A 566,092-nucleotide genomic window follows, 5' to 3' on the forward strand; every position below is an offset into this window, starting at 1 on the left:
ATACGCTGTGTGGGTCCCCGACTTCGTGTTGGGGATTTGGTTTGGTTGTCATCTCGTTATATTCCTATGAAGGTTTCCTCTCCTAAGTTTAAGCCTCGTTTCATTGGTCCGTATAGGATTTCTGAGGTTCTTAATCCTGTGTCTTTTCGTTTGACCCTTTCAGATTCTTTTTCCATCCATAACGTATTCCATAGGTCATTGTTGCGGAGATACGTGGCGCCTGTGGTTCCATCTGTTGATCCTCCTGCCCCGGTTTTGGTGGAGGGGGAGTTGGAGTATATAGTGGAGAAGATTTTGGATTCTCACGTTTCGAGACGGAAACTCCAGTATCTGGTTAAGTGGAAGGGTTATGGTCAGGAAGATAATTCCTGGGTCTTTGCCTCTGATGTCCATGCTGCCGATCTTGTTCGTGCCTTTCATATGGCTCATCCTGGTCGGCCTGGGGGCTCTGGTGAGGGTTCGGTGACCCCTCCTCAAGGGGGGGGGGGTACTGTTGTGAATTCTGTGATCAAGCTCCCTCCTGTGGTCACGAGTGGTACTGCGGCTTCTGAGGTTCCTTCCTCAGGTGGTGAGGTTAAGTCGTTAGGTGCTGCTCTATTTAACTCCACCTAGTGCTTTGATCCTGGCCTCCAGTCAATGTTCTAGTATTGGTCTTGCTTCCTCCTGGATCGTTCCTGTGGCCTGTCTGCTCAGCATAAGCTAAGTTCTGCTTGTGTCCTTTTGTTTCTATATTTTCTGTCCAGCTTGCTTTTTTGGTTCTGCTTGCTTGCTGGAAGCTCTGAGACGCAGAGGGAGCACCTCCGTACCGTTAGTCGGTGCGGAGGGTCTTTTTGCCCCTCTGTGTGGTTGTTTGTAGGTTTTTGTGTTGACCGCAAAGCTATCTTTCCTATCCTCGGTCTATTCAGTAAGTCGGGCCTCACTTTGCTAAATCTATTTCATCTCTGTGTTTGTATTTTCATCTTAACTCACAGTCATTATATGTGGGGGGCTGCTTTTTCCTTTGGGGAATTTCTCTGAGGCAAGGTAGGCTTATTTTTCTATCTTCAGGACTAGCTAGTTTCTCAGGCTGTGCCGAGTTGCATAGGGAGCGTTAGGCGCAATCCACGGCTACCTCTAGTGTGGTTTGATATGTTTAGGGATTGCGGTCAGCAGAGTTTCCACGTCTCAGAGCTCGTCCTATGTTTTGTGGTTTTTGTCAGGTTACTTGTGTGCTCTGAACTTCAAGGTCCATTGTGGTTCTGAATTACCTATTCATAACACCCTTGGCTCAGTGCTCTGCCTCCTTAGCGTTGTTTGATTCTGTCATGGACCCTGCGCTGTTATGTTATCCCTTGGCCATGCACAGTTTGCGCTGCCCGTCCTTTGACATAATTTGTTGCCGTCCTGGCTGCGCCTGTGCGTCCACGCTGCCCGAAATCCCACCTCGCAGTGTCGTCTAATGTGATCCCACAGTGGGCCTGGTATCCATGGCCATGCGCAGTGCATATACTAGCCTCTCACTTCCCTTCTTCACACTTCTTCAGACTAGGTGGCGTCAGCTGATCCCTAATAGCATGCCACGGCCGTGACGTCGCACAGTCTGAAGAAGCAGGAAGGAGGTGAGTGAGAGGCGATGATATGCACTGCGCATGCCCATGGATCCCAGGCCCGCAGTGGGATTACATTAGATGACACTGCGAGGTTGGATCTCGGGCAGCTTTGACGCACAGGCACTGCCAGCCTGACACCTAAATGATGTCAGAAGACGGGCACCGCTAACTGTGCATGGCCAAGGGATAACATTACAGCGCGGGCTCCGTGACAGAACCAAACAACGTTGAGGAGGTGGCGCACGGCACCAAGGGGGTTGAAATGACGGCTGTGCTGTGTCACATTACAAAGGAAAGTCCCACTTCCGGGACGGTTTAACGGTGTGAGGGGACACATTATATGGGTGTGTACTTCAGCGTTTGCAAGGAGCATAATTTTAGGAGCCACCATTTTCCATGTGTAGTATTACTGCTGTACAAGATGGCTCTTTCAGCAACAAATGCCTGGGGGGGGGTTAAAGGTTCCCTTTCAACTTGCTCCACTGCAGGTTTTGGCCTACACTCTGCTCCTCTTTGATTCCTTGGGTTTCAACACTGTCAGTTGCCACCTGGAAGTGTTGTCTACACAGAAAAAAACACTAGCTGATGTGTCAGTGGGGTTCAGCACCGCCAGCTGTTCCCCTGCTGTGTAGTCGGCAACGTGTCCAGCACAAGCCACGCTGGCACAACAGAACAAAAGCTGCCACCAGTGCAGGCTTCGGCCTACACTCTGATCCTCTCCTCCTCCTGCTGACCCTGGGCTCTAACACCGCCAGTTTTTGCCCGGACGTGCTAGCTGCACAGAGAAAAACACCAGCCAATGTGTTAGTGGGTTCAGCACCGCCAGCTGTTCCCCTGCTGTGTAGCCGGCAACGTGACCTGCAAACACCACGCAGGCACCTGAACTAAAATTAAAGGGACCCTGACCCCCACCCCCAGGTGTTTCTATGTATAACAGCCACCTTGTACAGCAGTAATACTGCATTTGTACAAGGTGGCTGACTTTTTCTCCTTGCCCACGTGGAACTCAACACCTACAAAATGTGTCTCATTGGAGACCATTACACTGTCCCAGAGGTGTGACTTTCCTTGTTAAGGATACGCAGCACCACCCTTGTTAGCGCTGCCCGTCTTCTGACATCATTGGTTGGCTGCTTGTGCTTGTGCGTCCGCCCTGCCCGACACAACGCCCCTCGTTGTCTCATATATTTTGACTGCGAGGGTGTGATTGATGGGCATATGCAGTGCATATGTTCGCCTGTCTTCACTCATCTCCTTCCGCCTTCTTCAGACTAAGCGGCCTCATGGCCGTGGCAGGCGATAAGGGATCAGCTGAGGCCGCCCAGTCTGAAGCAGGTGTAAGGACATGTGTGAGCGGTGAACATATTTACTGCGCAAGGCCACGAATCCCAGCCCCGCAGTGTGACTTTATGAAAAGACACTGTGGGTCTGGGATTCATGGCCATCGCTAACCGCACCGGCCAACGTGAAATGAGGTCAGAAGACAGGAAGCGCTCACAGCGCATGGCCAAGGGTTAACAAGAGCGCAGACTCCTGTACAGCAAATAACAACGCTCAGGAGGCTGCGCCCAGCACCAAGGCGTTATTTTTGGACACCTGTGCTGCGTCTCCTTACAAAGACAAGTCACGCCTCCAATACAGTTCTACTGTACAATGGGCAAAATTGTGTACGTCTTTCATTCTGCGTGTGCAATGAGCAAAATTCATAGAGCAACCTTTCACTTGTGGAGCATTACTGCTGCACAAGGTGTGGCTCTTCTACATTGTAACACCTGAGGGTGGGTTAAAGGTTACCTTTGAAATTGGTTCAATTAGGCTTCGGCCTACACTCTGCTCCTCTCCTCCTCCTGCTGACCCTGGACTCTAACACCGCCAGTTTTTGCCCGGAAGTGCTAGCTGCACAGAGAAAAACACCAGCCAATGTGTCAGTGGGGTTCAGCACCGCCAGCTGTTCCCCCGCTGTGTAGCTGGCATCGTGTCCTGCAAACACAACGCAGACACAAAGCTGCCTCCAGTGCAGGCTTCGTCCTACACTATGCTCCCCCTGCTTACCCTTTGCTCCAACACCGCTAGTTGGGGCTCTAGGAAGACAATCTTGAATAGGCAACGCATCCGTGTTACAGCACCGCCAGCTGGTTCTCGGCAGTGTTTTTGTCACGGGTACTCCCTCGTGCCCAGCCTGGTTACAGCACCGTCAGCTGTTTCCGGGTAGTGTCAAGCTCACTGAGACGCCTATGCTTGCCCCGTCGTGTTGCGGTCGGGTTAGCCAACTCCAGGGTGCCTCCAGTTTAGGAGCTTCCTATGTGGGCTGCGTGAATTGGCAGTCAAGGCTGGATCTGTAGTGCCAGTAGGCCAGGCTCACCCTGTAGGACTGTTGGTGTTCGGTAACTGCGGCTGCCTCGCGGCCTAGCTGTTCTCTCCTCTCCTGTGGACCTTCTGGTCCACCACCTGGTTCCAGCACCGTCAGCTGGTTCCGGGCAGAGCCTTTGGCTTAGGTGCCTCCTTCTGGGTATCTGAGTTCCGCCAACGCCAGGCGGTCCTTGGTAGTGCTTTTAAGCGCGGGCACCTACAGCTTAGTAACCGGGTTCCAGCACCGTCAGCTGGTCCTCGGTGCCATTGGCTCTTGCACACTGGGGCAACGCATCCGGGTTCCAGCACCGCCAGCTGGTTCTCGGCAGTGTTTTTGTCACGGGTACTCCCTCGTGACCAGCCTGGTTACAGCACCGTCAGCTGTTTCCGGGTAGTGTCAAGCTCACTGAGACACCTATGCTTGCCCCGTCGTGTTGCGGTCGGGTTAGCCAACTCCAGAGTGCCTCCAGTTTAGGAGCTTCCTATGTGGGCTGCGTGAATTGGCAGTCAAGGCTGGTTCTGTAGTGCCAGTAGGCCAAGCTCCCCCTGTAGGACTGTTGGTGTTCGGTAACTGCGGCTGCCTCGCGGCCTAGCTGTTCTCTCCTCTCCTGTGGACCTTCTGGTCCACATCCTGGTTCCAGCACCGTCAGCTGGTTCTCGGCAGTGTCTTTTGCTCTTGTACCTTCTGCTCCCCATCCTGGTTCCAGTACCATCAGCTGGTTCCAGGCAGAGCCTTTGGCTTAGGTGCCTCCTTCTGGGTGTCCGAGTTCCACCAACGTCAGGTGTTCCTTGGTAGTGCTTTTTAGCACGGGTACCTCCTGCTTAGTAACCGGGTTCCAGTAACGTCAGCTGGTCCTCGGTAGTTCCATTGGCTCTTGGACCTTCGGCTACCTATCCGGGTTCCAGTACCGTCAGCTGGTTCTCGGCAGTGTCTTTTGCTCTTGTACCTTCTGCTCCCCATCCTGGTTCCAGTAACGTCAGCTGGTTCCGGGCAGAGCCTTTGGCTTAGGTGCCTCCTTCTGGGTATCTGAGTTCCGCCAACGTCAGGCGGTCCTTGGTAGTGCTTTTTAGCACGGGTACCTCCTGCTTAGTAACCGGGTTCCAGTAACGTCAGCTGGTCCTCGGTAGTTCCATTGGCTCTTGAACCTTCGGGTAGCCATCCGAGTTCCAGTTCCATCAGCTGGTTCTTGGCATTTTCTCAGCCTTCTTGTACCTTCTGCTACATTTCCAAGTTGAAGACCCTAAAGACGACGACCAGGAAGACCACCCCTAAGATGACGACGACACCAGAGACGACAACCACTGAGATGAGGACGACCCTGGAGATGACGACCCTGAAGACCATCCCGATGACGACGACGACGGCGGAGACGACGACGGCGGCGGAGACGACGACCCTGGAGACGACGACATGGAAGACCGAGAAGCAGAAGAACAAGAGGCTGCAGAACAAAGAGCAGAAGAACATTAAGCATAACACTTAATATCAGAGCAAAAGATATTATCTAAATTATATGCAGAAGAAGACTAAGCAGTGTATGGGGGTGAGTCCGTTCCTCCTCGTGGTGCCCCTGGATAAAGCCTGATGCTGCAGGCCAAACTGAACGCGGACAAATGTAACTTTTGTGACAGGCAGAACGGAAGGTGTAATCTTCAAACTTTTATAGATAACAACTACGGGAATGCCTGTCACAAATGAGAATATGATGAAGAAGTAGAATAGGAAGAATAATAATAGTTGAATAAAATGAATATGTAGAATAGGAAGAATAATAATAGTTGAATAAAATGAATATGAAGAATGTAATAAAAAAAAAAATAGGTAGAAGATGAAGAAGAAGATGAATAAGGTGAAGAAGAAGATGATGTCAAAGATGCTGATGATGATGAAGATGAAAGTGTGGGAAAAGGAAAAAAAAAGAAGGGGAAGGGCGTGGAATAGTGAAACATCAATATCTGACAAAAAAATAAAAAAAAAAAAATTTACATAGTCAATATCTTTGTCACTCCAAACGTCTTTAAGAAAAAAAAAAAATCATGCTATTCTATTTGATTGGGCTAAACCTCTATGCCTTTAATGTCTCCGCCACCTCCCCAAATACATCCTGCATTATTCTTAGTTGTTTTCCTTCATGTAGAATGAACCTACAAGGAAAGAAAGGGTTTATTTTAATTCCGATATTTTGGTCCCATTGACTTGCATTGGGATCGGGTATCGGTATCGGCGATATCCGATATTTTTTGAATATCGGCCGATCCAATCCGATATCGATACTTTCCGATATTGGAAGGTATCACTCAACACTAACAGCGACCCTTGTGATTACAATTCAGATTAGATTTTCCCCTTAAGCGTTTTTGGCCTGCTTAGTGAGTATCGCTCGGTATTTTACTGTATATTGTATTGAATTTTGTAATAAAATATATTTTCTCCAAATATACTCTTTGATCCTTGTGCTTCAATTAGCTCATAAAGGAGTTTTTGATGTTTATACTCTATGATTGAGTTATTGGAAGTGTTATTTAACCCCATAAATTGAAGCAATTTTTTTGTGTGAGAAATACACAGCAGCATAAACAAAAAAAAAAATGCATTGTGGGAACTTATGCTTACATTCTGCAGAAACAAGAATAATTCATCATGGCATTCTAGGCCAGATTCAGAAGAATAGGACAATTGAATGAGAACAATCACAGAGTACATCACTGGTAAGTCACTGGAATTATCTGTACAGTGCACACAGAGGGTATAGAGAGCATTGTTGTAAAACTGGCATCTACCAACCTAGGTTCACTGTATAGTTTTAATATTGGTCTTGGTACAGTGTTTTTTTTAAATGAATGATCAATGTGGTGGTATTATTCGGTAATTATGAGGTTATAATATGTGGTCATGGTGTTATGATATAATATTTTTAAATAGTTTTAGTATTAATTATAGTACACTGGGTTTTGTATGGTGGTATTAGTTACTTGCATAGTAATGTTATTGGATAACTATAAGACTGTGTTTTCTATATATATATATTTTTTTTTAAAGAGAGGAGCAAATATAGCTTTATAGATGCAAACAGAGCCACAAGGGCGCACAATTCAGCACTATAAACTGATAGTTGTAGGGGGACTGAGGTCCAAAAGTTTCCTTGGAGCTCACAGAATCTTAGTTACGCCCAGGGGTGGGATTCAAATTTTTAATAGCAGGTTAAGAAACGACACCCATTTTAAAGCCACACCCATTTTGTTAACCACACCCATTTTCACACACAATTTTCTCAACTACAAAATAAAGAAGCTAAAAGTAAAAGCACTTTCCCTTTTTAACCCAATGCTACCTTCAAAGTTAATCTCTTTTTATGCAGCATCAATAGTAAAAACGTGGTCACACAGGGTTAATAGCAGTGGATACGGAGTGCGTTACCCGCGACATAACGCGGTCCATTACCGCTGGCATTAACCCTGTGTGAGCGGTTACTGGAGGGGATTATGGAGCGGGCATTGACTGCGGGGAGTATGGAGCGGAGCGCCGGGGACACTGACCGCGGGGAGCGGGGAGTATGGAGCGGAGCGCCAGGGACACTGACTGCGGGGAGTATGGAGCGGGCGGCGGTCACTGTGACAGTAGGGAAGGGACTAATCGGACTGTGCCCGTCACTGATTGGTCGCGGCAGCCATGACAGGCAGCTGCCGAGACCAATCAGCGACGCGGGATTTCCGTTACGGAAGTTGAGGACAGAAAGACGGAAGTACCCCTTAGACAATTATATATATAGATGTACCCCATCCTCGTCTTCTTATGTGCCTCATCCTGGTCCCCATTGTCTCTAATCAGGGGCCCCATATGTCATCCATCCATCCTGGTCCCTATATGCCTCTCATCCTGGTCACCATGTGTCTCCAAGGATGCACATTCAGTTGAAACCTGCAGGCCCCCAGAACCCAATCAGGGCATTGCTTCCCCCACACAATCCCTCTCCTCCCCCCTGTGAAAGAAACATGCATTTAAAATGGTAATGACCATGAGCTTTGTTTGTTAACCACCTTAGGGTGAAGATTAGACATTCAATTACTGTAATTACAATAGCTCTACAGGAGGGATCAGGGGAATGCAAGTTCTAAATAATAAAGTCCTTTTTACCACCAGCCAATCTGGAAAGACAGTATTATGTACCTTCCTTGTTTACAACAACTGTCCAATTTCCAGCCAACAGTAACAGGGAAATGTTTCTAATGCTCTTTTCCTAGTCCTGAAGCTACTCTGCTATTGTGTGTAGAATAATAACTCTACATAAGAGGCAATCAGAAGAGGCAATTTGCATATAACTCTACATCATGGTATCTTACTAATTGTGTCTCAATTTACAATGCCTTTTGAAATAAAAAAGATAATAAGATGAATTCAGAAATGATTATATAGGTTGTACTAACTTTAAATGGAATGTGTCAGTAGCATCAAACCTCGTAAGCCATCTATATAGACACTCAGGTCACAGAAAGCTGAATATAATGACACCCTGATATCTGTGATTCCGGAGATATCCATGTTTTTCTTATATGTAGATGTGCTTTTCCAGGCTATGGGCCAGACACTGACCTGCGTGAGAATCTGCCTCCAGAGATTATTATAAATGAATGGGGTCGATACTATTGTGATATGTATTGGCCACTCTCCTGATCTCCCTGCAGAGCTGTGTGTGATTATACCTGACACATCTGCAGGATCCTCTTAACTGTATCGGCATGCATGGTGGGGTGGCTCAATGGTTAGCACTGCAGCGCTCAAATCCCACCAAAGACATCTGCAAGGAGTTTATATGTTCCCCCCGTGTATCGTGGGTTTCCTCTAGGTTCTCCGGTTTCCTTTCACAGTTCAAAGACATACTGAAAGGGAATTTAGATTGTGAGCCCTGTTGGGGACAGCGATGATAATGTGAGCAAAAGCACTGTGTAATGTTAGCGCTATAGAAAAATAAAGATTAGGCCGGGGTCATACTATGCTAATGAGTCTTGGCTCCTGCTCTGCTGCGAGCAGGAGCAGAGTGTCATGCTTCTGTGCTCCGAGCCTCTCAGAGAGAATCGGAGCACAGCTGCGGAGGAGGAGAAACTAATTTCTCCATTTTCTTCATTGCCGGCGTCGGCGTATATCGCACAGTACTCGGATGATATTGTGTCACTCGCACCCATAGAATGTATATGGGTGCGATTGAGCCGACACTTGGCCGAGTCTCGGTGCCAATCGCAGCATGCTGGGACTGTTCTCGCATGCCGATTCGGCATGAGAATATAATCGCAGATGTGATCTGCCACATAGATTAACACTGGTCCGAGTGCTATGCGATGTTTTTTCGCATAGCACTCTTCCATGTTATACGCTAGTGTGACCCCGGTCTTATTATTATTATAGTGTAACAATACAGTTAATGGCAATTAATACAGTCTGTGGCAGAGCAGGGAGATATGATGTCCCCGAACTATCGCTTAAATATTTTTCTTCTGCGCCGATCCTTATAGTCTGACGTTTTTCAGCCTTTTATCGTTGAGGTCAATGCGTCTGAGGTGGGAGTGGGGTCTGTATTGTCGCAGGGTGCATCTCCTGGTAAATGGCAACCATGTGCTTATTTTTCTAAGAAACTGTCACCCGCTGAGAAAAATTATGACATTCTTAACAGGGAACTCTTAGCAATCAAATGAGCTTTTGAAGAGTGGCGTTGTTTTTTGGAGGGAGCGGTTCACCCAGTTATGGTAATCACAGCTCATAAGAATCTGGTATATTTGGAATCAGCGAAACATCTAACCCCTCAACAGGGAAGATGAGTATTTTTCTTTACCAGGTATAACTTTTTTTGTCACATATAGGCCAGGGAACTAAAATATTAAAGCAGATGCCTCATCCCGTTGCTTTCCTTGGGGAGGAGATAAGTGTGAACCTGTACCTATTCTTTAAAAATGGGTGGTTATGGCGTTTATATGCTCCGATGTGGCAAGAGTGGTTGTTGACGCTCAAGGTGACGCCCCTGCTGCCTGTCCACTTGGTAAACTGTTTGTTCCCTGTTAATCTCAGTCTTAAGGTACCTTCACACATAACGATATTGTTAACGATATCGTTGCTTTTTGTGACGTAGCAACGATATCGTTAATAAAATCGTTATGCGTGACAGCGACCAACGATCAGGCCCCTGCTGGGAGATCGTTGGTCGCTGAAGAAAGTCCAGAACTTTATTTCGTCGCTGGATCTCCCGTGGACATCGCTGGATCGGCGTGTGTGACACCGATCCAGCGATGTCTTCACTGGTAACCAGGGTAAACATCGGGTAACTAAGCGCAGGGCCGCGCTTAGTAACCCGATGTTTACCCTGGTTACCATCCTAAAAGTAAAAAAAACAAACACTACATACTTACCTAACGCTGTCTGTCCTCCAGCGCTGTGCTCTGCTCTCCTCCTGTACTGGCTGTGAGCGTCGGTCAGCCGGAAAACAGAGCGGTGACGTCACCGCTCTGCTTTCCGGCCGCTGTGCTCACACAGACAGTACAGGAGGAGTGCAGAGCACAGCGCTGGAGGACAGACAGCGTTAGGTAAGTATGTAGTGTTTGTTTTTTTTACTTTTAGGATGGTAACCAGGGTAAACATCGGGTTACTAAGCGCGGCCCTGCGCTTAGTTACCCGATGTTTTCCCTGGTTACCGGCATCGTTGGTCGCTGGAGAGCTGTTTGTGTGACAGCTCTCCAGCGACCAAACAGCGACGCTGCAGCGATCCGGATCGTTGTCGGTATCGCTGCAGCGTCGCTTAATGTGAAGGGGCCTTTAGAGTCTTTCGCGAACATCACAATTCAGTGCAGGCTGGACACCCTGGCAATAAAGCCACCGTTGATCTGCTTACTCAGCCTTTTTGGTGGCCAGGTGCTCATCAGGATGCCTGTGAGTATGTAGCCATCTGCAGTGTCTATGCGCATTGTAAGACACCTCATGTTCACCCATCGGGTGCTCTCCAACCGTTGGAGATTCCCAGTAGACCTTGGATTCAGTTGTTGGTCGATTTTATCATGGATCTTCCTGTGTCGTAAGGGAATACTGTAATATTGGTGGTGGTAGATAGATTTAGTAGAATGTCTTTTTATCGCTTTACCGAATTTTTGGCGCAAGTTTTTGTCAGGGAAATAATTAGATTGCATGAGATCCTGACCGATATTATTTCTGATGAGGGGGTGCAGTTTGTCTCCAAGCTTTGGAGGGCATTTTGCACCCGTCTGGGGTTTATTTGTCTTTTTCTTTCGTTTTTCACCCGCTGTCTAATGGCAGACTGAACGGGTTAACCAGAATCTAGAGACAAACCTCAGGTGTATCTGAAGATCAGGAGGCCTGGATTACTTACGGTAATTACCATTAGCCAAATTCACTGTAAATAATCATTGTCAGGAATTGACCAGTAAGTCCTTGTTTGTCGGGGCATATGGGTTCCATCCTCAGTTTAGTTCTTTTAATTGTAATTGCCCTTCTGACTTACCGGAAGAACGGTTTTCATCTTCTATTACTACCATATGGCAGGGGATTATGAATAATTTGAGGAAGATGGGATCCAAATATAAGAGTGTAGCTGATCAGAGACGTTTGGTGGGTCCCGACCTGTATGTGGTTGGCTTGGTGTGGCTGTCCCCTAGGAGCATTAATCTGAAGGTTTCGTCTTGAAAACTGGGTCCCAGGTTTATCGGTCCTTATAAGATCATAGCCATTGTTAATCCCGTAGCATTTCGCCTTGCTTTACCACCTACCATTAGGATCCATAATGTATTCCATCAACAGCTCAAAAATACATTGCATCTTCAGTATCATCACCTCTACCACCATCTCTTGTCATTGTCGATGGTAATTTATTTAGAGTTCAGATTGCGAAGATATTGAATTCTCGTCTTGTTCATCGGCCGCTTCAGTATCTGGTACATTGGAGGGGGTATGGTCCTGATGAGAGGATGTGGGTACCAGCATCTGATGTTCATGCGGCCAGACTGGTCCGGGCTTCTCACGTGGCACACTCCTGATCCTGGGGTTCAAGGTCCCTCATAGAAGGGGTACTGTTACAGGGTTACCGCCACAGTATGAAGCCAGAAGACCACAGCGGCTGATTGCTCCTACTTCGGCACTGAGAAAAAGCAATTCTCCTTAATTTTAAATGTGTTTATTTTTTCTGACATAACAGGGGTTAATTGGCCATGTTGAAAATCCCTGTGTTCACAGCTGAGCTTGGTTAGCCACTCCCTTTCCCTTTATAATCTGAGCTCTGTTACAAATCCTTGTCAGAGCAAGTATTTACTGCAAGGCTAACGGTGGGAGAGCAGTTCATAGGAGGAAAGTTGTAGGATTTATTAGTGACTGCTGTTTGGTTTGAATGGGTGGTAGTTCCTTATCCTTCTCTGTTTTTGTTTATTCTCCTACCTTCACACCCCTGTGCATTCCTTTGAGACCTCGACTCTGGTTCAGCAGGAAATTTCTTGTAGCAAGCCATGGTGGATCGGTATCAGATTCCCATCTGATGCCTCCAGAGACCCTTTATGATGTCTTTAGTGAATGGGAAAGGCTCTGTCTGAAGTCGTTCCAGTTATTACAAAGCAGGTGAAGCTTTGGGTAGGAATGCTGCATATGGAAAAGATCGTTTTTTTATGTCTTGCCTGGTCCAGGGCCGGACTGGCCATCGGGCAGTTCTGGCAAATGCCAGAAGGACCGGTGCCAGTAGCGGGCCGCTGCGCACTGACTCACCCCCCTCCCAACCAGCGCCGCCGCATTCAACTATACCAGCGTCTATGATGCCGGTACAGTTGAATGCAATGATGGAGAGAGCGTCCGCTGTCGCTCCCTCTCCCATCATTCCCCGCTCTGCCTCTGACACTGCGGGTGCGTGCGCACTCACTTTGTCCCAGGCAGTGCAGCGACAGCCGCCGAGACAGGAGCAGGGAGCAACGCGGGCACGAGGAGAGGTGAGGAATGTGTTTTTTTTTTTTTTTTTTACTGGACTGTGGGGCCATTCTCAGGGGGGAGTGTTATGATCTGGTGGCCAAGGAGCAGCATGAGACGTACTCTGGAGAAGGTGGTCCCTGTACTGACCGCAAACCCTGAACTTAGCAGCGCAACTAGAAGTAGCCGTGGGGGGTACCTAACACTCCCTAGACCCCTCGACACTGCCTAAGAACTAACTACCCCTAAAGACAGAAACAGGAAACCTATCTTGCCTCAGAGAAAATCCCCAAAGGATAGACAGCCCCCCACAAATATTGACTGTGAGAGGAGAGGGAAATAACATACGCAGACATGAAATCAGGATTTAGCATAGGAGGCTATACTAGCTAAAAAGAAAGAATAGGACAGAGTACTATGCGGTCAGTATTAAAACACTAGAAAATATCCACCACAGAAAATACAAAACACCACATCTGACTAAAGACATGGAGGGTATATCTGCATCTCCAGAGACACAGCTAGGCTGCAAAAAATCCTTCACTGACAAAGCTGGACTAGACCAAACATGAAAATGCACAGAACTATAAGGTCCACAGCAGGTGGACAGCAAAAACAAAGCCAGAACTTATCTTTGTAGAAATGAACAGCAGAACAGAAGAGACCATGTATGGATGTGAATCCTCCAAAAACAATGGACAACTGGCACGGACTAATGGATAAAGCAGGACTAAATAGCCCAGCCCAAATTGCAAAAAATAGAAACACCTGATAAATGCTGCAATCCAACTACCGCAGCACTACCACTCATAACCACCGGAGGGAGCCCAAGAGCAGAATTCACAACAGGGGAGTAGAGATGTGGACTGTGCTGTATACTACTATGTGGCTGTGCTATATACTACTCTGTGGGCTGTGCTATATACTGCTATGTGGGCTGTGCTGTATACTACTATGTGGGTTGAGCTATATACTACTATGTGGGCTGTGCTGTATACTACTGTGTGGGCTGTGCTGTATACTACTATGTGGTCTGTGCTATATACTACTGTGTGAGCTGTGCTGTATACTACTGTGTGGGCTGTGCAATATACTATGTGGGCTGTGCTGTATACTACTGTGTGGGCTGTGCTGTATACTACTGTGTGGGCTGTGCTGTATACTACTGTGTGGGCTGTGTTATCTGCTATGCGAGTTGTGCTATATGCTATGCGGGCTTTGCTATATACTATGGGGGGTATATTATATTCTATGGAGGAGGCCGTGTGATATACTATGTGGCTGTGTTATATACTATTGTGGGGGTATATTCTATTCTATGGGGGAGGCTGTGTTATATACTATGGGGGCTGCATTATATTCTATGAGGTTTACGTTATATATTATGGGGAGGTGGGCTGTATTATATTCTATGGGCGCTGTATTAGATTTTTTGAGGGATGATTGCATCATACTCTTTGATGGGGCTGCATTATATTCTGTGGGGAGGTGGGCTGTATTCTATTCTATTCGGGACTACATTATATTCTATGGGGAGCTGTATATTTATATTCTTTGAGGGGTGATTGCATCATACTCTATGAGGGTGCTGCATTAAACTATGAGAGGGGCTGCATTATATTCTATGGGGTGGCTGCATTATACTCTGGAGTGGCTGCATTATATTCTGTAGGGTGGTGGCTGCATTATACTATATGTGGGCTGCATTATACTGTATTGAGAACTATGGGGAATACGTTATACTATATGAAGAACTATGGGGTGCATTATACAATGGGAAGTGAATTGTACTACATGGATGCCTTTGTGTGATGTGCAATATGTTCGCATTTGGGGCCCCATTTTAAACTGTGCCTAGGGCCCTACTTTTCCTAAAACCGTTCCTGCCTACAAGTGTACAAAGATATTATACAGTCACAATGTGACAAGTGGGCCTGTGTAACTTCAAATGCCAGGGCTGAATTTTAGTCCCAGTCCGGCCCTGGCCTGGTCTGTTGCACCCACTACTTCTAGGTCTTCAGTGGTTGCGTACTCATAATCCTGTCATAGACCAGAGGTCCGGTAATGTTCTTTGTTAGAGACAGTCTTGTCACGAGAGATGTCTGGTTCCTGTACGTCCAGTACAGCTGCTGGCGATACCATCTTCACCGCCAGTTCTGCCATCTGCTTGTGGGTCGTGAGCTGACGTCTTCAACGGGAAGGAAGTGAAGATGTTGTCCTTTGTACAAATGATGTTTCCATTCACCTGTCTCCAGGATCCTCACCCCCTTGAGGACGTATTATCCCAGACTCCGAATTGAAGATGTCCAGACCAGTTGAATGTATCTTCAATCCTTTTCTTTAAATAGGTCTACAATGAGAAGGAGATGCTGTCTCCACACAAATGGTAAGTTGTTCCCATTGATCTGCTCCCGAACCCCGAAATGAAGATGGATCTGGAGACGGACTAGAGAGAATTTGGCCATGAAGAGACAGGTCTATTGGCCTGTTTTCAGGATTCTTACCCCCTCAAGGATGTATTGAGCTGAACCCCAAATTTAAGATGGACCAGAAGAAGGTATATTCAATTATTTTCATGGAACAGGTTTTCACCTCTACTTCTGTGATCTTGAGGCCCAAAGGTCTAGTGGTCAGGAGGGGATTTGACTTTGAAGAGAGATCATGGGAATCAAAGAAGAATATTTATGCCACACTTTTTCTGCAGAGAATTCTTGCAGGGTGAAAGAAAAGGGGCGTAAGGGGGGTACTGTAACGCTAATGCCAGCGCACCCTGCATGTTACCACTCCTGGACGTCAACATACTCACTGTCCTGGCTGCTCAGCGATGTCTCCGTGCCCTGCACATTTGCGTGGTTCCCTGGTTCCGCTGCCCAGTTTTCGCACCTAATGCACATGTGCTCCATGATTCTTAAAAGGGACAGCGCACACACTTTGGAAATACCCCCAGCCAATAGCTGGGAGGAATCTAGAACTTAAGGCACATCCCCTGTAGGGAGGTGTCTGTACAACGTCCTTTTTAGTGTTCATTTGTTTGTCCATGCTAAGTTAGTTCTCAGGTCCCTGAACCGTTCACTGAACTTATTCTGTTAGTACCTAAACCAGTTGTAGAACCCTCTTAGTCTGAACCTGTGCCGTGTTGTCTAACCCAGAACCTGTTCTTGCTGCCTGTGTTACCTGAACCTGAAACCGCTCTGGCGGTATGTGAGGCTGAAACAGCTTCGGCGGTATGTGAGCCTGAAGATGCAACAGCAGTACCTGAACCCTGAAGCCGCACTGGCGGTACCTGTACCCCGAAGAAGCTTTGGTGGTAACTGAGGCCAACACCGCTCCAGCAGTACCTGAATCTGAAGCAGTATGAACACCATTGTCTGTACTGGTTAGGGTTGGAGCGTGTTCCAGTATCTGAATTCAGTCCTGCCTGTGACTCCAAATGTGTATCTGTTCTGCCCGGTGACCCAGAACCCGTATTGTTTGAACGGTGTCCGAGACCTGTCCTGTCAAAGATTCTGAGTTTGTGCCCATTCTGTTGTCTGAACAGTGTCCAAAAGAAATTTATTATAGCCAACAAGGTGCTAATAATGACAACTAGTAAGGTACACAAAAGTGCACAAAATTTGTTTTCTTTTGCTGCTCTTACATGTTAGCACTTTAATACTTTTTGATTGGTACACTGTTAGTTGTTTACATTTCGTTCATTACTTATTTTCCTGCTTTGGGATTAATTTTACCATTAAAGTGCTTTGCTAAGATATGCATTTACTTTGAGCCATATTCCTTATATATACAGTATATGTATCATTGATATATTGGACTTTTTTGGGGCATTGTTGCAATATTCTCTCTTTATTAAGTATTTAATATTATACACTTTATAAAAATGTGCACCATTATTTGATTTAGCTGACATTTTTTAATTATTTTTTTTTTATTCTAAGAAAAACCTTTATTAATTATTACATCCTTATATGTCTTAATTGCACAATTTTTTTTATATGATCCGAATTTGGCGCTTACTTTTTATGCAATTTGTTCCACTTTTAATAATCATCAGGAACTCTAGCGAAAACCAGGTAGCCGCTTAGCTATGCCCCTCCTAGCTAAGCCTGGCCCCATGGCAAATGTGGGTCCATGATCCACATGTGATAATGGTTCTAGGGTATAATAGCTCCTGTTAATCAAATTTCATTTCTCTAGGACTGGGCCCTGTTCCCATGGCTTCTGCCACTTCCTTTCATTCATGCTGGGTTTTACAAGTTGCCAGGTGAACTCCAGTGAAATCACTACACAAGGCCTTTTAAGGCCGACTCGGAGATCCATGTGTGTCTGAGTATTAGGTAAGCTTTATGTTCGGTTACCTTGTACCTTGAAGTTTGTCTCACCAGTTCTCTCAGCTGCCAATCATCTCACCAAGCTGCTGTTTGTTTCTGCAATCTACATTTGCTTTCTGGATCAGATCCAAAACTAAATCCTTAACTGCTGTAAGCATAACAAATTCTTTTCTGGACCTATACACTCTAGTAATGCTTTAAAATGGAAAATTAGAACAAAAATCGGTATTATACCAAAAAATTTAAAGGCAACATGGCCCTTAAGGAAATCAAAGGCAACAGGTATACTCCAAAACATGAATGCAGCGAGAAAAAGCAGTACAGATAACCCGTTTAAAATTATCACAAAAATCTTTAATTAAATTATATCATAACATCATAATAAATAGTTAAGGGAAAATTACATGGACAAAGGAATTCCAAGAATGAAGGACAGGAACAATACAAGGTCATAGGCAAACACAAATTATATGGACCGGAAAGTTAACCTCCTATGGACACTATGTCATAACACTGTATATTATGGTGATCCCACTGCAATATGGCCAATAATAAGAACACTTCAATTGTAAACACTCCACATGAATCAGGTAAGTGAAAATAGGTCAATTACCATGCCTGATAAACAATGATACACTATGAGATAAGTGTATGTGAGATAAGTGTACCCCTCTGATCTGTACCTACGCTGAACCCTGCCTGTACAGCGGAAGTTGGCACCCTACTTGTCAGCGGATATGGCGCTACATGTAACGTTTTTTGCTGCCGACGGACTGCTTTTTCTGACCGCGCATGCACGGCCGGAACTCCTCCCCCACCTCACAATGGGGCAGCGGATGCGATGAAAATCTGCATCCGCTGCACCCGTTGTGCGGCGCAAACAACGCTAGCGTCGGTAACCTCGGCCCGACGCTAGTGTGAAAGTAGCCTTATTAACCTTACAGTATATCATATGTATTTTTCTAATTCAAGATAAAATTTGAATATCTAAAGATTGGATTAACTATGTTTTGTCATTGGTTTTCCAAGCACCCTTTATCTCCGCTTACTGATTATTGGGGTTAATGGATTATAGGGTCTCCCAGGGTCAGCCGTTGTTGAGCGAGCGCGCCATATCCGCTGACAAGTAGGGTGCCAACTTCCGCTGTACAGGCAGGGTTCAGCGTAGGTACAGATCAGAGGGGTACACTTATCTCACATACACTTATCTCATAGTGTATCATTGTTTATCAGGCATGGTAATTGACCTTTTTTCACTTACCTGATTCATGTGGAGTGTTTACAATTGAAGTGTTCTTATTATTGGCCATATTGACTACCTCTTGAAACTCATCAAGAGAATGCCAAGAGTGTGCAAAGCAGTCATCAAAGCAAAAGGTGGCTACTTTGAAGAACCTAGAATATAAGACATTTTCAGCTGTTTCAAACTTTTTTGTTAAGTATATAATTCCACATGTGTTAATTCATAGTTTTGATGCCTTCAGTGTGAATTTACAATTTTCATACTCATGAAAATACAGAAAAATCTTTAACCCCTTACCGGCATCGGACGTACTATACCGTCCGATGCCGGCTCCCCTGCTTTGATGCAGGGCTCCGCGGTGAGCCCGCACCAAAGCCGGGACATGTCAGCTGTTTTGAACAGCTGACATGTGCCCGTAATAGGCGCGGGCAGAATCGCGATCTGCCCGCACCTATTAACTAGTTAAATGCCGCTGTCAAACGCAGACAGCGGCATTTAACTACCGCTTCCGGCCGGGCGGCCGGAAATGACGTCATCGCCGACCCCCGTCACATGATCAGGGGTCGGCGATGCTTGTATATTGTAACCATAGAGGTCCTTGAGACCTCTATGGTTACTGATTGCCCGTCGCTGTGAGCGCCACCCTGTGGTCGGCGCTCACAGCACACGTGCAATTCTGCTACATAGCAGCGATCAGCAGATCGCTGCTATGTAGCAGAGCCGATCGGGTTGTGCCTGCTTCTAGCCTCTCATGGAGGCTATTGAAGCATGGCAAAAGTTAAAAAAAAAAGTTTAAAAAAATGTGAAAAAAATAAAAAAAACATAAAAGTTTAAATCACCCCCCTTTCGCCCCAATCAAAATAAATCAATAAAAAAAATATCAAATCTACGCATATTTGGTATCGCCGCGCTCAGAATCGCCCGATCTATCAAATAAAAAAAGGTATTAACCTGATCGCTAAACAGCGTAGCGGGAAAAAAAACTCGAAACGCCAGAATTACGTTTTTTTGGTCGCCGCGACATTGCATTAAAATGCAATAACGGGCGATCAAAAGAACGTATCTGCACCGAAATGCTATCATTAAAAACGTCATCTCGGCACGCAAAAAATAAGCCCTCAACCGACCCCAGATGATGAAAAATGGAGACGCTACGAGTATCGGAAAATGGCGCAATTTTTTTTTTTTTAGCAAAGTTTGGAATTTTTTTTCACCACTTAGATAAAAAATAACGTAGTCATGTTTGGTGTCTATGAACTCGTAATGACCTGGAGAATCATAATGCCAGGTCATTTTTAGCATTTAGTGAACCTAGCAAAAAAGCCAAACAAAAAACCAATGTGGGATTGCACTTTTTTTGCAATTTCACCGCACTTGGAATTTTTTTCCCGTTTTCTAGTACACGACATGCTAAAACCAATGATGTCGTTCAAAAGTACAACTCGTCCCGCAAAAAATAAGCCCTCACATGGCCAAATTGACGGAAAAATAAAAAAGTTATGGCTCTGGGAAGGAGGGGAGCGAAAAACGAACACGGAAAAACGAAAAATCCCCCGGTCATGAAGGGGTTAAATGAGGTGTGTCCAAACTTTTGGTCTGTACTGTATAAGTAAAAATGCCCATAGACTATTACTAGCCAAGCAAATGCCAAGACTGAGTCTTTGCATACATTTGGCTAGAATACGGTTATACACCTTTTTATCAATTGTACGGAAAAGCATAAGCTGCTGTCCTTTTCATTTAAACCGTCTGACACTTTCTCAATGTGTTGCATACAACTGAAGCACAGGTTCAAACATGCTTCCCAAATGTAGTACATAATGTGAAACAGTCAAATACATACCTGCCAACTGACTTTCAGATTCCGGGAATGTAACAGGTTTGAAAGTTTTATCTAAGGGATCAATGTTATTTTAGCTTATTCTACCTGGCTTTGTGTTCCTACATGTTCTATGAAGTAGGACTATGAAAGGAAATGTACTTTTACTGATACTACATTGTTAAGTCTCAGAAACATTGGAGCACAAGCGTCATAAAAAAGTGAAAGCCTTTTTTTATGTTTTGATTTATGTCAAGAAAAATGGTAAATGAATAGTAAATTTACCCCAGTATGTTGTGATCTCAGCCTTCTGCTTCAACTCATGTAGAAGTTGAGTAGACATGCTACATTGACTCTGAACAACAAAAGTTAAAGAAAATGTTAAGCTTTGCCTAGGGGTGCATCTAGATCCTAAAGAACTAATTAAGGAGCTTTCTAATACCTTTGAGTGTCTTTAAACATAGGACCATGCAGGTGGAATTTCAGTCCAGTGTACTCCAAATTTGCCTGCCACACATTATTTACCAATCATATTAGTCAGAAGACAGACATGTAAGGCTACATTCACATCTCTATTGGGGCTTTGCTTTAAACGGAACCTGTCACTCCCAAAATCAAAGGTGAGCTAAGCCCACCAGCATCAGGGGCTTATCTACATCATTCTGTAATGCTGTAGATAAGCCCCGGATGTATCCTGAAATATGAGAAAAAAAGGTTAGATTATACTCACCCAGGGGCGGTCCCGGTCCGGTTCTGGTCCGATGGGCATCGCGGTCCGGTCCGGGGCCTCCAAACTTCTAAAAATGACGTCCTTTTCTTGTATTCACGCTGCAGCTCCGGCGCAGGTGTACTTTGTCTGCCCTGTTGAGGGCAGAGCAAAGTACTGCAGTGCGCAGGTGCCGAGAAAGGTTAGATGCCGGAGGGCTTAGCTCAACTTCGATTTTGGGGGTGCCAGGTTCCCTTTAAAAGGCTTGTTCACTACTAGATAACCCTTTCTCAACTGATAAAGTGCTACGGATAAAATAATAAAGCACTAATTCACTGTTCGTACCAGTGTTGTTCCAGCGATGTAGGCCACTGATTGGCTACAGTGGTCATATTTTATGTCACATGACCACCAGGAGACACAAGGCCAACATGTTATGAAAGGCAATTCAGTACTACAATGGACATAGCGGTCAGAGCACATACAGTGATCTGACAATAACCCAAAATCATAGAACGAGCTCTGAGACGTGGGAACTCTGCAGACCGCAATCCCTAATCCTCTCCAAACAACACTAGAGGCAGCCGTGGATTGCGCCTAACTCGCCTATGCAACTCGGCACAGCCTGAGAAACTAACTAGCCTGAAGATAGAAAATAAGCCTACCTTGCCTCAGAGAAATACCCCAAAGGAAAAGGCAGCCCCCCACATATAATGACTGTGAGTTAAGATGAAAAGACAAACGTAGAGATGAAATAGATTCAGCAAAGTGAGGCCCGACTTTCTTAACAGATCGAGGATAGAAAAGGTAACTTTGCGGTCTACACAAAACCCTAAAGAAAACCACGCAAAGGGGGCAAAAAGACCCTCCGTACCGAACTAACGGCACGGAGGTACACCCTTTGCGTCCCAGAGCTTCCAGCAACAAATTAGACAAGCTGGACAGAAAAAATAGCAAACAAATAGCAAAGAAGAACTTAGCTATGCAGAGCAGCAGGCCACAGGAATGATCCAGGGAAAAGCAAGTCCAACACTGGAACATTGACAGGAAGCCAGGATCAAAGCATTAGGTGGAGTTAAGTAGAGAAGCACCTAACGACCTCACCAGATCACCTGAGGGAGGAAAGTCAGAAGCCGCAGTACCACTTCCCTCCACCAACAGAAGCTCACAGAGAGAATCAGCCGAAGTACCACTTGTGACCACAGGAGGGAGCTCTGCCACAGAATTCACAACACAACATCATTGGAACATCTCCAGTCCAGAAGGTGTTTTTTGTATTTTATCTGGGGTACTCTAGCAGTTAAAACCGATTCTGACACTTTTGTCAGTAATTATAGCTCACTTTGCAGCGTTATTCTTGCCATCAAAATGATATAAACCACAATATAATGCATACTGACCTCATAAATTCAAGATGTCCATTTGGTGGCATTTGGGTGTTTCTTTGAAAATGTGCTCTGCTGGTCACCTGACCACTGCAGCTAATCACAGGGTACAGCATTCCTCTCCCAAACACACCAGGCAACTCTTGAGGAGCAATCACTGACCTCTGAATTAGTCTGCGCTGATTCTGTTGGGAGTGCTGGAATGTGATTATACCACCGTTTTATAATTTAAGGCCATCCATGCCCTAATTTTATTTTCTATATCAGACAACGGATGCCCCCGGAAGAACCTGCTGGTGAAACGCGCGTCGAGGCGATGGGCCTGGAGCCAACTCCTCGTGACTGATTTATTTCTTACAGGTAACACACATTTTATTGTAGTATTCTTACCTTTGGTACCAGGCTTACACACTTGATATGTGGTGGCTACTATCGGCACTCTTTTTCTAACTTGGCCAGCCCTCATTTATTCCATTAAGAGGCATTATATACATAAATACTTTGTGTTTGGCGTCCACTAAAGGCATTTCTGCTTTTTTATATATATGTTTTTAATATTACTTAATAAAAAATATTTTTTATCTTTAATATCTTTAGATCTCTTCTTGTCGTACAGTATTTATCTACATTTGGGATCTTTTTGTCCTATTGTATATGAAGTGCCTTTTCCTATTTAAGCATTATTTCTTTGCTGTGTTGTGTGTAAATATGTTTCTTCAGATTTTGTATTAGTCTATGCCTGATGAAGAGACCTGAGTAGTTTCGAAAACTTGCAATTTGTTACCATCTTTTCAGTTAGCCATTAAAAGGTATCAACCACTGAGGACTCTCAATTCTAAATATTTTTTCCTATTTAAGACATTTTTGCTGATCTAACCACTATAAATATAAACCATAATGTGGATGTGAAAAGAGCTCTAACTGACTAACAGACATCTCTTTTTTTCCCAACATTTTTAACCATCTGGGGTCTTTTTAGGCGAGTCGACCACAGCCATTTAAAACAACCACTGATCAGCTATACAAGCAAATCAGCGGTCATTTAATGACTTACTTCAAGACAGGCTAATATAATTATTATTATCACATCTCCTGTTTGCTAAAAAGGATAATTTTAATGGCATGAAGGATCCATTCAACTGAAGAAGGAGCTTTTTTCTGGTACATAATGTTAGGTCTCGAGTTCCCGCTTCTGCACAGGGGGAATCTCGAGCCATCTCCGCTGCGGTCTCCCATTCTTACCCAGCCGCAGTGGAGTCTGCTCAGCAGGGACGTCGGTCCCAGCGTCTTGCTCAGTCTCACTCTGTACAGAGAGTTACTGCTGCTTTTCAGCTTCTGCCTTTAAAGCCAGTGCTGGTCAGCAGCGAGCGGACTTCTCTGGGACTAAGTCCTTGTCTGCACACACTGAGCATGCCCAGGGCAAGATCTCCCGTTGGAGATCGAGGGTCATGTGCTCAGGCTCTGCAGCACATTCCATTGGTCCTCTTGGCAGGTCTTGGAAGGGCAAAGTTTCTGTGGCCACTTCCTGTGCTGCAACTATATAAACTGCGCATGACCGCACGGCCATGCGCTAGTGTACATTTGCTTACGTGTGTTTGTTGTGAGTGCAAGTCGTCCTTGGATACCCCTTCCCTATTGAATGTCTGTTCGCGGAAGGTGTATGGTTGCTATCTAGCGCCCGACTTATCCTACAGCACTAATCACACGTTACAGCGTCCAGTTGCTGTGACCGCCAGTACGGCGCCGTGCACTTCCTCTGTGCTTTCCTTACCCAAGCCTGGGTGGTTAGTGGCGTTCGTCGGGGGGCACCGCATGCACTCTTGTGCCCTTATATTGTTATTCAGCTTCCTTACACACCCAGTTGCGGTGTTGTGCCAGCAAGGGTCTAATCGGACTTCAATCCTAGTTGGGGTTGAGTTCGCTGACTACTTGCTCGCCTTCTATGTGCGGTACCGCGATCCTGTGACGCAACAGGATCACTTCCTTCACGCTGGGTGAAGTTTAACCCACGTGTGTATACTTATGAGTACCGCCATATAGTCCGTCATTACTTAGCAGCAGGTTCCATCTCTGCACGGTGGACCCCGGGCTGCGAACGCACCATACACTATCTGTCTTATTATTTGGTGCGTTCCGCTATCCCTAACACGTAATTTGATTACCAGCATCTTTACTCAAGGTCATCTCTAGGGCTTTCCCCGTTTTCTCCAGCATTGAACAAAGAAACAATGACGTGGGAAGTGACCTCCAAATTTTCTGTGGGGTCATACTCATTCTTTTGCCACATCAGTTGTTGTGCTGGATTATATTTGGGTCCAGTTCAGAAACTGCTACATTCAGGACTTTGTGATATGAAGAAGGACTCCAGACCAATGCACAACTTTGTACTAGTTGAGCTTGGCTTAAAAACTAAGGAACGCAACTGCTAAATGGAAACTCAGCCAAAGGTTGCTGTCATTAGAACGGTACTTCTGAGAGATAAATAATAACTCTTTGTCCCTTATGTGTAACATCAATAAGGTATATACCTTATTTGTAAAGATGCATGGATAATAGAGTAATGTGCAAATGAACTTGTGCAATTTCTTCTGTCTCTTCAGAAAATCCCATTTAGACTCGATGATGTTGAGATCAAGGCTCTGTGAGGGCAAAATCATCACTTCCAGGACTTCTTGTTCTTCTTTACGCTGAACATAGTTCTTGATGACAGTGGCTGTATATCTGGAGTCATTGTCTTGCTGCAGTATAAATTTGGAGTCAGTCACCTCCCTAGTAGTATTGTATGATTGATAAGCATCTGCCTATATTGCTAGGCTTTAAGAACACCATTAATCTTGACAAAATTCTTAACCTCATTTGATGAAATGCAGCCGCAAACATGAAAGTAACCTCTACCATGCTTCTCTGTTATCTGCAGACACATATTATTGTACCATTCTTAAGTCCTTTGGTGAACAAACCGACTTCTGTTAAAGTCAAATGTTTCAAATTTTGACTCGTCAGTGCAGAGTGCCTGCTGCCATTTTTTGTTTTGCAACCCAATTTCTATGTTTTGTGCAAAGTTGAATCATTTGACCTTCTGTCCATGTTGAAAGTATACCATTTGACTGCAATTATTTCATAAAGACCACTTCTGGCTAGACTTCTCCAAACAGTACAAGTCTAGCTAAGTCCCACTATTTTCACCCAGATCTGAGCTGATGGCATGGCACTGCTAGACATCTTCTGATTTTGAAGGAAAGTATGACGTGTCTTTCACCTGCTTCACCAACTTTCCTCAGTGGACCACTGCATTTACAATCCTCGGCACTGCATTTACAATCCTCGGCGTTTCCCATTTCTCGGTCTCTAATAAATGCTGAGAATTACAGTCAGATACTTATCAATCATGCAATACCATCAGGGAGGCATCTAATTGGCTCCAAATTAATTATTCAGTAGGAAAACGACCTCAAACATATAGCCTACATCATTTGGAACTATATGCAGTGTAAAGGAGAATAAGGAGTCCTGGAACTAATAATATTGCCCCCACCGAGCCCTAATGTCACCATTGTCAAATCTGCGTAGGTTTACATGACGAGACAGAAGGATTTCCACAAGTCTACATCCACAGAAGATCTGTGGTTCTCCCAGATGTTTGGAACAATCTTCCTGCCGAGTTGATTCAAAATGTGCAAGTGTACCTAGAATAATTGATGTTTTATGGCGCTTTGAAGGCAAAGGGTGGTCATACTAAATATTGATTTGATTTATTTTTTGTTCATTCACTTTGCATTTTCCTAATTGCTGAACATAATCTAACATTTGTATTTTTTTTTAAAGAATTCCTACTTTGAAGCATTTTTTCCACACCCGCTTAAAACTTTTGCTCTGTACTGTGTGTTATATAATCTTTAGTTTTTTTTTAATGTACTATTTCTGTGGAATGACCTCCTAAATACCCCACAAGATCTTGTTTTTGTTATATGCTTTCTACTTGACATATTCTTCGGTTGTTTTCTTTTTTACTTTACAGTATAGACATGTACACTGGTTATCTGCGGTTTCTGTTTGGTAACAAGTCAACAAATGTATAAAATTAGGGAAAACGTGGTCCAGCAGCGCAGAACAGGACCTTTTTGGACCCGTGGATCTGCTGCAGCGAATCTTTCCAATGCTTGATCTCAGCTATGTTTGGTGAGTGCAGTCCTTTTTATTAACCATTTATCTCTCAGATAAGACCCCATTTTTTGCGCTATTTCCTTCACCAGCTCTCATAAAGTCAACACATGTGGCGTTTTCCCCGGAATTCCACAGGGAGAACAGGTACAGTGAACACTTAACTTGCGTTACTGCAGCTAATCACTTAGAAGACTACCCACCAAAGGCTATCAGATTTACTGTATTTTGGAGGCTTGTAAATAATATCTAAATGATTTTCTGATTGTGATGAAACTTTAGTCATAATAAAAGGCCTGTAATTTATATTCTGTTATTGAAATAACCGATATACAGTAAATGGATTTTTTAAGCCACTTCTCTGTGGTCTGTTGCTCCTTTTAGCAGTAAATTTTCACAAGATTATTTAGAGGAGGACGGTGTTTTTGTAAACATTAAATTGTGAGTTAACACCGCAAATGTAGATCACAGCCAGCGGGGACATTCATCTGCAGCCTGACACTTCTAAGATCCTCTAGGAACACGTTCTGTAGCAGGTTGGGACCAGGTCACCAACTTTTCTCATGATTACATATCCTCTGGTTAATGAATTACAAAGGTTGTGGGGCAGGTTGAACAAGGTGACATGGACAGTAGACCAAATGTCAATTAGCCACAGTATTTTATAGGGCCTAAGGTACTTGTACACTGGCAGATATATTTCTCACAAGAGCTGATCAATGTAGCAGGTCAACCGGCGCTCATTTAATAACATTTACATGTTAGTGTCACACCCGCAGGTGGCGCACTTGGTTCGTGGACTCACTATGTCACAGGGCTGGGCCTGCCTAGGAAGTGGCCTAGATAAGAGGCTACCTGGTGTTCACTGGACCTCCTGATGGTAGATGGTACAGGTAGCAGCCCACTCCTAGGCAGTCATCGATGTGCAGCTGCTGTCCCCAGGTTCGCTGACACGGACTCGGGCTACATTCAGACTCGGTTGATTCGGAGACTGGTTTTAGCAGTCCGGGTACACGGAATATTCGGAGGCACACGGGTCTTGGACACTGGCACTGCAAGTACATGGACCGGGGGTACGAGGTTCAGGCACTGGCCACGCTAAGACCAGGGACTTCGGATTCAGGACTGGTCAACATGGACCGTGGTTCGAGGTTCAGGCTCTGGCCACACTATACACTATTTCAAGTGTATTGTACAGCACCCAGCGTAATAAGTGACACATCACTGGAATCAGTGCCCTACCTCAAGCTGCCCTCAGTGACATTGAAAAAACCACTGACAGATTCTCTTTGAGAAGCCAAAACAGCAGAAATCCCCAACAAGTGACCCCATTTTGGAAACTACACATTTAAAGGAATATATCTGCATGTGTATTGGGCATTTTAATCCAACAGGAAAATTCACTGAATTTTATAGCATTGAGCTGTGAAAATGAAAAATTACCGTAAATTTTTTTTCCACTAAAATGTTGCTTTTATTTTTAAATTTAAAAAGGGCTTATAGATGAAAATAGACCACATAATTTGTTACACAATTTCTCCTGAGTACGTCAATACCCCATATGAGGATGGAAACATAATTTGCATGGCTCAGAAGGGAAGGAACGCCATATTGGATTGCAGATTTGGTTGGAATGGTTTGTGGGTGCCATGTCACATTTGGCAGAGCCCCTGAGGCAGGTGGACATATGTAAAAAAACAAAACACAATCATTTGTCACACAACTTCTCCTGAATGTGGCAATACCCAATATGTGGCTGCTCAGTACTGACTGGCCACAAATCAGGGCTCGGGAAGGAAGGAGCGCAATTTCACTTTGGTGCACAAATTTTTCTAGAATACTTTGCAGACTCCATTTACAGAGCTCCTAAGTGTCAGAAAAACAGAAACCTCCTTCAATTGACCCCATTTTGAAAATTACACTTCTCTGAAAATTAATTTATGGGTTTAGTGACAATACTGACTACATGGATGTTTCCAAGAAACAAGCATATAATTGTTGTTGCAGAGTGAAAATTGCAAATATGCCATTGTAGTGCCTCATACATTGTGACCAGCTTGTGCTTCAGGAGACATGCACCCCACAAATAAGTGGGTTCTTCCTGCTACAGTATAGTCAAACTGCAGTTTAGGCACAGCGCGGAGCTCAGGAGGGGCATTTGGATTTGGGAGAGCTGATATTGCTGCAATTCTTTAAGGGTGGGTGTAGCTATGTTGCTTATTCCAGAGCTGTTATGCTAGGAGCATTATGGAAACTCTCTATATTTCCAGAGAATTTTACTGAATTTTTGCTGAAGACGATGGAAAACCTAAGTGCTCCTCTGATGTGGATTGCACATACGTCATGACATTGGTGGACTTGTTGATATCTGACTTAAAGCACCACTCCATCCAGTGGTTAGGTTTTTTTCAGCGCTGGAGTGGTGCTTCTAACCTAAGGTTCCTGACTCTAGTCTTACACTTACCTGCTGGTGTCCTCACCTTTTATAGTCCTTGCTTTTATGACGATTTCTGACTAGCCGGAATTCAGAAGTAACGGTCGCAAGCTCTCAATGCAAGTCTATGAGAGCCAGAAAGAGCGGCAGTGATAGATGAATACTGGGGCGGGTAAGGGAACTTAGATTAGAAGCACCACTCCAGTGGTAAAACAAAAAAAAATAGAGTAGTACTCTAAGGTGCATTTACATGATTCATCTGTGGAGCACTAAACAATCTATTGACAAATATTTACCAATGAGAGGTCATTTACTAGACTGTTTAGCCAGGCAGATCGTGGTACATGATGTACATTGATCGATCTGCTATAAATCAGTGCGCATAGACTGCCATTTTTCTTGGCAGCGCAGGTCTTGTTTACAAAGGACAATGCACTGCTAGGAACGATGATCTTTTGTGCAGCCTAAAACATTACTTCACCCAAGAAATTGGCATTTTGCTTGTTCAACAAGTGCTCAGTATCCTGTTCGGACGTCTGACGTCACCGCTCTGCTTTCCGGCTTGCGCTCACAGTCAGTGCAGAGAAGCACAGCGCCAGGGGACAGACACCGGAATGTAAGTATGTAGTGTTTGGGTTTTTTTACGTTTATGCTGGTAACTAGGGTAAACATCGGGTTACTAAGCGCGGCCCTGCGCTTAGTAACCCGATGTTTACCCTGGTTACCAGGGGACTTCGCATAGTTGGTCGCTGGAGAGCTGTCTGTGTGACAACTCTCCAGCGACCACACAGTGACGCTGCAGCGATCGGGATCGTTGTCTATATCGCTGCAGCGTCGCTAAATGTGACGGTACCTTAAGTGGCCCGAGATGTGGTGTGAACCAAGCATAGGGAGATCATCTTTTTCCTGAGTGCCTAGAGTGAAGATCATAGAAGAATGGACATCATGGAAGACTTGAGGACTTCTGAGGTCCACTCAGCTCGGAGCACAGATCACAGTAGAAACCCGGACCCCCCAGGCGGCAGGACTGTGATCTTAAGGCCCCTTCACACTAAGCGACGCTGCAGCGATACCGACAACGATTCGGATCGCTGCAGCGTCGCTGTTTGGTCGCTGGAGAGCTGTCACACAGACCGCTCTCCAGCGACCAACGATGTTGGTAACCAGGGTAAACATCGGGTAACTAAGCGCAGGGCCGCGCTTAGTAACCCGATGTTTACCCTGGATACCATGCTAAAAGTAAAAAAAAACAAACACTAGATACTTACCTACCGCTGTCTGTCCTCCAGTGCTGCGCTCTGCTTCTCTGCTCTCCTCCTGTACTGTCTGTGAGCCGGAAAGCAGAGCGGTGACGTCACCGCTCTGCTTTCCGGCTCACAGACAGTGCAGGAGGAGAGCAGAGCACAGCGCTGGAGGACAGACAGCGGTAGGTAAGTATCTAGTGTTTGTTTTTTTTTACTTTTAGCATGGTAACCAGGGTAAACATCGGGTTACTAAGCGCGGCCCTGCGCTTAGTTACCCGATGTTTACCCTGGTTACCAGTGAAGACATCGCTGGATCGGTGTCACACACGCCGATCCAGCGATGTCAGCGGGAGGTCCAGCGACGAAATAAAGTTCTGGACTTTGTTCAGCGACCAACGATCTCCCAGCAGGGGCCTGATCGTTGGTCGCTGTCACACAGAACGATTTCATTAACGATATCGTTGCTACGTCACAAATAGCAACGATATCGTTAACAATATCGTTATGTGTGAAGGTACCTTTATTCTTTCACCATCTTGCTGCAGCTGGCTGCCATTTTACTAAATTTATGCAAAACAAATTGCAAAAAGCATTCAGATTACAGGTTATATTGGATGTGACTCGTCCAGTAGTTTATGTGTGCAGAAAAACATTGCGTCCACAGGGGACATCTATGCGGCATCCAAGGCTAATGGACGCACTGCCATTATTAACCCCTTAGTGACCGCCAATACATCTTTTTACTGACCTGCGATATAAGAGAATAGCATCCCCATAATACAGGTGACAATCCTACAGCTGTCGGCTGTACACTGTAGCTGACAACTTGCAGTATCAGCCATGATCAGCGTTTGCACCGTCCATATCTGTTTAACCCCTTAAATGCTGCTAATAGTGACTACATCATATAAATGGTTAACAGTGTGGGGGCTTCCTCTTTATCCCCATCGACACCCTGAGATCATAATTGTGTGGCCCTGATGTTTGCCGTGGCAATTTACAGCCAAATAGCGGCCTTAAGGTACCGTCACACTAGCAGTATTTGGTCAGTATGTTACATCAGTATTTGTAAGCCAAAACCAGGAGTGGGTGATAAATGCAGAAGTGGTGCATATGTTTCTATTATACTTTTCCTCTAATTGTTCCACTCCTGGTTTTGGCTTACAAATATTGAGGTAAAATACTGACCAAATACTGATAGTGTGACGGCAGCCTTAGGCCGGCCTCACACTCAGCGTTGAAAAATACGGTCCGTATTTTACGGCCGTAATACGCTCCAAAATTAGAAATACGGTGGTCCGTAAGAACTCCGTAGGCAAGGTGTGGTCGCGTATTTTGCGCATGTAATGTTGCGTATGTAATCCGTATGCCCACCGTAATGCGTATTTTTCACGCAACCTGACAAAATGGACATATAACGGTTTTTGCGGATGAAATTGATTTAAATTACCCTCAGCAACCCTATTTAAGGCCTCTACAACATGTGTCTCACTCCCATATGGTCATTTTGTGGTTTTGCAACTGTTGGAGTGTTGTTGTAACATTTGGACCATGTCTGACCACCTGCAGTTCACCCCAACGCAGCGTGTTTTGTTTAACTGGCTATTGTCTCGTCGGTTTGGGCACCCATACCCTGTGATTGTGGATCCGCGAAGGAGGAGCAGAAGAATGTGGGTGCATCCTCTTCTGACTAAACGCCTCACTAAAGGCCATTTTCATCGGCTATATACAGCTCTGCGGGAACATCCAGACAAGTTTTATCTGTACTGTCGCATGTCTATACAAACCTTTGACAGATTGTTGGAGATATTACGCCCAGGAATAACATTTCAGGACACAAGGCTGCGCAAAGCCATCTCTGCTGAGGAGCGTCTTCTCCTCACGTTACGGTATGTATTCTCCATCCTCACATACTGTATGTTGATGATCTTTTTTATAAATGTTTCTTATTTTTTAAATTTTTACCCATAATATGTGTACATTAAGGCCAAAGCAGATGTGACAACGTGACGTAACTGTTATATTTCAGCCCCTTAAGGCCATTTTTCCCATTTCAGTGTTAATTTACTAGGCCACAAATGCAAATATGATTGTGCTTATTCATGTTTTGTGTGCACTCTTGAAACAAACCTAATTTATTGTGTTTGTTTCACTTACAGATTTCTGTCCACTGGATTGTCCTTTGCAGGTCTCCACCTTGAATTTTTGATTGGCCGCTCCACCATTTCTGGCATTGTGCGGTTAACCTGTCGCCAAATATGGGATAGACTTAAGGACCTTGTGATGCCTGAGCCCAAACAGGCTGATTGGCTCCAAATAGCCCGTGGGTTCAAGGTCAATTGTGACTTCCCAAACTGCATTGGAGCGGTGGATGGGAAACATATTAGGGTACGTAAGCCGCCGAACTCTGGCTCCCAATTCTACAACTATAAGCAGTTTTTCTCTGTAGTTCTGTTAGCTGTAGTTGACAGTAACTACAGGTTTATAATTGTAGATATTGGGGCCTATGGACGAACTGGAGACTCTAGGGTCTTCAATTCGTCTATAATGGGTCGGCGGCTAGGTGAAAACCAGTTAGACCTCCCACCACCACAACAACTCCCAGGCTCCACTGCAGAAGCACTGCCTTTTTTTTTTGTTGGAGATGAGGCCTTCCAACTCACCAGACACGTCATGAGGCCTTATCCCCGGCGCAACCTGGACCACCGTCGGAGGATATTTAATTTGCGCCTTTCTAGGGCGCGCAGACTGGTGGAGTGCACCTTTGGTATTCTGGTGGCCAAATGGCGTGTCCTACAGACTGCCATGCAGCTCAGTGAGGCTACAGTCAATGAAGTAATCAAAGCATCTGTAATTTTGCACAACTATACCCGCATACATGATTGCTTCTCAGATGGTAATGATGAACACATGTTGCGTAGTGTCAGTAGTCCAACACCACATGGCCCACCTCCGCGCCGTCCCCTTTCTGGTATCAAAGTTAGGGATGTTTTGACCAATTATTTTGTTTCTCCTCAGGGTTCTACTCCCTGGCAAGATTATGCTGTTTCTCAGTTGTGATTTTTGTTATTTTAAAGATATGTTTTTGTAATATATTATTATCAACCACTGAAAACGTACTGTGTGTGTTTTTTTCCTTAATTACCATATGTTTCTGTTTTCTGAATATGTGTGTGATGCAAAAATGATTAGTCTACAAACATCAATTGTCTTTTTTGTAAACTTTTTACTAACTTTGCAACCCTTTTTTTTTGGTTGTTAACCCCATATTTTTGCCATATGGTTTTGAGAAGCCTTTTTTATGGGTTGCTTTATACCAAGGATCCACAACAAAGTGGAAATGTTTTGAAAACACAACATTAACATGGTAGCCAGCTACCAAAACAAAACACAAAAAACAAAACTAAATTACAGATCCCTGTAAGTTGGTGGGGGAGATGTTGGCAGCTCTGGGTCCTGGTCTGGTGGCCTTTGTTGGGCCGATGGCAGTTCATCCTGTGAGGATGCAGTGGCTTGCGGCAGAATACTGGCCTTGTCCATATTGGCCAGATGTGTGTTGACCAAAAGCCATTTGGCTCTGGGCATCATGCTGAGGTACAGATTGCCTTGCATCATACCCCAACCCAAAATGGCCATGTTGTCCAAACCCAGGTTGGGACCAGCCAACATCACTGTGTCTGGAGAAGTGGCCATATTGGGATTGGGGGTTGAAGCCTGCCATTTGGTACTCTAATGGCCTTTGTAGATTTTGGGATGGGAGGGGTTGAAGGGGAGGCATACGTGGAGTAGGTGCAGCAAATCCTGATTGATTTGGCTCCTGTTGAGGGAATTGAAGGCGCAAGAGGTTTGTTTGGCCAAGCTGCCTTCGCGCCAGGTATTCAAAAACCTCATAGGGGTTATTTGGAGGGGTGCTTAAATCAATCAGGATTTGCATACACCCTCTGACACGTAGCCTCACCTCACGGGGAAGGGGTCTAAGGTATCGGGCAAGGCTGCGGGCAAAGGCCTCCTCGCCATCATCTGTGGCTGCCCTGGCCAAATAGTTGAGGACCCCAGCATCAACTTCACTTCTTCTGCCTTCAAGCTCTCTCCTTCGCCGGGATCTCCGTAAAGGCCCAGCTGCCTGTGGGGATGACACCAGTGGGCCTGTAGGGCTGCTGCTGTGCCCATGTTCCACAGGCCTTGGTACATGTGCTGCTGAGGGTGATGGTGCAGCATCTTCATCACTTGCTGCTGCCTGCAGTGATGATGCTGCTGATGGGTCCTCAATGATGGATCCTGATGCAGCCACAGATGGTCCTGCAACCTCTTCCTCCACACTTACAGGATCAATGATAGGGTCTGATTCTGATCCGGTTTCCCTCTCTGTGAGGTTTGACTGTGTTCTGTAAAGAAAACAATAAAATAAAATTTTTATTTTGACATTGTTTAATTAGACATCGGTGTGCAATATTAAAATAAAACAAAAAAAAAACAAAAAACACAACATCTCCTTCTCTACTCCCCTATTATCTCATATTCACACAAGAATATCCAAGATTTGTCTTGTAGAGCCCCACAAATGTAACAAACACTATCACGACACATCATAATGTGGCATACCATTTCAAGCTACACAAAAACCAGGCACAACCACCTCTTCAAACAATAAGATACCATGCAGTAACAACCCATACCACAAAACACTGCCTGAACATCTCTAAACTCGCATACTACATTCTCACCCATCCCTTGTTGAATCTTGGGATGCTTGGCGGCCAGGGTCCTCTCTCCTCCAGGACACTTTTGGAATTTATGCTTGTTTACATTATTGTTGGCACTATATTGACACATCCTTACATGGAACTTGCAATGTCATAACCCTAATCCACAAAAAAATAAAAATTTAGTTACATTACAAATGTCTAGAGTGGTTTGTACTTACTGCCTAAGATCCATACTGGCATCCAAAAAGGAAAGACGGTCGTAATATATATACTTCCTCTTCTTCAGTGGGGCTGCTGACCCACTCCTAGCCCGCTGCTGTCTTTCCCGCCGGTATTGGTCCCGGATGCTGCGCCATCTTGTCATAACATCATCCACTGCAATTACAAGGGCACAAATAATGTTCTATATCATTCTGAACATAGCTTAGTCCAGTTGTCAGACATATTTGTATTGTTAAAGCAAAAAGTGGCTATAGCACAATAATTTCCATGGTGAGTCAGATGATAAAGGGGTTACATGCAGAGGTCTATATATCGCCCACAGTTAAGAACTTGACAGTATCAGACTGGTAGAGAGGGGAGAGAACCCTGTTCTTGCAAACATACATTAGGTAAGATATGCTAGGATAGGAAAGGAAAATGACTTGTGCTATAATGAGAATAATGCTCAAAAATATCTAAAAATAAGACAAGGGACAACAACCCTCTGGACGGGGTATGAGGCCAAGAAAATATTTAGCAGGGCAAGATCAACATGAACTATGTCCAGAAACACTTTGGCATGTTCCTCAGCTTTAGAAAATGACAAATAAGGCCATAAATGACATATAAAGATAAAAATGATTGCTCAAGTAATCATGTAGGGAAAGCATCTTTTAAAGTTAAATCTTGTGAATACATGAGTGTACTTACATAGACTTGTCTGCTCCGCACGTGGCCGTTGGGCATAATCAGGGAATAGTAGCCCACAGATGGCCCTCCAAGCTGCCTCTTTCCTGGCCCGGTTGGAGTAGTTGGGATCCCTCTGGTCCCATATTTCAGGCCTTTCTTGGACCAGGATGAGGAGCATATCAACATTGATGATGTTTGCCATGCTGCTTGGAACTCTGTGGAGGCGAGCACCAGACTTCCGGGATGTCTGTGTGGCTTTTTGAGCTAATTAGCATGTCTGAGTTTCATGATTGAGGGCTTGGCTCAATTCCTTGCACCTGGCGATGTCTGGCGTATTTTACGCAAGTCACACTGTTGGTCCGTGTGTAATCCGTATATTTCTCGCCCCCATAGACTTTCATTGGCGATTTTTTTTGCGCAATACGGTGACAAACGCAGCATGCTGCGATTTTCTACGGCCGTAGAAGACCGTATAATACGGAACCGTAAAATACGGCAGATAGAAGCTTGGCCATAGAGATGCATTGTACCGTGTGCAATCCGTATTTTCTGCACCTCTCTTACGTCCGTAAAACTCGCGAGTGTGAAGCCGGCCTTAGAGTCTGCCGGCAACAGTGGCCTCTTCAGAAATCAGAGACATTTAGGTGGTAAAAATACACTTTTTCATTCCTGTCATGACGCTTTGCATTAATTCCTGGAAATTACCTGAAGGGTAAATAAACTACCTGACAGCAGTTTTCAATATGTTGAGGGGTGCTGTTTTTAAAATGTTAGCACTTTTGGGAGGTTTCCCATATCTAGGATCCCTAAAGTCACTTCAAACCTGGATAGGTCTCTAAAAAAATAAATTTTGCAAATTTCCTGGAAAAAATGAAAAATTGCTGCTACATTTTTAACCCCTTCATGACCTTCGGGATTTTCCGTTTTTCCGTGTTAGTTTTTCGCTCCCCTCCTTCCCAGAGCCATAACTTTTTTATTTTTCCAACAATATGGCCATGTGAGGGCTAATTTTTTGCGAAACAAGTTGCACTTTTGAGCGACATCATTGGTTTTATCAAGTGCGGTGAAATTGCAAAAAAAGTCCAATCCCGCACCTGTTTTTTGTTTGGCTTTTTTGCTAGGTTCACTAAATGCTAAAACTGACCTGCCATTATGATTCTCCAGGTCATTACGAGTTCATAGATACCAAACATGTCTAGGTTATTTTTTATCTAAGTGGTGAAAAAAATCCCAAACTTCGCTAAAAAAAAAAAAAAAATTGCGCCATTTTCCGATACCCGTAGCGTCTCCATTTTTCTCGATGTGGGGTCAGTTGAGGGCTTATTTTTTGCGTGCTGAGCTGGCGTTTTTAATGATACCATTTTGGTGCAGATACGTTCTTTTGATCGCCCGTTATTGCATTTTAATGCAATGTCGCGGCAACCAAAAAAACGTAATTCTGGCGTTTCTAATTTTTTTCTCACTACGGTGTTTAGCGATCAGGTTAATGCTTTTTGTATTGATAGATCGGGCGATTCTGAACGCAGCGATACCAAATATGTGTAGGTTTGATTTTTTTTTATTGATTTATTTTAAATGGGGCGAAAGGGGGGTGATATAAACTTTTATATTTTTTTTATTTTTTTCACATTTTTTTTACTTTTTTTTTTTCTACTTTTGCCATGCTTCAATATCCTCCATAGGAGGCTAGAAGCTGGCACAAATCGATCGCCTCTGCTACATAGTAGCGATCATCAGAAATGCAGCAGAAATGCAGGTGTGCTATGAGCGCCGACCACAGGGTGGCGCTCACAGCTAGCCGGGATCAGTAACCATAGAGGTCAGTAACCATAGAGGTCTCAAGGACCTCTATGGTTACTATGCAGAAGCATCGCTGACCCCGATCATGTGACGGGGGTCGGCGATGCGCTCATTTCAGGCCGGATGTGGTAGTTAAATGCCGCTGTCTGCGTTTCACAGCGGCATTTAACTAGTTAATAGCGGCGGGTGGATCGCGATTTCACCCACCGCTATTGCGGGAACATGTCAGCTGTTCAAAACAGCTGACATGTCCCGGCTTTGATGCGGGCTCACCGCTGGAGCCCGCATCAAAGCGGGGGTTCTGACCTCGGATCTACTATCCCGTCCGAGGTCAGAAAGGGGTTAACCCCTTCAAAACCTCGCTCTTTTTCATTTTTGCATTTCTGTTTTTCGCTCCCCTCCTTCCCAGAGCCATAACTTTTTTATTTTTCCGTCAATATGGCCACGTGAGGGCTTGTTTTTTGTGGGACGAGTTGCACTTTTGAACAACACCATTGGTTTTACCATATTGTGTACTCAAAAACAGGAAAAACATTCCAAGTGCGGTGAAATTGCAAAAAAAGTGCAATTACAGTGTTTTTGGGGATTTTTTTTTACCAAGTTCAACTGCTAAATGATTTTTTTAGTGTTTTATTTTCAATGGGGCGGAAGGGGGTGAACTTTTATATTTTTTTTTTTACTTTTGGCATGCTTCAATAGTCTCCATGGGAAACTAGAAGCTGCCATAACTCGATCGGCTCTGCTACATAGAGGCGATGATCAGATCGCCTCTATGTAGCTCAATTACTCACTTGCTATGAGCGCCAACCACTTGGGTGGCGCTCACAGCAAGCCGGCAGTGACAACCATAGAGGTCTCCAGGAGACCTCCGGTTGTCATGCCAATCCACCGGTGACCAGCTTTCACGTGACGGGGGTCACTGACAGGCGGATTTCCAGAAGTGCATGTTAAATGCCACTGTCAGCATTTCATAGCGGCATTTAACGGGTTAATAGCTGCGTGTAGATCACGATTCCACCCGTGGCTGTTCCGGGCACATGTCAGCTGTTCAAAACAGCTGACATGTTTCGGGAAAGATGTGGGCTCACCGCCGAAGCCAACATCAAAAGGAGGGAAGCGACCTCCGCCGTCCTAGTATGGTGGAGGTCGTGAAGGGGTTAATCCTCCTAAAAGGCTAACAAAATAAAATAAAATTTTACAAGTGGTGCTGATGTAAAGCAGACATGTGGGAAATGTTATTATTGTTTTACTGTGGTATGACTATCTGGATTAGGCCGGAGTCACACATGTGAGAAACACGTCCGTGTCTCGCATGTGAAAACCAAGCTGTGGTGCCGGCACTTGGGAGCGGAGCGTGCAGCTCCATGTGTTGCTATGCGGCCGCACGCTCTGCTCTGGAGTGCCGTCGCCAGAGCTTGCTTTTCACATGCGAGACACGGACGTGTTTCTCGCATGTGTGACTCCGGCCTTAAAGGAATAATCAAAGTTTGAATATTGAACATTTTTGTCAAATTTGATTTTTTTAAATTTTTTATAAATAAACACAAGATATATGAACCTAAATTTACCATTATCATAAAGTATAATGTGCCATGAAAAAACAATCTCAAAATTACTGGGATATGTTGAAGTGTTCCAGAGTTATTACCACATAAAGTAACACTGGTCAGATTTTTTTAAAAATGTGCCCGGTCACTTAGGGGTTAACCTAGGAGACTGGGCGCCAAAACAAGGGACACATGGGACAAGAGGGGCGAGACTAGGCCCAGCTTTTTTCTGCTCCTCTGATCCCGACCTGGGAGAACTCAACCTGTTTGTAAGATCTGGGTAATTGTGATGACGTCAGACAGCGCCGCTCATCTCTAAGGCTACTTTCACACTAGCGTCGGGCCGACGTACCGACGCATCCTGTGACAATGCAGCACAACGGGGGCAGCGGATGCAGTTTTACAATGCATCTGCTGCCCCATTGTGAGTTGCGGGGAGGAGGGGCCGGAGTTACAGCTGCACATGCGCGGTCGGAAATGGCAGACACGATGCACAAAAAAAACGTTGCAAGCAACGTTTTTTTTTGTTCTGACCAGGGCCGGCGTCAGCAACCGGCGTACCCGGGCAAGTGCCGGAGCCCTGGCGAGATAGGGGGGCCCATTCAGGGCCGGCGTTAGGGGCAGGCTGCCCGCATGCGGCCCCTGAGGCAGGCATCTGCGGTCCGTGGTGCACGATAGAAGAGAGGAGGCAGCACGGAGCTCTGGGACTTTTGCAGCTGCTGGAGAGCCACCCACAATCCGTCGCCATGGATACGCAGAGCAGAGTGACTTCCGACCGTCCAGTGCCCGGAGAATGAGCCGAGCAGGAAGTGTGCAGCACCTGCCACCTGGAACAAAGGATTGCGGGGGATGCAGAGCCTGGCTGGGACGACACGGTATGGGCTCTTATATACTGGATGGGCTGTGTTATATACTACATGGGCTGCTATATACTACTACGTTGGCTGCTATATACTACATGGCTGTGTTTATATGCGATCATGAATCGTGGTATTTGTTAAAGGGGGGGCCCACTGAGACTCTTTCGCTCGGGGCCCTCAAAAACCTGGAGCCAGCCCTGGTTCTGACGGTCCGCCACAACACGACGCAACCGTCGCACGATGGTTGCGACGTGTGGCAATGTGTCGCTAATGTTAGTCTATGGGGAAAAAACGCATCCTGCAGCCAACTTTGCAGGATGCGTTTTTTCACCAAAACGACGCATTGCGACGTGCGTCGTACGACGCAAGTGTGAAAGTAGCCTAACAGATCGATGTTGTCAGGTTTTACGTTACTACCAGGCGTTGCCCACCAATTCCTCGCGGACTGACCCTTCAGCATGGCGTGCTGCCCGCGCCCCACTCAGTGTGTGGTGAATGATCCTCATTTTTACCACAGGCTCCAGTGAGTCCACACAGACTGCAGCTTCTCCAATCTCCACGAGCGGGAGCTCACACGTGACACCTGAGCGCTCAGCACTGAAAGGGCGGGGAAGTCACGTGACGTCTGGGCGCTAAGTATAAAGGAGGCGGAGCGCGGGAGAGTCGCACACTACAGAGAAGGCGCTGGAAGCGGTCGGTGGCCTGTGCTGCAGCGGTAAGTCCCAGGACTATTGGCGCGCTCTGTAAATGGTGTAATGTCCCGCCATTTTTCATGCTCACCCGAATTCTCCAGGTTACCGTGGGCTTGGATATGGCCTCCTCACAGAGGTGCTCGTGTTTATCATAGAGCTCCTGCAGTTAGGTGGTCCGGGCTGACCCCGGCCGCCCTGTCCGGTGGTGTGTGGCGGCTGTTCTCTCCGGGGGAGGTGCGGTGCGGCCGGTGTCCGCTGTCGGGCAGGACTCGTTCTGGCTGGTTCTCCTGATGCTTGGAAGGACTTGTGGCAGCGCCATGCCCTCTGTACAGGACTGTGGGGGGTTTTCGGCTTTGCTGCGGCCCATCTGCGTTCGGATGGACGAGGCTGACGTTGGTTTGTCAGTTTCTTATTTGGCAATTTTTTTTTTCTCCCCTTTTGGTTTATAGGTTTTAAAAATAAGCATCACAACAAGATACAATGCAGTGAGGCGCCCTGGTGTTCATACACTTAAACAGCTACAAATATGTGTAAAACTGGCACAAAAATGGGCATCAAAGTTGTCACCGAACACAGAAGGGTGTTAATGAAAGGGTGAAATGCCTTTGGGCCACTGATATCTCACTGCAGACCTGTAAAACAGGGAGCCTCACATCAAAACTAGGTCTGTCAGAACTGGCATCAAAGTGGGCAAATGGCTGATTTTCACAGATTTGAATGATGATTTTAAGTGGTTAATGAATTTGGGCCACTGATCTCACACTAAAAATACATAGTGATGCCCTGTATCAAACTGAGGTCCTTATAGCCTGGCCCAAATGGGTTCTGGGCATCAGAATTGGAATCAAAGCTGGCAAACAGCCCATTTTCACAGATTTAAATAAGTGATGTTTTTAAGAGGTTAAATGACTTTGGGCCACAGATCTCACTAAGGGCTCATACTCATTGGTGAGAAACGGATGAGTGCAATCCGATTAAAAAATCGGATTGCACTCTGACCGATGTTGTTCAATGGGTGACATCTCATCTGTGAATTTTTTTTTTTGCACCCAAACTTTTAATGTGAATTAAACAAGAACCATGATGTGGGTTTCTTCCCTACAGGTAACTAGTAAATCAGTATAAAGGCCCCATTATGGCCATACCTTTTAACATACTAAATTGTGATAACTGGTTCCATTTAAGGGCTCTCACATCTGAACCATTAATGCTGCTGTCCCGGTTAGGCTGCTTACTGCAGATCTATAGTAGTCACTACATGGGCTCGAGAGCCCTGCCTGTAAGAGTTTAAAGTTGTTCACTACTTGGACAACTTCTTGTCATGCCTCCAGAAAACAGGCTGTTTCCACAGTCCGGAATGGCAGTGCTTTGGATGCAGCAGATACCTGCTCTGTCCAAAGCGTTGCCAGAATTTGTAAATGGTGATTCTGCATTTGTCCATTGAACTGTGCATAATCTCTGCATCCTTTACATAGACTGTAATTTATTTTGCAGAGACTGAGTGTCTCCACAAGAGACATGCTGCAGTCTATAAAGACGTGCCACATGTGCGTATATGCAGGTCTGCCACCTGCATCTTTGAACGCATAGTGGAGATGGGATTTCATAAAATCCCCTCCACTATGCTGTAACATCTGGATGCTGTACATAGCGTTTCCTGACCATGGAAACATAGCCTGTCCTTGCCTCCTACTGAATTGAGCATGAAGAGGAAGTCTGAGACCAGCTGTAGCCAGGACTCCCCTTTGTGTTCGACTTGTCTGAAGGTGGGGACAGTGACACTAGTGCTGATTAGGTGCCTGTCACAACTGCACAGGAGCTCAGGGAGATTTGAGTGCTGACATTGTGGCATGGGTGTGAAGTATAAGCTTTATTGGCTTATTGAAGCCACACTTGAATCAAGGGGTTGTCCTAGTAATAGCCAATCCCTTTAATTTGTCAACATTTCTTGTGCAGATGTGGACGTAACCCAAATCAGAGGGGTCTGGTTGTGTGAATATATAATGTGGCCGAAGAGCTTTGACTTTCTGTCTGCTAATTTTTTTTCCAAGCTGCCAACTGAGTAACTTTACATTTTCACGCACGCGCGGCTTTGGCTCCCCAAGCATTTGTCTTTAGCACCTCCCACTGCATGTGTTAAATTTGCTTTCAATGGAGAAGACAAAACTTGCTATCATGCGGAGAGGCTTATTTCCATTTCATGTCTGATCGTTTTCCCCAGCATTTGTCAATGTCTGTGTGTAATGAACATTGGTGTTGGCGTGTATATGCACACAGCATAATTTGCCTATAGTAAAAAAAAAAAAACTTTTTTCTCTGCGTGCAGTACAGATTATCATGCATTCCAACAAGAAAACCAGAATTGATGTGGACAGACCTGCTACTTCCATCAAGGTAAATATTTAAACCCTTATCTTGCCAGTGCTGTCTTTTATTTAACAAATGTGTGAATCTTTGTTGATAAATATGAATGCTAAACTTTTTATTGAGGTGAAGGAAATTGATCTTATAGTAAGTGTGCAAGTAAATTTCAGTGAGCCCAAGAAAGTCAGTCTTCTACACTGTATTGGTCATCTGAAAGCTTCACTTAAAACACAGTAGCAGATTTATTAGTCGCACTATGTAGGCAGAGCAGAATTTCTTTAGCTGTCAAAAAAACTAAACTCATTCCCCCCCCCAAATTCTGAGATTTTTGTATAGAATTTAACTTGCACTGCACTTTCATGGACCAACTGGTGGAACTAAATCAGTAAAATGTCACTGTAATGTTATGCCCACGTCAGAATCTCTCACTTTGATGTTGGCTCTGGTGCTGATCCCACATCTTTCCTGACACCTGTCAGATGTTTTGAACAGCTACAGGTCCTTCTCATATAGTGTTAAATTTCCATTACGTCCCTCAGGCCAGCACCCTGGAGGACATCCTTCCTTGACCTATAGCGGGACAGGATCATAGAGGGGTTAAAAGGACCCTCCCACCTCCACCCTCCAGTGTTTTTCCTGTCCCTACAGGGACGGTTGTATGAGAGGTTGCTCCTAGAGCGAAGATAGCCTGTGGATTCTCTTCCCCCTGTCAAGTGGTCCGTGGCTGACACCTCACTGGGTAGAGGTCCCTCAGCTATCAGTGCTGTACCAGATGGACTCAGAGTTCGGGGGTCTCAGCCTTCCCTTTTCCTGGTCAGACGGACCATGGCTGACTCCTCTTTGAGAGGTTCCTCAGCCAACAGCCTGTGTAATGGGCTTAGGGGGATCGTGCGGCAGGTCCAATCCTTCCCCCTGTCGAGTAGCCCAGGGTGGAAACTCCCCGGTGGGGAGTCCCTCAGCCCCAGAGACCAGTCGAGCGGACGGGCTCCTGGGTAGAGCCGCCTCCTCCCAGTGGTGAGGCCATACGTCCAGGCTACATCTCATGACTGGACTTCAGTTTGTTGCAGGTTTTGTCTGCACAGAGCCTTATGATTGGGCTTCAGAGTGAGTTTTTGGAAGCATGCTTTCCATTTTCTGGTTCAATAAGCTGGCGTTTCACTTTTCTTTGCAACTTAACTACTCCATCCATAGGAGGACACAGGGTTTTAAATTGGCACATTGTCTCCATGAAGACTGCCCTCCAGCTGCTGCTCATTAATTAGCTCCTTCAGGTGGAGTCGGTCTGACAAATGAGATGTACTGTTCAGAGTGGAGATTTATCTGGAACTCTGATAGATTGCTCTTTTGCTTAAAAGTGTAAGTCTGGTCTCTTGTTTGGCACCTTCAGGCATGACCTAGTCATACTGCTTCTATGCATCGTATTGAGTGCCTCCGTGCATAATACTGCATCATAGTGCCCTCTATGCATCATATTGAGTGCCTCCGTGCATAATACTGCATAATAGTGCCTCTGTGCATAATACTGCATCATAGTGCCTCTATGCATCATATTGAGTGCCTCCGTGCATAATACTGCATCATAGTGCCTCTATGCATTATATTGAGTGCCTCCGTGCATAGTACTGCATCATAGTGCCTCTATGCATCATATTGACTGCCTCTGTGCATGATTCTGCATCATAGCACATCTATGCATCATATTGAGTGCCTCTGTGACATCATACGGCATCATACTGTTTCATAGTCACTTCATGTATCATATTACATCGTATTTCTTCATTGTTCCTATATGCATCATAGCGCTTCATAGTTACTTCATGCATCATATTGCATTATATTGCTTCATGGTTCCTATATCCATCATGGTGCTTCATTGTTCCTATATGCATCATAGCGCTTCATAGTTACTTACATAGTAACATAGTAACATAGTTAGTAAGGCCGAAAAAAGACATTTGTCCATCCAGTTCAGCCTATATTCCATCATAATAAATACCCAGATCTACGTCCTTCTACAGAACCTAATAATTGTATGATACAATATTGTTCTGCTCCAGGAAGACATCCAGGCCTCTCTTGAACCCCTCGACTGAGTTCGCCATCACCACCTCCTCAGGCAAGCAATTCCAGATTCTCACTGCCCTAACAGTAAAGAATCCTCTTCTATGTTGGTGGAAAAACCTTCTCTCCTCCAGACGCAAAGAATGCCCCCTTGTGCCCGTCACCTTCCTTGGTGTAAACAGATCCTCAGCGAGATATTTGTATTGTCCCCTTATATACTTATACATGGTTATTAGATCGCCCCTCAGTCGTCTTTTTTCTAGACTAAATAATCCTAATTTCGCTAATCTATCTGGGTATTGTAGTTCTCCCATCCCCTTTATTAATTTTGTTGCCCTCCTTTGTACTCTCTCTAGTTCCATTATATCCTTCCTGAGCACCGGTGCCCAAAACTGGACACAGTACTCCATGTGCGGTCTAACTAGGGATTTGTACAGAGGCAGTATAATGCTCTCATCATGTGTATCCAGACCTTTTAATGCACCCCATGATCCTGTTTGCCTTGGCAGCTGCTGCCTGGCACTGGCTGCTCCAGGTAAGTTTATCATTAACTAGGATCCCCAAGTCCTTCTCCCTGTCAGATTTACCCAGTGGTTTCCCGTTCAGTGTGTAATGGTGATATTGATTCCCTCTTCCCATGTGTATAACCTTACATTTATCATTGTTAAACCTCATCTGCCACCTTTCAGCCCAAGTTTCCAACTTATCCAGATCCATCTGTAGCAGAATACTATCTTCTCTTGTATTAACTGCTTTACATAGTTTTGTATCATCTGCAAATATCGATATTTTACTGTGTAAACCTTCTACCAGATCATTAATGAATATGTTGAAGAGAACAGGTCCCAATACTGACCCCTGCGGTACCCCACTGGTCACTTCGACCCAGTTAGAGACTATACCATTTATAACCACCCTCTGCTTTCTATCACTAAGCCAGTTACTAACCCATTTACACACATTTTCCCCCAGACCAAGCATTCTCATTTTGTGTACCAACCTCTTGTGCAGCACGGTATCAAACGCTTTGGAAAAATCGAGATATACCACGTCCAATGACTCACCGTGGTCCAGTCTATAGCTTACCTCTTCATAAAAACTGATTAGATTGGTTTGACAGGAGCGATTTCTCATAAACCCATGCTGATATGGAGTTAAACAGTTATTCTCATTGAGATAATCCAGAATAACATCCCTCAGAAACCCTTCAAATATTTTACCAACAATAGAGGTTAGACTTACTGGCCTATAATTTCCAGGTTCACTTTTAGAGCCCTTTTTGAATATTGGCACCACATTTGCTATGCGCCAGTCCTGCGGAACAGACCCTGTTGCTATAGAGTCACTAAAAATAAGAAATAATGGTTTATCTATTACATTACTTAGTTCTCTTAGTACTCGTGGGTGTATGCCATCCGGACCCGGAGATTTATCTATTTTAATCTTATTTAGCCGGTTTCGCACCTCTTCTTGGGTTAGATTGGTGACCCTTAATATAGGGTTTTCATTGTTTCTTGGGATTTCACCTAGCATTTCATTTTCCACCGTGAATACCGTGGAGAAGAAGGTGTTTAATATGTTAGCTTTTTCCTCGTCATCTACAGCCATTCTTTCCTCACTATTTTTTAAGGGGCCTACATTTTCAGTTTTTATTCTTTTACTATTGATATAGTTGAAGAACAGTTTGGGATTAGTTTTACTCTCCTTAGCAATGTGCTTCTCTGTTTCCTTTTTGGCAGCTTTAATTAGTTTTTTAGATAAAGTATTTTTCTCCCTATAGTTTTTTAGAGCTTCAATGGTGCCATACTGCTTTAGTAGTGCAAATGCTTTCTTTTTACTGTTAATTGCCTGTCTTACTTCTTTGTTTAGCCACATTGGGTTTTTCCTATTTCTAGTCCTTTTATTCCCACAAGGTATAAACCGCTTACACTGCCTATTTAGGATGTTCTTAAACATTTCCCATTTATTATCTGTATTCTCATTTCTGAGGATATTGTCCCAGTCTACCAGATTAAGGGCATCTCTAAGCTGTTCAAACTTTGCCTTCCTAAAGTTCAATGTTTTTGTGACTCCCTGACAAGTCCCCTTAGTGAAAGACAGGTGAAACTGCACAATATTGTGGTCGCTATTTCCTAAATGCCCAACCACCTGCAGATTTGTTATTCTGTCAGGTCTATTAGATAGTATTAGGTCTAAAAGTGCTGCTCCTCTGGTTGGATTCTGCACCAATTGTGAAAGATAATTTTTCTTGGTTATTAGCAGAAACCTGTTGCCTTTATGGGTTTCACAGGTTTCTGTTTCCCAGTTAATATCCGGGTAGTTAAAGTCCCCCATAACCAGGACCTCATTATGGGTTGCAGCTTCATCTATCTGCTTTAGAAGTAGACTTTCCATGGTTTCTGTTATATTTGGGGGTTTGTAACAGACCCCAATGAGAATTTTGTTACCATTTTTCCCTCCATGAATTTCGACCCATATGGACTCGACATTCTCATTTCCTTCACTAATATCCTCCCTTAAAGTGGACTTTAGACAAGACTTTACATAGAGACAAACCCCTCCTCCTCTCCGATTTTTACGATCCTTTCTAAACAGACTGTAACCCTGTAAGTTAACTGCCCAGTCATAGCTTTCATCTAACCATGTCTCGGTTATTCCCACTATGTCAAAGTTACCTGTAGATATTTCTGCTTCTAGTTCTTCCATCTTGTTTGTCAGGCTTCTGGCGTTTGCGAGCATGCAGTTTAGAGGATTTTGTTTTGTTCCAATCTCCTCACTGTGGATTGTTTTAGAAATGTTCTTACCTCCCTTCTGAGTATGTTTTCCTGGGTCGTCTTTGTTCGAGTCTAATGTTTTTCTTCCCGTCCCCTCTTCTTCTAGTTTAACGCCCTCCTGATGAGTGTAGCGAGTCTTCTGGCGAATGTGTGTTTCCCAGGTTTGTTGAGGTGTAGTCCGTCTCTGGCGAGGAGTCCATCATACCAGTAATTCACACCGTGGTCCAGGAATCCAAATCCTTGTTGTCTGCACCATCGTCTTAGCCAGTTGTTTGCATCAAGGATCCTGTTCCATCTCCTGGTGCCATGCCCGTCTACTGGAAGGATAGAAGAAAAAACTACCTGTGCATCCAGTTCCTTTACTTTCTTCCCCAACTCTTCAAAGTCCTTGCAGATTGTCGGTAGGTCCTTCCTTGCCGTGTCATTGGTGCCAACATGTATCAGAAGAAATGGGTGGACGTCCTTGGAGCTGAAGAGCTTTGGTATCCTATCGGTCACATCCTTGATCATCGCACCTGGAAGGCAGCATACTTCTCTTGCAGTTATGTCCGGTCTGCAGATGGCTGCTTCGGTGCCTCTCAGTAGTGAGTCTCCCACCACCACCACTCTTCGTTGCTTCTTGGCTGTACTTTTTGCTGTCACTTGTTGCTGTGTGCCCTTTTCTTTTTTGCTTGCTGGTATTGCTTCATTCTTAGGTGTGCCATCTTCATCCTCTACAAAGATTTGATATCGGTTCTTCAGTTGTGTGGTTGGTGATTTCTCCATGGTCTTCTTGCTTCTTTTGGTCACATGCTTCCACTCATCTGCTTTTGGAGGTTCTCTGACACTTTTTGCACCTTCTGTGACCAGTAGAGATGCTTCTGTTCTGTCTAGAAAGTCTTCATTCTCTTTGATGAGTTTCAAAGTTGCTATTCTTTCTTCCAGACCCCGCACCTTTTCTTCTAAAAGGGCCACTAGTCTACACTTCTGACAGGTGAAATTGGATTCTTCTTCTGGTCGATCTGTGAACATGTAGCACATGCTGCAGCTCACCATGTAGGTTGTCACATCTGCCATGTTGCTCCTAGATCCTGCTGACTTGCTGTGTGTTTTCCTTCTTGTGTAATCTACTCAGCCAAGCTCTCTTGCAATAATGTCCTACAGGCAATTACGGCGCGCGGTTTGGTGATGCTTTCGAAGCAGCTGGTCCCGGCTGTACCCAACGATCTTCTAGCTTAGGGAGACTTCATGCATCATATTGCATCATGGTTCCTATATGCATCATGGTGCTTCATTGCTCCTATATGCATCATAGCGCTTCATAGTTACTTCATGTATCATATTGCATCATTTTGCTTCATGGTTCCTATATGCATCATGGTGCTTCATTGCTCCTATATGCATCATAGCGCTTCATAGTTACTTCATGTATCATATTGCATCATATTGCTTCAGGGTTCCTATATGCATCATGGTGCTTCATTGTTCCTATATGCATCATAGTGCTTTATATTGCCTTTCTGCATCATATTGCTTCATGGTTCCTATGTGCATCATAGCGCTTCATAGTGACTCTGTGCATCATTTTGCATCACTGTTCCTATATGCATCATAGTGCTTCCGACTGCCTTTGTGCACTAAATTACAGCATATTGCTTCATGGTTCCTATATGCATCATAGCGCTTCATATTGCCTTTGTGCATTATATTACAGCATATTGCTTCATGGTTCCTATATGCATCATAGCGCTTCATATTACCTTTGTGCATTATTTTTCAGCAGATTGCTTCATGGTTCCTATATGCATCATATTGCTTCTTTGTTCCTATATGCATCATAGTGCTTCAAGTTGCCTTTGTGCATCATATTTCTCCATAGTTGCTATATGCATCATAGCACTTCTTAGTAACTTTGTGCATCATATTGCTTCATTGCCTCATAGTTCCTATGCATCATTTTGCATCATAGGGTTTCGGTGCCCTTTGCAGAGCAGGGGGTATCATTAGTGTGCCGGACTTGGTGCCTTTTTCGCCTCTGGCTGTGAGCCAATGGGTCAGACCTTCTGTCTGGTGCCTTGTTGTGTGGCCGCACATTGTATCTTCGGCCTACAACTTCACATTAGTGTCTTGGGCCTCAACTCTGGATATGGAGTCCTTGTGTTTTCGGACCCAGATCCAGCTTCTGTTACTTCTTTCTTTACAACATGGCTTAGTCAAGCAAACAGATATGCTTGAATTGGCTTAGTAAAATTTGCATTTCTTCGGTTTGGAACAGATCTCTCAGGTAGGTTCTACCTTGAGTGCTAAAGGCAAGTCTATTACATAATTGGCTTTATAAGATGTCATATGTCATTTTGGTACATCCTATAATCCTATAAAAGGACATACTTCTGTCCTGGGAGTGGAAGATCCCACGAGTTGGAAGTAAGGATTCCTTCCGCCTCGGAATGCTTTGCCCTAAGATATTAGGACCATCTACAATTTGCATAGTTTTAGGCGCTCCCTTAAGACACATTTGTTCAGAGCGGCCTATCACGTTCCCTAATAAGTCATTTTATGTTTGTGTGTGTGTAGCCCATTCACTATCTCCATCTATCCCCCACCCCCTGAAGATGGCTGGCCATCATTGTAAATAAAATATTGTAAATACACATCTGTACTTTGTATCTTCCCCACCTCATTGTAGATTGTCAGCTTTTTTTTTATTTTGCTTTAATATGTGGTTGTTACTTATGACTGTTTGAAACTGTCAAACTGTAAAGCACTGCGATATATATTGACACTATATAAATAAAGTTTATTATTGTTGTTGTTAATCCTTCCCAAACTCCACATTTGGCAATCGGACAGATTCTTGTCCCATAAGTCTGTTGCGTTATGTTTACCAGGGACATCAGCACTGCCTTCTGTACCTTGTGGTGAAGCGGCAGCACTGTGTTGTGCGGCAGAGGATCCCATACTCGCGGCTCCTAAGATAAATGAATCTGTATCCAGGGCTCTTACAGTTAAGACCCCATAGTCTCACTGCCTCACAGTAGAGAATCTCCCTCTGTGATGAGGAAGAAACCTACTTTTCTCTAGCCATGGATTATGGTTACTCCCACAATGGCAGTCTGAGTGTATAAAGATCCCTGAGAAGATTGCCTCTTGGGATATGTATGTGCGTATATGCAGATATGGACAAATAAGTTGACATGCTTATAATGTCTGGACCAATGACTCGTATAAATGCAGTTTCGAATAATTTCAAGTGTCGGAAGATTTTACTAGCACCACCTTCACCACCACCTTCATCGATTCAGAGTCCAGACTCCCTGTGTCTAACATCAGTAAAACAGGCGTGGTGATCCACGTTTCTTTCAGCGCTTCTAAAGAGAAGCCCGACGTTGGTAATGGCAGGAGAGATTACCTGCCGGATGGTGTATTCCTTAGTTTCAACAATATATAACCCTTACTTGGGGTTAGACATCTACGGATTTGGAATAGACATGATCTCCTGGATGAGTAATGTGCGTACATCCCAATGCTCTGCCATTATCCATGTACTAACGGTTATTGGTTTGATCTTCCCGCAGTCCAGGGCCTCTGTCCTGCAGGTCTCCTTGTAGTACGGTAAGCTGGTCTGTAACCAAGGTTTAACCTGAGCCCAGAAGGACCGATGAAGGAACAGTCCTGTTATAAGCACATGGAGCTTATTATTGGTCGGTACAGTCCTCATGGTGTGGTGGCTGGGACTTTCACCATATCTTGCTGGGCAATAAGGTTTTCTAACCCTATTCTGGGGCTGTGATGTCTACAAGTATCTATCACAATAAATAACTTGCCGTGGTTCATTATTGGTATTGGAGTACAATGGGTGTATTTCACTCTACTTCTGATGCTTATTTTGTTTACCACATTTCATACTGAAATTGGCCATTATAGATGTATATCAGCCACTACAGTGATTCTCTTTGCGGATCTCTATAGATATCTATGGTTTTTCTGATCTTTCAGATCATTTATTTATCATCTAGTCCGGTTTTTGCCTTGGACTTTGATTCCTGGCTTCTGTACCCACCCTGGGAGAGTTGCTTTGGTATTCTCCAGGGTGCTGGCCTGAGGGACGTAATGGAAAAAGGGAATTACACTTACCGGTAATTCGGTTTCCAGGTAGTCCCTCAGGACAGCACCCATAGTTCCCTCCCTTATGTTCCCTTTTTAGGCTTGCACGGGATTAAGCTACCGGCAGATCGTTCATCCTTTGGGTCACCATGGCTCGAAATTAAGATGGAGGCGTTAAAGGGTTTGCTACACACGTGTCTGTAAGGGCATGTATAGACCATTTATTTCCATTCCTCGGTGGTACTTTGAAACAACACTGGAGGTGGGAGGGTCCTTTTAACCTCTCTATGATCTTGTCCCGCTATAGGTCAAGGAAGGACGTCCTCCAGGGTGCTGTCCTGAGGGACTACCTGGAAACCGAATTACCAGTAAGTGTAATTCCCTTTCATTATTTACCATAATGTAATGATTACAATTAAACTTTCATATTATAGATTCATTATCCACCAACTGAAATTTGTCAGGTCTTTTATTGTTTTAATACTGATGATTTTGGCATACAACTCCTGATAACCCAAAAAACCTGTCTCAATAAATTAGCATTTTCCCGTCTCCCATGACAGCACACATGAGAGGGGATCCGCCCAGTCAGGACAGGAAACCTACTGAAATAAAAAAAAGGGCGGTACCTCTCCCTCGCTTCAGTTGGGTTTCCTGTCCTGAGGGGAACCCTTGTACTGAATGTACGGCGGTACGTTGATTGAAGATTCCACTCACCCACTCCTGTCCCGGCTCTGGAAGAACAGGCAGAATGCCTGTAGGCCGGCCTTCAGGGTGTGGAAGCGCCGTTCGCGGGTCCTGGGGCCTTAGCGCGCGTGCGGGCGTTTGGCAGCGCAGTCCGGGGTCCTGTGGCTCTTCTGCGGCTGCCACGCCGCTCTCTTCCCCCTCTGCTGCTGCCGGCTCTGGTTTCCGGGTGCGCGGCGGTGATGCGCGCGGGGCATGCTGGGAGTAGGCGTGGCCTCGTGACGCCGCTGCGCGCCAGATCCAAGATGGCGGCGCCCATGAACAAGTGCTGTGGCGTCTCAGGAGTCCCCTGGCGGTCTCCAGTTGGCGCAGAGGCGGGGGGAGGGGCAGTAATGGTACCGGAGGAGGCGGTGAGCAGAATGGATCACCCTTTAAAAGGGTGTGAATCCACAAGAAGAGTGCTCGCATATACAGAGCTCCACTATGGAAGACTGTACAGAGCAACACTCGAACTCATCACCGCAGCAGCAGGAGAATTTATCAGGAGTTATGTCTGCTCACCAGCATGTTAGAAGGAGAAGCGGCAGTCGCCCGGATCGGAAATCACAGGACTCCTCAGCTTCTAGGAGGGACGTTATCCGTACTCCCGATCAGCCTCAAAAGCCGGTACCCTTGAGTGTCAGCGGGTGGTGAGTGATCTTCGTGAATGTCACATGGTGTTAATGGGCTACATATCTCTGCTTGCTTATCAGGCGCCGAGGAAGGCTAGTGCTAAGTCCAAGAATAAAGAATGTGCCCTCTGCAAAGCCCCGCTAGCAGTCCAATGGCAGAAAAGCCTCTGTGCGGACTGCATTCAAAAAACTATTCAAGATGAAACTCCTGACTTTGCCGCTAGCCTCAGGGCCATGATTAGAGCAGAGGTTAAAGGGTCTTTAAAATCAGCCCTTAAAAAGAGAAGTAGCAAGACCTTAGAGACTGTTCCAGATTCTGATACCCCTCAATCTGATGAGGAATATCAAGAAAGACCTCTGTCTCCTTGTTCATCCTCTTCTGTACTCTCGGGCTCCTCTTCGGACAGTGACGTTGGGGGCCGACCATGCTTCCTAACTGAAAATACAGATAAACTAGTTAAATCTGTTAGGGCTACAATGGGCCTTAAGGACGAGAAGGAGTCCAGATCTGTAGAGGACGTTATGTTTGGTGGCTTGGAGGAGAAGAGGAAGCGTACCTTCCCTGTAAATAATAGAATTAAAACCCTTATAGAAAAGGAGTGGAAGAAGCCTGAAAAGTCGGGTAGTCTTCCCTCAGCTTCCAAGAGACGTTATCCTTTTGACGATAAGGATTCAGAAATATGGGACAAACCCCCCAAAATTGATGGTGCAGTGGCCAGATCTTCTAAAAGGTCTTCCCTACCCTTGGATGATTCAGGCGTCCTTAGAGACCCTCTGGATAAAAAGGCCGACGCTTTTTTAAAACATACCTGGGAGGCAGCCGCAGGAGGTTTAAAGCCGGCAATAGCTGGTACATGTGTTGCCCACTCCCTTATAGTCTGGCTGCAACAATTAGAGGATCAATTAAAATCTAGAGTGCCGAGAGATGAAATCCTAGCCAATATGGCAATGGCACAAGGAGCTGCGGCCTTTGTAGCGGATTCCTCAGCCGACTCTGTTAGACTTGCAGCCAGGGCAGCGGGATTGTCTAACGCGGCAAGACATGCCTTGTGGTTGAAAGGGTGCCCAGGGGACTTGCCCTCAAAAAATAAACTCTGTTCCATTCCATGTGACGGCAAATTCCTCTTCGGTCAGAAACTGGAGGACATTTTAGAAAAAGCTGGCGACAAGAAAAAAGGTTTTCCCCGTTCCAGTGGATATCAGACGGCCTTATTTTCGGAGAGGAAAATTTTAATAGAGGTCGCCCTCCAGGGGATAGAAGAAACTGGGATTATAGAGATAGAAAAGGATCAGGGTATATGTTTAAGGGTCTCTCCACATCCACAAAAAAGCCCCCCACCCCCCCAATGACGCCATGCTAGAAGTAGGGGGAAGGCTTTCTTTCTATCATCACGCCTGGTTGAATATTTCCCCCAGTCGTTGGCCGTTGAATGTTGTCAACGACTGACTAAAAATAAAGTTTATTCATCTTCCTCAACAGACTTTTGTGTTAACACCTTGCAGGAAGCTTCCAGAAGAACAACTAGCTCTGGAAACAGAGGTATTGGGGCTACTTCTAAAAAAGGTCCTAGTAGAAGTTCCAAAAGTAGAGGAAGGAGAAGGGTTTTATTCCCCTCTCTTCTTGATACGAAAACCAGATGGCTCACTAAGGACTATTATCAACCTAAAAAAACTAAATCGGTCAATACAAAATTACTCCTTCAAGATGGAGTCGGTAAGCTCAGCGATAAAGATGCTGTTTCCAGACTGCTTCATGGCAGCTATAGACTTAAAGGACGCGTACTACCATGTCCCAATACATCAAGACTATCAAAAATTTCTGAGGGTAGCTCTGTTCGTCCAAGGTCAGCTCAAACACTACCAGTATGCTGCCCTTCCATCTGGTCTATCAGTAGCGCCAAGGATATTTACAAAATTAATGTCAGAGGTCATGTCCTTCCTCCGTTCCCAGGACATAGTCATCGTCCCGTACCTAGACTACTTCCTAATAGGCAGATCAGTGGATCACTGTCTTGCGCAGATAGAAGTGACTACGACCCTAGCAGTATTAGGTTGGGAGGTAAATGTCGCCAAGTCAAGATTAACACCGGTAAAGATTCAATCCTTCCTGGGGTTGATTCTGGATTCCACGCGCCAACTGTCTCCTGCCGGAGAACAAAATTTCCAAAATACAAAGTCTCGTGGAACTGGCGATTCATCAACCTGTAATGACATTAAGAAAGGCGATGTCCCTGCTAGGGTCACTAACATCCTGTATTCCCGCTGTAAAATGGGCACAACTTCATCTGAGGCAATTACAGTGGGAGGTCCTGTCAACACAGAGGTTGTTAGAAGGGCATTTAGAGGGAAAAATTCACCTCTCAATAAGCGTCAGAGATTCCCTAGTCTGGTGGTCAGTAAGGGATCACTTGAGCTCAGGGGTTCAGTGGCTGACTCCAATAGAGGATGTGATCACAACAGACGCGAGTGGTACAGGATGGGGGGCACATCTAAGGTCTCTTTCCGTTCAGGGGTCCTGGTCCCATACAGAAAAGCTTCAAACATCCAATTTGAGAGTTATGGGCTGTAGAAAGGGCAGTAAAACATTTCCTCCCAATTCTTCAGGGTCGTCATACCAGAATAATGTCCGACAATTACGCGGTAGTAGCATATATCAACCATCAGGGGGGAACGAGGTCCTTTTCACTCATGAAAGCAACATCGGCGCTCCTTCAGTTAGCAGAATCTCACCTACTGTCCATTACAGCTCTACACATAAAGGGGGTCGAAAACACGAAGGCGGACTACTTAAGTCGAAAAAAACTAAAACAGGGAGAATGGTCACTGAATCCCAGGGTATTCCGACAAATAGTACAGGCCTGGGGAGAGCCAGTAATAACTTGTTTGCCACGCTTCAAAACAGGAAGGTGAAGAGGTTCTGTTCACTAGACCCGAGGGGGAACCCGGTTGCAGTAGATGCCCTTCAAATACCGTGGAAGTTCAGTCTCGCTTACGTGTTTCCTCCAATAGCGTTAATACCGGTTGTAGTGAGGAAGATCAGGTCGGAGCAAGCAAGAGTGATTCTGATTGCTCCATTCTGGCCGAAAAGGCCATGGGTTTTCTCTTAAGACAAATGTCGGTAACCGATCCATGGATCCTACCAGAGGTCCCGGACCTGCTTACCCAGGGTCCAGTATGCCACTCTCAAGTGAAGGGCTTCCATCTGGCAGCCTGGAATTTGAGAGGGCATTACTGAGCCGACAGGGATTCTCGCCAGGGTTAGTCTCTACCCTGTTGAAAAGCAGGAAGCCAGTTACATCAAGAATTTATGGTAGGACATGGAAGAGATTTCTAGAGTTTTTAGGACAACCTTTGACAGACGAGGCTCCTGTGGGTGCTATCTTAGAGTTTCTGCAAGCAGGCTTACAGCTAGGACTGGCTACCAGTACACTTAAGGTTCAAGTGTCAGCATTAGGAGCTTTATATCATTGCAATTTAGCCTCCAATAAATGGGTTGCTCGGTTCATTAGATCATGTAGTAGGTCTAGACCTGTAGTAATTCAAAAAATTCCTCCCTGGGATTTAAATCTCGTTTTAGATGCTCTAACTAAGAAACCTTTTGAGCCCCTGCAAGAATTATCAATAAAATTTCTTACTTTAAAAACAGTGCTATTGGTAGCCTTGACGTCCGCACGTAGAGTGAGTGACTTACAAGCCCTGTCCATTTGTCCTCCATACACTCAGATATATGACAGGGTGGTTCTTAGACCAGACCCGGCTTATCTACCTAAAGTAGTCCTTAAATTTCATAGGAGTCAGGAAATTGTATTACCCTCTTTTTGTGCTAATCCAAAAAATCCAGGTGAGGAGGTTTCACACTCTTGATGTAAGAAGGTCTGTTACAGTACATATCCTTGACTAGTCAGTGGAGGAAGGATCAGTCTCTATTTGTAGCTTTCCAGGGTAGCAGGAAAGGTCATGGGGTGTCCAAAGGTACTATTGCCAGGTGGATTAGGGAGGCCATTAGCTTATCCTATACTGCATGTGGCGTTCCGATCCCTGAAGGCATCAAGGCTCACTCCACCAGGGCCGTGGCTACTTCCTGGGCTGAAAAAGCAGAGGTATCGCTTGATCAGATATGTAAGGCTGCTACCTGGTCCTCACCATCTACCTTCTTTAAACACTACCGACTAGATCTATCCTCCTCTACTGACCTTACCTTTGGTAGAAGGGTGCTGCAAGCGGTGGTCCCTCCCTAAGGTGTTCCTTTCTCCAAAAATCTCTCATGTGTGCTGTCATGGGAGACGGGAAAACACCAAGGTTACTTACTGGTAGCCGTTTTTTCCGGAGACCATGACAGCACCTGTATATTCCCTCCCTTTTTTTTCACCCTTTGGTGTGCACTTTTAGTTGGGTGTTTTTGTTATTATAATGTGGTGGTGGATTACCATGTGTACTAACCAAGGAGGCCTCTCATGCTCTGAAAACCAACTGAAGCGAGGGAGAGGTACCGCCCTTTTATTTCAGTAGGTTTCCTGTCCTGACTGGGCGGATCCCCTCTCTCATGTGTGCTGTCATGGTCTCCGGAAAAACCGGCTACCAGTAAGTAACCTTGGTGTATTTCACCCATCCAATCAAATAAAAGTGTTTTTTAATAACAAACAAAAAAACCAACAAATAATAATGTTCAGTTATGCACTCAATACTTGGTCGGGAATCCTTTGGCAGAAATGACTGCTTCAATGCGGCGTGGCATGGAGGCAATCAGCCTGTGACACTGCTGAGATGTTATGGAGGCCCAGGATGCTTCAATAGCGGCCTTAAGCTCATCCAGAGTGTTGGGTCTTGCGTCTCAACTTTCTCTTCACAATATCCCACAGATTCTCTATGGGGTTCAGGTCAGGAGAGTTGGCAGGCCAATTGAGCACAGTAATACCATGGTCAGTAAACCATTTACCAGTGGTTTTGGCACTGTGAGCAGGTGCCAGGTCGTGCTGAAAAATGAAATCTTCATCTCCATAAAGCATTTCAGCCGATGGAAGCATGAAGTGCTCCAAAATCTCCTGATGGCTAGCTGCATTGACCCTGCCCTTGATGAAACACAGTGGACCAACACCAGCAGCTGATATGGCACCCCACACCATCACTGACTGTGGGTACTTGACACTGGACTTCAGGCATTTCCTTCTCCCCAGTCTTCCTCCAGACTCTGGCACCTTGATTTCCAAATGACATGCAAAATTTGCTTTCATCAGAAAAAAGTACTTGGGACCACTTAGCAACAGTCCAGTGCTGCTTCTCTGTAGCCCAGGTCAGGCCTCTGCCGCTGTTTATGGTTCAAAAGTGGCTTTACCTGGGGAATGCGGCACCTGTAGCCCATTTCCTGCACACGCCTGTGCACGGTGGCTCTGGATGTTTCCACACCAGACTCAGTCCACTGCTTCCTCGGGTTCCCCAAGGTCTGGAATCGGTCCTTCTCCACAATCTTCTTCAGGGTCCGGTCTCCTCTTCTCGTTGTACAGCGTTTTCTGCCACATTGTTTCCTTCCAACAAGCGATGTTCTCAATCTGCGCAAGCAATGCCCAAGTGATGGATGCTAATGTACATGTGCTGCTGTGTGGGGTGAAGCGGTCAGCAGCTTTTAAAGCATCTTTCTGAAATTTCTCAGATGTTTGTCAAACATGCCATACAAATCACGCAGGCAGTGTCTGATACATGCTGCTCAAGCCACAAGCAGCATGTATCAGCTGTTTAGTTCCTGAAGTCTAGCATGTGAGATCTGTTGCTGCAGCCTTTACACTGCATGGCAGATCTGCATGTAATACTTATTTTGCTAGAGATTCCTCAGCAGACTCAGTTGGATGGATGTGTCCATAAAGGAGTACTAATTATGTACAACTGTGGTATAACTTTAGGATATACCATAAATGTTTTAGTAGTTTCCACCAATGGGACCTGCGTTTTATCTTGCACAAGCCCTGTTAATGCGGCTTGTAGAGGTGGCTACTGGGTATGCCAACCTCCACTCCTCTGGTGGCTGTACTTATTTGGGCCGTGTTCTATTGAATACATCTACTATGACATGATCAAAGTTTTGCAAAGTGTTCACCTGGCTTTAATTCTTCACTTGGGCTACGTTCACACTAGCGTTCTGCTAGTGTGCGTCGCCTTAGCGTCGGGCGACGCATGCGTCCCTATGTTTAACATGGGGGACGCATGCGTTTTTGTGTTGCATTTTGCAACACTTGCGTCTTTTTTGCCGCTAGCGTCGGACCAAGAAAACGCAGCAAGTTGCATTTTTCTTGCGTCCGATTTTCGGCAAAAAACGACGCACGCGTCGCAAAATGCAGCGTTTTTGTGTGCGTCGTGCATTGCGTCGCCGACGCAGCAGCGCGCAACGCTAGTCTGAACGTAGCCTTATTCCTTGCGGTTATAGCTGTTTTTTAAAAGTCCCAAATTATAGTGCTAGCCATAACTTACATCTTACCACAACTACATGCTGATGGCAAACTGGGCAGAGATTGTATGACTTGTAAAATTTACACTAGTAAAGCTGGTGTAAATGCGCATTTTCCCATGCCTGGCAAAAACCTTTCAGCTGTTCAGCAGGTTATTCTGTTTTCATGTGGTAGAAAATAATCCCCTTCTGACTTGGGTTGATATTGCAGAGATGTTGCCTTAGTCAGTTTGTCAGTCAAGAGGATGATTATTATGCCCCAACTTTGTACATTTATATATTCAGTATTTACCTTGTTGGCTTGAGTAATGCGTCTGGATAGTTTGAATGGACAGTTTACTGCAGGCTAAAATCAGATTTTCCCATGAGATAACATGTGCTGTACAGTTACCTGTCACAGGAGCCACTGGTGTCAAATGTTGTAACTTGAGAATGTGATAATCCATAACTTTAAAGGGCTTGACATAATGGTTGAAATGTTTAACAATGCAGGTTCCCACAGTCTTCAACACTTGTTCTTTTGATTGACAGTAAGATAATAATCAGCAGTAGAACCTGACCGTGGGAAAGCTGAGGCTCCTGTCAGAGTTTAGTGGGAATCAGTGACTTTCTCACAGTATGGCAGTGATACAGTTCTAACCTGTTATCTAGCTGCTTGTTTGCTGTAGTGTGGTGGCGGTACAGATTATAAATCATTCTCAATGTAATCCTTGTTTACACTACTTTAAGTATATTGATTAAAGCTTTTATCCAAATTGCTTGTCTGGCCTAAGAATAGGCCTCTGTTCTGTGTAAGGGTACCGTCACACTATACGATTTACCTACGATCACGACCAGCGATATGACCTGGCCGTGATCGTAGGTAAATCGTAGTGTGGTCGCTGGGGAGCTGTCACACAGACAGCTCTCCAGCGACCAACGATGCCGAGGTCCCTGGGTAACCAGGGTAAACATCGGGTAACTAAGCGCAGGACCGCGCTTAGTTACCCGATGTTTACCCTGGTTACAAGCGTTAAACTAAAAAAAACAAACAGCACATACTTACATTCTGGTGTCCGTCAGGTCCCTTGCAGTCTGCTTCCCGCACTCAGTGACTGCCGGCCGTAAAGTGAAAGCACAGCCGCTGTGCTCTGCTTTCACTTTACGGCCGGCAGTCACAGTGCGGGAAGCGGAGACGGCAAGGGACCTGATGGACACCAGAATGTAAGTATGTGCTTTTTTTTTTTTTTTTAGTTTAACGCTTGTAACCAGGGTAAACATCGGGTAACTAAGCGCGGTCCTGCGCTTAGTTACCCGATGTTTACCCTGGTTACAAGCGAACGCATCGCTAGATCGGTGTCACACACACCGATCTAGCGATGACAGCGGGAGATCCAGCGATGAAAGAAAGTTCCATACGATCTGCTACGACGTACGATTCTCAGCAGGATCCCTGATCGCTGCTGCGTGTCAGACACAGCGATATCGTAACGATATCGCTGGAACGTCACGAATCGTACCGTCGTAGCGATCGAAATGTTATAGTGTGATGGTACCCTAAGAATTGGGGGCACTGTTGTAATTGTGTAAATCTATTTAGTGTTGACACAAAATTTTTTTTTTTCCCCTTCTTAGGACTATTTTAATGACAAAGCACATGACAATGTACAGCGGAGGACTCTTAAGGTGATTCAGCAGTCTGCCACTGGTCAGCTTGTTGGCCGTATTACTGAGGTATGTGTAGTTCCCTTCACATCTACGGTCTAAGGAATAGCAGCATTTTGGATTCAGCTCACCTGTGCTGCATCCAAACCTCTGTGTACTATGATATAAGATCAAGTTGATGGGATCTCTATAAATCCCTTGTCCCCTGTGCTTCTATTTGCTGCAGGCAAGCTATTGCAATGTCATTCATTTACGAGCTGCAGCATGTCTATCTGCAGTGGAGATGTTGGTCTTGCCCATAGGCATTCGTTAGATGCAGTAAATCCACATTGTTCCATGAACACACTACAACACAGTAATATAGTACAAACTTGCATTTGCTGTGCAGTGGATCTTCACACAACTTGGAGTCTTTTAATGCTTCGTCTTTTCTGTAGACCAAAAACTCAACAAAAAGGAAACTGTGGAATGATCAGATCATCTCAAAGAAGGCAAAGGTGGAAGTTGCTATTGACCCAGAGCAAAGGGAGAATAAAGACTGTTCAAATGAAGCTTATGAACTTATGGTAAAAGGTAAATCCTCATTGCCTGCTGTATTTAATCTACAAACTACCCATCTTTGTTTTTTGTGTTTTAATCCTGAACTTTGTCTACAGAAAATCCCACATACCAGTATTGGAAGGAGCTTGCAGAGGAAAGGAGAAAGGCACTCTATGAAGTACTGCAGGAGAATGAAAAGGTAACCACACATTACTTCAAAAGGTATCTGGGAATCTTAAAACAAAGGTTAGCCTCACGATAGGCTTTCGGTATTTGATCATTTGGGGGTTCAATGCTTGGCTCATGATCAGCTATTTAACCCCTTCAAGTCGCAGCCCTTTTTCATTTTTGCGTTTTCATTTTTCACTCCCCTCCTTCCCAGAGCCATAACTTTTTTATTTTTCCGTCAATATGGTCATGTGAGGGCTTATTTTTTGCGGGACAAGTTGTACTTTTGAACGACACCATTGGTTTTACCATGTCTTTTACTAGAAAACGGGAAAAAAATTCCAAGTGCGGTGAAATTGCAAAAAAAGTGCAATCCCACACTTGTTTTGTTTGGCTTTTTTGCTAGGTTCACTAAATGCTAAAACTGACCTGCCATTATGATTCTCTAGGTCATTACGAGTTCATAGACGCCTAACATGACTAGGTTATTTTTTATCTAAGTGGTGAAATTTTTTTCCAAACTTTGCTAAAAAAAAGTGCCATTTTCCGATACCCGTAGCGTCTCCATTTTTCGTGATCTGGGGTCGGGTGAGGGCTTATTTTTTGCGTGCCGAGATGACGTTTTTAATACCATTTTTTTGCGCAGATACGTTCTTTTGATCGCCCGTTATTGCATTTTAATGCAATGTCGCGGCGACCAAAAAAAGTAATTCTGGCGTTTCGATTTTTTTTTTTTTTCTCGCTACACCGTTTAGCGATCAGGTTAATGCTTTTTTTTAATTGATCGGGCGATTCTGAACACGGCGATACCAAATACGTGTAGGTTTGGTTTTTTTTTTATTTAGGATGGGGCGAAAGGGGGGTGATTTAAACTTTCATATTTTTTTTCATATTTTTAAACATTTTTTTTTTTTTTTTAACTTGTGCCATGCTTCAATAGCCATGGGAGGCTAGAAGCTGGCATAGCCTGATCAGCTCTGCTACATAGCAGCGATCATCAGATCGCTGCTATGTAGCAGAAATGCAGGTGTGCTGTGAGCACCAACCACAGGGGGGCGCTCACAGCAGACCTGCATCAGTAACCATAGAGGTCTCAAGGACCTCTATGGTTACCTTCCTGATGCATCGCCGACCCCCGATCATGTGACGGGGGTCGGCGATGACATCATATCCAGCCGGATGCGGTAGTTAAATGCCGCTGTCTGTTTGACAGTGGCATTTAACAGGTTAATAGCGGCGGGTGAATAGCGATTTCACCCGCCACTATTGCGTGCACATGTCAGCTGTACAAAACAGCTGACATGTTGCGACTTTGATGTGGGCTCACCGCCGGAGCCCACATCAAAGGGGATTCACGGCATGCGCAGTACTAGTACAGCGCATGTCGTGAAGGGGTTAAAGTTGCTTCTGCAAGAGCTGCCCTCCATTTGTAAGGGTATGTGCACACTGCAGATTTCCTGCAGATCTGCAGCTTTTGTTGTTTTCATGCAGAAACGCTGCATATCTGCAAGTGATTTACAGTACAATGTAAATGGCAAAAAAATTATGCTGTGCTAATGGTTCGGAAAAATCTGCACGTAAAACGCAGCAGATTAAAAAAGGACCATGTCAATTCTTTGCAGATCTGCTGCATTTCTGCACCCATTCCATAATCGAAATCTGCCGGGGTAAAAAAAGAAAGATCTGCAACTTGTGCACATACCAAAAAAAGGCAGATTTTGACCTGCGTCTTCTGCCAAGAAATGCAGAATCTGCACTGAAAATTCCAGTAAAATCTGCAACGTGTACATAGCCTTACAGTTCTTTTGGGGGGGGGGGGGGATTTGCATACATTTGCTTTGCAGCTGTAAAAATGCATGCATAAGGCACATTTTTTTTAATAATTTTTTTTCTTGTATGGGCAAAAAAAAAATTTACATGCTGCAAACCACTACTAAGTATGTTGCTGTGAGATAAATGGGAGACTTCTCATTCCAATGAAAGGTGGAGTATTCTGGAGTTGCATTTCTGGCCTTACAGAAATCACTTTTTACTTGCTGAAACATGAACATAAAATGATTTCACACTGTCAATGCAAATCTCTAAAGCTGTAGTCCCCTTGTGAAGTCACTTGTTTTCTGTCTGATTAGTTCAGCTAGGGGTTGAGACATGTCTCACCGCTGTGAACATACTATGCAACTTGTCATAGACTTCAGGTTAAAGGTCTCTACTCAAATGCTAATCTTGCCATCTGTTTGACAGCTGCACAAAGAAATTGAGCTCAAAGATGAAGAGATTGTACGACTGAAGCAGGAAAATGATGAACTCATGGAACTAGCAGGACATGTGCAGTACATGGCAAATTTAGTTGAGGCGAGTACAACCCTGGATTTAAAGTTCTGCTGCTTAATTTATATATGCATCATTAACACTAGGTTCCTAATGTTGTACCATATTTAGCTCGATCGTGTGGAGGATTTTTTTTTCTTCTCTATCTTTCTGGCATAACTGTTCAGGTTTCTTATTTTAGAGGCTTACTGGAAGTGCACCTTCAAGTCTTGAAGACTTGAAAAACTTAGACTTGCAAGAAGCCAGATGTGAAGATGAAGCAGACTTGGAGGATCAACAGTCATGTTTATCTTCCAGCATGGAACATGATGAACCATGAACTATAAAACTGCATAAGTGGACTGTTATAGAAGTGTAAACTGACTGGAACTGCCACTACAAATTCAGCCTGTTTACTGGAACTTGTGGAGGATTTCAAGAGTTAGATGGAAATCTATCTTGGTGATGCAAAGTAACTGCCAGTACAGACACAAATGTCCTTATAGTTGCTCTCCCAGGGGCCACTTGTCATAACTGCAAATACTATGTATTTTCACACCTGTAAATAGTTTTTAATCCACTAGCCTTGATAAAAGGTGGTTGTAAACTAGTGTTTTTTTTAAATAAACATTTGCATACAAATGTCTCTTCACTTAAGGTACCCTTACACTTAAAGATTTACCAACGACCAGCGATACGACCTGGCCGTGATTGTTGGTAAGTCGTTGTGTGGTCGCTGGAGAGCTGTCAGACGGCTCTCCAGCAACCAACGATACCGAAGTCCCCAGGTAACCATCGGGTTACTAAGCGCAGGGCCACGCTTAGTAACCGATGTTTACCCTGGTTAAAATTGTAAAATTAAAAAAAACTGCATACTTTTTCCTGTCGCATCCCCCAGCGTCAGCTTCCCTGCACTGTGTAAGGGCTGGCCAGAAAGCAGAGCAGTGACTGCACCGCTGTGCTCTGCTTTATGGCCAGCCTGCGCTGACACTGGGGGACGCAGGTAAGCTGACGCTGAGGGACGCGACAGGAATGTAAGTATGTAGTTTTTTTTTTTATTTTTACAATGGTAACCAGGGTAAACATCAGGTTACTAAGCGCAGCCCTGCACTTAGTAACCCAATGTTTACCCTGGTTACCAGTGAAGACATCACTGAATCTGCATCACACATGCCGATTCAGCAATGTCAGCGGGTTATCCAGCAACAAAATAAAGTCCTGATCATGATATCGTTGCTACGTCACAAAAAGCAAAAATATAATGTGACTGTACCTTTAAATGGGCATTTTGCAAAAAAATGCAAAGACTTGTAGCTTCATGGGATAGCTCTATTTATGGCGGTCAGGAAGAACCACAAACCCATTCATCTTTCTAATTGGAATCTCCAGTTCTTGCTGGATAATTAAAATGCAAAGAACTTGGCTTGACTAGACTGACTTGAATCCAGTTAAGACATGTAGCTGCAGTTATGGTTTACAACATGTAGAATGGGGTCCCTAAGCGGTATAGTGAATCTTTGTCCACTTAAAGGGAACTTGTCACCCCCAAAATCAAAGATGAGCTAAGTCCCTGATGCTGGTGGGCTTATCTACAGAATTCTGGAATGCTGTAGATAAGCCCCCAATGTAACCTGAAAGATGAGAGGTTAGATTATACTCACCCAGGGGTGGTTCCAGTCCGATGGGCATCGCGGCCCGGGGCCTCCATCTTCATACGATGACATCCTTCTTGTAGTAACGCTTCGGTGCAGGTGTACTTTGTCTGCCCTGTTGAGGGCAGAACAAAGTACTGTAGTGTGCAGGTGCTGGGAAAGGTCAGGCCTTGTGCACTGTAGTACTTTACTCTGACAAAGTGTGCCACAGCATGAATACAAGAGGACATCATTGTAAAGATGGGAGGCCCGGGACCGCTAAGCCCATCGTACCGGGACTGCCCCCAGGGTGTGTAGTCTTATCTTTTTTTTTTTTTTCTTCTTTTAGGATACATCAGGGGCTTATCTACAGCATTCCAGAATGCTGTAGCTTAGCTCGCCTTCGATTTTTGGGGGTGACAGGTTCCCTTTAAATCTTTTTGAGAATGGGAGTTTAAAAAAATCTAGCATGACTCTGGATGCAAATGTTTTGACAGCAGTTAAGAACTGGAATTGTCCCAGCAAGTGAATCACCTGCTATTGTAACTTTTCTTTTAGTCCAAATTCTATACATTATACGCAGACTTCTGTTCTGCTGAACTTGTAGTAACAGATTCTCATGTGCTGATTACAGTAATTAGCAGTCAGATTGTTCTCTTGTATAAAATTGGGAGATAGGTGAAATGGGAATGGTGTAATGCAATAAATATAACTAGTACAAATGTGACTAAGCCTGTAAGCAGTGCTTGGCTCCACTTTCACACCAAGCCTGTTTTTCTCTAGTCACACTCCATGACAGCACCATAAGAGGATACTCCCCACCCTAAAAGAAACAGGTGAAATAGCCCCGCCCCACTTCTTCTCCAGTGTGTAGTATTCCCCCCTGTCCCTATGGGGCACAAGGAGGTGCTCTGCAGCCAGTGACAGATGCATAGATTACCTGTGCAAGCCGGGCAGGTGAAGTGGTCACTCAAGTCTCCCCAGACCTGGGACCTTTTCTGCCCTTTCTGCACCTCCAGGTGGCAGGAGCAGTGGCCCTCTGAGTTCCCCCAGCTCTCATCCTTCTCTTCTGTCAGGTGGTGACCAAAAGTGATGTCAGACATGGAGTCACGGTCTGATGGCATCACTTCTGGTTTCGTTCTACAGTGGAACACACCCCTAGAAGATGTGCTTGCAAGTACATGTGTGCTTGCCAGAGGCATAATGCTGATACACCAGGGGATTGGCCGTAATTGTCCACCTGGGAGCACTTAAAAGGGAGAGTCATCCTATCGGATGATGTGCTAAGAACTTGGTCCCTATGTAAGGAGTTCAGATGGAAGACACAACAAGGTAGGAACTTTTGCTATTATGGAGGGTGGTCATTCTTGCTCTGCTTCTACAGAACCCAGTTTTGTCCCCAACCCAGTAAGTACCTGGCTTGGTGTCTATTTTTGGAGCAGGAATGTCATTAGGAGTTATAATTATGGTCCCTTCCCTCTTATCAGAGAGACAAGGGTCCTGCTTCAAAAAAAGCTCCAAAAATGTGCCATCTGCCATTAAAGTTACCATCTTCATGCAAAAAATTCCTGACAGGATTGCACAGATAAAATTTGTTAAAGAACAGCCCTCATTCATAGAATTAAGGGGTATGGTTCACCAGGCGTTCCAATCATCCCTAACCACCTCTTCCCAGTAGTACAATAAACCTCATTTCAAGGCAGAAACATTATTGTGTCCAACAGTTATTAGATATATGAAACTGAAATGGCTGTTTCAAAAACAATTTTTATAAAACATTAAAGCTTAAGATTAATAGGGGTGCCCAAACTTTTTCATTCTGGGGGGGTTGGTGGAGTATAGGAGGTCCCCAAAAAATATAAGGCGAAAGCTACAAGGAATGTTTTTGTGTAAAAAGCCTTTAAAGACATCTTGGAGTAAAAGACTGTCAGGAGTGTATCAACAAGACAGTGGCAGAGGAAACACCCTCCTTTACAGAGAGCCTAAGATCTCTGATCCAGTCAGAGGTCTCTAGGTCTGTAAAAGCGTTCCTGACAGCCAACACAGATACCAAATCCAGCCCCTCAATAGCATCCCAAATGGATTCCTCAGTCAGAGGAGGACTCAGATACATCTCCCTGCTCAGAGGAGGAAGATACATTTCCAGCGGAGGCTACGGATAAGCTTATAAAATCTGTACTCTCTACCATGGGGCTGGTAACGAGAAGGAAAAAAAGACAGCCCAAGAACTAATGTTCAGTGGTCTGCAAAAGAAAAAACGGAGGTCATTCCCTATTAATGAACAGCTACAAGAACTGATCAAAAGGGAATGGCAAAAACCAGAGAAAAAGTCCCAAATAGTCAACTCCCCAAAGAGAAGATATCCTTTTGAGGAGGAGGCATCCTCATCTTGGGATAGAGCACCAAAAATTGATGTGGCAATTTCAAAAGTTGCCAGAAAATCATCCCTGCTATTCGAGGATCTAGGTTCTCTAAAAGAACCTCTGGATGGAAAGGTGGACAGTTCCCTGAAAACAGCATGGGAAGCCTCGGCAGGAGCACTAAGGCCAGCTATCGCGGCCACTTGTGTAGCCAGATCCCTTAAAATATCAGATAGTAGCTCAGAGGAGGCAGATACATTTCCAGCAGAGGCTACGGATAAGCTTATAAAAGCTGTACACTCTACCATGGGGCTGGTAGACGAGAAGGCAAATAAGACAGCCCAAGAACTAATGTTCAGTGGTCTGCAAAAGAAAAAACGGAGGTCATACCCTATTAACCCCTTAATCTCATACGATGTACTATCCCGTCAAGGTGACCTGGGACTTAATTCCCAGTGACGGGATAGTATGTCATATGCGATCGGCTGCACTCACGAGGGGAGCGCGGCCGGGTGTCAGCTGACAATCGCAGCTGACATCCGGCACTATGTGCCAGGAGCGGTCACGGACCGCCCCCGGCACATTAAGCCCCAACACACCGCGATCAAACATGATCGCGGTATAGGGAAGCATCGCGCAGGGAGGGGGCTCCCTGCGTGCTTCCCTGAGACGATCGGTACAAGGCGAAGTGCTCACCTTGTACCAAGCGTCTCCTCCCTGCAGGCCTCGGATCCAAAATGCCCGTGGGGCTACTTTCGGGTCCTGCAGGGAGTACTTCCGGGTCCAGAGCAGGCTCTGTTACCAAGCAGCAGGGCACGCCAGATTGCTGATCCGACACAGTGCTCTGCAGTCAGATCAGCGATCTGTCACTATACAGTGATGTCCCCCCTGGGACAAAGTAAAAACGTAAAAACATTTTTTTAGATGTGTAAAAAAAAAAAAAAATCCTAAATAAAGAAAAAAATATATATATTGTTCCCATAAATACATTTCTTTATCTAAATAAAAAAAAAACAATAAAAGTACACATATTTAGTAACGCAGTGTCTGTAACGACCCGACCTATAAAACTGTCCCACTAGTTAACCCCTTCAGTGAACACCGCAAAAAACAACGCTTTATTATCATACCGCCGAACAAAAAGTGGAATAACACGCGATCAAAAAGACAGATATAAATAACCATGGTACCGCTGAAAACGTCATCTTGTCCCGCAAAAAACGAGCCGCCATACAGCATCATCAGCGAAAAAATAAAAAAGTTACAGTCCTCAGAATAAAGCGATGCAAAAATAATTTTTTCTATAAAATAGTTTTTATCGTATAAAAAGCGCCAAAACATAAAAAATGATATAAATGAGGTATAGTAAACGCACCGAACCGAAGAATAAAACTGCTTTATCCATTTTACCAAACACGGAACGATATAAATTCCCCCCCCCCAAAAAAAATTCTGCCTCACAAAAGTCGGAATAAAAAGCGATCAAAAATTGTCACGTGCCCGAAAATGTTACCAATAAAAACGTCAACTCGTCCCGCAAAAAACAAGACCTCACATGACTCTGTGGACCAAAATATGGAAAAATTATAGGTCTCAAAATGTGGTAACGAAAAAAATATTTTTTGCAATAAAAAGCGTCTTTTAGTGTGTGACGGCTGCCAATCATAAAAATCCACTAGAAAACCCACTATAAAAGTAAATCAAGCCCCCCTTCATCACCCCCTTAGTTAGGGAAACAAAAAAATAAAAAAAAATGTATTTATTTCCATTTTCCCATTAGGGTTGGGGTTAGGGCTGGGGTTGGCGCTAGGGTTGGGGTTAGGGTTGGGGCTAAAGTTAGGGTTAGGCCGGCTTCACACTTGCGAGTTTTACGGACGTAAGAGCGCAGAAACTATGTCCGTAAAACTCGCAAAAAAAAACGGCACAATTATTCTCTATGCCCCTGCTCCTATCTGCCGTATTTTACTGATCAGTATTATACGGCTTTCTACGGCCGTACAAAATCGCAGCATGCTGCGTTTGTCACCGTACTGCGCAAGAAATACGCCAATGAAAGTCTATGGAAGCGTGAAAAATACGGATTACACACGGACAAGCAGTGTGACTTGCGAGAAATACGCAGCGCTGTTAGAAAAGCCGGCAATTCAGTGCGGTGTACAGTAAAATCACACTGACAGCTTACAGTAGAATAGGTGGAATAAATGTGTACACATAGAATAGGTATATATATATGTCAGTAGACACATAAATATATATATATATATATATATATATATATATATATATTAATATTTTATCCAGCGCTATACAGCTTGAAAGCCGGTAATTCAATTACCGGCTTTTTCTTTCTCCTTCCTAAACCCGACATGATTTGAGACATGGTTTACATACAGTAAACCATGTCTTCTCTCCATTTTTTTTCCAGATTCCACACTACTAATGTCAGTAGTGTGTATCTGCAAAATTTGGCCGTTCTAGCTAGTAAATTAAAGGGTTAAATGGCGGAAAAAATTGGCGTGGGCTCCCGCACAATTTTCTCCGCCAGAGTAGTAAAGCCAGTGACTGAGGGCAGATATTAATAGCCTGGAGAGGGTCCACGGTTATTGGACCCCCCCCCCCCCCCCCCCCAGCTAAAAACACCTGCCCACCGCCACCCCAGAAAAGGCACATCTGGAAGATGCGCCTATTCTGGCACTTGGCCACTCTCTTCCCATTCCCGTGTAGCGGTGGGATATGGGGTAATGAAGGGTTAATGCCACCTTGCTATTGTAAGGTGACATTAAGCCAAATTAATAATGGAGAGGCGTCAATTATGACACCTATCCATTATTAATCCAATTGTAGTAAAGGGTTAAATAAAACACAAACACATTATTTAAAATTATTTTAATGAAATAAAAACAATGGTTGTTGGAGTATTTTATTCTACGCCCAATCCAGTCACTGAAGACCCTCGTTCTGTAAGTAAAAAAACATAATAAACCAACAATATCCTTACCCTCCGCAGATCTGTAACGTCCAACGATGTAAATCCATCTGAAGGGGTTAAAATATTTTGCAGCCACGAGCTTTGCTAATGCAATGATGCTCATGGCTGCAAAAACCCCGGAAAATGAAGGTAAAGTAGGTCAATGACCTATATTTACCTGCATTTGCGGTGAGGCGCCCTCTGCTGGCTGTTTCTAGATCGTGGGAACTTTCCTAGAAAGCTACCAGGCTCGAGTTCATATGAGGACAACCAGCAGAGGGCGCCTCTTATGAACTCGAGCCTGGGAGCTCGCTTTTTTTTCAGCAGCCCCCTTTGCCCAATTCCGTACACCCATCCCGCAGCCGCCAAACTTTGATAAGTGACGCAGTTCACTTATCAGAGCTTGTGCCTGCTGTTTTCCTTTTTTTTTTTTCTCCCACATCTCCGTGCGTTCACCCCGCGCGCATCTAACCCGTGCTTTCCTTTTTTTTTTTTTTCCCACATCTCCGTGCGCTCACCCCGCGCGCATCTAACCCGTGCTTTCCTTTTTTTTTCCCCCACATCTCCGTGCGCTCACCCCACCGCGTCTAACCCGTGCTTTCCTTTTTTTTTTTTTTTTTCCCACATCTCCGTGCGCTCACCCCGTGCGCATCTAACCCGTGCTTTCCTTTTTCTTCCCCCCACATCTCTGTGCGCTCAGCCCACCGCATCTAACCCGTGCTTTCCTTTTTTTTTTTTTTTTTTCTCACATCCCTGTGCACGCACCCAGCAGCCGCTGAACTTTGGTAAGTGACGCGGTTCATTTATCAGAGCTCTCGTGCCTGCGGGGTTTTTTTCACATCCCCGTTCACACACCCAGCAGCCGCCAAACTTTGGTAAGTGACGCGGTTCACTTATCAGAGCTAGGGCCTGCTGTTTTATACTTTTCTTTCACAGGTATTTTTTTTTTTCCTTTAGCTTTTTCTTTTCAGAGTAGTTTGCACCAAGAACTATCCCCCAACACTTACACATAGTTACCAATAAAGTAAACTCAAGCACCACACTTACAAAAAAAATGTCCCGCTCGTCCCGTTCGTCCCAACAGCGCTATTCAGTGGAGGAGGCATATGCTTTCCTTGCCTCCGACACTGATAGCGAGGGAGAGGATCCCACTTTTCTTTATTTTTCTGATTCTTCCTCATCCTCTTCCCACTCCTCATCTTCCTCCTCCGGCCCTGCGGAACCACCACGCAGACGCCGCAGGACAGAAGATGAGGCTAGGCCCACCATTGCTGAAGACGAACCAGCACACCCCACTGCGGATCCCATATGGACCAGGCCCCCCGAAAATTACGAGCCACTGATTCCTGATTTTGTGGCAGAATCAGGAATCAAGCTTGACACCACCGGCCTCACAGAACTAGACTTTTTCAAAGTCTTTTTCTCTGAGGCTTTCGTCAACCTCATGGTGGAGCAAACTAATCTGTATGCTCGGCAATTTTTGGACCAAAACTCGGGTTCATCATATTCTAACTGGTCTCCTGTAGATGCAGTTGAAATGATGCAGTTTTGGGGCCTGGTCCTCCATATGGGGAATTCTGAAAAAGCCTGAACTTCGGCAATATTGGAGTGTGGATATTTTATATAACACTCCAGTATTCAGAATGGTCATGACCCGGACGCGTTTTGAGGCCATCCATAAATTCCAGCATTATTCCGATAATGCACGGTGTCCCGCACGAGATGACCCCAACTTTGACCGTCTGTTCAAAGTTCGGCCGGTCATCGAACACTTCAACAAAAAGTTTGCAGAAGTGTACGTGCCTCAAAGGGACATCTGCGTGGATGAGTCCTTAATTCATTTTAAGGGGCGGCTCGGATTCCGTCAATACCTGCCCAGCAAGAGGGCCAGGTACGGAATCAAACTCTACAAGCTGTGTGAGAGTACCTCAGGGTACACCCACAGCTTTAGAGTCTACGTGGGGAAGGACAGCAGGATTGAACCGCCTGAGTGTCCCCCTGTCCTGGGAGTGAGTGGGAAAATAGTGTGGGATTTGGTGCACCCACTGCTGGATAAAGGTTATCACCTCTATACCGATAACTTTTATTCCAGCATCCCACTCTACAAATCTCTCTTTGCGCGAGGTACCGCAGCCTGCGGTACTGTCCGCAAAAATCAGAGAGGCCTCCCAAAGACGCTACTTGGGCAGATTCTCAGAAAAGGTGAGAGCAAAGCCCAATGTAGCGACCACCTGCTGGTTGTCAAGTACAAGGACAAAAGGGATGTCCTTCTGTTGACCACCATACACGGTGATGGCAGCGCCCTCAGCACTGTTCATGGTACCTCTGCACAGGTCTTCAAACCGGACTGTGTACTTGGGTACAACAAAAACATGGGGGGCGTTGATCTCTCCGATCAACTCCTCCAACCGTACAGTGCTTTGAGAAAGGCCAGGGTGTGGTACAAAAAGCTGTCCATGCACATCGTACAAATGGCAATGCTCAACGCTTTCCTGCTGTCACGATGTGCACGCAACACCGATACGTCGTACCTTCATTTCCAAGAGGTAGTGATTAAGGCCCTGATGTTTGGCACGAGGGAAGGAGCGGGCCCCAGTACTTCTGGAACTGAAGGTGCACGTATCGTACCAGGCCAGCATTTTCCTGGGGTTGTCCCGCCAACTGAAAAAAAAGGTAAGCCGCAAAAAAGGTGCCGAGTGTGCTACAAAAGAGGAATTCGAAGGGACACCACCTATCAATGCGACACCTGCCCCGACAAACCTGGCCTGTGTATGAAGGATTGCTTTAAATTGTACCACACCTCCATGCACTACTAATTTACTTTCCAGGAAATAGAATAATTCCAAAGTTGGCACATCTACGTAGGTTCTCTGGGGGTCTACTTTCCAAAATGTTGTCACTTGTGGGTTTTTTTCCTGTTTAGGCACATCAGGGGCTCTGCAAACGGAACATGACGCCCGCAGACGATTCCATCAAAGTCTGCATTCAAAAACGTCAGTACTTCCCTTTCGAGCCCCAACGTGTGCCCAAACAGTTTTTTCCCACATGTGGGGTACCAGCGTACTCAGGGCAAATTGGACAACAACTTTTGTGGTCCAATTTCTCCTGTTACCCTTGGGAAATTAAAAAATTGGGGACTAAAAGATCATTTTTGTGGGCAAAAAATAGGATTTTTTATTTTCACGCCCGGGCGGTATAAACTTTAGTGAAACACTTGGGGGTTCAAAGTTGTCACCACACATCTAGACAAGTTCCTTAGGGGGTCTAGTTTCCAAATTGGGGTCACTTGTGGGGGGTTTCCACTGTTTAGGCACATCAGGGGCTCCTCAAACGGAACGTGACGTCCGCAGACGATTCCATCAAAGCCTGCATTCCAAAACGTCACTACTTCCAATTTCTCCTGTTACCCTTGGGAAATTAAAAAATTGGGGACTAAAAGATCATTTTTGTGGGCAAAAAATAGGATTTTTTATTTTCACGCCCGGGCGGTATAAACTTCTGTGAAGCACTTGGGGGATAAAAGTGCTCACCACACATCTAGATAAGTTCCTTAGGGGGTCTAGTTTCCAAAATAGGGTCACTTGTGGGGGGTTTCCACTGTTTAGGCACATCAGGGGCTCACCAAACACGACATGGCGTCCGATCTCAATTCCAGCTAATTTTAGCTTGAAAAAGTCTTATGGCGCTCCTTCCCTTCTGAGCCCTGCTATGCGCCCAAACAGTGGTTCCCCCCCCCCCCACATATAGGGTATTGTCTTACTCAGGACAAATTGGACTACAACTTTTATGGTCTAATTTCTTCAGTTACCCTTGCGAAAATAAAAAATTGGGGACTAAACGATCATGTTTGTGGAAAAAATACGTTTTTTTATTTTTACGCACGGGCGGTATAAACTTCTGTGAAGCACTTGGGGGATAAAAGTGCTCACCACACATCTAGATAAGTTCCTTAGGGGGTCTAGTTTCCAAAATGGGGTCACTTGTGGGGGGTTTCCACTGTTTAGGCACATCAGGGGCTCACCAAACGCGACGTGGCGTCCGATCTCAATTCCAGCTAATTTTAGCTTGAAAAAGTCTTATGGCGCTCCTTCCCTTCTGAACCCTGCCATGCGCCCAAACAGTGGTTCCCCCCCACATATGGGGTATCGTCTTACTCAGGACAAATTGGACTACAACTTTTATGGTCCAATTTCTTCAGTTACCCTTGTGAAAATAAAAAATTGGGGACTAAACGATCATGTTTGTGGAAAAAATAAGTTTTTTTTATTTTTACGCACGGGCGGTATAAACTTCTGTGAAGCACTTGGGGGATAAAAGTGCTCACCACACATCTAGATAAGTTCCTTAGGGGGTCTAGTTTCCAAAATAGGGTCACTTGTGGGGGGTTTCCACTGTTTAGGCACATCAGGGGCTCACCAAACACGACATGGCGTCCGATCTCAATTCCAGCTAATTTTAGCTTGAAAAAGTCTTATGGCGCTCCTTCCCTTCTGAGCCCTGCTATGCGCCCAAACAGTGGTTCCCCCCCCCCCCCCACATATAGGGTATTGTCTTACTCAGGACAAATTGGACTACAACTTTTATGGTCTAATTTCTTCAGTTACCCTTGCGAAAATAAAAAATTGGGGACTAAACGATCATGTTTGTGGAAAAAATACGTTTTTTTATTTTTACGCACGGGCGGTATAAACTTCTGTGAAGCACTTGGGGGATAAAAGTGCTCACCACACATCTAGATAAGTTCCTTAGGGGGTCTAGTTTCCAAAATGGGGTCACTTGTGGGGGGTTTCCACTGTTTAGGCACATCAGGGGCTCACCAAACGCGACGTGGCGTCCGATCTCAATTCCAGCTAATTTTAGCTTGAAAAAGTCTTATGGCGCTCCTTCCCTTCTGAACCCTGCCATGCGCCCAAACAGTGGTTCCCCCCCACATATGGGGTATCGTCTTACTCAGGACAAATTGGACTACAACTTTTATGGTCCAATTTCTTCAGTTACCCTTGTGAAAATAAAAAATTGGGGACTAAACGATCATGTTTGTGGAAAAAATAAGTTTTTTTTATTTTTACGCACGGGCGGTATAAACTTCTGTGAAGCACTTGGGGGATAAAAGTGCTCACCACACATCTAGATAAGTTCCTTAGGGGGTCTAGTTTCCAAAATGGGGTCACTTGTGGGGGGTTTCCACTGTTTAGGCACATCAGGGGCTCACCAAACACGACGTGGCGTCCGATCTCAATTCCAGCTAATTTTAGCTTGAAAAAGTCTTAAGGCGCTCCTTCCCTTCTGAGCCCTGCCATGCGCCCAAACAGTGGTTCCCCCCCACATATGGGGTATTGTCTTACTCAGGACAAATTGGACTACAACTTTTATGGTCCAATTTCTCCAGTTACCCTTGTGAAAATAAAAAATTGGGGACTAAACGATCATGTTTGTGGAAAAAATACCTATTTTTATTTTTACGCACGGGCGGTATAAACTTCTGTGAAGCACTTGGGGGATAAAAGTGCTCACCACACATCTAGATAAGTTCCTTAGGGGGTCTAGTTTCCAAAATGAATGTGGTTTTGATCAGCTTGAGGGGTGCAGTTTTTAGAATGGTGTCACTTTTGGGTATTTTTTGCTATATAGACCCCTAAATGTGACTTCAAATGTGAGGTGGTCCCTAAAAAAAATGGTTTTGTAAATTTTGTTGTAAAAATGAGAAATTGCTGGTCAACTTTTAACCCTTATAACTCCCTAACAAAAAAAAAATTTGTTTCCAAAATTGTGCTGATGTAAAGTAGACATGTGGGAAATGTTAATTATTAAGTTTTTTGCGTGACATATCTCTGTGATTTAAGGGCATAAAAATTCAAAGTTGGAAAATTGTGACATTTTCTAAATTTTCGCCAAATTTCCATTTTTTTCACAAATAAACGCAGGTAATATCAAAGAAATTTTAGCACTATCATGAAGTACAATATGTCACGAGAAAACAATGTCAGAATCGCCAAGATCCGTTGAAGCGTTCCAGAGTTATAACCTCATAAAGGGACAGTGGTCAGAATTGTAAAAATTGGCCCGATCATTAACGTGCAAACCACCCCCGGGGCTTAAGGGGTTAATTTACTAGCTAGAACGGCCAAATTTTGCAGATACACACTACTGACATTAGTAGTGTGGAATCTGCAAAAAAAAAGGAGAGAAGACATGGTTTACTGTATGTAAACCATGTCTCAAATCATGTCGGGTTTTAGGAAGGAGAAAGAAAAAGCCGGTAATTGAATTACCGGCTTTCAAGCTGTATAGCGCTGGAAAAAATATTAATATATATACATATATGTGTCTACTGACATATATATATATATATATATATATATATATATATATATATATATATATATAGACAGTATATATATATTTTTTTTTCTTTTTGGGACACATGGATCACTTCTATAGCGGTATGTTGGTTTTGCAAGCCTGCGATAAAAACACGCAGTACGGATGACATACGGATTACATACGGAGGATGCCATGCGCAAAAAACGCTGAAACACCCTGCCTACGGAGGAGCTACGGACCTCTATTTTGGGGACTTTTCAGCGTATTACGGCCGTAATATACGGACCGTATTTTCATACGCTGAGTGTGAAGCCGGCCTTAGGGTTACATTTACGGTTGGGATTAGGGTTAGGGGTGTGTTGGGGTTAGGGTTTCAGTTAGAATTGGGGGTTTCCACTGTTTAGGCACATCAGGGCTCTGCAAACGCGACATGGCGTGCGATCTCAATTCCAGCCAATTCTGCATTGAAAAAGTAAAACAGTGGTCCTTCCCTTCCGAGCTCTCCCGTGCCCAAAACAGGGGTTTACCCCAGCATATGGGGTATCAGCATACTCAGGACAAATTGGACAACTATTGGGGTCCAATTTCTCTTGTTACCCTTGGGAAAATAAGAATTTGGGGGGCTAAAAAAACATTTTTGTGGGAAAAAAATTAATTTTTATTTTCACAACTCTGCGTTATAAACTAGTGAAACACTTGGGGGTTCAAAGCTGTTAAAACACATCTAGATAAGTTCCTTAGAGGGTCTGCTTTCCAAAATGGTGTCACTTCTGGGGGGTTTCTACTGTTTAGGTGCATCAGGGGCTCTGCAAATGCAACGTGACGCCTGCAGACCAATCCATCTAAGTCTGCATTCCAAATGGCGCTCCTTCCCTTCCGAGCTCTGCCATGCGCCCAAACCGTGGTTCTTCCCCACATATGGGGTATCAGCGTACTCAGGACAAATTGGACAACAACTATTGGGGTCCAATTTCTCTTGTTACCCTTGGGAAAATAAAAATTTGGGGGGCTAAAACATTTTTGTGGGAAAAAAATTTATTTTTATTTTCACGACTGCGTTATAAACTGCAGTAAAAAACTTGGGGGTTCAAAGCTGTCAAAACGCATGCAGAAAAGTTCCGCAGGGGGTCTAGTTTCCAAAATGGGGTCACTTGTGGGGGGTTTCTACTGTTTAGGTGCATCAGGGGCTCTGCAAATGCATCGTGATGCCTGCAGACCAATCCATCTAAGTGTGCATTCCAAATGGCGCTCCTTCCCTACCGAGCTCTGCCATGCGCCCAAACGGTGGTTCCCCCCCACATATGGGGTATCAGCGTACTCAGGACAAATTGGATAACAACTTTTGGGGTCGAATTTCTCCTGTTACCCTTGAGAAAATACAAAACTGGGGGCTAAAAAATAATTTTTGTGAAAAAAAGTTTTATTTCCACGGCTCTGCATTATAAACTGTAGTGAAACACTTGGTGGGTTAAAGTGCTCACCACACATCTAGATAAGTTCCTTAGGGGGTCTACTTTCCAAAATGGTGTCACTTGTGGGGGGTGTTAATGTTTAGGCACATCAGGGGCTCTCCAAACGCAACATGGCGTCCCATCTCAATTTCAGTCAATTTTGCATTGAAAAGTCAAACGGCGCTTCTTGTTATGGCTGGCAATCAGGCAACACAGCGTGCAGTAATCAGCGCACATACAGAGATCTGGCAATAACCAAAAACAATAGGACGAGCTCTGAGATGTGGAATCTCTGTAGACTGCAGTACCTGATCTATCCTCACACAACTATAAGCAGCAGTGGATTGCGCCTAACACTACCTATGCAACTCGACACTGCCTGAGGAGCTGACTAACCTGAAGATAGAAATACAAGCCTGACTTACCTCAGAGAAATACCCCAAAGGAATAGGCAGCCCCCACATATAATAACTGTTAACAAGATGAAAAGACAAACGTAGGAATGAAATAGATTCAGCAAAGTGAGGCCCGATATTCTAGACAGAGCGAGGATAGCAAAGAGAACTATGCAGTCTACAAAAAACCCTAAAACGAAAACCACGCAAAGGGGCAAAAAGACCCACCGTGCCGAACTAACAGCACGGCGGTGCACCCCTTTGCTTCTCAGAGCTTCCAGCAAAAGTTAATAGCAAGCTGGACAGAAAAAACAGAAAACAAACTAGAAGCACTTATCTAGCAGAGCAGCAGGCCCAAGGAAAGATGCAGTAGCTCAGATCCAACACTGGAACATTGACAAGGAGCAAGGAAGACAGACTCAGGTGGAGCTAAATAGCAAGGCAGCCAACGAGCTCACCAAAACACCTGAGGGAGGAAGCCCAGAGACTGCAATACCACTTGTGACCACAGAAGTGAACTCAGCCACAGAATTCACAACAGTACCCCCCCCTTGAGGAGGGGTCACCGAACCCTCACCAGAACCCCCAGGCCGACCAGGATGAGCCACATGAAAGGCACGAACAAGATCTGGGGCATGGACATCAGAGGCAAAAACCCAGGAATTATCTTCCTGAGCATAACCCTTCCATTTGACCAGATACTGGAGTTTCCGTCTAGAGACACGAGAATCCAAAATCTTCTCCACAATATACTCCAATTCCCCCTCCACCAAAACAGGGGCAGGAGGCTCCACAGATGGAACCATAGGTGCCACGTATCTCCTCAACAACGACCTATGGAATACATTATGTATGGAAAAGGAGTCTGGGAGGGTCAGACGAAAAGACACCGGATTGAGAATCTCAGAAATCCTATACGGACCAATAAAACGAGGTTTAAATTTAGGAGAGGAAACCTTCATAGGAATATGACGAGAAGATAACCAAACCAGATCCCCAACACGAAGTCGGGGTCCCACACGGCGTCTGCGATTAGCGAAAAGCTGAGCCTTCTCCTGGGACAAGGTCAAATTGTCCACTACCTGAGTCCAGATCTGCTGCAACCTGTCCACCACAGAATCCACACCAGGACAGTCCGAAGACTCAACCTGTCCTGAAGAGAAACGAGGATGGAACCCAGAATTGCAGAAAAATGGAGAGACCAAGGTAGCCGAGCTGGCCCGATTATTAAGGGCGAACTCAGCCAACGGCAAAAATGACACCCAATCATCCTGGTCAGCGGAAACAAAACATCTCAGATATGTTTCCAAGGTCTGATTGGTTCGTTCGGTCTGGCCATTAGTCTGAGGATGGAAGGCCGAGGAGATAGATAGGTCAATGCCCATCCTACCACAAAAGGCTCGCCAGAACCTCGAGACAAACTGGGAACCTCTGTCAGAAACAATATTCTCAGGAATGCCATGTAAACGAACCACATGCTGGAAGAACAAAGGCACCAAATCAGAGGAGGAAGGCAATTTAACCAAGGGCACCAGATGGACCATTTTAGAAAAGCGATCACAGACCACCCAAATGACCGACATTTTTTGAGAAACGGGAAGGTCAGAAATGAAATCCATCGAAATATGTGTCCAAGGCCTCTTCGGGACCGGCAAGGGCAAAAGCAACCCACTGGCACGTGAACAGCAGGGCTTAGCCCTAGCACAAATTCCACAGGACTGCACAAAAGCACGCACATCCCGTGACAGAGATGGCCACCAGAAGGATCTAGCAACCAACTCCCTGGTACCAAAGATTCCTGGATGACCGGCCAGCACCGAACAATGAAGTTCAGAGATAACTTTACTAGTCCACCTATCAGGGACGAACAGTTTCTCGGCCGGACAACGATCAGGTTTATTAGCCTGAAATTTCTGCAACACTCTCCGCAAATCAGGGGAGATGGCAGACACAATGACTCCTTCCTTGAGGATACTCGCCGGCTCAGATAACCCCGGAGAGTCGGGCACAAAACTCCTAGACAGAGCATCCGCCTTCACATTTTTAGAGCCCGGAAGGTATGAAATCACAAAATCAAAACGAGCAAAAAATAACGACCAACGGGCCTGTCTAGGATTCAAGCGCTTGGCAGACTCAAGATAAGTAAGGTTCTTATGATCAGTCAAAACCACCACGCGATGCTTAGCACCCTCAAGCCAATGACGCCACTCCTCGAATGCCCACTTCATGGCCAGCAACTCTCGGTTGCCCACATCATAATTACGCTCAGCAGCAGAAAATTTCCTGGAAAAGAAAGCACATGGTTTGAACACTGAGCAACCAGAACCTCTCTGTGACAAAACCGCCCCTGCACCAATCTCAGAAGCATCAACCTCGACCTGGAACGGAAGAGAAACATCAGGTTGACACAACACAGGGGCACAGCAAAAACGACGCTTCAACTCCTGAAAAGCTTCCACGGCAGCAGAAGACCAATTAACCAAATCAGCACCCTTCTTGGTCAAATCGGTCAATGGTCTGGCAATGCTAGAAAAATTACAGATGAAGCGACGATAAAAATTAGCAAAGCCCAGGAATTTCTGCAGACTTTTTAGAGATGTCGGCTGAGTCCAATCCTGGATGGCCTGAACCTTAACCGGATCCATCTCGATAGTAGAAGGGGAAAAGATGAACCCCAAAAATGAAACTTTCTGCACACCGAAGAGACACTTTGATCCCTTCACGAACAAGGAATTAGCACGCAGTACCTGGAAAACCATTCTGACTTGCTTCACATGAGACTCCCAATCATCTGAGAAGATCAAAATGTCATCCAAGTAAACAATCAAGAATTTATCCAGATACTCACGGAAAATGTCATGCATAAAAGACTGAAAAACAGATGGAGCATTGGCAAGTCCGAACGGCATCACCAGATACTCAAAATGACCCTCGGGCGTATTAAATGCCGTTTTCCATTCATCTCCCTGCCTGATTCTCACCAGATTATACGCACCACGAAGATCAATCTTAGTAAACCAACTAGCCCCCTTAATCCGAGCAAACAAGTCAGAAATCAATGGCAAGGGATACTGAAACTTAACAGTGATCTTATTAAGAAGGCGGTAATCAATACACGGTCTTAGCGAACCATCCTTCTTGGCTACAAAAAAGAACCCTGCTCCCAATGGTGACGACGATGGGCGAATATGTCCCTTCTCCAGGGACTCCTTCACATAACTGCGCATAGCGGTGTGTTCAGGTACGGACAAATTAAATAAACGACCCTTAGGGAATTTACTACCAGGAATCAAATCGATAGCACAATCACAATTCCTATGCGGAGGTAGGGCATCAGACTTGGACTCTTCAAATACATCCTGAAAGTCCGACAAGAACTCTGGGATGTCAGAAGGAATGGATGACGAAATTGACAAAAATGGAACATCACCATGTACTCCCTGACAACCCCAGCTGGTTACCGACATAGAGTTCCAATCCAATACTGGATTATGGGTTTGTAGCCATGGCAACCCCAACACGACCACATCATGCAAATTATGCAGTACCAGAAAGCGAATAACTTCCTGATGTGCAGGAGCCATGCACATGGTCAGCTGGGCCCAGTACTGAGGCTTATTCTTGGCCAAAGGTGTAGCATCAATTCCTCTCAACGGAATAGGACACCGCAAAGGCTCCAAGAAAAATCCACAACGTTTAGCATAATCCAAATCCATCAGATTCAGGGCAGCGCCTGAATCCACAAACGCCATGACAGAATACGATGACAAAGAGCACATTAAGGTAATGGACAAAAGGAATTTGGACTGTACAGTACCAATAACGGCAGAGCTATCGAACCGCCTAGTGCGTTTAGGACAATTAGAAATAGCATGAGTAGAATCACCACAATAGAAACACAGTCTGTTCAGACGTCTGTGTTCTTGCCGTTCTACTTTAGTCATAGTCCTGTCGCACTGCATAGGCTCAGGTTTACTCTCAGACAATACCGCCAGATGGTGCACAGATTTACGCTCGCGCAAGCGACGACCGATCTGAATGGCCAAGGACATAGACTCATTCAAACCAGCAGGCATAGGAAATCCCACCATTACATCCTTAAGAGCTTCAGAGAGACCCTTTCTGAACAAGGCCGCTAGTGCAGATTCATTCCACAGAGTGAGTACTGACCACCTCCTAAATTTCTGACAATATACTTCTACATCATCCTGACCCTGGCATAAAGCCAGCAGATTTTTTTCAGCCTGATCCACTGAATTAGGCTCATCGTAAAGCAATCCCAGCGCCTGGAAAAATGCATCAACATTACTCAATGCAGAATCTCCTGGTGCAAGAGAAAACGCCCAGTCCTGTGGGTCGCCGCGCAAAAAAGAAATAATAATCAAAACCTGTTGAATAGGATTACCAGAAGAATGAGGTTTCAAGGCCAAAAATAGCTTACAATTATTTCTGAAGCTCAGGAACTTAGTTCTGTCACCAAAAAACAAATCAGGAATCGGAATTCTTGGTTCTAGCATCGATTTCTGATCAATAGTATCTTGAATCTTTTGTACATTTACAACGAGATTATCCATTGAGGAGCACAGAGCCTGAATATCCATGTCCACAGCTGTGTCCTGAAGCACTCTAATGTCTAGGGGGAAAAAAAGACTGAAGACAGAGCTAAGAAAAAAAAATGATGTCAGGATTTCTTTTTTCCCTCTATTGGGAATCATTGGTGTGGCTCCTTGTACTGTTATGGCTGGCAATCAGGCAACACAGCGTGCAGTAATCAGCGCACATACAGAGATCTGGCAATAACCAAAAACAATAGGACGAGCTCTGAGATGTGGAATCTCTGTAGACTGCAGTACCTGATCTATCCTCACACAACTATAAGCAGCAGTGGATTGCGCCTAACACTACCTATGCAACTCGACACTGCCTGAGGAGCTGACTAACCTGAAGATAGAAATACAAGCCTGACTTACCTCAGAGAAATACCCCAAAGGAATAGGCAGCCCCCACATATAATAACTGTTAGCAAGATGAAAAGACAAACGTAGGAATGAAATAGATTCAGCAAAGTGAGGCCCGATATTCTAGACAGAGCGAGGATAGCAAAGAGAACTATGCAGTCTACAAAAAACCCTAAAACGAAAACCACGCAAAGGGGCAAAAAGACCCACCGTGCCGAACTAACAGCACGGCGGTGCACCCCTTTGCTTCTCAGAGCTTCCAGCAAAAGTTAATAGCAAGCTGGACAGAAAAAACAGAAAACAAACTAGAAGCACTTATCTAGCAGAGCAGCAGGCCCAAGGAAAGATGCAGTAGCTCAGATCCAACACTGGAACATTGACAAGGAGCAAGGAAGACAGACTCAGGTGGAGCTAAATAGCAAGGCAGCCAACGAGCTCACCAAAACACCTGAGGGAGGAAGCCCAGAGACTGCAATACCACTTGTGACCACAGAAGTGAACTCAGCCACAGAATTCACAACAGTACCCCCCCCTTGAGGAGGGGTCACCGAACCCTCACCAGAACCCCCAGGCCGACCAGGATGAGCCACATGAAAGGCACGAACAAGATCTGGGGCATGGACATCAGAGGCAAAAACCCAGGAATTATCTTCCTGAGCATAACCCTTCCATTTGACCAGATACTGGAGTTTCCGTCTAGAGACACGAGAATCCAAAATCTTCTCCACAATATACTCCAATTCCCCCTCCACCAAAACAGGGGCAGGAGGCTCCACAGATGGAACCATAGGTGCCACGTATCTCCTCAACAACGACCTATGGAATACATTATGTATGGAAAAGGAGTCTGGGAGGGTCAGACGAAAAGACACCGGATTGAGAATCTCAGAAATCCTATACGGACCAATAAAACGAGGTTTAAATTTAGGAGAGGAAACCTTCATAGGAATATGACGAGAAGATAACCAAACCAGATCCCCAACACGAAGTCGGGGTCCCACACGGCGTCTGCGATTAGCGAAAAGCTGAGCCTTCTCCTGGGACAAGGTCAAATTGTCCACTACCTGAGTCCAGATCTGCTGCAACCTGTCCACCACAGAATCCACACCAGGACAGTCCGAAGACTCAACCTGTCCTGAAGAGAAACGAGGATGGAACCCAGAATTGCAGAAAAATGGAGAGACCAAGGTAGCCGAGCTGGCCCGATTATTAAGGGCGAACTCAGCCAACGGCAAAAATGACACCCAATCATCCTGGTCAGCGGAAACAAAACATCTCAGATATGTTTCCAAGGTCTGATTGGTTCGTTCGGTCTGGCCATTAGTCTGAGGATGGAAGGCCGAGGAGATAGATAGGTCAATACCCATCCTACCACAAAAGGCTCGCCAGAACCTCGAGACAAACTGGGAACCTCTGTCAGAAACAATATTCTCAGGAATGCCATGTAAACGAACCACATGCTGGAAGAACAAAGGCACCAAATCAGAGGAGGAAGGCAATTTAACCAAGGGCACCAGATGAACCATTTTAGAAAAGCGATCACAGACCACCCAAATGACCGACATTTTTTGAGAAACGGGAAGGTCAGAAATGAAATCCATCGAAATATGTGTCCAAGGCCTCTTCGGGACCGGCAAGGGCAAAAGCAACCCACTGGCACGTGAACAGCAGGGCTTAGCCCTAGCACAAATTCCACAGGACTGCACAAAAGCACGCACATCCCGTGACAGAGATGGCCACCAGAAGGATCTAGCAACCAACTCCCTGGTACCAAAGATTCCTGGATGACCGGCCAGCACCGAACAATGAAGTTCAGAGATAACTTTACTAGTCCACCTATCAGGGACGAACAGTTTCTCGGCCGGACAACGATCAGGTTTATTAGCCTGAAATTTCTGCAACACTCTCCGCAAATCAGGGGAGATGGCAGACACAATGACTCCTTCCTTGAGGATACTCGCCGGCTCAGATAACCCCGGAGAGTCGGGCACAAAACTCCTAGACAGAGCATCCGCCTTCACATTTTTAGAGCCCGGAAGGTATGAAATCACAAAATCAAAACGAGCAAAAAATAACGACCAACGGGCCTGTCTAGGATTCAAGCGCTTGGCAGACTCAAGATAAGTAAGGTTCTTATGATCAGTCAAAACCACCACGCGATGCTTAGCACCCTCAAGCCAATGACGCCACTCCTCGAATGCCCACTTCATGGCCAGCAACTCTCGGTTGCCCACATCATAATTACGCTCAGCAGCAGAAAATTTCCTGGAAAAGAAAGCACATGGTTTGAACACTGAGCAACCAGAACCTCTCTGTGACAAAACCGCCCCTGCACCAATCTCAGAAGCATCAACCTCGACCTGGAACGGAAGAGAAACATCAGGTTGACACAACACAGGGGCACAGCAAAAACGACGCTTCAACTCCTGAAAAGCTTCCACGGCAGCAGAAGACCAATTAACCAAATCAGCACCCTTCTTGGTCAAATCGGTCAATGGTCTGGCAATGCTAGAAAAATTACAGATGAAGCGACGATAAAAATTAGCAAAGCCCAGGAATTTCTGCAGACTTTTTAGAGATGTCGGCTGAGTCCAATCCTGGATGGCCTGAACCTTAACCGGATCCATCTCGATAGTAGAAGGGGAAAAGATGAACCCCAAAAATGAAACTTTCTGCACACCGAAGAGACACTTTGATCCCTTCACGAACAAGGAATTAGCACGCAGTACCTGGAAAACCATTCTGACTTGCTTCACATGAGACTCCCAATCATCTGAGAAGATCAAAATGTCATCCAAGTAAACAATCAAGAATTTATCCAGATACTCACGGAAAATGTCATGCATAAAAGACTGAAAAACAGATGGAGCATTGGCAAGTCCGAACGGCATCACCAGATACTCAAAATGACCCTCGGGCGTATTAAATGCCGTTTTCCATTCATCTCCCTGCCTGATTCTCACCAGATTATACGCACCACGAAGATCAATCTTAGTAAACCAACTAGCCCCCTTAATCCGAGCAAACAAGTCAGAAATCAATGGCAAGGGATACTGAAACTTAACAGTGATCTTATTAAGAAGGCGGTAATCAATACACGGTCTTAGCGAACCATCCTTCTTGGCTACAAAAAAGAACCCTGCTCCCAATGGTGACGACGATGGGCGAATATGTCCCTTCTCCAGGGACTCCTTCACATAACTGCGCATAGCGGTGTGTTCAGGTACGGACAAATTAAATAAACGACCCTTAGGGAATTTACTACCAGGAATCAAATCGATAGCACAATCACAATTCCTATGCGGAGGTAGGGCATCAGACTTGGACTCTTCAAATACATCCTGAAAGTCCGACAAGAACTCTGGGATGTCAGAAGGAATGGATGACGAAATTGACAAAAATGGAACATCACCATGTACTCCCTGACAACCCCAGCTGGTTACCGACATAGAGTTCCAATCCAATACTGGATTATGGGTTTGTAGCCATGGCAACCCCAACACGACCACATCATGCAAATTATGCAGTACCAGAAAGCGAATAACTTCCTGATGTGCAGGAGCCATGCACATGGTCAGCTGGGCCCAGTACTGAGGCTTATTCTTGGCCAAAGGTGTAGCATCAATTCCTCTCAACGGAATAGGACACCGCAAAGGCTCCAAGAAAAATCCACAACGTTTAGCATAATCCAAATCCATCAGATTCAGGGCAGCGCCTGAATCCACAAACGCCATGACAGAATACGATGACAAAGAGCACATTAAGGTAATGGACAAAAGGAATTTGGACTGTACAGTACCAATAACGGCAGAGCTATCGAACCGCCTAGTGCGTTTAGGACAATTAGAAATAGCATGAGTAGAATCACCACAATAGAAACACAGTCTGTTCAGACGTCTGTGTTCTTGCCGTTCTACTTTAGTCATAGTCCTGTCGCACTGCATAGGCTCAGGTTTACTCTCAGACAATACCGCCAGATGGTGCACAGATTTACGCTCGCGCAAGCGACGACCGATCTGAATGGCCAAGGACATAGACTCATTCAAACCAGCAGGCATAGGAAATCCCACCATTACATCCTTAAGAGCTTCAGAGAGACCCTTTCTGAACAAGGCCGCTAGTGCAGATTCATTCCATAGAGTGAGTACTGACCACCTCCTAAATTTCTGACAATATACTTCTACATCATCCTGACCCTGGCATAAAGCCAGCAGATTTTTTTCAGCCTGATCCACTGAATTAGGCTCATCGTAAAGCAATCCCAGCGCCTGGAAAAATGCATCAACATTACTCAATGCAGAATCTCCTGGTGCAAGAGAAAACGCCCAGTCCTGTGGGTCGCCGCGCAAAAAAGAAATAATAATCAAAACCTGTTGAATAGGATTACCAGAAGAATGAGGTTTCAAGGCCAAAAATAGCTTACAATTATTTCTGAAGCTCAGGAACTTAGTTCTGTCACCAAAAAACAAATCAGGAATCGGAATTCTTGGTTCTAGCATCGATTTCTGATCAATAGTATCTTGAATCTTTTGTACATTTACAACGAGATTATCCATTGAGGAGCACAGAGCCTGAATATCCATGTCCACAGCTGTGTCCTGAAGCACTCTAATGTCTAGGGGAAAAAAAAGACTGAAGACAGAGCTAAGAAAAAAAAATGATGTCAGGATTTCTTTTTTCCCTCTATTGGGAATCATTGGTGTGGCTCCTTGTACTGTTATGGCTGGCAATCAGGCAACACAGCGTGCAGTAATCAGCGCACATACAGAGATCTGGCAATAACCAAAAACAATAGGACGAGCTCTGAGATGTGGAATCTCTGTAGACTGCAGTACCTGATCTATCCTCACACAACTATAAGCAGCAGTGGATTGCGCCTAACACTACCTATGCAACTCGACACTGCCTGAGGAGCTGACTAACCTGAAGATAGAAATACAAGCCTGACTTACCTCAGAGAAATACCCCAAAGGAATAGGCAGCCCCCACATATAATAACTGTTAGCAAGATGAAAAGACAAACGTAGGAATGAAATAGATTCAGCAAAGTGAGGCCCGATATTCTAGACAGAGCGAGGATAGCAAAGAGAACTATGCAGTCTACAAAAAACCCTAAAACGAAAACCACGCAAAGGGGCAAAAAGACCCACCGTGCCGAACTAACAGCACGGCGGTGCACCCCTTTGCTTCTCAGAGCTTCCAGCAAAAGTTAATAGCAAGCTGGACAGAAAAAACAGAAAACAAACTAGAAGCACTTATCTAGCAGAGCAGCAGGCCCAAGGAAAGATGCAGTAGCTCAGATCCAACACTGGAACATTGACAAGGAGCAAGGAAGACAGACTCAGGTGGAGCTAAATAGCAAGGCAGCCAACGAGCTCACCAAAACACCTGAGGGAGGAAGCCCAGAGACTGCAATACCACTTGTGACCACAGAAGTGAACTCAGCCACAGAATTCACAACAGCTTCTTCCCTTCCGAGCTCTGCCATGCGCCCAAACAGTGGTTTACCCCCACATGTGGGGTATCGGCATACTCAGAACAAATGGCACAACAACTTTTGGGGTCCAATTTCTTCTCTTACCCTTATGAAAATAAAACAAATTGGAGCTGAAGTAAATGTTTTGTGAAAAAAGTTAAATGTTAATTTTTTTTTAAACATTCCAAAAATTCCTGTAAAACACCTGAAGGGTTAATAAACTTCTTGAATGTGGTTTTGAGCACCTTGAGGGGTGCAGTTTTTACAATCTTGTCACACTATAGACCCCTCAAAATGACTTCAAATGTGATGTGGTCCCTAAAAAATATTGGTGTTTAACCCTTATAACTCCCTAACAAAAAAAAATTTTGATTCCAAAATTGTGCTGATGTAAAGTAGACATGTGGGAAATGTTACTTATTAATTATTTTACATGACATATCTCTGTGATTTAAGGGCCTAAAAATTAAAAGTTGGAAAATTGTAAAATTTTCGCAAAATTTCCGTTTTTTTCACAAATAAACGCAAGTTATATCGAAGAAATTTTACCACTGTCATGAAGTACAATATGTCATGAGAAAACAATGTCAGAATTGCCAAGATCCGTTGAAGCATTCCAGAGTTATAACCTCATAAAGGGACAGTGGTCAGAATTGTAAAAATTTCCCGGTCATTAACGTGCAAACCACCCTTGGGGCTTAAGAGGTTAATGAACAGCTACAAGAACTGATTAAGAGGGAATGGCAAAAACCGGAGAAAAAGTCCCAAATAGTCAACTCCCCAAAGAGAAGATATCCTTTTGAGGAGGAGGTGTCCTCATCTTGGGATAGAGCCCCAAAAATTGATGTGGCATTTTCAAAAGTTGCCAGAAAATCCTCCCTGCCATTCGAGGATCTAGGTTCTCTAAAAGAACCTCTGGATAGAAAGGTGGACAGTTCCCTGAAAACAGCACGGGAAGCCTCGGCAGGAGCACTAAGGCCAGCTATCGCGGCCACTTGTGTAGCCAGATCCCTTAAAATATGGATAGACAACCTGGAGGAACAGGTAGAACAAAAAGTTGACAGAGAGACTATCCTAGAGGCAATACCAACCATGAGAGCAGCGGCAGTATTTCTAGCTGAAGCATCAGCAGACTCAGCTAGACTGGCAGCAAAGTCAGCAGCTTTAGCCAACGCAGGACGCCGTGCTGTATGGCTTAAATGCTGGCCAGGAGATACACAGGCAAAGATGAAACTTTGCTCTTTGCCATGTGAACGGAACTTCCTGTTTGGACCGGCATTAGACAAGGTGTTGGAAGAAGCCGGTGACGAAAAGAAAAATTTTCCGAAACAGCCATTTCAGCCCTTTCGACGCTCCTTTCAAAGAGGCTGAAAATTCCGAAGGCAGCAGTATAGAGACCGAGACAGGAGCAACTTTGACAAGCGATCCAGGGGAGGAAAAGGCTTCTATTTTGGCAAGTCCCCCAGGGACACTAAGAAACCCAGTGACTGTCCTTCTCAGGTGGGAGGGAGGCTCTCTCACTTCCTTCCAGCCTAGGAGAGGATCTCATCCAGCGTATGGATCCGACAGATTATAGGATCAGGCCTAAAACTAAAATTCCACCACTGGCCTCCAAGAAGAAACATGCAGACCCCGGTACAGTCCTCCCAAGAGAAACAAGACAGTCTGGAAGGAGAAATAATATCACTCCTAGACAAACACGTCTTGGAAGAAGTTCCAATAGAGGAAAGGATGAAAGGGTTTTACTCCCCCCCTTTTCTCATTAAAAAACAGACAATTCTTGGAGAACATTAATAAATGTAAAAGGCCTCAACAAATATCTAATAATTCCATCGTTCACAATGGAAACAATAAAATCAGCAGTGAAACTTCTATATCCTCAGTGTTACATGTCAGTCCTAGACCTAAAGGACGCTTATTACCACGTCCCAATCAGACAGCAAGATCGTCAGTTTCTCAGAGTGGCAGTTCATATGGCGTCCCAGTTGCGTCACTTTCAGTACAGGGCTCTGCCCTTTGGGATAACAACAGCCCCACGGGTATTTACAAAACTGATTGCAGAGGTCACAGCACATCTCAGAGAAAAAGACACTAGGATAGCAACTGAACCTCAAGAAATCCAAACTAGAGCCAGCAATGGTCCAGAGTTTCCTAGGGATAACAGTAGACTCCGTGGCGCAAGAGCGTCGCCTCCCAGAGGAAAAAGAAGAAATCAAACAAATGAGGAGTTCCCTGGACATACACAGCCTCCAAAGTAATCACAACGGATGCCAGTCCATGGGGGTGGGGAGCTCACTCAGACACACTATGGGTCCAAAACCCCTGGGCTCAAGAGGAGAAAAATCTATCCTCAAACGAGTGGGAACTCCTAGCAATCGAAAAAGCGCTAAAGAGGTTACTTCCACACTTGACAGGGCATCATGTGAGAGTCCTATCGGACAACCGAACAGCAGTCGCATACGTGAACCACCAGGGGGGTACCCGTTCTCGGTCACTGATGCACATAACCAAAAGACTCATGACTCTAGCCGAAAGGCATTTCCTTTCATTATCGGCCCTGCATATTCGAGGTGTGGACAATATAAAGGCAGACTTTTTAAGCAGGAACCACTTAAGGCAAGGGGAATGGTCCCTAAAAAAGTCAATTTTTCAACGGATAGTGCATATGTGGGGAAGACCCAGTGTAGACCTCTTTGCCTCAAAAGCCAACAAAAAAGTTCAAAAGTTCTGCTCCCTGAACCCAGCAGACAGGCCTTTGGCAGTAGACGCCCTCAGCATAGAATGCATGTAGAATAGCCGCGGAGACACCATCACGTGTTTCTCAACGCAAGCAATGAATAGCCAGGTCTTTCACCGGGAAGGAACAACCACGGGAAGGGCAGCATCCAATAAAGGAAAACCACCTACGCCAAAACATGGTATCCATCCACAGACAGCTGTTTCGGGGTATTTGCCCCTCATCAGTGTGGCGTAGGAAACTGGCTATTAGGAGCAGTGCCTAGTGAAAAGACTATAAACATAAGGATGAATGACCTCGGGGAGATCAAAACATCCAACACCATCACGTGTTTCTCAACGCAGTGATCCCCCATCCCTTATGGGAAATATGCAAATGCATGTAGAAAAGACGCAGAGACACCATCATGTGTTTCTCAACGCAAGCAATGAATAGCTAGGTATTTCACCGGGAAGGAACAACCACGAGAAGGGCAGCATCCAATAAAGGAAAACCACCTATGCCAATACATGGTATCCATCCACAGACAGCTGTTTCGGGGTATTTGCCCCTCATCAGTGTGGAGTAGGAAACTGGCTAACCACCTATGCCAAAACATTGTATCCATCCACAGACAGCTGTTTCGGGGTTTTCCTTTATTGGATGCTGCCCTTCCCGTGGTTGTTCCTTCCCGGTGAAAGACCTGGCTATTCATTGCTTGCGTTGAGAAACACGTGATGGTGTCTCCGTGGCTTTTCTACATGGATTTGCATATTTCCCATAAGGGATGGGGGCAGTGTTCTGGATCACTGCGTTGAGAAACACGTGATGGTGTCTCCGCGGTGTTGGATGTTTTGATCTCCCCGAGGTCATTCATCCTTATGTTTATAGTCTCAGCATAGAATGGACGTCAGGACTCTTGCATGCCTTCCCACAGATATGTCTAATTCCAGCAGTTCTGAAAAAGATCGGGAAGGACAAGGCCAGAGTGATTGTAATAGCTCCCTTCTGGCCGAAAAGACCATGGTTTTACTGGCTAAGAGTGATGTCAGTGACGGACCCGTGGGTACTCCCGGAAGACCAGGACCTTCTAACACAGGGTCCCTTCAACCACCCGCAGAATTACATAGCAACATAGTTAGTAAGGCCGAAAAAAGACATTTGTCCATCCAGTTCAGCCTATATTCCATCATAATAAATCCCCAGATCTACGTCCTTCTACAGAACCTAATAATTGTATGTTACAATATTGTTCTGCTCCAGGAAGACATCCAGGCCTCTCTTGAACCCCTTGACTGAGTTCGCCATCACCACCTCCTCAGGCAAGCAATTCCAGATTCTCACTGCCCTAACAGTAAAGAATCCTCTTCTATGTTGGTGGAAAAACCTTCTCTCCTCCAGACGCAAAGAATGCCCCCTTGTACCCGTCACCTTCCTTGGTATAAACAGATCCTCAGCGAGATATTTGTACTGTCCCCTTATATACTTCCGGGCTATAATTCCGGGCTACATTTGAACGGTCGTTGTTAGAGAAAGAAGGTTCTCAGCTGGTTTAATATCCACCTTGCTCAGTAGCAGAAAACCAGTAACGACCAAGATCTATGGGAGAATATGGAAGAAATTCCTGTCTAGCTCAGGGCCAATACGGGAAGGGGAGGTCCCGATAGTGGCAATACTGGAATTCCTGCAAAAGGGCTTAAGGTACCATCACACTCAGCAACGCTGCAGCGATATAGACAACGATCCGACCTAAACTAGATCGCTGGAGCGTCGCTGTTTAGGTCGCTGTAGAGACGTCAAACACAGCAACTCCAGAACGATGCAGGAGCGATCCAGTGACGTAACGGCGACTCACTTATCGTTCTCGCTCCATGTAAAAACGTTGCTGGCGTCGTTGCTTTTGATGTCAAACATGACGATACACGCCGATCTAGCGACCAAATAAAGTTCTGGACTTCTAGCTCCGACCAGCGATATAACAGCGGGATCCAGGTCGCTGCTGCGTGTCAAACACAACGAGATCGCTATCCAGGACGCTGCAACGTCACAGATTGTTGTTGTTGTTGCAAAGTTGCTGAGTGTGACGGTACCTTTAGATCTGGGATTAGCTGTTAGTACCCTCAAAGTACACATTTCAGCTTTATCAGCCTTATTCAACTGTGACCTGGCAAACAATAGATGGGTGGTGAGGTTTATCCGAGCCTGTAGTAGAGCTGACTCTGTTCCATCCCCTACTCCTCCACCATGGGATCTAAATTTAGTATTGACAACTTTGACAGAAATTCCCCTTGAGCCGTTAAATACAACATCAGATAAAGTACTAACATTAAAAACAGCTTTGTTAGTGGCACTTACATCGGCCCGTAGGGTTGGGAATTTACACCCCTTGTCAGCTGACCCTCCTTACACGCAAATTATGGACGATAGAGTTGTATTAAAATTAGATCCAGCATATCTCCCCAAAGTGGTATCGAGATTTCATAGGGCTCAGGATATAACCCTACCCTCTTTCTGTCCCAATCCTAGCAACAAGAAAGAGGAGAGACTCCATTGCCTAGATGTCAGGAGATGTATCTTACAATATTTAGAGATGAAAAATCCTGGAGGAAACAGAGGGCTTTATTTGTTTCATTCCAGGGGTCAAGGAAGGGCCTTAAAGCTTCAAAACAAACTATCGCTAGATGGGTGAGAGAGGCCATTATTCTAGCGTATAGTAGTGCAGGCAGGGTTGTTCCACAGGGTCTAAAAGCCCACTCCACGAGGGCAATGGCGACGTCGTGAGCGGAGAGAGCAGATGCTACCATCGACCAAATCTGTAAGGCGGCCACTTGGTCTTCTCCGTCTACATTTTTTAAACAGACCTATCTGCTACCTCTAATCTCATATTTGGGAGAAGAGTGTTACAAGCAGTGATCCCTCCCTAAAAGAGAATACAAATCTCTGTAACTCTCTCGTGGTGCCGTCATGTACGATGGAAAAACACAGGTATTACATACCTGGTAATGTGTTTTTTCATGAGACATGACGGCACCCTTATATTCCCACCCTTTTGATCACGTCATTAGTTGGGTGCATTGTTAGAATTATTTGTATTATACACTCCCTCGGGTGTCGGTGAATAGAACTGTATAGGATGTATTATTTATGTGTACACTAACCGGCGGAGTTCCTCTCGTACTCTGTAAAACAACTGATGTGGAGAGAGGAGCCGCCCCTTTTATCTTGAAAGTTTCCTGTCCTTGAAGCTTGAAGGACGGATCCCCTGTCTCGTGGTGCCGTCATGTCTCATGAAAAAACACATTACCAGGTATGTAATACCCGTGTTTTCTGTTTATTCACACAAGAATGCAGTATTTTATACCATTTACATCAATGTAACTCATGTAGCCCCCGTTACCAGGTCATGATGACTTTACTATGTACCCAAAACATGTTTTTGCAGACTCTTGAAAACATTGGATATAAGTATAAAATCCTTGAATCGGAGACTATAAGGCTACAACAATATAAAAACAAATTCAAGCAAAAGCAGGAAAAACATTAACCCTTCTATATCAGATGCAAACGTACGAGCTACCTGTGTAGCCAGGTCAATGTTCTGGTGGCTAAATCAGCTGGAGGAACAACATGGGTACTTTAAGAGAAGAGCTATTGGGAACTATACCTCTCTTAAAGAAAGCCACGGGGTTATTGGCCGACGCTTCCACAGAGTTGGTAAAGATGGCAGCCAGAGCTTCGGTCTTGTCTAATTCAGCCGAAAGAGCAGTGTGGCTGAAATTATGGAGTGGAGACATCGCCTCAAAGTTTGCTTTATCCTCTTCAAAGGGGAATATACAGTATGTTCAGGCAAGCCCTGGACGAATTGTTGGAAAAGGCAAAAGACAGAAAGTACTGCCAGAAACCAAAGTGGGCCAAGAAGCGGTCCTTTCGTAACCCTCAAAATAAACCATCCTCATAGGTGAAAGGGGAAGACTGGATGGTGGGGCTATCCCAAGAGAAGTAGAGGCAGAAACTTCTTACCCTCCCAGGGACATGGTCAAGAAAAATAATGACGTTGAATCAGTAGGGCGTCAGATCTCCAGGTTTCTCCCCCAGTGGGAACTTCTTACCGCCAATCAATGGGTGAGACAATCAGTCCAAACCGGGGTAAAGATCGAGTTCTCCAGACCTCCACAGATATTGAGAGTAACTTCACTGCCATCTCGGGCATTACGAAGCACCTTAATGTCTGGTCTACAAAAATTACTCTCTGGTGAGGTAGTAACCCCAGTTCCAAAAACAGAATGCGGAACAGGACATTATTCGCTCGTGTTTCTAATAAAAAAAAAAGCAAAACAAATGGAACATAAAGGATGATAAATTTAACACCTCTAAATATGCACATAAAGTACAAGAGGATCATGACGGAATCATTAAAAAAACATTCCTTTGGTAGGCCAAGATTTTGTAATGGCAACTATAAACCTTCGGGATGCTGCTTATCACATCCCCATTCACCCAATGCATCCTTGAAGGTATCTGAGGTTTGTAGTAGCTCAGGGACAGCAGGTACATCACTATCAATTCAATATCCTCCCTTTCGGAATTTCTTCGACACCACGGGTCTTCACCAAAATAATGGCAGAGGTGATAGCAGCTATCCGAAACAATTATCGGTATTGTGCCTTAGCTGGATGACCTGTTACTCAGGTCAGTCAGAAGCTGTCCTTCAAGGATCAAATTTGGGAAATTCTGGATCTCCTAGAATCTTTAGGATGGTTAATAAATTTTAACCTGGTACCATGCACCAGGAGAATCTTCTTGGGAATAATTTTGGACTCGCAAGACCAGATGTCTCATCTTCCAAAGGAGAAACAAATACTGATATGGTCCAAGATAACAGCCTTCTGGGATCAAAGAAAAATATCCCTCAGGTCAGCAATTTCAGCGCTAGGGTCCATGACCTCCTGCATTCCAGTGGTAGCTTGGGCCCAAGCCCACACAAGATGTTTGCAGTTCCTTGCTGGGACGGGGTCTCTGAGCAAAACTTCGCCTGCCAGGACGAGTAAAAGCCTTCTTCAGCTGGTGGCTCAAACTGAAGAATTTGGGCAAGGGAGTAGCAACCGTCACAACAGACACCTGATTCTAGGGGATATGGTTCCAAGACGTCGGTCTTCGTTCTTCCAACTTCAGAGAGTTGAAGGTAGTAGAAGAAGCACTAAAAGCGGCAGTAGACTTGGTAAAAAGGACTCATATAAAAATACAGACAATATGACCACAGTAGCGCATCTGCTACACCAAGGGAGTACGAGACACGAAAGCCTGAAGGCTATTTCAATCAGGATCTTTGCTTGGGCGGAACGACTGTATTCCATCTAAAGGTGTCTGCCAACTTGCAAGCACATTTCCTCAGCAGGAAAATGATACACCCAGGAGAATGGAGCCTAGATGGCAGGGTCTTTCAGGGGCTAACAGAAAAATGGGGTCTCCCGGAGGTAGACCCGTTTGCTAACCGTCTGAATAGAAAAGTAAGCAAATACTTCTGTCTAGACCCACCGTTGGAACTTCAAGTTGGCTTATGCCTTTCCTCCGATTCCTCTCCTACCAAGGACATTGCAGAAAATCAGTAGGGACAAGATAAACACCATTCTAGTAGCAAGTTATTGCTCGAAAAGAAGCTGGTTGGGCGCTCTGGACAATTTAAAGGTAGATGGCCCGCTGGTTCTCCCACTAACCAGCAACCTTCTCCATTAGGGACCGATTTGTCACCCAGATCCTTAAGCCTTAGAACTTGCAGCCTGGATTCTGCATCCTGGAGGAAGGACCAGAAAGTCTTCATACAGCACTTTGGGAAAAATAAAGGAAAGAGAGCTTCCAAAAGCACAATTGCAAATTGGATTAAAAAGGCAATTTGTGGAGCTTACGGAAACCAAGGAATGGTATCTTCAGAGAAGTTTACAGCACACTCCACCAGAGCTATGTCAGTCTCATGGGCTGAGAGGGCAAGCGCCTCCATCTATCAGATCTGCAGAGCTGCCACCTGGTCCTCGGTCCATACCTTTTCAAGACATTATAGACTTGATTTAATGTCTAATACCGATTTGGCCTTTGGAAGAACGGTTCTCCAGGCCATTGTCCCTTCCCTAAAAAGTGATTCTTTGGCATTCCTCCTATGGTGCTGTCGTGGAGGGTGACTGGAGAAAATAGAATTAGACTCACCGGTAATTCCATTTCTAGGAACCCTCCGCGACAGTAGGGATAATTCCACCCTAATATTTGTTGTATCATTTGGGGATGTAAATAAATATTGAAGCATTCATACCTGTGTAGTCCTTTATAAAAGCACCGGAGAGAGAAAGTTGGGCGGGGCTATTTTACCTCTGTGTTTCCTGTCCCTATTAGGTCTGAAAGTATCCTCCTATGGTGCTGTCATGGAGGGTTACTAGAATTGGAAATACGGGTAATTCTATTTCCAGCATGTCCCTCCTGACAGCACCAACAAGAGGTTGTCCTTCTTATCCTTGATAGGGACAGGAACACAGAAGAGGTTAAATAGCCCCTCCCCACCATTACCCTTCAGTGCTTTTCCTTTCCCTATCAGGGACACATGCAGGAGAGGAGCTTTGTAAGAAGATCAAGGTTAACTGATGCTGGAAGGTATCAGGGTCCGATTGAGCATGAGGCTCCCGAGAGTGGCCATATCCCACCTTAGGGGGCACTGGGCTGATGGAGTCCCGGTGGATGGGAACTCCACAATATCGCTGAAACCGACGGAGGACCCTCAAGTGATTCAGGTTGAGCTATGGGCTCCCGTTAGCTGCCTCATCCCTAAGCGGTCTATTGCAACCACCAAAAAGAATACTAGCAAATGTCCGTTATGTACTGCCAGACTCCCAGAGGGTCATGATAAGAAGCTATGTGAAGCATGTATTGCTAAACTGCTTAAGGATGAACAGACTTCCTTACTAATATAAGGTCCATGATTAGGGATGAGGTTCAGGCTACTGTCTCAGCTTTAGTGCCACCCCAGTCCCCTTATCCTAAAAGGCCCAGATGGGATGTGGACCCAACTTCAGAGGAAGGAGAGATATCGGGGTATTCTGATCCAGACTGTGGTGAAGGCGAGAATTCTTCAGTATTGTTGCCGGAGGAACGGAAAAAATACCTATTCTCGTCTGAGAACACTGACATGCTCCTGCAGGCTGTTAGGAGTACCATGAAAGTAGAGGACTCTACGGAACATTTGTCAATTCAAGACGAGATGTTCGGTGGTCTGAGAGCTCGCAGGAACAGGGTGTTTCCAGGTAACAACCATATAACATCAATGATACTGGAATGGGAAGACATGGGAAAGAAGCTAGTAATCCCAAGGGATTTCATGTACCGTCTTCCCTTCGATCCAGAAGAATCTAAGGTATGGGAGTCCGTACCGAAGATCGACATTCCCGTGGCTAGAGTTTCAAGGAAAACAGCCATCCCTTTCGAGGACTCATCTGGTCTAAAAGATCCGATGGACAAGAGATTGGAGAATCTCATTAAGAAAGCCTGGGAGTCATCGGCAGCCATCATGAAGACAAACATAGCGGCTACCTCAGTAGCTAGATCTATGAGTCTTTGGGTAGATGAGTTAGAAGGTCACATTAAAGACAGGGTTCCCAGGGAAGAAATCTTGAATTCGCTACCATTACTGAGAATGGCAACTTACTTTATGGCAGATGCATCAGCAGAGTCAGTGTGTTTTGCAGCCAGAAATAATGCGCTATCAAATGCGGCAAGGTAGCTAAGATCTTGGACGGGAGATACACAGTCAAAGAACAAACTTTGTTCAATTCCATTCTCAGGCTCTCATGTATTTGGACCAGTTTTAGATGAGCTGCTTGAGAATGCATCGGATAAAATGAAGGGCTTTCCCGAAGAAAAGCCAAAGAGGATGCCATACTGTCGGAAGACTCGCTCCCACCCTTGACAGGACTATAAAGGTAAAGAGAAGTCCGACAGATGGAGCTACCCTAAGAGTGGCAGGCGGGTAGAAGCTCCTTTCGAGACCAGATGTCAAGACCCAACAGACAATGACGCCAAAGGTATAGGAGGGAGGCTGCAGTACTTCCTGGAAGGCTGGCAGAACATTACCCGAAATCAGTAGATCCTGCAGACGATTGCTCAAGGGTACAGGCTGATGGAGTCCCGGTGGATGGGAACTCCACAATATCGCTGAAACCGACGGAGGACCCTCAAGTGATTCAGGTTGAGCTATGGGCTCCCGTTAGCTGCCTCATCCCTAAGCGGTCTATTGCAACAACCAAAAAGAATACTAGCAAATGTCCGTTATGTACTGCCAGACTCCCAGAGGGTCATGATAAGAAGCTATGTGAAGCATGTATTGCTAAACTGCTTAAGGATGAACAGACTTCCTTACTAATATAAGGTCCATGATTAGGGATGAGGCTCAGGCTACTGTCTCAGCGTTAGTGCCACCCCAGTCCCCTTATCCTAAAAGGCCCAGATGGGATGTGGACCCAACTTCAGAGGAAGGAGAGATATCGGGGTATTCTGATCCAGACTGTGGTGAAGGCGAGAATTCTTCAGTATTGTTGCCGGAGGAACGGAAAAAATACCTATTCTCGTCTGAGAACACTGACATGCTCCTGCAGGCTGTTAGGAGTACCATGAAAGTAGAGGACTCTACGGAACATTTGTCAATTCAAGACGAGATGTTCGGTGGTCTGAGAGCTCGCAGGAACAGGGTGTTTCCAGGTAACAACCATATAACGTCAATGATACTGGAATGGGAAGACATGGGAAAGAAGCTAGTAATCCCAAGGGATTTCATGTACCGTCTTCCCTTCGATCCAGAAGAATCTAAGGTATGGGAGTCCGTACCGAAGATCGACATTCCCGTGGCTAGAGTTTCAAGGAAAACAGCCATCCCTTTCGAGGACTCATCTGGTCTAAAAGATCCGATGGACAAGAGATTGGAGAATCTCATTAAGAAAGCCTGGGAGTCATCGGCAGCCATCATGAAGACAAACATAGCGGCTACCTCAGTAGCTAGATCTATGAGTCTTTGGGTAGATGAGTTAGAAGGTCACATTAAAGACAGGGTTCCCAGGGAAGAAATCTTGAATTCGCTACCATTACTGAGAATGGCAACTTACTTTATGGCAGATGCATCAGCAGAGTCAGTGTGTTTTGCAGCCAGAAATAATGCGCTATCAAATGCGGCAAGGTAGCTAAGATCTTGGACGGGAGATACACAGTCAAAGAACAAACTTTGTTCAATTCCATTCTCAGGCTCTCATGTATTTGGACCAGTTTTAGATGAGCTGCTTGAGAATGCATCGGATAAAAAGAAGGGCTTTCCCGAAGAAAAGCCAAAGAAGATGCCATACTCTCGGAAGACTCGCTCCCACCCTTGACAGGACTATAAAGGTAAAGGGAAGTCCGACAGATGGAGCTACCCTAAGAGTGTCAGGCGGGTAGAAGCTCCTTTCGAGACCAGATGTCAAGACCCAACAGACAATGACGCCAAAGGTATAGGAGGGAGGCTGCAGTACTTCCTGGAAGGCTGGCAGAACATTACCCGAAATCAGTAGATCCTGCAGACGATTGCTCAAGGGTACAGGATAGAATTCACCTCTACAAAAAGATAATAAAATTATAATCATTTTTTATTTATATAGCGCCAGCATATTCCGCAGCATTTTACAATTAAGCGGGGACATGTACAAACAATAAATTCAGTACGAGTTAAGACAATTTAAACAGTGACATTAGGAGTGAGGTCCCTGCTTGCAAGCTTACAATCTACAAGGAAATGGGGACACAATAGGTGAAAAGTGCTTGTTATTTCAGGTCTGGCAATTATAATAAATAGGAATTTTCATACAAAGCTGCATGATCCGCTCATCAGCCCATGTGTTTAAGTGCAATAGTCAAGTATCAAGTGCAGTTATCATGTGTATGGAGGGTGTGAAGACAGATGAATACTAAGGTGCAGATTCAGAGTAATATTTGGAAGGAGGGAACAGGGCAAAGTTAATTTACTGAGTAGTTGATGTGGTAGGCTTGTTTGAAGAGATGGGTTTTCAAAGCGCGCTTGAATAGGTTGGGGCTAGGTATCAGTCTGATCGTCTGGGGAAGTGCATTCCAGAGAGCTGGCGCAGCATGAGAGAAGTCTTGGAGATGGAGGTGTGAGGTTCGGATTACATGGGATGTTAAGGTACCGTCACACTAGACGATATCGCTAGCGATCCGTGACGTTGCAGCGTCCTCGCTAGCGATATCGTCCAGTGTGACAGGCAGCAGCGATCAGGCCCCTGCTGTGCTGTCGCTGGTCGGGGAAGAAAGTCCAGAACTTTATTTGGTCGCTGGACTCCCCGCAGACATCGCTGAATCGGCGTGTGTGACACCGATTCAGCGATGTCTTCACTGGTAACTAGGGTAAACATCGGGTAACTAAGCGCAGGGCCGCGCTTAGTAACCCGATGTTTACCCTGGTTACCATCCTAAAAGTAAAAAAAACAAACAGTACATACTTACCTACAGCCGTCTGTCCTCCAGCGCTGTGCTCTGCACTCCTCCTGTACTGGCTGTGAGCGTCGGTCAGCCGGAAAGCAGAGCGGTGACGTCACCGCTCTGCTTTCCGGCCGCTGTGCTCACACAGACAGTACAGGAGGAGTGCAGAGCACAGCGCTTGAGGACAGACGGCTGTAGGTAAGTATGTAGTGTTTGTTTTTTTTACTTTTAGGATGGTAACCAGGGTAAACATCGGGTTACTAAGCGCGGCCCTGCGCTTAGTTACCCGATGTTTACCCTGGTTACCGGCATCGTTGGTCGCTGGAGAGCGGTCTGTGTGACAGCTCTCCAGCGACCAAACAGCGACGCTGCAGCGATCCGGATCGTTGTCGGTATCGCTGTAGCGTCGCTAAATGTGACAGTACCTTTAGTCTTAGGTCATTTGTAGAACGGAACGGAGGGCACATGTAGGACGATAGACAGAGAAGAGAGAGGAGATATAAGGCAGTGGAGAACTGTGGAGAGCTTTGTGGCTGAGAGAGATGAGTTTATACTGGACCCTGTAGCGAATGGGTAGCCAGTGTAATGACTGGCACAAGATGGAGGCATCGGTGAAGCGGTTGGACAGAAATATGACTCTGGCTGCAGCATTCAAGATAGATTGGATCGGAGAAAGTTTGGTAAGAGGGAGACCGATCAGAAGAGAGTTGCAGTAGTCCAGATGGGAATGAATAAGAGCAACAGTAAGAGTCTTAGCAGTTTCAACAGTGAGAAAAGGTCGGATTCTGGAGATGTTTTTAAGATGCAGGTGACAAGAGCAAGTGAGTGATCAGATATAGGGAGTAAAGGAAAGTTCGGTGTCGAATATGACCCCAAGACAGCGGGCATGCTGCTTGGGAGTTATGGTTGAACCCTCCAGGGTAATTTCGATGTTTGGTAGAGTGAGGTTATTAGAAGGGAGAAACACAAGAAGTTCCATTTTGGAGAGATTTAGTTACTGCCTAACACCTACTGAGTCTCCAGCAGTCCATCAAAGGCTTCTAAAAGATATACAACAGCTTACGGAACTACAGGTCATAGTTCCGGTGCCCCATCCCCAAAGTTTCCATGGACATTATTCCAGTCTGTTCTCTATAAAAAAAAAACACCAAGTGGGAATACCGTACGATAATAAACCTAAAATCATTAAATCAGTGTGTAGCTTACAAACGCTTCAAAATGGAGTCTCTCAGATCGATCATACCATTAATAGGAAAGGACTCAGTAATTAGCACGCTAGATCTCAAACATGCTTATTACCATGTTCCCATCCATGCCTCACATCAGAAATTACTCAGATTTGCAATAAAAGACCACGGGGAAATACATCATTTCCAATTCCTGTGCCTGCCATTTGGTCTCGCCTCTGCTCCACGTATATTCACAAAACTCATGACAGAGGCTATGGCCTCCTTGAGAGAAAAGAGCATTCTCATCGTCCCATACCTAGACAGCCTTTTGTTGGTAGCAGACTCTCCACAACAGATGGAGGAATCTCTAACAGTAACCACGTCACTCCTGCAGAGACTGGAGTGGGTAATACATTTTAAAAAGTCAAATCTCAGGCCAGAAAGGAAAAAAATGTTCCTGGGGGTGCTGCTAGACTCCGAACAGGAATACTCATTCCTTCCAGTGCAAAAACAACAAACAGGCGAGAGATTCAGGCACTAATGAAACGGAAATACATTTCCATCAGGAAAGCCATGAGGCTTCTAGATCTAATGATTTCATGTATTCCCAGCGTACAGTGGAGCCAGTTCCATGCAAAGGCCCTTCAATGGGAGGTCCTTTCAGTATGGGATGCCAAGAAAGATTAGTTGGACAACAAAATGTTATTCCCGGAGAGGTAAAACAGTCCCTGTCATGGTGGACCAGTATAGCAAACCTCAAGGAAGGGAGACTCTGCAGCGTGTTTCCATGCATAAACATCACCACGGATGCAAGCCTTAGAGGCTGGGGAGCTCACATAGAAGGACGTAACCTTCAAGAAACATGGCCCACATCTGTACGCAACAGTTCCTCAAACCACAGGGAACTTGGAGCAGTTTGGCAAGCAATGAAAAGATGATGAAAAGAGTTGCACGAACGCCATGTCAGGGTCTGCTTGGATAAGTAAATAAACGTCTCCACATACCTCTCCACAGAGAGAGAGAATTTTAGTCTAGGAAGAGGTTTCACATGTACCCATTCAGATGGAGACGTTTATTCTCAGCGAGGTAAGGCAAGTTTAGGACCTGGTATAAGAGAGATGCCGTAAAGGGGCTACCAGGTACACATAAAATTGGCTATTTTTATGCGCTAAACGCTCTCATTTTTCATATTTCTAGTGCAATAATGCAGTTCAATTTTCGTGTTTCATGGTTGCATGTTCTAGCGCTGCAGTGTGCTGCCCTATTTACTTAACTATATACGAGTTGGCGACTTTAGGTTCAGCACCTGTTCACACTTAGTCTATGTTTGGATGTGCCGGTCAGGTTTTTGAAAGGGTCTGCTTGGATAACTCGACCACGGTATCCTTCCTTCTACATTAGGGAGGTCTGAAGCACTGTCACTTGCAGGACCTAGCAGAGTCAATATTTTCCTGGGCAGAACTCACAGTAAAAAACAATCTCAGCAGTACATCTGAAACGTTCAAAAAATCAGATAGCGGACTTTCTCAGCAGGGAAAGGGTGCAACCCTCGGAATGGCCTCTAAACGAAGACGTCTTTGTTCAGCTAACCCAGCAATGGGGCACACCACAAATAGATTTATTTTCCTCAAGGTGAAATACAAAGACAAAAGACTTCTCGTTAAATCCAAGAGACAATCCAACAGGGGTAGACGCCTTGGCACAGAGCTGAGATATGGAGCTTGCTTACACTTTCCCACCACTCACTCTAATTCCGAGAGTTCTGAGGAAAATACAGGAAAGCTACACATCGGTACTCTTGATAGTCCCATACTGACCCAAGTGGAGCTGGTTCTCCCTACTGAAGTGGATGGCGTTGGAAGATGCAATTCTCCTACCATCAAGGCAGGACTTTCTGATGCAGGGGCCGCTGGTCCATCAGAATCTAGAGATGCTACTTTTAGCGTGGATCCTGAAAAAGAGATCCTGAGGTCAAAAGGTCTGTCAGAATCAGTCATTTCAACCATGCAAAAAAGCAGGAAGCCGGTGACCTCGGCCATATATCTGAAGGTCTGGAAGAAATTCTGCTCACAAAGCAAAAGTCCAGTATCCATCACTCAGGGTCCAAATATCCCTCAGATCCTAGATTTCCTTCAGGCAGGCTTCGATAGAGGTCTGAGACCTAGTACATTAAAAGTACAAATTTCAGCCCTAGGCTCGCTTTTTGACTATCCACTAGCCGATCATCCCTGGATTATAAGGTTCGTTAAAGCTACTCAACGTATTAGGCCCACAATCCCACAATACAAAGTTCAGTACCCCCCTAGAACCTCAGTTTAGTACTAAACGAATTACAAAAAGACCCATACGAACCTTTAGATCAACCAGACCTAAGATCTGTAACATTCAAAGCCGTCTTCCTAGTTGCAATAACGTCAGCAAGGCGAATAGGCGAGATCCAGTCCCTGTCCATAAGAGACCCATATTTAAAAATCCATGAAGACTGGATTATCTTAAAGTTGGATCTTGCATTTCTTTCCAAAGTAGTGACTGACTTTCACAGAAACCAAGAAATCGTGTTACCCACTTTCTGCCAGAACTACAAAAACGACAAAGAACGTTCTCTTCATTCTTTTGATGTAAAAAGGACAGAACTGAAATATCTAAAACTCACAGAGGGTTGAAGAATGGACTCAAACCTTTGTCAAGAAGGCCGGGAAGAAAGCTTCAAAAGCTACTCTAGCTAGATGGATAAAAGCTACCATTTGTGCCGCATATATCTCGGCTGGAGAGACTCCACCAGAAAACCTTAGGGCTCACTCACTGAGAGCAATCTTGGCTTTGTGGGCAGAGAGTGCGGGGGCATCCATGGACCAAATATGCCAGGCAGCAATTTGGTCTAACTTAAATACTTTTTGCAGACATTACAAACTAGACGTTCTGTCAAATCAACAGATGGTCTTTGGGAGGACCAAGCTGTAATCCCACCCTAATAGGAGTTATTTGGTATTTCTCCTGGTGGTGCTGTCAGGAGAGATGGAAAGTAGGAATTAGTCCTACCTGTAATGGTGTTTCCAGGAGTCCATCATGACAGCACCCCTTATTTACCCTCCCCTGAATTTCCTGTCTGATGTGTGATATGAACATGTGTAGAGGGGAAGTTAAAAGGACTCTGTCACCTGAATTTGGAGGGAACAATCTTCAGCCATAGAGCCATAGGGGCGGGGTTTTCGGGTGTTTGATTCACCCTTTCCTTACCCGCCGGCTGCATGCTGGCTGCAATATTGGACTGAAGTTCATTCTCTGTCCTCCGTAGTACATGCTTGTGGCATGCTTGTGGCAAAGCGTCGCAATGCGTCGCCAATGTTAATCTATGGGGTAAAAACGCATCCTGCAACAACTTTGCAGGATGCGTTTTTTGCCATAAGCGACGCATTGCGATGTCTGGCAAAAAACGCCAGTGTGAAAGTAGCCTAAGTCCGTCTGTAGCTCCTCCTCTGGCAAAAGATTCTATCAGCGGGATTTTTCCAACACAGCACAGCACAGGCCTTATATATGTGGGAACATATACATGTCCTATGAATTACATAGGCAAGACTGGTAGGGAGCTCAGGAGGAAGGTGGGCGAGCACATCGGGGATATCAGACGCAAGCGGGAAATCCCCCTAGCAAGACACATGAATGGGACGCATCAGGGTAACCTCAAAGAAGTATCTTTCTGCATCTTGGAGGCAGTAAAACCTAATCCAAGAGGGGGAAATCATGGCAGACACTTCAAAAGGAATGTGAGTGGATCTTCCTAATGGTGTCATTGCCCCCCTCAGGACTCTAAACAGCCTATGCTAATTCTGGAATTTTCAGCCATGTTTCTTTATATCCCTCGTTCAGGGGATTCACTTATTGTGGTGATTATCCTTTTGATCTAGATGTACTTTCATGTTTATACAATTGCTGTGGGATTATCAATTTAAAATCTATAATATAGATGCCTGCTCCTTACTTGCATACATTGTCCCTTTCCCTTTTGTATAGTCATCATGGCATTCATGTGTTTTCACACACTTATCCAGGGTCCTAGATGCCTCCATTCCTCTGGCAGTGCGTTTCTTATCTAGTGTGATTGCTGGTTAATGTATGGGGCAGAGCATAGCTGTGCGCTCCTGACTGTGGAACACAGGCAAATCTAGCGCATGCGCGTTCCTGCACCTATCACGGTGTGCCTGTGCATTCCAATATGTGGAACGCATATTAATTTGGAGCATGCGCAGTTGCGTGCTGCCATGACCGCGATATTACTTCTGGTTGAACATCAGGTAACCGCAGTACCCAGAAGTGCTCTGTCGTATACGGACTTAGCATTCAGCAGCTGGAGCTGTATCATATGTTTTTGTTGCGCTCAAGGGTGGAACACACATGGCTCCCACTAGCACCTTCCGGTCTACTATTAGGAGATCTGCCAAATACCTGGAAGTCATGTGGGACAGTCAGTGTCCAATAGAGGTCTGATCAGCGCCATTTTGAAGGAGTCCTGGGAAAACTATTAATCTATATTGGGTCCACGTTTTGAGAGACATTGGCCACTGTGCATTTACCCTAATCTGTATCCCTGTAATCTGCTGACATTCCCACCATCATCATGGGTGACTTTAACATCACCACTGACACCCACCAATCAGCAAACCCCAAACTCCTGTCGCTTACTTCATCTTTTGGACTTACTCATTGGTCCTCTTCAGCCACCCACATAGACGGACATACATTAGACCTTATCTTCACCCATCTCTGCTTCCTATCCTCACAACCTCCCCTCTCCCCCTATTTGACCACCATCTACTCATGTTCTCATCACTGACCTCCTCACCTCTCACCCAGTAACTAGCGTACCCCTGCAGAAACCTTGCACATCTAGACACACACAGTATCTGACTATTCTACCACTAGTTTCCATATCTTCACTGTCACTGCTTTCTACAATGCCACTCTCGCATCAGCTATTGACACGCTCGCCCCTCTTGTGCATGGCAGAGTGCGATAAATCAATAGACAATCAGCAGCACACCACAAACCAGACACAAAACATTGCTATTATTTTTATAAGTGGCAGCCAAGCTCCTAATTCCCCCAAAGTGGTGTACACAAAATTGTCCGAACACTTCGGAGTGGGTCCATAAGGTTGATCAGCTTTATTACATTGAAGAGGTGGCTGCCTATACTCACCACTCACATGATAAATTTAGTAGAATCCCGACCCCATGGATAATATACTGGAAATCAAAGGAATATTTAGATTTAGTAGGGAGACAGCCCTCCACTCTCACATAATTACATCTAAAGACCATTCTATAACCACAATTTTTTTTTTACTAGGCCTCTTCAGAGATTAGTAAAGATCTTGCTGCGACCCAACAATCTCCCACCCCCCTTCCACCTTCTCCTGGATGATTACCTAAATCACCTTCCTTTTCTTCTCTTTTTTTCTTATTTCATTTCCTTCTATGTATATGTTAAATATGTTTGAAGAATGACAATACATGCTTATTACTACGCCAATGTTTGCAGTGTATGTGGAATAGGTATGGGACACTTGAACTCAAAGATACCTACTTCATCGAAGCAGAATGGAACTGTTAGGCTATGTTGAAGCGGATGGAGGTACCGGATGTCTACTGTCTGAGGAACTGACTACCCATGCCTCTTAAGACTGAGATAATCAAATGACTACTGGCGTTTACTATGAAGCACATCAGTGCACTATACCCTCATATTTATGTGGGGACACTTATCAGACGAATGTTTCAACTAATGGCATGTTATGCCAACTCATATGTTGTCTTGACTGTTTTGTCTTACTTACCGTACTTTAAAACTAATAAAAAGATGATCAAAATAAATAAATCAATAGACAATCTTGGCATAATAACCTCACTAAAAAGCTTCGGAAAGTGTCTAGGGTTGCGGAGCAGCGTTGGAAGAAAACACATTCGCAAGATGACTTCACCACATTCAACCAAGCAATACTCGCATTCAAAATTAGATCTCACCACTGATAAACAGACCTAATTCACAACCCTCGTATCTTCCTTAGGCTGGGTTCACATTGCGCTAGGGCAGTCCGTCTAACGGACACGTTTTTAAGTACTAAAAACGCAATGTAACGGACATTGTAACGCACCCATAGACTTTCATTTGTATGACGCATCGTAACGCATGTCAAAATTGGCATGCGTTTGCAACATTCCGTTTTTTTATGACGTACCTTCGAACGCGGCCTGCAGCATTTTCGGGTCCGGTCAAGCTAACGCAAGATTAACGGAAGCGCTAATTCTGCCATTCAAGTCTATTGCTAACGCAGCCAGACGCAAATCAAGCAAAATTTCCAAATGAAACCATACATTGGATTGCGTTAATGTATTCCGTAAAAAATTCACTTCATGGATCCAATATCTCCTTTGGGAAACACGCCTTCTCCGCTGAAGTCGCAACTGCATCAAGCGAAATCTAACAAGCTCAGACACAAACATCTAGCTAGCAGAAGTTCACTCAATGCTTGCAAAATGGAGAATGTTTTCCATACACACCCAACGCTGACAAGGGAGCACAAAAAAAAAGAGAACAACTTTATTGACAGTGCCTGAACGCAGACAAACGGATGCTTTATGAATGGACATCAAAATGACAAACGCAGTCACGTGCATTAACGCAAGCGTTAACGTGAAACAAAATTTTCACCAAATTTGGCCCATTTCTGGATATGCGTTTAACGGATCCGTTAAACGGATTGTACTAAACGCAATGTGAACCTAGCCTTATCCTACAACCCCAAACACTTATTCAAAACTTTTAACTTCCTCCACTGCCCCCTCCAACCTCCCTAATCTCTGTTGAGGACTTTGCCACACACTTCAAAAATAAGATCAAACATACAAGGCAAGTCTATTTTGTTTAACCACCACAACCCCTTTGCATACCAGACAAATGCCCTAACCCCATAACTTCCCTCTCTAACATCACTGAAGGAGAGCTTACTTGTCTCCTCTCCAAATCACACCTCACCACTTGTGCACTTGACACCATCCCATTTCCTCTGTGGACAAATCTGAACTCATTATCTTTCCCCTCTCTCACATATCTTCCATACCTGATCTATCTAACACAATAAATGATATCACGCTTTCCTCTGTACCGGACATCCGCTGCCTCGGAGTAACCCTTGGCTCTGCGGTGTCATTCAAACAGCACATCCAAGCTCTCAACACCTCCTGTCGCCTCCAGCTCAAAAATATTTCCAGAATCCATCCTTTTCTCAACCCTAACTCTGCTAAAATGCTTGTGCATGCCCTCATAACCCCTCCTCATGTACAGAATCATGGAATCAATGGTGCTATATAAATAATAATAATTACGGTATTTCAACACCGAGGATACTGCGACAAGGAAGTCACAAAAAATATGGGGCAATTGGTATAGCGATTTTTTTTTCCCGCAGTCACAATGAGATCCCATTCACTTGTAATGAGCTGCGATGTAGCAGTGACATGGTGAACTTTGGTCGCGTGACAGTCCACGTGTAGCACCAGCCTTAATTCTTATGCACATATAAACTTTTAAATCACATAATACGTTCTCATTATCCTTTTTCCATATCCTTTGGATTAGTTAATTTCTTGAATTTGAGAAGGTTGCAGTGGAGCATTTACCTCCATCAGGACGGTGGCTGCACACTTGATTCATAAGTATGAGAAGATAAACTGTTAATGGATGCATCTATCTGCTATTTTCTTGGTGATGGACACTGACCTTTTAGTTTAGGTTTGTAGCTAAACATTTGCCATGTAGGTAAATATTGATTAGGATAAACCAAAGTCCTTTGTTTAGTGCAGGCGTCCTTAGGTTGATAAGTGATGTGTGAGATTTGTCATTGGTTTTATATTGTGAAGAGTTATATTCCTGGAAACAATGCTATCGGTGTAGTGTATATCACAAAGTATAGACTGATAGTTACTGAGGCATTAAACTGCTGTAAAGTCTACCTGGCCTTCATGTCATGAAATGGAGAAAAATCTTACACGAGTCATAAAGACATTGCTTCAGAGGAGCAGGGTACATCACAATATCTAAGAGCTTTGATATATATTTAACCTAAGCTAATAGGCCTGGGAAAATGTAAATAACTAGAGTTAAACAGGCATTTCATTTATCTAATAGAGGCATTTGAAGTTGGACTTTGAACATACATATAATGAGAAGTGGTGAGGGGATTCCTCAAGATTCATCACGTATGCATCCTAGGGTCCAGGAAGTGTCTCTTAACCAGGAGAAGATGGGATATTGCTAGCAAAGTATAGCTAAGGACTTTGGTAACTCCTGTTTCAAGGCCTGGATTTTATATGATGACAGGCAGGTTTTGATTACAAGCTTGGTCTGGTTTTCTCTGTAACCTTTAGTCAGACCAGATGTTAGCCTGATGAATTACTGGATTTAGAAAGATGTGAAATGGTTAGGGGGGAGGAAAAATGAAGTTATGGGAGGTGTTTTGACTGCTGATCTTCAGTTAGTGCTATATTGGTATGAAGTAACACTAGAGTCGGTGAAAATAGGATTGCAGGACCCAGTCCATTGGTGACGTCATTCATCTGTGGCCATTGGCAATCACTGAAATTTGTGTCTAAATTGATGGCATCCACAGCTCTGCTTTTGGTTAGCCGGTCTAGCTTTATGTCATTGTTGCAACGTGACGAAGCATACTTTTTTAAATTTCTTTTTGGGAATTTGGTAGGCCATTTGTTTACTCAGGGTAGTCAAACACCTCTGTTGCAGGATCTGGATGGAGGCGCTAATAGTTTTTACCGCCTGACTTCTTCTGAACAAATGAATACCTAATATAAAATTAGATGGTTAGTCTTAGGGTATGTGTTGGGCGTTTGGGGTGTCCAGATAGAGGTTGCACCTCAGGTGGCAGGCTTGCCGTGTCTTTTCAGGACAGCTCACCCATCTTTGGTCCACATCTGCTAAACAACTATCATCTGTACCACTAAGTAACAACTAGCATGCGGCAGTTAGTACACCCTAGAACAATGCCTCAGCAGACGGGCCATACTAGGTGAGCATTCTGAGTCCCAAGGTGACTTAAAGGTTTGCCTTCTTGTGCAAGTGAAAACTGGATTTGGTGAACAGTGCAGAAGAAACCATCTGATTGGACAGAAAAGTCATTCCCCGCAAAGGGTTATGCAGAGCTGAGAGGGAGCAGTGAGGCATATATCGGATGCGTCTGGCCATCCATTCCATCCTGACCAATCTCAAGTCTTCTCGACTAGCTTTTGCCAGTGAGACTTGATAGATACAGAAGAGAGAGTGAGGCTGATGACCTGCGCAACTCTTCTTCACTTTAATCCAAGTTAAGCACAAGTTATGACTTTAATCACCGCTCTCTAAAGTCCGATGGAAATGGGGGAGCAGTGAAGCTGCAGGTGTAGAATAATTGGAAACTAGATGTGAATCTGCACACATGCGGTGCAGGGAACATGGTTCCTCCCCATTGGACCAATGCAGCAGTGGAGTTGAGCAGCCCACTGTGTGTCTCAGCAGCCCTTTTTATGATCCCTGTGCTCACTTTCATTGGGAAAGGAGCAAGAAAAAGATGACAAACATTGCTTCATCTTGTCTTGGTCATCCTACTGCAGCTGGTGGGTATCGCTCATAGGGTTTGAAACACAAAGAAGAAAATGATGGTACCAGGTACGGACTGGGGCTGAAATTCAGTCCTGGCATTTGAAATCACACAGGCCCATGTTTTCCCGTCCCCATGAACCAGATGGGATATGGTATGTTACTAAGATTATCCTGGATGGAGGAAAGGAAGATATTCTACAAGACCAATATTTTGAATGATCCCCGTGGCCTGCTGGGGTAAGTGATGGAGTGAGCAACTTTGTTCTTCATCACAACTCTTAACGGTATGGATATCTTAAGGACACAGATTCTGTTAACAACGTAGCAGACAAGGCAGCCCATTACCAGACAAGCCCTTCTGGCATTTGCCAGAATTGCCAGTCTGGCCCTGGATGGTACTCATCTTTGGCACATGGAACTTGAGAACTCTACTAGATACTATCAAGGCAGACAGAGCAGAGGGAACATCACTGGTTGCTAGGTAGATAGCCCACTACATCGTGGACATAGCAGCTCTCAGCAAAATGCGCTTAGCAGTTGAGAGAGCCAACTGACAGAGCATAGTGGTGGATACACACGTTTCTGAAGTGTTCAAAGCAGTATTGAACGATGAGTAGCAGGTGTGGAATTTGCTGTCAAATATTACCTCGTCCGTATACTTACCAAACTTCCAAATGGCGTTAACAAACAACTTGAATACACTTCAGCTCCCACTTGCAAAAAACAATGCTGTTTAATGTCTGTGCTCCCACCATGACCAATCCAGATGACATTAAGAATAAGTTCTATGATGAACTTGACACACTTACCTCAGCAATCCTATAATCAAACAAGCTCATTATACTCGGAGATTTTAATGCCAGAGTAGGAAGGAAAAGACTACCAAAACTGGGAAGGAGTCATAGGGAGACACATCATTAGCAAGTGTAACAGTAATGGCCTTCTGCTCATCAAGACGTATGCCACACATGACCCAGTCACTAACACCCTCTTCTATCTACCCACTAGCAAGAAAAAATCTTGGATGCACACACGCTTGAGGCACTGGCATTTCATTAACTATTCCTGCCGAGGTATACAAAGCAGGCCGTCCTGTCCTGATGCAAATGATGAATGAACTATTCCAATTCATAAGATAAAAAAGAACAGGTTCTGCAAAAGCTGAAAGATGCCAGCAAAATCCACATCTATAAGAGAAAAAGCAACCACCATTCTCACGACAGTCATCAAGGCAGGGTTTTTTTTGGGCTCCGGAGGATCCTCTGGTGGGCCCGCCTCCAGGCCCAACTCATGTTTCCTTAATTCGTGCAGCTGTCCCTACCCTGTAAGCTAATAGCGTTGCACACTTTATTCTATAGCCGGCATCGATGGGCAGGCTGCATAAGTGATGTGAAGTGCAGCGGCAGTACCTTCACATCACCTGTTGTTACTGTTGGCTTCTATTGAAGAGCGGTGCGTGCCAACCCTCATCTCAGGCTGCACAGTCACAGGCACAGCTGACAGTGGGAGGCTAAATCTGAGAGTTGACATGTACACCACAGTCACCTACAAACCACAGTCACAGTCCCCAGCTCCTCTTCTACAACACCCTGGACAGCTGTAATCTAAAGCTGATTGGTTGCAATACAGCCAATAAGCATTAGTCTTCTGTGTGTGACCTCCCAGCCTAAAGCTGATTGGTTGCAATACAGCCAATAAGCATTAGTCTTCTGTGTGTGACCTCCCAGCACAGCTAAGGCAAGAAGCTGTGCTGTGATAGATTGGCTGTCCTGCCCAAGCAGCACAGCAGTATTGTATAGAGGAGCAGAGGGACCACGTTGATGGCTGCAATGTGAGTGTAAGTACATAAAATATATGATGCCTGCAGCCTGACTAGTTCTCCTGCCACTGAGGCAGTTAGGGAAGGGGGCCCCCATGCAATCTAAAGATGACACAGGGGAGGGGACCCACATTAAATTTCTAATTTCCTGTGGGCCCCCTCCTCCACTGTTTCACCTCTTATTTCCTGTGCACCCCTTTCTCCATTGAGTCAATCACCTCTATTTTACTGTGGCCTATTTACCCCCTCTGAGCAGGCACACAGGGAATTAAGTGACATGATGGGGGAGGGAGAACACAGGAAATTAGGTGACACCATGGGGGTCCACAGGAAATTAGAGATGAAACAGAAGGGGGAGGGGCCCACAGGAAATTAGGTGACACCATGGGAGAGGGGTCGAACAGGAAATTTGGTGACACCATGGGGAAGGGGCCCACAGAAAATTAGAGATGAAACAGTGGGGGGAGTGGGCCCACAGGAAATTAGGTGACACAGTGGGGGGTGGGGGCCCACATGACATTAGAAGTGAAACAGTGAGGAGGGGGCCCACAGCAAATTAGAGGTGAAAGTGGAGGGAGTGGGCCCACAGGAAATTAGGTGATACAGTGGGGGAGGTGCCCCTCAGGTATTTAACCCCTTTACGACATCCGCCTTACATGTATGGCAGCAGGTTAAATACCACTGTCCATCTCTGATGGCAGCATTTAACCCAACCCGACATGCATGCGAATCATTCTCTCACCTACCAGCGCCTCACAATCACATTACGGCCACGCCAATGGTCATGTTATCAAGACAGCCAGGGGGGTCTACTGATGATTCCTGTACCTGTCGTTACAGAGCTCTTTTGAAACCCTTCCTGCGGCCAGGCTTCAAAGGAGACCATGATTTTTGCTATATGCAGCGATGTGTCTCGTGTGATGTAGTATATAGAGGATGTTCCCTGTGTAGTGTAGGTATATAGAGGATGTCTCGTGTGGTGTAGTATACACTGTGTGCAGAATTATTAGGCAAGTTGTATTTTTATTACATTATACTTTTTATACATGTTGTCCTACTCCAAGCTGTTCAGGCTTGAGAGCCAACTACCAATTAAGTAAATCAAGTGATGTGCATCTCTGTAATGAGGAGGGGTCTTGTGTAATTACATCAAAACCCTATATAAGGTATGCTTAATTATTAGGCAACTTCCTTTCCTTTGGCAAAATGGGTCAGAAGAGAGATTTGACGGGCTCTGAAAAGTCCAAATTTATGAGATGTCTTGCAGAGGGATGCAGCAGTCTTGAAATTGCCAAACTTTTGAAGCGTGATCACCGAACAATCAAGCGTTTTATGGCAAATAGCCAACAGGGTCGCAAGAAGCGTGTTGGGCAAAAAAGGCGCAAAATAAATAACTGCCCATGAATTGAGGAAAATCAAGCGTGAAGCTGCCAAGAAACCATTTGCCACCAGTTTTGCCATATTTCAGAGCTGCAATGTTACTGGAGTAACAAAAAGCACAAGGTGTGCGATACTCAGGGACATGGCCAAGCTAAGGAAGGCTGAAAAACGACCACCTTTGAACAAGAAACATGAGATAAAACGTCAAGACTGGGCCAAGAAATATCTTAAGACTGACTTTTCAAAGGTTTTATGGACTGATGAAATGAGAGTGACTCTTGATGGGCCAAATGGATGGGCCAGAGGCTGGATCAGTAAAGGGCAGAGAGCTCCACTCTGACTCAGACGCCAGAAAGGTGGAGGTGGGGTACTGGTATGGGCTGGTATCATCAAAGATGAACTTGTGGGACCTTTTCAGGTTGAGGATGGAGTGAAGTTCAACTCCCAGACCTACTGCCAGTTTTTGGGAGACAACTTCTTCAAGCAGTGGTACGGGAAGAAGTCAGTATCGTTCAAGAAAAACATGATTTTCATGCAGGCCAATGCTCCATCACATGCCTCCAACTACTCCACAGAGGGGCCAGTAAAGGTCTCAAAGAAGAAAAAATAATGACATGGCCCCCTTGTTTACCTGATCCATAGAGAACCTGTGGTCCCTCATAAAACGTGATATCTACAGGGAGGGAAAACAGTACACCTCTCGGAACAGTGTCTGGGAGGCTGTGGTGGCTGCTGCACGCAATGTTGGTCGTAAACAGATCAAGCAACTGACAGAATCTATGGATGGAAGGCTGTGGAGTGTCATCATAAAGAAAGGTGGCTATATTGGTCACTAATTTTTTGGGGTTTTCTTTTTGCATGTCAGAAATATTTATTTCTTAATTTTGTGCAGTTATATTGGTTTACCTGGTGAAAATAAACAAGTGAGATGGGAATATATTTGTTTTTTATTAAGTTGCCTAATAATTCTGCAGAGTAATAGTTACCTGCACAAACAGATATCCTCCTAAGATAGCCAAATCTAAAAAAAAACACACTCCAACTTCCAAAAATATTAAGCTTTGATATTTATGAGTCTTTTGGGTTGATTGAGAACATAGTTGTTGATCAATAATAAAAATAATCCTCTAAAATACAACTTGCCTAATAATTCTGCACACAGTGTATAGAGGATCTGTCCTGCGCGGTGTAGTATGTAGTGGATCCGTAAGCTCTCCTGTGTGGTCTGGTATATAAAGGATCTGTCAGCTCTCCTGTGTGGTGTGGTATATAGAGAATCTGTCAATTCTCCTGTGTGGTGTAGTATATACACGATCTGTCAGCTCTCCTGTGTGGAGTAGTATATAGAGGATCTGTCAGCTCTCCTGTGTGGTGAAGTACATAGAAGATCTGTCAGCTCTCCTGTGTGGTGTAGTATTTAGAGGATCTGTCAGCTCTCCTGTGTGGTGCAGTATATAGAGGATCTGTCAGTTCTCCTGTATGGTGTAGTATATAGAGGATCTGTCAGCTCTCCTGTGTGGTGCAGTATATAGAGGATCTGTCAGTTCTCCTGTATGGTGTAGTATATAGAGGATCTGTCAGTTCTCCTGTGTGGTGTAGTATATAGAAGAGCTGTCAGCTCTCCTGTGTGGTGTAGTATATAGTGGATCCGTAAGCTCTCCTGTGTGGTGTAGTATATAGAGGATCTGTCAGCTCTCCTGTGTGATGTAGTATATAGATCTGTCCTGCGCGGTGTAGTATGTAGTGGATCCGTAAGCTCTCCTGTGTGGTCTGGTATATAAAGGATCTGTCAGCTCTCCTGTGTGGTGTGGTATATAGAGAATCTGTCAATTCTCCTGTGTGGTGTAGTATATACACGATCTGTCAGCTCTCCTGTCTGGTGTAGTATATAGAGGATCTGTCAGCTCTCCTGTGTGGTGTAGTATATAGAGGATCTGTCAGCTCTCCCGTGTGGTGTAGTATATAGAGAATCTGTCAGCTCTCCTGTGTGGTGAAGTATATAGAAGATCTGTCAGCTCTCCTGTGTGGTGTAGCATAGAGATGTGTCAGCTCTCCTGTGTGGTGAAGTATATAGAAGATCTGTCAGCTCTCCTGTGTGGTGTAGTATAGAGATGATTTGTCAGCTCTCCGGTGTGGTGTAGTATATAGTGGATCCATAAGCTCTCCTGTATGATGTAGTATATAGAGGATCTGTCAGCTGTCCTGTGTATTCAACACCAGCGCAGAGCAGAAGATGCAGCGGGAAATAGACTGTTTTTCACAAGCTTGCGACAACTTCGGTTTCATAATCAATTCTAAAACACCAAAGTTATGTACCAATCTGCTCCAGAAAAATGTTACCAGAAGCCATGCATTAAGATGGTGAGGGAGCACAACCTCAAAGCAGTCGACAACTTCACTTTCCCGGGCAGTACACTCTCCCACTTAGTGACCATAGACGTTGAGACCAACATCAGAATTGCCAAAGCCACCTTCGGGAGACTGTAAGAACGTCCGATAGTGGAGGAGACCCAGCCTTACCACCAAGCTGAAGGCCAACTGCTCTGTGGTCCTTACTATACTTCTCTATTCCAGTGAGACCTGGACTGTATACAGCCGGCATGCGTAAAAGCTCAATCAATTTCATTTGAGCTATCATCCCAAACTTCTTCACATTAGGTGACAAGACCATGGCCTGGACATGGCAATCCTGGAACAAGCAGGGTTCTGCAGCATCTACACTCTTCTGATGAAAGTCAATCAGGTTGGCTTGACATGAGGTCAGAATGCCAGACAGTTCATTGCCTAAACAGCTGCTGTTCGAAGAACTATGGCAGGAAAAGCAAACAGTTGTGTGTGTGTGTGTGTGTGTGTGTGTGGGGGGGGGTGGTAGGTGGAGGCAAAAGAATGTTACATAGACTTCCTTAAAGCGTCACTCAAAATCCGGGGAGTCAACGAATGGGAGAACGTAGCTCTGGACTGTCTAGTGTGGCAAGGCAGAATCACCTCAGGAGCTCGAAGACAGGAGAATCTTTGAGGCAAAATGAAAGCGAGCTGTGTGCAAGGCACAGGCGGTATCTGCTTTCCTGACTACATCTACTTTTGTCCCAGACGTGGTCCTTCAGGGCCTCAACTGGCCTCATCAGTCAGCTCTGTACTCAAAGTCCGTGATTCTCCTCTAAACCCTGAAGTCATGGTCATATTTGACTACTAAGGAGAACAACATGTGCACACAACATTTTAAGATTCTGATGTGGCACCCCAGGAGTTCGGGTACCACAGTGGTATTGCTTTCCTCGGGGAGGGTGATGCCATGCCTAGAAGTGAGGAGGATCCTTTTAACAGGTAGCACATACATGCAACATGTTCTGACTCCAGGCCACAAGGGGGGGGGCTCTAGACCCGGTTTCAGGGGAACTTCCTTATATATGTTCTGGCTTGGAGGAGGAATGAGTTTAGTTGAGTTTGCAGAAAGTGTGAAGGAGGAAGGAGAACAAAAGAAGTGAGGAGCTGGAGGGGAGCTGCGACTGGGCTCCCTCCACGCTGAAGTACAGGAACTGGACACCGGGAGTCCGAGGCTGTGTGGGACTGTATGCCCCACAGCAGAAACCGGAGGGCAGGAAATTAAGTCACCTGTCCAAAACCACACCTGAAGGCACCGCAGTAGACACACCTATAAAAAGGCTCGCGTTGCCTGCCATGCAGGTACTGTCATAGGACAGAGAGAGAGGACCTTGTGAGAAGCCTCAGGCAGCAAGGGACGCACATTACAGCCCAGTAAGGAAGGCTTCCAAGTCCAACCCCCACCTGGCCAAGGGGGCTCCAAATCGCTTCCAGGCTGCCTGGACCTCTCCATCACCTGTGAATCGTACCCTGGACTGTGGTTGTACACCACCAGTAAAAGGTAAAGAGACTGCAACCTTGTGTCCTCCAATTCTTTCTCGGCACTACACCGGGAGTTCTGGGAAACAAGCTTCACCTGTGGGAAGCCATACCATCCCTGCTGCAGTACCATCCCCCCCAGTGGACCCCTCTAAGCAGCGTTGGTCACCCCTGACCAAATACCACAGATGGCGTCACGAACATTCTTTATTCAAAACAACGCCTTTAAAGACTTTCCCTTTAACTTGGATGTCCAGGACCACAAACCGGTTCGCTGCCAACGTGACTACCCCTTTAATGACCACCTGACCCGGCCCGAGTACCCCAGGGTCCTAGCGGGCGCTCCACTGATACACCTGTCGAGGTTTTCCTAGATGAAAAACATCAGCAAAAAGGTAGCAGTCTTTTTCCTGAAGTAGCTTTGCTGGCAGTTTTGCCGTCCTTCTACCACCGCTATGTTTTCCTTGTACTTTCATTAATAAAAACTTTGAAAGTCGCCTGAAGGATGAACATGTTAACTCTCAACTGCTTCACATTTTTTGACCCATGAAGCGGTTAAAATAAGTATCCTAAGATATAATGTACACAGCAATGTCATTTTTACTATGCATTATGTTTATCATGCATTGAGCGGTTTTGCTGCATTTTTTTAGGTGGGTTCCAGGCACAATCCACCTGACATTATGTGCATATAGCTCAATCTGTATTGCCATATGGAATCTCTCAGTAGGTTTTTGCTATATAATCTGTGAGCAGCATGCTGTAGAGCAAGGGTCCCCAACCTGTAGCTCGGGAGCCACATGTGGCTCGCGGTCCCATTAATTGTGGTTCGTGGCTGTCTGCCAGCTTTGTTCATTAGCTCCAGATTTAGTAAACGTGTATGAAGAGTACATCTCAGAATGGGGAAATTTGTGAGTAGCCCTGCAGAAAAGAGCAGATTTGGGTACACTTCTGCTGGTTTTGGGGGTTTAGAGATCATTTAAGTATGGTATGCTGGAGACAGGATGATACTACTGGTCAGAGGAGGTGCTTAAAGCCGAATGTGATTGTGTTGGGAGTGATGAAAGAATGCGGAATGGGGGGTTGGTGGGAACCCCTGGATCTTGGTATACTGATTCAGGGTGATTTGTGTGGAAAAGCTTTGGTTATCATTATACCCGTAATGGGGGATTTGGTTGCCACTACTGTGAGGGGAGCAGGAGCTGGATGTGGCTCTCGACCCTCTTGCAGAGCTGAATGTAGTTCTCAAGGTCAGAAAGGTTGGGGACCACTGCTGTAGAGGCTGAAGCCATGATTCTAGCTATGTGTCACTTACTATGTTATGGGTTGTTTCAATAAAATCAGTGTTTTATCAGCAGGAGATTATCATTAGAGAATTAGGTTTCTGGTGCCTCCTTGTTAACTGCTCTGGGTAACCATGTGACACAACAGAATGGCACCTTTCTGTTCATTTACAGTGTATACAGAGATTTGCTAATAAGATTCTTCCTGGTGCTTTTTTGTTACATATGTGATGTGTTCCCGTGACAGCACCTCCTGGTTTTAGAGATGGTAGTTATGTTTTTAAGATAAATGTAGATTGTTCTTTGCAATATCCTTGTAATAACCCAAACACTCGAACAAAAGGTGTTGCCTGTAGCAATATGTTATATGTTCATGTGGCCTCTAGGGGTCTCACTACTTTTATGTATGTTCTATATTCTTTATTTGGAACTTGTTAGATGTTGTTGTACTCGGAATTCATGTAATGGAGGTTGAGACATGATGTGAATAAAGAGCCTGGAGATACTCACAGAGTGTGATTTATGACAGGATTCATCAAACAGAACATGGTGGCAGCCGGGCACAGAACCTGCAAATTCTTAGAGCTTATATGAGGCTGGAACTGCACAGATCACTGCAACTGTAAGTACAGATTCGCTGTCAGTACAGAAAAATGGAGACTGGTCTGAAGCCCCCTCAGAGACTGTATGTCACTTCATGTAATCTGTCCCAGACTTGGAGACATTGGAAGGAAGAGTTTACACTGTATGTGGATCTGACTGTGGGCCCCACTGATGACAAACGGAAAGTAAAGCTGTTTTATTACCTGATTGGGGAAATGGCAGAGAATTAGCCCACACCTTGCTCCCAGACACAGACAACCTCCTCCTAGCAGACATTGTGCAGGCATTTGATAAACACTGTGACCCAAAGAAGAATGAGACAGTGGAAAGATATAAGTTTTTCACAAGACATCAGGAGGATGGTGAAAATGTGGACAGATATCTGACAGAGCTGAGGAGACTTGCAGAAACATGTGGCTTTGGAGAGATCAGGGACAGTCTAATCAAGGACAGAATGGTGTGTGGCATAAAGGACAGTCATCTCAAAGAAAGATTACTGAGAGAGGAAGGCATGACTTTAGAGAAATGTATGCAAAACTGCAGGGCTGTTGAGCTCACAAAGCACAGCCTGAAGATGATGGCAGGCACCAGTGAGAATGATGATGACAAGGTACATGCAGTATCTATGAAAGGAAAGACAGGACCAGACTACCCTATAAACACTGTCCACTGCAAGTATTGTGGGAAAAGACATGAGAGAGACAAAACCAAGTGTCCAGCATAAGGGGAAACCTGCAGGTCATGTGGCAAGAAGAATCATTCCTCTGCTGTCTGCAGGCAAGGAAGAGGCAAACAGTACAGACAGCTCCACACTGTGACACCAGACACTGACAGTGCAGAGGACATTACATGGCTACAAATGCAGTCTACAACAGAGAAAGTCAATGTAGTCGGGCAGTCAGTAGTGAAGGATGCCAAGCAGCTTTATGCAACATTCTTGTTGGATGAGAAGCCCATTAGATTTCAGCTGGATTGTGGAGCAAGCTGCAATGTAATTTCATTTGATCTACTAAACAAACAGGTTTCTATTGAGCCAACTGACAAGGTACTGGTGATGTACAACAAACGTGTTCTGAAACCAATGGGGACATGTAAGCTAAAAATACGAAACCCATGTAACAGAAAGAGTTATAGAGTTGAATTTACCGTGTTACGGGGTGGTAACCATGTACCATTACTGGGAGTAAAAGCAGTTCAGGCAATGGACTTAATAAAAGTACAGTCTCAGAACATTATGTCTGTTGAAGTTGCCCAGGATATACAAAATCCAAAACTAAATGCAGAGCACAACTTGGACATGCAGAAAATAAAAGCAGAGTATGCTGATGTATTTGAAGGTGATGGATGCTTTGATGGCAAATATAGGCTAGAAATTGACAACACAGTGCAGCCCACCAGATTACCTACAAGAACAGTGCCTGTAGCGTTAATGCAACCGCTGAAAGTAGAACTGCAAGATCTACAGAGAAGAGGCATGATAGCACCAGTCCATAAGAGCACAGATTGGATCAGCAGTTTGGTCATAGTGCAGAAACCATCGGGCAAGTTAAGAATATGTATTGATCCTAAGCCACTCAACAAGGCGCTGAAACGAAATCATTACCCAATGCCAACATTAGATGATGTTCTACCAGATTTATCAAAGGCTAAAATATTTTCTGTATGTGATGTAAAAAATGGATTCTGGCATGTGGCCCTGACTGAAGATTCAAGTTTATTGACAACATTTTCTTCACCATTTGGACGCTTTAAATGGCTGAAAATGCCCATGGGACTAAAACCTGCTCCAGAGATATTCCAGCAGAAATTGATGCAGGCTTTGGAAGGACTTACTGGAGTGAAGACAATAGCGGATGATATCCTAGTAGTGGGAGAAGGTGAAAATATGGAATCTGCAATCAAGGATCACGATCAGAAGATGATACAATTTTTGGACAGATGCAGAGAAAAAAACATAAAGCTGAATTTGGACAAATTCAAATTGAAAATGACAGAAGTGGCCTATATTGGTCATCGACTGACTTCAACTGGGGTCAAAGTGGATCCTGAAAAGGTGAGAGCAATACAAGATTTGCCTACCCCTACTGATGTTTCTGGAGTACAACGATTCTTGGGCATGGTGAATTATCTCTCAAAATTTTGCAGACATCTGTCAGACATGTGTGAGCCACTGAGACAGCTAACCCACAAAGATGTGCGCTGGGAATGGACAGAAAGCCAGGAGACTGCTTTCCGAGCAGTAAAGAATGCCATTGCAGATACAGCAACCCTAAAGTATTTCGATCCAGATCGAGAACTGGTGGTACAATGTGATGCCTCGGAAAAAGGCCTTGGAGCCACATTAATGCAGAACAAACAGCCAATTACATTTGCAAGCAGAGCCCTTACAACAACAGAGCAGGGATATGCGCAGATTGAGAAGGAACTACTGGCTGTGGTATTTGGGATGGAGAAGTTTCACCAGTACACCTATGGTCGACGGGTAACAGTGCAGTCGGATCACAAACCATTGGAGAGCATTACAAAGAAACCATTACTAAATGCCCCAAAGAGACTACAGCGCATGCTGTTGCGACTTCAGAAATATTATGTTGACATCGGGTACTGTCCAGGAAGAGACTTACTGATTGCAGATACGCTAAGCAGAGCTTACCTTCCTATCACAAATGATGAGGAGGAAGACATTGAAACCATCAATATGTGTAACTACCTTGCAGTGTCAAAAGAAAAGGTCAAGCAAATCCAGACTTTTACAGAGAAGGATAAAAGTCTCCAGAGTTTAAAGACTGTCATCTTGCAGGGCTGCCAAAATACAAGCAGCATGCTCCGAAGGAAGTCTCACCATTCTTCCACATAAGAGATGAATTGTCAGTGCAGCAAGGAATCATCTTTAAAGGAGACAGGGCTGTTATACCTGAAGTTCTCAGAAGAGGCATATTGAAGACATTGCACTCTTCTCACTTAGGCATGGAAGGATGCCTACGTCGTGCACGAGAATCAGTTTATTGGCCAGGAATGAATGACCACATAAAAAATTACATAGCACAATGTGAAATATGTGCATCCTGCAATGATAAGCAACCAAAGGAGACATTGCAACCTCATGAAATTCCACATAGGCCTTGGTCAAAAATAGGAACAGACTTGTTCATATGGAATGACAAAGAATACCTGATTACAGTTGACTATTTCTCTAACTTCTGGGAGGTTGATTTGGTGCAGGACACAAGGGCGAGAACAGTGATTAAAAAACTCAAGGCCCATTTTGCCAGGTATGGCATTCCAGATATCGTTTTCTCTGACAATGCGGCACAGTTTACGTCGGAAGAATTCAAAACTTTCAGTAAGAAATGGGAATTTGAACACCAGACGTCTTCTCCAAGATATCCTCAGAGTAATGGGAAAGCAGAGTCAGCAGTAAAAATGGCCAAAAGACTCATGCAGAAAGCAAACCAGGCGGGTGCTGATGTATATCTGTCTATACTGGATCATAGAAACACACCCACCCAAGGCCTAGACAGCAGTCCGGCACAGAGGCTCATGAGTAGGCGTACAAAGACACTAGTACCAACTGCGTGTCATCTGTTAGAGCCAAAGCTGCTGGGAAACATCAAAGCTAAATTACAGAAGAATCAAGCTAGGCAAGCTTTCTATTACAATAAATCTGCAAAGGATCTGCCTGAGCTCCAGAGAAATGACAACATTCGGCTGCAGCCAAGCACCACATTTGACAAACACTGGCAAAAGGCAAAGGTTGTCCAGAAACTGGGACCTCGGTCTTACGAAATTCTAACAGACGACGGAAGAAGACTAAGGAGGAATCGAAGATATTTGAGGAAAACGCAAGAAAGAGATGATTCATGGCCTTTTGAACAGTATCCAGACACCCAAGACAACGAGGCAGCAAGTACAAGTCAGGCACCAACAGTGACAGCTGACCATCAGGGTGAGGACTCTGGCCAGAGACAGACAATATCAGAAGAACTACCAGATGTACCAGATGTAGAAAGTGACACATCTTATATTACCAGAGCTGGCAGAATTAGCAAAAAGCCGGCGCACCTCAAAGATTATATCTAACTGGACGTACTAGGTTAATTTCTAACTTTGTCATAGTATACATTAGTTTAGTATTTTTTATTGTTCCTCTAGTTAAAAGAGAAAGGATGTAGCAATATGTTATATGTTCATGTGGCCTCTAGGGGTCTCACTACTTTTATGTATGTTCTATATTCTTTGTTTGGAACTTGTTGGATGTTGTTGTACTCGGAATTCATGTAATGGAGGTTGAGACATGATGTGAATAAAGAGCCTGGAGATACTCACAGAGTGTGATTTATGACAGGATTCATCAAACAGAACATTGCCAGACACCTACTGTATTCTTTTGTTATGTCACCATTATATAAACCCTGTAGCACTGTTAACCTATCACAAGTGTAATTTCCTCTGTCTCTCAGGCAGATTCCCAGGGATCGCTCTACTTGGGCAGGAGGCCCTGTTTTGCCAGCCACTGGTCCTTTAGTTGCTACTCACACAGCGAGAATATGCACGCAGCATTCACTACTGAATGCTGCGGTGCATACAATGAGGGATTACTCTCTGACACTGGCAGTGTTCCTTGTGGGGTATAATTAGCATACCTTGTCTCCCGTTCCTATTGAGTAGGTGGCAGTCGCAGTGTCTCTTATGTGATATACTGTATTTTCGGGCTATAAGACGCACCGGACTATAATATGCACCTAGGTTTTAGAGGAGGAAGTTAGAAAAAAAATTGACGCAAAAAATGTGGTCAATTCTTTACTAACATACCCTATCCTGGTATATACACTGCTCAAAAAAATAAAGGGAACACTAAAATCCCACATCCTAGATATCACTGACTGATATATTCCAGTTGTAAATCTTTATTCATTACATATTGGAATGTGTTGAGAACATTAAAACCTAAAAATTATCAACATAAATCACAACTAATATCCCACGGAGGTCTGGAGTTGGAATGATGCTCAAAATCAAAGTGGAAAATGAAGATACAGGCTGATCCAACTTCAGTGGAAATGCCTCAAGATAAGGAAATGATGCTCAGTAGTGTGTGTGGCTTCCACGTGCCTGTATGACCTCCCTACAACACCTGGGCATGCTCCTGATGAGGCGGCATTGTCCGACAACTCCTGGACAGTCTGTGGTGCAACGTGACATTGGTGGATGGTGAGAGACATGATGTCCCAGATGTGTTAAATCAGATTCAGGTCTGTGGAACAGGCGGCCAGTCCATAGCTTCAATGCCTTCATCTTGCATGAACTGCTGACACGCTCCAGCCACATGAGGTCTGGCATTTTCCTGCATTAGGAGGAACCCAGGGCCAACTGCACCAGCATATGGTCTCACAAGGGGTCTGAGGATCTCATCTCCGTACCTAATGGCAGTCAGGCTACCTCTGGTGATCACATGGAGGGCTGTGTGGCCCTTCAAAGAAATGCCACCCCACACCATTACTGACCCACTGCCAACTAGTCATGCTGAAGGATGTTGCAGACAGCAGATGACTCTCCATGGCATCTCCAGACTCTGTCACGTCTGTTACATGTGCTCACTGTGAACCTGCTTTCATCTGTGAAGAGAAAAGGGCACCAGTGGCGAATTTGACAATCCTGTTATTCTGTGGCTGCATGGTGTTGGGCTGTGAGTACAAACCCCATCTGTAGATGTCGGGCACTCAGACCATCCTCATGGAGTCGGTTTCTAACCGTTTGTGCAGACACATGCACATTTGTGACCTGCATGAGGTCATTTTGCAGGGCTCTGGCAGTGCTCCTACTGTTCCTCCTTGCGCAAAGGCTGAGGTAGCAGTCCTGCTGCTGGGTTGTTGCCCTCCTACGGCCCCCTCCACGTCTCCTGGTGTACTGGCCTGTCTCCTGGTAGCGCCTCCAGCCTCTGGACACTACGCTGACAGACACAGCAAACCTTCTTGCCACAGATCGCATTGATGTGCTATCCTGGATGAGCTGCACTACCTGAGCCACTTGTGTGGGTTGTAGAGTCCATCTCATGCTACCACGAGTGTGAAAGCACAACCAACATTCAAAAGTGACCAAAACATCAGCCAGAAAGCATTGGTACATACATTGGTACTGAGATGTGGTATGTGGTCCCCACCTGCAAAACCACTCCTTTATTGAGTGTGTCTTGATACTTGGCAATAATTTCCATCTGTTGTCTATTCCATTTGCACAACAGCATGTGAAATTGATTGTAAATCAGTGTTGCTTCCTAAGTGGACAGTTTGATTTCACAGAAGTTTGATTTACCTGGAGTTATATTCTGTTGTTTAAGTGCTCCCTTTATTTTTTTGAGCAGTGTACATACATACAGTACATACATACTGTACACACACCAGATTCCCCACATCTGTGACATTTATCGGTCGCTCCTCTACCAAATTTATGTAGTCTACTTGGGGTCAGATAGGATTGGTGAAGGATATACAACTGTATTAATTTATAATTTGCAGCAGGTGATACCATTGTATGTGCCTCCAGGATATCGCTCCATTGATCATCAGCAATAGATGGAATCAGGTGTTTCCACCTACTCTCCACAGCGAGCTGAGTAGATGCGATTTTAGAGTTTAACAAAAAGGTGCAGAGGGAAGATATTACTCCTGTGGGTCCTTGGGTCGATAGTATTCCTATCAGTGGATATTTAGATATTCTCATTCTAGGATATGGGAACTGATACATTATGGCGTGTCTTAATTGCAAATATCTATAAAAATCTCTGTGGGGAATTCCGAACCTCACATGAATTTGTTCAAACGATAATAAAGTTTCATTTTCCAAAAATTGAGCATGTGATTTAATTCCATTTTGTTTCCAGAACACCGGATCCTGTAAATCCAGAAGGTGCGGAAATTCGGGATAATCCCATATCTGAAAATCCCCAATTTGATCAGTGAATTTCAAAATGCATTTACTTTCTCGCCAAACCTGTATTGCTAGGTTATGCGCAAACAACAAGCCCTGGGGTGGTCTATATGAACCCTCCAACATTGCCCACGGGGTACTCCCTCCCAAGAAATGTACGAGATGGGCTTCTGCATTGTTAAGTTCACCCTGAGTTACCCAATATTTTAAGTAGCGCAGCTAGCCAGCCAGTTAATACAAGAATAAGTCAGGGACCGCATATCCACCTTGGTTTTTAGGCCTCTGTAGGGATCCCATACTTAATTTAGGTCTTGACGATCCCCATATAAACGCTGCCATAATGCTATGTAGTTTCCTGAAGAAACTTTTAGGGATCTTTAATGATGTGTGTTCCAGCATATATAAGCTCTGATGATAGTTCTTAATGACATTGGCTGTAGGCTTAGAGTCATAGTTGTGCTGCTCAATAAACTTAGAGCCAATAAGACGCATCCCTGATAGTACTGCATGATGAATAAATATCTGTCGGTATTTCTAAGCATTGAAAACACCATTGATCTTGACCAAATTGATCAGCTGTAATGCCCCTTTCTCCATCTCTTTTTGGCAAGTAGCCTTCTTTTACAGTGAAACATTTCAAATGTTGCTGCCATTTTTCATAAGTTTTCATGCATAGTTGAGTTGCTTGGCTTTGTTTCCATGTCAAAGATATGTGTTTTTTGCTGCAAATTTTCCATAAAAACCACTTCTGGCCAAACTTCTCGAACAGTAGATGTGGTCGCTATATGTTCTCAGCTGATGGCACTGCTGGACATCGTCCAATTTCAAAATGAAGTAAGCATGATGTGTGTTTCACATTCTGCGCTAAGTCTCCTTGGCCAATTACTGTGTCTACGGCCAATAACATTGTCCATTTCTCGGTGCTTCAGTAAATGTTTGTTTTTTTTTTTGCCTGGCAAAGACCTTGTTGATGTAATATAACACCCTTGTTTCTTGTTGCGGTGATCAGTCTTGCCATGGTGTATGACATGAGACATGAAACGGTCTTCATCAAATAGTAGGAATTGGTCGGCAGTGACTCGGCACATCTGTGTGTATAAAAATTGCTTCTTTATTTCTACATTACAGTAAAAGACAAATCCATAGACTGACATGTTTCCAATGCTCTCAGTGTTCTTAATCGTAGCCATCAATGGGAGTGTCACGTAAAACTATTAAAAATCACATCAACCAATCATATATGAGTCAATAAGAACATGCAAATGTTAGAAAATTTTAGATTGCATAATTATGAAAAAAGAATAGACAACCTTCAACTTTTCAGTCTATACACAGGCCCCATAATAGGCATTTAACTAAGCCACAAAATGAAAACTGTGTTTTTCTTTTTTAGTGGTTTAATTTTCACTAGCTATGTGTGGCAAATGTTCAGCACACAGTGAATATTGTGGTTGTCTAGGATTTTTTCATGATTGAGATATAAAATCTTTAAACATCTACATGTCCTTATTGATGTTTTCATACATGATTGGTTGATATTATTCTAAATAGTTTTACGTGACACTCCCATTGACTAATTAAGAATGCCGAGAGTATTGAAAAAGTATCAGTCTATGGATATGTCTATTAATGTAACATTTTTGTTCACACGGATTATTTAATGAACTACATCTGGCAGTCACCAGAAGATTGCCGCCCATTAGATTTAGATCGTGGACATGGAAAATAGGAAACATGGTGAGCTAATAGTTTAAATAAACTGAAACATACGATTCACGGTCTTCCACAACCTCACCTTTGTAGCAGAGTTTGGCTGTTCCTCACTGTTTTATATCTCCAACAAGCTGTTTCTGTTATTGACTTTGTTTCACCCAATATATGAATATTGTGATCATTATCATCTATTTGGTACAATTGGTGACTCATAAATCTAATATATAAAGCTGAGTGTGTGTGCGTGTGTGTGCGTGTATCAGGGCCGGTGTCAGCACCCGGCGCACCGGGAAAATGCCGGGCCCTGGGGAGAGAGGGGGGCCCACTCACACTGTCATAGATACAGCTGGGAGAGCAGAGCAGGAGATAACATGCTCTCTCCGCCCACAAAGTCACTGCTGGCTGAGTTCTCTTAACCCCTATGTGCCAGCTCTGACACAAGCATCTTCTCACTCAGTCAGTGCAGCCAGGCAGGCACACATAGGGGTTAAGAGAAGGCAGCCAGTGTGACATTGTTTGTGGGCGGAGAGAGCACGTTTTCTGCTCTGATCTCCGCCCCTGGCTGGCTGCCATGCTGCTGAAGTTATGAGGCAGATTCAGGAGGAGCTCCTAGTCCTACCAGTGCCTGAGTGAGTGGCGCTGCTATATACTACGTGGGCTGCGCTGCTATATACTACGTGGGCTGCGCTGCTATATACTACGTGGGCTGCGCTGCTATATACTACATGGGCTGCGCTGCTATATACTACGTGGGCTGCGCTGCTATATACTACGTGGGCTGCGCTGCTATATACTATGTGGCTGCGCTGCTATATACTACGTGGGCTGCGCTGCTATATACTACGTGGGCTGCGCTGCTATATACTACGTGGGCTGCTATATATTACGTGGGCTGCGCTGCTATATACTACGTGGGCTGTGCTATATACTACATGGGCTGCTATATGCTACGTGGGCTGCTATATACTACATGGGCTGCTATATACTACGTGGGCAGTGTTATATACTACATGGCTGTGTTTATATGCGATCATGAATCGGGGTATGTGTTAAAGGGGGGGCCCACTGAGACTCTTTCGCCCGGGGCCCTCAAAAACCTGGAGCCGGCCCTGGTGTGTATGTGTGTATGTCTGGGATTGGCATCTGCACCGTCGCAGCTACAGATACAAAATTTTGCACAGTCACACGTCTGGACCCCGAGAGCGTCATAGGCTATGTTGTGAGGTGAAATTTTAACCCTGCGCGTTCCAATTCACCAAACTATTTTGCCCCTATCTACATAATGGGGAAAAGTGAAAGGGAAAGTTTTGAAGGCAAATTGACAGCTGCCAGATGTGAACAAGGGAGACTTAAAGAATGAGAGCAATGGGACCAAAGAGTATATACCGTACAGTTGCTAAGGTGGGGCCCCGACATGGGATACTCACCACACATGGGGATATGAACACACACACAAAATGCGCCACACACTACCACGTGCTTGAACACATATACCACCCTCAGCACACATTTCACCACACATACACCGACCTCGCCACATAAAAGTTGAAACACAAAAGTCACCACTCAAAACTCACCACGTGCAAAATACGCTGTTAGGGCTAGCGGAACGCACTGAGTAAATATAGATGTTTATTATTATTGATGCGTTCGCAGCCCGGGGTCCACCCTGCAGGAGAACCTGCTGCTAGTAAATGGTGGCACTATTTGGCGGTATAGACTAGCTCTGTTACTTCACAGAGTAGCCGTGAAAGGAAAGCACTGCGCCCTGTTAGACTTCACAGGAGCACAGGCTAACTGCCCAACAGAGAACAGTCAGTGGTCATGCATGCACACAATCTCCTCACCGGAGGTTCCGGTATTCTAGGGGCTTATTTCAGCTGGGTCCCCGAATACAATCTTACATGACCACACTGGCGCAAAGCACATAGCTCAGAAAGATGCTAGCGCATGGCCGTGCGGACATGCACACCTTATATAGCTGCAGCAACTACAGGACCTACCAAAAAAGGACCAATGGGAAACTGCCACAGAACTTGAGCTACTTCAGGACCTTCCTAGAGTACCAATGGGAATAGCTGCAGTACCTGAGCATGTAACTCTTGATCTCCAATGAGAGATCTTACCCTCGGCATGCTCAGAAGAGGAAAAGTAAGACTTAGTCCCAAAGACGTCTGCTCGCTGCTGACCAGTACTGGCTACAATGGCAGAAGCTGGAAGGACAGTAACCCTTCGCACAGTGTCAGACTGAGCATGACGCTGGGACCGACGCCTCCGCTGAGCAGGCTCCACTGCGGCAAGAGAAGAATGGGAGACCGCAGCGGAGATGGCTCGAGATTCCCCCTGTGCAGAGGCAGGAACTCAACCCCTAACATATGCCACATGCAAAACTAGCCACACGTGCAAAACTCACCTCATGGAAAACTCGCTACACACAAAACTTGCACACGCGGAAAAATTGCCACATGCACAAAAGTTGCAACACATGCAAAAGTTGCCTCACACAAAACTTGCACATACTGAAAACGCACCACACATAAAACTCGCCATGCGCAAAACTTGCTGCACACAACTTGCTACACTAACCTGTCACATGCAAATCGACACACAAAAAGTTTCTACACGCATGTCGCCACACAAAACTCATCTCACAAAAGTCGCTACATGCATGTCGCCACACGCAACTCAACACACACAACTTGACACATGAAACTCGCCCTAAAACACACAAATGTGGTGTTATCCTTCAAAAATAAAAATCTGATTAATAAGCAGACAAACTACAAGAGCAACAAATGTACCATATAGGAAATACGGCAGCTGTCAGTCACATGACCTGTCTTTTATATGTATGTGTGAGCTAATATATACTGCCAGGGGGGAGGGCTTCCTGTTGGCTGTGGATTTTGTCAGGCTGCCAATAGCAACCAATCACAGCTCAGCTTCTATTTTGCTACAGTTAATTAATCTGAGCTCTGATTGGTTAATATAGGCAACAAAGGACATTCTCAGTATAACAAAGCTTGTGTGAGGTAATAGCATGTCAGTTAGGGTGTATTGGTGGAAAGGCTGATGTCAGTCACATTACCTCTATGTGAGAGGATATAGAAACTACCAGTTACAGACTATTTTTACCACAATAATGCCTCATAAGAAAAGGAATTCAATGGCACGAATGTCAGCTGATGTGAAAAGAAAAGCTGCATGACGGGCCAATAAAAATGTGATGACCAAGAAACAAGGCTGACACACATAAGAACAGCAGCTACTTCCTCAAGAGCCAATGAACTTTCCGAACAGAGGAAAATGAGGCTTGCAGACAAGAGAACAAGAGCTGCTTCCTCAAGGGCCAATGAACTTTCTGAGGAGAGGGAAGTGAGGCTTGCAGTCATGAAAACAAGAGCTGATTCCTCAAGAGCCAATGAACTTTCTGAGGAGAGGGAAGTGAGACTTGCAGATAAGAGAAGAAGAGCTGCTTCCTCAAGGGCCAATGAGTCATCTCCGCAGAGAGGCCGACTTGCCACTAAGAGAATTGCTATTTCTTCCACCAGAGCACAGGAAATGGTTGGAGATTTAAAACATGCTGCCTTTTGTTACCAGTCAGTTAAACTATCAGGATAATCTTAAAGTTCAGATAGGAAAAATGGATGTGGTCTGCATGTACTGCAGTGCCCTGAAATGGAAAGATGAACCGCCAGGTTTATGCTGTGCAAATGGCAAGATAAAACTTCCACCTCTCCTGTCACCACCAGATCCCCTAAAGTCTCTGATGACAGGTACCAGTACAATTTCAAAGCATTTCTTGGACAACATCAGGAAGTACAACTCCTGCTTCCAAATGACATCATTTGCTGCAATAAAAGAAATGTTTACAACAGGATTTATGCTGACACTTAAAGTTCAAGGACAGGTTTACCACTCAATTGTCTCACGGCTTCCATTACAAGGAGAAGAACCTCAATTTCTTCATCTCTTCTTCATGGGAAATGCAGAAGCAGAGGCTCAGCGGAGATGCTCTTTAATTCCTAACACTCGTCTTGATATTGTCACTATTTTGCAGCAGTTCCTTCACTCCAACAATCCATATGGTCAACTTTTCAAGACTGCACTTGAATGCACGCCAAATGATGATTACAAGCTTGTCATTCGAGCTGACAAAACACCACAAGGTGAACATCAGCAACATTTCAATGCTCCCACATTTAATGAGGTAACCATCTTGATTGTAGGTAATGATTTTCAAAGCCGTGACATTGTGCTTCAGAAAAGGAACAATAGTTTGCAACGAGTAGTAGAAACTCACAGGTCCTATGATGCACTGCAACATCCAATCATCTTTTGTCAGGGACAGGATGGCTATCACTTTGGAATATGTCAGACAGATCCTACAACAGGCAACCCTTCAGGAAAAAAAGTGTCTGCCATGGACTTTTATGTATATAGGATCATGACAAGATTTGCAGAGGAAAATCACATCTTGAAATGCAAACACCTCTTCCACCAATTTATTGTTGACATGTATGCAAAGATTGAGAGTGAACGTCTTTTTATATATCCGACTAAATCAAAACAAGCTCAGGGCAGAGGAATATATTCACCTTAGAGATGCTGTTGCAAATGATGCTGATCCAAAAGAGTTGGGGAAAATGGTTATTCTTCCATCAACTGTCACTGGAAGCCCACAACACATACAGGGTTTTCAAACAGAAACTTTCAAAAATGACTAATCTCATCACAAAATCACATATTTATGGTGAGACGCAGTGCTGGATGTATTCAGTTGAATGGCAAAAAAGAGGCCTTCCTCACGCCCACATCTTGATCTGGCTGAAGCAAAAAATACAGCCTACCGAAATTGACAATATCATCAGTGCTAAATTGCCAGACCTTTAGATTGACCCATTGCTGTGTGACACCAACACAAAAACATGATCCATGGTCCATGTGGGAGTCTCAACAAAAATTCTCCCTGTATGATTGATGGCAGGTGTTCAAAGCATTACCCATGATCCCTGGTCCAAGAAACCCAAACAGGACAAGATGGATATCCAGTCTACCGAATAGAACAAAGCCAGAGGATGGTGGTTTCACAACAAAAGCTCAAAATGCGTGTTGGATCATCACTCCAAGAGATAGAAATTGACAACAGGTGGGTAGTGCTTTACAACCCTTTGCTCTCAAAAATCTTCCAGGCCCACATAAATGTCGAATCTTGCCACTCTGTGAAATCAATCAAGTACATATGCAAATATGTCCACAAAGAAAGTGATCGAGCAGTTTTTGAACTCCAGAAATATTGACCTATTATTGATGAAGTGGAGGCATTCAAGATGGGCAGGTACATAAGCAGCAATGAAGCTGTTTGGAGAATACTAGGATTCTCCATTCATGAGCGCTACCCACCAGTTGTGCATCTGAGTGAGCACTTGGAAAATGGACAGAGAATTTACTTTAACCCAGCAAACTTGCAGCAGCAGCTCCTAACACCACCTAAGACCACCCTCTTGGCATTTTTTGAGCTGTGTCAACAAGACCCTTTTGCAAAAACAATTCTCTACTGTGATTTACCAAAGTACTACACTTCTAATGCCTCCAGAAAAACTCTGGAATGGAGGAAACGGGGGCTTGATATTGAAGGCTATCCAGGGGTGAAAGCAACTAATACTCTTGATTGCTTCTACACTGTTCATCCATCAAATGCAGAGTGCTTCTACCTGCGCATGTTACTTCATGTTGTCAAAGGCCCTACATCATTTTCTGACCTGAAGACCGTCGGAGGCCATGTGTGTGAAACATTCAGGGAAGCTTGCCAAAGAAAAGGACTTCTGGAAACTGATGGACACTGGGACATGACCCTCAGTGAAGCAGCAGCCACACAAACCCCAAAGCGACTAAGACGCCTCTTTGCTATTATTCTAACAACCTGTAGCATCTCAAATCCTCTTGAGATTTGGACAAAGTACAAAACTGATCTCAGTGAGGACATCCTCATGCAGATTAGAAGGGAAAATTCTCAGCAACTCATCAACTTCACTGAGGAAATGTTCAATGAAACTTTAATGCTCCTTGAAGATCAGTGCATAGCAATGTCAGGAAAAGCCTTACAGTTGCTTGGTTTACCTGCTCCAATAAGAAATCCTGAAGGCATCCAAATGTGTAGGGAGATTTTCATAGAAACAAACTACAATATTGATGAACTGACAGCATTTGTGTCTCAGAACGAGCCAATATTGGTACCAGATCAAAGGGACGCCTATAACTACATTTTAAGTTTCAGTGAAACAAACAAAGGTGGGATTGTCTTCCTTGATGCTCCAGGTGGAAAAGAAAAGACATTTGTAATCAACTTGCTCCTGGCAAAATTTCGACAACAAAAAAAGATTGCACTTGCAGTGGCATCTTCTGGAATTGCAGCTACGCTTTTAAAAGGTGGCAGGACAGCACATTCGACATTCAAACTACCACTTAACCTGTCTCATAGTGACAGCCCCGTGTGTAATATTGCCAAGGGATCAGAACTGGCCAAATTGCTTCAAAAATGCAGTGCCATCATTTGGGATGAATGCACCATGTCACACAAAAGCGCTCTGGAAGCAGTGGACAGACTGCTGCAAGACCTGCGTAGCAACAAATATATCATGGGAGGAGTAGTTGTTGTTTTGGCAGGTGACTTCTGCCAAACACTACCTGTTATTCCAAGATCAACCCCTGCAGACGAGCTCAATGCCTGTCTCAAAGCATCATAACTTTGGAGAAAAGTAAAGAAAATGTCACTGAACATGAATATGAGGGTCTACATGACAGGCGATGTTTCTGCTGGACTGTTTTCGAACCAGCTGTTGACTATTGGAGATGGCAAGGCACCAGTAATCTCAACCACTGGACAGATCACCTTCCCAAGCAACTTTTGTTGCATTGTGACTTCCATTGAGGAGTTGAAAGCAAAAGTTTTTCCAAACATTCAACTCCACTTAAAAAATTCTGGCTGGCTGTGTGAAAGGGCTATTCTTGCTCCCAAAAATGACAGCGTCAACAAGATCAATCTTCAAATTTTAAATCTCCTTCCAGGTGTGTGCACAACCTACAAGTCAGTGGATACAGTAATAGACCCTGCTCAAGCATTATTGTATCCAACTGAGTTCCTCAATTCCTTGGAGCCACAAGGACTTCCTCCTCACAACCTCTTTCTAAAACCTGGAGCACCTATTCTGCTATTGAGAAATTTGGATCCACCAAAGCTGTGTAATGGAACAAGACTCTTAATTAAGAACCTGTTTCCACATGTAATTGAGGCAACCTGGGTATTTATTATGATGGAATATAGGCTGAACTGGATGGACAAATGTCTTTTTTCGGCCATACTAACTATGTTACTATGTTACTATGTAACCATTTTGACAGGATGTGCCACAGGAGATGTTTTCATTCCAACAATTCCTCCCATTCCATGTAATTTGCCTTTTAATTTTAAATGCCTCCAGTTTCCTTTTCGACTGGCATTTGCTATGTCCATCAACAAGGCTCAGGGACAGTCCTTGAAAGTAGTTGGAATCGATTTACAATCTCCATGCTTTTCTCATGGTCAACTTTATGTGGCCTGTTCAAGAGTTGGAACAGCCAAAAATCTGTTTGTCTTTGCACTTGAAGGAAAAACTAAGAATGTCGTTTATCAAAAGGCTCTCGAATAAGTAGTAGAAGATTACTTCACATTACTTGGCCAATTTAGTTAAATCTGTGTGGAATATATGTTGTGAAATGCTTCTATTAGCTTAGTTTTTGCCTTTTAATAATTACATTTCGATCGATTTGTTTTGTGGTTTTGTGTGCAGAATAAATTTTTGTTAACACATTCTATTTTGCTAACTGCAGGTATTAACTCGGGGTGAAGCCGGGTAGTACAACTAGTCTATCGATAAAACTAGAAAATCTCTGACTTTGTTTAAGTGTACCTAGGAGAATTGATGCTGTCTTTAAGGCAAAGGGTGATTACACCAAATATTGCTTTGATTCAGATTTCTGTTTTGTACATTCACATTGTAGTTTGCTAATTGGTAAAAATCTAAATATTAACAATTCTATTTTTGAAAGCATTATTACTTTGCAAACCCGCCTAAAACTTTTGTACATTACTATGCATATGTATAGTACAGACCAAAAGTTTGGATACACCTTCTCATTTAAAGATTTTTCTGTATTTTCATGACTATGAAAATTGTACATTCACACTGAAGGCATCAAAACTATGAATTAACACATGTGGAATTATATACTTAAGAAAAAAGTGTGAAACAACTGAAATTATGTCTTATATTCTAGGTTCTTCAAAGTAGCCACCTTTTGCTTTGATGACTGCTTTGCACACTCTTGGCATTTTCTTGATGAGCTTCAAGAGGTAGTCACCGGAAATGGTTTTCAGTTCACAGGTGTTCCCTGTCAGGTTTAATAAATGGGATTTCTTGCCTTATAAATGGGGTTGGGAGCATCAGTTGTGTTGTGCAGAAGTCTGGTGGATACACAGCTGATAGTCCTACTGAATAGACTGTTAGAATTTGTATTATGGCAAGAAAAAAGCAGCTAAGGAAAAAAAACAAGTGGCCATCATTACTGAAATGAAGGTCAGTCAGTCCGAAAAATTGGGAAAACTTTGAAAGTGTCCCCAAGTGCGTGGCAAAAACCATAAAGCGCTACAAAGAAACTGGCTCACATGAGGACTGCCCCAGGAAAGGAAGACCAACAGTCACCTCTGCTTCTGAGGATCAGTTTATCCGAGTCACCAGTCTCAGAAATCACAGGTTAACAGCAGCTCAGATTAGAAACCAGGTCAATGCCACGCAGAGTTCTAGCAGCAGACACATCTCTGCAACAACTGTTAAGAGGAGACTTTGTGCAGCAGGCCTTCATGGTAAAATAGCTGCTAGGAAACCACTGCTAAGGACAAGCAACAAGCAGAAGAGACTTGTTTGGGCTAAAGAACACAAGGAATGGACATTAGACCAGTGAAAATCTGTGCTTTGGTCTGATGAGTCCAAATTTGAGATCTTTGGTTCCAACCATCATGTCTTTGTGCGATGCATAAAAGGTGAACGGATGGACTCTACATGCCTGGTTCCCACCGTGAAGCATGGGGGAGGAGGTGTGATGGTGTGGGGGTGCTTTGCTGGTGACACTGTTGAGGATTTATTCAAAATTGAAGGCATACTGAACCAGCATGGCTACCACAGCATCTTGCAGCGGCATGCTATTCCATCCGTTTTGCGTTTAGTTGGACCATCATTTATTTTTCAACAGGACAATGACCCCAAACACACCTCCAGGGTGTGTAAGGGCTATTTGACCAAGAAGGAGAATGATGGGGTGCTACGACAGATGACTTTGCCTCCACAGACACCTGAACCCAATCGAGATGGTTTGGGATGAGCTGGACCGCAGAGTGAAGGCAAAAGGGCCAACAAGTGCTAAGCATCTCTGGGAACTCCTTCAAGATTGTTGGAAGACCATTCCCAGTGACTACCTCTTGAAGCTTATCAAGAGAATGCCAAGAGTGTGCAAAGCAGTCATCAAAACAAATGGTGGCTACCTTGAAGAACCTAGAATATAAGACATAATTTCAGTTGTTTCACACTTTTTTGTTAAGTATATAATTCCACATGTGTTAATTCATAGTTTTGATGCCTTCAGTGTGAATGTGCAATTTTCAGAGCCATGAAAATACAGAAACATCTTTAAATGAGAAGGTGTGTCCAAACTTTTGGTCTGTACTGTATATATATATATATATATATATTGTAGCATGGCTAAAGGGTGTGTAGTCGATGGGAGGTATGTGCCACATAAGTGCCTTGTTGCTGTAATGTAGCCCGGAATATTGCGTTGTTTTATATAACCATATGTTTGTGTTTCAGGACCTGTGGTGATGTCAGACCACATGGCTAATCATGTGATAGATTACTGGGTGTGGTTAGTCCTATATAAGACTGGCTAATCCTTTACACAGCAGATATGTGTGGAGGTGAAACCCTCCTGAGTGTGTTCGGCTTCAGGACTGAGCCGGATGAACTGGACACTTGTTTTCCTTTGCCTGAACCAAAGGCTATTTTGCTTTCTGTTGTTTTGCCACATGGTTTATGAAGCAATAAACCCAGTGAACTTTAAAGGAACACGTCTCCTGAGTGTCAGCCGTCGCAGCTGAGTGAGTGAAATCGCTACAATTGGTGGAGAATGCGGGCAGCGTTCCCAGCGGAGACGTGAGTTTATTTTTGAATGTCCTGGGTCAAGGCTGTTGCAAGCCAGCAAGCATTGCCGGAGAAAATGGAGGACCTGCTGAAACACTTGGTCCAGCAGGAGCAAAGGCAGCAAGAGACCAACAGGCTGTTGATGCAGCAGATACAACAGAGCCAGCAGCAGATACAACAGAGCCAGCAGGAGCAACGGCAGCAGATGCAGCAAAGCCAGCAGGAGCAACGGCAGCAGTTACAACAGAGCCAGCAGGAGCATCAGCAGCAGATGCAGCTTCTGGCAACCGCCATCCAGGGCAAGGCGAGCGCCCCAACCCCAGGTTTGGCTGATGACACCCACGTCCGGAAGACGGTAAGACGTGCATTGCAGAAAATGACTCCCGGGGATGATGTTGAGGCCTTCCTGACGGTGTTTGAGAGGGTCGCTGAGAGGGAAAAACTTCCGCCAGAGCAGTGGGCAGAGGTACTTGCGCCATACCTGACGGGAGAACCCCAGAAGGCGTACTATGATTTGACCTTGCAGGATGCCAAAGAGTATCACAAATTGAAAGCCGAGATTCTCGCACGTCTGGGGGTGACATTGACTGTCAGGGCACAGCGAGTTCACTCCTGGGGCTATCACCGGGACAAACCACCTCGTTCCCAAATGTTTGATCTGTTGCACCTGGTCCAGAAATGGCTGCAGCCAGAGACCTCTGCGCCTGCACAGATGGTAGAACGGGTGATGATGGATCGGTTTGTCCATTCCCTCCCGAGGCCTATACAGTCTTGGGTTGCCCAGGGTGATCCCCAGAATGCCGACGAGCTGATCGGACTGGTTGAGAGATACCAAGGGTTGGAAGGCTCCTTCGGGAGGCAGCCCATGCCGTACTGGGGGTCCCAGAGGGCAGCTGAGTCCCAAAAAGGGGTGGTGCGTCCAAGGTCACAAAGGGCGGGGGAGGTGGTGCCCAAGGTCCCCACGGGTGATGTTATTTGTTGGAGGTGCCACAAGCCAGGACATATAGCTGCCCGTTGTTCCCAAGCCACTGAGCAGATGGACTGCAGCATGGGACGCCGTTGTTCATACTATGCGTATCCAGTCTGTAGTGTGAACTCTCCATCCAACGAGGGACCTCAAGCGTGTCCCGTAAAGGTGAACAGTCGAGCAGTAACGGCACTGTTAGACTCGGGGAGCCTAGTGACCCTGGTGAGGGCCACTTTTCCTCTTCATCTGCTCCCAGGAAAAAAGGTCGGAGTGCGGTGCATACATGGTGATGCAAAGGACTACCCTATGGCCAGGGTGGACATTGAAACGGCATGTGGCACTGAATCCCACATAGTCGGCGTAGTTCAGGACTTGTTGCACCCTATAATTATTGGCCGGGATTTCTGTTTGTTTTGGGATTTGTGGGGAAAGGGTTCTGAGCTCCCTGGCAGGGAACCAGTGAACCCTGGAACGGTATCGCCACACCCAGAGGCAGACAGCTTTCCTTTTTGTGTTCTGGTTGGGGATGAGGAGGAAGTATCCCCTACATCTGACATTCTGGAGTTAGAGGTTACCGGTGAAAATTTTGGGACTGCCCAACATAGGGACCCCACTCTGAGGGAAGCCTTTAATAATGTCACAGTTATTGACGGGGTGGTACAGGAGCCGGGGGCAGACAAAAGATTTCCCCATTTTCTGTTGAGGGGGGAATTGTTGTACCAGGTCACGAAAATAAGGGAGGAGTTGGTAGAGCAGTTGATAGTGCCGGGTCCGTATAGACGGAAAGTGTTGGACATGGCCCATTCACACATCTTGGGTGGACACCTAGGGGTGGAAAAAACGCAGGAACGGGTTGTGCAGAGGTTCTATTGGCCTGGGTGTCACCGGGAAATAGTGAACTATTGCAGGTCCTGCCCTACATGTCAGCTAACTGCTCCTACTCCTCATTTCCGGAACCCCCTTGTGCCACTGCCCATTATTGAGGTACCGTTCGAGAGAATTGCCATGGACTTGGTCGGTCCCTTAGTTAAATCAGCTCGGGGCCATCAGTATATATTAGTCATCCTGGACTATGCCACACGCTATCCTGAGGCAATTCCCTTGAGGAATTCTTCCTCAAAGAGCATAGCCCGCGAGTTGGTCCATGTCTTTTCCCGGACAGGTCTGCCAAAGGAGATCCTGACTGACCAGGGTACACCTTTCATGAGCAAGGTGATGAGGGAGTTATGCAAAGCCCTGAAGATCTCCCAGTTGAGGACCTCGGTGTACCATCCCCAGTCAGATGGTCTTGTTGAGAGGTTTAACAAGACTCTAAAGAGCATGCTGAGAAAAGCTATAGAGAAAGACGGTAGAGACTGGGATTGTCTCTTACCCTATCTGATGTTTTCCATTCGTGAAGTTCCACAGGCCTCCACAGGGTTCTCACCGTTTGAGCTTCTATATGGCCGACATCCACGAGGACTCCTGGATATAGCCAAGGAAACCTGGGAAGCCGAAGTCACGCCCCACAGAAGCGTCATTGAGCATGTGGCCCTGATGCAGCAGAGGATTGCAAAGGTGATGCCTATCGTGAAAGAACACCTTCTCCAAGCACAAGAAGCTCAAGCCAGGGTCTACAACCGGTCTGCAAGAGTGAGGCAGTTCAATTCGGGAGACCGAGTTCTGGTGTTAGTTCCAACGGTGGAAAGCAAGTTCTTGGCCAAATGGCAAGGGCCATATGAGGTTGTCGAGAAACTTGGTGAGGTAAATTATAAAATTCACCAACCAGGAAGACGGAAACCATTCCAAGTTTACCATGTCAACCTCATCAAGCCATGGCAAGATAGAGAGCCGACAGTTACTCCGTCATTGTTAAGCAACCCAGAAGGTGAGGTTGGAGCGGTTACTATAGCAGAGACGCTATCGAAAACCCAGAAACAGCAGTGCCGGGAGTTACTCCAGAAAAACAGGGACCTGTTTTCAGAATTGCCAGGATACACGAAGGTCATAGAGCACGAGGTCCTAACAGAGCCCCATGTGCGGGTGAATGTGAAACTTTATCGTATTCCTGAGGCTCGTCGAGAAGTTATCTCCAAGGAAGTGGAGCGTATGTTGAGGCTTGGAGTCATTGAGGAATCCAAGAGCGGTTGGTCAAGCCCAATTGTCCTGGTCCCAAAACCTGATGGAGAGTGGAGGTTTTGCAACGACTATCGGAAGTTGAATGAGGTCTCCAAGTTCGACGCTTATCCCATGCCCCGTATTGATGAGCTCATCGAAAGGCTTGGGCACGCCAGATATATATCCACCTTGGATCTGACAAAGGGGTATTGGCAGATCCCCATGGCGCAGGATGCCAAGGAGAAGACAGCCTTTTCGACACCTGATGGATGCTTCCAGTATGCCCGGATGCCGTTTGGCCTACAGGGAGCTCCGGCGACCTTCCAGAGGGATATGGATAGAGTTCTTGCACCCCATAAGGCCTACGCTGCTGCGTACCTAGATGATATCGTCATCTTTAGCCCGGACTGGGAGAGTCATCTGGAGAAAGTCCAAGCGGTGTTGGATGCTATAAGAGAGGCCGGATTTACTATAAACCCAAAGAAGTGTGCCTTGGGTAAAGAAGAAGCTAAGTACCTTGGATACATAGTGGGTCACGGAGAAATAAAACCCCAAATCAGTAAAGTGGAGGCAATTCAAACGTGGCCAAAACCAGTTTCCAAGAAGCAAGTTAAAGCCTTCCTGGGAATCGTGGGATATTACAGGAGGTTCATCCCAAACTTCGCCACGATGGCTGCGCCTCTGACTGACCTGCTAAAAGGGACAAAACCAGTAATGGTTAAGTGGTCCGAAGAAACAGAGTCAGCCTTCCAAGAAATGAAAAACGCTTTGTGTAAGCAACCCGTTCTGATGGCCCCAAACTTCAAGAAAGAGTTTATTCTTCAGACAGATGCCTCAGATGTTGGGGTGGGAGCAGTCCTTTCCCAAGAACTACATGGGGAGGAGCATCCTGTTCTCTATCTGAGTAGGAAGCTGTCCTCATCTGAAAAGAACTACTCAGTCGTTGAGAAGGAGTGCTTGGCCATAAAATGGGCAGTGGACACATTACGGTACTATCTGCTGGGACGTAAATTTAGACTGATATCCGACCATGCCCCACTTAGGTGGATGAGGGAAACGAAGGGTAGAAATGCTAGGGTCACCCGTTGGTTCTTATCCCTGCAGGACTTCAGTTTCCATGTGGAACATCGGGCCGGAAAGCTGCACAGTAATGCGGATGCCCTATCAAGAATCCCTTGTTTAGTGGGAGAAAGTGCCAAGCCCCACGGCTTTAGGCAGAGGGGGGAGGTATGTAGCATGGCTAAAGGGTGTGTAGTCGATGGGAGGTATGTGCCACATAAGTGCCTTGTTGCTGTAATGTAGCCCGGAATATTGCGTTGTTTTATATAACCATATGTTTGTGTTTCAGGACCTGTGGTGATGTCAGACCACATGGCTAATCATGTGATAGATTACTGGGTGTGGTTAGTCCTATATAAGACTGGCTAATCCTTTACACAGCAGATATGTGTGGAGGTGAAACCCTCCTGAGTGTGTTCGGCTTCAGGACTGAGCCGGATGAACTGGACACTTGTTTTCCTTTGCCTGAACCAAAGGCTATTTTGCTTTCTGTTGTTTTGCCACATGGTTTATGAAGCAACAAACCCAGTGAACTTTAAAGGAACACGTCTCCTGAGTGTCAGCCGTCGCAGCTGAGTGAGTGAAATCGCTACAATATATATATATATATATACACATATATATATATATATATACACACATATATATATATATATATACACATATATATATATATATATATATATATATATATATATATATATACACACATATATATATATATATATATATATATATATATATATGTGCATATACAGTCATGGCCAAAAGTATTGACACCCCTGCAATTCTGTCAGATAATACTCATTTTCTTCCTGAAAATGATTGCAAACACAAATTATTTGGTATTATCTTCATTTAATTTGTCTTAAATGAAGAAACACAAAAAGAATTGTCCTAAAGCCAAATTGGATATAATTCCGCACCAAACATAAAAAAGGGGGTGGACAAAAGTATTGGCACTGTTCGAAAAATCATGTGATGCTTCTCTAATTTGTGTAATTAACAGCACCTGTAACTTACCTGTGGCACCTAACAGGTGTTGGCAATAACTATATCACACTTGCAGCCAGTTGACATGGATTAAAGTTGACTCAAGCTCTGTCCTGTGTCCTTGTGTGTACCACATTGAGCATGGAGAAAAGAAAGAAGACCAAAGAACTGTCTGAGGACTTGAGAAACCAAATTGTGAGGAAGCATGAGCAATCTCAAGGCTACAAGTCCATCTCCAAAGACCTGAATGTTCCTGTGTCTACCGTGCCCAGTGTCATCAAGAAGTTTAAAGCCCATGGCACTGTGGCTAACCTCCCTAGATGTGGACGGAAAAGAAAAATTGACAAGAGATTTCAACGCAAGATTGTGCGGATGTTGGATAAAGAACCTCGACTAACATCCAAACAAGTTCAAGCTGCCCTGCTGTCCGAGGGTACAACAATGTCAACCCGTACTATCCGTCGGCATCTGAATGAAAAGGGACTGTATGGTAGGAGACCCAGGAAGACCCCACTTCTTACCCCGAGACATAAAAAAGCCAGGCTGGAGTTTGCCAAAACTTACCTGAAAAAGCTTAAAACATTTTGGAAGAATGTTCTCTGGTCAGATGAGACAAAAGTAGAGCTTTTTGTGCAAAGGCATCAACATAGAGTTTACAGGAGAAAAAAAGAGGCATTCAAAGAAAAGAACACGGTCCCTGCCGCCAAACATGGCGGAGGTTCCCTGATGTTTTGGGTTTGCTTTGCTGCTTCTGGCACTGGACTGCTTGATCATGTGCATGGCATTATGAAGTCTGAAGACTACCAACAAATTTTGCAGCATAATGTAGGGCCCAGTGTGAGAAAGCTGGGTCTCCCACAGAGGTCATGGGTCTTCTAGCAGGACAATGACCCAAAACACACTTCAAAAAGCACTAGAAAATGGTTTGAGAGAAAGCACTGGAGACTTCTAAGGTGGCCAACAATGAGTCCAGACCTGAATCCCATAGAACACCGGTGGAGAGATCTAAAAATGGCAGTTTGGAGAAAGCACCCTTCAAATATCAGGGACCTGGAGCAGTTTGCCAAAGAAGAATGGTCTAAAATTCCAGCAGAGCATTGTAAGAAACTCATTGGTTACCGGAAGCGGTTGGTCGCAGTTATTTTGGCTAAAGGTTGTGCAACCAAGTATTAGGCTGAGGGTGCCAATACTTTTGTCTGGCCCATTTTTGGAGTTTTGTGTGAAATGATCAATGTTTTTCTTTTTGCTTCATTCTCTTTTGCGTTTTTTCATTTAAGACAAATTAAATGAAGATAATAATACCAAAGAATTTGTGTTTGCAATCATTTTCAGGAAGAATCTGAGTATTATCTGACAGAATTGCAGGGGTGTCAATACTTTTGGCCATGACTGTATACAGTAATATATATATATATATATATATATATATATATATAAACACACACAAAGTACACCCTTTTTGAATTCTACGGTTCTATGCATCAGGACTTTTTTTAAAAGGCTGCTTAGAAGGTCTTAGAATAAGGTACATGCGATCTCAGATGAACAATAGCACATGACAAATTACTCCATCTCAATATTTATTTAACAAAGACTAGCTCATACACAAAAGCGGTGTTTGATAAAATTAAGTACACCTCATAAATCAGAAGCTTGAAAAACCACCGTTAGCAGTAATAACATGAAGTAATCATTTTCTGTATGACTATCAGTCTGTCACATCGTTCCGAAAGAATTTCATCCTGCTCCTCTTTACAATCGTTTTAGTCCATTGAGATTTGCTGCTGATAATTTCTGTACAGCTTTCTTTAAGGGGTGGTCCGAAGTCAAAGAAAATTTCATTTTAAATCCCTATTTATATTATGCCATAATCTAGATAAATATATTTGCATTAAAAATTCCCTACTATTCCTTGACTATACAATCTAACAGCTTTTCTACATTTGTCCCGACTTTCTTTGAGGATCTCAGTTCATGCTGGGATACTCAAAGCGTCACCGATGGCAGCATCTGCCCCTTCCCTGAAACGAAGCGCCATTAGTAACGCTCATTTCAGGGGCGGGGCTAGTCCTTGGACACTGTGCATTGCGCACAATCACAGCGCATTTTTTTGCGGCTCAGATTAGCAATAACGAGATGGCAACAGAGCACTGTCAGAGACCCATGATGTCACCCGATGGGACACAATGTAAAAGATTGTATGAGTTAGAGAAGGTTCACATGACCTTGAGGACATTGGGTGGGCTTACCCATAATACATTGCAGCTTTCACCTCACATAGCGGAGTGTCCCATCCCCTCATGACGCCGATTAGTCAGACTTGTCCTTCATCTCATCCATCCCGATCTCAGTCAAGTACAAATGCTGATTCTTCAGCTCAACGAAAAATCTCCTTTATCCCTGAATAGGTACAGAAGAGGATTAAAAGGTAGGAAAGACAGAACTGTCATTGATGGAAATGAAAATCTGCAATCAGTAGTATAACAGTCCTATGGGCCCAAGGACAAGATTTAGGCTTGGGTTCCCTACCAGCATGTTGCTCTGATGCATGGGTCCCAATGGCATCACCACAACCTGTAAAGGCATATGTGTTCACCCCCCACTCATAAAAAAAATGCAGATAAAATATATGAAATTCACACAAAATGCAGTAATAAAGTATGTTTTTAAATAAAGCAATCATTCAGTTACCAAATCACAAATATAATTGATATACTGTAACTGGGCTGCACAAGGGGCAAATAATGCTGCCACTTCATGACCACATATTACCACCACATAGTATCTGAAAATAACCATCTTCCAGTTACTAAACAAACTTCATTACAGCAAGACTAATATACAAAAAATATCACTATATAAGGGACAAATAATAATGCCACATCTGTTATGATAGGCAATTCAGTAACACAATGTACATAGCGATCAGAGCACATACAGTGATCTGACAATAACCCAAAATAATAGAACGAGCTCTGAGACGTGGAAACTCTGTAGACCGCAATTCCTCATCCTCTCCAAACACAACTAGAGGCAGCTGTGGATTGCGCCTAACGCTCCCTATGCAACTCGGCACAGCCTGAGAAACTAACTAGCCTGAAGATAGAAAAATAAGCCTACCTTGCCTCAGAGAAATACCCCAAAGGAAAAGGCAGCCCCCCACATATAATGACTGTGAGTAAGATGAAAAGACAAACGTAGGGATGAAATAGATTCAGCAAAGTGAGGCCCGATATTCTAGACAGAATGAGGATAGGAAAGATAACTTTGCGGTCTACACAAAACCCTGAAGAAATCCACGCAAAGGGGGCAAAAAGACCCTCCGTACCGAACTAACGGCACGGAGGTACACCCTTTGCGTCCCAGAGCTTCCAGCAAAACAAATAGACAAGCTGGATAGAAAAAATAGCAACAAATAGCAAAGAAGCACTTAGCTATGCAGAGCAGCAGGCCACAGGAATGATCCAGAGAAACACAAGTCCAACACTGGAACATTGACAGGAAGCATGGATCAAAGCATCAGGTGGAGTTAAGTAGAGAAGCAGCTAACGACCTCACCAGATCACCTGAGGGAGGAAACTCAGAAGCTGCAGTACCACTTTCCTCCACAAACGGAAGCTCCCAGAGAGAATCAGCCGAAGTACCACTTGTGACCACAGGAGTGAACTCTGCCACAGAATTCACAACAGTACCCCCCCCTTGAGGAGGGGTCACCGAACCCTCACCAGAGCCCCCAGGCCGACCAGGATGAGCCACATGAAAGGCACGAACAAGATCGGGAGCATGGACATGAGAGGCAAAAACCCAGGAATTATCTTCCTGAGCATAACCCTTCCATTTAACCAGATACTGGAGTTTCCGTCTTGAAACACGAGAATCCAAAATCTTCTCCACAATATACTCCAATTCCCCCTCCACCAAAACTAGGGCAGGAGGCTCAACAGATGGGACCATAGGTGCCACGTATCTCCGCAACAATGACCTATGGAATACGTTATGTATGGAAAAAGAATCTGGAAGGGTCAGACGAAAAGACACAGGATTAAGAACCTCAGAAATCCTATACGGACCAATAAAACGAGGTTTAAACTTAGGAGAGGAAACCTTCATAGGAATATGACGAGAAGATAACCAAACCAGATCCCCAACACGAAGTCGGGGACCCACACGGCGTCTGCGATTAGCGAAAAGTTGAGCCTTCTCCTGGGACAAGGTCAAATTGTCCACTACCTGAGTCCAAATCTGTTGCAACCTGTCCACCACAGTATCCACACCAGGACAGTCCGAAGACTCAACCTGTCCTGAAGAGAAACGAGGATGGAACCCAGAATTGCAGAAAAACGGCGAAACCAAGGTAGCCGAGCTGGCCCGATTATTAAGGGCGAACTCAGCCAAAGGCAAAAAGGACACCCAGTCATCCTGATCAGCAGAAACAAAGCATCTCAGATATGTTTCCAAGGTCTGATTGGTTCGTTCGGTCTGGCCATTAGTCTGAGGATGGAAAGCCGAGGAAAAAGACAAGTCAATGCCCATCCTACCACAAAAGGCTCGCCAAAACCTTGAAACAAACTGGGAACCTCTGTCAGAAACAATATTCTCTGGAATGCCATGCAAACGAACCACATGCTGGAAGAACAAAGGCACCAAATCAGAGGAGGAAGGCAATTTAGACAAGGGTACCAGATGGACCATCTTAGAAAAGCGATCACAGACCACCCAAATGACTGACATCTTTTGAGAAACGGGAAGGTCAGAAATAAAATCCATAGAGATATGTGTCCAAGGCCTCTTCGGGACCGGCAAGGGCAAAAGCAACCCACTGGCACGAGAACAGCAGGGCTTAGCCCGAGCACAAATCCCACAGGACTGCACAAAAGTACGCACATCCCGCGACAGAGAGGGCCACCAAAAGGATCTAGCCACTAACTCTCTGGTACCAAAGATTCCAGGATGACCAGCCAACACCGAACAATGAAGTTCAGAGATAACTCTATTCGTCCACCTATCAGGGACAAACAGTTTCTCCGCTGGGCAACGATCAGGTTTATTAGCCTGAAATTTTTGCAGCACCCGCCGCAAATCAGGGGAGATGGCAGACACAATTACTCCTTCCTTGAGGATACCCGCTGGCTCAGATAAACCCGGAGAGTCGGGCACAAAACTCCTAGACAGAGCATCCGCCTTCACATTTTTAGAGCCCGGAAGGTACGAAATCACAAAGTCAAAACGGGCAAAAAACAACGACCAACGAGCTTGTCTAGGATTCAAGCGCTTGGCAGACTCGAGATAAGTCAAGTTCTTATGATCAGTCAATACCACCACGGGATGCTTAGCTCCTTCAAGCCAATGACGCCACTCCTCGAATGCCCACTTCATGGCCAGCAACTCTCGGTTGCCCACATCATAATTTCGCTCAGCAGGCGAAAACTTCCTGGAAAAGAAAGCGCATGGTTTCATCACTGAGCAATCAGAACCTCTCTGTGACAAAACAGCCCCTGCTCCAATCTCAGAAGCATCAACCTCGACCTGGAACGGAAGAGAAACATCTGGTTGACACAACACAGGGGCAGAAGAAAAACGACGCTTCAACTCTGGTCATAGTCCTATCGCACTGCATAGGCTCAGGTTTAATCTCAGGTAATACCGCCAAATGGTACACAGATTTACGCTCACGCAAGCGTCGACCGATCTGAATGGCCAAAGACATAGACTCATTCAAACCAGCGGGCATAGGAAATCCCAACATGACATCCTTAATGGCTTCAGAGAGACCCTTTCTGAAAATGGCTGCAAGCGCAGATTCATTCCATTGAGTGAGCACGGACCATTTTCTAAATTTCTGGCAATATAGCTCTATCTCATCCTGAGCCTGACAAAGAGCCAGCAAATTTTTTTCTGCCTGATCTACTGAATTAGGCTCATCGTACAGCAATCCAAGCGCCAGGAAAAACGCATCGATATCACTCAATGCAGGATCTCCTGATGCAAGAGAAAATGCCCAGTCCTGAGGGTCGCCACGCAAAAAAGAAATGACGATCCTAACCTGTTGCGCTGGGTCACCAGAGGAGCGAGGTTTCAAAGCCAGAAACAGTTTACAATTATTCTTGAAACTCAGAAATTTAGTTCTATCTCCAAAAAACAAATCTGGAATAGGAATTCTCGGTTCTAACAAAGAATTCTGAACCACAAAATTTTGAATATCTTGAACTCTTGCCGTGAGCTGATCTACACATGAAGACAGACCTTTAATGTCCATTGTAACACCTGTGTCCTGAACCACCCAAATGTCTAGGGGAAAAAAAAGACAAATCACAGTGCAAAGGAAAAAAAATGGTCTCAGAACTTCTTTTTTCCCTCTATTGAGAATCATTAGTACTTAGGGCTTCCTGTACTGTTATGATAGGCAATTCAGTAACACAATGTACATAGCGATCAGAGCACATACAGTGATCTGACAATAACCCAAAATAATAGAATGAGCTCTGAGACGTGGAAACTCTGTAGACCGCAATTCCTCATCCTCTCCAAACACAACTAGAGGCAGCTGTGGATTGCGCCTAACGCTCCCTATGCAACTCGGCACAGCCTGAGAAACTAACTAGCCTGAAGATAGAAAAATAAGCCTACCTTGCCTCAGAGAAATACCCCAAAGGAAAAGGCAGCCCCCCACATATAATGACTGTGAGTAAGATGAAAAGAAACTTTGCTGAAATAGATTCAGCAAAGTGAGGCCCGATATTCTAGACAGAACGAGGATAGGAAAGATAACTTTGCGGTCTACACAAAACCCTAAAGAAAACCACGCAAAGGGGGCAAAAAGACCCTCCATACCGAACTAACGGCACGGAGGTACACCCTTTGCGTCCCAGAGCTTCCAGCAAAACAAATAGACAAGCTGGACAGAAAAAATAGCAACAAATAGCAAAGAAGCACTTAGCTATGCAGAGCAGCAGGCCACAGGAATGATCCAGAGAAACACATGTCCAACACTGGAACATTGACAGGAAGCATGGATCAAAGCATCAGGTGGAGTTAAGTAGAGAAGCAGCTAACGACCTCACCAGATCACCTGAGGGAGGAAACTCAGAAGCTGCAGTACCACTTTCCTCCACAAACGGAAGCTCCCAGAGAGAATCAGCCGAAGTACCACTTGTGACCACAGGAGTGAACTCTGCCACAGAATTCACAACACACATCATGACCATTTATTACCATCAGATACAGTGGCGACCGAATAATGCCACCATACTGATATCGTCAAAAAGTTATTTTATTTCAGTTCTTCAATACAAAAAAACTCATATTATATAGAGTTATTACAAACAGAGTGATCTATTTCAAGTGTTTATTTCTGTTTATGTTGATGATTATGGCTTACAGCCAATTAAAACCCAAAAGTCAGTATATCAGTAAATTAGAATAATTGACAAAATACACCTGCAAAGGCTTTCTAAGCGTTTAAAAAGGTCCCTTAGTCTGTTTTTTGTAGGCTTCACAATCATGGGGAAGACTGCTGACTTGACAGATGTCCAGAAGGCAGTCATTGACACACTCTACAAGGAGGGTGAGCCATTGCTAAAGAAGTTGCCTGTTCACAGAGTGCTGTATCCAAGCATATTAATGGAAAGTTGAGTGGAAGGAAAAAGTGTGCTAGAAAAAGGTGCACAAGCAACCGGGATAACCACAGGAGATTCACAAGGAGTGGACTGCTGCTGGAGTCATTGCTTCACCACACACAGATGTATCCAAGACATGAGCTACAAGTGTCACATTCCTTGTGTCAAGCCACTCATGATCAATAGACAACAGAAGTGTCTTACCTGGGCCAAGGAGAAAAAGAACTGGAATGTTGCTCAGTGGTCCAAGGTGTTGTTTTCAGATGAAAATAAATTTTGCATTTCATTTGGAAATCAAAGTCCCAGAGTCTGGAGGAAGATTGGAGAGGCTACAATCCAAGATGCTTGAGTGTGAAGTTTCCACAATCAGTGATGGTTTGGGGAGCCATGTCATCTGCTGGTGTAGGTCGTCTGTGTTTTATCAAGACCAAAGTCAGCGCAGCCGTCTACCAGGAAATTTTACAGCACTTCACACTTCCCTCTGCCAAGCTTTTTGGAGACGAAATTTCATTCTCCAGCAGGACTTGGCACCTGTCCATACTGCCAAAAGTACCAATACCTGGTTTAAAAACAACAGTATCACTGTGCTTGATTGGCCAGCACACTCGCCTGACCTTTACCCCCTTAGAGAATCTATGGTGCATTGTCAAGAGGAAGATGAGACACCAGACCCAACAATGCAGACGAGCTGAAGGCTACTATCAAAGCAACCTAGGCTTCCATAACACCTCAGCAGTGCCACAGGCTGATCTCCATGCCATGCCGCATTGATGCAGTATTTGATGCAAAAGGAGCCCGGTCCAAGTATTGAGTGCATTTACTGAACATACATTTCAGTAAGCTAACATTTCGGATTTTAAAATCATTTTTCAAGCTGGTGTTATAAAGTATTCTAATTTAATGAGATAGTGACTTTGGGGTTTTAATTGGCTGTAAGTCATAATCATTAACAGAAATAAACACTTGAAATAGATCACTCTGTAATGACTCTATATATTATGAGTTTCATGTTTTGTATTGAAGGACTGAAATAAATTAACTTTTTGATGATATTCTAATTTAATGAGAATCACTTATATGTATAAAATACAGTGAATCTAGTGACTCACCGGTGATGTCTCCAGTTGAAGTAATCCATTTTATTCTTTATCCAGCGCAGGCCGCTATGGCTTTTTCCAGCCACAATTCATCTCTGCAGAATGTAACATCTATGGCTGATCGCTGAGCACAAGCTCCACTTTTCCCCCCACTTCTACACTGTGCTAGATAAAATAACCAATGATAATTCCTGCTATGGGACACACAAAATTATTTTGGTACAAAAGTAAAGGAACTAACCATGAAAAACCAAACTGTGTCCAAATCAAAGGATAAGATATAGTTCTACGCAAAATATCAGATGAAACTTATAAGAAAACACATATTTATGAACTAAAAAGCAAACTTTATTAAATTGTATAAAACAGACAATTTAAAAATAGCCAACAGTGCTACAAGTGAGCCAAAAGAGAACAAACAGGCATCACCAATGGATGGGCAAATAAATCACAAAAGTGACAAGCTGAAAATAAATTCCTCAGTACATAAATCATGGGCGCCGAGGTAAAAAAGAGACACTAACCATAGATAATGATATGTAGTGCAATAACCCAACTCTACGAATCTCTCGGTCCCCAATATAGGGATATATCTATGGGACCGTTAATACCTTATAGGGTTAAAGTAAGTAATGGACTAAATACATACAACCGCGCCAAAAATAGGGCCATGGAGAGTCCAAGATGCTGTAACCCCTAAGTCATTGGTGTATGCTAAAAATAATATGGGCGAGGAATATTGAAGTTAAATGAATGTACACTTACCAACATCCAAACGGTGATGCCACAGCCCCAATGCGCATTTCGGCACTGTGCCTTCATCAGGGGGAGTGCATAGATAAAGAAGAAAAGTGCAAGTGTCATCCTGGTGCCCTACATAGAAATAGTATCTCCTCCTTTTGTTACCTCCACAGTGAGAGCATCCCAAAATATAAAATTACTGTAATGTCCAACTTGGTGTCCCCTTCACAGTTAAAATGTTCCCCTTTGTGGCCCATATAGAGTATTAAAGACAGACAGCCGGCCATATTCCAACCAGACATGTTCGACGCCGCTTAATTCACTTGCATTGATCGAGGCCGTGCATGTCTAGTTGGCATGTGACCATATGTATACTTGCTGTCACGTGACCATTCGCTCTCACTGACACTACCAGGGAATCCTGACAGAGTAAGTTACACAAGATGAAAAGATTCAGAAGTCTGCAGTCACTGAAGACGGACACAAATGACTGGACAACCCCATTTAATGTTTATATCCCCTGTTGTGACCCCAATACAGATTCCTCTTTGTGTCCCCACTGAGTACTAATATTTGTCTTTATGTCCAAACACACTATTTCAGTATTGCCCCCAACCATCCCCAAGGCTGCGGCCACTACACAGTTGACTGTATTTGGTATCGCAGAGTTCATAAATGTTTAGTACCTGTGTACTTGTACTGATTGGAGTAATCATGTTGCCAGGTCAGTTTTACCATATATTGAACATGGTAAATAAAACCCCCAAAATACGATTGTGGAATTGCACTTTTTTTTTTACAACACTTGGAATTTTTTTCGCCATTTTCCAGTACACTATAAGGCAAAATGAATGGTGCCATTTAAAAGTACAAATCATTTCACAAAAACGTGCCTGAATGTGGCTATAAAATCACCCCGGACATGAATAGTGCAATTTCCAAAATTCGACACGAGATAATGCCCAGCTGCAGTACTCAGCAGCAGCCAGTGAACAGTGTCCAGAGATGCTGGGTTCCATTCTGTTCATTACATCTGGTCTTCGTCGGAGCAGATATCAATTGATCGGTGGGAGTGCATGGCACTAGACCCCCAACAATCTCATATTGCTGACTTAATCCAGGGACTACTCCACTTTCCTCTTCCTGGCAATATTTGCTGATAGATTTCCCTACAGATTGCATCTTGTGGTCTCAGCAGTGGCTTATTTTTTAGGGTCACTTCTAACATAAAGGTTGTGGACAATCCCATTTTATTAGATTAAAAATGGCAGGAAAAAAAGAAACAAACCTGGACCTGTTGAAGCGTCGGTAAGACACGAAACGGCCGTCGTCCATAAGGATACCTACTTCCCCAGTTCCATGTCTTAAATGTTCGAATAAAGTGCAACAAAGATCACCACGTGTGTACGAGGGCCACCTTCATCTTCCCTACACTTAAAAATGACAATGAACACTATATGCTAGTATTTCAAAAATAGTCTTTATTGAACCTTATACACAAAGGAAAATAGGCTTAGTACAAATACAGCAGATCTATAAAGGCACAATAGCACAGGTCAGTCCGAACGAGGAATCGCCTCATGCAATAGAACAAGACACTGCTAGGAGTTTAACATTAATCCTTTTCTAGGACCAACAAGCGTCATAGACCTCAAAATCAACTATCTAAAGTAACTAATATATCTTAAATTTGTTCCTGTTAAATAAAACCATGAAGAATAGGGACCTACAATATAATAAGGATATACTCTATCAATAAATATATGTGGTTCCTAAGGAACTTTTCTCAAAAAATAGGTTCTGCCAAGTGTTTTGGGAAATGTTAATGCTGGAGCGGTAGAGTTTTCTCATAGCGTTACAGCATAGCACAACACTGCAGACTGTGCAGAAGACAAGTAACAATGCCTCATCAATTACTCCCGGCCATATCAAAGCTCAACAAGCTTTTGTTCATAAGCCGAGGTGCGTGGAAACCTCTTACCTGGTGGTTACATTAGGACAAAGAATTGACTTCAAGGGCAATGTTCTAGTAGACGTACCAGACTCACCGTCACTGCATCTGCTCATAAAAGGTGAGCGCGACAACATTTATTTACATTACAAAGATACCGTACAGTTACCTGAATGTCCCTGAATAAATAGAAATGTTCTTATAGTACAAAACAATATCAACATTTTATTTCCATCCTCATCGAGCCTCACTTAGGTGCGGGAACACAGTGACATTTGTATCTCAGTGAACATGTTGCATCCTTAGGGAATTGATCACAACCATGTATAAGATGGGTGAACTTCGCTGACCATGTGGCATTCTACTGGATGAAAACGCAGTACGCAGCAAAATATTTATAATAATAATATACCAATTTATACATTTTGGAGCATATTATTTGCAATGGTTAAAGGGAATCTGTCACTAGATTTTTGTTATGTAATCCAAGAGCAGCATGATGTTGGGGCAGAGACCCAAATTTCCAAGATGTGTCACTTGGCTGCTTGCTGCAAACTTGATCAAATCATTTGATCGCACTTGTACAAGAAAAACTGATGTGTGAATGAGCCCTGAGGGCACCTACCTTATAGCTGTCAGCCGAATGCTCGGTCAGCCAACAGCTGTCTCTCCTGATGGTGTGGTTGAGTGTACATGTATTCCTAACTGGGAGAGCGGAGGAAGCCTTTCTGCTGGCACCAGTTCATCTCCAGGGAGAATAAAAGGTTCAGCATATCAGACTCTACATACCACTTCTTTTTTGGAGTCAGAAAACCCTCACCCCTTACAGTTATGACAAAAGGCTGATTTGTTGAAATTGTCAGGTTCAGACAGCTTAAATGTATAGGAGGCCTTAAAATAATATTAACTGTTTCAGAGCAAGCTTAAAGGGGTTTTCCATTTTCAGAAAACTAGAGCCCTAATGTTTCCTAATGTAAAATGGCTTTCTGATGATGCTCAGTGTTTTGGCTGCAGCAGTGATGTCACGTCGACAGTGATATAGAGAGGTTAATAGTTTGCCTTTAAGTGCCTTTTGCCTTTAATTACTAGAATCTGTTGATGCAGTAATCTGATGGTCTCCGCTTCAAGGAGACTACATTTCTTATCATGTATGTTCTCAATAGTCAGCCACAACATGCTCCGGGTACGTGAGAGAATAAAGGTCAGTATGACCCTGGGTGATGGTGGGGGCTACATGAATTACATTGAGAATTACATTTGTTGTAAATGGTATAAAATATTGCTTCTTGCTCTATTACTTCAGATAAAAGTGACTTGCTCACAGAATGTGTGAGGTGTCTTTTTGTCTCCAAGCGCGTTTGTAAAATGACGGGCGTAACCTCCTGATTTGGCCTCACTGGTGATCTGTCATCTGACATTGGGTCAGAACGTAAACAGCTACGACAATAGCCCACATAACCACTGCAGCCGATCACTGACCTGAGCCGATTGGCTGCTGTGACCAATAATGGATGATATTTAATTGAACTGCAGTGTTCCTAATGTCTTCAAGATCAAATAAAAATATATAATTTAAAAGGAAATGTTCACTGTAAAATAAACATACCTGCTCAGTAGAGTCTGATACAAGGGTCTGATCTATCTAATAGGAAAATGTATTTACAAAAGTGCCCATTGAGTGCACTGACCAAATACTGACCGTGCGAATGTGGCCTTATAGCATTTCATAGTTTAGATATATTGATAAGATTTCACAGTAATCAGGGCAATACTAGCTCATTGGTAGGTCACCATGAAAAGCAAACAGTATGCCACAGGATACTGGCGTCATATGTACGAAGAAAAAAATGATTCTTGGATAGGGAACATACATACAACAGGATAAAAAATGTAATTTACAAATCAGAAAATTTTTGGAGCTACTTATCAATGATACAATATAAAATCCTGGTTGCATAACTACCACTGCACTGCACTTACAGATACTGCCCATGGACAATGGGGGGCACTTTCTTGGAAAAAATGATTAATTTAACAAATCCCAGATATCCCTTTAAACCATTAGCAGGCGGATTAGTTCTGTAAATGATACCTATGTATTAGATTACACTGGTCTAGAAAAAAAAAAAAATTCTGGCATGGACTTTAAAAACAGTTTTAGACTAATTTGAGGGTGCTGAATTCAAATCTGATCTTATAATTTCTCTATCACATCACATTTTTGCGCTATAGGTATATAGCCCATTTTCATGAATTCCATGATAAATATACGTAGTGTATGAAAAGTGCCGGTTTGTACGGTTCACTAAGGTAAATTTAGTTTTCATTTAGTCTCCCAATAAATGTGAGAATATCTTTGTTTTCTTGGAACATGCATAATTCCCATTTGTTATGATAACACCCTTGTTTTCTGTGCTACTGGGACAGTAGAGCTACAGCAGAGCATTGGGTGAAAACTGAATGGCCTCAGCGAGAGTTTGGCATCTGGCGATAAGAATGTCATCCATGATCCTCTAGTGGATAGGAAGGAAATTGTCTTTCCTCCCTTACACATAAAACTTGGATTGATGAAGCAGTTCGTCAAAGCTCTCAATCACAGTGGAGAATGCTTTAACTACAGTGGGGCAAAAAAGTATTTAGTCAGTCAGCAATAGTGCAAGTTCCACCACTTAAAAAGATGAGGGGTCTGTAATTTACATCATAGGTAGACCTCAACTATGGGAGACAAACTGAGAAAAAACAATCCAGAAAATCAAATTGTCTGTTTTCTTAACATTTTATTTGCATATTATGGTGGAAAATAAGTATTTGGTCAGAAACAAACAATCAAGATTTCTGGCTCTCTCAGACCTGTAACTTCTTCTTTAAGAGTCTCCTCTTTCCTCCACTCATTACCTGTAGTAATGGCACCTGTTTAAACTTGTTATCAGTATAAAAAGACACCTGTGCACACCCTCAAACAGTCTGACTCCAAACTCCACTATGGTGAAGACCAAAGAGCTGTCAAAGGACACCAGAAACAAAATTGTAGCCCTGCACCAGGCTGGGAAGACTGAATCTGCAATAGCCAACCAGCTTGGAGTGAAGAAATCAACAGTGGGAGCAATAATTAGAAAATGGAAGACATACAAGACCACTGATAATCTCCCTCGACCTGGGGCTCCACGCAAAATCCCACCCCGTGGGGTCAGAATGATCACAAGAACGGTGAGCAAAAATCCCAAAACCACGCGGGGGGACCTAGTGAAAGAACTGCAGAGAGCTGGGACCAATGTATCAAGGCCTACCATAAGTAACACACTACGCCACCATGGACTCAGATCCTGCAGTGCCAGACGTGTCCCACTGCTTAAGCCAGTACATGTCCGGGCCCGTCTGAAGTTTGCTAGAGAGCATTTGGATGATCCAGAGGAGTTTTGGGAGAATGTCCTATGGTCTGATGAAACCAAACTGGAACTGTTTGGTAGAAACACAACTTGTCGTGTTTGGAGGAAAAAGAATACTGAGTTGCATCCATCAAACACCATACCTACTGTAAAGCATGGTGGTGGAAACATCATGCTTTGGGGCTGTTTCTCTGCAAAGGGGCCAGGACGACTGATCCGGGTACATGAAAGAATGAATGGGGCCATGTATCGTGAGATTTTGAGTGCAAACCTCCTTCCATCAGCAAGGGCATTGAAGATGAAACGTGGCTGGGTCTTTCAACATGACAATGATCCAAAGCACACCGCCAGGGCAACGAAGGAGTGGCTTCGTAAGAAGCATTTCAAGGTCCTGGAGTGGCCTAGCCAGTCTCCAGATCTCAACCCTATAGAAAACCTTTGGAGGGAGTTGAAAGTCCGTGTTGCCAAGCGAAAAGCCAAAAACATCACTGCTCTAGAGGAGATCTGCCCCAACATACCAACAACAGTGTGTGGCAACCTTGTGAAGACTTACAGAAAACGTTTGACCTCTGTCATTGCCAACAAAGGATATATTACAAAGTATTGAGATGAAATTTTGTTTCTGACCAAATACTTAATTTCCACCATAATATGCAAATAAAATGTTAAAAAAACAGAAAATGTGATTTTCTGGATTTTTTTTTCTCAGTTTGTCTCCCATAGTTGAGGTCTACCTATGATGTAAATTACAGACGCCTCTCATCTTTTTAAGTGGTGGAACTTGCACTATTGCTGACTGACTAAATACTTTTTTGCCCCACTGTATATATGGTCAACTTTTCCTGGTCTTAGTGAAGAGAAGAAAAAGGCTGGAATATTTGATGGACCTCAAATAAGAACACTTATGAGAGACCAAAATTTTATCACATCAATGAATGAGACAGAAGAAAGCTTGGAATGCATTTTGTAATGTGGTGCAGAATTTTCTAGGGAATAGAAAACAGACAACTATGAAGAGATTGTGGAAGAGCTACTAATGAGTCTGCAAAATCTTGGATGTAGAATGAGTATCAAGATTCACTATTTACACAGCCATTAGAACTTTTTTCCAGAGAACCTTGGGGATGTGAGCGAGGAACAAGGGGAGCGTTTTCATCAGGACATTAAAACAATGTAAGAACGGTATCAAGGCCGGTGGGACTCACATATGATGGCTGACTATTGCTGGAGCTTGATGAGAGACAACCCAGAAGCTGTACATCACAGATCAGCCAAGAAAAGAAAGTTCAAATAACTGCCATTTGCCATTCATCTGTGTGCCATATATATGTGTTTTTATATTTTGTAGTTTAATTCTGTAAGTATATTTGATTTGATGTACATAGACTTTGTAATCTTTGTTATTCCTTGACTAAAAATATACAAAATGTACTACCGAAAATCATATGTTTTTATCATAAAACATTAGGAGTAATTTTCATCAAAAATTGAAAATATCTCGAAATCCTGCTGTGGTAGCCAAAAACGGAGTTCATATTCGTAATTAGCAGCCAAAATTGACTTAAAATATGTTTTAAAACCTTTTGCCAGAAAAATTGTGTTGACCAGTGTTATCAAAAACAAATGAAAACAGAATGGATTGAATAAAAGAATACAAAACTTTGGAAGTTAAGAAGACATGCATACACTGGTGGTGGTTTCTAGTGTCTTCTGTCAGTTCAGCACTAAAGAATTGTGGGTAATGAAGAAAATCTGAACCAAACATTAAAATGCTAAGATTTATAACAAATTCACATTGGCCAATATACATTAACGCAGACATTATCAATATTTTTCCACTGAATACAGCACCAACTTCTAAGGGCAGATCTAATCCAATTCCAATACTCAATAGTAATCAACGAACACTAAAGAGCAGTGGCTGTAGCTGGGACTGTGTGCTCTGCTATGGTCGCAACTTCTGGAGTAGTTTCTCCCAGGCATTCATTGTGTTGCTTTCCATCTTCTGTTTCTAGAGTTACTTTATCAAGGCATTCATGTGCCTGCTCTCCATCTTCTCCTTTTGGACCAGCATTCTGTAGACCTTCATGTACCCACATTACATCTTCTCCAATTGAAGACGCTTCCTCTGGACATTCATGTGCTTGCCTTCCATCTCCTTCTAGATCAGCTTTCTCAGCACATTCATGTCCCAGGCAGTCATCTTCCCCTTCTGTAGCAGCTCTCCTAGGACATTCATGCGCCTGCTTTCCATCCTCTGTGTCCAGAGGAACTGTCTCAAGGCATTCAGATGCCGGTCTTCCATTTCCAGCAGCAGGTGCTCTTTGAAGAATTTCATATGCCTGCCTTCCATCTTCCCCTGGAAATAAAAAGAAGACAGGGTCAGTCAACTGCATAATATCAGGGTTACATATAGCTGTGCCTCTATATGTATGTATGTATATATATATATATATATATATATACACACACATACATACATACTAGCTGAAGAGCCCGGCGTTGCCTGGGCATAGAAAATATCTGTGGTTAGTTATAGCACCTCACATCTCTCATTCCCCCCTCACTCCTCTCATTCCCCCTAACACTTGTCATTTCGACCTCACATCTGTCATTTTCCGATCACTCCACTATTTTCCCTCATTCCTCTCATTTTGCACTCACACCTTTTCATTTTCACCTCACACCTCTCATTTTTACCTCACACCTCTCATTTTCACCTCACACCTCTCATTTTCCGCTCACACCTCTCATTTTCCCCTCAGTATATACATGTTTGTCATCTCCCTTATATATAATATACACCTGTATGTCATCTCCTGTATATATATATATACCTGTATGTCATCTCCCCTGTATATAGTATATACCTGTATGTCATCTCCCCTGTAAATTGTATATACCTGCTGTATGTCATCTCCTCCTGTATATTGTATATACCTATGTGTCAACTGCTCCTGTATATAGTATATACCTGTATGTCATCTCCTCCTGTATATAGTATATACCTGTGTGTCATCTCCTCCTGTATATAGTATATACCTGTATGTCATCTCCTGTATATAGTATATACCTGTATGTCATCTCCCCTGTATATAGTATGTACCTGCTGTATGTCATCCCCTCCTGTATATACCGGTGTGTCATCTCCTATTATATATATAGTATATACCTGTATGTCATCTCCTTCTGTATATAGTATATACTGTATATGGAGTTGTTTTTTTCTTGTCCTCTTTGTTGAGGCTTAGTTTTGCACAATTTTGTGCATGGTATGAAGACAATGTGGTTATCTGCTATTTGTGTTATACATTGAGTAAGGCAAATCCGTACATCAAAAAACACATGACAATCCGCAAAAAATCTGCAAGTAATCCGCAACAAATCCGCATCAATTCCGCATTAAATCCGCAAGCATTTTGGCCTGCATTTTCTGCCAAGAGATGCACATTCTGTGTGTAAAATTCCACAGGCCTATCCGCAACGTGTGCACATACCCTAAGGGGTTGCAAAAACAGTCTTGTTCCCCCCCACACGTCCTGGTAAACTAACAGTTAATGTTTTACACTCGTTTGCTGCTATATGTAATGTATATCTTATACAAGTAGGACATTAACCGTTTGCATTCAGGGCATTACTATACATGTGTTATGTCTTCCATGCTGTTAAATGTATATATTTCTCCGGTGTCATGTTGTGTATACAGGGAGAGTGCAGTACCAAGTTAGCTCGCTAGAGGGGGCAGATTAGGATTAAACAGTAGGATAGGAACAGAGCTTAGTAGTAAATAGTTAATGTTCGAGGGGCCAGCTGGGACAAGATAGGAGTATTTTCTTGTTAGAGTCAGTGTAGCCAGGGAGCTGAGACAGGCCAGAGTGCCCAGGCACTCCCGTAAGGCTCTAGAGCCCGGGGCAACACAGTGGGCCCCGCAACGTTCGAAGTAAGAAATCAGCACGCCAGAAGTGCAGCAGGTAGCAGCTTGCTGCTTGGGCTGATGCCCTTATACCGGCTGTGAAATGGACAAGGGAACTCCTAAAGGTAGTCAGGCCGGAGAGGGAGGACGCTGCGATACCGAGCGGGACGGGACGTCCCGGGAACACAATAAAAAGCACAGGGAAAGCAAAGGACATGTGCTGTGTGGAACCTAATGTTGATGCTGTAACTAAAAAGGCAAAGAAAATATGCTGTGTGGAACCTAATGTTGATGCTGCAAAAGACATGGATGTGCTGAGAGAAGAAACCAGTAAAGTTATCTGTTTTAAGTTGAACGTGAACTCTGTCTCTATTTGTGCAAGAACACCAGCAGCAGAACTTCAGCTGCTCAGATGGAACCCTGACGGTCCGGATGATGTAGCTGAAGATACGCTAAAAAGGGGACATTGTTTTCATGTGATGGAAGACAAGGGCGTGTGTAATCAGATACTCTCTGCCACGACTACGGCCCTGGCGTTCCCTCACAGAGGACTAGGTGGGGCTCATTATTTTGTATGGGGGACTATATGGGGCCAATTATACTGTATACTGGTTGGCTCGTGACTTTGTCCAAGTTCTTAATTTTGGACCTTTGTGTGTTTGAATTTGACATCCCTGCTCCAGATAAACATGTTAGGTTAAACTCGATCAACTGGTGTCTTCTTTCAACCTCTAAATTATTTGCTGCTGTTATATTTGTTTTTAACCCCTTAGTGACCGAGCCAAATTTTTGAAATCTGACCAGTGTCACTTTATGTGGTAATACCTCTGCAACGCTTCAACAAATCCCAGTGATTTTGAGATTGTTTTTTCGTGACACATTATACTTTATGATAATGGTAAATTTTGTTCAACATTTTTTGTGTTTATTTATAAAAAATATGCAAAATTTGAGAAAAATGTTAAAAAATTAGCAATTTTCTAAATTTGAATGATTATCCCTTTAATCCAGATAGTCATACAACAGCAAACCATTAATAAATAACATTTCCCACATGTCTGCTTTACATCAGCACCATTTGTAAAATGTTATTTTATTTTGTTAGCATTTTAGGAGGTTTAAAAATGTAGCAGCAATTTTTCATTTTTTCAAAGAAATTTACAAAATTTATTTTTTTAGGGACTTATCCATGTTTGAAGTGACTTTAGGGGTCCCATATATTGGGAAACCCACAAACGTGATACCATTTTAAAAACAGCACCCCTAAACATATTGAAAACTGCTGTCAGGTAGTTTATTAACCCTTCAGGTGCTTTACAGGAATTAATGCAAAGTGGTATGACAGAAATGAAAATGTGTATTTTTACCACCTAAATGTTGCTAACTTCTAAACAGATTACTACAGCCGTCAGACTCTAAGGCCACTATTTGGTCATGAATTGCCATGGCAAACATCAGGACAACAAAATCATGATCTGAGGGCACCAATTGTGACAAAGAAGAAGCCCCCACACTCTGTTAACCATTTATAATGATGTAGTCACTATTGACAGCAGCATCTAAGGGGTTAAACAGATTTAGATGGTGCAAATACTGATCGTGGCTGATACAGCAAGTTGTCAGCTATAGTGTACAACCAACAGATGCTGGATTGTCATCTGTATGGGGAGGCTATTCTCTTATATCTCAGGTCAGTTAAAAGACGTATTGGCGGTCATTAAGGGGTTAATGGTCAGATAAATGCTTTAATTTATTTGCAAGACTGGAAAGAACATGTTACAGCACACTACAGAAACATTTTCATTCATTTTGTGGTCACCACAAAGCAGTTATTCTGGCTATACATATAAGCATGGTTCAAAGGTCAAATGACCTCTTTAAGCTGCAATTGAATCCAATTTATAAACCAACGTAAGAATCCTTCAAAATCAGCCATTAGTTTGGACATTTCCTAAAAAAATATAAAATCTGAGTACCTCAAACCATGTCAAGCTCCTATACAATGACACTTTATGCCTCCATTTACAGCGATGGTGCACTTAGAAGGTGTGTATAATTGACTTACCTAGATACATCAATGTCTCAGAAGCAACCTTATTAAGCTCTTCATTATCAGACTGACAGATGGTGACAAGAATATTAATGCTTTCTTTAGCCTAAAATACACAAAGTGCACAAGGTTACATAGTTGACATATGTTGGTTGAGTTCAACATTTATAAATGTACAAAACTTTCATGAGAACCAGAGGAAGGTGATGAGCACCCGTAATGTACAGTCTAATTGTCCTACAAATATGACATTTGTCTTCAATCATTCTTTAATATCTGTATAACTGAAGACATTCTTGGATATTAAGGTTCAGGATATTGAAAGATAAATATAAAAAAAAATGTTTTCCACCACTGACCAATACCAATTTCTGAAGTCTTGTTTTTTTTTTTTGCGTATTTTTTCAGAAACTTTCTTCCTTCAGGTGTATAGTTTGACCCCTTGTACTTTAGAATGTTGAATACTCCAAATTTCAGTCCATTTGTAGAATCACAATTCAAGTCAATACCCTGATAAAATGATCAGGAAGAAAAAGGGGCAGGCATGATGTTCTGCTAAAAGTGCCTGGAAGCAGTTTATTCACCTTTTCCTAACGGCAACAGAAGCAGGCTCGGTCAAACTGAGTGTGCATGTGTTTGAGGTGGAAAAGAATAATTACCGGACCAACATGCAATTGGTCGATAGTTATGGATAGTCTTTTTTCGAAAAAATTTGCAGTTCTGAGATTGGCAAGTTATCCCCTTCACAAAGTGATGCGACAAATTTATGGTCCCAATTCATCAAAGCAATTTTGGCAGAATTGCTGTGAAAAGTCACCTTGTACAACTCGGAGTTGCGCAAACATTTGGTAACTTTTACTGTTTTCACACCAGTTTCTCTGATCTTCATCAAAATGGTAGGGCTGGGGCGGAATGGGGATACAACGCCATAGCTTGTCAAATTCATGATGAGCTGTGGCACTCTTTACACCAGAAATCTTATTCCATTACCTGACTAAAGTAACATATGTGACAAGGCGCACAGAGGTGCACACCACTTGCCAGTCATTCTTGATTCATTTCGACATGTGTGCCTCTTAATGATTCATGAGTATCTGCCTCCAAACAACCCCTCATCAAACCGGTGTGAAAATTGTAGTTTTTGTTGAATTCGGGAATGTGTGTAGCTTGTGCCTCAATTCTAAAAGTCTGTTGTGCAAAAGGACCAAATGCAAGGTACAAAAACAGTAAGAGTATATATATATATATATATATATATATATATATATACATACATATATATATATATACACACAGATTTTTCCTAAGGAAAGGTTATCAATATTAATGTCCTTTAAACCCCCTTTACGTTTTTTCCTTAGCTGAATCCATAATGCCTTGTCAGCATTATGTATTCAGCTAAGGAAATTTGTAGTTATTTGGAGGTTATTTGGAGTTCTCAGAAGGGTGAGATATAAGAATGACTTCACTGGAGCTCTATAAAAGTACTCTGTTATAAATATTCTACTTTACATAACTGAGGACAGCTATTCAAAATCTTCACTTTTGGTAGTTATTTTTTAAATTTAGAAATGCTTTTCTTGAACTCCGTTCTTTACAAGAATTTACATAGGTATGAGTGTGTTTCAGAACTTGGTTTGGATCAGTTCCATTTTTTATCCTGCCAAGATCAGCATGTAAAATGTAAACGCTTGGTCTTAGGAATACAAGAACAGGGCGCTAGAAGATAACCGTCAAAGAAATAACCTTCAAGAAGACCTGTAGACACATGCCCATGCCACCTGGTGAGCGCCAGACAAAGCACGCATTGGTGCAGCCAATAAACATCTAACAGACTCTACACTTGATCTGGCACCAGGATTTAACTATTTTTTAAGAAATTAAAACTCATACACAATGGGACATTATGCGGTTGTAGGCAGTGCCAGCCACGTAGACAGCAAACTACCAACAAGCCAAGAGACTTGCACAACTAACTTTCATAATCTCATGGTGATGTTACTTAACCCCTTAGTGACCGAGCTAAATTTTTGAAATCTGACCAGTGTCACTTTATGTGGTAATAACTCTGTAACGCTTCAACAAATCCCAGTGATTTTGAGATTGTTTTTTCGTGACACATTATACTTTATGATAATGGTAAATTTTGTTCAACATTTTTTGTGTTTATTTATAAAAAATATCAAAAATTTGAGAAAAATGTTAAAAATTTAGCAATTTTCTAAATTTGAATGATTATCCCTTTAATCCAGATAGTCATACAACAGCAAACCATTAATAAATAACATTTCCCACATGTCTGCTTTACATCAGCACCATTTGTAAAATGTTATTTTATTTTGTTAGCATTTTAGGAGGTTTAAAAATGTAGCAGCAATTTTTCATTTTTTCAAAGAAATTTACAAAATTTATTTTTTTAGGGACTTATCCATGTTTGAAGTGACTTTAGAGGTCCCATATATTGGGAAACCCACAAACGTGATACCATTTTAAAAACAGCACCCCTAAACATATTGAAAACTGCTGTCAGGTAGTTTATTAACCCTTCAGGTGCTTTACAGGAATTAATGCAAAGTGGTATGACAGAAATGAAAATGTGTATTTTTACCACCTAAATGTTGCTAACTTCTAAACAGATTACTACAGCCGTCAGACTCTAAGGCCGCTATTTGGTCATGAATTGCCATGGCAAACATCAGGACAACAAAATCATGATCTGAGGGCACCAATTGTGACAAAGAAGAAGCCCCCACACTCTGTTAACCATTTATAATGATGTAGTCACTATTGACAGCAGCATCTAAGGGGTTAAACAGATATAGATGGTGCAAATACTGATCGTGGCTGGTACAGCAAGTTGTCAGCTATAGTGTACAACCAACAGATGGTGGATTGTCATCTGTATGGGGAGGCTATTCTCTTATATCTCAGGTCAGTTAAAAGACGTATTGGCGGTCATTAAGGGGTTAAACATATACAAATTAATTTCTTGTTTGGAATGGTAAATCTAACAGAATTACATTTACTGTTGAGAGTTTCCTATTTCCAGACTAGTTTCATATTTAAGACTTCCGTTGTTCTTGTGTCTGATTCTATCTGTCCTCCTCACCTGCCAGTGGTCATACGTTAATAGACTCACTGCAACCTGCTTTACATGGCTATGGGTCCAGCTATGAGGTATTAAAATAGTGCGGCATCGGTAATAGATGTCTGCATAACGACTGCTGATCTAAACCTGAACTCCACAAATGTCTACGGTTTGATGGGCACGAGGACAGGGTCAGTGAATCTAGGATGCATAAGTTATTAACCTAGACATTCCTAAAATGTAGCATGTTTATCCAGTGGCTCATGCAGTTTGATTAATCTGTATAATGTTAAAACTTTCTAATCTAAGTTTATACCGCCTACTAATTGGCTTAGTTTGTGCCAAAAATGTGCACCACAATTCTGGCATATTGTCTCATGTTAGGTCACACTCTTTTCCAATAAACTACACCCCATCTCACTTACACCAAACACCTGTCATTGGAACAGTCTTAAAGAGAACCAATCAGAAAATTATCTACAGTTTAAATCAGGTTTTTCTGGTAAAAGAATTCTTTTGTATTTTTTGGCAATGTTTTTTTTTTCTTATTTTTTTTTACATATCAGTCACAACTCTGTATTAAAATGAAAATAGAAATCTTGCAATTTTCACACTTGCCAGTAAGCCTTTTTTTTATACTGTAACTTCTTGTTGGCTTCAGGAAACAACACATGTACATAGCCACACTGCGGAGACGCTGACTCTATCTTTGGAATTGAAGTGTCTAATGAGCCTGTGCAAAGGTCATTATGAAGAGAGGGAGAGCAGGGGCAGGTGAAACATCTCCCATTGTGATTGGTGGATCCTGTGTTATTAGATGTGTATACAGGTGTTACCTGTCATTGTAAACCTGCATTGGATATTATGGTGAAAACTCTTCCTGAAACTACAGGAAGAATGAGTAAAAAAAAAACCAAGTGGCCAGTGTGAAAATTGTAAGATTGCAATTTTTTTTTCTTTAGTAAAGATAGTGATATGAAAAACAAATTGTCAACATTAAAGAAAAAACATGTGACTTGAGAACCTGATTTTAACAATACATTATTTTCTGATAATAACATCCCTTTTAAAAAAAGTCAAAAACATATTAGAAATATGTTGCCAATCATAAAACAATTTTTGGTGCAATTTATGCCACAATTCTGGCAAATTTATCTTGCTTGGCATGCCACAGTACGTATAAAGAGATAATGACTAGTGATGAGCGAGTATGCTCATTACTCGAGATTACCGAGTATGCTTGGGTGATCTCCGAGTGTTTTGGGCGTGCTCGGAGATTTAGTTTGTATCGCCACAGCTGCATGATTTGCGGCTGCTAGACAGCCTGAACACTTGAGGATTCCCTAACAAACAGGCAATCCCCACATGTATTCAGCCTGTCTAGCAGCCACAAATCATGCAGCTGTGTTCTTTTGTTATCGGCACCGCTCCGGTTGGTCTCCAGCAGTTTGTGACCTGCAGATCGCTACAGTGTTTGCTAGGCGGACTGAACGTCACTTCTCAATGTAAGTTTATGAGAGCCAGAACGAGGCTCTCATAGATTTCCATTGTCAGCTTGCGACCATTAGCTCTAACTTCCAGTCAGTCAGGAGAAATTGGCATAAGATGGCAGGGCGGGGCCGAAGCGGTACTGGGAAAAGCAGAGGCCAGCAACTGGTAAGTATATTACTGGGGGCAGGGAATATGGATTAGTGATACAACGTCGATGGTGAAATAAAAAAACCCCGCAGGAGTGGTGCTTCAGCCACAACCACATTACATATGTGAATACAGCCTTAGAAATGTACCTAGGTATAAATCTCCACTATTCCTACAGAATTTTTCTACTGCAGTGTGGACATCACCTAAAACACGACCGCTTTAACTTTCTTTTATTAATTATAACTAGAATTACCTTCCTGATGTCTTTTGCTCCTTTTTCCATGGAATCATAACTCTGATAAGCTTAAAGGAGTTGTCCACTACTTGGATAACTCCTTCTCATTCCCCATTAAAATAAAAAGGTGAATATGTGTTTTTACTTTAACAGGGTCAAACATGGGAAATCAGAAGGGGTTGTCCAAACGGTGGACAAGCACTTTAAAAGCTGGGATCGGGTATGGTCTAAACTGCCGTTCAAATCTCAAGACAATGCTACAATGCTAACTAATGCATCATAGAACCATAGAATGTAAAAATTGGAAGGGACCTCTAGGGTCATCATGTCCAGGCCCGGACTGGCCATAGGGCAGTTCTGGCATTTGCCAGAGGGTCCGCCCCCTCTGCAGGAGCCCCTTTGATGTAGTGACAGGAGCCGCTCAGGAGCAAGAGAAGGAGGCGCGGCCTCAAATGGTCTTTTCATGTGAGCAGTAGCAGTGCTCATAGCGGGGATAATTTACATACATACCTCTCCTGGAGGCTGCGCAAGATCCACATCTTCACCACATCTGCTGTCTGTAGCACCCAGCCAATGAAATCAAGCAAGGGAGCTACAGAAACCAATGAGAGGAGGTGGGTGGGGCCAGTGCTGAGAGGAGAAAAAGACTATGGAAGATTCCAGCACTGAGCTCCTCCAATAGAAGCTCCAGCGTTCCCTCCTCTGCTGTATCAGTGCTGGAGAATGCAGGCCTTAGAGAGGAGGGCTCAGGCCTGTCTGTGCAACCACTGCTCTAGCAACGGACCTGAAATCCCCTGCTCCTAGGAAGTATCATCAAATGAGGAAATCCAGCTGCCTGCAGAAAGAAGAGTATATAGGTGTTTACTCAATGTGTAAAGTGGGTATATGTGCAAGTCATGTGTCTGTAGTTTGAGTATATGTATATATATGTACTATCATTAAATGTATATATATGCACCTTATGTGTCTGTATATGAACTGTATGTGAGTGTGTGTCTGTATATATATATACATATATATATATATATACATATATATATATATATATATCTACATATACACATACATACACTGTGTATGTACTGCAATGCTACAGAATCACGACCCCCCCAGGTTGCCCACCCTTAATTTCTGTAACTTGCATTTGTACTGCCCTGTGTTGCAGTTTTGTGGAGTCAAGTCTATTTTTAAAAGGAACTTGTCACCAGTGTTTGAGTCTTTCAACAAATGCCACTGCCTTTATCTGCTCTGTGCTGCATTACACCGTAAATTGACTCCTGACCCCCTGTTTACCCCAAACAAAACATTTGAGTTGCTCCCACACTTTATTTAAGTGAGGCTGGTCGGGCGACATCTCTGTGGTCTGTGCGCCTCCTTTCTGCTCCTAAGTGTCGTCCTTCTCTGATAAATATGGATGACTTGTCATCCACATAGCACAACAAAACCTTACGCCTGCACAGTAGCATCGCCGTCCCACGCAGGCGCACTTTCACTGATGCTGGAATAACATCTTTTGCCACATCTACTATATAATTGTCTAAGGGTCACGACCCACGACCATTGCCACGACCGATCAGCGACGGGCGCAGTCCGGCGGCAACATGGCTCCTTCCTCCCTGCAGTCAGTGCCTGCTCCGTACTCCCCTTCAGTCAGCACTCACACAGGGTTAATGGCAGCGCTAATGGACCGCGTTATGCTGTGGTGTAACGCACTCCATTAACGCTGCTATTAACCCTGTGTGACCAACTGTTTTACTTCTGATGCTGTCTATGCAGCATCAATAGTAAAAAGATCTAATGTTAAAAATAATAAAAAAAAAATAAAAAATCATCATATACTCACCTTCCAGCGCCTTTCCCGCTCCTCGCGACGCTCCGGTAACCAGTCCATGCATTGCAATCTCGAGAGATGACGACGTAGCGGTCTCGCGAGACCACTACGTCACCATCTCGCGAGACCGCAATGCACTCTTGAGACCGGAGCGCGCGAGGAGTGTCGGTAAACGCTTCCTGGATCCAGAGGCCAACGGAGGGTGAGTATATACTGTAACTATTTTTTATTTTAATTCTTTTTTTTTTTAACAGGGATATGATGCCCACATTGCTACTGTATATAATACGTGGGCTGGGCAATATACTACGCGGGCTGGGCAATATACTACTTGACTGGGCAATATACTACGTGGCTGGGCAATATAGTACGTGGCTGGGCAATATACTATGTGACTGGGCAATATACTACGTGGCTGGGCAATATACTAAGTGGCTGGGCAATATACTATGTGGCTGGGCAATATACTACGTGGCTGGGCAATATACTACGTGGCTGGGCAATATACTACGTGGCTGGGCAATATAGTACGTGACTGGGCAATATAGTACGTGACTGGGCAATATACTACGTGGTTGGGCAATATACTACATGGCTGGGCAATATACTACGTGGTTGGGCAATATACTATGTGGCTGGGCAATATACTACGTGGGCTGTGCAATATACTACGTGGATATGCATATTCTAGAATACCCGATGCGTTAGAATCGGGCCACCATCTAGAATACAATAATGTGCCTTTCTCCACCCGCAGAGCAAAGTGGATGGGCAGCCGATGCTACTGCACAGGCGCAATGTTTTGCTGCACTATGTAGATGACGCAGAACGAGTGGTCCACACCAATCAGAGCCGGAGGACGGCGATTAGTAGCAGAGAGGAGGCGCACACACCGCAGATGGTTTGGGGCTATACAGCGGAAGGCAGGAGTCAATATACACATTTGTGTAATGCAGCACAGAGCAGATAGCAGTGGTGACATTTGTTGAGAGATTCAAAAACTGGAGACAGGTTCCCTTTAAATTTCTAAATAGCTTTAAACACTTTTTTTCTTTTCAATCTGCTTTTTTGTGGGGTAGGTGGGGGGGGGGGGGTCCTATGCCTCAGTCTACCTTTTTCTTAAAATGACACATCCTTTTAAAATGCAGCAATTTTCACATCATTTATGTGTGATTTAGTTTTGTTCTCATAGCGATATACCTGTCCTGTTGAGGGCAGAGTAAAGTACTGCAGTGCGCAGGCGCTGGGCCTCTCTGACCTTTCCCGGCGCCTGCACACTGCAGTACTTTGCTCTGCTCTCAACAGGGCAGACAATGTACGCCTGTGCCGAAGCGTGAAGACAAGAAGAGGACGTCATCGTAAGAAGATAGGAGGCCCCAGACCGGACCGCCCCTGCGTGAGTATAATATAACCTGTTTTTCTTATCTTTCAGGTAACATCGGGGGCTTATCTACAGCATTACAGAATGATGTAGATAAGCTCCTGATGCCAGTGGCCGCAGCTTATAGGCCAAAAATGGGGTGACAGATTCTATCTAGAGAGCAATATTATAGAAGTTACAAGATGTGGGCCTGTGTTCTTAAAAATGCCAGGGCTGAATTTCAGTGTCCCAGTCCGGCCCTGATCATGTCCAATCCCTTGCTCAATGCAGGATTCACTAGACCATCCCAGACAGATGTCTGTCAGCCTCTGTTTGAAGAATTTCTGTTGAAGGAGCACTCATCACCTCTCGTGGCAGCCTGTTCCACTCATTGATCACCCTCACAGTCAAAAAGTTTTTTTATAATATCTAATCTGAATCTTCTCCCATTCAGTTTCATCCCATTGCTTCAAGTTTTTTTTTGTGAGCAAATACAAATAAGGGTGATCCCTTTACGGTGTGACAGCTCTTGAAATATTTGTAGACAGCTATTAAAGGGAACCTTTCAGCAGGATTGTGCACAGTAACCTACACGCAGTGTCAAGTCAGTGCCATTATACTGATCAAAATGATACCTTGGTTGATGAAATCCGTCTTGTGGTTGTTGTTTTTTAATCTTTATTTTCAATTTTGAGTTAATGATATGCTCGTGCCCCAGGGCGGCCTGTGGGGGGTCTTTATGTGGTGCTCTGATTAGGTATTCATAATGCAGACTGCTGACGGGTCAATGATCCCTCACTGACCTGCCCCCTAGTTTACATAATGAATACCTGTACTTACTGAATAAAAACGAAAAAAAAAAAAACGCTTCTGCAAGGCACCAGCCATGGCACCTGCACTGCAGCATAATCACATGTTTACTGTGTAGTTACAACATGTGGTTGAGCTTTTCTGGAGGAGTATAACAAGAAAAACAATTTTAAAATGGCGCCCGCAGCACTTGCGCAGTAGCAGCTATCAGTGTACATAGTTGAGATCAGATAGCTGCTATTGCGCATGCGCCGGCAGCGCCATCTTGCTAGAGAAGAAAAAAAATTCCTCCTCCAAGATGGCGCTGTCTGTGCCTGCGCAGTAGCAGTTTTCGGCGATCACAATCCTGCTGACAGGTTCACTTTAAGTCTCCTCTCAGTCTTCTCTTCAGCAAGCTAAACATTCCTAAATCCTCTAACCGTTCCTCACAGGACATGGTTTGCAGACTGGTCAACATTCTGGTTGCTTTTCTCTGAACATGCTCCAGTTTGTTCATATCTTTTTAAAATGTGGTGTCCAGAACGGGACACAGTATTCCAGAGGAGTACAGGTTGATATTTACTTCACGTGATCTAGACTGTATGCTTCTGATAATGCAACCCAGAATTGTGTTTGCCTTTTTTGCTGCTGCGTCACACTGTTGACTCATGTTCAGTCTGTGATCCCTTAGAATACCCAATACTCAAGTCTTTTTCACTGTTGCTTTGCCCTATTCCTCCCATTCTATATATGTTTTTTTCATTTTTCTTGGCCAGATGTAGGACTTTGCATTTCTACCTGTTTAAAACCATTCTGTTAGTTTCTGCCCACAGTTCCAGTTTGTTTAGATCTTTTTTACTCCTCTCTCACTCTTCTCTAGTGTTCTTCTATCTCTCTTAGCTTTGTGTCATCAGCAAATTTAATCAGTGTACCCTAAATTCCTTCATCCAAATCATTTATAAAGATGTTGAACAATACAGGGCAAAGGACAGAGCACTGTGGTACCCCACTTGAGACATTCTTCCAATGGATGTGCAGCCATTTATGACCATTCATTGGGTCTGATCACTAAGCCAGTTATTATGAATCCACTTATCAGTTGCCTTGTCCATTCCATACTTGGTCATTTTTTCAATAAGAATGGTATGAGATACTTTGTCAAATGCTTTGCTGAAGTCGAGATATACTATAGCTACTGCATTTCCCTGATCCACACAGTCATTGATTACATCATAGCAGGAAAATAAGTCACTAAAGTCTTTTCACTCCTATGGTCATGCTCTCATATGTATTTCTGTTTATTATACATTAAATATACTGTTCACACTGTACAATGAAAGATGAAACAAGGGTATTATAGATATAAGCCTAATATATTTTCTGCACTAGTATTAACATTTTGATGCTGATTCATCATTGATTTTGCACTTTTGTTAAGCTTTGTGCTCATTTTTGATTGCACCATATTCTTCTTTTCATTTGCTCCTTTTCTAAAGTAATTTTTTATGTGTTTGTCTATTATTTTTATTACTTTGCTAGTGTGGGCGGTATTCAGACTTTCCGGATGTTTTCGTCTGATTCATAATTTTTGACTTTTCAAAAAGTCACAACATTTTTGCATGCATGTACTGCTCCTTACCCGGGGAGTGATTTTATGTACACCTGAAATGAAATGTTTTTGCAAACATTTTGTGACATTTTAGAGGTGATAATTTGCACTAATAAGACACACACAGAATGTTAGAAACCAAAATATGGAACATTTGTGATATTGCTCAAAATTCATGACCCATGTGCGCCAGTTTGAGTGCCGTAAGTTAATGCAAAGGACAAAAATGAGAAATTGAAAAAAAATTGCAAATGATGAACTGGCACTTTGTTTCTGGCTAATGATGAGTGAGTATGCGCGATACTTGGGTTTTTCCGAGCATGCTCGGGTGGTTTCCGAGTATTTTGGGCATGCTCGGAGATTTCGTTTTTGTCGTCACAGCTGCATTATTTGCGGCTGCTAGACAGCCTGAATACATGAGGGGATTTTATTACCTTCAGCATACTGACACTTCATATTAACCTGCGTTTTAAAAACCATTAATATTAAACAAAAATTCACAAAAGCATTAAATCAATGAGTAGAGTATTTCTGTCTTGATTTATTTGCACAATTCTGACCAGTTGCTATAGAACCAGAAATATGCTATGAGTTTTTCAGTTTTTGCTAATGTAAAGAATTCTTATCCAGCCCATTTAGATATCCCAGAGGCTTAAAGACTTCACTTTCCCACGACCATAAGGCCAACTTTCTGCACAAAATGAGCTCAGTGGCGGTATTACCAGCAAACCAGGTTTTTCCCTCTGTATCGGTGTCATTGCTATGTTTAACAGTACACGTGGGAACTGCCCGAGGGGAAACAAATTACCTGAGCGGTGGCCAAAAATATGACAAAAGAAACAAAGCTATGTACATAACAACTGACAAGGGCATACACAGGGCTCAGAATCCACACATATATTACATCTACACTGCAAAGCATTCTGTTAAAAGATTAATTATTATTTACTGTTGCTGGTAATCTACTAGGGATCGATTTCAATAGACCCATTACTGCCAGGGGCACAATTATAAATTCAGGGCACTATACAAGGCACCGATTACTTAAGGGAACACTAGGACTCATTTACTAAAGCAGCCTTTATACGGTGCATGTAGACGAAACAGTCCTACACCTTATCTGAGCACGTTCACTCATCACTACTCTCTAGTCTTAGTTTACATGACCTATGAGTTGACTTATTTTGCGCCAGAAAATTGCCCTTAAATGTTGGCACGGGATGTTTCATCTTAAAGGGAAAGGATCGCTAGGTTTTCCCAATATAAACTAAGTCTACCACCTTTAATTCCACTTTAACAGAAGCCTAGTAAGCTATAAGCCACTCACCCCTCTGCATAGCCCCAAAAATACCTTTTATAGTCCCCCCATATGGCACAATCCGGTCTGATGAGTGTAACTAGTCTTGACCGTGTTGTATAGGGAGGATTATAAAACGTAATTTTGGGGCTATGCGGAGGAGTGGGCGGCTTATATACTGCTTAGTAGAATGCAGTAAAAGTTTGATTAAAGGTGGTGACTGTAGCTTATATTGAGATAACCTGGTGACAGGTTCCCTTTAAGCCTTGTGCCCTTCCAATGAAGCTGAAATAGTAAGATATCCTTGTCACACGATAGGCAGGTATCGTGCACACGTCGTGTTGATTAGAATGGGACATAAGCACAAGACCTGCTGATCGTGCACGCATCCAAACGCCACTGCAAGTGAGCAGGTCCAGATGTCGCCAGACAACACTTCAAGACAGATTTCTCGCATATTAAGCTTAGCAAATCTTCCCCATTGGGTGCCGCTTATTTCTGTAGGGGGCACTATTTTGTGGTATTAGTACTTTCAGGAGGATCGTTATAGCCCAAGTTTCTGAGGCACAGTATGTGGGGGCAATGGGTGGCACAGTATGCATGGTAGAAGAAGAATTAGGGCACCAGAAAGGAGGCGCTGCATTGAGGAGGTGGAGAGGATGAAAATGTGAGGAACTTAAAATGTCTAGACAGCAGAGACAAGTCATGGCTGAAAGCAGCATTAACGATGGACTGTGCTGAGTAGAGACAAGGAAAAAATCATCTACAGTCACGGAAGATGTCTCTAGTCAAATCACAAGAAGTAATAGTGAATTTTGCCAGTTACAGCGCCTGGTAATGGGTTCTGTAGGGGTGAATTTAATACTCTCCATCCAGTGACCGTACTACTGAGCCGTAAGTATCTAGGCCCAACATGTATTATATTTCTTCAGCGTGAGGTTTGACTGCAGTACATTTACATTAGAGCTTGTGTCTCTGATATTAAAGGGTGTGTCACATGGAGGTATTAAACATGGTTTTTGGCACAGATTCCATACCAAAATTGCAACTTGCTTCCCTTCATCTGAATGAGAAAATGCCCTAAATACACATTGCATTTTTTTTTGCCCTTGTTTTTTAATGCTCGTTAGAAAAAGCATCATGACAATTCTCCGGGCCATTTTCTGTGCACAAATTGGAATAAAATGGGCATTTTTGCAGCAGAAACATGCCAAAAACACACTCTATTGCTACACCTCATATTACAGTGACATGTAAAAGTTTGTGCACTCTGGTCAAAATTATTGTTATTGTGAACAGTTAAGCAAGTTGAAGATGAAATGATCTCTAAATGATGTCAAGATATACTACATTTCTAATTGGAGGTATTTACTATTATTATTATCATTTCTACACCTACTACATATTGGGATAGGATCTTGGAGAAGGGAATGCCCCTTCAAAAATGAAACACCTAACACCTAATATGGGAATACCCACAGCAATCAGATTGAAAAATATGAAAACTTCTTTAAACCACCAGACTAGTTAAAGCAAACCTATTGTCAGGATTTTAAACTACAGGCATTGTTAGGTTGGTGCATTTAAACTGATTAAAATGATACATGGGGTGAAAAAAACCGTCTTGTGGTTCTTGTGTAATCAGTGTTTGCAGCTAATAATATGCCCGTGCTCCAGGGTGGGACTGTAGGCAGAGTCTTCCTGCTCTAAGACAGAGAAACCAAAGAAAGGCCTGCTACAGGCCGCCCCGAAGACAAACAGTCTGTCTCTATGATGAGGAAAATGTTTGTGCTTCGAGCGGCCTTTGGGCATCTTTCTGGCTTAGAGCAGGAAGATAAGACTCTGCCCATAGTCTCGCCCCAGAACATGGGCATCTCATTAACTGAAAACTTCTAACGCTGATTACACAAGAACCACAAGACGGATTTCTTCACCCTAGGTATCATTTTAATCAGTATCATTTTAATCAGTGTATCAACATCAACATGACAATGCCTGTAGTTTACTTAGCAAAATCCTGCTGACAGATTTGCTTTAAATCCTTGGCTATATACACATAAAATGGAAAAAAAACAACAACTAGAAAGCAATGTTTTAATATGTACATGTTCATAAAAGGGTTATATTTTAAAACAGAGGATAAAACATCAAATCCGAGTACACCAAAAGAAAGGGGTATAATTACTAAAACCAATACCACTAATAAAAAAACAGTCTATTCTGCCTCAAGGTCATCATGTGCTTCCATTAACACCAGTAATTTACAGCATTAGCAGTACACAGCATACACAGATAATACATAGCTTAGACACAGAACTATTTGCAAAACCGGTCAGTCTGTCTTGCTGCTCTGGGGGAAAGTAAGACGTTTGACATGAGTGGTTATAATAGCCTGTTATCATCACTAACACTCACCTGAAGGCATCTAAGAGCCAGGCACGCAGCTTTCTGGAGGTGAACGTTAGGCTGAGTCAGTGCCTCACAGTAGTACGTCAGGGCCTGAAATAGTGCACAACCAAAACCAATTATAATCAGTAATTAGAAAATTACACCTTCGTTGACATTATTCAAGTTTCATTACTCAAGTGTAATCAGCAATTGCTTCCATCTGTTACAGGAACTGGTTACTGTTAGATTTGTACAGCCTGAACCTGGACCAGCAAGTCAATGCACTGCCGGGTTTTATGACATTAAACAGGTCGCTATATTAACGGTTTGTTCTACCTTTATGGCGGCATCCAGTGCATGCGCAGTGTACAGATAGGGTCACTGCCATGGCACCTTACATCACTGCACCTGGTGTTGTGCCACCTGACTTCTCCCCTAGTTTCCTTATAACACGCGCTGTAAGTGAATTTCTTTTTAGAAATATGGCCATAATGGAGTTTTGACATAGAACAACGAACCATTGCAGTAGAACACAATACTGCTTGTTTGGGATATGGGCACTGCTTCTTATTCTGGATGATGATGGAAGGAGATGTTCATTAAAGGGAATCTGTCACCTAATTTTGCCCCTATAAACTGCGTCCACCGCCATCAGGGGCTTATCTACAGCATTCTGGAATGCTGTAGATAAGCCCCCCGATGTAACCTGAAAGATGAGAAAAAGAGGTTAGATTATACTCACCCAGGGGCGGTCCGGGTCCGGCGCCTCCCATCTTCATGCGATGTCGTCCTCTTCCTTGCTGCTGTTGTGGTTCCTGCGCAGGCGTAATTCTCTGCCCTGTTGAGAGCAGAACAAAGTACTGCAGTGCGCAGGTGCCGGGAAAGGTCAGAGAGGCCCAGCGCCTGCACACTGCAGTACTTTACACTGCCCTCAACAGGGCAGAGAATTACGCCTGTGCAGGAACCGCAACAGAAGCAAGGAGGATGATGACATCGTATGAAGATGGGAGGCGCCCTGGTCCCAGACCTGCGATTCCCATCGGACCGGACGCACCGGGACCGCCCCTGGGTGAGTATAATTTAACTTGTTTTTCTTATCTTTCAGGATACATCGGGGGGCTTATCTACACCATTACAGAATGCTGTAGATAAGTAGATAAGCCCCTGATGGCGGTGGCCCCAGTTTATAGCGGCAAAATTAGGTGACAGATTCCCTTTAAAGGGATTGTCTGCAAACAGAAGTATGTGATTTATCTGAAGTGCCACCACAGGGTAAATTAGGCATTACACAGAATTAAGTATAATAGTTTGTGTAGTACATAACAGGACCGGTCCTCCAGAATGACAGTATCTCTTTGTAGCCATTCTCTAGCAGGCCAAGACAAATATCCTGGAAATAAGACCCATTGAAAATGCAGAATAGGGTATATGAAATTGGGTTTTCTAAACTAACCACTTTAAATAATTAGAAAACCAAACTATAGTAACGGTATCGCACATCAGTCTGTGTATCTAAAAGAATCCACAACTCGCCGTACTTTGGGGTGAAGGGGTTAAAGGCGAGTCCTCAATGCTTCGAAATTGTTGTTACGTTCCAAAATAAAAGTGTTACCAAGCAGCTCCTACATTAGATGAGAAATACCTGTATATACCAAAATGTTAAGTGGTATTGGGGAAAATATTTAATTTTAACTAAATTTCTATTCACACCAGTGGGTTTGGAGTGGATAATTTTCACCTCAGCTACACACCTCCAGTAGTTACAACTACTAAAGTAACGACATAGTTTCGATTTTCCTGCTATTTGATGTAGAAGTACACATATCACAGAAAAAAAATACAAACGCACTCATCAACAAGAAGCAGAAATGTGGCACTCTGATCATCCAGCCCGGACCTAGGTTTCACCTACTCAGGTTTCTTCTGGGGCAGACATACTATAAAAGGTGTATGGCGGAGGTAAAAACTAGCCACTCCAGACCTTAGAATGAAGAACCTACATACCAGTGGAAAACGAACAACACCAGCAACCCTAGTAAAAATTCTCCTGGTCAATAGAGGTGATAAGCCATCTGTGTTTTTATTAACACCACTCAACATTTTGGGAATATATGTATTTCTCATCTAGTATAGTCTTATACGGACATCTTTTGTTTTGGCACTTTAAAGAGGTTGTCTGTGACTTTTATATTGATGGCTGCAATCGAGCACTACCGGTCGCTGCCGGTTCTAGGTGTCTCACGCCCGCTGATCAGATATTGATGACCTATCCTAGGGATATGAAAAAGATACTTGGAACTAATTAAATACGTTCAACAGGAATATTTGAGTAAATATGGAATATCCAGAAAAAATCAGGCATTTTGGTCAGCCAGACCTTCATCGGTAAGAAACTGCAAACTACAGCACTGAAGGAGAGTCTGCGGTATGCACCGCTTAGAAAATTAAGTGCTGCGCCACTAACGGATCAGGATCCCAGAAGTGTGTGTGTTTCCTCACTGCCCTAAAGCTAGGCCATCAATGTAAAAGTCAGCCCCCTTAAATAACCGTATTTTTATATTAAAATACCTGTTCAGCTTCATAAACTTGACAGCTAGGCACATAACTAAAAAACTTACTGGGAGAATGGTGTACTGCACCCCCTACCAGGTCACTAAATAACAATTAATATTGCAACTTAGGCCTGCTCTGCTGGTATACACTACAGTAGGGGTTATTGATGATTGGGTCCTTGCTCCTTCCTCCCTACAATCAATTGTTAGATATTAGAAACGGGAAAAAATGATCTGCAAAAACGTTCTGAACATTTTGGTGTTTTTCTTAATGTATTTTTATGTTTTTTTTCTTCATTCATAATAATAGGCATATACAAAAACACATTATAAAACATCTATTTGAGCTTTTGAATTGGTAAAATAGTGGTTATGGATCAGAAAAAAATGCAGAATTTCATTTTCTTTTTGTCTTTTAGTAGATGCGGTATGGCAGTATAACACACTTACACAACGCAAATTATTAAGCAGGTTATATGTTGCTTAATGTGTTTTTTTCCATTAGGATTTCGCATTCCTTCATTTTTGTGCTTTTTCAGTTTAAAATTAGGACTTAAACCAGAGTCAAACTTAAATTAGGACTTAAACTAAAGTCAAACCTTTGCTTTTTTCCTAATTTTTCAGATTTGTCTACAAATAAAAGCAAAAGAAATCTGCACTTTGTGAACAAGACATAAATGAAAATGATAAATGTTAAAATTCATCTCAACCATCTAATTAGTTTGTCGCAAACTAATGTTGAAATCTTTTCCTGCAGCTTCCAGTATCTCTTCAGAAATCACAGCCTACCTTATCTCTGAACTCCTTGGATTTGGATGCGGCTGAGGAAAGCAGGTCCAGTGCTTGACTGACATCACTGCCATTTTCAGACAGCAGCAGATTTAAGGAAGTATGGATTTCCGGGGAATGAGGCACAATGCACGTCTCCAGAGCTGCCATTTTACCAGTATCCATCGAGGTCTCCAGCAATGGTTCTAATGAGGCTGGCACGATAAAAATAATGGAGAAGATGATTGTAAATAATGATCTCAGAACAGCAATATTTTTTTTTTTTTTTTTATAAATCTGTTTATTGAAGTTTTCAACATAGTATAAAACATACAAAACAATAATCTTAATTACAACCATATTTCCTTTCCCATAGCCCCCCCCTTTAAATTTCTATGTGCACATCTTTTACATCAAAATTATGGAATTGGTGATCGACCACCAATCCGTTGCAACAGATACCATTGTGTGTTTTCAAATTGAGTACGGAGTTTCTCTCTAGTTTCGGAAGGAAGTGAAGGAATAAAAAGAGACCATGTATTCAGGAACTTACTCGATAACCTCTCTTTGTTCGACTGAGCCTCCAACCATTCCATTTTAAACAAAAAGTTGATTTTTGTATATATAAGAGAAAGCGGTGGGGCCACTGAATTCAGCCAATGCTGTAATATGCTTTTTCTAGTGGCCGAGGCCCAGATCACTAAGGTTGCCTTAATGTGTTTAGGCCAATTTTGATTTGCATCGTCTATAATGTTAAAGATGGCCCATTGTGGCGTGAGTGTAAAGCTGATCCCGCACAGCCTCTGCAGCTCAGAATGCACCTCGGCCCATAGATCTCGAATCTTTGAGCAACCCCACAGATGATGAAAAATGTCGGTGTTACGCGATTTGCATTTTGAGCACAAGTACACATTTGAGGGAGTCATTCTGGCTTGTAAGTATGGAGTGATATAGGCTCTATGTAAAATCAGAAGAGCCATGTCGGTATAGCTGCTGTATGTAACAAATTTTCTTTGTATCATAGTTGCTTCAAGAAGATCTCCTGTTTGGCAACTTGTGAGATCTCCAGACCATTTTGCGGCCCCTGTAGTCTGACCATCCCACGACCATTTCCTTCTTATTACTGAGTAAATAGAGCTTATTGACGACGGTTGTGACCTCGTATTTCTAATAAATCCATCCAGGCTAGTCTTTCCTTCCTCCACCCCCCCTATAGGAAGACATTTTTGAACCAGACTGCGCGCTTGAAGAAACAGAAAAGGTTTGTTACCAAACAGTGGATAACGGAGCGAGGCTGATTCAAAAGAAGATATAGAAAAATTAAGATCTAGCATATCTATTGCCTGTCTGCATCCCTGATTCGCCAACTGAGTATAAAATGGCGGAGCCTTACCCCCTAAAAAGCCTGGGTTCCCAAGGAAGGGCTGAAAAGGGGAAATCCCAGCACTCAACCCGCACAGTCTCCTACATCGTCTCCAAGTTAACACTGTCTGCCAGAGTGTTGGGTATTCTTGTATTACCGCCGTGACCTCCTCCCCTCTCAAATGTAGCAGTGCCGCCAGTGAGATATGTGGGCACATCTGTTGTTCTAAACTCACATTAGCAAAATGAGAGATACCCCTTATCCAATCAATGGCAAATCTAAAATTAGCAGCTAGGTTGTACCTGCCTATATCCGGGAAATTTACTCCTCCGTCTTTCTTGGTCGCTTGCAGTTTAGCAAGGCCAATACGCGTCCTGCCTCCCATACCCCAAATAAATTTTCGAAACCTAGAGTTAAGTAATCTAAGATCCGTCCTAGACAGCAAAAGGGGCAGGGTCTGAAAGGCATAAAGAAGTTTAGGGAAGATTATCATTTTTATCAAGTGGCACCTGCCTGTGAATGATAATGTGAAGTGTTTCCAAGAGTGTAGGAGACTAGTTATTGAAGCTATCAGTGGTTTATAATTAGCTGTGTATAAATTAGATATATCTGCTGTCAGCCATATCCCCAAGTATTTTATTGACCCTTGACTCCAGTGAAATGGGAACATTGGATCATGTAACCTTCCCGTTCTGAAAATTGCCAGGGCCTCTGATTTGCTATAATTAACTTTAAAGCCCGAGCACGAGCCAAAATCACTTAAGATTCTCATAATGGCCGGAATTGCTTGGGCTGGGTTGGCGATAAATAAAAGGATGTCGTCTGCAAATGCTGAGAGTTTAACAAAGTTTGTTCCCACCCTAACCCCCTCGAACTCCACTTCGTTCTGTAATGTTTTCAATAACGGGTCTAATGCCAAATTAAATAGCAGGGGGGACAGGGGACATCCCTGGCGAGTTCCCCGCTGAATTTCGAATGGATTAGATAGAATATTATTCACTGACAGCCTGGATGTCGGATTCTTGTAGATTATTTTTATAGCCTCACAGAACCAGGGACCAAAATTACGGAATGCTGGCAGGTCATGCAGATAGTACCATGCCACTCTATCAAAAGCCTTGCCAGCATCTAGGCTGACCACGATTGATTTCGTGTGCTTTTGTGCTCTACAATAGGATATGGCTCCCAAGGCTGTTCTAATATTGTAAGTGATAGATTTCCCGTGAACAAATCCGGTTTGTTGTGGTGAAATTAGGTTAGGGATAATTCTTTGGAGTCTGTCGGCCAAAATTTTTGTGAAAATTTTAAAGTCGGAGTTAAGTAAGGATATTGGCCTGTGTCCATCCACCCGCATATGATCTTTACCCGGCTTTGGGAGGACTATGACTACCGCCTCATTAAAGCGATCTGGGAGATGCCCCCCTTTAACCATTTCATTATACATATTACAGAGGTGGGGTGCCAGACTAGGTCCTAAAATCTTATAATGTTCATTGCTAAACCCGTCTGGGCCCGGGGCCTTGGAGATTTTGAGCCCGTTAATGACCTGTAAAATTTCAGAAGCGGATATAGGGGCATTAATTGTCTCTCTCTCTTCTTCGGTTATTGTTGGTGCTAAATGACTTTTGAGAAATTTCTCGTTCTCTGTTCCCCTCTTAGGTTCCAATTTGTATAGTTCACTGAAAAAGAGTCTGAATTCTTCTACTATTTCTGCGTCATTAGATATTTGGTGTCCATTACGGTGTTGTATTTTGTGAATCTTTGCTCTTTTCCTATAGGGTTTTGTAAGTGAGGCCAGAACCCTACCCGGCTTATTGCCCCATTTGTAAAATTTGTGTTTCTGGTAATCCAGATTTAATAAGGCCCTTTCGTGTGCCAATAGCTCCGCGTTCTCTCTAGCCTCTAAAAACTTTTTCTTAGTCAGAGGGTTATTATTTGTTTTAAATGTCTTGTAGGCCTGTGTCAACGAATTTTGTGTGTCTATGGTTCTTTTCATCAAATCTTTCTTTTTATGACTGACGTAAGAGATAATTTGACCTCTTATTACTGCTTTTGACGCCAGCCAGAACAAGTGTGAGTCGTTCACATGAACTTGATTGTCCTGTTTATACGTTTCCCACGCCATTTGTAGGTGTTTCTTAAAGTCATCTGATTGATAGAGGTAGGATGGAAAACGCCATCCCCTCTCCTGATGTATTGGAGATACCAGTCTGGTTTTAAATGTCACTGGAGCATGATCTGAGATATGAATGTTGAGTATGTCTGTCTGCGTTAGTGTGGGGAGCAACGAGGAGTGCAGGAGCCAGCAGTCTATCCTGGCATGAGAATCATGTACGTGAGAGTAGTGGGAGTAATCCCTTTCAAGAGGGTGTTGTAGTCTCCAAATATCCACTAGGTCTAGATGTTTTGAAAGTGAATGAATGCTGTTTCCTTGTGTTAATCTATGAGTGGTTGTTGAACCGGATCTGTCCATGGAGGCATCAGCCACCTCGTTGAAGTCGCCACCCATAATCACCCTAGAAGTGTCCCATCCCGCCATACCTTCTAATATTTTGACTGGAAACTGTGCGTCCGGTGTATTGGGAGCGTAAACATTGACCAGGCTATATTTTATCCCCTCAATTACAATCGTGGCCAATAGAAATCTGCCCTGCGGGTCCTCTAAGGTGTCTATGACTTCATACTTGAGGCCATTGTAGATTAATATGGCCACCCCTCGTTGTTTCTTGGAGTAAGATGCCTCTGCGCAAAGTGTATATTTCCTGCTAAGTAAAGAAGGGTGGTTATTTTTTATCCAGTGTGTTTCCTGCAGGAAGATAATATGGAAATTTTGTTTATGTAGGAAGTTTAAAACTTTTTTCCTCTTAATTGGGGAATTCAGCCCATTAACATTCCATGAGCACCATTGTAAAGAATGAATTGTGGTATCTTTAACATTAACTTGGTTTGTCATCAACCCACACCAGTTCGATTATACATTTGACCAGTATGTAAATGCTCTAATTGAGGTCTCCACTCATCCCAGCGAGAGACCTCGCCACATAGGAACAGATTGGATGCGCACACAGTTATCCCTCCCCCCTCCCCAATCCCAACCCCCAAAACTTTTATAACTAACAGAAATTTTAACTGTAAAATGAACATCCTACAGAATGAAAACGTGCCACTCAATGGGCAGAGGGTCAACATTATATACTCAACATCGCCGACAATGAAAGAATCCTGGTAGAACTCCTCGTTCAAGTAGGGCTAGAGTTGGCAGATGGGTGAGTCTCCCCACGAAGAAACTCCAGAGCCCTATTTGGGTCACCGAACGCCCAGTTCTTCCCCGCAGAGGTGAATCGTAGAATTGAAGGATATTGCAAGCTGAACCGAATGTTGTTTTCCACCAGAATTCTGCAGGCTGGGTTAAAGGCTTTGCGTTTTGCTGCCACGGTAGCCGAGTAATCCTGGAACAAGAGTAGCTTATGATTGTCATATAACAGGGATCTTTGTTTCCTGTAAGCCAATAGGATACGTGTCTTGTCTTGAAAGTCAAGGACTTTGAATATGATTGGTCTTGGTTTGCCTCCGTCTCCGTCTCTAAAAGGTCCCAACCTGTGGGCTCTCTCCACGGTCAATGCACCTGATGGAAGTGATATGCCAAGAGATTTCGGGAGCCATTCTGAAGTTAGTTTAATCAATTCTGATGAGGGGACGGATTCGGGTATGCCTATGAGCCTCAAATTATTGCGGCGGGATCTGTTCTCAAGATCATCCACCTTGTCTAGGAGGTCTGAAATGTCTTTTTCTTTATTAGTCAGATTGTCCTTGAGAGCCTTGGTGGAGTCCTCCAGATCTGAGATTCTCTGTTCTGCTTCTGCCAAACGCCTTCCCTGGGCGTTGACTTGTGACAGAATTGAGTCTAAGGAGGATTGAAAGGCCGCCAAAGTTGTCAATTACGGGCGTTAACCGATTCAAAATGGCCTCTGTTATGGATTGTGTGTTCTCATTATTGGTCTCCGACGCCTGTGGGGTCGGAGATGCGCCAGCCTGACTGCGCGTGGAATTTCTGCCAGTTTTGACATTTTTGCCCATAAATTTATCCATATTGAGATGAGATGAGGGTCTGTTATATTATGTAAAGGAGTCAGCGATGTCGCGATAAATGTCACTCACATGTAGCAGCTAAATTGGAAGATATGTCAGTCAGTGCTGCTTTCTATCCCCTCCCCCCATCCAGCTTCTTATAAGTCCTATGTGCGACCTCTTTTGTCTCAGGCAGTTGCAGTCTTATAGCCTGTATATAGACACAGTCAGCGGTAGTGCTTTGAGAGGGGCTGCGCTTTCAGGGTGGCTTAGGAATGATGTGCTGGCGTCTGGCCCTCTAAGCTGCGGCGCTATAGCGCTACTGTCCCAGGGCCCGACACGTGTGCCTGCAAGATGGCGCCAGATGACTCCGCTTCCTGCCTTCCCTTCTCCTGCTCCCCTCTTACCGCTGAGCCAGCCGGGGTATTCGCTCAGACTCGTCGGCGCTGCTCGCCGATGTGCTGCTCGCCGGTGTGCACCTGACCGGTGATCTGAGAGGGAGTTCGGCGAGTGTGGCGCCGGCTGGATTTCCCGCTGCAGGGGTGCCTCCGTGTGCCGCTGTAACTTCGGCGCTGCTTGCGCCCTGTGACTCCGGGGCCGCCGGAAAGCTGGGTCGATGTCTCCGACCCTTGTCCGGTCCTTATCCTGGCGCTGGGCTTAGCCAAAACCTGTGTTTTCACCTCCTGGGAAGCCCGCGATCCAGGAGCTTAGCTAAAATGCGGCCATCTCGAAGCTCCGCCTCCCGGAAGCCCCAGCAATATGTTTTATACTTGGCGGTATCACATGCGATCTCTCTTTCTCAGTGTAACTACTATAAACTTTGGAATTTTTATTTACACATGTAGATATTATAATCTGCAGGAAAAACATTGTTAATTATTTTTTTCTTGAAGTTATAAGCCTTAAACTGATTAAAATATGACATAATTAGCAGTTATCAAAAAAAGGAAACCCACCAGGTTGAACTTGAAGTCTGATCTGTGGGCAGCATATAGTCTAGCTGGATGGGCTGGGAAAATTGATAAATAGATTGAATGATTGCCAGGTAGGACTGGGTTAAATTCTAGCACTGCAGATGCATCTGGCTAGTTTTGACTAAGAACCAGGAAATGGGTTCATCTGTGTCAGCCTGCAGGGCAATGCTTAGCAGAGTGGAGTGGGGTGAAGCTGGTGAGTGTCCAGTCAAAATGTGAGCTGTAGCCGGGAAGAGACATGCCAGAGTCTCTCTCTGAATGGAGACTGCACGGGTCAGCTAGGAAAGCTGAGCAGTCTGTGTGTTGGAGCTGCAGAGTAACATGCGGATGCGCAGAATGTTCAGTGTGAACTGTGCATGAAGTTGAATACTTCTGTTTGACACTGTGAGCTGCTGTAGCTCAGGCTGAAGGTGATATCGAGACTGGTAGAACAGTACCACTTCGGTGTACAACGTGTGATACTGAAGAAAAGACTGCAATTTTGTTCAGGTGAGCCTGCACTGACATACTGTGTATGTGCCTGCTGAATGTACGGTTTATTTGCCGTTATACCAGGAGAATCTATATATATATATATATATATATATATATATATATATATATATAACAGCTTGGACCAAACCTTATTCTCTGTGTGAACACTACCTAATGCCTACCTGAGAGCGCAAATTCCTACAAGGTTCATAGAGAAAGGGTCAATGTAAATTGTCCCTGCATGACACAAACAATACACTGGTATCAATGAGAACCATGTCATGTTTTGGGGTCACTGCTGGGTAACTGGACACTTCCCAAGTTGACCTGCCAGACTACAACTACTTGTTGGTAGTCCCAGATTATTTTTCAGGGGACCCTTCTAATAAAAAGGGATTTAGGAATGCGGACAACACCTTTGGTATGTTAAAACATGTAATATGAAATAAGAATAAATACAGTACCTTCCTTAGCAAGGTGTGTCAGATAGCTTCTGAGGTCTGTAATATTATGGCTACTGAAAAAATCATAATACTGAAAAACTGTGATTGTTTCTCCAGATAAATTAGATGACAACATATTTTCTGTTTTATCAAGAATATGAGCAACCAGCGTTCTGTAAACTAAACAGAGAGAAAAAAAAAAAAATAGTATTAGTAATAAACATACATAATATATACATAAAACCTGAACAAAACTCGCCTGGGCACCTCAAGTTATGGGTAATAGAGCAAGTGTCTGAACACTCGCGGCCAATGTCCTGCTCAGTCCTTATCTATATTGAGGTCAGATGATACAAGGTGAGGTTTTAATATTAAAGGACCGTCCTGATTGTTGCGGTGGAATGGCTTTTACCCTTTTTTAATCAAAATAGTGTTAACTAAGCACCTTATGTTATTTACAATTGTTAGGTACAATTATTATTTCCTTACTACAGGGTATATGCTCATTTTTTGTTTTTTGGTAGGGGGCTCTTTTCTGTGAATTGGCCACAGTATGAATGTGTTCTTTCCCATTGCACGTATACCAACATATGCTTCGGCTCATTTATTTGGTTTTCCCAACCTGCTTTTGTTTCAAACTGGTCCCGCTCTTTTTGATCATGATCATTAACTACATGGACAGACATTATGGAAGTACTGAAGCAAACTCTCATTGTCGCCATTGTTGCTTTAATTATTGTATTATCTTTAACTTTGTTACTTATGACTACTGTGTACGAACTGTTGAATTGTAAAGCGCAGTGGAATATGTTGGCGCTCTATAAATAAAGATTATTATTAGGCCCGTGTCACACTTGCCACTGCAATGCAAGAAACTTGCGTAAGTCTCTCGCCTCAATACCCAGCACTGCCGCCGGCACTCGGGACCAGAGCGTGTGGCTGCATGTATTTTTATGTAGCTGAACGCTCTGGTCCCAAGTGCCGGCGGCAGTGCCGGGTATTGAGGCGAGAGACTCACGCGAGTTTCTCGCATTGCAGTTGCAAGTGTGACAGCGGCCTTATTGAGAATATCACATACCTGTATCAGCAAGTCCTGGGTTTTCAGTATTTTGGCTAAATGTTACATGCAGCTGTTTAACAATTTTGTCTGCACTTATGTGGTACATGTGAACAGGCGTGGAACATTTTGTCCAGAAGGCCAGAAGTGATGGCATGTCATGAAATCCAGAGATAACTAAGACAAAGTAAATACAATGTTACTTTCATATTAACTGAAACATTGAATTATTATTAAAATGGTTTTATTCCAATATAATATGCATTAAAAGGGTTGTCTGGCATAAAGAAGTTATTACTTATCCAAATCATAGGTGAAAACTTAGGTCCAACCAATAGGATTCCCAACTGATTCCCAAAATCGGGCACTTTTATTCCTGCTAGAATGGAGTACTAGTGCATATGATTATTATTTATTTATTTTATCTATATAGCATTATTAATTCCACAGCGCTTTACAGACATTATTGGCCCTGCCCCTTGATGGGGCTCACAATCTATTATCCACCACTGTTGAGTATATGCACTACTGCTCCATTCTGGTGGGGTGGTGTGGTCTGTGGACCCAAGTCCAGTCATGGGACTGATGATACGAGCTGATATCGTAAAGATTTGTGGCTCTACTGGTTCAGGTCATTGGGTCGTAGACATGTTAGGACTTGCGTTCATGGGGTAGGTGTGGAGTTGGACCCATTTGCACCTGTTTGGAGCTCGTCTTGGAGTATAGATCCATTTTAAAGAGGTTCCCATGTAGGACTTACATACACTACTTTGATACAGTTAAGAAAACATGTAATATAACCCTTGAATTCATTTTTGAAAGATTATGCTTAGCAGCAATAGCTCACGGTGGCTTATTGGATATGTCATCATTGTATTTTCTTTACTTTTGCAAATTCAGCAACACTTAATTTAATTAGGCATAATGTGACTTTCTGAGCTAATGCTTCTAGCAGGCACAATCATTCTACAATCTCATTCAAGATGAGGGAAGTATAAACTATCTGCTGCTTCCATTGGAAGAATAGCATAGATCATGGGCCTATACCTTATCAACGAGCCATCACGTCATGGGCCTGTGCGTACAAATCCTTGACTCAGAACATCTGAATCATCTGGTATGGTAAAATATTTGCTAAGAAACTATGCAGTGTTAAGCACGGTTATATGAACAAAGCACTTTTGTCAATTAAATGTGCAGTGTGCATGTTCTATGACCGAGCTAAAACCAGCTTTAGGCTATGACAAGAAGAATTATCGCTGTAAACATCAGCCTGCCAACCAATTAAATATTTAACATAGTAGCACAACATTTTTTATACAGGTCACCACAAAAAAATGTTTCTGTTGCATAAAACCACATAAAAAAGATGGAAAGTGCTGAATTCTGACAGTGCCCAATGTACTCACTGTAAGGATTCTGCTCTGTTTCACACTTCTGGCTCTCAACATGTGACCGCGCACATGTGAAACACATACTCAAAACCATTAAGAGTACAGTAAAGAGTATGACAAGCTTGGCTTTACTCACCTTCCATAACGGAATTGGTGCTGCCCATGTTGTCTTTGCTGATGTCTGACAATTGCTTGATGACTTGACTCTGTCTACTCAGTTTCTTCTTCAGATCTCTCAGGACAAACAGCGCTTCTCCTGAAGTAACAATTTGCTATAAGAAACATAATAAGATTGCAAAATGTTATTGAATCTGCATACTTGGTACAAAACAAATTATTTTCCCAGCTAATGGCATGATTGCTCAACATAATGCTCTAAAGGGATACAATACGCTGAATAATATTTACATATGCAGTAAACTATAATAAAGAGTTTGTCTATTGGCATCAGAGAGAATCCCCCTACAATTACATCATTTCAGGGGTCCCACTGCTATAGACTCCCGGATCAGATGCTCCCTGGTTAAGCTATGCAAAGGAAATTATGTATACATGGTGACAATTAAAACAAGCCAAACAAAACAGAAAACCATGTAAAAATATTAATACTCCCTAGGACACGAAGTGAAAGGGGTTGTTCAGTCTAAGAAGAAAAGTCTGCAGTCACCTCTGTGTGACTGCCAACATGTGCAAGTACAATATTTATTATCTATATACAGTGAGGTCCACAAATATTTAGACTGTGACACAAATGTTTCTAGCTCTTTACCAAACCATATTGATGATGCAATTACACAATCAATATGGGCTTAATGTGCAGACTCTCAGCTTTAATTTGAGGATATTCACATCCTATTTGGAGTAAGGTTTTAGGAATTACAGTTATTTAATGTGTAGCTGACTCTTTTTAAATGGACCAAAATTAATTGGACAGTCATCTGAAAAGCTCTTTAATGGGCTGCATGGGTTATTCTTTCGTCAATACATCAATTAAGCAGGCAAAAGTCCTGGCGTTGATTACAGGTGTGGCATTTGCATTCCGAAGCTGTTGCTGTGAACCCACAACATGCAGTCATAGGAGTAATGGAAGAGAAACAGATCATCATTATTCTTAGAAAAAAGATTTAATCCTTCAGAGAGATTGCAGAAATGTTATAAGTGACCAAATCAACAATTTGTTACATTCTGAAAAAAAAAAAAAGTTCACTGGTGAGCTTGGGAACTCAAAACGGTCTGGATACATATATTGATTTATATAGATATTAGCTATAATCTAAAATAAACAGGCTATAAGGCCCCCAAAACACACTTTCACCAAGTTTTTCACATTGAACCATCCACATGATGTAGTAATGACTGCAATGAAACCTAACAGGTGTTAGCTGGAATGCTGCTCATTGGTTCTAGCTAACCCATGTAACTGCATCAGATTATGCAAGGGAGAAAGAGCAGACCATCTAACATTCTGTTAAAAGACAATCATTTTTAATCCATATACTTGCAAACAAACAACAAATTAGCACTCCTACTAATAAAACAGCATGTGTCACTCTGATCTTCTAGCCTGGCTCAGGGTTTCGCTTTCAGTGGCTTCTTCTGGGCTATCAATCCAATGACAAATATGACTTGCCATTTCTATAACATGAATGAAAGTAAACATTCCTTGCCTTTTTACATCCTTCACATCTGACCTTAATAAGTTCGGAGCAGTACTGTAGATGTCTGATCAGCGTGATGTCCAGGCTCTCATTTCCTGTAGTGAGGGGCAGGGGACTGCTTGCAACACTAGTGCCAACACCAGTGTCTTCAGTGAATGCTTCGCTCAGGTGTCCCCTTGCTTCTGGGTGGTCTGATCTGTAACTGTAAGACATACACTTTAGTAGAAACATTCTTTGCCTGGCTATACAAGGTAATACTATAATACTGGTAATACCATGCTGCACATTTACAGACATATTTGAAATTGATGTAAAGAAGTCACGTTTACATAACGTCCAGGCTCACATTAGCCTATTCCCATTAGATTTGGTTAAATGCATTTAATACCGTGTCAACCTATTTTGGAAGATCAAAGACTCAGACTAGAATAGCAAGTCTTGTAGTGCACACAAATACAGAGGAGGGGACCCTGGGGTGACAGAAGGCAAGTTTACATTGTAAATATTTATATGGAACACTGTCATCATGAACTCTTATAAGTGTCCTTCAGTGCTGCACTGAAGATACAGCGTCTGATCGTCCCCTTATGAAGTGTGCACTTCATAGATTTGAATCGAAACGTATTAAACAGTGACGTTGTTCTTGAAAATAAGAATACACATATTAATATTGCACTCCTGCTGTGTTAATAAATCCTGTTGTTCTTAGCCTTTAACAGCTGTGTAAAGTGTGTTTTGACTACTGTGGACATCAAGTTATGACTTTTCAAAATGGTACAGGTTTACGAAAACACTCTGATCCAGTTTCATCAGTGTTTTTGTCATTAATTTGGTGTAAAACACTCAGAAGTAAAACCTTGCAAAAAAGTAAAACACCCTGCCACTATCTGTGATCTGGAACATGTAATTATAGAATGATCTAACAGAACCTTTGATTTCTCTAAAACAAGTTCCTGGTTCCCTGTAAAAAAAAAATTAGATTTTTTTTTTTTTTACAAAATCGGTATATAAAACATGATTTAGTGACAAAATGAACCCACACTTCATTTGTAATTCTAATCTTTTTTTTTTAGAAAATAGTGAAACGTGTTCTCTTGAATCACGCAGTATTGACTCAAATCCGGCGCCTACCAATAATACAATCAATCAGTTTGTTTGTGTTGTCATCCAGTGTACGTTAAGGGTTGAGCTATATGGAGGGGTAAACAATGGCCTGTGAAATCTCTGAGTTATATATACAGTTAGTAATGTTTGAATAGTACAATGTGGATGTAAGGCCGTGAGAAAATTACACAGCGCGTCTTCCCTCCACTCTTTGCACACTGTATAGTAGTAGTGTAAAGGGGCATGGTTTAAAAGGTGATCCGCACAATCTGAAAACAGGCAAGCCTTACTAGGGTAGACCATTTTCCATCAAGTAATTATTGTTGAATGAAACTATACAAAAGTCATAAGTCACGACACCTAAGGGTGCACCTACACTACCCCATTTTGTGGTGTTAAACGACCACCAATCGGTCGTTTAATAGTCTTTTTACACAGGCAGAACACTCTTCAAGTACAAACTAAAAGACCTGTATTCAGAGGCGTAGCTGGGGTTTTGGTCCAGGAGGGGCGAAGCTTCTAATAGTGGAGGAGAACCTCAGCAGATGACAGCGCTATTAATGAAGATAATCTCTATATAAAGACCAATATGGATATTACCGCCATATGGTCAGTGGTAGATACCAGTCCTACAGAGCATATAAGAGATCACAGCACAGTTACAGATAATCTCATACTGCTGACGTTCTTTCTGATGGAATCGTTCATTTTTCCCGTCTTTTCCACCTGGCCCAGACCGACAGGACGACTTCTTCCAGCCAGGACTCGTCTGCAGAGATTACAACAAAGACACATTTCACTTCTCATAATCCAGCCCCATCACCATCTATCTCCAACCTACACAAACTCCTTATCCTGCTGATATCCTAATACAGAGCCGCTGCTGCCGTATGTGCCACTATTACTGTACCTGATACCCCAATACTGAGCCACTGCTGCCGTATGTGCCCCTATTACTGCCCCTGATACCCCAATACTGAGCCTCTGCTGCCATATGTGTCCCTATTACTGCACCTGATACCCCAATACTGAGCCTCTGCTGCCGTATGTGTCCCTATTACTGCCCCTGATACCCCAATACTGAGCCGATGCTGCCGTATGTGACCCTATTACTGTACCTGATACCCCAATACTGAGCCACTGCTGCCGTATGTGCCCCTATTACTGCACCTGATACCCCAATACTGAGCCTCTGCTGCCGTATGTGTCCCTATTACTGCACCTGATACCCCAATACTGAGCCGATGCTGCCGTATGTGACCCTATTACTGTACCTGATACCCCAATACTGAGCCACTGCTGCCGTATGTGCCCCTATTACTGCACCTGATACCCCAATACTGAGCCGCTGCTGCCGTATGTGTCCCTATTACTGCACCTGAAACCCCAATACTGAGCCTCTGCTGCCGTATGTGTCCCTATTACTGCCCCTGATACCCCAATACTGAGCCGCTGCTGCCGTATGGGCCCCTATTACTGTACCTGATACCCCAATACTGAGCCACTGCTGCCGTATGTGCCCCTATTACTGCACCTGATACCCCAATACTGAGCCGATGCTGCCGTATGTGTCCCTATTACTGCCCCTGATACCCCAACACTGAGCCACTGCTGCCGTATGTGTCCCTATTACTGCACCTGATACCCCAATACTGAGCCGCTGCTGCCGTATGTGCCCCAATTACTGCACCTGATACCCCAATACTGAGCCGCTGCTGCCGTATGTGTCCCTATTACTGCCCCTGATACCCCAATACTGAGCCGCTGCTGACGTATGTGCCCCTATTACTGCACCTGATACCCCAATACTGAGCCGCTGCTGCCGTATGTGCCCCTATTACTGCACCTGATACCCCAACACTGAGCCACTGCTGCCGTATGTGTCCCTATTACTGCACCTGATACCCCAATACTGAGCCGCTGCTGGTGTATGTGTCCCTATTACTGTACCTGATACCCCAATACTGAGCTGCTGCTGCCGTATGTGTCCCTATTACTGCCCTTGATACCCCAATACTGAGCCACTGCTGCCGTATGTGTCCCTATTACTGCACCTGATACCCCAATACTGAGCCTCTGCTGCTGTATGTGTCCCTATTACTGTACCTGATACCCCAATACTGAGCCGCTGCTGCCGTATGTGCCCCTATTACTGCACCTGATACCCCAACACTGAGCCACTGCTGCCGTATGTGTCCCTATTACTGCACCTGATACCCCAATACTGAGCCTCTGCTGCTGTATGTGTCCCTATTACTGTACCTGATACCCCAATACTGAGCCGCTGCTGCCGTATGTGTCCCTATTACTGCACCTGATACCCCAATACTGAGCCGCTGCTGCCATATGTGCCCCTATTACTGCACCTGATACCCTAATACTGAGCCGCTGCTGCCGTATGTGCCCCTATTACTGCACCTGATACCCCAATACAGAGCCGATGCTGGCGTATGTGTCCCTATTACTGCACCTGATACCCCAATACTGAGCCGCTGCTGCCATATGTGTCCCTATTACTGCCCCTGATACCCCAATACTGAGCCACTGCTGGCGTATGTGTCCCTATTACTGCCCCTGATACCCCAATACTGAGCCGCTGCTGGCGTATGTGTCCCTATTACTGCCCCTGATACCCCAATACTGAGCCGCTGCTGCCGTATGTGCCCCTATTACTGCACCTGATACCCCAATACTGAGCCTCTGCTGCCATATGTGCCCCTATTACTGCACCTGATACCCCAGTACTGAGCCGCTGGTGGCGTATGTGTCCCTATTACTGCCCCTGATACCCCAATACTCAGCCGCTGATGGCTTATGTGTCCCTATTACTGCCCCTGATACCCCAACACTGAGCCGCTGCTGCCGTATGTGTCCCTATTACTGCACCTGATACCCCAATACTGAGCCGCTGCTGGTGTATGTGACCCTATTACTGCACCTTATACCCCAATACTGAGCTGCTGCTGCCGTATGTGTCCCTATTACTGCACCTGATACCCCAATACTGAGCCGCTGCTGCCGTATGTGTCCCTATTACTACCCCTGATACCCCAATACGGAGCCTCTGCTGCTGTATGTGTCCATATTACTGTACCTGATACCCCAATACTGAGCCGCTGCTGCCGTATGTGCCCCTATTACTGCACCTGATACCCTAATACTGAGCCGCTGCTGCCGTATGTGCCCCTATTACTGCACCTGATACCCCAATACAGAGCCGATGCTGGCGTATGTGTCCCTATTACTGCCCCTGATACCCCAATACTGAGCTGCTGCTGGCGTATGTGTCCCTATTACTGCCCCTGATACCCCAACACTGAGCCGCTGCTGCCGTATGTGCCCCTATTACTGCACCTGATACCCCAATACTGAGCCTCTGCTGCCATATGTGCCCCTATTACTGCACCTGATACCCCAATACTGAGCCGCTGCTGCCGTATGTGTCCCTATTACTGCACCTGATACCCCAATACTGAGCCTCTGCTGCCGTATGTGCCCCTATTACTGCACCTGATACCCCAATACTGAGCCGCTGCTGCCGCATGTGTCCCTATTACTGCACCTGATACCCCAATACGGAGCCGCTGCTGCCGTATGTGTCCCTATTACTGCACCTGATACCCCAATACGGAGCCGCTGCTGCCGTATGTGCTCCTATTACTGCCCCTGATACCCCAATACTGAGCCGCTGCTGCCGTATGTGCCGCTATTACTGCACCTGATACCCCAATACTGAGCCGCTGCTGCCGTATGTGTCCCTATTACTGCACCCGATACCCCAATACTGAGCCGCTGCTGCCGTATGTGCCCCTATTACTGCACCTGATACCCCAATACTGAGCCTCTGCTGCCATATGTGCCCCTATTACTGCACCTGATACCCCAATACTGAGCCGCTGGTGGCGTATGTGTCCCTATTACTGCCCCTGATACCCCAATACTGAGCCGCTGCTGCCGTATGTGTCCCTATTACTGCACCTGATACCCCAATACTGAGCCGCTGCTGGCGTATGTGTCCCTATTACTGCACCTGATACCCCAATACTGAGCCGCTGATGGCATATGTGTCCCTATTACTGCACCTGATACCCCAATACTGAGCCTCTGCTGGCGTATGTGTCCCTATTACTGCCCCTGATACCCCAATACTGAGCCGCTGCTGCCGTATGTGCCCCTATTACTGCACCTGATACCCCAATACTGAGCCTCTGCTGCCATATGTGCCCCTATTACTGCACCTGATACCCCAATACTGAGCCGCTGGTGGCATATGTGTCCCTATTTCTGCCCCTGATACCCCAATACTGAGCCGCTGCTGCCGTATGTGCCGCTATTACTGCACCTGATACCCCAATACTGAGACGCTGCTGGCGTATGTGTCCCTATTACTGCACCTGATACCCCAATACTGAGCCTCTGCTGCCGTATGTGTCCCTATTACTGCACCTGATACCCCAATACTGAGGCTCTGCTGCTGTATGTGCACCTATTACTGCACCTGATACCCCAATACTGAGCCGCTGCTGCCGTATGTGTCCCTATTACTGTACCTGATACCTCAATACTGAGCCGCTGCTGCCATGTGTCCCTATTACTGCACTTGATACCCCAATACTGAGCCTCTGCTGCTGTATGTGCCCCTATTACTGCAACTGATACCCCAATACTGAGCCTCTGCTGCCGTATGTGCCCCTATTACTGCACCTGATACCCCAATACTGAGCCTCTGCTGCCGTATGTGTCCCTTTAACTACACCTGATATCCCAATACTGAGCCACTGCAGCCGTATGTGACCCTATTACTGCCCCTGATACCCCAATACTGAGCCTCTGCTGCCGTATGTGCCCCTATTACTGCACCTGATACCCCAATACTGAGCTGCTGCTGCCGTATGTGTCCCTATTACCGCACCTGATACCCCAATACTGAGCTGCTGCTGCCATATGTGCCCCTATTACTGCCCGATACCCCAATACAGAGCCGCTGCTGCCCTATGTGTCCCTATTACTGCACCTGTTGTGTGGTTCTCTGTGCCCTCTAAATTCTAAAGAACCCCTCTATAATATAGTAATGCCGGGTGCAAGTGCCTTAGAAAACAGTACCCATATTTTGCCCCTAGAAAGTAATAATGTCCTGTGTGCCCCTTTGATAGCCACAGTAACCTGAGTTCCCCTATAACAATAAGTGCCACTTTACATTTAATAATGTCCCGAGTCTCCCCTATACAGCTCCCCTATACACAGTATGATGCTCTCTTATACACAGTATAATGCCCCCTCACTGTATAGTACCACACGTACAGTATACTGACTCCTTAGTAGCCCCCAAACTGTTTGATGGCTCCAACAATGTATAATGACCCCAACACTGTAATCTCCATAATGTATGATGGTCCCCTAGATAGCCTCCATATACAGTAGCATAATGCACAAAATAGTCCACAATATAGTGTAATGCACTCCCCATAGGCAGACTCTATAGCATATGGCAGACCCTGTAATGAGGCATCCCCCTTAGTCAGACCATGAAATAAGGCAGCCCCCCCATAGTCAGACCCTGTAATAAGGCAGCACCCCCATAGTCAGACCCTGTAATAAGGCAGCACCGCTATAGGCAGACCCTGTAATTAGGCAGCACCCCCAGAGTCAGACCCTGTAATGAGGCAGCACCCCCATAGTCAGACCCTGTAATAAGGAAGCCCCCCATAGGCAGACCCTGTAATAAGGTAGCACCCCCATAGTCAGACCCTGTAATGAGGCAGCCCCCTTAGTCAGACCCTGTAATGAGGCAGCCCCCCATAGTCAGACCCTGTAATAAGGCAGCACCCCTATAGTCAGACCCTGTAATAAGGCAGCACCCCTATAGGCAGACGCTGTAATAAGGCAGCACCCCCATAGTCAGACCCAGTAATAAGGCAGCACCCCCATAGTCAGACCCTGTAAAAAGGCAGCACCCCCATAGTCAGACCCTGTAATGAGGCAGCCCCCATAGTCAGACCCTGTAATGAGGTAGCCTCCTTAGTCAGTCCCTGAAATAAGGCAGCACCCCTATAGGCAGACCCTGTAATAAGGCAGCACCCCTACAGGCAGACCCTGTAATAAGGCAGCACCCCCATAGTCAGACCCTATAATGAGGCAGCACCCTCATAGTCAGACCCTGTAATGAGGCAGCACCCCCATAGGCAGACCCTGTAATAAGGCAGCACCCCCATAGTCAGACCCTGTAATGAGGCAGCCCCCATAGTCAGACCCTGTAATGAGGTAGCCTCCTTAGTCAGTCCCTGAAATAAGGCAGCACCCCTATAGGCAGACCCTGTAATAAGGCAGCACCCCTACAGGCAGACCCTGTAATAAGGCAGCACCCCCATAGTCAGACCCTATAATGAGGCAGCACCCTCATAGTCAGACCCTGTAATGAGGCAGCACCCCCATAGGCAGACCCTGTAATAAGGCAGCACCCCTATAGGCAGACCCTGTAATAAGGAAGCACCCCCACAGTCAGACCATGTAATAAGGCAGCACCCCCATAGTCAGACCTTGTAATGAGGCAGCCCCCCATAGTCAGACCCTGTAAGAAGGCAGCACCCCTATAGGCAGACCCTGTAATAAGGCAGCACCCCCATAGTCAGACCCTGTAATGAGGCAGCACCCCCATAGTCAGACCCTGTAATAAGCCAGCATCCCTATAGGCAGACCCTGTAATAAGGCAGCATCTCTATAGGCAGACCCTGTAATAAGGCAGCACCCCCATAGTCAGACCCTGTAATAAGGCAGCACCCCCATAGTCAGACCCTGTAATGAGGCAGCACCCCCATAGTCAGACCCTGTAATGAGGCAGCACCTCCATAGTCAGACCCTGTAATAAGGCAGCACCGCTATAGGCAGACCCTGTAATTAGGCAGCACCCCCAGAGTCAGACCCTGTAATGAGGCAGCACCCCCATAGTCAGACCCTGTAATAAGGAAGCCCCCCATAGGCAGACCCTGTAATAAGGTAGCACCCCCATAGTCAGACCCTGTAATGAGGCAGCCCCCTTAGTCAGACCCTGTAATGAGGCAGCCCCCCATAGTCAGACCCTGTAATAAGGCAGCACCCCTATAGTCAGACCCTGTAATAAGGCAGCACCCCTATAGGCAGACGCTGTAATAAGGCAGCACCCCCATAGTCAGACCCAGTAATAAGGCAGCACCCCCATAGTCAGACCCTGTAAAAAGGCAGCACCCCCATAGTCAGACCCTGTAATGAGGCAGCCCCCATAGTCAGACCCTGTAATGAGGTAGCCTCCTTAGTCAGTCCCTGAAATAAGGCAGCACCCCTATAGGCAGACCCTGTAATAAGGCAGCACCCCTACAGGCAGACCCTGTAATAAGGCAGCACCCCCATAGTCAGACCCTATAATGAGGCAGCACCCTCATAGTCAGACCCTGTAATGAGGCAGCACCCCCATAGGCAGACCCTGTAATAAGGCAGCACCCCCATAGTCAGACCCTGTAATGAGGCAGCCCCCATAGTCAGACCCTGTAATGAGGTAGCCTCCTTAGTCAGTCCCTGAAATAAGGCAGCACCCCTATAGGCAGACCCTGTAATAAGGCAGCACCCCTACAGGCAGACCCTGTAATAAGGCAGCACCCCCATAGTCAGACCCTATAATGAGGCAGCACCCTCATAGTCAGACCCTGTAATGAGGCAGCACCCCCATAGGCAGACCCTGTAATAAGGCAGCACCCCTATAGGCAGACCCTGTAATAAGGAAGCACCCCCACAGTCAGACCATGTAATAAGGCAGCACCCCCATAGTCAGACCTTGTAATGAGGCAGCCCCCCATAGTCAGACCCTGTAAGAAGGCAGCACCCCTATAGGCAGACCCTGTAATAAGGCAGCACCCCCATAGTCAGACCCTGTAATGAGGCAGCACCCCCATAGTCAGACCCTGTAATAAGCCAGCATCCCTATAGGCAGACCCTGTAATAAGGCAGCATCTCTATAGGCAGACCCTGTAATAAGGCAGCACCCCCATAGTCAGACCCTGTAATAAGGCAGCACCCCCATAGTCAGACCCTGTAATGAGGCAGCACCCCCATAGTCAGACCCTGTAATGAGGCAGCACCTCCATAGTCAGACCCTGTAATAAGGCAGCACCCCCATAGTCAGACCCTGTAATGAGGCAGCACCCCCATAGTCAGACCCTGTAATGAGGCAGCACCCCCATAGTCAGATCCTGTAATAAGGCAGCACCCCCATAGTCAGACCCTGTAATAAGGCAGCACCCCCACAGTCAGACCCTGTAATGAGGCAGCACCCCCATAGTCAGACCCTGTAATGAGGCAGCACCCCCATAGTCAGATCCTGTAATAAGGCAGCACCCCCATAGTCAGATCCTGTAATAAGGCAGCACCCCCACAGTCAGACCCTGTAATAAGGCAGCAGCACCCATAAAAAATAAATCCTCGCCTCTCTTCTTCCTGGTTCCTGTGCTGCTCCCGCTGATCTCCTGACAGCGGGCGCCAGGCAGTGACGTCATCACACCCACTGTCAGTGTCGACGACGTCTGCTCTGCCGCAGAAGGTAACTGTATTGGCGCGCAGCATGCGCCGATACATTTACAGTAGCGTAGCTCCAGGTGGGCCCCCTCAGAGCACCAGGCCAAGGGCGCCCGCACCCTCTGCCCCCCGGTAGCTACGCTAATGCCTGTAATAGATCATTCACATAACAGAGTCTGCCATTGTTCCCAGAAGCACAGGTTTACACAAGACAATGTGCTGCCGAGAAAGATGATCTTTCTTGAAGCCCAAAAGATCATTTCATCCAACGAACGAGTGTTATGCATATTTTAGATGACATGATTATCAGAAAACGAGCATCACTATGAAAGTTTGTTCACAATAATCTAGCAGAGTAAATGGACCTTAGGTGCAATTTATTTAAAGCAGATTTACAAGAGTTTTGAAAGCCCTGCAACCATGATTTGTTATTTTAAGATATAAAGATATCTTTGCCCCCTATTTTTGCCACCTATCCTTCGGATGGATACTACATGCTGAATCATGGCTGACATGTTTGGGATGTGTCTGGATCTTGACTTCAACGCTGAACTATATGCCCATATTCCTTGGCATTTGCGCTCTCAGGACGTTTTTGTCACTCCCAGTCCAGCTACTAGCTGTCAGGATTGTTCACCTCATTGATGTCAGCATAGTGTAAACCAGAGCTACACAAACTGGCGGGCCCTCTGGCTGTTAATCTGGTCCATGGACCAAGACAGCCTAATGACTGAAATAGTGGCCTTTGGGCTGCACCATGTTCTTGCCCACGTTATCCGCTGCACGCTCTCCATGCTATTAGCACCTTCAGGATGCAGAGATGAATACACTGGTGGAGGACGGCGCAGCGAGCTCCTTCTTCCACTAATAATCGTGTTCGTCAGCAAGCGTGATTACGTCGTATCTGCTGTGCGGACAGTCAGTGCACAGGACACTGGAGCAGAGCGCCAAGAGAACGGGAGTGAGGTGAGTGGTTTTCTTCATATATGTGTATGGGATGTTTGCATGTATATAGTAGGCTATGTGGGGGCTCATACTGTATATACAGGTTTTGTGGGGCCATACTGTATATAGGAGGCTATATGGGGGCTCATACTGTATATAGGGCCATGTGGGGGCTCATACTATATGTAAGAAGTTATGTGGGGTGTGATACTGTATATACAGGTTTTGTGGGGCCATACTGTATATAGGAGGCTATGTGGGGGCTCATTGTATATAGAGATGTTATGTGGAAACTCACTGTAAATAGAGGGTCATGTGGGGGTCTCATACTGTATATAGAAGCTATGTGGGTGCTCACACTGTATACAGGGGACTATGTGGGTGTTCACTGTATTTAGAGGGGCTATGTGAGGCTCACTGTATACAGGTGGCATATAAAGGGGCTATCTGGGGGCTCATGCTGTATATAGGAGGCCATATGGGGGACTCAATGTATACAAGGGGGCTATTGCATATAGAGAGGCTATCTGGGGGCACACTCTGTATATAGGGGGTTATGAGGGGTCTAATACTGTATATAGAAAGGGTATGTGGATGCTCACACTATGCAGGGGGCTCACAGTGTATATAGAGAGGCTATGTGGGGACTCGCTGTATATAGAGGGACAATGTGGGGGGCTCATACTGTATATAGAGGGACAATGTGGGGGCTCATACTGTATATAGAGGGACAATGTGGGGGCTCATACTGTATGTAAGAGATGTGTGTGGGCTCATACGATGTATATAGGGGGGTGTTAACATATCAGTGGATTGCAAGTTACAGATAGAGCATGGAGAGGGGAAAACTGCTGAGAATGCAGGACATAAGTCACATGACCTGAATTGGTGTTATTCCTCATGTACACACGCAGGACAACTTATTCTCAATATATACTTGAAAGCACAGTTACCCTTAATCTGTTATGAAGATTAGGCCAATGTCTTATTAGGGTGATTTCCCCATCAGAACACTACCATATGCAGTAATAGGAATGAAATTAAAAAATTGGAGGCATCACACCGTTCAAAGTGAAATAAGAAGAGCTTCTGATCAATGGCCCATCAAGGCGACATTATGGTTTATTAGTGAGAACCTTTTTCAGGTGTTAGGAATGCATATAAATGTCATTAATGGGTCCCATTTTAGAATTAAACATTAATATGGATTTAATTTAATACGATATTTTCCCTGCAAAATATCTAAACCATAGCATCCTTCCTTGGTAACATTGGCTAATCGCTGCACGCCTGCATGTGCAAAGGAAGTTGTACAGATGTGACATCCTTAAAGGACCACTCCAACAAACTTTTGCCCTCTATTGCCAATTAACAATGGGTTTACAGTGTATGCATTAAAATACTTGCCGTTCCCAGTCTTCTGCAGTTTCCAGTGCTGCTCTGTTCTCTACTGCATCACGTTACTGCTGCTGTGACCTGCCGGATCACACAGTGTCTTCTGTGTGGCTCGGAAGTAACTTTCTCAATGTAAATTAAGGAGATTCAGAACCAGACTCTTATAGACATACATTAAGGAGCTAATGTTCCGCTGTGTGAGCCGGCAAGAAAAAGCTCGGGTCACATGATGTAGGAGAAGTCCGGAGCAGCATTGGAAATGACAGAAGATAGAAACCAGTAAGTATTTTAATGTAAAAAATTATCATACAACGGATACAACTGGGATTAGTTATGGCTACCGTTCATATGAAAAAAATGAATACCTCTAAAAATATCTTTTATTAATAAATTCTTAAAAACTCCACAGTGTGAAAAACCAAATGAAAAAAATATATATAAATGTTGCTGATCTGTTTAAGGTGTACCAGCATAGGTGAAAGTTATACTTATATACCCCTAATTAACCCTAGCGGGACCCTTCCTGACAGCGGAGGTTGGCACCCTCTTGAACGCAAATGGCGCCCCCACTCAACGGCGGCTAACCCTATAGTATCCAAAAAACCTTAGAATAGTTCAACCACAAATGAATGTACGCTCACAACACAATCCAATATCTCTAACTTATTGTAGAATACTGGGGTAGACAAAGCAGACCCTTAGATGAAACAACGGGGGGTTCAAAGAAGAAATCCTAAAGCAATACCACCATTATACAATCAAGCAGAGATATCAGACCATAACTTAAAAAAACTAAATGTAAGTGGATAGGTTAATAGCTAATATTTTTAGGGTAAATCTGGGGGACAGAGAGAAGAATACATGTGCTTAACAGTAGAACTGTCATGGGTTTACTGCGACAGTGTGGAGCCAGAAGACTGCAGCGTCTGATTGCTCCTACTCCGGCACTGGGAGGAAGCACTTATTAATTTTAAATGTGTTTATTCCTTTTCGCTGAACAGGGGTTAATGTTGGAAATCCCTGTGCTCACAGCTGTGCTCGGTTAGCCACTCCTTTTCCCTTTATAATCTGGGCTCTGATACTAATCCTTGTCAGAGCTAGCTTCATTGCTGCATGGCTAACGGAGTGAGAGCAGTTCGTATGAGGAGAGTTGAAGGAGTTATTAGTGACTGTTACTTGGTTTGAACGTGTGGTAATTCCGTATCTTCTGTTTTGGTTTATTCCCCTACCTTCACAACCTGGTGCATTCCTCTGTTATATATAAGTGAATATTTTGTATGCCTGGAGTTTTCTGTTAACCCGTGTTTGTGTTTGCCTTGCTTTTCAGGTTGGTGTACTATGGTGCACAGTAGCGCCCCCTCTTCTCTGGGTGGTGGCAGAGAACAGACAGAGGGCTAACTCAGGAGATAAGGCAAAGGCGGAAGCCCAGGAATCTTCACCATCTGAAGTATCCCGGGGAGCAGGGCGCCCCCTAGTATTAGGGACAGGGAAGTAGCCCCTGGTCCCAGGTCACCTGACAGCTGTGTCGTGACATTAGCTTTGATCGCTACTGTTTTCTCTGATCCATGATGGATCCTATCTCTGCTCTGCCAAGACAATTGCAGCAGCTCAGTCTGGAGGTGGCGGATTTATGCATGGTGGTTTTGCAGCATGCTAATACATGTGTGAGAATCACGTCTCTTAAGGTACCGTCACACATAGCGACGCTGCAGCGATACCGACAACGATCCGGATCGCTGCAGCGTCGCTGTTTGGTCGCTGGAGAGCTGTCACACAGACAGCTCTCCAGCGACCAACGATCCCGAGGTCCCCGGTAACCAGGGTAAACATCGGGTAACTAAGCGCAGGGCCGCGCTTAGTAACCCGATGTTTACCCTGGTTACCATCCTAAAAAGTAAAAAAACAAACGCTACATACTTACCTTCTGCTGTCTGTCCTCGGCGCTCTGCTTCTCTGGTCTGGCTGTGAGCGCCGGGCAGCCAGAAAGCAGAGCGGTGACGTCACCGCTCTGCTTTCCGGCTGACCGACGCTCACAGCCAGAGCAGGAGGAGAGCAGAGCACAGCGCTGGAGGACAGACGGCTGTAGGTAAGTATGTAGTGTTTGTTTTTTTACTTTTAGGATGGTAACCAGGGTAAACATCGGGTTACTAAGCGCGGCCCTGCGCTTAGTTACCCGATGTTTACCCTGGTTACCAGCAAAGACATCGCTGAATCGGTGTCACACACGCCGATTCAGCGATGTCTACGAGGAGTCCAGCGACGAAATAAAGTTCTGGATTTTCTTCCCCGACCAGCGATCTCCCAGCAGGGGCCTGATCTCTGCTGCCTGTCACACTGGACGATATCGCTAGCGAGGACGCTGCAACGTCACGGATCGCTAGCGATATCGTCTAGTGTGACAGTACCTTAAGGCAAACCATAGAGGAGCCAAGGTTGCATTGCCTGACAGGTTTCCTGGGAGGCATGACAAGTTTGTTTTCAGAGACACCTGTAAACTGTACTTCAAGTTACGTCCGGTTTCCTCAGGTACAGAGGAGCAACATGTGGTGATAGTAACCTCGCTCCTTCATGAGGACCCCCAAGCATGGGAGTTTTCTCTCACGTCTGTCTCTCAGTTTTAACCCTGTGGACGCCGGGGGACGTGACAGACATCGGAATGTAAGTATGTACTTTTTTTTTTTTTAAATGGTAACCAGGGTAAATATCGGGTTACCAAGCGCGGCCCTGCGCTTAGTAACCCGATATTTACCCTGGTTACAAATGAACACATCGCTGGATCGGCGTCACACACGCCGATCCAGCGATGACAGCGGGTGATCAGCGACCAAAAAAAAGTCCTGATCATTCCCCACGACCAACGATCTCCCAGCAGGGGCCTGATCGTTGGTCGCTGTCACACCTAACGAGATCGTTAGCGGGATCGTTGCTACGTCACAAAAAGCGTGACGTTGCAACGATATCGTTAACGATATCGTTATGTGTGAAGGTACCTTTAGCCATGTTTGACTCCTGACTCCCTTGAGGCAGCCATGTCTCTAGAGATCCGGGTTGATCGCAGTCTTTGCCAGAGACATAGGGAGTCACCTCTGGGTGCAGGAGGACCAGGGTCAATGGAGGTCAGCAGTAAGCCTACTGAGGAACCCATGCAGGTGGGTGCGGAATCACATTCTGGTAAATTGTCTGTTCTCTGCCATAAGGGGGAGTGTGTTTATTTTGTGGTAAAAAGGGCCATTTCATGGGCACGTGTCCTTCCCAACTTATCACGGATCTACCCTTGTTGGCGGGGAATACTGTAATTCTTGTGGTGGTGGAAAGATTCTGTAAAATGTCTAATTTTATCGCTTTACCAAACGCCAAATCCTTGGTGCAAATTTTCATCAGGGGAATAATTAGATTAAATGGGATCACGACCGATATGGTTTCAGAAGGAGAAGTGCAGTTTGTCTCCAAGTTTTGGAGGGCATTTTGCACCTGTCTGGGAATCCCTTTGTAATTTTCTTCCGCTTTTCACCCGCAGTCTAATGGGCAGATTGAACTGGCTAACTATAATCTAGAGACGTATTTCTGGTGTTTTGTTTCTGAAAATCAGGAGGACTAGGAAACTTACTTACCGTTAGCCGAATTTGCTGTAAATATTCGTTGTCGGGAATCAACCTGTAAATTCCCATTTTTTTCGGGGCATATGGGTTTCATCCTCAGTTTAGTTCTTTTAGTGGTAATCGCCCTTCTGGATTACCAGAGGAAGAACGGTTTTCATCTTCCATTTCTACCATATGGCCGGGGGTTAAGAATAATTTGAGGAAGATAGGATCCAAATACAAGAGTGTGGCTGATCGGAGACGTTTGGTGGGTCTGGACCTGTGTGTTGGTGACTTGGTGTGGCCGTCCTCTAGGAACATTAAGCTGAAGCTTCCATCTTGGAAACTGGTTCCCAGGTTAATCGGTCCTTATAAGATCATAGCCATCGTCAATACCATAGCATTTCACCTTGCTTTACCACCTACCTTTAGGATTCATAATGTATTTCATCACTCTCTCCTCAAAAAAAAAGTTGCATCTTATGTACCATCACCTCTAATCCCATCTCCTGTCATTGTCGATGGTAACTTAAAGTCTCAGATTGCGAAGATTTGGGATTCTCATCTTGTTCATCGGTTGCTTCAGTATCTGGTATATTGGAGGGGGTACGGTCCTGAGGAGAGCATGTGGGTACTAGCATCTGATGTTCATGTGGCCAGACTTTTCACGTGGCATACCCTAATAAACCTGGTCCTGAGGTTCTGGAGGTCCCTCATAGAAGAGGGGGTACTGTCACGGGGTTGCCACAACAGCGTGGAGCCAGAAGACCACAGCATCTGATTGCTCCTACTCCGGAGCTGAAAAGAAGCACTTCTTCTTTTAAAATTTTTAAACGTGTTTATTCTTTCTGGCAGAACAGGGGTTAATCGGCCATGTTGGAAATCCCAGAACTCACAGCTGTGCTCGGTTAGCCACTCCTTTTCTCTTTATAATCTGGGCTCTGATACTAATCCTTGTCAGAACTAGCTTCATTGCTGCATGGCTAATGGAGTGAGAGGAGTTCGTATGAAAAAGAAAGTTGAAGGAGTTTTTAGTGACTGTTGCTTGGTTTGTATGCGTGGTAATTCCTTATCCTTCTCTGTTTTGGTTTATTCCCCTACCTTCACACCCCGGTGCATTCCCCTGTTATATGTGAGAAGAGAACAGACGGAGGCCCTGGTATCTTCGCCATCTGACGTATCCTGGGGAGAAGGGCGAGCTAGGGCGCCCAAGAGTGTTAGGGACAGGCAAGGAGCACCTGGGGTCCTGGGTCACCCGACAGTTGTGTCGTGACAAGAACACCAGAAAATATACACTAATGAAGACAAAGACGCCTAAATAAATAGTAGACCGGAGCCAGAGCACAAAACATGCAGTGAACAAAACAGCTTGCCAATGCAAAATACACACCATGCAACTTGGGACTGGCCCATTGCATTTGCAATTGACAACCTTATTACACTGCAACTTTGAAGACGTTAGTAACAATTACTTTAAAAGAAGATTTTTTTTTTAAGCTAGTCATCACTTCTTTAGGAATCTATCATCCAATATTATCATTTCTTCTTGGTATGACTTATCACAATTGTGCACAAAGGCAGGGCAGGGAGAAGAGGTAGGCACGCGCCTAGGGCTCTGCCTCCCCAAGGGGACATACTTTGGGAAAATGACATGGCTAATGCCTGCGGCCGCCTGCCCCCTTCAGTCGGCTGCAAGAATTCAGCACAGTCATGGGTGGGGCGCAGGTACACAGGAAACAATGTCAGTAACTGACATGGACTCACCCCTCTCTCTGCCTGCATTCAATTGTAGTAAGGTAATAACACGGCACTCCGTCTTTGTGATGAGGTGCATGAATAGGGTACCAATCCCAATGTTAAAGTAAAGAAAATCCGGCACTCTCAATTCATATGCAAAAAGATTAACAAAATTTTATTGATCCACTGTGACAAATAATTCGTTGACGTTTCGGCCAATACCTAGGCCTTCATCAGAACTATTTATCTTCAGAGTATATTAAGATTATTTGCTGCACTTCAAGGACGGTTATAATCTTTTTACTTTTATTTTCAATTAATTTTTTATATTTTGTACAACAGTTATTTTCATAAATCGTAATTTTTTTCTATTCTTATAATATTTTTTTATTCTTCCGTTTTTATTATTTTTCCTTTTTTTGTTGTTTTGTTTTTTTATAAAAAACTTTATTTCTTAATTTTTTTTTTTTTTAATAACTCTTTAATAATTATTTGATTTTTTTCCCCCTCCTTTAACATGTGTCCACTAATGGTATTAATCCATTATATTAGGTATTATCTCATTATAAATCTCTAATCATTTTTTATTCTCTTCCCTAGGTAAGTCTGCGGCTCTTCATATTTGAGATATCCTTTGGTCACTATATATTTATTTTTATTAATATTACACAATTTCTATTCTTATCTTCGTTATGGTTCGTTAATAATTATACATTAATTCCGTTTCTTTGGGGAATAATTCCCCTTGTCAGTACAAATCGCAACTACTTATTCAGTCACTTCCGGTGACTTATTCCAACATAGACAACCGGCACCTTGATGCCGAACAGCGTGTACACGGAGGAGCTCTTTTGCTCCAGCACGACAGCAATACATCACTTCCGGTGACGTCACAAGACCGGGCATTTCCGGTTTTGCGGCTGCACGGCGCCAGAAACAGCAGGTATTGGGCTGTATTTTCTATAAAAACTGACACCACATGCACGCCGCTACTTCCCCTGCACGTTGTGTGCCATTGCTCTATATGCGCCTAGATGCGGCATTGCTTGGTGAGTTTGATCTTGCATCGGTACTTTAGAACTCCACAGTGCGACGTGCTGGCTTAGTCTTGGTTGGTGCTATGGTCCTGTGCTAATTTGCTGTATATATGTATTTCTGCTTCCTTCTAGTGATATTACCTGTCCAGCGATCCATATACTCTGAAGATAAATGTATGTGTCTGCACATTATACGTCATGTTTTGAATTCTCCCTATTATTCACTAGATATTGCTTTCATGGTTATATTGATTAGTGACCCTATATTATTCTATGGCCTATGGCAACATTTAGATTTGTAATTGATGTACACTATAATCATTGTCCTATGATCTGCCCGAATACGATCCATATACTCTGAAGATAAATAGTTCTGATGAAGGCCTAGGTATTGGCCGAAACGTCAACAAATTATTTGTCACAGTGGATCAATAAAATTTTGTTAATCTTTTTGCATATGAATTGAGAGTGCCGGATTTTCTTTGCATTCAATTGTATTCACGTCTTAAGGTACTGTCACACTAGACGATATCGCTAGCGATCCGTGACGTTGCAGCGTCCTCGCTAGCGATATCGTCCAGTGTGACAGGCAGCAGCGATCAGGCCCCTGCTGGGAGATCGCTGGTCGGGGAAGAAAGTCCAGAACTTTATTTCGTCGCTGGACTCCCCGTAGACATCGCTGAATCGGCGTGTGTGACACCGATTCAGCGATGTCTTTGCTGGTAACCAGGGTAAACATCGGGTAACTAAGCGCAGGGCCGCGCTTAGTAACCCGATGTTTACCCTGGTTACCATCCTAAAAGTAAAAAAACAAACTACATACTTACCTACAGCCGTCTGTCCTCCAGCGTTGTGCTCTGCTCTCCTCCTGCTCTGGCTGTGAGCGTCGGTCAGCCGGAAAGCAGAGCGGTGACGTCACCGCTCTGCTTTCTGGCTGCCCGGCGCTCACAGCCAGACCAGAGAAGCAGAGCGCCGAGGACAGACGGCTGTAGGTAAGTATGTAGCGTTTGTTTTTTTACTTTTTAGGATGATAACCAGGGTAAACATCGGGTTACTAAGCGCGGCCCTGCGCTTAGTTACCCGATGTTTACCCTGGTTACCGGGGACCTCGGAATCGTTGGTCGCTGGAGAGCTGTCTGTGTGACAGCTCTCCAGCGACCAAACAGCGACGCTGCAGCGATCCGGATCGTTGTCGGTATCGCTGCAGCGTCGCTATGTGTGACGGTACCTTTACAGACAGGGGGCAGCGTGAAATGTGGGCCAGCAGGGAGAGAAGTTAGCATGGTGGGAACAGTGTGGAGATAAAAGTGTAAAGGAAAACAGTGGGGAAGGAACAGGCTTGGCATAGGCTGTGGTTCATAATGGTGGACAGTGTGACAGTTATAGCTGATAATGGCAGACAGTGGGGTGGTTGTGCATCAGTAAGGTAGACAGTGCGGAGGCCACATACAATAGGAGGCTTATTTAGGGCATAGTATGAACAGATATTTTTCAAGCAGAGGGTATTTTAATAACACTTATTTTTAAGAGCATCATGTGGGGATGTGCTGCAGAAGACCAGAGAAGAGAGAAGTCTGCAGAGAAGAGCTGTGGATATGAAAAGTCATCATGGTGTCTGGTCAAGATGAGACGAAAAGAAAGATGACAAATGTACGGATGATGGTGCTCGTGTTGTACTTATTTACTGACTGTGGCTCTGGTGAGGTTATTCATGAACTGATGATAGTTCTGGTGATGCTTTTATCTACTGATTGTGGTTCTGGTGTCGTATTCATGTACTGATGGTGGTTCTAGTGACCAAGTAAGTTTTTTAGATGTTAAAAATTACAAAAAGTAAAATGAGTCGATGCAAAAGTTTGGGCACTCTTAGGCCGGCGTCACACACAGCGTAAAACAATACGGTCCGTATATTACGGCCGTAATACGCTGAAAAGTCCCGAAAAAAGTGGTCCGTAGCTCCTCCGTAGGCAGGGTGTGTCAGCGTTTTTTGCGCATGGCATCCTCCGTATGTAATCCGTATGGCATCCGTACTGCGTGGTTTTCTCGCAGGCTAGCAAAACCAACATACCGCTATAGAAGTGATCCATGTGTCCCAAAAAGAAAAGAAAATATATATATACTGTCTATATATATATATATATATATATATATATATATATATATATATATATATATATATATATAGTCAGTAGACACATATATTAGAGAGAAGTGCGGTGTACAGTAAAATCACACTGACAGCTTACAGTAGAATAGGTAGAATAAATGTGTACACATAGAATAGGTATATATATATATATATATATATGTCAGTGAGACACATATATGTATATATATTAATATTTATTCCAGCGCTAGACAGCTTGAAAGCCGGTAATTCAATTACCGGCTTTTTCCCTCTCCTTCCTAAAACCCGACATGATTTGAGACATGGTTTACATACAGTAAACCATGTCTTCTCTCCATTTTTTTTGCAGATTCCACACTACTAATGTCAGTAGTGTGTATCTGCAAAATTTGGCCGTTCTAGCTCTTAAAATAAAGGGTTAAATGGCGGAAAAAATTGGCGTGGGCTCCCGCGCAATTTTCTCCGCCAGAGTAGTAAAGCCAGTGACTGAGGGCAGATATTAATAGCCTGGAGAGGGTCCACGGTTATTGGCCCCCCCCTGGCTAAAAATATCTGCCCCCAGCCACCCCAGAAAAGGCACATCTGGAAGATGCGCCTATTCTGGCACTTGGCCACTCTCTTCCCATTCCCGTGTAGCGGTGGGATATGGGGTAATGAAGGGTTAATGCCACCTTGCTATTGTAAGGTGACATTAAGCCTAATTAATAATGGAGAGGCGTCAATTATGACACCTATCCATTATTAATCCAATACTAGTAAAGGGTTAAATAAAACACAAACACATTTGTTAAAATTATTTTAATGAAATAAAAACAATGGTTGTTGCAGTATTTTATTCAACGCCCAATCCAGTCACTGAAGACCCTCGTTCTGTGAGTAAAAAAACATAATAAACCAACAATATACTTACCCTCCGCAGATCTGTAACGTCCAACGATGTAAATCCTTCTGAAGGGGTTAAAACATTTTGCAGCAAGGAGCTGTGCTAATGCAGGCTGCTCCTCGCTGCAAAACCCCAGGGAATGAGGCTAAAAATAGATCAATGATCTATATTTAGCTTCATTTGCGGTGAGGCGCCCTCTGCTGGCTGTTCATAGATCGTGGGAAATTACCTAGAAAGCTCCCTGGCTCCCTGGCTTTCTAGGTAATTTCCCACGATCTATGAACAGCCAGCAGAGGGCGCCTCACCGCAAATGAAGCTAATTATAGATCATTGATCTATTTTTAGCCTCATTCCCTGGGGTTTTGCAGCGAGGAGCAGCCTGCATTAGCACAGCTCCTTGCTGCAAAATGTTTTAACCCCTTCAAAAGGATTTACATCGTTGGACGTTACAGATCTGCGGAGGGTAAGTATATTGTTGGTTTATTATGTTTTTTTACTCACAGAACGAGGGTCTTCAGTGACTGGATTGGGCGTTGAATAAAATACTGCAACAACCATTGTTTTTATTTCATTAAAATAATTTTAACAAATGTGTTTGTGTTTTATTTAACCCTTTACTAGTATTGGATTAATAATGGATAGGTGTCATAATTGACGCCTCTCCATTATTAATTAGGCTTAATGTCACCTTACAATAGCAAGGTGGCATTAACCCTTCATTACCCCATATCCCACCGCTACACGGGAATGGGAAGAGAGTGGCCAAGTGCCAGAATAGGCGCATCTTCCAGATGTGCCTTTTCTGGGGTGGCTGGGGGCAGATATTTTTAGCCAGGGGGGGGCCAATAACCGTGGACCCTCTCCAGGCTATTAATATCTGCCCTCAGTCACTGGCTTTACTACTCTGGCGGAGAAAATTGCGCGGGAGCCCACGCCAATTTTTTCCGCCATTTAACCCTTTATTTTAAGAGCTAGAACGGCCAAATTTTGCAGATACACACTACTGACATTAGTAGTGTGGAATCTGCAAAAAAAATGGAGAGAAGACATGGTTTACTGTATGTAAACCATGTCTCAAATCATGTCGGGTTTTAGGAAGGAGAAGGAAAAAGCCGGTAATTGAATTACCGGCTTTCAAGCTGTCTAGCGCTGGAATAAATATTAATATATATACACATATATGTGTCTCACTGACATATATATATATATATATACCTATTCTATGTGTACACATTTATTCTACCTATTCTACTGTAAGCTGTCAGTGTGATTTTACTGTACACCGCACTGAATTACCGGCTTTTCTCTCTAACAGCGCTGCGTATTTCTCGCAAGTCACACTGCTTGTCCGTGTGTAATCCGTATTTTTCACGCTTCCATAGACTTTCATTGGCGTATTTCTTGCGCAGTACGGTGACAAACGCAGCATGCTGCGATTTTGTACGGCCGTAGAAAGCCGTATAATACTGATCAGTAAAATACGGCAAATAGGAGCAGGGGCATAGAGAATAATTGTGCCGTATTTTTTGCGAGTTTTACGGACGTAGATTCTGCGCTCTTACGTCCGTAAAACTCGCATGTGTGACGGCGGCCTTAGAGATGTGTACTCATAACTTTGACCAAGGTTTCAGGCCTTAATTAGTCTGTTAGGGTTATGGCTTGTTCACCATCATCGTTAGGAAAGGCCAAGTGATGCACATTTCCCAGCTTTATAAAAACTCAGCCTCCTATAACCTTGTGCTAAAAAAGAGCAGCCATGCGTTCTTCTAAACAGCTGCCTAGAACTCTGAAAATGTTAGAGGCTCATGAAACAGGAGAAGGCTATAAGATGATAGAAAAGAGTTTTCAAGTTGCGCTTTCCTCAGTTCAAAATGTAATTAAGAAATGGCAGTTAACAGGAACAACGGAGGTCAAAATAAAGTCTGAAAGATCAAGCAAATGTCAGTGAGAGCTGGTCATATGATTGCTAGAGAGGCAAATCAGAACCATTGACTGCAAAAGACCTTCAGAAAGATATAGCATACTCTGGAATTGTGGTACATTACTCTAATGTTCAGAGCCAACTGTACAAATATGACCTTCATGGAAGATTCATCAGAACAAAACCTCTTCTGCGTCATTAACATAAAATTCAGCATAAGTATGCAAAAGAACATCTAACAAGCCTGATGCATTTTGTAAATTCTGTGGACTGAGGAGGTTAAAATAGAACTCTTTGGCAACAATGGTCAAAAGGTGTGGGTGGAGAAAAAAGGGCACAGAATTTCAGGGAAACAACATCTCGCCAACCACTAAGCATGGAGGTGGATCAACTAGGTTTTGGGGTTGTGTTGCAGCCAATGGCACTGGGAAAATTTCAGGAGTAGAGGGGAGAATGGATTCAATGAAATGTCAACAAATTCTTGACGCAAACATACCAACACCTGTAAAAAAGTTGAAGTTGAAAAGAGGATGGCTTCCACAAATGGATAATGAATCTGATTCTAAACACACATAGACTCAATAGACTCAAAAGGCGCAAGCTGAAGGTTTTTACAATGGCCCTCACAGTCCCCTCATCTGTACAGCATTGAAAATCTGTGACTAGACCACAAAGTAGCAGTGCAATCAAGACAAACCCAGGAATCTTACAGAACTGGAAGAGTTTTCCAAGGAAGAATGGATGAAAATTCCTCTAAACAAAGTTAAAAGACTCTTGGTTGGCTACTAAAAGCTCTTACAAGAGGATACTTGAAAAAGGGGGTGCTACAAGGTACTAACCATGCAGGGTGCCCATAGTTTTTATTTTAAAATGTAAAAGATGAAAAATAAATTTTCATATTTTTTTTGCCTATAATACAAAGGAAATTTGTAATTTCAAATTTAGCCCTTTTAGGGATCATTTCATCTTCATTTGCTTAATTGTTCACAATAACAGTAGTTTTTACAGGGGTGTCTAAACTTTTACATGCCACTTTTTGCACTAGTGATGGCTCTGGTGTTCTGCTTAAGTACTGATAATTATTTTGGTCTCATACTGATGATGGTTCTAGTTATAATTGTTCTGGTGACTTATTTATAACATTAGTACATTTTAAAGAACCAATGCACATACATGAGTATGTCACCAGAACCACCATCACTACAGGAATACAGCACCAGAACAATCATCAATACATGAATGCGTCAAAAGAACCACCATCATCCGTTTATAAATATGTCACTAGAACCACCATCAGTACAGGAATATAGCACTAGAACCATCATCAGTTTATAAATATGTCACTAGAACCACCATCAGTACAGGAATATAGCACTAGAACCATCATCAGTTTATAAATATGTCACTAGAACCACCATCAGTACAGGAATATGGCACTAGAACCATCGTCAGTTTTGCTGCAAACTACGGTATTTGTTGCATGAAAGACGTAAAAATATAATACTCATACGTATCCAGTTTTCAAAATGCAGTCTGTTTGGTTTCAATTAAGGTGTCCCGCATTTGGCAGATATCCAATTAGAAACTAAAAAGCCCCCATTATAGCCAAATTAAGCTATATTAACTTCCATGACCAACCTTGGGTCTGATATTTAAAATATAGGATGTCACGGATTAATATAGCCATTTGTCCCTCATTGTGCAAATCGTCGACAAACAGATGGGCATCAGCGAACCTGTTACTTCTGTCTCTGACCCATTTCTTTACTTAGAGGCTGACGGTTCATTGGGAGATTGTGGGGGGGGCGCTAGGTTTCAACTGACTTGGGCACCAAAATACCTTCCCAGCCCTGCTCAGAGGTATAAACTTTCTGACTATCAGCTGGATCTTGCTCTGAGGTGGTGAAAAAAAAGTCTTCCTTGAATCATGCAAACACCAGGTAAGACGCATGCTGCCACTTACCTTGTCTTTTCGATAACCGTGTCTGTGAACACAGAGTCTGCACCGCCACCATTACAAACCGTACCACCACCATCCTCATCAACGTCATCATCATCAAAGTCAGAGGTGTTCAGGAAATCAAAGCTCTCTAAAGCACTCTCAATAGTTAGACTTATACTGGTAGACCTGCTTCGGTTTACAGATGGCTTGCACTGCAAAGGTAGAAGGGATCATTAAGACCAGACACATAGCAAAGCTCAGAAAAGACTAATTGTTACCTTGTAAAATGAGTTTGCGCATGATGTTATGTCTGCAATTTAATTAGAATACATAGAATAAACATTTACCGTTTGCAGATATTTTTCAAAAAGACTAATTTTTGAGCAAGAATTGTTGCATTCTATAAAACAAATCCCACAGGGGTGAGCATGGGCTGAGGTATAGCAGTTTTTTTTTTCAGTTTTGAAAGACAAAGTGTTAAAGGCACACAGTAGTCATCAGTATGTTCGTTATGGTGAGTGACCCAATATTTGCGTATTTGAGGCTGGACTACTAAAGGAGAAAAAAAAAACGATAAAACCAGTGGAATTATTTTTGACACCTACTTGATAAATGGCTTCCTGTACTGTAAAACCCCCGAAGCTGTGAAACATTGGTAAGGAGTACGATTTGCTAGATTTACAGTAGACGCCAGACTCTTGCCGAGTCACTATAAACCAGCAAAGATGTTCTAAGTGGAGCACAGGTGTAGGGTGCACCCGTAATCCATTTGTAGTGTACGTTTGCTGTAGGCACTAGGAGTGCACCAAACGCGCCTATAGGACCAGAGTCACCAAAAGTTCTAAGAAGGTGTCATTTTGACCTCAGTCAGCTTTGCCCCATTTTAGACACTTATGCTCTCAGTAGGACTTCGTTATCTAAAAAATTTGGGCATCATCTTGCCACCATTTATTTGTATAGAAGTCCTGAAAATTGCATATCAAGTATGCCCAGAACTCCATCATAGATGAATGGCGAGCGTGCATGTACGGCCACTTCATTCCCAGTGGCGCAAGACAGGACCTTGTTCTCAAGACCGAAGAAAGTGACAGTGGCGAGACCTGCATCCGTCAGACACGGACATAAATGTCCAAGACAGGATGACCTCTCCGCTGTCAGCCCTCATTTTAGATCCATTTCTTCGCCCTTTCACCCATGTTATTTATGCGCTTTAACACAGCTTTCTTATTTTTAACAGCAGCAAACTTGTTTTTCATGAAAATGAATAAGGATTTACTATGCCCAAAGCATAAGATAATTTTAACCAAACTTTTTCTTTGCTTCCAGTTTAGTTCCCAAACTCTCTTAAAGGGAGTGTGCTACCAGGTTTTTGCTACTTCAACTGAGAGCAACATTATGTAGGGGTAGAGACCCTCATTCTGGTGATTTATCACTTATTGGACTGCTTGCTGTAGTTTTGCTAAAGCTATTGTGTTAAACAGCAGGAGATTATCACTAGAGGACTAGAACACCTGCGGCTATGTAGTCCTCCATCTTCATGAGCTCTGTATAACCCTGCCACAGATTGGTAGTTTTCTGTGTACAATCAGTAGTGTGGGCAGGGTTATACACAGCTCCGCATTCACAGACCGGGCAGATTTGTGGCATATAAAAACAATAATTTTACCAAGACTACAGCAATTAGCAATCAGGATCCCTGCCCCTCAGACTGGGTAGCAAAAGCCTGCTGACAAACGCCCTTTAAAGTGTTTTTTCCAACATAAAGACCTCATTCACATGTCTATTTTAACGTATATGTTCGATCTGCGTTTTCACAAGTAGAACATGTGCCCCATTATAGTCTAGGGCGCCGTTCACATGGCAGTGGTTTTTTTTTTGTGGAAAATAATCATGTAAACATGTTCAATTTCACCAGTCACAGATCAAAATCACTGATACAATCTATGGGTCTGTGATACTGGCAGACCGGTCGCATCACCGATGGTAAAAACGGGCACACAGACCTACACTGCTGGAAATATTATCCAGCACACTAATGAAAATCAAGAAAAAAAAACAAGTCTGAACGAGGCTTAGAAGCGATCACTTCTCCAAAGGACGGATGACAACTTGCAGATGATCTGTAGGAGTCTAACTACCGAGAACAGGGCTCATAAGTGCGCCATTAGAATGGAGCCATGGTTGAGCATATACAACACCACTGCATGGTCTGAGTTCTGGGCGCCAAACTAAGAGGCGGCGGAGGAGTTCGGGTCATGAGATTGGGCTCTGTAAAGCACGGAGATGTGAATGCAGCCTTATTCTCATTTCATGGTGCTAGTCTCAGTTTCCCATGTGGAATTCCCTTCAGATGAGAAATCTATCAAACCTCATTTTACAGCAGCGGTGATGAAAACCTGCATTAAAGTGAATGGGGTTTCCGCAATCCAATTACTGGTAAAGGGATAATAATTTGCTGTAAGGAATATGGAATTCACAGCAAAATCCATATCAGTTCCTGCCTGCGTGAACATAGCCCGAAAGTCTAATACAGTATCATTTAGATCCCACTGCACAGAAGCAACAAGTACAAAACTTACAAAAGCACAAAATATGCAAAACAGAAAAATCGTTATACAAGTATGAAGGAATTAGGGCAGACACGAAGGGACGCAATGAAAAATGAAACTCTGGAAACACGTGTTGGATACTGTTAATATTAAACCCCATATTAAACACAGGGTACAGACATTTTGGGCATATGAGACTTTATTATTCTTCAGTTCCTACAGCGAAGGCCGTTTAATTTTTCTGCCGACATATCGGTGTATTCTTCAATATCACCAATCACTTTTCAGGCGGTATAAGCGACTTGTTGCTTTCTTCTGCCTGTTATGACTTTTTGTGTCTTGCTACTTTCACACACAACCTTTACTTCTTGAAGTAAAAATTATTTGCATTTATTTCGCCATAATCTGAGAGCTGTAACTTTTTACATTACTGGTGATGAAGCTGTGTGAGGGCTTGGTACAAATGAAAACCTCATCCTGAAAAACATTTTAGGGTATATATGAGTATTTATTTTATTATTACCCTTTAATTCGTCTCCTCCCCCCAAAAAAATATAACAAATACAGCAAATTTGACTTTTTTATTCTTTACGGTGTTCACCATAAAAAATATAAATGATGATATTGATATTTAAGCCAGGGTTGTTATGGATATGGCAACACCAACTACGCATGAATTTTTACACAATAAATCGTGATGAGCGAACGTGCGCAGTTAAGGTATTATCTGAGCATGCTTGGGTGCTAATCGAGTGTCTTCAGCATGCAATAATATATTCGAGTCCCTGCACCTGCTCGACAGCCGCAACACATGCAAGGATTGCCTAACAGCTTGCAAAAAAGAAGGCCAAGAGGAGACAAAGGGATCCCGTCAGCAGGATTATGCACAGTAACCTACAAAGTCAGGTCAGTGCCCTTATACGGATTAAAATGATACCTTGGTTGATGAAATCCGTCTTGTGGTTGCTGTTTAACCCCTTTCTGACCTCAGACGGGATAGTACGCCCGAGGTCAGAACCCCCGCTTTGATGCGGGCTCCGGCGGTGAGCCCGCATCAAAGCCGGGACATGTCAGCTGTTTTGAACAGCTGACATGTGCCCGGAATAGCGGCGGGTGAAATCGCGATTCACCCACCGCTATTAACTAGTTAAATGCCGCTGTCAAACGCTGACAGCGGCATTTAACCGGCGCTTCTGGCCGGAAAGGAGTGCACCGCGATCCTTGTCACATGATCGGGGTCAGCGATGCTTCTGCATAGTAACCATAGAGGTCCTTGAGACCTCTATGGTTACTGATCCCGGCTAGCTGTGAGCGCCAACCTGTGGTCGGCACTCATAGCACTCCTGCATTTCTGCTGCATAACAGCGATCTGATGATCACTGCTATGTAGCAGTGGCGATCAAGTTGTGCCAGCTTCTAGCCTCCTATGGAGGCTATTGAAGCATGGCAACAGTAAAAAAAAAAAAAAGTGAAAAAAAAGTGAAAAAAAATATATAAATGTTTAAATCACCCCCCCTTTTGCCCCATTCAAAATAAATCAATAAAAAAAAAATAAAAAAAATCAAACCTACACATATTTGACATCACCGCGTTCAGAATCGCCCGATCAATAAAAAAATAAGCATTAACCTGATCGCTAAACAGCGTAGTGAGAAAAAAATTAGAAACGCCAGAATTACGTTTTTTTGGTCGCCGCGATATTGAATTAAAATGCAATAACGACGATTAAAAGAACGTATCTGCACCAAATTGGTATCATTAAAAACCTCATCTCGGCACGCAAAAAATAAGCCCTCAACCGACCCCAGATCATGAAAAATAGAGACGCTACGGGTATCGGAAAATGGCGCCCTTTTTTTCTTTTTTTTTTTTTTAGCAAAGTTTGGAATTTTTTTTCACCACTTAGATAAAAAATAACCTAGACATGTTAGGCTAGGTTCACATTGCGTCAAGTACATGGCGTCAAACGGATGCGTTAAACGCATGTACAGAAACGGAGCAAAAATATGTGAAATTCGTCGTCACGGTAACGCTAGCGTTAACGCATGTGATCGCGTTTTTTCATTTTGATGTCCGTTTACGAAGTATCCGTTTGTCTGCGTTTGTCACTGTCAATAAAGTTGTTCTTTTTTTTTTGTTGGTAAATATTGGATAGAATATTTCTATTTTATATTTACCACTGGCAGTTGTGGCGACGACAGACGGCTAGGGACCTTTTTTCTTTTTTTGTCCTCCTTGTGCCACAACCTATTGTGTATGTAAAATGTAAAAAAAAATATTTTAACATTAAATAATGTTAACATTCATTGGATCAATAAATTTATGCCTGAAAAATTCAACATGTGTGCTATGTACCTTTGTTGTTTTTGCGTGTTTTTTTGGGGGAGGTCTAACAGCCTTGGGCTCAGAAGACTCCTATTCACAATAAAACAATAAACAGGATTGTTATGCCTAGCTCAATACAATGGAGTTTCACACAACATGGTTTTTTAAAGTGCAAGCCTACCGACTCAGAAGAAAAAATCGCAGACACGCTGCTGCTGCTGACATCTGTATCCGACATCTGTGTGCAACAAAACAATACATTTTTAGTACACACACATCCGACGGACATTACAGACTCCCATGATGTATACAGAGATATATAATATATAGAAATGTACTTACAATTTAGCTACGGCAAAACACTCTGTCACGTGCAGGAGACTTTGTGTGAGTGGGATATTTTAATGGCCGAAGTCACATTTCCTGTCACATGACCACATGTGACCACCTTCAAAAGCTATTAAAACGTGTGGTTCTATTTGGAAATTTTTCATGATTTGCGTCTGACTGCGTTTGCCATAGCCTTCTATGGCAGAATGAACGCTTCCGTTAGTAGTGCGTTAGCTTGGCCGGACCCGAAAACGCTGCAAGCCGCGTTGAAGGTCCGTCAGAAAAAAAACGTTATGTGACAAACGCATACCAATTTAGGGATGCGTCACGATGCGTCAGACAATGCAAGTCTATGGGCGCGTTAGTATGTGCGTTACATTGCGTTTTTACTACTTAAAAACGAGTCCGTTAGACGGACACACCTAGCGCAATGTGAACCCAGCCTTAGGTGTCTATGGACTCGTAATAAAGACACAGATGATTGGCCTCGGGGAGACCAAAACATCCAACACCGCGGAGACACCATCACGTGTTTCTCAACGCAGTGATTCCAGAACACTGCCCCCATCCCTTATGGGAAATATGCAGATGCATGTAAAAAAGCTGCGGAGACACCATCACGTGTTTCTCGACGCAAGCAGTGAATAGCCAGGCCTTTCCCCGGGAAGGAACAACCACGGGAAGGGCAGCATCCTATGAAGGAAAGCCACCTATGCCAAGCATGGTATCCATCCACAGACAGCTGTTTCGGGGTGTTTGCCCCTCATCAGTGTGGAGTAGGAATCTGGCTATTAGGAGCAGTGCCTAGTAAAAAGGCTATAAAGGCACAGATGATTGGCCTCGGGGAGACCAAAACATCCAAACACCTCGGAGACACCATCACGTGTTTCTCAACGCAGTGATTCCAGAACACTGCCCCCATCCCTTATGGGAAAAATGCAGCTGCATGTAAAAAAGCTGCGGAGACACCATCACGTGTTTCTCGATGCAAGCAGTGAATAGCCAGGCCTTTCCCCGGGAAGGAACAACCACGGGAAGGGCAGCATCCTATGAAGGAAAGCCACCTATGCCAAGCATGGTATCCATCCACAGACAGCTGTTTCGGGGTGTTTGCCCCTCATCATTGTGGAGTAGGAATCTGGCTATTAGGAGCAGTGCCTAGTAAAAAGGCTATAAAAGGCAGAGATGATTGGCCTCGGGGAGACCAAAACATCCAACACCGCGGAGACACCATCACGTGTTTCTCAACGCAGTGATGGATACCATGCTTGGCATAGGTGGCTTTCCTTCATAGGATGCTGCCCTTCCCGTGGTTGTTCCTTCCCGGGGAAAGGCCTGGCTATTCACTGCTTGCGTCGAGAAACACGTGATGGTGTCTCCGCAGCTTTTTTACATGCATCTGCATATTTCCCATAAGGGATGGGGGCAGTGTTCTGGAATCACTGCGTTGAGAAATACGTGATGGTGTCTCCGCGGTGTTGGATGTTTTGGTCTCCCCGAGGCCAATCATCTGTGCCTTTATAGCCTTTTTACTAGGCACTGCTCCTAATATCCAGATTCCTACTCCACACTGATGAGGGGCAAACACCCCGAAACAGCTGTCTGTGGATGGATACCATGCTTGGCATAGGCGGCTTTCCTTCATAGGATGCTGCCCTTCCCGTGGTTGTTCCTTCCCGGGGAAAGGCCTGGCTATTCACTGCTTGCATTGAGAAACACGTGATGGTGTCTCCACGGTGTTGGATGTTTTGGTCTCCCCGAGGCCAATCATCTGTGCCTTTATAGCCTTTTTACTAGGCACTGCTCCTAATAGCCAGATTCCTACTCCACACTGATGAGGGGCAAACACCCCGAAACAGCTGTCTGTGGATGGATACCATGCTTGGCATAGGTGGCTTTTCATTCATAGGATGCTGCCCTTCCCGGGGAAAGGCCTGGCTATTCACTGCTTGCATTGAGAAACACGTGATGGTGTCTCCACGGTGTTGGATGTTTTGGTCTCCCCGAGGCCAATCATCTGTGCCTTTATAGCCTTTTTACTAGGCACTGCTCCTAATAGCCAGATTCCTACTCCACACTGATGAGGGGCAAACACCCCGAAACAGCTGTCTGTGGATGGATACCATGCTTGGCATAGGTGGCTTTCCTTCATAGGATGCTGCCCTTCCCGTGGTTGTTCCTTCCCGGGGAAAGGCCTGGCTATTCACTGCTTGCGTCGAGAAACACGTGATGGTGTCTCCGCAGCTTTTTTACATGCATATGGACTCGTAATGACCTGGAGAATCTTAATATCATTTTTAGCATTTAGTGAACCTAGCAAAAAAGCCAAACAAAAAACAAGTGCGGGATTGCACTTTTTTTGCAATTTCACCGCACTTGGAATTTTTTTCCCATTTTCTAGTACATGACATGCTAAAACCAATGATGTCCAACATGTTTCGCAAAAAATAAGCCCTCACATGGCCATATTGACGGAAAAATAAAAAAGTTATGGCTCTGGGAAGGAGGGGAGCGAAAAACGAACACGGAAAAACGGAAAATCCAAGGTCATGAAGGGGTTAATCTTTATTTTCAGTTTTGAGTTAATGATATGCTCGTACCCCAGGTCGGCCTGTGGGGGGTCTCCATGTGGTGCTCTGCTTACTTATGCATCCACATGGCTTATGACAGGGTCAATGATCACTCCAAGAACTGTCCCCTATTTTACATACTGCATACACCATCGTTTGAAAAAAAAAAAAAAAACAACATTAATCACGCAGGCCCCGTAACTGTAGCATGATATGATGTTTAATATGCATATATTCATTATATTTAGGCATTTTGTTTTGTTGGAAAAAATAAAAAATGGTGCTGGTGGTCGCGCAGTAGCATCTATAGCGTTTTGATAGATGCTCCTCTGCAGGAGCCGCCATCTTGATGGAGCCCAATTTTTTTTCTCTAGCAAAATGGCGCAGACGCAGTAGCAGCTATCAAAACATGGTAGATGCTATTGCGCAGGCGCAGCTGGTGGCACCATTTCGATTAAGATATTTTTATTTTTTCCAACAAAACAAAATGCATATAAAATGAATACTAGATGGTGGCCCGATTCTACCGCATCGGGTAGTCTAGAATATGCATGTCCACGTAGTATATTGCCCAGCGACGTAGTATATTGCCCAGCGATGTAGTATATTGCCCAGCCACGTAGTATATTGCCCAGTGACGTATTGCCCAGCCACATAGTATATAGCACAGCCCACGTAGTACAGTATATTGCCCAGCCACATAGTATATAGCAGAGCCACATAGTATATTGCCCAGCCATGTAGTATATAGCAGAGTCACGTAGTATATAGCAGAGCCACGTAGTATATTGCCCAGTCACATAGTATATTGCCCAGTCACATAGTATATTGCCCAGCCACATAGTATATTGCCCAGCCACATAGTATATTGCCCAGCCACATAGTATATTGCCCAGCCACATAGTATATTGCCCAGCCACATAGTATATTGCCCAGCCACATAGTATATTGCCCAGTCACATAGTATATTGCCCAGCCACATAGTATATTGCCCAGTCACGTAGTATATAGCAGAGCTACGTAGTATATTGTCCAGCCACATAGTATATTGCCCAGTCACGTAGTATATTGCCCAGTCACGTAGTATATTGCCCAGTCACGTAGTATATTGCCCAGTCACGTAGTATATTGCCCAGTCACGTAGTATATTGCCCAGTCACGTAGTATATTGCCCAGTCACGTAGTATATTGCCCAGTCACGTAGTATATTGGCCAGCACAGAGCCACGTAGTATAGAGACTTAAAAAACAAAACAAAAAAACATATACTCACCTTCCGAAGGCCCGTTGGAAGTCCTGCTATACTTACAATCCGCCGCCTTTCTCGCTCCTCGCCACGCTCCCGGGATCGCTCCATTGCAAGCGGCAGCTTGTGGTCCCAGCGCTGGTGTGAGCAGGACCTATGATGACATCGCGGTCACATGACCGTGACGTCATGGCAGGTCCTTGTCGCACACCAGCGCTGGGATGGGAGCGGAAGCTGCCGCTTGCAATGGAGTGGTCCGGGGAGCGTGGCAAGGAGCGAGAAAGGAGACGGAGGAGGAGTATAGCAGGTTTTTTTTTTTTTTCTTTTTAATTATTTTTAACATGACATATTTTTACTATTGATGCTGCATAGGCAGCATCAATAGTAAATAGTTGGGGACACACAGGGTTAATAGCAGCGGTAACGGAGTGCGTTACACCGCGGGCCGTTACCGCTGCCATTAACCCTGTGTGAGCGGTGAGTGGAGGGGATTATGGAGTGGGCGCCGGGAAGTGAGTGCAGGGGAGTAGGGGAAGGACTAATCGGACTGTGCCCGTCGCTGATTAGTCACGGCAGCCATGACAGGCAGCTGCCGAGACCAATCAGCGAACGAATAACCGTGACAGAAGGACAGACAGACGGAAGTGACCCTTAGACAATTATATATATATATAGATATGCCTGTTATACATCGTATCATGCTACAGCACAGGCATGATTAGTGTTGTTTTTTTTCTTCCAAACAATAGTCTATGCAGTGTGTAAAATATGGGGCAGGTCAGTGAGGGATCAGTGAGCTGTTATAAGCCATACAGATGAATATACAGGTAGGAGCACTTGGAGCAGTGACCCCTAAGTTGGAAGAATGGCTACAACAGATCCCAGGAGCAACTGTCCAGAAAAGCGCAATGCTGGGAACAAGTAAGATCTTGCGCAGAACCCTCAAACTCCCAAGCCTCTGGTAGAGGACCCAAGAATTAGAAAGAAACATGATTCCTAGTGTTGTGATCACCATTATTATTGGAATAGCTGTGACAGCAAAAAAAAAAAAAAAAAGTCAGATTTCCCATTTAATTTCTCTCTCCTCTGATGTGATCGCAAGAAATGGGGTCCCCCGTTCACGCCTCCCTGTACCATCGGTGTCCCTACATCCCTTTGTGTAGTTCCCCAGCATCTTCTGGGAAGAAAATGGCGTGAGCATGCGCAGTGCGCCCACTGACATCTGAGGGTAGGCACCTATTGGTTCATTTTGAACACTGTGATAGGGCCTATCACAGTAATCAAAATAAAAAAAAAATAGTAACTCAAACCCCCCTTTATTACCCCCTTAGTTAGGTAAAAATAATAAAATAAAAAAGTATTAATTTCCATTTTTCCATTAGGGTTAGAGTTGGTCTAAAGTTAGGGCTGGGCTAAAGTTATGGTAGGGTTATGTTGGGGCTAAAGTTAGGGTTGGGCTAGGTTGGGGTTACACTTAGGTTTGTGGTTAGGGATGGGATTAGGGTAAGGGGTGTGTTGGGGTTAGGGCTGTGATTAGGGTTACGGGGTGCGTTGGGGTTAGGGTTGGAGTTAGAATTGGGGGGTTCCACTGTTTAGGTACATCGGCGGTCCTCCAAACGCGACATGGCGCCACCACTGATTCCAGCCAATTTTGCGTTCAAAAAGTCAAGCGGTGCTCCCTCCCTTCTGAGCCCTGCAATGCACCCAAACAGTGGTTTACCCCCACAAATGGGGTATTTGTGTACTCAGGGGAAATTGCACAACAAATATTGTGGTCCATTTTCTCCTGATACCCTTGTGAAAATAAAAAAAAATTGGTTCCAAACTACATTTTTAGTGTAAAAAGTAAAATTCATTTTTATAAATAAAGTTATTTTTTTCCTTCCATATTGCTTTAGTTCTCATGAAGCACCTGAGGGGTTAATTAACTTCTTGAATGTGGTTTTGCGCACCTTGTGGGGTACAGTTTTTAGAATGGTGTCACTTTTGGGTATTTTACATTGACCACCTAAACTAACTTCAAAATGTGATATGGTCCTTAAAAAAATGGTTTTGCAAATTTTGTTGGAAAATGAGAAATTGCTGGTCATTTTTTAACCCTTATAACTTATAAATTATGTTTCCAAAATTGTGCTGATGTAAAGCTGACATGTGGGAAATTAACTATTACCGTAACTATTTTGTGTGACACCCCCCTCTGATTTAAGGGTACAAGAATTAAATGTTGAAAATTGCAAAATTTTCTAAATTTTTGCCAAATTTCCATTGTTTTTTTTCATAAATAAACACAAGCCATATCAAAGAAATTTTACCACTAACATGAAGTACAATATGTCACAAAAAAAAAAACACAGTCTCAGAAGCAGTGAGAGCCGTTGAAGCGTTCTAGAACTATAACTTCATAAAGTGACAGTGGTCAGAATTGTAAAAATTGGCCTGGTCATTAAGTGCCAAATTGGCTCTGTCACTAAGGGGTTAATCAACAAAGGTATCATTTTAATCAGTATAACAGCGCCTTTAGTGATCTACAACGGTCTAGTTTACTGAGCAAGATCCTGCTGACAGATTCTCTTTAAATAGCAGTCTAAAAATATCTGAAGGGTTGTCACGATGTAGAGGGATCATCCTTTTTCTCATTTGCACATGAATACGCAACAAGCAATGGAATGAAGAAAAAAAGGGAGAAACACATTTTTTGACAGTGAGGGTGATCAAAGAGTGGAACAGGCTGCCACGAGAGATGGCAAGTTCTCTTTCAATGGAAGTCTACAAACAGAGGCTGGACAGACATCTGTGAGATGATTTAGTGAATCTTGCATTGAGCAGAGGTTGGACACGATGACCCTGTAGGTCCCTTCCAACTCTCAACATTCTATGCAGCCTCGGGGACTCAAACATTTTCCAAGCACGCTCAGATAACACCTTGTCCAAGCACGTTCATGCATCACTAATAAATAGTTTTACCATTCAATTAAATTGAGAGGTGTAGTTTGTAAAATGGGGTCCCTTATGAGGGGTTCTGTTACCTCATGGGCTCTCCCAGTGGGTCATGGCACCTGCAAACAATAACCGTACAATCTGGCGCTCCTTGCCTTCTGAGCTTTGCACTGCCTGAAAAATATTTCCTGATTACATGTAGTGTGTTGGCGCACTCAGGAACAAATAGACCTCAGTTTGTTGTAAAAAAAAAAAAAAACCCAAAACCCTATTAACCCTTAGAAAAATTAAAAACTTGGGGCTAAAACAACATTTTCGTTGTAAAAATGTAATTTATTCTTTCTTCACTCAATGATATAAAATTCTGTGAGGCACATGTGGTGTCAAAATGTGCACTGTCCCCTATATGAATTCAATAGGAGTGTACTTTTAAAATGGGTTCACATACAGGGGGTTTCTCTTGTTCTGGCACCTCAGGGGCTCTGCCAATGTGACATGGCACCCTCAAACCATTCCAGCAAAATCTGAATTCCAAGATGGCGCCTCTTCCCTTCTGAGCTTTGCACTGTGCCTCAAATGTAGCATTCCCCCACATATAGGGTATCACTATACTCAGGAGAAATTGCACAACAAATTGTATTGTGCAGTTTCCCCTGTTACCCTTATAAAAATGCTAAATTTGGGGCCAAAATAACATTTTTATGAGAAAAATTAGATTTTTATTTTCAAGCCTCAACGTTATAAACTTTCTGTGAGGCACCTGGGGGATCAAGGTGTTCATCACACATCTAACTACATTCGTTTAAGGGTCTAGTTTCCAAAATGGGGTCATTTGTGGCGGGTTTCCACAGTTTAGGCACATCAGGGGCTCTCCAAATAGGACATGACATCCACTATTGATTCCAGGAAATATTACATTCAAAAAGCCAAATGACGTTCCTTCTCTTCCGAGCCCAAACAGTAGTTTTCACCCTCATTATGGGGTATCGGGGTACTCAGGAGAAATTACACTACAAACTGTATGGTGCAATTCCTCCTGTCACCCTTATGAAAATGCGATTTTTGGGGCTAAAAACATTTGTAGGGAAAATTTGTTTTTATTTTTACGGCTCAATGTTATAAACTTCTGTGAAGGAACTGATGGTTCAATGTGCTCACTACACATCTGGATCAGTTCCCTGAAGATTCTAGTTTCCAAAATGATGTCACTTGTGGGGGATTTGCGCTGTCTAGGCACATCAGAGGCCAATTGTTCAAGCAAGTATTGCATTCAAAAATTCAAATGACGCTCCTTCCCTTCCGAGCCCTGCTGCGCACGCCCAATGGTTTTCACCCTCATATGGGGTATCGGCATGCCCAGGAGATATTACACACCAAGTTTTGGGGTCCATTATTTCCTGTTACCCTTGTCAAGATAAAGTTTGTATCTGAAGTAAATTTTTTGTGAAAAAAAAAAAAGTTAAAAATGTTGTTGGTTTTGAGCACCTTCAGGGAGTTTTTAGAATGGTGCCACTTTTGGGGATTTTCTATCATATAGATCCCTTAGGCTATATTCACACTTAGCGGTTTTTACCGCGGAACCGCCGCGATTTTGATGCTGCGGGTCCGCAGCAGTTTCCATAGCGTTTACAGTAACATGTAAACCCTATGGAAACCGCAAACCGCTGTGCACATGCTGCGGGAAAAACCGCGCGGGAACGCAGCGGTTTACAACCCGCAGCATGTCACTTCTTTGTGCAGAATCGCTGCGATTCTGCACCCATAGGAATACATTGAACCGCTTACTTCCCGCATGGGGCTGTGCCCACGTTGCGGGAAGTAAGCGGATAATGTGCGGGTGGTACCCGGGGTGGAGGAGAGGAGACTCTCCTCCAGGCCCTGGGAACCATATTTGGGGTTAAAAAATAAAAAATCTGGTTATACTCACCCTCTGATGTCCGGAGCTCCTGGGCGCTGCACGCGGCCGTCCGGTCAGAGTTGCTGTGCGACCAGGACCTGCGGTGACGTCGCGGTCACATGACCGTGACGTCACGAAGGGTCCTTCTCCCACAGCATCTTTGGAACCGGACTGCCGGGTGCAGCGCCCAGGAGATCCGGACATCAGAGGGTGAGTATAACCAATTTTTATTATTTTTAACATTACTATTGATGCTGCATATTGCTGCATATGCAGCATCAATAGTATAGGCGGAAACCCGCAGCGGAAAACGCGGAACAAACCGCGATAAATCTGCAGGGAGAACCGCAGTTGTTTTGCCCTGCAGATTTATCAAATCCGCTGCGGGAGAACCCGCAGGGACCCGACGCAAGGTGTGAACATAGCCTTAAAGTGACTGGGACTTCAAATGTGATGTGGTCCCTAAAAAAAAAAAAATAAAAATAAAAATGGTTTTGGAAATTTTGTTGCAAAAATGAAAAAAAAATAAATAAAAAAAAAATCGGAAGGTTTTTAACCCTTATAACTTCCTAACAAAAAAAAAAAAAATTGGCTCCAAAATTGTGCTGATGTAAAGTAGACATGTGGGAACTGTTACTTATTAACTATTTTGTGTGACATATCTGTGTGATTTAAGGGCATGAAAATTCAAAGTTGGAAAATTGCAAAATTTTCTAAATTTGTCATTTTCTCTTTACAAATAAAGGCAACGCATGTGGAAGAAATTTCACCACCATCCTGAAGTACAATATGTCATGAAAAAACAGTCTCAGAATCAGTGGGATTTGTTGAAGCGTTCCAGAGAGTTATTACCTGACACAGTGACAGTGGTCAGAATTGTGAAAATTGGCCTGGTCATTAATGTGCAAACCACCTTCGGGGGTAAAGGGGTAAAAGTCCCCTAAGGCTAAGTTCACTCCCTTTTCCCCAATAAAAAAATAAAAATAAATAATAATAATCAAAAAAAAAAAAAAAAAAAAAAAGATGGTTTATTGGCTGCTGCAACATTGCAAAAAATGCAATAAAAGGTGATCAAAACGTTATACCTACCCCAAACATGGTAACAATAAAAATGTTGGTTAAGGGAACTAAAGACAAACCATCGCACAGCTCCAGCAACAAAAATGGATAACGTTACAGTCTTGGAAAATGTCCCTCAAGCCAATTTTTTTGTATTTCCAATTTTTTTCCGCCACTTAAAGAAAAACAAAAACTATGCAGGTTTTATATCTCAGTTATTGTAATGACCTGGAGAATCATACTGCCAGGTCAATTTTTCCATATAGTGAACATGGTACATAATAAACCCAAACAAACAATTCTGGAATTGTGCTTTTTCATTATTTTGCCACATTTAGAATTTATTCCCGCTTTCCAGTACATTACATGAGAAAAGTATGGAGTCAAGCAAAAGTACAAAGCGTCCCGCAAAAAAAAAAAAAAACAAGCCCTCATATGGCTATGTTAGCAGAAAAAGAAAAGCGTTATGGCTCTTAGGGCTCATCTCCACTTGAGTGAGAAAAAAACGGTCCGATCTACGGACCGAAAAAACTGATATAACGTCTGCGAGTGCCATGCGAGTGTCATGCGATTTTTTTATCGCAACATCCGTATTGCTGTCCGATTTTTACGCACGGGTCTCCTTTGAAAAGCCGGTAATTCAGCGCAGAGTACAGTAAAATCACACTGACAGGTTAGATTAGAATAGATATATACACATAGAATAGGTATATATACATACATATATATATACACACACACATATATATATATATATATATATATATATATATATATATATATACAGTGGGGCAAAAAAGTATTTAGTCAGTCAGCAATAGTGCAAGTTCCACCACTTAAAAAGATGAGAGGCGTCTGTAATTTACATCATAGGTAGACCTCAACTATGGGAGACAAACCGAGAAAAAAAAATCCAGAAAATCACATTGTCTGTTTTTTTATCATTTTTTTTGCATATTATGGTGGAAAATAAGTATTTGGTCAGAAACAAACAATCAAGATTTCTGGCTCTCACAGACCTGTAACTTCTTCTTTAAGAGTCTCCTCTTTCCTCCACTCATTACCTGTAGTAATGGCACCTGTTTAAACTTGTTATCAGTGTAAAAAGACACCTGTGCACACCCTCAAACAGTCTGACTCCAAACTCCACTATGGTGAAGACCAAAGAGCTGTCAAAGGACACCAGAAACAAAATTGTAGCCCTGCACCAGGCTGGGAAGACTGAATCTGCAATAGCCAACCAGCTTGGAGTGAAGAAATCAACAGTGGGAGCAATAATTAGAAAATGGAAGACATACAAGACCACTGATAATCTCCCTCGATCTGGGGCTCCACGCAAAATCCCACCCCGTGGGGTCAGAATGATCACAAGAACGGTGAGCAAAAATCCCAGAACCACGCGGGGGGACCTAGTGAATGAACTGCGGAGAGCTGGGACCAATGTAACAAGGCCTACCATAAGTAACACACTACGCCACCATGGACTCAGATCCTGCAGTGCCAGACGTGTCCCACTGCTTAAGCCAGTACATGTCCCGGCCCGTCTGAAGTTTGCTAGAGAGCATTTGGATGATCCAGAGGAGTTTTGGGAGAATGTCCTATGGTCTGATGAAACCAAACTGGAACTGTTTGGTAGAAACACAACTTGTCGTGTTTGGAGGAAAAAGAATACTGAGTTGCATCCATCAAACACCATACCTACTGTAAAGTATGGTGGTGGAAACATCATGCTTTGGGGCTGTTTCTCTGCAAAGGGGCCAGGACGGCTGATCCGGGTACATGAAAGAATGAATGGGGCCATGTATTGTGAGATTTTGAGTGCAAACCTCCTTCCATCAGCAAGGGCATTGAAGATGAAACGTGGATGGGTCTTTCAACATGACAATGATCCAAAGCACACCGCCAGGGCAACGAAGGAGTGGCTTCGTAAGAAGCATTTCAAGGTCCTGGAGTGGCCTAGCCAGTCTCCAGATCTCAACCCTATAGAAAACCTTTGGAGAGAGTTGAAAGTCCGTGTTGCCAAGCGAAAAGCCAAAAACATCACTGCTCTAGAGGAGATCTGCATGGAGGAAAGGGCCAACATACCAACAACAGTGTGTGGCAACCTTGTGAAGACTTACAGAAAACGTTTGACCTCTGTCATTGCCAACAAAGGATATATTACAAAGTATTGAGATGAAATTTTGTTTCTGACCAAATACTTATTTTCCACCATAATATGCAAATAAAATGTTAAAAAAACAGACAATGTGATTTTCTGGATTTTTTTTTTCTCAGTTTGTCTCCCATAGTTGAGGTCTACCTATGATGTAAATTACAGACGCCTCTCATCTTTTTAACTGGTGGAACTTGCACTATTGCTGACTGACTAAATACTTTTTTGCCCCACTGTATATATATATATATATATATATATATATATATATATATATATATGTCAGGGAGACACCTATATATATATATATATTTATATTTAATGCAGCGCTAGATAGCTTTAAAGCTGGTAATTCAATTACCGGCTTTTGCTTTCTCCTTCCTAAACCCGACATGATTTGAGACATGGTTTACATACAGTAAACCATCTCATATCACCATTTTTTTGCATATTCCATACTACTAATGTCAGTAGTGTGTATATGCAAAATTTGGGCGTTATAGCTATTATATTTAAGGGTTAAATGGCGGAAAAAATTGGCGTGGGCTCCCGCGCAATTTTCTCCGCCAGAGTAGTAAAGCCAGTGACTGAGGACAGATATTAATAGCCTGGAGAGGGTCCATGGTTATTGGCCCCCCCTGACTAAAAACCTCTGCCCCCAGCCACCCCAGAAAAGGCACATCTGGAAGATGCGCCTATTCTGGCACTTGGCCACTCTCTTCCCATTCCCGTGTAGCGGTGGGATATGGGGTAATGAAGGGTTAATGCCACCTTGCTATTGTAAGGTGACATTAAGCCTAATTAATAATGGAGAGGCGTCAATTATGACACCTATCCATTATTAATCCAATTGAATGAAAGGGTTAAAAAAAACACACATTATTAAAAATTATTTTAATGAAATAAAAACAAAGGTTGTTGTAATATTTTATTTAACGCCCAATCCAATCACTGAAGACCCTCGTTCTGTAAAAGAAAAAACATAATAAACCAACAATATACTTACCTTCCGCAGATCTGTAAAGTCCAACGATGTAAATCCTTCTGAAGGGGTTAAAATATTTTGCAGCCAGGAGCTTTGCTAATGCAATGCTACTCCTGGCTGCAAAACCCCGGAGAATGAAGCTAAATATAGATCAATGAGCTATATTTAGCTTAATTTGCGGTGAGGCGCCCTCTGCTGGCTGTTCATAGATTGTGGGAACTTTCCTAGAAAACCTGGGAGCTTTCAAGGAACGTTCCCACGATCTAGGAACAGCCAGCAGAGGGCGCCTCACCGCAAATGAAGCTAAATATAGCTCATTGATCTATATTTAGCTTCATTCTCTGGGGTTTTGCAGAAATGAGCAGCCTGCATTAGCGGAGCTCGTGTCTGCAAAATATTTTAACCCCTTCAGATGGATTTACATCGTTGGACCTTACGGATCTGCGGAAGGTAAGAATATTGTTGGTTTATTATGTTTTTTCTTTTACAGAACGAGGGTCTTCTGTGATTGGATTGGGCGTTAAATAAAATATTACAACAACCTTTGTTTTTATTTCATTAAAATAATTTTTAATAATGTGTGTTTTTTTTTTAACCCTTTCATTCAATTGGATTAATAATGGATAGGTGTCATAATTGATGCCTCTCCATTATTAATTAGGCTTAATGTCACCTTACAATAGCAAGGTGGCATTAACCCTTCATTACCCCATATCCCACCGCTACACGGGAATGGGAAGAGAGTGGCCAAGTGCCAGAATAGGCGCATCTTCCAGATGTGCCTTTTCTGGGGTGGCTGGGGGCAGGTATTTTTAGCCAGGGGGGGGCCAATAACCATGGACCCTCTCCAGGCTATTAATATTTGCCCCCAGTCACTGGCTTTACTACTCTGGCGGAGAAAATTGCGCGGGAGCCCACGCCAATTTTTTCCGCCATTTAACCCTTAAATATAATAGCTAGAACGCCCAAATTTTGCATATACACACTACTAACATTAATAGTGTGGAATATGCAAAAAAATGGTGATATGAGATGGTTTACTGTATGTAAACCAGGTCTCATATCATGTCGGGTTTAGGAAGGAGAAAGCAAAAGCCGGTAATTGAATTACCAGCTTTAAAGCTATCTAGCGCTGCATTAAATATAAATATATATATATATAGGTGTCTCCCTGACATATATATATGTATATATACCTATTCTATGTGTATATATCTACTCTCATCTAACCTGTCAGTGTGATTTTACTGTACTCTGCGCTGAATTGTCGGCTTTTCTAAGGACACGGGTGCGTAAAAATCGGACAGCACTCGCATGGTGCGAGTGCTGTGCGTTTTTTTCTCTTGCACCCATTGACTTGCATTGGCGAGTCTCGTCCGAGAATCTCAGCAATACACAGCATGCTGCGATTTTTTTCTCAGCCGACACAGATTTTTCTCAGTCCGATTTCGGCTGGGAAAAAAAAAAATCGCTAATGGAATGTCACCTATTGAAAAACATTGGTCCGAGTGCAATCCGATTTTTTATCGGATTGCACTCGTCCGTTTTTCTCACGAGTGGAGATGAGCCCTTAGAAGAAGAAAAAAAATGCAGAAATGGTTAACAGCCATATTGGGAAAGGGTTAATGAATCAGTTGCTTCGCGCTCCAGCACCTAATCAAGACTGTGAACAATGCTAGTATTGATGAATATGGCCCAAGTTTGTTTGTTTTTTCCCATTTCTCACCTCTGTTGCAGAGATATTCGCTTGTAAACATTATATGCTAATTTTCACTAAGTTTTGACTCTGGCGGCAATTATTCATTTTTTTCCTGCAAGATGTTGACTATTCATAATCAGGAGGCATCAAGCAGGGGTAAGAAAAACAAACAAAAAGAAAACCAAACGCCCCAAAAAGAGAAAGTCAGAACCTGTTTTTTCTGTGAGCGACATGTAATGACAGCCCTGTTCTCCTCACTTATGCCCATGTCACCATCAGCTGCAGGTCTGCACAACATACGGCCTGCAGAACAATGATGTGCAGCCCATGCAGCTGGTCCTTCCTATATTCTAATGTATTAGTGCGGGGGGTGGAAGCACAGGAGATTATTTATTCAGGGGTGCAGCATGGGAAATATCTTTATTTATGGTGTAGTTAAATGATACTTAAATTTTTAAGGGCAAGTTGTCGGGAATTGCTGCTGAAGAGCTCTTGGTATGAAGTATGATGTCAAATATAAGGTACCTGGATGTAATTATTTGTGATATTAATTACATTTCATGATTACTGCGGTTACTGTATGGTCTGCAGTCTGAGGATGACTTAACAACAACTCCCAATATCTCCTAACTATTGTTTAAGACGTACTGGGAGTTGTAAGTTCAGGCAATTCAACTGCCCACGGGGCCGACCGGAAATTGCAATTTATCACTGTACTAAGCTTAGTGATTTATTCATGTACTAATGGTGGTTCTGATCCTGTACATATGTAGCAATCCAAAATTTGCAACACGGCCATGTTAAAATGTAAAATTCCTCAGAACTCTGTGTACGTAAGCGTATGGTCACACTTATTTTTGGAGAAAATCTCTCCAAATCCTCCTCAAATACATAAATACATCACCAGAACAAAGTTTTGAATAAGTACTGCTTTCAATTTTTTTCCAGCCCTTGGGATAGCTTCATAATGCCATCACGACTCTTGGACCAAAAAGCGTTGTGCTCCCCTGATCTATGTGATTGCAAATGGGAGAGGGAAGTAGATTGAAGCTGTCACATCAAATATTTTTGAAGTTCTCCCAGCAGTCAGTGTGGGGTAAGACTAGGGCAAAACTGACAGAGCTCCTTCACAAACTCCAATATAATATATCCATAATGGAGATGATACATTAATATAAAAAGTCAGTTTTATTCAGCTCTACAGTCACATTCAGCTCTATTCCAAGTTGTGGCTGGTTAAGCACATAATCTGGAGAAAGATCCTCTTCGAACTTGTAAGAGCTACTGTATTGTGACATCTAAAGGGTTAAACAGCAAGGACTGGTAATGGAAATGGATAAATTATATGTGGGAAGGAGTTGATGAAGATAAAAAAAATAAGCTACTATGCAGCCACAACACTACATACTCACTTCATAAACAGTACAACCAAGCATGCGTTTAAATGGAAAAAGGACTGAAAACGCAAAGAACATGCAATAAACATTTAAATTTTATTTTTGTGAAATATGAAACATGAAGTTAAGTAAATGGATATAAATAGTCACATTAGATAGCATGAGTAAACTACAACCTTCAGATATACTGTCACTTATGACATGCTTCACCACAGCTCATGTAACGTGAGTTTTAATACATTTCAAACAAAGTAGAAAAACAAAAAAAAACAACACAAATGAATACTTTCAAAATGGGAAACACTCTTCCGTGAACCAAACCCCTAAATTGCATATTAAAAAAATAAAAAAAAAAATAAAAAAAATTATATATATATATATATATATATATATATATATATATATATATATATATATATATATATATATATATATATATATATATATATATATATATTAGGAGTCTCCATCTCTTTTTGCATTAAATTAAGACTAGGCAACAATATACATCTGGAAACTATGCATACACAGCATCTACTAAAACTTCTACTGCGAATGGTCAGGCTTTCATTGCCTAACGATCTATGTCACTATTTAACACTTCAGTTTTGAGCATTAAAAGGTATTCTTCACTGTTATTATAATAAATCTTAATGGACCACAAGGATTCCAAGGTTGAAAAACCAAAACTATGCTCACCCACTGGAGTGGCGCGGCGCCACTGTAACCTGTACTGTGTTCACGCCACTAACCGGCTGCAGACTTTACATCCTGCCTGAAAAAATCCTCCGATCAGCGACCAGGGGTTTGCGTGGCAGTCATATCTCCATATGCCCAGCCGTAAGATTTGTGTTACCTTTTATTGGAGTACAATACTTTTTACAGAGAAGCAGCGCCACTTCGGAGATGGAGTGTAGTTTTTCTTTAAGGCTCAATCAGGTTTATTGTAATAGCAGTGGATAAACCCTTTAATTTACTCCTTCACATTTATCAAGGCTATAAACAGAAACCAAGTAAAAGAAAAAAAGGGAAATCTAGTAACCTAGAAACTAGAAACCCAATAAAATTAGAAGAATGTGGTTATTTTTGTACTAGAAATGCTATCAGGTACAAGCCTCAGATTCCACAGATCATCTAAAGACAGAGTGATGCTTTGCATTCACTTACTTTTAGGACATCTTCAAGGTGAGTGATTTCATGGTACAATTCTTGGTACTCTGGATACTGGTCTTTACAAGGCTCGAGTGTCATTAGAAGTCCTTGCAAAGACTCCTCTAAAGTTCCATCCAAGTAGGACCTGGAGGTCTCTGCTTCACTGTATGTAGAGCTATCAGACTGGAGTCTCTCTGGGGCAGAAGGTATTTCTGTAGATGTAAGCCGTTTTACCAGCTGTTTGGTGATATTCCCTTCACAGGTGTCTAGCTCCACTGGCTTCAGCTCAGAGGCTTCCTCAGAGTCCTGCAAGATTGACACTGAGACATTTGAAGTAATATATATGTTGTTACTGTCCATGGTGGGCAGACAGCTTTGGCAAGCGGAGAGGTCAGACTTATCTCCTGCAATGGTTTCCTCAGTGTCACTAGCACGCTCTACAATGGATTGGGAGTCCTGCGACTGACTAGCTGAATCTCCAGAAGAACTGGCACTCATAATGTCTTTCACTGGTTCCTCTGATGACAGATGACTGAGCTGATGTTCTGGTGGGGTGACCGTGATTTCAGGATTTGAGCAACCCAGAGAAGATGAGGGAGTTGATCTTGGTGATCTTGGTGATCTTGGTGGCGTACATTCACCATTAGGCAAGTTGTCAAAACTTAAGGAGAGGGCTCTCTTCTCAATGGTTTCTACACTGCTATCGAAAACATCATCTTGAAGATTGGACTAGAACAGAAAATACAACATATAAATCATATGATAGTAGTACTGTACTACAATTCAGCAAATATCTAAAACATATGGCCACACTCAGTATAGACTAGTCATTACACGCACCACAGCAAATACAACAATGTCCAGAAATTATGTCCAACAGAAAATATTCCTATCAGTACACTGTTCTACTCAGTCATGGTATTCATCATCATGAATTTTATAATTTAATCATAATTTCTGGAATACCATAACAGATTTTTAGGCACAAGACTAATGATATAATATAGTCAGATCTTCAAAGTGTACCTCCAATGGTGGACCTAAAAGAACAGATATTACATGCACCACGTTGTGGAAATCATTTCTAATGCAAGATAAGAAACTTATTTTTCTGTGCGGCTTATGAACTGCATTCACTTTACTCAGCCCTGTCTCTATAGATGGAACCTGCCAGATAACAAATTCCAGATATTACTGCCAGTATGGAAGGGACTGATAAGCAGGCAGCTACACGGAGAAGCTTGTAGACCAGTGACCAGGTCTGGGCAGCAGCTCCGCTGTGTCTCTCACAAGGCAAGCAATGAGAACTTCCAGATTGGGAAGGAGCCGCCTGCAGGTCAAATAGTTGAGATTTAAGGGTACAAGATTCAAAAAGGGATTGTACATAAGGATCCAAGAACATAATTTCTTTCATTTTTCACTGGAGGTACACTTTAGGAACAAGACCATATACCGTACATTGCAGCTGACAGTTTGAGAAGGCAGAAAAAAATGAAAGCACACTCAGATAATGAACTGCAATCAGGCAATGAAAGGTTTCCTTGATAACAAATGGTGAAATCTCTGGGCCACACATCAGTTTTTCTTTATCATTTTCTATAGATGTTGCACTAGCAGCCATACAGGATTGTCCAGTATTCTACATCTTATGGGCCCATGGGGGGCACTAAATGTAGGGAAAACCCTCATCATATACTTACGGTACCTCATAAAATGGATTGTGATCCTAAACAACTGCTCCCTAACCCACCGGTAGACCAGGACTGCCCGGAAAATCTTGCCTTCAAAAGTCACATATAAAAATCACATCCACAATTTTAACGTGGTTGTTTCATGTGTTTCTTCAAAGAATCAGTAAGCTGATATTTCTCTGTGACATAGTAATGGCTCAGTGCCTTGAAAAAGTTTTCATACCCCTTGAACTTTTACACTTTTTTTTTTCACATTACAATTGCAAACTTAAGTATATTTTGTTAGCCTTCTATGTGATCTACCAACACCAAGTAGCAAGTATTTGTGCAGTGTAAAGGAAATGATACATGGTTTGCTAATTTTAAAAATATAAATCTGAAAATTGTGACATGCATTTGTATTCAATTAGCCTAAGTCAATACCCTGTAGGACCATAATTTGCTGCAATTATTGCTGCAAGTCTTTTGGGGTATGTCGCTAGTAGCCTTGGAAGAACAAATGGGAAAAATTTCAGCCTCTAGATGTGCAAAGTAGCTCTTCCTCAGTGAGATTGGATGGGGAGCATCTGAACAGCAATTTTTAAGTCTTCTTTTAAATCTTCTTAATGAGATTTAGGTCTAGACTGAGACTGGGCCATTCACACACATGAAGATGCTTTGATCTAAACTATTTCATTATATCTCTGGCAGTATGTTTAAGGTTGTTGTCCTGCTGGAAGGTAAACCCAAGTCCCAGTGTCAAGTTTTTTTTTTAAATCTTCTAATAGGTTTTCCTTCAGGATTGCACTGTATGTAAACTTCATCCATCTTTCCATCATCTCTGGCAAGTTTCCCTGGCACTGCTGAAGAAAAGCCTCCCCACAGGATGATGCTGCCACCACCATGTTTGATGGTGGGAATGGTGTTTTCAGGGTGATATGCAGTGTTAGCTTTCCACCACACATAGCGTTTTGCATTTAGCCCTAAACATTCTACTTTTTCCCCATCTGAGCAGAGCACTTTCTTCCACATGCTAGCTGTGTCCCCTTTATGACATTTTGCAAACTGTAAAGATGACTTATGGCTTTCTTCCACTTTTCCATAATGGACAAATTTGTGGAGTACAATTTTAATAGTTGTTATGGGGACAGATTCTCCCACCTGACCTGTGGATCTCTACAGTACCTCCAGAGTGACCACGGGTCTCCAGGTTGCTTCTTTTATTTGTGTCCTTGCTTGAGATATTGGTTTAGGTGGACAGCAATGTCTTGGTAAGTTTCAGTTGTCCCATACTCCTTCCATTTTAGTATCTCGTGAAAGAAAACAGCAACCCGCACTACCGGTCAGATACACTGTGGCATTTGCTGGTTAATTAACCATCGCTGGTCCGCAGATCTCGGGTGCCATTAGCCAGAAAAGCATGCTGTCTTGGATATAAGTGAAAAGAAATGCGGCAGCACTCACAGCTCGGGGGTGTTTAGACAAGGACATGTGAAAGCTGAACGACGGCTGTTTCGCACCTGACGGGCGCTTCAACGGGTTCCTAAATGGAACCCGTTGAAGCGCCCGTCAGGTGCGAAACGGCCGTCGTTCAGCTTTCACATGTCCTTGTCTAAACACCCCCGAGCCGTGAAAATGTTGTTGCAATAAAATAGCCTGTAAAGAAGATTGGTGAGTGCTGCCGCATTTCTTTTCACTTATATCCTTCCATTTTAGGATGACTGACTGATTGAACAGTGCTCTGTGAGATGTTCATAGCTTGGGATATATATATATATATATATATATATATATATATATATATATATATATATATATATATATATATATATATATATATATATATATATATATATATATATATATTTTTTTAAGAACCTAATCCCACTTTATTTACTCTTCGTCACAACTTTATCCCTGACCTGTCTGGTGTTTTCCTTGGTTTTCATGATGCTGTTTGATCCCTAATGTTCTCAAACCTCTGAAGCCTTCACTGAACAGCTATAGTTATACTGAAAATTACATTACATACAGGTGGACTCAATTTACTATGTATGTGACTTCTGGAGGAAATTAGTCACTCAGGATTTTATTTAGCGTTATCAGACTACAGGGGACTGAATAAAAATGCACGTCACTATTTTCAGATTTATATTTTTTAAATATTTTAAAAAACATGTATCGCTTCCACTTCACAAATACTTGCTACTTGGTGTTGGTTTACCACATAAAATACATTTACGTTTGTGGATGAAACATAAAAAAATGTGGAAAACTTTACAGGGTGTGAATACTTTTTAAAGGCACTGTATATGTGTACAGTGCACAACTTATCTATTGATTTGTCTTGTGTGGTATTGGCAACAAGTACCGTATTTTCCGGCGTATAAGATGACTTTTTAACCCCTAAAAATCGTCCCAAAAGTCGGGGGTCGTCTTATACGCCGGGTACGGCTGCAGGGCGCGATCCTGGATGGTTCCCAGGGTCTGAAGGAGAGGAGACTCTCCTTCAGGCCCTGTGATCCATATTCATGTAAAAAATAAAGAATAAAAATAAAAAATATGGATATACTCACCCCTTCGACGGACCTTGGCTCTCAGCAGTGCAAGAGTCTGCCTCCGTTCCTAAGAATGCAGTGAGTGAAGGACCTTCGATGATGTCGAGGTCACGTGAGCGGTCAGGTGACCAGTCACCTGACCGCGACGTCATCGCAGGTCCTACATTCAATGTATTCATAGGAACGGAGGCAGACGCTTGCACCGCTGAGAGCCAGGGTCCGTCGGAGGGGTGAGTATATCCATATTTTTTATTTTTATTCTTTATTTTTTACATAAATATGGATCACAGGGCCTGAAGGAGAGTCTCCTCTCCTCCTGACCCTGGGAACCATACGCACCGCACACGCCGTATAAGATGATTGGGCGTATAAGATGACCCCCGTCTTATACGGAGGGTATATCCCAAATTCCATATTTTATATGGAAAAGTTGGGGGTCGTCTTATACACCAGAAAATACGGTAGGTAAGTTTTTCTACATTTTTCTTATGTGTAGCATTTAACCAATATAGTCTACTTTTCATTCAACAATGTGTTGTTTAACACCCAAAAAGATGAAGACATCATGAGGAAATGAGGAGAATACAGCATGCATGAAAATGTAATCAAGATGTCAGAGAAAAGAACACAGATTAACTGGTGTTTAACTCACATATCTCTCTCTGCCTGATCTAGGCCTCAGCCTGAGAGATGGCAGGTCACTAAAAGAGCGACTGCGCCGGAGTTTGTCAAAGAAAGTCTCCTGGAGCGCATCCATAATGGACAGCCGTAGCCGCCTGTCTTGCGGAGGGTTGAACCATTTCTTGAGCAGGTTAAAAGTAAACGGGATGTTAGTAATCACAGTGCAAACAGGTTACCAATGTGCTGAAAGGTTTGCGATATTTTAGTAAAGCATGAAATTTTAGGGATGCAAGTAGGATGAACTATGCACCATACTAGGTCTGATTATTCACAAAAGGCAAAATACAAGCCGATTATAGGCAGAGTATTATCCGAGATGCTGAGAAATGGATTCTGAAAAGCTTCTAAAAAAGGACAAATTTCACAAACAATAATTAGAAGCATTAGACAGTGACACAATATAACCTGTAGTAAGAGGAATGTACTTACAAAGAAGGAATGGTCTTTAAATGTGGGCGTCTCTGGGGTGCCCTGGCTGTATATGGAGACTCTTCTCTGGAGAGCAGCAGCTTTGTTTAGATTGCCTGTTGATGGGGTCAGATCCTCTGTATCGAATGGACTGCAACATAAAAATGGAATTATTACATTACAGCAGTCTCATGGCAATAATACTAGTGAAGTTAGGTTTTAACAATTTAACTACATTCAGCAAGTTTACATTCATTGACATTCTCCAGGCTTAGGCTATGTTCACATGCAGCATTTTTTTCTACAGCCAAAACCTGCTCTCTAGGCAGTAAAAACGCAAGTTTTGCAGCATTTTTGCTCCATTTGGACTGGACTATGTGTTTTGTTTATGGTACATGTTTAATTAAGGTTTATTCACTATAAATACAGCAAAAATGTTTGCTGCAACATTTTTTCAATTTCTCATTACTTTTAGGAGTGAAAAAACACCGCAAAAACTCTGAATAATAATAATTTTATTTCTATTGCGCCAACATATTCCGCAGCATTTTACATTTTAGAGGGGACTTTTACAGACAATAAAAGACATTACAGAAAAATAACCACATAAAATCAACAGATACCAGGAGGAGTGAGGGCCCTGCTCGCAACTTACAATCTATGAGGAAATAAGGGAGGCACGAGACGTGGATGGTAACAATTGCTTGTATTGTACGCTCCAGCCATCAATATAATACACTAGCTGAAGAGCCCGGCTTTGCCTGGGCATAGTAAATATCTGTGGTTAGTTAGAGCACCTCACTTCTCTCATTTTCCCATCACACCTCTCATTATCCCCCTCATTGCTCTCATTCCCCCCTCACTGCTCTCATCTCCCCCAACACTTGTCATTTCGACCTCACATCTGTCATTTTCTGATCACTCCACTATTTTCCCTCACTCCTTTCATTTTCCCCTCAGTATATACATGTTTGTCATCTCCCTTATATATAGTACTAGCTATTGAACCCGTTCTACGCCCGGGTGGCGAGCATTTATATTGGTATATGGTCTCCATCCTGTCATGTGCTGCTCCATACTGCGTCCCCATTCTGTCATGTGCTGCTCCATCCTGTGTCCCCATCCTGTCATGTGCTGCTCCATCCTGTGTCCCCATCCTGTCATGTGCTGCTCCATCCTGTGTCCCCATCCTGTCATGTGCTGCTCCATCCTGCATCCCCATCCTGTCATGTGCTGCTCCCATCCTGCGCCCCCGTTCTGTCATGTGCTGCTCCCATCCTGCGCCTCCATTCTGTCATTTGCTGTTCCCATCCTGCGCCTCCATTCTGTCATTTGCTGCTCCCATCCTGCGCCTCCATTCTGTCATTTGCTGCTCCCATCCTGCGCCCCCGTTCTGTCATGTGCTGCTCCCATCCTGCGCCCCCGTTGTCATGTGCTGCTCCCATCCTGCGCCCCCGTTGTCATGTGCTGCTCCCATCCTGCGCCCCCGTTCTGTCATGTGCTGCTCCCATCCTGCGCCCCCGTTCTGTCATGTGCTGCTCCCATCCTGCGCCCCCGTTCTGTCATGTGCTGCTCCCATCCTGCGCCTCCATTCTGTCATTTGCTGCTCCCATCCTGTCATGTGCTGCTCCCATCCTGCGCCTCCATTCTGTCATTTGCTGCTCCCATCCTGTCATGTGCTGCTCCCATCCTGCGCCCCCGTTCTGTCATGTGCTGCTCCCATCCTGCGCCCCCGTTCTGTCATTTGCTGCTCCCATCCTGTCATGTGCTGCTCCCATCCTGCGCCCCGTTCTGTCATGTGCTGCTGCCATCCTGCACCCCCGTTCTGTCATGTGCTGCTCCCATCCTGCGCCCCCATTCTGTCATGTGCTGCTCCCATCCTGCGGCATCGTTCTTTAATTTGCTGCTCCCATCCATATGCCCCATACGCTGCTCCATAAGATGCTCCATAGTATATGCCCCGTGTCAGGTGGCGTAAGTAACAAATAGCTGTGGCATGAAGTGCCACAGCCTCATGCCACAGCAATTTGTTACTGCAGTGTGTCTTAAAGAAAATGGCGCCGGAAAGCGCGGACTGCGCAGGCGGCGATTCCGCCAGAAGGAGGACCAAGAAAATGGCGCCGGCAGTGTGTCTTCAAGAAAATGGCGCCGGAAAGTGCTGACTGCGCAGGCGCCGATTCCGGCAGCAGGACCAAGAAAATGGCGGAATCAGGTGGCGTAAATAACAAATTGCTGTGGCATGAAGTGTCACAGCTTCATGCCACAGCAATTTGTTACTTACGCCATTCCTTTCCACCCATTTTCTTCGTCCTCCTGCTGCCGGAATCGGCGCCTGCGCAGTCCGCGCTTTCCGGCGCCATTTTCTTGAAGACACACTCCGGCTCCTCTGCCTGTGACTGGTAAGTCAGAGGGCGGCGCCGGCACACATTAAGCGCGTCATCGCGCCCTCTGAACTGTCACAGCAGAGGACCCGGGAGATGGAGCCGCACGCAGCGCTGGAACGGGGAAAGGTGAATATACTTACCCTCCTGGCAGTCCCTGACTCTCCGGTGGAGATCGCGGTATGCATTCAGTGCTTACGCATACCGCGATCTCCTGGGAGCGTCACTCTGTGGGGGCTAGACTGCGCCGGCGCTTGCGCAGTCTATAAAGGCTTCGGACAGAGTGACGCTCCCAGCGTTATATTATAGATACACCTGTATGTTATCTCCCCTGTATATAGTATATACCTGCTGTATGTCATCTCGTCTGTATATAGTATATACCTGTATGTCATCTCCTCCTATATATAGTATATACCTGTATGTCATCTCCCCTGTATATAGTATACACCTGTATGTCATCTCCTTCTGAATATTGTACATACCTATGTGTCATCGCCTCCTGTATATAGTATATACCTGTATGTCATCTCCTCCTATATATAGTATATACCTGCATGTCATCTCCCCCGTATAGTATATACCTGCTGTATGACATCTCCTCCTGTATATACCCATGTGTCATCTCCTCTTTTATATAGTATATACCTGTATGTCATCTCCTCCTGTATATAGTATATACCTGTATGTCATCTCCCCTGTATATAGTATATACCTGTATGTCATCTCCTCCTGTATATAGTATATACAGTATCTGTGTGTCATGTGCTCCTCTATATAGTATATACCTGTAAGTCATCTCCTGTATATATTATATACCTGTGTGTCATATGCTCCTCTATAAAGTATGTACCTGTATGTCATCTCTTCCTGTATTAGACCGCATTCACATGCTATTTGGTCAGTATTTTTACCTCAGTATTTGTAAGCTAAATTGGCAGCCTGATAAATCCCCAGCCAACAGGAAGCCCTCACCCCTGGCAGTATATATTAGCTCACATATACACATAATAGACAGGTCATGTGACTGACAGCTGCCGTATTTCCTATATGGTACATTTGTTGCTCTTGTAGTTTGTCTGCTTATTAATCAGATTTTTACTTCTCATCTCTCATATCCTCCCTGTCTCAACCCTAAACAGTTATTCAACACCTTCAACTCTCTCCTCCGTCCCCCAGCACCTCCTCCCTCCCCACTCATCTCAGCTGAAGACTTTGCCTCATTTTTCAAGCAGAAGATTGAGAACATCAGAGCAGAGACTGTTTTAGTCGACAACCCCCAGAGCCCTTCCTCCCAACTACCCAGCCCTTCATCTCCAAAACCAACTTCTCCACTATTACAGAGGATCGACTCTCCACTATACTCTCAAGATCGCATCTCACCACCTGTGCACTTGACCCGATCCCTTCCCACTTCATCCCAACTCTAACCCATCTCTTCAACCCATCACTAAAAACTGGTGTTTTCCCCTCAAGCTTTAAACATGCCTCAAATCACACCTATCCCCAAAAAGCCCTCTCTTGACCCATACTCTGTATCTAGCTATCGCCCTATATCACTTCTCCCCTGTAACGGGGTCTACCAAGCTGGAGTACCTCTTTCAGTAACACCCCGTGTTTCAGGAGGTCCACTCTGCTTTGGCTGGAGTCTCAATGAAGGACGCTGGAATTGCTTGGTTACATGGGCGCATATAAAAGATCACTGCTTCTCCACGTATCTCCAGTCTGACAACACTTTACTCACAGGACACAGAATATATCGCACAGATACAGAGGGCAGGCCAATAGAAAAGCGGCAGGCCAGACATACATTACAATAGCCGCAGGTGGCCGGAGCCTGGCGATATTTAGTGTGGGAATTACAAAGGTGGGGGGCGCACAAAAGGGGAATATCGTGTCTCCTCTGCCCAGGGGCGCAGCCTGTGGGCTGATGCATTAGGGACATGCATCTCACATGGAACCTATTATACATACATATAACTGCGCAACATATTCTGGGTGCTGAGTGGTTCCGTAACACGTAACATCCCCTATGCCTCAAAACTACTGGAACAACACGTCCATCTTGAACTGTCCTCCCATCTATCTTCCTGCTCCCTTTTCGACCCCTTACAATCAGGTTTCCGGTCACACCACTCCACTGAAACTGCCCTAACTAAGGTCACCAATTAACCGCCAAGAGCAAGCGACACCACTCTATCCTCCTCCTCCTGGACCTGTCCTCTGCCTTTGACACAGTGGACCACTCCCTATTACTACATACCCTCTCATCCCTTGGCATCACAGACTTGGCCCTATCCTGGATCTCGTCATACCTAACTGACCAAACATTCAGCGTCTCCCATTCACACACCACCTTTTCACCTCGCCCCCTATCTGTCGGAGTCCCGCAAGGTTCAGCTCTAGGGCCCCTGCTCTTCTACATAAACTTTTGGCCTGGGACAGCTCATAGAATCTCATGGTTTTCAGTACCATCTCTATGCGGATGACACACAAATCTACATCTCTGGACCAGATATCACCACCCTACTAACCAGAATCCCTCAATGTCTATCTGCTATTTCATCCTTCTTCTCCGCTAGATTTCTAAAACTTAACATGGAAAAAACAGAATTCATTGTCTTTCCCCCATCTCACGCGACCCCCCCAACAAACCTATCCATTGCAGTAAACGGCTGCCCAATCTCCCCAGTCCCACAAGCTCGCTGTCTCGGGGTAATCCTTGACACTGATCTCTCCTTCAAACTGCATATCCAAGCCGTTTCCACTTCCTGCTGCCTTCAACTGAAACTCAACTCATTACTTTTGGTCCCTTTAAAAACAGGGTGGCACATGTTAAGGAGCTGAAACTCCTAAACCCTTCATCTAATTTTAATGTGGATACCCTCAAATGAAAGCTGAAAGTCTGAACTTCAACTGCATCTGAATGGTTTTGTTTAAAATTCATTGTGATAATGTCTATAACCAAAATTAGGAAAATGTTGTCTCTGTCCAAATATATATATGGATCCAACTGTAGTTAGATAAATATGCTCAGGTAGTAGGCCAGCCTGAAGAAATGTGTTTTTAAAGCACGCTTAAAACTGATGGTATTGGGGATTAATCAATTTATCCTGGGTAGTGCATTCCAAAGAATTGGCGCAGCACCGAGAAGTCTTGGAGATGGAAATGGGAGGTACGGATTATTGAGGATGCTAATCCTAGGTCTTTAGCAGAACAAAGAGAACGTGAAGGGTGGTACATTGAGACAAGGGAGGAGATGTATGGTGGTGCTGAACCGTGGAGCACTTTGTGGGTGACAGTGATATGTTTGTACTGAACTGTGGAGTAGATGGGTAACCAGTGCAATAACTGGCACAGGGTAGAGGCATCGGTGTAACAGTTGGTGAGAAATATGATCCTGGCTGCAGCATTCAGGACAGATTAGAGAAGGGAGAGTTTAGCAAGAGGGAGACAGATTATTAAAGAGTTACAATAACCCTGATGAGAATGAATGAGAGCTACAATAAGCGTTTTTGCAGAGTGGAAAGCAAGAAAAGATTAAATTCTAGAAATGTTTGAGGTGTAGATGCTGCCTGCGCCATGACATGTCTGGTATGGGCGGGCGGAAGGGATGTCTGTCCATGCCTTCATGTTCACAGATGTAGGGGGATGTGTGCACCCATACAACCGCTATGGGCGAGTTTTACTATAAATAACTCCCAGTACACTCCAACATCACCCCCTTGGAGAAAGCTGTACACAAAACGTGCATCAAGGGTACACCTTAGGCTGCCACACCGGTCTATGCTCATTTTCACATATTGCTTATTATGGGAATTTAATCATAGTCTTCTTGGTACATATGTAGTTTAGTCCAGGAACGTTATCCATTTCCATTTTTTGGATCTTATTGTTATAGGGCGTTCTATGTGATTTGTCTGCCATTTTTTCTTATTATGCTGTTTTATAGCCTACATGTCATTTACTTTTAGCAGACGTTGGCTTCTGAGATACTTATCCTTTTAAAGTTTGGATCCTCTTTGCCTCATTGTGGTATATTTGGTGCATTTAGGCATTTTTGCTTGGTAGAACTGCTATTGTTCCACTCTGCATCTTTTTGGCGTATATGCAAGTCCATTCTGCATATGAATGCAAAGATTACTATTATTGCACAAGTGACTATTGATATTTGTGTTCACAGGCCCTGTGTGTGCTTTGCCTATATCCGATACTATCCTTTTTAAAGTTTTTATATGTTTTACGATGATTTAATAAACATTGGTATTTTATACATGGCTTGTACTCCCGTGTGTTTGTAGGATTTTATGCACATATAAGCAATTTGGATGATGAAATCCTGCAGACAGATTCCTTTTAAAGCTGGACTACATAATCTGAAGCATGAATAAAGCTTAATTCACATTGCATCTAGGAGCAAGGACCGATTTTGAACAGGGATAATATGAAGTTAGGGACATTTTGGAGAGCAGTAGAAAATATATTAAATAAGTGGTACTTACCACCAAGTTACTTCAAGGTTAAGTTTGATAGTACCAAGGTCATTTATGTCAACAGCAACAGCTTGAGGATGAGCTGCAAAAAGGTCCTTTGTTTCACAAGTAACACTTCCAACTAGGATATGAGTTGCAATCCCTTTAAGTTCGGTCACCTTAGAAAATAAAGAATATACTGTAAGCCATCAGCTTGAAATGTACAGAGGTGGGAAAGATGGTCTTTAATTTTCCACTACAGATACGGTTTGTCACAGAGTTCCATGTATATAGCTTGCTTCTATCACTGTACTGTCTCTATGTAACACTTTGAGAATAAAGATGTACCTTAATTGATATTAAGCTGTTAATTAGAGGAACGAAAAACATTTCATCACCGTCCCAAGTCTGCTTGCCATTAACTTCAATTTTGCCTTTTAGTTTCCATCTCTGTCTTCCATATCGCATAAATATCTGAAAATTAAAAATCAAAACTTGTTTTTCAGTTATATATTTGGCTGGTGTTAAACCATAATCTATTAGTAGAATGTCATGTATACATTGTAGATACGTTTACCACAAATGGAGCAAGAAACAACATTTAGATAAAGCTGTTTTGAAAATATGGAAGTCTGTTTCAAGGGTCAGAAAAGTCTGATGCAATCTACCCACATCAAGGGTTTTTTCAGATCTAGATTAAATAATTAATCAATGGCATACAATGATGTCTTTAATAGCTAAATATTTCTACGAAGCAGTACAGAAGTACATTGTCTGACCATGGATCATATACAGATGTGTTAACCCAGACTCCCAACACACATAGCACTTCCTTTCCCAGGTGTATTTTTAAGCAGGTGTCACCCTCTACTGGAAGCTGCTAGAAACTGCAATGAACACAGCGTTTATGATCACGAACAGCTACTTATTGCTAAAAATACTAGTTTCTTTAATATAGGCATTCAAATTTGTGAGATATATTTAACTGGAGGTTAGTGAATGAAATGAATCTACAAGTAGCGACATTCTTCTGCTGCTTCCGGTGAGTGCAGATATCTGATGAGCATCTACCATTCCTAGGATAATCATCAGACATGAGCGCTCCTATAGGGCTAATCCAGACTAGCGCATAAATCGACAGTCCTGCTCATCGTTATTGGCACCCATGAAGTGTAAGTACATAATGTGGAATATCTCCTCAATAAATGAAAGTGAAACAGTTTTTTTGTATAGAGTATTCGTGTTAAATACAAAAGAGCAAATGATCAACAATAATTTAAAACAAAAAATAATGGGAGGGAAAAACAAAAACCTAAAGCTTGCCGTGACGCTGGTACATTAAATTAGTGTGGAAACGGATTTTGACTCGCCTGTGGTAAATCACTGATGAGACTCGCCTGTGATTGCGGGACGAGTTGTACTTTTGAACGACATCATTGTTTTTAGCATGTCATGTACTAGAAAACGGGAAAAAAATTCCAAGTGCGGTCAAATTGCAAAAAAAGTGCAATCCCACACTTGTTTTTTGTTTGGCTTTTTTGCTAGGTTCAGTAAATGCTAAAACTGACCTGCCATTATGATTCTCCAGGTCAGTACGAGTTCATAGACACCTAACATGACGAGGTTATTTTTTACCTAAGTGGTGAAATTTTTCTTTAAACTTTGCTAAAAAAAAAAAAAAAAAAAAATTGCGCCATTTTCCGATACTTGTAGCGTCTCCATTTTCCATGATCTGGGGTCGGTTCTGAAGCATCGCCGACCTCAGATCATGTGACGGGGGTTGGCGATGCGATCATTTCCGGCCGCCCGGCCGGATGCGGTAGTTAAATGCCGCTGTCTGCATTTGACAGCGGCATTTAACTAGTTAATAGGCGCGGGCAGATCGCGATTCTGCCCGCGCCTATTACGGGCACATGTCAGCTGTTCAAAACAGCTGACATGTCCCGGCTTTGATGCGGGCTCACCGCGGAGCCCTGCATCAAAGCAGGGGATCTGACCTCGGACGTACTATCCCGTCCGAGGTCAGAAAGGGGTTAAGGTTGAAGGAAGACTCCATCTAGTTCAACCCATAGCCTAACCTAACATGCCTTAACATGTTGATCCCGGTACCATTGAAGAAATGAAATAATCCACTCTATCCATAAACAGAGAGATAGTGAGGGATCACTTGGCTAATTTAAATTAATTTAAATCTCCTGGTCCAGATGAATTAAGTCCTAGGGTACTGAAATAGTTAGCAGTGGAAATTGCAGAACCACTAGCCAGAATCTTTGAAAAATCCTGAAAAACAGGAGAAGTCCCAGAAGATTGTTGTCTCTATCTTCCAAAAAGGAAAGAAGAAGTAGCAAGGAAATTACAGGCCATTGAGCCTTACTTCTATACCAGGAAAGATATTAGAACAAATTATTAAACAAGCATGTGTGCAAGTACTTGGATACGAATACAGTAATAAACCAGAGCCAGCATGGGATTATAGCAAACAAGTCATGCCAGACTAATCTAATTTACTTTACTTCTATGATGGAATCACTGACTTTGTGGATCCGGGAAAAGCAGTAGATATAGTATATCTCGACTTCAGCAAAGCATTTGATAAAATAGCTCATACTATCCTTATTAAAAAATGACTAAGTATGGGATTGAAAAGGCTACGGTTAGGTGGATTCAAAGCTGGCTCACTGACCGTACTCAAAGAGTGGTAATAATTGGTTGCACATCCAACTGGAAGAATGTTTCAAGTGGGGTATCACAAGGCCCAAGTGCTGTTCAACATTTTTATAAATGATCTAGATAAGGAACTGAAGGTAAGCTAATCACATTTACAAACAATGTAAAGTTAGAAGGGATAGCTAACAAACTAGAGAAGACTGAAAAAGGATTCTGAAGGATCTAGATAAGCTTGAACAATGGGCAGCGACTAAAGGTACCGTCACACTCAGCGACGCTGCAGCGATATAGACAACGAGCCAACCTAAACTAGATCGCTGGAGCGTCGCTGTTTAGGTCGCTGTAGAGACGTCAAACACAGCAACTCCAGAACAATGCAGGAGCGATCCAGTGACGTAACGGCGACTCACTTCTCGTTCCCGCTGGTTGTTCGCTCCATGTAAAACGTTGCTGGCGCCAATGCTTTTGATGTCAAACATGACGATACACGCCGACCTGGCGACAAAATAAAGTTCTGGACTTCTAGCTCCGACCAGCGATGGCACAGCGGGATCCAGATCGCTGTTGCATGTCAAACACAACGAGATCGCTATCCAGGACGCTGCAACGTCACGGATTGTTGTCGTTCCCGTTGCAAAGTTGCTGAGTGTGATGGTACCTTTACAGAATGGTATTTAATAGGTAGAAATGCAAAATTCGACATCTAAGTAAGAAAAACTAAAATTACATCTATAGAATGTGAGGATTAGAACAAAGCAACAGCAAGTGAGAAAAACAATTGGGTACACTAATAGATCACAGGCTACACGAGTGATTCAGCAGCAAAAAAGGCAAACATCATTCTAGGATGTATGAAAAGAAGCATAGAGAGTCTAGATCATGTGAAGTAATTATCCCCCTCTACTCAACCTTTGTCAGGCCTCAACTGGAATATTGTGCCAGTTATGGGCACCACATTTAAAGAAAAAAAAAAAAAAAACACATTGAAAAACGGGAGCAAGTTCATAGAAGAGATAACAGGATGGTGAGCAGACTGCAAAGTATGTCCTATGAGGAACAGTTAAAGAATCTTGGAATGTTTAGCTTGCAAAAAAGAAGGCTACGAGGAGACTTAATAGCTGTCCACAAATATCTGAAGGGATGTCACTTTGTAGAGGGGTCATCATTCTCATGTGCACATGAAAACAAGCGAAGCAATGGAATCAAACTGAAAGGGAGAAGATACAGATTAGATATTAGAAAAAAAAACTTTGACAGTGAGGGTGATCAATGAGTGGAACAGGCTGCCAAAAGAGGTGTTGAGTTCTCTTTCAATAGAAGTCTTTATTCGGATGCTGGAGAGACATCTGTCTGAGATGGTTTACTGAATCCTGCATTGAGCAGGGGGCTGGAAACGATGACCCTGGAGGTCCCTTCCAACTCTAACATTCTAAGATCTGATATTAGCAAACACAAGACTTCCAAAGAATATAAGGCTATCTCCAAAGACCTTGGTATTCCAGTTTCAATGGTGTGCATTGTGAAGTATACCAAGCATGGAGCATTCAAGAACCTCCCTGGACGTGGGGGAATAGACGAAAAATGACGAGAGATGTCATTGAAGGTTGGTGCGAACGGTGGAAAAAAACCATGGCAAACATTAAAAGACCTGAAGGCCAACCTGGAACAGCCTGGGGTCATGATTTTAACAAGTACCATACGTCGTTCACTAAACCAAGCAGAGTTTTATGGGCGAAGGCCAAGGAAGGACTCATTGCTGAAGAAAAGACATAAAAGGAACAACTGATATGTGAAAAAAAAAAGAGTACCTTGACAAACCACAATCCTTCTGGGAAAATGTTCGGTGGACAGATGAAACAAAAATAGAGCTTTTTGGCAATGCAAAGCAACAGTTTGTTTGCAGATGGCAAAATGGAACTTAGAAAGGAAAAGAACACCCTACCAACAGTTGAGCATGGTGGAGGATCCATAATGCTGTGCGGAGTCTGGTACTGGAGGCCTTGACCATATCACAGGTATCATGAAATCAGAGAATTATCAAAGAGGTTTTAGAGCGAAATGTCCTACCCAATGTAAGACAATTTGGTTTGAGTCGAAGATCATGGATCCTCCAGCAAGACAATGACTCAAAGCACACATCGAGAAATACACAGGAATGGTTGAAATAGAAAAAATGGACGGTTTTAAAATGGCCATCAATGAATCCTGAGCTCAATCCCATTGAAAATCTTTGGGGTGAGCTGAAATCTGCCATTGGGAAAGAGAAACCTGCAGTTTGTTCAAACTCTTGAATGTTTGCAAAGGATGAGAGGGAGCAAATACCAGCTGAGAAGTCCAAGAAGCTACTAGATTGCTACAAGAAACGTTTGGAGAATGACTGTCATCAATGCCAATGGGTGTGCAACCAAGTATTAATTAGGGGAGCCTTTATAGCTGCACATGCCCTTTATTCTGTTTCTTCATTGAAATTGGAACATGTAAGGTGAAAAAGTCGTAGTTACTCACCGATAACGGTGTTTCTCGGAGCCCATGACAGCACTACGGAGAGAGGGGATCCGCCCTTCAGGGACAGGAAACCTACAGATAAAAGGGCGGTACCTCTCCCTCGCATCAGTTGGTTTACAGAGCATCGGAGGACCTCCAGGTTAGTTTACAACAGAGAAAAAATCATATTACAACATTTCTTAAAAGAGGAACCCCGTGCCTATACTCAAACTATATACAGTATATAAATTATATGTAATTAAAGGTGCTCACCGCACACGTGATGGGAGGGAATAAGCGAGTGCTGTCATGGGCTCCGAGAAACACCGTTATCGGTGAGTAACTACGACTTTCTCGGTCTCACATGACAGCACTACGGAGAGAATTGCAGAGACTAAGCTTAGGGAGGGACCACCGCCTCGAGAACCCTTCGTCCGAAGGTTAAGTCAGACACAGAGGCTAGATTTAATCTATAGTGTCTAAAAAAGGTCGATGGTGATGACCAGGTGGCCGCTTTACAGATTTGCTCTATTGATACCTCTGACCTCTCAGCCCATGAGGTAGCTACTGCTCTTGTGGAATGTGCTCTTATACCATCTGGGATCTCATTCCCCGAGGATGAATATGCCAAGACTATCGCCTCCTTTATCCACCTCGCCAAAGTACCCTTGGATGCCCGAAATCCTTTTCTGGGACCCTGGAAACAGACAAACAGAGAGCCTTCCTTCCTATACTCTCTGGTGGAATCTAAGTATTGGATTAGGCACCTTCTGACGTCTAGATTATGGAAGTTTTGCTCTTTCTCATTTTTTGGGTTTGGACAAAAGGATGGCAGGGAGACTTCTTGTGACCTATGGAATTTTGATGCCACTTTTGGCAAATAGGCCGGGTCAGGTCTAAGAGTGACTCTATCATCTAATATTTTAGTGAAGGGTGGATTAGAGGATAAGGCTTGAATGTCACTTATTCTGCGTGCGGATGTTAACGCTACCAAGAGAATGGTTTTAAGTGATAGAGTTTTAATGGAAATCGTCTCTATGGGTTCGAATGGAGGACTCGTTAATGCTGAGAGGACTAAATTTAAGTCCCATGAGGGCACTTTCTGAGCGACTAATGGCTTTGATCTGGTCACCGCCTTAACGAATCTAATTATCCATGGGTTGGCTGCAATATTATGGTTATAGAGTGCTCCTAGAGCTGCTATTTGTACTTTAAGAGTACTAACCGACAACCCCTGTTCCAGACCTTTTTGTAGGAACTCCAGTATTTTAGGAATTGAGGGCCCATCTTGGACCTTTACTTTGGAGACGGACAGAAATTTTTTCCAAGTTTTCCCATATATTTTAGTAGTGATGGGTTTTCTACTTTTTAACAACGTGGTAACTAAATTATCCGAGAAACCTCTTTCTTTTAATAGTCCCCGTTCAAAAACCAGGCTGTCAAATGTAAGTTCGATTCCTGTGGGTGGAAGATTGGCCCTTGATGTAGAAGGTCTGGTATATTCGGCAGGACCCATGGGTCCGAGACCGAAAGCATCCTCAGCCAGGAGAACCACGTCCTTTTTGGCCAGAACGGGGCTATGAGGATCATTTTCGTTTTGTCCTCTCTGACTTTCCGAATGACTGCCGGGATCAGAATAGTTGGAGGAAAGGCATAAGTTAATTTTTGAGTCCACGGAATCATAAAGGCATCTAGAGCCTGTGGATTCCCTATCGGGTTCAACGAGCAGAATTTTTTCACCTTTTTGTTTTTGTAATTGGCGAATAGATCTATTGTCGGTGCTCCCCACATTTTTGTGATCTGATCGTAGATGGAATGGTTTAGGGACCACTCTCCTTGTTTTAACAGCGATCGACTCAGGTAATCTGCTCTCTCGTTGTTTGAACCCTGAATGTGTAGCGCAGAGAGGGATAGTAGATTTTCTTCTGCAAGGTTGAAAATTTTGGCTGAAGAACTCATGAGTGCCTGAGACCTTGTTTCTCCCTGGTGGTTTATATACGCTACAGTCACTTTGTTGTCTGAAAAAATTCGGACATGATGTCCCTGAATATAGGCCAGAAAAGAAAGAAGAGCCTGAAGCACTGCCCAAAGTTCTTTTTGGTTTGAGGATGCTGATATTTCCTGAACTGACCAGGTTCCCTGGGCCACTCTGTCCCCCATATGAGCCCCCCACCCTGTGGGACTCGCATCGGTTGTTATCACCCGGGATATTTGTGTCACCCAAGGAACTCCCTTTGATAAGTTTTGGCTCTCTGCCCACCAACGAAGGGAATGAATAAGTGAGGAACTCAGGGTGATTTGACTTTCCAATTTGTCTTTTAGTATTGACTGCCATTCGAGTACGTGCCACTGAAGTTCTCTTGTGTGGAACTGTGCGAAGGGTATCGCTGGTAGGCATGAGGACAGAGAGCCTAGTAGTGACATTGCTCTCCTTAGAGTCATGGAAGGATGGTGAAAAGTTCGCGATATCATGGCTAATATGTTGTCTTTTTTGGGGTTTGGAAGTCGGCATTCTTGTACTCGGGAGTCTAATGTCAGACCTAGGAACTCCTGTACTTGACAGGGTTCCAACTTTGATTTTTTTAAGTTTATGAGCCACCCCAAGTCCGTCAAGATAGTCATTACCCGGTCCCTCTGTTCTTTGCATCTTTGGGCCGAGTTGCTTACGATGAGAAAGTCGTCTAGGTAAGGGACTATTAATATATTTTGTTCCCTTATGTGGGCCATCATTTCCGCTATTACCTTCGTGAATATTCGAGGGGCTATAGAGATTCCGAACGGAAGAGCTCTGTACTGAAAAAATCTTAATTGTCCTTTTATGGGAACTGCCAATCTCAGGAATTTTTGAGACTGATTGTGGATGGGCACATGATAATATGCATCGGTTAGGTCTATCACGACCATGTAGCAATTTGGAAACAGGATTTTTATGGTGGACTTTATAGTTTCCATTTTGAATTTGTAATTTTTTACGTATTTGTTCAGGTTTTTTAGATTTATAATGGTCCGAAAGGACCCGTCGGGTTTTGGTACTAAAAAAAGAGGGGAGAAAAACCCTTCTCCTACTTCCTGAGGAGGGATTTCTTGAATTACAGATTTTTGCAGTAGGGAAATGATTTCTTTCTCTAAAGCTGCTTGTTCTGCCACTGAAGATTTTTGTTTCTATGTACTTCCGGGGAGGAAAAGAAATAAAATCTATTTTTAGACCGTACTGTATGATGTTTAGAATCCAGGTGTTGTTGGATATTTTCTCCCAGGCGGGAAGGAAAGATGTGAGTCTTCCCCCTACCGTAGGCACAATGTCATTTGGCGGGTTTTTTGTCACGAGAGGTGTTGCCAAAGAGGTAACCTCTATCACTTCTCCTGCCTTCTTCCCATTTATTCTGCTCCCTGGGGGGTCTGCGGCGGAAAAATCTCCGATTCCGAAAGGACTGCCTGAATGGGGCTGGGCCCAAATTTGGAAACCCTTTCTTTTTGTCTCCTGCTTTTTGGAGAATGTCATCCAGGGTCTCTCCAAACAGAAAATTTCCTTCACACGGAATAGAACATAGCTTCAGCTTTGTCTGGAGATCCCCAGGCCAGCTTTTGAGCCATAAGGTTCTTCTGGCTGCATTGGAGAGAGCAGCGGCCTTAGATGTTAACCGTACGGAGTCTGCCGAGGAGTCCGCCAGGAATGCTGCTGCTGCTCTGATTGCAGGGATAGAATCTAGTAATTTATTCCTGGGTAGCCCGTCTCTAATTTGACTCTCTAATTGATCGATCCATACCATCAGAGATCTGGAGGTGCAGGTAGCCGCAACAGTAGGCCTCAAGCTACCCCCAGCCGATTCCCATGCCCCTTTAAGAAATGTGTCTGCTTTTTTATCTAAAGGGTCTTTGAGGGTACCCATGTCCTCGAACGGGAGCGCAAATTTTTTCGAGGCTTTTGCCACCGCTACATCCAACTTTGGTGCCTTATCCCAGGAAGTGGATGCGTCATCATCGAAGGGATACTTTCTTTTAAGCGAGGGCACTGAAGAGTTTCTCCTATCAGGTTTTTCCCATTCTTTTTTAATTAGGGATTGGACATTGGGATTTAAATGGAAGGTTTTCCGTTTTTTTTGTCCCAAGCCACCAAACATAACGTCTTGGGCTGTTTTGTCAGGTTTAGGCTCCTCCACCCCCATAGTAGCCCTAACAGCTCTCACTAAGGCATCCACTTCCTCGAGAGGAAAACAATGTCGGCCTGAATCTTCCTCGGAGGAGGATAGGGAGGAGTCAGAATCGTCCGAATCTGCGTCATCAGATGAGGATCGGACAGAGTGGGATTGTACTGTTTCTTTTACTTTATCTTTTCCTTTTTTGGAGGAAGATACAGCATTCTGAACCTCAGATCTAATAATATTTTTTAGCTCTGATGCAAAGTCGGGAGTCTCCTCACATAGCACACGCTGGATGCAGGATTTACAAAGCTTTTTGTCCCAGGCTACTGGTAAAGCTTTGTCACAGATGGGGCAGGATTTTTTCCTTTTCTCCAGCTTCTTCTTTCCCTATTAAGGGAGAAGAGGGAGCCCTATTATAATACATTCACGAAGATCAACTCACCATTCGGACGTGCAGGCAGGTACCGGTTCTGGAGGGGGCCCTGGGTCTGGAATGGAAGGTTCCCGAGGAGGTGAACTAGTCTTCGCAGCAGACCTGCTGCGCTGTGTAGAACGGCTGCTAGACCCACTTCTGGCGCTCTTAGGGTCTGTCTTCTTGTGGTGCTGCTGCCTAGGCTGCAGCTCCTGTGGATCGCTGTCCTCCATGATTTACAGGGAGATGGTGCGACAACTGTGTGTGCACCATCTCCCTATTTGTATTTGGCGCCACCTCCGGCGTTCCCCCGCACTTCCGGTCCTGCGTCACGTCCAGGGAGAAGAGAAGCTACTGCGCATGCGCGCGGCGATGACCCGGAAGTCCTGCCGCATTTCCGGAGCGGCGGCCATCTTAGTACACCCGGAGCGTGCGCTTGTCGGCACAGAAGCTCCGGGTGATCCAGCGCCCCTTCCTCTCTCAGAATCGGCGGCGTTCTCCCTCCGCTCACCCTGAAGAACCCCTCGGTTCCAGCGGTGGCTTCGGGAGCCGGACAAGCCGCGGCAGGAGCCTCCTCGCTGCCGGTACTCGACCGCCCGGTCCATCGGTCTTCATACAGGTACCACCGGAAAGAGGTTCCCTGTTCAGGGACAGGAAACCAACTGATGCGAGGGAGAGGTACCGCCCTTTTATCTGTAGGTTTCCTGTCCCTGAAGGGCGGATCCCCTCTCTCCGTAGTGCTGTCATGGGAGACCGAGAAAATAATGTTTTATTGTGGTACCACTTTGGACCACTAATTAAAAAAATCCAGAGGATAACACTTCGGTACATTTCTATTTATTTCCGAAGATATTGTACAGTCTTTGAGAATAACAAAGGGGTGCCAATAACGATGAGCAGGATTGTATGCTGTCTGATTCTTTTAATTGAAAAGCACACCGAACAATGTTATTTAAAAGGGTTGTTCAGATGAACAATTTTTTTCTTGATCTGACCAAGAATACATTTTTATTATAAATCTAGGAAACTATTTTATCATGTACATTTATTAATTTACTGGTAGTTGTATAAAAATGGATTTCACATGGATGAAAATCAGAAAAAAAAATAGTCTTCTGTATGAAACTCAGATGATTTCTTACACGTTGGTCTGTGAATGCTTTTACACAAAGTGCTCTCCTCTCCCACTAACCAGAAGGGTGAATGTGGCATCTTTCTTATTTCCAAAAGTGGTGTCATGTGCATGTGTGTACATCTATTTGTTTTTTCCTTCACCTGCTTTTGGTTGTCAAAATACAAAAATATGAGAATATAGTTTTTTTTTCCTACTCTAATCGAGGCTAAACCTTTTGTCAGCTAATAGCTATATTTGTGGTCTGCATTTTTCGCTAAATATTTCAGGGTTAAAAGAAAACATATATATACACTTTTGCTTACTGCTTAACCTGATCATGGCAGCATGTGATCTGCAAAGATCAGGCATCAAGAGATCACATTGGAAACATTCACGATATGTTGAGAGCATCTGATGTAGAACGAAAGCCAAGATAAGTCATTATTGAGAGCCATCTCTATACTTGTAAGGGTCTTCTTCCCATGTACAAAACATTTTATCTACTGAAAAAGTAACTCATTCACAAACCTCATACTGGTCTCCAGGACACAGGCGTGCAAAACCAGCTAGGCCTATAAGACAAAAAATATATATTTTAGTTTAATAACTTATTCAGAAAAGACATTAGTCTATATTAATATGTCTAGAGTTGTAGTCCATATTAAAGGCGTTGTCCACTACTTGGACAATCCCTTCTTGATCTAAATGTTAGGCGCCGATAAAATAAAAGACCTACACTCGACTCCCTTGCTGGTACTGTTCCCGTTGTCACGGGGCTCTGGTGCAGTTGTTGCAACATGCGACCCCCAATCAGCACTGGCATCACTGTCCCCATCTTCAGACAAATCGAACATAATGAGATGTCTGGTCTGCAGCTTATCTCGAACTTCCTCTTCCTGCTCAGTTGGCCAGGAGGCGGGACAGTGATGCCAGTGCTGATTGGGCGCCGTGGTCATGTGTCACAACAACAGCCCGGGAGCCCTGGAGAGAGCGAGTGCCGACAGAGCGGGAGGTGCGTCAGCACAAGGAGGAGAGTATACTTTTTTTTATTTTAAATCGGGGCCAAGTGTGGGGTAGGAGAAAAAAAAAAACTGTCCAAGTAGTGGACAACCACTTTAAAGTCTGTACGGAAAAGATAGACTACAAAAATTAATCTAAGGTCAGGGCTACAGAAGTATAAGTGACCACAGGGTGGCAGCAGTGATTTTATTAGTCTATACAATAATTAGAAAGTGATGGTATGGTTAAACATAATTTGGTGTAACAAAATGCACAATAGAGTCTCAGAAAATATCTAGTAATGTTTAGAATATCCCATGTAATAAACAGAAAGACTCTGTACAGATCATCTTTGACAACGCTTTATTAAAGATAAAACAGAATGACCTATGTTACTATGTTACCTCACGTACTTTTAGATGCCATTTATTTAGTATGCTAGAACAGACAGTTGTCCAGCTGCTAGGACTGCGGACAATCAGTATGCCCTAGCTGTTGTGGCTCTCGGGGCAGTCCCTGAAAGGACGCAGGCTTCAGGCACATGAGAGCATGTCACTTTGCGTCTAGAAAGCCTCTGCTTTTCTGTGCACCAACACCTGACATTTTAGGAAAAATCGGAATCTTGGATGTGATACGTACATGCTAATAAATATTCAGAGCCCCGATAAAGGTCACTCAAAAGAACACTGAAATAGAAGCCGTTACAGCACCCCAGAGAGAGGGGCAAACTGGTCTAGGGGGCTGGGAGAGGAAAGGCTTTAGTAATAACCTCCGTCATTTTAACCATACAACCCTGTTGGAATAACCAAAAATTAAATTGTTAAATGCAGAATACAAGAATACAAAAAACACCTAACAACTCATGGCATAGTTACAATTAGCGCACCCATACGATGAGCCGATCCACATTGGACAACATATGTTGGATGAGACTTTTTTTTTCTTTTTTTTTTTTTTTTACACAAGACAAAAATTAACTGATGTGAATGCACATGACAAGAATTAACTACCTTTCATTTTGATGTAGAATTCACCTAGTAGATTTTCCATTTCAGACTCCACCGTGCACATGTTCTAAAAAGTAGATTGATAAAGTTGTCAGTAAAAAAAAAGAAAAAAAAACATTCCCAAGTTATTAAACCAGTATCTTCATGGCAGTGTCCTTTACATAAAAGATAGCTACGAAAACCTACAGGCGTCCCACATACAAAGTGCATTTTAATTGAGAGATCTTGAAATAAAGGGAAGATCCACAAGGTGATGAAGTATTACAGTCTAAATTACTTACCTGTAAATGGGTTTTTTCAAAACCCATGACAGCACCATCTAAGAGGTGGGATCCGTCCACCAAGGACCGGAAACCTTCAAAGAGCTGGGTCTGGCTTTAAGATAACCTTGTCGTCCAAGATTTGCTTAAAGGGAGTACTACCCGACAAGGTCTGAATATCACTAACTCTTTGAGCAGATGTTAGGGATTGTTTTTCAACAAAAGGTTCTTGACTGATGCAGAATTGATCGGTGTGAAAGAGGAGTTGGTCAGCACCATGTTCAATCCCAAGGTGTAATTTTTGGGGTAACCTCTAGTTTTCGTCTGTCACATGTTTTTATGAATCTCATTATCATCCTATTACTCACCATTATATAGAGCTCCAAGGCCGATAGCTGTACTTTAAGGGTGCTAATAGATAACCACTATCTAGTCCTTTCTGGAGAAATTCTAAGATGGGCTCAATAGAAATATAGTTTTACCCTTGAGCTGCTGAGGAATTTTTTCCAGGTTCTACTGTAGATTCTAGAGGTTACTAGTTACCTACTTTTTAGCAATGTGGAGACTAAATTAGGTGAAAACCCTCGCTGCACCTCCCAAATTTCAAGCCGTCAAGTGTAGCCTAGTTGCCTCGGGGTGACAAAATGGACCTTTAATGAGAAAATCTGGATCTCTGGCAGTACCCAAGGATCAGTGAAAGACATCAACCTCATTCATGAGAACCATGGTCTTTTGGGCCAGAATGGTGCTATTAAAACTATCCTTGCCTTATCTTCCTCAATACTGCCGAAAAAAACACCTTGCGATTTAGTGAGCAAAAAAAAGTACTCCATCGGGTCTTTACTGAGTCACAATTGTGATAATCATATAATTACTTGCTCAACTGACTCCATGTACATCCTCATTTGGATGTATGCACATTTAATAATTTTTAAACCCATATTATCTAATAAATTAAGACGTTACCAGTAGTTTTTATTCACATACCCCTTTTTTTCCCTTTCCCCGTCCCTTATATTCTACCGTTAAGACACAATTAAGTTTTGGGGCACTGCCAAACGTCCTTCCCCAGATGCAGGTATTTCTTATTCCGCAGTTGGGAAAGGTGATAAAATGTTCTCTTCATTACCGATGCTTGTTTGGACCTTACTCAGCTGGGGTTAAAATAAAACTGGAGGAGAATCTTAGTCTCTATGAGAATGTGAAATGCAATGGATGTACAGGGCATACTAGTATTGTCCATTAGCGAAGCTCAGACATCAGCTCTGCTATAAATCATGAATTAAGGTACCGTCACATTTAGCGACGCTGCAGCGATCTAGACAACGATCCCGATCGCTGCAGCGTCGCTGTGTGGTCGCTGGAGAGCTGTCACACAGACAGCTCTCCAGCGACCAACTATGCAAAGTCCCCTGGTAACCAGGGTAAACATCGGGCTACTAAGCGCAGGGCCGCACTTAGTAACCCGATCTTTACCCTGGTTACCAGCGTAAACGTAAAAAAAAAACCCAAACACTACATACTTACATTCCGGTGTCTGTCCCCCGGCACTGTGCTTCTCTGCACTAAGCGCCGGCCGGAAAGCAGAGCACAGCAGTGACGTCACCGCTGTGCTTTCCGGCCGGCGCTTACACAGTGCAGAGAAGCACAGCGCCGGGGGACGCGACAGACACCGGAATGCAAGTATGTAGTGTTTGTTTTTTTTTACATTTACACTGGTAACCAGGGTAAACATCGGGTTACTAAGCGCGGCCCTGCGCTTAGTAACCCGATGTTTACCCTGGTCACCAGTGAAGACATCGCTGAATTGGCGTCACACACACCGATTCAGCGATGTCTGCGGGAGTCCAGCGACGAAATAAAGTTCTGCACTTTCTGCGCCGACCAACGATGGCACAGCAGGATCCTGATCGCTGCTGCGTGTCAAACACGATATCGCTAGCCAGTACGCTGCAACGTCACGGATCGCTAGCGATATCGTTCAGTGTGAAGGTACCTTTAAGGTAGTGCAGAGAAGCACAGCGCCGGGGGACAGACACCGGAATGTAAGTATGTAGTGTTTTTTTTTTTTTTAACGTTTACGCTGGTAACCAGGGTAAACATCAGGTTACTAAGCACGGCCCTGCGCTTAGTAACCTGATGTTTACCCTGGTTACCAGGGGACTTCGCATAGTTGGTCGCTGGAGAGCTGTCTGTGTGACAGCTCTCCAGCGACCACACAACGACGCTGCAGCGATCGGGATCGTTGTCTCGATCGCTGCAGCGTCGCTAAATGTGACGGTACCTTTAGAGTGTCAGGCATTTCTTCTGCTTGTTCTTTACACTGCAGAAACAATGCTTCCAAAGGAGTGAAGGCCCATTTTGACAGGCTCATCATTGTATGAACGCTTGCTCCCTGATTAACAATTATCAGCCCATCTAAACAGGCCAGCAATCACCCTACAAACAAACAAAACTCTTGTTATTGGGTGTATTGATTTTTAAGAATGTTTAAAAATAATTGTTACCGGCAGCAAATCAGCTTGTCCTGTCAATAGCATGATATTCAGCACACACAGAACGATCTATGCACACTGAACACGATCGTGAATATGAAGTCTGGGAAACCTAGGCCATTAAATATCCACTGATCCACTTAGTTGTAGGTAATTGAAAGTCTTTTAGAGATGAGATCAAGGCGCGTGAACCCAGCCTACATGTAGCAAAGCTTTGTGGGGTAGCCACAGACGGAAGTCATGGAACAGCATTTCAGCTATAACACAAGTCTAGACAGGGCAGGAAAAAAAAATCAGATTTCAGGACTGTTTATGCCACACGATATATGGAATATAGTGCTGCCCCAACAGATTTCTAGAAACACGGCTCAAGAAGTGGGGAGCGAATGGACCAGAGAACAACATTTAAGGACCTACCTCAGTGTACTCTTTGTAACTCTTATTTATTTCAGACAGACTCTCCCGTGCGGCCCTGCTTGAAGGTGAAACAGCAAATGCCTGCTTCATTTTACATGCTCCCTCACGTAGGCGTCTCTGGATGCAATACGCTTCATACAATTCATCAAACTTACAAAAAATAAATAAATTGTATATTAGACATTAGATATATTGTAAGATTTATACACACATGGCCATAAAGACAGCAAAAGGTAACAGTTTCAGTATGTGTAGCAGCATTTCTATCCAACCGGTTTGAAAAAAAAAAAAAAAAAAAAAAGTGTAGGATCCTTTATTCACCCATAGAAGCTACATTTCAGTTCTCTCCAGGAATCCTCACTATACATATTTGTTTCATAAAATCGAATGAAACTATCACTAATCATATTGGACTAAATGTTGGTGACTTCTGATGATCTGCGCCAAACCTCTCCTTATATTTAGGGTGTGGGGAATAAAATTACATACGGTACATATCTGATCTCGATACTTTGAAACAATCTTAATTTTTCAAACTATTATAATTGTAGCTCAATTAAGATCCTTAAAACGTTGCAAGAAACTCTTGGACTGCATTGTTGATTCTTCATATGAGAAATGGGATGTTTTTTGGAATTTCTGTTCCCTACAAAACCATCCACAATGTAAAGTAAATTATATCGGTTTTCAATAAAGAGGAAGAATACTTGGAAACATTGCAGGACTCAGGGCAACAGGTGGCACCAGAGAAGGAGAAGTGGATATGTGCTGCCTACAACACAACCAACCACAAGACAGCTGGAAACCCTGTTATTTAGCAGAAAAAAACACCACACTATTTATAGCAGCTTCGTTACATGGAGTTTTAAGGCTGTTTCCGAGGAGAAGCACAAATGAAAAAGCAAGAGTGAGATACACAGTTACCTTCTTAGCAATTTCCTGCATTGTGCTCCATCTGCAGGAGACAAGATAAGCTGCCATTGTCACCTAAAAGCCCCGAGCAGTCATACAGTGTGTGCAATTCCAATCTGGCCTCTAATTTTTTTTACCCAGTAAACATACAGCAACTGTATCCAGATTTTTAGGTCTGCAAACGTATATGAAGATGTATTGGTTAAAAAATGTGCATCTGAGCAATGCCTTCATTAGGGGTAGACAACCTGGTTTTCTGCAGTTTAGCGTCAGTCTGTGAATACATAGCATTCCAGGAGAACAGTAAACCAGTTCATGGCCAAAAGGACCACGGGCAATTTTTGACATTGCAGTACTTCAACAAGACAGTGAAACAAGACAGCTGGTTTAGTTTACAAAAAAAACATTCCTACTTATGGGCATAAGTACCATGGTAGCAGGCATGCTCCTATGGGGTCAAACAACAAAAACAAGTCAGAGAAAAGGCCAAGTATTAAATGAGCACTGAAAGGGGGTACCCTCACTGTGAACGTGCCCATGACACGGAACGCTCCCGACCCTCCCATACACATGAACACATGGCTTGACCACACGTATGTTTTCATGAGAGTAGGGAGACTCCCAATCTCAGTCAGATCTAGAGGGAGTGGTCTGCCCTGAAAACAAACTGTTTAAAGAGGATCTATCGTCAAGAGAAGAGAGGCGAGTTTTTACTTTTCTTTTACTCTTGCTGCCCTCAATCTGCCATACACTTCCAGAGTGGAGTGGATCATTAATAGTGGTTCGTGGCTCACAGATTCCCTGGGGGCATGTATTTAGGTTGCTCTGCGTTATTTATCAGTGTGCCACAACCCCTTGTAAAAACTAGAAAAAAAGACCACATTGCTGAAACCATATGGCGGATTTAAGAAAAAAAACAAATAAGCATAATACTCAGGGGAACGGCAGGATAAAACGTTAAGTGCAAAAGCACGCTTCCTGACGAAGCCACAGCTGGTGGCTCTGCAGGCACATCCTCTGGGCGCTCCTGTGGCACCCCATACACCATGTCACAAGGTAATATAGCCACTTATTAGCATGGCATATCTTGGATTTTACAGATCCTTCATTATGCTGATTGATGAGAAGAAAACGAGCTTTGCTGATTATATGAGCACTTATCATTACCTATAAGTCGTGCTCCTTTACCTTTTCTCTACCACTGTTGTGACCGACCTGTGCAATAAGTATCTATAATATAACGCTGGGAGCGTCACTCTGTCCGAAGCCTTTATAGACTGCGCAAGCGCTGGCGCAGTCTGGGCCTCATAGAGTGACGCTCCCAGGAGATCGCGGTATGCGTAAACACTGAACACACACCGCGATCTCCAACAGAGAAGCAGGGACCGCCAGGAGGGTGAGTATGAGCTATATTCACCTGGCCCCGTTCCACCGCTGCGCGCCGCCATCTTCCCGGTCCTCGGCCTGTGACCTTCAGTTCAGAGGGGGCGATGACGCGCTTAATGCGCGCCGGCACCGCCCTCTGACTGACCAGTCACAGCCAGAGGACCGGGAAGATGGCGGCGCGCAGCGGTGGAACGGGGCCAGGTGAATATAGTAAGTGCTGGGGGGGGCCTGAGCTGGCGGCGATACCGGCACCTGACCCCCACAGCGCGCCGGTGTCCCCGCTTGCTCAGGCCCCCCAGCACTCGGCGCCCAGCGACAATAGGGGAGTATGGTATTTTTTTTTTTATATATTGCAGCAGCATACGGGGCATATACAATGGAGCATCTTATGGGGCCATAAACCATAATGGAGCAGTGTACGGGGCATATACTATGGAGCATCTTATGGGGCCATAAACCATAATGGAGCAGTGTACGGGGGCATATACTATGGAGCATCTTATGGGGCCATAAACCATAATGGAGCAGTGTGCGGGGGCATATACCATGGAGCATCTTATGGGGCCATAAACCATAATGGAGCAGTGTACGGGGGCATATACCATGGAGCATCTTATGGGGGCCATAAACCTTTATGGAACAGCGTACAGGGGGCATATACTATGGAGCATCTTATGGGGGCCATAAACCTTTATGGAGCAGTGTACGGGGGCATATACTATGGAGCATCTTATGGGGGCAATCAACCTTTATGGAGCAGCGTATGGGGCATATGGATGGGAGCAGCAAATTAAAGAACGGTAGCGCAGGATGGGAGCAGCACATGACAGAATAGGGCAGCACATGACAGAACGGGGACGCAGGATGGGGGCAGCACATGACAGGATGGGGACGCAGGATGGGTGCAGCACATGTCAGAATGGGGGCGCAGGATGGGAGCAGCACATGACAGGATGGGGACGCAGGATGGGAGCAGCACATGTCAGAATGGAGGCGCAGGATGGGAGCAGCACATGTCAGAATGGGGGCGCAGGATGGGAGCAGCACATGACAGGATGGGGACGCATGATAGAGACGCAGGATGGAGCAGCACATACCAGGATGGAGACCATGTACCAATATAAATGCTCACCACCCGGGCGTAGAACGGGTTCAATAGCTAGTACTATATAAAAGCTCTTTGCACGCTTTATAAAGACCAGTCATGTTTTCGATCTATAGATCTGTCGCTATTTAGCATAACTGCATCATTCATGCATATTTATTGGCGTTGACTCATTGTATGATAATGGCTGGCCATTTAGATCTCCTGTACTTCCTTACCAGCTGGGTAACCATATATTGATTGGGTTTCCACCTATAACCCCAGGTCTAATTCGAGCATAGGTTATTTCAATATATCATTGTCTATTCTTGAATGGTAGTTTTGACTACATGGGACATACCATCTCACAGGAGAATCCCAGAACTTTATATCTTTACCATCCCTAGGGACCCCCCTTCTTTCCATTAGTCTATACTTTTAGCTGTACTTCCGCATTCAGCCCATATTATTTATACTGCTGAATATGGTTGTTGTATTTGCTATATAATAAACTTTTCATATTTCTACTTTGAACCACTTTTGTGTTTGGGTCTCTCCATCTCTGTCAGTCTTAATGTAGAATTCATCTAATAGGACTTTAGTATTTATTATGCCAGAGCAGCCTCCTTTCAGGTTTAATTTACCACTTAGTGGTATATTGTTCTTTATAGGTTAATAAGAGCAAAACTGCTCTCTGATGAATTTGTGACAGGTCCCCTTTAAACTGAAAAAAAAATAAAAAATAAAAAAAAATAATATATATATATATATTTTTTATTTATATTTTATATATATATATATATATATATATATATATATATATATATATATATATATATATATATATATATATATATATATATATATATATATATATATATATATATATATATATACACACTAGATGGCAGCCCGATTCTAAAGAATTGGGAGTCTAGAATCCATATATACTTTATTTATTCAAATGTAAGAATAATACAATTAATAAATAATAGTAAGAAAGAACAAAAATAATAGGCAGTATATGGAGAAAACACCAAACAAAAGTTCAAAATTGGTGTGAAAATGTCACTGAACCACTTCACAACTAAATATATATAGTTTTGGTAAATGGTATTATCATTTTTTTGACGAAATTCGGCAGGAGCTTGAAGAGCAACGTCACTGGGCCCGCCTCCACGCAGTAGAAACTTGCTGTGAGGTAAAAATTCAAAAATCACACCAAAATGGCGGGCGGAGTGTGTCACAGTACGGCACGTTTCTGATTGGTCGCTCGCAGCAGGCGGCAACCAATCAGACACTGGACACTGTTGACGTCACTTATCTCCGGACATTAGCTCCGGACATTAGCTCCGGACAAAGCCACGGAAGTTGGCACAAATTGCAGGAAGTAGTATTCTAGGCAATTATATAATACTAGATGGCAGCCCGATTCTAAAGAATCGGGAGTCTAGAATCCATATATACTTTATTTATTCAAATGTAAGAATAATACAATTAATAAATAATAGTAAGAAAGAACAAAAAACGGCTGCACTCACCAGCTCTTGACAATTCTTGTTATTTAAGGTACAGTTACACAGGATCCATGAACATGCTTATGAGGGGAGGGATGAAAGACATCAGACGACAACTTTGCGTGTTGTGGGCAGTGTCAGGTAGTAGGAAAATAGCCAGTTAATAATAGGCAATAGTTCTTTGCAGGAATGCAGATATTAATAAATAGGCAGTTTATATTGCAGAGAAATTGCTGGGCAATAATGGACAATGTCCTTATGTGGCAAATAATAGAGCAATATACCCAATGTGGCAAAGAAGAGGTTAATAAACGGCAGTCTCTCAGTATAACAGTCAGTGAATAATAGGCAGTATATGGAGAAAACACCAAACAAAAGTTCAAAATTGGTGTGAAAATGTCACTGAACCACTTCACAACTAAATATATATAGTTTTGGTAAATGGTATTATCATTTTTTTGACGAAATTCGGCAGGAGCTTGAAGAGCAACGTCACTGGGCCCGCCTCCACGCAGTAGAAACTTGCTGTGAGGTAAAAATTCAAAAATCACACCAAAATGGCGGGCGGAGTGTGTCACAGTACGGCACGTTTCTGATTGGTCGCTCGCAGCAGGCGGCAACCAATCAGACACTGGACACTGTTGACGTCACTTAGCTCCGGACATTAGCTCCGGACAGGAAGTTGGCACAAATTGCAGGAAGTAGTATTCTAGGCAAATATATATATATATATATATATATATATATATATATATATATATATATATATATATATATATATATATACACACACACATACATACACACATAAATCACGCATGTCTCAGGCAGCTGCTGCAGAACGTGCATTTGAATGAGTGGTGGAGGAACAATCTGATAGCAATCATGCAGTCTGGTCTATTACCCATGATCAAATTATTTAGCAGTTAATTATCATGGATTCCGTACAATATCTTTATTACTTGGTATATAAAACAAATTTTTCTACCACTTGGGTGATCATCGTACCCGGCTAATCACTCATTACTTGACATATGACACGTTGATAAAATCCCACTCTTATCTTTTCCCTGTGATCATAGACTTAATTATCTGCAATACAGATTGCTTCTTTTTATTAAACGCATCATTTACTTCAATTACTTTTTATAGTCTCTTCCCATGCCACATTGATTTTTTTAACTTGATTTGGGTGATTTATGGCGGCCTTGTGTCTAATAAAGCATTTATAATTTTATTTGTGGCTATATTTTTATTGTACGTTATCTCTGACTTCATGGAATACTTTCTTTGGTGTATATAGTTATGAAGTATTTAGTGGCATTCAGATTTTCATTTATATTGATTTTTTACTGAAACTTCCTCTTAAATTAGGCTTCTAAACTATAGGGTGGCGTAAGAGGCAACTACAAAAATGATTAGATGCGCTCATTATCACTTATCAGTCGGGAGCAGGTGTATGGAGCGGGCTCAGAGGCTGAGCCTGCCCTATACCCGGCAGACAGAGGCAGATCCTGGCTGTGTGTCAAATCCATTAACAGCCATGACCGGAGCAGAGCTCCATCCATAGCTATTAATCTGTAAAATGCTACTGTCAATCTGTGCCCGCAGCATTTACAGTGAGCCAGCACAGAAGAGCACCATCTCACTTGCCTCTCCCCTCAAGACGCGATCAATCAATAAACTGCAATAAACTTCCATTTATCCATGACCTCTTTATCAATAACAAACTCTCCTTCCTCGGCATCACTGAAACCTGGCTCACCCCTTCTGACACAGCCTCCCCTGCGGCACTCTCTTACGGTGGCTTCCACCTTTCTCACACACCCCGCCCCAGCAGCAAGCATGGCGGAGGAGTTGGTTTTCTCCTGTCAGATAACTGCTCCTTCACCCCAATCCCACTGCCACCCTCTGTTATCCTCCCTTCCTTTGAGGTGCACTCTGTGCGCATCTACTCCCCCTCCAACCTCCAACTGGCTGTCATCTACCGTCCCCCAGGGCCAGCCACCACCTTCTTCGACCACTTCACCACCTGGCTACTCCACTTCCTCGCCGCTGACATCCCCACTATCATCATGGGCGACTTCAACATCCCCATTGACACTTCCCTCTCAGCTGCCACTAAACTTCTATCTCTCACTTCCTCCTTTGGCCTCACTCAATGGTCTTCTACAGCCACCCACAAAGATGGTCACACACTGGACCTCATTCTCACCCGCCTCTGCTCCCTATCTAACCTCTCAAACTCACCTCTTCCTCTTTCTGACCACAACCTACTTACATTCTCTTCCCTTTCCACTCCTTGTCTACAACCCCCACCCCACAAACTCTCACACCCTCGCAGAAATCTTAAACACCTTGATCTTCACTCACTCTCTGAATCCCTCCTCCCTCTCACAGACATAAGCTCCCTACACAATGCGGATGATGCTGCCACTCTATATAACACCACAATAGCTGCAGCTTTGGAATCTCTTGCCCCTCTCACACATACCAAAGCTCGCAAAATCAACAGACAACCCTGGCACACCAGCATGACAAAAGAACTGAGGCGAGCTTCCAGAGCTGCTGAGCGCAGATGGAAAAGATCCCACTCCATCGAGCACTTCATCGCATTCAAACAGTCCCTCACTGCTTTCAAAACCATGCTCGCCACAGCAAAACAAACCTACTTCTCATCTCTCATATCCTCCCTGTCTCACAACCCCAAACAGTTATTCAACACCTTCAACTCTCTCCTCCGTCCCCCAGCACCTCCTCCCTCCCCACTCATCTCAGCTGAAGACTTCGCCTCATTTTTCAAGCAGAAAATTGAGAACATCAGAGACAATTTTAGTAAACAACCCCCAGAACCCTTCCTCCCAACTACCCAGCCCTCCACCTCCAAAACCAACTTCTCCACCATTACAGAAGACGGACTCTCCACTCTACTCTCAAGATCGCATCTCACCACCTGTGCACTTGACCCACTCCCATCCCACTTCATCCCAAACCTCACCACAGTCTTCATCCCAACCCTAACCCATCTCTTTAACCTATCACTAACAACTGGCATTTTCCCCTCAAGCTTTAAACATGCCACAATCACACCTATCCTCAAAAAGCCCTCTCTTGACCCATCCTCTGTATCTAGCTATCGCCCTATATCACTTCTCCCCTTTGCCTCAAAACTACTGGAACAACATGTCCATATTGAACTGTCCTCCCATCTATCTTCCTGCTCCTTCTTCGACCGCTTTCAATCAGGCTTCCGGTCACACCACTCCACTGAAACTGCCCTAACTAAGGTCACCAATGACCTATTAACCGCCAAGAGCAAGCGACACTACTCTGTCCTCCTCCTCCTGGACCTATCCTCTGCCTTTGACACAGTGGACCATTCCCTGCTGCTGCAGACCCTCTCATCCCTTGGCATCACAGAATTGGCCCTATCCTGGATCTCATCATACCTAACTGACCGTACATTCAGCGTCTCCCACTCACACACCACCTCCTCACCTCGCCCCCTATCTGTCGGAGTCCCGCAAGGCTCAGTTCTAGGACCCCTGCTCTTCTCCATCTACACCTTTGGCCTGGGACAGCTCATAGAATCTCACGGCTTTCAGTATCATCTCTATGCTGACGACACACAGATCTACATCTCTGGACCAGATATCACCTCCCTACTAACCAGAATCCCTCAATGTCTGTCTGCTATTTCATCCTTCTTCTCCACTAGATTTCTAAAACTTAACATGGACAAAACAGAATTCATCATCTTTCCCCCATCTCACGCGATCTCCCCAACGAACCTATCCATTACAGTAAACGGCTGCCCACTCTCCCCAGTCCCACAAGCCCGCTGTCTTGGGGTAATCCTTGACACTGATCCCTCCTTTAAACCACATATCCAAACCCTTTCCACTTCCTGCCGCCTCCAACTCAAAAATATTTCACGGATCCGCACATTCCTAAACCAAGAATCTGCAAAAACCCTAGTCCATGCCCTCATCATCTCCCGCCTTGACTACTGTAACCTCCTGCTCTGTGGCCTCCCCTCTAACACTCTTGCACCCCTCCAATCTATTCTAAACTCTGCTGCCCGACTAATCCACCTGTCCCCCCGCTATTCCCCGGCCTCTCCCCTCTGTCAATCCCTGCACTGGCTCCCCATCACCCAGAGACTCCAGTACAAAAGCCTAACCATGACATATAAAGCCATCCACAACCTGTCTCCTCCATACATCTGTGACCTCGTCTCCCGGTACTTTCCTGCACGCAACCTCCGATCCTCACAAGATCTCCTTCTCTACTCCCCTATTATCTCCTCTTCCCACAATCGCATACAAGATTTCTCTCGTGCATCCCCCCTACTCTGGAATGCTCTACCACAACATATCAGACTCTCGCCTACCATCGAAACCTTCAAAAAGAACCTGAAGACCCACCTCTTCCGACAAGCCTACAACCTGCAGTAAACACCGATCAGCCAAACCACTGCATGACCAGCTCTATCCTCACCTACTGTATCCTCACCCATCCCTTGTAGATTGTGAGCCTTCGCGGGCAGGGTCCTCTCTCCTCCTGTACCAGTTGTGACTTGTATTGTTAAAGATTATTGTACTTGTTTTATTATGCATACCCCTCCTCACATGTAAAGCGCCATGGAATAAATGGCGCTATAATAATAAATAATAATAATAATAATCACTCAAGTACTGTACTATCAAAAGAGGATATAGTTCCTTTCTTGGGCAGATACCTCAATAATAGTGGGTGTTAGTGAGGCTCCTAACTATCTTCAGCTAGTATAAAGAGGACTAGTTTTTGGTTGCCTTTTTAAATTTATGAAAACAAGAGCAGTCATAGGCGGAGGATGTTACTAAACCAAATTCATCCTGGTAAGAAGAGCGGGGTCCTACAACCTGCCACAGTCCACTCACTGGGCAGCATCAGTTATTAAGCAGTTAATTAAAGCAGATTCCAAACGGTAATTGCATCTTATGGGTATGTGCACACAACGTCTTTTTTTCAGTTGTACTCTGCCTGGAACATGCCTGAAAAAGTGCTCAATATACGTTAACTATAATTAACATATGTAGAGCTAATAGTTTTGACATTGCTACGCATATGTTCCATCTTTAACCAGGCTTCAAAAGTCAAGAAGAGATTAAAAGAATGGACTATCTCATATACAGTGAGGCCCAGAAATATTTTGACCGTGATAAGTTTTGGCAATTTAGCCAAAACATATTCATGATATAGTTATATAATCAATACGGTCTTAATGTTCAGACTCTTCGATTTAATTTGAGCGGTTTCCCATCCTAATTGGAGTAAGGGTTTAGGAATTATGACTATTTAATATGTAGCTGCCTCTTTTTAAAAAAGAGGCCTAACGTAATTGGACAGTTATCACAAAAGCTCTTTAAATGGTCTGCATGGGCTATTTCCTCGTTAATTCATCATCAATTAAGCAGCTAAAAAGTCTGGAGCGGACTTCAGGTGTGGCAATTGTATTTGGAAGCTATTGCAGTGATCCCACGAGAAAAAAAAAAAGTGCATTGGTGAGTGTGGGAAAATAAAAAGGGCCTGGATGACCACAGAAGACAACCATGCTGAATATTGCAGAATCCTTTCCATGGTGAAGAAAAACTCATTGAAAAACATCCTCCCAAATGAAGAACACTCTCCAGGAAGTAGGTGTTTCAGTATCTTAGTCTATCATAAAGAGAAGACTTCATGAGAGCAAATACAGAGGATTCGCCACAATCAATCTTAGAAAGGCCAGATTTGCCAAATAAACATCTAAAAAAAACAGCCCAGTTCTGGAAAAATCATTCTTTGGACAGATGCAACTGACATCAACCTGCACCAAAATGATGGGAAGGAGGAAGTATGGAGAAGGATTGGAACGGTTCATAACCCACACCCTCTAAAACTTGGTGGAGGCAGTGTGATGGCTTGGGCATGCATTGCTTCTAATGGCACTGGGACACTAGTGTTTATTGATGATGTGACTGAAGACAGAAGCAGTCAGGTGAATTCTGAAGTGTACAGGACTATACTTTCTACTCAGATTCAAATGCAGTAAGGTTGATTGGATGGCGCTTCACAGTACAGATGGACCATGACTAGTGTTGAGCATTCGGATACCGCAAGTATCGGGTATCGGCCGATACTTGCGGTATCGGAATTCCGATATCGAGATCCGATATTTTTGTGGTATCGGGTATCGGATCAATAGGGATGTGTAAAATAAAGAATTAAAATAAAAAATATTGATATGCTCACCTCTCCGGCGGCCCCTGGACATCACGCTGGTAACCGGCCGGCTTCTTTGTTTAAAATGAGCATCTTCAGGACCTGCGAATGACGTCGCGGCTTCTGATTGGTCGCGTGCCGCCCATGTGACCGGCACGCGACCAATCAGAAGCCGCGACGTCATTCTCATTCACAAAACTCCTAATTCTAGGAATTAAGGACCTGCGAATGACGTCGCGGCTTCTGATTGGTCGCGTGCCGGTCACATGGGCGGCACGCGACCAATCAGAAGCCGCAACGTCATTCGCAGGTCCTGAAGGCGCTCATTTTAAACAAAGAAGCCGGCCGGTTACCAGCGTGATGTCCAGGGGCCGCCGGAGAGGTGAGCATATCAATATTTTTTATTTTAATTCTTTATTTTACACATCTCTATGGATCCCAGGGCCTGAAGGAGAGTTTCCTCTCCTTCAGACCCTGGGAACCATGAGAATACCTTCCGATACTCGATGTCCCATTGACTTGTATTGGTATCAGATATCGGTGATATCCGATATTTTTCGGGTATCGGCCGATACTATCCGATACCGATACTTTCAAGTATCGGACGGTATCGCTCAACACTAACCATGACCCAAAACATACTGCAAAAGCAACCCAAAGGCAAAGAAGTGGAAAATTCTCCCCATTGAGCAGCATTTCACATGCTTAAAATTTAAAGGGACACTGTCACCTGAATTTGGAGGGTACAATCTTCAGCCATGGAGGCGGGGTTTTTGATTCACCCTTTCCTTACCCGCTGGCTGCATGCTGGCTGCAATATTGGATTGAAGTTCATTCTCTGTCCTCCATAGTACACGCCTGCGCAAGGCAAGATTGCCTTGTGCAGGCATGTACTACGGAGGACAGAGAATGAACTTCAATCCAATATTGCAGCCAGCGGGTAAGGAAAAGGTGAATCAAACACCTAAAAACCCCGCCTCCATGGCTGAAGATTGTTCCCTCCAAATTCAGGTGACAGTGTCCCTTTAAGACAGAAAGACCCACAAACAAGAAACAACTGAAGTCAGCTGCAGTAAAGGCCTGGCAAAGCATCACGAAGGAGTAAACTCAGCATTTGGTGATGACCATGGCTTCCAGACTTCCGATAGTCATAGTCATTGCTTGCAAAGGATGCTCTACAAAGTATTAAACAAGAACATTTTATTTACCGTAAAGTTAATTTATCCAGTTACTTTTGAGCCCTGAAATGAGAAGGCTTTGTAGAGAAGCGGTTGCAATTTCCAAAGGTTTCACTGGATATTTTTGTTAAACCACTTTATTTAATCCTGAAAGTCTACACTTCAGGGGCCTCTCATTTGTTTAATTTTAAATAAAAAAAAAAAAAAAAAAAAGTGGCATGCAGAGGTCAAATCATGAATATTCGGTCACTGTCCAAATATTACTGGACCTAGCAGTATAAAATGTAACAAAAAAACAAAACCAATGAAAGCAAGGAAACAGATATGGTGTGTGTATATACATGTGTTACGTATAATAACCATCCCAGTTTGGTATTGCTGCAGTCATTCTGACCTGAATGATCATGTTGCCAGGTCATTTTTACTGCATTATGAATGCTGTAAAAACAAAAGCTCAAAAAACAATAGCTGAATTGAGTATTTTTTTTTTTTTTTTTTTTTACCATTTAACTACCCGTATTTTTCGGACTTTAAGACACACTTTTTTCCCGCAAAATTTTTGGGGAAAACACGGGTGCGTCTTAAATAGTCGGAATGTACTTACAGTTAGCGTGGTGGCAGCAGTAGCTGGGCAATTCTTCTGGTGATCCGCGCTGCAGGGCGATGATCTCGCTCCCATCCCAGCCTGGTGAAAGCCCAAAGCCGCCGAACTTCTATTGCCTCGATGCTGTGGCCTCTGGGAAAATGGCAAGCCGGAGGCGGCAAAGGCGCAGATTGAGATTCCCAATCTGCGCCTGTACCGCCTCCGGAGGCCATTTTCCTGGAGCCCATAGCATCGAGGCAATAGACTTGCGGGGACTCCGGGCTTTCACAAAATGTTGCCGTAGCCCCCCGTACCGCTAAACCTGCGCACCAGTGTGAGTCATAATCTCCGGACCACCAAACCCCCCCTGGGACTCCGCTGTCGATCCCCATGGGTAAGCTGAATTCAGGACTGTAAGACGGACCCCCATTTGACGCGTTAATTTTTTTCCCCCCATTTTCCTTATGAAAATTTGGGGTGCATCTTATGGTCCTGTGCATCTTATAGTCCAAAAGATGCGGTACATTTTTGGTTATTTAAAAAAAATAAATAAATAAATCATCCTGCAAAAAACAAGCCCTGATATGGTTATGTTGATGCGAAAAAAAAAAAAAGTTATGCCTTGTGAATAAGAAGTAGAAAAAAAAAAAAGAAAAAGTGCAAAAATATAAACGCACCCAATCATGAAAGGGTTAATTAAAAGGAAAGTCACAAGAAAACTCAATCATGATAATTTGCAGTGTAAACACAGCTTTAATCCATTGATTTCTTATTGGGGACTGCATGATAAAAAAAAAAACTGTATCTCTCCATGTTTCTGATTAAATTACCTTACTCATGTGAAACTCCAGTCGCCTTATATATCTTTCAATAGTCTTGATTTGCTATGAAAAAAAAATTGCATTTCTTTTGTTAATACACACTACCAAATTGTGAAGCTAAAACAAATAGCTATCCGATTTGTACGAAAAACGTTTTCAAGCACTCTGAGCTGTGGATGTGTAAATACTTAGTTATCCTACACTTCCCTGGCCATTCTTTGAAGGTATGTGCACACGTTGCGGATTTTGCTGTGGATCCGCAGCGGATTGCCCCCTGCGGATTCGCAGCATTTTTCCATGAGTTTACAGTACCATGTAAACAAAATCTGCAGTGCACATGCTGCGGAAAAAAAACACGCGGAAATGTAGCGTTGTTTATCCCGCAGCATGTCAATTCTTTGTACGGATTCCGCAGCGGTTTACACCTGCTCCATAATAGGAATCCGCAGGTGCAAAAAAAACGCAGGTGGAATCCGCACAAAATCCCCCCAAAAAATCGCGCTAAATCCGCGGTGATTCCGCAGTGCGGTTTACCTGCGGATTTACCAAAATCTGTCCGTAAAAGTCCAAAGAAGTAATCCGCAGCATGTGCAAATACCCTAAAGGGGTTGGGTGGTGTAAGAATTGATAAGTCTGCAGTCAATGTGTGTGACTGCAGATTTACGAATCCCCCCAGCGCATGCACTGTGTGCTATGAGAATTCGGTGGTTTCTGAGCTGGGAATGGCGGTGATGTATGTGTTATACATACTCCCGAGAAGAGCCCGTGTAGTGGGACGCAGCCTCGCTCCATACACTTTAATTGAGCGAAGCCGCGTCCAATAGACAGCTGCATCACTAGACGGGGCACGGTGATTGAGCTAATCCACAGCGACTAGATGGGTTCTGCACGGGAGTATGTATAATCAAATAGATAAGGCAGCACTCTGTAGCGCCAAACTTGCAAACATGAAATATGAAAATTGAATTGCATTACTGCACTAGAAAAATTGAGAAAGTTTAGAGTATAAACTGGCCAATTCATGTGTACCCGGTAGCCACGATAAGGCATTTCTCGTTTACCAGGACCTAACAATGCCAATCCTTGCTTAGAATAACGTCTTCATCTGTATGGGAACCTGTGAATCCTCTCTTAAAGGGAACCTGTCACCCCGTTTTTGAAAGATGAGATATAAATAGTGTGAAATAGGGGCAGAGCTGGGCTTTACATTAGTGTCCTTTTGGTGCCTTTATTCCCCCGGGATGCTGCTGAAATACCTTTGTGAAGTGTCCGTTTTGTCCTGTCAGTCAAGTTGGTCAGGTCGAATGGGCGTTGTAAAATAGCGGTTCCTCCCCCACCTCATGCAATTCCCTGCGAAGTTTAGTTCCGCCGTTGGCGTTATGTTTAGCGCTTGCGCAGTGAATTTGCCTCCGGCAATCTGTGGGCAAAGCATAATTGACATCATTGCGCATGCGCGGGCCTTCACTTTAGCCGGGGTGCCCCGGAAGTTGTCATATCGGCAAAGTGTTATTCTGGATGCCGTATCTCATCCCACACTGCGAGCGTAAGTTTTGTGCCAAGATCGCTCGCCTGCCTTACGCTCGCAGTGTGGGATGAGATACGGCATCCAGAATAACACTTTGCCGATATGACAACTTCCGGGGCACCCCGGCTAAAGTGAAGGCCCGCGCATGCGCAATGATGTCAATTATGCTTTGCCCACAGATGGGCAAAACATAATGCGCAGGCGCCGGAGGCAAATTCACTGCGCAGGCGCTAAGAAAAAGCGCGATCTGTGCTATTCACAGATCGCGTTTACGAAAGACAAGCCGAGAATCAGGGGGAGGAACCGCTATTTTACAACGCCCATTCGACCTGACCAACTTGACTGACAGGACAAAACGGACACTTCACAAAGGTATTTCAGCAGCATCCCGGGGGAATAAAGGCACCAAAAGGACACTAATGTAAAGCCCAGCTCTGCCCCTATTTCACACTATTTATATCTCATCTTTCAAAAACGGGGTGACAGGTTCCCTTTAAACTAATATCTGTATCTCTGTGGAGGGGTAGGGTCCTGCCTTGATTAAAAACGCCTGTAGCTAAGAGACTATGAATTTGTATTCATTAGCCTTCTGACTGAGCACTCCGCCTCTTCGCTACAGGCGTTTTTAATCAAGGCAGGACCCTACCCCTCCACAGAGATATAGATTTTAGTCTAAGAGAGGATTCACAGGTCCCCATACAGATGAGAACTTTATTCTAAGCGAAGATTGGCATTGTTAAATGGTTGGTCCTGGTAAACGAAAAATGCCTTATCGTGGCTACCAAGTACACATTAATTGGCCAATTTATGCGCTAAATTTTCTTAATTTTTCATATTTCTAGTGCAGTAATGCAATTCAATTTTCATATTTCATGTTTGCAAGTTTTGGTGCTACAGAGTGCTGCCTTATTTTTTTGATTGTATACGAGTTTCTTGACTATAGGTTAGTACCTGTTCACACCTAGTCTATGTTTGGATGTGACGGGAGTATGTATAAGGCATATATCACAGCCGTTGCCGGCTCAGAAACTGGTGAAACCTCGCAGGGAACAGGGCGTGTGCTGGGGGATTCATAAATCTGCAGTCACACAGAGTGACAGCAGACTTTTTATTTTGGACGGACAACCCCTTTAAGTCTCTGGACAGTTTGTAGGTGAAGAGATTGTGTCCAAGCTATTGTGTGACCTAAACAGGTTAGTGACAACTATGCTTTGCAAAAAGGTCTTGTTGCTAAACAGAAAATGTAACATCAGATCTCGGAATCTCAAGCAAGAATGGATATTGCTACACTCTGGCCGCACAGTGAACTAAGATGAAAAAGGAAGTCTTGTTTCATAACTTTTTTCAAGAAGTGAGTTTTGAAAGTGGACCTGATGTTCTTTGAAACTATGTCACGTGTTCACAGCTATAAAGGATTACCTAGTAATCGCTAAAATCAATATGAGATTCTGAAGAGGAAGCACAAAAAACGTGACAAATGTGATTACTAATAAAAATTTACATAGTACAGGAATTACCTGTTTTACCAATAATGAAAAATGCATAGTGATCAAAAACTGTTCATGTTGTAAATATTTGCATTCAGAATGTCCAAAATCAAACATGCTAATTTACACGAATGATAAAATAAGTTGATGTAAAAATCACCACTGCTCTACATGTGTAGGCAGCCATTTATGAAATTATTCAATGCGAATATATCAAATGTAAACCATGACGTGTAAAGATCATGAGTATTTTTTATATGGGTACTAAATTTACGATTGAGAAGCCCTATCCAAAACAAATAGCAAGACATGTAGAAACACATACCTTATCCAGATCATACAAGACCCCCTAAAATGAAAAATGGATACATCAATGTCAGCTACAACAATTAGAATAAATATTCTACTTTGGGTATAGAAATCAGCGCTGGGCGACAGGGTCACCATCTAGGATACAATACAGTGTGCATGGCTCGGGTTTCTATGGCAGTCATCGGTGGTTATCCACACAAACTCCAGAATGAATTCCAGTGCGGGCGACTTACCAGTCTTGAATTTCTCTTCATGTCCTTTAGTTGGGCAGTCAGCTTGTCTAGCTCAGTCTGATGAACTTCCAGGCACTCACTATCAATAGAAATCAAACACCAGGCATCATTAGTAATTTAGTCTGCCTATTGTAGGAACCACAGCTTATGGGTAATTCACATATATGAAAGCCGACATTCTACTGAAGAAAGGCAATACAAAATCATGTTAGTATCAACCAAACATACATTAAAGTAGATATCAATATTCCATCTGTTACAGATGATCATGTTCTCACTAACGGGAGATAGAAGGTCATTAGGCCTCCTCTACATCTGTTCTCGAAAATTTTGTCATGGAAAAATATGTAGTAAAATAAAGTTATGAACGGATGATATTTAGCCAGGAAAACTCATATGGATGGTCAAATTGGTTTAAATGTGGTCCTATGGATGGATTCACAGGATGTCATCATTCAGCTGCATTTTCGGGCCAAAACAGAAATAATCTAAATTGTATCACTCGCAAGCCTTAGTTCCACAATGTGTTTTTTGCATTTGTTTATTTATTTATTATAACATAACAAAACTGGGATTGGACACAAAGAAAAAAAAAAAAAGTATTTAGGAAAACTAGATCTTATACTACTGTTCTCCGATTTGTAGACGTATATACTGTATAATGCATCAAAGCTGCAGTGAACAATGGAAACCTATACACATTCAGTGATCCAGCAAATCAGGTCGCCAATACAATACGGAGCGCAGTTTAAGGGTAAGTTCACACAGGGAGTTTTTGCTGTGTTTTTTTCTGCAGCAAAACCTGATCATATTGGCAGTAAAGAAGCTGCGTCAAAAACGCAGGTTTTGGTGCGTTTGTCTCATTTTTGGTGTGTTTTTCACATGCGTTTTTTTTCTCTTTGTGCATGCCAATAAAGTTGAGTGCACACAGAAAAAAAAAACTTCCTATAGATAGATAGATAGAATGAATAGACAGAATAGATAGATAGATTACCTGCGGTATCCTCTTCCCTGGCATTTTTCCACGGCGCAGAGGTTACCTGAGGTCAGGCAGTGAGGGAGCGCAGGCTCGGTGACGTCATCGCTAGTTACTGAGCCTGCGCCCGCTGCGTATCATTCATTCCCCAGTCGCTTACAGCCGCAGCGGTCACATTAGCAGCGCTCCCGAGTGTAAGCATTATCTCCCCCAGATACTGCATGGGACACTTGTTATATCGGACTGCGATGAATCAGGGAGTGTACTCTTGGTTTATTATTTTATTTTTATTTCAGAAAATGGATGGCTTCGCTTGGAATGGCAGAATAACAAAATGGTAAAACTGTGTGGTGTTTTATTTCATTAAAAGACTTTTCTGCGTGCTCGCGTGTGTTTATTTAACCCTTTAATTACTATAGGATTAGTAATAGATAGGTGTCTTATTGACACCTCTCCATTATGAAGCTGGCTTAATTTCACCTTACAATAGGAAGGTGACATTAACCCCTCATTACCCACTTGCCACTGCTACAGGGCAAGTGGGAAGAGACGGGCAAAGTGCCAGAATTGATGCACCTTTTCTGGGCAGCTGCGGGCTGCTATTTTTAGTGTGGACCCCTCTATTCTTGATAACTAGCCTTGCTGACAGCTGAGGGTTGCAGCCCCGAGCTGTGAGTTTGGGCTGGCTGGTTATCAAATATTAGGGGGGAACCCACGCAGGTTTTTTTTTCTTTTTTATTTATTTATAGCGCAGGAGCAGTAGATGAAAACTCCCATCCGCCGCTTCTGCTCTCACTGTAATTAGCGGCTGTAGGTGTCAGATGGTGGGATCAGTAGTCCATCAGCTGACACCAGTGACTGGAGGTGAAGGTTATACCTCCGATCACAGCTGAGTGCTCCCGCTGTCTTCTGACAGCGTGGGCACCACGGCTCTCTGTCCGGTGGGCATGATTTCCCCGCCGATCAGAAGCGGTGTTTGACGCGCTGTCATGTATATGACAGGACGTCAAACACCGTATTGTCAGACCCTCCATTCAAGTGAATGGGGGTATCCGCTCTGCTGGATGACAGGCTGCATGGACCCATCATGCAGCCTGCCATCTAGATGCAGCAGAGCCGAGTGTGACATCACATCCAGCTGTCATTGACTTTTCTGCAGCAAATATGCGGCAAGAATAGTCAACCTGCGTATTTGCAGCGTTTTTTTCCACCATCCATTCAAGTCAATGGGTGGAAAACGTTGAAAAAACGCTGGAAAAACGCTGAAAGAAGTGACATGCTCTACGTCCAAAAAACGCAGCAAAGCACAAAATACTGATCACACAAAAAAACAATGTGTGTGAATGAGATTTCTGAAATCTCATAGGCTTTGCTGGTACTGTAAAAAGCAGCTGAAAATTAGCATAAAAAAAGCACAGCAACAAAACGCAGCAAGAACGCCCTGTGTGAACTTACCCTAAAAGTGTCAGGGGACCAGATTGATCCTTTTATAAACGCACCCTGGATAAACTCATGCTACACAGCACCGCACATTTCTGCATCTACAGAGGTAGTAATACTGATCTGGAAAGATTACACGGCATGACAGCGCACGACATAAGTGACCCAGGGAGATATTCAGTGGAACATACAAATCTATTACCAGGCCTGGTCGCTGAATACATAATTTTGGGAGAGGGTTTCAAAGTAGTACACTGTACTGTCTAGATAAAATGGTAAGCAATCCCCACACAACATCTACACTGGCTTGCAAAATTATTCAACCCTCCCCCTTGGATTTTTACTCATTTTGTTACATTAGAACCGGTGGGTAAATATTTTTGTAATCCGATTTGTGTGTGATACATCAGCACTAAATAGTCTAAAAATTTGTGACGTGAAGTGAGAAAAATATAAGCATCAATTAAATTTATGGGATCAAATACCTAGTACCCAAAATATCAAAGTTCCTGACATACGTCGACTGATGTACTCAACACATTTCATAACATACCATTGTATGTTATAGGCACGAGGAACATTATCATCCTGATAATTTGAGCAACGTTGAAAGCTGTATCGAGCGGCCAAATTATTAACTATTGAGTCAAGTGAAAAAAACAAACAAAAAAAACAGGAAACATTCAAGAACTCTCCGACTTCCTGTTGATGTTCGATACAACTGAAGGTGGGGACCGTGAAGCCGGCACTGATTGGGTGCAGCGCTCACAGAACGCAACAACCCAATGTGAGCCCGAGGGTAGCAAGAACAGACACCACTGGAACTGCGCTAGTACCGGAGGGGAGTAAAAGTGTTATTTTAACGGGAATAAACATTCAGATTGAGATGGGGCGGTCCTAGTAGTGGACATCCCCTTTAATGACACTCTGCTCAAACTGTGTTCCCAGTTTTGAGCAGAGTGTCAGCTTAGTGTGATCCAATTCCCTCGCTTTAGAAAAATCGAAGCAAAGGTGTAGAAAAGTTAATTACTCCATCTTCTCTATTGTCGGCTTTTGCAGAAATGAGACTGCACTTAGATGACATGCACCAAGATATGGTCAGATGTTAAAATCTCCATAGGGAACTAGGTGGTAGAGATCAATAGACGTCCACAACAGTTATACTATGCCAACATTGAATCATAAATACAACTGAGGTGGACATTTAGGCCCCTTTCACACATCAGTTTTTTGCCATCAGTCGCAATCCGTTGAATTTTGAAAAAAAAAAAACGGATCCGGCGACTGATGCCACTGATGCCGTTCTTTCTCATAGACTTGTATTACCGACAGATGGCCTCACGTTTCATCACTTGTTCGCCGGATCCGTCGAAAATGGTTTGTCTGGCAGCCGGAGACAACGGACATAGTAAAGTTTGTGTCTGTTAAAAAAACAGCGACGGATCTGTCGCCACCCATTGTTTGCTGGAATGGAAGCCTTTGGTGCCGAATTCTGTCATCCAGTGACGGATTCCGTTTGTTTTTTTAATTGAGCATGCTCCGATTTTTTTTAGGATCCAATTAACCAGATCAGCTAGTCAGATCTGGAGAAAAAACGGATGTGTCACATCAGTTTTTCACAATCTGCGACGGATCCGGTTTTTTTCAAAATTCGACAGATTGTGACTGATGACAAAAAACTGATGTGTGAAAGGGGCCTAACATAACAATTTTATGAAGGGTGAATCTCCTCAAGGTGACAGTAAAGACAGTATAGCAACCTTGGCTTGTCTCATTGTTTATCTAGTTAAAACTGAAAGAAGAAGGACACAAACTATCCAGGTCACCGTTTATATGGAGAGGGCAGGGAAATCAGGAATCACTTAAAACATAATACAAGAGTGGAGAGAGGATGGAGGTATGCATTTTAAAAGTATCAGAAATTAAATTATAACAGCCCAAGTTTAAGTATGCATGACTGGATATGGCAGGCATCAAATTATGCATTAATCATGTTAGAACAGCAAATGTTGAAAACCTGCTCGTCATTACCCAACCTCCTACACACACCACATGCACAAATGACCGAAGACATGAAATACAACACCCTATTGTATGCAACCTGGAAGGCTTGGAACAAAATTAGGAATCAACCACACGTATCGCCTTTGGTACATCTGTACATGAATTGTAAGTAATCCGATCTTCCAAGATGGTGACCAACAGGTCATATTAAAATCTGGAGGCGGCACAGAATCTTCACAACACAAACATGTAACAAAAAAAGATCCCAACTATGGAGGAAATTAAACAAAATATTCCCATGCTTCTCTTCTCATATCCACAGGTTAGGAGCTATATAGCACAGGCTATAACTCAGGGACACAGACTGGAGCCAAGTCCAATATACTTGGCACACAATGGGACAGGTGGGGAGAGACAAATTACAAAATACTACCACTTACTATATACATCACAGATAGACCCCCGACTAAATAGTACAATGACTCCCTAGAATTCACACATCAAATAACATAAGCAGCAAAGGATCGAGCAGCCAAGTGCCTCACATCAGAGAGATATTTTGAAATGCAATAAAAATCAGGCATACTTTGCCCTCTTGAAGGGCTTCAGAGTGAGTATTTATACTATACTCAAATGCTTTAAGACTCACGCAAAGGAATCAAATCTATATCATGGTCTACCAACCTGCCTGGCAATCCAGTGTTATCGGGAAAGGATTAGACTATTCACTACAGTACATCTTGACAATTTTGCTCTCCAAAACCCACTATGGGCGATTTCTGGTTATTTAGATCCATGCTAGTAAAGACTGATATGCAAACATGGTTGCAGGAACAAGCAACCCCATTTAAAAATGTTATTGGATGAATAACTTTTTTTAGAGGGATATTTGCAGGAGGAAAAACCAAGTAGCGACTTTCTTTCAAACTCAAAAGTTTTATTTGGATATTACTGCAACAAACAACAAACATCAAGGAACCTTTACAATCTAGAAACATTGGTCTGCAGTTCCACCAAAGGCCCCATGATGAGAAGTAAAAGGTAAACATAATGGTGGTGGTGTTGATCAAAGTAGAATGCCATCACTAATACAATAAAGAAGGTGCAAGTTTATGGTTAATAGGTTATAATACTTAAAAATCTACTTGGATTTAAAATGGAGATTAAATAAGAAACCATGATGGTGTTAAGGTTGGATGCACAGTATATGTATGAAAGAGAGGTGGACAGAGGTGGAAACTTGGCAATAGAAGAGTTAGCACTAAGTGGACAACAGAATGATGAAGTGAAGAGTTAATGAACCCTGTAAGAGACCATTCAATACATTAGATTTGGGCAATATCCTTTCAGTTAGTTCTCTCTTTGCCCATCTGGAGTAAACAATACTTTCCTCCTGGACAGCTACTAATCTACCGATGTTGCCACGCAACATTTTTAAACAAGTCTTTACTATTTCGTCAGAGCAGACCTCCAGTTCAGACAATTGTATCTACTGTATAGAGGAGTGGTTTCACAACTTATACATACTGTATATCAATATTTATTCATAACTTACTCAAGACCATTTTTTAAGGCGCTATATATTTCTTCCACTCTTTCTGGCTGAGGTTCTTTTGAAGCGCTGCTGTTTTTGTGGCCCAGATTATGCATTTTCTTCTGCTTTGCTTGTGGCTTTTTTGGAATTGAAGAGTTTCCAAGAAAAGAATTGCATCTGTTAAAATAAAAACACAGATCAAATGAGCTTTAAAAAGAAAAGAAAAAAAAAGTAAACTTGTCAGTATAAGCACATATGTAACCGAAGGCAAATTTAAGGCAGATCCGACCGAAGGCAAAATATCCTATTCACACTTTTAGATAAATATATAAAATAAACATGAGCGTCAAAAATCTAACACTGCAGAAAAAAATGGGGTGTTAGGTCATAGGTACACAACCATTCTATGTCTGAGGGTCACATTAAGGAACCCAAACCACTTTTAAAAGACCTGCATTAAAATATGTAAGGGAAATTACTGCAAGACATTGACACATATGGGATATACTTTTGATGTTTTAAGACAGGTGCAAAATAAACTTCCAGTACTCAAACTATTTGATGCTATGGAGTCCTCTTCCCCAATCAACATTTTAATTACCATAAGGGCCACATACATGCATTGTGTTAGTGCTAAAGATTTTGGTAACTGCCTAGCATCTTACAATCTTAATAAACTGCAATGGAGAAAGCCACATGCACAAATGGCTACCCAACTCGTATACTCCTTTCTGAAATGCTGTATCATGATCATGAGGACCCATTATCCTCGGTCCTGTCTTTTTTTTGTAATTCTTTATTTAAAGTGAAGACATATGATTTAGAAGACATGGGAAGCACAACCGCACTTTAACAAGTAACAAGACCGGTAGATTACAACTATGCTAAACAGAAATGCAACTGGTGATTGAACAGATGGCAAAACTCTGGAACCAAATTTATGGCACTACATCATGTAGACAAGATTGAATGCTATAACAGCGTGATACTAATTTGTATCCAGCTTGATGGAAATGAGAAACAGATTTATTGACCTTTAGGGATCCTGGGTAGAGATGGGCGAACCGGAACAGTAAAGTTCGGGGTCTGTACCTAACACCTACTGTTTGGGCACGGACCCTGAACACAGATTTCACTAGGAAGTCAGTGTTACTGTTCGGGTCCAGGACCCCAAACACCGGGTATTTCTCATGCTGTCATCCGAATGATAGTGTGGCAAACACTGCTTCTGATCGGCGGTAAAATCATTACCACCGGTCAGAGTGCTGCGGTTACCATGTTGTCAAATGAAGCATGAGCCCGCAACTATGATAAGAGGTAAACTTTTTACTTCTGATCACTGGAGATGGCTGATGGGACTACTTTTCCCATCAGCCTACGCCTGCTGCCACTAAACAGCAAGAGCAGGTGTCGGCTGATGGGAGTGTTCATCAGCCAGTGCTCTAAACAATAGAAAGAATATAGGGATCCCCATGCTGGTTTAATTATTTAAATAAATAATTTAAAAGAAAACAGGTGGGGTCTCCCGCATTTTTGACTACCGGCCAAGCTAAAGCAGACAACTGAGGGGGTAATAGTATTCTCAGGCTGGTAAGGTGCCATGGATATTGGACCCCTTTGGCCTTAAAATAGCAGCCCGCAGCGGTCCAGAAAAGGCGCCTCTACTAGAGGCGCCAATTCTGGCGCTTTGTCCGGCTCTTTCCACTTGGCCTGTGGCAAGTGGGGTTCATGTTTGTGGCCTTAGTAATGGAGAGGTGTCTACAACCCCTGGCAAAAATTATGGAATCACCGACCTTGGAGGATGTTCATTCAGTTGTTTAATTTTGTAGAAAAAAAAAAACACAGATCACAGACATGGCACAAAACTACAGTCATTTCAAATGGCAACTTTCTGGCTTTAAGAAATACAAAGAAATCAAGAACAAAAAATGTGGTAGTCAGTAATGGTTACTTTTTTTAGCCAATCGTAGGGTAAAAATTATGGAATCACTCAATTCTGAGGAAAAAAAAAATATGGAATCACCCTGTAAATTTACATGCCCAAAAACAACACCTGCATCAAATTAGATCTGCTTGTTAGTCTGCATCTAAAAAGGAGTGATCACACCTTGTAGAGCTGTTGCAACAAGTGGACTGACATGAATCATGGCTTCAACACGAGAGATATCAATTGAAACAAAGGAGAGGATTATCAAACTCTTAAAAGAGGGTAAATCATCACGCAATGTTGCAAAAGATGTTGGTTGTTCACAGTCAGCTGTGTTTAAAATCTGGACCAAATACAAACATGGGAAGATTGTTAAAGGCAAACATACTGGTAGACCAAGGAAGACATCAAAGCGTCAAGACCGGAAACTTAAAGGAATATGTCTCCAAAACAGGAAATGCACAACAAAAGAGGAACGAATGGGAGGAAACTGGAGTCAACGTCTGTGACCAGACTGTAAGAAACCGCCTAAAGGAAATGGGATTTACATACAGAAAAGCTAAACGAAAGCCATTACTAACACCTAAACAGAAAAAAACAAGGTTACAATGGCCTAAGGAAAAGCAATCGTGGACTGTGGATGACTGGATGAAAGTCATATTTAGTGATGAATCGCGAATCTGCATTGGGCAAGGTGATGATGCTGGAACTTTTGTTTGGTGCCGTTCCAATGAGATTTATAAAGATGACTGCCTGAAGAGAACATGCAAATTTCCAGTCATTGATGATATGGGACTGCATGTCAGGTAAAGGCACTGGGGAGATGGCTGTCATTACATCATTACATTACTTCAATAAATGCACAAGTTTATGTTGATATTTTGGACACTTTTCTTATCCCATCAATTGAAAGGATGTTTGGGGGATGACAAAATAATTTTTAAAGATGATGATGTATCCTGCCATAGAGCAAAAACTGTGAAAACAATCCTTGAAAAAAGACACAAAGTCAATGTCATGGCCTGCAAATAGTCCGGGTCTCAATCCAATTGAAAATCTTTGGTGGAAGTTGAAGAAAATGGTCCATGACAAGGCTCCAACCTGCAAAGCTGATCTGGCAACAGCAATCAGAGAAAGTTGGAGCCAGATTGATGAAGAGTAATGTTTGACACTCATTAAGTCCATGCCTCAGAGACTGCAAGCTGTTATAAAAGCCAGAGGTGGTGCAACAAAATACTAGTGATGTTTTGGAGTGTTTTTTTGTTTGTTTCCATAATTTTTCCATTTATGCCTGGTTAAAGTAACCATTACCGACCAACACATTTTTTGTTCTTGATTTCTTTTAGTGTCTCTTAAAGCCAAGAAAGTTGCCATTTGAAATTACGTTAGTTTTGTGCCATGTCTGTGATCTGCTTTTTTTGCTTAAAAATAAACAGTTATACTAACCTAACGCCCATTCCATTGAAGCCATTGTCTCCTGTAATAAAACAATTAAAAAACAAACATATCCCTCACCTGTCCTTAACTTTGTCCCATGCAGTATTCCATGTCTGGGGATAAACAGTTTTCAACCTGGAAGCAACCAAAATGCGACCGTTCAGGCTGAGAACTTTGGAGAATGAGCTGCTGTGAGTGCAGCATTAGTGACCAGCGGTGACATCTTGAGGTTACCGCCGGTCACTACGCCAAACCCGCCGGACATTTGTGACACCATACAGTTTTTGAGCTATCAGCAACTGCAAAAAATCTCTTTGGGTCATTGGGAAACCAGGCTGGGTGACAACAAAGCCTGTCTACTTCCTCTCTGAGGTAGTGATGTTCACCTAGCAGGCTCAAGCAAGTTAGGGATTTGTATAGGATCTATCCCTGTGAGATAGCCCATCCATCTCTGCCGGTTTCCTCAAATAAAATAAGGATTCTTTTTCTTTTCAATGCAGCCTGCTGAGGACATGAAATAATTTAAATATAGCCAAGAGACCAGAAAGGGCACAGTATCACTGAGTTTGCTTCTAATTATTATTTTCAGTCATAATTTAAAAGTACACTTTTCACAAAAATCTTAGCAAGAAATATATCACTGATTTAAAACAAATCAAAAACTAAAAAAAATAAAAAAAAAAAAAATGATAAAGCAGCTTTATTCTTCGGGTCACGATTACAGCGATACCTCGTTTAGATCTTTTATTCTTGTGTTTTGGTGCTTTTACACAACAATAATTTTATAGAAAAAACTAAGTTTTTGCATCGCTTTATTCTGAAAACCATAACTTTTTTACTTTTCCGCTGACAGCTTTATGGTGTTTTGTTTTCTGCAGGACAAGATTATGTTTTCAGCCGTACCATTTTTATTTACAATTGCCTTTTTGATTTATTTCACTTTGTGTTCGGTGGTATGATAAAGCATAGTTTTTGTCTCGTTTATTTTATTTTTTTACGGTGTTCAATGAAGGGGTTAACTAGTGGGACAGGTTTATAAGGTTGAGTTGTTCCAGACGCAGTGATACCAAATGTGTACTTTTTTTCCTTACATAAATAAAATGTATTTATTGGATTAAATATTTTTCAGTTTTTGCTCTTAATTTTTAAAAAATATTTTTACACTTTAATAATTTTTTTTATATATTGTCCAAGGATGGGACCTCAACTGAATAGTGACTGAAATAGTGACAGATCGCTGATCTGAAACTCTGCAATGCTTCCGCACTGCAGGACATCAGAGCAGCGTCTGACAGGCAGGGAGGAGACCTGTCAGCTCCTGCTCTTAACAGGCGCTCACAAGCCACCTTCAGTGCAGGACCCTGAAGGAACCCGAGGCCATTTTGCTTTTCGGGGTCACCATAGAGACCATTGACAATGCAATCGCATCGTGTTGCGCTGATAAAAGCAGAGAGGGAGCTCACTCCCTCTGTGATGCTTCTTGTGGTTACCACTGACAGCGGCATCAGAGGGGTTATACATCTAGCATCGATCGTGGGTGTTGCTACAGGGTATCCGCTCTCACACAGAGGTTACACCTGCACCTGATCATAGCGGCGCTCAGCGTGAGCCCGTGCGATTGCAGCACCATACGTATATGGCAGTTTGCGAAAACAGCTCCCGCAATGCCGTATATATATATATGGCGCATGTCGGGAAGGGGTTAACTAAAGGGGTTGACCAAAAATGTCCTGTGAAATGTTTAGGAATTGCAATAATTTTTCTACAAAGCCTCCTCATTTCAGGAGCTCAAAAGTAATGATTGAAAATGAACATTTTATTTTATATTGAATAGGGCAAAAGGAGGGGGGGTGTTATGGACCTGGTGGTTAGGAGCACCCGGCACGACCTGATAGTTAAACTCAACAGGACAAGCTCTGGGATGTGGGAGCTCTGCTGACCGCAACCCCTAATCCTATCACAACAAATAGAAATAGCCGTGGAGCGTTCCTGACACTCCCTAGACGCCTCTTCACAGCCTAAGAGCTAGCTAGCCCTATAGATAAAAAATAAAGCCTACCTTGCCTCAGAGAAATTCCCCAAAGGAAAAGGCAGCCCCCCACATATATTGACTGAGTAAAGATGAAAGTCACAAACGCAGAAATGAAACAGGTTTCAGCAAAGGGAGGCTCGACTTACTAAACAGACAGAGGATAGGAAAGGTATCTTTGCGGTCAGCACAAAAACTACAAAAGACCACGCAGAGTGTGCAAAAAGACCTCCGCACCGACTAACGGTGCGGAGATGCCACTCTGCATCCCAGAGCTTCCAGCTAGCAAGACAAAATCATGATAGCCAACTGGACAAGGAAACAATGAACAAATAATAACAAGCAGGAACTTAGCTTCTGCTGGAGTAGACAGGTCACCAGAAAGATCCAAGAGCGAACTGAACCAATGCAGGAACATTGACAGCTGGCATGGAGTAACGATCTGAGTGGAGTTAAATAGAGCAGCCAACCAAAGGATAAACCACGTCACCTGTGTAAGGAACCTCAGAAGCAGCAGCTCCACTCACAGCCACCAGAGGGAGTCCATGGACAGAACTCGCCGAAGTACCATTCACGACCACAGGAGGGAGTTCGACAACAGAATTCACAACAGGGGGGGATTTTAACTTTTTTTTTTTACTTTTTGCATGGGATACTAGAAGCTGCCATAATCTGATCGGCTCTGCTACATAGAGGCGGTGATCAGATCGCCTCTATGTAGCAGAATTGCTCAATTGCTATGAGCGCTGACTACCGGGCGGCACTCATAGCAATCAGGCAGTGACAACCAGAGGTCTGCTGGAGACCTCTACTTATATTGCCAACCCATAGGTGACCCACGATCACGTGACGAGATCACCGATTGCCGGGATTTCTGGCATGCTTGCCTGAAGCGAGAGTTAAATGCCACTGTCAGAAATTTAGCTAGTTAAAAGCCGTGAGTGGATCGCGATTCCACCCGCGGCTGTTGCGGGCACATGTCAGCTGTTATATATCAGCTGACATGTGCCCGGAAAGGTGCGGCCTCAGCGCTGGAACCTGCAACAAACCGGGGGAAGTCAGACACATGCGTATTATTACACCAGATATCGGAAAGGGGTTAAAAAGAGGCAAATACACATTAAAGAGCTGTAATTCCTAAACCCCTACTCCAATTAGGATGTGAATATCCTCAAATTAAAGCAAACTTGTACTTTTAGGGTATGTGCACACGTTGTAGATTCTCTGCGTATCCGCAGCGTTTTTTGAGGTGCAGAAACGCTGCAGATCCGCAATTTATTTACAGTACAATGTAAATCAATGAGAAAAAAAAATGCTGTGCACACTTTGCGGAAAATCCGCTGCGGAAACACTGCGGTTTAAAAGAAGTAGCATGTCACTTCTTTTTTGCTAATCTGCAGCGTTTTTGTACCCATTCCATTATAGAAAACCACAGGGGTAAAAAACGCAGCAAATCCGCAAGAAAACTGCAGAAAAAACGCTGCGGAACCACACAAAAAACGCGACAAATCCGCAGGAGAGGCAGAATCCGCACCAGAAATTCCTAAGGCTAATCCGCAACGTGTGCACATAGCCTAAAGGGAACCGGTCAGCAGGATTGTGCTGAGTAACCTAAAGTGTCAGGTTGGCGCCGTTATACTGATTAAAATGATACCTTGGTTGATGTTTTGTGATTGTTGTTTAATCTTTATGTTCAGTTCTGAGTTAATGAGATTATCGTGCTCCGGGCCAAGGCGATCTTTATGTGGTGCTCTGCTTGGCTATTTATATTGATGGCTTATGACAGGTCACTGATCCCTCAGTGGCCTACCCCCCATTTTACATACTGATTATTAATGAAGTTATCATTTTAATCAGTATAACGGCACCAACCTAACACTGTCTGTAAGTTACTGTGCTCAATCCTGCTGACAGGTTCCCCTTAAGGCTATGTTCACACCTTGCGGCGTCCCTCTGCGGGTTTTCCCGCAGCGGATTTGATAAATCTGCAGGGCAAAACAACTGCGGTTCTCCCTGCAGATTTATCGCGGTTTGTTCCGCGTTTTCCGCTGCGGGTTTCCGCCTATACTATTGATGCTGCATATGCAGCAATATGCAGCATCAATAGTAATGTTAAAAATAATAAAAATTGGTTATACTCACCCTCTGACGTCCCGATCCCTCGGCGCTGCACCCGGCGGTCCGGTTCCAGAGATGCTGTGCGAGAAGGACCCTTCGTGACGTCACGGTCATGTGACCGCGACGTCACCGCAGGTCCTGGTCGCACAGCAACTCTGACCGGACAGCCGCGTGCAGCGCCCAGGAGCTCCGGACATCAGAGGGTGAGTATAACCAGATTTTATTATTTTTTAACCCCAAATATGGTTCCCAGGGCCTGGAGGAGAGTCTCCTCTCCTCCACCCCGGGTACCACCCGCACATTATCCGCTTACTTCCCGCAACGTGGGCACAGCCCCATGCGGGAAGTAAGCGGTTCAATGTATTCCTATGGGTGCAGAATCGCAGCGATTCTGCACAAAGAAGTGACATGCTGCGGGTTGTAAACCGCTGCGTTCCCGCGCAGTTTTTCCCGCAGCATGTGCACAGCGGTTTGCGGTTTCCATAGGGTTTACATGTTACTGTAAACGCTATGGAAACTGCTGCGGACCCGCAGCATCAAAATCGCGGCGGTTCCGCGGTAAAAACCGCTAAGTGTGAATATAGCCTTAGTCCTTATTGATTATAATCAAAACTGTATTTTGAATATGTTTTGGTAAACCATTAAAATGCAAAAACTTGCGTCATTGTCCAAACATTTCTGGACCTAACTGTAGGACACCCAACTCAAAGCATTTACGCAGGATTTCTTGCATGAATTGTTTTGAAGATTTGCAACATTTTTACACAACACAGTTTCTCAAAAATAGTGACTTTTAGCATGGTTATGCCAGTTTTGTCAAAATGCCGGAGCTGGGGCAGGGATGTGATGGGGACAAAACGCCATAGCTTGTCTAATTCATGACTAGCTGTAGCATAATGACAGAAACATTGCTGGTCTTGATGAACTGGGCCTTTATATTGGAAAAGCTGACTAGTGTGCTACACCAAATTAATATTGGTGTCTTTTTTTTAAATAACAAAACCGAATATAGATCAATCATCGAAAACTTGCATTTATAAAACAATTTAGCAGGTAGTCTCTAGAAAGCTCTGTAGAGCAATATTCACAAGTAAGCACCAGGAGATAGGACAGCAAGTTCAGGGAGTCAGATGAAAAGTAAACATTTTACCTGCAGCAGCTGCATATTGTGACTTACCTAGATCTCCTTTCTGGAAGACCACTAAAACCAGCAAATGACTGACTTCGAAGAATCCCATTAGGCCCTCCTGGAGGAAATGTCTGAGAGCCTACAGACATGATGTCAGGACTTCGAAAAGATAACTCTAAGACAAAAAAAAAAAAAAAGACGACTATTTTAATGCACAGTTTGTGTAAAACGAGAACAATAAGAAGTGTTCTGTGTAATCGCATCTGATAAGTGAAGGCTGAACCACGATGATTTAAGGCAGTGATGACTTTCTACATTAGGGGGGCAAATGAGTTCAAGCAGAAACACTGTTCTGTGATTATTACAACTAAATGAGATGATCTATATTAAGGCAGTCTTTGGATCTTTATTTCTATAGCTGGTAAAGAGTATCTACTACAGAAACATTGCATTAAGCAAACCTGGCGTGTTATGTTACAAACAAATGTGAAGCCAAAAATTCCAGAGAACAAAAGAAATATGTATAATTTGGAAATACCGTAGGTTATTCCAATTAAATGAATGATATTTCATTAAAAAAGGGGATATTCCACTGGATTTATTTATTTTATTTAAAACCAAGTTCCTCGTCAATTGCAGCTGCTCCACTTATGGAACAGATTTCTTTTTCTGTGCCCCTCCATTTGAAACTTATGCCCTAAGGTAAAAAATATAATACCCAGTATGCAAGTTTCCCCTTTACCCAACTGGGCATACACCACAGAACTTATCAGGGGCTTATTAGCCCCATGATCACACATTGCACGCAGCTTCTTCACAGCTTTGCAAAGAGCAGATTTTGCTGTGTTTTTATTGTGTCTTGTGCAGGCTGATAAAGTTTAGTGCCCCCCAAAAAAACATAATGCAACTTCCTAAGGTTTTTGCACCAAAAAAAGGTAGCAAAACCTGATACCTGTGTTTGTTTGCACTTACTAATGGCTTTCTACAGGTGAAAAAAAATGCTACAAACGTGCTGAAAGAATTGACATGCTGCAGTTATCAAAAACGCAGCACTCTTCAATTCAGTCACAAAAAAAAAAATGTGTGAATGAGATTTCTGAAATCTCATAGCTTTTGCTGTTACTGTAAAACGGAGCTTAAAATTTGCCTTAAAAAAATGCAGCAACAACACAAGTCTTTACTCACTCGGTTGTGGTTTGAGGTAGACATGGGAAGCGGTTTCAGTAAAACGCCAAGGCTGCTTTATTAAAACTCCATAAACCGCTCAGGATAACAAAAAGCACAAAAAGTAAATGGTCCATACAGTAGTGAGGTTTCGACTGCTCGAGTTGGTGTCTAGCTCTTTAGTCCTTACCAAAGGCAAACAACGCTGGAGATCTGTACACCTCCACACACAGAACCTGAATAAGACAACTGGTTTCCTTTTGAGGCCGGGATCACACATACCCGAGATACGGCAGAGTCTCGCAGATGAAAACCCAGCTCTGGCGCCGGCACTCCGGAGCGGAGCATGCGGCTCTTTATATTGCTATACGGCTGCACGCTCCGCTCCGGAGTGCCGGCGCCAGAGGAGGGATTTCACCTGCGAGACTCGGCCGGATCTCGCGTATGTGTGATCCCGGCCTTATCTGCGGTATCATGCCCAGGGTGGGGGACAGTTGAGCAGTCAGTACCACCCATCTTTCAACTGCTCGTAATCCGGCCCTGATATGCCCTATTAACTCTTTCTGCACTATATATGCTGGTACCAACTTTTCTGATCTTACATCACCAAGGCTACCAACCTTGATGATTCAGATCTCCCCTCAAGGATCGGTCTAGCAGCCATCTTACCAGGGCTGTGGATTCGGATTTCATTTTGGTGGAGTCGGAATAAAATGGATGTTCAGTTCAGTGCAGGATGTGCTGTAATTTTTCATAAGGCTATGTTTCCATGGGCCATATTGGGGACGCTTTGGACGCAACGGATACCCTGCTCCGCCCAAAGCACCACCCCCTGTTGTACGTGTGGTGATTCTGGATGTGTTCACTGAATATATGCAAAATCACCGCATCATATTCATAGACGGGGTTATTTATCTTGTGGAGACAGAGCGTCTACGCAAAATAGACAGCCGCGGTCGGTAAAGACGCACTGCATGTCCGGATACGCAGGGAAGCCGGATGCGGCCCTGCACGCATAGTGGAGATGGGATTTCATAAAATCCCCTCCACTATGCTGTAACATCCGGACGCTGAGGACTGGACGCTGCGGCTGTATGCAGCGTCCAATTCGCAGCAAATACTGAACGAATACGCCCCGTGGAAACATACCCTAATAATTTGGGAAAGTTATGAAATGTTCTATAAAGGTCTGTTCTCTTCCTGATCTAAGGATCTGGGCTTTCAGTCGAGATGAATCTGTGCTGCACTTTGGGAACTTGCTCAGGAGTGACCAGTGCTGTGGTGTCGGAGTCAAATGGAGGAGTCGGAGATCTGGCTTACCGACTTTTTTTCACCTGGGCAATCAAAGCACAACCGCTTAACGACCGCCAGTACGCCTTTTAAACAGCGTCAGTTAAGGGGCCTTGGACTAATTCCTCAGGGATGATATTTAGCAGCGCTGAGAAATAAGGGTATAACGCACCACAGCATAGAAAAATCTCTGTGGTCTCAACTACTGGGGATAGATGAGACTCTGGAGAACATGATCAGGGCCAGCTTTTACGGCCCCCCTGTCATGTGATCTCCGTTATTCTTCACTAAATAACAGCGATCACAAAAAAAGTCTGATTTAAAATTTATTTCTCTCTCCTCTGATATGAATTAACTTAACTTATCAAGGAAGGAAGAAATTGGCTCCCCGACACCTCCATGGTACCTTATCCGTGATTCCACACCTTCATATGCAGAAAGAAAATAGCAGACGCATGCGCAGTGCACCCGCCAAGATCTGCCTCCTTGCACCTGGCAACCGCTGGGATTTTTCTTATTGGCTGGTTTTTTATTACTCTGATGGGGTCTACAGTGATCAAACACCCCCAATATTTGTAAATGTGGCAGCACTTGGGCTATGCCTCTCCTGGTAGTTGTTGTGGGAGAGAAGAGAGATAGATACACTACGTTCAAGTGCTGCCCTGTCAATGAAGAAAATTTAAAAGAGGAAAATCAAATTTCTACCTCAGTAAATAAAAGTTAAAAATAAACAAAACAAACAAAAAAAGATCTAAAGATATATATATATTTATTTATTTATTTTAGAGGGGGAGATATGCTTCCCTACGTACGAGTCAGTGATAGAAAATCCAGAGTTTTATTTCCTCCTTTACAGTAAGTGTTGCGAGGGTTAGGCTATGGGCTGGTTTTTAGGGAAACATTCATAGAGCGGGGGTGGGAGTCCCCCTCCCACCCCCTTATCTACACCTATAGAGCTGACAGGACCTTGGTGAGGTCACATTCATGTGATCAGTCACATGGTTGAGGAGTCACATGGTCTGGGCTTAAATGGCTGAAGGAAAGAACTTTCAGCGTTCAGTGTGTTCGCCTGGAGAAGGAGCACTGCAGGAGAGTGCTGCTTGGACTAGTGATCTTGTTTGTGTATGTTCAGTCATCCGTGAACGGGAGGAACCCCGCTCACTGTTTGTTCTGCCACGATTTTGTTTTCCTGTTTTGCCCAGAGGGCTGTAATTTCTTTACTACACCCTGGTTTATGCTGCCAACAATAAACCAAAGGAAGTTCCTAAAGCCGCAGTGTACCTGTGTCTACCTCCATGTGCAGCCGTGTGAGCAGCTCCACCACAATATAAAATACTGTCTTTTTTGGACTATAAGACACACTTTTTCCCCAAAAAATTTTGGTGGAAAATGGGGGTGCGTCTTATAGTTAGAATATACTTACAAATGCGGCAGAGGTGCTTTCTGTGCGACGGCAGCAGCGCTTTGTGCCGGGGAAGCAGGAGACAAGATCTTGTTATAGAGATCTCAATCTGAGCATGCGCCGCCTCCAGCGGAGGTCACCGCATCGCATCAATAGAGCTACTGGAACCTCCGGGCTTTGACAGAATGCCAGCGGAGCACAGAGCACCAATGCCACACTAGCCTGGGATGGGATTTCCCGGAGGCCACTGCACCAACCCAGACCACCTAACAACTCCTGTGACAACTTATGCACCTGTGCCTATCCCCCCGGTAAGCTGAATTCAGACGGACCCCCATTTGACACATTTTTCTTCCCTATTTTCCTTTTGGGGTGCGTCTCATAGTCTGAAAAATAGTATATATATATATATATATATATATATATATATATATATATATATATATATATATATATATATATATATATATATATATATATATATAACAAAAGAACAAAAAGCCTTTGGTAAGTGTTCACATTTGGACACGGAGGTCAGGTACCCATCAGTTTTTTAATGAGACCACCTTGACGGTGGTTGATGGGCTCACACTATTTGGCCAAATTCTGTGCTAAGCGTCTCAAAAAATTTTTTCCTAATGTTCAAAAAAGCAATTTTGCTATTCATATTTCATGTATTTCATATTTGACGTGTTTTGGCACGATAGAGTGCAACCTTTTGTTGTATAAAACTATTTACTGCTATTTTTATTGAATTAATAAAGCATCATGCAATTTTTTAATTATTTTAAAAGAAATTCACACACACACACACATTTTAATGTTTCGAGTCCTCTCCCACTGGGTTCAAACCTGTGTCAGGCACGCATGGTTTTTCTCCCCTCAGTGTACAGGTGCATTAGCCCTGAGCGCCACCTCTCTTACATCAGGCTACACAATAACAGCGGTGAGGCACACTAAATTTCAGTATCAGCCCTATGGGCAGGGCTAGGAGTGGGGGTGTGTGACACTAGTGGCTATATAAGTGGGGTTTCCCAAGCAGATGGTAACCTTGATGAAGAAGGACTGCGTTCCTTCGAAACGCGTCGGTTGTCTGCTTGGTCCCAGTGTTGCTCCACACTTTTTGTGACGTCACACAGTGAGCGCTCCAGTCAGCCAATTTTTTTTTTTTTCCTTTACTGTCTCCAGGGACGCCACCGGCCGGGGCGTTCCTGGTTTCCACGCAGACTCACCACCTTCCTGTTTGCCTGCTGCCACCTGGCGCTGGCTTCCTCGCCCAGTACTTGTTCCTCAGGATCAGCGTCTCATGTGCTGGACTCACTTTCCAGGCGCTTGGATCCTTGGTACCTCTGGCACTACGTCTATCATCAGACCTCGGTGAGTCAGACTCGTATTGGTTAGTGCCAACACCTCTGGTACCACGTTGTGCTCAGCATAGTAGTTATCACAGTGCATTTATCCTTCCACTTTTTCCCCATCACATGTAGCAGGGACTCAGCGGGGAGTTTATTAATAGGGGCAACTTTTGTATACTCCACCTATTGGTATATAGATTCCTCAGCACAGTCATTTCCCTTTAGCGCGGTATCATCCTGTTTTACTAATTATATATATATATATATATATATATATATATATATATATATATATATATATATATATATATATATATATTTTAGATGTTGGCCCGATTCTAGCGCATCAGGTATTCTAGAATATATATGCATGTCTGTACGTCGCGCTTAGCACAGCCACGTAGTATATAGCACAGCCAGCCACATAGTACATAGCAGCCACATAGTACATAGCAGCCACATAGTACATAGCAGCCACATAGTACATAGCAGCCACATCTATAATATAACGCTGGGAGCATCACTCTGTCCGAAGCCTTAATAGACTGCGCAGGCGCAACGCTCCTAGCGTTACATTATAGAAAAAATGCCGCCGATAGCAGGGGTTCGGGAGCACGGGGACGCCGTCTACATATTTGCGCCCCGATTATGCAAATAACCCTCTGCCATAGTAAGTTTTTACTTACGCTATTCCTTTCGGGTGCCATTGTCTTGCTCCTCCCGGTGCCGGAATCGACACCTGCGCAGTCCGCGCTTTCCGGAGCCATTTTCTTGAAGACACACAGCAGTGTGTCTTCAAGAAAATGGCGCCGAAAGCGCGGACTGCGCAGGCGCCGATTCCGGCACCAGGAGGAGCAAGACAATGGCGCCGGAAAAGAATCAGGTAGCGTAAGTAACAAATTGCTGTGCCATGAGGCTGTGGCACTTCATGCCACAGCTATTTGTAACTTACGCCACCTGATGGGGGCCATAAACCTTTATAGAGCAGCGTATGGGGCATATGGATGGGAGCAGCACATGACAGAACGGGGGCGCAGGATGGGAGCAGCACATGACAGAATAGGGCAGCACATGACAGAACAGGGGTGCAGGATGGCAGCAGCACATGACAGAACGGGGGCGCAGGATGGGTGCAGCACATGACAGGATGGGGACGCAGGATGGAGCAGCTCATGACAGGATGGGGACGCAGGATGGAGCAGCACATGACAGGATGGGGATGCAGTATGGAGCAGCACATACCAGGATGGAGACCATATACCAATATAAATGCTCGCCACCCGGGCGCAGAACGGGTTCAATAGCTAGTAGTATATAACAGCCCACGCAGTATACAGTCATGGTCAAAAGTATTGACACCCCTGCAATTCTGTCAGATAATACTCATTTTCTTCCTGAAAATGATTGCAAACACAAATTCTTTGGTATTATTATCTTCATTTAATTTGTCTTAAATGAAAAAACACAAAAGAGAATGAAGCAAAAAGCAAAACATTGATCGTCTCACACAAAACTCCAAAATTGGGCCAGACAAAAGTATTGGCACCCTCAGCCTAATACTTGGTTGCACAACCTTTAGCCAAAATAACTACAACCAACCGCTTCCGGTAACCATCAATGAGTTTCTTACAATGCTCTGCTGGAATTTTAGACCATTCTTCTTTGGCAAACTGCTCCAGGTCCCTGATATTTGAAGGGTGCCTTCTCCAAACTGCCATTTTTAGATCTCTCCACAGGTTTTCTATGGGATTCAGGTCTGGACTCATTGCTGGCCACCTTAGAAGTCTCCAGTGCTTTCTCTCAAACCATTTTCTAGTGCTTTTTGAAGTGTGCTTTGGGTCATTGTCCTGCTGGAAGACCCATGACCTCTGAGGGAGACCCAGCTTTCTCACACTGGGCCCTACATTATGCTGCAAAATTTGTTGGTAGTCTTCAGACTTCATAATGCCATGCACACGGTCAAGCAGTCCAGTGCCAGAGGCAGCAAAGCAATCCCAAAACATCAGGGAACCTCCGCGTTTGACTGTAGGAACTATGTTCTTTTCTTTGAATGCCTCTTTTTTTCTCCTGTAAACTCTATGCTGATGCCTTTGCCCAAAAAGCTCTACTTTTGTCTCATCTAACCAGAGAACATTCTTCCAAAAGGTTGTAGGCTTTTTTAGGTAAGTTTTGGCAAACTCCAGCCTGGCTTTTTTATGTCTCGGGCTAAGAAATGGGGTCTTCCTGGGTCTCCTACCATACAGTCCCTTTTCATTCAGACGCCGACGGATAGTATGGGTTGACACTGTTGTACCCTCGGACTGCAGGGCAGCTTGAACTTGTTTGGATGTTAGTCAACGTTCTTTATCCAACATCCGCACAATCTTGCCAAAAGTATTGAGACCCCTGCAATTCTGTCAGATAATCTGACAGAATTGCAGGGGTGTCAATACTTTTGGCCATGACTGTATATATCCATATCCGACTGTAGGCCAAGACACCTAATTTTGCCACAAAAAACCTTATTGACTCGAGTATAAACCTAGTGTTGGGAAATGCAGCAGTTACTGATAAATTTCAAAAATAAAAATAGATACCAATAAAGGTATAATTAATTGAGACATCAGTAGGTTAAATGTTTTTGAAGATCCATATTAAATCAGGAGCCCCATTACATAGTAACATAGATGCTCCATACAAAATACGCCCATATAATGCTGCATGAAGGTTAATGATGGCCCCATGAGATGCTCCATATTAAAATATGCCCCATATAATTGCTGCTGCGATTTAAAAAAAAAAAAATAAAAATTAAGAAAGCGCACTAACCACGTCATCGCACCCTCTAACCTCAACTTCACAGCCAGAGAACCCGTAAGACACAGCGCGGCGGTGGAACAGGGACAGGTGAATATCGCATGGCTCCACGCCTGTGGGAGTGGAGACACGTGCATATTCATTACTTTAACCCCTTCCCGACCTGTGACGCCACGTGGGCGTCATGAAAGTAGGTGCTAATCCGACCTGTGACACCTATGTGGCATAATGGAGGGATCGCATCCCTGCAGATCGGGTGAAAGGGTTAACTTCAATTTCACCCGATCTGCAAGGACAGGGGGAGTGGTAAAACGGTATTTTTACGCAATCCTAAGAAGTCGGACACCGCCCTATCACATGTCAGATTGCGTCCACAGTGCCTCCATCTACCTCATTATAGGGAATCTTCCACCAGATTTAAAGAAGCCTTTATAAAATCGAGCCATTTTTTGTTTTTAGATGTTTTTTGTTTTTTTTGTTCCATCTGACTAGAAAATAAATTGGGGGATAAAATTGATCCCAATGTGGGTGCTTTTTTTGCTACAAAGCAAATTTTTTTATGATTTCTCTGAGTTTGTCATCTTGGTTCAACATTGGTACCGTATTTTCCGGCGTATAAGACGACCTTTTAACCCCTGAAAATCTTCTTAAAAGTTGGGGGTCGTCTTATACGCCGGGTGCCGTCTTATAGGGCGGGTGCGGACCAAAGTGCATATGGTAGGGGGGGGGGGGGGGGGAGAGGGGAGTGGTCCCGATGACGAAGAGAGGGGGCGTCTCACAGGGAAGGAGTAAGTGGAGTATCCTCCTACTACCTCATTGTGGCAGCGATGCTCTGTGCTGGGGGGCGGCGGCTCCTCTTTTTGCAGCGTGGGTGCTCTGTGCTGGGGAGAGGGCGGCGGCACATCTTTGTGCAGCGTCGGGGCCCACCGGTATTTCCTCAAAGCCCGGAGGCACCGGCAGCTCCATTGCTGCGATGCGGTGGCCTCCGGGAAAATGGCCGCTGGGGGCAACGCATGCTCAGATTCAGATCTCGTCCTGACAATGTGTACTTTTATTGTTTATATAGCTTTTTCTTACAAATTTGTGGATACAAAATCTTGATTTTTTTAATATTTTAGATTTTTCTTAAATATTTTTGTAAGTAGTATTTTTTTAGCTTTTTTTTATTTTGCCCACTATGGGACTATCATTTTTTGCAGGCGGATCACTTGTACGGTATGGGGATGCTGCATCCCCATGCTATGCAAACTTTCAGCTCTGCACTGACAGAGAAACTTGCTAATCATACACTGCGCATGATCAAGCAACTTTCCTAGCTCTGTTGACCTGGATGTCGTCATGACAACATTGGGTTAACATGACAACAATCGGGACACCGCATAACGCCGCCTGGTCTGCGATCCAAGGGCAGAGGGACGGTCATCCCTCTGCCGGCTCAGGAATGCTGCGATTGTAGCGTTTAGGGGGTTAAAGTGCCGGTATCGGTGCATGACCGCTCATAGCACTTAGTGCTGGGTGTCAGCTGTCAGAATCAGTTGACACCTGGCGGCGATCACCCGCGATAAGGTAACAAGCCGTCCCTGGTCAATAAGAGTATGTGCACACGTAGAAAGCTCCTCTGCTGATTTTTCCACAGCGGATTTGATAAATCCACAGTGCAAAACCGCTGCGGTATTTACTGGGGACTTATCGCGGTTTCTATTGCGGATTCCGCTGTGGTTTTACATCTGCAGTTTTCTATTGGAGCAGATGTAAAAACGCTGCAGATTCCGCACAAAGAATTGACATGCTTCGGGAAATAAAACGCTGCGTTTCCGCACGTTTTTTTTCCGCAGCATGTGCACTGCGGATTTCGTTTCCCATAGGATTACATTGTACTGTAAACTCATGGGAAACGGCTGCGGATCCGCAGCAAAATCTGCATCGTGTGCACATATCCTAAGACCCTGGACACAGGGATGTATTATTCAGAAAGGGGTTAAAAGAGTAACAGTTATAATTTAGCGTATATTTCATAAATCGATAGTACACATGAAAAATAAGCAACCTTGTAATATATCTTCTTCTCTAGAACCGATCATTCATTCTTAAAATTCTCAATTCGCAGGAAAAATTTGCATTCAATAAAGACAGATTTTTACATTACCGAGATAGGAAATAGCGGCTCCTACTGATGAGATTTTATGTAGATAGATGAAAAGGTATGAAGAAGGATGAGCTCAGCCTTTAGAGCTGCATTTCTCAAACTCCAGTCCTCATGGACCCCCAGCAGGTCATGTTCTCAGGAATTCCTTAGTATTGCACAGATGGAGGAAGTACCAAGGAATCAGGAATTCGCTCACCTGTGCAATACTATAGAAATCCTGAAAACATGACCTGCGGGGGGCCTTGAGGACTGGCGTTTGGTAAACACTGCTCTAGAGTCTTCCTCTTCTCTCCCATCTCCATGAATGAACATGTGCCGATTCTGTGCAAATATAAATAATAAGCTGCGAATCTGATGCCGTGCTTAGGGGGTATGGCCAGAGATGCCAAACATAAAGGTGATCGGCAAATAAAAACAATTCCACAAAATGCCAGATACACACACAAACAATTAGGGGTACGATGTGGCTGAAAAATGCCTTGAGTCTAATATATGGTGCATCTTACTACATGCTTGTGAAGGACACCATTTTATGCATTATCACCATGTGGTCTAACACATAAAAGGTAAATGAATAATCAATTTAAATAATTATCTTGTCACATCTATTGTGGGACACTCTGCCAGCTCTTTTTTTATTCTTTGGTATACTTATGAATTTTAATTCAGAATTAATAAAGTTATATTTTACGCTTTTAAATCTGTTTTTCTGGTGTGACTGGTCATCAGAACTGTGTGATAATCATAGATTTGAAGTGCCAATTTTGATGTAAATTAACACAAAAGCGTCCAAAATACAATTACATTCTGTAGTTACTCAGGGGTGTACATGGAAATCATGGCACCCCATAGTAAAAATGCATCATGAATACATCTCAACTTTTAAAACATGGGGATATGAATATGTATTGAAACACTGACACAAATTGTTTCCCTGATGAAGCAATTTGGCGTTTCACCCATTATGATGCCCCTTTAATGGACCCCATTACAGTATAAAGCACCCACAAAATGCACCACACAGTGAATTGGTCCACACAATTTTCCCCACAGCACTTCCTGCACAAAAGTACAATGACCGCACAGTGCCCCCAAGGCAGTATGATGCGCCCACAGTACACACACACACACACACACACACACACACACACATGCCTCCATTGTGACCCCCACACCCAGAGTATGAAGTCCCCACTTAGACCACATCCACACATCAATGCCCCACAATATACCGTATATACTCGAGTATAATCCAAGACCCCTAATTGTGCCACAAAAAACTGGGAAAACTTATTGACGAGTATAAGCCTAGGGTGGGAAATGCAGAAGCTACTGATAAATTTCAAAAATAAAAATAGATGCCAATAAAATTAAATTGAGACATCAGTAGGTTAAGTGTTTTTGAATATCCATATTGAATCAGGAGCCCCATATAATGCTCCATACAGTTCATGATGGGCCCCATAAGATGCTCCATATAAAATACGCTCCATATAATGCTCCAGAAAGTTCATGATCGGCCCATATAATGCTCCATAAAGTTGATTATGGCCCCATAAGATGCTCCATAGAAAATATGCCACATATAATGCCCATCATATCAGTCTAGTTTATGCTGATATGATTACCATACTGCTTATCTGCTGCTGCAGTTTAAAAAAAAAAAATGACATACTCAACTCTCATTGCTGCCTGCTGCAACATCGCCGGATCTGCAGTGACTGTTCCGGCAAAGGGCGCACACACGTGATCGCACCCTCTGACCTGAACGTGACAGACAGAATGTCGCAAGTGCCGGTGTTCTGAGCAAGTGACGGCACATGGCCCCAATAGCGCGCTGTGTCCCCGCCTGCTCAAGACCCCGGCATTTGTCCCAGTGCCAACGCCGACTGTCGGCCCTGTCAGCAGCCACCGGAACACTTACCGGTGTAAGTGCAGGGGAGCGCGGACATGTTCGAGACCTCCGCACTGGGACCGTGACTCATGTATAAGCCAAGGTGGCTCTTTTTCAGCCAAAAAAGGGCTGAAAAACGCAGCTTATACACGAGTATATACGGTAATGCTCTTAAAATGACCCTCAATAATGCTCTACAGTATGATGCCAAAACAATTCCCCCACACAGCATGATGCTAAGACACATTAGGGTGCCCCCACAGTAATACTGATGGACAAAATAATGACACTTATAATACCGTATATACTCGAGCATAAGCCGACCCGAGTATACGCAGAGGCACCTAATTTTGCTACGTAAAACTGGGTAAGCTTATTGACTCGAGTATAAGCCGGGTATGCATGGCTCCTTATCCCCTATCCTTGTATGCATGGCTCCCCCATCGCTGTCCTGGTAAGCATGGCTCTCCCGTCCCTGTCGTATGCATGGCTCCCCGGCCCAGTCCTTGTATGCATGGCTCCCCTATCCTTGTATGCATGTTTCATATTTAAAAACAAACATCCGAATCACCTTCCTGCACGCCCTGATGCATCTCGTTCCGTCGCCAACAGCTGTACCTGTGCAGAGTGATCATGTGGCCCCGCTCATTAAGGTAATGAATAATCACACCATGCCTATGGGAGTGGAGAGGCGTGCACATTCATTACCTTAATGAGCGGGGCCACGTGATCGCTCGTCGGGAAATGCTGCTGGCGCCGGAACAAACGAGATGCAGGGAACCAACGAGATGCAGGGAGTGCAGAATAGTGAGTAGGATGTCTTCTGGAAGCTGACGGCTGCGGGTGTCACTGTCAGCGCTATAAGAGAAATGAATATATATTTCTCTTTAGCAGTGGGCACAGTGACAGCCGCCGGCTCCTACACCCTGTGACCGGCTGCTCCCTCATCGGCCCTCTGGGACAACTGACTTGTGTATAAGCCGAGGGGGGCATTTTCAGCACAAAATATAAAAAAAAATAAAAAAATTATGTGCTGAAAAACTCAGTTTATACACAAGTATATAATTACAGACCCATGCCCAGATCCCCTGATGCGCAGCTCTGGACAGTGCCATGTGCGGCCTGAGGATACATGCAGCAGACATGATCTACTGAGTTTATTGTGCAGGCTGCATCGAAAACCAGACAGACTAGGATAACCTCACAGCCCCCTCAGGGACACAATATGATGCATCCATACCATGACATCTCCATATTTTTCCCCCTACTCCCCCCATACACGGACTTGAGTCCACACATCTCTGTGTGAACACCACTGCAGATTATTTGCACTGGTGTGCCAAGCGGCCAATATCGGATTGTAGGCTGGCTGTCTCATTTGGTATTACCGCACCTGTGCAGTCGCCATCTTTACTTGGCCCCGCTGCACCAGGATCGTGCATTTGGTTTGAGGCCTGGACAGGTAAGCTCCTTTGCCTGTTTTTTCTGTGGTGTTTTCTCTAGAATAGTGGAGTTTTTTTCCCCCTTTTTTTCCTCCTGTTGTGTTTTTTGCAGACAGGGATGCAGCCTGAGCCCAACCATGCTCAGCATCTACATAAATGGACTGGATGCATCTCTGAAATCTTCCTCCGCCTCAGTCTGTATGACCAAGAGGTGAAAGTTCTTGCTGTATGCAGATGATCTCCCCCTAAACCGGACGCCTCAAAGTAAGCAGCAGAGGCCCTGAAAAGAAAAGAGTGCAGAACCTTCTACTTCATCAGAAGACCACTGTACCACCTCAAATAACAGGTAAGAGTCTGGCTTAAGATATTTGACAGCGCAAATCACTCCTATACTGCCCAGCGATCTACCCAGACCAAACAAAAGTGTGATCTCAGCCCAACTGAAGTCTTCCACTTGGAGTTCTGCAAATATCTCTGCTAGGCTCATCGCAGCATTTCAAGTATAGCCTGTCAGGCGGAGCCAGGACGATTACCCATATGGCTCACTATACACAAGACGGCACTATCACACCAGGCGCAAATACAGAGCAGCAACCCCGGCTCCTACCATCATAAGAAGATGGGAGGTGCCAGACCAAGAACAACTAAGTAAATAAGGCAGCACACTGCAGCGCTAGAACATACAAACTTGAAAAACGAAATTTGAACTGCATTAGTGCACTAGAAATATGAAAAATGAGAGCGTTTAGCGCATAAAAATGGCCAATTTTATGTGTACCTGGTAGCCTCTTTACGGCATCTCTCTTATACCAGGTCCTACACTTGCCTTACCTCGCTGAGAATAAACGTCTCCATCTGAATGGGTGCATGTGAAAACCTCTTATTAGACTAAAATTCTCTCTCTCTGTGGAGGGGTATTGGACCTGCTGTAATTAAAACACCTGTGGCTAGGAGGCGGAGTGCACGATCAGAAGGCTAGAGAATACATTTCAAAAACCTGACCTGCACATCCAAACATAGACTAAGTGTGAACAGGTGCTGAACCTAGAGTCGCCAACTCGTATATAGTTAAGTAAATAAGGCAGCACACTGCAGCGCTAGAACATACAAACTTGTTCACACTGAGTCTATGTTTGGATGTGCCAGTCAGGTTTTTGAAATGTAGACCAAGAACGACGACACACCTCAGACCGGATCGACCAGCAGTCGAGTATAATAAAAGTTATGTACCAATAAAAATGCTCACCACCCGTGCATAGAACAGGTTCAATAGCCAGCATGCGTAATATATCTCTCAGTTTACTGATTCTTTCCATTCTTCAGATTAACCCCTTCATGACTCAGCCTATTTTGACCTTAAAAGACCTTGCCATTTTTTGCAATTCTGACCAGTGTCCCTTTATGAGGTAATAACTCAGGAACGCTTCAACGGATCCTAGCGGTTCTGAGATTGTTTTTTCGTGACATATTGGGCTTCATGTTAGTGGTAAACTTAGGTCAATAAATTCTGCGTTTATTTGTGATAAAAACGGAAATTTGGCGAAAATTTTGAAAATTTCGCAATTTTCACATTTTTAATTTTTATTCTGTTAAACCAGAGAGTTATGTGACACAAAATAGTTAATAATGTATACTTTACATCAGCACAATTTTGGAAACAAAATTTTTTTTTGCTAGGAAGTTATAAGGGTTAAAATTTGACCAGCGATTTCTCATTTTTACAACGAAATTTACAAAACCATTTTTTTTTTTAGGGACCACCTCACATTTGAAGTCACTTTGAGGGGTCTATGTGGCTGAAAATACCCAAAAGTGACACCATTCTAAAAAATGCACCCTTCAAGGTACTCAAAACCACATTGAAGAAGTTTATTAACCCTTCAGGTCCTTCACAGCAGCAGAAGCAACATGGAAGGAAAAAATGAACATTTAACTTTTTAGTCACAAAAATTATCTTTTAGCAACAATTTTTTTATTTTCCCAATGGTAAAAGGAGAAACTGAACCACGAAAGTTGTTGTCCAATTTGTCCTGAGTACGCTGATACCTCATATGTGGGGGTAAACCACTGTTTGGGCGCACGGCAGGGCTTGGAAGGGAAGGAGCGCCATTTGACTTTTTGAATGAAAAATTGGCTCCACTCTTTAGCGGACACCATGTCACGTTTGGAGAGCCCCTGTGTGCCTAAACATTGGAGGTCCCCCACAAATGACCCCATTTTGGAAATTAGACCCCCAAAGGAACTAATCTAGATGTGTGGTGAGGACTTTGAACCCCCAAGTGCTTCACAGAAGTTTAGCCGTGAAAATAATAAATACATTTTCTTTCCTCAAAAATAATTATTTAGCCCCGAATTTTTTAATTTTCCCAAGGGTAACAAGAGAAATATGACCCCAATATTTGTTGTCCAGTTTCTCCTGAGTACGGTGATACCCCATATGTGGGGGTAAACTACTGTTTGGGCACATGCCGGGGCTCGGAATTGAAGTAGTGACGTTTTGAAAAGCAGACTTTGATGGAATGCTCTGCGGGCGTCACGTTGCATTTGCAGAGCCCCTGATGTGGCTAAACAGTAGAAACCCCCCACAAGTGACCCCATTTTGGAAACTAGACCCCGAAAGGAACTTATCTAGATGTGTGGTGAGCACTTTGAACCCCCAAGTGCTTCACAGAAGTTTATAATGCAGAGCCGTGAAAATAAAAAATCATTTTTCTTTCCTCAAAAATGATGTTTTAGCAAGCATTTTTTTATATTTTCACAAGGATAACAGGAGAAATTGGACCCCAGTAATTGTTGCGCAGTTTGTCCTGAGTACACTGATATCCCATATGTGGGGGTAAACCACTGTTTGGGCGCACGTCGGGGCTCGGAAGTGAGGGAGCACCATTTGACTTTTTGAATACAAGATTGGCTGGAATCAATGGTGGCGCCATGTTGCGTTTGGAGACCCCTGATGTGCCTAAACAGTGGAAACCCCTCAATTCTACCTCCAACACACCCCTAACCCTAATCCCAACTGTAGCCATAACCCTAATCACAACCCTAACCACAACCCTAATTCCAACCCTAACCCTAAGGCTATGTGCCCACGTTGCGGATTTGTGTGAGATTTTTCAGCATCATTTTTGAAAAATCCGCGAGTAAAAGGCACTGCGTTTTACCTGCGGATTTACCGCGGATTTCACCTGTGGTTTCCTATTGAGGAACAGGTGTAAAACGCTGCGGAATCCGCACAAAGAATTGACATGCTGCGGAAAATACAACGCAGCGTTTCCGCGCGGTATTTTCCGCACCATGGGCACAGCGGATTTAGTTTTCCATAGGTTTACATAGTACTGTAAACCTGATGGAACACTGCAGCGAATCCGCACCGGCCAATCCGCTGCGGATCCGCAGCCAAATCCGCACCGTGTGCACATAGCCTAATTCTAAAGGTATGTGCGCACGCTGCGGAAAACGCTGCGGATCCGCAGCAGTTTCCCATGAGATTACAGTTCAATGTAAACCTATGGGAAACAAAAATCGCTGTACACATGCTGCATTAGTGTTTCCAGCCATGGCCGATGATATTGCAGCATCGGCCATGGCTGGATTGTAATATTTCACCAGTTTTAATAGGTGAAATATTACAAATCGCTGATTGGCAGTTTCACTTTCAACAGCCAATCAGAGCGATCGTAGCCACTGGGGGATGAAGCCACCCCCCCGGGCTAAACTACCACTCCCCCTGTCCCTGCAGATCGGGTGAAATTGGAGTTAACCCTTTCACCCGATCTGCAGGGACGCGATCTTTCCATGACGCCACATAGGCGTCATGGGTCGGATTGGCACCGACTTTCATGACGCCTACGTGGCGTCATGGGTCGGGAAGGGGTTAAGAACGGCATAATGTAAGAATTGGAAATAACATTAAAAAGATTAATATTGTATGCCATCCAAAACGCAAAGGAAGACTATTTTCCTCTATGTAACAAGTGTTCTTTTTCTGAGCCGTGTTTGTGTTAATGATTGCTTTTCTCTCCCGTATGAAATTTTGTGCCAAATCAAGACGTTTCCATGGCAGCAACTGCTACACCATATTAATTCAGACGCCGCAAGAGCCAACCCGATTCATATTCAGATTAAAACAGTGAAAGCTTGTGGGATTACCAAATCCTAATATAAGGTAAATTTGCTATAATTAGTGGTTGCTTACAAATTGAGAGGGGTTGGCCAAATTACACAGGTCTGCAAAAAAATAACATTTCAACAGCTATTTTGGTTACTCCACGTAATCTTTAGGTTTTTTTGGTGTGCTGAATCTTAGAATGACCTTCGTTTGGTCATAGAACATCACGTTTCCTGACAATTTAGGTGACTATATTAAATAAGGCAATACTGCGAAATAAATGAAAATAGCCAAAATTAATTTTATTACAAATTTTTCATGAAAATAATTTTTTCAACTGAAAAGCGCTCACTAACACTCAGTAAAAAAAAACAAAAAAAACAAAAAAAAAACAAACGTTTTTTTCCCTGTGAGGCTCCTCTTGGTACATTTACGCCTGTGAGTAGCATCTGGAATGTCACTCTGAAGTGTCACTATGAATCATCCAACAGTAGTCTGCTATCATTGTAATGCTCCATTTTCCCTGGTATCCTATTTCCACCTCGTTAATGTCCTAGTGGAATCGTTCAATCGTTCCCAACTTCCAAATTTTCAGGAATTTAGTCAAGGTGGCAATGAAGGAAATGTACTTTCAAACTCAGACGAATCCTGAAAGCATTTCAAGCTTTAGGTTGTCTACCGATCTTTTTGAAGTCAGGATCTTTTATATTGCCTAAAAAATTTTCTACAACCTCTTAAAATGCAATGCACCCTTCTTTTTGTGGATCCATCAGGGCATTGACAAACTATCAGCCTTCTAATGTCTGGTCCGACAAATGCACCATCCTTCCACAAGTTTCCAAGCCTCTAGGAGACAAAATGGAATTCTTCAAATACTTGGTTACCATCTCTTGGAAGTGATTTTATGAATTGCTTCATCAAGCCCAATTTTATGTTTAGAGGTGGTAGAAGAACTTTATAGGGGCTGTACCAAAGTTTCTCGGAAGACATTTTTTTCCACCTGCTGTGCACCCTTTTCTGCCAACTTTTTTTGGTCCAGTGATTTTGTCGGTCTTGACTGTCCCGCAGACACAGAAAACAAGGGTATTTGGCATACCCAGCTTTTGTTATCAAAACACCAAAATACATAGTAATTATATGAAAATAAACAAACAGCTTTTTAGTCGCAGACCTGTGTTCTCTTATTATTGCAAATACCTTTTGAAGGTATGATTTTTATATAAAAGTATTGCAGATTATGCAACAATTTCCTTTGTAGATGCTGCTCGCTTGTTAATGTAAAAAGAGCTAACATTGTTAAAAGGTAATCTGGGGAAAAAGCCAAAAGTGATGGCCATGGTAGCTCATCCCACCCCAAAAGTTCTAGCTATAGGGTCAGGTTCATCAAAGCAATGTTGTCAGAACTCTGGTGTCAAGTGTTTTAAAAAGTTGCAAACCTTTGGCACAGCTTGGAGTTGCGCAAAAATAGTGACTTTTGGTGTTTTCACACCAGTTTCTCAAAAGTCTGGCAAAATGGGTGGATCTGGGGTGGGACGGAGATGTGTTGTGGGTGTAGCACCACAGTTTTTCATGAATTTGATGAGCTGGTAGCCATTTTCTCTTTCACATCCCCATCCCATGTCCACCCATTTTTCATGACGAACTAAAACAGTGAGCTAGTTCTGAATATATCGTAGTTTATAACTTTAACCTTCCTTCTTCTGTGCTCTTGTCAGCTGACTTATGATCACATTAAATATGGAGTTGAATTGCATTTGCAATTATGTAGATATGTAGTGCATCTGTATTAACACTTTTTAATACAGCGTTTGATTTTCATTGATGCTCTGGCCCACGTAACTGCTCTTCGTCAGAGTCTACTGTGAGGACCGATAGTTGCTTTGCCAGGGCAAGTTTATGAGTAAGGTGCAATACATTTACATTGACAAAGCGACTTCCGGTACATTGGCTCACAGTGTCTAAATTTTAGGTCACGTAGGCCAGGAAAGAACTGCAGACTAGGCCCTTTTTCCTATAGATCAGGACATCATGAAGGGTTTATAGCCCCACTATTAAAAAGGGGAATAATCCAGTCTAAATTGTGCATTGTACATATAGTGACAGACTAAATAGCCTTTGAGATCCCCTGGAGTACAAGTTTGGGCTTGAAGGAGAAGCTGCTACTATGACTGTAGCTACTGGAATAGTCAGAAGGAGCACATTGTAAGGGAAGGACATTAGCAGGTAGCTTTACTACTGTGAATACCTGATGTCACCACTTAAAGGAATCTGTCACCTACTTTTTCGTATATAAGCTGCGGCCACCGCCATCAGGGACTTATCTACAGCATTCTGTAATGGTGTAGATAAGCCCCTGATGTAACCTGAAAGATAAGAAAAAAACAAGTTAGATTATACTCACCCAGGGGTGGTCAGGTCCGGGTCTGGCGCCTCCCATCTTCATGCGATGACGTCCTCTTCCTTGCTTCCTGTTGCGGCTCCTGCGCAGGCATACTTTATCTGGCCTGTTGAGGGCAGCGCAAAGTACTGCAGCGCGCAGGACTTCTCGGTCCTTTCTCAGTGCCTGGCACTGCAGTACTTTGCGCTGCCCTCTACGGGGCAGATAAAGTATGCCTGCGCAAGAGCCACGACAGGAAGCAAGGAGGAGGAAGTCATCGCATGAAGATGGGAGGTGCCGGACCCGAACGCCCATTGGACCAGAACGCCCCTGGGTGAGTATAATCTAACTTGTTTTTCTTATCTTTCAGGTTACATCTGGGGCTTATCTACAGCATTACAGAATGCTGTAGATAAGCCCCAAATGGCAGTGGCCGCAGCTTCAATACGAAAAAGTAGGTGACAGATTCCCTTTAACACTAAATAGAAGGCAGGAGGGATGGTGGAAGGCCCTATTGCCAGTATTTCACAACATGATGGCTGTCCGCTTATCAATACTTGACCATGAACTTTATATGTCTACAACCCACAAACTCTTACACCTTCCAATCAGCCAGTAGGAATGCAAACCAGGACCCAAACTTGTTATGATTAAGAGCTAGTGTGTCTCAAAACGCGTCGACCTAACTTTTTAAAATTTATTTTTACATGTTTTAATCTACAAATAAATGTGAGGTTTTAATGAAACCAGCCCGAATCATCTGTGCACTGAACCCTCATTCCAGGCATTTCTCAACCCAGTGAGCTGATTGCTTCATTGTGTTTTAGGACCCAAACTACTTTACAGTAGGTTTCATTAATTTCTCTTAACACTATATTAACTGTTACAGAAGACTAAAAAGTGTTGGACTGCAGGAATGGGTGGTTAAAGGCCATTTTGTTGGTCAGCAAAAATAAAATAAAAAAAGTGAAAAAGATATTAGTTTGTGCCTGAAAACCTCAGAAATATGCAGAAACTAGTTTCCATTTTACTTAAATGTTAGAAAAACGTCACTGCCGAAGGGGGAAAAAAAAAAAAAAAAAAAAAAAAAAAAGAGTAAATGACATGTGACAAAGCCTTAAGGAAACTATGCCGGGCAGTTGATTCTCAGCATTAATCTAAATTGTGGAAATAGCGTCTAGTTTTGGAGAGTCTGAAAGGTCACAGGCTTGGAGGCTCCAACTGGCTTTTTAAATGGGAAAACAGCTTGTAAGCACAGTGCCCACCGACTACAACGGGACAGCAGTAATTAGGTGCCCGACTTGATTAGTCAAAGTCAATCTTCAATGGGTAGTGAGAACTGGCATTTTAGATGCTTTAAAAGTGCTGGCAAATAACTATGTGCAGTTCAAGCTCTGTGCCGGGTCCAAGGAGTTGTCACTTTTGATTTGTTCCTTCCTCTAAGAAGGAAGTCTGCTGTTTGCATTAAGTGTGCCAAACTTTAGTGTCTCAATGTCTAAAAAACCCTTAGTAAAGCAGTGCTGTGTGGCTAACAAAAATAGTTTCAAACACTGAGCTGTTTATGCCACAGCATTTACATTTAGAATCGCAATCAGCATTGCGTTGCAGATACATGGCACATCTTCTCTAGTCTGAACGCCTGGACTCTCTAGCGTCCCCCATACTAAGGCTTTTTCAACATAATAGCGTTCTCATTGGTGGTTTACTAGACCATTTTAGAATAAATTCTTCCCCCACTATAAGGGTATGTGCACATGTTGCGGATTCTCTGTGGATCCGCAGCGTTTTTTTTGCAGTGCAGAAACGCTGCAGATCCACAATTGATTTATAGTACAATGTAAATCAATGAGAAAAAAAAATGCAGTGCACACTTTGCGGAAAATCCGCTGCGGTTTAAGGCCATGTGCACACGTTGTGGATTAGGCATTTCTGGTACGGATTCGACCTCTCCTGGCAGAAAATGCACCTGCGGATTTGTTGCGTTTTTTGTGCGGTTCCGCAGCGTTTTTTGTGCATTTTTGCTGTGGTTTTCTTGCGGATTTGCTGTGTTTTTTTTACCCCTGCTGTTTTCTATAATGGAATGGGTACAAAAACGCTGCAGATTCACAAAAAAAGAAGTGACATGCTACTTTTTTTAAACCACAGCGTTTCCGCAGCAGATTTTCCGCTAAGTGTGCACAGCATTTTTTTTTCTCATTGATTTTCATTGTACTGTAAATCAATTGTGGATCTGCAGCGTTTCTGCACTGCAAAAAACACTGCGGATCAGCAGAGAATCCGCAACGTGTGCACATACCCTAAAAGAAGTAGCATGTCACTTCTTTTTTGCGAATCTGCAGCGTTTTTGTACCCATTCCATTATAGAAAACCGCAGGGGTAAAAAAACGCAGAAAATACGCAAGAAAACCGCAGCAAAAACGCACAAAAAACGCGACAAATCTGCAGGTGCGTTTTCTGCCAGGAGAGGCAGAATCCGCACCAGAAATTCCTAAGCCTAATCCGCAACGTGTGCAAATAGCCTAATACAATAAAGTAGCTCTTTAAACACAGATCTACACGTAGTGGCTTATCTGGAAAAAAGCAGTGCCACAGCAAAAAGGAGTAAAACATAAATTCGATGATAGAGGCTGCGGTTTAAGGCAAATGACAACTACTTCTTGATTAAAAGAAACGTATTTTTTCATTCAAAACATACTACAAATATACAGACGTATAAAAAGTCTTCATCAGGAGCAGAGCTCACAGTGCAGCAGAAGCATGAGAGCAGGGACATGCTTGTTTCAATGGATGTTTATCACCTTTTCCAAGGAGGAGACAATGAAGCTTTAAACTTTGAGAGTTCTAGTAACACCCACCTTTTAAATGGTGTCAGACATTTAACAGTGTCTACAAAATAGTTAATGCCAGGTCAGCATCTGGTGAATGAAGCCCAGTGCTGGGTCCATTGCCCCTGGAGAATCAAAAACAATGCCATCTGTTTTGGGGGTGGTAGTTGCCCCCTTACCTCATGGGCCACTGTGTGGCTACACAGGTTGCATGAATGTTATGTCCACAAGATCATTGCTGCAGGAGGACATGGTCAGCCCAAAACCAATAGATTTACACTAATTTAGTAAGTCTTTGCGAGCTGTGGCACATTTGCTGTATGTTTAAGATCGTCAGTTTTGTTTTAAAGAGTTGTGTGTAAAAACCTTCTGAATGATAGAATAATGCAGGATGTCTGCATTGAGAAAGAAAAAACCACATAGGAGATTGTGGTGTACAGTATAATATACAGATTTTTATCAATTAGAATTTTTTTGTACTTGCCAAAAGTAAAAATTTTATAATTACAAAATCTTTCAACTACTAAAATTTTTAAAGAGTGGAGATTGAAAAGGTTGTGCTTACGGCTCCTAGCTAGACTCTACATAAGCCTGAAGTCTAACAGCAGATAAAGCTACAGAGTTTGATTGTGACATTGATGCACATTTCCTCCATGGTACTGATCTTTTAAACATTACAGGGTAAAAGCTTGTAGTAAAAGTGTCCCAGTTGAAATTTTGGATCCCTCGACGCATGTAATACATTATGTGTGTTTCTTGATAGGAGCAGATGCAATATTCAGCTACATATACCGTACATGGTTGCCTCTAGTTTGTTCTCTACAAGCTCTATTTTTGTATACCTTCAACATCATAATTGGAGCTCGCAGCAGGCAATGTCAATACAATTTCCTAGTAGGATGCTGGAGCTATTGCAGTAAAGTAATTAAGACAAACATCTCTTAAAGCCATTATTTCATGACTCAGTATGCCAAGGAAGCCAAGAAAAAAAAAGGATTAAAAGGTTTTACCATCGAGGCTGGATTCAAGCAAAACCATTACTGTGTGCCTAGTGCAGACCATGATTAGTATTCTACTTTCTTGTTTGAATCACTGTGGCCTGGCTACCCCATGAACCACAGAAAAGGTTGACCATATGAATATCTCACATTTGTCACGGTTGTTCTCCAGCTACTGCAGCATAAATACAGTTATATGAAAAAATTTGGGCACCCCTATTAATCTTAAGCTTAATGTTTTATAAAAATTGTTTTTTTTTGCAACAGCTATTTCAGTTTCATATATCTAATAACTGTTGGACACAGTAATGTTTCTGCCTTGAAATGAGGTTTATTGTACTAACAGAAAATGTGCAATCTGCATTCAAACAAAATTTGACAGGTGCATAAGTATGGGCACCCTTATCATTTTCTTGTTTTAAATAATCCTACCTACTTTTTACTGACTTACTAAAGCACTTTTTTTGGTTTTCTAACCTCATTGAGCTTTGAACTTCATAGCCAGACACAAATAATTTTTAATCATGTCCATTTGACATTATCCTTTGGATTTTTGAGAGACCGTGTCATCACTGTAATGGTTAATTGCGTTTGTTAATAGCTTCACATATTAAAGTGCATTACCATCAATAAAGGTTGAGAGATCTCTTGTGAGACACAAGTTTCTCAGCGATGATACAGTCTTCTCAAGTCCAAAAATGTGTTTACATGTAATAAAGTGTTTTATAGAACTATTCAAAACAATGTCTGCAAAGAAAACATTTTACTTTTAACCCCCTTATGACAGAGCCAATTTTGTACTTTATGACCAAGTCAATTTTTACAATTCAGACCAATGTCACTTTGAGGTTATAGCTCTGAAAGGCTTCAGCGGATCCCACTGATTCGGAGACTGTTTTTTCCTGACATATTGTACTTCATGTTCGTGGTAAAATTTCTTTGACATGACTTGCGTTTATTTATGGAAAAAAAAAAAAAAAAATTATCGGAAATTTGGCAAAAAAACAAATTCAGAACATTTTGCAATTTTGAAAATTAATTTTTGTGCCCTTAACCCCTTAAGCCCCGAGGGTGGTTTGCACGTTAATGACCGGGCCAATTTTTACAATTCTGACCACTGTCCCTTTATGAGGTTATAACTCTGGAACGCTTCAACGGATCTTGGCGATTCTGACATTGTTTTCTCGTGACATATTGTACTTCATTTTAGTAGTAACATTTATTCGATATAACTTGCGTTTATTTGTGAAAAAAACGGAAATTTGGCGAAAATTTTGAAAATTTCGCAATTTTCCAACTTTAAATTTTTATGCCCTTAAATCACAGAGATATGTCACGCAAAATACTTAATAAGTAACATTTCCCACATGTCTCCTTTACATCAGCACAATTTTGGAACCAAAATTTTTTTTTGTTAGGGAGTTATAAGGGTTCAAAGTTGACCAGCAATTTCTCATTTTTACAACACCATTTTTTTTTAGGGACCACATCTCATTTGATGTCATTTTGAGGGGTCTATATGATAGAAAATACCCAAGTGTGACACCATTCTAAAAACTGCACCCCTCAAGGTGCTCAAAACCACATTCAAGAAGTTTATTAACCCTTCAGGGGTTTCACAGGAATTTTTGGAATGTTTAAATAAAAATGAATATTTAACTTTTTTTCACACAAAATTTATTTCAGCTCCAATTTGTTTTATTTTACCAAGGGTAACAGGATAAAATGGATGCCAAACATTGTTGTACAATCTGTACTGAGTACGCTGATACCCCATATGTGGGGGTAAACCACTGTTTGGGCGCATGGCAGAGCTCGGAAGGGAAGGAGCGCCATTTGACTTTTAAATGCAAAATTGACAGGAATTGAGATGGGACACCATGTTGCGTTTGGAGAGCCACTGATGTGCCTAAACATTGAAACCCCCCACAAGTGACACCATTTTGGAAAGTAGACACCCTAAGGAACTTATCTAGATGTGTGGTGACCACTTTGACCCACCAATTGCTTCACAGAAGTTTATAATGCAGAGCCGTAAAAATAAAAAATCATATTTTTTCACAAAAATGATCTTTTCGCCCCCAATTTTTTATTTTCCCAAGAGTAAGAGAAGAAATTGAACCTCAAAAATTGTTGGCCAATTTGTCCTGAGTACGCTGATACCCCGTATATGGGTGTAAACCATTGTTTGGGCGTATGGCAGAGCTCGGAAGGGAAGGAGCGCCATTTTACTTTTCAATGCAAAATTGACTGGAATTGAGATGGGATGCCATGTTGCGTTTGGAGAGCCCCTGATGTGCCTAAACATTGAAATCCCCACAAGTGACACCATTTTGGAAAGTAGACCCCTTAAGGAACTTATCTAGAGGTGTGGTGAGCACTTTGACCCAACAAGTGCTTCACAGAAGTTTATAATGCAGAGCCGTAAAAATAAAAAATCATATTTTTTCACAAAAATAATCTTTTCGCCACCAATTTTTTATTTTCCCAAGGGTAAGAGAAGAAATTAGACCACAAAAGTTGTTGTGCAATTTGTCCTGAGTGCGACGATACCCCATATGTGGGGGTAAACCACTGTTTGGGCGCATGGCAGAGCTCGGAAGGAAAGGAGCGCCATTTGACTTTTCAATGCAAAATTGACTGGAATTGAGATGGGACGCCATGTTGCGTTTGGAGAGCCCCTGATGTGCCTAAACATTGGAACCCCTCACAAGTGACACCATTTTGAAAAGTAGACCCCTTAAGGAACTTATCTAGATGTGTGGTGAGCACTTTGACCCAACAAGTGCTTCACAGAAGTTTATAATGCAGAGCCGTAAAAATAAAAAATCTTATTTTTTCACAAAAATGATCTTTTCGCCCCCAATTTTTTATTTTCCCAAGGGTAAGAGAAGAAATTAGACCACAAAAGTTGTTGTGCAATTTGTCCTGAGTGCGACGATACCCCATATGTGGGGGTAAACCACTTTTTGGGTGCATAGCAGAGCTCGGAAGGGAAGGAGCGCCATTTGACTTTTCAATGCAAAATTGACTGGAATTAAGATGGGACGCCATGTTGGTTTGGAGAGCCCCTGATGTGCCTAAACATTAAAAACCCCCACAAGTGACACCATTTTGGAAACTAGACCCTCTAAGGAACTTATCTAGATGTGTTTTGAGAGCTTTGAACCCCCAAGTGTTTCACTACAGTTTATAACGCAGAGCCGTTAAAATAAATTTATTTTTTTTTCGCAAAAATTTTTTAGCCCCCAGTTTTGTATTTTCACAAGGGTAACATAATAAATTGGACCCCAAAAGTTGTTGTCCAATTTGTCCTGAGTACGCTGATACCCCATATGTGGGGGGGAACCACTGTTTGGGCGCATGGCAGAGCTCGGAAGGGAAGGAGCGCCATTTGGAATGCAGACTTAGATGGATTGGTCTGCAGGAGTCACGTTGCATTTGCAGAGCCCCTGATGTACCCAAACAGTACAAACCCCCCACAAGTGACCCCATATTAGAAACTAGACCTCCCATGGAACTTATCTAGATGTGTTGTGAGAACTTTGAACCCCTAAGTGTTTCACTACAGTTTATAACGCAGACCCGTGAAAATAAAAATTCTTTTTTTTTTCACAAAAATGATTTTTTAGCCCCCAGCTTTGTATTTTTACAAGGGTAACAGAATAAATTGGACCCCAAAAGTTGTTGTTCAATTTGTCCTGAGTACGCTGATACCCCATATGTGGGGGGGAACCACTGTTTGGGCTCATGGCAGAGCTCGGAAGGGAAGGAGCGCCATTTGGAATGCAGACTTAGATGGATTGGTCTGCAGGCGTCACGTTGCATTTGCAGAGCCCCTGATGTACCCAAACAGTAGAAACCACCCACAAGTGACCCCATATTGGAAACTAGACCTCCCATGGAACTTATCTAGATGTGTTGTGAAAACTTTGAACCCCCAAGTGTTTCACTACAGTTTACAACGCAGAGCCGTGAAAATAAAAATCCTTTTTTTTCCCACAAAAATGATTTTTAGCCCCCCAAATTTTTATTTTCCCAAGGATAACAAGAGAACTTGGACCCAAAAAGTTGTTGTCCAATTTGTCTCGAGTACGCTGATACCCCATATGTTGGGGTAAACCCCTGTTTGGGCGCACGGGAGAGCTCGGAAGTGAAGGAGCACTGTTTTACTTTTTCAATGCAGAATTGGCTGGAATTGAGATCGGACGCCATGTCGCGTTTGGAGAGCCCCTGATGTGTCTAAACAGTGGAAACCCCCCAATTATAAATGAAACCCTAATCCAAACGCACCACTAACCCTAATCCCAACTGTAACCCTAACCACACACCTAACCCAGACACACCCCTAATTCTAATCCCAACCCTAATCCCAACCGTAAATGTAATCCAAACCCTAACCCTAGCCCCAACCCTAGCCCTAACCCTAACCCTAACCCTAACCGGAAAATGGAAATAAATACATTTTTTTTAATTTTATTATTTTTCCCTAAGGCTAGGTTCACATTGCGTTAGGGAAATCCGTTTAGCACTAGCGGATTGCGCTAACGCAATGTCTTTTTAGGTGTCGTGTTTAGTGGTCGCGTTAACGTCCCCGCTCTGGAAGATCGGGGATCGGACCTCGGGCGCGCCGCGGACGCTGCAAGCAGCGTCTGAGGCGCGCCACAAAAGAATGGCACCTTGCTAGCGCGAGCCGAAAATGGCACGCTCTAGCGATGCGCTACACCTGAAAATCACATTGCTGTCAATGGTTGTGCTAACGGACCCGTTGCACGGCGTTAATTGTGACATTTTCGCCGTGCAACGCTGTCCGTTAGCGTTAACCCATTAACGCAATGTGAACCTAGCCTAACTAAGGGGGTGATGAAGGGGGGTTTGATTTACTTTTATAGCGAGTTTTTTAGCGGATTTTTATGATTGGCAGCCGTCACACACTAAAAGACGCTTTTTATAGCAAAAAAGTTTTTGCGTCTCCACATTTTGAGACCTATAATTTTTCCATATTTTGGTCCACAGAGTCATGTGAGGTCTTGTTTTTTGCGGGACGAGTTGACGTTTTTATCGGTTACATTTTCGGACACGTGACAGTTTTTGATCGCTTTTTATTCCGATTTTTTTGTGAGGCAGAATGACCAAAAACCAGCTATTCATGAATTTCTTTTGGGGGAGGCGTTTATACCGTTCCGCATTTGGTAAAATTGATGAAGCAGTTTTATTCTTCGGGTCAGTACGATTACAGCGACACCTCATTTATATCATTTTTTTTATGTTTTGGCGCTTTTATACGATAAAAACTATTTTATAGAAAAAATAATTATTTTGGCATCGCTTTATTCAGAGGACTATAACTTTTTTATTTTTTTGGTTATGATGCTATATGGCGGCTCGTTTTTTGCGGGACAAGATGACGTTTTCAGTGGTAACATGGTTATTTATATCCGTCTTTTTGATCGCGTGTTATTCCACTCTTTGTTCAGCGTTATGATAATAAAGCGTTGTTTTTTGGCTCGTTTTTTTTTTTTTTTTCTTACGGTGTTCACTGAAGGGGTTAACTAGTGGGCCAGTTTTATAGGTCGGGTCGTTACGGACGCGGCGATACTAAATATGTGTACTTTTATTGTTTTTTTGTTTTTTTTTTTATGTAAAGAAATGTATTTATGGGAATAATATTTTTTTTTTCTGCTTTATTTAGGAATTTTTTTTTTATTTTTTTTTTTACAAGTGTGGAAATTTTTTTTTTTACTTTTTCACTTTGTCCCAGGGGGGGACATCACAGATCACCGATCTGACAGTGTGCACAGCACTCTATCAGATCGGTGATCTGACATACAGCCGGGCAGGATTAGAGCTGCAGCTGCAGCCTGATCCTGACCCGGAAGTGCTCCCTGCAGGACCCGGATGCAGCCCGGCGGCCATTTTGGATCCGGGGACTGCAGGGAGAAGACGCTCGGTACACGGTGAGCACATCACCGTGTACCGATCGTCTCAGGGAAGCCCGCAGGGAGCCCCCTCCCTGCGCGATGCTTCCCTGCACCGCCGGCACACCGCGATCATCTTTGATCGCGGTGTGCCGGGGGTTAATGTGCCGGGAGCGGTCCGTGACCGCTCCTGGCACATAGTGCCGGATGTCAGCTGCGATAGGCAGCTGACACCCGGCCGCGATCGGCCGCGCTCCCCCCGTGAGCGCGGCCGATCGCATATGACGTACTATCCCGTCCATGGGAATTAAGTCCCAGGTCACCTGGACGGGATAGTACGTCATATGGGATTAAGGGGTTAAATCAGAGTGGTGTCACACAAAATAGTTAATAAATAACATTTCCCACATGTCTACTTTACATCAGCACAATGTTTGATAGGAAGTTATAAGGGTTAAAAGTTGAAAAGCGATCTCTCATTTTTCCAAAACTTTTTTTTTTTAAGGGACCACCTCACATTTGAAGTGACTCAATATAACAGAAAATACCCAAAAGTGACAACATTCTAAAATTTGCACCCCTCAAGGTGCGCAAAACCGCATTCAAGTAGTTAAATTAACCCTTCGGGTGCTTCACGAGAACTGAAGCAATGTGGAAGGAATAAAAATAAAAAAAAAAGTAACATTTTAACTAACCCCCCCCCCTGAAAAAAAAAAAACACTTTATTTTGGAGCCAAATTTTATTTTTCACAAAGGTATCAGGAGAAAATGATTGCTGATTTCGCCTCCCGAAGAAGCAGTGCGAAACGCACGTAGGGGCAGAGGGACGCCGAGGCATCTACCCGTGTGGCTGACTTTAACCCCTCTGTGACCTTAGACGTACTATCCCGTCGAGGTGCCCTGGGCTTATCTGACCCTGGACGGGATAGTACGTCATAGCCGATCGGCCGCGCTCACGGGGGGAGCGCGGCCGATCGCGGCCGGGTGTCAGCTGCTTATCGCAGCTGACATCCGGCACTATGTGCCAGGAGCGGTCACGGACCGCCCCCGGCACATTAACCCCTGGCACACCGCGATCAAAGATGATCGCGATGTGCCGGCGGTGCAGGGGTGTGATCGCGTTGCTGCGAGGGTCTCACCTCCCTCCCTGCTCCCTCCAGCCCCGGATCCAAGATGGCCGCGGATCCGGGTCCTGCAGGGAGGGAGGTGGCTTCACAGAGCCTGCTCAGAGCAGGCACTGTGAAGCCTGCAGCGCTGCATGTCAGATCAGTGATCTGACAGAGTGCTGTGCAAACTGTCAGATCACTGATCTGTGATGTCCCCCCCTGGGACAAAGTAAAAAAGTAAAAAAAAATTTTTCCAAATGTGTAAAAAAGATTAAAAAAAATATTCCAAAATAATGAAAAAAAAAAAAAAATATTATTCCCATAAATACATTTCTTCATCTAAATAAAAAAAAAAAAACAATAAAAGTACACATATTTAGTATCGCCGCGTCCGTAACGACCCGACCTATAAAACTGTCCCACTAGTTAACCCCTTCAGTAAACACCGTAAGAAAAAAAAAAAAAAACGAGGCAAAACACAACGCTTTATTATCATACCGCCGAACAAAAAGTGGAATAACACGCGATCAAAAGGACAGATATAAATAACCATGGTACCGCTGAAAGCGTCATATTGTCCCGCAAAAAAAGAGCCGCCATACAGCATCATCAGCAAAAAAATAAAAAAGTTATAGTCCTGAGAATAAAGCAATGCAAAAATAATTATTTTTTCTATAAAATAGTTTTTATCGTATAAAAGCGCCAAACCATAAAAAAATGATATAAATGAGGTATCGCTGTAATCGTACTGACCCGAAGAATAAAACTGATTTATCAATTTTACCAAACGCGGAACGGTATAAATGCCTCCCCCAATAGAAATTCATGAATAGCTGGCTTTTGGTCATTCTTCCTCACAAAAATCGGAATAAAAAGCGATCAAAAAATGTCACGTGCCCAAAAATGTTTTCAATAAAAACGTCAACTCGTCCCGCAAAAAACAAGACCTCACATGACTCTGTGGACCAAAATATGGAAAAATTATAGCTCTCAAAATGTGGTATTGCAAAAAATATTTTTTGCAATAAAAAGGGTCTTTCAGTGTGTGACGGCTGCCAATCATAAAAATCCGCTAAAAAACTCGCTATAAAAGTAAATCAAACCCCCCTTCATCACCCCCTTAGTTAGGGAAAAATAAAAAAAAATGTATTTATTTCCATTTTCCCATTAGGGCTAGGGTTAGGGCTAGGGCTAGGGTTGGGGCTACAGTTAGGGTTGGGGCTACAGTTAGGGTTAGGGCTTAGATTACATTTACAGTTGGGAATAGGGTTGGGATTAGGGTTAGGTGTGTGTCAGGGTTAGAGGTGTGGTTAGGGTTACCGTTGGAATTAGGGTTAGGGGTGTGTTTAGATTAGGGTTTCAGTTATAATTGGGGGGTTTCCACTGTTTCGGCACATCAGGGGCTCTCCAAATACGACATGGCGTCCGATCTCAATTCCAGCCAATTCTGCGTTGAAAAAGTAAAACAGTGCTCCTTACCTTCCGAGCTCTCCTGTGTGCCCAAACAGGGGTTTACCCCAACATATGGGGTATCAGCGTACTCAGGACAAATTGGACAACAACTTTTGTGGACCAATTTCTCCTGTTACCCTTGGGAAAATACAAAACTGGGGGCTAAAATATAATTTTTGTGGAAAAAAAAATATTTTTTATTTGCATGGCTCTGCGTTATAAACTGTAGTGAAATACTTGGGGGTTCAAAGCTCTCAACACATCAAGATGAGTTCCTTAGGGGGTCTACTTTCCAAAATGGTGTCACTTGTGGGGGGTTTCTACTGTTTAGGTACATTAGGGGCTCTGCAAACGCAATGTGACGCCTGCAGACCATTCCATCTAAGTCTGCATTCCAAATGGCGCTCCTTCCCTTCCGAACCCTCCCATGCGCCCAAACGGTGGTTCCCCCCCACATATGGGGTATCAGCGTACTCAGGACAAATTGGACAACAACTTTTGGGGTCCAATTTCTCCTGTTACCCTAGGGAAAATACAAAACTGGGGGCTAAAAAATAATTTTTGTGGGAAAAAAATTTTTGTTTTATTTTTATGGCTCTGCATTATAAACTTCTGTGAAGCCCTTGGTGGGTCAAAGTGCTCACCACACATCCAGATAAGTTCCTTAGGGGGTCTACTTTCCAAAATGGTGTCACTTGTGGGGGGTTTCAATGTTTAGGCACATCAGTGGCTCTCCAAACGCAACATGGCGTCCCATCTCAATTCCTGTCAATTTTGCATTGAAAAGTCAAACGGCGCTCCTTCCCTTCCGAGCTCTCCCATGCGCCCAAACAGTGGTTTACTGCCACATATGGGGTATCAGCGTACTCGGGACAAATTGGACAACAACTTTTGAGGTCCAATTTCTTCTCTTACCCTTGGAAAAATAAAAAATTGGGGGCAAAAATATAATTTTTGTGAAAAAATATGATTTTTTATTTTTACGGTTCTGCATTATAAACTTCTGTGAAGCACTTGGTGGGTCAAAGTGCTCACTACACATCCAGATAAGTTCCTTAGGGGGTCTACTTTCCAAAATGGTGTCACTTGTGGGGGGTTTCAATGTTTAGGCACATCAGTGGCTCTCCAAACGCAACATGGCGTCCCATCTCAATTCCTGTCAATTTTGCATTGAAAAGTCAAATAGCGCTCCTTCCCTTCCGAGCTCTCCCATGCGCCCAAACAGTGGTTTACTGCCACATATGGGATATCAGCGTACTCAGGACAAATTGGACAACAACTTTTTGGGTCCAATTTCTCCTGTTGCCCTTGGTAAAATAAAACAAATTGGAGCTGAAGTAAATTTTTTGTGTAAAAAAGTTACCGTATATACTCGAGTATAAGCCGACCCGAGTATAAGCCGACCCCCCTAATTTTGCCACAAAAAACTGGGAAAACTTATTGACTCGAGTATAAGCCTAGGGTGGAAATGCAGCATTTACCGGTGAATTTCAAAAATAAAAATAGATCATTATTTCCCCATAGCTGTGCCATATAGTGCTCTACACCATTCATATTTCCCCATAGCTGTGCCCCATATAGTGCTCTGCACCGTTCACTGTGCCCCCTAGCTGTGCCATATACAGTGCTCTGCACCGTTCACTGTGCCCCATAGCTGTGCCATATACGGTGCTCTGCACCGTTCATTGTGCCCCATAGCTGTGCCATATACGGTGCTCTGCACCGTTCATTGTGCCCCCTAGCTGTGCCATATACGGTGCTCTGCACCGTTCATTGTGCCCCCTAGCTGTGCCTTATACGGTGCTCTGCACCGTTCATTGTGCCCCCTAGCTGTGCCTTATACGGTGCTCTGCACCGTTCACTGTGCCCCATAGATGCTCCACATTAATCTGTGCTGCCGCTGCTACTGCTGCAATAAAAAAAAAAAAACACATACTCACCTCCCTTGATTGCAGCTCCCAGCGTCTCGTTCCGGCGCCTCCATCTTCCCGGCGTCTCTGCTCTGACTGATCAGGCAGAGGGCGCCGCGCACACTATATGCGTTATCGCGCCCTCTGCCTGATCAGTCAGAGAGCGCAGACGCCGGGAAGATGGAGGCGCCGGCCGGGAAGATGGATCGGCGCCCGGCGGCTGGAACGAGGACAGGTGAATATAACATACTCACCTAGTCCTGGCGATCCTCGCGCTGTCCCCTCCTGTCTTCGGCGCTGCAGCTTCTTTCTCTATCAGCGGTCACCGGCACCGCTGATTAGAGAAATGAATAAGCGGCTCCGCCCCTATGGGAGGTGGAGCCGCTTATTCATTTCTGTAATGAGCGGTCCCACGTGACCGCTGAAGAGAGGAAGAAGCTGCAGCGCCGAAGCCTGTGGGACAGCAGGGACAGCGCGAGGATCGCTGGGACTAGGTAAGTATACCCCAGCGCCCTCAGCCCCTCACCTGCCGACCCCACCGCTACCGTGACTCGAGTATAAGCCGAGGGGGGCACTTTCAGCCCTAAAATTTGGGCTGAAAATCTCGGCTTATACGGTAAATGTTCATTTTTATTTAAACATTCCAAAAATTCCTATTAAACACCTGAAGGGTTAATAAACTTCTTGAATGTGGTTTTGAGCACCTTGAGGGGTGCAGTTTTTAGAATGGTGTCACACTTGGGCATTTTCTATCATATAGACCCCTCAAAATGACTTCAAATGAGACGTGGTCCCTAAAAAAAAATGGTGTTGTAAAAATGAGAAATTGCTGGTCAACTTTTAACCCTTATAACTCCCTAACAAAAAAAAAAATTTGGTTCCAAAATTATGCTGATGTAAAGGAGACATGTGGGAAATGTTACTTATTAAGTATTTTGTGTGACATATCTCTGTGATTTAATTGCATAAAAATTCAAAGTTTGAAAATTGCGAAATTTTCAAAATTTTCGCCAAATTTCCGTTTTTTTCACAAATAAACGCAGGTACTATCAAAGAAATTTTACCACTATCATGAAGTACAATATGTCACGAGAAAACAATGTCAGAATCACCAGGATCCGTTGAAGCGTTTCGGAGTTATAACCTCATAAAGGGACAGTGGTCAGAATTGTAAAAATTGGCCTGGTCATTGACGTGCAAACCACCCTTGGGGGTAAAGGGGTTAAGGTAGTTTACCCATATCCCTGCATATACATGTTACTTGTCTTGAGAACCATGCTTACTTCATGATAGTGTAGAAACTATGAGTACTTTGTGATAGGATGGTCTCTTCTTACATGCATTATATATTAGGGTTGTTATGCATATATGGGATGCACTTTATTGGTATCTATACCATACCTGTATGTTCTGTTGGCCCACTGTTTGGGTTTAGCCTATGGCATTCTTGTCCCTCTTTTGTATGGTCCAGTACCCTTTTTCCTAGTAGACATATGTTGTTTTTATAAAGAATTAATTTTCTAATAAAATTGTTGTTTTATACGAGTACCATGGTCAAGGTCATTTAATTTTGTTTGATCAGACCTCACGTGAGATAGAAGCTGTTATGGTACAAAGTCTCCCAGAGGGGAAGGACGTTGACAGTTATTTATTGAGCGAGTTTTTGTGAATATATGTACATGCCTGTGTTTGGTCTGCACCCTCACATCTGTAATGTGGGGTTTGGTTATGCTGGGTCTGTCCATTTGGTCATTCACCAATTCCTGCTTTTCACAGTCTGTTTACTGATCCTTTTAAATTTTGTATGTTATCAATAAAATTCTACTATTTTGCATTATATATGACGTTATGTCTTTTCGTGGGGCAGTACGCTCTTGATCAGCTTATAGGTGTATTTATATTTTGGGAGTTTTGCCCCTCCTGTTCTCGTGTAGCGTGCTATGGGCACTTTCGATAGTTGGGAGCAACACATTTGTGTATGTATCCGCAAGGTTGGTTTTTGTTCTGCATTAAAACTGTATTATATAGACAAGAAAAAAAAAAAAGAGCAGCAGCACATGTGCATGAATCTAGGCCACGTGAAGACAGACAACTATTCAATATAGATTACCCCCTTAGGCCGGTTTCACATGTCAGTGGCTCCGGTACGTGAGGTGACAGTTTCCTCACGTACTGGAGACACTGACTCACGTAGACTCATTAAAATCAATGTGTCTCTGCACATGTCAGCGTGTTTTCACGGATCGTGTGTCCGTTTGAAAAACACGGAGACATGTCAGTGTTCGTGGGAGCGCACGTATTACACGGACCCATTAAAGTCAATGGGTCCGTGTAAAACACGTACCGCACACGGATGTTGTCCGTGTGCAGTCAGTGTGCCGTGCAGGAGACAGCGCTACTGTAAGCGCTGTCCCCCCCCGCGTGTGGTGCTGAAGCCCCATTCATTTCTTCTCTCCAGCAGCGTTCGCTGGAAAGAAGGAATGAATAATCTTTTTTTTTTATTATTTATATTTGTTTTTAAAATAAAGTTGCCGGTAATCTGCCCCCTCCCACCCCCTGTGCGCCCGCCCGCTGGCATTAAAATACTTACCCAGCTCCCTTGGCGCTTGCATCCTCTCAGCGTCGCTGCTTGTCCTGTATGAGCGGTCGCGTGGTGCCGCACATTACAGTGATGAATATGCGGCTCCACCTCCCATAGGGGTGGAGCCGCATATTCGTTACTGTAATAAGCGTATGTGCTATAAAAGTTTAATTCATTTTTTTTTCAAACTATTTGTACTGACCAGAAATTGTCTTTATGTATGTCATGAAAAAAAAAAAATATTGCTGTTAAACCCAAGTGACTGTCCTGAAGAGCCAAAGTCAGTTAACTTTATATGTCCATGATGATGCATCCTTTACAAGCAAGATTTTTACATTTGTAGCCATCAAACAAAATTAACTCTACGGATGGAAGTCACATGAAGTGAAGATACTGCAAAGTCAGGAGGAAAAATGGTGCTGCAGGCCAATAAATTCTGAATATACTTTTATGCTGTACATATAATGCATTGGTTGATGAATTAGGCCTAGAGACATACAAATTCTATTAGATAAAGCGGCACTTATATCCTATGTGGTTTTTCTGTTTTATCTCTATTGAAGTTGAAAAAAAGATGTTATACAGAAGGCACCAGATTTTATTTTTTTTTTTTTAAATAGTTTAGTTCTTACTGAATATCAGGTCATACCAGGGGTGTGCAAGTGGTGATCGAAACATACCCCATTACAGTAAAACTCCCATCCGAGCAACAGTTCTGTATGCAAATGGCGTGTGTGTGTGTGTGTGTGTGTGTGTGTGTGTGTGTGTGTGTGTGTGTGTGTGTGTGTGTGTGTGTAAAATAGGGAGGTTAAATACATCCAATCACTTCATTCTCAGGACAAACTTTCTTCTCCCTTTCTACCAAATACACATGGTTGAGTAGAAAAAGAGTGCAATCAGCTGACAGCCATCTAGTGTGTATGGCCAGATTAACAAAGTCTGGAAAATGGGAGTCAGAACAACAACTTCCGAGTGACGCTATGTAGCCCCTCTCCACTCTGGCCAAAATATAAGGATTCTGAATAGATGACCCTAGTAGTGGGGGGCACCCAGACAATCTACTCTGTCCGAGTATGCCTCCAGAATGTGTACACGCCCAAAAATTATGTACGGCAAAGCGCATGTTTGCTATCGGTACCATTAGCCTGTGGAACAGGCAACTGAGCGGATGCCTAAAATGGAATGTGAAAGCACCCAATTCCAAAAGCCCCTAAAGGAATATATGACATGGGTTTTCTAAACCTAGAGAACCCCTTTAAAATCCCCATAGGGGTGGAGCTGCATATTCATTACTGATGTGCCACAGAAACGCACCGGCACACGGACAATTCCGGTACCGATTTTTCCGGTACCGGAATTATCTGGACGTGTGAGACTGGCATTACAAATACTGATGGAAAATACTGACCAAATACTGCTAGTGTGACGGCAGCCTTAGTTGATATAGAAAGACATAAATCCATGAGATACATTCATCCCTGCTCTGAGTGTATGAAAGGTTGTCAAGCTTTTACTCCCAAATGTTTGTATCTCTGGGATATGAAGTTACCTTTTAACCCCTTCACCCCCGGAGCTTTTTTCGGTTTCGTTTTTTCTCTCCACTCCTTCCCAGAACCATAACTTTTATTTTTCCGTTAATATGGGTGAGGGCTTATTTTTTTGAGGGCAGAGTTATACTTTTTAACACCACCATTGGTTTTACCATGTCGTGTACTAGAAAACGGGGAGAAAAATTCCAAGTGCGGTGAAATTGCAAAAAAAAAAAAAAGTGCATTCCCACACTTGTTTTTTGTTTGTCTTTTTTGCTAGGTTCACTAAGGCTACGTTCACACTAGCGTTCGGCTAGTGTGCGTCGCGCTAGCGTCGGGCGACGCACGCGTCATGCGCCCCTATGTTTAACATGGGGGACGCATGCGTTTTTGCTTGTTGCGTTTTCCGACACGTGCGTCTTTTTTGACGCTAGCGTCGGACCAAGAAAACGCAACAAGTTGCATTTTTCTTGCGTCGGATTTTCGTCAAAAAACGACGCACGCGTCGAAAAACGCAGCGTTTTTGCGTGCGTTTGCACGCGTTTTTCGGTGCGTTGTGCGTCGCCGACGCAGCGGCGCACAACGCTAGTGTGAACGTAGCCTTAATGCTAAAACTGACCTGACAGTCACGACACCTGCATGGAGAGCCTGTTTGTTGGACTCTTCATGCATGTGTTGTGGCCGTCACACAGTTGCGACACAGGTAGCTGTGGCAGTGAACAGCAGGAGTGATCGCGGTATCCGGGTTCCCCTGGCAGATTGCCAAACAAGGAGGGAGCCAAAAGGTATTTGCTCATCTCTAATAATCAAGCTATGAGTGTTCGTTTTGTAGATCAACCCAAGTAAAAGGGCCTTAGGGCTCCTTTCCACTTGCGAGGAAAACGGACGAGTGCAATCCGATAAAAAAAAAATAATAAAAAAAAAAAAAAATCGGATTGCACTCGGACCAATGTTATTCAATAGGTGACATTCCATTTGCGATTTTCTCAGCCGAAATCGGACTGAAAAAAAAAAAAAAAAATAGCAGCATGCTGCGTATTGCTGCGATTCTCAGACGAAACTCGCCAATGGGTGCGAGAAAAAACGCACAGCACTCGCACCATGCGAGTGCTTTCCAATTTTTACGCACCGGTGTCCTTTGAAAAGCCGGCAATTCAGCACAGTGTACAGTAAAATCACACTGACAGGTTAGAGTAGATATATACATATATACACATAGAATAGGTACCGTATATACTCGAGTATAAGCCGAGATTTTCAGCCCAAATTTTTGGGCTGAAAGTGCCCCTCTCGGCTTATACTCAAGTCACGGTCTGTGGCAGGGTCGGCGGGTGATGGGGGGGGGGGGGGAGAGGTCTGAGACATACTTACCTGCTCCCGGCGATCCTGACGCTCCCCCTGCCCGTCACACTGTCTTCGGGTGCCGCAGCTCTTCCCCTGTTCAGCGGTCACGTGGGACCGCTCATTAAACTTATGAATATGGACTCCACTCCCATAGGGGTGGAGCCGCATATTCATTTCTCTAATCAGCAGTAACGGTGACCGCTGATAGAGGAAGAAGCTGCGGCACCCGAAGACAGTGTGACGGGCGGGGGGAGCATCATGATCGCCGGGAGCAGGTAAGTATGTCATATTTACCTGTCCACGATCCACACGCCGGGCGCCGCTCCATCTTCCCGGCGTCTCTCCGCTCTGACTGCAGGTCAGAGGGCGCGATGATGCATATAGTGTGCGCGGCGCCCTCTGCCTGATCAGTCAGTGCGTAGAGACGCTGAGACCAGACGCTGGGGAGCTGCAAGCAAGAAAGGGGAGTATGTTTTTTTTTTTTATTGCAGCAGCGTTATATATGGCACAGATTTAGAATGAGCATCTATGGGGCCAAACTGAACGGTGCAGAGCATATATGGCACAGCTTTATAAGGAGCATCTATAGGGCCATAATGAACGGTGCAGAGCATATATGGCACAGCTTTATAAGGAGCATCTATGGGGCCATAATGAACGGTGCAGAGCATTCTATATGGCACAGCTATATATGGATAATCTATGGGGCAATAATGAATGGTATGGAGCATCTATTTTTATTTTTGAAATTCACCGGTAGCTGCTGCATTTTCCACCCTAGGCTTATACTCGAGTCAATAAGTTTTCCCAGTTGTTTGTGGCAAAATTAGGGGGGGGGGGTCGGCTTATACTCAAAAAAAAAAAAAAAAAAAAAAAAAAATATATATATATATATATATATATATATATATATATATATATACTAGATTGTGGCCCGATTCTAACGCATCGGGTATTCTAGAATATGCATGTCCCTGTAATATATGGACAATGATGATTCCATAATTCGCGGCAGACTGTGCCCGTTGCTGATTGGTCGAGGCAACCTTTATGACATCATCGTCGCCATGGCAACCATTATGACATCATCGTCGCTGTGCCCGTTGCTGATTGGTCGAGGCCTGGCGGCCTCGACCAATCAGAGACGCGGGATTTCTACGTCGATGCTGTGCCGGTCTCTGATTGGTCGAGGCCTTGCGGCCTCGACCAATCAGAGAGCAGGGATTTCCAGGACAGACAGACAGACAGACGGAAAAACCCTTAGACAATTATATATATATATATATATATATATATATATATATATATATATATATATATATATATATATATATATATATATATATATATATCCTGCTCTTGTTTGAAGTTTGAAGGCTCTAACTTATTTGCATCTTATTAAACCTGCTAAATCTGCACGGGGTTGAATACTACTTGTAGGCATTGTGTATATGTATATCGCCTTTTTTTTGCATATTCCACACTACTAATGTTAGTAGTGTGTATGTGCAAAATTTGGGCGCTCTAGCTATTATATTTAATGGTTAAATAGCGGAAAAAATTGGCGTGGGCTCCCGCGCAATTTTCTCCGCCAGAATGGTAAAGCCAGTGACTGATTTATTAGTAGCCTGGAGAGGGTCCATGGTTATTGCCCCCCCTGGCTAAAAACATCTGCCCCCAGCCACCCCAGAAAAGGCACATCTGGAAGATGCGCCTATTCTGGCACTTGGCCACTCTCTTCCCATTCCCGTGTAGCGGTGGGATATGGGGTAATGAATGGTTAATGTCACCTTGCTATTGTAAGGTGACATTAAGCCAGATTAATAATGGAGAGGCGTCAATTATGACACCAATCCATTATTAATCCAATTGTATGAAATGGTTAAAAAACACACACACACATTATTACAAAGTATTTTAATGAAATAAAGACACAGGTTTTTGTAATATTTTATTATCCTGGTAATCCACCTGAAGACCCTCGTTCTGTAAAAAAGGTAAAATAAAAAAACAACAATATCCCATACCTTCCGATGATCTGTCACGTCCCACGATGTAAATCCATCTGAAGGGGGTTAACTAATTTTACAAGCAGAAGCTCTGCTAATGCAGCTGTGCTCCTGCCTGCAAAACCCCGGGGAATGAATGGAATGTAGGTCAATGACCTGTAGTTACCTTCAGTCGCGGTGATGCGCCCTCTGCTGGATGTCCTCATATGAACTCGAGCCTGGGAACTTTTCTGAATATTTTCCCACCCTCGAGTTCATATGAGGACATCCAGCAGAGGGCGCATACTTACTGATATTTGGATTTGACAAAACTTTGTCATAATTATGTATTTTTTTATGCCTTTCCGCTGCAGAAACACTTAAAAACGCATGTGCGTTTTTTACCTTTGGAATTTCCAGTTCTAATGAAAGCCTATGGGGAAAAAATTCACATGCTGTGGATTTGAAACATGCTCCGCAGTTCAGTTTACGCTGCGTTAAAAAGAAGAACAGTGGGTATATATAGTTCAGTTTACGCTGCGTTAAAAAGAACAGTGGGTATATATATATATATATATATATATATATATATATATATATATATATATATATATATATATATATATATATATATATATATATATATATATATATATATATGGGTCACTTCCGTCTGTCTGTCTGGTCTCGGCAGCTGCCTGTCATGGCTGCCGCGACCAATCAGCGAAGGGCACAGTCCGATTACTCCCTCCCCTACTCCCCTGCAGTCACTGCCCGACGCCCGCTCCATAATCCCCTCCACTCACCACTCACACAGGGTTAGGCCGGCTTCACACTTGCGAGTTTTACGGACGTAAGAGCGCAGAAACTACGTCCGTAAAACTCGCAAAAAATACGGCACAATTATTCTCTATGCCCCTGCTCCTATCTGCCGTATTTTACTGATCAGTATTATACGGCTTTCTACGGCCGTACAAAATCGCAGCATGCTGCGTTTGTCACCGTACTGCGCAAGAAATACGCCAATGAAAGTCTATGGAAGCGTGAAAAATACGGATTACAAACGGACAAGCAGTGTGACTTGCGAGAAATACGCAGCGCTGTTAGAGAGAAAAACCGGTAATTCAGTGCGGTGTACAGTAAAATCACACTGACAGCTTACAGTAGAATAGGTAGAATAAATGTGTACACATAGAATAGGTATATATATATATATATATATATATATATATATATATATATATATATATATATATATATATATATATATATATATATATATATATATATATATATATGTCAGTGAGACACATATGTATATATATTAATATTTATTCCAGCGCTATACAGCTTGAAAGCCGGTAATTCAATTACCGGCTTTTTCTTTCTCCTTCCTAAAACCCGACATGATTTGAGACATGGTTTACATACAGTAAACCATGTCTTCTCTCCATTTTTTTTGCAGATTCCACACTACTAATGTCAGTAGAGTGTATCTGCAAAATTTGGCCGTTCTAGCTCTTAAAATAAAAGGGTTAAATGGCGGAAAAAATTGGCGTGGGCTCCCGCGCAATTTTCTCCGCCAGAGTAGTAAAGCCAGTGACTGAGGGCAGATATTAATAGCCTGGAGAGGGTCCATGGTTATTGGCCCCCCCCTGGCTAAAAATATCTGCCCCCAGCCACCCCAGAAAAGGCACATCTGGAAGATGCGCCTATTCTGGCACTTGGCCACTCTCTTCCCATTCCCGTGTAGCGGTGGGATATGGGGTAATGAAGGGTTAATGCCACCTTCCTATTGTAAGGTGACATTAAGCCTAATTAATAATGGAGAGGCGTCAATTATGACACCTATCCATTATTAATCCAATTGTAGTAAAGGGTTAAATAAAACACAAACACATTATTTAAAATTATTTTAATGAAATAAAAACAATGGTTGTTGGAGTATTTTATTCTACGCCCAATCCAGTCACTGAAGACCCTCGTTCTGTGAAAGAAAAAAACATAATAAACCAAGCTCCCAGGCTTTCTAGGAAAGTTCCCACGATCTATGAACATCCAGCAGAGGGCGCCTCACCGCAAATGAAGCTAAATATAGCTCATTGATCTATATTTAGCCTCATTCCCCGGGGTTTTGCAGCAAGGAGCAGCCTGCATTAGCAAAGCTCCTTGCTGCAAAATGTTTTAACCCCTTCAGAAGGATTTACATCGTTGGACGTTACAGATCTGCGGAGGGTAAGTATATTGTTGGTTTATTATGTTTTTTCTTTCACAGAACGAGGATCTTCAGTGACTGGATTGGGCGTAGAATAAAATACTCCAATGACCATTGTTTTTATTTCATTAAAATAATTTTAAATGTGTTTGTGTTTTATTTAACCCTTTCATTCAATTGGATTAATAATGGATAGGTGTCATAATTGACGCCTCTCCATTATTAATTAGGCTTAATGTCACCTTACAATAGCAAGGTGGCATTAACCCTTCATTACCCCATATCCCACCGCTACACGGGAATGGGAAGAGAGTGGCCAAGTGCCAGAATAGGCGCATCTTCCAGATGTGCCTTTTCTGGGGTGGCTGGGGGCAGATATTTTTAGCCAGGGGGGGGCCAATAACCATGGACCCTCTCCAGGCTATTAATATCTGCCCTCAGTCACTGGCTTTACTACTCTGGCGGAGAAAATTGCGCGGGAGCCCACGCCAATTTTTTCCGCCATTTAACCCTTTATTTTAAGAGCTAGAACGGCCAAATTTTGCAGATACACACTACTGACATTAGTAGTGTGGAATCTGCAAAAAAAATGGAGAGAAGACATGGTTTACTGTATGTAAACCATGTCTCAAATCATGTCGGGTTTTAGGAAGGAGAAAGAAAAAGCCGGTAATTGAATTACCGGCATTCAAGCTGTATAGCGCTGGAATAAATATTAATATATATACATATATGTGTCTCACTGACATTATATATATATATATATATATATATATATATATATATATATATATATTTTTTTTTTTTTTTTTTCTTTTTGGGACACATGGATCATTTCTATAGCGGTATGTTGGTTTTGCAAGCCTGCGAGAAAACCACGCAGTACGGATGCCATACGGATTACATACGGAGGATGCCATGCGCAAAAAACGCTGACACACCCTGCCTACGGAGGAGCTACGGACCACTATTTTCGGGACATTTCAGCGTATTACGGCCGTAATATACGGACCGTATTTTCATACGCTGAGTGTGAAGCCGGCCTTAATGGCAGCGGTAACCGCCCGTGGTGTAACGCACTCCGTTACCGCTGCTACTAACCCTGTGTGTCCCCAACTATTTACTATTGATAAAATAAAGTAAAAATATGTCATGTTAAAAATAATAAAAAAAAATAAAAAAAATAAAAACTGCTATACTCACCATCCGCTGCCTTTCCCGCACCTCGCGACACTCCCGGGACCGCTCCATTGCAAGCGGCAGCTTCCGGTCTCAGGGATGGTGTGCGACAAGGACCTGCCGTCCTGCTCATACCAGCCCTGGGACCGGCGGCGGATGGTGAGTATAGCAGGACTTCAACGGGCCTTGGAAGGTGAGTACATGTTTATTTATTTTTTTTAAGTCTCTATACTACATGGCTCTGTGCTGTATACTCAGTCACTGTGCAATATACTACGTGGCCTGGGCAATATACTACGTGGGCTGGGCAATATACTACGTGGCTCTGTGCTGTATACTACGTGACTGGGCAATATACTACGTGACTGGGCAATATACTACGTGACTGGGCAATATACTACGTGACTGGGCAATATACTACGTGACTGGGCAATATACTACGTGGATGGGCAATATACTACGTGGATGGGCAATATACTACGTGGATGGGCAATATACTACGTGGGCTGTGCAATATACTACATGGGCTGTGCAATATACTACATGGGCTGTGCAATATACTACGTGGACATGCATATTCTAGAATACCCGATGCGTTAGAATCGGGCCACCATCTAGTGAGATTTCTATAAATCCCGTCCACTTTGCTGGAACTGCAAGACGTTGAGCTTTTGGCGCTTTTTTTAATGCATCAAAAAATTCATCATGGAAACACAGCTTTAGATTAAAGAAAGTTCACACTACCTTCCCCACCCAGTTACCGATATACATATGGTGGTTTTAAGCACGAAATTCTATGTGGTGATGCGAAGAATAGATTCTAGATTCAGTTAATCTACTAAAGGATATGAAACCATTACCTCTCTCCTCCACCCAACAGGCAACACTGGAGGCCCACCTTTCCTGTATCTAGACAAGCTACAACAAGAATGTTCAAAACCATATTTCAGAAGTTAGAGGTTTATGTTCCTCTAAGGCCATATTCGTATGACTGACGTGCAGGAGGTTGTATGGTGGGATACAAAGTACCAAGCTGCTGACTGCCATATGCCAGCGATCTTCATATTTATTAGCAGTAGGGCTTGTAAGTGAGAAAAGCCAATAACTAAGAAAACTATTTTTGGTTGGAGCACAAGTTTGTTTGTTTTTTCATACCCAGCGCTATGGGTACAGTATCACAACTCAGATCTTGCAAGAAGCTTTGCAACATTTTTAAATAAAAAAAAATAAAAAAAAAATCCTTAAATTTTTCACAAAATTCATCATCAACTTGCATGCACCAATTTGGAGAATTTAGAAAAAAAAAAAAAAAAAAAAAAACACACACACACACAAATGACTCAGGGCTATTTTCTATACGCCTGAAATTCCACAAAACATTTTTAATGTAAAATATTGTTACTTAACATGTTACAGGGCTTCTTAAAGCAAAGGCAAAGTGACAATCTAGAGATAATAAATGCTCGGCCTCTTACACGTTGCTGCGCAGAGTTAAGGTACCGTCACATTAAGCGACGCTGCAGCGATCTAGACAACGATGTCGATCGCTGCAGCGTCGCCGTTTGGTCGCTGGAGAGCTGTCACACAGACAGCTCTCCAGCGACCAACAATGCCGAGGTCCCTGGGTAACCAGGGTAAACATCGGGTTACTAAGCGCAGGGCCGCGTTTAGTAACACGATGTTTACCCTGGTTACCATTGTAAATGTAAAAAAAAAAACAAAAAAAAAAAACCACTACATACTTACATTCCGGTCTCTGGTCACATCCCTCGCCTTCAGCTTCCCGCACTGACTGAGCGCCGGCCGTAATGCACAGCGGTGACGTCACCGCTGTGCTTTGCTTTACGGCCGACCGGCGCTCACAGTCAGTGCGGGAAGCTGAAGGCGAGGGACGTGACCAGACACCGGAATGTAAGTATGTAGTGTTTTTTTTTTTACATTTACAATGGTAACCAGGGTAAACATCGAGTTACTAAGCGCGGCCCTACACTTAGTAACCCAATGTTTACCCTGGTTACCAGTGAAGACATTGCTGAATCGGCGTCACACACGCCGATCCAGCGATGTCAGCGGGAGATCCAGCGACGAAATAAAGTTCTGGACTTTCCCCAGCGACCAACGATCTCCCAGCAGGGGCCTGATCGTTGGTCGCTGTCACGCATAACGATTTCGTTAACGATATCGTTGCTATGTCAAAAAGCAACGATGTCGTTAACGATATCGTTATGTGTGACGGACGGTACCTTTAGGCCAGGTTAATAGATTGCAGTAATGTGCCATAAAACACATTAGTTTTACCACAAATTGTCTCAGTGTTGTGTTGTGGTTATTGGCCATGCATTTTGTTTTGGCTTCTTATCAATCTGATAAAGAATAAAAGATTATTTTCAATATATTTTGATTGTAAATGGTTTCATTTCAATCTGTTAATGTGAACAGACCAAGCCAAATAATCACGCTATGCTGAGAGTCTGAAAAATGCAACACTTTCCAGGTTCCTAGCATGACGTAAAGACAGACCTCCTGTATATACACATCCCACAATATGTATACATACCTTAATGAAAGAATTTGCATTATATATAAAAAAAAACGAACAACTTGGTGCCAGTCATCTGGGGCCTATGTCTATGTTTTTTTTTGTTTTTTTTTTTATAATGTCTTACGTGTAATTTTTAAACACCAAACTTATCTCCTCTCAAAAAAAGAAAAAAAAGAAAAAGAAAAAAGGGAAATTAGTGATGAGCGAATATACTCGTTACTCGAGATTTCCAGAGCACGCTCGGGTGTCCTCAGAGTATTTTTTAGTGCTCGGAGATTTAGTTTTCATCGCCTCAGCTGAATGATTTACATCTGTTAGCCAGCATAAGTACATGTGGGGGTTGCCCGGTTGCTAGGGAATCCCCACATGTACTTATGCTGGCTAACAGATGTAAATCATTCAGCTGCGACAATAAAAACTAAGCACTAAAAAATACTCTGAGGACCCCCGAGCGTGCTCGAGAAATCTCGAGTGACGAGTAAATTCGCTCATCACTAGAAATCATCATCTATTTATTAACATGGAAATAGAAATGTATCACTTCAAAAATTCTCAAGCTTATTGCTTACAACTTTAAGAAAGGAAGTTTCTCACTTCAGCTATTATTACAATGCAATCTTTTTATTTGGGGGAGGGGGGTGGACCTGACTGCAACAACTAAAAACTCCATACAGGTCCCTGCACAGCAAAGTATTTTCAGGCTATGCATGAGCCTCATGTCAGATTTTTCAGTGTCACACCAACAAGCGCTCTGCGTGACAGCAGCATTAAATATTCACTTTTTATTACACATGAGCAAAAACTAAATGACAACATATTTAATCTCACGAGTCGGGATCCTCTTACCTTCGGGGTGTTGGTGGATGACTGATACTCTTGCACTCATCAACAAAGCTTCATTTCTACTGGTCTGGAGCCATTGTATCTGATAATACTTCCAACAAGCCCAGGCTTCAGAGCCAAAAAAAAGAGATCAGTCAGCAGCTTGTCTTCTGTTACTGGCTGGCATAGCCCACACTGCTAGCAGCAACTACTACATGCAGAGGAGGGGGCAGCACGAGGGGCTGGATCTAGCCTGATTCTCCCGTCATCTGAACTCAGTGAAGTTACAGATTCTTTTTTCCATGCAGCTGCTTGCCTTTAAAGTCGTAGGAACCGTCACGTATTCCAACAAGCATCTATTTTTACTTTTAAGAGCGGCTACTTTAAGGATGTCCTTCCTTGCCATGATACAGAAGCTTGGTATTATGGCATGTTCACACATTAAGTATTGTACTATTTCTGCATCTCTTGGCAGGAAAAATGCTGTGTAATATAAGTGAATTGTATATGTGCAGTTTTTTTGGAGAAGCTTTTTCCCCACTCATTAGGCTATGTCCAGCACATGTCCACTGCGTCCAAAGCGCTGCCGGCTTTTGAATGCAGGCGATTCCGCATGTGATCATTGAACCGTGCGGAATCACCGCATCCTATACACTGTACTGATGAGATTTATCTTGCGGAGACTGAACGTCTCTGCAAGATAAATACACATGCTGCGGTATGGAAAGACGCGCCGCATGTCCGTCTCTACAGGTGAGCTGCAGGCATCTCAGCACACATAGTGGACATGAGATTTCTTGAAATCCCATCCACTATGCTGTAACATCTGGATGCTGCGGATGTACACATCCAACCCGCAGCGTTTACCGACCGTGGGAACATACCTCGAGTATGGGTGAAATCTGCAGCAAAAATGTTCAAAGAATTGACATGAAGCAGATTTATATCTGCAAGTCACAAATAAGCAGCGGGTGCATGAGACTTCAGGATTCTCATTCCCTTTGCTGGAATCAAGGAACCCTTCAGGTTTTGGGCCAAAATGGAGCAGGAAAAAAAAAAAGCCACAACAAATCTGCAATGTGTGCTCATGCCCTAAGAGTGTCAATGTCAAATACAGAGAAAAGTATGCCGAGACATTAGATTCCACAATTAGTTAATCTAATGATAGAAACAATGGTTAATGTAGTAAATTAAATGGGATAGTCCAATTATCCAGTCTGTAAGTGACCAGAGTCATTATTAGCAGAGATTCAGTGTTCTGGCACAAGGTGCTCATTGCGTTAAGAGGTCAGTCACCCACCCGCAGGGTGGGGTAATGACATAGTGGAGATCTTGTATGAAATGCACATAAATAATGGAGAAGTCCTGATGATTATCCCATTATATGACCTGATGATGTCACCGCACGCAGATGTTCTTGTTGTGTGAAAGGAAAGTGCCAGCTGATGGAAAATACATGTCAGGCACCAGTAGTCGATCTAGCGCCAGCAGTTTGGTGTCACAAATATGAGGCAACATTGGCAGCAGGCTATCCAAAAATGGAAGAATACAGGCTATGAGAGAATTTATATTTTTATTTATATTATCTCATTGTTTGCAGGGCAAAAAAGGCAGAATGCAATTCCATGAAAGTGACCTAGTAACTGTAGCAGTTGTCTCAAGGTTCCATGCCTGATGCGGGGTGCAATAAGTCCCCTGCCAAAAAGGCCCCCCCCCCCAATTATTTTTATTTTTTCATATATAGCCATTCTGTACTTTATGTAATACTTAAAGGAAATTGTCAGCCAATCCGACAGTATAAACTAAGCACCTAGCCTGGAACAAGAAGTGTATGCAGAGAAAACCAGTGCTGTCAATCACAGCGAGAGAGGCGGGGACATGCCTAATAAGTGAGCGGAATAGTGCACAGGACTATTGGCAACACCCAATGTACACATTAGCACGTTAAACTTCAGTTTCTACGCAATGGAGGCAGCAGTCAGAACACCATAGGTGCGATATTTATAGAACGTTTATACGGTCAGTTTGGGCTGACAGACTGTTTTACCTGCGAACCAGGTGTACGTCAAACACTTATTTTATAGACAAGTTCAATAGCCACTTACATAATAATTTGGGAAGCACCTAGATATAAAAGATGTATTGTGAAAGAAGACACCTGATGACGTGCAGCATCCACTTTGGTGACAGTGCTGCGTGTGTGATGGTGGACATTACAAGGAGAGCATATGTTCTTGCAGCGCTTACATAACATGGTGAGGAGTAGGGTTGAGCGAAACGGGTCGAACATTTTCAAAAGTCGCCGACTTTTGGCTAAGTCGGGGTTTCATGAAACCCGATCCGACCCCTGTGCGGGGTCGGCCATGCGGTACGCGACTTTCGCGCCAAAGTCGCGTTTCAATGACGCGAAAAGCGCCATTTCTCAGCCAATGAAGGTAAACGCAGAGTGTGGGCAGCGTGATGACATAGGTCCTGGTCCCCACCATCTTAGAGAAGGGCATTGCAGTGATTGGCTTGCTGTCTGCGACGTCACAGGGGCTATAAAGAGGCGTTCCCGCCGACCGCCATCTTACTGCTGCTGATCTGAGCTTAGGGAGAGGTTGCTGCCGCTTTGTCAGAAGCAGGGATAGCGTTAGGCTGGGTCCATTAACCACAAAACCGCTTGTGCTGCAGCGATTTGCACTGTCCAACACCACCCTCGGTGTGCAGGGACAGTGGAATTTTTTTTTTTTTTTTTTTTCCCCTCAGCGCTGTAGCTCATTGGGCTGCCCTAGAAGGCTCCCTGATAGCTGCATTGCTGTGTGTACGCCGCTGTGCAAACCAACTGCTTTTTTCAAAGCACAAATCCTCTTGTTCCTTCCTTTCTGCACAGCTATCTTTTTTGTTTGTCCACACTTTTTATTTCATTTGTGCATCAGTCCACTCCTTATTGCTGCCTGCCATACCTGGCTGAGATTACTGCAGGCAGGGAGATAGTAGCTGCCTGCCATACCTGGCTGAGATTACTGCAGGCAGGGAGATAGTAATTGTAGGACATTCCCTGTTTTTTTTTTTTTTTTTTTTTTGGTGGGAGATTAAGATTGGCAATTTGGCATTTCTGCTAGAGTGCCATCCCTGTGTGTGCCATCTCTCTCACATAGTGGGCCATAGAAAGCCTTTTCATTTTTCTGTATTTTTTTTTGTGGGGTGTATAAATTCTCCCTGATAAAAATACAGTGGGAGATTAATATTGGCCTTTGGGCTTGTGTGCCAGTCCTGAGTGTGCCATCTCTCTCACAAATAGTGGGCCATAGAAAGCCTATTTATTTTTTTTTTTGGTTTTATAAATTCTCCCTGAAAAAAAGGGAGATTAATATTGGCCTCTGGGCTTGTGTGCCAGTCCTGAGCGTGCCATCTGTGCCAGCCCTGAGCGTGCCATCTCTCTCAGAAATAGTGGGCCATAGAAAGCCTATTTAATTTTTTTTTTTGTTTTATAAATTTTCCCTGAAAAAAGGGAGATTAATATTGGCCTCTGGGCTTGTGTGCCAGTTGTGAGCGTGCCATCTGTGCCAGTCCTGAGCGTGCCATCTCTCTCACAAATAGTGGGCCATAGAAAGCCTATTTAAATATTTTTTTGGTTTTATAAATTCTCCCAGAAAAAAAGGGAGATTAATATTGGCCTCTGGGCTTCTGTGCCAGTCCTGAGCGTGCCATCTGTGCCAGTCCTGAGCGTCCCATCTCTCTCACAAATAGTGGGCCATAGAAAGCCTATTTTATTTTTTTTTTGGGTTTTAGAAATTCTCCCTGAAAAAAGGGAGATTAATATTGGCCTCTGGGCTTGTGTGCCAGTTGTGAGCGTGCCATCTGTGCCAGTCCTGAGCGTGCCATCTCTCTCACAAATAGTGGGCCATAGAAAGCCTATTTAAATATTTTTTTGGTTTTATAAATTCTCCCAGAAAAAAAGGGAGATTAATATTGGCCTCTGGGCTTCTGTGCCAGTCCTGAGCGTGCCATCTGTGCCAGTCCTGAGCGTCCCATCTCTCTCACAAATAGTGGGCCATAGAAAGCCTATTTTATTTTTTTTTTGGGTTTTAGAAATTCTCCCTGAAAAAAGGGAGATTAATATTGGCCTCTGGGCTTGTGTGCCAGTTGTGAGCGTGCCATCTGTGCCAGTCCTGAGCGTGCCATCTCTCTCACAAATAGTGGGCCATAGAAAGCCTATTTAAATATTTTTTTGGTTTTATAAATTCTCCCAGAAAAAAAGGGAGATTAATATTGGCCTCTGGGCTTCTGTGCCAGTCCTGAGCGTGCCATCTGTGCCAGTCCTGAGCGTCCCATCTCTCTCACAAATAGTGGGCCATAGAAAGCCTATTTTATTTTTTTTTTGGGTTTCAGAAATTCTCCCTGGAAAAAAAAAGGGAGATTAATATTGCCCTTTGGGCTTGTGTGCCAGTACTAAGCGTTCCATCTCTCTCTCTCTCTCAGTCAGTGGGCCATAGAACGCATATTTTTGGTTTTATTTGTTTTCTAAATTCTCCCTGAAAAAATCATTTTATTTTATTTGGTTTCTAAATTCTTCCTGATAAAATCATATTTTTTTTATTATTTTTTTTTCTAAAGTCTCCCTGAAAAAAAAAAAAAAAAAACAACCAAAAAAACAGTGGGAGATTAATATTGGCCTTTCTGCTTGTGTGCCAGTCTTGACTCCTGGGTGTGCCATCTCTCTCTCTCTCTCTCTCTCTCTCTCTCTCTCTCTCTCTCTCCAATTGTGGTCCATAGAAAGCCTATATTTTTTTTCCTTGATTTGGGTTCTAAAATCTACCAGAGAAAATAACTACATCAATCATTGGTAGAAAAATATTGGCCTCTGGGTCTGTGTGCCACTCCTGACTCCTGTGTGCGTCATCTCTCAGTCAGTGGGCCATAGAACGCCTATTTTTGGTTTTATTTGTTTTCTAAATTCTCCCTGAAAAAATTATTTTATTTTATTTGGTTTCTAAATTCTTCCTGATAAAATCATATTTTTTTTATTATTTTTTTTTCTAAAGTCTCCCTGAAAAAAAAAAAAAAAAACAGTGGGAGATTAATATTGGCCTTTCTGCTTGTGTGCCAGTCTTGACTCCTGGGTGCGTCATCTCTCAGTCAGTGGGCCATAGAACGCCTATTTTTGGTTTTATTTGTTTTATAAATTCTCCCTGAAAAAATCATTTTATTTTATTTGGTTTCTAAATTCTTCCTGATAAAATCATATTTTTTTTATTATTTTTTTTTCTAAAGTCTCCCTGAAAAAAAAAAAAAAAAAACAACCAAAAAAAACAGTGGGAGATTAATATTGGCCTTTCTGCTTGTGTGCCAGTCTTGACTCCTGGGTGCGTCATCTCTCAGTCAGTGGGCCATAGAACGCCTATTTTTGGTTTTATTTGTTTTATAAATTCTCCCTGAAAAAATCATTTTATTTTATTTGGTTTCTAAATTCTTCCTGATAAAATCATATTTTTTTTATTATTTTTTTTTCTAAAGTCTCCCTGAAAAAAAAAAAAAAAAAAACAACCAAAAAAAAACAGTGGGAGATTAATATTGGCCTTTCTGCTTGTGTGCCAGTCTTGACTCCTGGGTGTGCCATCTCTCTCTCTCTCTCTCTCTCCAATTGTGGTCCATAGAAAGCCTACATTTTTTTTCCTTGATTTGGGTTCCAAAATCTACCAGAGAAAATAACTCCATCAATCATTGGTAGAAAAATATTGGCCTCTGGGCTTGTGTGCCACTCCTGATTCCTGTGTGCGTCATCTCTCACTCAGTGGCCCATAGAAAGCATATAGTTTGTTACATTTGTTTTCTAAATTCTCCCTGCAAAAATCTATTTTTTTTTTTTGGGGGGGTTTCTAAAGTGTTCCTGAAAAAAATAAAAATAAAAAAAAAATAATAGTGTGACATTAATATTAACATTTGTGCTTCAGTGACAGTCCTGCGTGTGGGGCATCTCTCTAATTTGCAGCCACCAAAAAAAGAGTGTGTAACATTGGGCCTGATTTTCGCTGTGGTCTCACCAACCTGTAAAGGGGTAGCTAAATCATACTGAAGTTATAGCTCACCGTGTAAGTTGTGTGACTGCAACAAATAACGTTAGTTTGGTTACGTTTTTAAAACAATGAGGAAGTCTAGTGGAAGAGGTCGTGGCCGGGGGCGTTCATTGTCAGCTGGTAATGAGGGTAGTGGTAGTGGTGGAGCATCAGGTGGTCGTGGGGGAAAAAATATTGCACCTAAGTCTGGAGCTGTGGAGCCAGGTTCGTCGTCCGGCTACACAAGGCCTCGAACGCTCCCTTTTCTGGGATTAGGAAAACCGCTTTTAAAGCCGGAGCAGCAAGAGCAAGTTTTGGCTTATCTTGCTGACTCAGCCTCTAGCTCTTTTGCCTCATCTCGTGAAACTGGTAAAAGTAAAAGCAGCGCGTCGTTAGTGGATGTTCACGGTCAGGGACAAGTCACTTCCTTGTCCTCTTCAGCAAAAACAACAACAGAGAAGAATGCAGCAGGCGACACAACGGGTTACTCCATGGAGCTCTTTACACATACCGTCCCTGGCTTAGAAAGTGAAGCAGTTAACAGTCCATGCCCATTACAAATTGAATCTGACATGGAGTGCACTGACGCACAGCCACAGCCAGACTACTATGCTGGTCCTTTGACTCAGACCACAACATTGCCCTCGCAGGGTGCTGATCAAGAATCAGACCCTGATGAGACTATGTTGCCCCATCACGAACGCTATACCACCGAACGACACGGTGACACAGACGAAGTTGCGCAGGAGGTACAAGAAGAGTTATTAGATGACCCAGTTCTTGACCCCGATTGGCAGCCATTGGGGGAACAGGGTGCAGGCGGCAGCAGTTCTGAAGCAGAGGAGGAGGAGGGGCCGCAGCAGGCATCAACATCGCCACAGGTTCCATCTGCCGGGCCCGTATCTTGCCCAAAACGCGTGGCAAAGCCAAAACCTGGTGGAGGACAGCGTGGCCATCCGGTTAAAGCTCAGTCTGCAATGCCTGAAAAGGTATCCGATGCTAGAAAGAGTGCAGTCTGGCATTTTTTTAAACAACATCCAATTGATCAGCGCAAAGTCATCTGTCAAAAATGTTCTACTTCCTTAAGCAGAGGTCAGAATCTGAAAAGTCTCAATACTAGTTGCATGCATAGACATTTAACCACCATGCATTTGAAAGCTTGGACTAACTACCAAACGTCCCTTAAGGTTGTTGCACCCTCGGCCAATGAAGCTAGTCATCAACGCAACATCCCTTCCGGCAGTGTAGGACCACCATTTAGCGCACCACCTGCTGTATCTGTGCAGGTATCTTTGCCAGGCCAAAGCAGTCAGGGTCAGGGAATCACCAGTTTCGTAGTAGGAAACACTGCATCTAGGGCACCGGCGGCAACAATACCATCTCCCACCGTCTCTCAGTCTGCCATGTCCACCGGCACCCCCGCTAGTTCCACGATCTCCAGCTCTCCAGTCCAGCTCACCCTACATGAGACTATGGTTAGAAAAAGGAAATACTTAGCCTCGCATCCGCGTACACAGGGTTTGAACGCCCACATAGCTAGACTAATCTCGTTAGAGATGATGCCCTACCGGTTAGTTGAAAGCGAAGCTTTCAAAGACCTGATGGACTACGCTGTACCACGCTACGAGCTACCCAGTCGACACTTTTTTTCCAGAAAAGCCATCCCAGCCCTCCACCAGCATGTTAAAGAGCGCATCGTCCATGCACTCAGGCAATCTGTGAGCACAAAGGTGCACCTGACAACAGATGCATGGACCAGTAGGCATGGCCAGGGACGTTACGTGTCCATCACGGCACACTGGGTAAATGTGGTGGATTCAGGGTCCACAGGGGACAGCAAGTTTGGGACAGTTCTGCCTAGCCCACGGTCTAGTAAACAGTTGTCTGTAGCCGTTCGCACCCCCTCCTCCTCCTCCTCCTCCTGCAGAAGCAAGAGCTCGTCCACAGACCGCAGTCGCACAAACACTCCATCCGCACCTGCCACTGTTGCACACCAGGTCTCCCATTATGGGGCAGCTACTGGCATACGTCAGCAGGCTGTATTGGCTATGAAGTGTTTGGGCGACAATAGACACACCGCGGAAGTTCTGTCCGAGTTCTTGCAGCAAGAAACGCAGTCGTGGCTGGGCACTGTAGATCTTGAGGCAGGCAAGGTAGTGAGTGATAACGGAAGGAATTTCATGGCTGCCATCTCCCTTTCCCAACTGAAACACATTCCTTGCCTGGCTCACACCTTAAACCTGGTGGTGCAGTGCTTCCTGAAAAGTTATCCGGGGTTATCCGACCTGCTCCTCAAAGTGCGTGGACTTTGCGCACATATCCGCCGTTCGCCTGTACACTCCAGCCGTATGCAGACCTATCAGCGTTCTTTGAACCTTCCCCAGCATCGCCTAATCATAGACGTTGCAACAAGGTGGAACTCAACACTGCACATGCTTCAGAGACTGTGCGAACAGAGGCGGGCTGTTATGTTTTTGTGGGAGGATACACATACACGGGCAGGCAGTAGGATGGCAGACATGGAGTTGTCAGGTGTGCAGTGGTCGAAGATTCAAGACATGTGTCAAGTCCTTCAGTGTTTTGAGGAATGCACACGGCTGGTTAGTGCAGACAACGCCATAATAAGCATGAGCATCCCCCTAATGCGTCTGCTGATGCAAAGTTTGACGCACATAAAGGATCAGGCGTCTGCACCAGAGGAAGAGGAAAGCCTTGATGACAGTCAGCGATTGTCTGGTCAGGGCAGTGTACATGACGAGGTACCGGGCGAAGAGGAGGTGGAGGATGAGGAGGATGATGGGGATGAGTATATTTTTAATGAGGAAGCTTTCCCGGGGGCACGGGAAATTGGTGGCGTGGCAAGGCCGGGTTCTGGTTTTTTGAGGGACACAAGTGACGTAGATTTGCCTGCAACTGCCCCTCAACCAAGCACAACCGCAGATTTGACAACGGGAACTTTGGCCCACATGGCGGATTATGCCTTGCGTATCCTCAAAAGGGACACACGCATTACAAAAATGATGAACGATGACGATTACTGGTTGGCCTGCCTCCTTGATCCTCGCTATAAAGGCAAATTGCAAAATATTATGCCACATGAGAACTTGGAACTAATATTAGCAACAAAACAATCAACTCTTGTTGACCGTTTGCTTCTGGCATTCCCTGCACACAGCGCCCGTGATCGTTCTCACACGAGCTCCAGGGGCCAGCAGACCAGAGGTGTTAGAGGGGCAGAAATCAGAAGTGGCGTTGGACAGAGGGGTTTTCTGACCAGGTTGTGGAGTGATTTTTCTATGACCGCAGACAGGACAGGTACTGCAGCATCAATTCAAAGTGACAGGAGACAACATTTGTCCAGTATGGTTACAAACTATTTTTCATCCCTTATCGACGTTCTCCCTCAACCGTCATTCCCATTTGATTACTGGGCATCCAAATTAGACACCTGGCCAGAATTGGCAGAATATGCATTGCAGGAGCTTGCTTGCCCGGCAGCTAGTGTCCTATCAGAAAGAGTATTCAGTGCTGCAGGTTCAATACTAACAGAAAAAAGGACTCGTCTGGCTACCCAAAATGTAGATGATCTAACCTTCATTAAAATGAACCACAACTGGATTTCAAAATCTTTTGCCCCACCCTGCCCGGCTGACACCTAGCTTTCCTATGAAAAGGTCTTGCCTGTGGACTATTCTGAATGACTTTTCCAATCTCGTAATTTTCTTCACCTGATTGTCCAGCATACGACATGTTTCCACCTCACGAAATGGCCAAACTCCCCACACGGGGCCGTGCTATCGCCACTTTGCGCTTGGACCCTTGAGAGTGCTGTTTGTCTGAAGAGGTGGGTGTGGCCGCTTTTGGTCGACGGCACTGCCACTGGGTCCCTCATAGTACAATAAAGTGTCTCTGGCGGTGGTGGTGCGCACCCAACGTCAGACACACCGTTGTAATATGAGGGGCCCTGTGCCTGTACCGCCGGCCACAAGACAGTTCCCCCCCCCCAGCTCAAACAGTGCTCTACCACTAGCAAAATTATCTCTCACAGCTTCACCAATGTGTAGTCTAGCCGCTGACATCCTTCAATGCCTGGCACTGACAATACCATTGTTTTGACATTTTTGTTATGTTAGGCCTTCGAAGCCTGTCTGCGGTCCCTTCTTTCTACAACTACTACACTGACCAGGCCACTGCTGGCCGTGTTACCCTGGAACCAATTTAAAAGTGCCTACAGTCAGCCCAATTTTGTTATGTTAGGCCTTCGAAGACTGTCTGCCGTCACTCCTTCCACTAGACTTCCACTGACCATACACTGCTGCCCATGTACCCCTGGAACCAATTTAAAGTGCCTACAGCCAGCCCAATTTTGTTATGTTAGGCCTTCGAAGCCTGTCTGCGGTCACTCCTTCCACTAGACTTCCACTGACCAGACCACTGCTGCCCGTGTACCCCTGGAACCAATTTAAAAGTGCCTACAGCCAGCCCAAGTTTGTTATGTTAGGCCTTGGAAGCCTGTCTGCGGTCACTCCTTCCACTAGACTTCCACTGACCAGACCACTGCTGCCCGTGTACCCCTGGAACCAATTTAAAAGTGCCTACAGCCAGCCCAAGTTTGTTATGTTAGGCCTTGGAAGCCTGTCTGCGGTCACTCCTTCCACTAGACTTCCACTGACCAGACCACTGCTGCCCGTGTACCCCTGGAACCAATTTAAAAGTGCCTACAGCCAGCCCAAGTTTGTTATGTTAGGCCTTGGAAGCCTGTCTGCGGTCACTCCTTCCACTAGACTTCCACTGACCAGACCACTGCTGCCCGTGTACCCCTGGAACCAATTTAAAAGTGCCTACAGCCAGCCCAAGTTTGTTATGTTAGGCCTTGGAAGCCTGTCTGCGGTCACTCCTTCCACTAGACTTCCACTGACCAGACCACTGCTGCCCGTGTACCCCTGGAACCAATTTAAAAGTGCCTACAGCCAGCCCAAGTTTGTTATGTTAGGCCTTGGAAGCCTGTCTGCGGTCACTCCTTCCACTAGACTTCCACTGACCAGACCACTGCTGCCCGTGTACCCCTGGAACCAATTTAAAAGTGCCTACAGCCAGCCCAAGTTTGTTATGTTAGGCCTTGGAAGCCTGTCTGCGGTCACTCCTTCCACTAGACTTCCACTGACCAGACCACTGCTGCCCGTGTACCCCTGGAACCAATTTAAAAGTGCCTACAGCCAGCCCAAGTTTGTTATGTTAGGCCTTCTAAGCCTGTCTGCGGTCCATTCTTTCAACTACTACTACACTGACCAGGTCACTGCTGCCCGTGTACCCCTGGAACCAATTTAAAATTGCCTACAGCCAGCCCAATTTTTTTATTTTAGGCCTTCGATGCCTGTCTGCGGTCCATTCTTTCAACTACTACTACACTGACCAGGTCACTGCTGCCCGTGTACCCCTGGAACCAATTTAAAATTGCCTACAGCCAGCCCAATTTTTTTATTTTAGGCCTTCGATGCCTGTCTGCGGTCCATTCTTTCAACTACTACTACACTGACCAGGTCACTGCTGTCCGTGTACCCCTGTAACCAATTTAAAATTGCCTACAGCCATGTGTTATTATTTTAGGCATTCGATGCCTGTCTGCGGTCCATTTTTTCAACTACTACTACACTGACCAGGTCACTGCTGCCCGTGTACCCCTGGAACCAATTTAAAATTGCCTACAGCCATGTGTTATTATTTTAGGCCTTCGATGCCTGTCTGCGGTCACTCCTTCCACTAGGCCTCCACTGACCACACCACTGCTGCCCGTGTACCCCTGGAACCAATTTAAAATTGCCTACAGCCAGCCCAATTTTTTTATTTTAGGCCTTCGATGCCTGTCTGCGGTCCATTCTTTCAACTACTACTACACTGACCAGGTCACTGCTGTCCGTGTACCCCTGTAACCAATTTAAAATTGCCTACAGCCATGTGTTATTATTTTAGGCCTTCGATGCCTGTCTGCGGTCCATTCTTTCAACTACTACTACACTGACCAGGTCACTGCTGTCCGTGTACCCCTGGAACCAATTTAAAATTGCCTACAGCCATGTGTTATTATTTTAGGCCTTCGATGCCTGTCTGCGGTCACTCCTTCCACTAGGCCTCCACTGACCACACCACTGCTGCCCGTGTACCCCTGGAACCAATTTAAAATTGCCTACAGCCAGCCCAATTTTTTTATTTTAGGCCTTCGATGCCTGTCTGCGGTCCATTCTTTCAACTACTACTACACTGACCAGGTCACTGCTGTCCGTGTACCCCTGTAACCAATTTAAAATTGCCTACAGCCATGTGTTATTATTTTAGGCATTCGATGCCTGTCTGCGGTCCATTTTTTCAACTACTACTACACTGACCAGGTCACTGCTGCCCGTGTACCCCTGGAACCAATTTAAAATTGCCTACAGCCATGTGTTATTATTTTAGGCCTTCGATGCCTGTCTGCGGTCACTCCTTCCACTAGGCCTCCACTGACCACACCACTGCTGCCCGTGTACCCCTGGAACCAATTTAAAATTGCCTACAGCCAGCCCAATTTTTTTATTTTAGGCCTTCGATGCCTGTCTGCGGTCCATTCTTTCAACTACTACTACACTGACCAGGTCACTGCTGCCCGTGTACCCCTGGAACCAATTTAAAATTGCCTACAGCCATGTGTTATTATTTTAGGCCTTCGATGCCTGTCTGCGGTCACTCCTTCCACTAGGCCTCCACTGACCACACCACTGCTGCCCGTGTACCCCTGGAACCAATTTAAAATTGCCTACAGCCAGCCCAATTTTTTTATTTTAGGCCTTCGATGCCTGTCTGCGGTCCATTCTTTCAACTACTACTACACTGACCAGGTCACTGCTGTCCGTGTACCCCTGTAACCAATTTAAAATTGCCTACAGCCATGTGTTATTATTTTAGGCATTCGATGCCTGTCTGCGGTCCATTTTTTCAACTACTACTACACTGACCAGGTCACTGCTGCCCGTGTACCCCTGGAACCAATTTAAAATTGCCTACAGCCATGTGTTATTATTTTAGGCCTTCGATGCCTGTCTGCGGTCACTCCTTCCACTAGGCCTCCACTGACCACACCACTGCTGCCCGTGTACCCCTGGAACCAATTTAAAATTGCCTACAGCCAGCCCAATTTTTTTATTTTAGGCCTTCGATGCCTGTCTGCGGTCCATTCTTTCAACTACTACTACACTGACCAGGTCACTGCTGTCCGTGTACCCCTGTAACCAATTTAAAATTGCCTACAGCCATGTGTTATTATTTTAGGCATTCGATGCCTGTCTGCGGTCCATTTTTTCAACTACTACTACACTGACCAGGTCACTGCTGCCCGTGTACCCCTGGAACCAATTTAAAATTGCCTACAGCCATGTGTTATTATTTTAGGCCTTCGATGCCTGTCTGCGGTCACTCCTTCCACTAGGCCTCCACTGACCACACCACTGCTGCCCGTGTACCCCTGGAACCAATTTAAAATTGCCTACAGCCAGCCCAATTTTTTTATTTTAGGCCTTCGATGCCTGTCTGCGGTCCATTCTTTCAACTACTACTACACTGACCAGGTCACTGCTGCCCGTGTACCCCTGGAACCAATTTAAAATTGCCTACAGCCATGTGTTATTATTTTAGGCCTTCGATGCCTGTCTGCGGTCACTCCTTCCACTAGGCCTCCACTGACCACACCACTGCTGTCCGTGTACCCCTGGAACCAATTTAAAATTGCCTACAGCCATGTGTTATTATTTTAGGCCTTCGATGCCTGTCTGCGGTCCATTCTTTCAACTACTACTACACTGACCAGGGCACTGCTGGCCGTGTACCCCTGGAACCAACATCAGAAAATATAAAAATAAGTATTTTGCTTATAAAAAAGAAAATACTGGTGAGATATCAAATGCAGACATTTTAACATTAAAAACAAACACACAACTCTAATCTGGTACAGTACTAAAAATGGCCACCAGCTACAATTACTTTCTCCTGCAAGTAGTTAACTGAAAGTTTTTTTAAATTGAAAACACACATATGGCATCCACCGAGTGTTGTCCTGTCGCGTCTTCTTTATATTATTGCCGAGAAGATGCAAAATAATGAAAATAATAAAATCATTAATTACCAAAATAATAGAGAAAGTCAACACCACATTGCAAATAAACATTCATTCCAAATAAAGAAGCAGGGCGCGTCCGAGGGTGAGTATATACCTAATAAGAATATAATCACCCTCGGACGCGCAATGCTTATTTCCAACAGCCTTCCTTCCTAAGAATCAGCCCTTCCGTCGTGTAGAGAGACGTTGTGTTACACTCCAAGGTGTTCCCCAGGTTGCCTTTCCTGAGCTTCGATCTTCCGGCTCTCGTTTAGTAGTTCTTGGAAACTACTCTGCATTAGGCCTTCAAATTGGGTATGGGGTGTAGAGAGATGGTGTGTTCCACTCCAAGGTGTTCCCCAGGTTGCCTTTCCTGAGCTTCGATCTTCCGGCTCTCGTTTAGTAGTTGTTGGAAACTACGCTGCATTAGGCCTTCAAATTGGGTATGGGGTGTAGCGAGAGGGTGTGTTACACTCCAAGGTGTTCCCCAGGTTGCCTTTCCTGAGCTTCGATCTTCCGGCTCTCGTTTAGTAGTTCTTGGAAACTACACTGCATTAGGCCTTCAAATTGGGTATGGGGTGTAGAGAGAGGGTGTGTTACACTCCAAGGTGTTCCCCAGGTTGCCTTTCCTGAGCTTCGATATTCCGGCTCTCGTTTAGTAGTTGTCGGAAACTACGCTGCATTAGGCCTACAAATTGGGTATGGGGTGTAGAGAGAGGGTGTGTTACACTCCAAGGTGTTCCCCAGGTTGCCTTTCCTGAGCTTCGATCTTCATGCTCTCGTTTAGTAGTTGTCGGAAACTACGCTGCATTAGGCCTACAAATTGGGTATGGGGTGTAGAGAGAGGGTTTGTTACACTCCAAGGTGTTCCCCAGGTTGCCTTTCCTGAGCTTCGATCTTCCGGCTCTCGTTTAGTAGTTCTTGGAAACTACACTGCATTAGGCCTTCAAATTGGGTATGGGGTGTAGAGAGAGGGTGTGTTACACTCCAAGGTGTTCCCCAGGTTGCCTTTCCTGAGCTTCGATATTCCGGCTCTCGTTTAGTAGTTGTCGGAAACTACGCTGCATTAGGCCTACAAATTGGGTATGGGGTGTAGAGAGAGGGTGTGTTACACTCCAAGGTGTTCCCCAGGTTGCCTTTCCTGAGCTTCGATCTTCATGCTCTCGTTTAGTAGTTGTCGGAAACTACGCTGCATTAGGCCTACAAATTGGGTATGGGGTGTAGAGAGAGGGTTTGTTACACTCCAAGGTGTTCCCCAGGTTGCCTTTCCTGAGCTTCGATCTTCCGGCTCTCGTTTAGTAGTTGTTGGAAACTACGCTGCATTAGGCCTTCAAATTGGGTATGGGGTGTAGCGAGAGGGTGTGTTACACTCCAAGGTGTTCCCCAGGTTGCCTTTCCTGAGCTTCGATCTTCCGGCTCTCGTTTAGTAGTTGTTGGAAACTACGCTGCATTAGGCCTTCAAATTGGGTATGGGGTGTAGCGAGAGGGTGTGTTACACTCCAAGGTGTTCCCCAGGTTGCCTTTCCTGAGCTTCGATCTTCCGGCTCTCGTTTAGTAGTTCTTGGAAACTACACTGCATTAGGCCTTCAAATTGGGTATGGGGTGTAGAGAGAGGGTGTGTTACACTCTAAGGTGTTCCCCAGGTTTCCTTGCCATTGCTTCGGTCTTCCGACTCTCGTTTAGTAGTTGTAGAAAAGTACACTGCATTAGGCCATACAAAATGGGTATGGGGTGGAGAGAGATGGTGTGTTACACTCCAAGGTGTTCCCCAGGTTGCCTTTCCTGAGCTTCTATCTTCAGGCTCTCATTAAATTGTGGTTAAATGGAACAACTGCATTTGGCGTACTAGTTGGTTTGGGGCCTACTATCGGTGTCTGCCACTCCTTGCTGTTCTCCTCCACTGAACAAAGCTGTGCCGCCTGTTTACTACGGTTGCCAATTTTGAACTGCATTTCGACTACTTACTGATTTGGCCCTACTCTCTGTGTCAGCCTCTCATTCCAGTTGTCCTCCACTGCAATGCCCCCTGGTTATTCCTGTGTTACCAATTTTGAACTGCATTTAGCCCACTTTCTTCTTTGGGCCTATATCTGTGTTTCCACTTCATCGTGCCCATTGCCCAGCCAGTGATAGATGAGTCTGCTGGTACATTGACCCATAACGCAACATTCCCCGTGCACGCTACACAACAACATTGTGACCCTGCTGAAAGTCAGGTTGCTCTTCCCGCATACCATACCACCTTACACGGGGACAAAGAGGAAGGTGCAGATGAAAGTGCAGGTTCCTTCATCAGGTGGGGGGAGGAATACTAGTTGGCGACGTCACTGGCACAGGGCCTCTCATAGTACGCAAAAGTGTTGCTGCCGGTGGGAGGCGCCCCCGCCGTGCAAACACACCGCTGTACTTTGAGGGGCCCTGTGCCAGTGCCAATGCCAACGAGTGGGCCCCCCCTGCTTGCTCAGGTTCACAGCACTTGCAAAGTTGAAATACTTACCTCTCCCTGCTCCACTGCCGTGACGTGGTCCAGATTTCCTGGGCCCACTAATTACTTGAACCAGCCCTACCCCCCACAACTTTAGCCAAATGACCCCCAATTTCAAATGCCTTCCAATTATTATAAGGTAAATTACGCTTGACAAGCTTCATTAAGAAGAATGGATGGTTTTGACATTAAAATGGCCACTCTAGGTGTTTTCCTGGCCCCCACTCACTGCCGACTATGCTGCCCCATTGACTTGCATTGGGTTTCGTGTTTCGGTCGATCCCGACTTTACGTCATAATCGGCCGATTTCACTCGACCCGACTTTGGACATAGTCGGGTTTCGCAAAACCCGGCTCGACTCTAAAAAGGTCAAGGTCGCTCAACTCTAGTGAGGAGCATTATGTTTTCCTTTGCTTTTGTACATGCAAAAATGAATATACTGACTCAGATTGGACAATTATCAGATGTTATCTGTATTTCATTATGGCAGTAAAGGCAACAAGCTCTCAGCCCACTGATGTGTCTGTAAACCCATGAAAAGCTCTCAATAGCGCTAAACAAACATGCTGTCCTCACTGGTCCTAGATCTCTGGTCACATTAAACTATACTGAGATCATGTCTGCTATAGACAGGCCCAGGTTCCTTCCCTGAGTATCTTGTTTTGCTAATTCAGTGGAAAATGCCAGATAATGCTCCATCGTTCATTCCATAATTAGACAGGCATAAAAGCTGCCATTGTGCATTGTTGTGACAGTGCTACCTATAAATTATTCACTCTATTGAAGTGCAATCTGCTGTGCCGTTGTCAAGCAGGGACTAATGAAATAGCCACAGGAAGTGCAAAACTCAGAGGTATCAGATCACACGGCCGCAGAACTTAAGATATGGCTCCCAAAACAGTGTGACTTTAATTCATTTAGGATTCCCTACCCGTGTGAGGAGGGGGAGAATGCGACAAGTGAACTACAGCTGTCCTCCAAATATCCATGTGGCTATGCTAACCATTCCATGGGTGTGCACAGTGGAATATTTGAGATTAGTGCCAATACCAGATAAAGATAAATAGTCGTAAGGCCACGTTCAGATGTTCAGTATTTTACATCAGTATTTGTAAGCCAAAACCAGCAGTGGAACAATCAGAAGAAAGTAGAATAGAAACACGTCACCACTTCTGTATTTTTCACCCACTCCTGGTGTTGGCTTACAGACACTGATGTAAAAAAACTCAAATACAACACAGCTTGCGTTTTCCTGAAGCATCTTCAAACACTGAGTACACGTCCTGTTGTACACATCCTTAAGATTGTCTGTAGATGTACACTGTCACATCCAGTCAGCCGCCTTCCATTGGCTGCTGCCTTCACTATACTGTAGGAGCGGAGATCATGTCACATGGCTACCCGGGAACTCAGCAGGGACATACTTGGATTTATTTATTTCACTATGACAAAAAGATCAGACGTCCCCCACTATCTGTTTCTTTTTTCATATGTTTACTTTAGGATTAAAAAGACATAAAAAAAAAATACAGCATCACATTGCTGTGGTAGCCCTCTGTTTGCACCGGTTATATTACCGGTATATAAGTACATTCTGAACCCAGACTTTTCCATGGCAGGGGTGCATTAATTAACCAAGTGGTGTCTAGAATAAATAAAATGTCTGACGACCTTCACAATGAAGCACAACAAGTAGCTACAAAATGTATTTCAAAGATCTTGTGATTATTCAACAAGGTCTATTCATGATAATGCAACCTGATCCTGCATTAAGAGCCATTGAACTAGATGGCAATTAATGCGGAATCTACAATGGGACTTTGTGAATAGTCCCCATAGTTCATAGCCATGGGAAATAGCCCGGCTTAGTCTAGCCAATGTCCACTGAGCATTCCAAGCTTTGAGAATTTACTTATTTTTAAAAAAAAAAATATATATATAATCAATGTAGAATATTTGAGAAAAGCTAATTTTACAAAGAGGGTTTTATTTTCCAATTGTGAATGTAAGGCAGTTTATACATTAAAGCCACCCGTATAGCCTCTACACGTTACTGCGCAGAGTTAATCTCCGCAGATATATTCTCGACTAAAGGCTTCTACAAGTGGAAACCTCTGTGCATACAGAGTCTGATAAAACAGGTCATTTAATTAGACAGGCAGAGGTGCAGTAGGTACCATGCACCTCTATGGATGCCATATTACAGCGCTTTACAACCAAGAGCCAAAATACAATCCGCAACATGAGCCATAAATGTTATTTAATCCCGAAGAATAAAAACAAAAACCCCACAACATTCTAACTAATGGTATTCAGTGAAACCGTGCTGATGACAGAAACACACAGTGTAGTATCTGACTTTTACAACTACATTGCAATTCTGTACATGGGGAAACTGTCAATGGTCTCGTTTTAAGCACAAAATATTTAATGCCAAGAGCAGAAAAATTAAAACTACGAGTACAACAGCAATGATTACCCAGTATTGGAATCTGACAAGTACCGCTTCAGGGGTTGTTTACTACATGGACAACCCCTTTCTCATGAAGAAGTCTCACTTCTCCAGGCTGTCCAACATTCATCCTAGTGAAGTGGGAGCGCAGCAGCCAGATAGTGGTCGCTGATTGGCTGCAGGGCTCACGTGGCACAATAATTGCATGCAAACCCCAGCAGTGCTGGCAACAAGCAACTATCTCATTTAAAAAGGGTGTTTTCAAGTAATGAACAACCCCTTTAACAGCCTTTTCCTAGAATACATTCAACCAACAGAGGCTAAAATAGCAGGATGCATTTAGGCTTAAATGTCCTGTTAGTAGGCCACCTACTCCTATTGTAGGTGACGTTTGTGGGATGTGTACTAGCAACTTTATCAAAGTTTTGTTGAAATTAGTTTTTTCTATTCGCCACAACAGCACCCACTAGAGAGAGGGGATCTGCCCCTAGGAACAGGAAACCTACAGAGAGATAAAAGGGACGACCCCCCCCTCCGCTCCTCAGTTGGTTTCCTGTTCCTAGATGGGAACCTACAGAGAAGACTCTCTGAAGACTTATGTTGTAGAGGAACACCCGCCTGGATAGCCGCCTGTGCGACTCTGCTGAGCGGCAGGGGCTCCAGAGCGGGTAACAGTCGGGGGAATGTTCCTCCTGGCTCCCCCTCCTCTGGTCGCATCAGGATGGATGCTTTATGTAGTTAACAGTCTCCCTGCTGGGACACTGTTTGCACGGTCCACCGCACGGTCACAGGATTCCCCTCAAGTGGCCGCTGTATCAGAGCTGCGAGAGCAGCGCTTACCTCCTCAGATGCGCGTCATGGCCGGAGAATCAGAGTGGACACGCGCACATGCGCGATAGTAGCAGCGTCCCGGAAGTTGTTAGATGTACTTCCGGGAGCGCGAGGTTGGGGGATGGCGTTTCCTTCTGTGGAAGCCATTTTTGCGGTGATCGGTGGTCCGGTGCATTCTGGTCTGCAACACCTTTTCCACTTGGAGGGAATCAGGTAAAAAAAAAAATATATATATATATATATGGGGGCAGGTGTATGAGTGCCTCCACTATATAAGGCATTCATAGTGGGTAGACTGTGCGCAAACATGTCATCCCAAGAAGATATTGTTGAGTGCCCACTGGAGGAGTTAATATTACCAGTTGGTGATACTAGGAAAAAAAGGTAGCAGACACTCGAAAGTGAGTGACTACACTGAGAAATCAGGTAAAAACAGAGGATCCCACCCCACCCCAGGCCAGCCAAACAACCCTACAGCCAGTATATGATCACAACTCCAGGTGAGTTTTAATGAAGCTTTATTGAGGCTTATGGTAGTCTTTTCTGCTTTTATTTTTGTAGGGGAAAAAGATTGGAGAAAACTAAACATAGGCAGTGTGCGTTATGTGCTGAACCCCTGCCTGACTCTTATACAAAAAAGATTGTCAGATTTGTATAAGTAATACCTTACAACAGGAGGGATCGGTCAAGATGGATGATATTCGTCTTATGATCTGTGAGGAGCTACAGTCCTTAAGTGGTGGCCCTTCTATGAATATAGAGTGGAGAAGCAAAAGAGCACCCTCACCTAGAGCAGACATGTCTGCAGGAAGTGGGGAGGTGGAATCTGATATTTCACAGGCTTTGGGTTCCTCAAAGAGGACTATGTGTGTTTTCCTACTGACTGTGTAAATAATTTGGTAAAATCTGTAAGAAACACAATGGGTTTATCAGAATCCAAAAAACCTCAGACGCCGCAAGAGATTATGTTTGCAGGTCTCGCCCAGAAGAAAAAGGTCATGTTTTTCCTGTAATTCAAACCATTAAGGACCTTGTTAAAAGGGAATGGAATAAGCAGGGACAGAAGGGGTTTGTACCCATATCCTGTAAAATGCGTTACCCTTTTGACGATGAAGACTTAGCCACCTGGGCTAAAGTGCCTAAAGTAGATGGCCTCCACTTCTCGTCGCTCCTCTTTGCCTGTACAAGACACAGGATCTCTATCTGATCCAATGGATAGGAAATCAGATGCGCTTCTAAAGAGGTCATGGGAAGCTTGTATCACCACATTTAAGCCAGCGATTTCGGCCACATGCACTGGCAGGTCTATGATGGTTTGGCTAGACCAGCTGGATCAGAACATTAAGAAAGGTATGTTTAGAGATAAATTGCGTACCTCTATTCCCTTGATTAAGGGTGCTGCGGCCTTTTTATCAGATGCCTCAATAGACTTTCTCCGCTTAGCAGCCAGAACAGCTAAGGCTACTTTCACACTAGCGTTTTTTTCAATACGTCGTTTATGGGAAAAAACGCATCCTGCAAAGTTGTCTGCAGGATGCGTTTTTGCCCCATAGACTAACATTAGCGACGCATTGCGACACGTCGCAACCGTCGTGCGATGGTTGCGCCGTGTTGTGGCGGACCGCCGGGAGCAAAAAACGTTACATGTAACGTTTTTTTGCTGCCGACGGTCTGCCATTTCCGACCGCGCATGCGCAGCCAGAACTCACCCCCCTCCCCGCACCTCACAATGGGGCAGCGGATGCGCTGGAAAAATGCATCCGCTGCCCCCGTTGTGCGGCGCATTCACTGCTAGCGTCGGTACGTCGGCCCGACGCACTGCGACGGGCTGAGTCCGACGCTAGTGTGAAAGTAGCCTAATCTAACTAATACAGCTCGACGAGCGTTGTGGTTAAAGAATTGGAAGGGGGATGCTCAGTCTAGATCTAAGCTGTGTGCCATACCCTGTCAGGGTGAGTACCTTTTCGGGATTGTTTTGGATGATATCTTGACCAAAGCGGGTGAGGAAAAAAGGGTTTCCTAACCCTTTTATTCCTTCTTACAGAAGGGCGTTCAGAAAGCCACCATTTGGCAAGAGAAAAGACTTTAAGGACCACTGAAATAACAGAGTTCAGACAGAAGGGGAACCTATTCAATAAGCGTCCCTTCAAATCGGCTGATAGATCCCGTTAATCTTATTCTGCCAGTAGGAGGTAGATTGCTTCAATTTACTAATCAATGGAAGGAAATAACTAATACTTGGGCCATAGATCTAGTATCTTCAGGCCTGACCTTAGACCTTATCCGGACACCTCCGGATTCTTTCCTTTTGACTTCCCTAAAATCTAAACCACAGCAGGATGCATTAGAACTTAAAATTAAGTCACTTTTAGCCACACGACTGTTAATAGAAGTTCTGTCATCTCAAATAGGGACTGGATTTTACTCCTCCTTGTTCCTGATCACCAAACCTGATGGATCCTTCAGAACTCTAATAAATTTAAAAAAATTAAACCCCTTTTTAAGATCCAAGACATTTAAGATGGAGTCCATACGTTCAGCTATAAAAAAAAAAAAATCTGTTTCCTGGTTGCTATATGGTGGTCTTGGATCTTAAGGATGCTTATTATCATCTTCCTATGCACCAATCACACCAGCAATTCCTCAGGGTGGCGGTAGTAATGAACGGCCAGATTTGTTATCTGCAGTTTAGAGCAATGCCCTTTGGGCTGTCTATGGCTATGAGGGTTTTTACCAAATTATTATTAGAGGTAATGTCCTTTCTACGGGTAAAAGATACACGGGTCATTCCATACCTAGACGACCTACTAATTGTAGTGAAATCCCCCCTTCAGTGTGAACAGAGGTTGGAGGAAGTTGTTGTTTCTCTGCAAAGACTTGGCTGGATAATCAATTGGGAAAAATCCAGACTCCAGCTGGTAACATGTCAAAAGTTTCTTGGACTTGTTCTAGAGTCAGTGATCCAGGAATGTTTGCTTCCTGAGGATAAGAAGACATCCATAATTAATAAGGTGAACCTAGGGATTTAGAGACGTAGTATGTCATTAAGAAGTGCCATGTCCTTGTTAGGATCATTAACTTCATGTATTCCTGCGGTACAATGGGCACAGATTCATACTAGACAGCTGCAGAGTTTCGTATTAGAAGAGGATACTAAAAAACGGGGACATTTAGATCGGACAGTATCTCTAACATTAGATGTAGTTCGCTCCCTTACATGGTGGTTGGACCGAAAAAATCTGTCGGGCGGAGTTCTTTGGTTAACAACTCCTTCAAATATAGTGACCACAGACGATGGTCGAGAAGGCTGGGGTGCACATTTTCAGGATCAGATGATTCAGGGTTTTTGGTCCAGAAAAGAATCTTGCGACTCTTCTAATGTAAAAGAATTAAGAGCAATATATTATTCCATACTCCACTTTCTTCCGCAGCTGCGGGGCTCCCATACAAGGGTCCTTTCCGACAACACCACCGCAGTGGCATACCTAAACCATCAAGGAGGTACGCGATCGGAAACTCATGAAATTTTCATCAGACATCATGATTCTAGCCGAAAATCATCTTTTGTCCCTATCGGCAGTACACATCAAGGGTATAAACAATTTTTGTGCAGATTTTCTCAGCGGCCACCCCCTTCATCAAGGAGAGTGGATGCTCAACAGACGAATATTCAAACTGATAACTGCCTGATGGGGGGGGAGCCTCAGATAGACTTATTTTCAACAAGGTACAACCCGACAGATCAGAACATTCGCTTCGTTGTGCAGACAGGATAATCCGGACATATTCGATGCCCTACAGGTTCCATGGACATTCAGTCTGGGTTATGCTTTTACCCCATGGAATCTTCTACCTATAGTTATCAGAAAAATAAGGGAAGAAGGGGCAAGAGTGCGGTTGATAGCTCCATTTTGGCCCAAGAGGCCATGGTTTTCATGGTTCAGGGCAATGTCGATTACAGACCCTTGGATTCTTCCTCAGACCAACGACCTGCTGTCTCAAGGGCCCTTCTTCCACCCCCTCAGGTAAAGGGCATGAACTTGACAGTCTGGAATTTGAGAGGCGGTTATTGAATCTTAGAGGATTCTCTAAAGGGTTGATAGATACCCTCATGAAAAGTAGAAAACCATCTACTACAAGGATTTATGTCAGAGTCTGGAGAAAATTTCTTGAGTTCCACACAGCGCAGTTTTCTTCTGAAATACCCATATTTCTAATATTATAGTTTTTGCAGAAGGGACTTGAGTTAGGTATATCTGCAAGCACTCTAAAAGTTCAAATTTCAGCTCTAGGAGCTCTCTTCAATTATGATATTGCAGGCAATATGAGGATATCCCGTTTTATATCTGCATGTGAACGGTCAAAATCGATCCGTATACCACAGGTCCCACAATGGGATCTAAGTTTGGTCCTGGACTCATTAACAGAGAGCCCTTTCGAGCCTCTTCATTCAGCCTCATTGAAAAATATCTCATTAACCCCTTCCCGACCTGTGACACCACGTAGGCTTCATGAAAGTCGGTGCCAATCAGACCTGTGACGCCTATGTGGCGTCATGGAGGGATCACGTCCCTGCAGATCAGGTGAAAGGGTTAACTACATTTTCACCCGATCTGCAGGGACAGGGGGAGTGGTACTTTAGCCCAGGGAGGGATGGCTTTGCCCCCACGTGGCTACGATCGCTCTGATTGGCTGTTGAAAGTGCAACAGCCAATCAGAGCAATTTGTAATATTTCACCTATGAAATATTACTATCCAGCCATGGCCAATGCTGCAAAATCATCGGCCATGGCTGGAGACCGCGATCTGACACCCCACCGACTGACAGCGGCGATCTGCTGCCGCTGTCAGTCTTTCCTCCCCTCCGTTTTGTGCTCCGCTGTCCTCCGCTGGCCCCCCCCCCCCCTGCTGTCCGATCCCACCCCCCGTACTGCTGGAGTCCCGGGGACCCTCCCGATGTCCGTCCGGCATCTTCGATGGGCGCCGCCATCTTCCAAAATGGCAGGCGCATGCGCAGTGCGCCCGCCGAATCTGCCGGTTGGCAGATTCCTTACAGGTACATTTTGATCACTGTGATATAACCTATCACAGTGATCAAAATAAAAAAAATAGTAAATAAAGCCCCCCCTTATCCCCATAGGTAGGGAAAATCATGAAATAAATAAAATATATTTATTTTTATTTTTCCACTAGGGTTAGGGTTAGAACTAGGGTTAGGGTTAGGGTTGCAATTAGGGTTAGAATTAGGCTATGTGCAGATTTGGCTGCGGATCCGCAGCGGATTGGCCACTGCGGATTCATGGCACTTTTCCATCACATTTACAGTACCATGTAAACCTATGGAAAACCAAATCCGCTATGCCCATGGTGCGGAAAATACCGTGCGGAAACGCTGCGTTGTATTTTCCCCAACATGTCAATTCTTTGTGCGGATTCCGCAAGATTTTACACCTGTTCCTCAATAGGAATCCGCAGGTGAAATCCGCACAAAAAATCCGCAGTAAATCCGCAAGTAAAACGCAGTGCGTTTTACCTGCAGATTTTTCAAAAACGGTGCGGAAAAATCCGCACACGGATCCGCAACGTGGGCACATAGCCTTCGGGTTAGGGCTGGAACTAGAGTTAGGGTTGGAATTAGGGTTAAGATTAGGGTTAGGGGTGTGTTGAGGTTAGGGTTAGGCTTGTGGTTAGGGTTGGTTGTGTGTTGGGGTTATGGTTGGGATTAGAGTTAGGGGTGTGTTGGGGTTAGTGTTGGAGTTAGAATTGAGGGGTTTCCATTGTTTAGGCACATCAGGGGTCTCCAATCAAGACATGGCACCACCATTGATTCCAGCCAATCTTGCATTCAAAAAGTCAAATGGTGCTTGTAACGGGGTCTACCAAGCTGGGGTACCTCTTTCAGTAACACCCCGTGTTTCAGGAGGTCCACTCTGCTCTGGCTGGAGTCTGAATGAAGGACGCTGGCTGGAATTGCTTGGTTACATGGGCACATAAAAGATCACTGCTTCTCCACGTATTTCCAGTCTGACCACACTTTACTCACAGGACACAGAATATATCACACAGATACAGAGGGCAGGCCAATAGAAAAGCGGCAGGCCAGACATACATTACAATAGCCGCAAATGGCCGTTATTTACTGTGGGAATTACAAAGGTGGGGGGCGGACAAAAGGGGAATATCGTGTCCCCTCTGCCCAGGGGCGCAGCCTGTGGGCTGATGCATTAGGGACATGCATCTCACATGGAACCTATTATAAATACATATAACTGCACCACATACCCTGGGTGCTGAGTGGTTCCGTAACACGTAACAGTGCTCCCTCCCTTCCGAGCCCCGACGTGTGCCCAAACAGTGGTTTACCCAAACATATGGGGCATAAGCGTACTCAGGAAAAATTGTACAACAATTTTGGGGGTCTAATTTCTCCTGTTACCCTTGGAAAAATAAAAAAATGGGGGCTAAAAAATTACTTTTGTGGGGAAAAAAAGTTTTTTTATTTTCACGGCTCTGCGTTATAAAATTCTGCGAAGCACTTGGGGGTTCAAAGTGCTCACGACAAATCTAGATAAGTTCCTTGGGGGGGGTCTAGTTTCCAAAATGGGGTTACTTGTGGTGGGTTGCTACTGTTTAGGTACATCAGGGGCTCTGCAAACACAACGTGACGCCCGCAGATCATTTCATCAAAGTCTGCATTTCAAAACGTCACTACTTCCTTTCCGAGCCCCGACGTGTGCCCAAACAGTGGTTTACCCCCACATATTGGGCATCAGCGTACTGAGGACAAACTGGACAACAACTATTGCGGTTCAGTTTCTCGGGTTACCCTTGTGAAAAAAAAATGTGGGCTAAAAAATAATTTTTGGAGGAAAGAAAAAAGATTTTTTATTTTCATGGCTCTGCGCTATAAACTTCTGTGAAGCACTTGGGGATTCAAAGTGCTCATCACACATCTAGATGAGTTCCTTGGGGGGGGGGGTCTAGTTTCCAAAATAGGGTCAGTTGTGGGGGAGCGCCAATGTTTAGGCACACAGGGGCTCTCCAAACGCGACATGGTGACTGCTAACGATTTGAATGAAAAATTAGCTCCAAAGGTCAAATGGCGCTCCTTCCCTTCCGAGCCTTGCCGTGTGCCCAAACAGTGGTTTACCCCCACATGTGAGGTATCGGTGTACTCAGGAGAAATTGCCCAACACATTTGAAGATCCATTTTATCCTGTAGCCCATAAGAAAATAAAAAAATTGAGGCTAAAGGATTTTTTTTTGTGAAAAAAAAAAGTACTTTTTCATTTTTACGGATCAATTTGTGAAGCACCTGGTGGTTGAAAGTGCTCACTATGCATCTAGATAAGTTCCTTGGGGGTGTCTAGTTTCCAAAATGGGGTCACTTGTGGGGAAGCTCCAATCTTTAGGCACACAGGGGCTCGGCTCTCCAAACACGACATGGTGTCCGCTAAAGATTGGAGCCAATTTTTCATTCAAAAAGTAAAATGGCGCTCCTTCCCTTCTGAGCCCTGTTGTGCGCCCAAACAGTGATTCCCCCCCCACATATGGGGTATCGGCATACTCAGGACAAATTGAACAACAACTTACGGGGTCCAGTTTATCCCTTTACCATTGGGAAGATAAAAAAATTGTTGATAAAAGTTCTTTTTTGTGACTAAAAAGTTAAATGTTCATTTTTTCCTTCCATGTTGCTTCTGCTGCTGTGAAGCACCTGAAGGGTTAATAAACTTCTTGAATGTGGTTTTGAGCACCTTGAGGGGTGCAGTTTTTAGAATAGTGTCACTTTTGGGTATTTTCAGCCATATAGACCCCTCAAAGTGACTTCAAATGTGAAGTGGTCCCTAAAAAAAAAATGGTTTTGTAAATTTTGTTGTAAAAATGAGAAATCACTGGTCAAATTTTAACCCTTATAACTTCCTAGCAAAAAAAAAAAAAAAATTTGTTTACAAAATTATGCTGATGTAAAGTAGACATGTGGGAACTGTTATTTATTAACTATTTTGTGTCACAACTCTCTGGTTTAACAATAAAATTTGAAAATTGCAAAATTTTCGCCAAATTTCCTTTTTTTTCACAAACGCAAAAATTATCGACCTAAATTTATCACTAACATGAAGCTCAATATGTCACGAAAAAAAAAATCTCAGAATCGCTAGGATCCGTTGAAGCGTTGAGTTATTACCTCATAAAGGGACACTGGTCAGAATTTCAAAAAATGGCCAGGTCATTAAGGTCAAAATAGGCTGGGTCATGAAGGGGTTAAAGACAGTATTACTAGTAGCATTGGTATCTGCTAGGAGAGTGAGCGATCTCCAAGCCTTGTCAATAGACCCTCCGTTTTTATCAGTAACATCTGACAGAATAATTTTAAAAATGGACCCGTTCTATCTTCCTAAAGTTGCTACTAAGTTTCATAGATCCCAGAGATCTTCCTGCCTACTTTTTATGAAGACCACTCGACTCCAGAGGAGGAGAAACTTCATTCCCTAGATGTTAAGAGGACCGTTCTGGCGTACTTAGAAAGGACTAAGGACTGGAGAAAGAGTATGGCTCTCTGTGTCTTTCCAGGGTAAAAACAAAGGCTCCAGAGTCACAAAGAATACGTTATCACGTTGGATCAGAGATGCCATAACCTTGGCATATAAAGCTAAAGGAAAAGATCCAGCACTACATGTGGGAGCACACTCTACAAGGGCTTTGTCGGCTTCCTGGGCGGAGAAGGCAGACGTATCAATAGACCTTATATGTAAGGCCGCAACCTGATCTTCACCTAGTACTTTTTATAAGCACTATAGATTAGATCTGTCTTCTTCCTCTGATCTAACCTTTGGAATATCGGTCCTTGACACGGTGAACCCACCCAAATTATAGTCTCTGTAAATCACCCTAGTGAGTGCTGTCTTAGCGAATAGAAAATACCGGATTACTTACCGGTAATGCTCTTTTATAGAGCCCACGACAGCACCCACTCACATCCCTCCCTTTTTATAGTAGCACAAGGTGCCGTTGGTGGTGAGGTGTTAATAGTAGAATGATATAGTAGAAGTTTGTAAATATGTACATATTCTGAGCCTATTAACTAAAGCCTGGCGGCGGTTCCTCCTATTCTCTGCAATACAATTGAGGAGCGACGGGGGCCGCCCCTTTTATGTCTCTGTAGGTTTTCTGTTCCTAGGGGCGGATCCCCTCTCTCTAATGGGTGCTGTCGTGGGCTCTATAAAAGAGCATTACCGGTAAATAATCTGGTATTTCACAACTATCAGAAAAACTGAAGTTTTTAATTAGAAATCTTGTTTACGCTGTAATAGAGCATCTGTGCCTTACAGTCTTAAATCTTGCCTGTAGATTAAATTAGGTTACAAGACTAATTTCATATACGCTCAACTGTCTGTGGAAGACAAGCCATCTACAGAGAAGACTGGAGAAATTCAGACATGATTAAAGTGATTACACAGAAAGTGTCACAAATCATCAAGGCAAGTTCTGGGCCACAGAATCAGAAATCTCAAGACATAACTTCAAAGACATGTAACGGTGAGGCTGGGTTCACATTGTGTTCCTGGCGTCCGTTAGACGGACTACGTTACACCGCGGCATAACGCAGTGTAACGTAGTCCGGTAACGCCGCCATTGAATGCAATGTCGGACGCATCGCTAGCGCACAATGGGCGTGCGCTAGCCATGTGCCGTCATGGAGTGACGGACCCCGAGATGCGGGCTGCAGCGTTTCCGGGTCCATCACTGCAAGCGTAGACAGAGCTAGCAGATGCTCTATCTGCGCTAGCGGGCTGCCATAACGGCACTTGCGTCAGCAGCCCGTTAAACACATACATTAACGGGCTGCTATTAACACAATGTGAACCCAGCCTAATAATAGAAATCCTGAAAGCAATACTTGTCTGACTGCCCCCATTTCCTACACATTATGTAAGCGAGAAATTGGAATAGGTTAGCAGGATCTTTAGGTAGATTCATTGTGGCAACCCATGCACTGCATTCCTATACATGCGCCTCCTACTTCTTGTGAGGTTAGTCTAAGTACTTCATATATTTGCATGTTACATTACACATGTGCTTAGTCGGGTGGGATGCTTTCAGTTTTTGGAGGAGTTGTGTGAGCAGTGGATTCCAGACTGGTGCTTGGCAACGACTGCAAGCAGCGAGCAGAAGCAAGCAACACACATCCAGGTCTATGCAGCAGCCCACACCAAGCTTTTGCTTCACTTTTACAAAGAAATTTCAATAAGCTAAGTGCAAGCATTTCAGGGGATTTAACATCACTCACAGGGAACAGTGCAGAATGTGGTAACCCAAGATATGACAAATGTGCATTTGCGCCTTTTACATTTAATATATCATTGAAATTCAGAGACCAAGAGAAGTGAGGGTTGTTACATATCCCCCATGATGTGCATAGAAACATACAAAACCCGCTGGAGAGTGCTGCCCTGTACAGGCCTTTCTGTGTGAAACGAAACACAGACCAAAGTCATTACCGCACCCTCGGATTATACAGTGGTACAGTTGTCCGTGGCAGAGGACTGCAATGTTTCGGATGCGAAATGGGAGGATAGTTTTGGATTTGTTTGTATGTTGGAAAATAAAGACATTTAAGTTGAACTCTTCCCTTAGTTCATTCCCTTGTTGCAGCACGGACACGAAAGCCGCTGCCTTACAATATGTGCATGTAACGAAGTGTGAGCGATTATAGTAATATACTCACCTACTGCCGCTCTCTGCTTCGCGTCTCTGTGAAGTCACCGCTTTGCAGAGACTCTTCGGGACAAACACTGCGCTCTGTGTTAGAACAAGGCTCCATAGGCAAAAATTATAAAAGACTTCTGGCTGATGCATAGTGTGAGCTGGATAGTCGGAATTGCCACCGGAGAGTGCAGCAATAGGTGTGTATATTAATACACTCACTATATTACATGCACAAATACACATTTACCACTATATATTGATGACCTATCCTTAGGATAGCTAATCAATAACATAAGTGGGGGTGCTGGGTGACAAACCCTTACCTATCAGCTATTAGCGGCTGGAAGTAAAAAAAAAAAAAAGTGAATGGAGTAGAACCCCAACAATCTATACACATTTTAGTCACCCCATATGTCATCATTATCAGTAGTGGAAAACCCTTTTAATAGTCACAAATGGTTGCCAGAAGGGAAGAAGTACGGTACCCTCCACAAGCATCATTATATTCCTAAACAGTCTGGAAAGTTAGGGCTATCCTACCTTATCTAGGCCTCAAGTAGTACAATAGAGCTGTCATCAGCCCCCAACCCTCTGCTTAAACTGTCTCGTTGCACAGATGCCAATCTATTATGCGTGCCATCAACATGGAAACTAAAAGAGGGTCCTCCTAATTTAATATAAGAAAACTAAACAGGTTTATAATGAAAGTCTGATATTAGGACTTGCTCACACTGGGGCATTTAACATGGCCAAGTGCTATGTGATGCTTTATCAGACAGCACTCGCCCCAAGGGGGCAGTGTAGATCTGCGATTTGTTTTCTCATGCAGAATCGTCAGGAGAAAATATTGCAGCACGATACAGGCTCATCTGATCGGATCACATGCACCTAGGGCTGGCATTAGGGGCAGGCAGACTAGGCATCTGCCTAGGGCCCCCTCTCTACCAAGGGCCCCCAGCCAGCTGTGTGCCACACCATGCGGCCACTATGGAGCCCGTGAGTCAGGGGAGCCTGCCACCTTCTCCTCATTCTCCCTGCATTCATTCATAGTCCTCATAGATGCAGATATAGTTAAAAGCAATGATGGAGCAGCGTGTCAGATGATGTTCCCTCCCCCATCATTACCCTCTGAAGCAGCGGGTGCGCGATTATGTCACTTCACCATGCTGTGCAGGGCTGTGGAGATGCTGAAACGCTCCGCAGAAACCAGAGCAGCAGGGAGACAAGGAGGTGAGTATTATGTATGTACAGTTGTGCTCAAAAGTTTACATAACCTGGCAGAATTTTTGCTTTCTTGGCCTTTTTTCAGAGAATATGAATGATAATAGCAAAACTTTTTCTCCACTTACGGTTAGTGGTTGGGTGAAGCCATTTATTGTCAAACTACTGTGTTTTCTCTTGTTAAATCATAATGACAACCCAAAACATCCAAATTACCCTGATCAAAAGTTCACATAACCTGGTGATTTTGGCCTGATAACATGCACAGAAGTTAACACAAATGGGTTTGAATGGCTACTAAAGGTAACATCCTCACCTGTGACCTGTTTGCTTGTCCAAAAGCTGAGCGAGTTTCTGGGATCCAGACAGACTCTTGCATCTTTCATTCAGCCACTGACTTTTCTGGATTGCGAGTCATGGGGAAAGCAAAAGAATGGTCAACTGGAAAAAGGTAGCTGAACTGTATAAAACAGGAAAGGGATACAAAAAGATATCCAAGGAATTGGTAATGCCAGTCAGCAGTGTTAAAACGATGATTAACAAATGGAAAATCAGGGGCTCTGTAAAAACAAAACAACGGTCAGGTAGACCAACAAAAATGTTATCCACAACTGCCAGGAAAATTGTTTGGGATGCAAAGAAAAACCCACCCACGCACAACATCAGCTGAAATACAGGAATCTCTGAAAACTAGCGGTGTGGCTGCTTCAAGATGCACAATAAGGGGCGTGACTATGCACAAGGAGCGAGAAGACGCACCCGGGGAAGGCTCCTCATAGCCTGACAGCATTCTGGCACATAAATCCTCCTGGCTGAAAGCTACTCACTGCTGGCGACCCTCTTGGACCCCGGGAGACAAACGGCTGCTGTGGAGAGCGCTTCGGGACTAGGAGAGGAACAGAGATCCGGAAAGGCCTGTATGAGCGGCGGGATCCACACGAGGCGGCGGCCATTTTCACAAGGGTGCGCGCCGGAAAGGAACAGAGCGGCGCCAGCATTCAATACCGCTGGGATTCCCCCCCTCAAGCGTGAGAGGCTCGGGGCTGCAGGAAGCGGTGAGCGGCTGGACTTATGAGCGCAGGGGGCTGAGGGAGCTGGTCGGTGGTACCGGAGGAAGGCAGCGGATACTCCATAAGCGCGCGCCTCACCAGGAGAGACGTGACGCTGTGCGCCATCCTTAGGCACTGTATGGGAGGTGAGCACATCTCCTGAACAATAGTGGGAATAATCGGTGTGTGCTCTGGAAAAATTGAGCCCCGCGTTTCACCTATCTCCATCAGCGCTAGAGACTTAGAGGGTTTGGCTCCCCTCTTGCTGCTTTCTCTCTGCGGGTGCTGCGGACTCTCTTCTCTTCCCCTCCCCCCCCCCCCCCTCTGGTGCACAAAATTTGTCCTGGACTGGACACAGTTCCATGTTGTGCTGCCTCAGACAAGGTTTATATCATTCTATCATCATTCTGATTGCCTCACCGTCCTCCACCTCTGTCATTTAACCATGCAGCATCCAAAGGGCTCTGGAGCTGCGGACAAACTAAGGAAATTTGCTAGAGAGGACCACTCGGATGGGGGTCGTACCCTCAGAAATAACTCCACTCAAGTTCCACGTAAAGGTCGCCCATCTGACAGGAATGAAGAGAGTGTACAGGAACACTTAACCCTCAGGCAGGCTTCTGAACAACTAATGCAGGCCATCTCTGTAACCAGATCTTCTCTTACTGAAAAAATAGAGGATGTGCACACTGAGGTGGGTCGCCTGAGGCAGGATATGCAAACCATGAGGGGACGTGTCGCAGAAGTGGAGATGAGGGTATCACAGTTGGAGGATGTCATCCCTCCCATGGAGGCTAAACTGTCAAAGGTGGCGGGCTCTGCAAATGCTTGGAAACAAAAAGCGGATGACCTGGAGAACAGACTGCGTCGGAATAATATCCGAATTATCGGTCTGCCTGAGCGCTCTGAGGGTCAACGGCCTGAAGAATTTCTGGAAGAATGGCTTAAGACCTCTCTGGGAGGTGAATTCTCCTCAACTTTTTCAGTGGAGAGAGCCCATAGAGTACCCACGAGGCCTCTTCCTCCCGGAGCTCCGTCAAGACCCTTTTTGGCACGTCTTCTCAATTGCAAAGATAGAGACACCATCCTACGTCTGGCAAGGCAGAAGAGCCCTATTATGTTCCATAACGCTACTATCTCAATCTTCCCAGACTTCTCAATGGAGCTTCAGAAACAGAGGGCACGATTCATGGACATAAAGAAGCAACTCAGAGACCGAGGTGTTATATATTCCATGATCTATCCAGCTCGTCTGCGTGTTGTTCATGAGGGCACGTCTATTTTTCTCTCTGATCCGGAAGAGGCGACTGAGTGGCTGCGGACCCACGGGGGATCTAACACCAAAAAATCCTAATGTATTTGTATCTGTGCTTAAAATTGCATAATGGAGCTTTCTATGTGTGTGTCCAGCTAGGTAATACCGAACCTAGCGAGGGTATCCCTGTTTTTTCTTGTTAATAGGAGCATTGGACTCTACTCCTATATTGTTTGGTTTTTACTATGTTTTTGCTTTCATGTTGGTTTTACTTGTTCTGTAGGTAGAAATCGCCGCCAACAACTCTACTGCCCTATGTGGACTACCCCCAGTCCTCGACCGGACACCACTATTTACCATAATGTGATTTGTGAGTATGGGGTCTGAATTAATCTGTATGACCTGGAATGTACGGGGCATCAAATCACCTCGGAAAAAGATTAAGGTCTTCTCTCAAATCAAGCGTCATCACCCCCATGTTGTGGCGCTGGTAGAGACACATCTGACCAGGGATTCGGCCCGCTGTGTACAAAAGCCATGGGTGCAGTGGTCCATACATGCATTTCACACTAGCTATTCCAGGGGGGTCTCACTACTCATTCATAGAGATGTCAGATGGGAGGTGAGAGAGGCCAGAAGGGACAATGAAGGCCGTTTTGTCTTTGTACATGCACTAATTGACTCCCGGGAATATGTTATACTCTGTGTTTACAACCCCCGCAGCCAATATCTCGATTCTTCGGAAGGCACTGAGCTTCGCCCTAGGCTTCCCAGAAGCTAACGTCATTTGTATGGGAGATTTAAATCTTGTCATGAATAACTGCCTAGATAGATTGAGATTGAGTGATGAGATAATTGGAGAGCCTCCTTCACAGGCTCCTACTCAGTTAGCTTTGTTTATGGAGGGATGTGGGTGGTTGGATCTGTGGAGAACGCATCATCCCGGGGAAAAAGGGTACACCTGCCATTCATCTACTAAACGTTCCCTTTCCCGTCTGGACTATATATTTGGTTCCGAGAGGGTGGCAATGTGGGTAGACAGTATCGAACATGGTAATAGGGGAATCTCTGACCACAGCCCAATTATTCTTAAACTTAAATACGGACATTCTAACAATGCTATAATTTGGAAATTGAACCCATTTTGGCTTAAATTGATAGACTCTAGTGACAGAACCGTAGACCAATTGAAATGCTTTCTATCATTCCACTCGGAGCCTCCAGACACTAATATATTTTGGGACACTCTTAAGGCGTATCTACAGGGATGTTTATCCTCCACAATTTCCTATATAAAGAGGGTGACCTCAAGGGAAGATGATGAGGTAGAGCGGAAATTAAAGGATACGGAATCTACATATATATCTAACCCTACTAGTGGTAACAGACTTGAGTGGTTATCTTCCCAGAGGCTATATATCCAGCATGTAGACGCCAAGTCCAAACGTAAATTATTTTTTGCCCGTCATTCTTATTTCGAATTGGGAAACCAAGCTAGCAAATTTTTAGCTTATCTGGTACGCCAACACAATATATCTAATACTATACTACAGATTCGGCACCAGGTGGATTATTGGTATCCTCAACAGAGGAGATACTTCAATGCTTTCATGAATATTATAGGTCACTATATTCATCCAAATGTGGCTTTGATATTACGGAAAACAAATTATTTATCAGATTTAACATTTCCCGTATTGAGCCCTGCTCAGCGGGCCTATTTAGATGCTGATTTCACCTTGGAGGAGGTCGAGTATGCTATAGCGGATATGGCCTCTGGGAAAGCTCCTGGTCCGGAGGGATTTCCTATTGAACTATATAAGAAATATCGGGATATCCTGGCCCCACTTCTATTGAAAGTAATCCGGGGGATGTCGGTGACAGGCCTTATGCCAGATTCCTATTATGAGGCAAACATTATTGTACTTAAAAAAGAAGGGAAAGACCCTTTGGAATGTGGATCTTACCGCCCAATATCATTGGTAAACGCGGACTATAAAATTTTCACCAAAATTTTAGCCATCAGACTGAACTCAATTATATTAGACCTTATACACCCAGACCAAACAGGCTTTATGCCTGGTAAGAGCACCTCCATAAATATTAGGCGTGTCCAGTCGGTAGTCCAATATAGTTCATTAGTATCAGATAACTCCTGGGCATTGGCATCACTGGATGCGGCTAAAGCCTTCGATTCCCTTGAATGGCCCTTTCTCCTGGCCTGCTTGCAAAAATATGGCTTCGGAGATAAATTCTTACAATGGGTGGGTCTACTTTATATCAAACCTAAAGCCCGTCTGATAGTAAATGGTGCAAGGTCCGAACCCTTCTCACTACATAGAGGTACCCGTCAGGGGTGCCCCCTCTCTCCGGCCCTCTTCGCTCTCGCAATTGAGGCATTGGCGATCCGCGTGAGGTCTTCCCCAGATATTAATGGTATAGATATAGCTGGCCGGGTGGACACCATAGGTCTATATGCTGATGACATGGTGATATTTATGGATAAGGCGGAGGAAACGCTGCCACGAGTAATTGCTGTTATAGACAAATTTAGTAGATTTTCTGGCCTGTCTATAAATTGGGACAAGTCCGCGTTGATGCCTCTTTCCCATACCCCTATGCCCCGCCATAGGACCCTCTCACCCCTCCCTATTGTTACCAGTTTTAAATATCTAGGCATATATATTTCTCAATTCGGTAAACTGGACCTACAACTCAATATATTCCCTCTGGTAGAATTGGTTAAATCAAAATTTTCAATCTGGGCTAAACTTCCACTCTCTGTTGCGGGTCGTATTAATTTAATTAAAATGATACTGCTCCCTAAACTCAATTACTTCCTTCAACATAGTGCTGCCCCAGTCCCTAAATCCTTTTTCACCACCTTAAATTCACAAACTACATCCTTCATTTGGGGTAACTCCAGACCCAAACTTAAACTGTCTACGTTGCAGGGTCAGAAACGGGGCGGAGGGGCGGCGTTGCCAGATTTTTATCTTTATTACCTGGCCGGTCAGGCTAAAGCCCTTAATAAATGGATGCCTGATAGGTCCCCTCCCAACTCTGAGAATCATCTATTTCATTCGGCCCAAATTGATTGCCCACTAAACTTTCTAGAGATGGAGAGAACTAACGTCCCACGCTTGCTGCCTTTGCTCTGTTTGGCGCGCTCAGTTTGGAAGCAGATTAAAAAAACTATTAAATTCACAGCTATTATAGCGGAGATGCCTCTATGGAACAATGGTTACTTTCCAGCACTATCCAACCACCCGTCCGCTGATTTCTGGGTGACGCAGGGTGTCTCCTCAATAGGTGATCTATATAACGAGGGAATCTTTATGTCTTTTGAGCAATTACAAACGAAACATAGTATACCAAGGTCCCAATTTTTTCGATATCTTCAATTGAGATCAGCTGTTCAATCGTATATGAGACATTTAGGTGCGGGCCGTGCTATCTCCTCCTTGCCTTTGATTGGGATCCTCAATTCTCAGGGTCCTCAAGGACTCATCTCCTCCCAATATACTTATCTGCTATCTTCGGGAGCTACATCTATTCTCGATTCTGTTAAGGGAAAATGGGGGGGACTCCTCTCCAATATACAGGACGAGGATTGGGATGATGTTCTTGAATCTTCAATTAATGTATCTCCATCAGTTAACAACAGGATGACCCAACTATACATAATACACCAAACATATCCAACTCCGATTCGGCTTCATAAAATGGGCCGATTCCAAACGTCAGAGTGTCCGCGATGTCATACGTCAGACGCAGATTTTATCCATATGATATGGAGTTGTCCGGTCACTTCTCACTATTGGAAAGAGGTAACATCCTTGCTAAACACTGTTATCATTCCCTATTCCCCCTGATCCACTACTTTGTATATTTGGAGTGTGGGAGGAGGAGACTTGGGATCATTATACTGTGATCCTCTTGCGAGAGACCCTTTTTATGGCAAGGAAAGCACTGGCGCTGCGATGGATGGGTAACCTATGCCCCTCTCGGAGAACTTGGATTGACCTCGTGAACTCAATTATCCCGTATGAACGTACACTTTACCAGAACAGGGGGTGTCTGGGAAAATTCGAAAAAATCTGGGGTAGATGGAATTCATCCCATCTTACTCTATAGCCATTATATGACTGGTTTTGGTACTGGGTGGGGATGCCACATGGGCAACAGCCAAGTGGTAATTGCGGCATATTAGTAGTTAAAGTAAGGTTAAATACAATTCATATGTCACTTTTCTACATGTTACAAGCAACTTAACTCCTTTACTTTACAGTTTCGAGAGTACATTGTTATGCATGAAACAGTACTTTGTAATATACTTGTTGATACATACTTTCATTGTACTGTTTATTAAGTTTAAATTTTTGAAACAAATGTTTATGTAACATGATCCATTTTGTTACTAATAAACGAATTTAAAAAAAAAAAAAAAAGATGCACAATAAGGAGGCACTTGAAAAAAAAAAAAAAAATAGGCTGCATGGTCGAGTCACCAGAAGAAAGCCATTACTGTGCAAATGCCTTCAATATGCAAAACAGCACAGAGACAAGCCTCAAAACTTCTGGAACAAGGTAATTTGGAATGATGAGACCAAAATTGAACTTTTTGGCCACAACCATAAATGTTACATTTAGAGAGGTCAACAAGGCCCATGATAAAAGGAACACCATTCCTACTGTAAAGCATGGAGGTGGATCGCTGATGTATTGGGGATGTGTGAGCTACAAAGGCACAGGAAACTTGGTCAAAGTTGAAGGACAGATTAATGCAGCACGTTATCAGCAAATACTGGAGGAAATTTGCACTCATCAGCTCGGAAGCTGCGCATGGGATGTACTTGGATGTTCCAACATGACAATGATCCAAAACACAAGGCCATGTCGACCTGCCATTGGCTACAGCAGAACAAAGTGATGGTTCTGGAGTGGTCATCTCAGTCTCCTGACCTCAATATCATTGAGCCACTCTGGGTAGATCTCAAGCATGCAGTTCATGCTAGACAGCCCAGGAATTGCCAAGAAGAGTGGGCAGCTTTACCATCTGAGAAAATTAAGAACCTCATCCACAACTACCACAAAAGACTTTAAGCTGTTAGAGGGGGCAATGCACGGTATTAAGAAATGGGGTATGTAAACTTTTGATCAGGGTCATTTGGATGTTTTGGGTTGTAATTATATATATATATATATACATATACAGTGGGGCAAAAAAAGTATTTAGTCAGTCAGCAATAGTGCAAGTTCCACCACTTAAAAAGATGAGAGGCGTCTGTAATTTACATCATAGGTAGACCTCAACTATGGGAGACAAACTGAGAAAAAAAAATCCTGAAAATCACATTGTCTGTTTTTTTAACATTTTATTTGCATATTATGGTGGAAAATAAGTATTTGGTCAGAAACAAAATTTCATCTCAATACTTTGTAATATATCCTTTGTTGGCAATGACAGAGGTCAAACGTTTTCTGTAAGTCTTCACAAGGTTGCCACACACTGTTGTTGGTATGTTGGCCCATTCCTCCATGCAGATCTCCTCTAGAGCAGTGATGTTTTTGGCTTTTCGCTTGGCAACACGGACTTTCAACTCCCTCCAAAGGTTTTCTATAGGGTTGAGATCTGGAGACTGGCTAGGCCACTCCAGGACCTTGAAATGCTTCTTAAGAAGCCACTCCTTCGTTGCCCTGGCGGTGTGCTTTGGATCATTGTCATGTTGAAAGACCCAGCCACGTTTCATCTTCAATGCCCTTGCTGATGGAAGGAGGTTTGCACTCAAAATCTCACGATACATGGCCCCATTCATTCTGTCATGTACCCGGATCAGTCGTCCTGGCCCCTTTGCAGAGAAACAGCCACAAAGCATGATGTTTCCACCACCATGCTTTACAGTAGGTATGGTGTTTGATGGATGCAACTCAGTATTCTTTTTCCTCCAAACACGACAAGTTGTGTTTCTACCAAACAGTTCCAGTTTGGTTTCATCAGACCATAGGACATTCTCACAAAACTCCTCTGGATCATCCAAATGCTCTCTAGCAAACTTCAGACGGGCCCGGACATGTACTGGCTTAAGCAGTGGGACACGTCTGGCACTGCAGGATCTGAGTCCATGGTGGCGTAGTGTGTTACTTATGGTAGGCCTTGTTACATTGGTCCCAGCTCTCTGCAGTTCATTCACTAGGTCCCCCCGCGTGGTTCTGGGATTTTTGCTCACCGTTCTTGTGATCATTCTGACCCCACGGGGTGGGATTTTGCGTGGAGCCCCAGATCGAGGGAGATTATCAGTGGTCTTGTATGTCTTCCATTTTCTAATTATTGCTCCCACTGTTGATTTCTTCACTCCAAGCTGGTTGGCTATTGCAGATTCAGTCTTCCCAGCCTGGTGCAGGGCTACAATTTTGTTTCTGGTGTCCTTTGACAGCTCTTTGGTCTTCACCATAGTGGAGTTTGGAGTCAGACTGGTTGAGGGTGTGCACAGGTGTCTTTTTATACTGATAACAAGTTTAAACAGGTGCCATTACTACAGGTAATGAGTGGAGGAAAGAGGAGACTCTTAAAGAAGAAGTTACAGGTCTGTGAGAGCCAGAAATCTTGATTGTTTGTTTCTGACCAAATACTTATTTTCCACCATAATATGCAAATAAAATGTTAAAAAAACCGACAATGTGATTTTCTGGATTTTTTTTTCTCAGTTTGTCTCCCATAGTTGAGGTCTACCTATGATGTAAATTACAGACGCCTCTCATCTTTTTAAGTGGTGGAACTTGCACTATTGCTGACTAAATACGCGTGTGTGTGTGTGTACGTGTGTACGTGTGTACGTGTGTACGTGTGTACGTGTGTACATATATATATATATATATATATATATATATATATATATATATATATATATATATATATATATATATATATATATATATATATATATATATATATATATATATATATATACATACACACACATATATACACACATACACACACACATACTACATGGTGGCCTGATTCTAACGCATCGGGCATTCTAGGATACGTATGTAGTTTATTTATGACGTTTTCAGAATAATGCAATTTATACACAGGATTAGGCCGGCCGCGACCAATTCGCGAAGCGTGGTTCAAATTCTGCGCCAATTCGTGGCCGGACTGCACCTGTCAGTGAAGCCAGGGCTGGCTCCAGGTTTTTGAGGGCCCCGGGCGAAAGTCTCAGTGGGCCCCCCTCTTTAACACATACCACGATTCTTGATGCACAGATACAGCAGAGAAATATAACACAGCCCACGTCGAAAGTAGCACAGACACGTAGCAGATTGCCCAGCCATAGTAGATTGCCCAGCCATGTAATATATTGCGCAGCCACGTAATATATTGCACAGCCACGTAGTATACTGCGCAGCCACGTAGTATACAACACTGCCCATACAGTATATAATACAGGCCACGTAGTATAGAGCACAGCGATGTAGTATATTGCCCAGCCATGTAAGATATACCACCGGCACGCAGTATATAGCACAGCTCACATAGTATATAGCACAGAGATGCAGTATATAAACACAGCCCAAGTAGTATATAGCAATGTGGGCACCATATCCCTGTTAAATAAAAAAAAAGAATTAAAATAAAAAATAAGTTTTATACTCACCTTCCGTCGACCCCCCGGATCCAGCCCAGGCATTTACCGATGCTCCTCACGACGCTACGGTCCCAAGCGTGCATTGCGGTCTCGCGAGATGATGACGTAGCGGTCTCATGAGACCGCTACGTCATCATCTTGCGAGACCGCAATGCATGGACCGGTCACCGGAGCGTCGCGAGGAGCGGGAAAGGCCTGGGCTGGATCCGGGGAGGCCAACGGAGGGTGAGTATATAATGATTTTTTATTTTTATTATTTTTAACATTAGATCTTTTTACTATTGATGCTGCATAGGCAGCATCAATAGTAAAAAGTTGGTCACACAGGGTAAATAGCAGCGTTAACGGAGTGCGTTACACCGCGGCATAAAGCAGTCCGTTAATGCTGCCATTAACCCTGTGTGAGCGCTGACTGGAGGGGAGTATGGAGCGGGCACTGACTGCAGGGGAGTAGGGAGCGGCCATTTTGCTGCCGAATTGTGTCCGTTGCGGATTTTGCCACGACCAATCAGCGACTTGGGATTTCCGTGACAGATGGAAGTGACCCTTAGACAATTATACAGTAGATAGATGTAGCAGCTTAAAGCATCAGAACCCCCAGGAAGAAGCAGCACGCGAAACGCGCGTCAGGATTACATAACCTGGTAGTGCAGTACAGATCCTTTCTTTCAGCCTATGCACTTTATTTACTTCTGCTGCCAATGTATTTACCTTGCCGCTATTCTGATGCTTTTTGCTGCTACATCTATATATGGATATTTGTCCTCTGATTTATATATATGCACTTTATTAATGCTTCTGCAATTGTTGTAGTCTGTTTAGACATTTATTTAAAGCACTATGCACTTTATATAGAATATGTTATGATGTGAATAATTATGTATGTATGGTTAGCAGTCTTTATAGGGCAGAACTAGGCTTAACCTTGATTAAATTGTAAGCCAATTTATCTTTAATATACTGGATACCAGACTTACTGTATACTCTTTGGCTTTTAGGAGTGGTATGGGATGCAGTGCGTCTCCATTTTTTACCTTATTTTTAGGATTATTTTGTGAATAAAGCTTTTTGCATTTTACGTTGGCTTAGGGTACTTTCACACTAGCGTTAACTGCAATACGTTAAAATGCGTCGTTTTGCCGAAAAAACGCATGCAGCAAAATATTTTGCTGCATACGTTTTTTCCCCATAGACTTGTATTGGCGACGCATTGCGACGAATTGGCATTCGTCGGTATACGTCTTTCGGCGGATGCGTCGAAAAGAGGCGACACGTCGTCTGGAAAAACGTAGATTGTAACGTTTTTTGGCTCCGACAATAAAACGTGTCTCGGCGCATTCGTCGGCATACGTCTTTTGCTAGAATGAAAGTCTATGAGCGACGGATGCGTCGAGACACGTCGTACGACGCAATGCAGCGCTGTAATACGTTTTTTTCTACTGAGCATGCTCAGAAACAGGATTTTTTATCTAATTGGCCAGACATCCCCAAATCTATGTAAACCTGGTCTGGGCCTTCAACCCCCACATATGCCAGCAAGACACAGAGACAAGAAGAGAAGCCTCCAGCCAGCCGGACACCAAGAGCCCAGCCTGGACACCAAGAGCCCTGCCGGACACCAAGAGCCCAGCCTGGACCCCAATAGCCCAGCCAGACACCAAGAGCCCAGCCTGGACCCCAATAGCCCAGCCGGACACCAAGAGCCCAGCCTGGACCCCAATAGCCCAGCCGGACACCAAGAGCCCAGCCTGGATACCAAGAGCCCAGCCTGGCAGCAAGGACCAGACACTACAACAGTGTGAGCATATTGCTGTGTGTGTGTGTGTGTGTGTGTGTGTGTGTGTGTGTGTGTGTGTGTGTGTGTGTGTGTGTGTGTGTGTGTGTGTGTGTGTGTGTGTGTGTGTGTGTGTGTGCGTGCGCATTTGACGTACTGACTACAGCAAGAGCTTTTAAAACCTGAATCCAACTTGAGGCCTGCCGTCGTCCTGCAACAGCCAGTGCCCTGCTACAGTCCAGATCCACCGTGAGGCCTGCCACTGTGAAGATATCAAGCTCCAGCCGGAGGACTGATGGCCGTGTGTGTGTGTGTGTGTGTGTGTGTGTGTGTGTGTGTGTGTGTGTGTGTGTGTGTGTGTGTGTGTGTGTGTATTTTTGTACTGCTGTGTGCTTTTGTATGTATGCGTTCACGTGCCTGCACCTTAATATGCCTTCGTCAATATTATGCCTTTTCATGTGTTATGCTTGTGTTATGACTCTGCTTGCAGGTTATGTTTTTGTGCGTCTTGTTGGTTGCATGTGCATTTGTCAATGCCATATTGGTTAATGTTGATTTTTGATGTATTTAGTAAAGGTACTGTCACACTTTGCGCCGCTGCAGCAATACCAACAACGATCCGGATCACTGCAGCGTCGCTGTTTGGTCGCTGGAGAGCTGTCACACAGACGGCTCTCCAGCGACCAACGATGCCAGTAACCAGGGTAAACATTGGGTTACTAAGTGCATAGCCGCGCTTAGTAACCCAATGTTTACCCTGGTTACCAGCGAACACATCGCTTAATCGGCGTCACACACGGCGATTCAGCGATGTCTGCAGGAAGTCCAGCGATGAAATAAAGTTCTGGAGTTTCTGCAGCGAACAATGACATCACAGCAGGATTCTGATCGCTGCTGTGTGTCAAACTGAACGATATCGCTAGCCAGGACGCTGCAACGTCACTGATCGCTAGCGATATCGTTCAGTGTGACGGTACCTATATTATAGTTGTTTGTGCAGCATGTGTGTTTTTTTTTTTTTTTTTAAATCGGATGTATTATTGCAAAGCCTAGTGGTCTGCAGCTTGTGGTTATAATGTTGATTTTTTTTAATTTACTGTTTAAACCATTCCCAGTTGATGTACTTGTATTTAAAATAAAGAGCATTTCTGCTCCATTATGATTAAAAAATAAATAAATAAAAAAATGTTTATTAACAAATTGTCCGTAGTATAATTTCATAAAGGTAAATTTAAAACAGGTGTATGTACCAATGGTTACACATGCAATACAGAGTTGGTTGAGGGGTCATTTTTTAATAAAGGTTATCCTTTGAAAGGTTATTTCGGGGAGGTAATATTTTTATTTTTTAAACTTAAAATTTTTTTTAAAGGTCTCTCACATTTTACCTTTTTTTTTTTTGGGGCATGGAAAAGAATGGTATAACGTGCACCTGTTTTTGGGTTTGGGTGTTCACCTATTTTTCTCATTGTAACAGGGTCTTTATTGGTAAACATTACCTATTTCAGCGGTGGTCTAACTATCATTCCATTATACTTATTATATTGCAGATAGAGTAGGGATCACACCGACCGGCAGAAGTCACCAGGACCACAGCCACTAGCCATAGCCACCTGTCCCGCATCCAGAAATTCTGAAAAGTAAGTTTTGAAGACCCCAAATCTGCTACTTCAATGTGTAGAGCAGATTGCAAGTGTCTTTAAACTTACAGACCTACCAGGACCACAGCCACCTGGAACACCGCCACCTGGACAACAGCCACCTGAACCACAGCCACCTGTCCCGCATCCAGAAATTCTGAAAAGTAAGTTTTGAAGACCCCAAATCTGCTACTTCAATGTGTAGAGCAGATTGCAAGTGTCTTTTAACTTACAGACCTACCAGGACCACAGCCACCTGGAACACAGCCACCTGGACAACAGCCACCTGAACCACAGCCACCTGTCCCGCATCCAGAAATTCTGAAAAGTAAGTTTTGAAGACCCCAAATCTGCTACTTCAATGTGTAGAGCAGATTGCAAGTGTCTTTTAAAGGGAACCTGTCACCCCGTTTTTTGAGATTGAGCTATAAATACTGTTAAATAGGGCCTGCGCTGTGTGTTCCTATAGTGTATGTAGTGTACCCCGATTCCCCATGTATGCTGAGAAATAACTTACCAAAGTCGCCGTTTTCGCCTGTCAATCAGGCTGGTCAGGTCGGGAGGGCGTGGTGACATCGCTGGTTCTTCCTCAGCTTTACGTTGGTGGCGTAGTGGTGAAGACACAGCGCGCGATCTGCGCAGTCATCCCTTTCGTCGGTGGGGGCGGCCATCTTCCTGGGGCCGCGCGTGCGCAGATCGAGTGCTCTGCTGCACGGGGCTTCAGGAAAATGGCCGTGGGATGCCGCGCGTGCGCATTAGAGATCGCGGCGGCCATTTTCCCAAAGCCGAGATGCAAACTCGGCTTTGGGAAAATGGCCGCCGCGATCTCTAATGCGCACGCGCGGCATCCCGCGGCCATTTTCCTGAAGCCCCATGCAGCAGAGCACTCGATCTGCGCACGCGCGGCCCCAGGAAGATGGCCGCCCCCACCGACGAAAGGGATGACAGCGCAGATCGCGCGCTGTGTCTTCACCACTACGCCACCAACGTAAAGCTGAGGAAGAACCAGCGATGTCACCACGCCCTCCCGACCTGACCAGCCTGATTGACAGGCGAAAACGGCGACTTTGGTAAGTTATTTCTCAGCATACATGGGGAATCGGGGTACACTACATACACTATAGGAACACACAGCGCAGGCCCTATTTAACAGTATTTATAGCTCAATCTCAAAAAACGGGGTGACAGGTTCCCTTTAACTTACAGACCTACCAGGACCACAGCCACCTGGAACACAGCCACACAATGTCCTCTTCCGGCAGCCCTCCTCCACAGCAACAGCGGATATCGGTAAGTAAAAATTTTTTTTTTTTTTTTGCTTTTTAAATTTACCGTATATACTCGAGTATAAGCCGAGATTTTCAGCCCATTTTTTTGGGCTGAAAGTCCCCCTCTTGGCTTATACTCGAGTCATATACCCGGGTGTCAGCAGGGGAGGGGGAGCGGGGGCTGTGTAATCATACTTACCTGCTCCCAGCGCGGTCCCTGCAGTCCCTGGCTTCTCCGGCGCTGCAGATTCTTCCTGCACTGAGCGGTCACATGGCACCGCTCATTACAGAAATGAATAGGCAGCTCCACCCCCATAGGGGAGGAGCCGCATATTCATTGCTGTAAATGATCGGTGCCATGTGACCGCTCAATTACAGGAAGAAGCTGCAGCGCCGGAGAAGCCAGGGACTGCAGGGACCGCGCCGCAGCAGGTAAGGGGAGCGCAGCGCTATAATTACCTGCTCCTCGCTCCGGCTCCGTCTGCAGCGTCCTCTAGCAGTGACGCTCAGGTTAGAGGGCGCTGTGACGTAGTCAGTGCGCGCCCTCTGCTGAGCGTCAGTGCTGGAGACGGAGCCGCAGAGGAGCAGGTAATTATTGAAAGCGCTGGCGTCCTGAGAAGAGAGGTGAGTATGTGATTTTTTTTTTTTTTTTATGGCAGCACCAGCAGCATTCTAAGGAGCACCTATGGGGCCATAAAGGTGCAGAGCATATAAGGGGCACAGCATTATAAGGAGCACCTATGGGGCCATAAAGGTGCAGAGCATATAAGGGGCACAGCATTATAAGGAGCATCTATGGGGCCATAAAGGTGCAGAGCATATAAGGGGCACAGCATTATAAGGAGCACCTATGGGGCCATAAAGGTGCAGAGCATATAAGGGGCACAGCATTATAAGGAGCACCTATGGGGCCATAAAGGTGCAGAGCATATAAGGGGCACAGCATTATAAGGAGCATCTATGGGGCCATAAAGGTGCAGAGCATATAAGGGGCACAGCATTATAAGGAGCACCTATGGGGCCATAAAGGTGCAGAGCATATAAGGGGCACAGCATTATAAGGAGCATCTATGAGGCCATAAAGGTGCAGAGCATATATGGGGCACAGCATTATAAGGAGCACCTATGGGGCCATAAAGGTGCAGAGCATATAAGGGGCACAGCATTATAAGGAGCATCTATGGGGCCATAAAGGTGCAGAGCATATATGGGGCACAGCATTATAAGGAGCACCTATGGGGCCATAAAGGTGCAGAGCATATATGGGGCACAGCATTCTAAGGAGCACCTATGGGGCCATAAAGGTGCAGAGCATATATGGGGCACAGCATTCTAAGGAGCACCTATGGGGCCATAAAGGTGCAGAGCATATATGGGGCACAGCATTATAAGGAGCACCTATGGGGCCATAAAGGTGCAGAGCATATATGGGGCACAGCATTATAAGGAGCACCTATGGGGCCATAAAGGTGCAGAGCATAAATGGGGCACAGCATTATAAGGAGCACCTATGGGGCCATAAAGGTACAGAGCATATATGGGGCACAGCATTATAAGGAGCATCTATGGGGCCATAATCAAAGGTGCAGAGCATATATGGGGCACAGCATTATAAGGAGCATCTATGGGGCCATAATCAACGGTGCAGAGCATTCTATATAGCACAGTTGTATATGGAACATCTATGGGGCAATAATGAACGGTATGGAGCATCTATTTTTATTTTTGAAATTCACCGGTAAATGCTGCATTTTCTACCCTAGGCTTATACTCGAGTCAATAAGTTTTCCCAGTTTTTTGTGGCAAAATTAGGGGGGTCGGCTTATACTCGGGTCGGCTTATACTCGAGTATATACGGTACATCATTTTTAGTCACTACATGCATTTATTATGTTTAAACAGGAATCAGAATCCGATGAGGAGCTGTCGGAAGGGACCGAGACGGGTGGAGACATCCAAGTGGAGGAGGAACCAAGTGTAAGTAGTGGTGAAACACTTGCTTCACACATCACACTGCACCATACACAAAACAGAATTTCATATATAACGTAACACACAAAACATACATACATTAAAGCTAATTTTTTTTATCCTTTATTTCAGTCTCCTGCTGCTGCTGAACGTCCAGCACAGCATGAAGGTTCTCCCAGGCGCTCCCAGAGTCGGCGGACTCGACGCCGCGGTCGGCCATCAGTGAGTTGTTTTTTTGTGGGGCTTCAATTGTTAATTTTTTTGTTTCAGTCTACTAATTTTTTTTTCTTTTTTTTTTTTTTTTTTTTTAAAGGCTTCACAGTGTGCTCCCGCATATGATTCAGACATAGATATCGAATCCCTCATCGAGGAGGTTCGTGAGCGGGAGCCACTGTGGAACATGGCTGACCGCAGGCATGCTGATACCAGTGTCACCCGTCGGCTCTGGTTGGAAGAGCTGAATGTAATGTCTTGCATTTACCAATAATTTTTTTTTTCTTCATTCCTGTATTCACAGGTAGCAAGGTTAGGAAGCGGTGGCGGTCACTGAGGGATCGTTTTAAGAGGGAATTTAACGAGGAGATGCAGGCCCCGAGTGGCTCAGCAGGAAGGAAAAAGAGGAGGTATCGATACGGCCCTGCCCTCTCCTTCCTGAGGGAAACCATGCTGAGTAGAGTGTAAGTATTCAACATCTCAGTAACCTGTCTAATCACAAAACTTTTCTTTCAGTCCGGGCTTTTCCATATCTATATATTAATTTTTTTTTTCTTTCACAGCACCTACTCCAGCCACCGTGCGCCTGCATCTTCCTCTGCGCCCTCTGGAGCGATCCCTCCTGAGTCCGCCACCGGGGACCACATCGGTAGGCCCCACACCTCTGACCCCTCCACTTCATTCACCTCTACCAGTGGAGCGCAGCCTTCCTTATTTGCATCTGATGGTCAACAGATAGCGTTCCCTTTACCCCACCCCCTCTGACCCTGCCACCTCTACACCACCGTTAGGTTCGTGGCGGCAGCGTCAGAGGGGTCAGGAAAGGAGCTATGCTCCTGAGTTCTTGCATCTAAATGCAGGCTTCCAAAATTCTTTTAAAATTTTGGGAGAACAAGTGACTGCTGGTTTCAGCATGGTGCAATCACGCATGAGTGAAAACCACCATGAAATCAGCAGTCGCTTGGATAGACTGCATTTAGATGTAAGTCAAGCTCCAGCAAATCTTTTTCTTCAATCCATGCTCAGGAGCATGGAAAAGCTTTCTTTTGATCAGCAGATGCGGGTAATGAATAGCTGCCATAACGCTCTGCTCAAGGTCATAAACGAACCCCAATCTACCCCCACACCTCCCCACACATCCCAGTCCCAATTTCAACACCATGCCCCACAATATCACCGCCAGCCCCAATATCCACATCCGTACCAATACCCAACCCGGCCCACAACCCAAATGTATTCACCCGTGTTTTCATCGTCTTTGCCCAGCTTTCGTTCCCCAGGAAGTTTTCCCACCTACCCCAACACAACCACCCTCTGGTCAGCCTCCTGTTTTCCACCCCCCTTCCACTGCAGACCAAACAGGTAGGGTTTCCCCAATCCCACCTACCGATGTGGTCCAACCTTCCAGCCCCTCCTCCCATAGTTACTCCACCCGACACTACCAAGACCTGTGAGACTGTCATTTCAGTGTTAAAAATTGTTTTGTTGGCAAAAAAAAAAAAAAAAAAAAATTTGAAAATTATCAAAATAGGAAAATTTTTGGAAAATTTCCAAAAAATAATTATATTTTAGAAATAAAAATATTTCTGGTTTACAATCTACTCTGTGTGTGTTGATTCATTAAGGTAAATATTAAAGGTTAAGTGAAAAGAAACACCAGACGTTTTCAAGGTATAACAAAATGGTTTTATATTAGCAACCAAACAACACTGTTATTTTTTTTTTTTTTTTTTGGTGTTGCTCCAAAAACATTTTTTGACAAAACAACAAAAACCAAGGAAAACATGTCACACACTGATGTCTTGCCATGGAATCCGCCCAACAGGTGACAAAAAATAATCTGCAAACTGGTCCCTCATCATTGTAACAGAACTGGTGGAGCGAACAGAGGCACTGCGGAAATCCCACAAGGTTGTCTCCAATTGTTCGTCATCCCAGGTAACAGGCTCCTTTGAAATAACAAAATTATGGAGCACCACACATGCCTTGACAACATCGTCTACAGTTTTTGTTTCCAGTTTTATTGCCGTCAGCAGAACTCTCCACTTTGCCGTCAATATACCGAAAGAGCACTCTACCACTCTTCTTGCTCTAGTGAGACGGTAATTAAATACCCGCTTGGTACGGTGTAATTCACGGCTGCTGTATGGTTTCAGTAGGTGCGGCGACAGTTGAAAGGCTTCATCACCTACACACACATATGGCATGGCTGGTTCACTTGTTCCCGGGAGCGGTCTTGCTGGCGGGAAATTGTATGTATCTCCATACAGGCAGCGACCCATCGGAGAGTTTTTAAACACTTGTGAGTCATTGGACCGGCCATACGCTCCTATGTCCACAGCAAGGAATCGGCAGTTGGCGTCAGCAATAGCCATGAGTACAATGGAGAAGTATTTTTTATAGTTATAGTACTCTGATCCTGTTCCTGCCGGTTTAGCAATCCTAATGTGTTTGCCGTCCACGGCACCAACACAATTTGGGAAATTGCAAATTGTCTCAAATTGTTCGGAACTTCTCAACCAGATTTCCATTGTTGGTTGTGGGATATACTCCGGCTGTAAAGTGTCCCAAATCGCACGACATGTGTCCTTCAAAATTCCGCCAATAGTGGAAATCCCCAGCCGGAATTGGAAATGGAGTGAAGTCAAAGACTCTCCCGTAGCTAGGAAGCTGCAGAAAAAAAAATAAAAATGTTAAAAAAATTGCACAGACCATCAACCAAAAAAAGCAGTGGAATGGCCTCAAACAACCAAACAAATTACATGCTGCAGAAAATGCTGCGCAATGTGTCAGCGCAGTTTTCTCTGCAGCATGTAATAACATTCAATATGACCAATGACACAAGAAAAAAAAAGCTGTGAGATGGCCTCAAACAAACCAACAAATTACATGCTGCAGAAAATGCTGCGCAATGTGTCAGCGCAGTTTTCTCTGCAGCATGTAATAACATTCAATATGACCAATGACACAAGAAAAAAAAGCAATGGGATGGCCTCAAACAACCCAACAAATTACACGCTGCAGAAAATGCTGCGCAATGTGTCAGCGCAGTTTTCTCTGCAGCATGTAATAACATTCAATATCAGCAATGACATTAAAAATAAAAGATGCTTACCGCAGTGTCAACAGGAGCCGCTCCGCCGGTGTGATGGCAAGCCTCATCCTTGTGTCCTGCCTTTGGATGACCTCCTCTACTTTTCCAACCAAATAATCGAAATGTTCCATTCTCATCCGTACATAATTGTAGAATTTTTGTGGATTCTGCCGCAACTCCAGATAGAGAGTGGACTGGACACCCCTGGTCATCCGCAGCTCATTGATTGGATGTATCCAGAATCGTCGCCTTCTCCGTTGCATCCTCCGTCTTTCTGCTGCCGCCTCCTTCTCCCGCACTATGATATCCAGGCGATTCGTCTCAAAGATAACTTCAGTAACCAAACTCGAAATCCTCCCAATTACACCATCCATCCTTGCCACTAAACTAAAACCCTCAAATATGTGCTGTAAATACAGTCAGTATATAGATTTCCCTTAGTTTCCAGTAGCCAATCAAATTTGGGTGCCTCCCATTTTAAAAACGGATCCGTCGTAAAAACGGATGCAACGCATGGTAAAAACGTATGCAACGTATGCAACGCATCCAGCATTTCAACGGAACCGTTTATCGGATTTGCGACGGATCCGTCTAAATGCTGTATGCGTTGCATACGTTTTGCAGTTTTTTGACGCATCCGTTTTTTCGGGAAAAAGACGTTTTTGGGACGGTTTGCAGTTAACGCTAGTGTGAAAGTAGCCTTATGCTTCCTTGTTTTGCTTTGGATTGTTATTCAGCAAAGAGTTGACTCCTTCAGTCCTGATAAGCATTTTTGTCCTCACTACAATAGAAATATATGGCTAGTAGAAAGTACATAGCGAGGCATCTCGAGTTGTACTGATCAAAACTTCTGACATTTAAAAAAAGCCAGTTATCTTTTTGAAGAAGGTTTCTTTGAAGGAAATTATTAGTACAGCATTAGAAACAAAAATATTTAAGGACTCTTACATAATTCAAATTGTAAAAATTGACTGTCAAAATCTTCACACAAGACCCAATTTTCATCATTGCGGAATATAAATGACACTAAGTATCTGCTAACAAATATAATTTGTCAATCCAATAGTGAAGTAGAAAAGTTGTTACCCTGGTGACCAAGCACTGCCTAATTGTGTTTTCACACCAAATCAGAGAATCTCACCGGCATCTCAATGATGCCAACTGAAAGGGTTGATGTAGCCAGTCTGGTACAATGTCTGTTCAACATGTGCTGCAGTCTAGTACAAAGTGTACAATGTGCCTGAAAGGGACGGACGGCTAGGCTAACAGCGTAACAGTGGGGGATTTGAGCATTGTTAAATCCTTTCCCTTTATAGCTTGCATAGAAAGCATTGTGCTGTTTGTGCGCAATGAATGTAGCCCACCTAAAAAGACAACATGACATTTTTGTTTTTATTCTGACTAAAAGGATTGTCCCACAATAAAAGGGTTAGTCTTCAAATCATAATTGTTCTTTTTATAATGTACACACACACACGATAACTTTACCTTTCCAGGCTCTACACCGTCTTGCAAATTATTATGCAAATTGTATTTTTCTCAGATTTTCCTAAATGGTCGGTGCAAATGGCAGTCAGTCTAATTAAAGGTCATCACCCGCTAGATTATACATCAAATTTTATTGAAGAAACCTCCCAATGATCTATATATATAATTGTCTAAGGGTTTTTCTGTCTGTCTGTCTGTCCTGGAAATCCCTGCTCTCTGATTGGTCGAGGCCGCCAGGCCTGCAATCAGCAACGGGCACAGCAAGTATGATGTCATAATGGTTGCCATGGCGACGATGATGTCATAAAGGTTGCCTCGATCAATCAGCGACGGACACAGTCTGCCGCGATTTCTGGAATCATCATTGTCCATATATTACAGGGACATGCATATTCTAGAATACCCGATGCGTTAGAATCGGGCCACAGTCTAGTAACAGTATAATCTCCAAAATAAATAAAAACTCAAAATGCAGTGTTCCAAATTAGGCACAGTAGAATTTCTATACATTTGATATGTTTTAAAGAACTGAAAATGCTCATTTGTGGAATTTGCAGCATTAGGAGGTCACATTCACTGAAAAAGAAAGTTATTTAACTCCAAAACATCCTAACAGGCCAAGTTACATGTTAACATAGGACCCTTCTTTGATATCACCTTCACAATTCTTGCATCCATTGAACTTGAGTTTTTGGAGAGTTTGCTTGTACGTCTTTGCATGAAGTCAGAATAGCCTCCCAGAGCTGCGGTTTTTATGTGAACTGCCTCCCACCCTCATAGATCTTGTGCTGGATGATACTCCAAAGGTTCGCTATAGGGTTGAGGTCAGGGGAAGATGGTGGCCACACCATGAGTTTATCTCCTTCTATGCCCATAGCAGCCAATGACTCAGAGGGATTCTTTGCAGCATGAGATGGTGCATTGTCATGCATGAAGATGATTTTGCTCCTGAAGGCACGTTTCTGCTTTTAGACCATGGAAGAAAGTTGTCAGTCAGAAACTCTAAATACTTTGCAGAGGTCATTTTCACACCTTCAGGAACCTTAAAGGCCCCTTCACATTAAGCGACGCTGCAGCGATACCGACAACGATCCGGATCGCTGCAGCATCGCTGTTTGGTCGCTGGAGAGCTGTCACACAGACCGCTCTCCAGCGACCAACGATGCCGGTAACCAGGGTAAACATCGGGTAACTAAGCGCAGGGCCGCGCTTAGTAACCCGATGTTTACCCTGGTTACCATCCTAAAAGTAAAAAAAACAAACAGTACATACTTACCTAATGCTGTCTGTCCCCGGCGCTCTGCTTCTCTGCACTCCTCCTGTACTGTGTGTGAGCACAGCGGCCGGAAAGCAGAGTGGTGACGTCACCGCTCTGCTTTCCGGCTGACCGACGCTCACAGCCAGTGCAGGAGGAGTGCAGAGCACAGCGCCGGGGGACAGACAGCGGTAGGTAAGTATGTACTGTTTGTTTTTTTACTTTTAGGATGGTAACCAGGGTAAACATCGGGTTACTAAGCGCGGCCCTGCGCTTAGTTACCCGATGTTTACCCTGGTTACCAGTGAAGACATCGCTGGATCGGTGTCAAACACGCCGATCCAGCGATGTCCACGGGAGATCCAGCGACGAAATAAAGTTCTGGACTTTGTTCAGCGACCAACGATCTCCCAGCAGGGGCCTGATCTTTGGTCGCTGTCACACATAACGATTTCATTAACGATATTGTTGCTACGTCACAAAATGCAACGATATCGTTAACAATATCGTTATGTGTGAAGGTACCTTTACGCGTCCTACCAGCTGTTTTACCCGTGATTCTGGCCCAAAATGTGACTCCTCCACCTCCTTGCTGACGTCGCAGCCTTGTTGGGACATGGTGGCAATCCATCAACCATCCACTAATCCATTCATCTGGACCATCCAGGGTTGCTTGACACTCATCAGTAAACAAGACTATTTGGAAATTAGTGTTCATGTATGTCTGGGCTCACTTTAACCATTTCTGCTTGTGAACACTGTTTAAGGGTGGCTGAATATTAGGTTTATGCACCACAGCAAGCCTTTGAAGGATCCTACACCTTGAGGTTCGAGGGACTCCAGAGGCACCAGCAGCTTCAAATAACGGTTTGGTGCTTTGTAATGATAGTTTGGCATCTGCTCTCTTAATCCCATGAATTTGTCTGGCAGAAACCTTCCTCATTATGCCTTTATCTGCATGAACTCTGTCTGTGTTCTGTTTCAGTCACAAATCTCTTCACAGTATGAGGCCACTCTTAAGTTTTCGTGGAATATCTAATGTTTTCATACCTTGTCAAAGGCATTGAACTATTTAATGCTTTTCAGCAGCAGAGAGATCCTTTTTAGTTCCCATATTACTTGAAAACTGTGGCCTGCATAATAATGTGGAACATAATTTTTAAGTAGTTTTCCTTTAAATTAGAATCACCTGGAAAACTAATTATCACGTGTTTAAGATTGATTTCAGTGATCCATTGAGCCCAGAGACAATACCATCCATGAGTTTATTTGAAAAACAAAACAATTAAATCCTTATGACACTTAATTCCAATTTGCATAATAATTTGGAACACAGTGTAGTTAGCCTCTGGCACTGTCCTGCTATAGTTCCAGTGCTCCTTGTAGATCATGCGCTGTGATGAGACCACAGAATGGGGCGGATCCTCCCACATCATGGGATAAGAGAGCTTATACCTGGAAGCAACAGTGTGCTGTAACTATGGAGTGAAGTACTGCAGGATGGGGCTGTAGCACAGGGGCAGACTTACCACTGGTGCAACCTCAAAAAGGCCACTACCACCTGCAAATACACAAGCAGCTTCAGTCAAGCTAGCTTCCCAGGCTATATCATCTCACAGCTGTATACTTAGCTTTTACTGGCTATTAAAAGCTGCAGCGTCGCTAAGTGTGACGGTACCTTTAGCATTGCACAAGGTGCTGGAATCATTCTCTGCAGGTGATTAAATTATCACCTGTGCAATGCAAGGAAATCCTGAAAACATGACCTGTTTGCAGCCCTCGAGGAATGCAGTTTGACACCCCTGGCGTACAGTATATTTTATCTTTTAAAGCATATCTCCTGTGAAAACTGTGTAACTGAGTCTTGCGCTGTATAAAAGTTTATGTGAAATATATATATATATATATATATATATATATATATATATACACACACACATATACACACACACACAGTTAGGTCCATATATATTTGGACAGAGACAACATTTTTCTAATTTTGGTTGTAGACATTGCCACAATAAATTTTAAACAAAACAATTCAGATGCAGTTGAAGTTCAGATTTTCAGCTTTCATTTGAGGGTATCCACATTAAAACTGGATGAAGGGTTTAGGAGTTTCAGCTCCTTAACATGTGCCACCCTGTTTTTAAAGGGGCCAAAAGTAATTGGACAATTGACTCCAATGCTATTTCATGGACAGGTGTAAGCAATCCCTTCGCTATGTCATTCTCAATTAAGCAGATAAAAGGCCTGGAGTTGATTTGAGGTGTGGTGCTTGCATTTGGAAGGTTTTGCTGTGAAGTAAACATGCAGTCAAAGGAGCTCTCCATGGAGGTGAAACAAGCCTTCCTTAAGCTGCGAAAACAGAAAAAACCCATCCGAGAAATTGCTACAATATTAGGAGTGGCAAAATCTACAGTTTGGTACATCCTGAGAAAGAAAGAAAGCATTGGTGAACTCATCAATGCTAAAAGACTTGGGCGCCCACGGAAGACAACAGTGGTGGATGATCGCAGAATAATCTCCAAGGTGAAGAGAAACCCCTTCACAACAGCCAACCAAGTGAACAACACTCTCCAGGAGGTCGGCGTATGAATATCCAAATCTACCATAAAGATAAGACTGCATGAAAGTAAATACAGAGGGTTCACTGCACGGTGCAAGCCACTCATCAGCATCAAGAATAAGAAGGCTAGACTGGACTTTGATAAAAACCATCTAAAAAAGCCAGCACAGTTCTGGAAGAACATTCTTTGGACAGATGAAACCAAGATCAACCTCTACCAGAATGATGGAAAGAGAAAAGTATGGCAAAGGCGTGGTACGGCTCATGATCCAAAGCATACCACATCATCTGTAAAACCCGGCGGAGGCAGTGTGATGGCTTGGGCATGGATGGCTGCCAGTGGCACTGGGTCACTAGTGTTTATTGATGATGTGACACCGGACAGAAGCAGCTGAATGAATTCTGAGGTATTCAGAGCCATACTGTGTGCTCAGATCCAGCCAAATGCAGCCAAACTGATTGTCCATCTATAGTATGAAACGATGACCAATGACCCAAAGCATAAAGCCAAAGCAACTCAGGAGTTAATTAAAGCAAAGAAGTGGAATATTCTTGAATGGCCAAGTCAGTCACCTGATCTCAACCCAATTGAGCAGCATTTCACTTGTTAAAGACTAAACTTCAGACAGAAAGGCCCACAAACAAACAGCAACTGAAAACCACCGCAGTGAAGGCCTGGCAGAGCATCAAAAACGAGGAAACACAGCGTCTGGTGATGTCCATGAGTTCAAGACTTCAGGCAGTCATTGCCAACATAGGGTTTTCAACCAAGTACTAGAAATGAACATTTTATTTTCAATTATTTAATTTGACCAATTACTTTTGGTCCCTTTAAAAACAGGGTGGCACATGTTAAGGAGCTGAAACTCCTAAACCCTTCATCCAATTTTAATGTGGATACCCTCAAATGAAAGCTGAAAGTCCGAACTTCAACTGCATCTGAATTGTTTTGTTTAAAATTCATTGTGGTAATGTCTATAACCAAAATTAGAAAAATGTTGTCTCTGTCCAAATATATACGGACCTAACTGTATATGTATACTCATCTATAGCCCGTTGAAGTCCTGCTATACTTACCAGCCGCCGCCTTTGCCACTCCTCGCTACGTTCTTGGGACCGCTCCATTGCAAGCGGCAGCTTGCAGTCCCAGGGCTGGTGTGAGCAGGACCTATGACGTCGCGGTCACATGACCATGACGTCACGGCAGGTCCTTGCCGCACACCAGCCCTGGGACGGGACCGGAAGCTGCCGCTTGCAATGGAGCGGTCCCGGGAGCGTGGCGAGGAGTGAGAAAGGCGGCAGAGGGTGAGTATAGCAGGTTTTTTTTTTATTATTATTATTTTTGACATGACTTATTTTTACTATTGATGCTGCATAGGCAGCATCAATAGTAAATAGTTGGGGACACACAGGGTTAATAGCAGCGGTAATGGAGCGCGTTACACCGCGGGCCGTTACCGCTGCCTTAACCCTGTGTGAGCGGTGGGGATTACGGAGCGGGCGCCGGGCAGTGAGTGCAGGGGAGGGACTAATCGGACTGTGGCCGTCGCATATTGGTCTCGGCAGCTGCCTGTCATGGCTGCCGCGACCAATCAGCAAACGAATAACCGTGACAGAAGGACAGACAGACGGAAGTACCCCTTAGACAAATTATATATATATTTGTCTAAGGGGTACTTCCATCTTTCTGTCTGTCCTTCTGTCTGTCACGGATATTCATTGGTCGCGGCCTCTGTGTCATGGAATCCAAGTCGCTGATGGGCGTTTTGCCACGACCAATCAGCGACGGGCGCAGTCCGGCGGCAACATGGCCGCTCCATCCTCCCCGCAGTCAGTGCCCACTTCGTACTCCCCTCCAGTCAGCGCTCACACAGGGTTAATGGCAGCGCTAATGTACCGCATTATGCCGCGGTGTAACGCACTCCATTATCGCTGCTATTAACCCTGTGTGACCAACTTTTTTACTATTGAGGCTGCCTATGCAGCCTCAATAGTAAAAAGATCTAATGTTAAAAATAATTTAAAAAATCATCATATACTCACATTCCGGCGCCTTTCTAGCTCCTCGCGACGCTCCGGTGACCAGTCCATGCAAGCGGCAGGTTACGGTGGCAAAGATGATATGCGACAAGGACCTGCCATGACGTCACGGTCATGTGTCCGCGACGTCATCACAGGTCCTGCGCCCATACCAACCCTCGGAAGCTGCCAAGTGCACCACACGCAGGGCCAGGACTTCAAGGGAGGGTGAGTATATGTTTATTTTTTATTTTAAGTTAAGTTTTAGACTACATGGCTCTGTGCTGTATACTACGTGGCTGGGCAATATACTACGTGACTGGGAAATATACTACGTGGCCATTCATATATTCTAGAATACCTGATGCGTTAGGATCGGGCCACCATCTAGTATGTATAAATATATATATATATATATATATATATATATATATATATATATATATATATATATATATATATATATATATATATATATATATATATTTTTTTTTTTTTCACACACACACACACACACACACACACGTGTAAGTATAAGCCGATATTTTCAGCCCACTTTTTTGGGCTGAAAGTGACCCTCTCGGCTTCGAGTCATTGTCAGCAGGGGGGGGGGGGGTGTCGGCGGGGGTGCGGTGCGGTGACATACTCACCTGCTCCTGGCGCTGTCCCTGCATGTCCCATGGTCTCCGGGAGCATCTTCCTGTGTTCAGCAGTCACGTGGTACCGCTCATTAAAGTAATGAATATGGACGCATATACATTACTGTAATGAGCGGTACGTGACCGATGAACACCGGAAGATGCCGCCGGCTCCGGGGACCATCTGACAGTGAGACGCTGCCAGGGACCTCGCCGGGAGCAGGTGAGTATATCGGGGGAGGTGAGCATTGCGCGATAGTCACCTTCCTCGTTCCACCGCTGTGCGCTGCTCTTTCATCCTCTGCAGTGACGCTCAGGTCAGAGGGCGCGATGACGCGATTAGTGTGCGTGCCGCCCTCTGCCTGAACAGTCAGTGCAGAAGATGGAAGACAGAGCGGCGCGTGGAACGAGGAAGGTGACTATCGCAAGTGACGGGGGCCTGAGCGAAGAGAGGCGAGTATGTGATTTTTTTTATTTTAATCGCAGCAACAGCAAATGGGGCAAATGTATGGAGCATCTTATGGGGGCCACAATGTATGGTTCCCGGTTCTGTTCGGGTCCGATGGGAGTTGCGGTCCGGGGCCTCCCATCTTCATAGGAGGACGTCCTCTTCTTGTCTTCACGCTGCGGCTCTGGCGCAGGCGTACTTTGTCTGCCCTGTTGAGAGCAGAGCAAAGTACTGCAGTGCGCAGGCGCCGGGAAAGGTCAGAGAGCCGCAGCGTGAAGACAAGAAGAGGACGTCATCCTATGAAGATGGGAGGCCCCGGACCGGACAACAACTCCCATCACACCCGAACAGAACCGGGACCGCCCCTGGGTGAGTATAATCTAACCTCTTTTTCTTACCTTTCAGGATACATGGGGGGGGGGGGCTTATCTACAGCATTCCAGAATGCTGTAGATAAGCCCCTGATGCTGGTGGGCTTAGCTCATCTTCCATTTTGGGGGTGACAAGTTCCCTTGAATAGTCTTCACTAATTTCATATACAGTAATTTCTCTGCAACTCCTGCACTTAGGTGGGTATTTTGCTTTTGACATACCATAATTCAGACCGTACACTTAACTGCAGTGTGCAGAGAGCCCTCACAGGCAGAATCAGAGTGTGAAGAGGGAGAAAAGTATCCAAGTATTCAGGGAGGGTGGGCAGATCACATGTACTGCATCAGCGCATTGACAAGGAAAGAGCACACTGGCAGTCTGTAGAGGGTATGGGTGAATCACAGATGGAGATCTAATGTGGTTACCGTACTTCATTATGTAGTTGGGTGAGGACCATAGAGGAATGGTGTGAAATTAATATTTTCGTAGGCTTTACAGAAAAGCCTGCAAAAAGCTGTTATTATAATAAGATTACGGTATTTATTGCATTGTTTTTTGTATACTTCCCAAGGTTTAAACTGCATCTGTGTTTTTTTACAGCATTTACACTGCAGGAGGTTCACACTGGAAATGTTCAGTATTTGGGACAGTCCTGCTGTGAATATTGTGTAGACCTGCATCATGTATTAAATGCTTTATCATACACCCCTTCAAGACCATTTCATATCATCAGAAAAAAAAAAAAATCTCAAAACACTTCTTGACTAAACATTATAGCAGGGATAAAAGAAACACCTGTGTCTCACATGAGCGCATAACCAAACCACAGTGGTTACAGAGAACACTGGTTAGCGTGTGCCACACCTCAATTAGTAGTTGAGATATGACCTTTCCTAAACACATTACAACAGAAGACGACATTATGCAGTAAGCTTGAGGGCACGGTATTAATTCTCATGTAAATCTAGTGGCTACTGAAATGCGGGCTAGACTTAAAAATATATTTTTTCTTCTAAGTATAATAACAGTCACTATAATTGATTGTAAACAGGAGCAATTCTACAATACATAGGTATGACAGTCAGAAGAATGTCATGTATAGCAGCCTGTATTTGGTCCACAGAAGCGTGGCTTGGTCTATAGTACTGTTGTCCTTCAGTTTAGGGGGGCCTGGCTTCAAATCTGTCTAAGAGAAACATCTGCATAAAGCTTGTATGTTCTACCTGTGTTTTTAGCGGGCGTCGTATGGGAACTCAAGTTTCAGAACATTCAAAGACAGAATGTTCAAGAGCTCCCATCCCTACTGATGGACCGTTCAACGACATGCAAATATTACATTACCCTCATCCACAAATGTATATATGGTATTAAAAAACTAAGCAGATAGAGCATGTCCATCACCAATTTGTCAATGTCCTTTTCATTTAATAAGGGGGAAAAAAAAAAAAAGTTCCAGAAGACACCCCAACATCCCCAGAAGGACCAGACTTACAGTCAGTAAAACATTGGGAAAACATTTGGCAGTGTTGGCATAGCTCCAGTCTCACCTTCAGTGGGACTGTCTTGATTTGAGGGGTCAATCTCTGTCCCAAGATGTCAAGACTCGTCCTAACTTCCAGTGCAACATATTCATCGTTCCATAGCTCATCTTCCTCCGGGGCAGGGCTGGCCGGCATCAATGCACACTTATGATTGATAAAATAAATAATTCTCTTCTTGTGATCTGGTGTCATCAGGATTCGAACCGACAACATGCACCTTTTCCAGGCAGTAAAACTATGAGCCACAGCCTCCGCTGACAAGAAAGGGAGGATTTTGTATACTTACGCTGGCGTCACACTTAACGTCTTAAAAATCGGTCCGATTCTCTTGGCCAAGAGTCGCACGAGTGTCCTAAGTATGGTCATCCGTGTGCAATCCGTTTGCAATGCGATGATGCAATTTCCTCGCATCTATGTATCCGTATGCAATGCGATTTTAACATGAGCTTTTACATACAGCAGCTCTCTCATTTACACATCGCTTTAAAATGAAATATTCTTCACAGACACATGCAAAATAATATAAATAATATATATATATATATATATATTTTATGCACACAGTACAGACCAAAAGTTTGGACACGCCTCATTTAAAGATTTTCCTTAATTTTCATGACTATGAAAATTGTACATTCACACTGATGGCATCAAAACTATGAATTAACACATGTGGAATGATATACCGTATATACTTGAGTATAAGCCGACCCGAGTATAAGCCCTAATTTTTTCCCAGCTTTTTGTGGCAACTTAATGACTCGAGTATAAGCCTAGGGTGGAAAATGCAGCAGGTACAGGTAACAAAAGTACAAACAGATACCAATAAAAGTAAAATTAATTGAGACATCAGTAGGTTAAGTGTTTTTGAATATCCATATTGAATCAGGAGCCCCATATAATGCTCCATAAAGTTTGATGGGCCCCATTAGATGCTCCATATTAAAATATGCCCCATATAATCCTGCATAAAGGGTAATAAGGGCCCCATAAGATGCTCCATAGAGATATTTGCCCTATATAGTGCTGTGTTATGACCTGGTGGTTAGAAGCACCCGGAATGACCTGATAGTTAAACCTCATACAGGACGAGCTCTGGGATGTGGGAGCTCTGCTGACCGCAAGCCCTAATCCTATCACACACACTAAAAATAGCCGTGGAGCGCTCCTGACCAGACCTAGGCGCCTCGTCACAGCCTAAGAATTATCTAGCCGTAGAGATAGAAAAAAAAGCCTACCTTGCCTCAGAGAAATTCCCCAAAGGTAAAGGAAGCCCCCCCACATATATTGACTGTGAGTAAAGATGAAAGTCACAAACGCAGAAATGAAACAGGTTTCAGCAAAGGGAGGCCAGACTTACTAAATAGACAGAGGATAGGAAAGGTAACTTTGCGATCAGCACAAAAACCTACAAAAGACCACACAGAGTGTGCAAAAAGGACCGTGAGTCGGTGCGGAGGGGCCACTCTGCATCCCAGAGCTTCCAGCTAGCAAGACAAAATCATGATAAGCAGCTGGACAAGAAAACAAAGAAAGACAATCAGGAACTTAGCTTCTGCAGGAGAAGGCAGGTCACCAGAGAGATCCAGGAGCGAACGGAAGCAATGCAAAAAACATTGACAGCTGGCATGGAGTAACGTTCTGAGAGGAGTTAAAATAGAGCAGCCAACCAAAGGATAAACCACGTCACCTGTGTAAGGAACCTCAGAAGCAGCAGCTTCACTCATAGCCATCAGAGGGAGCCCATAGACAGAACTCGCCGAAGTACCATTCACGACCACAGGAGGGAGCTCGACAACAGAATTCACAACAGTGCTGCACAAACGTTATGGCCCCATAAAATGCTCCATACAGACACTTGCCCCTTAGAATGCTGCACAAACGTTATGGCCCCATAAGATGCTAAATACAGTCACTTTCCCCTTATAGTGCTGCACAAGCGTTATGGCCTCATAAGATCATCCATACAGTCACTTGCCCCATATGCTTTTGCTGCGGGAAAAAAAAAAAAAGAAATCATATACTCACCTCTCGTTGGTCAGGACCCCCGGCATGTTCAATATTCACGGCTCCTCGTTCCGGTGCGGCTCTGTCTTCAGCACTGACGTTCACGCAGAGGGCGCGCACTGACCACGTCACTGTGCCCTATGACCTGAGCTTCACAGCCAGAGGACGCTGAAGACAGAGCGGTACCGGAACGAGGAGCGGTGAATATTGCGCAGCGCAGGAAGAAGCTGCAGCGCTGGAAGAAGCAGGGACGTGCAGGGACCGTGCTAGGAGTCGGTGAGTATAACCAGACAACCCCTGCTCCCCCTCCCCTGCCGACCCCTGGGCATGACTTGAGTATAAGCCGAGAGGGGGACTTTCAGCCCCAAAAAAGGGGCTGAAAATCTCGGCTTATACGGTACTTAACAAAAAAGTGTGAAACAACTGAAATTATGTCTTATATTCTAGGTTCTTCAAAGTAGCCACCTTTTGCTTTGATGATTGCTTTGCACACTCTTGGCATTCTCTTGATGAGCTTCAAGAGGTAGTCACCGGGAATGGTCTTCCAACAATCTTGAATGAGTTCCCAGAGATGCTTAGCACTTGTTGGGCCTTTTGCCTTCCCTCTGCGGTCCAGCTCACCCCAAACCATCTCGATTGGGTTCAGGTCTGGTGACTGGAGGCCAGGTCATCTGGCTTGGCACCCCATCACTCTCCTTCTTGGTCAAATAGCCCTTACACACCCTGGAGGTGTGTTTGGGGTCATTGTCCTGTTGAAAAATAAATGATGGTCCAACTAAACGCAAACCGGATGGAATAGCATGCCGCTGAAAGATACTGTTGTAGCCATGCTGGTTCAGTATGCCTTCAATTTTGAATAAATCCCCAACAGTGTCACCAGCAAAGCACCCCCACACCATCACACCTCCTCCTCCATGCTTCACGGTGGGAACCAGGCATGTAGAGTCCATCCGTTCACTTTTTCTGCATCGCACAAAGACACGATGGTTGGAACCAAAGATCTCAAATTTAGACTCATCAGACCAAAGCACAGATTTCCACTGGTCTAATGTCCATTCCTTGTGTTCTTTAGCCCAAACAAGTCTCTTCTGCTTGTTGCCTGTCCTTAGCAGCGGTTTCCTAGCAGCTATCTTACCATGAAGGCCTGTTGCACAAAGTCTCCACTTAACAGTTGCTGTAGAGATGAGTCTGCTACTAGAACTCTGTGCGGCATTGACCTGGTCTCTAATCTGAGCTGTTTTTAACCTGCGATTTCTGAGGCCGGTGACTCGGATAAACTTATCTTCAGAAGCAGAGGTGACTCTTGGTCTTCCTTTCCTGGGACGGTCCTCATGTGAGCCAGTTTCTTTGTAGCGCTTGATGGTTTTTGCCACTGCACTTGGGGACACTTTCAAAGTTTGCCGAATTTTTCGGACTGACTGACCTTCATTTCTTAAAGTAATGATGGCCACTCGTTTTTTTCTTTACTTAGCTGCTTTTTTCTTGCCATAATACAAATTCTAACAGTCTATTCAGTAGGACTATCAGCTGTGTATCCACCAGACTTCTGCACAACACAACTGATGGTCCCAACCCCATTTATAAAGGCAAGAAATCCCACTTATTAAACCTGACAGGGAACACCTGTGAAGTGAAAACCATTCCCGGTGACTACCTCTTGAAGCTCATCAAGAGAATGCCAAGAGTGTGCAAAGCAGTCATCAAAGCAAAAGGTGGCTACTTTGAAGAACCTGGAATATCTATATATATAATTGCCTAAGGGTTTTTCCGTCTGTCTGTCTGTCTGTCCTGGAAATCCCGGCTCTCTGATTGGTCGAGGCCGCCAGGCCTCGACCAATCAGAGAGCGGCACAGCATCGACGTAGAAATCCAGCGTCTCTGATTGGTCGAGGCCGCCAGTCTGATTGACACTTCTATATTGATCAGTCCTCCTGACACTTCTATATTGATCAGTCCTCCTGACACTTCTATATTGATCAGTCCTCCTGACATTCTATATTGATCAGTCCTCCTGACACCTCTATATTGATCAGTCCTCCTGACACTTCTATATTGATCAGTCCTCCTGACACTTCTATATTGATCAGTCCTCCTGACACTTCAATATTGATCAGTCCTCCTGACACTTCAATATTGATCAGTCCTCCTGACACCTCTATATTGATCAGTCCTCCTGACACTTCTATATTGATCAGTCCTCCTGACACTTCTATATTGATCAGTCCTCCTGACACTTCTATATTGATCAGTCCTCCTGACACTTCTATATTGATCAGTCCTCCTGACACTTCTATATTGATCAGTCCTCCTGACACCTCTATATTGATCAGTCCTCCTGACACTTCTATATTGATCAGTCCTCCTGACACTTCAATATTGATCAGTCCTCCTGACACTTCAATATTGATCAGTCCTCCTGACACCTCTATATTGATCAGTCCTCCTGACACTTCAATATTGATCAGTCCTCCTGACACTTCAATATTGATCAGTCCTCCTGACACCTCTATATTGATCAGTCCTCCTGACACCTCTATATTGATCAGTCCTCCTGACACTTCTATATTGATCAGTCCTCCTGACACTTCTATATTGATCAGTCCTCCTGACACTTCTATATTGATCAGTCCTCCTGACACTTCTATATTGATCAGTCCTCCTGACACTTCTATATTGATCAGTCCTCCTGACACTTCTATATTGATCAGTCCTCCTGACACTTCTATATTGATCAGTCCTCCTGACACTTCTATATTGATCAGTCCTCCTGACACTTCTATATTGATCAGTCCTCCTGACACTTGACGATGTCATAAAGGACGTAGATATCCCGCGTCACTGATTCAGCGACGGGCACAGTATCGACGTAGATGTCATAATGGTTGCCATGGCGACGATGATGTCATAAAGGTTGCCTCGACCAATCAGCGACGGGCACAGTCTGCCGCGAATTCTGGAATCATCATTGTCCATATACTAAGGGGACATGCATATTCTAGAATACCCGATGCGTTAGAATCGGGCCACAATCTAGTCTATATATATAATTGTCTAAGGGTTTTTCCGTCTGTCTGTCTGTCTGTCCTGGAAATCCTGGCTCTCTGATTGGTCGAGGCCGCCAGGCCTCGACCAATCAGAGACCGGCACAGCATCGACGATGATGTCATAAAGGACGTAGAAATCCCGCGTCTGATGATGGCACAGCGACGATGATGTCATAATGGTTGCCATGGCGACGATGATGTCATAACCATTGCCTCGACTAATCAGCGATGGGCACCGTCTGCCGCGAATTCTGGAATCATCATTGTCCATATACTACGGGGACATGCATATTCTAGAATACCCGATGCGTTAGAATCGGGCCACAGTCTAGTCTACTATATAATTGTCTAGGGGTCACTTCCGTCTTTCTGTCCTTCTGTCACGGATATTCATTGGTCGCGGCCTCTGTCTGTCAAGGAAATCCAAGTCGCTGATTGGTCGTGGCTGTTTTGCCACGACCAATCAGCGACGGGCACAGTCCGGAAGAAAATGGCCGCTCCTTACTCCCCGCAGTCACTGCCCGGCGCCCGCATACTCCCCTCCGGCCACCGCTAACACAGGGTTGATGCCGGCGGTAATGGATAACGCACTCCATTACTGCCACTATTAACCATGTGTGTCCCCAACTTTTTACTATTGATGCCTATGCGGCATCAATAGTAAAAAAATGTAATGTTAAAAATATAAAAACCTGCTATACTCACCCTCCATAGTCTGCCGAGCCGCTCACGCCTGCTGCCATCTTCGGTTCCCAGCGATGTATTGCGAAATTACCCAGAAGACTTAGCGATCTCGCGAGACTGCTAAGTCTTCTGGGTAATTTTGCAATGCATCCTGGGAACGGAAGATGGCGGCAGCCGCACGCCCATCGCCACAGCGCCGTTGGATCCCAGGGGGTGAGTGTGTAACTTTTTTATTTTAATTCTTTTTTTTTTTTTAACAGGGATATGTGCCCACACTGCTAAATACTGCGTGGGCTACATGGCTGTTATATACTATGTCGGCAGTACTATATACTACATGGCTGATATATACTACGTGGGCAGTACTATATACTACATGGCTGCTATATACTACGTTGGCTGTGTTAGATCCTGCGTGGGCTGTGTTATATACAACGCATCGGGTATTCTACAATATGTATGTATGTATGTATGTATGTATGTATGTATGTATGTATGTATGTATGTATGTATGTATATAGCAGCCACATACCAGGGTGGATAAAAATCAATGATTTTTTTCAATAAACTGCTTTTTGAGGAAAATATTTTACCATCCAAAAGGTTCTTCCATCATGAGATAAAGCTGAGTTGTTTAACTCAGTAGAATAAAGGCTGTATATGTGTAACATTCACAATGCCATGCTCTTCCAGAGGTTTCTGTAGGATTAGTGGGCAGTTCATCTCCTATATTATCACAGACGCTCGCTTTACTTACGCAGTTCTCAAAACTGAATTTGACTCCGCAGAGGTCCCAGCCTCTTCTTCACGGCAAAAATGTTACAACATGAACAGAGTTGAGAAAAAGGCAGGCATGCGTGCAAAATGCAAACGATGCAACAAAGAGATGCAAGGCCTGGTGGCGCGAATGAGGCAACATCATGAGAAGTGCGGTGATGAAGATGACTCATCTTCATCACCGCACTTCTCATGATGTTGCCTCATTCGCGCCACCAGGCCTTGAGTCATCTTCATCACCGCACTTCTCATGATGTTGCCTCATTCACGCCACCAGGCCTTGCATCTCTTTGTTGCATCGTTTGCATTTTGCACGCATGCCTGCCTTACCGATAGGCGAAGGAGCTTCATTAAAATATTCCCAAACTGGGTCTCTTTTACGGCCTGCTGCCATTATAAGGAAAGAATGTAATAAACCTCAGATCGTACACACAAACAGATCCAGACTTGTCTGTCTGTGGCTATGCGGCAGTATTGTGCTCAAAGTTTCACTTTCATTTTCTTGTCTGCTTGCCCTTCCTCCTCCTCACACTTAGATTCACATTCTTCTTGTGTTGTGCAGATCTATTCCACTCCAAACAATCAGAAACATATTGTCCAACTTCTTGGACTTGGCACTGAAGGGGTTGATTCTGTATTCATAGGTTTGTAGAACAATAGGATTAAGGTCTTTTTCTCAACTCTGTTCATGTTGTAACATTTTTGCCGTGAAGAAGAGGCTGGGACCTCTGCGGAGTCAAATTCAGTTAGGTAGAAACTTTGATTTAAATCACTGATTTAAATCAAGCCTTACTGACTAGTGATTTAAATCGTGATTTAAATCAGTTAGATTTAAATCAAATCCACCCTGCCACATACTATATAGCACAGGCCACGTACTATTTGTCTGTTATATACTACATGGCTCCTATATACTACGTGGCCCGTGCTATATACTATGTGGCTGCTATATACATACATACATACATATTCTAGAATACCCGATGCGTTAGAATCGGGCCACCATCTAGTAAGACATCATTTCAGTTGTTTCACACTTTTTTGTTAAGTATATAATTCCACATGTGTTAATTCATAGTTTTGATGCCTTCAGTGTGAATGTACAATTTTCATAGTCATGATAATACAGAAAAATCTTTAAATGAGAAGGTGTGTCCAAACTTTTGGTCTGTACTGTACACACACACACACAGATAGATTAAGAGCGGGCAAATGATCTGACGCGTACGGAGTGACAGGTTTCCCATGGTCCATAATTCACCGCAGTTCAGGCTGTTAGGGAGCGCAGCTTCAGTGACATCACCGCTAGTCACTGAAGCTGCTCACTCACCAGTGGTTTTCAGTCGGGATGGTCGCATCTTGGCACCGTCCAGGTTGTAAACTCTATATTCCCCAGATATGGATTACTGCGTGGGACACAACGATGGACAGGGTATCTTGTTGGTTTATCATTTTACTTTTATTACAGGAAATCAAGGGCTTCGCAGGTGTGGTTGTAAGTATGGTTTAAATAAGAATATTAAAAGGAGTCTGTCTTTATTTCAATTAAAGGATTTTTTACTGGGTGTCTGTTTTCTTAATTTGACTATGGGGTTAGTAATGGGGCATCTCATGGACGCCTCTATTATTGACCTCGGGGCTTGATGTCACAAAAGGTGACATCTACCCCCACAACTACAGGGCAAGTGGGAAGAGCAAGGCCAAGTGCTTTTCTGGGGAGGCTGAGTGCTGATGTCTTTAGCCGGGGTGGCAATATCCATGGAGCTGATATTAATAGCCTGGGAAGCTCCATGGGTATTACTCCCTTCCCAGGCTATAAACATCCGAAATCTTTTCCTTCTACGCTTCCACATGGAGCTGTGAATAGGACTAGCACAACTCCACTTATTTCGGATGTGCGGCAAGCCACAAGGTTGGATCCCAATCATCTTTAAAATTCTAGCATAGTGTTGTGCCCATTTCGCACAACCTTTACAGGTGAGCTCTTATAAAGGACCACCTCTATTTTTATATCTACTATATAATTGTCTAAGGGTCACTTCCGTCTGTCTGTCTTTCTGTCACGGATATTCATTGGTCTCGGCCTCTGTCTGTCATGGAAATCCAAGTCGCTAATTGCCGCGACCAATCAGCGAACGGCACAGTCGGGCGGAAAAATGGCCGCTCCTTCCTCCCCGCAGTCAGTGCCCACTCCATACTCCCCTCCAGTCAGCCCTCACACAGGGTTAATGCCAGCGTTAATGGACCGCAGTGTAACGCACTCCATTAACGCAGCTATTAACCCTTTGTGACCAACTTTTTACTATTGATGATGTGTATGCAGCATCAATAGTAAAAAGATCTAATGTTACAAATAGTAAAAAAAAGGTTATTCTCACCCTCCGCCGTCGCGTCCTCTCCTCGGCAGTGCAAGCGGCAGGTTCCGGGGCCAACAATGGTATGCGAGAAGGACCTTCCATGACGTCACGGTCATGTGACCGCGACGTCATCACAGGTCCTGCGTTCATCCAATCCTGGGACCGGAGCTGCCCTGTGCACCGCACACAGGCGACAGGACTACAAGGGGCCCTCGGAGGGTGAGCACGGTATATGTTTATTTTTTATTTTAACTCTTTTTTAACCTGGTACATATGTGTCTGGGCAATATACTACGTGACTGGGCAATATACTACGTGGCTCTGTGCTGTATACTACGTCGCTGTGCAATATACTACGTGGCTGGGCAATATACTACGTGGACATGCATATTCTAGAATACCCGATGCATTAGAATCGGGCCACCATCTAGTGTTCTATATTGCGCTTAGGTAGCGCACTCTTGTTTTCTCTCTCCCGCCTCCAGTTTCCTGCAAAGCCTTTGTGATCGTATTGCATGATTACCATTAATCTTAACCAAATTCCCAACTTCATTTGCTCAAATGCAGCCCCAAATGTGCAAGGAACTTCCACTATTACCTGCAGACAGTCATTTTTGTATCGCTCGCCAACCTTTTGATGACAAACTCTTGTTACCGCCACATTATTCAACTTGTCAGTCCAGAGCACATGCCATTTTTCTGCACCCCAGTTTCTATGTTTTTATGCATAGTTCAGTCACTTGGCCTCGTTTCCATGTCAAATGAATATTTTTTGACAGAAATTCTTCCATGAAGCCCACTTCTGGCCAGACTTGTATTTGGGGTGTAGCTGGGTACCAGTGGTGGCTGCCAATGATGAACAATTTCAAATCCAAATACGCTTGACGTGTCCTTCATCGATGTACATAGTTTCTATGGTTTACCACTGTGTTTAATGGTCCTCAATGCCGAGAAGTATAGGCAGATACTTATACAACATGTAATACCACAAGGGAGGCATAAGATTACAATTTATTCTGCAGCAGGGCATCAAACCCAAACATACAATGTCATTAAGAACTATCCATGACAAGTAAAACAAGCAGTTCTGGAAGTGACGATATGCCCCCACTCTTCAAGTTTGGCTGGGATTACATGAAGAGATGCAAGCCTACATCTTTAGAAGATGGGTGATTAGTAGTGATGAGCGAGTATGCTCGTTACTCGAGATTTCCAGAGCATGCTTGGGTGTTACTCTAAGTATTTGGGAGTGTTCGGAGATTTAGTTTGTGTCTCCGCAGCTCCATGATTTGCGGCTTCTAGACAGTCTGAATACATGTGGGGATTCCCTAACAAACAGGCAACCCCCACATGTACTCAGGCTGTCTAGCAGCCGTAAATCATGGAGCTGCAGAGACACAAACTAAATCTCCGGGCACTCCCAAATACTCAGAGTAAGGCCGGAGTCACACTATAGCGAGATACGGCTGAGTCTCGCAGGTTAAAAACAAGCTCTGGCACCGGCACTCCGGAGCGGAGCGTGTTGCTCCATGTATTGCTCCATGTATTGCTATGCGGCTGCACGCTCCGCTCTGGAGTGCCGGAGCTTGGTTTTAACCTGTGAGACTCGGCCGTATCTCGCTGTGTGTGATCCCGGCCTAATACCTGAGCATGCTCTGGAAATCTCGAGTAATGAGCATACTCGCTCATCACTAGTGATTAGTTTTCCAAGATGTTTGGAGCACCCTCTGGGCAGAGTTCCTTCAAACACTGGTGCAAGTGATTTAGATTTCACTTTTGTTCATTCACTCTCCATATTAATTGATAAACTATTAATACTTGTTTTATTTTTTCAAGCATGCTTACTTTGTAGCATATTTTCCACATCTGCCTAGAACTTTTGCACAGTACTCATATATGTGTATTACATACAGTATCCCTTGCAGAGTAGCCTAACCTCACACTGGGTGACTGCAGACTTCTGAATCTTCCCAGCGCACACTGAGGGGATTCGCCGGCTTCTGACCCGGTACCGGAGGGTATGCATGTGTGATACATACTCTCGGCCAGTGGGCGCGGCCATACTTCCATACACATAGGGCAGAGACAGACTGCCGTATTTCTCATGCGAGTATCGCATTGTAAACCTCGTACTGACTGTCGGCTCTCCTGACCAGAGATTGACAGCTGCATAGAAATACATCATACTGTCTTGCTCAGGTCAGGAGAGGTGGCAGGCTAGTGCATGCAGTGCAATTATCGCATGAGTTATATGCCCGTCTGGTTCAGCCCTTACAAGCAGTGGCGTATCCAGGGGGAGGGCAGCCGGGGCATGTGCCCGGGCGCAGCCGACAGGGGGGCGCCAGCGGGCCGCCTGATGATGCGGCGGTCCAAGGAGGCTCCTCGTCGGCGGCATTCTGCTGCCCCCCACACTGAGAAAGTCCCGTTCTCTGAGCCGGCTGTCAAATTGACAGCCGACTCAGAGAAAGTGCTGCGCGTCGAATCCCAGCGGCGTAACTACCCCACAGCAGAGCCCCACACCACAGTTGTTGCTGCCGCTGTTCTGTGCGCACAGGACCTGTGATGAGGTCACAGGAGGGGAGGAGTCAGGAGTCACATGATCAAGGGCCTCCTGTAGTGCAGGACTCTGCTGGTTGTCATGGTGATGGATGAGGGTAAGGTTTTGTGTGGGGTCAGGAGTGGTTTGTTTGGATGTAGAACAGTGTGTGCGCGAGGTGCGCGGAGCGGAGCCGCGTGTGCGCGAGGTGCGCGGAGCGGAGCCGCGTGTGCGCGAGGTGCGCGGAGCGGAGCCGCGTGTGCGCGAGGTGCGCGGAGCGGAGCCGCGTGTGCGCGAGGTGCGCGGAGCGGAGCCGCGTGTGCGCGAGGTGCGCGGAGCGGAGCCGCGTGTGCGCGAGGTGCGCGGAGCGGAGCCGCGTGTGCGCGAGGTGCGCGGAGCGGAGCCGCGTGTGCGCGAGGTGCGCGGAGCGGAGCCGCGTGTGCGCGAGGTGCGCGGAGCGGAGCCGCGTGTGCGCGAGGTGCGCGGAGCGGAGCCGCGTGTGCGCGAGGTGCGCGGAGCGGAGCCGCGTGTGCGCGAGGTGCGCGGAGCGGAGCCGCGTGTGCGCGAGGTGCGCGGAGCGGAGCCGCGTGTGCGCGAGGTGCGCGGAGCGGAGCCGCGTGTGCGCGAGGTGCGCGGAGCGGAGCCGCGTGTGCGCGAGGTGCGCGGAGCGGCGTGTGCGCGGAGCCGCGTGTGCGCGGAGCGGAGCCGCGTGTGCGCGAGGTGCGCGGAGCCGCGTGTGCGCGAGGTGCGCGGAGCCGCGTGTGCGCGAGGTGCGCGGAGCCGCGTGTGCGCGAGGTGCGCGGAGCCGCGTGTGCGCGAGGTGCGCGGAGCCGCGTGTGCGCGAGGTGCGCGGAGCCGCGTGTGCGCGAGGTGCGCGGAGCCGCGTGTGCGCGAGGTGCGCGGAGCCGCGTGTGCGCGAGGTGCGCGGAGCCGCGTGTGCGCGAGGTGCGCGGAGCCGCGTGTGCGCGAGGTGCGCGGAGCCGCGTGTGCGCGAGGTGCGCGGAGCCGCGTGTGCGCGAGGTGCGCGGAGCCGCGTGTGCGCGAGGTGCGCGGAGCCGCGTGTGCGCGAGGTGCGCGGAGCCGCGTGTGCGCGAGGTGCGCGGAGCCGCGTGTGCGCGAGGTGCGCGGAGCCGCGTGTGCGCGAGGTGCGCGGAGCCGCGTGTGCGCGAGGTGCGCGGAGCCGCGTGTGCGCGAGGTGCGCGGAGCCGCGTGTGCGCGGAGCCGCGTGTGCGCGAGGTGCGCGGAGCCGCGTGTGCGCGGAGCCGCGTGTGCGCGAGGTGCGCGGAGCCGCGTGTGCGCGAGGTGCGCGGAGCCGCGCGGAGCCGCGTGTGCGCGAGGTGCGCGGAGCCGCGTGTGCGCGAGGTGCGCGGAGCCGCGTGTGCGCGAGGTGCGCGGAGCCGCGTGTGCGCGAGGTGCGCGGAGCCGCGTGTGCGCGAGGTGCGCGGAGCCGCGTGTGCGCGAGGTGCGCGGAGCCGCGTGTGCGCGAGGTGCGCGGAGCCGCGTGTGCGCGAGGTGCGCGGAGCCGCGTGTGCGCGGAGCCGCGTGTGCGCGAGGTGCGCGGAGCCGCGTGTGCGCGAGGTGCGCGGAGCCGCGTGTGCGCGAGGTGCGCGGAGCCGCGTGTGCGCGAGGTGCGCGGAGCCGCGTGTGCGCGAGGTGCGCGGAGCCGCGTGTGCGCGAGGTGCGCGGAGCCGCGTGTGCGCGAGGTGCGCGGAGCCGCGTGTGCGCGGAGCCGCGTGTGCGCGGAGCGGAGCCGCGTGTGCGCGGAGCGGAGCCGCGTGTGCGCGAGGTGCGCGGAGCCGCGTGTGCGCGAGGTGCGCGGAGCCGCGTGTGCGCGAGGTGCGCGGAGCCGCGTGTGCGCGAGGTGCGCGGAGCCGCGTGTGCGCGAGGTGCGCGGAGCCGCGTGTGCGCGAGGTGCGCGGAGCCGCGTGTGCGCGAGGTGCGCGGAGCCGCGTGTGCGCGAGGTGCGCGGAGCCGCGTGTGCGCGAGGTGCGCGGAGCCGCGTGTGCGCGAGGTGCGCGGAGCCGCGTGTGCGCGAGGTGCGCGGAGCCGCGTGTGCGCGAGGTGCGCGGAGCCGCGTGTGCGCGGAGCCGCGTGTGCGCGAGGTGCGCGGAGCCGCGTGTGCGCGGAGCCGCGTGTGCGCGAGGTGCGCGGAGCCGCGTGTGCGCGGAGCCGCGTGTGCGCGAGGTGCGCGGAGCCGCGTGTGCGCGAGGTGCGCGGAGCCGCGTGTGCGCGGAGCCGCGTGTGCGCGAGGTGCGCGGAGCCGCGTGTGCGCGGAGCCGCGTGTGCGCGAGGTGCGCGGAGCCGCGTGTGCGCGAGGTGCGCGGAGCCGCGTGTGCGCGAGGTGCGCGGAGCCGCGTGTGCGCGAGGTGCGCGGAGCCGCGTGTGCGCGAGGTGCGCGGAGCCGCGTGTGCGCGAGGTGCGCGGAGCCGCGTGTGCGCGAGGTGCGCGGAGCCGCGTGTGCGCGAGGTGCGCGGAGCCGCGTGTGCGCGAGGTGCGCGGAGCCGCGTGTGTGCGAGGTGCGCGGAGCGGAGCCGCGTGTGTGCGAGGTGCGCGGAGCCGCGTGTGTAGGAGTAACTAGATGTGGCCATTATACTGTACGTAATATGTGTGTGTGTTTGTGCATGCATGCGTAGCGCTGTGGGTGAATGTGCAGAGACGTAAATGGTTTTGTGTGTGTACGGGGAGGAGAGGGCAATGTTGGGGCTGACAGGGAGAGTGCAATAATTGGGATGGAGAGGGAGGAGCAAATGATGGATGTGGTGGAATGGGCAATGATGGAGGTGGAATGGGCAATGATGGTGGTGGGGGGAGAATGCAATGATAGTGGGGAGGAGGAAATCATGGAGGTGGTGGAAAGGGCAATAATGAAGGGGGGAAGAAATGATGGACAAGGATTGTGGTGGTGGAAAGCACACTGATGATATTGGAGGGGGAGAAAATGATGGAGTGGTGGAATGGGCAAGTATGGTGATGGCGGCGGAAAGGACAATGATGGTGGTGGAAAGGGCAATGATGGGGATGGGGGAAGAGAAAATGAAGGATATGATGGAAAAGGCAAAGGAGGAAATGATGGAGGTGGTGGAATGGGAAATTATGGGGTGGTGGGGGAGAAGGCAAAGATGGAGGTGGTGAAGAGAGCAATGATGGGGTGGGGTAGAGGAAAATAATGGGCATATATGAGAAAACAGTACAGGAGAATGGGGGGCATATCTGAGGAAACAGTATGGGGGATGGGTGCAGACAGTATGAGGAGCTAAAGGGGGAATGTATGTGGACACAGTATGAGTAGCGATGTGAAAAATGTATGTGGACTGTTATGATCTGGTGGCCTAGGAGCAGCATGAGATGTAGTCTGGAGAAGGTGGTACCTGTACTGACCGCAGACCCTGAACTTAGCACCGCAACTAGAAGTAGCCGTAGGATGTACCCAACACTCCCTAGACACCTCGACACAGCCTAAGGACTAACTTACCCTAAAGATAGAAACGGGAAAACTATCTTGCCTCAGAGAAAATCCCCAAAGGATAGACAGCCCCCCACAAATATTGACTGTGAGAGGAGAGGGAAATGACATACGCAGACTGAAATCAGGATTTAGCAAAGGAGGCCTTTCTAGCTAAAAAGAAAAAATAGGACAGAGTACTATGCGGTGAGTATTAAAACACTAGAAAATATCCACCACAGAAAATACAAATCTCCACATCTGACTAAAGACATGGAGGGTATATCTGCATCTCCAGAGATACAGCTTGGCTGCAAAAAAATCCTTACACAGACAAGCTGGACAAGACCAAACATGAAAATGCACTGAACTATAAGGCCCACAGCATGTAGACAGCAAAAACAAACTTATCTTTGTTGAAAAGAACAGCAAAACAGGAGAGACCAGGTAGGGATGTGAATCCTCCAAAAACAATGGACAACTGGCACTGACTAAAGGATAAAGCAGGACTAAATAGCCCAGTCCAAATTGCAGTAAGTGGACACATCTGATAAATGCTGCGATCCAAAGACAGCAGCACTACCACTCATAACCACCGGAGGGAGCCCAAGAGCAGAATTCACAACAGTGGACACAGTACGGGGAGTGAGGGTGATGGGATGTGTGCAGACACAGTATGGGGAGTCAGGTGAGCAGGCAGTATAGAAATTGAGGGGGTAAATATATGAGGAGACAGTATGGTGAACAGGAGGAATGTGAGAGGAGACAGTATGAGGAGGGAGGGGAATAGTGTGAGGAGACAGTATGGGGGAGAAAAGTGAGTGGGCACAGAATAGAAACTGAGTAGTGGGGGTGTAGCATGGGGGGACAGTGTAAGGGCACAGCCAGGAGGGGCCAGTATACCAAGGAGGGGGAGTGTGATGAGAGAGTACAGCATAAATACTGGGCCCTATAGAGGGGGACACAGTGTGAGAGGACAGTGTGAAGAGGGGGGCCGGCATGGAAAGGAGAGGTCAGTGAAGAGCATGTACCATAAGAGGGACAGTGTCGGGGTCATATTTTGTGCAGACAATATAGTGAGGGGTAATTTTTATTCAGGAGCATTATAATGACACTTGTATCTTTAAGGGCATCATATGGAGATTTTCTGCAAAAGAGCAGAGAAGATGGAAGTTTGCAGAGACGGCTCCCCATAGTTTGTAAGCTTGCGAGCAGGGCCCTCACTCCTCCTGGTATCTGTTTTGAACTGTATTTCTGTTATGCTGTAATGTCTATTGTCTGTACAAGTCCCCTCTATTATTTGTAAAGCGCTGCGGAATATGTTGGCGCTATATAAATAAAATTATTATTATTATTATTATTATTATCATGGGGTCTGGACAAGATGAAGAAAAGGAGAACGGCTCGAGAGACGACGTCATCTATCAGGTACCTGGATGTAAATGTTATTTGTGATACTGACTAACTCTCATGTTTTTATTTATGTTAGGAGCATTAAAGGGGATGTCCAGGTTTGTAATGAGTCTGCAGTCATTCTTTTTGACAGCAGACTTCTGACTTCTCACAGTGCGCCCTGCACACGGTCAGGATTCTCTCATGCTGGCGATTTACATTAATGTGGTCACATGCTGACTAGATGTGTGACCTTAGTCAATGAAAATGAACTGAGAGAGTCTAGTCGGAATGTGGTCAGAAGTATACAAATCACATACTTGTGCTGACATGACTGTCCACCGGCAAGGGAGAATCCTAAAAGTGTGCAGTCAATTAGTTGTGAGAATTCAGAAGCTGCGATGTCAGGATTCAGCTCTGCAGGTTCCAGTAGTCGTCACATGGACACTTCACTCATATGTGATTTTCATACTTGTGGTCCTGTGACATCGAGCTTCTCTTCTGCTTCTCTCAGTTTTTCACTGAATATTGAGAGCATTATGGAGAGCGACTCGTGGGTACATGACTAAGTGTGCAAAATGTATTCTTGCCCCGGGTGCCAGAAGCCCTAGATACACCTCTGCTTACAAAAATAATGCCTAAAGTCCCATCCCCTAATAAAGCTGCACATGCAGTGAAACATGTTGGGTGGACTTGTGCTATAATCCAATGAACGTACGAAGAGACAACCACTAAAATATAATTATCGCAAGGCTGATAAAGGACAAAAATTTTATACCATATGAATTTTAATATAAGCATTAATAAAAGCTAAGTTTTATGGCATGGTAGAGAGATTTCTTTGGACTCTCCCCACTTTGTTAATGAACTGAGCTTTGGCTGAACCCAAACATCCACGGGTGCACTCATTTATGAAACCTCTAATACTTTTTGTTCCTCATGTTAGGGTATGTTCATAAGGCTTATCAGGTGTTTTTGTCCACTCTGAAAACACTTAAAAAGGTCTATTCCTATGAATTTTTTCGTGAAAACTCACTTTGTCCATACGGTATATGTTTAGGCTCTCTTATGCATTTTTTTTAACAACTTCAGAGTTAAAAAAAATAAAAAATAATGGCTAGCGGTTAAAAGCGAGTGAACCATCCAAGTGTTATGAAGCTGCTCTATAACGAAAGGAAAAAAAAAAAAAAAACTTAAGGATATGTTCACACTGAGCTTAAAGGGTATGTGCACACGTTGCGGATCAGCAGCAGTTTTCCATGCGGTGTACAGTACCATGTAAACCTATGGAAAACCAAATAAGCAGTGCACATGCTGCGGAAAATTCTGCGGTTTATTTTCCGCAGCATGTCAATTCTTTGTACGGATTCCACAGCGTTTTACACCTATTCCATAATAGGAATCCGCAGGTGTAAAAACGCAGGCGCAATCCGCACAAAACCCGCAGGGCGTTTTACCTGCGGATTCTGCAGAAAAATCTGCAACGTGTGCACATACCCTAATGTTGCAGATTTTCTGCAAATCAGATTACATGCGGTTTTTTTCTCTAGTTCATATTATGTTTTTAATAAAGCTGCTTTGGTTTTTTTTTTTCAGATTTCCTGCACAGAAAACGCAACATATTTGTGAGAGAATATTTTAACTATTGAGAACATTTACTCCCTTCTTTTGGGTCTACATTTGTAAGAGAAACAGACATGTTGCAGACGCTAAACCTCAGGTTACACTAAGAAGAAAAAACAGTGGGCCTGAGAAATCCCATCCACTTTGCTGGTACTGGGAGACCCGGTTTTTTTTTCTTTTCTGCAGTCATAAACTCGCCAAAAACTCATAGTGGACACATGGCGTTAATATGAAGATGACCAGACAGATTTCAGAGGTTGTGAGATATACGGTATATTATATATATTTTCAAACACGCACAACTGTCTTCTGCTTGAAAAACGGCGGCTCTATGGCAGCAATAGAGCGTGTGAACACGGCCTGAGGGGGAGAAGCTCCCCAGCTGAGGGGGACCATGGCCTCCTAATAGCAGTCCTCCCCTGTGGCTGTACCCGTGGGGTCTCTACCTCCCCCTGACAGGACCCCCATTGCTGGCGGACACTGCCCTCCAGCTCAGCAGCAGGTGCAGCGAGGGACCGCGTTACCTCAGAGCTGTCCCACCTGCGCAGCCATGCTGCAGCCTCGCACTGCCGTGTTATCAGCAGCACCACGTACACGAGGTCTCTACCTTCAGCCAGGACATCGTCCGTCTCCTCCATGTCTCCCAGGTGGCTCATCTCCTCCTCCGTGGACATCTTTTCCCGAGTGTGGTGCCGCTGCCTCCTCACAGCACAGCGCGCCCTGACTGACTGAGGAAGCCCGGAGCCGTGCCTGCCGCCCCCTGACTACACATGAGGGGACAGCGCTGGTGACATGGGGCAATGCTCCGGGATGGCCAAAGCTTTATGCTCGCAGGAAGTTGTACGTTGGCATGGAAACAGAGGGCGAGGAGCGGTGCCAGTGCTGGGCAGGATGCTCTCGGGCATGAGATAAGTGATGTGGTTCTATATACAGACACACCCAGGAAGTGAGCAGAGCAGGCAGAACACATTTATTAATATGGCCAGTCATCAGGACTGCTGATGGACAGGACTGCTCCAGGATCAACCAATCAGGGCGCAGCTGTTATACTCCAGAGGACAGACAGAAATGAGAGCTGGAACCTGATTGGTCTCTCTGGGAAACGCCACCAGATTTCATTTTCACTGGTTTTGATCACTGTGTGGAAAGAATGGCACAGTCATCCAGGAAAAGGGGCACATGGCCTGGAGAAGGGGCACATGGCCTGGAGAAGGGGAACATGGCCCAGAGAAGGAGTAGGTGGCCAGGAGAAGGGTCACATGGCCTGGAGAAGGGGAACATGGCCAGGAGAAGGGGCACATGGCCTGGAGAAGGGGAACATGGCCTGGAGAAGGGGAACATGGCCCAGAGAAGGAGTAGGTGGCCAGGAGAAGGGTCACATGGCCTGGAGAAGGGGAACATGGCCAGGAGAAGGGGAACATGGCCTGGAGAAGGGGCACATGGCCTTGAGAAGGGGAACATGGCCCAGAGAAGGAGTAGGTGGCCAGGAGAAGGGTCACATGGCCTGGAGAAGGGGAACATGGCCAGGAGAAGGGGAACATGGCCTGGAGAAGGGGAACATGGCCAGGAGAAGGGGCACATGGCCTGGAGAAGGGGAACATGGCCTGGAGAAGGGGAACATGGCCCAGAGAAGGAGTAGGTGGCCAGGAGAAGGGTCACATGGCCTGGAGAAGGGGAACATGGCCTGGAGAAGGGGCACATGGCCAGGAGAAGGGGAACATGGCCTGGAGAAGGGACACATGGCCAGGAGAAGGGGCACATGGCCAGGAGAAGGGACACATGGCCAGTAGAAGGGACACATGGCCAGGAGAAGGGACACATTGCCTGGAGAAGGGGTAGGTGGTCAGAAGAAGGGACACATGGCCAGTAGAAGGGACACATGGCCAGTAGAAGGGACATATTGCAAGGAGAAGGGGAACATGGCAAAGAGAAGGGGCACATGGCCAGGAGAAGGGGAACATGGCAAGGAGAAGGGACACATGGCCAGGAGAAGGGACACATGGCCAGGAGAAGGGGAACATAGCAAGGAGAAGGGACACATGGCCAGGAGAAGGGACACATGGCCAGGAGAAGGGGCACATGGCCAGGAGAAGGGGCACATGGCCAGGAGAAGGGGAACATGGCAAGGAGAAGGGGCACATGGCCAGGAGAAGGGGAACATGGCAAGGAGAAGGGGCACATGGCCAGGAGAAGGGGAACATGGCAAGGAGAAGGGACACATGGCCAGGAGAAGGGACACATGGCCAGGAGAAGGGGCACATGGCCAGGAGAAGGGTCACATTGCCTGGAGAAGGGGTAGGTGGTCAGAAGAAGGGACACATGGCCAGTAGAAGGGACACATGGCCAGGAGAAGGGACACATGGCCAGGAGAAGGGACATATTGCAAGGAGAAGGGGAACATGGCAAAGAGAAGGGGCACATGGCCAGGAGAAGGGGAACATGGCAAGGAGAAGGGACACATGGCCAGGAGAAGGGACACATGGCCAGGAAAAGGGACATATTGCAAGGAGAAGGGGAACATAGCAAAGAGAAGGGACACATAGCCAGGAGAAGGGACATATTGCAAGGAGAAGGAGCACATTGCATGGAGAAGGGGCACATTGCATGGAGAAGGGAACATTGCCTGGAGAAGGGACATATTGCAAGGAGAAGGGGAACATGGCAAAGAGAAGGGGCACATTGCATGGAGAAGGGACACATGGCCAGGTGAAGGGGAACATGGCCTGGAGAAGGGACACATGGCCAGGAGAAGGGACATATTCCAAGGAGAAGGGGAACATGGCCTGGAGAAGGGACACATGGCCTGGAGAAGGGACACATGGCCAGGAGAAGGGGTAGGTGGCCAGGAGAAGGGGCACGTGGCCAGGAGAAAGGGCACATTGCCAGGAGAAAGGGCATATTGCCTGGAGAAGGGGCACATTGCCAAGAGAAGGGGCATATTGCCTGGAGAAGGGGAACATGGCCTGGAGAAGGGACACATGGCCAGGAGAAGGGGCATATTGCCTGGAGAAGGGGAACATGGCCTGGAGAAGGGACACATGGCCAGAAGAAGGGTCACATGGCCTGGAGAAGGGGTAGGTGGCCAGGAGAAGGGGCATATTGCCAGGAGAAGGGACACATTGCCATTAGAAGGGGCATATTGCCTGGAGAAGGGGCACATTGCCAAGAGAAGGGACACATTGCCAGGAAAAGGGGCATATTTCCTGGAGAAGGGGAACATGGCCTGGAGAAGGGACACATGGCCAGGAGAAGGGGCATATTGCCTGGAGAAGGGGAACATGGCCTGGAGAAGGGGTACATGGCCAGGAGAAGGGGCAAATGGCCGAGAGAAGGAGCATATCGCCCCGAAAAGGGGCATATTGACCGGAGAAGGGCACGTTTCCAGGATAAGGAACACATTGCCAAGAGAAGAGGCACATTGTCAGGAGAAGGGACACATTAATAAGAGAAAAAAAGATTTAGCCAAGTTTACTAAATTCAAGACACAACATATTACATTTTGAGGAACCGTATACACCACATGGCCGTTGAACATAGCAAGATATTTATGTCTCCACGGGCCGTATTGTCGGCGCTTTGGACGGAGAAGAAACCCCACTCCGCTCCCTTCTGTACGCAAGGTGATCCTGGATGTGTTCATTGAACACATCCGGAATCGCCGCACCCTATACATAGGACTGTGTTATTTACCTTGTGAAGACGGAGCATTGCCGCAAGGTAAACAGACATGCTGCGTTCTTAAAAGACGTGCCGCATGTCTAGAAACGCATAGCGGTGATGGGATTTCATAAAATCCCCTCCACTATGCTATAACATCTGGACGCTGCGGATTGAACGCTGCGGCTGTACGCAGCGTTCAATCTGCAGCTAATCCGGATGTAATCCGGCCCATGGAAACATACCCTAAGGGAAATGTCTCAAATAACCAGTTAAAGGGAACCTGTCAGCAGATTTTGCTACTATAAGATGCTGCCACTGCCTTTCAAGGCTTATCTACAGCATCCTATAATGCTGTAGATAAGCCCCTGGTCCGACCTGCAAGTGAAGAAAAATAAGTTATATTATACTCACCCGTGGGGGGGGGCGGTCCAGTCCGATGGGTGTCGCAGGTCCGGGTCCGGCGCCTCCCATCTTCTTGCGACACCGCCCTCCTGCTTCTGGCGCTTCTGCGCAGAGGTACTTCTCTGTCCTGTTGAGGGTAGCGCAAAGTACTGCAGTGCGCAGGCTGCAGGAAAGGTCAGAGAGGCCCGGGGCCTGCGCACTGCAGTACTTTACTCTGGATGAAGAAACAGGAAGGCACCGCACATCAATTCAAACATGAGAGTTCACCATGGGCTTGAAAAAGGACATAGCAAAAACAAGAAAAGATCATGCCCATACAAACGGGAACACCTCACAACATATTAAAAATGCAATGCTTTATTGGTAGAAAATAACACACAGCACAAAGAACATTAAAAACATTAAACTTGCAAAAAAGATACTTATACAGAAACCATGCCCTATTATAGGTGCAATGATAGCTCACACCAATAGTCCCCCAAAGCATCTAGATACAAATAATGTACATAATATGCAGTAAATGTGCAAAAATGGCTCCTAGATGATGTTCAATCTTAATAAGTCTACACCACAATGGGCCAGTATCACAGTACCATATGAGTTTAAAGAGATCTTAGTGGCGTACTAGCAGGGAATTGCAGTGAAAGAGTAGAGAAGCAAATAAATGAAGAGGGCTAAAGTAAAAAAAAAAAATGCCCAGTCCTTACGCTAGTATATCCTAACTTCCATGGTCCAAAGATTTAGAAGCGGAGCCAACATTGATGATGGGGGACAGGAGGTGTGGGATAGGATCTCACGCGTATCGCCGCAGAAGGAGCAGCTTCCTCAGGGAAGAATAGCATAATGTGCTGAATGTGTGGCGAATATATATACATACAGTGATTGTAGAGAACATTCACCTGTGCAAAGCACCGCCGCTGATCAGGCGCATGGAACGATGCAAAGCCGCGGCCATCTTGTCCATGCTCCAGGCCAGCAGATGGTGATAAAGTTGAGTGAAACAGCAGGGAGAGAGCACGGCGCATGTGTGTAGTGCAGCGTGCCGAAAATAGCCACCCGCGCGCACAGGACAAGGCAAACGAACATGCGCGGTAGGTGCGAACTGAAAACATCTACACAGGGAGCAGAGCAAATAGCACAGGTGCAGGGGTAAACAAAGCAGGATAGCGCAGCAGGAAAAACGGCCAGCCACATGCACACGTTAAAAAGCAAGCGTCAGTGCCGCCCATCCACACCAAGTGCACAGCCAAATCTAAATATGACCACATATCGACCGTAGTGAGCAAAGCAAGGGCCACACGAGCAAAGGCTAAATAATGACACCAAAAACAGGCACTTATGTGTGCATATAGACAGCCAGAAGTTTATAACGCCCGGGCGTGAAAATAAAAAATCCTATTTTTTCCACAAACATGATCGTTTAGTCCCCAATTTTTCATTTTCCCAATGGTAACAGGAGAAATTAGACCCCAAAAGTTGTTGTCCGATTTGTCCTGAGTATGCTGATACCCCATATGTAGGGGGAACCACTGTTTGGGCACACAGCAGGGCTCAGAAGGAAAGGAGCGCCATTTGACATTTTCAAGTTAAAATTGAGGAATTGAGATGGGACGCCATGTCGCGTTTGGTGAGCCCCTGATGTGCCTAAACAGTGGAAAACCCCCACAAGTAACCCCATTTTGGAGACTAGACCGCCTAAGGAATTTGTCTAGATGTGTGTTGAGAGCACTTTGAACCCCAAAGTGCTTCACAGAAGTTTATAACGCCCGGGCATGAAAATAAAAAATCCTATTTTTTCCACAAACATGATCGTTTAGTCCCCAATTTTTTATTTTCCCACGGGTTACAGAGAAATTGGACCCCAAAAGTTGTTGTCCAATTTGTCCTGAGTACACTGATACCCCATATGTGGGAGAAAACTACTGTTTGGGCACACTTTGGGGCTCGGAAGGGAAGTAGTGACGTTTTGGATTGGAGACTTTGATGGAATGGTCTGCGGGCATCATGTTCTGTTTGGTGAGCCCCTGATGTGCCTAAACAGTAGAAACCCCCCACAAGTGACCCATTTTGGAAACTTGACCCTCTAAGGAACTTATCTTGGTGTGGTGAGAATTTTGAACCCCCAAGTGCTTCACTAAAGTTTACAACGCCCGGGCGTGAAAATAAAAAATCCTATTTTTTTCCCACAAAAATGATCTTCTAGTCCCCAATTTTTTATTTTCCTAAGGGTAACAGGAGAAATTGGAGGCCAAAAGTTGTCCAATTTGTCCTGAGTACGCTGGCACCCCATATGTGTGAAAAAAACTGTTTAGGCACATGTCGGGTCTCGGAAGGGAAGCAGTGACGTTTTGGAATGCAGACTTTGATGGAATGGTCAGCAGGCGTCATGTTCGGTTTGCAGAGCCCCTGATGTGCCTAAAGAGTAAAAAAAAACACAAGTGACATCATTTTGGAACCTAGACCCAGAAGAAACTTATCTAGATGTGCCCTCTCTTTGGAACTAATCTACTGGTTCCTGTAAAGTAAATTAGTAGTGCATGGAGGTGTGGTACAATTTGAAGCAATCCTTCATACACAGGCCAGGTTTGTAGGGGCAGGTGTCGCATTGATAAATGGTGTCCTTGCGTGTTCCTCTTTTGTAACACACTCGGCACCTTTTTTGCGGCTTACCTTTTCTTCCTGTTGGAGGGACCACCCTTGGAAAATGCTGACCTGGTACGATACAAGAACCCTCAGTTCCGGAAGTACTGGGGCCCGCTCCTTCCCTCGTGCCAAATATCAGGGCCTTAACCACTACCTCTTGGAGCTGAAGGTACGACATATTGGTGTGGCGTGCACATCGTGACAGCAGGAAAGCGTTGAGCATTGCCATTTGTACGATGTACACGGACAGCTTTTGTACCACACCTTGGCCTTTCTCAAAGCACTGTACGGTTGGAGGAGTTGATCGGAGAGATCAACGCCCCCTATGTTTTGGTTGTACCCCAGTACACATTCTGGTTTGCTGACCTGTGTAGAGGTACCTCGTACAGTGCTGAGGTTGCTGCCATTACTATGTATGGTGGTCAAGAGAAGGACATCCCTCTTGTCCTTGACCACCAGCAGGTGGTCGCTACATTGGGCTCACCTTTTCTGAGCATCTGCCCAAGTAGCGTCTTCGGGAGGTCTCTCTGATTTTTGCGGGCGCTACTGCAGTCTGCGGTACTTCGCGCAGAGAGGGATTTGTAGAGTGGGATGCTGGAATAAAAGTTTTCGGTGTAGAGGTGATAACCTTTATCCAGCAGTGGGTGCACCAAATCCCACACAATTTTCCCACGCACTCTCAGGACAGGGGGACACTCAGGGGGTTCAATCCTGGTGTCCTTCCCTTCGTATACTCTAAAGCTGTAGGTGTACCCTGAGGTACTCTCACACAGCTTGTAGAGTTTGATTCCGTACCTGGCCTTCTTGTTGGGCAAGTATTGACGGCATCTGAGCCGCCCCTTAAAATGAACCAAGGACTCATCCACGCAGATGTCCCTTTGGGGCACGTACACTTCAGCAAACTTTTTGCTGAAGTGTTCGATGACCGGCCAAACTTTGAACAGACGGTCAAAGTTGAGGTCATCTCGTGCGGGACACTGTGCATTGTCGGAATAATGCAGGAATTTATGGATGGCCTCAAAACGCATCCAGACCATGACCATTCGGAACACTGGAGTGTTGTATAAAATATCAACACTCCAATATTGCCAAATTTCTGGCTTCTTCAGGAGCCCCATATGAAGGACCAGGCCCCAAAACTGCATAATTTCAACTGCGTCTAGAGGAGACCAGTTAGAAAATGATGAACCAGGGTTTTGCTCCAAAAATTGCCGAGCGTACAAATTAGTTTGCTCCACCATGAGGTTAACAAAATCCTCAGAGAAAAAGACTTTGAAAAAAAAGTCTATTTCTGTGAGGCCGGTGGTGTCAAACTTGATTCCTGATTCTGTCACAAAATCAGGAATCAGTGGCTCCTAATTTTTGCTGGGGCGAGGTCCATACGGGGTCCGAAGAGGGGAGCGCTGGTTCATCTTCAGGAGTGGGTGCTGCTTCATCTTCATGAATGGTGGGCGCTGCTTCTGTCCTACGACGTCTGCGTGGCGGTTTCGCAGGACCTGAGGAGGAAGATGAGGAAGAGGAAGAGGTTGAAGAATCAGAAGGGTAAAGGAATGTGGGATCCTCTCCCTCGCTGTCAGTGTCGGAGGCAATGAAAGAATATGCCTCCTCCAATGAATAGCGCTGTTGGGACGAACGTGACCGGCGGGACATTTTTTGTGGGAATATGGTGCTTGGGTGTACTTTATTTATGTATGTGTGTGTGTAGGGGGATAGTGATTGGTGCAAACTTGTCTGAAAAAGAAAAAGCTGAATGAAAAAAAGCAAATAGGGAGAAAAAAAATGCCTGTGAAAAGAAGTCTAAAACAGTAGGCTCTAGCTCTGATAAGTGAACCGCGTCACTTATCAAAGTTCGGCGGCTGCTGGGTGTGTGCGCAGGGAAGAGGAAAAAAAAAAGAAAACAGATGGCACGGGTTAGACGCGGCTGCTGGGTGCGCGCACGGAGATGTGGAAAAAAAAGAAAACGGAAGGCACGGGTTAGATGCGGCTGCTGGGTGCAGGCACGGGGATGTGGAGAAAAAAAAAGAAAACGGAAGGCACGGGTTAGACGAGGCTGCTGGGTGAGCGCACGGGGATGTGAAAAAAAAAGAAAACGGAAGGCACAGGTTAGACACGCCTGCTGGGTGCGTGCACGGGGATGTGAAAAAAAAACGGAAGACACGGGTTAGATGCGGCTGTTGGGTGTGCGCGCGGGGGTGTGAAAAAGAGAAGTGAGCACGAGTCTTGATCGGTGAACTGCGTCACCAATCAACGCTCGATGGCGCTAAGGGGGGTGAAAAAGAAAAGCGAGCACGAGTGTTGATCGGTGAAATGCGTCACCAATCAACGCTCAATGGCTCCTAAATTTGGGCACGGAGGCGGCGCAAAGTGGGGGTGGAGGGGGAAAGGGATGGGGGGATGAAGAGAGATTGGGCCGGGATCGTGGCTCAACACTTACGGTTCTAGAAGGGAGAACCAGGCTGTAAGTGCTGGTGAAGCATCGGGTCCGGAACTGCCGAGGCCGCGCCTCTTGTTGCAAGAGAAAGGAAATTGTGGATGGAGGAGACCCATGACCTATAGAGAGGGAGCGTGGTGAGTCAGGCTAGTATAAAGAGGTTTGCGCGGGAACAGAGAGGGGCTTCCAGCCGGAGGGCTGAGTGAGAGAGGACCTGCGGTGCGATCAGCGATGGGCTGCGCAGCATTGATAAGGGTCAGGTGCAGTAAAGACTTGGGGAGGATCGCCGAGCATGCAGGTCAGAGCACACCGAGTAGGAGTTTGTTGGGAAAGGCTCCTGGCCGCAGAGACAATAATTGTTTAATCCCTGCTCTCCACGTCTGTGTCACTGCATCCATGTACCTGTGTTACAGGGGTCGGTAAAAACCGACCCGAATCATGTTCTCTGTGGTCTCAGCTACCCTTGGTAGCCGATACCCTGAAGAAATTCCTACACTTATTTCTCAGTACCTTTAAAAAGTTGCGCTGAGGCATAAGTACTCTTAATTGCCACCATTAAAAGGCGTATCGGCGGTCGTTAAGGGGTTAATATTACCTTAGTATAAGCCATCAATAGCAGAACAATGCATTACCCCAACCGATAAACTCTGGCAGCATCTGGATGTTAATGTTCATGGCCACCAATAGCCAAGTATCGCCTTTTAATAATTTCCAAGCATGTGACATACATGTGCTTCATACACCAGGTAAGCCAAACCTCCGAATTGGACTCAATTTCCCTGACTCCCGACTCCGACACCAGAGCATAGCATGAGGAGCTTCACTACTGAGCATGTACATAAAGTGCAGCACAGATTCATCTCAACTAAAAGCCGAGATCCTTGGATCAGGAACAGAACAGACATTTAAAGGACACCTGCATTGTACTATGGAACCCAATTTATTATATATTTTAGGAGTCGGAGACAGTCCATTTTATTCCAACTTTGACTCCATCCAAATGGACTCTGACTCTGATTCCACAGCCCTGTTTAAAGTGCACTCTCGTGGATGCCCATAGCCCCATCCCACCACAATGTGATTGCGGGGTGCTGTTCAGTTGCTGTAACTGCCATGTATCATAAGAATACTATTCCCCAGCCTCTCCCCTATGCCAAGCCCTTCACTGGCTTCCTATCGCCCAGAGACTCCAGTTCAAAACCCTTACAATGACATCCAAAGCCATCCACGACCTGTCTCCTCCATACATCTGTGACATGGTCTCCCGGTACTTACCCACACGCAACCTCCGATCCTCTCAAGATCTCTACTCCCCTCTCATCTCTTCTTCCCACAACCGCATCCAAGACTTCTCCTGTGCTTCCCCTATACTGGAACTCTCTACCCCAACACATCAGACTCTCGCCTACCATTGAAACCTTCAAAAAGAACCTGAAGACTCACCTCTTCCAACAAGCCTACAGCCTGCAGTGATCCTCAACCTACTGAACTGCCACACAACCAGCTCTACCCTCTCCTAGTGTATCCTCACCCATTCCCTGCAGACTGTGAGCCTTCACGGGCAGGGTCCTCCCTCCTTATCTACCCGTGCCTTGTTTTTTGCTAATGTTTAATGTATTGTCTATATTTACCCCCTTTTTCACATGTAAAGCTCCATGGAATAAATGGCGCTATAAAAACTTATAATAATAATAATAATAATAATAATAAAAAGAAACCGTGATTTTACCTGAATAGTCACATACAGTTGGATTACAGTTTAGAGAACAAGAAATCAAATCATTGCAGGTTCAAGTCACTTGTAGGGGTAGAGGGTTTGGGCAAAATAGGAATAAATAAAACCTTACAATTTCAGGAAAAAAATAGCAACATGAAAATTTGGATCACCCTCTTTTCTCCCATAAAAACAAACTGATTAAAAAAACAAACATATTTGGTATCACCATGGTCATAAAAGTCGATCTAAAATAAAACATTAAAAAATAAATTGAAACTCCAGAGTTGCGTTTTATTCCGTCTCTAAATTTCCATGTAGAAATGCAAGAAAAAGTTATCAAACATTGGATGTACCATAAAAATGGCATCAGTAAAGACATCAGCTTTCACATAAAAAAGCAATCCAACATATAGCCTAGAAAAATAGAAAAGTTACTTGTCTCAGAAAATGACCTTACAGATAAAACATTTTTTTTTTACGTTTCTGAATTTTTTTCTCCACTAAAATAAAAAACTATGCAATGTTAGTAATACCATAAACGTAATGATCTGAAGAATCATTTTGATGGTTCCTTTTTACTGCACAAACGCTGTAAAATTAAAACCCAAAAAACAATGTGATAACTGAGTTCTATCCTCACCATTTCGCCTCACTTGAATGTATGTTCTCGTTTTTCAGAACATTATATGGTAAAATGAGAGATGTAATTCAGAATTACAACTCACCCCACAAAATATGGGTGTATGGATGAGGAAAAAAGTTCTGACACTTGAAAAAAGGGGAGGAAAAAAAATGAAAGTGCAAAAATTAAAATTGGACTTTACATGTTGGGTTTAAAGAGTATCTGTCTCTTGATTTGTGCTGCTCCCTCTGAGAGCAGATGGGGCAGCATACCCTGATTTCAGCGATGTATCAATTCCTGATCTTTTTGCTGTCGTTTTGTTAAAACACTGTTTTGACTTTGGAAGCTCTGCCCGTGCTCTCCGTGATGAACCTCTGCTATGTGGTCCTCTATGTTTGTAAGCTATGTCTTGCCCAGCCTACCACCAATGTATAGGCAGAAAGATGTCAAGTAACAGTACAGGCGGGATTCAATAGAGCTCTTCATTGAGAAGACTAGCAGAGCTACAACAGATAAGTGATTTACCATAATTAAAACTACATTAAAGAGTATAATAAGTGACACACCGCTGGTGTTAGGGTCTCTATCCATTTTTTGTTGCCCTTAGATTAGGAAGCATAAGCATGGAAATTAGAGGTGAGAAAAAAGATTCACAGTACCTTGGTCTGACATCCACGTTGTTCCTCCATTGCAGTCAATCCAGAGTCTTGTGGCCGGCAATCGAATATTGGCATCATGGGCACCTCTGGCAATGACACTATGATGTCATGGGGGCCTTGTATAAGCCATATGCGCCCAAGGTGCTGGCATTCAAGTGCTTGCTGAGGAAGTTTGCAAGACCCTAGACCAGCTGCCATGGAGTGCAAACATGGATATTGGACCAGGTTTTTCCAAATAGTTTTGCTACTGTTTACAGATTTCATTTAAAGTTGTCCATTAATTTTATATTGATGACTTAGCTGTAACAGCTGTGCTGTTTTCTGCTTTGGCCGTTAGGTGGTGCCACACCTGTCACGGGGGTTGTGTCTCTTCATCCCAATGGATGGTCAGTCAGCTAACTGCACAATACACATTCAATGGGGATGGTATAGGTGAGAGGAAGGCCCTACATGTAGGGAATGGGGAATGGTCACCACCTGAGCTCAAACCTGAGCCTTTCCCTGCACTCCTTTAAAGCCCTATTCGGGTCCTTACCCCGCCGCTGTCAGGATACCTCATCCCTAGTAGTCACCTATTACTGCCCTGGGTAGTGCTCTGGCTTGCAAGGAGCACTAGCCTCACCTCTGCAGATAATACACACAGGGAAGTGACAAACACCAAAGGGACAAAGTAACAAAAACACCACACCTAGCTTAAGTACACCGCTGCTAAGCTCCACACCACAGAAAACAACAGCAACTTGACTCCAAACACCAAACGTGGCTGACACCAAAGCGCTGCTCCTGATAGGCTGGTCTCCAGAAAGGAACTGTATCACCAACAGTCAGCTGATGCATCAGGTGACCCTTTAAAGGATGGTAGGAGTGGTCACCACCTGCATCAGCTGACCCAGCAGCACTGCAGTAACATCAAATTGCGGGGTGGGGGGGAGAAGCTGACATTAACCCCAAATGGTCCAAAAGGAAAAAAGTTTTAAACTGAGTGGAACCAGAGCTGCCACAAATACAAAAATGGATTGTGACAACACATTGCTGGTGATGCTTGATAGCATCACTCCTATTTTATTACTGGGACTTGAGGCTCTGGCCAGTCTGGAAGCTACAAGGTTAATCTTGTTAATTTGGTTTCTGTCTGCTCTTAGCACTGGGTGGACTGTTCTATATAAGCCCCTGAGAACCAGTTCCCACTTCCAGTTATTGGTTCAGCCATCATGGTTCAGCCTTCTGTGTTGTTCTTCTGTGTTTTGTCGTGATTGTTCCTGTTCTTTGACTAACTTCTTGTTTTCTGATTGTGTTCCTAACAGGACCACTTCCGGATGACAGCCTTGCTGTGGTAGCTATCCACTGGATCATGTTGTAAAAGCAGATAACTGTTTAGGGGTTAAAGGATATTGGGGTTCCTCTGGAAACTTCCAGACGAAGTGGCTTGTGCCAAGCCATTTTGAGCCGGTGGCCAAAGGCAGACATGACTCTAGCCTTGAGATAGGTTATCAGAATAAGATAGGTGGAAGGTTGGACTTCCAGCACCCTTACTGTTTAGTTCTATCACATTCGGTGGTGGAGAATGTAACCAGTGGAAGTAGCAGAACAGAACATGCCAGCTGTATACACTGCTTAGCCAATGCTGCTAGTTACTGGTACCACTGCATGTATTCTTTACATTACGTTGCCAGCAGAGGTGATAAGGACAGATTATTGGACTTCCACCAATCTTATCTTGATAATCTATCCTCGGGATAGATCATCAGTATAAAAATAGTGGGCAATCCTTGTAAAGTTTACTTCCAGTGTTATATCAATAGATTTATTGATGAGCATCCAGTGTAAAAGGAGCAGACGCGTTCAGCTGAGAATTGTGCCCCTTCATTTGTGTTCAGGCTATGTTCTGCTGATTCTCGCAGGAGCAGCACACTACATGCCCATAGATCGTGCCTGTGTTTGGACGTCACTATTATTATAAACCTATATGAATATCATGGGCACAAAGTACATATGCCAATTAGCACAGAAAAATTAGAAAAAGCTATAAAAGACGATTGCAAGGCATCAGTACACTTAGTAGAAGAGGTGCGACGAAGCTAGGTGCAAATCGAGTGTCGGGTGTGGTTCTTTCATTGTCTGGTGAGTCCTCCCTATGCCACTGTGTACATGTATTTCGTCTATTAATCGGAATCACATTCTCAAGCTCCATGATTCTTTTGTTGTGCTGACCTTGGTTTATCTGTTATAGATGCCAATAGGTATCCGCCTATAATACTGGGGTTATATCTATCATATACTGATATCTGCTCTTTTGACATTTGACTTTTTGATAACCATACATATTTACTACTTTATACAGTATTTTATGAAAAACAAAAAAAAAACACATATTTGGTATCACCACGTCCGCAACGACACTGCCGATAAAACTGATACAGTAGTTAACCTCTTCAGTGAACACCGTAAAAAAAAAAAAGGTGGCAAATAATTATGCTTTATCATCATACCATCAAACAAAAAGTGGAATAAAACGCGATCAAAAAGACGAATGCAAATATAAATGGTACCACTGAAAACGTCACAATGTCCTTCAAAAAACAAACTGCCATACAGCTCAATCAGCAGAAAAATAAAATAGTTTTTATTGTGTACGAGCGCCAAAGCATAAAAAACTATGTAAATGTGGTATCGCTGTAATCGCACTGACCCGAAGAATAAAGCTGCCTTATCAATTTTGCCACATGCAGAACGGCTTAAAAAAACAATTCCTGAATTTCTTGTGTTTGTTCATTCTGCCTCCCAAAAATTGGAATAGAAGGCAATCAAAAAATGTCTTGTGCCTGAAAATTGTACGAATAAAATCAACTCGTCCTCGTGTGTGACAGCAGCCAAACATAAAAAAGATATAAATCTGGTATGTCTGTAATCTCATCGACCTGAAAAATGAAGTTGTCTAATCACTTAGACAGCATAAGGAATGGCGTAAAAAATAAGATAAACCAATTCTTCACCTGCAGTTGATTTGTTCATTCTGCGTCCCAGAGATCGCACAGCTCACATTTATCCTGCGCTCTTCAGTGAGCGCTTACATTGGGGTTTCCATGTAAATCTCTGAAACGTGATTCAGAGGGAACCCCCAGAGGAAGATTCCCTACAATGAGGCAGATGAAGGAATTGCGGACGCTGTCTGGCCTGTGATTTGACAGTGTCTGTCTTTATAGGCGTGCATAAAACCATGGTTGACAACAGTTTTGTGCATTTCTGGAAAGAAGGCAATGCTGAACAGAGGCCAGATGGAGTCCAGAATAACTCTGCTGCCTCATTATAGCGAGTGGCTCCCTTGGGGGTTTCATGTGAATCGCATCACTCGGAGATTTAGATGGAAACCCCAAAGTAAGTGCTCAGCGTAGAGCGCTGGATAAATGTGATCCCAAATGTTATGTAAAATGTTACCAACAAAAGCTTCAAATCAATCCACAAAAAAGCAAGTCCCACTCAGGTCTCTCAATGGAAATACAGGGGACTTCCTCGTTATTGGTAGTATAAAGACTCTGGAAAAGCAAAATGGCCCCTTCACCCCTAAAAGAAATCCAGTGAATTCTGTGCTTGCAAATCCAAATGCCCCCCATTCTGAGTCCCCCCCCCCCTCAGGGTGCGTAAGCCAAATTTAGCGTCCACCTGTTTGGCATTTTTGTAGCGATGAGAGCCTGCCTAAATTACAGGTGCGAGTTTCCAGAAGCATGAGCTGGGCACAATGTACTGGTCACTACAACAGCATTTGCAATTTTCACTCTGCAATATCCACTACTGCTTGTTTCTGAAAAACACCTTTGGAGTTAAAATCGTCAATAGACCTGTAGATAAAGTCCCAAGGGATATAATTTCAAAAATGGTTTCACTTGAAGGGGAATTCTCTTCTAGCACTTAGGGGCTCTGTATATGGGGTCTGTAAACTATTCTATGAAAATCTGTGATCCAGGAGGTAAATAGCACTCTTTCCCTCCCGAGTCTCACCATGTGGCTAAGCAGTACTCTATAGCCACATATGGGGTATTTCCACATTCAGTAGAAATTGGGGGACAGATTTTGGTGCCATTTTTACCCATTTCGTTGTGCATCCCCAATGTGCATCACTAACATATTTGTTTAATTAAAAACTAGGCTGTAATCATGTGCAAAACTCACTTTATATAATCAGATCGTACCTGCTCATTTAGTCATATGGGTGTGCTTCATTTCATTCAGGCACGGTTGTCGCCGCCCAAGCAATTTGAATGATGATCCTGGGGTTGCGCCGACATCGCTTGAATCTGCTTTGAAATCCTGCATTTGCACAGTGTGTATCGTGGAGTTGTACTTGCACAGTGTTAAGGAGCTGGCATCCAGGCTTTCACAGTTTGTAAGGTGGAGCCGCGCTGGCACAGTGTCGAGCCGGGAGCCGCGCTTGCGCATTGACAGGTTAACTTAGAAGAGCTACCGCATGCCACAAATAACTGTCATGCAGAAGTCAGTATTATACACGATAAACACAATGAGTAAAATATACAGCACATTAATTTGTGAATGACATATGACAGCTTGTGATACCACCTGGACACCATTACACAAGCAGTATTGGAAATGTTTATGATATGAACCTTATACTGTACATAATATTTTCAATACTAGCAGGAAAGAGGAAGTATGCATAACACTTATGCATAACACTTACCCAAGCACTTTGTCCATTGTGATGAAACATGTTCTTAGTGTATTTTTGCACAGGTTCTTGGCTCATCTTGGATTACTCAATTTTCTATCATTACCATCTGTGCAGCAACCATAAAGTTTAGGGTAATTGGGCACTACTGCATGCTTTTAGGTATATGAATACTGTAACTTAAAAGCATCGCAATTATCTTGTCAGGGGGATAAACTTTCCTCCCATTTATAGTTTGTAATAGTGATTATTTCTCTATATGATAATGTAACACCCCAGGAAGTCGGTTGTTACAGTGGTATTGCCTTCCTCACAGGGAGGGTGATGCCACTCCTGGAAGTGAGGAAGGATCCCTTTAACAGGTGACACATACACACAACACTGTTCTGACTCCAGGCCAGAAGGGAGAGCTCTGATCCAGTTTGTGGGTGGCTTCCCTATTTATTCTGGCTGAAGGAGAGCTGGAGCCGTGCAGACATGATGTTCTGCAGCTCCTGACAGAGCAGTCTGTGAGAGACAGTGAAGGGAGAAGAGGCAAAGGAGAGGAAAAATACTGGCAGTGGAGCTGCGAGAGGGCTCACTCCAGATAGAGTGCAAGAAACCGGAAGCTGGAATTCTGAGATTGTGGGGGTAACTGCACAGCAGAAACCGGTGAGCAGGAGATTTCAAGTTGCCTGTCCACCATTACATCTGAAGGCACAGCAGCATATAGAGCCAGGAGTCACCGCAAGTAGGGACACCTTCAAAAAGGCTCGAGTTGCCTGCCATACGGGTATTGTCCTATTAATAGGACAGAGAGAAAGTGAGGACCTTGTGTGAAGCCTTAGGCAACAAGGGACTACAATACTGCACAGTAAGGAATACTTCCAACCCCACCTGGCTATGGGGATTCCGAATCGCTTACAGGCTGGCCGAACCTCACCATCACCTTTGTTCCGAACCCTGGACTGTGGCTGCATACTACCAGTAAAAGGTAAAGAGACTGCAACCTTGTGTCCAATTCTTTTCGGCACTTCAAGGTGTGTCATCTTTGCCTACTACACCGGGAGCCCTGAGGACTAAGCTTCACCTGTGGGAGCTATACCATCCCTGCTGCATTAACATCATCCTCAGTGGACCCCTTTAAGCAGCGTTGTCATCCCTGACTGAATACCACAGGTGGCATCACGAATATTTTTTATTCACAACAACCCCTTCAAAGACCTTCCCTTTAACTTGGTCGCCCAGGGCCACGGACTGGGTCACTGCCACCGTGACTACCCCTTTAATGACCACCGGACCCGGCCTGAGTACCCCACGGTCCTAGCGGGCTCTCCATTAGTGGCTCTCATTATGTGTGCCACAGGTGGACAGTGACCGCAAACAGCCCCTGTCCAGGATGTTTGCCCCCCATTTATGCCCTTCTTGTGTATGTTCATATGTGTAAGAAATACACACATGCATTTACACATTAAGCACACTTACACAAACTCTTTCAAGACTGTTGGGAAACCATCCCAGTGACTACCACATGAAGCTATTTTAAAGAAAGACAAGGGTGAGAAAAAAGGGGTTACTTTGAGGAATCTAAAGTGTAACAAATATCCTGGTTTGTATCACACATGTTTCTTTACTTGTTGCTTCCACATGTAGTTTTCTGCCTTCATTCTGAATCTACAATGTGCACATTAAGGCTGCTTTCACACATCAGTTTTTTGCCATCAGTCACAATCCGGCTGCTCGACAGATCCGTTGTAAATTGTGAAAAACTGATGCGACGGATTCGTTTTTCCGCCAGATCTGACTAGCGGATCCAGCAAAAAAACAGATCCATCGCATCAGTTTTTCATCCATTTTTTTACCTGTTTTACAACAGATCCGTTTTTTAAAAACGCCCATGGGAGGCTCCCAAACGTTATTGGCTACTGAAAAACTATATATACAGTGTTTCTACAGCCCATCTTTGACAGGTTGTAGAGCAAGTGGCAAATTTGGAAGGCGTGATGGCAAACATTCTGAAGATTTATGTGCATTCCACTTTTGAGGCGAATCGTTTGAAAGCAATTGTTCTGGAGAAGGAGCAAGAAAGACAGCGCATCGTGCGTCAGCGCCGACGACGTTTTTGGATCCACCCAATCACAGCACAGAGAATGACATGTGGGGTGTATTCAACATTATACATGGAGTTAAAAGGAAACCCCGAGAAGTTTTTCAGCTACGTTCGTATGAAAGCGGAGAACTTTGACTCTTTGGTTGAATGGATTGGACACCTCATCCGTAGAAGTGATATGTATTGCTGCTTCTCCATTTCACCAGCGGAGCGTTTGATGGTGACTCTACAGTAAGCCATTTTTTTGTATCTCCTACTGTTAAAGCTGACTTTCAACTGTAATGTTGTTGCTGGTATTTTGTTGTAATTATTGCCTTTCATTTTTTAACAGATTCTTTGCAACTGGAAAATCCCTTTCCTCACTCCATTTTCAATTTAGACTTGGGATTTCCACCATATCGGGGATTGTTAAATACACCTGCCATGCATTGTGGGACTGTTTACATGAAGTATTTAAACCACATCCCACAACGGATAGTTGGCAGGACATTGCCGACAACTTCCAAAAAATTTGTCAGTTTCCCAATTGCTTGGGTGCAGTTGATGGGAAACATATTCGTATCGTGAAACCTGCTGCATCTGGCTCAGAATATTTCAACTACAAGAAATATTTCTCCATTGTGCTCATGGCCATTGCAGACGCTCAATACAAGTCAATATTGGGGCCTATCGCCGCTCCAATGATTCGCAATTTTTAAACTGCAATGGGGCATCATTTATATGGAAACGCCTTCGAATTTCCACCACCAAGACCGCTGCCTGAAACCTCTGAGCCACCAATGCCATTTGTCTGTGTTGGAGATGAAGCGTTCCAGCTCTCTGAACACCTGCTGAAGCCATACTCAAGTAGTGGATTGACACCATCTAAAAGAGTTTTTAATTACCGCCTAGCACGAAGAATGGTGGAGTGCGCTTTTGGGATTCTAACATCCAAATGGCGAGTTCTGTTGACCGCTATAAACCTGAAGACTGACACTGTGGACGAGGTGGTGAAAGCTTATGTGGTCCTGCACAATTTCGTAATATGCAAGGAACAGATTGCCATTGATGACCACTTCGAAGAAACCACCTTGAATGATTATCATAACATTACTTTTAGAAGTTCTGTGTCAGTTTCCAGAATGAGGGACACATTTGCAGAATACTTTATTTCACCTCAAGGAAGAGTACACTGGCAGGATGAGATAGTTTGAAAATATTGTCTTGGACCTTGTTACCCAAAGTATTGGACCTTGTTTTACCCAAAGTATTGTACCTGGTTGGGTTATACCCAAAGTATTATACCTGTTTTACCTAAAGTATTGTACCTGGTTGAGTTTTACCCAAAGTATTGTACCTACAGATGCATTACATGCATCTGCTGGTCAGGAGATAGCTTGTCTATGCGCTCGACTACTGCCTGGAAAAATGAGTGATTTGGTGATTTACTTGCATCTGAATGCATCCTATCCAGACACGTGTGCAACTCAAGAATACTGTTGTTGAAGAGGTTAAATCCTGCAGTAAATTGCTCCAACAACAGTTTGAGCGAGTTCTGGAAGGATGCATTTAGATGCAAGAACTCGGGCGCAAAGCTCTTTTCCTGACCCCTCTGGCGCTGCCGCCCAGAACCCACAGGTGTTCTAGAGATGGCAGCAGTGTCAGAGGTGTGGGGTAAAGGAAAAGCTATTCTCACCAGCAGCTTCATGTAACGAAGTCTGCCATGATGCTCCAGTGCTGGTGGATGGGACCGAGGGACCAGATGTGAGGGAAGGCTGGGAAGGTGCAGATGGGTCGGGTCTATCGAAGTGGCCCCTGGTAGCGGACACCTGTGGATTCTCTTCAAAAGGGTTCAACTCTGCAGGCTCCTGAGTGCTGCAGACGGTGCTGTGGAACAAAGAAAAAAAAATGTAATTAATATATTGTTATTGCTTTGCCTTGGCTGAAACAAAAAAGAAAGGTTACCCTCTAGGTGAGAGAAGCTGGGCTTCTCTGTTACCGTCTCGCCCTCCTCTCCAATGACGCTTAGGGGAAACTCTTTCACCTCTGATTTTGATGGAGTCGCCTTCACAGGGGCTTGGCTTTTGACCGAGACACTCTATATAGCCCCCTTTTTCCATAAGCTCCTCCATGCTGCCGGACGTCTCACTCTGAATGGCGGATTTCACCCAGGACATGCAGTTGTCCTCAGCCTCTATGCGTGTTCCTGGAACACTGCCCACACTCAAAACACCAAGTTTGAGGGATTGGCATGCTTTACTGCTTCTTCAGCTAAACACAGGTACACTTTGATAGTGAAACACCTGCTGGTTTAATGACCATGCCAATTTTTACAATTCTGACCACTGTCACTTTATGTGGTTATAACTCTGGAACGCTTCAACGTATCCCACTGATTCTGAGACTGTTTTTTCATGACATATTGTACTTCATGTTAGCGGTAAAATTTCTTCGATGTGACTTGCGTTTATTTATAAAAAAATGGAAATATGGTGAAAATGTGGAAAATTTAGCAATTTTCAAACTTTGAATTTTGATGTCCTTAAATCAAATAACATTTCCTACATGTCTACTTCAGCCCAATCTTGGAAACATACATTTTTTTTGTTAGGAAGTTATAAGGATTAAAAGTTGCCCACCGAGTTTTCATTTTTACAACACAATTTTTCTTTTAGGGACCACATCACATTTGAAGTCACTTTGAGGGGTGTACATGACAGAAAATACCCCAAAATGACACCATTCTAAAAACTGCATCCCTCAATGTGCTCAAAACCACTTTCAAGAAGTTTATTAACCCTTGTTGTTGTACAATTTCTCCTGAGTACGCCAATACCGGATGTGTGGGGTAAACAACTGTTTGGGTGCATGGCAGAGCTTGGAAGGGAAGGAGCGCTGTTGTGAATTCTGTTGTCGGGCTCCCTCCTGTGGTCATGAATGGTACTTCGGCTGGTTCTGTCCATGGACTTCCTCTGGTGGGTGTTTCTGAGTTTCCTTCCTCAGGTGACGAGGTTAATTCGTTAGCTGGCTGCTCTATTTAACTCCACTTAGATCTTTGCTCCATGCCACCTGTCAATGTTCCAGTATTGGTCTAGTTCACTCCTGGATCGTTCTTGTGACCTGTCTTCCCAGCAGAAGCTAAGTTCCAGCTTGTATTTCTTTGGTTTGCTATTTTTCTGTCCAGCTCGCTATTTTTATTGTTTTCTTGCTTGCTGGAAGCTCTGGGACGCAGAGGGAGCGCCTCCGCACCGTGAGTCGGTGCGGAGGGTCTTTTTTGCGCCCTCTGCGTGGTCTTTTTGTAGGTTTTTGTGCTGACCGCAAAGTAAACTTCCCTATCCTCGGTCTGTTCAGTAAGTCGGGCCTCACTTTGCTAAATCTATTTCATCTCTGTGTTTGTATTTTCATCTTTACTCACCGTCATTATATGTGGGGGGCTGCCTTTTCCTTTGGGGAATTTCTCTGAGGCAAGGTAGGCTTTATTTTTCTATCTTCAGGGCTAGCTAGTTCCTTAGGCTGTGCCGAGTTGCATAGGGAACGTTAGGCGCAATCCACGGCTATTTCTAGTGTGTTTGATAGGATTAGGGATTGCGGTCAGCAGAGTTCCCACGTCCCAGAGCTCGTCCTTTATTATCAGAAACTATCAGGTCATTCCGTGTGCTCTTAACCACCAGGTCCATTATTGTCCTGACCACCAGGTCATAACAGAGCGCCATTTGACTTTCAACGCAGAATTGCCTGGAATTGAGATCGGACGCCAAGTAAACAGTGGAAACCCCCCACAAGTGACACCATTTTGGAAACTATACCCCCAAAGGAACTTATCTAGATGTGTAGTGAGCACTTAGAACCCCAAAGTGCTTCACAGAAGTTTAGAACGTAGAGCTGTGAAATTAAGAAATCATATTTTTTCCACAAAAAATTATCTTTTTGCCCCAAAATTTGTATTTTCCCAAGGGTAACAGGAGAAATTAGATGAGCAAAATTTTTGTGCAATTTGTCCTGAGTATGCTGATATCCCATATGTGGGGGCAAATCACTGTTTGGATGCATAGCAAGGCTCAGAAGGGAGGAAGCACCGTTTGACTTTTTGAGCTCAAAATTGGCTGGAATCACTGGTGGTGCCATGTAGCGTTTGGATACCCCCTGATGTACCTAAATGGTGGAAAACTGCCAATTCTAACTCCAACCCTAACCCCAACACACCCCTAACCCTAATACCAACTATAACCATAACCACAATCCTAACACACGTTTAACCCTAATCCCTACCCTAACCATAACCCTAACCACAAGCCTAACCCTCACACACCCCTAACCCTAATCTCAACCCTAACCATAATCCTAACCACAACTCTAACCCAACACACACCCCTAACCCTAATCCCAACCCTATCCACAAACCTAACCACAACACACCCCTAATCCCAAGCCTATCCATAACCCTAACCACAACCCTAACCCCAACACACCCCTAACCCTAATGCCAACCATAACCCTAACCACAAGCCTAACCCTAACACCCCTAATCCCAACCCTAACTATAATCTCAACCCTAACGCTAACCCTAGCGCTAACCCTAATGCTAATGCTACCCTAACGCTAATCGTAACCCTAATGCTAACCCTAACTTTAGCCCAACTCACTTTAGCCAACTCTAACCCTAATGAAAAATGGAAATAAATATATATTTTTTATTTTATTATTTTTTCCACAACTAATGAGGTTATATAAAGGGGTTTTATTTACTTTATTTTTATTTTGATCAGTGTGATAAGGTCTATCACAGTGATCAAAATGAACCAATAGGAAAAATGTCCTAATGTTGCACATGCGTCCGCCATTTTCTCCCAGAAGAAGACTCTGGCGGCCCAGGGAACATCATGGGGGAATGGCAGGGATTTCAGAGGTATACATGGGGGGGTGATCGGAGGACCGGGAACCCTATTTCTCTCTCCTCTGATGTGCGATCATATCAGAGGAAATAGAAATTAAATGGAAAATCGTACTTTTTTTGTTTGCGGTCACTGTTATACTGTTAATAACGGTGATTGCAACACCAGGGTCGGTAAAATACAACCCGAATTATGTTCTCTGGGGTTCAGCTACCCCGGTAGCCAAGACCCCGGAGAAATTCCGAATCCGGGGGCCCCATAACCTTAAACCTCAGCGCCGTTAAAAAGCGGCACTGTGATTTAAGTACTCCTTTATAATATCTTTTTATACCTCTGTAAACACTGCCTACCTTTTTTGGAGTAAAATGTAAAAGTACTAGCTTGTCTCTCCTTGCTCCATAACAAACTGTCGCGTCCTCTGAAGTGAATTACGCTACTGATTTGGGTTGGCTCCAGACCCGTTAATACTTGGAAAATCGGGGCTGGTGGCAGCAAAATTTGTCCTGTGCAATTGGGAGTCGTTGCAGCAATCGGCGGCGTTGATAATTATTGTCCCCACCTGAGTGGGAGTAGTTATATCACCCTCGCTGCAGTGTTCCCAATATCCAGTACATAGCAGGCAGCCTTTCTGGTGACTAATTACCCTAGCCACAGTACCCAGACTGACCTGAGGGTAAGGGGGCTGCCAGAGAGCTTCAAGTTCCAAACCAGAACTGGGAAGTGGGATATAAATAAATCCCCTTTAGAAAGAACCAGGGGCAACCAAACAACCCTGGCTCATGACAAATTGGTGTGAGTGGTGGGGATGAAAAAAGTATCCTTCCCGTGAACCGTGATATATTGGTGGGACCCTTGACATATCAGGTGGGATCCGTGACAAGGAGTAATTCAGGAAATCGTTTGTACCTACTGCTATGGGGATGTATAATAATTTCCTAAGAGTGGTAGACAACAATGACTGATTGCACGTGTGCTAATGTCAATTAACAGTGACTTATATACCTGAACCACCCACATTTATTTGTTAATAATGTTGGTATACCTGTGCAAGATTTGTGTCCAAATATTTTATGTACTGTTTTAGCTCTGTTTTATGCTGTTTGTAATACCGTAATTTCCCCCAAATCAATAAATGTATTGTATCGGATCGTAAAAAGTTAATTTCTTTCAATTCTTCAATACAAAAAGTGAAACTCATATATTATATAGAGTCAATACAAACAGAGTGATCTATTTCAAGTGTTTATTTCTGTTAATGTTGATGATTATGGCTTACAGCCAATGAAAACCCAAAAGTCATTATCTCAGTAAAGTAGAATCCTTTATAACACCAGCCTGAAAAATAATTTTAAAATCCGAAATATTGGCCTACTGAAATGTATGTTTAATTAATACACTCAATACTTGGTCAGGGCTCCTTTTGCATCAATTACTGCATCATGGATTAATGCAGCATGGCATGGAGGCAATCAGCGTGTGGCACTACTGAGGTGTTATGGAAGTTCAGGTTGCTTTGATAGCAGCCTTCAGCTTGTCTGCATTATTGGGTCTAGTGTCTCTCATCTTCTCTTGACCATACCCCATAAATTCTCTAAGGGGTTAAGGTCAGGCAAGTTTGCTGGCCAATCAACTGATAATGTTGTTTTTAAACCTGGTATTGGTAATTTTGGCACCGTGGACAGGTGCCAAGTCCTGCTGGAGAATTAAAGGGACACTGTCACCTGAATTTGGAGGGAACAATCTTCAGCCATGGAGGCGGGGTTTTGGGGTTTTTGATTCACCCTTTCCTTACCCGCTGGCTGCATGCTGGCTGCAATATTGGATTGAAGTTCATTCTGTCTTCCATAGTACACGCCTGCGGAAGGCAGATTGCACCTTGTGCAGGCATGTACTACGGAGGACAGAGAATGAACTTCAATCCAATATTGCAGCCAGCATGCAGCCAGCGGGTAAGGAAAGGGTGAATCAAAAACCCCAAAACCCCGCCTCCATGGCTGAAGATTGTTCCCTCCAAATTCAGGTGACAGTGTCCCTTTAAATAATTTCCATTTCCAAAAAGCTTGTCGGCAAAGAGAAGCATGAAGTGCTCTAAAATTTCCTGGTAGACGGCTACCCTGACTTTGGTCTTGATAAAACACTGTGGACATACACCAGCAGAAGACATGGCTCCCCCAACAATCACTGATTGTGGAAACATCACACTAGACCTCAAGCAGCTTGGATTGTGGCCTCTCCACTCTTCCTCCAGATTCTGGGACCTTGATTTCCAAATGAAATGCAAAATTTACTTTCATCTGAAAATAACACCTTGGACTACTGAGCAACAGTCCAGTTCTTTTTCTCCTAGGCCCAGGTAAGACACTTCTGTCGTTGTCTATTGGTCATGTGGCTTGATACAAGCAATGTGACACTTGTAGCCCATGTCCTGGATACGTCTGTGTGTGGTGGCTCTTGAAGCAGTGACTCTAGCAGCAGTCCACTCCTTGTGAATCTCACCCAAATTTTTGAATGGCCTTTTCTTAACAATCCTTTCATGGCTGCGGTTATCCCGTTTGCTTGTGCACCTTTTTCTACCACACTTTTTCCTTCTGCTCAAGTTTCCATTAATATCCTTGGATACAGCACTCTGTGAACAACCAACTTCTTTAGCAATGGCCTTTTGTGGCTTACCCTCTTGCAGAGTGTGTCAATGACTGCTTTCTGGACATCTGCCAAGTCAGCAGTCTTCCTCATGATTGTGGAGCCTACGGAAACAGACCAAGGGACCTTTTAAAATGCTTAGGAAGCCTTTGCAGGTGTTTTTTGTTAATTATTCTAATTTACTGAGATAATGACTTTTGGGTTTTCATTGGCTGTAAGCCATAATCATCAATATTAACAGAAATAAACATTTGAAATAGATCACTCTGTTTGTATTGAATCTATATAAGTGTGTCAGTGCCTCTGGTACGTGAGAAAACTGTCACCACATATACCGGAGACACTGACATGTGAAACCGGCCTTATGCTTAGTCCCCTGGCCAGAAGCTGTTGCACTTGCCGACTCAGATCTGAAAAAGCAGCTCTGCATGGTCAAGTGCAGCAAATACGACAGTACACAGCAGGGTCACATTTGTTAGATCATCTCAGAAGAGGATCTTCATGTCCTTGATACCATTCTAAATTGCAGGGAACTTATTAGTGATTGAGAAAATTCAGTTTTTTCTTTTTTTAATTTGGACGGTAAATTGTTCTCCTTATCTGAGATTATGACAACCAGGTCTACTTCTTCTTTAAACCTAACCACAAAGGATGACATGAAGCATGAGAACGGAATTTGTGGTTCCGTAAATGCCACATAAGGATGTGCCACCCATCACGTGCTCTCTTACGTATAAATAACCGGTATATAAATGCTGTCTTACCTAGGATTTCTTCACTGCACCTTTCAGTAATCTATTTTGAGCAAGTACAGTACATGACAGTTATTTGGATATTTCTTAACAAAGAACGTCCATGTTATCTGAAATCAAGTAGTGCATTAAATTGTGAAAATGAGCCTGCATAATAAAGTGGTTGGAAATGGAAAACTAAATTCTTGATTTATGACCTTTGACACAATGTGCTGGATTTTAAAGAGTACAAATAAGCTGTCAAAGATTTCTTCCCAAGGGAGAGAAACATCTTTTTTCTTTTGTATGCTGTTCTATGATCAACTACTGAAAAATGTCAGTATTAGCCTAGCTAATGGTTTTAAGGTTAATAATGGATTCTAAACTCTTTACTATTCCTCGTAAAACATGCAATACCAGTACAACACATTTTTATGGCTAAACTCCTACAGTATGTCCACCATTATGTTGATTAGACAAATTTTTTACAGTATAATTTACATTGCAGATCATGCTTGGAAGTGGAGCATAAGGTTTCTGTTTGGGGCTGCTATGAGGAATAGCAGTTTGTAGCTATTTTAGGGTATACCAACCCCTTGTGGTAGAAGTGGAGCAATACAGTGCCTTGAAAGTATTCATCTACTACAGCTGAATGTGTGTATGTGTGTGTGTGTGTTCTGTCCTCACTAGTTGAGGCAGGCTCATACGTAGCTATACAGTCAGCTAAACCGCTATACCGGGGTCCAATAAGGAGACTGTGGTTGAGTCTGTGCTTTATTAAACGTAGTGGTATATTGATGCGGTGAAACTGTGAACAATGATATACATAGAATCAGTGCATGGTATAGAACAGATACATAATACACATGATATACATTATGCATAACATTTAGAAAGCTAGTGACTAAACTGGGAGTACAACTGGCTAGGCTAGGCTAATATGGAGCAGAAATATCTACGGAAAGCATAAAGACATACCGGCAATGCAATTGCAAGGGGGATGAAGTGAAGCATCTTTCCTTGAAGGCAGACTGAAGAAAGTGAAAGGAAAAATGGAGGGAAATGGAGGCTGAGCTACCATAATGCATTGCAAAGGAGGAGGAGAATCAGACATGGATAATACAAAAACAAGATTGAACTGCCAACATAACTCTGACCGCTAGAGGGAGCCAAAGCATCATAGATGAATAAAGGCATGAATATATCAATACTGTATATTGAGGAAACTGCAATTATGCAAGCAAATAATCAGGGTAACAATATTAGATGGCGGAGACAGAACAGTGTGTGTATGTGTGTGTGTGTGTGTGTGTGTGTATGTCCGGGATTGGCATCTGCACCGTCGCAGCTACAGCCACAAAATTTTGCACAGTCACACGTCTGGACCCCGAGAGCGTCATAGGCTATGTTGTGAGGCGAAATTTTAACCCCGCGCGTTCCAATTCACCAAACAATTTTGCCCCTATCTACATAATGTGGAAAAAAGTGAAAGGAAAAGTGTTGGAGGCGTCGCAGCTACAGAAACAAAATTTTGCACAGTCACACGTCTGGACCCTGAGAGTTTCATAGGCTACGTTGTGAGGTGAAATTTTAACCCCGCGCTTTCCAATTCACCAAACAATTTTGCCCCTATCTACATAATGGGAAAAAATGAAAGGAAAAGTGTAGGAGGCAAATTGACAGCTGCCAGATGTGAACAAGGGGGACTTAAAGAATGAGAGCGATGGCGCCAAAGAGTATATACCGTACAGTTGCTAAGGTGGGGCCCCGACATGGGATACTCACCACACACGGGGATATGAACACACACAAAATGCGCCACACACTACCATGTGCTTGAACACATATTACCCTCAGCACACATTTCACCACAAATACACCAACCTCGCCACATAAAAGTCGAAACACAAAAGTCGCCACTCAAAACTCGCCACGCGCATACTATATACAGGAGGAGATGACACACAGGTATATACTATATACAGGAGGAGATGACATACAGGTATATACTATATATAGAAGGAGATGACATACAGGTATATACTATATATAGAAGGAGATGACATACAGGTATATACTATATACAGGGGAGATGACACACAGCAGGTATATATATACAGGGGAGATGACATACAGGTATATACTATATACAGGAGATGACATACAGGTGTATACTATATATAAGGGAGATGACCAACATGTATATACTGAGGTGAAAATGAAAAGGTGTGAGTGCAAAATGAGAGGAGTGAGGGGAAATAGTGGAGTGATCGGAAAATGACAGATGTGAGGTCGAAATGACGAGTGTTAGGGGGGAATGAGAGGAGTGAGGGAGAAAATGAGAGGTGTAAGGGAGAAAATGAGAGATATGAGGGGGAAAATGAAAGATGTGATTGGGAAAATGAGAGGCGTGATGGGAAAATAAGAGAAGTGAGGTGCTATAACTAACCACAGATATTTACTATGCCCAGGCAACGCCGGGCTCTTCAGCTAGTCTAATATAAAAGCTGAATGTGTGTGTATATGTATATATGTATGTCCGGGATTGGCATCTGCACTGTCGCAGCTACAGCCACAAAATTTTGCACAGTCACATGTCTGGACCCCGAGAGCATCATAGGCTATGTTGTGAGGCGAAATTTTAACCCCACGCGTTCCAATTCACCAAACAATTTTGCCCCTATCTACATAATGGGGAAAAAGTGAAAGGAAAAGTGTTGGAGGCGTCGCAGCTACAGCCACAAAATTTTGCACAGTCACATGTCTGGACCCCGAGAGCGTCATAGGCTATATTGTAAGGCGAAATTTTAACCCCGCACGTTCCAATTCACTAAACAATTTTGCCCCTATCTACATAATGGGGAAAAAAGTGAAAGGAAAAGTGTTGAAAGCGTCGCAGCTACAGCAACAACATTTTGCACAGTCACACGTCTGGACCCTGAGAGTGTCATAGGCTATGTTGTGAGGTGAAATTTTAACCCCGCGCTTTCCAATTCACCAAACAATTTTGCCCCTATCTACATAATGGGGAAAAAGTGAAAGGAAAAGTGTTGGAGGCAAATTGACAGCTGCCAGATGTGAACAAGGGGGACTTAAAGAATGAGCGCGATGGCGCCAAAGAATATATACCGTACAGTTGCTAAGGTGGGGCCCCGACATGGGATACTCACAACACACGGGGATATGAACACACACAAAATGCGCCACACACTACCACGTGCTTGAACACATATACCACCCTCAGTACACATTTCACCACACATACACCAACCTCGCCACACAAGTCGCCGCTCAAAACTCGCCACGTGCAAAACTCACCACATGCAAAACTAGGCTCACGCAAAACTCGCCACACGTGCAAAACTCACCTCATGGAAAACTCGCCACACGCAAAACTTGCACACGCGGAAAAATTGCCACATGCACAAAAGTTGCAACAAATGCAAAAGTTGCCTCACACAAAACTTGCACATACTCAAAAGCACCACACATAACACTCGCCACGCGCAAAACTCGCCATGCGCAAGACTTGCTGCACACAACTTGCTACACTAACCTGTCACATGCAACTCGACACAAAAAGTTGCTACACGCATGTTGCCATACAAAACTCATCTCACAAAAGTCGGTACATGCATGTCGCCACACGCAACTCGCACACAACTTGACACATGAAACTCGCCCTAAAACACACACAAGTCTGGTATTATCCTTCAAAACTAAAAATCTGATTAATAAGCAGACAAACTACAAGAGCACAAGAGCAACAAATGTACCATATAGGAAATACGGCAGCTGTCAGTCACATGACCTGTCTATTATGTGTATGTGTGAGCTAATATATACTGCCAGGGGGGAGGGCTTCCTGTTGGCTGGGGATTTATCAGGCTGCCAATTTAGCTTACAAATACTGAGGTAAAAATACTGACCAAATAATGTGTGAATGCGGTCTAATACAGGAGGAGATGACACACAGATATATACTAAATACAGGAGGAGATTACACACAGGTATATACTATATACAGGAGATGACACAGGTATATACTATATACAGGAGGAGATGACACACGTATATACTATATGCAGGATGTGATGACATACAGGTATACACTATATACAGGAGGAGATGACACACATATATACTATATACAGGGGAGATGACACAGGTATATACTATATACAGGAGGAGATGGCATACAGGTATATACTATATACAGGAGGACATGACACACAGGTATATACTATATACAGGAGGAGATGACAACCTGGTATATACTATATACAAGGGAGATGACATACAGGTACATACTATATACAGGGGCGATGACACACAGGTATGTACTATATAAAGTGGAGATGATACACAGGTATATACTATATACAGGAGGAGATGACATACAGGTATATACTATATACTGGAGGAGATGACACACAGGTATATACTATATACAGGAGCAGATGATACACAGGTATATACTATATACAGGAGGAGATGACTTACAGGTACATACTATATACAGGAGGAGATGACACACGTATATACTATATACAGGATACAGGAGGAGATGACATACAGGTATATACTATATAAAAGAGGAGATGACATAGGTATATAGTGGAGATGACATACAGCTGGTATATACTATATACAGGGGAGATGACATATAGGTATATACTATATACAGGAGATGACATACATGTATATACTATATATAGGAGGAGATGACATACAGGTATATAGTATATACAGAAGAGATGACATACAGGTATATAATATAGGAGATGACACATGGGTACATACAATATACAGGAGGAGATGACATACAGCAGGTATATACTATTTACAGGGGAGATGACATACAGGTATATACAATATACAAGAGAAGACATAGAGGTGTATACTATATATAAGGGAGATGACAAACATGTATATACTGAGGTGAAAATGAGGGGTGTGAGGTGAAAATGAAAAGGTGTGAGTGCAAAATGAGAGGAGTGAGGGAAAATAGTGGAGTGATAGGAAAATGACAGATGTGAGGTCGAAATGACAAGTGTTAGGGGGGTATGAGAGGAGTGACAGGGAAAATAAGAGGATTGAGGGGGAAAATGAGAGGTGTAAGGGAGAAAATGAGAGGCATGATGGAAAAATAAGAGACGTGAGGTGCTATAACTAACCACAGATATTTACTATGCCCAGGCAACGCCGGGCTCTTCAGCTAGTACTCCATAAATTTATATTTTAAACATATAAATCTGAAAATTGTGATGTGCATTTGTATTCAGCCCCTCTGGGCTAATACTTTGTAGGTCCAACTTTTACTGCAATAACTTCTGCAAGTCTTTTGGGGTCTATCTCTTCTAGCTGTGCACATCTAGATTTTAAATATTTTCCCCATTTTTCTTTGCAAGTTCAAACTTACTGAGATTAGATGGTGAGTGTCTGTAGACAGCAATTTTTATGTCTTGCCACAGATTCTTATTGGGATTAACGCCTGGACTGTGATTGGGACATTCAAAGACATGAATATGCTTTGGTCTAAACCATTCCGTTGTTGTTCTGGCAGTATATCTCAGGGTTGTTTTCCTGCTGGAAGGAGAACCTACACCTCAGTGTCAAGCCTTTTGCAGCATATAACCAGTTTTTCTCAAGGATTGCCATGTGTTTAGATCCATCCATCTTTCCATTAGCTCTGACTAGCTTCCCTAACCCTGCTGAGGAAAAGAATCCCAGCAAAATGATACTGCCACCACCATGTTTGATGGTGGGGATGGTGTTTTCAGGGTGATATGCAGTGTTAGTCCTCTGCCACACATAGTGTTTTGCTTTTAATCCCAAAATTTATAAAACAGGACTTCTTATGGCTTGCTTTGAAAAAAGTTTTTCACATTGCCATTCTTCCATAAAGTCCAGATTTGTGGAGTATACATCTAATAGTTATCCTGTGGACAGATCAATAAACCTATAAAGAGGGCACCAAAGGTAAATGCTCTGCCATAATATATATAATAGAAAACCAAAAGAAGATGGACACTTGAGCTAAAAATAGACAATTTTATTGAAAAGACTACATAAAAAATACATGAGTACAACAAGTAAGAACCAGGGTAAAAAGACACAATAAGAAAAAAGAGAGGCGACACTAGTGCCACACACGGACGCTGTAATCAAATGAGGAGCAAATAATCAATTTTACCATACCAAGGGTATATGTATACATATATGAGTAACATATATAAAAATAAGGTGGTTACTCTGCATACGAACAAATAGGAGGCTCTTATATCAATACGTAGCTGGGCATAAGAGTAACCACACATGAAAAAAGCTCCCAGATAATGTACTGGTACAGGAAGGTTCTAAAATATAAATATAAATGCAATAAAGTGCCTAATCCATCCATAGCAAGATACCCCATATAGCTTTAATAACACTAATGCATAATCTCAAGTATCCTGGGAAGTCCCATATGCGTACATAAGTTATAACTAAGCTGTACCTACATAATAGCAAATGAGAAGCAGATAGGGAAGATGAGAGACGAACCAACCTGCTGCCGTGCGTGGAAAGAGGGGCCCCGACGCGCGTTTCGCAAGTGTTGCTTCCTCGGGGGGCGCTAGTGTGGACAGAGTTTCCTGCCTGAGCAGTGTTTTGAAAGGTTGGCAGTTTTGCCATACTCCTTCCATTTTTGGATGATGGATTGAACAGTGCTGCACGAGATATTCAGAGGTTGGGCTATTTTTTTGGAACTTAATCCAGCTTTAATCTTATCCCTGAACTGTCTGTTGTGTTCCTTGGTTTTCATGATGCTAGAGTCATAGAATGGTAGAGTTGGAAGGGACCTCCTGGGTCATCTGGTCCAACCCCCTGCTCAAAGCAGGATTCACTAAATCATCCTAGACAGATGTCTGTTCAGCCTCTGTTTCACTACTTCCGTTGAAGGAGAACTCACAACCCCTCGTGGCAGCCTGTTCCACTCTTTGAGCACCCTAACTGTCAAAAAGTTTTTTCTAATATCTAATCTGTGTCTCCTCCCATTCAGTTTCATCTCATTGCTTCTAGTCTTTCCTTGTGCAGTTGAGAATAAAGATGATCCTTCTACAATCTGACAGCCCTTGAGATATTTGTACACAGCTATTAAGTCTCCTCTCAGTCTTCTTTTTTGCAAGCTGTTTGATTCCTAATGTTTTTCAAACAAACCTCTGAGGATTTTACAGTATAGAATAGCTGTAGTTATACTGAAAAAAAACACACATTTGGACTCAATATACCGTATATACTCGAGTATAAGCCGACCCGAGTATAAGCCGACCCCCCTAATTTTGCCACAAAAAACTGGGAAAACTTATTGACTCGAGTATAAGCCTAGGGTGGAAATGCAGCATTTACCGGTGAATTTCAAAAATAAAAATAGATCATTATTTCCCCATAGCTGTGCCATATAGTGCTCTACACCGTTCATTATTTCCCCATAGCTGTGCCCCATATAGTGCTCTGCACCGTTCATTGTGCCCCATAGCTGTGCCATATACGGTGCTCTGCACCATTCATTGTGCCCCATTGCTGTGCCATATACAGTGCTCTGCACCGTTCATTGTGCCCCATTGCTGTGCCATATACGGTGCTCTGCACCGTTCATTGTGCCCCATTGCTGTGCCATATACGGTGCTCTGCACCGTTCATTGTGCCCCATTGCTGTGCCATATACAGTGCTCTGCACCGTTCATTGTGCCCCATTGCTGTGCCATATACGGTGCTCTGCACCGTTCATTGTGCCCCATTGCTGTGCCATATACAGTGCTCTGCACCGTTCATTGTGCCCCATATCTGTGCCCATATACGGTGCTCTGCTCCGTTCATTGTGCCCCATTGCTGTGCCATATACGGTGCTCTGCACCGTTCATTGTGCCCCATATCTGTGCCCATATACGGTGCTCTGCACCGTTCATTGTGCCCCATTGCTGTGCCATATACGGTGCTCTGCACCGTTCATTGTGCCCCATTGCTGTGCCATATACGGTGCTCTGCACCGTTCATTGTGCCCCATATCTGTGCCCATATACGGTGCTCTGCACCGTTCATTGTGCCCCATTGCTGTGCCATATACGGTGCTCTGCACCGTTCATTGTGCCCCATTGCTGTGCCATATACAGTGCTCTGCACCGTTCATTGTGCCCCATATCTGTGCCCATATACGGTGCTCTGCTCCGTTCATTGTGCCCCATTGCTGTGCCATATACGGTGCTCTGCACCGTTCATTGTGCCCCATATCTGTGCCCATATACGGTGCTCTGCACCGTTCATTGTGCCTCATTGCTGTGCCATATACGGTGCTCTGCACCGTTCATTGTGCCCCATTGCTGTGCCATATACAGTGCTTTGCACCGTTCATTGTGCCCCATTGCTGTGCCATATACGGTGCTCTGCACCGTTCATTGTGCCCCATAGAAATCTCTGCCGCCGCCGCTGCAATAAAAAAAAAAACACATACTCACCTCCCTTGATTGCAGCTCCCGGCATCTCGTTCCGGCGCCTCCATCTTCCCGGCGTCTCTGCTCTGACTGATCAGGCAGAGGGCGCCGCGCACACTGTATGCGTCATCGCGCTCTCTGCCTGAACAGTCAGAGCGCAGACGCCGAGAAGATGGAGGCGCCGGCCGGGAAGATGGAGCGGCGCCCGGCGGCTGGAACGAGGACAGGTGAATATGCTATACTCACCTAGTCCTGGCGATCCTCGCGCTGTCCCTCTGCCTGGTCTTCGGTGCCGCAGCTCTTCCTGTCAGCGGTCACCGGCACCGCTGATTAGAGGAATGAATAGGCGGCTCCGCCCCTATGGGAGGTGGAGCCGCTTATTCATATCTCTAATGAGCGGTCCCACGTGACCGCTGAAGAGGGGAAGAAGCTGCAGCACAGAAGCCCGTGGGACGGCAGGGACAGCGCGAGGATCGCTGGGACTAGGTAAGTATACCTCAGCGCCCTCACCCCCTCACCCGCCGACCCTGCCACCCACATTGACTCGAGTATAAGCCGAGAGGGGCACTTTCAGCCCAAAAATTTGGGCTGAAAATCTCGGCTTATACTCGAGTATATACGGTACTAATTATGTGACTTCTGGAGGCAACTGGTTACTCTGGATTTTATTTAGGGGCTTCAGCCTGCAGGGTGCTGAATACAAATGTGCATCACATTTTTTCAGATTTATATTTTTAAAATAATTAGAAAATCATGTTTTATTTATGGTACTTTACATTTCACAAATAATTGCTACGTTATGCTGGTATATCACATAAAAGCCAAATAAGATATATTTAAAGAGAACCTGTCAGCAGGATTTTGCTACGTACAGACATGATTAAGCAGCCAAATCTGCATACAGTCTGGATTCTCTGATTGTACTCCATGAAGAATAGATATATGCAGCAAAGGGTATAAAAATTTACTTTTCATACATACACTTAAAAATAGCTCATAAGCTTAAACACATACAACAATGATCATAAAATGCTCTAAGTGGCACTGTTCATAAAAATTCACAATCTTGCCCAATAAGCCTTCAATAGCTCCAAACAGGGTCTTCAACATGGAGACATATGGTCAGAGACAAGGTATATATATATATGTATATGTATGTATATATATATATATATATATAGTGTTCCTAATTTCCTTGCTGTGAACTGTTTGTCTCCCACCTTTACAAGAACAGTGCCCAAATATTACCTATCTACAATGACCCAAAAAAACAAAAAAATTCCCTCCCAACACGTTTCTGCCTCAATATCGAGGCCTCATTAGGGGAGTGTATGTGAGAATATCAGGACTCAAAGGTTAAGACACAAATGGGGTTTCAAAATGCTAATAAATAGCAAAAGAGTGTGATGCAGTGGCAGATACACCTCTCAGGTGACTGTGCAGAGTATTGCCCAGTCCTAAAATAGGATGAGAGAGGGGTCACATACCTGGCAGCTTGTGTCAGTGATAGTTTTGGGCTTGCTGGGACTGCTACCTGTGAAACCCCTGTGTTCCTTTTGCCTCTGACCTCCCTTACCAGTACCTGACCTGTCTCCTGTACCCGACCTAGTTTGACTCTGGTGTGTATCCCCTTCGTTTGTGACTCGGCTTAAACTCTGACTTTGTCTCCTGTTTCCTGTTTTTGTTACCACACGTCTGTCTGGCTTTTTGACCTTTTGGCTTACTCTGACTCCGATCCCTGTCTCACGTCTCTGGTACCTTTGCTCCTGGCTGGTTCGGACCCTCGGCTTGTATTTTGACCACGAGTTCTGTTTTTCCCCTTTAAACTTGGCTTGTTTTAACTACTCTCTGCAGGTAAACATGGTATCTCCTTTAAACTAAAAAGCATGTAGCATAAAAAGGATCAAGTTAAGGTAATAAAAATGTTTCTTATACTGTACATTTCCATCTAGAAATAATTAAAATGATATGTAATGGATCTACATTCAGATGATTTTATGATCCGATAATGGCTATGAAGATAAAACTGTTTTCAGGTCATTACAATCTTAATTTCAATTTAATTCCTAATCACAGAGGTCTGAGAAAGTTATTTTCCTGACATGAATCATTGTAGACCTTGTTAAAGCTGAAATAATTAGATTTTTTTTTTCAATGTTGATATCCAGGACTAGAGAAGGGACAAACAGAACAGCTTTATTATACTGTGTTTTAATTACGCTTTATTCTATAAAGACTACTTTTGAATTATGAGTGACATGGAATGGCAACAGAAGCAAAAGCATTGTAATGCAAAAAATGTTAAAATGGACATATCGCTGTGTATGGCTTAAAATGATTTTAGTTCACTTTTTAAACTTTGCTAATATTAGTTACATTCTAAAAATTAGATTTTTTTTAACGTAAGAACAGTACTTGTGTAACCTTATATTTATTACAAATTTTAAATATTTTTTATAGTCTGTTTTTTTGCCAGACTATATTAACTTTATTTGAATACTTATAGGGCAGTCCTTTTGACTAAATTACTTTTCAGATTAAACTACATAGTCCAATATAATAAACTATTGAATATATCCTCAAACAGACTGGAATCAATACATAACCCTAAAAGAGTATTTTAGGATAAAGAGGGTCCATTCAGATTTCTTTTAAATTTAATAAATATTTTATTTCCAAACAATATGCAAAAATATTAAAAATCCAAGCAGGTATTGCTAACAGTGGCAAATTCAAGTATAGCAACTGACTTCATTGTTGTTTTCAAAGTGGTTCAACAACTATTGCAGTAATCATATGGGTAAAATGCATGTGCTTAGCAATAGAAGTTAATCCCAAATCACTGATACTAATAGAGCAGGACTTTGCCTCTATGGCCAAAATAAATAAATAAATAAATCTATGTATCAAAAAGTGTACTTACATCAATTGCCTGTAGACAAGTCCGCAATGCAATACATAGATTAGATTTATTTATTTATTTTTTTTGGCCATAGTGGCAAAGTCCTGCTCTATTAGTATCAGTGATTTGGGATTAACTTCTATTTCTGAGCAGATGCATTGTATAGGGACTATTTTACCCATATGATTACTGCAATAGTTGTTGAACCACTTTGAAAACAACAATGAAGCCAGTTGCTGTACTTAAATTTGCCACTGTTAGCAATACCTGCTTGGATTTTTAATATTTTTGCATATTGTTTGGAAATAAAATATTTATTAAATTTAAAAGAAATCTGAATGGACCCTTTTTATCCTAAAATACTCTTTTAGGGTTATGTATTGATTTCAGTTTGTTTGATGATATATTCAATAGTTTATTATATTGGACTGTGTAGTTTAATCTGTGAATAACTGTTTTCTAACAGATAGTCCAGAATGGACATGAAAGCCAGGGAAAATACCTGGCGGTCCAAAGCTCAGGACCTATTCAAGCAGGGGACATCCCGTACGTTGGACAATCTGAAAGATAATAAGGAAATTACATTACATTATAAAAAGGCGGTAGACAAAAAAATGAAACTCTGGTGGAATAAAACTACGTTAAAACAATATTTAGAGCAGAAAATTGTCCCCAGGGGTCTGCGGGTTCAAGTGTACCCTTCCTTTGATCTTGAGGAAAAAGATCTTATCACAAGATGGAAAATGGCGGCTACGAACTGTTCTCTTGAATTTATTAGGATTATAATAGAGAAGAATGCGATATCACTGACTAAGATGGATAAAGAAATTGAAGAAATGCAGAATAATTTAAAAAAAGAATTAACAATTGATTTTTTGGACAATTGTTTAAAATCGATTGAGAAAGAAATTGACGTTTGGGAAAAAGATTTCAGCCAAATTAAACTAAAAAAATATCTCAGGGACACTAAAGACTATGAGATGGATCTGGTTTTTAAGTGGCAGCTTCCAAATAAACATAACAGAGGTGATCATTCACACAGTTCCCAAAGAGAAGTAATCTCAGTATCAGAAAGCAGTATTTCATGCAGTGATACCGAAGGTCCAAGTGATGGACATATGCGGACTAGGAACAGCAACAAAAAGTTTCAGAAATGCCCGGATATATTCTCAAAGAAAACAAGGAGAAATGATGACAAAATGAAGGTAATTAATCTGTCTGACCATACCCTTACCCATCCCAAATTAAAGTGTTGGAGAGAGGATTAACTTTCTCTCCATCTTGTCATTTAGACAAATTCAAGGTGGTGAAGGACTTGCATTTTTTTTCCAGAAAGATTATGTTGAAAAAATTACATTTTAGGTCAGATATAGACCCTTTCTTTTCTACTGCATGTGAGCAAGAGGCTTTGAGAAATCTGGAGGATCTAGCTGAGGAGAGCTCGGAGGTAGGTTCTTCTTCCTTTTTTCCCCATCAGTTGTGGCAAAAATCAAAAACATTTCCACCTATAAGTGCATGTTCATCTGTGGAAATTTTCATTAGATTAGTTAGTCATGATATTGAGCAGTTGGAAAATAGCCCCAAGTGGAAATCCAATTTGGACTATGAGGAAAGGGCTGCTCTTAAACAACTTGAAAAACTCCCAGATTTAACAATAAAACCTGCTGACAAGGGGGGGAATCTTGTCATCTGGCCTAATAGACTCTATGAGTTTCAAGCCAATAAAATACTAGATGATGAAAAATGCTATAAAAAGTTGACTTTCAACCCCCTTACCAGCTTCCAGGATAGATTGAGCAATATCCTGGAAATAGCAGTCCAGGAGAACATCATTCCAAAGAAAATGTTGGATAGTATTAAAAAATTACAACCCAGACTTCCAACATTTTACTTATTACCGTAATTACACAAAAATCCAACAAACCCACCAGCGATACCCATAGTCTCAGGGAATGGGGGCCTGTGTGAACTTATTTGTGCACAATTGATGTTTATCTAAAACCTCTAGTTCACAGTCTACCCTCATATATCCAGGACACATCAGCAGCCTTGCAGAGGATTAATCAATTACAGCTAACAGAGGATATGATAATGGTTACGGCTGACGTTGAGGCTCTATATTCCTCTATTAGACATGAGGACGGCATCCGGGCGGTCTCTCTGTTCTTGCAAGAAAGTAATTTGGAAAAACCTATGGTTGAATTATTAATTTTGTTAAGATTTATATTGGAACACAATGTGTTTTTAAAAATAATTTTTTTTTGCAATTACAGGAGACTGCCATGGGGGCCGCTTGTGCCCCCAGTTATGCAAATCTTTTTATGGGGGCCTGGGAACGTGACATCTTCCATAATGAACAAGGAAAAGGAGAACAATTGGTCCAAGAATGGATTAGATTTATAGATGATGTGTGGTTTCTGTGGGAGGGATCAATAGAAGAACTGAACATTTTTATGGACTATTTGAATCAGAATGATCTGAATATTACTTACTTACAAGTATGGGCGTTAGGTGGAATTTTTAGATTTGTATATTTCAACCTTTCCGGATGGGAAAATAGTAACCAATGTACATCGAAAACCTACCGCAACAAATACCTTGCTACATGCAACTTCAGCTCATCAAAAATCTACAATAAACGGGATTCCAATCGGTCAATTCATGAGGATAAGAAAAATTTGTTCAAATGATGATATTTTTGTGAAACAAGCCCAAGATATGTCCAGACGCTTTCTTGATAGAGGTTATAGCAAGAGGCAGATTAAAAAAAGCTTCAGAAAGGCAATTAATACACCTAGGGAACAATTGCTGTATAACAAGAAAAAGTCAAATGCAGATGGTGAAGAATGTAAACAAATAAGGTTCATAACATTATAATAAGCAATGGAATGACCTTACATACATAATTAAAAAACATTGGAATATATTGTTGATGGACCCAATTCTAAAGAAGATTCTGCCATCAAAACCCTCTATGGTAGCAAAACGAGCAGCTAATTTAAAGGACTCTCTGGTACATAGCCACTATGATCCATCCCACTTTCGGCTTCAACAAAAATGCTCTGAATCTGTTTTTTTCCCTTGTGGGATGTGTAAAGCCTGTCGGAATCTGGTAAAGAGCAAAACGTTTAGGAATCATGATGGTACAAGAGTTTTTGATATTTGTAAGACCTTGAACTGTACCTCAAAAGGGGTTATTTATCACGCCGAATGCCCTTGTGGATAGATTTACATAAGGCTTACAACAAGAGAGCTCAAAATTCGCGTGAACATATAAGGGACATTGAAAAATCTCTTCCCATCACAGACGTGAGTAGTTTGAAAACCCTGCCTAAGCACTTTAAGATCCATCATGGGAGCAACCCACTGGGTTAAAAAATTAAAGCCATTGATCAAATTGATTTGAGGGTGCGGGGTGGCGACTTAGGAAAGGCCCTTGCAAAAATTGAAAGCAAATGGATTTATAGATTGGGCACTTTAGTACCCCGAGGGTTAAATGAAAATTTGGGCTTTAGTGCATTTCTTTAATTAATCAATTTTCTCTTTATCCATTAGGTGGTTTTTTATTAGTTTTCATGTTTTTATATATATGGTTTTAATACTGTTCTTTTTATATAATAATAATAAATAATAATTTTTATTTATATAGCGCCAACATATTCCGCAGCGCTTTACAAATTATAGACGGGAATTGTACAGACAATAGACATTACAGCATATAATAATAATAATAATAATCTTTATTTTTATATAGCGCTAACATATTCCGCAGCGCTTTACAGTTTTGCACACATTATCATATTAGCATAACAGAAATATAGTTCAATACAGATACCAGGAGGAGTGAGGGCCCTGCTCGCAAGCTTACAAACTATGAGGAAAAGGGGAGACACGAGAGGTGGATGATAACAATTGCTTTAGTTATTCGGACCAGCCATAGTGTAAGGCTCAGGTGTTCATGTAGTTTGTAGTTTTCTTTTAGTTATCTTTGTCTTGCCTGTTATCGGCTTTTTTGATCTTGTCGGCTTTTTTGATCTTGTCCATTGGGAGAGCTTTCATACCTGATTGAACGATTTCGGAGGGACGGCCTTGTGAGAGATCTGAGGAGAAGACACTAGAAGTCCTGCCTCTATACAATATATTGCATCATGGACCTTAAATTTATATTGTTGTATCAAGCAGCTTTAAGATTATGTTTCTTTATTATGTATGTGCGTATAATATTTATTAATAGGTATTTTTTTGCATAATGTATATTTTTGTTACATAATGTGTATATATATACGGTATATTTTTTTCTATATATTTTAAGTTTTGCATTAAGCACTTTATTTAGTATTTTTCTTCACTTCTGGGTATATGCCTGATGTGGCATGAACGGCATATCTTGTTAATATTTGTATGCACTTTAGCAGCGTTTTTTTGCACATCATTAGTGCACTGACTTGATCTTGTGCACTACATATACCGGTATATATTTTTTTGACTCATAAGACACTTTATTTATTTTTGCAAAAATAACCCCGTTCTTTGGGTCTGGTATGAACATGCAATATATAGGGGCATTTTCTTGACTTTACACACTTTAGTCATGTCTTTTTTGTACCTTGTACGGTATAAACATATATTGAGAGGTGCGTATATATATATTTTTTTCTTTCCCCCTTTTTTTCATTTCACCGGTGCTTCGTGAACTAATATCTCACCTGTGGCACATAGTGTATTTTAATATTTTATATATGCATTGTATATCGGCAATCACATTGCACGCACTTTAGTCACGCCCCCATTTTTTACATTGCTACGGCATAAGTACACATTTGGTATGCATGTCTCCTTTTTATCACACAGGTGCATTATGTGCCAATATACTTACCTGTGACACATACATATTTTTATTTGCTAAAAATTCTTTATATATATATATTCATATACGGGAGCATTTCTGGTCTCACGCACTTTAGTCACGCCTTGTTTGCACATCGCCACGGTATAGGTATACATTGTGGCTTCAGAAGGTGTGCATGTCTGTTTCGATGCACTGGCGACTTCCGGTCCTGCGCAGTATGATCTATTTGCGTTCCACGCTGTGACCTAGCGCGGTCTGACCTGGAAGTCCCTGTTTACAGACGGATGCAGTTAAAGTGGACATGCGCCGATAAACACTGAGCACCAATGAGATTTAGTGCCGGTGTATAAAAGAAAGGCAGTTCCGTCCTTTAGTATCGCCCCCATTTTTGAAGAAGCATTTAGCGAAACGGCGTCGTCGGGGTGGTGGCATCTAATCACGTATTTTGCTGGCATTGCGGACTTGTCTACAGGCAATTGATGTAAGTACACTTTTTGATACATAGATTTATTTATTTATTTTGGCCATAGTGGCAAAGTCCTGCTCTATTAGTATCAGTGATTTGGGATTAACTTCTATTGCTGAGCACATGCATTGTATAGGGACTATTTTACCCATATGATTACTGCAATAGTTGTTGAACCACTTTGAAAACAACAATGAAGCCAGTTGCTATACTTGAATTTGCCACTGTTAGCAATGCCTGCTTGGATTTTTAATATTTTTGCATATTGTTTGGAAATAAAATATTTATTAAATTTAAAAGAAATCTGAATGGACCCTCTTTATCCTAAAATACTCTTTTAGGGTTATCTATTGATTCTAAATTACTTTTCAGCAGGCATCTGAACAAAAGGTAGAAAACCACCGTAGGGTATGTGCACACGACTTCTTTCTCAGACGGATGCCATCTGAAATTTGTCTGAAAAAGCAGTTAAGGAAATGCGAAAAAGAATTGACATACGCTTTACAATGTCAAAACAACTTTTAGCGCATAATTTCAGTTTTTTTAGCTTCTATCACATTAGGCTTTGAATACCGTGAAGCGGCTAAAAGATGCGACCTAACCATTTTTCAGGCAGCTTCCATTTGAAAGCCACTCACTAATTAATATAAGGTATATCATTAAAAAAGATGCTGGTGGCCACGCGGCAGTAAAACTGACTAAGATGACTCAAGGGAATACACTTTAACCCCTTCATGACCCAGCCTATTTTGACCTTAAAGACCTTGCCGTTTTTTGCAATTCTGACCAGTGTCCCTTTATGAGGTAATAACTCAGGAACGCTTCAACGGATCCTAGCGGTTCTGAGATTGTTTTTTCGTGACATATTGGGCTTCATGTTAGTGGTAAATTTAGGTCAATAAATTCTGCGTTTATTTGTGATAAAAACAGAAATTTGGCGAAAATTTTGAAAATTTTGCAATTTTCACATTTTGAATTTTTATTCTGTTAAACCAGAGAGTTATATGACACAAAATAGTTAATAAATAACATTTCCCACATGTATACTTTACATCAGCACAATTTTGGAAACAAAAATTTTTTTTGCTAGGAAGTTATAAGGGTTAAAATTTGACCAGCGATTTCTCATTTTTACAACGAAATTTACAAAACCATTTTTTTTAGGGACCACCTCACATTTGAAGTCAGTTTGAGGGGTCTATATGGCTGAAAATACCCAAAAGTGACACCATTCTAAAAACTGCACCCCTCAAGGTACTCAAAACCACATTCAAGAAGTTTATTAACCCTTCAGGTGCTTCACAGCAGCAGAAGCAACATGGAAGGAAAAAATGAACATTTAACTTTTTAGTCACAAAAATTATTTTTTAGCAACAATTTTTTTATTTTCCCAATGGTAAAAGGAGAAACTGAACCACGAAAGTTGTTGTCCAATTTGTCCTGAGTACGCTGATACCTCATATGTGGGGGTAAACCACTGTTTGGGCGCACGGCAGGGCTTGGAAGGGAAGGAGCGCCATTTGACTTTTTGAATGAAAAATTGGCTCCACTCTTTAGCGGACAACATGTCATGTTTGGAGAGCCCCCGTGTGCCTAAAAATTGGAGCTCCCCCACAAGTGACCTCATTTTGGAAACTAAACGCCCCAAGGAACTTATCTAGATGCATAGTGAGCACTTTGAACCCCCAGATGCTTCACAAATTGATCCGTAAAAATGAAAAAGTACTTTTTTTTCACAAAAAATTTCTTTTAGCCTCAATTTTTTCATTTTCACATGGGCAACAGGATAAAATGGATCCTAAAATTTGTTGGGCAATTTCTCCTGAGTACACCAATACCTCACATGTGGGGGTAAACCACTGTTTGGGCACATGGTAAGGCTCGGAAGGGAAGGAGCGCCATTTGACTTTTTGAATGAAGAATTATCTCCATCGTTAGCGGACACCATGTCGCGTTTGGAGAGCCCCTGTGTGCCTAAACATTGGCGCTCCCCCACAAGTGACCCCATTTTGGAAACTAGACCCCCCAAGGAACTTATCTAGATGCCTAGTGAGCACTTTAAACCCTCAGGTGCTTTACAAATTGATCTGTAAAAATAAAAAAATACTTTTTTTTCACAAAAAAATTCTTTTCGCCTCAATTTTTTCATTTTCACATGGGCAATAGGATAAAATAGATCTTAAAATTTGTTGGGCAATTTCTCCCGAGTACGCCGATACCTCATATGTGGGGGTAAACCACTGTTTGGGCACACGGCAGGGCTCGGAAGGGAAGGCGCGCCATTTGACTTTTTGAATGGAAAATTTGCTCCAATTGTTAGCGGACACCATGTCGCGTTTGGAGAGCCCCTGTGTGCCTAAACATTGGAGCTCCCCCACAAGTGACCCCATTTTGGAAACTAGACCCCCCAAGGAACTTATCTAGATGCATATTGAGCACTTTAAACCCCCAGGTGCTTCACAGAAGTTTATAACGCAGAGCCATGAAAATAAAAAACAATTTTTCTTTCCTCAAAAATGATTTTTTAGCCTGGAATTTCCTATTTTGCCAAGGGTAATAGGAGAAATTGGACCCCAATTGTTGTTGTCCAGTTTGTCCTGAGTACGCTGATACCCCATATGTGGGGGTAAACCACTGTTTGGGCGCACAACAGGGCTCGGAAGGGAAGGCACGCCATTTGGCTTTTTAAATGGAAAATTAGCTCCAATCATTAGCGGACACCATGTCACGTTTGGAGAGCCCCTGTGTGCCTAAACATTGGAGATCCCCCAGAAATGACCCCATTTTGGAAACTAGACCCCCAAAGGAACTAATCTAGATGTGTGGTGAGGACTTTGAACCCCCAAGTGCTTCACAGAAGTTTATAACGCAGAGCCATGAAAATAAAATAAAAAAATTATTTTCTCAAAAATGATCTTTTAGCCTGCAATTTTTTATTTTCCCAAGGGTAACAGGAGAAATTTGACCCCAATTGTTGTTGTCCAGTTTCTCCTGAGTACGGTGATACCCCATATGTGGGGGTAAACTACTGTTTGGGCACATGCCGGGGCTCGGAATTGAAGTAGTGACGTTTTGAAATGCAGACTTTGATGGAATGCTCTGCGGGCGTCACGTTGCGTTTGCAGAGCCCCTGATGTGGCTAAACAGTAGAAACCCCCCACAAGTGACCCCATTTTGGAAACTAGACCCCGAAAGGAACTTATCTAGATGTGTGGTGAGCACTTTGAACCCCCAAGTGCTTCATAGAAGTTTATAATGCAGAGCCGTGAAAATAATAAATACGTTTTCTTTCCTCAAAAATAATTATTTAGCCCAGAATTTTTTATTTTCCCAAGGGTTACAGGAGAAATTGGACCGCAAACGTTGTTGTCCAGTTTCTCCTGAGTACGCTGATACCCCATGTGTGGAGGTAAACCACTGTTTGGGCACACGTCGGGGCTCAGAAGGGAAGTAGTGACTTTTGAAATGCAGACTTTGATGGAATGGTCTGCGGGCGTCACGTTGCGTTTTCAGAGCCCCTGGTGTGCCTAAACAGTAGAAACCCCCCACAAGTGACCCCATTTTAGAAACTAGACCCCCCAAGGAACTTATCTAGATATGTGGTGAGCACTTTGAACCCCCAAGCGCTTCACAGACGTTTACAACGCAGAGCCGTGAAAATAAAAAATCATGTTTCTTTCCTCAAAAATGATGTTTTAGCAAGCATTTTTTTTATTTTCACAAGGGTAACAGGAGAAATTGGACCCCAATAATTGTTGCGCAGTTTGTCCTGAGTATGCTGGTACCCCATATGTGGGGGTAAACCACTGTTTGGGCACACGTCGGGGCTCGGAATTGAGTTAGCACCATTTGACTTTTTGAATACGAGATTGGCTGGAATCAATGGTGGCGCCATGTTGCGTTTGGAGACCCCTGATGTGCCTAAACAGTGGAAACCCCTCAATTCTACCTCCAACACTAACCCCAACACACCCCTATCCCTAATCCCAACTGTAGTTATAACCCTAATCACAACCCTAACCCCAACACACCGGTATCCCTAACCCTAATCCCAACTGTAGCCATAACCCTAATCACAACCCTAACCCCAACACACCGGTATCCCTAACCACAACCCTAATCCCAACCCTAACCCTAAAGCTATGTGCCCACGTTGCGGATTCGTGTGAGATTTTTCAGCATCATTTTTGAAAAATCCGCGGGTAAAAGGCACTGCGTTTTACCTGCGGATTTTCCGCGGATTTCCAGTGTTTTTTGTGCGGATTTCACCTGCGGATTCCTATTGAGGAACAGGTGTAAAACGCTGCGGAATCCGCACAAAGAATTGACATGCTGCGGAAAAAAAAAACACAGCGTTTCCGCGTGGTATTTTCCGCACCATGGGCACAGCGGATTTGGTTTTCCATAGGTTTACATGGTACTGTAAACCTGATGGAACACTGCTGCGAATCTGCAGTGGCCAATCCGCTGCGGATCTGCAGCCAAATCTCCGCATCGTGTGCACATAGCCTAATTCTAAAGGTATGTGCACACGCTGCGGAAAACGCTGCGGATCCGCAGCAGTTTCCCATGAGTTTACAGTTCAATGTAAACCTATGGGAAACAAAAATCGCTGTACACATGCTGTAGAAAAACTGCACGGAAACGCAGCGGTTTACATTCCGCAGCATGTCACTTCTTTGTGCGGATTCCGCAGCGGTTTTACAACTGCTCAAATAGAAAATCGCAGTTGTAAAACCGCAGTGAAATGCGCAGAAAAACCGCGGTAAATCCGCCATAAATCCGCAGCGGTTTAGCACTGAGGATTTATCAAATCCGCTGCGGAAAAATCCGCAGAGGACCAGAATACGTGTGCACATACCGAAATCCTAACCCTAGCCCTAACCCTAACCCTAGCCCTAACCCTAACCCTAGCCCTACCCCTAACCCTACCCCTACCCCTAACCCTAACCCTATTCTAACATTAGTGGAAAAAAAATTCTTTATTTTTTTATTGTCCCTACCTATGGGGGTGACAAAGGGGGGGGGTCATTTATTTATTTATTTTATTTTGATCACTGTGATAGATTATATCTCAGTGATCAAAATGCACTTTGGAACGAATCTGCCGGCCGGCAGATTCGGCGGGCGCACTGCGCATGCGCCCGCCATTTTGGAAGATGGCGGCGCCCAGGGAGAAGACGGATGGACCCCGGCAGGATCGGTAAGTATGATGGGGTGGGGGGGAGCACGGGGGGGGGGGATCGGAGCACGGGGGGTGGATCGGAGTGCGGGAGGGGTGGAACGGAGCACGGGGGTGGAACGGAGCACGGGGGTGGTGGAACGGAGCACGGGGTGGAACGGAGCACGGGGGGGGGTGGATCGGAGTGGAGGGGGGGTGATTGTAGCACGGGGGGTGATTGGAGCATGGGGGGAGCGGACAAGAGCACGGGGGGAGCGGAGCACAGGACGGAGGGGAGCCGGAGCAGTGTACCGGACAGATCGGAGGGCTGGGGGGGCGATCGGTGGGGTGGGGTGGGGGCACATTAGTGTTTGCAGCCATGACCGATGATATTGCAGCATCGGCCATGGCTGGATTGTAATATTTCACCAGTTATAATAGGTGAAATATTACAAATCGCTCTGATTGGCAGTTTCACTTTCAACAGCCAATCAGAGCGATCGTAGCCACGGGCTAAACTACCACTCCCCCTGTCCCTGCAGATCGGGTGAAATGGGAGTTAACCCTTTCACCCGATCTGCAGGGACGCGATCTTTCCATGACGCCACATAGGCGTCATTGGTCGGATTGGCACCGACTTTCATGACGCCTACGTGGCGTCAAAGGTAGGGAAGGGGTTAAGAAAATCAGCGCTTTCCTGAAGTGTCTATTGCTTCAAAAACACAGTACACCAATGTCTAAAACACCCTGTACATATATCCTATACCCTAATCTTGCCACTACCATTTAACTACAACATATGTGTTTAGATGGCTGTTTTGTTCTGATGTTAGGAAAGATGTACAGTATGCCATAACTTACCTTATATGGCAAAATAGAAACAGGAACAGGCAGAATGGGTGCAGCACATTACAACAGAAGGGGGCACAGGATGGGAACAGAACATGACAGAATGGTTGCGCACGATGGGAGCACCACATGACAGGATGGGGGCAGGATGGGAGCAGTACATGACAAGACGGGGGCGTAGGATGGGAGCACATCACAGGATGGGGATGCAGGATGGAGCAGCACATGACAGGATGGGGACGCAGGTTGGAACAGCACATGACAGGATGGGGGCGCAGGATGGAGCAGCACATGACAGGATGGGGATGCAGGATGGAGCAGCACATGACAGGATGTGGGCGCAGGATGGAGCAGCACATGACAGGATGGGGGAGCAAGATGGGAGCACCACATACCAGGATGGAGACCATATACCAATATAAATGCTCGCCACCCGGGCGTAGAACGGGTTCAATAGCTAGTAACGATATACCTACGGATATCAATGTGGATAAGTTTCCTACATGTTTCAGAAACCATGATTTCATCCTTTGGGATCATTCAGATAAGTATGTAAATTCCTTATATAGACCACGATCCTGATTGTGCTGCACGCAGTTGAAATGCAATCCAATGGTATACAATCTATTGAAAAGCAAACAACTCAATTTCACTATTTAATCCCTTTGATACTGTGAGGAGCGGGTCACGGACAAAAGACTATAGGAATAAATGGACAGAGAGCGAAGTCCACATCTCTAAGGCTACTTTCACACTTGTGTTTTTTTTTAATCTGTCGCAATGCGTCGTTTTGGGGAAAAAACGGATCCTGCAAATGTGCCTGCAGGATGTGTTTTTTCCCCAAAGACTTGTATTGCCGACGGATCGTGACGTATGGCGGACCGTCGGCATGAAAAAATGTTCAATGTAAAGTTTTTTCGTATGTCGTGTCCGCCATTTCCTACTGCACATGCGAGGCCGTAATTCCACCCCCTCCTCCCCGGAACTTAGAATGGGCAGCGGATGCGTTGAAAAACTGCATCCGCTGCCCATGTTGTGCCGAATTTGCACAATGTACGTCGGTACGTCGGGCGGACGCTTTGCGACGGCCCCGTACCGACGCAAGTGTGAATGAAGCCTAAGGGATGCAGACTTTATCCAGCATGGAGTTACGTCGATCTTATTGTTGTGTTTTATTGGAGATTTGCTTCCTCATTAGTTTAACCCCTTCGCGCCACGCGCCATACTAGTACTGCGCTGCCGACACTGCATTTGTGCCAGGAGCAGTACTAGTACGGCGCACCGATCACCGCGGTCTTGCGCTGAGCGCCGCGGTGATCGGGTGCGGGTGTCAGCTGTATATGACAGCTGACACCACGCGGCAATGCCCACGATCGGCGCTATCGCCGATCGCGGGCATTTAACCCCTCTGATGCCGCTGTCAGTAGTGACAGCGGCATGGAGGGGGATCGCGCAGGGATGGGGGCTCCCTGCGCTCTCCCACCGGAGCAACGCAATGAGATCGCGTTGCTCCGGTGACCCGGAAGGAGTCCCCGGATCCAAGATGGCCGCCGGACTCCTTCCGGGTCATGAAATGACCTGGCTAGCTGGCGCCTGCTGAGAGCAGGCGCTGGAAAGCCAGCTAAACTGCCTGTCAGATCGTTGATCTGACAGTGTGCTATGCACAGTGTCAGATCAACGATCTGATCTAATACAGAGATGTCCCACCCTGGGACAATGGTAGAAAGTTAAAAAAAAAAAATAGAATGTGTAAAAAAAAAAAAAAACATTTCCCAATAAATCCATTTATGTAAATTAAAAAAAAACAATAAATGTACATATATTTGGTATCGCCGCGTCCGTAACGACCCGCTCTATAAAACTATCCCACTAGTTAACCCCTTCAGTGAACACCGCAAAAAAAATAAATAAAAAACAAGGCAAAAAACATTGCTTTATTATCATACAGGCGAACAAAAAGTGGAATCACACGCGATCAAAACGACGGATATAAATAACCATGGTACCGCTGAAAACGTCATCTTGTCCCGCAAAAAAAAAGCCGCCATACAGCATCATCAGCAGAAAAATAAAAAAAGTTATAGCTCTCAGAATAATGCGATGCAAAAACAATTATTTTTTTATATAAAATAGTTTTTATTGTGTAAAAGCGCCAAAACATAAAAGAAATTACATAAATGAGGTATCGCTGTAATCGTACTGACCTGAAGAATAAAACTGCTTTATCCATTTTACCACACGTGGAACGGTATAAACGCCCCCCCTAAAAGAAATTCAGGAATTGCTGGTTTTTGTTCATTCCGCCTCCCAAAAATCGGAATAAAAAGCGATCAAAAAATGTCATGTGCCCGAAAATGTTACCAATAAAAACGTCAACTCGTCCCGCAAAAAATAAGATCTCACATGACACTGTGGGCCAAAATATGGATAAATTAGAGCTCTCAAAATGTGGTGATGCAAAAACTATTTTTTGCAATAAAAAGCGTCTTTTAGTGTGTGACAGCTGCCAACCCTAAAAATCCGCCAAAAAAATGCTATAAAAGTAAATCAAACCCCCCTTCATCACCCCCTTAGTTAGGGAAAAATAATAAAATGTAAAAAAATGTATTTATTTCCATTTTCCCATTAGGGTTAGGGCTAGGGTTAGGGTTAGGGCTAGGGTTAGGGTTAGGGCTAGGGTTAGGGTTGGGGTTAGGGTTTCAGTTATAATTGGGGGTTTCCACTGTTTAGGCACATCAGGGGCTCTCCAAACGCGACATGGCGTCCGATCTCAATTCCAGCCAATTCTGCTTTGAAAAAGTAAAACAGTGCTCCTTCCCTTCCAAGTTCTCCTGTGTGCCCAAACAGTGGTTCCCCCCAACATATGGGGTATCAGCGTTCTCAGGACAAGTTGGACAACAACTTTTGGGGTCCAATTTGTCCTGTTACCCTTGGGAAAATAAAAACATAGGGGATAAAATATCATTTTCGTGGAAAAAAAAATATTTTTTATTTTCACGGCTCTGTGTTATAAACTGTAGTGAAACACTTGTTGGTTCAAAGCTCTCACAACACATCTAGATGAGTTCCCTGGGGGGCCTAGTTTCCAATATGGGGTCACTTGTGGGGGGTTTCTACTGTTTAGGTACATCAGGGGCTCTGCAAATGCAACATGACGCCTGCAGACCAATCCATCTAAGTCTGCATTTCAAATGGCGCTCCTTCCCTTCCGAGCTCTGTCGTGCACCCAAACAGTGGTTCCCCCCAACATATGGGGTATCAGCGTTCTCAGGACAAGTTGAACAACAACTTTTGGGGTCTAATTTGTCCTGTTACCCTTGGGAAAATAAAAACGTGGGGGCTAAAATATCATTTTCGTGGAAAAAAAATATTTTTTATTTTCACGGCTCTGCGTTATAAACTGTAGTGAAACACTTGTTGGTTCAAAGCTCTCACAACACATCTAGATAAGTTCCTTGGGGGGGTCTAGTTTCCAATATGGGGTCACTTGTTGTGGGTTTCTACTGTTTAGGTACATCAGGGGCTCTGCAAATGCAACATGATACCTGCAGTCCATTCCATCTAAGTCTGCATTTCAAACGGTGCTCCTTCCCTTCCGAGCTCTGCCATGCACTCAAACGGTGGTTCCCCCCCCCACATGTGGGGTATCAGCGTACTCAGGACAAATTGGACAATAATATTTGTGGTCCAATTTCTCCTGTTACCCTTGGGAAAAAAAAATTGCGGGCTAAAACATCATTTTGTGGAAAGAAAAAATGATTTTTTAATTTTCACAATGCTACATTCTAAACTTTAGTGAAACAATTGGGGGTTAAAAGTGCTCACCACACATCTAGATAAGTTCCTTAGGGGGTCTTCTTTCCAAAATGGGGTCACTTGTGGGGGGTTTCCACTGTTAAGGCACATCAGGGGCTCTCCAAATGCGACATGGCGTCCGATCTCAATTCCAGCCAATTTTGCATTGAAAAGTCAAATGGCACTCCTTCCCTTCCGAGCACTGCCATGCGCTCAAACAGTGGTTTATCCCCATATATGAAGTATCGGCGTACTCAGGACAAATTGCACAACAACTTTTGGGGTCCAATTTATCCTGTTACCCTTGGGAAAATAAAAAATTTGGGGCAAAAAAATCATTTTTTGTGAAAATTAATATAATTTTTTTTTTTTACGGCTCTACATTATAAACTTCTGTGAAGCACTTGGAGGTTCAAAGTGCTCACCACACATCTAGATTAGTTCCTTAGGGGGTCTACTTTCCAAAATGGTGTCACTTGTGGGGGTTTCCACTGTTTAGGCACATCAGGGGCTCTCCAATCGTGACAAGGGCGCCGATCTCAATTCCAGCAAATCTTGCATTGAAAAGTCAAATGGCGCTCCTTCCCTTCCGAGCTCTGCCATGTGCCCAAACAGTGGTTTACCCCCACATATGGGGTATCGGCGTACTCAGGAGAAATTGTACAACGACTTTTGTGGTCCAATTTCTCCTGTTACCTCTGGTAAAATGAAACAAATTGGACCTGAAGTAAAAATTTTGTGAAAAAAAGTTAAATGTTCAATTTTTTTAAACATTCAAAAAATTCCTGTGAAGCACCTGAAAGGTTAATAAACTTTTTGAATGTGGTTTTGAGTACCTTGAGGGGTGCAGTTTTTAGAATGGTGTCACTTTTGGGCATTTTCTGTCATATAGACCCCTCAAAGTCACTTCAAGTGTGAGGTGGTCCGTAAAAAAATGGTTTTGCAAATTTTGTTGCAAAAATGAGAAATCGCTGGTCAACTTTTAACCCTTATAACGTCCTAACAAAAAAAAATTATGTTTCCAAAATTGTGCTGATGTAAAGCAGACATGTGGGAAATGTTGTTTATTAACTATATTATGTGATATAACTCTCTAATTTAAGGGCATAAAAACTAAGAATTTGAAAATTGCTAAATTTTCATAATTTCCGACAAATTTTTGTTTTTTTCACAAATAAATGCAAGTCATATCGAAGAAGTTTTACCACTATCATGAAGTACAATATGTCACGAGAAAACAATGTCAGAATCACCAGGATCTGTTGAAGCGTTTCAGAGTTATGACCTCATAAAGTGACAGTGGTCAGAATTGTAAAAATTGGCCCTGTCACTTAGGTGAAAACAGGCTTTGGGGTGAAGGGGTTAATGTGCACAATAAAATCTTAGTGGATCAGGAGGGGTGCTATGGGACACAGTTCACACGTACACATGCCATGCTCATCCAGTTCCCAGAGCCACGAGGCCTTCAAACCCTTTTGCGTCTTTTTTGTATCTTACTAGTATTTCGTGATGGGCAAACCCCTGGATGATCGGGTTCGGTTGAACATTTTAAAAAAAATTAACAGCTAGAGGAGGCGTCGCTGAAGGGAGTATTTATCATTGCTATAAATAAATAATAATAAAAAATTATGTGGTGTCTGTTCTAATTTTGATAACCAGCGCTGGCAAAACTGACAGCTGTGAGCTGCAACCCTCAGCTGGTAGCTTTGTCATGGCCGGTTATCAAGAATAGAGGCGTCCCCATGGTATTTCCTAAAGAATTTAAATAAATAAATAATTAAAAATACGGCGTGGAGTCCCCCCATTTTTGACAACTAGCCAAGCTAAAGCAGACATCTGTGACTTTCTGATAGCAGTCTTATACTTGACACTTCCTCTACATTTTAGTCAGAATCGTCATAGCTGTTCTTCAGACATACACATGTGGTGCCCCAGGATCCTGGTTGTCTCACTGGTGTTGCTTTCCTCTCGGGGAGAGAGATGCTACGTTCAGAGGCAAGGAAGGATAACTGCATCCAGGTATCACAAACATGCAACACATTTCATACTCGAGGCCACCAGGGGGAGCTTCTGATCCTATTTATTAGGTAACATAGTAACATAGTAACATAGTTAGTAAGGCCGAAAAAAGACATTTGTCCATCCAGTTCAGCCTATATTCCATCATAATAAATCCCCAGATCTACGTCCTTCTACAGAACCTAATTGTATGATACAATATTGTTCTGCTCCAGGAAGACATCCAGGCCTCTCTTGAACCCCTCGACTGAGTTCGCCATCACCACCTCCTCAGGCAAGCAATTCCAGATTCTCACTGCCCTAACAGTAAAGAATCCTCTTCTATGTTGGTGGAAAAACCTTCTCTCCTCCAGACGCAAAGAATGCCCCCTTGTGCCCGTCACCTTCCTTGGTATAAACAGATCCTCAGCGAGATATTTGTATTGTCCCCTTACATACTTATACATGGTTATTAGATCGCCCCTCAGTCGTCTTTTTTCTAGACTAAATAATCCTAATTTCGCTAATCTATCTGGGTATTGTAGTTCTCCCATCCCCTTTATTAATTTTGTTGCCCTCCTTTGTACTCTCTCTAGTTCCATTATATCCTTCCTGAGCACCGGTGCCCAAAACTGGACACAGTACTCCATGTGCGGTCTAACTAGGGATTTGTACAGAGGCAGTATAATGCTCTCATCATGTGTATCCAGACCTCTTTTAATGCACCCCATGATCCTGTTTGCCTTGGCAGCTGCTGCCTGGCACTGGCTGCTCCAGGTAAGTTTATCATTAACTAGGATCCCCAAGTCCTTCTCCCTGTCAGATTTACCCAGTGGTTTCCCATTCAGTGTGTAATGGTGACATTGATTCCTTCTTCCCATGTGTATAACCTTACATTTATCATTGTTAAACCTCATCTGCCACCTTTCAGCCCAAGTTTCCAACTTATCCAGATCCATCTGTAGCAGAATACTATCTTCTCTTGTATTAACTGCTTTACATAGTTTTGTATCATCTGCAAATATCGATATTTTACTGTGTAAACCTTCTACCAGATCATTAATGAATATGTTGAAGAGAACAGGTCCCAATACTGACCCCTGCGGTACCCCACTGGTCACAGCGACCCAGTTAGAGACTATACCATTTATAACCACCCTCTGCTTTCTATCACTAAGCCAGTTACTAACCCATTTACACACAATTTCCCCCAGACCAAGCATTCTCATTTTGTGTACCAACCTCTTGTGCGGCATGGTATCAAACGCTTTGGAAAAATCGAGATATACCACGTCCAATGACTCACCGTGGTCCAGCCTATAGCTTACCTCTTCATAAAAACTGATTAGATTGGTTTGACAGGAGCGATTTCTCATAAACCCATGCTGATATGGAGTTAAACAGTTATTCTCATTGAGAAAATCCAGAATAACATCCCTCAGAAACCCTTCAAATATTTTACCAACAATAGAGGTTAGACTTACTGGCCTATAATTTCCAGGTTCACTTTTAGAGCCCTTTTTGAATATTGGCACCACATTTGCTATGCGCCAATCCTGCGGAACAGACCCTGTCGCTATAGAGTCCCTAAAAATAAGAAATAATGGTTTATCTATTACATTACTTAGTTCTCTTAGTACTCGTGGGTGTATGCCATCCGGACCCGGAGATTTATCTATTTTAATCTTATTTAGCCGGTTTCGCACCTCTTCTTGGGTTAGATTGGTGACCCTTAATATAGGGTTTTCATTGTTTCTTGGGATTTCACCTAGCATTTCATTTTCCACCGTGAATACCGTGGAGAAGAAGGTGTAATATGTTAGCTTTTTCCTCGTCATCTACAACCATTCTTTCCTCACTATTTTTTAAGGGGCCTACATTTTCAGTTTTTATTCTTTTACTATTGATATAGTTGAAGAACAGTTTGGGATTAGTTTTACTCTCCTTAGCAATGTGCTTCTCTGTTTCCTTTTTGGCAGCTTTAATTAGTTTTTTAGATAAAGTATTTTTCTCCCTATAGTTTTTTAGAGCTTCAATGGTGCCATCCTGCTTTAGTAGTGCAAATGCTTTCTTTTTACTGTTAATTGCCTGTCTTACTTCTTTGTTTAGCCACATTGGGTTTTTCCTATTTCTAGTCCTTTTATTCCCACAAGGTATAAACCGCTTACACTGCCTATTTAGGATGTTCTTAAACATTTCCCATTTATTATCTGTATTCTTATTTCTGAGGATATTGTCCCAGTCTACCAGATTAAGGTCATCTCTAAGCTGGTCAAACTTTGCCTTCCTAAAGTTCAGTGTTTTTGTGACTCCCTGACAAGTCCCCCTAGTGAAAGACAGGTGAAACTGTACAATATTGTGGTCGCTATTTCCTAGATGCCCGACCACCTGCAGATTTGTTATTCTGTCAGGTCTATTAGATAGTATTAGGTCTAAAAGTGCTGCTCCTCTGGTTGGATTCTGCACCAATTGTGAAAGATAATTTTTCTTGGTTATTAGCAGAAACCTGTTGCCTTTATGGGTTTCACAGGTTTCTGTTTCCCAGTTAATATCCGGGTAGTTAAAGTCCCCCATAACCAGGACCTCATTATGGGTTGCAGCTTCATCTATCTGCTTTAGAAGTAGACTTTCCATGGTTTCTGTTATATTTGGGGGTTTGTAACAGACCCCAATGAGAATTTTGTTACCATTTTTCCCTCCATGAATTTCGACCCATATGGACTCGACATCCTCATTTCCTTCGCTAATATCCTCCCTTAAAGTGGACTTTAGACAAGACTTTACATAGAGACAAACCCCTCCTCCTCTCCGATTTTTACGATCCTTTCTAAACAGACTGTAACCCTGTAAGTTAACTGCCCAGTCATAGCTTTCATCTAACCATGTCTCGGTTATTCCCACTATGTCAAAGTTACCTGTAGATATTTCTGCTTCTAGTTCTTCCATCTTGTTTGTCAGGCTTCTGGCGTTTGCGAGCATGCAGTTTAGAGGATTTTGTTTTGTTCCAATCTCCTCGCTGTGGATTGTTTTAGAAATGTTCTTACCTCCCTTCTGAGTATGTTTTCCTGGATCTTCTTTGTTCAAGTCTAATGTTTTTCTTCCCGTCCCCTCTTCTTCTAGTTTAACGCCCTCCTGATGAGTGTAGCGAGTCTTCTGGCGAATGTGTGTTTCCCAGGTTTGTTGAGGTGTAGTCCGTCTCTGGCGAGGAGTCCATCGTACAAGTAATTCACACCGTGGTCCAGGAATCCGAATCCTTGTTGTCTGCACCATCGTCTTAGCCAGTTGTTTGCATCAAGGATCCTGTTCCATCTCCTGGTGCCATGCCCGTCTACTGGAAGGATAGAAGAAAAAACTACCTGTGCATCCAGTTCCTTTACTTTCTTCCCCAACTCTTCAAAGTCTTTGCAGATTGTCGGTAGGTCCTTCCTTGCCGTGTCATTGGTGCCAACATGTATCAGAAGAAATGGGTGGACGTCCTTGGAGTTGAAGAGCTTTGGTATCCTATCGGTCACATCCTTGATCATCGCACCTGGAAGGCAGCATACTTCTCTTGCAGTTATGTCCGGTCTGCAGATGGCTGCTTCTGTGCCTCTCAGTAGTGAGTCTCCCACCACCACCACTCTTCGTTGCTTCTTCTGTACTTTTTGCTGTCACTTGTTGCTGTGTGCCCTTTTCTTTTTTGCTTGCTGGTATTGCTTCATCCTTAGGTGTGCCATCTTCATCCTCTACAAAGATTTGATATCGGTTCTTCAGTTGTGTGGTTGGTGATTTCTCCATGGTCTTCTTGCTTCTTTTGGTCACATGCTTCCACTCATCTGCTTTTGGAGGTTCTCTGACACTTTTTTCACCTTCTGTGACCAGTAGAGATGCTTCTGTTCTGTCTAGAAAGTCTTCATTCTCTTTGATGAGTTTCAAAGTTGCTATTCTTGACTCCCTATATATATACAGTGGGGCAAAAAAGTATTTAGTCAGTCAGCAATAGTGCAAGTTCCACCACTTAAAAAGATGAGAGGCGTCTGTAATTTACATCATAGGTAGACCTCAACTATGGGAGACAAACTGAGAAAAAAAAATCCAGAAAATCACATTGTCTGTTTTTTTATCATTTTTTTTGCATATCATGGTGGAAAATAAGTATTTGGTCAGAAACAAACAATCAAGATTTCTGGCTCTCACAGACCTGTAACTTCTTCTTTAAGAGTCTCCTCTTTCCTCCACTCATTACCTGTAGTAATGGCACCTGTTTAAACTTGTTATCAGTATAAAAAGAAACCTGTGCACACCCTCAAACAGTCTGACTCCAAACTCCACTATGGTGAAGACCAAAGAGCTGTCAAAGGACACCAGAAACAAAATTGTAGCCCTGCACCAGGCTGGGAAGACTGAATCTGCAATAGCCAACCAGCTTGGAGTGAAGAAATCAACAGTGAGAGCAATAATTAGAAAATGGAAGACATACAAGACCACTGATAATCTCCCTCGATCTGGGGCTCCACGCAAAATCCCACCCCGTGGGGTCAGAATGATCACAAGAACGGTGAGCAAAAATCCCAGAACCACGCGGGGGGACCTAGTGAATGAACTGCAGAGAGCTGGGACCAATGTAACAAGGCCTACCATAAGTAACACACTACGCCACCATGGACTCAGATCCTGCAGTGCCAGACGTGTCCCACTGCTTAAGCCAGTACATGTCCGGGCCCGTCTGAAGTTTGCTAGAGAGCATTTGGATGATCCAGAGGAGTTTTGGGAGAATGTCCTATGGTCTGATGAAACCAAACTGGAACTGTTTGGTAGAAACGCAACTTGTCGTGTTTGGAGGAAAAAGAATACTGAGTTGCATCCATCAAACACCATACCTACTGTAAAGCATGGTGGTGGAAACATCATGCTTTGGGGCTGTTTCTCTGCAAAGGGGCCAGGACGACTGATCCGGGTACATGAAAGAATGAATGGGGCCATGTATCGTGAGATTTTGAGTGCAAACCTCCTTCCATCAGCAAGGGCATTGAAGATGAAACGTGGCTGGGTCTTTCAACATGGCAATGATCCAAAGCACACCGCCAGGGCAACGAAGGAGTGGCTTCGTAAGAAGCATTTCAAGGTCCTGGAGTGGCCTAGCCAGTCTCCAGATCTCAACCCTATAGAAAACCTTTGGAGGGAGTTGAAAGTCCGTGTTGCCAAGCGAAAAGCCAAAAACATCACTGCTCTAGAGGAGATCTGTATGGAGGAATGGGCCAACATACCAACAACAGTGTGTGGCAACCTTGTGAAGACTTACAGAAAACGTTTGACCTCTGTCATTGCCAACAAAGGATATATTACAAAGTATTGAGATGAAATTTTGTTTCTGACCAAATACTTATTTTCCACCATAATATGCAAATAAAATGTTAAAAAAACAGACAATGTGATTTTCTGGATTTTTTTTTCTCAGTTTGTCTCCCATAGTTGAGGTCTACCTATGATGTAAATTACAGACGCCTCTCATCTTTTTAAGTGGTGGAACTTGCACTATTGCTGACTGACTAAATACTTTTTTGCCCCACTGTATATATATATATATATATATATATATTATATATATTATATATATTATATATATATATATATATATATATATATATAACTGGTAGGCTGTAGGGAAAGTTAGTGAGTTCCAGACATCAGTCTGAGGAGGACAGAGGTTCCACGGAGCTGTGCATGCCCTCACAGCTGCAGCTCCCAGAAAGAAACATTTTGAAGGCAGAACTGTATTGCAACGAGCGTGAAGAAAGGCAAAGCAAAGGAGAGGATACCAGAAGGGGACCAGCCCCGAACAGGCTGCCTCCTGATGCACAGAACACCGGTAGCCGGAACACCGAGGTAGTAAGGACGTCTACGTCTTACTTCAGAGACCGGCAGGACAGCTAATTGCACGTTACCTGTTTGCACCTACACCCAGGAAGCACGGTGACACCCCACAGAGCCGGGTTATCTAAGAGACCCTAGAAACAGGCTCAAGTCACCAGTCATATGGGTTTTGTCCTATCCTATATGGGGGACAGAGAGAGAGACACTACATCTGTGAGGACCTTACTTGAAGCTTACGCAGTAAGGGACTACACCACTACAGCACAAGGGAAGGCTATTGATTTCCACCTGGACAAGGGGACTCTGGACTTGCCTCTGAACCGGCCGGACTCTGCCTGCCCTGTGGTCTTGTGCCCTGGACTGTGGATGCTGAAGTCTTCAGTAAAGCTAAAGAGACTGCAACCTTGTGTCCTCGCTCTTCACTGCACCATTCACCATCTACATACTGGGAAGCCCTGGGGATATACTTCACCTATGGGAAGGTATGCCATCTAGCTGCCATAACATCACCCCAGCGGACCCCTTAAAGCAGCGTCGGTCACCCTGACCGAATACCACAGGTGGCGTCACGAGCATAGACTTTTCCCTTTTAAAGACCTTTCCCTTTTATACGGACATCCCAGAGCCACGGACTGGGTCAGCCACCTTGACATCCCCCTGTGAACCGCAGGACCCGGTACCGAGTAATCCCTTGCCCTGATGGGGCGCTCCACACATTTTTTTGATTAGTCTCTGCAAATCAATGTTTAAAAATCCAGCTGGTCAAAAGCATTTATATAGATTGTTATGTGCCTACAATTACAATTTCATCACAATACCGAAGGATCATCATGTAAACAAACATCAATGTTTTCTATACCAGTAGTATAGTAAAGCTGTGGGATGATAAATCACCATATTGTGTATAATATCAATGTATCCAAAGGCATATTTAACCTTTTTTGGTTGATGTAGCTTCCAGACTGCAGTATTTTGGCTGTCAGCAGTAATTTATATCAATACCAGGGGTGAATCTACAACACAATGGAAGAGGATATCTTTCCACTGCACTTTTTCTCTTCTTACAAGCAGTGCCACAAAATTGTTCCCAAAATATTAGCATGTGAAAGGGCCCAAACTTTATTTTTTGCCTGGCTCCAGAATCGTGATCAATCTCAGGTCTGTAGACCTGAGACCTAGGTACTGCTAGGTTATGTGATGCCATAGAAATAGGATAAGCTGTCTTTGTTTGCCATCATCCTTAGTTTGGCCATGTATGGGTTGCCACCCAACCTCAGTTTACAAATGATAGGAGATGGGGTGGATGTAAATCCACGCTGCCAGGATCCAATATACGATGGAATAACAAATGAAGTGTGGGTGCAGTTTTTATTCGTCTCGAGATATTGAAACCTCTTCTTCAGGACAAACCACAACGATCTCCCATCGTATATTGGATCTCTGGCAGCACGGATTTATATCAATCCCATCTCCTAGAATTTGTATCCCATTTACTTGGTGGTTCTGCAGCAGCCTTTTTACGAGCTTTCAAAAGGGGTTGTGACTGTCACAACCTGACCAGGTGAGCACACTCTTCTTCTACCTCCTCCTATGTCAACCAGATAAGACCCTATTGCGCTTTTCTGTCTTTCCAGTTTTTATTTGATTTGCCCAACCTCAGTTTGGCATATGAGTTATATTGTGTTCTTAATACTGTTATGTGACATTAGGTAGCTAGTAGAGTAATATCTGTTTTATTTCTCTAGACAAATACAGCCATCTAGATTGTTTCAAATTTTTATATGCGCAAAAGCTTTTACTATATATGGTATTGCACTACCAACTGTAGATAATGTACATCAACATGTCTAAGCCGTGCTGTGAACTGCACAGAAGACTGGAATGGCAGTGTAGGCGGTAAATTGTTCACAAATTACATATGATTCTTTTGTGGATCACATGGAAAAAACATTTTTTACTTCTTATTTCTGAGCTGATGTAAAGATTTCTTGGAACTAAAAGTAAATAATGGTTGCTAAGCTAAAAACAGTCAATTGCCACAGTGCATGAATATTTCTTCACAAATTTTTTTAAATAACCGTGACAATTTTACATTTTTTTTAATTCTGACATATCACTCCTATTAATTTTAACATCTTAAAAAATAGTAGTATATTTCCTTGCAATTCGATGTCAAGCATCCACTGCATGACAAATATGACAACGCTTCCAAGAAGTATGCGTAAATATGAAAAATGTTAAAATTGCACTTGGTTTCTGTGACAACAAAATTTTCATTTACGGCAACATGTAAACTTTTTCTATTTATTTACATAATTTTTTAAATATTTTTTGGTGACAGCATATTTTTATTCTTGGTGAAATCTGCTATATTGTTTGGCACCATGATATATTTTTAAACTCTTATTGTTGAAGGATACCCACAATACACAAGATTTAGCAATAAAGATAAGAGCCCACATCCAAAAGTGCTGTAAGTATTTTAGAGGATAATACTTTACAGGAATGTACATTAATCCATACTGTATATGAAAGACTTAACTGCTACGGTGTCAGAATTACCTCAAGGAGAAGAAGAGAATAACCATATTGCTTTACATAAAAGTAGTTAAACCTGAGCCTTAGAAAGACTCACTTAGATTATCTTAACGTGTTAAGCTGGCCATACACATTAGATGGCTGGTGTTGACCAAATAATGCCTATCTTTTGGCTAACAGTCATCTTAGCTGACTCTCCCATACACAGGAGCACTCGTTTGGCCGAGTGGTCATGTGTTATCTTATGAGAAAACTTATCTCTAGGAGAACCATGTGGTCGTCAGTCTGAAATCAAACATGCGGGATCTGCATCTTCCCCAACGATCAGTCGGCCTGATCGCCAATACACTTTAGACCGTTGTCCGAACCCGGTAATATCAGTAATCTAATGGTTATAGGGGAGCTTTACAATCCTAATACAAGGCATGTTCAGTCACTTCCACTTTTCAATCAGAAAAATTGCGTTAACGGTGAGTCATATCCAATTCCTGAAGCTTCCTAGGGCAACCGCTATTTTTGTACGCTACATTTTCATATGCACTTATATTATCAATTTTTTTCATCAAAAAATAAAAGGAGGTCTCCCCCACATCCATCTCAGAGCTATAGCTTTCTGGGCCAGGAAAAGGGCTTTATGAAGAAAGGTGATATCATAATATGGTATATGACCATAATTTTTAAGCCACAATTCCTATCAGACAAATCCCTGGTGTAAAATCCACCAGAACACACATAATATTTTACCCCTTCACCAGCTTGCGATTTCCATTTTTGCGCTTTCATTTTTTGCTCCCCTTCTTCTCAGAGTCATAACTTTTTTTATTTTTTCTGTCAATATAACCATATGAGGGTTTGGGTTTTTGCAGGACAAGTTGTACTTTTGAATCACACCATTGATTTTACCATATAGTGTACTGGAGAATGGAAATAAAATTCAAAGTGTGGTGAAATTGCAAAGAAAAGTGCATTTCCACAATTGTTGTTTTTCTATTTAACTTGTTCACTAAATGCTAAAACTGACCTGCAAATGTGATTCTCTAGGTCAGTACGAGTATGCAGATACCAAATATGTATAGGTTCTTTTTTTTATTTAAGGGGTGAAAAAAAAATCTGAAATTTGTAAGAAAAAAATAAAGTTGCCATTTTCTGAGACCCTTAGCTTCTCAATTTTTTGATCGTCAGTCATGGCATTTTATTGCAATGTTGAGGCGGCCAAAAAACAAAATTCTGATATTTTGATTTTTTTTATCGATATACCATTTACTGATCTTATAAACTTACTTAATATTTTGATAGATTGGACATTTCTGAATGCATCGATACCAAATATGGGTATTTTTTATTTTTTTTCATTGTTTTGAATTTTTTGAATGGGGCAAAGGGTAGTTGATTTTAACTTTTATGCTTTTTTTTATTTTTCAAATATTTTTAAAATCTTTTTAAAAAGTTTTTACTGGCTTCAAATAGTTCCATTAGGAGACTTGAAGCAGTGATCATCAGATTGCCTGTGCTACACATGGCAGGGATTCAGCTCTGCTATGTGTAGCATAAATCATGATCTCCTTTGAATGCAAGGCAACGGGCCGGTGTTCATAGGATATTTACTATGACAGGCACGAGCGCCTTCTGCAGACCCCTGGCTGTTATGACAACCTGTCAAAAACTGAACTCCTCGTGTTTCCTCCCTCTACTAACCTACCTTTGCCTGACATTGCCATCTCTGTGTGTGGTTCCACCATTACTCACAAGCAACATGGCCGCTGCCTTGGGGTCATACTTGATTCCAAGCTTTCATTCACCCCCACATCCGATCACTGGCTCGCTCTTCTTATCTGCACCTCAAAACATTTCTAGAATTCGCCCTTTTCTTACTTTCGACTCTGCAGAAACTCTTACTGTTTCACTTATTCCTTCTCGTCTGGACTATTGTAACTCTCTACTAATTGGCCTCCCTCTTACCAAACTCTCCCCTCTCCAATCTGTCCTGAATGCTGCAGCCAGGATCATATTCCTCACCAATCGTTATACTGATGCCTCTACCTTGTGCCAGTCATTACACTGGTTACACACTCCAGAATCCAATACAAAACTATTACTCTCATCCACAAAGCACTCCATGGCTCAGCACCACTTTACTTCTCCTCCTTGGTCTCAGCCTACCACCCTACCCGTGCTCTCCATTCTGCTAATGACCTGAGGTTAATATCCTCATTAATCAAAACCATCCACTCCCGTCTCCAAGACTTTTTACGTGCTGCGCCAATTCTTTGAAATGCACTTCCTAGGTTAATACGATTAATCCCCAATCCCCACAGCTTTAAGCGTGCCCTAAAAACGCATTTGTTCAGACTGACCTACCATTTCAATGCATTAACTTAACTATCCCTGTGTGGCCAATTAAAAAAACTTAAACCATAATCAGGTTCCTCGCATCATGTTCTCATACGCTTTTTGCATTTAATAGCCCTCTGTGTCTGTACTGTTACATATTTAGGCTGTTAACTGGTTCATGCAGCTTTATATGAACACCCAATGGTGAGCCTACATCTTTCCGGGAACATGTCAGCTGTTTTGAACCCGTGTTCCTCCCGCGGCTATTAAACAGTTAAATGCCGCTGTCAAACTCTGACAGCAGCATTTAAATCGCACTTACGGCAATTACGCCGGGAATACGCACACCGGTGACCCCCGTCATGTGATCTAGGGTCACCGGTGTGTTGGCATGACAACCTGAGGTCTCCTGGTCTCTATGGTTGTCAGTGCCGACTTGCTGTAAGCGCCACCCAGTGTTCGATGCTCATAGCAAGTGAGTAAATCTACATAGAGGCGATCTGAACATTGCCTCTATGTAGCAGAGCCAATCGGGTTATGGCAGCGTCTAGTATCCCATGGAGTCTATTAAAGCATGCCAAAAGTAAAAAAAAGTTTTAAAAAATATATATATAAAATATATATATATAAAAGTTCAAATCACACCCCTTTTGCCCCATTCAAAATAAAACAATAAAAATAAACGCAAACATACACATATTTGGTATTACCGCATTCACAATCGCCTGAGCTAAACGGCGTAGCGAGAAAAAAGTCAAAACCTCCAGAATTACATTTTTTTGGCTGCCGCGACATTGCATTAAAATGCAATAACGGGCGATCAAAAGATCGTATCTGCACCAAAATGGTATCATTAAAAACATCAGTTCAGCACACAAAAAAATAAGCCCTCACCCAACTCAAGATCATGAAAAATGGAGACGCTATGGGTATCGGAAAATTGCTCTTTTTTTTATTAACAAAGGTTGGAATATTTTTTCACAACTTAGCTAAAGTAGAACCTAGACATATTTGGTGTCTATGAACTCGTAATTATCTGGAGAATCATAATGGCAGGTCAGTTTTAGCATTTAGTGAACCTAGTAAAAAAGTCAATCAAAAAACAAGTGTGTTATTGCACTTATTTTGCAATTTCACTGCACTTGGAATTTATTCCCCGTTTTCTAGTACACGACATGGTAAAACCAATGGTGTCGCTCAAAAGTAAAGCTCATCTCACAAAAAGCAAGCCCTCCCATGGCCACATTGATGGAAAAATAAAAAAGTTATGGCTCTGGGAAGAAGGGGAGCGAAAAACGAAAACACAAAACCAAAAAAAGCTTTGGGGGTTAAGGGGTTAATGTAAATTGGTCACTTCACCCGAGAATTGTTCCAACTATGTACTATTCCCAGATATTTAAATTTGGCAAAAAAAAAAAAAGAAAAAGAGGATTGCCACATCCGACATGTAAAATCTTCAAAGCTTTATTCCATAAGATTAAAAGTTATCCATGATCGCAGTAGATACAAACACACTCTGACGAGTTTCTGACATTGCGGACCTTAGCCACTGAGTATTAGAGTTGTGCTCAAAAGTTTGCATACCCCGGCAGAATTTTTGCTTTCTTGGCCTTTTTTCAAAGAATATGAATATGATAACACCAAAACTTTTTCTCCACTCTTGGTTACTGGTTGGGTGAAGCCATTTATTGTCAAACTACAGTGTTTTCTCTTTTTAAATTATAATGACAACCCAAAACATCCATATGACCCTGATCAAAAGTTCAAATACCATATTTCTTAATACCATGTATTGCCTCCTCTAACATCAATGACAGCTTGAAGTCTTTTGTGGTAGTTGTGGATGAGGTTCTTAATTTTCTCAGATGGTAAAGTTGCCCACTCTTCTTGGCAAAAAGCCTCAAGTTCCTGTAAATTCCTGGGCTGTCTAGCATGAACTGCGTGCTTGAGATCTCCCCAGAGTGGCTCAATGATATTAAGGTAAGGAGACTGAGATGACCACTCCAGAACCTTCACTTTGTTCTGTTGTAGCCAATGACAGGTCGACTTGGCCTTGTGTTTTGGATCATTGTCATGTTGGAGCGTCCAAGTATGTCCCATGCACAGCTTCCGGGCTGATGAGTGAAAATTTGCCGATAATGTGCTGCATTCATCTTTCCTTCAACTTTGACCACGTTTCCGGTGCCTTTGTAGCTCACACAACTCCAAAACATCAGCAATCCACCTCTGTGTTTTACAGTAGCAATGTTGTTCCTTTCATCATTGGCCTTGTTGACCTCTCTCCAAATGTAACGTTTATGGTTGTGGCCAAAAAGTTCAATTTTGGTCTCATCACTCCAGATTACCTTGTTCCAGAAGTTTTGAGACTTGTCTTTTTGTTGTTTTGCGTATTGAAGGTGAGATAATTTGTGGCATTGGCTTTCTTTTGCTGACTCGACCATGCAGCCCATTTTTCTTCCAAGGGCCTCCTTATTGTGCATCTTGAAACAGCCACACCAATAGTTTTCAGAGAGTCCTGTATTTGAGCTGATGTTATTTGTGGGTTTTTCTTTGTATCCTGAACAATTTTCCAGGCAGTTGTGGATGACATTTTTGTTGGTCTACCTGACTGTGGTTTTGTTTTTACAGAGCCCCTGATTTTCCAGTTTGAACACTGTTGACTGGCATTATCAATTCCGTGGATATCTTTTTTTTTATCCCTTTCCCTTGCCGTTTTATATAGTTTGTAGTGAAATATGTATATGTATGGATGTATGACCATCAGTAACTTAGCATCTGTTCTAGGCTGCAGGTCTTCACAAAGGTCATGACCTATATTATCCTGAGAAAAAGACAGTCTTCCTAGTCACACCCCAGGGGGATCTCCTGAACACACACACAAGTGGAAACATTTCACACCTTCTGACTCTTTTGAACAGACATGCCAATGGCAGCATGACACTATTTACTATGAGAAAGGTCACACAAATAGGTTCAAAGAAAAAGAATGTATTAATTGGAAAAATAGCCAGGATCCAGTCACAAACCAAGGATTAGAATTTGACCTCCAGGTTGACTCTATAAATTAGGCCTTTACACATAGAAAGCTGTTCACAGATTGAGGGGCAGCCAAGCTGATGTGAGCCATTCCATATTCTTCCCCCTCTCAGGGTGCAGAATGCCGGACTGCAAAGTGTAGATATTTCTGTAAGGTTTCTCCTTTATTTTTATAACTGTTTTGCATATTTGTATGTCACATTTTATTTCTATATTTTTATATCCTTTTATTGTAAGCACTGTACCTTTTCTATTAAAGCTTAAAACTTTAATAAGTCTGAACCTTGTATGCTCTAAAGAATCCATAGCCTTAGAGTGTATGATCCTGGTGATTGGCATATAGCAGTATTACTTCCGGGACTCATTGCCCGTGTTTTCGGTGATTGGTGGCAGCGTGTATGTAGTGGGGTGCGTGGTCTGTGTCGGTGTGTAATTTATGCTCCCATTGCAGTAAAGGAGGAGGCTGAATGCTGGACCGAATGAGAGGAGATAGATTAACCCTTGCAGGTGCAACCCCCAGTCACGTGCTGAGTAGGAACGTGACACGGCTCAATTACCTTTTCTCGTAGATCTGTTGACAATTCTTTTGCTTTCCCCATGACCCACAATCCAGAAACATTAGTGGCTGGATGAAAGATGCAACAGTCTGTCTGGATCCTAGAAACTCACTCAGCTTTTATGCACACATTGATTACAAGCAAACAGGTCACAGGTTACCTTTAGTAGCCATTCAAACCCATTTGTGTCAACTTCTGTGCATGTTATCAGGCCAAAATCACCAGGGTATGTGAACTTTTGATCAGCGTCATTTGGATGTTTTGGGTTGTCATTATGATTTAAAAAGAGAAAACACGGTAGTTTGACAGTAAATGGCTTTACCTAACCACTAACCATGAGTGGAGAAAAGGTTTTAGTGTTATCATTCACATTCTCTGAAAAAGGCCAAGAAAGCAAAAAATCTGTCGGTGTATGTAAAGTTTTGAGCACAACACTACATAACATCACAGTATATCATATTTAAAAGAAACATCTGCCAATCACAAAAGATATACAAGAATACCCATAGGAATACAATATAAAATAGGTATAACTTTACAATAGTATATCATATCTAAGCACATATGTATGGCAGCAATATTTCACATTAGGTTTAATAGATAAATATGTAATTTCTGTAATTCATGCTTTTGGGTTGTTTCATATCCAATTTGATAATCGAAAAGTCTTCTCTTAAAAACAACTTTTTTTCCATTCTCCTCCCATCTGAGAGTTTAACCTTTTCACTACTAAAAAAAAGTAAAATTATCAATATTCCCTTTGTGTGTATCCAAAAAATACTTCACAGCACCAGAATGGGTACCTTTTACATATTTGTTGTCAATATTTTGAACGTGTTCGGCTATCCTTTTTTTAAATTTTTTTTACAACCTATGCACCATGTATAATGTTACCTGCAGGGCCACCATCAGGGCATTACTGCCCTGACTGGCGTATGGGGCCTGGTGGGCAGAGGGGGACTGCATCGGGCCCCGTCTTCTCTGCTCATTGGGCCTGGGCCCCAGCGGCAGGCTTCTATCGGTAACTGAACCTGCGTCCGAGACGCAGGTTCAGTTACTCTATTGCAGCCTTGCGTGCCCGTGTGGGCCCGCCCAGCAATGGTTTAAGCTGCCAACCAAGGCAGCTAACGACAGTGCACATCGCCGGCGTATCACATCATTGTCATTTGCCAGCGAGTGCGCGCTGAAACGCCTGAAGAGATCTTCGCCTCAGGAGCGCGGCCAGGTAAGAAGAAAGGTTTTTTATTTTTTTTAACATTTTTATTGAAAGCCGCAAGCCACAATGTTTCACCGGCAGGATGGAGACACATGGACCATGTGCCTCCATCCAGCTCGGCGCAGAATGGAGACGGGGCAGAATGGAGACACGGAGGCCGAATGGAGACATGGGGCAGAATGGAGACAAGGGGCAGAATGGAGACCGGGGGCAGAATGTAGACTGGGGGCAGAATGGAGACAAGGGGCAGAATGGAGACACGGGGCAGAGTGGAGACAAGGGGCAGAATGGAGACACGGGGAAGAATGGAGACAAGGGGCAGAATGGAGACACAGGGCAGATGGAGGACACGGGGTGCGGGATAGAGACATTGTGCAGGATGGAGACAGATGGGGCAGGATCATGGGACAGATGGGGCAGGATAGAGGCAGATGGGGCAAGATCATGGGGTAGGATGGAGACAAATGGGGCAGGATCATGGGACAGATGGGGCAGGATCATGGGACAGATGGAGCAGGATGGGGAGATCATATGGGGCAGGATATGACATCACATGGGGACAGAATAGGAGAATATATGGCTGGAGCCAGGAATAAGACACACGGGAGCCATGATAGGGGATATTATTACCATAGGGGCTAATTAAGGGATATTATTACTGTAGTGATGTATTTATTTGATTTTTTGAGGATACTGTTTTAAATGGGGGGCAGTCCTGTTACTGTGCAGAGCGACATTGTCGCTTTTTTTCTTCATCTGTTGTAGTTTAGAATTTGGGGAAAAAATAAGTAATGTGTTCTGCAAGCGGTGCCCTAGATAACTGTTATTTCGTGCAGAAACAAGCCCTGGCTGGATGAAGTGACAGCGGTCTGTGCTGGATGAAGATTAAAAGCAAAGATGAAGGACTTCACCTAGAGACGTCACTGGTGAGTCACTGTGTTACCTGTACACTGATGCTATACACTGTATACTATATACAGCAGTCCTGTGTACAATGTCACCAGTGATCACTGTATTACCTTTACATTATACACTATATACAGAGCTTCTGTGTATAATGTCACTGCTGATCACTGTATTACCTGTACACAGACACTGCATACTAAGTACAGATCTTCTGTGAATACTGGCACTTATGGTGATATTAGTATTGTGTTTTTTTTTATTACTGATCAGTATTGTAGTATTCAGTCACTATGTGGTGGCAATATGTTGTCCGACCATGGTGTGGTGGTATTTGTTCCTTGTATGTGCTATTATTTGGTCACTATGTGGTGGTAATATGTGGTCTGATCATGGTGTGGTGGTATTTGTTCCTTGTATGTGGTATTATTGGTGATCATATGGTGGTAATATGTGGTCTGGACATAGTGTGGTGGTATTTGTTCCTTGTATGTGCTATTATTTGGTCACTATGTGGTGGTAATATGGTGTCTGGTCAAGGTGCGGTGGTATTTGTCCCCTTTATGTGGTATTGGTCATTTTAAAAATTGAAAAATAAATTAAAATATTCCTAAATTGTATTGGATATTTTAACAAATGCTTAATAGGTTAGAGTAGGGTAGGGCCCAACCTTGTCGTGGTGGCGGCTTTAAAAATCTTTTGACCGTGGACAGTTTGAGGGGTGGAGGCAGGGCTGGGGTGGAGCCTGGGCAGAGTCTCAAGGGGGCCCCAAAAATGTTGCCAGTATGGGGCTCCAAAATTCCTAGTGGCAGCCCTTGTTACATGTATCACAAAATATACAATATCTGATATGATGTGTGATGTCATTAATAAATGAAGTTATATTAAGTAGAGGAATGTGAAAGTATTCTATGTGCATCTCCTTGCTTTCCATGGATCTGTATATGATTTAAGATAAGGAGTCTCAGGAATTTCTTTGTGTAACAGGACTTAGAGATAGCACATAGGTAAGTGAAAAAAGAACTGAGATCCACACCTAGGGTGTAGATGATATTAACTTTAGATATATGTATGCTAATGCTAGCACATATGTAGAGATAATATCAGCCAATTATTTTGCTACAATGTATATCCAGTGAAAACCTATATAAATACTGACTGATGATGTAAGAAACAGAGTTCTGTAATGATACTAAGTGTGTCAGCATAGTTCTCTTTTCTATACGTACTTGAATTTTATTATTTAATTTGGAACAGGCACAATGTCTCAGAACGTTCCACATTACGTGGCAACGATAAGGAATATAATATACAGTATATTCGCAGATATTGCACTTATTGCCGGCACAATTAAAAAAAAACATTGACAGATAGCCAAGTGGAACTTTTGGATTGTTTTTTATACACTGCTCAAAAAAATAAAGGGAACACTTTAACAACAGAGTATAACTTCAAGTAAATCAAACCTCTGTGAAATCAAACTATTCACTTAGGAAGCAACACTTTTTGACAATCAATTTCACATGCTGTTGTGCAAATGGAATAGACAACATATGGAAATTATTTGCAAATATCAAGACACACTCAATAAAGGAGTGGTTCTGCAGGTGGGGATCTCAGTACCAATGCTTTCTGGCTGATGTTTTGGTCACTTTTGAATGTTGGTTGTGCTTTCACACTCGTGGTAGCATGAAATGGACTCTACAACCCACACAAGTGGCTCAGGTAGTGCAGCTCATCCAGGATGGCACATAAATGCGAGCTGTGGCAAGAAGGTTTGCTGTGTCTGTCAGCGTAGTGTCCAGAGGCTGGAGGCGCTACCAGGAGACAGGCCAGTACACTAGGAGACGTGGAGGGGGCCGTAGGAGGGCAACAACCCAGCAGCAGGAGCGCTACCTCAGCCTTTGTGCAAGGAGAAATAGGAGGAGCACTGCCAGAGCCCTGCAAAATGACCTCCAGCAGACCACAAATGTGCATGTGTCTGCACAAACGGTTAGAAACCAACTCCATGAGGATGGTCTGAGTGCCCGATGTCCACAGATTGGGGTTGTGCTCGCAGCCCAACACCATGCAGGATGCTTGGCATTTGCCACAGAACAGCAGAATCAGCAAATTCGCCACTGGTGCCCTGTGCTCTTCACAGATGAAAGCAGGTTCAAACTGAGTACATGTGACAGACGTAACAGAGTCTGGAGATGCCGTGGAGAGCGATCTGCTGACTGCAACATCCTTCAGCATGACCAGTTTGGCAGTGGGTCAGTAATGGTGTGGGGTGGCATTTCTTTGGAGGGCCGCACAGCCCTCCATGTGCTCACCAGAGGTAGCCTGACTGCCATTAGGTACCGAGATGAGATCCTCAGACCCCTTTTGAGACCCTATGCTGGTGCGGTTGGCTCTGGGTTCTTCCTAATGCAGGGCAATGCCAGACCTCATGTGGCTGGAGTGTGTCAGCAGTTCCTGCAAGATAAAAGCATTGAAGCTATGGACTGGCCTGCCCGTTCCCCAGACCTGAATCCGATTGAACACATCTGGGACATCATGTCTCGCACCATCCACCAATGTCACGTTGTATCACAGACTGTCTAGGAGTTAGCGGATGCTTTAGTCCAGGTTTGGGAGGAGATCCCTCAATAGACCATCCGCCTCCTCATCAGGAGCATGCTCAGGCATTGTAGGGAGGTCGTTCAGGCACATGGAGGCCAGACACACAAAACAGAACATCATTTCCTTGTCTTGATGTATTTCCACTGAAGTTGGACCAGCGTGTAATTTGATTTTCCACTTTGATTTTGAGTATCATTCCAAATCCAGACCTCCATGGGATATTAATTTAGATTTACATTGATCATTTTTATGTTTTATTGTTCTCAACGCATTCCACTATAGAATGAATAAAGATTTGCAACCGAAATATTTCATTCAGTGATATCTAGGATGTGGTATTTTAGTGTTCCCTTTATTTTTTTGAGCAGTGTATATGCTTGATGACAACTAGTGATGGACCCGTGGATGTTCGGGTCCGTCAGGTTCGTCCAAACTTAAAAAAAGTTAAAAATTTTAAAAAAATGTTTTATGTAATTTTACACTTTTCCGCCGGTTATAGCGATGTAGTTCCAACGCTATCACACAGATGACAGAGTGTGAGCCAGCAGCTGTGAACGGTGATGAAGAGGTTACCGCCAGTCACAGTCCACGGCTGAGGAAACTACTACTCTCATCATCGTACACATGGTCTTGCTGATAGCATTGAAAGCAGCCGGCGCCTGTCCATTTATCTAACAAAGAAAGAAAAGAAAAAAATGATTTTGGGTCTCCTCTAATCTTGCTAAACAGCGCAGGTAAAGCTGTCAGTGGCAGCTGCAGTGCTCAGCTGACAGCTTTATCTTGGCTGTTTATCATAAAGAGAGGTGTCCCCACGCCATTATTCTTATTTAAATACATTATTTTAAAAAAATGACATGAGGTCTACCCATTTTTGATAACCAGCCAAGATAAAACAGACAGCTGGGTGCAAGTATTCTCAGAATGGGAATGGGTCATAGATATTGGCCCTTCCCAGCCTAAAGACAGCAGCCTGCAGCTACCTCAGAAAAGGCACATCCACTAGATGCACCAATTCTGGCATTTTGCCCGGATCTTCCCATTTGCCCTTGTGCGGTGGCAAGTGGGGTAATAGGTTTGGGTTGATGTCAATTTTGTAATGTCAGCTGACATCAGACACCCCCATTATTAACTCTGTTCATAATTTAATAAAGACACACAGAGAAAAGTCCTTTCGTTAAAATAAACATACTGTAACAACCCTGCCGGCATCATTGCATGGCTTGCCACCTCCCATCACGCAGATACACCATCTTACTTACCCCTCCAGGCTATGCTGTGAGTTCTGCTCTCTGTCTGCTCCATGTTGTGAACCTCATGTCTCATGCCTGCTCTTTGCATACTTCCTGGCTGTAAGCTTAGGACGGCGGCCCCAGCACTTTCTGATTCTTTTAGTGACTCTGTGCACCTTTCTAAGGTGTTCCCTGCCAATTGCCAAGAGGCCTCAGGTACGTAAAGCATACCCACCCCTAAGGGGATGCCTGAGCAACTTACTTCCTCAGTTAGTGTCTAGCTGCTGATGTGCCAGGCCCTGTTTTGCTATTACTCTTGTGTCAGCCACCTAGTGGGGCTTTGTAGCTTTGTACCCTGGCCTGTACCTGTGTCTCTTGTTTCTGCCACCCATTGGGGCTTTGTACCCTGGTCTGAGTCCTTGTTTCTGTGCCTTTCCCCGTTGCAGACCCTGTCTGAACTTAGCCCTATACCTGTGTCGGTTTGTATCCCTGTCTGTTCCTATTCTGTTTCCTTGTGTTCACTCTTTCTACTCTTAGCTCTGCTTCTTGCGGCTCAGCTCTTGGCTCCACCTCCAGCAGTTCTGCTCTTGGCTCCGCCTCCACCGGTTCTGCTCTTGGCTCCACCTCCTTCAACTCTGCTCTTTGCTCTGCCCCCTTCAACTCTGCTCTTTGCTCTGCCTCCTTTGGCTCTGGTCTTTGCTCTGCCTCCTTTGGATCTGGTCTTTGCTCCGCCTCCAGGAGTTCTGGTCTTTGCTCCACCTCCTTCAGATTTGCTGTTTGCTCTGCATCCTGCTGTTCTGGTCTTTGCTCCTCCTGTGGTTCTGGTCTTTGCTCCACCTCTTATGGTCCTGCCTTGCATCCACTCCTTGCAGTTCACCTTGCTGCACTGCAACCAGCGTCTCTGCTCTGCTCTCCTCTCTGCAACCTTGCAGTCCTGCTCTACTTCTATTCTGCACCCAGTGGGTCAGGTCCCTACCTGTTCCCATATACCTTCCAGTCTGAACAGGTCCCTACCTGTTTCCATATACCTGCCCGCATTCCTGTTCCTACCAAGTCACTACCTGTCCTGCCAGTGTCTCAGCCGTGCCCACCTGCCAGTGTCTCAGTCGTGCCTGCCTGACAGTGTGTCAGCCATGCCTGCCAGTGTCTTAGCCATCCCTGCCTGGCTGCCAGAGTGCCAGCCATCCCCGCCAGAGTACATGTCGTGCTAATTTGAACTTGCCAACACTTGCTATTAATGTTCAATCCCTCAGTGGGGTCAGCTGCCACAGCCAGACACCGCCCTGGATTGGTACCTGGCAGCTACCTGCCGCACAAACCTGACCTCCCCATCAGAGGCTCCAGTGAACACCAAGGTAGCTGCTTAGTCAAGCCCCTTCCAGGGTAGTCTGGCCTGTGGCACAGTGGGGCCACAATCCCCTCACTCATGCCACCCAATCAGGGCGTGAGCGTGACACACACATAAAAGTCCTTTAGCATATTTGAGAAAAACCTCACCGTGTGGTAAATGCAGCGTTTTTCTTGGTTAACACAGCATGGATCCAATACTGTTGACCACCTGAGAAAATTGACAAAAATGGGTAGAAAAGAATCCACATGGCCGTATGAATAAAAAATATGTAACTTTATTTCTTATTCTATGACTAAGGGCCTCGGCCACCAACGTACATCAGAATGGGCAATCTTTTCTAATTTTCTGGACAACTTTTTAACCATGTGAAATAAAGTTACTTATTTTTGATTCATACACGTGGGTACTTTTTTAAGAAAAGTCCTTTAATTGAAATAAACACTCCCTGATCCATGTCACACAGGGCCCTGTAGATTTGGATTACATTTTCTCTTAATAGTAAAGACCTTCATCTAAAAACTGCATTTTGTGTTAACTTGTGTTATCTTTGTCTGTGTGACAAACATGCAAAAGAATAGGAAATCAGGAAGGGGCAAACACTTTTTCACAACTGTATATCCTTTCAAATAGAATTTAATTAAAAATATCATCCTAATGCAAAATAGGTATATAGCTCCATGTAATGCGTTTAATATAATTGAATTATCAACTATATGGAGTGCTGAAAGTAACTAATTATTTTTAGTGTTGTTCATGGTTATTGTCACGCCGTTTATGGCAATAAAGGGGCAGGATGGCGTACTGGGACCGGCACCTGTCCCTGCCACTATAAAGGGGCCCTGGCTTTCCCTTATCTCAGGGGTACCTATAATGGTTAGGAGGCCTGAGCCGCCTGTGTATCCCTGTATCCTGTGCAGGCCCTATCAGTGGCCCCCTCTTCCCCCCAGGGAGGAGGACTGCACCAGTGTATTAATATGACAAGTAAACGGCATGCAGACAAGGTAACAAAAATCTCAAACTCACCAAATGTTCACACAGCCACAGAGGAAACACAGAGAAGGGAAGGGGGGGGGGGGGGGAACTAGGAATGAAAACAGGTTTAACATGCAACCAAAACAGCAGACATCAATCTCTGTAGATAAACCTCCAAGCTCCAAAACACCACGCTCCTTCCCACTTCAAGCCAGGCAGCAGAACTGATCACTGACAACAGTTGTAGTCAAAGCTGAGTGTATATAGGAGAGGAGATTACAAAAACCAATTCAGCTGAGAGACCAGCTCTCAGCAACTTCAGCAACAAGATTTAACTCCTGCCCTGCTGGCACAAGACAGCCAGGTCAGAATTCAGGAGAAGAGCTTCTCTTCATCGTGTGTGAATGAGGCCCAGAGTGCTGCGGTTCTCTGGAACCTCTCTGTCGCGGTAGCCCCGTGACAGTACCCCCCCTTCTACGAGGGACCTCCGGAACCTCAGGACCAGGTTTCTCAGAATGAGCTGTATGAAATGCCCGGACTAACCTAACCGCATGGACATCGGCTGCAGGTACCCACATCCTCTCCTCAGGACCATACCCTTTCCAATGCACTAGATACTGTAGACACCGGCGAACAAATCGAGAATCCATGACCCTGGCTATCTGGAATTCGAGATTTCCATCAACCAGGACCGGAGAGGGAGGTAAAGGTGATGGATTAGGTGACGCCACAAACCTCTTGAGTAAGGAGCGATGAAAAAACATTATGGATCCTAAACGACTGAGGTAAAGCCAGCCGAAATGCAACAGGATTGATGACGGCCACAATCCTATAAGGGCCAATAAACCTAGGGCCCAATTTCCACGAAGGAACTCTCAGTTTAATATTCTTTGAGGACAACCACACCCAATCACCCACACAAAGGTCCGGACCTTTCATACGTCTCCGATCAGCTGCATTCTTATATCTGGAACTCATCCTCTTTAATTTATCAAGAACCCCTTGCCACACGGACGTGATGGACGAAGAAAACCTCTCTTCAGGCACCCCTGAGGAATCCTTCCTATTAAACGAACTGAATTGAGGATGAAAACCATATGCCCCAAAAAACGGGGACTTACCACTAGTCTCATGAGTACAGTTGTTTATGGCAAACTCTGCCAACGGTAGGTACTTAACTCAGTACTCCTGATTTTCTGAAATGAAACACCTGAGATAAGTTTCAAGATTTTGATTTACACGTTCTGTCTGACCATTGGATTGAGGATGAAAAGCTGAAGAAAACGACAAATGAATCCCCAGCCGGCTGCAAAACGCCCTTCAAAACTTAGAAATAAACTGCACCCCACGTTCTGACACAATATCTGAAGGAACACCATGCATTCTCACAACCTCCTTGATAAAGATCTGTGCCAGAGTCTTGGCATTAGGTAACGCGGGAAGAGCAATAAAATGTGACATCTTGCTAAATCTGTCAACTACGGCTAAAATAACTGTATTACCCCCAGAAACCAGTAAGTTGGTGATGAAGTCTATTGACAAATGGGTCCAAGGTCTATTGGGAATCTCCAGAGGTTGGAGAGACCCAGATGGGCGAGTACGAGGGGTCTTGGAACGCGCACACACACTGCAGTCAGCGACATTCCTGTACATCATGATTTTCCCCAGACCACCAAAAACGCCAAGTGAGAAGGTCCGTGGTAATTTTATTTCCAGGGTGTCCAGCCAAAACCGAATCATGATGTTCATTGATGACCCTAAGACGAAGATTAGCAGGAAGATAAAGTTTACCTAAAGGACAGGCTGCTGGGGCATCCCCGCATCTCAAGATCCGAATTAATTGCGGCGACAATTACACCCTTCTGCAGTATAGGACCTGGCTCACAATTATCCCCACCCGCTGGAAAACAAGGGGATAACGCATCAGCCTTGACATTCTTGCTTCCTGGCCTATACGTAATGTAGAAATTGAACCTGGCGAAGAACAGAGACCACCTAGCTTGCCTAGGAGTGAGACGCTTTGCAGATTCTAAATACAACAGATTTTTGTGATCTGTGATCACCATGACTGGGTGAAGTGCTACCTCCAAAAAATGGTGCCATTCTTCAAATACCCATTTAATTGCCAACAGCTCCCTGTTACCAATATCATAATTCCTCTCAGTAGGAGATAATTTTTTCGAGAAAAATGCACATGGATGCCACTTACTCGGAGAAATTCCCTGTGACAATACAGCTCCCACCCCCACCTCAGAGGCATCCACCTCTACCACAAATGGCTGCGTGATGTCAGGCTGTATTAGTATGGGTGCAGTGGAAAAACACTTCTTCAAAGTTTCGAAAGCCTGGCCAGCTGCACTGGACCAGGAGGAGAAGTCCGTGCCTTTTTTGGTCATGTCTGTTAAAGGTTTGGCTACTACTGAAAAGTCTTTAATAAATTTGCGATAGTAGTTTGCAAAACCTAAAAACCTCTGTAAGGCCTTAAGGTCCTCAGGATGCTCCCACTCCAAGACCGCTTGACCTTAGCCGGATCCATGCGAATTCCTGTGGAGGATAAGAAATAACCCAAAAACGGAATCTCTTTGACCGCAAACATGCATTTCTCAAGTTTGGCAAATAGTTTATTGTCCCTGAGTACCTGAAGGACCTGCCTTACATGAACATGATGAGACTCAAGGTCAGGGAATAAATTAAGATGTCATTGAGATATACTACCACAAACCTACCTATCAGGTGACTAAGTATATCATTGACAAAGTGTTTCCCCACAGGACAGCGGTCAGGCTTATGAGCCTGAAATTCCTGAAGAACCCGTCGCAAATCATTGGAGATGGCAGAAAGAATCACCCCTTCCTTCAAAATGCCGACCGGCTCAAGAACCCCAGGGGAATCAGGAAAAAAACTCCTAGAGAGGGCATCCGCCTTAACATTCTTAGTACCAGGAATGTACGAGACCACAAAATCAAAATGGGAGAAAAACAGAGACCATCGAGCCTGTCTAGGATTCAGCCGTTTGGCAGACTCTAGGTAAATCAGATTCTTATGATCGGTCAGGACCACAAAACGGTGCTTGGGCCCCTCAAGCCAATGTCGCCACTCCTCAAATGCCCACTTCATAGCCAACAACTCCCGATTGCCGACATCATAATTGCGTTCCGCAGGCGAAAACTTCCGAGAAAAGAAGGCACACGGTTTCATCAAGGAACCATCAGAATTCCTCTGAGACAAAACGGCCCCTGCCCCAATCTTAGACGCGTCAACCTCAACCTGAAATGGAAGAGAAACATCTGGCTGACGCAACACAGGGACAGAAGTAAATCGGCGTTTAAGCTCCTGAAAGGCAGAAACAGCCGCAGAGGACCAATTCGTCACATCAGCGCCTTTCTTGGTCAAATCGGTCAGAGGTTTAACCACACTGGAGTAGTTGGCAATGAAACGACGATAAAAATTAGCAAAGCCCAAGAATTTCAGAAGGCTCTTCACAGATGTGGGCTGAATTCAATCATGAATGGCCTGAACCTTAACCTTAACCGGATCCATTTCTATAGATGAGGGAGAAAAAATTAAACCCAAAAAAGAAACCTTCTGCACTCCAAAGAGGCACTTTGACCCCTTCACAAATAAAGCATTATTACGGAGGATCTGAAATACCATCCTGACCTGTTTCACATGAGACTCCCAATCATTGGAAAAAATCAAAATATCATCCAAATATACAACCATGAATTTATCAAGATAACTCCGAAAGATATCATGCATAAAGGATTGGAACACAGATGGGGCATTAGAGAGTCCGAATGGCATCACAAGGTATTCAAAATGGCCTTCAGGCGTATTAAATGCAGTTTTCCATTCGTCACCCTGCTTGATACGAATAAGATTACATGCCGCTCGAAGGTCAATCTTAGTAAACCAGCTAGCCCCCTTAATCCTAGCAAACAAATCAGTAAGCAAAGGCAAGGGGTATTGAAATTTGACCGTGATCTTATTCAAGAGGCGATAATCAATACAGGGTCTCAAGGAGCCATCCTTCTTGGCAACAAAAAAGAACCCTGCTCCCAACGGTGAAGAGGATGGCCGAATATGCCCTTTCTCCAAAGACTCCTTAATATAGCTCCGCATGGCGGTATGTTCAGGCACAGACAGGTTGAAAAGTCGGCCCTTAGGGAACTTACAACCTGGAATCAAATCAATAGCACAATCACAGTCCCTATGCGGTGGAAGGGAACTGGACTTGGGCTCATCGAATACATCCTGGAAGTCAGACAAAAACTCGGAATTTCAGAAGAGGGGGAAGAGGAGATTGACATCAAAGGAACCTGATCATGAACCCCCTGACAACCCCAACTAGTCACAGACATGGATTTCCAATCTAACACCGGATTATGTAGCTGCAACCATGGAAAACCCAGCACAATATCATCATGCAAATTATGCAACACCAGAAAACGACAATCTTCCTGATGGGCTGGCGCCATGCGCATGGTCAGCTGTGTCCAAAACTGAGGTTTATTTTTAGCCAACGGTGTAGCATCAATGCCCCTCAAAGGAATAGGGTTCTGCAAAGGCTGCAAGGGAAAACCACAACGTCTGGCAAATTCCAAGTCCATTAAGTTCAGAGCGGCGCCTGAATCCACAAATGCCATGACAGAAAATGATGACAATGAGCAGATCAAGGTCACAGACAACAGAAATTTAGGTTGTATAGTACTGATGGCAACAGAACTAGCGATTCTCATAGTACGCTTAGGGCAATCAGAAATAACATGAGCAGAATCGCCGCAGTAAAAACACAACCCATTCTGACACCTGAAAGTTTGACGTTCAGCTCTAGACAAAATCCTATCACACTGCATAGGCTCAGGGCTCCGCTCAGAGTACAACGCCACAGTGTGCACAATCCTGCGCTCGCGCAAGCGCCGATCAATCTGAATGGCCAGAGACATAGAATCACTCAGACCACCATAACATCTTTAACGGATTCAGAAAGACCCTTTCTGAAAATTGCCGCCAAGGCATCCTCATTCCATTTAGTCAGTACAGACCATTTTCTAAATTTCTGGCAATACAATTCTGCCGCTTCTTGACCTTGACACAGGGCTAACAAGATTTTCTCAGCCTGATCCACAGAATTAGGCTCATCATACAACAACCCCAATGCCTGAAAGAACGAATCAACATTAAGCAAAGCAGGATTGCCAGATTCCAGGGAAAATGCCCAATCCTGTGGGTCACCACGTAGCAGAGATATGATGATTTTAACCTGCTGAATAGGATCACCAGAAGACCGGGGTCTTAATGCAAAAAACAGTTTACAGTTATTTTTGAAACTCAAAAATTTGGATCTGTCACCAAAGAATAAATCAGGAGTGGGAATCTTAGGTTCTAAGGCAGGAGTCTGAACAATGAAATCTGAAATCCCCTGTACCCTAGCAGCAAGCTGATCCACCCGAGAAACTAACTCCTGAAGATTCATGTTAATACTAGACTTCGTAGCCACCCAGAGGTAAAGAGGGAGGAACAGACCAAACAGGCTGAGGAAAAAAAAATGGCTCAAAATCTTTCCACCCTTCTTCTGAGATGCAATTAACTCATTGTTGGCCAGTTGTACTGTTATGATTTGGTGGCCTTGGAGCAGCATGAGACGTACTCTGGAGAAGGTGGTCCCTGTACTGATCGCAAACCCTGAACCTAGCAGCGCAACTAAAAGCAGCCGTGGGGGGTACCTAACACTCCCTAGATCCCTCGGCACAGCCTAAGATCTAACTACCCCTAAAGACAGAAACAGGAAACCTATCTTGCCTCAGAGAAAATCCCCAAAGGATAGATAGCCCCCCACAAATATTGACTGTGAGAGGAGAGGGAAATAACATACGTAGAAATTAAATCAGAATTTAGCATAGGAGGCCATACTAGCTAAAAAGAAAGAATAGAACAGAGTACTATGCGGTCAGCACAAAAACTCTAGAAAATATCCACCGCAGAAAATACGGATCACCACATCTGACTAAAGACATGGGGGGTATATCTGCATCTCCAGAGAAATAGCTAGGCTGCAAAAAATCCTTCACAGACCAAGCTGGACAAGACAAAAACATGAAAATGCACAGAACTATAAGGTCCACTGCAGGTGGACAGCAAAAACAAAGCCAGGACTTATCTTTGTAGAAAAACACAGCAAACTGGAGAGACCAGCAGGGAAGTGAATCCTTCAAGAACAATGGACAACTGGCACTGACTAAAGGGTCCTGCAAAGCTATATACCCCAGTCACTCCTGCAATTAGTAGATACACATGTCCACTCCTGCAATCCAGACACAACTGCATTACCCTCTACAACCACCACAGGGAGCCCAAAAGCTGAATTCACAACACCGGCCAGCCGAGTGTCCAGGCAATGTTCCTGACAAAACTCACTCGATCTAGTAACCTCCCGAGTCTGCCAGTCTAACACCGGGTTGTGTAACGTGAGCCATGGTAAACCGAGAACTACAGGCGACCGTAATCCCCCCAACACATAACAATCTATTGACTCGGAGTGCAACGCCCCTATTTGTAGGCTCACCCCACGGACGATCTGAGTGAAAGTCCTCTGGCTCAAAGGTGCAAAATCAATAGCAATTATAGTTGCCAACCTCCCCACAACCCGGGCTCAATAGTTTTCCAGCGGTTGTCTTCTAGAAGGACACACATTTGCATAATGACCCCTTCTGCCACAAAAAAAACATGCACCTCCCTTACGCCGTACTACTGCAGCCCCTTTAGAACAAGAAGCGCCACCCAACTGCATAGGTCAGTGATACTGTCATGCCGTCTATGGTGATAAAGGGGCAGGACGGCGTACTAGGACCCGCACCTATCCATGCCACCATAAAAGGGCCCTGGCTTTCCCTTATCTCAGGGGTGCCTAAAATGGTTAGGAGGCCTGATGTTGTGAATTCTGCTTTTGGGTTCCCTCCAGTGGTTGTAGGTGGTAATGCAGTTGTCCCTGAGTTGCAGTCCTGGTCAGGTGTTTCTGCTGATTGCAGTTCTGACTGGGGTATTTAGGTGTGCAGGATTCATTAGTCCTTGCCAGTTGTCCATGGTTCTGGGAGGTTTTGGATCTTTGTCTGGTTCCTCCTGGCTTGCTGCCAATTCAGCAAAGATAAGTGTCTGGTTTTTGTTTCTGTGGCACACATGCTGTGTGCTTAATAATTCTGTGCTATTCATTTGTTTTCTCTTGTCCAGCTTAGACTGTGTCAGTGTTTTCTCAGTCTTGTTGGATTCTCTGGAGTTGCAGATATATACGCTCCACATCTTTAGTTAGATGGTGGAGTTTTTTGTATTTTCTGCTGTGGATATTTTTGGAAGGATTTTAATACTGACCGCTTAGTATTCTGTCCTATCCTTTCCTATTTTAGCTAGAGTGGCCTCTTTTGCTAAATCCTGTTTCCTGCCTGCGTGTGTCTTTTCCTCTACTACTCACAGTCAATATTTGTGGGGGGCTGCCTATCCTTTGGGGTTCTGCTCTGAGGCAAGGTAGAATTCCTATTTCCATCTATAGGGGTATTTAGTCCTCCGGCTGTGTCGAGGTGTCTAGGATTTGTTAGGCACACCCCACGGCTACTTCTAGTTGTGGTGTTAAGTTCAGGATTTGCGGTCAGTACAGTTTACACCAACTCCAGAGAAAGTTCCATGCGGCTCCAAGGTCACCGGATCATAACAGTACAACTGGCCAATAATGAGTTAAATGCATCTCAGAAGAAGATGTTGAGCTATTTTTTTTTCCTCACTCTGTTTTGTCTTCTCTTCCCTCTTTTTCTCTGGGTGGCTGAGGAGTCTTGTGCTAGCATGGATATTCAGGAATTAGCTTCTCGTGTGGACCAGCTTGCTGCTAGGGTACAGGGTATTTCTGATTATATTGTTCAGTCTCCTGTTTTAGAGCCAAAGATTCCTACTCCTGATTTGTTTTTGGTGACAGGTCCAAATTTTTGAGTTTTAAAAACAACTGTAAACTGTTTTTTGCTCTGAGACCTCGATCCTCTGGTGATTCCATTCAGCAGGTTAAAATCATCATCTCCCTGCTGCGTGGCGATCCACAGGATTGGGCATTTTCCCTGGAATCTGGGAATCCGGCTTTGCTTAATGTAGACTCCTTTTTTCAGGCTTTAGGTATATTATATGATGAACCTAATTCTGTGGATCAAGCGGAGAAGACCTTGTTGGCCCTGTCTCAGGGTCAAGAGGCGGCAGAATTGTATTGTCAGAAATTTAGAAAATGGTCTCTGTTGACTAAATGGAATGATGATGCTTTGGCAGCAATTTTCAGAAAGGGTCTTTCTGAATCCGTTAAAGATGTTATGGTGGGGTTTCCCACGCCTTTCGGTCTGAGTGATTCTATGTCTCTGGCCATTCAGATTGATCGGCGCTTGCGGGAGCGCAGAACTGTGCGCGCTGTGGCGTTGTCCTCAGAGCAAATTCCTGAGCCAATGCAGTGTGATAGGATTCTGTCTAGAACGGAACGACAAGGTTTCAGATGTCAGAATAGGTTGTGTTATTATTGTGGCGACGCTTCTCATGTAATTTCTGTCTGCCCTAAGCGGACAGAGGATCGCCAGTTCATTTACCATCAGTACTGTACAACCTAAATTTCTGTTATCTGTGTCCTTGATCTGCTGATTGTCATCATTTTCTGTCATGGCGTTTGTGGATTCAGGCGCCGCCTTGAACTTAATGGACTTTGAGTTTGCCAGGTGTTGTGGTTTTCGCTTGCAGCCTTTGCAGAACCCTATTCCTTTAAGGGGCATTGATGCTACACCCTTGGCAAAAAATAAGCCCCAGTTTTGGACACAGGTGACTTATGACCTGGTGGTTAAGAGGCCACACTGAAATGACCTGGTGGCTAAAACGCAACATGGAACGAGCTCTGAGAAGGTGGTATCTCTACTGACCGCAGTCCCTAATCCTAACAACACAACTAGAAATAGCCGTGGGATGTTCCTGACACTCCCTAGACACCTCGTCACAGCCTAAGATATAACTACCCTAAAGAAGGAAATAGAAAGCTATCTTGCCTCAGAGAAAACCCCCAAAAGGAAAGACAGCCCCCCACAAATATTGACTGTGAAATGACGAACACAGAAATGAAATTAGAATTCAGCAAAGGGGAGGCCAATACTAAACTAGATAGACAGAGAGCAAAGGATACTGTGTGGTCAGTATTAAAAACTACAAAATCCACGCAGAGTTTACAAAAATGAACTCCACACCGACTCACGGTGTGGAGGGGCAAATCTGCTTTCCCAGAGCTTCCAGCTAGCCTAAATAAGACATAGTGACAAGCTGGACAAAGAGACAAATGCAAAGCAATAGAGTCCAAACAAATGGACAAACAAACTAGCAAAACTTATCTTTTGCAGACAAGGACTGGTTATATGAGAAATCCAAGGGAAGAATCAAATCCAACCAAGAACATTCACAGCAGGCATGGACTAAAGCCCAGAGCAGGTTTAAATAACAAACCCAGGCAAGGCGATTAGTGAATGCAGCTGCTACACCTACCTAACGGAGCAGCAGTTCCACTCGAAACCACCAGAGGGAGCCCAAGGGCAGAACCCGCAAACATACCATTAGCAACCACAGGAGGGAGCTCCAGAACGGAACTCATAACAGGTGATCATGCGCATGGCGCCAGCCCATCAGGAAGATTGTCGATTTCTGGTGTTGCATAATTTGCATGATGCTATTGTGCTGGGTTTTCCATGGTTGCAGGTACATAATCCTGTGTTGGAAGTCTATGTCTGTGACTAGTTGGGGTTGTCAGGGGATTCTGTTGGGAATTCTGTGGCAGAGCTCCCTCCTGTGGTCACAAGTGGTACTTCGGCTGATTCTCTCTGTGAGCTTCTGTTGGTGGAGGGAAGTGGTACTGCGGCTTCTGAGTTTCCTCCCTCAGGTGATCTGGTGAGGTCGTTAGGTGCTTCTCTACTTAACTCCACCTAATGCTTTGATCCTGGCTTCCTGTCAATGTTCCAGTGTTGGACTTGCTTTTCCCTGGATCATTCCTGTGGCCTGCTGCTTTGCATAGCTAAGTTCTTCTTTGCTATTTGTTTGCTATTTTTTCTGTCCAGCTTGTATAATTTTTTGCTGGAAGCTCTGGGACGCAAAGGGTGTACCTCCGTGCCGTTAGTTCAGTACGGAGGGTCTTTTTGCCCCCTTTGCGTGGTTTTCTTTAGGGTTTTGTGTAGACCGCAAAGTTACTTTTTCTGTCCTCGCTCTGTTAAGAAAGTCGGGCCTCACTTTGCTGAATCTATTTCATCTCTACGTTTGTCTTTTCATCTTAACTCACAGTCATTATATGTGGGGGGCTGCTTTTTCCTTTGGGGTATTTCTCTGGGGCAAGGTAGGCTTATTTTCTATCTTCAGGCTAGTTAGTTTCTCAGGCTGTGCCGAGTTGCATAGGTAGAGTTAGGCGCAATCCACGGCTGCCTCTAGTGTTGTTTGGAGAGGATTAGGGATTGTGGTCTGCAGAGTTCCCACGACTCAGAGCTCGTTCTATGATTTTGGGTTATTGTCAGATCACTGTATGTGCTCTGACTGCTATGTCCATTGTGGTACTGATTTGCCTTTCATAACAGTACAGGAAGCCAAAAGTACTAATGATTCTCTATAGAGGGAAAAAAGAAGTTCTGAGACCATTTTTTTTTCTTTGCACTGTGTTTTGCCTTTTTTTTCCCCTAGACATTTGGGTGGTTCAGTACACAGGTGTAGCGATGGACATTAGAAGTCTGTCTTCATCTGTGGATCAGCTCTCGGCAAGAGTACAAAAGATTCAAGACACTATTGATCAGAAATCTATGTTAGAACCAAGAATTCCTATTCCTGATTTGTTTTTTGGAGATAGAACTAAATTTCTGAGTTTCAAAAATTATTGTAAATTATTTCTGGCCTTGAAACCTCGCTCCTCTGGTGATCCAGTTCAACAGGTTTTGATTGTTATTTCTTTTTTGCGCGGCGACCCTCAGGACTGGGCATTTTCTCTTGCGCCAGGAGATCCTGCATTGAGTAATATCGATGCGTTTTTCCTGGTGCTCGGATTGCTGTACGATGAACCTAATTCAGTGGATCAGGCAGAGAAAAATTTGCTGGCTCTTTGTCAGGGTCAGGATGAGATAGAGGTATATTGTCAGAAATTTAGAAAGTGGTCCGTGCTCACTCAATGGAATGAATCTGCGCTGGCAGCTATGTTCAGAAAGGGTCTCTCTGAAGCCCTTAAGGATGTCATGGTGGGATTTCCTATGCCTGCTGGTTTGAATGAGTCTATGTCTTTGGCCATTCAGATCGGTCGACGCTTGCGTGAGCGTAAATCTGTGCACCATTTGGCGGTATTACCTGAGCTTAAACCTGAGCCTATGCAGTGCGATAGGACTTTGACCAGAGTTGAACGGCAAGAACACAGACGTCTGAATGGGCTGTGTTTCTACTGTGGTGATTCCACTCATGCTATCTCTGATTGTCCTAAGCGCACTAAGCGGTTCGCTAGGTCTGCCACCATTGGTACGGTACAGTCAAAATTTCTTCTGTCTGTTACCTTGATCTCTTTGTCATCGTATTCTGTCATGGCATTTGTGGATTCAGGCGCTGCCCTGAATTTGATGGACTTGGAGTATGCTAAGCGTTGTGGGTTTCTCTTAGAGCCCTTGCAGTGTCCTATTCCATTGAGAGGAATTGATGCCACGCCTTTGGCCAAGAATAAGCCTCAATACTGGACCCAGCTGACCATGTGCATGGCTCCTGCACATCAGGAGGTTATTCGCTTTCTGGTGTTGCATAATCTGCATGATGTGGTCGTGTTGGGGTTGCCATGGCTACAAGCCCATAATCCAGTATTAGATTGGAAATCCATGTCGGTGTCCAGCTGGGGTTGTCAGGGGGTACATGGTGATGTTCCATTTCTGTCAATTTCGTCATCCACCCCTTCTGAGGTTCCAGAGTTCTTGTCTGATTACCGGGATGTATTTGATGAGCCCAAGTCCGATGCCCTACCTCCGCATAGGGATTGTGATTGTGCTATCAATTTGATTCCTGGTAGTAAATTCCCAAAAGGTCGACTGTTTAATTTATCCGTGCCTGAGCACGCCGCTATGCGCAGTTATGTGAAGGAATCCCTGGAGAAGGGGCATATTCGCCCGTCATCGTCACCATTAGGAGCAGGGTTCTTTTTTGTAGCCAAGAAGGATGGTTCGCTGAGACCTTGTATAGATTACCGCCTTCTAAATAAGATCACGGTTAAATTTCAGTACCCCTTGCCATTGTTATCTGATTTGTTTGCTCGGATTAAGGGGGCTAGTTGGTTCACCAAGATAGATCTTCGTGGTGCGTATAATCTGGTGCGAATCAGGCGAGGAGATGAATGGAAAACTGCATTTAATACGCCCGAGGGTCATTTTGAGTATCTACTGATGCCATTCGGACTTGCCAATGCTCCATCAGTGTTTCAGTCCTTTATGCATGACATCTTCCGAGAGTACCTGGATACATTCCTGATTGTGTACTTGGATGACATTTTGATCTTCTCGGATGATTGGGAGTTTCATGTGAAGCAGGTCAGAACAGTTTTTCAGGTCCTGCGTGCTAATTCTTTGTTTGTGAAGGGATCAAAGTGTCTCTTTGGTGTGCAGAAGGTTTCATTTTTGGGGTTCATCTTTTCCCCTTCTACTATCGAGAAGGATCCTGTTAAGGTCCAAGCCATCCATGATTGGACTCAGCCGACATCGCTGAAAAGTCTGCAAAAGTTCCTGGGCTTTGCTAATTTTTATCGTCGCTTCATCTGCAATTTTTCTAGTATTGCCAAACCATTGACCGATTTGACCAAGAAGGGTGCTGATTTGGTCAATTGGTCTTCTGATGCTGTGGAAGCTTTTCAAGAGTTGAAGCGTTGTTTTTCTTCTGCCCCTGTGTTGTGTCAACCAGATGTTTCTCTTCCGTTCCAGGTCGAGGTTGATGCTTCTGAGATTGGAGCAGGGGCTGTTTTGTCGCAGAGAGGTTCTGATTGCTCAGTGATGAAACCATGCGCTTTTTTTTCCAGGAAGTTTTCGCCTGCTGAGCGAAATTATGATGTGGGCAACCGAGAGTTGCTGGCCATGAAGTGGGCATTCGAGGAGTGGCGTCATTGGCTTGAAGGAGCTAAGCATCGCGTGGTGGTATTGACTGATCATAAGAACTTGACTTATCTTGAGTCTGCTAAGCGGTTGAATCCTAGACAGGCTCGTTGGTCGCTGTTTTTTGCCCGTTTTGACTTTGTGATTTCGTACCTTCCGGGCTCTAAAAATGTGAAGGCGGATGCTCTGTCTAGGAGTTTTGTGCCCGACTCTCCGGGTTTGTCTGAGCCGGCTGGTATCCTCAAGGAAGGAGTAATTGTGTCTGCCATCTCCCCTGATTTGCGGCGGGTGCTGCAAAAATTTCAGGCTAATAAACCTGATCGTTGTCCAGCGGAGAGACTGTTTGTCCCTGATAAGTGAACCAATAAAGTTATCTCTGAGGTTCATTGTTCGGTGTTGGCTGGTCATCCTGGAATCTTTGGTACCAGAGAGTTAGTGGCTAGATCCTTTTGGTGGCCGTCTCTATCGCGGGATGTGCGTACTTTTATGCAGTCCTGTGGGATTTGTGCTCGGGCTAAGCCCTGCTGTTCTCGTGCCAGTGGGTTGCTTTTGCCCTTGCCGGTCCTGAAGAGGCCTTGGACACATATCTCTATGGATTTTATTTCTGATCTTCCCGTTTCTCAAAAGATGTCAGTCATTTGGGTGGTCTGTGATCGCTTTTCTAAGATGGTCCATTTGGTACCCTTGTCTAAATTGCCTTCCTCCTCTGATTTGGTGCCATTGTTCTTCCAGCATGTGGTTCGTTTACATGGCATTCCAGAGAATATCGTTTCTGACAGAGGTTCCCAGTTTGTTTCAAGGTTTTGGCGAGCCTTTTGTGGTAGGATGGGCATTGACTTGTCTTTTTCCTCGGCTTTCCATCCTCAGACTAATGGCCAGACCGAACGAACCAATCAGACCTTGGAAACATATCTGAGATGCTTTGTTTCTGCCGATCAGGATGACTAGGTGTCCTTTTTGCCTTTGGCTGAGTTCGCCCTTAATAATCGGGCCAGCTCGGCTACCTTGGTTTCGCCATTTTTCTGCAATTCTGGGTTCCATTCTCGTTTCTCTTCAGGACAGGTTGAGTCTTCAGACTGTCCTGGTGTGGATACTGTGGTGGACAGGTTGCAGCAGATTTGGACTCATGTAGTGGACAATTTGACCTTGTCCCAGGAGAAGGCTCAACATTTCGCTAATCGCAGACGCCGTGTGGGTCCCCGACTTCGTGTTGGGGATCTGGTTTGGTTATCTTCTCGTCATATTCCTATGAAGGTTTCCTCTCCTAAGTTTAAACCTCGTTTCATTGGTCCGTATAGGATTTCTGAGGTTCTTAATCCTGTGTCTTTTCGTCTGACCCTTCCAGATTCTTTTTCCATACATAACGTATTCCATAGGTCATTGTTGCGGAGATACGTGGCACCTATGGTTCCATCTGTTGATCCTCCTGCCCCGGTTTTGGTGGAGGGGGAATTGGAGTATATTGTGGAGAAGATTTTGGATTCTCGTGTTTCTAGACGGAAACTCCAGTATCTGGTTAAATGGAAGGGTTATGCTCAGGAAGATAATTCCTGGGTTTTTGCCTCTGATGTCCATGCTCCCGATCTTGTTCGTGCCTTTCATGTGGCTCATCCTGGTCGGCCTGGGGGCTCTGGTGAGGGTTCGGTGACCCCTCCTCAAGGGGGGGGTACTGTTGTGAATTCTGTGGCAGAGCTCCCTCCTGTGGTCACAAGTGGTACTTCGGCTGATTCTCTCTGTGAGCTTCTGTTGGTGGAGGGAAGTGGTACTGCGGCTTTTGAGTTTCCTCCCTCAGGTGATCTGGTGAGGTCGTTAGGTGCTTCTCTACTTAACTCCACCTAATGCTTTGATCCTGGCTTCCTGTCAATGTTCCAGTGTTGGACTTGCTTTTCCCTGGATCATTCCTGTGGCCTGCTGCTCTGCATAGCTAAGTTCTTCTTTGCTATTTGTTTGCTATTTTTTCTGTCCAGCTTGTATAATTTTTTGCTGGAAGCTCTGGGACGCAAAGGGTGTACCTCCGTGCCGTTAGTTCGGTACGGAGGGTCTTTTTGCCCCCTTTGCGTGGTTTTCTTTAGGGTTTTGTGTAGACCGCAAAGTTACCTTTTCTGTCCTCGCTCTGTTAAGAAAGTCGGGCCTCACTTTGCTGAATCTATTTCATCTCTACGTTTGTCTTTTCATCTTAACTCACAGTCATTATATGTGAGGGGCTGCCTTTTCCTTTGGGGTATTTCTCTGGGGCAAGGTAGGCTTATTTTCTATCTTCAGGCTAGTTAGTTTCTCAGGCTGTGCCGAGTTGCATAGGTAGAGTTAGGCGCAATCCACGGCTGCCTCTAGTGTTGTTTGGAGAGGATTAGGGATTGCGGTCTGCAGAGTTCCCACGTCTCAGAGCTCGTTCTATGATTTTGGGTTATTGTCAGATCACTGTATGTGCTCTGACCGCTATGTCCATTGTGGTACTGAATTGCCTTTCATAACAGGATTCATAATGATGTTCCTTTGATGTCAATCTCCTCTTCTTCCTCTTCTGAAATTCCTAAGTTTTTGTCTGATTTTCAGGATGTATTCGATGAGCCCAAGTCCAGTTCCCTTCCACCGCACAGGGACTGTGATTGTGCTATTGACTTGATTCCAGGCTGTAAATTTCCTAAGGGCCGACTTTTCAACCTGTCTGTGCCTGAACATACCGCCATGCGGAATTATATTAAGGACTCTTTGGCGAAAGGACATATTTGGCCATCTTCTTCACCATTGGGAGCTGGATTTTTTTTTGTTGCTAAGAAGGATGGCTCCTTGAGACCCTGTATTGATTATCGCCTCTTGAATAAGATCACAGTCAAGTTTCAATACCCTTTACCTTTGCTTTCTGATTTGTTTGCTAGGATTAAGGGGGCTAGTTGGTTTACTAAGATTGACCTTCGGGGGGCATATAATCTTGTTCATATTAAGCAGAGTGATGAATGGAAAACTGCGTTTAATACGCCCAAAGGTCATTTTGAATATCTTGTGATGCCATTCGGGCTCACTAATGCTCCATCTGTTTTTCAGTCCTTCATGCATGATATCTTCCGGACTTATCATGATAAATTCTTGATTATATATTTGGACGATATTTTGATTTTTTCCGATGATTGGGAGTCTCATGTGCAACAGGTCAGGATGGTATTTCAGATCCTTTGTGACAATGCTTTGTTTGTGAAGGGGTCTAAGTGTCTCTTTGGGGTGCAGAAGGTTTCTTTTTTGGGCTTCATTTTTTCTCCCTCATCTATGGAGATGGATCCAGTTAATGTTCAGGCCATTCATGATTGGATTCAATCCACATCCGTGAAGAGCCTTCAGAAATTTTTGGGTTTTGCAAATTTTTATCGCCGTTTCATTGCTAACTTCTCTAGCGTGGTTAAACCCTTGACCGATTTGACGAAGAAAGGCGCTGATGTGGCGAATTGGTCCTCTCCGGCTGTCACTGCCTTTCAGGAGCTTAAACGCCGATTTACTTCTGCTCCGGTGTTGCGCCAACCGGATGTTTCTCTTCCGTTTCAGGTTGAGATTGACGCTTCTGAGATTGGGGCAGGGGCCGTTTTGTCTCAGAGGGATCCTGTTGGTTCCTTGATGAAACCATGTGCCTTCTTTTCCCGTAAGTTTTCGCCTGCTGAACGCAATTATGATGTCAGCAATCGGGAGTTATTGGCTATGAAGTGGGCGTTTGAGGAGTGGCGACCTTGGCTTGAGGGAGCTAAGCACCGTATTGTGGTCTTGACCGATCATAAGAATCTGATTTACCTCGAGTCTGCCAAACGGCTGAATCCTAGACAGGCTCGATTGTCCTTGTTTTTTTCCCATTTTGATTTCGTAGTTTCGTATCTTCCGAGTTCTAAGAATATTAAGGCTGATGTCCTCTCTAGGAGTTTTTTGCCTGATTCTCCTGAGGTCCTTGAACAGGTCGGCATTCTTAAAGAAGGGATGGTCCTTTCTGCCATTTCCCCTGATTTACAACGGGTTCTTCAGGAATTTCAGGCTGACAGACCTGACCGCTGTCCAGTGGGGAAACTGTTTGTTCCTGACAGATGGAGTAGTAGAGTGATTTCTGAGGTTCACTGTTCTGTGTTGGCTGGTCATCCTGGTATTTTTGGTACCAGAGATTTGGTTGGTAGGTCCTTTTGGTGGCCTTCTTTGCCACGTGATGTGCGTTCTTTTGTGCAGTCCTGTGGGACTTGTGCGCGGGCCAAGCCTTGTTGTTCCCGTGCTAGTGGGTTGCTTTTGCCATTGCCAGTCCCTGAGAGGCCCTGGACGCATATTTCTATGGATTTTATTTCTGATCTTCCGGTTTCCCAGAAGATGTCTGTTATCTGGGTTGTTTGTGACCGGTTCTCTAAGATGGTTCATTTGGTGCCATTGCCTAAATTGCCTTCCTCTTCGGATTTGGTTCCGTTGTTTTTTCAGCATGTGGTTCGTCTGCATGGTATTCCGGAGAATATTGTGTCCGACAGAGGATCCCAGTTTGTTTCTAGGTTTTGGCGGGCCTTTTGTGCTAGGCTGGGCATTGAGTTGTCTTTTTCTTCTGCATTTCATCCTCAGACAAATGGCCAGACCGAGCGAACTAATCAGACTTTGGAGACTTATTTGAGATGCTTTGTGTCTGCTGATCAGGATGATTGGGTTGCCTTCTTGCCATTGGCCGAGTTTGCCCTTAATAATCGGGCTAGTTCGGCTACCTTGGTTTCGCCTTTCTTTTGTAATTTTGGTTTTCATCCTCGTTTTTCTTCTGGGCAGATTGAGCCTTCTGACTGTCCTGGTGTGGATTCTGTGGTTGACAGGTTGCAGCAGATTTGGGCTCATGTGGTGGACAATTTGGTGTTGTCTCAGGAGGAGGCTCAATGTTTTGCTAACCGTCGTCGGTGTGTTGGTTCCCGGCTTCGGGTTGGGGATCTGGTCTGGTTGTCTTCCCGTCATGTTCCTATGAAGGTTTCTTCCCCTAAGTTTAAGCCTCGGTTTATTGGTCCTTATAGGATTTCTGAGATTACTAATCCGGTGTCTTTTCGATTGGCGCTTCCGGCTTCTTTTGCTATCCATAATGTCTTCCATAGATCTTTATTGCGGAAATATGTGGTGCCCGTTATTCCCTCTGTTGATCCTCCGGCCCCTGTGTTGGTTGATGGGGAGTTGGAGTATGTGGTTGAGAAGATTTTGGATTCTCGTTTTTCAAGGCGGAGGCTTCAGTACCTTGTCAAATGGCAGGGTTATGGCCAGGAGGATAATTCTTGGGTTTTTGCCTCTGATGTCCATGCTGCTGATTTGGTCCGTGCCTTTCATCTGGCTCATCCTGATCGTCCTGGGGGCCCTGGTGAGGGTTCGGTGACCCCTCCTCAAGGGGGGGTACTGTTGTGAATTCTGCTTTTGGGTTCCCTCCAGTGGTTGTAGGTGGTAATGCAGTTGTCACTGAGTTGCAGTCCTGGTCAGGTGTTTCTGCTGATTGCAGTTCTGACTGGGGTATTTAGGTGTGCAGGATTCATTAGTCCTTGCCAGTTGTCCATGGTTCTGGGAGGTTTTGGATCTTTGTCTGGTTCCTCCTGCCTTGCTGCCAATTCAGCAAAGATAAGTGTCTGGTTTTTGTTTCTGTGGCACACATGCTGTGTGCTTAATAATTCTGTGCTATTCATTTGTTTTCTCTTGTCCAGCTTAGACTGTGTCAGTGTTTTCTCAGTCTTGATGGATTATCTGGAGTTGCAGATATACGCTCCACATCTTTAGTTATATCGTGGAGTTTTTGTATTTTCTGCTGTGGATATTTTTGGAAGGATTTTAATACTGACCGCTTAGTATTCTGTCCTATCCTTTCCTATTTTAGCTAGAGTGGCCTCTTTTGCTAAATCCTGTTTCCTGCCTGCGTGTGTCTTTTCCTCTACTACTCACAGTCAATATTTGTGGGGGGCTGCCTATCCTTTGGGGTTCTGCTCTGAGGCAAGGTAGAATTCCTATTTCCATCTATAGGGGTATTTAGTCCTCCGGCTGTGTTGAGGTGTCTAGGATTTGTTAGGCACACCCCACGGCTACTTCTAGTTGCGGTGTTAAGTTCAGGATTTGCGGTGTTAAGTTCAGGATTTGCGGTCAGTACAGTTTACACCAACTCCAGAGAAAGTTCCATGCAGCTCCAAGGTCACCGGATCATAACAGCCTGAGCCGCCTGTGTATCCCTGTCTCCTGTGTAGGCCCTATCAGTGGCCCCCTCTCCCCCCCAGGGAGGAGGACTGCACCAGTGTATTAATATGACAAGTAAACGGTATGCAGACACGGTAACAAAAATCTCAAACTCACCAAATGCTCACACAGCCACAGAGGAAACACAGAGAAGGGAAGAGGGGGAAAAAACTAGGAATGAAAACAGGTTTAACATGCAACCAAAACAGCAGACATCAATCTCTGTAGATAAACCTCCAAGCTCCAAAACACCACGCTCCTTCCCACTTCAAGCCAGGCAGCAGAACTGATCACTGACTACAGTTGTAGTCAAAGCTGAGTCTATATAGGAGAGGAGTTTACAAAAACCAATTCAGCTGAGAGACCAGCTCTCAGCAACTTCAGCAACAAGATTTAACTCCAGCCCTGCTGGCAGAAGACAGCCAGGTCAGAATTCAGGAGAAGAGCTTCTCTTCATCGTGTGTGAATGAGGCCCAGAGCGCTGCGGTTCTCTGGAACCTCTCTGTCGTAGTAGCCCCGTGACAGTTATATTTAAATGTGATACATTACTTCTAGTGGTGTTTTGTATTTTATTAAAAGATTTGTTGATGATTCTATTTTTGTAGCCTCTGATTTTTAACCTATTCTTTATGATATAGCTTTCATCCCAAAAAAAAGTTTTGTCATCTAAACAAATTCTTTGTACGCTCATAAATTCCTCCTTAAGTGATGGAATTAATTGTATGTGCAGGATGACAGTTGTCTGCATGGAGCATAGCATTACCACCACCCATCTTGCGGTAAATAGAACAATGTATTTTCTCTGACTTATTGTTACCTTCTAACATCAAGTCCAAAAACTCAATTTTCATGTTAGGACCTGGAAATGTAAATCTTAAATTAATGCCATTACAATTTATGTAGTGAATGAATTTTTGTATGGTCATTATGTCACCAGTAGGGTTGAGCGAAACGGATCGTTCATTTTCAAAAGTCGCCGACTTTTGGCAAAGTCGGGTTTCATCAAACCCGACCCGATCCCTGTGTGGGGTCGGCCATGCGGTACGCGACTTTCGCGCCAAAGTCGCGTTTCGTATGATGCGCTTGGCGCCATTTTTTCAGCCAATGAAGGAGCGTGGGCAGAGTGATGACATAGGTCTTAGGGGCGTGGACGCCTATCGCCATCTTGTTGCTTGTGCGCTGTAGCAATTTGCAATGTGTAACACCAGCTTTTCTGTTCAGGGACGGAGCGGAGAGAGAGAGAGAGAGAGAGAGGGAGGGAGGGAGGGATGGAGGGAGGGAGGAGGAGGAGGAGGAAAAATCCCATCGACTTTGCATTGGGTTTCGTGTTTCGGTCGATATCCGACTTTTCGCGATAATCGGCCGATTTCACTCGACTCGACTTTTGAGATAGTCGGGTTTCGCGAAACCCGACTCGACCCTAAAAAAGTAAAAGTCGCTCAACCCTAGTCACCAGACTAAATGATCAAAATATCATCAAGATAGAGGCCATACCATATGAAACTAGACACAAAAGAAAAAAATAAAACATTCATCTCACCATGAAACAAAAAGAGTAGCTAGTGAGGGGGGGAGGGGGGGGGGGGAAACAACCCCATTGAGGCTCCTTCGATCTGAAGAAAACACAATTTAAAAAAAAAATGATGTTTTAGCAGATAATCAATAGACATGAGAACAATTGCTTTAATTCCACCCCATAGGAACTACAGTATATTTGTCACGATGATGTGTAATAGCCTTGAAAGCGAAATTGTGTGGGATATATGAATAAAGATTGACGACATTGCATGTCAGAAACCGGTAATCATCAGATTATTACATTCAATATGTGTCACATCAATCCTTTCTGTTCTTGTACTTTCACTTAATAAACTTTCTAATGTAATTAAAGCAATTTGTTCACAAAACAAAAATTTGTCAGTAGTAAGTGAAAGTACAAGTACAGAATGGATTGAAGTTACACAGGTTGAATCTAATATTCCTAATCCTTCTTACTGTCCTACAGAGTTCCAGATTCTGGCTTTGGATTTATTTCAATCTTTGGTGTAGAGAGATAAAAAAAAAACAGTTTTTCGACACAGCCGCATCCCAAGCACAAACCGTATCAGAGTTGAGCACTATTAAAACATTATAAAATAATAATAATCTTAAAAAATCTTAAAAAATCTTTAAAAAAGACATCAACAAACTGGAGCAAGTTCAGAGAAGAGCAACCAGAATGGTGACCGGTCTGCAAACCATGTCCTTTGAGGAACGGTTACAGGATTTGGGAATGTTTAGCTTGCAAAAAATAAGACTGAGAGGAGACTTAATAGCTGTCTACAAATATCTCAAGTGCTGTCACATTGTAGAATGATCATCTTTATTCTCATTTGCACAAGGAAAGACTAGAAGCAATGAGATGAAACTGAATGAGAGGAGACACAGATTGGATATTAGAAAAAACATTTTGACAGTTAGGGTGATCAATGAGTGGAACAGGCTGCCATGAGAGGTGGTGGTGAGTTCTCCTTCCATGGAAATCCTCAAACAGAGGCTGGACAGAAATCTGTCTGGGATGATTTAGTGAATCCTGCTTTGAGCAGGGGGTTGGACCAGATGACCCAGGAGGTCCCTTCCAACTCTACCATTCTATGATTCTATTTAAAAATATGATAAAGCAGGTTGTGTTGTTGTCTTGAGTGAATGTATGAAAGGCCAGTTTCTGATATTTTGGATAATAATGTTATCTATAGATGCATTCCTACAGATCCATCAGATTATTTGAAAATTGTACTCTCTCATTTAGTTTATGAAGGCGAAAAATATGAATTTTGAACAAAATAAAAAAAATTCTAGTTAAAGATTTTTCCATTATTCTCATTTTTCACAGTCTTCCCAAAACACAAATAGTTTTTTCCACCACCCTTCCGCCCAATTATTTCTGGGATAGGTTCTTTTATTGAAGGTTTAAGTACTTGGGTAGGTCAACACTTGCAGCCTCCAGTCCTGAGAATACTGGGGTTTTTTAAGGACAGTTCATCTGTTCTAAAAATCGTTGACAGTATTGCATTGTCCAATGTTTACCGGCTCCTGACATGTGACATCGTCAAATTTTAGTTATGTATCTCACACAATTTGGCTTTAAAGGGAACCTGTCTGCAGGATTGTGCACAGTATCCTACACAAAGTGTCAAGTCGGCGCCATTATACTGACTAAAATGATACCTTGGTTGATGAAATCCGTCTTGTGGTTGTTCTTTAATCTTTATTTTCAGTTTGTAGTTAATGATGCATGCGGTTCTTTGATAAGGTATTCATTATGCAGACTGCTGACAGATTACTGATCCCTCAGTGACCTGCCCCCTAGTTTGCATAATGAATATATGTACATATTTTTTTTTTTAAAAAACCTTCTGCAGGCAGGGGCCAGCTGTGGCACCTGCTCTGCAGCATAATCGCATGTTTTATATGTCAATTCTATTAATGTTATTCAGCTAGGGAAAAAAATCAATTTGAAAATGGCACCTGCCGCGCCTGTACAGTAGCTGCTATCGGTGTCTACAGCTGTGATAGTTGCTTCTGCACATGTGTCGGTGGCGCCATCTTAACTACAAACTGAAAATAAAGTTTAAAGATGCCGTCCCTCGAATACTACTGCAGACAAACATGCATGCAAACACGTAGCAACTAGTACTGAACGCCACTGCGCCATCTGTTATGACCTGGTGGTTAGGAGCACCAGGAATGACCTGATGGTTAAACTCACAGGACAAGCTCTGGGAAGTGGGAACTTTGCTGACCGCAATCCCTAATCCTATCACACACACTAGAAATAGCCGTGGAGCGTACCTAACAGGCCTAGACGCCTCGGCACAGCCTAAGAAATAGCTAGCCCTAGAGATAGAAAATAAAGCCTACCTTGCCTCAGAGAAATTTCCCCAAAGGAAAAGGCAGCCCCCCACAAATATTAACTGTGAGTTAAGATGAAAGTCACAAACACAGAAATGAAACAGATTTTAGCAAAGGGAGGCCAGACTAACTAAATAGACAGAGGATAGGAAAGGTACCTTTGCGGTCAGCACAAAAACTACAAAGGACCACGCAGAGTGTGCAAAAAGACCCCCGCACCGACTCACGGTGCGGAGGCGCCACCCTGCATCCCAGAGCTTCCAGCTAGCAAGACAAAATCATGAAAGCAAGCTGGACTAGAAAACCATGAACAGAAAATAACAAACGGGGACTTAGCTTCTTGCAGGAAGAGACAGGTCTCCAGAAAGATCCAAGAGCGAACTCAACCAGCACAGGAACATTGACAGCTGGCATGGAGTAACGATCAGAGTGGAGTTAAATAGAGCAGCCAACCAAAGGATAAACCACGTCACCTGTGTAAGGAACCTCAGAAGCAGCAGCTTCACTCACAGCCACCAGAGGGAGTCCATGGACAGAACTCGCCGAAGTACCATTCACGACCACAGGAGAGAGTTCAACAACAGAATTCACAACAGTACCCCCCCTTGAGGAGGGGTCACCGAACCCTCACCAGAGCCCCCATGCCGATCAGGATGAGCCAAATGAAAGGCACGAACTAGATCAGCAGCATGAACATCAGAGGCAAAAACCCAGGAATTATCTTCCTGACCAGGTACTGGAGTTTCCGTCTCGAAACACGAGAATCCAAAATCTTCTCCACCACATACTCCAACTCCCCCTCGATCAACACCGGGGCAGGAGGATCAACGGAGGGAACCATAGGCGCCACGTATCTCCGCAACAACGACCTATGGAACACATTATGGATGGCAAAAGAAGCTGGAAGGTCCAAACGAAATGATACAGGATTAAGAACTTCAGAAATCTTATATGGCCCAATGAAACGAGGCTTAAACTTAGGAGAGGAAACCTTCATAGGAACATGACGAGATGACAACCAAACCAAATCCCCAACACAAAGTCGGGGACCAACACAGCGCCGGCGGTTAGTGAAACATTGAGCCTTCTCCTGGGACAATGTCAAATTGTCCACCACATGAGTCCAAATCTGCTGCAACCTGTCCACCACCGTATCCACACCAGGACAGTCCGAAGGCTCAACCTGCCCTGAAGAGAAACGAGGATGGAAACCAGAATTACAGAAAAAAGGAGAAACTAAAGTAGCCGAGCTGGCCCGATTATTAAGGGCGAACTCAGCCAAAGGCAAGAAGGACACCCAATCATCCTGATCAGCAGAAACAAAGCATCTCAGATATGTTTCCAAAGTCTGATTAGTTCATTCGGTTTGGCCATTAGTCTGAGGATGGAAAGCCGAAGAAAAAGACAAATCAATGCCCATCTTAGCACAAAAGGACCGCCAAAACCTCGAAACAAACTGGGAACCTCTGTCCGAGACGATGTTCTCTGGAATGCCATGCAAACAAACCACATGCTGGAAAAACAATGGCACCAAATCAGAGGAGGAAGGCAATTTAGACAAGGGTACCAAATGGACCATCTTAGAGAAGCGATCACAAACCACCCAAATGACCGACATCCTTTGAGAAACAGGGAGATCAGAAATAAAATCCATGGAAATATGCGTCCAGGGCCTCTTCGGGACCGGCAAGGGCAAAAGCAACCCACTGGCACGAGAACAGCAGGGCTTAGCCCGAGCACAAGTCCCACAGGACTGCACAAAAGAACGCACATCCCGTGACAAAGAAGGCCACCAAAAGGATCTAGCCACCAAATCTCTGGCACCAAAGATTCCAGGATGACCAGCCAACACCGAACAATGAACCTCAGAGATAACTCTACTAGTCCATCTATCAGGGACAAACAGTCTCTCCGCTGGACAACGGTCAGGTCTATCAGCCTGAAACTTCTGCAGCACGCGCTGTAAATCAGGGGAGATGGCAGACAAAATTACCCCCTCTTTAAGAATACCCGCCGGCTCCGAATCACCCGGAGAGTCAGGCACAAAACTCCTTGACAGAGCATCAGCCTTCACATTCTTAGATCCCGGAAGGTATGAAACCACAAAATCAAAACGGGAGAAAAAGAGCGACCATCGAGCCTGTCTAGGATTCAACCGTTTGGCAGACTCGAGATAAGTCAAATTCTTGTGATCCGTCAAGACCACCACGCGATGTTTAGCTCCTTCAAGCCAATGTCGCCACTCCTCGAATGCCCACTTCATGGCCAACAACTCTCGATTGCCAACATCATAATTGCGCTCAGCAGGCGAGAATTTTCTAGAAAAGAAGGCACATGGTTTCATCACCGAGCCATCAGAACTTCTTTGCGACAAAACAGCCCCTGCTCAAATCTCAGAAGCATCAACCTTGACCTGAAACAGGAGCAAAACATCTGGCTGGCACAACATAGGGGCAGAAGAAAAACGACGCTTCAACTCCTGAAAAGCCTCTACAGCCGCAGAGGACCAATTGACCACATCAGCACCTTTCTTGGTCAAATCAGTCAACGGTTTAGCAATACTAGAAAAATTAGCGATGAAGCGACGGTAAAAATTAGCAAAGCCCAGGAACTTCTGCAGGCTCTTCACAGATGTCGGCTCAGTCCAATCATAAATGGCCTGAACTTTAACAGGGTCCATCTCAATAGTAGAAGGGGAAAAAATGAAACCCAAAAATGAAACCTTCTGAACTCCAGAGACACTTTGACCCCTTCACAAACAAGGAATTCGCACGAAGGACCTGGAACACCATTCTGACCTGTTTCACATGAGACTCCCAATCATCCGAAAAGACCAAAATGTCATCCAATTATACAATCATGAATCTATCCAGGTATTCTCGAAAGATGTCATGCATAAAGGACTGAAACACAGATGGAGCATTAGAAAGCCCGAATGGCATAACCAGGTACTCAAAATGGCCCTCGGGCGTATTAAATGCTGTTTTCCATTCATCGACCTGTTTAATTCGCACAAGATTATACGCCCCTCGAAGATCTATCTTGGTGAACCAACTAGCCCCCTTAATCCGAGCAAACAAATCAGAAAGCAGCAGTAAAGGATACTGAAATTTGACTGTGATTTTATTAAGAAGGCGGTAATCAAAACAAGGTCTCAAAGAGCCATCCTTCTTGGCCACAAAAAAGAACCCTGCTCCCAATGGTGAAGACGACGGGCGAATATGACCCTTCTCCAAGGACTCCTTTATATAGCTCCGCATAGCGGCGTGTTCTGGCACCGATAAATTGAACAGTCGACCCTTAGGAAACTTACTACCAGGAATCAAATCAATAGCACAATCACAATTCCTATGAGGAGGTAGGGCACCGGATTTGGGCTCATCAAATACATCCCGGTAATCCGACAAAAACTCAGGGACTTCAGAAGGAGTGGAAGACGAAATTGACAGCAATGGAACATCACCATCTACCCCTTGACAACCCCAGCTGGACACAGACATTGATTTCTAATCCAATACTGGGTTGTGGACCTGTAGCCATGGTAACCCCAAAGCGACCACATCATGCAGATTATGCAACACCAAAAAGCGAATATCTTCCTGATGTGCAGGAGCCATGCACATGGTCAAATGAGTCCAGTACTGAGGCTTATTCTTGGCCAAAGGCGTAGCATCAATTCCTCTCAATGGAATAGGATACTGCAAGGGCTCCAAGAGAAAACCACAGCGCCTGGCAAACTCCAAGTCCATCAAGTTCAGGGCAGCGCCTGAATCCACAAATGCCATAACAGAATAGGACGACAGAGAGCAAATCAGAGTAACGGACAAAAGAAATTTAGACTGTACAGTACCAATGGTGGCAGACCTAGCGAACCGCTTAGTGCGCTTAGGACAATCGGAGATAGCATGAGTGGATTCACCACAGTAAAAACACAGCCCATTCCGACGTCTGTGTTCTTGCCGTTCAGCTCTGGTCAAAGTCCTATCCCACTGCATAGGCTCAGGTCTATGCTCAGAGAATACCGCCAGATGGTGCACAGCTTTGCGCTCACGCAAGCGCCGATCGATCTGAATGGCCAAGGACATAGACTCATTCAGACCAGCAGGCGTGGGAAATCCCACCATGACATCCTTAAGGGCTTCAGAAAGACCCTTTCTGAAAATTGCCGCCAGGGCACACTCATTCCACTGAGTAAGCACAGACCACTTTCTAAACTTCTGACAGTACACCTCCGCTTCATCCTGACCCTGACACAAAGCCAGCAAGATTTTCTCTGCCTGATCCACTGAACTTGGTTCATCATAAAGCAATCCAAGCGCCAGAAAAAACGCATCAACATCACGCAATGCAGGATCTCCTGGCGCAAGGGAAAATGCCCAGTCTTGAGGGTCACCACGCAACAACGAAATAATGATTTTTACTTGTTGAACGGGGTCACCAGAGGAGCGGGGTTTCAAAGCTAGAAACAGTTTACAATTATTTTTGAAATTCAGAAACTTAGATCTATTCCCAGAAAATAAATCAGGAATAGGAATTCTAGGCTCTAACATAGGATTCTGAACCACAAAATCTTGAATGTTTTGTACCCTTGCAGTGAGATGATCCACACAAGAGGACAGACCTTGAATGTCCATCTCCACACCTGTGTCCTGAACCACCCAAAGGTCTAGGGGAAAAGAAAGACAAAACACAGTGCAAAGAAAAAAAAAATGGTCTCAGAGCTTCTCTTATCCCTCTATTAAGATACATTAATACTTTGGGCCAGCTGTACTGTTATGACCTGGTGGTTAGGAGCACCAGGAATGACCTGATGGTTAAACTCACAGGACAAGATCTGGGAAGTGGGAACTTTGCTGACTGCAATCCCTAATCCTATCACACACACTAGAAATAGCCGTGGAGCGTACCTAACAGGCCTAGACGCCTCGGCACAGCCTAAGAAATAGCTAGCCCTAGAGATAGAAAATAAAGCCTACCTTGCCTCAGAGAAATTTCCCCAAAGGAAAAGGCAGCCCCTCACAAATATTAACTGTGAGTTAAGATGAAAGTCACAAACACAGAAATGAAACAGATTTTAGCAAAGGGAGGCCAGACTAACTAAATAGACAGAGGATAGGAAAGGTATCTTTGCGGTCAGCACAAAAACTACAAAAGACCACGCAGAGTGTGCAAAAAGACCCCCGCACCGACTCACGGTGTGGAGGCGCCACCCTGCATCCCAGAGCTTCCAGCTAGCAAGACAAAATCATGAAAGCAAGCTGGACTAGAAAACCATGAACAGAAAATAACAAACGGGGACTTAGCTTCTTGCAGGAAGAGACAGGTCTCCAGAAAGATCCAAGAGCGAACTGAACCAGCACAGGAACATTGACAGCTGGCATGGAGTAACGATCAGAGTGGAGTTAAATAGAGCAGCCAACCAAAGGATAAACCACGTCACCTGTGTAAGGAACCTCAGAAGCAGCAGCTTCACTCACAGCCACCAGAGGGAGTCCATGGACAGAACTCGCCGAAGTACCATTCACGACTACAGGAGAGAGTTCAACAACAGAATTCACAACAGCCATCCACAAAGCTGGATTACACTGCTGACAAAAGTATAAATAAATTGACAGTATGACAATGCTTCACTGCATCATTGTGTGAACATGTTGGCAAAGTTGCTAGCCGCTGCACTAAATCTACGAAATCTGATGCTGGACAGAGCCAGCATCAGGACATTCTTTGTGGGCGGACTTAGCACACTTTATTCTCCTGTCCTGCTCCTGCCATTGTAACTCTGCAGTCACATCAGTATGAGTTGAGCCAGCTTTTGTGGGTACCGGGCAGTCTTTAGACTGTAATTAGTCCCCATCTCCAATGTCTGGGTTAGTTAGTGAGATGGTGCCTATATCTACAGCAGAGTCTGTGTATTCTATATGCTGTATATAGTAGACTCTCAATGTATCCTATGTGATGAATACAGTATTTTCAGTGTATCCTGTCTGATGTATACAGCAGTCTCTGTGAGTCCTCTGTGATGTATAAACAGCAGTCTCAGTGTGTGTTTTTGTGATGTATATAGAGCAGTCTCAGTGAATCCTATGTTATGAATACAGCAGTCTTAGTGAGTCATTTGTGATGTAAACAATAGAGTTATTGAATCCTATGTGATGTATATACAGCAGGATCAGTTTAAACCATGTGATATACAGTATATACGGCAGTGCCAGTTTATACCATGTGGTGTATACAGCAATCTCAATATATCCTATGTGTATGTAAACAGAAGGACCGGGCTGGGGGTACCTTTCTTGCGCTGGGTCCGGAACTGTCAGGGCTGTCCCCTATGTTGTCCGGGGGAAAGCTTAAGCAACCGGACTGACCTTTACACTCAGCAGCAGGGGGCATAGTTAGTTCAGGAAGAGCGGAGCATGCGCAAAAGCGAGGAGACTTGATGGGAGCAGACAGGGGTGAGTGTTCCGGCCCTCAAGTACCGGAACTACGCAGACCCGCGCCGGAGCTTCCACCTCTTCTGCCAGCAGAACTTGTGAGAAAAGACGTGCAGTGCACCCTCTGATCGTGACTTAGTAAGAAGCTGAGCGCTCCGGGCCTGTGAGTACAGCGCGAGTGTGCTTGAGAGAGACCGAGAACGGAACTGCTGGCAGCGCTCTGCTTCACACAGTATTCTTTTGCCGGACCACGTCAGGCTCAGACCGTGTGGTGGCTTCCATCCTTCCAGCCACACTGATACATGGACTAGGGGCCAGTGGAAGGTACTGGAGACCAACCGCTGCCGCCAGAAGATGGCCATCACCGCTTCACAGCACCCACGACCTGAGGATCAGTGGATAGGATAAGTTAACCCCACAAGAACTGTCCCTACTGCCGTTACTGTTCTTTAACCATACCCACAATTGCACCATTGAACTGTTCTATTCCTTGTTTAACCCTTTACCTCCCTGCATGGAGTATTCCACTGTTGATTAAACCCCAGTTAACTCTTGCTCTGTTTCCTGTCTGTCACTGCATCCCGCAACCTGCTCACATGTACAGCACAGTCTTAGTGTATCCTATGTGATATATAAAGCACAATAATAATATTAGTGCATTCTGTGTCATGTATACTGCAGAGTCTCAGTGTATCATATGTGATGTATACAACAGTCTACTACTGCAAAACGGTGATGAACTGAAAGCATAGTACACCAACCTCCTACTGCTTGAGAAACATGATGAATGTAACATGATCAGTGATTTAATTTCTCACATTGAGGAGAAATATACATCTATGCTTAGAATAACTGCGGTGAGCAGCTTTTTGAAAACTTACCACTGCAAAAAGTCGCCTGCTCTTCAGACGGGCCAATGCAAACCTGGGAAAGCAGTTGCGTGTACTACCTAATGTCACATGCCTGAACAAAGAGAAGCAGTTCCAGCCATATTATTGGGGGTGGGCCAATTTAATGTTTTAGAAAATATAGAAGGATAATTTTTAAGTTAATAATTTTGCATGGCCAGAGAATGATGCTGTAAATAGCCTCACCCAAAAAATTTTCTCTGCCCCGATCTAAGATATCTTTCTTTAGTAACTATCTAGATTCAGCAAAAAGATAAGCAAATTCTAACTGATCCAGAAATTCATGTCATCCGTTTTACACTGAATTTGGGAACCATATAGTTCTGCATAAAACTCTTAAATTCTATTGGGTAAAGATGAAGAATTCAGGACTACTTAACCGTCCTTTGCTTTTACACCCAAGACCACTGATGATGATGATACCTAATCTTTTTTATTAATGTAAGGTAGAAGCCTCCTGGATTTATTGCCCAATTCAAAATAGATTTGTTTGGTGAAAAATAGTCGCCATTGAGCCTTCTCCTTCAGATAAATCAGGTAGGCCCATTTTAACCACTCCTGTAGTGAATTATTCTTTGGATTACCTAAATAAGTAATTTCCAACTCCCTAGTTTTGTCAGCCAACTGCACCCCACTTCTTCAGAATTCCCGCTTAACCCCTTTTTTCATTTTGTGCTTTCCTTTTTTCCTCATTTTCCCCCTCATTAAAAAAGCCATAACTTCTTTATTTTTCTTTTGACATAGCCATTTTAGGAGTTCTTTTTTTGCGGGAAAAGTTTTAATTTTGAATGATTCCATCTATTTTATCATCTAATGTACTGGAAAACAGGAAAAAAAATTCAACTGTGGCAAATTAGCAATAAAAGTGCAATTCTGTAATTTTGGGGGGGGGGGGGGGGTTGTTTTTATTTACAGCATTCATTTTACAGTAAAAATGTCTTGGTAATATGATTCTCCTGGACAGTACAATATTGGAGATATCAAATACTCATAGTTTTGTGGTAAAAAAAAAATATTGACATAATTTTGGGGTAGATACAATGTTTTGATTGCCTCTTATTACACTTTTTGTGATGTTGTGGTGGCTGAAAAACCATAATTCTGGTGTTTTGATTTTTTTCTCATTACGCCATTTACTAATTGGATTAATGTAGTTTCTATTTTGATAGATTGGACTTTTATGAATGCAGCAATATCAAATATGTGTATTTTTTTATTTTGTAATTTTTAATGGGGGAAAATGGAGAAGAGGGGTAATTTGAAATTTTATATTCTGTTCCACCACACCCTTGGCTTATGCAATGATACCACAGTGACTGGTATCAGGTGGGTCTCCTGTAAACATAAAATATGGGGTTGAACTGTGCACACAAATACAAATATCATATACTAAGCCTAGCCATTTGAGACAAATATTTCTATGACTACCAGGATCATTCAATTTGAGATCCAAATGACATGGACCGCTATGCAATTTAAACATTGATTACCCCTTCAAGGGAACAATGGCAATTCTCTCCTCTAAAACCACCCATCTCCCTTCCATGAGACACTATAGTAGACACAACACATGCGAGTAGAGTTCTAATCAAAACTGCAATGGAATAGGATAAAAAAAGCATATAAAGGGTCTAACCATGGTCAAAATGTACCAGATGGGTATGGCCACGATTTTAAAGTACCTGAACACAGTCACAGGACATCTCCTAGTTTCTCTGACCCCACTAAGGTCTATGAAATTCAAGTGTAAGCAGTGCTTCATCTTCATCAAATCAATTATCCGAACACTAGTTTTACTAAACCCTATGTGTAAGCAGTCTGACCAACTTAGCCTCATGTTAACTTCAGGCACTTAGCTGATTATGAGTGACCTTGAGTCAATAGTACAAATTAAACAATATCATGACATAGGACAGTGCACTATAGGGAGGAGTCCTTCACCTAATATTACAACATGTCAGAACAATTTAGGTAATTAACTGTAAATAATATTGCTTTGAAATAACGTCAATCATGATATTGAGTGAACAATGGAATTAAATATATATACACATATATATATATATATATATATATATATATATATACAGTATATATATATATATATATATATATACAGTACAGACCAAAAGTTTGGGCACACCTTATCATTTAAAGATTCTTCTGTATTTTCATGACTATGACAATTGTACATTCACACTGAAGGCATCAAAACTATGAATTAACACATGTGGAATTATACTTAACAAAAAATTGTGAAACAACTGAAATTATGTCTTATATTCTAGGTTCTTCAAAGTAGCCACCTTTGATTTTGATGACTGCTTTGAACACTCTTGGCATTCTCTTGATGAGCTTCAAGAGGTAGTCAGTGGGAATGGTCTTCCAACAATCTTGAAGGAGTTCCCAGAGATGCTTAGCACTTCTTGGCCCTTTTGCCTTCACTCTGCGGTCCAGCTCACCCCAAACCATCTTGTTGGTATCAAAGCTAGTATCTTGTTGGTATCTGAGCTTAACAATTGATGGATACCTCTGAAATATATTAGAATATCGCCAAGCTCTGTAAGACACAGCCAACATAACCACACACCCTCATCATGATGATGTATGACGACATCTGGGATAGAAAAAATTGTCAAGTCACCAGCCAGTTCAGATGACAAAGCAAAGAAGAAGCATGAATTATGTAAGGACTAAAGGAGGACTTTCTCATTAGGAGCTCTAATACTTTATTTTCTTTGTATCAGAGTAAAGCTACCTTCCTTGTGCACGGATAACAATACGCTAAAGATAACATGGTTATTTTATACCACCACTCAGTAGCCACAGTAACACATTACTTTTTTTCCAGTACAGATAGTATTAGCAAAGTTCAATCACTTCTAAAATATTTATTTATTTTTGTTGTTGTGTGACACCAAAGCACACATATATAGATCACTGGTGTAAATATACAGTAATAAACATACAAGGAGCCGCTGCTATACTAAATAGTTTGCCACTGGTATGTTCATGGAGTCCCTTTGCCTTTTTTCTGTTTCTGCCAATTATGTTAATATACAAGGTCACTAGTTATACTGTCATTCAAAACAACAATATCTTTCAATAACACATATGAAAGGCACAGTAGACAGCTAATATGATTTATTATTAATTTTATGTGGCTTTTAAGAGTCAGTTATCTACGTTCAAGATTACTACTGTATCTTGCACATTTTCAGTTCGGAGAGCCAAACATTTATTTAAGGTACATTCACACTAAACGACGCTGCAGCTATCCAGACAACGATCCGCTTAGTGATCAGGTTAATTTTTTTTAATATCGATAGATCAGGAGATTCTGAATGCGGCGATACCAAATATGTGTATGTTTGATTTTTTTATTGTTTTATTTTGATTGGGGCAAAACGGGAGTGATTTGAAGTTTTGTATTTTTAAAACATTTTTTAAACTTTTTTTTGCATGCTTTTACTGTCTCTATGGGAGACTAGAAGCTGCAGTACTTTGATCGGCTCTGCTACATACAGGGCATGATCAGATTGCCTATATGTAGCAGAAATGCTCACTTGCTATGAGCGCCGACCACTGGGGGTGGCGCTCATAGCAATCCAGCAGTGACAACCATAGTGGTGTACTGGAGACCTCTGGTTGTCATGCCAACCCATCGGTGACCTGCGATCACGTGATAGGAGTCACCGATGGGCAGGATTTCCGGCGCGTTTGCCAGAAGCTGTCAGATATTGACAGCGGCATTTAACTAGATAACAGCTGCGGGTGGATCGCGATTCCAGCCGTGGCTTTTGTGGGCACATATCAGCTTTATATATCAGCTGTCACGTGCCCGGAAAGGTGCGGGCTCAGCGCCGCACCAAACAAGGTGAGCCCGACATCGACATACTATTATGCCAGATGTCAGAAAGGGGTTAAAGCCATAAAAATAATAATAATGTAATTCTTAGGCCGTGTTCACACATAGCATAAATGCTGTGTTTTTTCTACCTCGTTTTTTCTCCACGTTTTCTGCATGTGTCTGCACCACACGACACAGTGACAATCTTCTCTGATTATTGCATTTTTTTCTGTGTTTCTTTTTTGCGTATTCCCCCCTTATTTGATACGTGGTGCAGATGTGAATCTGCATTTTTATTGCTTTCTTTAATACTACAGAAGAGCTTTTATTCTGAGCTTAAAAATGCAACAGCTTTTTTTCCCTTGTGTTTTTAAGGCTCAACATAGAAGCCTATAGAGAAAAAAAGCACAAACTGCACAGTTCCTCAGCATCTGTAGATGCACCGAGGGCAGAGTTTTCATGAAATCACATCCACTTTGCTTGGCTATTTAGGTGGTGTTCACATGTAGCATAAATGTTGCTTATTTTTGGCACAGAAATTCTTCTGTATAACTTTCATGTATTTCATGTAAACTGAGTCCACTGTGGTCTAAAGACGCAGCTGAGTTATGTGGTTTGGTGCTTTTTTGCTCTCTCATCTCTTCTATGTGGAGCCTAAAAAAAGGCCTGTAAAAAATGGAAGTTACTTTTTTAAGTGCAGAATCAAAGCTTTTCTGTACTATGAAAAACGCTTTAATAAAAAATAAAAATGCAGCAAAGATGCAATAACTAGAGAAGATTATACAATGCTATTCACATGGCCGTGTTTTTTTTCGGATTGTGTTTCTGCAAAAAAATCATGTGTTACCCTTTCAGGTCTATGTGTCTGTGAAAATAACAGATAACAGATGTATAAATGCCATCATGTGCTGTCTGTTTAAACATTGCAATAAGCAGCAGAAGCTTTGCTTTTTTTTGTTAGTTACAAGAACATGACCGATAAACTGAACTACTCACCAAACACTGTCGAAAATACGCTTCAAACCTGGTGAAAATTGGACCATTTTTTTGCCACATGAAATATCATTGACAACAGAACGAGCCTTACCCTATGTCACATGTCCCTTTGGTATCTGTTTTATAACAGATTCAGTTTGAATATGAATGAAACAGATGCAAACTGATACCAAATGGTAAACAGGCGCTTTTGACATTTCATTTAAAAATGGAAACTTTGCCATCCATTTGCATTTGATTTTGTTCTGTTTTCAATGTGTCTGTTTTTATTTTAGATAAAAAAGAAAGTTGTGCAGATTGTCTTTTTGTCGATCCAAAAAAACAGACATTTTATGAAAAATAAACCTATTCTTCTGAATGGGCCCTGCATTAGAACATTTTATTAACGTAGTAGACTATGTTACAAACTCTGTTATTGATACCTGTCTCATAGACGATAGTATGACCGTTAGCATTAAATATATTGCAAATAAATCACCCATTTAGGTATCATGTAGCATTAAACTGTATCTTACGAAATGCTCTGCTAACGTAAATTCCTTCCAAAAGTTCTTCAGTTATACATAATGCACAAACAGCTGAAATAACAGAGCACTAGATGTTCTCTGGCTTTGAAATATATACCGTGTTCCAATTCAGCCTGCGTAAATACCTGTCAGATTTCACTTGTTAGGGTATGGGAGATAAGAATATTTTTTCTCCCCTTCATATATATTTAACCAAATATTATTTTTATTAGAGATGAGCGGACCGATTCATGGTCTCCAGTCCAGTATCCAGTCACTGGTACCTAGCATCTAGACGGGGGTTCCATAAATCTCTTACCTTCGCTGAGCGGCATTTGATTAGCCAGGGCTGGTGCCAGGGCTGGACTGGCCATTTGACAATTCTGGCAAATGCCAGAAGGGCCAGTCTGGTTGTGGGCTGCCTTGTGTGCTACGTTGTTAACAGAATCAATGTTCTCAAGACACCCATACTGTTAACAGTTGTGACGGAGCACAAAGCTGGTCACTCCGTCACTTACCTCAGCAGGCCACGGGTATAATTAGAAATATTGGTCTTGTAGTAAATCTTCCTTTCCTCCATCCAGGGTAATATTAGTAATATATCCCATCTGGTTATTGGGGGCGGGGACAACATGGGCCTGTGTGATTTCAAATGCCAGGGCTGAATTTCACCCCCAGTCCGTACCTGGCTGGTGCAACATCATGTCGCATAGATGACGTTGCGCCAGCCAGACAAATGAAATGCCGCAACAGGGACGCCGAAAGGTAAAAGATTTCCAGGACTCTCATCTTGCTACCAGATGCCACTGACCTGGATGCTGGACTGGAGTCTCGCGAATTGATCAGCTCACCTCTAATTTTTATATATTCAGAATGCAACTACTTTTTAGGTACATTTACATCCTAAAAGTCAATCCCTTTACATATCCATATCCTGGTCACTGCATTACAAAGTTCTAGATACAGTAATACTCCTTAGCTGAGGGTCGCAAAACCGGTTTTCTCTCATCCGAGAAAATTGGTTTGATTATGCTAATCACAATCTGATTGGACTCTGAATAGAGTATGTCATCCAAGTGCCGTCCTATGTCTTCCACCGACCCATAAACTTGAATGCCCAAGTGCGATCCAAGAATCAGAGTCAAATCATGCATGGTGCGATTTTTTTCATTGGAGGGACACACAACCTCATTGAGTAACAAAGAATGTCAAAACTGAATAACATCCGTAAAACCCACAAATAACACTCGTCGTGTGCACGAGCCCTAACACAGAAGCTATGAATAGAAGACAAATGACAAGTATTTGTAAGAAAAAAAAAGTACTAAAAACTTCAATGAAAACAGCGGCATTATCACACCACATAAAACAAGTTCAATCATGTTGCTATTGCTAGAATTGGCTACATTGTAAACAGTGTAAAGAAATATTTGTTATACATATTTTTATGCTGTGTTTTTTTAAGTCCCACACCTACACCTACAGAGCAGCAAAACACAAGGTATAGGGAATACAGTGCTTAGAAAACAAATTTGCTTTATATCTGATTGGGTTTCCAAACACAAAGAGTTTCTAGCTAAAAAGCTCCAGAACAGTGCATGGCCTTTTAATTATTATTTCCAGTATTTCTGGGAAATGATAAGATATGTAGTGTATGAGTAAATGATTTATACCAGTATCTAACTTTTATATTCTGATCATCATCTAATAATATTATTATAAACTAACACACTGCTCATGCACCAGTCCAGACTTATGTTTTGATGCTTTGTTAAATACTTTTTTTACTCACTGTTGAAGTGTCTTCCACGTAGGCGGTTCCTCCATACCCTGTTCCGAATCCATCGTAATCGAGATGAAACATCCATTGGCTCGTAAAATATCGTCTAACACAACACAATTTACAACAGAGAATATCCATTAAATATGATCCACGTTCAGAGACTCTGCTCCGAAAAAACACATTTCCCAGGTTGTATTCACACAACAGTCATGAAACATATTTGCTGCCACCTGTGACAACCAATCTCCAGGTATCATGTCCTGCGTGAGACAGATATATTATGCATGAAGACACATTGTAACTTCTAATGTCATAGACTGATGATTATGTCCTGTGAATATAAACCTGAATGTCTCCTACATATAAAACATCTAAACCTTTATTCCTGATGTAAATGTATCAGCTAAAGTTCTGCAGAAGGTATAATTCTGTTTAACTAAATGCGCCATTGTAACACTGACTGGCATATTTTATTCATGTCGCTAATGAATATTAATAGCATCTGTCTCTCCATCCTCTGGTAAACAGAAGGACGAGTTATATGTTCTGAGGATTTGTAGGGATTCCAAAGTACTGTCACGCTGTCCCTACACACAAACTTCTTTGTTTCTCTTGCACTGTGTAAAGCAATACATGGAGTAAAGAAATTTTCAAATCAGCGGGCCACATGTGTATCTGTCATTTCATCAAAGTGGGAATTACACTGACGAGCAAAAGGGTAACAATGTTTTGAACTTTTCACTTTCAGACTCCATATCACACCAATACTGTTTTGAATGTGAGATAACCATCATTTTATAGATAGTCATCTTGGCTATGTCATTCATAAATTTGACTCACAACTCTTCAGCTTATAATTAGTTATGCAGATTCTTGTCATGTCACTGCATTGTTACTGTTTTGATCCTGGTGGTGGAAAAGTTATTTTCTTTTTGTACACTACAAATTACAACCCGTGCTCACATTCCTCAATAGCTAAGTGTGTTGTCAGATTGACTCCTAAGCGAAAGGTCACTGGTTTGAATTGAGGAGCAGCCATGAAGAAGATTTCCAAAGAAAAAAGAAATGGCATCATTAAGCTCATCGATAGAGGCCTCTCGGTCAATAAAACTGCATCATGTGAGTGCCATGACAGTTGGAAGAATACAAAATGAAGTCCGACTATCCATTCAAAAGACAAGAGGTGGATGTACATGCAAAATATTAGAGTCAACAATTCAGCTCATCACAAGGTCTATCAAACATGGGAGTTGAGGTGGCTTGTATGCTTTGTAATAGTGAGATCACAGACGTCCATGCAAGCACCATGCAATGCACATTACAAGATTCTGTAATGGTGGCTCGAAAAAAGGTGAAGACGCCTCGACTTCAATATCACCATAAGAAGCGTCTTCTTCTGAGTTGAAAAAAAGAGGGGAAAAGTGGGCAGTAGAAGATTGGAAATGGGTGATTTGGTGCTATGAAACGAAGGTAAATAGACTAGGCTCTGATGGTTGCAAATGGATCTGGAGGAAACATGTAAAAAATGGGCTAACGGATTAAGAAATTGAAGTAACTGTCAAGTTCGATGGAGAAAACCTGATGAAAAGGGGTTGTTTCACAGCCAAAAGTGTTGGGTATTTGACCAGGATCGATGGTGGTCTCAATGCTGAGCTATATGTGAATATCTAACAAGATGAGTTTTCTCATACATTCGAGTACTATGGGTATGAAAAGGACAACATAGTATTCCAGCACGAAAACCACCCGAAGCATAATTCGAGATTGGCGAAGAAATGGTTACATGACAATGAAGTAGAGGTGCTGTATTGGTCCCCAGACCACAACCCAATTGAACACTTGTGTGTAGAGTTGAAGAAAAAGCTATGTACATACCTAAGTGAGGGGACCAGTACGCATCAATTTTGGGAACATGTAGAAGAGACCTGGTGTTAAGGTACCGTCACACTAGACGATATCGCTAGCGATCCGTGACGTTGCAGCGTCCTCGCTAGCGATATCGTCCAGTGTGACAGGCAGCAGCGATCAGGCCCCTGCTGTGCTGTCGCTGGTCGGGGAAGAAAGTCCAGAACTTTGTTTCGTCGCTGGACTCCCCGCAGACATCGCTGAATCGGTGTGTGTGACACCGATTCAGCGATGTCTTCGCTGGTAACTTTAACGATGGTAACCAGGGTAAACATCGGGTTACTAAGCGCTGCCCTGCACTTAGTAACCCGATGTTTACCCTGGTTACCAGGGACCTCGGGATTGTTGGTTGCTGGAGAGCTGTCTGTGTGACAGCTCTCCAGCGATCAAACAGCGACGCTGCAGTGATCCGGATCGTTGTCGGTATCGCTGCAGCGTCGCTTAATGTGACGGTACCTTTAGGGTTGGCGGATTACACTAAATAAAATATAAAATGAAGTGCAATCTCAACCTGGGGTCCACTGTGCAGAGAAGAACCCTGCTGCTAGTGAACAATGACAGAATACAACAGCAAGCATATCACTGGTTACCATAGACTTGGCTGAAGAGCCAGCAGTAAAAGCCTGAGCAAGACGCTGGATCCGACGTCTGTGCTGAGCAGCAACCACAGTGGCCGGAATGGAAGGCCACAGTACCAGACAATGCTTGGGATCTATCCGGAAGAATTTTGATGCCTAACATTACCCCCACTAACATCCCCCCCAGCGACGGTTCGCCACCCTTGAAGGTCGTATTAAGCCAAGGGGCACAAATATGCCCAATAGGCTACCAGGTCCTATCCTCAACCATGACCCTTCCAGTCAACCCCAAATTTTTTTTTACCATGCACCACCTTGGACTCGACAATAGCATAGACCTCAAAATCATCCTAGGATGAATCCTAACACACAGCAGGAGTCCCAGAAAACTGGGCCATATAAACGGGTTTTAAAAGACACATGAAAAGAGTCGGTGGTATTCAAGTGCGGTGGAAGACTGAGGCGATAAACTACAGGATTCACCTGCTCAAGAACTTTGAAAGGACCTAAGTAGTGGGGAGCAAATTTAGTGGTCTCTACTTGCAGCTTGATGTTACGAGCTGACAGCCACACTAAATCTCCCGGGGTAAACACTGGAGCAGGATAATGATGCACATAGGCGGAAGCCCTCATTCTCTCCTTTGACAGTTTAATTGCATCCTGCGTTCGATCCCAGATGTCACTAGCCTCCACTGCCCAGTCCACCACCCTCAGGTCAGAAGACGAGATGGGCATGGGCACAGGGACACTCGGATGTTGACTGTAGTTTGGGAGAAAGGGGTCTGCCTCGTGGAATCGAAGACGGCATCGTTTAACGCAAACTCTGCCCATGGCAGCAGGGGCGACCAGTTGTCATGCATGGCAGACACAAAATGGCATAGATAAGTGACCAGTGACTGATTGGTCCTCTCCACCAGCCCATTCATTTCAGGATGGTACGCAGAAGACAATTTGAACTCTATACCAAGCAGGCAACAAAGCTCCCTCCAGAAACGAGATGTGAACTGGGGACCCCAGCCACTGACAATTTTGTCAGGCATTCCATGAAGGCGGACTATATGCTTGATAAACAATACCACCAGAGCCCGTGCAGATGGTATACGAGGAATAGGAACCAGGTGTTCCATTTTGGAAAAATGAACGGTGACGACCCAAATTACCTTGTTATTATGGGAGTAAGGCAAGTCCACTATAAAGTCCATTCCGACCATCTTCCAGGGCCTATCTGCCACAGGCAAGGGATAGAGCAAGCCTGAGGGTCTCTGGCTGGAAGGCCAATTCCTGGCACACGAGACACAGGCTTGCACGTAGTCCTTGACATCTCACGCCAAACAAGGCCACCAATAAGACCTCTCTAGAAGTTCAGCGGCCCTTTTAATGCCGAAATGACCACCCAACTTGGAGGTGTGTGCCCACGAGAGAACCTCTGTCTGCAAATTAGATAGTACATAATATTTGCCTGGAGGTACCTGTTCTAGAGACACCGAGGCCAACATTCAAAGGCTCTCCGAAGGGACTATTAGACGTGGCTTGTACCCTTCCTCGGAGGAGACCACTGAACCGAACAGGGCATCGGCATGTAAATTCTTCTCACCAGACAAAAAATGGATAGTAAAATTGAACCGGGAGAAGAATAAGGACCACCTTGCCTGGCAAGAATTCAGCCATTGGGCAGTCTGGAGGTACAGGAGATTTTCATCCAGAGAAAAATGTATGACCCGGCGATGAAGAATCTGCTGCACCTTCAGAGGTCTTCAGATATTTGTTTTTAATAGTGATTGCATTGAAACCCCTATAATCAATGCAGGGATGTCATTCTCCATTCTTCTTTTGAACAAAGAAGAACCCTGCCCCAGCAGGAGACACTTACTTCCTGATAAACCCCCTCACCAAATTCTCCCTGATATACTCAGGCATAGCTTCTGTCTCTGGGAGAGACAATGGGTAAACACACCCACAAGGAGGCTCTGCCCCCAGAATGAGATATATAGGGCAATCATAGGGGTGATGAGGAGTAAACATCTTGGCAGCCTTTTTGGAGAATATGTCTGCGTACAGCCAGTAGTGCTTAGGTAGGAAGGTTAGGTCAGTTGTGGCCTCGGACACCCCAAACTGAATTTGGGCCCCTAGACATTGTCCCTCACATGAACGACCCCATCCCTGTATGCTCCCTGATGCCCAATCGATACGGGGTGAATGACGGCGCAACCAAGGAATGCCCAGAAGTACCTCATTCATGCCCTCTGAGATTACTAGAAGAAAGACATGCTGAGGGTAAGAGGTATAGTCTGATGAGTAATCTGAGTAGGAAGGGCAGACCCATTAACCACCTGGATAGTGACTGGCTTTGGAAGCATCACTAAGGGAACTGCGCGCCATTGGGCTAAGGTGGAAGACAAAAAATTGCCCTCAGCCCCGGAATCCATGCAGGCTTCTGTAGAGAGCAGTCAACCCATATGACAGGGAAGCCTTAAAGATTAACTTGGAGGACAAATCTACCATGTCAAGAGAGCCTCCTCCGATAGCCACTAGACGCGATCCTTCCTGATGGCTTGGACACCGATTGGCATGATGGCCTGCCTGCCTACAGACCAAGCAGGTCGGTTGTGGATGTTCGGGAAGGGAGTTAAAGTCCACCTGAGAAACTTCCTTAGGCTCCACATGATCACTCGTCAGAGCCAGAGATTCCAAAGGATTACTAAAGTTCGGGGCTAAGCGAATCCTATGTCTACAGTGGGCTTGCTATAATCTTTGCTCAGCGTGTCGAAGATCGCTGTGAGTGGACACAGATATTAAGTCTTCCAGAGTAGTAGGAATCTCCCTAGCGGCCAAAGTATCCTTTACATGGTCAGCAAGACTCCTCCAAAATACAGGAATCAGGACCTTATCTGACCACTCCAACTCGGAAGCTAAAGTCCGGAATTGGATGGCAAACTGACTGACCATGGAAGAGCCCTGGGTTAACGCCAAAAGTTGGAGTGCAGCATCATGGGTAAATCAAGGTCCCAAAAAGACCTGTCTCAGAGTGTCCAGAACCACCAAATCGTTACGATCCCATAATGGCGTAGCCCACTACAACGCCCAGTCAGTCGAAAGGAACACCACAAATCCCACCTTGGCCCACTCTGATGGGAATTGTGAGGCCAGTAGCTCCAGCTGAATTGAGCACTGGTTCACGAAATCCCTGCAAGCCTTGCTGTTCCCAGAGAACTTATCGGGCAGCGAATAGCAAGAAAAAGGTGGGTCACAAAGAGCAACCTGACCAATTCCAACCTTGCTGAAGCATCCCCAGATCATCACCAATCCTCCACCAAATTTCAGAGTGGGTGCAAGACACTGTGGCTCCAGGTCTCCGTCTAACCATTAGACGACCAGGTGTTGATCTGGGGATACTTGCAGCAAGGCTGGAATTAGGCAGGTTAATACTTGCGAAGGACGTATGAAACAAGCCGCATACAAGGTTATCCTGGAAAAACAGTTGATTCCTTCTGTTAAGGCAATATTCTCCAACTCTGAGGACAGTTTTTTTCCAGCAGGACAATGTGCCATGCCACACAGCCTAGGTCAATCAAGGTGTGGATGATGGACCACCACATCAAATCCCTGCCATGGCCAGCCCAATCTCCAGACCTGAAGCTCATTGAAAACCTCTGTAATGTAATCAAGAGGAAGATGGATAGTCACAAACCATCAAACAAAGAAGAGCTGCTTAAATATTTGTACCAGGAATGGCATAAAGTCACCCAAAAGCAGTGTGAAAGACTGGTGGAAAGCATGCCAAGACGCATGAAAGCTGTGGTTAAAAATCATGGTTATTCCACAAAATATTGATTTCTGAACTCTTCCAACATTAGTATTGTTGTTTCTAAATCTTTATGAACTTTTTTGTGCAATATTTGAGGACTGCAAGCAATGCATTTTGTTGTTATTTTGACCATTTCTCATTTTCAGAAAATAAAAACAAAATATATTGCTTGGAACTTTGAAGACATGTTGTCAGTAGTTCATAGAATAAAATAACAATTTACATTTTACTCAAAAATCTATATACAGTGGGGCAAAAAAGTAATAATAATCTTTATTTTTATATAGCGCTAACATATTCCGCAGCGCTTTACAGTTTTGCACACATTATCATCACTGTCCCCGATGGGGCTCACAATCTAGAATCCCTATCAGTATGTCTTTGGAATGTGGGAGGAAACCGGAGTGCCCGGAGGAAACCCACGCAAACACGGAGAGAACATACAAACTCTTTGCAGATGTTGTCCTGGATGGGATTAGAACCCAGGACCCCAGCGCTGCAAGGCTGCTGTGCTAACCACTGCGCCACCGTGCCGCATTTAGTCAGTCAGCAATAGTGCACGTTCCACCACTTAAAAAGATGAGAGGCATCTGTAATTTACATCATAGGTAGACCTCAACTATGGGAGACAAACTGAGAAAAAAAAATCCAGAAAATCGCATTGTCTGTTTTTTTAACATTTTATTTGCATATTATGGTGGAAAATAAGTATTTGGTCAGAAACAAAATTTCATCTCAATACTTTGTAATATATCCTTTGTTGGCAATGACAGAGGTCAAACGTTTTCTGTAAGTCTTCACAAGGTTGCCACACACTGTTGTTGGTATGTTGGCCCATTCCTCCATGCAGATCTCCTCTAGAGCAGTGATGTTTTTGGCTTTTCGCTTGGCAACACGGACTTTCAACTCCCTCCAAAGGTTTTCTATAGGGTTGAGATCTGGAGAATGGCTAGGCCACTCCAGGACCTTGAAATGCTTCTTACGAAGCCACTCCTTCGTTGCCCTGGCGGTGTGCTTTGGATCATTGTCATGTTGAAAGACCCAGCCACGTTTCATCTTCAATGCCCTTGCTGATGGAAGGAGGTTTGCACGCAAAATCTCACGATACATGGCCCCATTCATTCTTTCATGTACCCGGATCAGTCGTCCTGGCCCCTTTGCAGAGAAACAGCCCCAAAGCATGATGTTTCCACCACCATGCTTTACAGTAGGTATGGTGTTTGATGGATGCAACTCAGTATTCTTTTTCCTCCAAACACGACAAGTTGTGTTTCTACCAAACAGTTCCAGTTTGGTTTCATCAGACCATAGGACATTCTCCCAAAACTCCTCTGGATCATCCAAATGCTCTCTAGCAAACTTCAGACGGGCCCGGACATGTACTGGCTTAAGCAGTGGGACACGTCTGGCACTGCAGGATCTGAGTCCATGGTTGCGTAGTGTGTTACTTATGGTAGGCCTTGTTACATTGGTCCCAGCTCTCTGCAGTTCATTCACTAGGTCCCCCCGCGTGGTTCTGGGATTTTTGCTCACCGTTCTTGTGATCTTTCTGACCCCACGGGGTGGGATTTTGCGTGGAGCCCCAGATCGAGGGAGATTATCAGTGGTCTTGTATGTCTTCCATTTTCTAATTATTGCTCCCACTGTTGATTTCTTCACTCCAAGCTGGTTGGCTATTGCAGATTCAGTCTTCCCAGCCTGGTGCAGGGCTACAATTTTGTTTCTGGTGTCCTTTGACAGCTCTTTGGTCTTCACCATAGTGGAGTTTGGAGTCAGACTGTTTGAGGGTGTGCACAGGTGTCTTTTTATACTGATAACAAGTTTAAACAGGTGCCATTACTACAGGTAATGAGTGGAGGAAAGAGGAGACTCTTAAAGAAGAAGTTACAGGTCTGTGAGAGCCAGAAATCTTGATTGTTTGTTTCTGACCAAATACTTATTTTCCACCATAATATGCAAATAAATTGTTAAAAAAACAGACAATGTGATTTTCTGGATTTTTTTTTCTCAGTTTGTCTCCCATAGTTGAGGTCTACCTATGATGTAAATTACAGACGCCTCTCATCTTTTAAAGTGGTGGAACTTGCACTATTGCTGACTGACTAAATACTTTTTTGCCCCACTGTATATTAAACTCAAAATCTGTAGTAGCCCGCTCTATACAAATCCACAGTTCTCGCCCGATTTGGGTGAAATTTGGCACGCCCCCTCTCCACCTACAGGAGCAGAATACTGCGCATGTTACATCTCACTAGAGTCCCCCTGTTATGAGATTGAGGCCCCCGAAGTTAGGCCCTATACATATACTGGAGAAATGTAAAATTTGTAGTAGCCCGCTGTATACAATCCACAGTTCTCACCTGATTTAGGTGAAATTTGGCACGCCCCCTCTCCACTCACAGGAGCAGAATACTGCGCACGTTAAATCTCGCTAGCATCCCCCCGTCATGAGATAGGGGCCCCCGAATTTAGGCCCTATACATATAATGGAGAACACACAAACATTTCACAAACACCATACAAACATCACACAGACAACACACATACACCAACCCACAAGCACAACACCACACAAATGCCACAACACACCATGACACAAACACCAGACCACTCTAGACACACACAACACAAACACCACCCCACAAATACCACAACACCACCCCATAAATACCACATGTACACCACACACACACCATACCTCCCAACCGTCCCGGATCCAGGATTGGAGGAGTCAGGGGTCACATGATCGGGAGGAGGACCTCCGTGTACAGGACTTTGCTGGTTGCCATGGCGCCGGAAGAGGGTAAGGCAGCGTATGTGTGAGGTCAGGAGGTGTTTACAGGGTGGATGTAGCAGAGCCGTGTGTGTACGAGGTGTATGGATCAGAGCAGCGTGTGAAAGGTGTACGGAGTGGAGTCGCATGTGTTCGATGTGTACGGAGCCGTGTGCATGAGGTGTACAGAATGCAGCCGCGTGTGTACGAGGTGTACGGAGCGGAGCAGCGTGTGAAAGGTGTATGGAGCAGAGTCGTGTGTAAGAGGTGTACGGAGCCATGTGTACGAGGTGTATGGGGCACAGCCGCGTGTGTACGAGGTGTACGGAGCATAGCCGCGTGTGTACGAGGTGTACGGAGCACAGCCGCGTGTGTACAAGGTGTACGGAGCACAGCCGCATGTGTACAAGGTGTACGGAGCGGAGCAGCATGTGAAAGGTGTACGGAGCGGAGTCGTGTGTACGAGGTGTACGGAGAACAGCCGCGTGTGTACGAGGTGTACGGAGCGGAGCAGCGTGTGAAAGGTGTATGGAGCGGAGTTGTGTGTGTAAGAGGTGTGCGGATGTGAGTGCAGCGCCCCAGAGACCTGGTCGTTGCAGTATGGCCCCAAGGCGAGTAGCGGTACGTCCGATGGCACTAAAGAGTTCTCCTGACCAGGTATCTCCAGAACACATTACACTTCACACTCCGGCCACTAGGGGGATCAAAAGGCTTTATTTATTGGGCCACTCCTCACACTGGTAAAACTAGGGGCTGGGGAGGAAGTTAGTCAGAAGCTGACTGGGTTGGAACCAGGCAACATCCCGTGGCAGGGGGTGTTGCGGGGAGAAGACACAGGGGGGTCCCTGTCAGGCGTGGGAACCTGGCAGGTGCCTAGCAACAGAACAGAACGGAACGGAACCGCGCCTGCACAACTTGCGGCGGTATCCTAAGAAAGAGACAAGAAGGGAAGAATATTGTGGAACAGTGTAAACGAGATCAGCACAAAGGAGAGCCAGTAAGAGTCGTGCCGAGAGAGGAAGGCAACATGTTACTGAGGCGCGTAGTCGGTGGCCGGATCACCGTAGGAGTAACTGACTTCAGGCCTTACTTCAAATTCCGCTGGACAGTTGATTATAGGTTGGCTGTCTACCTTCTACACCTACGAAGACATAGGGGGCAACATTGGGAGAGGGGCGTCTCTAGGGTCCCGGAAGACCTCCAAGCCTTCCCGTCAAACGGGTGGCGTCCTAGCCATAACATATCTGGGGGACGTTAGAAACTAGCAACATCTGGAACCAAAGAACGAGAGAGAGAGAGAGAGCTGTAGAGAACGAACGAAAGAGAACAGCAGTTGTGAGGACTATTCTGAATGCTCAGCAGGGTAGGACTACAACACACAGGCGCTATTGGTAGGCAACGATTTCCATCTGCGAGGGAAACTCTGGATGTGCCCATCGGACCGGCCAGTCTCTGATAGCCTGGTTGCACGTGCTCTGGACTGAGTGTATTGAAGCCTTCAGTAAAAGGTAAAGAGACTGCAACCTTGTGTCCTCGTTATTCATTGCGCCTTACACCATCACCATCCACCTTACTGGGAAGCCCTGTAGATTTACTTCACCTGTGGGAAGGTATACCATCCAGCTGCCATTCCATCACCCCAGCGGACCCCACAGCAGCGTCGGTCATCCTGACCGAACACCACAGGTGGCGTCACGAACCTCTGACAGACTGTACAAACCCCTTTACTGAACGCCCCTTAGCAGGGTCACGGACCGGGTCTAGCCACCGTGACAGCCTCAGAACCGAACCAGAGAGGCCCGGTACCGAGAACTCGTGGCCCTGTGTCTGGGGGCGCTTCATGAGCAGAGTGTGAAAGGTGTATGGAGTGGAGCCACGTGTGTACGAGGTGTACAGAGCAGAGCCACGTGTGTACGAGGTGTGCGGAGCAGAGCCACTTGTGTACAAGGTATACGGAGCGGAGCAGCTTGTGCAATGTGTATAGAGCAGAGCCGTGTGTGTACGAGGTGTACGGAGTAGTGCCATGTGTGTACGAGATGTATGGAGAGGAGCCGTATGTGTATGAGGTGTACACAGTGGAGCCGTGTGTGTGCAAGGTATACGGAGCGGAGCAGCTTGTGCAATGTATATGGAGCGGTGTGTGTATGAGGTGTACGGAGTAGTGCTGTGTGTACGAGATGTATGGAGTGAGCCGTGTGTGTATGAGGTGTATGGAGCGGAGCAGTGTATGAGGTGTATGGAGCGGAGCTGAATGTGTACGAGGTGTACGGAGCGGAGCCATGTGTGTATGAGATGTATGGAGTGGAGCCATGTGTACGGAGCGGAGCCGTGTGTGCAAAGTGTACGGAGCGCAGCCGCGTGTGTAGGAGTAGCTATGTGTGGCCATTATACGGTACGAAGTATCATGTGCGGCCAATATACAGTATGGAGCATCATGTGCGGTCATTATACAGTATGGAGCATCATGTGTGGCCATTATACAGTGTGGAGCATCATGTGCGGTCATTATACACTATGGAGCATCATGTACGGTCATTATACAGTATGGAGAATCATGTGTGGCCATTATACGGTACGAAGTATCATGTGCGGCCAATATACAGTATAGAGCATCATGTGCGGTCATTATACAGTATGGAGCATCATGTGTGGCCATTATACAGTGTGGAGCATCATGTGCGGTCATTATACACTATGGAGCATCATGTACGGTCATTATACAGTATGGAGCATCATCTGCAGTCATTATACAGTATGGAGCATCATGTGCGGCTATTATACAGTATGGAGCATCATGTGCAGCCATTATACAGTATGGAGCATCATGTGTGGCCATTATACAGTATGGAGCATCATGTGTGGCCATTATACAGTATTGAGCATCATGTGGGGCCATTATACAGTATTGAGCATCATGTGTGGCCATTATACAGTATGGAGCATCATTTGTGGCCATTATACAGTATTGAGCATCATGTGGGGCCATTATACAGTATTGAGCATCATGTGGGGCCATTATACAGTATTGAGCATCATGTGGGGTCATTATACAGTATTGAGCATCATGTGGGGCCATTATACAGTTTTGAGCATCATGTGGGGTCATTATACAGTATTGAGCATCATGTGGGCCATTATACAGTATGGAGCATCATGTGTGGCCATTATACAGTATGGAGCACTGTGTGGCCATTATACAGTATTGAGCATCATGTGGGGTCGTTATACAGTATGGAGCATCATGTGCAGCCATTATACAGTATGGAGCATCATGTGTGGCCATTATACAGTATTGAGCATCATGTGGGGTCGTTATACAGTATGGAGCATCATGTGTGGCCATTATACAGTATGGAGCACTGTGTGGCCATACTTTTTTGTTTATAATTATTCTTTATGAACAGTGTGATCAGCAGTGCTAAATGGGTGTGGTTGAGACATGGATATGGGTGTGACTAGTGAATGGGTGTGGTCAGAGGCGTGGCCTAAAACTTGCCGCGGCGCGCGTTGCGCGCCACAAACTTTGTCCCTCTTTCCCAGCTTCAAAAGTTGAGATGTATGCACACACACACACGCAAGGACCACACACACGTGCAAACACACTCAGATGGATGAACCCTATGCACACGGACGAACATTACTGAGCAGCAATATTGGTCAGGGCAAAAAATGCCTCATAGTAAGATTGTCATTGTTGCTTACTATACAGGGAGCTTTCATCAATGAAGCTGCTGAGGTAAAGTGAAAGCGGAGGTCTGATTGGTTGCTATGGGCAACTAGAGAAGTCTGCCTGCGAGGCGGTTTTCATTACTTAGATGTGAGCTCCTTCAGGTGACACTGAAAATTTTACTTTAGCTACCATAACCAACAATTTAACATATTTTCCGTGAGGAAAGCCGCAGGTATTCTACTAGTATAGCTCATATGAAAAAAACTAATACCTCTAAAAATACCTTTTATTGATCAAATTTTTAAAAAGGGAAAAATCCCCAAACTGCATAATGTGAAAAAAACAAATGAAAAAAGTAAAAATATGTTGCTGATCCGTGTAAGGTGTAACAGCATGCATGTAAATTAGGCCTATATTACTCTGGTTAACCCTAGCTGTACCCTTCCTAACAGCAGAGGTTGGCACCCTCTTGAACGCAAATGGTGGCCCCGCTCAACGGTGCCCCCCCCAGAGTCCCTAGGAGCCCCTAGGATAGTCAAACCACAAATAGATATACACTCATAACACAATCCAATATCTCTAGCTTATTGTAGGATACTATGATCAGCAAAGCAAACCCCGAGATACAGAAAAAGGGGAGGCATCAGAGGAATCGTCAGATATCGTCAGATTCCTATGACGCTGCACAGTAGGAGGAACGTGGAGGGAGATGAGGGAGAGCCGCAGATAAGTACGGCGCATGCCCAAGAATCCCAGCCCCGCAGTGTGGATAAATCAGAAGAGACTGCGGGGCGGGACCTCGGGAAGCGCGTCCACGCAGGTGCAATAAGCAAGACATCAAGTGATGTCAGTGGATGGGCAGCGCCAACTGCTCATGCCCAAGGCCTAAGATGACAGTGCAGGCGCCGGGACAATTGTATAACACTGAGGAGGCGGCGCACCGAGGCCATGAGTGACGGCTGTGGTACGTCTGCATTAGGGGGGGGGGGGGGAAAGACCTGCCCCCCTGGCGATTTCAAGATATGAGGGACAAATTTCATAAACGATTATTTTAGCAGTGCCAGCATCAAGGACTAAAAGAGCCACCTTGTCAGAATGCAGCATCGGTGCTGCACGCGGTGGCTCTTTTAGTTACAAACGCCTGGGGGGGGGGGGTGACAGGTTCCCTTTAAGGAAGGGAAATGGCACAGAAGCATACTCAGAGTATGAAAGAAGAGATAGAGTTAACAGACTGCATAGTACAGGGGAGATCAAGTTGACAGTTTAGTGTGAGGCAGAAAGATGAGATTGAATGGAGAAAGCAGCATAAGAAGTTATGATCAGTGTCCCCCTGTTTGATACCATTCATTTACAATTTCATCTGTATATTTATATTTTTCTAGATGTTACTAGACACAGAGCAGTTACAAGCAGTACAATCTTTTGTGTGCTACTGGTAATAGTTAAGAGTGACTTACAACCAGGATCGGATTGGAAATGAGATTCAGGCAGCCCTGGCAATTGTCAGCACAAAGGCCCAGGAAGTGCTCGCCGCTGACCATCAGATAGGGATACCTATTACTAACGTTGCACTGCCTGGAGGAAGTCATGATGTGCTACAAGACCAATATTTCTAATAATACCAATAATACTGCTATGATAAATTGAATAATAATAATAATACTGTAATAATAATTTTGTTATGTAACAGATAAATACCACCAGAGCATAGCCAAATATTACCAGCATATAGAGGAGGTCCTGAGGCTTTATCTGCTCTGTGTCCTGTAGTTTGTAGCAATCAAAAGCTCAACCCCAACTCCATTTCCAGTAACCTGTCTTAGCATCTTCCTTTACTTGAGATGAGTTAGTCCTAACAATATACAGTGAAAAGCAAGATAGACTGAAGAGAGATAACTTGTGACTGGAAATTTAGGGGTATTTTTTAAAAATAACTATCCAATTTTGTTATTTTGCACATTGGTTATAAAACGGAGCTGAGTTTACAGAGCAGGCAGTAACTATTTATAGTATAAAAATAAAAAATACAAGGAAAATTCATTGGGACAATTCATCAACACTGGTCCAATCTTGCTGAAATAAAAGACGCTACATTTTCTTAAGAGGGGCATACTACCTAATGATTTTGGCACTCCTAGTAAGTAATGTGTGCCTCGTTGCGCTGCGCCAGAAATGCTACCGATTGTAGTAGCATTTCTGGCATACAAAGTGACGGCACTTTTTATCTATTTTCTGAATTGGCCCTCATGAATCTTGCACTACATAAGTCAGCACCAAGTAAGATACAGCATAAAAAAAAAGTTATTTAGATATCAGAGTACCATGTAGTAAATCTGTCAAAATGCACAGAGTACCATGTCCGTGCGTTATATTGGCAAGAATGCAAAAAATGTTTGAGGATCCGCGATGTCTAGTAAGACAGAAAATAATAAATATAGAACTTGGCCCTCGTAGTGGATGAAAGAATAGTTGTTATTTATTGAACAAAATGTCGTGTAATAGAATATGCATGACTATTGGTCCATTGGACCTTCCTTAGATGCACATAATATCTTTAGAGAAACCAACATCAAAAGAGCGTGCATAGCCCTATGGTATTGGGGAACTCCGCTGTGTAATGGCGCCATTCTTTCATCCGCTACGGGTGTCATGTTCTACAATTACTAATAACTGGCTGGGACTCTATTTTAGCACTGAAGACAATAGGAGTGCTTTATCTCAATTTTCTTAGTAAGACAGATAAGACTGAGCTGGAAAAATGTTGAATGTAGGAATGTTAAATTTTCTACTGCAATTGTATACTCAGAATCCTGTCTGATCAATCAATGTCCTTAATTTTCTTACAGCCCCATTTCTACCCTAAATGTTGGTTTTGTCCTGATTTGTCCTTTTATCCTCATGTCTCCTTTCTAGTGCCATTTTACTCATTTTTACATTTTCCAATCTGTCATGAGATCAACCTTAACCCCAATAGCAAATGTCATGCCTTGTCAACAAAAGTACAATATGGGACTAGGCTTCTAACCTTGTTCTACTGGTGGATAGGCACATCGGGTTTAAAGCAGTTGTCTGGTCTTCTGCTAAAAGTCTCTAGTCACTCTTTATATTTCAGACTTCTGAATCCATACAGCATACCCACTGTAGACTGTTAGGATTTTCTGGTGTTGCTGCTGAGACTGAGTAGTCACGTGGCTGCAAGTATGTGATTTGCATGCATGTGGTCATGTGCTGACTAGATTGGAAAACTGTGTCCAGGTTTGGGAACCACATTTTAAAAAAGACATCAACAAACTGGAGCAAGTTCAGAGAAGAGTGACCAGAATGGTGACCGGTCTGCAAACCATGTCCTATGAGGAACGGTTACAGGATTTAGGAATGTTTAGCTTGCAAAAAAAGAAGACTGACAGGAGACTTAATAGCTGTCTACAAATATCTCAAGGGCTGTAAGATTGTAGAAGGATCAACCTTATTCTCATTTGCACAAGGAAAGACTAGAAGCAATAGGATGAAACTAAATGGGAGGAGACACAGATTAGATATTAGAAAAAACTTTTTGACAGTTAGGGTGATCAATGAGTGGAACACGCTGCCATGAGAGGTTGTGAGTTCTCCTTCCATGGAAGTTTTCAAACAGAGGCGGGACAGCCATCTGTCTGGGATGATTTAGTAAATCCTGCTTTGAGCAGGGGGTTGGACCAGATGATCCAGGAGGTCCCTTCCAACTCTACCATTCTATGATTGTATGAGGCTAGATGTGTACGGCCTTGCTCAATATCAATATAAGCAAATTGAGCGAGGCCAGACATCGCATTTTTGCGGTCACATGACCTCCTGCTCTCATCAGCAACACTGGAGAGTCCTGACATTGTGCAGTGTACATGCTGTAAGGATGTAGAAGTCTGCAGTGACATAGAGAGTGACTGTATCTTATTTTAGTAAACCAGACCAGTACAGTTTCCCGCTATATGTAGGAGCTATTGCTTTTTTGTTCCTAGGCTCAGCTGTAAAACCTATAGCAATGTCTCCAAGTTTAAGTTCAATATATTGAATATTACTGATTTATTCTCATGTGAGAAAGAAATAATCAGGCCACCTCAAGTACCACTTAACCAATAGAACTGCGAACTGCGATGAAATAATTCTTAGTTATATCAGAAAACCTATACACAAAATTATATCATACCACAGTGATAAAAAAAAACATTGAAGTTCCAGTAGAGACAGAGTAAAAAAGCAGCAATTTCATAACTCAAACATAGAAAACAAATATATCTGCACAATGATAATAAAAATGATGATGTCACAGTCTACTAAAGTAACAACTAGTAATGAGCGAACTTGCTCGGATAAGGTGTTATCCGAGCATGCTAACCATGTGATGTCGGCGTGCTCAAATAATATATTCGAGTCCCAGCGGATGCATGTCTCGCGGCCATTCGACAGTCACAACACATGCAGGGATTGCCTGTTTGTTAGGAAATCCCTGCACAACCACAATGTCATGATCCGTTCCAGGGTTTAATCCTGTCTGCCCATTTTCAGGGCATATCATGTCAAGGGTTAACTTTGCTGTGCCTCATTCTGAGTTCAGGTTTGCTATTTAGCTCCCATGCATCCTGCTGGCGGTGTCAGCTATAGTTCTGCCTTCGGTGTGTGAACCTGACTCTGGTAGCTTTTGATTTGTCCTGCTGTGATCACTGGCATGCCCCGTGTCTGTTACTCCCTCTGTCTGCCCTTTTCCCAGCGTTTCCCTGTGTTTCAGTTTTTGATTCTCTGGCTTCTGACTTGGCTTGTATTCGGACTCTCTTCTGCCTTCTGACTTTGTCTTATCCACTTCTGAT

General features: G+C 44.0%; 4 protein-coding genes and 1 long non-coding RNA gene across 7 annotated transcripts; 2 read left to right on the forward strand and 3 right to left on the reverse strand.

Moving 5' to 3' along the window:
- The first annotated feature begins 31,420 nt into the window (after window positions 1–31,420).
- On the forward strand, window positions 31,421–33,707 carry LOC138642619 (uncharacterized). Its single transcript, XM_069730888.1, has 2 exons — window positions 31,421–32,088; window positions 32,359–33,707. Exons 1-2 carry the CDS (start codon window positions 31,751–31,753, stop codon window positions 33,257–33,259), a joined length of 1,239 nt encoding a protein of 412 aa, XP_069586989.1. The 5' UTR covers window positions 31,421–31,750; the 3' UTR covers window positions 33,260–33,707.
- Window positions 33,708–40,602: 6,895 nt separating this feature from the next.
- Window positions 40,603–65,069, forward strand: GMNN (geminin DNA replication inhibitor). 2 transcript variants are annotated; one of them, XM_069730889.1, is made up of 7 exons: window positions 40,603–40,718; window positions 43,022–43,089; window positions 61,383–61,481; window positions 61,850–61,985; window positions 62,069–62,151; window positions 64,362–64,472; window positions 64,630–65,069. In XM_069730889.1, exons 2-7 carry the CDS (start codon window positions 43,033–43,035, stop codon window positions 64,765–64,767), a joined length of 624 nt encoding a protein of 207 aa, XP_069586990.1. In that variant the 5' UTR covers window positions 40,603–40,718; window positions 43,022–43,032; the 3' UTR covers window positions 64,768–65,069. The 2 variants fall into 2 exon arrangements, with proteins under 2 accessions (XP_069586990.1, XP_069586991.1); XM_069730890.1 differs by having other exon boundaries at window positions 40,646–40,718; window positions 43,027–43,089.
- Window positions 65,070–163,056: 97,987 nt separating this feature from the next.
- RIPOR2 (RHO family interacting cell polarization regulator 2) lies at window positions 163,057–433,502 on the reverse strand. Of its 2 annotated transcripts, XM_069730892.1 has the most exons (23): window positions 433,211–433,502; window positions 304,296–304,422; window positions 295,629–295,784; window positions 289,654–289,732; window positions 289,434–289,457; window positions 286,106–286,159; window positions 272,373–272,522; window positions 269,204–269,267; window positions 267,723–267,766; window positions 256,724–256,849; window positions 256,406–256,554; window positions 249,544–249,673; window positions 249,086–249,235; window positions 244,221–244,934; window positions 221,927–222,117; window positions 196,728–196,896; window positions 195,173–195,308; window positions 193,664–193,819; window positions 192,607–192,765; window positions 185,285–185,478; window positions 181,971–182,054; window positions 167,721–167,811; window positions 163,057–164,101 (listed from the first exon to the last, which is right to left on the reverse strand). In XM_069730892.1, the coding sequence occupies exons 1-23, from the start codon at window positions 433,275–433,277 to the stop codon at window positions 163,650–163,652; spliced, it is 3,666 nt and encodes a 1,221-aa protein (XP_069586993.1). In that variant the 5' UTR covers window positions 433,278–433,502; the 3' UTR covers window positions 163,057–163,649. The 2 variants fall into 2 exon arrangements, with proteins under 2 accessions (XP_069586993.1, XP_069586994.1); XM_069730893.1 differs by lacking the exon at window positions 249,086–249,235 and having other exon boundaries at window positions 163,509–164,101.
- LOC138642623 (uncharacterized) lies at window positions 226,632–227,056 on the reverse strand. The gene is made up of 3 exons (XR_011314075.1): window positions 226,961–227,056; window positions 226,810–226,869; window positions 226,632–226,701 (listed from the first exon to the last, which is right to left on the reverse strand). It is a non-coding gene; the product is annotated as an uncharacterized lncRNA (long non-coding RNA).
- LOC138642621 (uncharacterized) lies at window positions 402,637–405,251 on the reverse strand. The gene is made up of 2 exons (XM_069730891.1): window positions 404,434–405,251; window positions 402,637–403,988 (listed from the first exon to the last, which is right to left on the reverse strand). Exons 1-2 carry the CDS (start codon window positions 404,784–404,786, stop codon window positions 403,106–403,108), a joined length of 1,236 nt encoding a protein of 411 aa, XP_069586992.1. The 5' UTR covers window positions 404,787–405,251; the 3' UTR covers window positions 402,637–403,105.
- Window positions 433,503–566,092: the final 132,590 nt, after the last annotated feature.

Source organism: Ranitomeya imitator, chromosome 6 (genome assembly GCF_032444005.1).
Source record: "Ranitomeya imitator isolate aRanImi1 chromosome 6, aRanImi1.pri, whole genome shotgun sequence".
Taxonomy (NCBI): Eukaryota; Metazoa; Chordata; class Amphibia; order Anura; family Dendrobatidae; genus Ranitomeya; species Ranitomeya imitator.

Bases quoted from the DNA above. Each gene is read 5' to 3' on its own strand.
- LOC138642619 (XM_069730888.1), top strand. From the start codon at position 31,751: ATGTCTGACCACCTGCAGTTCACCCCAACGCAGCGTGTTTTGTTTAAC. The intron at 32,089-32,358 runs GTATGTATTCTC...TTTCACTTACAG, and splicing joins CGTCTTCTCCTCACGTTACG to ATTTCTGTCCACTGGATTGT.
- GMNN (XM_069730889.1), top strand. From the start codon at position 43,033: ATGCATTCCAACAAGAAAACCAGAATTGATGTGGACAGACCTGCTACT. The intron at 43,090-61,382 runs GTAAATATTTAA...TCCCCTTCTTAG, and splicing joins GACCTGCTACTTCCATCAAG to GACTATTTTAATGACAAAGC. The intron at 64,473-64,629 runs GCGAGTACAACC...TTCTTATTTTAG, and splicing joins ACATGGCAAATTTAGTTGAG to AGGCTTACTGGAAGTGCACC.
- LOC138642621 (XM_069730891.1), bottom strand. From the start codon at position 404,786: ATGGATGGTGTAATTGGGAGGATTTCGAGTTTGGTTACTGAAGTTATC. The intron at 403,989-404,433 runs GTAAGCATCTTT...TTTTTTCTGCAG, and splicing joins CGGCTCCTGTTGACACTGCG to CTTCCTAGCTACGGGAGAGT.
- RIPOR2 (XM_069730892.1), bottom strand. From the start codon at position 433,277: ATGTCCACGGAGGAGGAGATGAGCCACCTGGGAGACATGGAGGAGACG. The intron at 286,160-289,433 runs GTATGTGTTTCT...TTTTTTTCATAG, and splicing joins TCTTGTATGATCTGGATAAG to CAAATCAAGACTATTGAAAG. The intron at 249,674-256,405 runs GTAAGTACCACT...TTTATGTTGCAG, and splicing joins AACCTTGAAGTAACTTGGTG to TCCATTCGATACAGAGGATC.